The sequence below is a fragment of the Heptranchias perlo genome, chromosome 2 (genome assembly GCF_035084215.1).
Source record: "Heptranchias perlo isolate sHepPer1 chromosome 2, sHepPer1.hap1, whole genome shotgun sequence".
Taxonomy (NCBI): domain Eukaryota; kingdom Metazoa; phylum Chordata; class Chondrichthyes; order Hexanchiformes; family Hexanchidae; genus Heptranchias; species Heptranchias perlo.
In genome coordinates, this window is record NC_090326.1 from 39,212,292 (window position 1) to 39,770,421 (window position 558,130).

Here is a 558,130-nt window from a genome sequence, read left to right on the forward strand (position 1 = left end):
TTACAATCACCAGGGAAAGGGTTCTGAAAAAAATTATTAGAACTAAAAGCTGACGGACTTCATCCAAGGGTCTTAAAAGAAATGGTTGCAGAGATAGTAGATGCATTGGTATTAATTTTCCAAAATTCCCTAGATTCTGGAAGGGTCCCATCAGATTGGAAAATAGTGAATGTAACTCCTCTATTCAAGAAAGGAGAGACAAAGAAAGCAGGAAACTACAGGCCAGTTAGCTTAACATCTGTCATAGGGAAAATGCCAGAATCTATTATTGAGGAGGTTATAGCAGGGCACTTAGAAAATCTCAATGCATCAGGCAGAGTCAACATGGCTTTGTGAAAGGGAAATCGTGTTTGACTAATTTATTAGAGTTCTTTGAGGAAGTAACAAGCAACATGGATAAAGGGGATCCTGTGATGTGGTGTACTTGGATTTCCAGAAGGCTTTTGACAAAGTGCCACATCAAAGGCTAATACACAAAATAAGAGCTCATGGTGTAGAGGGTAACATATTAGCATGGATAAAGGATTGGTTAGCTAACAGGAATCAGACAGTAGGCATAAATGGGTCATTTTCAGGTTGGCAAGATGTAACGAGTGGAGTGCCACAGGGATCAGTGCTTGGGCCTCAACTATTTATGATCTATATCAATGACTTGGATGAAGGGACTGAATGTATGGTTGCTGAATTTGCTAATGACACAAAGGTAGGAAAGTTAGTTGTGAAGAGGACATAAGGAGTCTGCAAAGGGATATAGAAAGAAAGACTCTATGGGAAGGATGTACCATCCGTGGCTAACTAAGGAAGTTAAAGATAGTATCAAATTGAAAGAAAAAGCATACAATTCCTTGAAGATTAGAGGCAGGTCAGAAGATTGGACAGAATATAAAAAAGTGAGTGGGCAAAAATTTAGCAGATGGGGGATAATGTGGGAAAATGTGAACTTGTCCACTTTGGCAGGAGGAATAGAAAAGCAGCATATTTAAATGGAGAGAGATTGCAGAACTCTGACGTACAGAGGGATCTGGGTGTCCTAGTACATGAATCACAAAAAAATTAGTATGCAGGTACAGCAAGTGATTAGGAAGGCTAATGGAATGTTGTCATTTATTGCAAGGGGAATGGAATATAAAAGTAGAGATGTTTTGCTACAGTTGTACAGGGCATTGGTGAGACCACATCTAGAATACTGTGCAGTTTTGGTCTCCTTTTTTTAGAAAGGACATAATTGCTTTGGAGGCAGTTCAGAGAAGATTCATTCTACAGATTCCTAAAATGAGGGGGTTATCTTATGAGGAAAGGTTGGACAAGTTAAACTGGAGTTTAAAAGAATGAGAGGTGATCTTATTGAAACATATAAGATCCCGAGGGACTAGAAAGGGTAGATGCTGAGGGGATGTTTCCCCTTGTGGGAGAGACTAAAACTAGGGGCCACATTTTAAAAATAAGGGGGTCTCCCATTTAAGACGGAGATGAGGAGAATTTTTTTCTGAGAGTCTGTGGAACTCCCTTCCCCAGAGAGCGGTGGAGGCAGGGTCATTGAATATTATTAAGGCGGAGTTAGATAGATTCCTGATTAACAAGGAAGTCAAAGGTTATAGTAGGTAGATGGGAATTCTGACAGGGCTGGACAAACTGGATGCAGGGAGGATGTTTCCTCTGGCTGAGGGGTCCAGAAAAGGAGTCACATTCTCAGGATACGGGGTAGGACATTTGGGACAGAGATGAGGAGAAATTTCTTCACTCAGAGGGTGATGAACCTGTGGAATTCTCTACCACGGAAGGCTGTGGAGGCCAAGTCACTGAATATATTTAAGAAGGAGCTAGATAGATTTCTAGACATAAAAGGCATCAAGGTGTATGGGGAGAGAGCAGGGATATGGTATTGAGATAGAGAATCAGCCATGATCATATTGTATGGTGGAGCAGGCTCGAAGGGCCGAATGGCCTACTCCTGCTCCTATTTTCTATGTTTCTAAGGTACGGTTGAGGTCACAATCAGATCAGCCATGATCTTATCAAATGGCAGAGCAGGCCCGAGGTGCTAAATGGCCTACTCCTGCTCTTAATTCGTATGTTCTTATAAGTGTTAAAACAAGAAATGGTTAAAAGGTGTAAAAGAGGAGTTGGTAAAAAAATATTGAAGACGGGTTGGAATAAGTGTCAAAAGGGCAATTGGCTAAAGTGCTCAATCTTAGATAATTGAAGGAGTTTATTTTTTAAACATCGGAAAGTTAGAGAACAAGGAAAGTTTAAAGTATTGGAAATATGAGTTGTACGTTTTTAGAGTAGTGCAGAAGAGTGTTAGTAGTTAGGGAGGAGGCAATAAGCAATTGTACACGTCAGGCAAACAGTTGGAGCAGCTTAAGCAGGACGTGACTGGCTAAAGACAAAGGTCAAATCATCTGGAACACCAAAAGACTGGAACACCTGAACAAGTACCCTAAATCCCCACAGGCCTCAATTAATAATAATGGAGCTGGATTTAACAAGGAAACGTTTTAATAGGTTTTTGGTGCTGGAGTCATGTGTTGATGAGGGAACCAATAATAGCAATCTCTAGAATGCATACTACACTATTGAATCACCTATTACAATGACTTACTTATCTTTATTCATGTATAATTCACTGTCCACATACCTCACTATTGAAGATAAGGAATGGAAATGAAGAAATAAATATAAGTAAAGAGCTTTAGGTAAGGAAAGAGTTAAAGAAAGATCAGTCATTGGAGTAGGTGATTCAGTAGTGAGGTATTTGGACAGTCTTAACAGGGCACAATATTAACAAGGCTGTTTATTGTTTTCCTAGGCAAGAGTAAAGGATCTAGAAAAGAGCATGGAGAAATTGATGTAAGGGAAGAGATGGAAACTGTCGTAATGTTACATGTTGTTACTAATGATATTATGAAAAGAAGATTAGAATCATTAAAAAGGAGTACAAAGTATGGTGGATACATTTTAAAGCAAAAGTTGCAAAGATCATGGTACCTTGGTTGCTTCCAGTGCTGCCTGAGGAAAGGGGAGAAGGAACAGGAAGTAGATTTCAATATTTGGTTATCAAAATGGTGTTCACAGGGGGAACTGACTTTATAGATAACTGGAATTTTTTTTTTTGAACTAAATGTAAATTATCAAGGGGCTAAGCTCTTAGTGCAGAGTATGGTCATAGTAACTACGATTCATTTGGACTAAAGAACTTGGGGAAGGGGTAACTGAGAAAGCAGTAAACGAAGATGAAGAATAACACGGACAACAGAATGAAGGAAACAATATTGATCAGGGTGCACAGGGATACAGCGAAGATAGAAATAGATATGAATAAGAAGTCTAGGCATAGACTATAAATACTTTTATGCTAATGCAAGAAACATTAAGGAAAATCAGGAGTAAACTTTTTAAATTGTGGGAAGGCAAATTTTACAGAACTAAGAGGTGATTTGGCAGAAGTGGACTGGACACAACTACTTGAGGAGAAATCAATGGCAAGCCAGTGGGAGGTACTAAAAAGTGAAATTCTACAGGTACAATGCAGACACATCCCCTCAAAGAAAAAGGGTGGCACTGCCAAATTTAGAGCCCTCTGGTTGTCTAGAAGTATACGGGGCAAGATAAAGCAGAAAAAGAAAGCTTATGACTGTCACCAAAAACTAAATACTGCAGAAAGCCTAGATGAGTATAGAAAGTACAGGGATGACGTAAATAAGGAAAGCAAAGAGAGGGCATGAAAAAATATTAGCTAGTAAGATTAAAGAAAACCCAAAGATGTTTTATCAGTACATTAAGAACAAGAGGATAGCTAAGGAAAAGGTGGGACCTATCAGGGATGATGAGGTTAACTTGTGTGTAGTAGCAGAGGATGTGGGTAGGGTTTTAAATGAATATTTTGTCTCCATATTCACAAGAGAAAGGGATGATCCGGAAGTAGTAGTTAAAGAGGAGAGGTGTGAACTATTGGATAAGGTAAACATAACGAGAGAGGAAGTACTAGAGGGACTGGAATCCTTGAAAATTGATAAGTCACCAGGGCCGGATGGATTGTTTCCTAGGCTATTAAAGGAAGCCAGGAAGGAAATAACGGATGCTCTGAGGATCATTTCCTAATCCTCACTAGATACAGGGGAGGTACCGGAGGACTGGAAGACTGCAAACGTAGTACCGTTGTTTAAAAAGGGTTTGAGGGAAAGGCCAAACAATTATAGGCTGGTCAGTTTTACCTCTGTGGTGGGCAAATTATTAGAATCGATACTGAGAGATAGGATAAACTGTCACTTGGAAAGGCATGGTTTAATCAGATTTATGGATTTGTTCAGGGAAGGTCATGCCTTACAAATCTGATTGAATTCTTTGAGGAAGTGACCAGGAGGATTGATGAGGGTAGTGCAGTGGATGTTGTCTGCATAGATTTTAGTAAGGCATTTGACAAGGTCCCACATGGCAGACTGGTCAGAAAGGTAAAAGGCCATGGGATACAGGGAAATGTGGCGAATTGGATCCACAATTGGCTCAGTAACAGGAAACAAAGGGTAAAAGTCGATGGATGTCATTACGAATGGAAATCCGTTTCCAGTGGTGTTCCACAGGGCTCAGTGTTGGGTCCCTTGCTGTTTGTGGTATATATTAATAATTTGGACTTGAATGTAGGGGGCATGATTGGCAAATTAGTAGACGACACAAAAATTGGCCGTATAGTTGATAGTGAAGAGGATAGCTGGAGACTCCAAGAAGATATCAATTGGTTGGTGGTGTGGGCAGAAAAGTGGCAAATGGAGTTTAACCCGGAGAAGTGTGAGGTAATGCACTTAGGGAGGGCAAACAGTAAAAGGGAATACGCAGTAAACGGGAATATATTGAGAGGGGTAGAGGAAGTGAGAGACCTTGGAGTGCATGTGCACAGGTCCCTGAAGGTGGCGGTACAGGTAGATAAGGTTGTGAAGAAGGCATACGGAATGCTCTCCGTTAAAATAGATTAAAGGGTAAGACGGTACATGAGCAGTGGTGTTCATTTAGGGAGTTATTTTACAACTTTCAAAATAAATATATTCCACTGAGGAAAAAGGGTGTAAAAGAAATGACAGCCACCCGTGGCTAAGTAAAGAAATCAAGGATAGTATCCGACTAAAAACAAGGACATATAAGGTAGCCAAACTTAGTGGGAGGATAGAAGATTGGGAATTCTTCAAAAGACAGCAAAAAGTAACTAAAGGATTGATTAAGAAAGGGAAGTTAGATTATGAAAAGAAATTAGCAAAAAATATAAAAACAGATAGCAAGAGTTTCTATAGTTATATAAAAAGAAAAAGGGTGGCTAAGGCAAACATAGGTCCCTTAGAGGATGAGACCGGGAAATTAATGGTGGGAAACATGGAGATGGCAAAAATGCTGAACAAATATTTTGTTTCAGTCTTTACAGTAGAGGACACTAAGAATATCCCAACACTGGACAAACAGGGGACTCTCGGGGGGGAGGAGCTAAATACGATTAAAATCACTCAAGAGATGGTACTCAGTAAAATAATGGGACTCAAGGCGGATAAATCCCCTGGACCTGATGGCTTCCATCCCAGGGTCTTGAGGGAAGTGGCAGTGGGGATTGTGGATGCTTTGGTGATAATTTTCCAAAATTCCCTGGACTCAGGAGAGGTCCCGGCAGATTGGAAAACTGCTAATGTAACACCGTTATTTAAAAAGGGTAGTAGGCAGAAGGCTGGAAATTATAGGCCAGTTAGCTTAACATCTGTGGTGGGTAAAATTTTGGAGTCTATTATTAAGGAGACAGTAACGGAACATTTAGATAAGCATAATTTAATAGGACAAAGTCAGCATGGCTTTATGAAGGGGAAGTCATGTCTGACAAATTTGCTTGAGTTCTTCGAGGATATAACGTATAGGGTGGATAAAGGGGAACCAGTGGACGTAGTGTATTTAGACTTCCAGAAGGCATTCGACAAGGTGCCACATAAAAGATTATTACTTAAGATAAAAAATCACGGGATTGGGGGTAATATTCTGGCATGGGTGGAGGATTGGTTATCAAACAGGAAGCAGAGAGTTGGGATAAATGGTTCATTTTCGGACTGGCAACCAGTAACCAGTGGTGTTCCACAGGGGTCGGTGCTGGGTCCCCAACTCTTTACAATCTATATTAACGATTTGGAGGAGGGGACCGAGTGCAACATATCAAAATTTGCAGATGATACAAAGATGGGAGGGAAAGTAGAGAGTGAGGAGGACATAAAAAACCTGCAAGGGGATATAGACAGGCTGGGTGAGTGGGCGGAGATTTGGCAGATGCAATATAATATTGGAAAATGTGAGGTTATGCACTTTGGCAGGAAAAATCAGAGAGCAAGTTATTTTCTTAATGGCGAGAGACTGGAAAGTACTGCAGTACAAAGGGATCTGGGGGTCCTAGTGCAAGAAAATCAAAAAGTTGGTATGCAGGTGCAGCAGGTGATCAAGAAAGCCAACGGAATGTTGGCTTTTATTGCTAGGGGGATAGAATATAAAAACAAGGAGGTATTGCTGCAGTTATATAAGGTATTGGTGAGACCGCACCTGGAATACTGCATACAGTTTTGGTCTCCATACTTAAGAAAAGACATACTTGCTCTCGAGGCAGTACAAAGAAGGTTCACTCGGTTAATCCCGGGGATGAGGGGGCGGACATATGAGGAGAGGTTGAGTAGATTGGGACTCTACTCATTGGAGTTCAGAAGAATGAGAGGCGATCTTATTGAAACATATAAGATTGTGAAGGGTCTTGATCGGGTGGATGCAGTTAGGATGTTCCCAAAGATGGGTGAAACTAGAACTAGGGGGCATAATCTTAGAATAAGGGGCTGCTCTTTCAAAACTGAGATGAGGAGAAACTTCTTCACTCAGAGGGTGGTCGGCCTGTGGAATTTGCTGCCCCAGGAAGCTGTGGAAGCTACATCATTAGATAAATTTAAAACAGAAATAGACAGTTTCCTAGAAGTAAAGGGAATTAGGGGTTATGGGGAGCGGGCAGGAAATTGGACATGAAGCTGAGTTCGGATCGGTCAATGCCCTGTGGGTGGCGGAGAGGGCCCAGGGGCTATGTGGCCGGGTCCTGCTCCGACTTCTTGTGTTCTTTAGATTTGTGGTTGGGATCAGATCAGCCATGATCTTATTGAATGGCGGAGCAGGCTCGAGGGGCCGATTGGCCTACTCCTGCTCCAATTTCTTATGTTCTTATGTTCTTATTAGCTGAGGTATAGAATACAAAAGCAGGGATGTAATGATGGAACTGTATAAAATGCTGGTAAGGCCACAGCTGGAGTATTGTGCGCAGTTCTGGTCACCACATTACAGGAAGGACGTAGTTGCTCTGGAGAGAGTGCAGAGAAGATTTACAAGAATGTTGCCAGGGCTTGAAAATTGCAGCTACGAGGAGAGATTGGATAGGCTGGGGTTGTTTTCCTTGGAGCAGAGGAGGCTGAGGGGAGGCTTGATTGAGGTGTACAAAATTATGAGCGGCCCAGATAGAATAGACAGGAAGTACCTGTTTCCCCCAGTGGAGAGTTCAAGAACCAGAGGACATAGATTTAAACTGATTGGCGGAAGGATTAGAGGGGACATGAGGAAAAACCTTTTTACCCGGAGGGTGGTGGGTGTATGGAATTCGCTGCCCGAATTGGTGGTAGAGGCAGGGACCCTCAACTCTTTTTTTTTAAAAAGTACCTGGATCTGCACCTAAAGTGCTGTAAGCTGCAGGGCTATGGACTGGGTGCTGGAAGGTGGGATTAGAATGGGCACCTGGTTGTTCTTCGAGCCAACACGGACATGATGGGCCGAATGGCCCCCTTTTGTGCTGTATCTTTTCTATGGTTCTGTTAAGAATATACGATTGAAATTCGAAGGCTATGCAACTAGGGAAAATCTTGATATTAGAATTACTGAGACATGACTGAGAGCAGGAGATGGGGCTGAAAGGGTATAGAATGTTTCATAAAGTTAGACTCCATGAACTAATGATAAGGGAGAGCTGAAAAGCTATTGAAAGGGAGGATATAACAGCTGATAGGGGCATCGCAGAAGCTATATGGATAGAACTTATTAATGATATTAGCAACTCCCACAGACCCCCCTGCCATTTACCCCTTCCCAATGTAAAAGGCTAGATAATAAGATGCTTGGACAAGATTAAAAGAGTGCAGGAAATTACAATGTAATAATCATGAGGAATTTCAATATCTAAAGGGGGTGCTGTAGCAGATGCTTGAGAAGAGGGTTTTCCTCTGTGCCACTCCACAGCACCATCCACTTGTTAGCACTACAGCATGCCTGCAAGAAAATGCAGCCAAGCTTCAGGCCACAGTTGACCATTGCTGTCACTGCACATATGCAAACCTTTTGCTGCATGGTCGCCACTGGTGCCCATGCAGCATATGGCAAAGCTCGTCATTTTCCCCTATGCTGATCCAGGCTCTGAAAAGGCAGGTTACCACAATCATTCCTAAATTGGTTTGCGAGGGCCCACAGAAATGACGGCGTTTTGGCAGGGATGGCCAAACAGGCAATGCTGTTTATTAAGATGTGCTTAGAAGGTTACATAATAATGCACAATAAATATCCAATGCGCTGCTTCAAGAAGAGCAAGGAGTTCTCCCAGTGTCGCCACCCTCATTCCTCCCTCAATCAGCATCAAAAACAGTTTAGCTGGTTATCATCTCATTTTTAACACACCACATTCTCCGAGCTGCCCATCTTGCAGCAGCTCACCAAACTTACTCTAATAGTATCTCCCAGTCTCACAATCTCTATCATCAAGGATAAGAACAGCAATAGCATGGAAACACCATCACCTCCAAGGACCCCTCCAAGTCACAAATTATCCTGCTTGAGACATATTCCACCAGTCTTTCATTGTCACTAGGTCAAATTCCTAGGATTCCCTACTTAACACCATTCTATGACCTGTATCACAAGGATTGAGTGTTTCAAGAAGGCAGCCCACTATCGCCTTCTTGGGGCAACTAGAGACAGGTAATAAATGCAGCCTCGCCAGCGTCACCGACATCCCGAGACCAATTGTGTTTTTTTAATTTCTGTTTGTGGGACCTTCCTGTGTGAATTGGCTGCCACGTTTGCCTACATAACAACAGTAACTACACCTGAGAAAATAATTTGTTGGATGTGAAGTACTCTGGGATGTCCTAAGAACATAATATGGTTCCATATAAATGCAAGGTTTAATTACATTAAAATATGACTCATTCACAAAAGGTCTTTGAGACAGTTGTTTTTAACACAACTACCAAGAATCATTATCAGACATGCCAAACTTAGGACATTCATTATAAAAGAGAAAGAAATAAAGAAATGTTTACATTTCTATAGCACCTTTTCATATTGTTGAAATATTCCAAAGTGCTTCACATTGTGAATTACTTTTTAAGTGCTATGACTGTTGTTATGTAGAAAACTTATTGTAACTCCTCAAAAATGAACTACTCTGGACCAACAGTCTGGAATCGGATTCTTCAAAATAGCTGCAAAGTTGATTCCATGGCCTTCCTCACAGTGGAATTCGTGTACCTATTGTTCCTATTTTAACCACTTCAGGAATTGTCCCAGAAGAAACCAACTGCTCCGAGAGAACTGGTGAAAAGGATGCGGTCTTTGCAAGCGGATTGTGTCGCTCAAATGCCAGACCACTCTCCAAAAGGTAATCCTTGCATTTTGCACAACAGCAAATTTATTTTGTTAAAGTGTGAACAAAATACATTGGGCCAGAATTTGGTGTCAAAATAATGATGAGGCTAATAGCGCTCACCGTTATTTATGCGCAAATCGGACAGCAACTTCAGGCGGGGGCAGATGCCCGATTAAATATGAACGTCCAAAAGTTGCTCTCCTCCGTTAGCTTCCCGAAAACGGCATCTCACTGCCTGACTCACCATTCAAATGCACAGAACGGCGTGAACTTCCTGTATTTGCAAGGTGGATACAAACTAAACTCACAACAGAAAGTTAGGGCTTGTCCATTTCAGTCTAAGTACCCTTTTAATGGCATGATAAGTGTTAATTACTGCCAACCAAACTCTTTAGCACTGAAAATTAACTATTACAAGTGTGAAGTCTCGTTCCTTCAGGTTTTAATTCTTGTTGGAGATTTGTTTTTTTTAAAAAAAAATTTCAACTTTTTCTTTGTCTTTTCTTGTCTCTCTCTTAACCAATCTTTCTTCCCCTCTCTTTATTTCTCTTTCTGTACCTTATTTGACATTGAATTCACTATTCTAACTTACACTTCCTTGTTCAGACGCTGCACTGTTCATTTAACAATCCTTCAGTCTGATGGGTTAAGGAGATGCAGTTACTTGCCCTGTTCACTCAGATTCCAGATGCCCTGTAGAGGGCGCCGCGCCGTTTCCATCTCCCACTTCCAGCAACTTCCAGTGCTAAATCTTATGGAAGTTAAACGGGCAAGGGCAAGTCTAACTAACGGCGGACACCGTTCGTTGACCGGATACGGCAAATTCTGGGCCAATGTTATCTTTTGATATGTATATATTAACCTGCTTTTGAGAAGTTTTAACTCTGAATCAAAGATTCATTGTTTATTGTGGTCCCCTTTTTCTTGGCACCAGAAATATGCAAACCACTCAGTTCTTAAAGATCCGTCATATATTCATGTTGACCCCTTCTCTTTTTCTGTTTCCTCATTTTCCCCCAACCAGTTTCCCTTCCCCTTTCCTCTCCTGAAGGTGTTAACTCCTTGCCGGAATACAGTTCCACCTGTGCCAGGGATCCTCTCTTACCTTGCCCAAATGTCATTCTTTTTGTGTGAGCCCAGAAAGTGAGTGTCAGAAGAGGCTGATCCTATCCTCTCCTGTTGTCCGCCCACACATACGTTGCCAGCAAAGGCACCGAATAATGATCAGGATTGGGGACTCTGGCCAGTTTTCCCCCTCCAAATCAGGGGTGCTGAGGCCAATAGTAGCATGGGACACTGACACTAGTATTGGCACAGGAAGCAGCTGTACCACTGGGACAGGCTTCACCTGAAACGGGCTGGGACCAAAGGATAAATAGGGCTGTAGAAAAGACTTTAAACCAATAAAGGGCTCAGGCAGAAATAAAAATAGCCTAAAGATCAAAAAAAGGGATGAGAGTGAAGTCCAGATCATCAATAGTGTTAAAGGTAATATAAATACTTAAGGTTCAGAAACAAATATTGGAAATAATAACAAAATAACTGATTAAAAATAAACAGAAGTGATTAAAAACCAAGGTGCATCATAAATTAAAATGTGTGTTAAAAACATCAGGGCATAAGGGCAGGAATTGACCACAACAGACTGAGCAGCACTATTAACAGATAAAACTACAGATGAACAGTGAGAGGTGTTCAAAAAAGTATTTGGTAGAATACAAGACCTGTACATATCCCCTAAAGGGTAAGACCTCTGTGTATGTAATTAAACAATCTTGGTCAACAAGAGAAATGAGAGATAGTATAAAACTAAAAGAAAAGGCTTACGCAAAAGCAAAGTAAGGGAGAGATTCCGCGGACTGGGAGAGATATAAACAACAGCAAAGGAATACAAAGAAAGTGGAAAGAGCTGCAAAAAGGGAATATGAGAAACTTACAAGGGATATCAAAGACAACACTAAAGGTTTTTACAAATATATTAAGAGAGAGGATGGCTAAGAGTAATCTGGGCCCCTTAATGACACATGCAGATGATAATGTAATTGGAAATCAGGAAATGGCAGACTTATTAAATAGCTACTTTTTATCTGCCTTCACACTAGAGGATGAGGATAAAGTACCAGAGATACAAAGGAAACTAAAAAATAAAGCAAGGGGAGGAACTAAATAGATTCAATATTAATTTCTTGTAAAATGCTAATGGAGAAACAAATGAGATTAAAGATAGACAAATCTCCAGGACCAGATGGTTTCCACTCCAGGGTTTTGAAAGGAGTAGGTGAGGAAATTGTTGATGTATTAGTCATGATCATAGTAGGTACAGCACAAGAGGAGGCCTTTCAGCCCATCATGCCTGTGTCGGCTCTTTGAAAGAGCTATCCAATTAGTCCCATTCTCCCCCTCTTGCCCCATAGCCCTGTAATTTTTTTCCCTTCAAGTATTTGTCCAATTCCCTTGTTTGAAAGTTACTATTGAATCTGTTTCCACCACCCTTTCAGGTAGTCATTCCAGATCATTACAACCCTTTGTGTAAAAAAAAATGTTTCCTCATGTCGCCTCTGGCTCTTTTGCCGATCACCATAAATCTGTGTCCTCTGGTTACTGACCCTTCTGCCACTGGGAACAGTTTCTCCTTATTTACTCTATCAAAACCATTCATGATACTGAACATCTCTATCAGATCTCCCCTTAATCTTCTTTGTTCTAAGGAGAACAACCTGAGCTTCTCCAGTCTCTCTACATAACTGAAGTCCCTCATCCCTGGTACCGTTCTAATAAATCACTTCTGCACCCTCTCCGAGGTCTTGACATCTTGTCTAAAGTAAAACACAGATGCAGGTCCCATTCTTATATTTACAAACTGATGAGTTATGTTAAAACATTGAATAAAGGTTGCACACTACTAAATCCCACATCCTTCAATCTGCATGCCAGACCTCACCAATCTGCCGATCTGAGTTGGTACCAGGCCTGCGAGAGTCCGTGCACTAGGGGGGAGGGTGCAAGAGGCCCTCCAGACATATGCCCAAAAGGCAGTGGGAGGCAGCAGGGGATGAAGTCAATGCCAGGCACATAGCACCACGAACATGGATGCAGTGCAGGTAGAAGTTCAATGCTTTGACATGAGTGGTCAAGGTGAGTGAGGTTAACTGTCTAGTGGCGTCTCCTACCAACTGCACCACTAGCCGCATTCACTGCTTCACGCACTACACCCCCCCCCCCCCACCATCCCCACGTACCAGGGAGGCTCTGTAGCACTGAAACAACGGGTACTAGACGGCTCAATTTAGCGCCCCTCCTCTATATCTATTTTTATCCTATCCAATATCGCTACCCTTTTATTATTTATACGTTGATAAAAGACGTTTGGGTTCCCTTTTATGTTAGCTGCTAATCTATTCTCATACTCTAGCTTTGCCTTTCTTATTTCCATTTGTAGACCTCCTCTGTACTTCCTGTGTTCAGCCTGGTTCTCTACATTAATATGAACCTTACATTTGTCATAAGCCTCCTTTTTCTGTTCCATTTTAATCTCTAAATCTTTAGTCATCCAGGGAGCTCTAGCTTCAGATGCCCTTCCTTTCCCCTCATGGGAATGTGTCGACATGTGTCTAGATGTAGTAACAATTATTTTTAAATTTTACAGATGATCCAAAATCCTTACACAGCTCACAAGGAATTCCTGCTAATGGCAACACTATAGATGCAGCATTTTCATCATGTAAATTAAATGAATCTTTTGAAAATGAGCCTGACTGCAGTGTTTGGCATGATGAAGAGGCAGAGGTAAAAAGAAAACTAGATGAGGAATACAATTACCACGTGCATGGCAGTCGCCTGGACACTCCAATTCCTCAGAGTAAAATCGAACAAATCAGAAAGGAAAGGAGCAAAAGAGTTTCCAATGAGCCTGTTTTCACAAAATGGTCCACTTCTGCAATGCCTTCTAATCGTTTCACAGCCGTGCCCAGCATGGAGCAGTCTGTGGACCTCTATGGCTCTCGAGATTCAAACTCTCATCAGGAGCTACACAGAATGGAAAATAGATCAGCAAGTAATAGGAGCCTTTCGAAACCAGTCAAGCAAGAAACTGGCTGGCAAGCAGCAAGTGAAATAATCCCTACAGGAAACTCTTTTGGACAAGGAGGGATTTTCCACAGAACTCCAGTCACTATTCCTGTTACAGAAACTGGTAGCCCACAAACTGGACAACCGAATAGCTGGACTCCACATCAACAGTCAGGTAATGGTGCTGTTTATTATTTTCTGTGAGTTACCTTTTGAAATCAGATTTATCCTATTTTTAAACTTCTATCTTGCTTGTTAAAAGTCTCCCACTAGTCAAAGCACTGCTTCAATCTTTTCTGAAAAGAGCATCTACTATAATGTGACTGACTGCTCATGTTTGTGGGCCCTTGTACAGAAACTTTACTGTGTTTGCAGAAGTCTCCTTGTCACAATTTTAAATGTAATATCACAAACAATAGTACAATGCAGTGGCAGATCTTTTTTTCAGATCAACCATACCAAGTAAAAAGACTTGTACATGAACTATTTATTTTATGTCGACATTAGTAAAATGAAGGATGAAGTTAAAGTGTTCTGGGGAATTTACACTGGAGAGATGGAGTTTAAAATTGAAATCAAACCACAATAACACTGTGATTCCTCATATAATGGAATAATGGATTTAACAGTCTAATTGTAGCCCATTCACTCTGAATTTTATTCACCCTGCTACTGTTTATGCATTTATAAATGTTTAGCAAGTCCTAGATTTTTAGGGTGTTGTAATAATCAATTATCTGTTCCCAGAAGAGAAAAGATTTGCTGCCTACAAAAGCAATGTCATATGTACACAAATAAAAACACATGTTGGACATGCAAAGCAGGTTGATCAGCACCTGAAAGAAAAAGGTTGTTTCAGGTTGGACCCTTCATCAAAACCCAATATGGTTCAATACGGCTTTATGCGTTAGGATCCATATCCTTTAGGGAATGCTCAGTTTGTTCAAGCCCCACTCCAGGACTTGAGCATGTACTGTAAGCTGATACACAAGGGCACTATTGAGGGAGTACACCATTGCCTGAGGTATCATCATATAGATGAAACTTTAAACTAAGGTGGATATTAAAAATACTTTTCTATGAGCATTTGAAGAAAAGAAAGAGTTCTCTTGTTATTCTGGCCAACATTCCTCCTACAACCAGTATCACCAAAAACGTTAACTGGCATTCATCTCATTTGTGGGATTTTGCTGTGTGCAAAACGGCTGCTCCATTTGCCTACATGACATCAGTCACTGCACTTCAAAGTAATTCATTGTGTGTGAAATGTTTTCAGGCATTCCTAAGAGATGTGATAAAGCATTAAATAAATACAAATCGTTAACATAAAGAAACTATGGGTGTACATTCTTTCTCTTTTTCTTTTCATCTAACTTTGTGTATTATTCAACTCCTGCCAAAAACTTTGCACTCTAGCCCATGATTCTACCCTACCTGCTCACTCAGGCTGAATCAGACGATGCATGATCACACGATCGTGATGGATCCATAGCTGAGCTTCAAACCACACATTCTAACTACCATTAAGACCACCCATTTTCACCTGTGCTTCTCCGGTTTCTGCCCCTACTTATCCACTGCCAGCAGAACCCTCATCCACGCCTTGGTCACTCCAGGCTCAACTAATCCAACACTATCCTCGCTCGCCTCCTGATTTGCACCTTACGTAAATTACAGCTCATCAAGAAATTCTGCCACTTGGGTCCTATCCCACACTAAGTTCAGTGTGCCAAGCATCTCTTTCCTCGCCAATTTCCATTTGGCTCCTCAATCCCAATGCACCAAATTCAAAAGCCTTTGTCCTTATCTAAAATCCCTCCATGGCCTCATCCCTCCTTCAGCTCTAATTATCAACACTTCTCTCTGCTCTCCACTCCATCGTCAGTCACAGAACCTTCAGCTCTCTTGGCCCCACACTCTGGAATGTTCTCTCTAAATCCTCTTTCTTCTTCAGAAGCTTTCTCAAAACTTACCTCAATGGTCATACTTTTGGTCACCTCTTCTACTTCTCTGATTAGGACTAAGTGGCAGGTTTCACCTCTATGAAATGCTATTGGTATTTTATGTAATGCAAGTTGTGGCACAGGCACCATCTTTAAAAGTTGGCCATTCAAAAGTACATTAATTTCTATAAAACTCTACCCAAATGAATGCACTCCCATGATTATTATAGCTAAAGAGTTGAAGGGGATCTTTTGGACCTGGAGTAGAGCCCACCTTGACAGGACCTCTTGCGTTCTTGATAGCAGAGGTATAGAGTTAGTCTCATTTAGATGAGTAAAAAAAGAATGATATTGATATCTAATTGGTTCTTCTAGGTCCATTTAAACATTTAAGGACCCAGGAGGTTCTTCCTGCTCTAGAAACTTTTTCAAGAGGGCTGGTACTTCTATCGGATCATATGGAGAGAAGGAGAACATCTCTCACTTTGTCATACTTTACCTTGTAGTCAGGTAGGCCTGGTAGAGCAGAAGAGACATTAATGGATCCTTTACACGGAATGATACATTGTCTGGATAAAGGGATCTCATGCCTGCAATATTCACTACCTCAGGACGTCAGATCCCTTTGTGCGGTCAGATTGCCTTTGCCAGCTGTTCAGTAAGCTAAAAAATAAAACCAAGGGGTGAACGTCTTCGGGGATAATTTTAACTTTCGGCGATGTCCTAAAAAGGGCGATATCAGATCGCCCCGCCCGTTACGCGCCCTGACTGATTATCCTTTCCATTGACTTCAAAGGACAGGAAAATCAATCGGGGTGTATAACGGGCGGCCAATCCACTATCACCCATTCTACGCTGCCACCGGAAGTTAAAATTATCCTCCCCATGTCTATTTCCTCTCTTCAGAAGAAAATAATGGAACATCAAACCATTGGTGTGTACTGATGTAGTTAGTAAAGAACTTTTACCCTTTTCAAATAACTCCATTTAATCCACAGAATCATAATGATGTGAGTAGATCCCTGCTGTGTCCCATATCATGAAAAAAGAGAACACACCTAGAAGTCTACTTGATTCACATCTGGACCTCAATCCTTAGCACCTTCTTTTTCCATCACAGGCTCTACTAACTTAGAGAGTCATAGGCTCTCCCAGCAAACACACATTCTCCGTACTGGTAGGGAAATTGAAAGGCACTTTTCTATTATGGCCATTTCTTGGGGACATGGAGAAGTATTAAACACTTTACTAAAATTTACAAACGTCTTGTTTGTGTCTCTGGGATCCATTTTAAAGGATTCTTAGTGTATGAATGATGAGAAATGATTTGCTGAGAACTTTTTAAAGTTGATATGTGCTTTATTTCCCCATGTTTTCCCCTTTCTCATTGTATTACTATCAGCAAAGGTCATTAGTTTTTCTGCTGTAGTTGTTTATCTTGTTTCTTGTGGTTAAGGTTTTTGAGGGCGGGATACTCTGAGTCTTTTTATTTTCAACTGCAGAAAATGTGATAATCTTCCCCCTTCCCTGTCTATATGACTTTTTTTTTTAAAAAAGCTGTTTATCGTTCACTGGTTGAAGTTTTGGTTCGAGTAAGAAAGGATTTAGCTTCCATTGTGTGTGCTGTGGGTTGAACCAAGCCCAGTTCTAACATTAGAGAGATGGATTCACAATCAGAGATCCTGATATTTCCTTTATGATCATGGACGTATCAATAGGGTCTATTATTAGGGATATGAAAGTGATCTATTCTGGTACAGTATCTGTATCATTGGCTGGAATAGTAAGTAATCTCTCGCTCAGGCACACTGATCATCAATCATTCCAGCTTCTTCCGTTATTGATTTTAGTAGAATAGAGGAACTAGAGTTATGGGATTTGTGTATTTTTTGATGTTCTTGCTCAAGTATCACCCTCATGTGAGATTCAACAGCCATGTTGATCCTGCATCATTATCGTCAATCATATGCTGCAGTTACTATCTTATTGGCTTACTTGCCTAGTTCTCTAGATCATTCAGCCATCTTTCCCATGGTCTTCCTCAACTGGCTTTTCAACCATGGTGAAAAGCACAGAGCTTGATCCTGTGCTTCACCTGACATGTACACTCCAACGAGGCCTACTGGACAGTGATCAGGAGTAGGAGCCCTGGCGATTTATTTTTTTCTCCAACCTACCTAGGTTACTGAGGCCAGTGGTACTGTCACTATTGTCATCCTGGTTGAAGTAAATTAACTCAGCACAAACTAGGGATCAAACCTGAGCTCGTCATCCCTTATAACTCATGCATGCTGCAGAAATACCAACTGGTAACCTTTGACGCACATTTTCTTGTGTGTGTATATTTAGACGGATCCATGCTACCCTCTCAATCCTCAACCTGGTTGGTTCATCATTAAACTTACAGAATTGGGTCTAATTCAAACATGTCAACAGATCCAGGTGGATGAAGCCCTTTAAGATGCGTCTCTGCTGATGGGCCAACAATTAAAGCAGTGAGTTACACAGATAAGGAAGGTCTGAGTTAGTTGATCTCCGTTATGGCAGCGATAGGGGTGCTACAATTAGAATCATAGAATGACTACAGCACGGAAGGAGGCCATTCGGCCCATCGAGTCCATGCCGGCTCTCTGCAAGAGCAATCCAGCTAGTCCCATTCCCCTGCCCTATCCCTGTAGCTCTGCAAATTTTTTCCCTTCAAGTACTTATCCAATTCCCTTTTGAAAGCCATGATTGAATCTGCCTCCACCACCCCCTCAGACAGTGCATTCCAGATCATAACCACTCGCTGTGTAAAAAGGTTTTTCCTCATGCCGCCTTTGGTTCTTTTGCCAATCACCTTAAATCTATGTCCTCCCACCCTTCTGCCAGTGGGAGCAGTTTCTCTCTATCTACTCTGTCGAGAACCTTCATGATTTTGAATACCTCTATCAAATCTCCTCTCAACCTTCACTGCTCTGAGGAGAACAACCCCAGCTTCTCCAGTCTAACCACATAACTGAAGTCCTCATCCCTGGAATCATTCTAGTAAACCTCTTCTGCAACCTCTCTAAAGCCTTCACATCTTTCCTAAAGTACAGTGCCCAGAACTTGACACAATACTCCAGTTGTGGCTGAACCAGTGTTTTATAAAGGTTCATCATAACCTTTTGTACTCTATGCCTCTTTATAAAGCCCAGGTCCCGTATGCTTTCTTAATCGCTTTCTCAACCTGCCCTGCCACCTTCAACGATTTGTGCCCATATACCCACAGATCTCTCTGTTCCTGCACCCCTTTTAGAATTGTATCCTTTAGTTTATATTGCCTCTTCTCGTTCTTCCCACCAAACTGTATCACTTCGCACTTCTCTGCGTTAAATTTCATCTGCCACGTGTCTGCCCATTCCACCAGCCTCTCTATGTCCTCTTGAAGTCTATCACTATCCTCCTCACTGTTCAGTACCCTTCCAAGTTTTGTGTCATCTGAAAATTTGGAAATTGTGCCCTGTACACCCAAGTCCAAGTCATTAATATATATCAAGAAAAGCCATGGTCCTAGTACCGGTTCCTGGGGAACACCACTGTATACCTCCCTCCAGTCTGCAAAACAACCGTTCACCACTACTCTCTGTTTCCTGTGTTTTATCCAATTTCGTATCCATGCTGCCACTGCCCCTTTTATTCCATGGGCTTCAACTTTGATAAAGTGCCACATAGTAGGCTTGTCATCAAAAGCCTTTTGGAAATCCATATACACCACACCAACCACACTGTCCTCATCGACCTCCTCTGTTACCTCATCAAAAAACTCAATCAAGTTAATTAAACACGGTTTTCCTTTAACAAATCCATGCTGGCTTTCCTTAATGAATCCACACTTGTCCAATTCACTGCCTCTGGTTTAGGAAGGTGAAAGGATTTCAGTTGAAAGGACACTCTGGAGTCAACTGCCCTTATTTGCTGTAACATCAGAGAAACTTTTTCCTTGTTGCAGGCATCACTGGAGCGTGTGGCAGGTGCACTGGAATCTGCGACAGTTCCCCAGCTTAGAGGTAGCCAGACCAGTCGGTGTCTCTACCTTCATGGAAACACAGACTGCTGCCCTGTTGGCAGTAGAGGACAGATTAGATAGCATCCTTTGTACCAGCTTTAGGACACTGGAGGGGAGGCATGCAGCCTGCTGCCTCAAGGTTTTCTGGATCTGATGGGTTCCAGCACGTGCCAGCCATCTGGCCTTCCCCTACAGAGCATTATGCATGTGGCATGTAGGAGGTGACACCAAGCAGCCCAGGTAGGAGCTCAAGAGATGCAGCCAGCAACTGCTCCCTCCCTGGACTAAGCTGCCATGAGAGGAGGCCAATTCAGTCCCAGCAACCCTTTTTTGGCACGAGAGCAGCCAACTCCCTCTCAATACTGGCCCTCATATTGAACCTAGGAGAAGCATTAGATAAGGAGAAAGAAAGGCAAGTTTAGATATCCGGAAGAATGGTGTGAGTAGAGAATAGGATGGCTTATATTCACTTTTAAATTCCTTGTAGTAAAGGAACTACACTTATTTTGTGTTCTGTTAATTCGTGAAGATTACAGTGATACAGGAATGCAGATACTTATTTTGTGTTGATTTATTCAATCAGATGATTTAAACTTGGATGGTCTTGTAGGGCCAAGGATATCTGATGTGATATAATGTTCTAGGATGAATACTAGATTGAAGGAGTTGTAATTTATGTAAGGAAGGGGGAGAAGTAGTAATGACAAAAGTTGACTTTGTTAAATAAAACTGTTGGACTATAACCTGGTGTTGTAAGATTCCTTACATTTGTCCACCCCAGTCCATCACCGGCATCTCCACATCATGACTCTGTTAAACAAATTGATAAGTTAAGTTCTGATGCCCTTTGCAGCCATAACTGAGGAGTCCTCTAAGTGACAGTCCTACTGTTGCGTTACCCCATGCTGTTGTGCCGCCTAGCTAGAGACACCTCCCCAGGAATATCCATGTCCAAGCCTTTTTGGATGGTAGAGTTGTACAGGGGACAGCAAGCTTACAACTATGTGGGATACAGGCTCTGGAGTAAATACAGAACCTCTTCTGATCTATGAAGGCAGCTAAGGCACCTCTATACGATCCCTATGACTTCTCTGGCAGAGGCATGTGCTTTGCTCTAGCACTCCATGGCTGCAGTTCATGCAACTCTTAGAGGGGTCATTATCCATGGCAGTTTTGTCAGCCAAAAGCCATCCTTTCACTTGGTTATCTTCCTTGAAGAGCTCAGGGAGAGCAGAGTTCCTGCACAAATCTAGCATCGAATCCAGCATTGTTGTGAAGGATTCTTTTCATGTTGACACACAATCTGGACATTCAGCAAACAAACTGATCATAATGCTATATGAAAATACTCTCAGTTAGCAAGCATTTCTTTTCCCTTTTTCTTGTCCAATTTCCTCCCGTTTTCACCCGAGGTTGCTGACTATTGCTGGGGTATGGTCTTGGCATAGGTAGACATATGCAAATGTATACAATTTTTTAACCTTGCCATGGCAAATCAGCTGTTGCAACATAAGCCACTAACTAGTCAGCCCAGGTGTTATTGTTCGAATAGGCCAGACCCAACAACACACCAAATAATGAGGTTGTGCAGTCCTATTCCAGTTCCACTCAGGGATCTGCAAATCATAGATTTGTGTTGTGTGCTGGACACGCTGTGAGTCTGGGCTTCATGTCGGACGCGTGATTATAGTTTTACGACAAAACTTGTTCACGCAGCTAGAGCAACTGGGTGTATTTCCAAGCCTGGGGCTATGTCACACTCTGAGGTCCAATTTTGTGATCCCAGAAAAATTCATGCCAGGAATGTCTGGCTGCGGGCCCGAACTAGCCCACACCGCACTGATGTCACTGCCTAATTTCATGGGATCAGCTCATTTGAATAATTAGCACAGCTCTGGATTTGGGTTGGTAGCTATCCTGATGGGGATGCACAACATCTGGCTAGCTGCTCAAATTTAAAGGGATGTGTCCACTTAAAGATAATTGGCTGCATATGGAGGTAAATAATGTTTTAGCCTTTATTTGGCTTCAGAGTGGAATAAATATATGTCTGTGTTTGCCAATGCTAGGGAAGAGGGTAGAAGTGTGAGGCAAAAATGATTGGAAATCCATTGTGGAGGAACAAAACAGAGTCTGTGGACAAGTGACTGAGTGGCTGACAAAACAGGTCTTCTGCTGCATGACTCAGGTTTTCCTGTTTGGCACTTCAGTTCCCCCTACCCAGAGGACAGCAGTGCACCATATCTATTAGGAGTTGTTGGTCAGACCCAGTGGTCTGTAGAGTGCATGGTGTTATCTTCTACACCCTGTACCCTTGTGAATCCTGACACTTAGGAAATAATCTGTGCCCTATTGGGCTGATGCCTGCTTCGTTGAGCTGAGGCTTCTTTTCCACGGGGAAAGTGAAAATGTATTGCTTTTTCAAACAAGGTCTACATCACTTGCTTGATGCATCTGTGGATAGCTGATTGAATGACTGATTGATTGTGTCACCAGCAGTGGCTTAGAAGGATCTGGTGGCATAAATGTTTAATAAATGCCCATGAGGAGAGAAATCCCTGTACAGGTCAGACTCCAAGAGATGGCACAGCTATGTGGCAGGCTCCTTTTATGAAGTGGAGGCTTGCTAGCTCAGTAATACTGAAGTCCATTGTAGTACCCCCTAATTCTATCCTAGCTGAGAGTGGCTGATTTCTCACAAACTTGGGGTTAAACCTGTGACTCTCCTGGTCAGTAGGCCTTAGTGTCATGCTAGTGAGTGCCTTTATCAGCTGAACCATCAAAAAAGCTATTTAGACATTTGATAACTGTGCCAAAGGCGTGGTATCAAAAGATTTATTTTCAAATTAACACTAATGTTAACTTTAACTTTGGGGAGCATTGTTCCTTAGAACAGAAATAATGACAAATTTACAAGCCGCCACTCCCCAAAATCACTCAGAATTTTTTTTTACCTTTTTGTTCCATCTTCAGGAAATAAAAATGAATCTGGTAAGTATATTGGGAATCTTATTTGGAATCAGCCAAGCCAGCCTGTGCCAAGAGAAGACAGCAACTCCAACTATTTTGGCCAAGGTAAGGCTTTGGTTCAGCCGGTAGTTATTGGCTAACTTTTCACCATCCAACTGTCAGTGTCAGGGTGCTAAAGTCACGTACGAACATACAAATTAAGAGCAGGAGTAGTGCCATTCGGCCCCTCGAGCCTGCTCTGCCATTTGATAAGATCATGGCTGATCTGATTGTGACCTCAACACTACTTTCCCATCTACCTTTGACTCCAGCATACGCTGGAATAGCCATGGATTTTCAGGTCTCATATCTTTTTGTGAAAATGATGCAGTACACTAGAGCACCACAATGTGGCACCACATACTTTGGAAAACAGATTTTGTGAAAAATGCTGACTAGAGCCCATGCACATCCCCACGGAGAGGCACTGTGCTTAGGAACCAAGTTGATAGTTCAAAGCAACATGGCTTCAAGTCTTGGGTGCAGGGTGCCTACCTGGTCAGCTCTAGGGGGCCTAGGGAAGTCAATGGAGAAGGAAACATTTAGGATACAAATATTCAAAACTGTGAGTGATCCCTTTGTGTGGGAGTTCAGTCTCTCTTGCTAAGTTTAACATAATGGGAAAAAGACTAATTAAAATAAATTGGTAAAAGAGGAGACATCACTTGTCCCCAAGAAATTTCAGCAGACAAGGGAAGAAAATAGAAGCTGTTTGGTTTCTTTCCTCTTACCATCTGTAGTGTCCTAAGATACTGGTGTCATAGTGTATTATTTACCTAGTATGGGGTTTAATTTTCTCTGTTAGCACACTGGTTGGCACGTTCACATAATCCATTTAAAATAAATGCGTTCATGTCTGCATTATGATAGCATACAAAGAAATTTTATCCAAAATGTTAACTGGTGCGCCAACAGAAGAAATTAAACCACCTACCAAATCTGAAATACTAGGAGTCCAGCACTCAACTTATTAGAATTTTTTTTCAAAGTTGTATGAGCAACATTTTAAAAGGGCATGTTAATTTTACAAACGGCTAAAATCATGATCAAAACAATTTTTCAGTTTAATTTCTTATTTTGTGCTCTCTTATATAAATGGTTTTAATTTTATGCTGCGTCGTTCAAGGATTACAATCTTGATGGTGTTTTCTGGAAGCATTACTTTATACAAAACTGGTCTTATTGGTAAATAGTCAAGAATCTTTCCGACCACAGTTTTGAATGCAGTGCCCATATCTGCATCAGCTGCCATGACACTCATTCAAAGTGTCTGATTTAATCTAAACCAGTTGTGTAAACAAATTAGTTTCTCACTAAGCCCTGTGTTTATAAGAGGAGTTTTATGTTCTTATCCCTTAATGATATTTCCTTTTTTTTTAAGAGCGTACATCAAGCATCTCTCTATCTGAGGCCAAGGGAGTTCAGATAGGTGACAATAACATTATGAATATTGAGAAACAGAGTTTCAAAACAAAACAGCTGAAGGACTCCAGAGTTTCCAGAATGACGCCAAGTCCTCAGCACTTGGAGATGTTTGGTAAGGCAAAGTTCTGAACATACAAGTGAATCAATGAACTGCTTATTGTCCCAGAGGAAAAATGAATAGAAGTAAATAAACAAAAGAAAGGATGACCCTCTGTAGACCTGGGAAGAGAATATGCTTAAATAGTAACTGATGTAATCTGGCTGGGTGGGGGCAGAAAATGGGGCAGGGAGCTAATCTGTCGGGACTTCCAAAATTTTCCACCGAAAGTGATACGGGGCATGCTGCCTAGGATTTGGTTAGAAGTAGCCAGAACGGATCTCAAAAGGGACGATCGTGCTTGACAAAACTCATAGAATTCTTTGAGTAGGTAACAGACTTGGTAGATTGGGGAAATGCAGTGGATGTAATGCCCATGGACTTTAGGAAAGCCCTTGACAAGGGAGCACACTGGAGATTGAGAGAAGATTAAGAGGTTAGGAATTGGGGGGAAGGATAGCAAAGGGATTAAAAATTGGTTAGAAGGGAGAAAGCAGAGATTAGGAGTTAAGGGCAGCTTTTAGAGTGGTTGAACATGAGTAGTGATGTCCTACAGGATGCAGTTCTGGGGCCACTACTGTTCACTCTGTATATCAGTGATTTGGATATAGGCCTAGAGGGAGTGCCGTTGAAATTTGCAGCTAATACCAAAATAGGAGGTGTAGTTAATTCTGTAGAAGACTAAAGGAAGCTGCAAAGGGATATTGATAAGGAATGGGCTAAAAGTGGCAGATGGAATTCAGTGTCAGTTGAATGTCAGTTCACTGTGAGGAGATACATTTTGGTAAAAAGAAATAACAGCAGTAATTATATTCTGAATGGAACTAGGCTCAGTACTATGGATGAGCAGTGGGATTTGGGGGTAAAGGTTCATAGGACATTAAAGGCAGGAGTTCAGATAAGTGTGATTAGGACTATTTGCTCTCGTGGAGGGTAAACGCAGACACAGTATGATTGGGCCAAATGGTCAATTTGCAACTAAGTAACAAATGAATTTGTAAATTTACTTCATCACTGGTCAAACTTCAAAATGTTGTAACTTCTATGTATTTCGGTGTAGCCCCTGGTAAGCCTCCCACTGCTTAGGCACGATTTTAAAAGGGAAAAACGGGTAGGTTGGGGGCAGGGGGGGCATTCAAAATCGCAACCATTTCGGACCTGCCCCCAGCCTGCCTTCAACCCACCCACTTCTGGTTTTCACCAAGGCGGGACAAGGGGCGGGTGACCAACCCACTTGTAGGAGGCGATTGGTGATTAAAACCTTTCAAGGAGACTTCGGGCCTCCATTTTTTTCTACACTTTTTGATTTCAATCCCGGGAGGCTGGGATCCCCGGGCTTTCTTTTTCACGCCACTTGAAAGGAGGTAAGAAGGCCCAAAACTAACAGGTAGTTGCCTAGAAAGGTACAGCTTGTGGGCCCGGAGGAGCAGGAATGCTTCCCCCAGGCCCAACAAGCCTACCTGCACCGATGACCCCCCCCCCCCCCACTTCATGATCACGGACCTCCGCGACGACCCCCGAACCCCCCCCCCCCACCCCAAACGATCGCGGACCCCGATCCCTGATCCCCACCCCTTCCCAGCTCGGGGTCAAAATCATGCCCCTTGTCTTCTTGGACCACCCTATCCCTTAGGGAAATGGCTTGCAGGGTTATCTGGAGCCATGTTGGAAGAGTCTTGAATCAATGACCAGTCAACTTGGTTCAATCTTTAATATCACTCTTACATTATTGGGATCTTTTTAAACCTTCTGGTTTTCTGGTTGCCATATTTCAGTTCGCTCTCATGGACGAGTCCCAACTCTCCAATCCTTTGGGATTGTCTATCCTTGCCTCCACCCTAGGAAAGATATCAGTAATGTGCCTAGGAAAAAAACAGAAAACCCTGTCGGCGTACTGGACTATCATATGCTGCCAAAGGATTTAATTTCAGACTTCAGAAGTGGTAGAGCATCACAGCAGACCATGGGGTGGAATCTCCCCAGCCTTCTCTGGGGTTTCCGTCGATCTAAGGCCGAAGTTACGGAGGGACATCGCAAGGACCCTCGCAGAAATTACTGTGCATATCTTTAAAGTTTAAAATATGACTCAAATTTATTACACAAGTAATGAACAATCGAATAATCTAACTAATATCCAGTTACATATATACAATAGACTCCTCAAATATACAAAATGATAAAACGATCGGGATAAAATATCCACACTGGTTCCCCAATCTCTTGTGTTAACTTCAACAGAAGATCAGCGGAAACTCCGGGGAAAAGATATAAATGGCTGTTTACGCCAAAGTTATAGCGGGAGATCAGAGAACCCCTGTGGAAATTACTGGCTCAGAACTCTAAGAACTAGTCTAATCTTTTATAAAATTATGTTTAAATACTCACAGCATTTTTCTTATCATTCAGGAATACAAACCTTTCCCTTCTGAGATTCTCAAACATCCTCTTGACTACTTTTCTGAGATTTTCCAAGTGCCAACTACCTTCTTTCAGAGGACTTCTAACTCCAAGTGCAATTTCCCCCCCACCCCCACCCCCACCCCCACATTCAAACACAATTATCTGTTTTATATCATGAGAGAGGATTATTGGGACCTCTTGAATTTTGAATATTGTACCACTCAAATTTTAAAAAGGAGCTGTCAGTCAAATCTAAATTGAGCTAATCACTGAGTCTGTATATATTTAATATTCATGTGTCAGGTTCTTTTAATCCTGTTACCAAGTAGAACATGACAGTAAACCTTGCAACATTGTATTAGGATAGGCCATGTGCACAACTTTGTCTTGAGCTGCTTGTTAAACTCGCTGTACAATAACAGGGCAGCTATCACAATAACACCAGACAAAAGCATAATTTTTGACCTGCCTGGCACATGTCTACCACTGAGGAACAAATCTAGTTCCAAACTCCCATCGCCAGATGTATCATTTCACAGCTAACTTGACCCCAAAGAGACCCTGTTTATCTCTCTCTCCACCCCACCCAATGATACTCACTAGTTGATCAATAGACAACTGATGAGCATGGTGTGAGCAGACAGAAAGTACCAAGGGTTCCTACTGCGTGATATGATGAGCAGCCATGAAATGTGAGTGCCACCATCGTCCTGATGACAGCATGGCACACACTATAGTAACAATGATGCCACCATTTGGAGGTGCAAAGCTTCGGCAGCGACCACTTGCCTCTCAATCAAGGCAGTCGCCTAAACCCTGAATATGAGTGCATGTTTTCATATCTGGCCTCTAGGCAATGCCTTCCAGCCACTGTCATTCCAAGTCTCCTTATCAGCTGTATGAAGTACATCAGCCTTCAGTGTCGTAGAATCATTCGGGCTGGATTCAACCCACTTCAGTAGTGAAAAAGCAGTGTATTAACCCCACTGGGCCACATTTGAAGGAGTCTTAAAGTCCAATGAATAAAAGGAATATCAAAACAAACCGGTAATGCTAGTACAATAATAATCGATAACATATGTACTTCCTGTGTAATATATTATAGGAGGTCAACTGCAGTAGTTTTTAAAATTTATTTTTATCCTTACATTTTTTCAGAATTTTTGACTTCTTAAAAAAAAGTCATTCTCGGGATATGGGCGTTGCTAGCAAGGCCGACATTTTTTGCCCATCCCTAGTTGCCATTGAGACGGTGATGGTGGGCCGCCTTCTTGAACCACTGCAGTCCATGTGGTGAAGGTACTCCCACAGTGCTCTTAAGTAAGGAGTTCCAGGATTTTGACCCAGCGACAATGAAGAAAAGAGGATGTATGTCCAAGTCAGGATGGTGTGTGACTTGGAGGCGATGGTCTTCCCACACATTTGCTGCCCTTGACCTTCTAGGTGGTGGAGGTCACGGGTTTGGGAGGTGCTGTTAAAGAAGCCTCGGCAGGTTGCTGCAGTGCATCCCGTAGATAGTGCACACTGCAGCCACGGTACGCCAATGGTGTCAGGAGATGAGCCACCCGTCACAGAATACCCAGCCTCTGGCCTGCTCTAGTAGCCAAGGCATTTATGTGGCTGGTCCAGCTGAGTTTCTGGTCAATAGTGACCTTCAGGATTTTGATGGTGGGGAATTCAGTGATGGTAATGCCATTGAATGTCATGGGGAGGTGTTTAGGCTCTCTCTTGTTGGAGATGGTCATTGCCTGACACTCGTGTGGCATGAATGTTACTTCCTATAGTTTATAGTTTTGCACCTCATTTATTGAGTACCATTGAAGAATGTAGCACTGATTTATCTTTTACCCCATTCTCAGATGATAATAACCCAGTTAAAGAGTCTCACCTGGATCTCTTGCGAGGAGAACTTGGGAAAGATTGGAAACACTGCGCTCGCAAGCTCGGCTTCAGAGAGTCTGAAATTGATGAAATCGACCACGATTATGAAAGAGATGGACTGAAAGAAAAAGTTTACAAAATGCTATACAAGTGGCAAATGAAAGAAGGATCAAAAGGTGCTACTGTTGGGAAGCTAGCTCAAGCACTTCATTGTTGTAAAAGGTCGGACCTCACTCTCAGTCTACAGAACTGTATTTAAGCTTTTTCAATATCAAGATAAAGCCACTGGTAGTCTCCATGGACATAGGCTAGTATATCACTTCAAGACTCAACACTGCCTTGATGTTCCAGTATGTGAACCTTTTAAGGTTTGGAACAGTGAATAGTTCTTTGGATCCTCAGTGAATTACCATCTCTTCATTTTAAATCCAAGCACTGTGAAACTACAGTTAAACAGATTGGGCCTGATTTTGCTATAAAAATAATGCTGAGACTAACGGCAAAAAAAGTTAAGTAACGTCATTTCAAGTCTAAGCACCTTATTAATGATGTGGAGATGCCGGTGATGGACTGGGGTTGGCAAATGGCAGTGATTTTCAAATAAAATTGTTGGACTATAACCAGGTGTTGTAAGATTCTTTACATTCACCTTTTTAATGGCATGGTAAGTCTTAATTACAGCCAAATAGCCCATCTGGCACTGAAAATTAACTTTTACAAGTGTGAAGTCTCATTCCTTCAGATTTTAATTATTGTCGGGCATTAAAAAAAATGTAAATACTTTTTTACTTTTTCTTTCTGTCTCTTTTATCTCTCTCTCTCTTAATTCAATCTTTCTTACCCTCTTTTTATTTTGCTTTCTATACCTGATTTGACATTGAATTCACTATTGTAACTTACACTTCCTGGTTCAGACTCTGCGCTGTTATTAACGATTCTTCAATCTGATTGGTTAAGGAGATACACAGTTGCTTGCCCTGTTCACACAGGTCCCAGGTGCCCTGTAGAAGGTGCCTTGTTAGGGTTTCTAATTTACAGGAACCTGCCGTGCAAAAGCTCGTAGAAAGTCTATGGGCAAGTGCAAGTCTAATGAATGGCTGGTGCCGTTCGTTCGCCGCTCACAGCAAAGTCCAGCCTATTGATTGTTTTTTATATATGTCAAAGATGTCATCTTGATTTTATATCTGTGCAGTGACCTGACTGATATTTTGATATGTATATATGCATTCATTTAAATTTTTTTATCATAATATAGTGCTAGATTATACCTCTGGAAAGTACTTTTTAAACAAAATATATATGTTGTTTGAAGTCCCTCCTGACCCAGTTTATGCTGCCTAGTGTGTCTGTCAGTGTCTGGTGGGCTAGTGAAATGGAATCAATGTAGGATGGTGTTTGGGAATGCACAACTGCAGTCTGCTCAATTTGCCACATTAAAGACGATGGCCCAGGCAGAGTTAGGGTGTTATTCTAATGCTAATTTAACTCCCTTTTTTAAAAAAAACTATAGGGTAGAGAATTATTGTTGGTGATTATTACAAATTTCAGGTCTACGCTAGATATTCTCTCGGGTTTGATCACTGCCATGTCCCTCACAATTTGGTGAGTAACTTTACTGCCTAATATCTAATTACATGATAGGGGCTGTAACAGTAAGACCCCCTGTGTATAGTGGATGTGGTGATCTTGCATGTATCCCCTGTGCTTTTCTCTTATGTGCTGAGAGGGAGACTGATACGCACTCTGGTGAGACAAGGCCAATTGTAAATCAACAAACTGATTTATTTTATATGAAATTCCTGATTGAACAGAATATGGTTTTCACAGTGAGATTTACCTATTTCTGATCATTCCTCATAACATCAAAAATAATAAATTATGCAAAACTTGCTCTTGTTATGAGCTTACCTACACTTTACTAGTCAGTATCTCTGAACGTACAGATATTCACTTAAAAAGAGAGTTCTCTGTCTCTGCTCCAAACTCAAACTGGCTTTTTCTTCTAGCCAGAGAGAAAGCTAGAAGCTTAACCTCTGCTCTTCCCCCAGCTCTCTGTCAAGAATTAGCTGTTTAGCTTCCAATAAATAAAAAAATACTACCTTGGACCAGAAATCTCCCCCCCGCCCCCCCCATTGAATAATCAGGTTAACATTTCCATTAATATAGTGGAGAGAGGAGTTTGTTACGAGTATTTGCATAAGATTGACATCAGCAACTTTTACATTCATGTTTCTAAGTGGTCGACTGGTAGTGTTAGAATCGTGATTGTTATAATTCTTACATCAACATTTCTAGTTAAGGAATAGCAATAGAACCAATTTTTAATTGGTTGGCTCTGGTTATTGTGGTTCTCCAGTTGTCCAATATGTTATCAATTAAATGCCAAATGATTGCGCCTCGGCCTGAATTTCTATCAGGCCAGTGGCACATTCCTCGTAAGTTGGCCGGGATTGCAGCATCGCAACAGGGAAAATGGCTAGGACCTAGATATGCTGGGTGCTAGCCCAAGCTGTGAATTTGAACAGAGCCTGGTTGGGGTGGAATGTCCAATTATCCAAAACATGGCCCCTGATACCATAGTGGGCAGGGCTACGGTGAGGCAATTCCCATGCCAGGAATTTCCTTGGCACTGGCTTCCTTACCGTCAAGCTCCCTGGATGTTGGGACTCCCAATAAAATTTGCCACTCTGTCAGCAATATTGGCCGTACTGGGTCTAATTACATGAATAATAGTAGTGGTAGCGCTGGCTGCTGCGCTATGGACTGGCCAGCAATTCTTTTGCTGCTCCCCCTTCTTCTGGTGGGCGTCCAGTGTACATCCAAAAGTGGCATAAGCACCTGTGTACGTGAGGCTGACCTCTCCTGGACACAATACTCTAGTGAGTCAAGAGCAGAAGTAACCAGAGTCTGCTTCACTGCACTTCCAGTAGCAGAGCAAGGCTGAGGGTTTTTGGCTCCCTTGTTCAAACATTACAAGGAGGGACAGTTGGTTAACCCAGTAAACCATGCAATTGGACAAAGAATTATTTTTGATATCTTCAATAACTTGCAAACTTTGAAAAGAACAAATGGGTAGAAATTCCTACCACTGATAGTGCAAGTGGCGGTTGGGATATAGCAAATTTAGGAACAGCTGGGCCTTTGCCTGTTTCACACTGCGGTTTCCAGATCTGATCGTCTGCCAGTGTTACTCTCGCACACACAATTAAGCTGCCTACTTAATCTCTTGCACATTCAGTGCAAATAAGAGCACAATGAGGCAGGCCTTGAATTTTCTGCCCAGCACAAACATTGCCCATTTCAAATGGGCATCAGAGGCCAGAAAGTTTATCACCCTTCTGGAAGGGGTTAACAGTTGTTTCTTGCCATTCAATTGCAAAATGTAGGGGGTTGCTTTCAATAATCTCATAGCAGAGGATTTTATATAATAGGACAAAGAAGATATGCAAAGGAGATCAGGCGGAACTATAGGCCGACTGCCCACACCCACCATTCTCCAATAACTGTATATCTATCTGGCAGTGATGCAGAAGAACTGTTTCTCTGCAGCCTCTGTTTCAAAGCATTTACACAGCTGTGATATTCGTTTCTACGAGACCTCAGGAAATACCCATCACAAGGATGGTACTGGCTCTGGCAGTAAAATCATCAAAATAAATAAAAATAAATCAAACGCCCAGACTCTCATGCACTAAAATTGTACTGGATACCTTTTAGGTAAGAGGTACTCTCCATTCTCCGGTATCTCCGATTCAGCTGATGATGTCTTCTTCCTGCCCTGGTCTGGTTTGTTCCCTTGCCCTTCGCTGTCCACCACCATCTGGTCTATCATTGCCTCCTGTCACTATGTTTGGTCTGCTGCCGGCTCCACTCTGTCCTGTTGGTTGCAGTGCTTTGAACTTTAGAGACCTGGAGGATTGATAAAGGCTGCATCCTCGTTGCCTAAAGACACCAACCAGAGGAGCAGTCTTTTCCAATCTGCCAACTCTGTGACGTTCAAAACACTGCAACCAACAGAAGGCACCTATGTGAGCAAGGCCATTTTGTTTGTAGTGGGTAATGTGAGCTAGGGGGGTGGATCTGGTACATGGGCTGTTTTCTGGACACCCCAGCTTACAGAAAAGGTTCTACGCCATCAATGTGCAGCTGGTTAATAATCAGGAAGACTAGGGTAGAAATTAGTCTGGGCCTGTTTTTGGGCCCAGACTCAGCCCTGCATGAGCAATGCACGCCTATACAGATAAGCCCGAGGCCGGCCTGAAATTGGGCCTCATCTAAATACTCCAGGCGTCTCTACAGGCAGCATGGGCTTCTCCAGGATTGAATTTTGGGCTGCTTGCCTCGCTGAAGCAGCCCTTAGGTAAATACAGGGAGGGGGGGGGGGATCACTGGGACTGTGGAGTCGAGGGTAGCATTTCTGTTCCTCTTGGTTCCACAGAAAGGTGTTTTTTAACACTTAAGAAAAAATAAACCTCCCTATAGTCGGAGGCCACTGAAGAATCCTGCTCCTCTCATCGGTGTCTAATTTTGTAAAGCAGTCCTTCAACAAGTATTAGGCCCCTAATTAACATATTTGCCTAAAAAATGGTCCCCATAAATTTAGTAGTGGGGCCAACACCTGCGCAGTTGGGCGCAGGTCATCCCACTGCTAAATTTTATGCTTTGCGCCTGTTTAATGCCTGAAAAACGGGCGCAAAGCATACTAATTTCTATCCTATATCATGTTGGTGACCAACTTTTGTCAGGGCAGCAATCACAATGTTCTACTTTTAAGACGTTCATCTGTGCTATGTTTATCTGAAGGCATAGGCAGATTGAAAGTTTGGCTGCTCGAAACTCAGACTACCTTTTTCTGCCCTGATTAACAACAGCTTATCTGGAGCCACAGACAAAATCAGAGACAGATTCAATGAGATTCATGCAGTAAACATCATTATTATACAGCAAGCATTGGCATCTTAATGCCACACTTCAAATACCTTTACAGATTAGGGGTGACTTAAAATTCAGCCTTGCCAGGGTCTCCAAGATTACTGTCGCCTGCTGCATGCTATGCAACTTTGCAATACAAAGAGGTTTAGCCATGAAGGTGGGAGAGGTGTGCAGTATAATAAGGCAGAGCACAACACAAACACTGACACAGAGGATGTGACTGCAGAAACACTTGCTCAGTTAGGAAGACGAATGCAGGAGGCATTCATACAAGGCACAGTCAGCTAAGTGCTTAAGCTAGCCATTTAGGGAACTCTCCTGTACACAATAAAGTGGTCCAAAATACCACCAATATAATTATCCTCTGCACTACCATCAATGCTCATCCTTTGCCGTACTGCTGTCTTATTCTATACAATCTGAAAGAAATGCTGGATAAAGTACAAATACAGTGTACCCAGTTTTACCATCCTACCTTGTGTTGGTGTTTTTTCCCTCTGGTGTTTCCCTTAGTGCTAATTAACTGAATGTGCACCTTCTAACTCCTAACCTGTAACTTTTAAATAACTCACTAGTGGAAGTATGGTGGCTGGCTGGTATGTCTCAGTGAGAGCAACTTGTCCTGTTTCCTCAGATGGCCCTGTAATTGCTTCCACCGCTTCCGCTATTGTGATGGGTGGTTGATCTTGCCCACTTTTTGGCATAGGTACTGTCACTAGTAACAGAATGGATGGGTTGAATGTGGCATCAACCAAAGACACAGAAACCTCATCCATGCCTATGCCAGCCATGTCCCTGCCGATGGTCACTCCCTCAGCATATCCATTGATCAGTGTTGCAGCAGCAATGAAATAAGTGAAACCATGCCTTAAGGTTCTTTAAATTCAATCCCACAGCATGCTGAAGCTTGACAAAAATGCCTCTTATTAATTGTGCTGATGGCCTCTATAGTAGCAGTGTGAGCATTCACAAGAGATACTTCCACTGTGCTTAAGCTCTATACTACTGGGGGATTTGCTGCAGATGGCTCTACAGTTATCATACACTCCATGGTGACTGTAGTCCAGAGGAGCCTTTTTGCCCAACTGCAGCTAGTGGAAACTCCCCACACTCTTAGGGTATTTTCAACAGAGTCAAGTGACTCCTGTAGATGATCCTGCTCAGACAGCAATCCCCTTTCATGAACAAACCTTGAAAAGGAACCGTGTGGCTGTCTGACTACTTTCTGCTCCTGCTAGTGGACAGGTACCAAAAATAATTTAAAAGGCTAATGGAATGTTGGCCTTTTTCTCAAGGGGGCTGGAATTCAAAGGGGTGAAAGTTATGTTACAGTTATATAAAGCTCTGGTTAGACCCCATCTGGAGTATTGCATTCAGTTCTGGGCATCGCACCTCAGGAAGGAGATACTGGCCTTGGAGGGGGTGCAGTACAGATTCTCCAGAATGATACCGGGGCTAAAAGGGTTAAATTTTGAGGAGAGGTTGCATTGACTAGGTATATATTCCCTTAAGTATAGAAGATTAAGGGGTGATCTAATTGAAGTCTTTAAGATGGCTAAAGGATTTGACAGAACATAAGAAATAGGAGCAGGAGTAGGCCATACGGCCCCTCGAGCCTGCTCCGCCATTCAATAAGATCATGGCTGATCTTTGACCTCAACTCCACTTTCCTGCCCGATCTCCATATCCCTTGATTTCCTTAAGAGTCCAAAAATCTATTGATCTCAGCGTTGAATATACTCAATGACTGAGCATCTGCAGCCCTCTCGGGTAGAGAATTCCAAAGATTCACAACCCTCTGTGTAAAGAAATTACTCCTCATCAGTCCTAAATGGCCGACCTCGTATCCTGAGACTATGCCCCCTAGTTCTAGACAACCTCTCAGCATCCACCCTGTCAAGCACCTTCCGAATTTTATATGTTTCAATGAGATCACCTCTCATTCTTCTAAACTCCAATGAGTATAGGCCTATTTTACTCACTCGCCTCATAGCACAACTCTCTCATCCCAGGAATCAATCTAGTGAATCTTCATTGCACCACCACTAAAGCAAGTATATCCTTCCTTAGGTAAGGAGAACAAAACCTTACACAGTACACTAGGTGAGGTCTCACCAAAGCCCTGTACAATTGCAGCAAGACTTCCTTACTCTTGTACTCCAATCCCCTTGCAATAAAGGCCAACATACCATTTGCCTTCCTAATTGCTTGCTGTACCTGCATGTCAACGGCCCTGCAAAGCACTCATTCCATCTCTTACTTCTTAAACCTCCAAAATAATATCTCTGAAGCTGCAGGGATGGATTTTGTACGTAAAACCTGATTTTCCAGTGATTCTTGAACCTGGACAAGTCACACTCACGGTAGTTTTGTTAATCAAAAGTCATTATTTAATATTCATTTAAGCATGAAGCAAATCAAGCAATGCATACAATCTTTTACTACCTGTTATACACTTAGTAGTTTGCAACATGATTGTTAACAATTCATTCAAACAGACGAATCACACAATACATATACAACCTTAGAAACCAATGGTTTTTGCATCAAGGCAGTTAAAGTAATCAGCTCTTTGGCTCTTGAAGTCTTCTTCTCTGACATCCTTTAAGTAAAGCTCTTTTTCACACTCCCTGACTGCAGTGCCTGTTTTCGTCATGTCCTTTTTATATAAAATAAAAACAGAAAATGCTGGAGAAGCTCAGCAAGTCAGGCAGCATCTGTGGAGAAAGAAACAGTTAACGTTTCAGATTGAAGACCTTTCGTCAGAACTGGAAGATGTTAAGAGTTAAAATTTTTGAGCAAGTACAGAGCCAGGGAAAAGGGGGAGGGAGGGGAGGAAAGAACAAAAGGGAAGGTCTGTGATAGGGTAGAGGGAACGAGTGATTAAATGACAAAAGAGATGATGGTGCAAGGCAAAGATGGTGGTAATGGGACAGGTGAAGAAACAAAAGATTGATCAGGAGTAGCTGTAAATGGCAGCAGCAGAACCATTACCAGCACTAGCTGACCGAAAAATGGGAGCAGTGGTTATGATCTGAAGTTATTGAAATCAATGTTGAGTCCGGAAAGTTGTAAAGTGCCTAAACGAAAGCTGAGGTGCTGTTTCTCGAGCTTACGTTGTGCTTCATTGGAGCAGAGGGAAGGGGTGAGGGCTGAAGTGCGGGAAATAGGACGGACACGGTCGAGGGCCCTGTCAACTACAGTGGAGGGGAATCCTCGGTTGAGGAAAAAGGAAGACATATCGGAAGCACTGGTATGGAAGGTGGCATCGTCAGAACAGATTTGTCTCCTTTTTATGTCGTTTTTGACCAATGTGACGTAGGATAGGAGAAAGTGTCATTATTATATCCAGTTATTTTCTTGTTGCTAGGCTATGTTCATTTCCATACCTCAATGATGGACAGTTAAAATCAATTAAAGCCAGGTGCAATTATCTCTGACCATTGGAATGCATAAGCTCCTTATCATCTGTGTACAAACTCTCTCATGCTGAGATCGGAATGTGTGAGCCCCTTCTTACGTATACACAGACTTGTTTTAAAGCTGTGGTATCTCTAATTAGCTTGTGTGGTTTCTTTCTTATGAATTGGTGGGTTTTTTTTACAAGCCAAAGGCCTGTTAGAAACTTCTGAAAGCCCTTCAAATCCCTGCAATTAATCTAAAAGCTTTTCAAACTCTGGCAGTTGCTGTGTTTGCAGTTTTCAAATATAATGTTTTAAAAAGGGCACAGTTAACCCTTTCCTTCAAATGTAACACTGTACAAGGGGTATGACCCCCACAATTTCCCCTTCACTCACCATAATTCTGGTATGTTTTCTCAATAACTCACTAATGCTCCTATAATTACTGCTATGCTCTCTACTCACCCTTTCACACCAGCTGCAATGTAGGCTTCTCATTGGTGTGTCCCTCATGTTCTGTTCCAATGATGAAAGGAAAAGGCTGCACATAGCCATCAGCAGAGAACCTGCACTGTTGGTAGGCCAGCCAACATGTGATGCACCACCCATCACAAGGAGCACTTATTGGGTGAAGGCTGTCGAGGGAGTGGGTGACACCAAAATCTCTCCTTCACGATGTCAGTGGTATGTTCCACCAGAATCTGGGGAAGCATAAGCCTCATTTTACTTTCTCTTGGCCTCTGGGAGTTTTCCAGTGACATTAATAGTCACAGCTTCATAGGTAGCCCTACACCCCCACAGTAGCCATCTGTGCAATCTCCTTGCTCCTTGAAATAGTCCTGGCACAGTGAACCGGCGCAAAATGAAAGCACTGTGGCTGCTACCAAGTTATCTTGTCACCTGATTATTCTGTTCTTTTGGCAAAGACCAACTGTCCATTGCTGGAATGAAAGCCTTTCCGATTGATATGTAGCATGGGACACCTAGCAAAAGTGCTGTACCCTCTCAAGCTGTTGCCTCCTTTTCATCGTGAAGAAGGTGTCCGTGAACTGTATGACAAATGTGATTCTGCCTGACATTGGCAACTGGTGGCTCGATATCTGTGCAGAAGAAGTCCTAGATTGGAACATTTCAGCAGCTGCAGAAAGAGCAGAATGCTTACCTACCAAAAGCTGGTCCGAAAATGGTATGACCTGGTTTTAAATCAGGCCCTTTTTCCATGATGCTGAGTGTGTTATCCTAACACCATTTTAAATGGACACGTAATGAATTAAGAGCAGAACTGTAGCTGAAGGCAAGGAATTCATCACAGGAACAAATTTAGAGCAGTAATGAAGCCATTCATTTTAAGGTAATCAATCGCCTCTGGGATCAATTATCTGCACCAACCTTAGTAAGGCCCAGAATGGAACTCATGCCTGCTCAGAGCAGGTAAAGTTTCTGCTGGGCCTAAGGAGAGTATCATATTCATAACTACCATGGAAACCCAGGAGTGTCCCCAGACATGTTCCCAAAGTCACACCTTGACAGAAGGGAATTGAATGCAAGAAACAAGCCCCAAATCTGCGCCGCCACCCCCAAATAGGAGCTTTAATGGGGCAGAAATCCAGTGGACCCAGGTTGTGCTCCAAATTTCTGCCTCTGCTAGGAACATAGGAACAGGAGTAGGCCAGTTAGTCCATCATCCTTGCTTCGTTTCATCTGCTGCTGTAATCAGGTCGTGTCAAAGCTTCGCTCTATCTTGTTGAGCTGACCATTTTATTGGTTGCAATCACCTTTGCCACCCTGTTGAGGTAATTAAGCCCCTTTACTATAACCCTCTGGTTTCAGGTTTGATTTAGTTTTTGGATAAACCATAGATGTTTACAGCATTGAAGAAGGCCATTCAGCCCATCGTATCTCTGCCAGTTCTTTGCTAGGGCAATCTAAAACTACTCGCACTGCTCCTCACTCTCCCCATAGCCCTGTATCTTCCTCTGCTTCAAATGTTTATCTACTCTTCCCTTAAAAGAATCAATGGTCACTATCTCAACTCTTCCCTATGACAAAATATTCCCTGCTCTAACAACTGTCTGCATAAAGAGATTTCTTCTAAACTCCTCACTCTCTTAGTAACAATTTTAAATTGCTGAGCCCTGACTTCCCAACCAGGGAAAATGACTGCAGCTCAGGCATTTAAACAGTAAGAAAATAGCTCCTTGACCCCATCATTTACTCTATGAATCTTTAACTGAAATATGATGCTTCTGCTTCCTGAAATGTGACTATTGCCTTAGAGGGCTTTTGTTGGAGAAAGCTGGAACAAAATGTCTATCATTAAATAGGTGAAGAGGTTTCAATGAAAAATCAATTCATATATTAAACAGTTATGGTGTTAATTTGCATTACAGTTAATACTCCATTTGACTGTTTACACCGATCAATTAACTTGATCAACTAAAAATAATTTTTTAAAAAGGTTTGGGGAAAGGGGACTAAGTGGATAGCTCTTTCAGAGAGCTGGCACAATGAGCTGATTGACCAACTGTGCTGTGAAATTCTGTGATCATTGAATTAACATGTGTGCTGAAATGCATGTTAACCTTCAATTACTGCCAAAAGAATCTTAATGAATACGTACAAGACAACGTAATAACTAGGATTATGTGGAATCTAACACTAAAGGTAAGTAACACCATTACCAGTCACCACACTTCTTAATTAATTAATTGTGTGAACTTCTTTGAAATGTTGAGACAAGATGCAATATAAATGCAAATATTGTTACATGCAATATTAGGCAGACAATTAAGTAATGAGTGCTTTTGTGAGATAAGTAAAAGCACTCTCTAAGGGGAAGAGAATCGCCCAAAGAATAAAATGCTTTGTGTTTTATTGTGCCTGATGAAAAATAGGAAAGGATGATCGGCTATAAATTCAGCTGTGAAGTTGAAACAACGAAACATCATGGTGGCCTCTGTGCTGGCTGCAGCTTCAGTTCCTTCTTCATTAACTTCCACAAAGGACTTGTGAACTATTTTGGACAAAGACAGGCCATCTGCTCCGGTCATTCCAGAGAAATCAGCATTTTTAATATCAAAAGCTTCTGACATTCCCATCATGGAAAGTGTGGACTCCAGGTCATAATTTCCTTCCAGCTTGAATTTGGGCAGATAAACAAATATTTCAGGAGGATCCAGATTTTCTGTGCTGGTCCATTTCAGTAGTTTGTCGTATGTCAGTTTCTTCTCAAGCTAAAATGGAAAACAAATCAATGATATATGGAAAAATAACTCATTCTTTTCCAGGAACTCAAAACTATGGAATTCCTGGTCTTCCCTATATACGTTCAAATGCATTATAAGTGTGTTCACCCCACCTCTCCAATTCTTTTCAGCTCTGATAGTGTCCTGCACCATGTGACCTGGCCCTTCAGCTAAACGTCTCAATTTTCAAAAAAACCCTGATATGTTTATATTACTGTCACATAAGATATCCTGACCACTAAAATATTAAGGATTGCTGTGTTGGAATCAGTCAGGTTAAAATTAATTTATTTTCTCCCTTCATTGTATTTCCAGTGATGATCTTTTATCACAATTACATTATCCTACTACTCCATGAAGAGGGACGTGGAGGGGGATGGGGAAAAGGTACTTTGAATATAAAGTCCTTTCCCCATTTAGTTAACACACATCTTTTTTCTACAACTCTATGACAAACCATACATAAAAACATCAGAATTTGTCAAACTAGCACATTTCCCCTTGTTTTAACCAGTTTAACTTTGCTTTGATGTCACAACCAGTAAATTACCTCTTCCAGTCCACTGATTTCATCGGGTAGTAGGATGATCATACTCAGCTCATTCTGAATGTAAGGGAGCTCCAGGATATTAGTTGCAAGCTCCTCGATATAAGTTGTGTTAAATTTTCCTTTCTGGTACATCATTTTCACTGGCTTAGATTCATCCTGCGAAAATAATTTTTAAAAGCTTCTATTAGAAATTACCTATAATAAAACTTTGCTTGAACATTTTTTTCCCAACTTATGGTACCTCAGTGTATCTGAATGGCCTTTCCTCTGTATACTTTTCATCAAATTTCTTCTCCCAGTTGCCTTTGAAGTAGACAGCATTCACAAGGACAAGTTTTGATTGCTGATCAATTGTACCTTGTGCTAACAAGTTCTGGATCTTACCTAAATTAAATTGTGCACAAGATTTAGTATTTTTAAAACATTTTTCTTAAAAGAAAATGATTGAAAATATTTTGATCCATAAATTAATTTAGTAGAAGATTTGAGAGACTGCCTAGCCATAATCCATTGACAGGCCATTAGTTGCTGACAATCTCATTTTATTAATAGACATTTTACCCTCAGTTTGTCCCTCCACCCAAGAGTTGATCTGGATTCTGGCCTCCTCTGCTCCTTCTAAAAAATCAACAGCAGCAAGTTCTGCCTGATAGAATGTTGATATGGATTCAAGATATTCCTGCAAAACCAACACAGAAGGCATACATTGAAATGCAGAACAAAAGCTGACAGGAAAAAGTTTCTGAAAGTCAGTGAGCAGAGATATGGAGTCAGGAAAAGTAAAAGATTAAACCTGGTCATCTAGGTTCTGTATCAGGGCCTGTAATGACCGAGTGTACTGGATAAGCTAAATGGACCTTACTTGTTCCACGTTTTTAGGTTCTATGTGAATCAATGTTAAACATATTTGCACTATACATCATTCAGATATGAAAGGCTACCAGGTTTCATTTGAGACATAGCATTATTGATTTATCCACTTCAGTTCACTAGTCATGTGCGGTAACTAATTTTTATCTGTAAATTGGATATAAAAAATTGGAGACTAACATCTAACTGAATCTGAATTTCAGTGCTTTGATCACCATCCTTAAAAAAAAGTATGCAGACTTACTTAATTTAATTTAGTTTAATAAATAAACCAATTTAGTTGAAAAAGGTTTCTCAAATATGCCACTTTTGCCAAATTTACAATACATGCTTTCTGGGTATGAAACAAATTGTGGTGAGTATAACTTCATATGTGTGGGGGTTGAGACAGGTAAAACTGTTCTCTATTTGGGCCTTTACACAATTATCCCTCCCCCTGCAGAAATACATTCAGCTGTAAAAAGTTAGTAATAAGAAGAATAAGCCTTGGATGATAAATCAGTCCATTACCAAAAAGTGATATTTTTTTTTAAATGACATTTTTTATGGCTTAAAATACTGAAGAGGTATTAAAGGCCAGGAATGCTTGGAAGATAAGCAAGTCTAAAAGGGTGCTAAGACTGATCTTAGAAATATTTAGGCACTAGATCCAACAGGTTTGGCTCTGGATTCATGTGAAATGATCCAAACGGAACATCTGTAATCAGGTTGCCTCTTTCATTACTAATGGAGATCATCTTGAAGTTATGAGATAGAATTGCATTAGGATTAGGGTTAGAATGTAATGATGGAACTGTATAAATGCTGGTGAGGGCCACAGCTGGAGTATTGTGCGCAGTTCTGGTCACCACATTACAGGAAGGACGTAATTGCTCTGGAGAGAGTGCAGAGAAGATTTACAAGAATGTTGCCAGGGCTTGAAAATTGCAGCTATGAGGAGAGATTGGATAGGCTGGGATTGTTTTTCTTGGAGCAGAGGAGGCTGAGGGGTGACTTGATTGAGATGTCCAAAATTATGAGGGGCCCAGATAGAGTAGACAGGAAGTACCTGTTTCCCCTAGCGGAGAGTTCAAGAACCAGAGGACATAGATTTAAGCTGATTGGTGGAAGGATTAGAGGGGACGTGAGGAAAAACTTTTTTACCCAGAAGGTGGTGGGTGTATGGAATTCACTGCCCAAATTGGTGGTAGAGGCAAGGACCCTCAACTCTTCTAAAAAAAAAGTACCTGGACCTTCACCTAAAGTGCTGTGAGCTGCAGGGCTATGGACCGTGTGCTAGAAGGTGGGATTAGAATGGGTACCTGATTGTTCTTCGAGCTGGCGTGGACACGATGGGCCGAATGGCCCCCTTCTGTGCTGTATCTTTTCTATGGTTTCTAACTTGAACTATTTAAAGACTACAATTTGAAGTATGCTGATGAAAACAGTAGAAACTTTGGACAATTCTGGATTAGGATGGAAATGTTTAGGCCAGCTGCATATTTCATACTGTTCCCCAGACATATCGATACATGATAAGGATTAGTGTGTTTTTGGCACAAAAGAGGCTTCAACTTCAACTTTAACTGCTTATCCCAGCAGGCATGAGAAAGTCCAATAATAGCAGAGTGCTGAGAAATAAAATCTCTATTCTCACTGCTATAACTGAACGGTTTAATTTTGCAATTAAGAAAAAAGTCTCCACCTTATTTTCTGGAGTTTGTCCTTTACTTCAGGCAACAATAATTTATTCTTCCTAACAGAGTACACACAGAAGTCTGCCAAATGACTAGCATTTTGGTAGTACCAGTGGCAGTAATTTAAACGCTGCCAAACTCAGTTGAGCCTATTTAAGCAAGTAGCAGCATAATGAACTAATCTATCTGGGCAAGTCTGACAAACAATGATCTGAAAATGATTTGTGTATGAGGATCTCAATTACGTAAACAGACTACTCATTTATGCAGCATTCATTAAGGTGGTTCCGCTGTACAGTATGCACAATAGGTAAAGCTTCCCATCCCCCCTTCAAAACCAGACTTAGTAGAATAAATGAACACATTTGTCTTTCTTATTTAGCGATGCTTCATTGCATCTTACAAGGTGAAAGTTGAAGCTTTTTTCCCTGTAGAGACGATTTGCCATCTTCAGAAGGTAGGAAGTGCTGAGTTTATTCATAGCAGACTGCAGGCTCTGGAATCCAGAATGGATGTTTTCTACTGCATCAAAATGAAGCACCTACAGACAGGAACAGGCATAACAATAATTTCTAAAAATTAGTCATGAGAACTTTTTAAATTCAGACATTCATAAACTTTTTAAAATATACATTTTTTTGGAATTGTCATGCTCAACAAAGTGAGGGATACCGATGTTGTGGAATCTAATATTTTTTCAATGTGCACTCAGATCAGCTAGCTGCAGAGAAATGTTCTCTCTGTGTGACAATGTACTTTAATCCAAATCTTATAAAACAGCACCTCCTCACTCCACCGATGGCTCAGTGTATAGAAACACGACATGGTGTAGTACTAAACCATACTAAACCAAAAAGATCACGCATGGATCCCTGATCTGTGCTGAATGAACTGGTCTCACTCAGAGGGACAGAATAAGTGATACAATTGGATCCACTGTCCATGGGCTAGGAAGATTAGAAAATTAATGATTTTAACGTGACCCCTATATTCTCAGGTGAGGACAAGACTGGCAATTATGCCCTTTCTCCCCTTGGATGAGGTCCTGCCAACATACACTGTCCAACCTTACACATGAAGAAGAGCAACATGGACAGAATTCCAAAGATTACAGGACTATATCTCAGCACGAGTCACTGTTTCCAGAAGAAGGTGTAAAAGGAGAAAACAAGAAGAAAAAGAACGGCTAACATGGCACCAATGTTGGGTCTCACTTTAGGGGTACATCGTAAGACATTTACCTCAGGACAACCTTACCAACATACCTTTTGACAGTAACATATAATCTAATTGTGGATGAAGATTTCATTGATTTTAATACACTTTATTTATTAGTTATACATTTAAAGGGACTTCACTGTATAGTATGCTCAATATAGAATGACCTCATTGTGCTCAACCCTTGCGAATTGTGGAAAAAAAACTTTCCAGCCCTTCTAGTGCTGATAAGAATACTGCAAGGAATCTTACAACACCAGGTTATAGTCCAACAAATTTATTTTAAAATCACAAGCTTTCGGAGATTATCTCCTTCGTCAGATGAATGAATGAAAAGGTTCTCAAATCGCATATCTTATACTATGTTGGGACAGCTTCACACCAATCAAAAGGTGTCGTTGTTATTCAAACAGGCCAGTCACAGAGAACAGCACGTCCCAGTACACTCGATATACATTGTGTCTATTACACAGGCAGGCAGAAAGAAACTCAAAATGGCAGAGAGAGAGAGAGAGAGAATTTTAAAAAACATATAATTTTTTTCCCCCTTTTTGCTGGTGGGGTTACGTGTAGCGTGACATGAACCCAAGATCCCGGTTGAGGCCGTCCTCATGGGTGCGGAACTTGGCTATCAACTTCTGCTCGACGATTTTGCGTTGTCGTGTGTCTCGAAGGCCGCCTTGGAGAACGCTTACCCGAAGATCGGTGGCTGAATGTCCTTGACTGCTAAAGTGTTCCCCGACTGGGAGGGAACCCTCCTGTGAATACTGATATTCACACATGTAGTTTCTCCAGCGTAAAACTACTTGGACTGAACTCATATTGTGTCAATGTTATGAAGAAAAGAAACAATTGCGTTGCTGCTTAGTTACACAATACAGTTCCCAAAAATTACAGACCGAGTTGCTAGAAGTGATTTTTTATGATTGGAAAGAGAGACACATACTGCACACCCATTTAGCTCATTAGGGCTGATTTTCCAAATGCAGAACTTCACTCACCTGGAACACATATCAGGAAATCATCAGCACGTTCCCCATTAACTTCCACCCATTGACCCCATTCCAGTGCTCCCACATCCCCTCTGCCAGATCCTGACATCTCTCCCTGCATCATAACCTCTGCCACCCCCCCACCCCACCACCAAGTGCTATTATACCCCACGGCCTTTCACCCACCACCCCCCCCCCCTGCCCAGAACTTGGGAGCACCCCCCTCACATTAACAACTACTTGCATTTATATAGCACCTTTAACGTAGGAAAACGTCCCAAGGCACTTCACGTAAGTGTAATCAGACAAAAACTGACACCGACCAAAGAAGATATTAGGAAGGGTGTCTAAAAGCTTGGTCAAAGAAGTAGATTTTAAGGAGCATCTTAAAGGAGGATAGAGAGAGGCAGAGGGATTTAGGGAGGAAATTCAAGAGCTTAGGGCCTAGATGGCTGAAGGTACGGCCGCCAATGGTGGGGTGAAGGGAATGGGATATGCTTAAGAGGCCAGAGTTAGAGAAACGCAGAGATCTCGGAGTGTTGTATGGCTGGAGGAGGTCACAGAGATAGGAAGGAGTGAGGCCATAAAAGAGGTTTGATCACAAAGATGAGAATTTTGAAATTGGAGATGTTGGGGAACTGGGAGCCAATGTAGGTCAGCGAGCAGAGGGGCGATGGGTGAGTAAGACACGGAGCAGGTTAAGATATGGATAGCAGAGTTTTGGATGAGCTGGAATTTATGGAGACCGGCCAGGAGAGCGTTGGAATGGTTGAGTCTGAAGGTGACAAAAACATGGATGAGGGTTTCGGCAGCAGCTGGGCTGAGTCAGGGGCGGAGATGGGGAGATGTTACGGAGGTGGAAGTAGGTGATCTTTGTGATGGAGAGGATATGTGGTCAAAAGCTCTGCTCAGGGTCAAATGGTTGCGAACAGTCGGCCAGGGAGTGGGATGGAATCGGACGAGAGGGTATGGAGTTTGTGGTGGGGACCAAAGATGATCGCTTCGGTCTTCCCAATGTTTAACACATGTGGGATCGCCCCCCGATCAGTCTTCCACCCTCCCAGTGCTGCCGTTTTATACGACCTTTCACCCCACCCCAGTGCTGAAAGATCCCGGCAGCTCCCTCAAAACTATCCCCTCCCCACAGTACTGCCAAAGCCCAGGAATCAAACTGTAAACCAATCCCCACATGCTTCCTCCAGTGCTAGCAAACCTGGGGGTAGAGTTTCTGCTTTGGGTGCAATAAATGCACTCTAAATTGCACTGATTAGGTTACAGTGCAACTTTCCCATAAAATTCTTTTGCATAATCACAAACATAAAATCTTCTATTGGCAGCGTAATAGAACATAATTGTTTTTTTTCTTCCCCTTTCCATTAAAAAGTATTGCTTGATGTATTTGAGTGGTAAGCTGGTGCAGTTTCATTAATACAGCTGAAAATGGGTTTATCACCAAAAATAAGCATTTTTAATAAGGGTCCATAAGACCATAAGACCATAAGAGATAGGAGCAGGAGTAGGCCATTCAGCCCCTTGAGCCTGCTCCGCCATTCAATGAGATCATGGCTGATCTGATTTTTACTCAACTCCACTTTCCCGCCTTTTCCCCATATCCTTTGACTCGCTTGCTGATCAAAAATTTGTCTAACTCCGCCTTGAATGTATTCAATGACTCAGCCTCCACAGCTTTTTGGGGTAAAGAATTCCAAAGATTCACGACCCTCTGGGAGAAGAAATTCCTCCTCATTTCCATCTTAAACAGGGGATCCCTGTGGTCCAATCCTCCACCTGTGAGTAACCTGATTTAAGATAACTGAAAATGACTTTAAAAAACTATACTGAAGCATTTAATAGTTTCACTGGTGTAGACCAGTCAGTTTTAGTAAATTAAATATTTTTTGATATGAAAAAACTTTTAAAACGTGCCTGTGCACCTAAGAAAATGAGCGTAATTTGAAGAGCTTTCCCGAACCAGCACAACGGGCGGAATCTCACAATGTCGACTTGAGAGCGTGGCCAGTTTTGTGGGTGGGGTCTGATTCGGGCAAATTGAATCTTAAACCAACGTAAAAGACCGTGGAAAACATGAGCGTAACTGGTTTTGGGCATAATTCAACGTTTAAAATTCCCCGATCTTTTGCGCTGGTTTGGCCAATTCTGCCCGGATTACGTTGACATTACTGGCGGGAACAAGCAGAAATTCGACCTCCTGATGTTTCCCCTCCGCAGTACTGCCACGCCTGGAAACTGCCTCCAATCCTACCAAAGCCCAGCATCTTCCCTCCCCCCACCAATGGCTTCAGCTAAACCTCACAACCTTCCCTCATGCCGACTGCCAAGAACCCCTCCCACCCTGCCCCCCCCCCCCACACTATTCTACCTCCAATCCTGGCACATGTTGCGTACCATCTATCTTCTGGTGTATCCTGAGCTTTAAAAAAGGTAAGAGATCCACAGCTAAGCTAACATACAAAAATAATCCAGGGTCGCAGATTTAAAGCTTTCATGGAAAAATGAACATGATTCTGGAAACCGATCCCCAAGACTGGTAAAAATTCCAGAATACCATGTAATAAAAACAGAATTTGGTTAATTCAGTCACTAAACGGTCCTGACAATACATTGCACTTTATATGACAGAACACCCCTATTCTATGACACATCTCCTTCGGCTCACCATCAGCAATACCATGGGAGATCTACATTTAATATATGAGTGTGCATGTACATATATATATTTTTTATATGTAAAACATTATATTGTGTATCCTTTGCAGTACTCTCAGCCCTAAATCCTGCACTCTACCCCACCCACTCTCCCAGTTATGATCCTACCCCCTCATCTGCAAGACACCCCGCACCGTTTTATCCTCCCTATTCCCCATCTCTGGTAGTCTACTTATGACCCCTGCCTGACCCCTATCCCTCCCATCTTCTTGCCATCCTTCACTGCTTTATATTCCCTATTCCCCCTCTCCTACTAATCGACTATCTCCTGCTCTCCAGTTGCCCCCTATTCCTCTCAGGCTGCCACATCCCCCTCTGTGACTGCATTTAGAAGGTTTAGAGTGATCTAATCGAGTATTTAAAATAGTTTTTTTTCCAGCACTGAAAGATTTTTGGACTTTACCTGGATTAATTGCCTGCTAAAGGACCGGAGTTTGGTTAAAAGAACTGTTAAACTGACTGTTCAAGAGGGCATGCTGGGAAGCTTGACCAAACTCGAAAAGTGTTATGCAGACTATCTGGAAGGCTACAGATAAAGAAGGCCTTAAGAGACTGTGGGAAACCATTGTAAACACCAGGTGCTGTTTGATAGCATTAGCCTGTGTAACCATGGGAAAGAGACAATGGAAAATTACCGAGAGGTTATGAATGTCAGCAAGAACGGTATAAGAAACAGTCCACGAGATCAACCCGGGTTCAATGCTTGAGTCAGCCCAGAAAAGCGTGATGCAGGAAGTCGGTGAATTATTAATCCCACACAGGATGTGGGTGGAGATGTAACCTTTCAGTTTTCATGAAGCAGAAGAATCGACCATTCTAAGCTTTGAATTGTACTATTGGTTTAAAGGTTGTATGCATCGCTATCTGTAAAACTGTACTGTTTTAATGTTCTTAAAACCACTAGTTACTAAAGTTTAATGCCTTGGTTGATCTCACCTCTAATTACGCTAAAGAGTTAAGAGAGTAGAAACAAACACCCTACAGAGCTCCTCATGAGTGGCATGAGTGACGTGACTTAACATAAAATGTCTGAGTGCATTTCCACCATCCTCTTGACTGCAGCATGGATACACATCATACCTCAAGTGAACAGAGGTGCCGCCAGTTGGAGATGCAAAGCATTATCAGCAGCTACTTGCCTTTCTGGAACCCAATCATAGTAGCCACCAAGCTGTTGATATATGACCGCGTGTTCCCACATCTGGCCTCCAGGTAGCACTTTCCAGAAAATGTTGTCCCACGTCTGAGTTTCCTCATCAGCCATACCATTGACACCTGCCTTTGGCAGGGTGGTAGGACATAAAACAGGTGCTTTTGTTGTGCCAGCCACCTTGATATTCTAGATGTTCAAGCCCAGTACTATGTTCCAGGCATACTCGTCACCAAATGCTTAATCCAGGCCCTCAGCGGACAGGCTTTAGTAAAAAGGCCTGCTCACTGTGAAGCTGATTGCCCCTACAAAAGGTACCCAGTTGTACGTTTAAGTAGGCTGGAGCTATTCCTTCCTTCAGCCACTTCCCCCTTTTGCAACAAAACCAACTCAAAACTTGGTCTTAGATCTCACTCATATGCCAGAGGAAGCCCTCCCATTACATGTTTGGGAGTTCTGAACTATGAAGGAGAACTGTTTGGACACATATCCTTTGACCTGCATTGGAGCCTTGCCGTCATTGAAGAAAGGCTAAAGTATCCTTTACCGCTTATCGGCACGGTAATCAAAGGACTGTGTGCAGGCTGAAGCTGGCATTGACCGGGACCCCCCAGTTACGGATCTCCTCTTGAGCTTTGCAAGGTCATAATACCACACTAGGGGCTCACACCACAATTTCCCACTGGTTAGCTTATTATTCAAGACAGACATGCTAGATCTCCTTTCGAGTCCACAGCAGCAACATATATCTGTGGAAAAGGCAGCCACAATATTTTCTGTAGCGGGCACTCGAATTCATCCCTTACCATGCCATCTAACAAATCGCCGAGGAAGCCATCTAATACGATGAACGGGCAACGTTGCCTCGTTCCTTTTTCAAGAGGGGTGGGTTTAGTCAGTCTCTCAGGTACTCTTACACAGATTCTGAAGCTGCAGTGTCCAGTATTTGGCCATGTACTACTTCATCATAAGTGTGAAGTGATGCACTTTGGGAGGAACAACATGGAGAGGCGGTATAATCTAAATGGTACTATTCTGAGAGGGTGCAAGAGCAGAGGGACCTGGGGGTACATATTCACATGAAGCTTTTCAAAAATCAATGAAAATAGTGGGTGAGAGTACACAGAGTTTCCTGATAACAGCAGTGGAAAAGATTCTAGGTCACAGTCTCTTCTCCAGTGCTGACATCAGGATGCTCAGTGATCCTCCAACAGGAAGCATGATTTAGAATCAAAGAACAGAATCATAAAATCTTACAGCACAGGAGGAGGCCATTTGGCCAATCATGCCTGTGCTGGCTCTTCGAAAGAACTGTCCAATTTAGTCCCACATCCTAGCTTTTTCTCAATAACCCTGCAAATTAGTCCTGTTCAAGTACATGTCCAATTGCCTTTTGAACGTTCCTATGGAACAGAAAATATTGTGGCTTCCACTACCCTTTGTTAATGGCAAATCATGTCTGATTAACCTGATTGAGTTCTTTGAAGAAGTAACAGAGAACAACTTGAAAGTTCCAGACCTCAACCACCATCTGTGTGAGAAAAATTCTCAATTCCCCACTAGATCTTTTGCCAATTATTTTAAACCTGTGACCTCCAGTTACCAACCTATTTGCAGTGGAAACAGTTTCTCCCTATTTGCTCTATCAAAACCCCTCATAATTTTGAATACCTCTATTAGGTCTCCTCTTAACCTTCTCTACTCTAAGGAGAACAATCCCAGCTTCTCCACATAACTGAAGTTCCTCATCCTGGTATCATCCTGGTGAACCTCCTCTGTACCCTCTCCAAGGCCTTGACATCCTTCCTAAAGTGTGGTGCCCAGAATTGTACACAATACTCCAGCTGAGGCCTAACCAGTGATTTGTAAAAGTTTAGTGTGACTTCCTTGTTTTTGTATTCAATGCTCCTATTTACAAAGTCAAGTATCCCATGCGCTTTCTTAAACACCTTATCAACTTGCCCTGACGCCTTCAAAGATTTGTGAATATGCACCCCCGGGTCCCGCTGCTCTTGCAGCCCCCTCAAAATAGTACCATTAGCACTGTGGGAGAACCTTCATCACACGGACTGCAGCAGTGCAAGAAGGCGGCTCACCACCACCTTCTCAAGGACAATTAGGGATGGGCAATAAATGCTGGCCTTGCCAGTGATGCCCACATCCCATGAACGAATAAAAAAAAATTTAGATTATACCGCCTCTCCATGCTGTTCCTCCCAAAGTGCATCACTTCACACTTATCAGCATTAAACTGCATCTGCCATGTGTCTGCCCATTTCGCCAGTCTGTCTATGTCCTCCTGAAGTCTGCCACTATTCGGCTCACTATTTACTACATTGCCAAGTTTTGTATCATCTGCAAACTTCAAAATTATACTCCCTAAACCCAAGTCCAGGTCATTTATATATAATAAGAAAAGCAATTGTCCTAATATCAATCCCTGGGAGACCCCACTGCATACTTCTTTCCAGTCAGAAAAACATCTGTTTACCACTACTCTCTGCCTCCTATCCCTTAGCCACTTACGTACCCAAGTTTCCACCATCCCTTTAATCCCATGTGCTTCTATTTTCCGCATAAGTTTGTTATGTGGTACTTTATCAAATGTCTTTTGAAAGTCCATATATACATCTACTGCACTACCTTTATCAATCCTCTCTGTTACTTTATCAAAGAACTCAATCAGGTTAGTCAGACACGATTTGCCTTTAACAAATCTTTGCTGGCTGTCCCTTATTAACCCATGCTTCTCCAAGTGAGAATTAATTTTGTCCTTGACAATGGTCTCTGGTAGTTTTCCCACCATTGATGTTAGACTGATTGGCCTGTAGTTACCAGGTTTATCCCTCTCCCCTTTTTTGAACAGAGGTGTAACATTTGTAATCCTCCAGTCCTCTAGCACCACTCCCATATCCAAGGAGGATTGAAAGATTGTGGTCAGAGCTTCTGTTATCTCCACCCTAGCTTCCCTCAGCAACCTAGGATGCATCCCATCTGAACCGGGTGATTTGTTGACTTTGAGTGCTGTTAACCTATTTAGCACCTCCTTTCTCTCTATTTTTATCTTATCCAATATCTTTATTTCCCCTCCTCTAATGAGACATTAACTTCATCCTCTTCTTTTGTGAAGACAGATGTAAAGTACTCATTCAGTACCTCAATCATATCCTCTGCCTCCACAAGAAAATGTCCTTCTTTGTCCCTAATTGGTCCCACCATTCCTTTAACTATCCTTTTACTTTTTATATGTTTATAAAAGATTTTTGGGTTCCCTTTTATGTTACCCGTTAATCTTTTTCCATACTCTCTCTTTGCCCTTCCTATATCCTTTTTCAAGTTCCCCCTGCACTCTCTGTATTCTGCCTGGTTTTCTACTGTATTCTGTACCTGACATTTGTCATAAAGCTCCTTTTTCTGTTTTATTTTAACCTCTATTTCCTTTGTCATCCAGGGAGCTCTAGTTTTGGATGCCCTATTGTTCCTCCTTATGGGAATATGCTTGGTTTGTACCCGAACTATCTCCACCTTGAAGACCTGCCATTGTTCATTTACTGTTTACCTGGCCAATCTTGGTTTCCAGTCCACCTGTGCTGGATCCCTTCTCAAATCAGTGAAATTGGCTCTCTTCCGGTTGGGTATTTTCTCCTTTGATTTTTCTTTGTCACATTCCATAACTAGTTTAAACCTAATTATATTATGATCACTATTACCCAGATGTTCTCCCACTGAAACATACTTCACTTGCCCTACTTAATTCCCCAAAACTAGATCCAGCACTGCTTCCTTCCTCATTGGGCTAGAAACATACTGATTAAGAAAGTTCTCCTGCACACATTTTAGGAATTCTTCACCCTCCTTGCCATTTACACTTTTTTTCCTCAGTCTATATTAGGTTTTTTTTAATTCATTCATGGGATGTGGGCGTCGCTGGCGAGGTCAGCATTTATTGCCCATCTTTAATTGCCCTTGAGAAGGTGGTGGTGAGCCGCCTTCTTGAACCGCTGCAGTCCGTGTGGTGAAAGTACTCCCACACTACCCTTGTGGGAATATTATCCTTGATCAATACTGCCACCCCCTCACCCCTTTCTTTTTTTCCTTCCCTATCCCTCCTGAATACATTGTAGCCAAGAATGTTTAGTTCCCATTCCTGCCCATGTTTAAGCCAGGTCTCCGTTATAGCCCCTATATGATAACCCCATGTGGCAACTTGTGCCTGCAGCTCATCAACATTATTTGTAACACTGCCCGCATTAACAGACATTCATTGCAACATCATGTCAGTCTGTTTTGCTTTTTCCTTCATCTAATTCCTGCTCTTTCTACACTTATCTTTATTCTGTTGTTGTTTGCCCCTCCTGGTTTTCAATGCACTTTGTCTCTCCTCTCTGCTGCTACATCCTGGTTCCTCTCCCCCTGCCAAATTAATTGGGGCAATGTCAGATTATTCCCTTCTTTCCATCCCCCAATCAAAGAGAGTTTGGCATGTAGTTTCCTGGCTTCCCAATGGATCACTTGATAATTGCACCATCCAGTGTTGTACTGTGACACACAATGGGGGTGATTTTAAACCACAAGAATGGGTGGGTTGGGGGCAGATGGGAATTGAAAATAATTGTTCTGTTGGGTCACAACCGCAACATTTTCGGACTTTGCATTCCCAGTGGGAAGCCTGTACTTTTCCACGCCGACGTTAAACCCGGAAATAAAGCCGGTTGGAGTCGCGACCCAAAATACAACTATTTTCAACTCCCACTCGCCCCCAACCCACCCATTCTCAGGGTTTAAAATCACCCCCAATCTGTGTGCATTAACTGATTTCACCTGGGCACTACAAGTGATTCAATTCCCCTTGGATCTAGGAAGGAAAAATCTGCCAGGGTTTCCTCTCCTGATCACTCTCCGGTGACTCCTTTTGAAAAGTGTGCACTTATGTGTTTGTCAGGGGAGGAAAGAATTACGCACACCTGTAATACCCCCTGCTGTTGAATAGCCTGCCAAACTAACTATAAAGACACTCAGATGAAAAATTGATAGTTGGTTGAGGTACTGGAGGAATTGCGTGAGAGATAGTGGTCAAGATGGATAGATAGAAAGAAATTCTAGGAATCAAACACTGTACTACTTGAGCTATCAGGGCTGGCAAGGCTTGTATTTGTTTAGAATTATACAAGGAACATATTCTACACCTACCTTGGCCATCTGTGTTGCAGTGCGCTCTTTAGCACCGAGGTATACCATTGCCAGAGCAGCTGATATACTTAATGGAGAAAAGAAAATATTCTCAGTTCTATTATCTTCACAGAGCTTCTTGTAGAGGTCAAGGGCAAAGTCATTATTGGCATCAGTCAGACGACCCATCACTAAATTATTTAAATTCTAGAAAGAAAAAGAAAACAAAAATCATCTATGCAGTACAGATCTATGCTCGTACAGTAACTCCGCACTAACGCTCAAAACTAGGAACCCGCACAACTCTGAAGTAAAAAATGGAAACACTTTCAGAGCAATTTTAAACCTTGCCGCCTGGGTGGTGACCTGGAAGAATGGATCACCTGTTCGTTGCAGAACCCACTCGATTTTCGTGCCATTCAAATAAATGGAATGAAAATCAGATGAGTTCTATAACAGATGGGTGATCAGCTCTGTCAGTTTACCACTCAGGCGGAGAAGTTGAAGATAACCCTCTATTTCTTGTCGACCTCTAAAAAATTATTTTATTGAGAAATCAACAGCAAGACCAATAGTACAGGGTTCATTAAGGTTGAAAAGAGGAAGGTTGAACTTTTTGAAGAAGTGACTAACACCTCTGAACAGGGGAATGTCTATGGATGTTGTTTATATGGACTTCCAGAAGGCATTCGATAAAGTCCCTCATTAGAGACTGTTAGCTAAAGTCGAAGCTCATGGAATTGAGGGCAAATTATTGACCTGATTAGGAAATTGGCTGAGCAGCAGGAGAGAGTAGGGATAATGGGCAGATATTCAAATTGGCAGGATGTGTCTAGTGGTGTCCCACAGGGATCTGTGTTGGGGCCTCAACTATTCACTGTATTTATTAATGACTTAGATGACAAGGTAGAGAGCCACATATCCAAGTCTGCCGATGACACAAAGATAGACCGCATTGTAAGCAGTGTAGATGGAAGCATAAAATTACAGAGAGATATTAATAGATTAAGTAAATGGGCAAAACTGTGGCAAATGGATTTCAATGTAGGCAATTGAGAGGTCATCCACTTTGGACCTAAAAAGGATAGATCAGAGTGGTGATTCTATGGTGAAAAGCTCGAAACAGAGGAGGTCCAAAGAGACTTAGGGATCCATGTACATAGATCATTAAAATGTCATGGACAAGTACAGAAAAGGCTAATGGATTGCTGGCCTTTATATCTAGAAGACTAGAATACAAGGGGGTAGAAGTTATGCTACAGCTATACAAAGCCCTGGTTAGACCACACCTGGAGTACTGTGTTCAGTTCTGGGCACCACACCTTAGGAAGGATATATTGGCCTTGGAGGGAGTGCAGAGTAGATTTACGAGAATGATATCTGGATTCCAAGGGTTAAATTACAAGGAGAGATTACACAAACTAGGGTTGTATTCCTTGGAATTTATAAGATTAAAGGGTGATTTGATTGAAGTTTTCAAAATATTAAGGGAAAATGACAGGGTAGACAGAGAGAAACTATTTCCGTTGGTTGGGGAGTCTAACACTAGGGGACATAGCCTAAAAATTAGAGCCAGGACTTCCTGGAGTGAAGTTAGGAAACACTTCTACATGCAAAGGGTGGTAGAAGTTTGGAACTCTCTTCCGCAAACAGCAGTTGATGCTAGCTCAATTGTTAACTTTAAATCTGAGATTGATAGATTTTTGTTAACCAAAGGTATTAAGGGATATGGGGCTAAGGCGGGTATATGGAGGTAGGTCAAAGATCAGCCATGATCTCATTGAATGGTGGAATAGACTCGAGGGGCTAAATGAGTTCAAGCAAGGGGGAAAAAATGAGTTTGAGCAAGACACTGGGGTAGAAATTGGACCTCATCCCACCCGATTTATGGCTATAAAACAAGCACAACAAGGGCCAATTTCGGGGACCAACATCCCGTGCCCAAAGGACACCTGAAAGACATCGACCCGATATTGGGTTGGGGAATTTTTCAAGCGTCGCTGGCGGTCGCCTGAAACAGGCGCAACAAGGACCAATTTCAGGGAAACCTGAAAGACATCTGACCCGCTATTGGGTCGGGGGATTTTTCCCTAAAACGGGCGCCGACCCTGCTCCGCTTGGGATTCTTAAGCAGTCGCTGGGGACAAAAAAGTTAAGTGTTTTTAAAAAAATACAAAAAAATGGCAGTGGAGCCAGGAACAAGAGTTCTCTCCCAACTCCATAATATACCGATCGCCAGCCCGCCCCCCGACCCGTTGCTGCTCCGCACCCTCACCTCCCCCCACCCTCACGGGACATCTTCGGGCCACTGCCAGCAGGCAAAGCAGCCTGAAATTAATTTCTTCAACTGGGCGAGCTGCCCATGGAGTTGCAACAGATGTTGCCAATTCACCCAAGGGCCAATTTCAGGCCGGCCTCGGGTCTCCCAGCTCGAGTGCTTATTGTGGGCACAGCTTCGCCTTTGTGCCCCAAACTGGGCACCGACAAATTTATACCTCACGGTTCCTTAAAATCTTAATTTCACGTGGCAGGGATGTAGCGAGAAGAAAGAGTGTATAGGACAGTACAATTGGAGCACAGAAAGAATAATAGCAGAAGGTTCTGAAAGGACTAACCACAGTAGTGTTGAAAGGCAAGAAAAGCTATGACTAATGGAGAGTGGTTGGAGGCTAGAGGTTCTGCAGATATGGATGTGGAGGTGATGCAGCCAAATGTGGTCACGAGTAGGATGGCTCTTTGTCATTCCACAACTTCGTCCCCATAGGCCAGCAAATCACTTGAGAAGTGCACATGAGTTCTGACTGGCCAGATTTCTGCTGGTAAGGCTAAAGAAACCAAACTAACAGAAACTAAAGTAGATAGTATTTGTATCAGTTATCATTAAAATAACATAAAAGTGGCAGATTAACATCCCGATTTCTACAAGCGGAAAACATCCTGATAAATTGCCAAAGTTCGACATATGACCTTTCATCAGAACTGGAAGATTTGCCACTTTAATTCTCCGTCCCACTCCCACCCTGACCTCTCTGTCCTCGGCCTCCAACGCTGTTCCAATGAAGCTCAACGCAAGGTAAAGGAACAGCTCCTCATCTTTCTACTAGGTACCTTATAGCCTTCCAACCTCAACATTGAGTTTAATAAATTTAGATCTTGGGCATTCTGTAACACGTCTTCAGGAACCATCTTTTGTCTCTTTACTTGTCCCATTGTCACCTCCTTTTGCCTCGCACTATCACTTTTGTCATTTAATCACTCCTGCCCTCCACCCTATCACAGACCTTTGCCTGCCACCCTTTGCCCAGGCTCTGTACTTGCTCATCAGCTTATTCGTCTTGTTCATCTTTAACATCTTCCAGTTCTGATGAAAGGTCATCGACCTGAAACGTTGGGCCAGAAAGCGCTTGGAACGGCGAGGCAACTCTCACCGCCACATCTGCGAATTAAATTAACAAAATTACTTACTGCGGGTTCTGTGGCATCGAATTGCTTGAATTTGAGCTTTTAAAAAATTGTGCGCTACCGACCCCAGCCTCTGCGCAGCGTGAATTGCCGTGACTGGAAAAGTCTGTGAGAAGAGACGGCCACAAAATCTTTCAAGAAGAGAAACCATGCCCACAGATTCAGCCTGCATTGCTCAAATAAGCAAGCAGACTTCATCCATTGAAAGTTAATATTCTGTATGTAATTGTAAATTAAAATTTTGCATTTTTTAAATAAAAAAACAAAAAAATAATTGAATTAAATAAAAGAGACTCCACATTTTTAAAAGTTAATTTTTAGTTGTTTGGCAGACATTAGGACTTACCACGCTGTTAAAACTTAGTTTAGACCTGTATTTTTAAGCGTACCTGTTTGGTAGCATAATTAGTTACTTTCCAGCTGGGCAGATTAGCAAGTTGGCGCTTTATCAATGATTTCTCTCATTGCAGCGTGTGATGGACCTTAATTCGAAGCTGTCATATCGCCAGTGAACCAATAGGAGCAAGTTCCGGATTTCCGCGTCCACTGAGCGTGTGCGAACGCTGGAACCTGCTCCTCCATTTCGCCACGAACAACGGAGAGCGCTGTTGAGCTCCTCCGTTATCTGGGGAGCGATTTCTGGCCCGTTAAGTCTATTTCTCTCTCCACAGATGCTGCCTGACCTGCTGAGTGTTTCCAGCATTTCTGGAAACCATTAGCTGGGGGCTGGATAGGAGAATACAAGCTCATATATTGAAGGTTTGGTGCCGACCAAGATGGGGTTGCAAACAGCTGCTACTGAAGCTCAGCACCCCCAACTTTTAAAATGATTGTCCATGTTGCGATCAGGAGGATGGTGGAAATGCACTCAGACTTTTTATGAAGTTGTGCTGTTCACCATGCTGCTCGTGAGGGGCTCTCACTAGCTGCTGCCTCCCTGGCGAGGGACCAAACCCACACTTGTTAGTTTTCTGACAGCTAGTGACCATCCTGTGGGGGAAGGAGAGCGAGGGGAGGAGGTAAGCAAGGTCTCTGGTGCAGCTGTGGTACACTGAGGACGTGCGATTTGAAGGAGGAATGTTGTTGAGTCTCACAGGAATGAGGAACAGGAAACAACAGCAGCAGGCCTGCACTTTGGAATCCCCCCCTGGGAGCTGTGTGGAGAAGTATGTAACATGGTTGTCATTTTGAAGGGCAGGATTCATTCAGTATATTAGGAGCAAATTAAGTACCACAGAAATTGTTACTGCAGAACCGCTTTCACTGGGTTTCCTTCCCTTCTATTTGAATGAAGTGAGAAATGTTTACACGTCTACCAGCAAACACTCTAAAGCCACTATGAATTGTCATCCTGAAACACAGAAATATCTGCATCGTAAATGAGATAACACCAGAGTTTTACTAGACAGCCACAAATGTTACAAAAATTGAACAGTAACAACCCAGTTTATCAACTTAGTAATAAAATGTCCACATACCATATCCAGACAGTGCATGTTTGGTTTAGAGAACCCATGGCCAGTTAGTGCAGCTTCTGGTACAGCAACTGAATGATGGCTTTAACAAAACAATGTGAATCAAATCGAAAGTAAACTTCGACAGGAACAGGCTATAAACGCAAGCCATAAAACCCAAGGATATTAAGGTAAATGGAATCAAGGCCGGTAGATGGAGTTAAATACAGATCAGCCATGAATAAGCTCGAGGGACTGAATGGCCGACTCCTGTTCCTATGTTCCTAACAGACAGACTGAGTTCTCAGCTAAAAATCCAGCAGTGAGATATCCAAATGGCTGGGCTGTACTGGCCTTCTCCAACATTGGGAAAGGTTGGACTGGAAACAACTTTAGACATTCATCTCATGTTAAAGTGGACCTTCCAATTGCGGAAAGTCATTAAGGCAGATTAATGCAACTCACTACATTATCCTGTTGTAACAGGCTGATCATATAAAATGTTAAATATGGTGCTGAACTTGCTGCAAACTTATCTGCTCACCAGCTTTAATCACAGATGTGGGGATGCCGGTGATGGACTGGGGTGGACAAATGTAAGGAGTTGCACAACACCAGGTTATAGTCCAACAGCTCAGGTGACGAAGGAGCAAAGCTCCGAAAGCTTGTGATTTCAAATAAAGCTGTTGGACTATAACCTGGTGTTGTGCGACTCCTTACATTTAATCACTGAGTTCTTTTAGTGCTTAATAAAATTACATGAACATAATTAAGATCTGAGATAAGAAGTTCTTAATGATTTGACTTTTATTTCTGATTTTGTTTGTGTGATTGTTCTGTCCCCTTCTCAGGATGGAGCATTTGGTTCAACTTTTCATGCCTTGCTTCCTGTAATTGTTCCTTCCTAGAGGCATCCCATGATGAGGGGCCTGGCTGCCTGAGGCTTGTTAATTAAATTTTGTTTTTGGTTGTTTGCAGTCTCCCCACCCCCAAGTCCTCAGCCAAAGACTGATCTTTTATCTTTGGTAACTTACAATGTACTTTTGTTCCCTCTCTCAGCATTTAGGTTTACAATTTGAATCACAGTTCTATTTTATCTGGATGTGTCTCTTGTCCTTTATGTTTGGAAACTTCTAAATATAGGCCCTGAAATTCCTAGGTTGAGGTAGGGTAGAAGAGAGGATTTGCATCTTTGCAGGGCCAGGAATTTTTGACAGGGCTGATTTAGGCCAATATCCTGCTGGAGAAGTGCCTCAGCAGAAATTCCATTCACTTTCAGGGCAGGGTTGTTACTGTTCAATTTTTGTAACATTTGTGGCTGTCTAGTAAAACTCTGGTGTTATCTCATTTACTATGCAGATATTTCTGTGTTTCAGGATGACAATTCATAGTGCCCACCCTCACATTGGCATCCGCATGCAAGTGAGAGTTAGGACACAACAGGGGTTAAATTCGGTAACGCCCGAATCCGGGCACGGGGGTCGCAATGCATGATTAACCCACACCTGGTCGTTGCGATGCAGGCAGCACGTGAGATTTGTGCTGTCGGGTCATTTACTTGATTCCTGCGAACAGCCAGGCCTGGCTGCGCTGTTGAATGGCTTCTCACCGGCAGGGGAAGCCCCGATATCACATGAATGGCTCGCACTTCTTAAAGGCAGCTTGCACCTCTTATTTGCAAAATATAAGATACAGGTCCGCATGGAGTCTGAACGGAGATCAGACCTTGCGCACGTAAAACACAGATGCAGGTCTGTTTACAAACTGTTGAGTTATGTTAAAACATTGAATAAAGGTTGCGCACTACTAAATCCCACATCCTCCAATCTGCACGCCAAACCTCACCAATCTGCCAATCTGAGTTTGCACCAGACCTGCGAGAGAGCGTGTACCAAGGTTCTCTGATGATGCACTAGAGGTGTTGGTGCAAAATGCGGACAGAAGGAGGGACATCCTATATCCACGGCGGGGGGGCAAGAGGCCCTCCAGACATATGCTCAAGAGGCAGTGGTAGGCAATGGGGGACGGAGTCAATGCCAGGCGTATAGCACCACGAACATGGATGCAGTGCAGGAAGAAGTTCAATGCTTTGACACGAGTGGTCAAGCTGAGTGAGGTCGACTGTCAAGTGGCGTCTCCTACCAACTGCACCACTAGCCGCATCCACTGGTCCACTCACTGCACTCCCCATCACCCACCTACCAACAAGTCACGGCATAGTGTGCGCTGCTTCTCCCAGGGGCTATGTGGCCGGGTCCTGCTCCGACTTCTTGTGTTCTTTAGATTTGTGGTTGGGATCAGATCAGCCATGATCTTATTGAATGGCGGAGCAGGCTCGAGGGGCCGATTGGCCTACTCCTGCTCCAATTTCTTATGTTCTTATGTAAACTCTTTCAATCAGCACTCAACTCTTCCAATTTGCTGTTTCCTCTCACCTTCACACATTACCACTGTTGCAAGCCACACACCCACAAATCATGGTCACATACACTGGCAGCTATTCAACCATGACTGGCACATCACCCAAACATCCTGCAGGACACTCACTGACACGCGTTCCGCTTTCTTGCAGGAGAAAGTGGCGCATAACAGGAGGCAGATAGCGGCAGTGGCTCCATGGAACATGAACCTGCTGTCCTCTCTGAGGATGACAGCATTCCTGCTCCCACCCCTGCCACTCTGCCAGTGCCCTTGCTGTTACCTGTCAGCTAGCCAGCCCACTCCCTGTAGAATATTGAAACTTTATTACAGGGACATGGGAAGATAGAAATAGGAGTAGGCCATTTAGTCCCTCGAGCCTGTTCCGCCATTCAGTGAGATCATGCTTGATCTGTGACCTCACCCCATATACCCGCCGTGGCCCCGTATCCCTTAATACTTTTGGTTAACAGAAATCTATCAATCTCCAATTTAAAATTAACAATTGAGCTAGCATCAACTGCCGTTTGCAGAAGAGCGTTCCAAACTTCTACCACCTTTTGCATGTGGAAGCGTTTCCTAACTTCACTCCTGCAAGTCCTGGCTCTAATTTTTAGGCTATGTTCCCTAGTGCCAGTATTCAAGTATAGGAGACTTCCAAAAACAGGCACAAATGCATCAGCAGCCAGAAGCAATAATCCAGCAACTAACCTGTAAATCCTGCGTGATCCCCTTGGGTGGGTTTTCCATGGTGTTTAAGACCTGTTCAGTTGTGCGAGGTTAATACAGCGCGTTAGCTGGAGCGTTGAGTTCCAAAATCGTATCTGTCCCTTTAAATCAGCATTGCCCACTGATCTAATGCATAGTTCTCCTCACTTTACATGCTGCCGGCATTCGTTATCTGCGCGTGCGCAAATGCCTTTACCAAGATGGCGTCCGGAGCAAGGCACGCGCATTCCGGATGCCATTTTGGGTCCTTAGGAGGCCACGTAGCGCCTAAAAAATGGGAGCTGAGTGGCCCAATTTATAGCTCAATGACTAAATTCCAGGACTTCCACTTTCCCATCCGGCCTTGACAATGAGCACCACTGTTTAAAAGGTACAGTTTGGCACGATGCAATCATCAAGATGGAAGTATTTTGTTAACTTAGATTACTTGTAGAGATGTTTAGCCATATCTGGGGATTCACTGCAGTCACTGCAAAATAATTTTCACTCATACTCAGGAAGGCTTCCCCTACAGACTAGGAGGAACAGGCAGGCAGTGCAGGAGTCCCCTGGGAGTGTGGCACTCTCAAATCGGGATTCAGTATTGAATACCAGTGAGGGTGTGGACACCTCGGGGGAGTGCAGTCAGGAACAAATCCACAGCACCGTGGGAGACTCGGCTGCACGGGGGGGGGGCAAAAGAAATGAAGTTGTTACACGGGATTCGACAGTCGGGGGATAGGCAGGCGTTTCTGCAACCGCGGATGTGAGTCCCTCATGGTGTGTTGCCTCCCTGGTGCCAGGGTAAAGGACATCACTGAGAGGGTACAGAACATTTTGAGGGTGGAAGGGGAACAGCCAGAAGTCATGGTCCATGTGGGAACCAATGACATAGGAAGGAAAAGGGATGGTTCATAATACAGTAGAGAACCAGGCTGAAAACAGAAAGTACAGAGGAGATCTAAAAAAGGGAATAAGAGGGGCAAAGAGAGAATATGAGAATAGATCAGCGGCTAATATAAAAGAGAAACCAAAAGTCTTTTGTAAACACGTAAATAGTAAAAGGGTAGTCAAAGGAAGGGTGGGGCCAATTAGGGACAAAAAAGATCTTCCTGTGGAGTCAGAGGGCATGGCTGAGGAACTAAATGAATACTTGTCACCCGTCTTCACTAGAGAAGTGGATGCTGCCATTGTAGCAATAAGGGAGGAGATGGTAGCGATATTGGATAGGATAAAAATAAAGAGGAGGTACTTAAAAGATTGGCTGTACTCAAAGTAGAAAAGTCACGCAGTCCGGATGGGACGCATCCTAGGTTACTGAGGGAAGTAAGGGTGGAAATTGCAGAGGGTCTGGCCACAATCTTCCAATCCTCCTTAGGTATGGGGATGGTGCCGAAGGACTGGACAATTGCAAATGTTACATCCCTGTTCAAAAAAGGGGGAGGGATAAACCCGGCAATTACAGGTCAGTCAGCCTAACGTCGGTGATGTGGAAACTTTTAGAGACAATAATCTGGCACAAAATTAAAGTATGGGCTAATAAATTATAATCAGCACGGATTTGTTAAAGGAAAATCGTGTTTGACTAACTTGATTGAGTTTTTTGATGAAGTAACGGAGAGGGTTGATGAGGGTAGTGCGGTTGATGTGTATGTCGGCATTTGATAAAGTACCACATAATAGGTTTGTTAGCAAAATTAAAGCCCATAGTATTAAAGGGACAGTGGCAGCGTGGATACAAAATTGTCTTAGGGACAGAAAGCAGAGAGTCGTGGTGAACAGTTGTTTTTCAACTGAAGGAAGTATACAGTTGGGTTCCCCAGGGGTCAGTATTAGGACCACTGCTCTTTTTGATATATATTAATGACTTGGACTTGGGATTAGAGGGTTTAATTTCAAAGTTTGCAGATGACACGAAACTCAGAAATGTAATAAACAATGAGGAGGATAGTAATAGACTTCAGGAGGACATAAATAGACTGGTGAAATGGACAGACACATGGCAGATAAAATTTAATGCAGAGAGAGGAGGTGCAATGAAGGTCCACTAGATTGATTCCTGGGATGAGAGTCTTGTTCTATGAGGAGAGGTTGAGTAGAATGGGCCTATACGCTCTGAAGTTTAGAAGAATGAGAGGTGATCTCATTGAAACATATAAAATTCTTAGAGGGCTTGACAGAGTAGACGCTGAGAGGTTGTTTCCCCTGGCTGGAGAGTCTAGAACTAGGGGTCATAGTCTTAAGAGGTCAGCCATTTAGGACCAAAAATGAGGAAGGGTTGTGAATCTTTGGAATTCTCTGCCCCAGAGGGCTTTGGATGCTCAGTCGTTGAGTATATTCAAGACTGAGATCGATAAATTTTTGGACACTATGGGAAATGGGGATAGGGTGGGAAAGTGGAGTTGAGGTAGGAGATCAGCCATGATCTTATTGAATGGCGGAGCAGGCTCGAGGGGCCGTATGGCCTACTCCTATTTCTTACGTTCTTGAAGTGTGAAGTAATGCTTTTTGGTAGGAAGAGTGAGGAGAGGCAATATAAACTAAATGGTACAATTTTAAAGGGAGTGCAGGAACAGAGAGACCTGGGAGTTCACATACACAAATCTTTGAAGGTGTCAGGACAAGTTGAGAAGGCTGTTAAAAAAGCATACGGGATCCTGGGCTTTATTAATTGAGGAATAGGGTTCAATTTTGAAATGGTGGCCGGTTGGCAGTGGAGGGGGGGGGGGGTGAAGGTGAGCGTAGCAAACCCGAATAAAAAAAACTTAGCTCTTCTGATGCGATCACAATGTAATTGATGGTGATTAAAGTTCTTTCCGAGTTTCGCCCCCAGCAGCCAGCCTGATTGACATTGGCAGGGGGGTAGAGTGGAAGATCGGGGTGGGAGAGGGGAAGATCGGGGGGGGAGAGGGGACGATCGGGGGGGCAGGAGGGGAAGATTGGGGGAGAGGGGAAGATTTGGGAGGGAGAGGGGAAGATTGGGGGGGCAGGAGGGGAAGATCGGGGGCAGGAGGGGAAGATCGGGGGAGAGGGGAAGATCGGGGGAGAGGGGAAGATCAGGGGAGAGGGGAAGATCGGGGGGGGGAGAGGGGAAGATCGGGGGGGGCAGGAGGGGAAGATTGGGGGAGAGGGGAAGATTTGGGAGGGAGAGGGGAAGATTGGGGGGGCAGGAGGGGAAGATCGGGGGCAGGAGGGGAAGATCGGGGGAGAGGGGAAGATCGGGGGAGAGGGGAAGATCAGGGGAGAGGGGAAGATCGGGGGGGGGAGAGGGGAAGATCTGGGGGGCAGGAGGGGAAGATTGGGGGCAGGAGGGGAAGATCGGGGAGAGGGGAAGATCGGGGGGGGGAAGAGGAGAAGATCGGGGGCAGGAGGGGAAGATCAGGGGCAGGAGGGGAAGATCGGGGGAGAGAGGAAGATCGGGGGAGAGGGGAAGATTGGGGGCAGGAGGGAAAGATCGGGGGAGAGGGGAAGATTGGGGGCGAAAGAGGAAGATCAGGGGAGAGGGGAAGATCGGGGGAGATCGGGGGGGAGAGGGAGAGATCGGGGGGAGAAGAGGAGATCGGGGGGAGAAGAGATCGAGGGGGGGAGATCAGGGGGAGGGTGAGATCAGAGAGGGAGACAACGGGGGCTGAGAGGGACATCGGAGATGGAGAAATTGGGGGCTGAGAGGGACATCAGAGTGGGAGACATCGGGTGCTGAGGGGGGACATCAGAGAGGGAGACTTCGGGGGAAGAAGGAGACATCAGAGAGGGAGTCATCGGATATCGGAGCAGGGTGGAAAGGTAGGTTTGTTTTGCTTTTTAACTTTGTGCAATGGTTTTTTATTTAATTTATTTCATTTATTTTTGCCTGATCTGGCCCTTCACACCTGGTGAAACCAGGCATGAATTGGAAGCCATGGGAAAACCGCCCAGGTAAGTTTAAAATCGTTTTAACTATCTGCTACGTCAGAAATAAAGTACCTTAAGTACCTCAATGAAGTACGTTTTGTTCTTTAACTATCATCCCGCCAGCAATTAAAGCCGGGAGGGGACTTCCGGATTCGGGAGGCGCGAGCGCGCACGCAGGCGCGTCAGTGGGGAACCGGCTTCCGAACCCGCTCGGGATTTTCACCATTTTCACAGCCCTCCCCGCCCCCAAAGCACCTGCAATTTGATTTAAAATTGAATCCATAGAGTACAAAAGCAAGGAAGTTATGCTTAACCTTTATAAAACACTGGTTATGCTTAACCTTTATAAAACACTGGAGTATTGTGTTCAATTCTGGGCACCACACTTTAAGAAAGATGTCAAAGCCTTAGAGAAAGTGCAGAAGAGATTTAATGGAATCGTATCAGGGATGAGGGACTTCAATTATTTGGAGAGACTGGAGAAGCTGGGGTTGTTCTCCTTAGAACAGAGAAGGTTAAGGGGAAATTTGATAGAGATGTTCAAAATCATGAACGGCTTTGACAGAGTAAATAAGGAGAAACTGTTTCTAGTGGCAGACGGGTCAGTAACCAAAGGACACAGATTTAAGGTGATCGGGAAAACGCCAGAGGCAACATGAGGAAACATTTTTTTACCCACGAGTTGTTATGATCTGGAATGCACTGCCTGAAAGGGTGGTGGAAGCAGATTCAATAGCAACTTTCAAAAGGAAATTAGATAAATACTTGAAGGGAAAAAATTTACAGGGCTATGGGGAAAGAGCAGGGGAATGGGATTAATTAGATAGCTCTTTCAAAGAGCCAGCATAGGCATGATGGGCCGAATGGCCTCCTCCTATGCTGTATCTACATTACTATTGAAAAGCATTCTATTTCAAGAGAATTACTGAACTAGGATTGGAGGGCTGCACAATAGGCTTCTACTTTACATGATCTGGAGAAAGAAGAGCAGCAGGAGGCTGTAAAGCACCAGAGCAGAAACAGACTATCAGGATGGGGGGGGGGGGGGGGGCGCCATGGCTGCATTCACCACTACGTCCGAGGACGAGCAACATCACCAGCCTCGCCAGGCACGGCGTCCACCTCCGACACATGGAGCTCCACAACACAGAGCAATGTCGCAGGAGGCACTACCCTCGTCACAGGATCTACAGACCGAGGCTCAGCTTCCTGGACCTCTCTGAGGAGCAGTGCACATGGAGGCTCAGAGTCAGTCGCCAGGTAGTCGCAGACATCTGCAGCCTCTTTCATGCCGAGCTGCTCCCGGCTGAACCAAGCAGCATCTCCTTACTTGTTGCTGTCAAAGTCAACACTGTCCTCAACTTCTTCGCCTCTGGATCATTCCAGGGTGCCACCGGGGACATCGCCAGGGTCTCTCAGTCGTCTGCAGTTCATAAGGCAGGTCACCGACGGCTTGTTTCACAGGGCCTCGCAGTTTGTCAACTTCCCCATGGACGACCTCAGCCAGACGGAGAAGGCAGTGGGATTCCACTCTGTGGTTGGCTTCCCATGGGCGCAATCAATTGCACCCATATAGCAATCAGAGCACCTCCACACGAGCCAGGACTGTACATCAACAGGAAGGGCTATCACTCCATCAACACTCAGCTCGTTTGTGACCACCGCAAAAGATTCCTTCACGTGTGCGCCAGATTCTCTAGCAGCTGCCACGATTCCTTAATCCTCCGGTAGTCCAACATCCCGCCTCTCTTCCACGCACTGAACACCCTTAAGGGCTGGCTCCTCAGGGACAAGGGATACCCTCTGCACACGTAGCTCATGACACCTCTGAGGAACCCCACCGCCGAGCAACAGTGTCGATATAATGACAGCCACATCACCACCAGGTCTACAATTGAGCATGCTATAGGGCTGCTCAAGATGTGATTTGGGTGCCTTGATCGTTCTGGGGGAGCACTTCAATAAGTACCAGACAGAGTGGGACGCACTGTAGTCGTGTGTTGTGCCCTGCACAACACGGCACAACAGAGAGGGGTGCCGCTTGAGGAGGAGGAGCAGGAGGAGGAGGAGGAGCAGGAGCAGGAGGAGGAGGAGGAGCAGGAGCAGGAGGAGGAGGAGGAGCAGGAGGAGGAGGAGGAGCAGGAGCAGGAGGAGGAGGAGGAGCAGGAGGAGGAGGAGGAGCAGGAGCAGGAGGAGGAGGAGGAGCAGGAGGAGGAGCAGGAGCAACCCATGGGCAGAGCAGCGGCTCACCTGGCTGCTCGTGAGGCCAGGGAGTCACTGATATGTGAAAGGTTCTCCTAACATCAGAAAGTGTGAAGAGTCCAGTCCTCACACCACCTGGATAGAGCAGCGCCCACACCAGCCCACCCACCCCGCACCAACCCTCCCTGCATAAAACAGTCCTGCAACTACACACCCACTGTAAAGTGACCCAATGGTTGGCACCAAGTGTCACCGTTCATGGTGAACCTCATGAAAGGGCCTTATTACAAAAGCCAGTGAAGAATGGCCAAGATGTGGCAGTAGTGGTGACAATAATAATACTTAATGTGAGTTTAACAAAAAGCTAATATAAATAAAAAAACATGACCAACCGTCAAACACCCCTGCGCATCCCCTTTGAGCTCACAAAACCTTCACCATTCTCTTCTGACTACTTCTACGTGGTGCATCCCCAGTGGCTGCAGCAGAAGTAGTGGCAGGTTGCTATAGTTCATGCCCTGACTGCATAGATGCTTTGGGCCTATGCCCTCTGGGTTTTGGGGCCCATGAGGGCCCCTCCAAAGACTGCTCCACCTGCACCTGTGCATGGGCAGACTCGGCCACCTGGAGTGGAGGCAGCATTGCGGGTACTGGTTGAGGGGGGGCAACGGGTGAGACGTGGGAGCGTTTGAGTGGCGTCCCCACTTCCATATCCCCTTACGCCATCATCCCTCCCCTGGGCCAGGCCAACACCAGTCCTACCACTCTGCTGGACAACAGTTTGGAGGATATATGTGAAGCCTTGTAAGGCCAGTGCTAGTGTATCTGCCTGCCTATTTACTGTGAGTCCGAAGGGCCGTTGTTAGGGCCTGAATGAACTCATTTGTGAGCTGTGCTTGAAGCTCAATGGAGGCTAGCCTTCGCTCCATCGCAGATATTCCCACACTTACACGTGACAGTATCTCAGAGATTCCCTCACGTCCCTGTGACACTATCTCAGAGATTCCCTCCCGTACCTGTGCCACCATTCCACTCATGCAGAAGTTGGATTCCTCCATCCTCTGCGCTATTGTGGAGAATGCGTGTGGCACCTGTTCCAGCACCTTGCATATGTGCTGCTGTCCCTCGGTCATTCTCCTTTTAAAGGATGGCCCCCAGGGTTCAGCATCTGTGTCCAGCTGAGCAGACCCTGGAGAGGAGTGCTCCCACCGAAGTAGACTCTCCGCAGCTGCCCTTTTCACCAGTGTCTGCTCGTGCTCACACGTGCGTGGTAACTCATCAGGTGCCAACCCAACTAACTGAGGACTAGGACCCACCGAGGTGTGAGTATCTGCGCTGGTGAATGGCTCGCTAAGATGTGACGGTGCACCCTCAGAGGCCGGCAGGTCCTTTGAGGAATCGCCCTCTGCCGTCACAGCGGTCGCTGAAGGCCCTGTAAGAAAAGCATGTTGTGATGAGCATACTGAGGTGCTGACGATGGCAGGGCATGTTAACATCAATTCATATTGTGTGTGATGAATGTTATAGTTATGTCACCAGACGTTTGTCAGGTGCCAGTTTCGGCATCCCCGAAGGACAGGCACTCGAGGGTTCGGCTGAGCTCCAGCGTCTACTGCTCCGTCCCTGTGAGGATGACGATTTGTTGTGGCCCCCCCACCCTCCGGTCTTCGCCCTCTCCCGTGCATTCTGAGCTCTCTTCTCCTATAAGGGTAGAAAGTAGAGAGGCGTGAGTGAGAGATGGTGACGTGGCCAACCGATTAATGCATTGGTTTGGGTGAGGCTGACCGTGAAAGAGATGCATCAGAGGGTGAATATGAGACAGAGCCATGACATTGTATGAGGATTGGGTTGAGTGGTAGTGATGGGGTGACTAATGGGGAGGTGAGGAAGTGCTGAGGAAGTGCAGGTAAGTTGAGGATGAGCCTTAAGTGGGTGTGAGGAGTGATGTGATAGAGTAGTGTTGGCAGTGCAGAATGAGTTGGGGGTGGGGGCGGTGATGTGGAAGACGGAATGTAGGAGAATCAGTAAGTGTACTCACTTTTGCTGACCTAGTTAGGTCATTGAAGTGCTTCCCGCACTGGATCCAGGTGTGGGATATGTTGCTGCTGCTGGCGACCTCCTCTGTCACCTCGAGCCAGGCCTTCTTGGTGGCAGAGGCAGGCCACTTTCTCCCGTCCGCCGGGTAAAAGACTTCCCTCCTCCTCCTCACCCCATCCAGTAGCACCTGGAGTGAGGCATTGTTGAATCTTGGAGCTGCCTTGCCCATTGTGGTGTGTGGGTTTTTGCTCCAGGGAAAGCCATTGGAGGACTGCCCCTTTAAATAGAGCTCCTCCAGCTGACAGCCTGTGATGCGGGTGCACAGTCCGCCCGCTGCACAGTTTTCAGGCAGCAAACCTGGAAGCCACGTTAAGTGGCACCAATTGACTCGTGGTCGCGTGGAAAACAGATAGGTTTTATTGGGCGGGTTACCCACGAGCCCAATCGCCCCCCAGCTGCCATCCCGCCTCCCCGCTAAGATCGGGGCCTTTAAGTTTTTAAGATTCACTTAGTTCTCTTATCCTCCAATACAGTCCCTGTGTTTCTCTTCCTTTGGTGTAATCTTGTTTCTTTGCACTGGTCGTTTATCCAGTTGTTCTTAACTCTCTTGGCTTTTAGCTTTCTCTGGTTAACTAGTTGTATTCGGTCCTCACATTAGGATCTGCTTTTATAGTCACCTTAAGCTTTCTTCATTTTTCACTCAACTCCAGGACTTCTTTTGTTATCCATTTATGTTTTTTAGTGTTGTTTTTGAGACCCAATACTTGTTCTGCAGTTCTTAATATTCCATGTTTGATGTTGTTCCACATCTCTTCCACATCCGTTTTTTCAGTTATCGCACTTTGTATATGACTGACCGTTCCTTTTTACATCTGAGTGGTGTGGGACATTCTAAATCCAGCTAATCCTGGATATTAAACAAAGAGCTGTTCTGTTCAAATCAAAGAATCTGCTTCAAAATCTCAGAGGCAGTTTGAAAAGAAACAGTTTGAAAATCCCGAAAGAGCGAAAAATTGTTCTGAATTTTCAAGAAACAGTGTAGGTTCCCACAGTGATGAGAAATTCAAGGAAAATAAATTTGTATTATTTAAAAGTTACTTATAAAGTGTTAGCTTAGTTCTTAGAGTCGTGATCTATTTTGTCCATTTGAGGATTTAAGTGGAAGGATGTCTACTGTAAATATACATTATATGACTGTTACTTATGTGCTTGTTCATCTTTGTAAATTAAATTCATTTGATATTTTAAACTTGAAATGAGTTCTGATGTGGCATCCTACCCCTTTTGAAGACCAGAGCGAGATCTTTTGGAAACATACGATAATCCAGTAGCAATTACTACACATGGTTTGCTGCTCATTTCCAGGGCACATAATTGAAAGTTTACCAGATCTCAAGGCAAGGATAGAGAATCTCAATGGATATTAGGAACTGGGACTTACCCATGAATTGTGAGCTAAGAAACAAGAGTCAAAACAATCTAAGACGGTTAGAAAAGATAAAGCATAATACTTGGGTACTCTGGTAACGTCAGATGGTAGAAGTAACAAAGAAGTTAAACTGAGAAAAGCAATTGGAAAACTACTACTACTGTTTAACAGGATGCAACTGTAAAGGTCAAGTAGAATGTTTAAATACATATATGTGGTTTACACCATCGTTTGGATTTGAAAACCGGAACTCGAGCACTTAATTCAGAAAATGGGTGGGGGAGGGTGTTTGGGTTATGGGGCTACACACATTTGTTGAAAATTAGTTGGATAAAAAGAATGAACAATGCAAAGAGCCTTGAAGTAGCACAGGCAAAGAGAGATGAGGTTCATTAAAGTGACAAAAATGATATGATGATAAAAATGAAATAATGTGGGCACATTATTCAAAATTGTTACAGTCCGGAAAAGTTGATGGTAATAGATCAAGTGATAGGCTTGGAAGAATGTTATTAGATGATGTGATGGAATAAGCAAGTATAAATCAGGGGCTTTTACAATTCATCTGTGCAGAGAGCAGAAAACATGGTACACTGCTTGCCAAACTCCAGAGTCTTGACAAGCAATTTGACTACAGAGGGAGGAGAGGGAGAGACATATCACAGCCAAGCCCACTCCCTTCCTCATATAGGAATTTCTAGACGAAAAAATACCAAGTTCCATCTAGTTGGCATTCTACCATCCCGAAAGTCGCATGATACAATGATAATTGAGTTGTTGACTAATCTTAGCAATCAAACTCTATCAATTAGTCTTCAACAGACCCAGAAATGACACAAAGAAAATCCCAGTGGTGGAGAACTTTGGGAACCATAGGTCCGAAGTCACCTGTTCCTCCCAAGCATGTTACACTTACATGTCATGTCTCAAATTACTCATATACTGTATCCCAAAATGTTATTTTCTGAAAGAAATCTATCTAATTTGCATTTGAATGAATCAATACTATCTGCTTCCACCGACTCCCTCAGGAGTCTGTTCCACAGATTGACCACTCGCTCATTGAAATACTGTTTCCACAGATTAGTTTTGAATCTACCTCCCTTCAGGAGCAGGCCGTGTCCTCCTGTTCTACTATTCTCGGCAAGGTGAAATAACTTGCCATGGTCTACATCATCCTGTCCTTTTAGAATCCTAAAAACAGCAATCATATCACTTCTCAGCTTTCTCTTTTCTATTGAGAACATGCCCAATTTACATAATCGCTCCTCATAATCTAATTCCTCCATCCCCTCAATCATTCCAGTTGCTCTCATCTGTATCCTTTCAATGGTTGCAATATCCTTTTTGTATTGTGGCGACCAAAACTGTACACTGTGATCTAAATGTAGTTGCGCCAATAATTCATAAAGTGGCAGGAATACCTCACTATTGCAGCTCATGTAACTCATTGTTCCCATTTCCAGCTGGATTAGCAATTAGAAGTGGGAACCCTAGAAGATGTTCTTCTCCAACTTCAGCATCCCTACTGCTACCTCAGCTGAATTAAATCCAGAATCTGCCTTGAAATGAGTTTCAGAGCACAACATCACTTCAGACTGATGAAATATTAAATGAGGAAAAATTAACTAAAGTATTTATTTTCATAGAATGTACAGCACAGAAACAGGCCATTCAGCCCAACAGGGGCATGGCGTTTATGCTCCACACGAGCCTCCTTCCACCCTTCTTCATCAATCCCCATTTATAGTTACATGAAAAGAAATGATGCATAAATTAATTAGGCAATATTAAAACAGTACAATTATCAAATGTTGAGGTGATCTGGTCATTATCACATTGCTCTTTGTGGGAGCTTGCTTTGTGCAAAATTGTCTGCCGTGTTTCCTACATTACAACAGTGACTACACTTCAAAAGTACTTAATTGATTGTAAAGCACTCTGGGACATCCTGAGGTTGTGAAAGGTGCTATATAAATGTAAATCTTTCTTTTAATATCCATCGGGGTCAATTACTTATTTCAATAGCAGTTCTGAGAAATTACTTTGAAAATAACAATCTCTAGATGAGCAAATTCTGCCTGACTTAGTCTTCACATTTGTTTTGTGGCTTCTGTATTGAGCGGAACTTAAAACATAACGTACACAACAGCAGCATTTGCATCAGAATTAATCATTCCAACTTGATTTCAGAATTTAGAATGAGGCAAGAGATCAGTTTATAATTTTCAAAATGTCTTTGGTGTGAAGTAACCAGCCAACTAGGAAAGATTAACAAGGGTAGATTGCATTTGGATATTTGAAAAGTGGTTTCCTAAAGGCTGGACCATTGCTTAACTATATATCGAAACGTGTTTGTGCTGATTAGGAAGAAGCAACCAATTAGCACAGACACATGTTGATACCTTCAAGAAGCTGTGCCATTGCACTGAATCATTCATTTATGCTTGCAAAATTTGACTTAATACACAACATTCCAGACAAATAAGGCTACATTTCCCAATGAATTTCAACAAGAACTTCATAAGGGAAAAAGTAGCTTGTTCAGAAAGAAGATATACTGCTGGTTACACCAAAATAACCTGTAACAATTTAAAGTCAACAATTGCACCCACTCACCCTAACTTTGAGAACTTCTGAGACCCTGTTGGTTTCTTTCTTAGATTTTAATAAACACTTGTTATGCCGTGGACTTGTAAAACATAATTCTTTTTTAATAGGGTTAATGTAGTGCTTCTTGTGATCAGAATTCCTCCCCCTCCCACAATTATCAGGAACTGTGCTTTTTACTTCTGCCCTTGCAGAGATAATGTAGCCAGGACCTAACAATTAACCCAACTATAGTAAATTGTCAATTAATAAGGGGGAAAAATGAAATTCTGCTAATCTGAAGTAAGAACAAACAATGCTGGAAATACACAGCAGCAAATGTCAACCTCTCTTTTCACTTTACAGATGCTGACTGGCCTGCTGTGTATTTCCAACATTTTCTGTTATTTGTAGTAAACTGCATACTGGAATTTAAGTAAGATTCCAACTTCATTTTCAGTCTATTTAATGACAGGAATTTCATACTCAGGACCAGACTGGCACTGTCCAAAATCACTACTGTCTTTACTTACACTTAAAGCATATATACAGAAGCACAGATATCAGGCAAAATACTACAAAGAACAAGGCAAGATCATATAGGTATGAGAAACATTTGGGCAGTGATGAAACTTGATAAGTGAGTACAAGCTAGACAGAATAGATAAAGAGAAACTGTTCCCATTGGCGGAAGGGTCAAGAACCAGAGGACACAGATTTAAGGTGATTGGCAAAAGAACCAAGGCGACATGAGGAAAAACTTTTTTACACAGCGAGTGGTTATGATCTTGAATGTGCTGCCTGAGGGGGTGGTGGAGGTAGATTCAATCCTGGGTTTCAAAAGGGAACTGGATAAAAATTTGAAGGGAAAAAATTTGCAGGGCTACGGGGAAAGAGCAGGGGAGTAGGACTAGCTGGATTGTTCTTGTGGAGAGCCAGCACAGAATTGATGGGCTGAATGGCCTCCTTCCGTGCTGCAACCATTCTATGATTCTAAGCAGATAAGTCATATGTGATAAGTTCCTGAGTGAGTTAGGATTGCCTCATGAATGGAAATATTTACGTTGTGTTGAACCATGATATTTTCCATTTCTTTTCCATTGGGGAAAAATACTTAAAGAGTATTCTTTTGCTCAAGAAAATTAGCCGAAGTTGCTCTGTCACTGTGATCCTGTGGAAATAAAGGAAAACATTTCCAAAAGTATGCATCATGAGTGTTAGGTAAATGGTACCATCCCATCTATTTATTAATGACTGTGACTATAATAAATGTTCCACCATGCTTAATGCTGGGATAGGTGGTTTTTAAGTCCATTAGGTGCACATATATTGACTTGGGAGGCTTGTTGGTATTGTGCAGCTGCTGCAGCTCTCCTGTTCCTGGCATCAATGCGAAGGCCTGGCTTAAGCACTTGATAATGTAGCAGTGCTATTGCAGTCACAATCCTATAAAGGATGGTTATGTTCACACGGGAAAGAGTCATTTTTGTATGGCTCAAAAAATAAATTCTGCTTCACCTCAACCACAGTTAGGTTGTAATGAAATGCATGCAGGTCTTCAGGGAGATAGGAGTGATCTGAGGTGTGAATGAGTCAACATACTGATCTCGGCTGGGGTCTGCGGCAAGAAACCAAAATTGCAGAATAAATGTCAAATGATTCCAACTATGCTCTACTTATCAGAATTCATAGTATCATAGTATGGTACAGCACAGGAGTCGGCCATTCGGCCCATTGTGCCTATGCCAGCTCTTTGAAAGAGCGATCCAATTAAGTCCCATTCCCCTGCTCTTTCCCCATTGCCCTGCAAATTTTTTCCCTTCAAGTATTTATCCAATTCTCTTTTGAAAGTTACTATTGAATCTGCTTCCATCAACCTTTCAGGCAGTGTGTTCCAGATCGTTACAACTCGCTGCTTAAAAAAATGTTTCCTCATGTCGCCTCTGGCTCTTTTGTCGATCACCTTAAATCTGTGTCCTTTGGTTACTGACCCTTCTGCCACTCGAAACAGTTTCTCCTTATTTGCTTTATCAAAACCGTTCATGATTTTGAACACCTCCATCAAATCTCCCCTTAACCTTCTCTGTTCTAAAGAGAAGAATCCCAGCTTAGAACATAAGAACATAAGAAATTGGAGCAGGAGTAGGCCAATCGGCCCCTCGAGCCTGCTCCGCCATTCAATAAGATCATGGCTGATCTGATCCCAACCACAAATCTAAAGAACACAAGAAGTCGGAGCAGGACCCGGCCACACAGCCCCTGGGCCCTCTCCGCCACCCACAGGGCATTGACCGATCCGAACTCAGCTTCATGTCCAATTTCCTGCCCGCTCCCCATAACCCCTAATTCCCTTTACTTCTAGGAAACTGTCTATTTCTGTTTTAAATTTATCTAATGATGTAGCTTCCACAGCTTCCTGGGGCAGCAAATTCCACAGACAAATCTCTCCACATAACTGAAGTCCCTCATCCCTGGCACCATTCTATTAAATCTCTTCTGCACCCTCTCTAAGGCCTTAACATCCTTCCTAAAATGTGGTGCCCAGAATTGAACACAATACTCCAGCTGAGACCTAACCAGTGTTTTATAAATGTTTAGCATAACTTCCTTGCTTTCGTATTCTTATGCCTCTATTAATAAAACCCAGGATCCCATATGCACTTTTAACAGCCTTCTCAACTTGTCCTGCCACCTTCAAAGATTTGTGCATGTGCACCCCCCCGCCCCCCCCCCCCGGTCTCTCTGTTCCTGCACCCCCTTTAAACATTGTAACATTTAACTTATATTGCCTCTCCTCATTCTTCCTAACAAAATGTATCATTTCAAACTTCTCTGCATGAAATTTCATCTGCCATGTGTCTGCCCATTTCACCCATCTGTCTATGTCCTCTTGAAGACTGTTACCATCCTCCATGTTGTTTACTACATTTCCAAGTTTCGTGTCATCTGAAATTATACCCTGTATACCCAAGTCCAGGTCATTAATATAAATCAAAAAGATCTGTGGTCCTAATACTGACCCCTGAGGAACACCACTGTATACATCCCTCTAGTCTGTATGCTTTTATATTGGGGAGAAACAAACTTCCATGCATGTGTACTTAAGCACATGCACAGAGTTCTACTCGCCGGTGTACAAATGCTATTAGCTCTTTACTAATATTAAAAGCAGAAATGCTGTTTGAGTTTTAAAAGTAATATTTTAAAAATTTAACATAGGTTGCAGTTATACTGAAGAAAATAGCTGTATTTAAGGCTCTACAGCAGAGTGTTTAACATGAGAAATTTTTTGCAAAATAAAACTGCACAGGCAGAGCATACTAGTGTTGACCAAACAAACTAACATCAGTGTGGAGGTGGCATAAATCGAATGGTTCACGTACATGGATATATTTTAAGTCTGAGAATTTTTTTAAAAATCAGTGTGTTGGGTATAAGATGTTGATTTATGTTTTTTAAATGCAATCGGATCTCCTGTGGTGATGCTTAAAGTAAGTGACATGAGATACTGTTTCAGAACGGCAGGAGAATTATACCATGAAATGCATAATGGTGGAGTTATGTGTAAAGTAGCATTTCCTTTTAAGGCCACAAAGTCTAATTACTGTAAATAGGCACATCCTGAAGTCAATTAGTGGGTAATTCATCTTGGGCACATCCTGAGGTCAATAAGTGGACAATTGTTTATTTGTAGTTTGACCGCTGGTTATAAACCATTGGCTCTTCCCAACTTCTGAAAAACTAACAGGAAACTGGCTTTCCAAATAAATAATCATTGAAATCTGCGCACATTTCCTGTCTGTACAACTTGACTTCCTGTTGTCACGAGTGAAGGGACTGTGAAAGAAAGAAGAGGTGAGAGAGGGAGGGAGAGAGAAGGGCTGAGCGAGGGAGGAAGAGAGAGAGAAAAAAGGGGAGAGAGAAAGGGATGAAAGGGGAGGGAGAAGGAAAACAGGATTGCGAGAGAAAGACTGACTTTCTTCATTTGATGTTACTTCAATTTTCAAAAAAAAACACACCTGTGGAATTTTGAAACCAACTAATTATCTCGCCTGTGTTTTGTTGATAGTAAAGGTCAATGTTTACATTTGTGAGACAGAGATTCTAATTTCTAACATCTATTAAATGGTGAGGGGGTAGAGAAACAGAAACAGAGAGAAAGATAAATAGAGAGAAAGACAGTATGTTTCCTCAGTCTAATTTGATTTCTTTAAAAACGATTGAATTTTGAAGCAAACAGTCTTTGAGGAAAACAGATGGAAGAGAGGGTTGAAGGGGAAGAGGAGGAAGGAAAACTGGTTGAGGGTGAAGGAACATCTAGCTTCTCACCACCCACCTGTCGGAAATGCGAGTAGGAGTGGCGGTAAATAGATGGAGGGTTAAGGGTGAGGTGAGCAACAGTAGAACAAGGGAGAGGAGGAGGACACAATGGGAGCAAGGAGCTAGGGGAAGTATGAGCAAATAGAGGAGGGGATGGGAAAGGAACTAAGAGCCACATTTTCCCCACAACTCACACCCAAAATATAGCCTTCAACTATTAGTGGCTCCTTTCCTGCTACATCAGTAAACATCACCCACCATCTCCCAACCAAAAGGTAAAAAAAGACAGAGAGAGAAGCAGAGGAAGGCAAACAGAGGGTGAAAAGAGTTATGGGGAGAGAAGCACTATAAGAGAAAAATAAAGACAGAAGCAGCAGAGAAAAAGAGAGAAACAGCAACACGAAGACATCATAGAGAGTTCAGAGAGTGACCATATTCTCTGACTGGAGTACAAGGGGGCAGAAGTTATGCTGCAGCTATACAAAACCCTGGTTAGACCACACCTGGAGTACTGTGAGCAGTTCTGTTCCTATGTTCCTATGTAATAGATAGAGAAGCTATTCCCATTGGCGGAAGGGTCAAGAACCAGAGGACATAGAATTAAGGTGATTGGCAAAAGAACCAAAGGTGACATGAGGAAAAACATTTTTAGGGAGCGAGTGGTTAGGATCTGGAATGCACTGCCAGAGTGGGTGGTGGAGGCAGATTCAATTGTGGCTTTCAAAAGGGAACTAGGTAACTATTTGAAAGGAAAAAACTTGCAGGGCTACAGGGATAGGGCGGGGGAGTGGGACTAGCTGGATTGCTCTTGCATAGAGTCGGCACAGACTTGATGGGCCGAATGGCCTCCTTCTGTGTTGTATGATTCTATAATTCTATTCTAAACAATATAGTTACACATCATTCATGGTACGTACAGCTCATGACGCTCTAGGGTGCCTCATTGCACTTGCAATCAGTACAGATTGCAGATACGTTACATTCATTAGTCAATACACATTCAGCCCGAGGGGTTTTTTCTCAGATTCTAGCCCCTCGGTATACAATGGCAGGAGGGCCCTAAACTGTGGCTTTTCCCCATTGAGCCTTTGCGATGGCCGCACCAAGCTTCAGTATGTCCCTCAGCACATAGTCCTGGATCTTGGAATGTGCCAGTCTGCAACACTCGGTCGTGGACAGCTCCTTGTACTGGAAGATCAGCAAGTCTCAGGCAGACCAAAGGACTTCTTTCACCGAGGTGATGGTCCTCCAGCAGCAGTTGATGTCTGTCTCGGCGTGTGCCCCCGGCAACAGTCCGTAGAGCACAGAGTCCTGTGTTACAGAGCTGCTTGGGACGAACCTGGTCAGATACCACTGCATCTCTCTCCAGACCTTCTTTGCAACGGCACATTCCAGAAGGAGGTGGGTGACTGTCTTATCCCCACCGCAGCCTCCTCGAGGACAGTGTGCGTTGGCACTGAGATGCTGGGTGTGCATGAAGGATCTGACGAGAAGGTCCCTTCTCACCACTAGCCAAGCTACGTCTTGGTGCTTGTTTCAAAGTTCTGGCAATGAGGCATTCAGCCAAATGACTTCGGCAGTCTGCTCGGGGAACCATTCAGCAGGATCCATCATCTCCTTTTCCTGCAGGGTCTCGAGGACGTTACGTGCAGACCACTTCCTGATTGACTTGTGGTCAAAGATGTTTTTCCACACAAACTTTTCTATAAGCAGTCCAAGTGGATGGAGCGTTCCGTGGCAGCGTGGCCAGGCCCAACCTTAGCAACACCGGGGACAGGTAGAACCTCAGCACGTAGTGACACTTGGTGTTTGCATACAGAGGGTCGGTGCACAGCTTGATGCAGCCGCACACAAAGGTGGCCATCAGAATGAGGGTGACATTTGGTACGTTTTTCCCTCCTTTTCTTGTGGACACGTTCCGTTTTTGATCTCCAGATAAAGTGGAAAATGGCTCGGGTGACTGTCGCGGCGCACGAGCGAGGAATGGGCCAGACCTGCGCCAGGTACAGCAACACCAAGAGCACCTTGCACCCGATGACCAAGTTCTTACCCACAATCAAGAGGGATCGTCGATCCCACAGTTCGAGTTTTTGTTTTACCGTAGCAATACACTCCTCCCAGTTCTTGGTGGACGCCCCGGCCCCTCCGAACCAGATCCCCAGCACCTTCAGGTAATCTGAACTGACGGTGAGGGGGACAAAGGATCGGTCAGTCCAATTCCCAAAGAACATGGCCTCGCTTTAGCTGCAATTTACTCTGGCCCCCGAGTGGCATTGCACAAGTGAGTGAAGACCAAGTATGGTCTTCAGGTGAAGTGGGGTTAGACAGCAGGGGATATTTGGGGAATGCAGACAATTCAGTCCTCATTTTAAAGTCATACATTCTGTCCTTATTTTTCTATAACAATTTGATTTATATATTATTATAGTTAAATAGCAAAACTGACAGTAGTTTGGGACGCAGAGAAGTAGAGTTCGTTAGAACATTGGAGTTCCCCTGCAGTACAGGCCGAGGTGTTGGGAGATGCATAACTAGGTGTTACAGAACCACTACTGGCTGAAGGGTGTAATTACATTGTGAAAAGTTTACATAGGCAGTTCCCATTATAAGTATATGGGTATGGGAATTTATAATGGAAAAAGTCGACAAGAAGTGCATGCAGACGTAAGATTTCTAATATTTGATCTCCCATAGCATTGCACGTGGTAAGTCATAGGAACATAGGAACAGGAGTAGGCCATTCAGCCCCTCGTGCCTGCTCCGCCATTTGATAAGATCATGGCTGATCTGTGATCTAATTCCATATACCTGCCTTTGGCCCATATCCCTTAATACCTTTGGTTGCCAAAAAGCTATCTATCTCAGATTTAAATTTAGCAATTGAGCTAGTATCAACTGCCGTTTGCGGCAGAGAGTTCCAAACTTCTACCACCCTTTGTGTGTAGAAATGTTTTCTAATCTCGCCCCTGAAAGGTCTGGCTCTAATTTATAGACTGTGCCCCCTACTCCTAGAATCCCCAACCAGCAGAAAATTCTTTCTAGACCATTCATGATTTTGAATACCTCTATCAAATCTCCTCGCAACCTTCTCTGTTCCAAGGAGAACAACCCAGCTTCTCCAGTCTATCCACGTAACTAAAGTCCCTCATCCCTGGAATCATTCTAGTAAATCTCTTCTGCACCCTCTCTAAGGTCTTCACGTCTTTCTTAAAGTGCGGTGGTTGAACCAGTGTTTTATAAATGTTCTTCATGACTTCCTTGCTTTTGTAACTCTATGACTCTATTTAAAGCAGCCCAGGATCTTGTATGCTTTTTTAACTGCTTTCTCAACCTGCCCTGCCACTTTCAACTAGTATTGTGATCTTTGAATTGTACTGTATGTACCATTGCAAATTGTATGACCTGTATTGTATTGTTTGAACTGTGATTTGAATTGTACTGCATGTACCTTTACAAATTTTATGAATGAAGTATATTTTTTGAAACAAAAAAAACATGTGCAATGCCACAGGAGATCAACGAATTATATTTTAAAAAATGATAATATATTAAGTATTTTTTGTACCGCTCTTCCTGTCTGCATCAATTGACTTCCTGTTGTCATACTTTTTCCGTTAACTTTCTAACATTATATATCCCTATAAATATGTTTTGCCTATGTAAACTTGTCACATTGAATTACATAAATTGACCCTGGGTGGTCTGTGGAGCGATTCTGAACTTTATCAGATCCAGAAACCTGGAAATGTAGTAAACAATGTGGAGGGTAATAACAGACTTCAGAAGGACATAGACAGACTGGTAAAATGGGCAGACCCATGGCAGACTAAATTTAATGCAGAGAAGTGTGAAGTGATACATTTTGGTAAGGAGAATGAGGAGAGGCAATATAAACTAAATTGTTCATTTTTAAAGGGGTTGCAGGAACAGAGACACCTGGGGGTTATGTTTATAGATCTTTGAAGGTGGCAGGAAAAGTTGAGAAGGCTGTTAAAAACGCATATGAGATCCTGAGCTTTATCAATACAGGCATAGAGTACAAAAGCAAGGAAGTTATGCTAAACCTTTTATAAAACACTGGTTAGGCCTCAGCTGGCATATTGCGTCCAATTCTGGGCACCATAATTTAGGAAGGATGTCAATGCCTTGGAGAGGGTGCAGAAGAGATTTACAAGAATGGTACCAGGGATGAGGGACTTCAGTTATGTGGAGAGACTGGAGAAGTTGGGGTTGTTCCCCTTAGAGCAGAGGTTAAGAGATTTGATGGAGGTGTTCAAAATCATAAAGGGTTTTGATAGGGTAAATAAGGAAAAACTGTGTCCAGTAGCAAAAGGATTGGTAAGCAGAAGACACAGATTCAAGGTAATTGGCAAAAGAACCACAGGCAACATGAAGACAAAAAAATTCACAGCAAATTATGATCTGGAATGCACTGCCTGAAAGGATGGTGAAAGTAGATTCAATAATAACTTTCAAAAGGGAATTGGATAATTACTTGAAGGGAAAAAATTTACAGGGCTATAAGGAAAGGGCAGGGGAATGGGACTAATTGGATAGCTCTTTCAAACAGCCGGCACAGGCACGATGGACTGAATGGCCTTCTTCTGTGCTGTACCATCCTATGATCCACCACCATGTTCTGTTTCTCCCCCTGTCTCCTGAAGTTATTTTAACTTTAATTTTAGAGTTTTCATTTAGAATTTTTAATTTCATATATTAAATATTTCTATTTTCCAGTGGGTTTTCTCTTCCTAGCATTGTTATTGTTTCTGCCGATTTTCAGCCGGTCCTGTGGCTCCCCGCTGGTCGGCAGCTCTGCAACTTGTTCTTGACCATGGTGTTTCCTCTTAATTCCCGGGATCACAGGCCTGCCTGTGAAGGGAGTGCAGTGCAACGAAACACTCACCTGAGACAAGCAGCCGCTGGGACCCAAGGCTCAGGGCCCCGTTCCCACAGCTGCACCCCAACCATTGTTTGGCCACTGCATCACTCTGTCAAAACATTAAGCAGCTGACATCATGACACCAGAGGAGATTTTCCACCTCCCAGATTTGGCATCCATTCCAGACCCTCAGCCCCTGGTCAAAATGGGAGTCAGCCATCCATTTAGCCAAGTTAGCTGTTTTAACATGAGGCAAGAAACAATTTTTAAAATCTAATATTACGAAAAATAGAGGCCTTCTGTCTGTTGTTTTTCTGAGATCTTATTGGTCCATTGGATGAAGCCAACACCCAGTGTTTCCCCACAGCATCAATGATATGCAAATTTCACTTTCGCAATGAGCTACAGATGAGGAAAGCCATTTGACCCATCTTAGTTCATCCATCCAGAAAATCTTACCGTCCCCCATCACAGCATCAAACTGTTTCACAAATGATTCAAAGGTTCTATTTTGCAATAGGCCAGTGGAAAAAGAGGGCCTAGCCCTACAGGTACACGAGTAAATGTCTCCCCTTAAAGGGGTGATAGCACTAAAATTCAGGAAGGGTCTGGCCCATTCAAACTGATTTTTAGAGCAAATTAACTAAAACAAATCAAATTAAAATGGTACAAATGATTCAAGGATTTTTGTATCACCTACCTTACCCAGCAGTCTATTCCAGGTATTGATAACAAAAAAAAATCTGAACACCATTACCCAGAGTATTTTGCAGTCCACCAACCTTCCTTTCCAGCTTTTTTATTGCAACATCAAGTGGCACCTAGGGTTGCCAACCCTCCAGGATTGTCCTGGAGTCTCCAGGAATTAAAGATGAATCATATAGACACTGCTGCAAGCAGCCAGGGAGAAAAATCATTTGGACATTTTTAAAAATTGGACCTATTTTTGAACTTCTTCGAACACATTCGTTGGTTAGTTATAAAATTTTAGAGGTGGGAAAAAGACTCTTTGACTGGGCAGAGTGGTTGGAGACGAGAGGTCATCTGACGGAACCTCCAGAAATAGTTCCCACCAGAGTTGGCAAACTTAGTGTCACTGCCTATTCTTTTCATAACGGTACAACAAAATACAATGCTGTATATTCTGGGCTGCATCTATTGACACCAATGTGGTACAAATACACAAATTTCTTATTCTCACCAAGTCAAAGTGGGAGGACAAAACTAACCCAACACTTTGTCTGGAATGTGTAATTTGATCCAGTCATTGTCAGGCAGGTTACAGAGTTCAGACAAGGCACAGTGCTAACACTAATGATTTCAGCGAACAGATAGCGCTAACACTACCAAGTTCAGGCAATGCACAGCGCTAACACTCCTGAGTACTGCCGAGTTCAGAGAACGCTCAGTGCTAACACTCCCGAGTTCAGAGAACGCTCAGTGGTAATTCTCCCGAGTTCAGAGAACGCTCAATGCTAACACTCCCGAGTTCAGAGAACGCTCAGTGGTAACACTCCCGAGTTCAGAGAACGCTCAATGCTAACACTCCCGAGTTCAGAGAACGCTCAGTGCTAACACTCCCGAGTTCAGAGAACGCTCAATGCTAACACTCCCGAGTTCAGAGAACGCATAGTGCCAACAGTCCCGAGTTCAGACAATGCACAGCGCTAACATTCCCAAGTTCAGAGAACGCACAGTGCTACTACCGAGTTCAGATAGGAAGAGGTGAGGCCATGGAGGAATTTGAACAATTTTAAAATCAAGGTATTGGTGGACCGGGGGCCAATGTAGGTCAGTGAGCACAGGGGTGATAGGCGAACGGAACATGCTGTGAGTTAAGATAAGGGCAGCAGTTTTGGATGAGCTCAAGTTTATGGAGGGTGGAAGGTGGGAGGTTGGCCAGGAGAGCATTGAAATAGTCAAGTCTGGAGGTATCAAAGGCATGGATGAGAGTTTCAGCAGCAGAAGGGCTGAGGCAGGGGCTGAGATGGGCAATGTTGTGGAGGTGGAAGTATGTGGTCTTTGTGACGGAGAGGATATGGAGTCAGAAGCTCAGCTCAGGGTTAAATAGGATGCCGATATTGCAAACAGTCTGTTTCAGCCTAAGACTGTGGCCAGCGAGGGGATGGAATCAGTAGCGAGGGAACGGAGTTTGTGGCAGGCACCGAAGACAATAGGCCAGATTCTGCTGTGAGCGCCAAACGAATGGCACCATCTAGTCATTAGACTTACACTTGCCCATAAACTTTCTATGGGGTTTTGCACGGGAAGTTACAAAGTGATATCCTCTGTGACTGTGGCCGTGGTGCACCATCCCTCCTTGTCTTTATTTCAGTTTTTAAACACGGTTAACCACACTGTCCTTTCCAACACCTCTCCTCCATTGTCCAGTTGAGTGGGAATGCCCTTGCTTTGTTCCACTATTACCTTTTCAGACATAGCCAGAGAATCTCCTGCAATGGTGTAGATAACCGTGTTTTAAAAACTGAAATAAAGACGAGGAGGGATAGTGCACCACAGCCACAGTCACAGAGGATGTCACTACTGACTTTGATTAGGGCCAAGACCTGATCGGAGAGGTTCAAACATGGAGTTGCGACAAAGATGACAGACAGATATGGGGCCAATGGAAGCAGTATTGCCTTCTACTCCCCAGATGCAGATAACGCGCAGTGGGGGTGAAATTGTGCCGTATAGCGCCCGTTTTGTAAGCACTAGCAGACTCCTAAGCCCCAAAAATGCGTCCAAGATGTGCGCGCACACTTCTGATATGAAGTGCGCATGATGCCATCTTGGTAAAGGTGGTGCACCCAATGAACGCCGGCAGCATGTAGAGTAGGGAGATTATGACGCTGAGTTGAAGCGGCCAGCAGCGTTTTGAACTTCCCGCTACAGCCTACGTATTGTCTTAACCTCGCACAGCTGAACAGGATTTAAACGGCATGAACGACCCCCCCCCCCACCCCACCAGCACTATTTAAAGGGATCGTGCAGGAGTTACAGGTTAGTTGCTGGATTATTCTGGCTGCTGGTACAATTGTGGGTGTTTGTGGAAGTTTCCTAAACTTGGAGAAAGTTGCAATATTCTACAGAGAGTGGTCTGGCTGGTCGTGCAGTACTTTAGTGGCATTTAAAATAATGTGCTGATCAAAGTTGCTTCCAGACATGGTTGGCCTGGTAGGACTTCCTTTGGGAATTGAACATGACTGGGAGCATGCAGAGAGGCCACGAAGAGCAGGACAAGCTGCTAGAAGAGGGAGGAGGCGACGTCGGCACAGGGCACTCAGCAGGAGGTCATATCCAACGAGGGCTTTCAGGGACCAATTCTCTTACCTCAAATTCAGCGATGACCAGTGCATCCGACGGCTGCGGTTCACTAAAAAGTTCGTGACTGAAATTTGTCAACTGCTGCAGCCACAACTGCAGCCTCAGGGCAAGCACAGCATTCAGGCGATATAACCAACATCTCGCAGTTTACAGTGCACTGCTGTATAAGGGAGGTCACTGAGGCTCTGTACGCACTCCGAAACAGATTCATCACGTTCCCTCTGGACAGAGACAAACAGCATGAACGAGCATGAGCACACCCGGCAACTCGCATTGCAGGCTTCCCCATGGTGCAGGTTGCCGTGGACTGAACGCATATTACCATGTGTGCTCCACATCACAACTCGGCCACATTCATGAACAGAAAGGGATTCCACTCCCTCAATATGCAGCTGGTGTGCGACCACACGCAGTGCATCATGCAGGCCAGTGCCCGCTATCCTGGCAGCAGTCATGATTCCTTCATCCTGTGGCAGTCCGACGTGCCACCTATATTTCAACCAGCACACCAAGTCAAAGGCTGGCTACTGGGTGACGAGGGTTATCCCCTCATGAAGTGGCCAATGACTCCAGTCCAGAACGCACGCGTAACGTGCACAGCTAGCATACAATGAGAGCCAAGCTGCCACACGGAACATCAGAGCATACCATAGGCATCCTTGAGCAACTCTTCCGCTGCCTGGACTGCTCTGGAGGAGCCCTGCAGTACTCAGCTGAGTGGATATCAAGATTTGTCATTGTAAGCTGCATGCTGAACAACCTCGCCATTATCAGGGAACAGCCTTTGCCACCGTCTATCAGGCAAGAACCTGAGCAGGAGGAGGAGAAGAGACGGAGGGGGAAGTGGAGGAAGAGACAGCGAGGCAACAAGGTAGACAGGGCTCTGCATGATCAGATGATTAATGAGCGATACCAATAATCTCAACTATACCAACAGTCCCACATTCCTTACCTTTCCTCTCCCACATGACCATCAAATCGTCCTCCTTATGATTACACATTGAAAACCAACACCAAATACAAATTCATAACCACATTTATAGATTTACACATGAAATGATTCAAACAAACGGATACTATTCACCCTTGTGCATTCCCTTAGTGCCTGTCGTTCGTGTGCCTTTACCTATCCTCGTGCTCTTACGAGGTGTTTCCCCAGCGGCTGGAGCATGGGTGGTGGAAGGCTGCTGACCTTCAATGGAGGAACGTGCAGATGGTTTTGGAGGACAACCTCGAGTAGCTCTGGGCCGGGAGGCCCAGCTTCAGACTGCACCATCTTGGCCTGGGCTGCAGCAGTCTGGCCTGGCTGGCTGACAGACAGACAACAGCAGAGTGCCGGGGTGGGAGCAGGAATGCTGTCATCCTGAGAGAGGACAGCAGGTTTGTGTGCTGTGGCGCACTGCCACTCTTCCAGGGCGGAGCTTCAGCAATTCCGGTGATCTGCTGGAGAACAGATAGCTGGACTGCTGTGACGGCCTGGAAGCCCCATTCTACAATGGAACCCACAGTCATGATAGCAGCAGTCTGAGCATCCAAATGCAGAAGTCAGACCTTAGATTGCAGATGTTTGTGCTGCAATGGAAGCTGTGACACCAGTCATCAGATGCTGAATCATGGTGGGTTCCACAGATGTGCTGATGGAGGTAACCACCCGTTCCATGTGGGAAAGGATGGGCTTCAACCTCTGCGCAAAGCCCAGTGCCAAGTTGGAGCTGCCCTCCTGCATGCCCCTTGTCATTGTGCGCAGGCTTTCTGGCAGGCTTTCCAGTGCACCAAGCATTTGGTGGTGTACGCCCATCAGCCGCCTTCTGTAGCCTGGCCCATCAAAGTCATCTTCTAACTCCTCTGCAGCAGAACTAGTGAACGATCTCGCCCTCCGGCGAGCTGCACCTGTGGTATCCGTTCACCCCGTACCGGCTTCTGCTCACTTGTGCCCGGTGTCTCACCACGTGCAGATCCCGCTTCTAAACTAGCCTCTAAAGTATGCGCAGTGTCCGTATCCGAGCTGCTGGCTGCAAGTGTATGATTGAGTGACGGTGCGTCTGCATCATCACTGTCTTCATCCTCTGCCTCCTCTGACTGGGCCGATCTCAGTTCTTGGGTATCTGAAATGACAAAAGGACACAGGTTGAATTGTGGTGAGGCGAGAGGAGAAAGTAAGACATGCGTGCTCATACCATCTTCAGCACGTGAGTCAGAAAAGATTGTGGGATGAGGGAGAAGTGAGAAGCGAGAAGGAGGATTAGGTACGCAGAGACCCTCATCATCGATCCCTCCAGCACCGCCAATGGCCACGGCCGCAGCCCATCCAATAATGGCCAATCCTGTCTCCTCCATGGGGGTGAGGACGTGAAGGCCTGCCTGTCCTCCCCCAGGTCTTTCCTGCTGCCTGTTGTTATGCGCCACTTTCTCCTGCAACAAAGAGGGAAATGTGTCAGTGAGTGTCTTGCAAGAGTGGTATTGTGTGAGGGTGAGATGCAGCATCTGATTTGAAGGGTTGCGCACTGATTGAAAGAGTTTGTTAGTAGGTGGATGATGGGGGTTATAGTGTGTGGAGCAATGGATGAGGCTAGTGAAGCAGTTGGTGGGATATACCACTTGACAGTTGAACTTACTCATCTTGACCACTGTCAAATCATTGAACTTCTTCCTGAACTGCATCCATGTTCGTGGTGCAATGTTTCTGGCATTTACCTCGTGCACAACTCCCTCCCACTGCCGCGAGTGTATGTCTGGAGGGCCTCCTGCGACCCCCCCCCCCACCCCCTCTAAGTAGTGCTAGCCATTCCTGATATCGGGGCCCCCTACTGGTGGGTGCAGCCAATTAACAGTGCAGGTAGCACTGGCTGCACGCAGCAATCATTTAAATCTTCAGGCAGCACGAATGTTACATGCCGCCTGCATCGTTACTACCAGGCACAGGTTAATCACGCCTTTTGGAATACAGGTCATAGGTGTTGGGAATTGCAGGCAACACAAACTGCAGTATCTCCTGCTCCTCTTCACTCCTACTCTGCCAGTTTGGTTATGTGTATCTATGAATGCTGCTCATCCTCCTTCCATTCCCTAACCCTAACCCTAACCCATTTGGCTCACCTTGAATCAAGTGTTGATCCCTCTTTGTGTGAAGAATGATTTCTTGATTTAATTCCTACTTTTGAATCTAGGTTGTTTTCTTTTATACTAGCGATCCTCCTTGTGGCTTTTCTCTGCACTGGCCACAGCACATCAGTAGCTCCCTTGTGCCTCAGTGACCAGCACTGCACGAGGGAGTCAAGGTGTGGTCTGAGCAACAGGCTGTTCGCAACTTCCTCTGACGTAAAGGCCTGGACTTTCCTTATGAAAACCACCCACTTCTGGGTGGTGGTCTGGCAAGTGAAGTGGGGCAGGGCACCTCAGCCCAAACTGGCTACCTCGATTTCTGCCATGATTTCCCTCCCATTACCCCTCAGTGGCCCTGATCATTCTGCTGGCAGCGCACCCACCGCAATCAAATGAACAGGGGGGGCCTAAATGCAATTTAGGCCCCCCCGGGATTTGACCGGGAGTCACGTCTACTATGTTGAAACTGCAGTTTCTGAGCAGTCGATGCTATTTTGTAAGACTGCCACTTATGGAAGCAGTAACTGTTGCCAGTACAGAAGTGACAATTGCTCTTATACCCTCCTCCTAATATCTGGCTGATGGCTATATTGATCTCCTGGACCACCAGTCACTTCATGTCCTGCCTCCCTTGTTGCATTGCAGATGCAGGTTCTGGACTCCTCCAATTGTCCCATCAGCACCAGGAGAGAAGAGACTGTCTTCACTGCCTGCATGTGAGACCAATGGTCCTCAATGATTGATCTTTAACAGCCTAGGCCTGAGATCTTGGTCTTGAAATCCTCAGCTGAGGGATCTTACTTATATCAACTCTGGGGAAGAGACAGATGTCTCCTCCTTAAATTTGCCTACCAGCTCCTCCTCCTTGCTGCTCTGGGATCTACCCAGTAATATCTGCTCTTTGTCAGTAATAGCACCTCCCTAAATGGGTGTATCTGAGCTTTTGCTTGAGCAAACACGATACCATGACAGAATGGGTGGGTCAGGTGCAGAAAAGGTCCTTCTGGAGGTACCAGGCTGCTCAGATGCTTCTTTCTCTAAGCATTCAATACCTTTGAGGGATGCAAAGGCCAACTAACTGGTTTGTGCATTATAAGCTTGTGAAGCTCTTCAGTATCAGTGTTTCCCTGCACCTCATCCAGAGCTGACCCTCCCCCCTTCTCTCTGCTCCCTCCAGGCTCCTGCTCTCCCTCTCCCTCATTGCTGGCTGCATTCCATGTTCGAACTTCGGGCCCTGCTTTTAGTCAATGGCAGCGAGGAGGATATGTTCCGGTCAACGGACACAGTGTAAACAAATAAATTCTGTTCTTCAAAAGCAAAATACTGTGGATGTTGGAAATCGGAAATAAAGACAGAAAATGCTGGAAAAGCTCAGCAAATGAGGCAGCAACTGTGGAGAAAGAAACAGAGTTAGTGTTTCAGTTCGAAGACGAAAGGTCTTTGACCTGAAACGTTAACTCTGTTTCTTTCTCTACAGATGCTGCCTGACTTGCTGAGTTTTTCCAGCATTTTCTGTCTAAATTTCGTTCTTATTGTTTATAATCTTGCTATTTCCCCCCCGTGCAGTGCACCATAACAGAGTAAGCTGGCAGCGCTCCCATTTACAATGTGACACCAACAAACCAGGTCCTGCACCTGCCCAGACCCAGACCCGGAGCAGGCGCTGACTCAGACCCGGACCCGGAGCACGCGCTGCCCAGACCCGGACTCGGACCCGGACCCCGGACTCGGACCCGGAGCACGCGCTGACTCGGACTCGGACCCGGAGCACGCGCTGCCCAGACCCGGACTCGGACCCGGAGCACGCGCTGACTCAGACCCGGACCCCGGACTCGGACCCGGAGCACGCGCTGACTCCGCAGTATCAATGTTGCTGTTCGCTCGTTCCTCCGGGAAGTTCCTCCACAGCGCGGTTCACCTTCCAGCTCCCTGCAAAGGGCGCCCAGTAGCCGCGGCTACTCGCGCTCTTTACTGGTAAATATTTAATCGTTTGCACAGGAAAAAAAACAAGAGGTTTCGGTTTCAGAAGGTTACTTCTCGGGCCCTTTACGCCGAATGGTAAAATTTTAGGCCCAGCTCAGATTTGATTAGATAAGGGAGGGAATAAATTGCACGCCCAGGTGAACTTTAGCTCAGATCAGATTTGGCAGTGTGGATCTTATTTGTCGGTCGCTTACTTTTTAAAAGCTGTCTTATGTTGTCTCCGCCTGCTTGTCCCTGATTGCAGCGCTGCTAGTTCTGGGCTCAGGCAGGCCTTCAATTTTTTTAAAAACTTACGTCGTTTTTTAAAGGAGCCGACCATCGTTGCCCATTAAAAATATCGATCTACGTTATGACAGTCTGTCGCGCGTTTGTACGGCGTAGGAAATGACCATAGGACGCCCAGCATACTAATTGATTCCAAGTCCCATTAACAGAAAACGAATGATTGTTGCACACATGCCAAATATCTGTTTGCTCAGGTTAACGAAGTGGTGTTGGGTAATCCCAATGCCACCAGGATATCCACGAGCAGCCCTTTAGAATAAAAAAAACCCTGTCCAAACTTTTAAAAATTGATTATGAATAAAAAAAAATCTATCCTAATTTGGAAGTTCAGCCCAACAAAGCAGTCAATATCCTACAGTGATGACTGATTGTGGAAAGCATTGAGTGCCACCCACGTTTTCACATTTGGTAATCACCTGGGCTTGCACCAGAGATCAAAATATGGGCAAGCAGTTGGAGAGGCCCTCCCAACAATCTTAAACATCTTGGATCTATACCAGCAGATTTTGCTAAGCCCGGGAGCAGACCCACAAGGAGGTCCTCCCATCTGTTCACCCAAGGGACCAAAGATAAACATGGTTGGCATAAAGTTGAAGCAAAAATTGAGGAGATGACATGAACAGTCAGTGTTTTGCACTGCTCTAGGACTCCTACCTCCTATTGCTGCTATGACTTTGATTCCCACTGCAGACTGTATCAGGAACTCTCACGGGATTAGGAGATCCTCACACAGTATGCAGGTGCTTTCAAGGTCAGAGCAGCAACGACAGAAGATAGGATGGTGACCAAGAGCTGTACTTTGGTGGGGTGGGAAGGAGGAGAAATCTGAGAGTAGTGCTGGGTGGCAGAGGAAAGCTTGGAGGGAAGGGGAAAGCCCGAAGGAAGGGGGTAAGAAATCATGAAGGTAGTGCAGGAGGGGAGAGTGTTCCTGGCTTTGGGGGCAGGGAGGGGGGCAGGAGAGGACAAGTGGGGGAAGCAGAGAGGAATAGAGAGAATGTGACAGGGTAGATGAGAGTAAGACAGACAAAGGTGAAGGGGATAAGGGAGCAGAGGAGAACGGAGCCCATGACCCTCTCCTAGAATGTGGGAGATGAGCATGACAGCATTAACTGGGCAGGAGGTAGCAGAGTAACAGCATGAAATTAGAATGTACTGGGAGACAAGTTCTTGCTTGAAATGGTGGGGTTGGAATGGGAGAACGTCTGTACACTAGGCAGGAGTGTTGGAGGGGAAGTGTCTCTTGAACTGTGTGGGGCTGGGGAGGAGGGGTTGGAGACACAATGTCCCTCAGTAAAAGGCGAGTATGACTGGTGAGGTAGCATTTAAGGAAGTGATGGTTGGTTTGATGAAAACCCAAATGTTACATATTTCTCCTGTTTTTTAGATTGTGAAATGAAAAATTAACCAGAATAAACCATTTTAATGTAAAAATTCAACATTTTACAGGGCAGCATGCCTCTGGAATACAGCATAATTGCACTACTCTTTGGCAAGGGAGCAGCATTTTGAAGGAGTTTGTGCAATCTTAAATTTACTGTCTACAGCCCTGACTACAATCAATAAGACTGTTCAAATTCCTTATTTGATATTAAGTAATTTGCTTAAAAATTAAAATTAACTGAAAAGTTTTCTTCCAGTAGTAGATCACCACTGCTTCTGGAATAAAAATGTTTTAAAATATAAAGTAAAAATATTACCAAATGGACAAGACATAAAATGGACAAACCAGATTGTGGAAATAGTTCATTTCATATTCTTTCAGGAGTGCCCTTGTATATGAGGGGTGTCCATGATTTCAATGTTGAGAAGCATCTTTTACTGAACATGTGCACTGATCAGCTGTTTTAAGGGGAGTGACGCCTTGGGCCACATATGGCTCTTATATATAGTTCTGGGTTCTTGCATTTTTTTTCAAATCTTTTACAGTGCTATCACGGGAAACTGTGTGTAAACGGAAGAACAGTTTAGTGGCAGTTGGGAGAGATTGCTGGAGTAAAATGCTGTACTTGGGAGAGACCACAGGGGTAACACAAAAATGCTGTATGCAGTGAGCGGAAGAGAGATATTAATGTAGAATGGTTACAGCACAGAAGGAAGCCATTCGACCCGTCGAGCCCATGCCGGCTCTCTGCAAGAGCAATCCAGTTAGTTTCACTCCCCTGCCCTTTCCCTGTAGCCCTGCAATTTTTTTCCCTTCAAGTACTTATCCAATTCCCTTTTGAAAGCCATGATTGAATCTGCCTCCACCACCCTTTCAGGCAGTGCATTCCAGATCATAACCACTCATTGCGTAAAAAGTTTTTCCTCACATCGCCTTTGGTTCTTTTGCCAATCACCTTAAATCTATGTCCTCAGGGATGGGAAGAGTTTCTCTCTATCTACTCTGTCTAGACCCCTCATGATTTTGTATACCTCTATCAAATGTCCTCTCAACCTTCTCTGCTCTAAGGAGAACAACCACTGCTTCTCCAGTCTATCCATGTAACTGAAGTCCCTCATCCCTGCAACCATTCTAGTAAATCTTTTCTGCACTCTCTCTGGGGCCTTTACATCCTTCCTAAAGTGCGGTGCCCAGAATTGGACACAATTCTCGAGTTGCGGCCAAACCAGTGTTTTATAAAGGTTCAGCATAACCTCCTTGCTTTTGTACTCTATGCCCCTATTTATAAAGCCCAGGATCCCATATGCTTTTTTAACCGCTTTCTCAATCTGCCCTGCCACCTTCAACGACCTGTGCACATATACCCCCAGGTCTCTCTGTTCCTGCACCCACTTTAGAATTGTATCCTTTAGTTAAATTGTCTCTCCTCGTTCTTCCTATCAAAATGTATCACTTTGCACTTCTCTGCGTTAAATTTCATTTGCTACGTGGCCGCATTCCACCAGTGTGTCTATATCCTCTTGAAGTCTATCACTATCCTCCTCACTGTTCACTACACTTCCAAGTCTGCAAATTTTGAAATTGCGTCCTGTACACCCAAGTCCAAGTTATTAACCTATATCAAGAAAAGCAGTGGTCCTAGTACCGACCCCTGGGAAACACCACTGTATACCTTCTTCCAGTCCGAAAAACAACTGTTCACCACTACCCTCTGTTTCCTGTCTTTTATCCAATTTCGTTTCCGTGCTGCCACTGCCCCTTTTATTCCACGGGCTTCAACTTTGCTGACAAGCCTATTATGTTGCACTTTATCAAACGTCTTTCGTAAGTCCATATACACCACATCAACCACATTGTCCTCATCAACCCTCTCTGCTACATCATCAAAAAATTCAATCAAGTTAGTTAAACGCAATTTGCCTTTAACAAATCCGCGCTTAATTAATCCATATTTGTCAAAGTGACTGTAAATTTTGTCCCGGATTATCGTTTCTAAAAGTTTCCCCACCACCGAGGTTAAACTGACTGGCCTGTAATTGCTGGGTTTATCCTTACACCCTTTTTTGAACAAGGGTGTAACATTTGCAATTCTCCAGGAATTACACTGTAGACTGACTGACAACACCCCCATATCTAAGGAAGATTGGAAGATTATGGCCAGTGCCTCCGCAATTTCCACCCGCACTTCCCTCAGCAACCTAGGATGCATCCCATCCGGACCTGGTGACTTATCTACTTTAAGTACAGCCAACCTTTCTAGTACCAGCTCTTTATCAATTTTTAGTCCATCTAGTACCTCAACTACCTCCTCTTTTACTGTGACTTTGACAGCATCTTCTTCCTTGGTAAAGACAGATGCAAAGTACTCATTTAATACCTCGGCCATCCTCTCTGCCTCCATGCATAGATCTCCTTTTTGGTCCCTAATCGGCCCCACCCCTCCTCTTATTACCCATTTACTATTTCTATGCCTATAGAAGACTTTTGGATTCCCTTTTATGTTAGTTGCCAGTCTAATCAAACACTCTCTCTTTGCCCCTCTTATTTCCTTTTTCACTTCCCCTCTGAACTTTCTACATTCAGCCTGGTTCTCGCTTGTATTATCAACCTGACATCTGTCATATGCCCCCTTTTTCTGCTTCATCTTACTCTCTATCTCTTTCATCATCAAGGAAGCTCTGGCTTTTGTTGTCCTACCTTTCCCCCTCATGGGAATGTACCTAGACTGTACCCGAACCATCTCCTCTTTAAAGGCCGCCCATTATTTGGTTACAGTTTTACCTGCCAATCTTTGCTTTGTTGTTTTACTGTCCTTGGATTCTAGGGGGTAGACTGGAGTGACATTAGCAGGAATTACACCGTAGACTGACTGGCAGCTCTGGACATACCACCAGTTTTCCACATTAAGAGGAATAAATTAATTACACTCCTATCCTGATTAAGGTGGGCTGGTTCTGGTGTACATTTTATTTCCCCAATGGACCCAGAATTCCCTTCTCGGATGTTTACCAATCCCACACCCTGCCCCCCTGCCCCTTACCCTCTCCCGAGGCTGCCAGGATGCAGTCTCACAAGTGTTCACAAAGCCCTAACCCTCTCTGTCCCCCATGTATCAAAATCCAGCTACCCCCCCTCTCCTGCTTCCTTCCTGCCATTTCCGCTCCCCAATTAACACGGATGAGATGAATGGAGAAATATATCTGCTCTCACCTTACTTTTCGTCCCTTCTCTACTCACTTGCTGGGGTACCCTTCCGTATTTCAGCCAAGCGGCCTTCACCTGTATGGCGTAGAGAGAGAATGTTGGCAAGCCATTGCATTGTGGAGGGTATCATAGCTGAGCCCAATCCTGTCCTGGTCCAATGTGCACTTTCCTGCAGGAGAAGCTGGTTAGTGATCAGGAGCAAAAACCCTGGCTGGCTTTTCCCTTCCTCAGCTTAGGGGCCCAGAGACCAATTGTAGCACTCCCACCGTTGCCCTGGCTGAGATCAGCTAACGCAGTACAAATCAACTACATATATTCTAAAAGAGTGCTGATTATATAGTTTTTTTTTACCTATAATTTGAAAAAGGACCAATGGGAATCATGTGCATTGCACACAGTAATTCAGATGGTATATTGTTTCATAATGGTTATACCATGTAGTGCAGAATCTATTATTGTGCTGCTAATGTGGAGCTGTGCTTAATATGACCTGTCAGTTTAAAGCCACAGGAGAAATAGGTACAGTCTTGCGTCAGGTAGAGGTTAATTGTTGGTAAGAAGGCTTTGCAGACTTAAAGATATTTGTAAATTTCCAGCTCTAGGTCAGAAGAGATCCAGCAGTTTGAAGTGTGACATACGCACACTAGACGCAAGACTTTTATGTATAAACCAGCAGATTTCCTGTGTTGTTCCTCACAGTGAGTCGGAGGATGTGCTATTTTATAATAGGGTTCTTATACCATGTAAACAATTAGCAGGGTCACCAATTTACAGTGAGTGAATAAGTCGAATTCCATTTTCGTTACATGGCATTCTGTGATTTTTACCAGTGCTTTCGGCATCAGTAGATTCTCATTTGTACTTTTCTAGCCACCTTTGTCTCTTGATTTGTATATTCCCTATTCTTCAGTTCTGATTTGTTGCTGCTTTACTTTGAGGTAATCAACAAGGTGTGATGCCGAAAGTGTGATATATACAGGAAGAATGTTGACAAACAGGAAGTACATGCTAGATGCAACACTTTAAATATCTTATTTTTTTTCAAAAAATATACTTTATTCATAAAATTTGCAGCGATACATACAATACAGTTGTCATATCACATTCCAAACATACACAATACAGATTATACAATTTGCAGGTTAAATCAAGTACAGTTCAATGAACACATTGTACATAATTACAGTTCATGGCACTCTGGGGTGTCTCATTGCATTATACTCAATACAGATTATTGATTACAGATTCATTACAGGTACATTACAGATTTATTACAGGTACATTACAGCACTTTGAATTTTACATTCTGCTCGAGCGGGTGTGGGGGGTTTTCCCTGATTGCAGCCCCTCGGTCGGTATACAATGGCGGGAAGGCTCTAAATGGTTGCCTTTCCCCACAGAGTCTTTGCGGCGGCTGCACCCATCTTCAGTGCGTCCCTGAGCACACAGTCCTGGACCTTGGAATGTGCCAGTCTGCAACACTCGGTCGAGGACAGCTCCGTGCACTGGAAGACCAGCAGGTTTCGGGCAGACCAAAGGGCGTCTTTCACCGAGTTAATGGTCTTCCAGCAGCAGTTGATGTCTGTCTCGGTGTGCGTCCCCGGGAACAGCCCGTAGAGCACAGAGTCCTGTGTTACGGAACTGTTCGGGACGAACCTGGACAGATACCACTGCATCTCTCTCCAGACCTTCTTTGCAAAGGCGCATTCCAGAAGGAGATGGGCACCGCAGCCTCCTCGGGGACAGCGTGCGGTGGCGCTGAGAGTCCGGGAGTGCATGAAGGATCTGAGGGGAAGGGCCCTTCTCACCACCAGCCAAGCTAGGTCTTGGTGCTTGTTTGAAAGCTCTGGCGATGAGGTGTTCTGCCAAATGACATTGACAGTCTGCTCGGGGAACCAACCGACAGGATCCACCATCTCCTTTTCCCGCAGGGTCTCGAGGACGTTACGTGCGGACCACTTGCTGATCGCCTTGTGGTCAAAGGTGTTTTTCTGCACAAACTTTTCCACGAAGGACAGGTGGGGCGGAACGGTCCAACTGGACGGAGTGTTCCGTGGCAGCGTGGCCAGGCCCATCCTTCTCAGCACCGGGGACAGGTAGAACCTCAGCACGTAGTGACACTTTGTGTTTGCGTACCGAGGGTCTATGCACAGCTTGATGCAGCCGCACACAAAGGTGGCCATCAGGATGAGGGCCACGTTGGGCACGCCTTTCCCCCCTTTCTCTGGAGATTTGTACATCGTGTCCCTGCAGACACGGTCCATTTTTGATCTCCAGACAAAGCGGAAGATGGCTCGGGTGACTGTCACGGCGCACGAGCAAGGTATGGGCCAGACCTGCGCCACGTACAGCAACACCGAGAGCACCTCGCACCTGATGACCAGGCTCTTGCCCACGATCGAGAGGGATCGTCGATCCCACAGTCCCAGTTTCTGCTTAACCTTGGAAATACGCTCCTCCCAGTTTTTGGTGCACGCCCCGACCCCCCCGAACCAGATCCCCAGCACCTTCAGGTAATCCGACCTGACGGTGAAGGGGACAAAGGATCGGTCAGTCCAGTTCCCAAAGAACATGGCCTCTTTAAATATCTTTTTTTTTCAAAAAATATACTTTATTCATAAAATTTGCAGCAGTTAATACAATACAGTTCTCATATCACATTCCAAACATACACAATATCGATTATGCAATTTGCAGGTTACATCAAGTACAGTTCAATGAAACACATTGGACATCATTACAGTTCATGACACTCTCGGGTGCCTCATTGCATCACAATCAATACAGTTGATTCATTACAGGTTCATTGCAGATTTATTGCGGGTACATTACATCAATTTTGAATTTTACATTCTGCCCAAGGGGGTTTTTCCCTGATTGCAGCCCCTCGGTATATAATGGCGGGAAGGCTCTAAACGGTTGCCTTTCCCCACAGAGCCTTTGCGGCGGCCGCACCTATCTTCAGTGCGTCCCTCAGCACGTAGTCCTGGACCTTGGAATGTGCCAGTCTGCAACACTCGGTCAAGGACAGCTCCTTGCACTGGAAGACCAGCAAGTTTCGGGCAGACCAAAGGGCGTCTTTCACCGAGTTGATGGTCCAACAGCAGCAGTTGATGTCCGTCTCAGTGTGCGTCCCCGGGAACAGCCCGTAGAGCACAGAATCCTGTGTTACGGAACTGCTCGGGACGAACCTGGACAGATACCACTGCATCTCTCTCCAGACCTTCTTTGCAAAGGCACATTCCATAAGGAGATGGGTGACGGTCTCGTCTCCACCGCAGCCTCCTCTGGGACAGCACGCGGTGGCGCTGAGAGTCCGGGAGTACATGAAGGATCTGACGGGAAGGGCCCTTCTCTCCACCAGCCAAGCTAGGTCTTGGTGCTTGTTTGAAAGCTCTGGCGATGAGGTGTTCTGCCAAATGACATTGACAGTCTGCTCGGGGCACCAACCGACAGGATCCACCATCTCCTTTTCCCTCAGGGTCTCGAGGACGTTACATGCGGACCACTTGCTGATCGCCTTGTGGTCAAAGGTGTTTTTCTGCACAAACTTTTCCACCAAGGACAGGTGGGGCGGAACGGTCCAACTGGACGGAGTGTTCCGTGGCAGCGTGGCCAGGCCCATCCTTCTCAACACCGGGGACAGGTAGAACCTCAGCACGTAGTGACACTTTGTGTTTGCGTACTGAGGGTCTATGCACAGCTTGATGCAGCCGCACACAAAGGTGGCCATCAGGATGAGGGCCACGTTGGGCACGCCTTTCCCCCCTTTCTCTGGAGATTTGTACATCGTGACCCTGCGGACACGGTCCATTTTTGATCTCCAGACAAAGCGGAAGATGGCTCGGGTGACTGTAGCGGCGCAGGAGCAAGGTATGGGCCAGACCTGCGCCACGTACAGCAACACCGAGAGCACCTCGCACCTGATGACCAGGCTCTTGCCCACGATCGAGAGGGATCGTCGATCCCACAGTCCCAGTTTCTGCTTAACCTTGGAAATACGCTCCTCCCAGTTTTTGGTGCACGCCCCAGCCCCCCCAAACCAGATCCCCAGCACCTTCAGGTAATCCGACCTGACGGTGAAGGGGACAAGGGATCGGTCGGTCCTGTTCCCAAAGAACATGGCCTCGCTCTTGCTACGATTTACCCTGGCCCCCAAGGCCAGTTCGAACTGGTCGCAGATGCTCATCAATCTGCGGACCGAGAGCTGATCCGAGCAAAAGACTGCGACGTCATCCATGTACAGGGAGGCCTTGACCTGAGTACCTCCGCTGCCTGGGATCGTCACCCCTCTTATGCCCGCATCCCTCCTGATGGACTCGGCAAAGGGTTCGATGCAACACACGAACAAGACGGAGGAGAGAGGACAGCCCTGCCTGACTCCAGATTTGATCGGAAAGCTTTCTGATTCCCACCTGTTGATTGAAACTGCGCTACTGATGTTTGTGCAGAGCAGTTGGATCCAATTGCGGATTCCCTAAATATCTTACTTTTTTTTTCAAAAAATATACTTTATTCATAAAATTTGCAGCAGTACATACAATACAGTTGTCATATCACTTTCCAAACGTACACAATACAGATTATACAATTTGCAGGTTACGTCAAGTACAGTTCAATGAACACATTGGACATAATTACAGTTCATGACACTCTAGGGTGTCTCATTGCATCATACTCAACACAGATTATTGCTTACAGATTCATTTCAGATTCATTACAGGTACATTACAGCAATTTGAATTTTACATTCTGCCCGAGGGGGTTTTTCCCTGATTGCAGCCCCTCGGTTTACAATGGCGGGAAGGCTCTAAACGGTTGCCTTTCCCCACAGGGCCTTTGCGGCGGCCGCACCCATCCTCAGTGCGTCCCTCAGCACGTAGTCCTGGACCTTGGAATGTGCCAGTCTGCAACACTCGGTCGAGGACAGCTCCTTGTACTGGAAGACCAGCAGGTTTCGGGCAGACCAAAGGGCGTCTTTCACCGAGTTAATGGTCTTCCAGCAGCAGCAGATGTCCGTCTCAGTGTGCGTCCCCGGGAACAGCCCGTAGAGCACAGAAACCTGTGTTACGGAACTGCTCGGGACGAACCTGGACAGATACCACTGCATCTCTCTCCAGACCTTCTTTGCAAAGGCACATTCCATAAAGAGATGGGTGACGGTCTCGTCTCCACCGCAACCTCCTCTGGGACAGCGCGCGGTGGCGCTGAGAGTCCGGGAGTGCATGAAGGATCTGACGGGAAGGGCCCTTCTCTCCACCAGCCAAGCAAGGTCTTGGTGCTTGTTTGAAAGCTCTGGCGATGAGGCGTTCTGCCAAATGACATTGACAGTCTGCTCGGGGAACCAACCGACAGGATCCACCATCTCCTTTTCCCGCAGGGTCTCGAGGACGTTACGTGCGGACCACTTGCTGATCGCCTTGTGGTCAAAGGTGTTTTCCTGCACAAACCTTTCCACGAAGGACAGGTGGGGCGGAACGGTCCAACTGGACGGAGCGTTCCGTGGCAGCGTGGCCAGGCCCATCCTTCTCAACACCGGGGACAGGTAGAACCTCAGCACGTAGTGACACTTTGTGTTTGCGTACTGAGGGTCTATGCACAGCTTGATGCAGCCGCACACAAAGGTGGCCATCAGGATGAGGGCCACGTTGGGCACGCCTTTCCCCCCTTTCTCTGTAGATTTGTACATCGTGACCCTGCGGACACGGTCCATTTTTGATCTCCAGACAAGTGGAAGATGGCTCGGGTGACTGTCGCGGCGCAGGAGTCAATCTCCCGTGACAATGCACACGGGGAGTCAAGACCAAAAGTCGACTTCAGGTGAAGCAGGGTTAGAGGGCATGCATAATTGGATCAGGGTGCACAGACATTTTTAATAAGATATATAATATAAAATATATACATATTTGGTTCTCATTTAAAAGTCATGTGTTCTGTCCTTATTTTATATAAAATACTTTTATATCTATAATATATTACATTTGCTATTAATGCTACATACTCCTTATTTGGGCATCATTGGTCTGTGAAACACAGTTATGCCTGCAGCTGCACACTTCTACCACCAGATAGAGCCTCATAAGTGCTAGAAAATGCAGATCCCATTCTTCTACCTACAGCATCACTAATGCACACTGAGGGAAATTTGCTTTGTCTTGACAAAGCCACAGGAGATCCACTAGTTATTATTTATAGTTAACAGCAAAAATTATGGCAATTTGGGATGCAGAGAACTAGAGTTGGTTGGTGCATTGAAGTTTGTCTACAGTACAGGTTGAGGGGCTGGAAGAAGTAAAACTTGAGTCACTACACTACATTACTGGTGGGAAAGTGTAGTTACTGTGTAACAAGATTGCATAGGCAGTTTCCATTATAAACACGGATATAGGAATTTATAACGCAGATATATTGACAATTGTAACAAAAACGTGACAACAGGAAGTAAAACCGGTGAGTACATGCAGACATGTTTATACGCAATATATATACAAATGAAAGAACTTGCATTTATATAGCATCTTTCACGACCTCAGGACATTCCAAAGCATTTTACAGCCAATGAGGTACTTTTTGAAGTGTAGGCACTGTTGTAGGAAACGTGGCAAGCAATTTGCGCACAGCAAGATCCCATAAACAGCAATGAGATAATGACTAGATAACCTGTTTTTTTAGTGATGTTGATTGAGAGATAAATGTTGGCCGGGACACCGGGGAGAACTCCACTGCTCTTCGTCGTAATATTGCCAAGGGATCTTTTACGTCCACCTGAGAGGGCTGAGGGGGCCTCGATTTAACATCTCATCCGAAAGATGGGTGAGACGTTATATATATAAAATAGAACATGCTCATTTTTAATTTCTTTTTAGTTCCAGCACAATAAATTCTGCAAAAAAGGAAGTTAATGGGGTTCACCTCCATTATCAACAAACAGGAATAGGGGACCATGCAGTACTGCTGCTCCCTGGGGCACTGGGTAAGTATACAGGTTGTTCACCTTTTGATTTGATTTTATGCTCTGTACAAACATAATTTAAAAGAGCAGTCTGCCTTAATTGATCAGGTTAGTGATAAATTTTCAAATATTATGATTCTTCTACCTATAATCTGCTGTTTAAAAGTCTATGATTACATTTCCTGGTTTTCAAGTAAAATAGATAATCCTCTCACCCCGATCAAAAAATGTTGAAATCGGTATTTTATTTAACACCAAAAAAACACCTAAAATAGAGTGTTTATATTTCATAATTTGTGTCATTTTATTTTTAATAATACTGGGTTATGTTTTTGGGCTTCTTCCAACATAATACAGAAAGCAGGGTTGTGATTTGCTTCAGTATTAATGGCTGCCAATCATTGGGCATGATTTTAACATTGAAAAACGGGTGGGTTGGGGGCGAGGGCGGCATTGAAAATCTCACCCATTTCAGACCCACCTCCAACCCGCCTCCAACGTACCCATTTCCGGTTTTCACCAGGAAGCGGGTTGGTTACTAATACCTTTCAAGGAGGCTACGGGCCTCCATTTTTACAGATTTTGCAATTTCAACCCCTGGGGGCTGGGATTCCCGGGCCTTCTCCTTCACGCCACGTGAGAGGAGGCGAGAAGGCCCGAAGCTGCAGGTAAGTGCCCTTCTGGCATAGCTCGTGGGCCTGGAGGAGTAGGAGTGCTTGCCCCAGACCCAACGAGCCTACCTGCAGCAACCCCTCAATGATCGCGGTCCCCGATCTCCGACCCCACCTCCCCCACCAACTATCGCGGACCCCCGCGATAACCCCCGACCCCCCCAACGATTGCAGACCCCCATGATGACCCCAGATCCCCCCCAATGATTGCAGACCCCCTCGATGACCCCCGATCCCGACACCCAATGATCATGCACCCCCGTGACTGACCCCCAATTCCTCCACCCATGACTGAGCCCCCCCATGACCACCATGCCCTTCGGTGTCCCATGTCCCCCGTGCCCACCCATGCCCCCCATGGCCCCCCCCCCCATCCATACAATCAAAGACTTACCTGAAGACTCACCTGAACACGTCCTCTCCCTGGCTGCTCTCCTGTCCGACTGAGACCAGCCTGTCAATCAGGCCGTACTTCCAGGTTTCCCATCCGCAATTTGACCCCCCTGCCCCCTTCCTGGCTCGGGGTCAAAATCATGCCCATTGTCTTTGAACTGAACACAGCTGGTCTAGAGAGGCTAATAAAATTAAAATATTTGCTCTTATTTTTACTTTTCTTTTGTGGGATGTCCTGAAAAAAAACAGTACAACCAAAAAAGCGATATAAATAAACACCGAAAACCGGAAAGCCTATCTATAATTCAACTTTATTTTTTAAACTTTCAAGCAGACTATCGCGATGTTTCACTGCTAAGGCATCCATTTTAAATGTGCCTGAACTGAATAATGTACAGCTGTTTCTGTCTTCCTGCAATCTGACTCTATTTCACAGGCATCACATTGAACAGTGATAGACAGTGCACGCTCACAGTTATGTCTAATGTTGTAGCTGACGAGAGAGACTATGGACTGCATATGTTGGGAACGCTAGTTTTTAATTCCAGGGCCTGTACATCCACTAACCTGCCCGCTGCACTACAGGTTACAAGAGCAGACCCAAATCTAGTGAATTTAGAAATACCTCAGCACCTATCTCATATGGAACATGTGCAGTTGCTTTTGATCCAGCTTATTGCTCCAACTTATTTTAAAATTAATTGAAAGGAGAAAACTTGGATTATGTGTCATTCTTTATAAATTTGGGCTTCTACAATTGACCTTGTGCTGCTGGGTGGAAAACTAACCAGGGTTGTTCCCCACCCCCGATCAAGATCTAATGAGTCCTGCTGAAAGTGCGTTTGTGTGGATGTTGGGTGGAGACAGTATTGAACTTGGCTGGGAACCCGGTAGGGCCAAATAGACTGTAAAGCTCACTAGGCTGACACCTGACGAACAGTCCCTTGGTCAAGGTACAAGAGAGAAATTACTGCCCGTGGAACGATGCCCCAGCAAGGTGTTAACGTCTTCAGGAGTGGAGAAAACAGACAGAAAACCAGGAGGATAAAAAACTATTTTAACCAATGTTAAAGAGTGTACGTTTAAGTGGTGGTGTTTCATCTGTTGCCCCCAAATATACTGAAGACTAGTATGTGCTGCACTAATGAGCATACTTCTGAAAGCTGGCACTCTGCATGCAATTTATAAGAATGGTCAGATTTATATTCTGTCATGTTTTTCTTTCAGGAAGCAGTCAGACCGACTTCGGACCTCAGCTTAAGTCTTTGAACAAGGAGCGTTTCACAGTAGTTTCCTGGGATCCACGGGGCTATGGCCGCTCGATCCCTCCAAAACGAGCGTTTCCTTTGGATTTCTTCCATACAGATGCAAAAGATGCTGTGGATCTAATGCAGGTTAATACATTCTGAAAATATCATAAACTCCCCAATGCTGGAGTTTGTGTGGCCAAAGTTAGGCTCGGCACAAATTACAAAAATATAAACTTTGAATTTTGGTAGAATCACTACATTGTAAAGTTCTGCGCTTGTGAACAGCGAGGCACAGTTCAGTGTCAGTCGGACATCACTGGGGTGGGGGGGAAGGGACGTCGGCTCATCGTGGGGGTCCCATCGCGGTGGGGAGGTGTCGACCGACCTCAGAGGTCCCATCGCAGGTGAGGGGGTTCGGCCAATCACAGGGGTCCCATCGGGGTGGGGTTAGCCGATTGCGGGGGTCTCATTGCAGGGTGGGGGGCGGTCAGCCAGTCGCGGGGGTCCAATCACGGAGGGTAAACAGGGAAGCTTGGTGGGCCAGGGAGGAACACTGCTGCTCCTCCTGACCCACAAGCAGTGCTGTAAAGGCACTTATCTGATGGACCTAAACCTTCATGCCTTCTTTCACCTGCCACATTTAACTGAGGCCCAGGAAACCCCACCTGCAGGTTTTAAAAATAAAGCTTCACTTAAAATGGAGGCACGCAGTCTCCTTAAAATATTTTAGTGACCTTCTGAGAGCAGGTTGGTCGCCCGCCCTCCGACCCACCTGCGTTTAAACCGGAAGTGCCCATTTTTAAATTTTTACCCCACACCCACCCTGGAGGGTTAAAACTCCCCCCATTCATTCCGGTCAGTACATTAGTGTGTTTAGGTAAGTTTGGTGCTTTGTTTTATCTAATTCTCTGCATTTTCTGACTGTATTCTGCAGTTACTTTCTTCTGTCTATCTTTTCACGGTATTTCGTTCAAGGGAGGAAAGAGTTAACTAGAGAATGAGCCTACGAATTTCACCACGTTGAATTTCACTCAACGCAGCCTCTGCGGAGGATTGTAAATTTTGTTGCCTTTGCCTACAGGTAACAAGTAATCTCTCCTGAGTGTGTAAGGCGTTGAGCGCTCTGGACTCTCGCTGTTTTGAGCTAAGAGGAAAGATATAGAATTAGTTAGAGTCTTAAGAAGAACGGAGCTTGAAGTAGTTGAGCTTTGTAACAACTGGGGTGAGTGAGGACAAACCTGAAATTAAGGTGAGCGGAAAATACATTCGCTATGGAGGGAGGCAGGTATCAGCTGGTACTGTTTTCACAATACATTCTTCTGCATCAGCCTCCAGGCTGGTCCAAAATACCCAGGTACTGCATCACAAAGCATGTCCGAGATATCTATTATCATATTATGGCAAAGTATCATGAATCTTGTCATTCATTCCAGGCATTACACTTCAAAAAATTTTCTCTTCTGGGCTGGAGTGATGGTGGAATAACAGCTCTAATTGCTGCCTCTAAATATCCCAATCTGGTTCGCAAATTGGTTGTGTGGGGTGCAAATGCCTTTGTTACTCAGGAAGACACCAAACTTTATAACAGTGAGTATACTTTTTGTGTTGTTTTGTGTAAAACACCGAAATACTTAGACAATTATCCTCCCCCCCCCCATGCCGGCACTTAAATTCGGGCCGCTGCCAGTGAGACAAGCAGCCCGAAATTCATTTTCCAAGATGGGCGAGTTGCCTGTGGACGTGTGACTGGCGTTGGCAGCTCATCAAACCTATTGAAATGAGACCTGAGGCCCAATTTCAAGCTGGCCTTGGACTTCCCGGTTGGGGCATGCATTGCTTGTGCAGTACTGATTCTAGGTCCGTAGAGGGGCACAGACAAATTTTTACCCCTTATACTTTAAATCTCCCCCCACTAGCCATAGTAATGGTATTGGAGAGGAAAATCTATGTTAGAAAAAGTCCTTATTAGCTTGAAGCTGTTACATCAATCAAAATTTTGTAGAGTTGATAAGACAAAATCAGTGACTAACAGTTGAAAAATTAATTGTTATGTTTTTGCGGGAGGAGGGTTTGGATCTGGCCCTTTAATTTTCCCTTGTTTTTTTTCTCATCTGGATCCCCTGGACCAGGCAGCTCCTGTGGCTTAGATGGCAGTGGTTCACCTTACACTCCTCCACTATTCTGTTCTTGAGTCAGCTGAAAGGAGGTGTTTGACAACAGATGGAGATGAGCAGCTGGATATTCCTCCATGCTGCTCAAAATCTGGTGGTATGGCGGTGGAGGATCATTGAAAATGAGGTGGGGTGTCATGGCACTCTATCCCTACATCTAAGAATGCTACTTCAGATTTTCCCTTCCACAGAGATCCCAGCTGCCTGACTCTTGCCTGCCCTGCCACATTTAAAGCCAAAATTTGCCCTCAATCCCAGACCAATGCACTGACCTACATTCATAAAATATCACTGCTTCACCTTGCTAAAGGGAAGACTTTGCCCTTTCTGACTGGGCAGACTGAATATCAGGTTTATTTTCTAAACTGTCTGGCCATGAAATTCTGCAAGGGTTTTCCCAATCTTTCGCTGGAATGACGTCTACGACTGAAAACAGCCCTTTACGCCGATTGGGGATCCTCTGGTCTCCCACCGAGATTACAGAGGGAGACTGGGAGAACCCCATGCAATTTCCAGGCCCTCATCCTTTTTACTTTGTGGTAGTGTTTCTCACTGTTTCCAGGATATTGATCCTAACCAGCCCTTTGTGATTCCAGCTGTTCGAGATGTCTCCAGTTGGAGTGAAAACATGAGAAAACCTATGGTGGAAATGTATGGGATCGAATATTTTGCTAAGACCTGGGCTGCCTGGGTAGATGGCATCAGTGAATTTGAAAAACGAGCAGATGGTAAGATCAGTATGAGAAACGAAGATGATGTGGGTGGATTTGACAGGGGGTGGTTCTCAAGGAAAATGAATAGAGTGATCCATTAATGACCAGGATGCTGGAAGCTAAACTCACAGCTCTGAGCACTCCTTATTTCACTAATTGTCTTCACGGTGTTACGTGCCGTATACTTCCTGCTGATAAAGAGCATTAAAATTAGTTTAGCTGTTGGTCCTTTTGTGAAATTTTTGATTGGAAAGATCAGGAAATGCTCACATATCAATTATAATAGCCTACAGTTTCCTTTTAAGTTGTTACAGTACAAATAAATTTTCAGCCTAATTGGCAGTTTCAGTCATGCATTTCCTTGCGGAATTTTTGTGACTACAAGCCTTGATAACGTAACCACTTAAGATAAGCATAGCATTGATTACAGAATTAAAGATGAGGGTTAATATAAATGTTGACCATGTAGTACAAGCGACTGTGAAAAACTGCTTTACCACATAGTAGTTCCACATTATGGCATTGTCTAATAAACCAAACCCAACTTCTGATCTAATGTGTCACTCACTCATGGGTCCCACACTAATTGAGAAACCATTTAAAATACTCTTGTAATGGCTCTCAAAGACAGCTTTATGTAGAGAATATTTCAATAGCCTGGCTATCTCTACTTTGTAAAGAAAAAGCTTCACTGATAGCTCAAAATGCCCAGTGTATTTGATAAATTTAAGAGGTTTTTTTTAAGTGACCAATTGGAGAGATAAAGAATGCAGTAGGTGTAGTGTATATAGATTTTCAGAATGTATTCAATAAGGTAGAGCAACCCAGGTATATGGTATAAAAGGAAAAGCAGCAGCATGGATAGAAAGTTGGCTGACGGACAGGAAACAGAGTTAGGGGAATGGGTGTTGTTCGCATTGAAGAAGGATTGGAAGTGATGTACTCCAGGATCAGTACTGGGACAACTTTTGGTCTCGGTATATAGACATGATTTAGTCTTGAATATAGCGAACACAATCTCAAGATTTGCTGAGGAGACAAAAGTAGGAGGTTTGGCAAAGAGCGAGGAGAACTGTAAAAGACTTTGGGAACACATAAGCAGGCTAGTGGAGTGGACAGACAGGTGGCAGATGCAACTTAATGTGGCTAAATTTGAGCTATACATTTTGGGAGAAAAACAACCAATGGATGTATACATTTAATGGAAGGATACTGAAGGATAAAAAGGGAAACCTAGGGGTTCAAATACATTATTCCCTAGAAGTGTCAGTGCAGGTAGATAGAGTCATAAAAATGGCCAATACAATTTTGGATTTCATTAATGGGGCATAGAGCACATGAATAGAGAAGTAATGGTGAATTTTATACATAATAATGCTTAGGCCACTGTTAAAATACTGTGCCACATTATGGAAGGGAAATTAAAGCCACAGAGAATGCCAGGATGATATCAGACATGGGAAACTATAGTTATGAGGAGAGACTTGAAATATTGGCATTATTTCCACTTGAGCACAGAAGGGTAAGAGGAGATTAAATAGAGGTTTTTAAAATTATGAAGAGTTCTGATAGAGTGAATAGGAAAACATTATTTCCTCTGGTTGGAGAGTCAGTGACGAGGGGGTCATCAATTTAAAATTGTCACTAAGAAAGTGAGGAGAAAGGTTAGGAGCAACTCCCTTACACAAAAGGTTGTTGAAGTATGGAATATTTTGCTGCAGGGAGTGGATGAGGCAGAAACCATTACATCTTTTAAGGAAAAGTTGATAAATATTTGAAGCAGAGAACATATAGGGCTATGGGGAGACAGTGAAACAGTGGGATTAGTTTTAGATTGTCCTGTCAATGGGCCGAATGACCTCCTTCTTGCTGTAACTTCTGCGATTCTACTGATTAATGCAGACTAGCAAGATCTTGGGTTTGATTCCTCGTCTGCGGTGAGTTAACTGATTGAGCATCATCACAGAGTAAATATTCCTCCATTCACCAATGTTTAGCAACAAAGTTGGTATAAGTATAAAATATTAGGCGGGATTAGACTAAGAGAGAATACGAGAAGGTCGAAGATAGGTTTACAGTGCATGTGTGTAAACGCACAAAGCATGGTCAATAAGATTGGTGAGCTGCAGGCACAAATAGCCACATGGGAATATGATGCAGTGGCGATATCGGATACCTGGCTCAAAAAAGGGCAGGATTGGATACTAAATATTCCTGGATACAAGGTGTTCAGGAAAGATAGGGAAGGAAAAAATGGAGGGGGCGGGGGTGGCAGTATTGATTAAGGAGAATATTGCAGTGCTGGCAAGAGAGGATGTCCTGGAGGGGTCAAGGACAGAATCTATTTGGTTAGAGTTAAGAAACAATAGAGGTGCCATTACACCACTGGGTGTATTCTATAGGCCACCAACTAGTGGGAAGGATAGAGAGGAGCAAGGTTGCAGGGAAATTACAGAGAGGTGCAAGAACTATAGAGTAGTGATAACGGGGGACTTCAACTATCCTAATATAGACTGGGATAGTAACAGTGTAAAGGGCAAAGAGGGGGAGGAATTTCTGAAATGTGTTCAGGAGAACTTTCTTGATCAGTATGTTTCCAGCCCAACGAGGAAGGAAGCATTGCTGGATCTGGTTCTGGGGAACGAGGTGGATCAAGTATCTGTGGGGGAACATTTAGGAACAATGATCAGAGGATCATAACGCTTAGATTAGTTATGGAAAAGGACAAGGAGCAATCCAGAGTAAAAATACTTAATTGGAGGAGGGCCAATTTCATTGGGTTGAGAACAGATCTGGCCCGGGTAAATTGGAATCAAAGATTGGCAGGCAAAACTGTAATTGAACAATGGGCGGCCTTTAAAGAGGAGATAGTTCGGGTACAGCCTAAGTATAGTACCACAAAGGGGAAAGGTAAGGCAACCAAAGCCAGAGCTCCCTGGATAACAAAAGAGATAGAGAGTAAGATGAAGCAGAAAAAGGGGGCGTATGACAGATGTCAGGTTGATAATACAAGTGAGAACCAGGCTGAATGTAGAAAGTACGGAGGATAAGTGATAAAGGAAATAAGAGGAGCAAAGAGAGAGTATGAGAATGGACTGGTGGCTAACATAAAAAGGAATCCAAAGCCTTCTGTAGGCATATAAATAGTAAATGGGTAGTAAGAGGAGGGGGTGGGGCCAATTAGAGACCAAAAAGGAGACCTACGCATGGAGGCAGAGGGCATGGCTGAGGTACTAAATGAGTATTTCGCATTTGTCTTTACCAAGGAAGAAGATGCTGCCAAAGTCACAGTAAAAGGGGAGGTAGTTGAGATACTGGATGGAGTGAAAATTGAGAAAGAGGAGGTACTAGAAAGGCTAGCTGTGCTTAAATTAGATAAGTCACCTGGTCCGGATGGGATGCATCCTAAGTTCCTGAGGGAAGTAAGGATGGAAATTGTAGAGGTGCTGGCCATAATCTTCCAATCCTCCTTAAATACAGGGGTGGTGCCAGAGGACTGAAGAATTGCAAATGTTACACCCTTGTTCAAAAAAGGGTGGAAGGATAAACCCAGCAACTACAGGCCAGTCAGTTTAACCTCGGTGGTGGGGAAGCTTTTAGAAACGATAATCCAGGACAAAATTAATAGTCACTTTGACAAGTGTGGATTAATAAAGGAAAGTCACCGTGCATTTGTTAAAGGCCAATTGTGTTTAACTAACTTGATTGAGTTTTTTGATGAAGTAATAGAGAGGGTTGATGAGGGCAATGCGGTTGATGTTGTGTATATGGACTTTCAAAAGGCATTGTCAGCAAAATTGAAGCCCATGGAATAAAAGGGGCAGTGGCAGCATGGATACGAAATTGGCTAAGTGACAGGAAACAGAGTAGTGGTGAACGGTTGTTTTTCGCACTGGAGGAAGGTATACAGTAGTGTTCCCCAGGGGTCGGTACTAGGACCGCTGCTTTTTTTGATTTACGTTAATGACTTGGACTTGGATGTACAGGGCACAATTTCAAAATTTGCAGATGACACAAAACTTGGAAGTGCAGTGAACAGTGAGGAGGATAGTGATAGACTTCAAGAGGACACAGACAGGCTGGTGGAATGGGCAGACAGATGCCAGATGAAATTTAGGAAGGATGTGAAGGCTGTAGAAAGGGTGCAGAAAAGATTTACTAGAATGGTTCTAGGGATGTGAGACTTAAGTTACGTAGATAGACCAGAGAAACTGGGGTTGCTCTCCTTAAAGCAGAGAAGATTGAGAGGAGATTTGATAGAGGTGTTCAAAATCATGACTGGTTTAGATAGAGTAAACAAAGAGAAACTGTTCCCATTGGCATAAGGATCGAGAACAAGAGGACATAGATTTAAGGTGATTGGCAAAAGAACCAAAGGCGGCATGAGGAAAATCTTCTTTTGCAGAGAGTAGTTATGATCTGGAATGCACTGCCAGATTCAAAAGTACCTTTCAAAAAGGAATTGATTAAATATTTGAAGGGAAAAAATTTGCATGGCTATGGGGAAAGAGCGGGGGAATGGGACTAACTCTTACAAGGAGCCGGCACAGGCTCGATGGACCGAATGGCCTCCTTCTGTGCTGTTATGATTCTATGATTCTAGTGAAACCCAATGTCTGTTTTCACATAATATCTTTGTGTAGTTTTACTCTAAATGGTGTAGTGATTTTCATTTTGGTCAACTAGCAAAACTGCTGGTAGCTAAACACAATTACTGTGTTGTCCAATTATGTTTGCTTGATTTCAACAATATTCAGTAAAAGTACTGGTGGGCTTCAGGCCACTTCTGAGATCCATGGCATTGGTATTGAATGATTGGTTACAGCTTGTGCCAGGGTCTCTTCTGCTAGAATTCTGTTGTAGGGTTGAGAACAAAAAAGTAGTCCTCTTTCACACTGCCTGACTCCGATAGTAAGGACTCTCTTCTTTTTCTTTCTTTCATATGAACTTGCCCCCCTCCAGTCCTGTTCTGAAGGCACTGACTCCTTGCTGGAGTACAGTTCCACATCATCATTTTGTCGAAGTCATCATTTTCCATGTGTGAGTTTTGACAGTGAGTGATTATTCAACCACAAGAAGAAATCACACCTTGAGACCAATCCTGTCTTCAGCTAACATCCACAAGTGCACACATCCAGCAAGGGTTAATCAATAGGGTTCACCAAGTTATATAGAATGAGATAAAATGAAAAACCACAAATGCTGAAAATCTGAAATAAAAACAGAAAATTCTGGAAATGCAAAATAGGTCGATCTGCTTCTGAAAAAGAAGGTAGAATAATATTTCCAGTATGGTCCTCGCCAATTCTGATGAAGGTTACACCAAAAACGTTAAATCTTTCTCTTTCAGATCCTGATTGACCTGATATGCATTTCCAACATTTTCAGTTTTTATTCAGAAAGCAATTGTGTTCATAAATTATGAAAAGCTTTGTTTATGTGGGTGAAGCACTATCTAAGTTTGTAAAATAAAAAGGATGGGGAGTTATGATTGATATTTTGACTGGTTTTTGAAATGGTAGAAGCTGTAAGCATAAAAAGCATTACTGTACTCTCTAAAATTGTGACTTATTTGAAGTGTGACATGTACCCACTTTATTAATATTTGTCTCTCTTGTAGGAAATATTTGTCAAGAACTTGTTCCACTAATCAAATGTCCTACACTCATAGTTCATGGAGAGAAGGACCCTATGGTGCCTAGGTATCACCCAGACTACCTGCACAAGCACATCAAGGACTCCAGGTGAGGATATGATCGATGTATTGTTGAATTAATTAGATAGGGATGTGCTTCTCAATGAGAAAATTACCTCCTGTAATAGCAGGAGGGAAAGTGTTTTCTGTATGTACTTTGTGCACAACAATCAGGATATAGTGTGGGGAAGTCCAGGAACATTTCACTTTATCTTTTTTACATCCAGAACCAGATGCAGGAAAGTCTGTTTATTCTGTAACAAGAATGCACGTGCACATTATAACTCAATGGAGGTAATTTTGTCCTTCAACGGAACTTAAAATCTGGTGGGTTCTATAATGGGCAGGCAATCCGCAGGTGAAAATTACCCCCAGTGCCACAGTTTAGAGGCAGACACAGGTTTTGACTGCCATTCCACGCTGTTCCCAATTTGTGTTGCATCAAGCGGGAAGGATCAAACAGAGACTGCAACAGCTCCCACTTTTGGCACTCAGTGTTAGCATTAAACACATACAGCAAGATGGGGAGAAAAGTCCCCTCTCTTCCTCAACAATGTTCCTTAACCACAATCTCATAAATTATTAAACTGAACATGGCTGTTACAGATTAAACAGTGAACATGCTCCGAGCACATTAACTTTAGGAATTAGTATTGCTAAACACATGCTCACAAACTTTCTGTGTAGTTTTGTTTATTACTTATAGAGCAGTGCAACATGTACAAGTCACATTTACATGTTAGTTCTTTATCTCCTCTAAATATAGAAAAGGACTTATGCACCCATTGAGGTTATAATGGGCAATCTTACGAATTTGCGTTCCCGCTGCAGAGCTTCCATGAGCACATGTCAGGATTTGGGTGCATGAATTTGTAAAATTGCCACTATAGTCTGAATTTTGCAGTACCTCCTTTAACACTTGTCATCTCCTAACTGAGATTTTTTTTTTAATTTCTCCGTCTACAGACTGCACCTGATGGCAGAAGGCAAACACAACTTGCATTTGCGATTTGCTAAAGAATTTAACTGTCTTGTGGAAGAATTTTTAATCTCATGAGACTGACAGCGTGTGCAGTAAAGGTGGCAGCAAGAGCTCTGACAATCCTTTAATCTGAAGACAATCACATTTCTGTAACTGGTACTTTATCAATTAAAGCAAATTTCTGGTTCAGATGCTGAGGGCTGCACAGCATACAAAATGCACTTGAACCAAACTTAAATATCATCTGAGCAATTGTACAGGTGAACCATTTAAGGAAATACACATTAAATAGTAATTAATTCTGCCACTGCAAAATTCAAATGAATCTTTTTAGTCCCTCAAATATTAGTTTCACTAATAAAAATGAAGGAACTTGAATCCATCACTAATAATAGTTGAGTGGTTTTTGCCTTCTGCTAGGCCTGCAATATCTGGTTTCAATGAGACTGTAGTAGAGCAACCAAGCAGAAGAGCTTAAATAACTAAGATATATCGGCTAAGTTAAAAGGTGCTTTACATTGAAGTTTCTCCCTCTTATTGTAATGTTGTCCTTTTAGACAAGGTGCTCTGCTTATTAAGTAGCTTTTCTTTTGCCGCACACTTTAATTTTTTTCTATGTTTGACTGTTGACTACCTAATAAAGTTTCCATTTGCTTTTAAAGTGCACCACTGTATTTTACAGGTTGTGTTTTTTTCTTTGTTCCCTCTCTCCTCATGAGTGCACTTTTTGCAGCTGAGAAGGCAGCCAGATTAAGTTTTCGCTCTTGATTTGATATTAAACGATGGGTATGGAGCCATGTGTCAGGGATATGTCTGCCATTCATTCAGAAATGCAGATGCCAGGAATTTGTCAAATTCAATGCTATGACACACAATTCAGATATTCTCATTGACTAAAATTGCTCTCAGTTTTATATAATTTTATAAATACATGTAAAAAATGTTATATGTATATCTATCTAACTATGTATATTAAAAGTCTTGTGTGTATTATGCACTTCCTGTGCACATTAACCTTAATTCCAGTGCCATAATTTTTGAGTCACACTTTGTTGATTGGCTCAAAGTAAAATGGCAGCAAATCAGAACTGAAGAGGTGAAGAACATATAGAATCATAGAAAGGTTACAGCATGGAAGGAGGCCATTCAGCCCATCAAGTCCATGCCGGCTCTATGCAAGAGCAATCATCCAGCTGGTCCCACTCTCCCGCCCTATCCCCGTAGCCCTGCAAGTTTTTTTCTTTCAAGTACTTATCCAGTTCCCTTTTGAAGGCCATGATTGAGTCTGCCTCCATCACCCCCTCGGGCAGTGCATTCCAGATCCTAACCACTCGCTGTGTAAAAAAGATTTTCCTCATGTCACCTTTGGTTCTTTTGCCAATCACCTTAAACCTATGTCCTTTGGTTATTGACCCTTCCGCCAATGGGAACAGTTTCTCTCTTTCTACTCTCTCTAGACCCTTCATGATTTTGAATACTTCTATCAAATCTGCTCGCAACCATCTCTGTTCCAAGGAGAACGACCCCAGCTTCTTCAGTCTATCTACGTAACTAAAGTCCCTTATCCCTGGAATCATTCTAGTAAATCTCTTCTGCACCCTCTCTAAGGCCTTCACATCTTTCCTAAAGTGTGGTGCCCAGAACTGGACACAATACTCCAGTTGTGGCCAAAGCAGTGTTTTATAAAGGTTCATCATGACGTCCATACTTTTGTACACTATGCCTCTATTTATAAAGCCCAGGATCCCGTATGCTTTTTTAACCGCTTTCTCAACCTGCCCTGCCACCTTCAACGATTTGTGCACCTATACCCCCAGATCTCTCTGTTTCTGTACTCCTTTTAGAATTGTGCCCTCTAGTTTATATTGCCTCTCCTCGCTCTTCCTACCGAAATGTATCACTTCGAATTTTTCTGTGTTAAATTTCATCTGCCACGTGTCTGCCCAGGCCACCAGTCTGTCTATATTCTCCTGAAATCAATCACTATTCTCTTCACTGTTTACTACCCTTCCAAGTTTTGTGTCATCAAGATTGCGGCCCATGGAATAAAGGGGGCAGTAGCAACACGGATACAGAATTGGCTAAGTGACAGGAAATAGAGAGTAGTGGTGAACAGTTGTTTTTCGGACTGGAGGGAGGTATACAGTGGTCTTCCCCAGGGGTCGATGCTGGGACCACTGCTTTTCCTGATATATATTAATGACTTGGATTTGGGTGTACAGGGCACAATTTCATATCAATCAAAAGCAAAGCAAGTGACTGGTAAACAGCCAATGAGAAACTATTAAGAAAGAATTTGCATTTATATATCGTATTATCATCTCTTCAGGATCTCCCAAAGAGCTTAACGACCAATGGATAACTTTTAAAGTGTGGTCTCTTTTGTCATGGAGGCAATATAAACTAAATGGTACAATTTAAAGGCGGTGCAAAAACAGAGACACCTGGGGGTGTACGTACACAAATCTTTGAAGGTGGCAGGACAAGTTGAGAAGGCTGTTAAAAAAACATAAGGGATCCTTGGTTTTATAAGTAGAAGCAAGGAAGTTATACTAAACCTTTACAAATCACTGGTTAGGCCCCAGCTGGAGTATTGTGGCCAATTTCTGGACACCACATTTTAGGAAGGATGTGAAGGCCTTAGAGAGGGTGCAGAGGAGATTTACTAGAATGATTCCAGGGATGAGGGACTTCAGTTATGTGAAGAGACTGGAGAAACTGGGGTTGTTCTCCTTAGAGCAGAGAAGGTTAAGGGGAGATTTGATAGAGGTGTTCAAAATCATGAACGGTTTTGATAGAGTAAATCAGGATAAACTGTTTCCAGTGGCACAAGGGTCGGTAACCAGAGGACACAGAATTAAGGTGACAAGAGGAAAATAAAAATTATGCAGCAAGTTGTTATGATCTGGAAAGCACTACCTGGTGGTGGAAGCCGATTCAATAATAACTTTCAAAAGAGAATTGGATAAATACTTGAAGAGGAAAAAATTGCAGGGCTATGGGGAAAGATCAGGGATGTGGGACTAATTGGAAAGTTCTTTCAAAAAGTCGGCACATGCACGATGGGCTGAATGGCCTCCTTCTGTGCTGTATTGTGCTATAATTCTAGGCATTGGAAGCCTAAGTGCACAGCATTACATAGTGCAATAAACCACTTCCCTAATCCCAAGGAGAATTACAGATACTATAGCCCCAATTTTAACTCAGGGCAGGAGTTGGGTGGGCGGGGACCAAGGCGGGTGGAAAACCATCTGGATCTCAGCAGGGTGAGGGCTGAGAGAATTTAACTCCCTGTCCTCCCGTCAGTCTCACAGGCAGGAGCAGGATGTCGTGTGGCAGGAGGCAGCTGCCGGGAACCCAAAGGAGCAATCCCCGGCACTCGGGTAAGTGGTTGGGAAGGGATTTGGGAGACCCTCGTGATCGGGGGAGGGAGGAAGCCCGGGTAAGGAAGGCCTAAACTTTCCTTGTGGGCCACAGAGGAGCACTCCTGCTCCACCGGGCCCTACAAGGAAAGTAAAAATAAAGACAATGCACTTATCTATTTGGGGCTCTTCTGGTCCTGACTCCACTTCCCACTAGGTTGGCTTGGCGGGGAAGCCAGAACGCCGGCCTCTGGTTAAAATTGCACTTGGGGTCTCATGGCATCATCGGAGCCCAATCTGCATATTTAAAAAAGGACCCTCTTGCAAAAGCACAGAGCTTGAGCACTGAGGTTGGCAAAGACAGAGAGTGAACCTCTAACAGAGCGAAGTGCTAACAGAGTGAGGACATTCAACTGAGAATTTGGTGAGTGTGAGAATTAGGTACAGAGGGGGAAGGAGGTGCTAAGTGATTTAAATCAAAGAACTATGAACTAATCTCTTTTAAAACTTAAATTAAAAAAATACATAATTTTTTTTTTAAAAGGCTATGACTGAGCGGAGCATAAAGGGAGAATATGAGGAATCAAAAAATCAAAAGTCAAAAAGTGAAAAACAAGGAGGAGTGCCGAGGATAAGTCAGTAAGTATCTAGTTCATTGGTTAGTGTCTTTTAGTGATTATTATTCTTAGTGGTTAGTGTCTTTAGTGGTTGGTTAGTGTTTTTTAGTGGTTAGTGTTTTAGTGTTGAACAGTAAATTTCCTTAAAACTAAACAAATAGTTTAACTAACTGTAGCAAACATGACAGGACAGCTGGGGCCCGTCGCATGACAGTGGTGTTCCCAGGGGTCAGTATTAGGACCACTAATCTTTTTGATATATATTAACAACCTGGACTGGGTATATAGGGTATAATTTCAAAGTTCGCAGATGACATGAAACTCAGAAATGTAGTAAACAATGTGGAGGATAGTAACAGACTTCAGGTGCGACAAAGCTTAAGGGCATTATAATAATGTCACCCAAACTCTAGCAATATAACATATTTACTGATGACTTAAGACCAGGATACTGTGTGGTGAGCCTTGATTTGAACATGGGAGACAGGAAGGAAGAGGAAGAAGAGAATATAAGTTTGTGTATTTGGAGTTTGATAAACGAGGTGTGGCACGCACTCACAATCATTCAATTTGATATTTTTAAACCAACTGCTTCGTCTTCCAGTGTCAGTGTGTGATGGAATCACAGCAAAGAGCACAAAACTGGGGTTGTGTTGCACCAAAGCGTACAACATCATTTCATTCACTTCAGGAGGTGATGAATAATAAACGTTAACTTTACTCAACACGAGTATTTTTAAATTATTTCAGACTGCTGTGTTGTACATTAACAGGATTTATAAGTTAAAACCACATCTGCAGCACAATTTTGTAAGGCAATCAAGAGATTAATTTTTTTTATAAAGAGAACAAAAATATAACATTGCCAGCCTTCAGAGGACTGGGAGTCTTCAGGAACTTTAAGCTTCATCATCACCTTCTTCTTCTTCGAATTTATCCTGTTCATCAGCAGTGGCTTCCTGATACTGTTGGTACTCATTCATGTTGCTCTCTGCCTCTGTGAACTCCATTTCATCCATGCCTTCACCTGTGTACCAATGCAAGAAAGCTTTACGGCGAAACATGGCAGTGAACTGCTCAGAAATGCGTTTGAACAGCTCCTGGATGGCTGTGCTGTTTCCGATGAAGTTTGCTGACATTTTGAGACCCCATGGCGGTATATCGCGCACAGCCATTTTCACGTTATTGGGGATCCGTTCGACGAAATAGCTGCTGTTCTGGTTCTGGATATTAAGGATCTGTTCGTCCACCTCCTTCATGGACATCCTACCATGGAATATGGCTGCAACAGTAAGGTAGTGTCCATGGCGCGGGTCACAGGCAGCCATCATGTTCTTTGCTTCAAAAATCTGTTGGGTCAACTTTGGTACACTCAGGGCCCGATATTGCTGGCTTCCGCGGCTGGTCAGTGGGGCAAAACCTGGCATGAAGAAGTGCAAACATGGGAAAGGCACCATGTTCACTGCCAACTGACGGAAGTCTGCATTCAGCTGACCAGGGAACCAGAGGCAAGTGGTCACTCCACTTAGTGGCTGACACCAAATGGTTAAGATCCCCATAGGTTGGTGTAGTGAGCTTCAAAGTGCGGAAACAGATGTCATACAAGGCTTCATTGTCAATGCAGTAGGTTTCATCTGTGTTTTCAACTAACTGGTGCACAGAGAGAGTGGCATTGTACGGGTGCACGACAGTATCAGACACTTTGGGGGATGGCATGACACTGAAGGTGTTCATTATGCGGTCGGGGTACTCCTCTCGGATCGTGCTGATGAGGAGTGTGCCCATGCCAGAGAAAGTACCTCCACCCAAGGAATGGGTGAGCTGGAAGCCCTGCAGACAGTCACAGCTTTCAGCTTCCTTTCTGACTACATCCAGCACTGAATCAACCAGTTCAACTCCTTCTGTGTAGTGACCTTTGGCCCAGTTGTTACCAGTACCACTCTGGCCTATAAAATTAAAAAAGGAACAATTTAAAAATACCATTGCTATTTCATAGAATCATACAGCACAGGAGGCCATTCAGCCCAACATGCCTGTGCCGGCACTTTGAAAGAACTATCCAATTAGTCCCACTCCCCTGCTCTTTCCACATAGCCCTGCAAATATTCCCCCCATCAAGTATTTATCCAATTCCCTTTTGAAAGTTATTATTGAATCTGCTTCCAACGGTGCCATCCTGTCTGACCTGACCCCCGTTCGGACAGAATTCCTCCTCGGCGCCAAACCCCGGAACCTCCCTCGGAGGGCCGCCCCTCACAACTTGAGCCGTCTCTCGGAAATTCCCTCCGTGCCGTTTCACATCGCGCGGAGGGATTTCCTGTACGGGCTGCTCCTGCACACCATCCACTTCCTCGCCCTCGTCTCTCGCCCGGACACGCCCTGGCGTGCCATCCTGCCGTCTGGCGGGGACGGGGGTCCCCAGTGGGAGGCTCTCTATACGGGGGTGCTCCCGTGTTACTTTGGAGATCTGGGGTGGAGGGTGGTGCACGGAGCAGTCGCGTGCAACCGGCGGTTACGCCATTTCACGGACACCCAAGCCGCTTGTGATTTCTGCGGCCTGGAGGAGTCCGTGTTCCATATGTACACTGGGTGTGCGAGACTGCAGCCCCTGTTCCATTATTTGGAGGGGCTGCTCCTCAAGTTCTGGCTGCATTTCAGTCCCATGCTCCTGATCTTTGGCCGCCCGGTGAGGAGGGGGGCGGGCAGGTCGGTGGACGTCCTCGTGGGCCTGCTCCTGGGCCTGTCCAAGGTGGCTATCCACAGGTCCAGGATGCTCGCGGTCCGTGGGGGCGGTCGCTCGGCCTGTCTGCCTCTCTTCCGCGGGTTGCTCCGCGCCCGGGTGGCCCTGGAGATGGAGCACGCGGTGTTTGCCGGTACGCTTGAGGCTTTCCGCGGCCGGTGGGCACCGCAGGGGCTGGAATGCATCCTGGACGAGGATAATAAAGTTTTAATTTGAACACTTGGTTTTGGTTTCATTGGGTTTTAGTTGTTAAGCACACCCCACACCCTCCCTTCTTATAAAAGGGGGGCCTAATTAGGAAAAAGAAAAAGGAAAAAAAAAAGAGAAAAAAAAGAAAAATCTGCTTCCAACACCCTTTCAGGCAGTGCATTCCAGATCACAATAACTCGCTGCTTGTAAACATATTTTACAAACAGATAGGAGACAGCTGCCTGTATTTTTCCTCCCCTAGGCCAGGGTGGGCTCCAAGCACAGGCCGGCCCCCTGGTTGGGCCAGGAGCCTGTACATCAGGGAGGAAATGGGAGCACAGCTGCAGGCCATCAAGACTGGACTTGCTCGCCTCTGTTGGAAAGTTGCAGCCAGAAGGCTCCAAGTACTTAAAATCAAAATTGAAATTTTCCATCACCAGTCTTTTACCTACCTCCAGTCTGTGGGGATCCATGGGGCAGGCCTGTACAACAGATAGTTTCAGGCACTGCCAACCTGGATTGCAGCCATCTCAAAATGAGGAGAGGGGCTGGGAAGGCCTCATTCTAATACAAAGACCGGGCCCGCTCCTACTCCAGGCACAGGCCTAGTTCACTTGTTGGTGAAGTCCAGGAAACTCAATCAGGACAGAGTCCTCTTCCCTACACCTGTGGAACACCAACTTTCCAGCTGCAGGAAAGACGAAAATCTCCTCAACACGCTTTTCTCCATTCAGTAATTTACAAATAGGTTCACTTAAAAAAAACATTATACAGAGAGGCAACCCAATGTGCTGGTGCACGAACGTGCTGTCCATCGGAAGAGAACGGCATTGGTTTTCTGCGTGAAATCATTATTATCTTCCAAATATAATGTAATGAAGTTTATGAATCACAAAATTGAAATCTTATGGATGGATGGCTGTCAGGACTTAGAGGGCCCACATCATAAAACAGTGCATCACTAAATCACTGTAAGCAATGACACAGGAGATGCACTTCTTAAAAATTTGTTGGTGAATATTATAACTGGGAAATTAAGCATTTATTTTTCCATTTTGGCCACCCAAATTAGCTACAACATCACCAGCTGTACAAGAAAATATTCTGCTCTCTTCCCCAACACTGGTCTAGAAGTTCGAGCACACCTAAAAAAAAGTTGTGCAGGGAATGGCCCCTGCATCGGAATAGATTTTTTTTTATTCGTTCAAGGGATGTGGGTGTCGCTGGCAGGGCCGGCATTTATTGCCCATCCCTAATTGCTCTTGAGAAGGTGCTGGTGAGCTGCCTTCTTGAACCGCTGCAGTCCGTGTGGTGAAGGTTCTCCCACAGTGCTGTTAGGAAGGGAGTTCCAGGATTTTGACCCAGCGACAATGAAGGAACGGCGATATATTTCCAAGTCGGGATGGTGTGTGACTTGGAGGGGAACGTGCAGGTGGTGTTGTTCCCATGTGTCTGCTGCCCTTGTCCTTATAGGTGGTAGAGGTTGTGGGTTTGGGAGGTGGTGTCGAAGAAGCCTTGGCGAGTTGCTGCAGTGCATCCTGTAGATGGTACACACTGCAGCCACAGTGCGCCGGTGGTGAAGGGAGTGAATGTTTAGGGTGGTGAATGGGGGGCCAATCAAGCGGGCTGCTTTGTCCTGGATGGTGTCGAGCTTCTTGAGCGTTGTTGGAGCTGCACTCATCCAGGCAAGTGGAGAGTATTCCATCACACTCCTGACTTGTGCCTTGTAGATGGTGGAAAGTCTTTGGGGAGTCAGGAGATGAGTCACTCGCTGCAGAATACCCAGCCCCTGACCTGCTCTTATAGCCATAGTATTTATATGGCTGGTCCAGTTAAGTTTCTGGTCAATGGTGACCCCCAGGATGTTAATGGTGGGGGATTCAGCGATGGTAATGCTGTTGAATGTCAAGTGGAGGCGGTTAGACTCTCTCTTGTTGGAGATGGTCCTTGTCTGGCGCGAATGTTACTTGCCACTTATGAGCCCAAGCCTGGATGTTGTCCAGGTCTTGCTGCATGCGGGCTCGGACTGCTTCATTATCTGAGGGGTTGCGAATGGAGCTGAACACTGTGCAATCATCAGTGAACATCCGCATATCTGACCTTATGATGGAGGGATGATCACTGATGAAGCAGCTGAAGATGGTTGGACCTAGGACACTGCCCTGAGGAACTCCTGCAGTATTGTCCTGGAGCTGAGATGATTGGCCTCCAACAACCACTACCATCTTCCTTTGTGCTAGGTATGACTCCAGCCACTGGAGAGCTTTCCCCCTGATTCCCATTGACTTCAATTTTACTAGGGCTCCTTGGTGCCACACTCGGTCAAATGCTGCCTTGATATCAAGGGCAGTCACTCTCACCTCACCTCTGGAATTCAGCTCTTTTGTCCATGTTTGGACCAAGGCTGTAATGAGGTCTGGAGCCGAGTGGTCCTGGTGCATATAATATTTCTTTTAATTGTTCATGGGATGTGGGCGTCGCTGGCGAGGCCAGCATTTATTGCCCATCTCTAATTGCCCTTGAGAAGGTGGTGGTGAGCCTCGGGCCTCATTGGGCCTCGGGCTTCATTATCATTGCACCGATGAGCTACAGACACCTAATGGGCATACCTAGACAGCTCGCCAGAGAAGAGGACTCAAAAATCGGGCCGCTACTGGTGTCGCAGACAAGTCCTTAAAGGGAACTGGGAAGGGGGCGATCGGGAAGAGCGAGGTTGCGATGGGGGGAGGGGAGCAGTGGCCAGCAGCAACCCGCATGGTTTTAATGTGGGGTTGGGAGGAGCACTTCTACTCCTCCTCGCTCCACATTCAGGTAAGTTTATTATAAACACTTACCTTTCTGCTTGCGGCCAAGGGACCGCCTGTTAGGCCGCATGTAGACCTGGTTTTCCTGAACACAGCTGGCTCAGCTCAGCGCGGCTGCGTTCAGGACAACCCAATATTGCAGAGATGTCCTCAAACAGGTATAAGGAGCTTTATTTGAACATGCAACGGGGCTAACTTCTGTTTCAGGTGTGGGCCCTGGACGCCTATTTTCTTGTCTACACCAATGGTGCAGGGTGGACTACCAGCTCGTAATGAGCGGCACTTCCTGCCCGCCATATTGGAGGCTTAGGAGGACGTCTAGCGCCATAAAAATGGGTGCTTCACGATCAAATTTCTAGGCCAGTACCTTAACTCCAATTTTAGAAGGGTATTCCCTCTTTACCCTATCAGTATAATAATTTCCATTCACCACACCTGCCATGAACAACACTGTCTATTTAGTTTTGATTAAGGAAGCCAAACTCACTTCACAAAAGATGCTTACAGCCAGCAGGGGGAGGGATGTTTTCATCTTATCAGTCTAGGCTGGAATGAAGACAGATCTCAGAGGTGAAAGCCACTATGCCAGCCTACTGAACCACCCACTCAAACAAGGAATTAACACTTTCTAATGAGCATTCAAATTCCACTTTTCAGTCAAACCCTGAGGTGATGGCTATTTCACCTCAAGCATTGTCAAAAGCTTAAATTTTGGCCAGTTTGCTATTCTAGATAATCACTGGTTTGAGCAATAAACAAACAATGTTTTAGGTTGTTAAATTGCTGTTAGAGTATTTTATTTAGGATGTAAAGATTCTTAAATAACAATTCTCGCTACAAGTGAAAAATAATTCATACCGAATACAAAATTGTCAGGTCTAAATATCTGCCCAAAAGGTCCAGACCTGACAGAGTCCATTGTGCCTGGCTCCAAGTCCACCAGAATGGCACGGGGTACATAACTGCTGTCTGTGGGAGGAACAAAGTGACAGAGTTATGGAGTACTACAGTACAAGCTATGAAGTCAGCACCATCTGTAACAAAGGAGGTCATTGTGCTCTACTCAGCCTTCTAGACAATAAACAAGAATACTGTTGGTCAATAGGACAAAATAAATTGCTGATCTTCATTAAATAAAGACAATGTTAAGTCTCATTTACACTATAGGATGTTTATGTTTAAGCATCTGTTCATTCTTAAAGCCCATGATTACAGTGGAATCCTCTCAAATGCAATAGGCTGGAGGTAGAGATAGGCTAATAAAAATGTTTCCTATGGCCATGCTTGCCTGTAACAGAAACAATTCGATCAGCAATGACTGCCAAGAACAAGTCAGAACTCAAAAGTCGTGGTTAAGAATAACGGGAATTTGGTTAGATTTCACACAAGTAGAACTGACTTGAATTTTCATTGTAAAATGATTCTGCATCTAATCAATTAAAGCACAGAGCCTTTCAACGTAATGCAAAAAGACCACACAGCCCAGGCAAGATAACCACATTCACAATAATGAAACAACTATATAATCCCATAAATTTTAATTCAAATATGTAGAAAGCATTTGCCTTCAAACATGTGGTGCAATAACCATCATAACCATCTGTTCTCTATGATTGACAGGCATCTTACAACCACAATTTAAATGGATAGAAAGTCTCTATTTTCAGAAATTAAAGCTTTAATTCTTTATACACCTCAAATGAAAACCAATTTAAACAGTGATTTTTTTGGGGTTTTTTCCATAGCCCCATGATTATAACAGAGAGGGAATAAAGCTTTTAGTATTAATGTCAGACACAATTTAAGTAGTGATTTGTTATTTGAATTCTCCTTACAGATGATAAGATGTTACCGCCAGTGTGTTACAAAGAGGATATCACATGGGTTCCAGTTTGATATAAAATCTTACAGCACAGAAGGAGGCCATTCAACCTGTGTCAGCTCTTTGAAAGAGCTATCCAATTTAATCCCACTAGCCTAGCTTTTTCCCCATAACCCTGCAAATTAGTCCTCTTCAGGTACATGTCCAATTGCCTTTTGAAAGTTCCTATGCAATCTGATTCCACCACCCTTTCAGGTAGTGCATTCCAGATCTTAATAACCCTCTGAGAAAAATTCTCCGTGTTTCCCCTCCAGTTCTTTTGCCAATTATTTTAAATCTATGACCTCTGGTTACCGACCTATTTGCCAGAGGAAACAGTTTCTCCCCACTTGCTCTATCAAAACCACTCATAATTTTGAATACCTCTATTAGGTCTCCCCTTAACCTTCTCTATTCTAAGCAGAACAATCCCAGCTTCTCCAATTTCATCACATAACTGAAGTCCCTCATCCCTAGTATCATCCTGGTAAACCTCCTCTGTACCCTCTTCAGGACCTTGTCATCCTTCCTAAAGTGTGGTGCCCAGAATTTTGTACACAATGACTTCCTTGTTTTTGTATTCAATGCCCCTATTTACAAAGCCAAGTGTCCCAAACGCTTTCTTAAACACCTTATCAACTTATCCTGCCACCTTCAAAGATTTGTGAATATGTACCCCCAGGTCTCGCTGCTCTTGCACCCCCCTCAAAATAGAAACGTTTAGATTATACCGCCTCTCCATGTTGTTCCTCCCAAAGTGCATCACTTCATACTTATCTGCATTAAACTGCATCTGCCATGTGTCTGTCCATTTCACCAGTCTGTCTATGTCCTCCTGAAGTCTTCTACTATCCTCCTCACTATTTACTACTTTGCCAAGTTTTGTATCATCCGCAAACTTCCAAATTGAACTTCCTAAACCCAAGTCCAGGGCATTTATATATAACAAGAAAAGCAATGGTCCTAATACCGACCCCTGGGAGACTCCACTGCATACTTCTGTCCAGTCAGAAAAACATCTGTTCGCCACTACTCTCTGCCAACTATCCCTTAGCCAATTACATATCCAAGTTTCCACCGTCCCTTTAATCCCATGAGCTTCTATTTTCCGAATAAGTCTGTTATGTGGTACTTTATCAAATGCCTTTTGAAAGTCCATATATACATCTACTGCGCTACCTTCATCAACCCTCTCTGATACTTCATCAAAGAACTCAATCAGGTTAGTCAGATACGATTTGCCTTTAAAAAATCCGTGCTGGTGGTTCCTTATTAACCCATGCTTCTCCAAGTGAGAATTAATTTTGTCCTTGACAATGGTTTCTCGTAGATTTCCCGTCACTGACATTAGACTGATTGGCCTGCAGTCACCAGGATTATCCCTCTCCCCTTTTTTGAACAGAGGTGTAACATTTGTAATCCTCCAGTCCTCTGGCACCACTCCCATATCCAAGGAGGATTGAAAGATTGTGGTCAGAGCTTCTGTTATCTCCACCCTAGCTTCCCTCAGCAACCTAGGATGCATCCCATCTGGACCGGGTGACTTGTTAACTTTGAGTGCTGTTAACCTATTTAGCACCTCCTTTCTCTTTATTTTTATCTTATCCAATATCTCTACACCCTCCTCCTCTACTGCGACATTAACTTCATCCAATTCTTTTGTGAAGACAGATGGAAAGTTCTCATTCAGTACCTCAGTCGTGCTCTCTGCCTCCACAAGATGATTTCCTTTATTGTCCCTAATTAGGCCCACCACTTTTTTAACTATCCTTTTATTTTTTATATGTTTATAAAAGATTTTTGGGATCCCTTTTATGTTACCCGTTAATCTTTTTCCATACTCTCTCTTTGCCCTTCCTATATCCTTTTTCAATTTCCTCCTGCACTCTCTGTATTCTGCCTGGTTTTCTACTGTATTCTGTACCTGACATTTTTCATAAATCTCCTTTTTCTGTTTTATTTTAACCTCTATTTCCTTTGTCATCCAGGGAGCTCTAGTTTTGGATGCCCTATTGTTCCTCCTTATGGGAATATGCGTGATTTGTACCTGAACTATCTCCACCTTGAAGACCTGCCATTGCTCATTTACTGTTTACCTGGCCAATCTTTGTTTCCAGTCCACCTGTGCTGGATCCCTTCTCAAATCACTGAAATTGGCTCTCTTCCAGTGGGTATTTTCACTGTTGATTTTTCTTTGTCCTTTTCCGTAACTACTTTAAACCTAATTATATTATGATCACTATTACCCAGATGTTCTCCCACTGACACACACTCCACTTGCCCCACTTCATTCCCCAGAACCAGATCCAGCACTGCTTTCTTCCTCGTTGGGCTAGAAACATACTGATTAAGAAAGTTCTCCTGTACACATTTTAGGAATTCTTCATCCTCCTTGCCCTTTTCACTGCTTTTTTCCCCAGTCTATATTAAGATAACTGAAGTCCCCTACTATTACTGCTCTATTATTTTTACATTTCTCTGACATTTGCCTACAGATTTGCTCCTCTATCTCCTTCTCATTATTTGATGTCTGTATTAAACACCCAGCAATGTAACAACTCCTTTTCTGTTCCTTAACTCTAACCAAATAGATTCAGTCTTTGAACCCTATGATATATGGTCCAAGGTGGGTCCTGAGTTGGCAGCTCCCTGGGGAGCTCCTTTGCTATGCAACTCTATCTTTGGCCATCTGTTGCCATTCTTTGTCCTTTCTCCCCCAATCTCCTCTCTTCCATGTTTAAGTTCCCCTGGCTGTAATAGTGGGGACATTTCAGCCCTAACTACAAGTTCAAGCTGCAAGTTTGAAGTTACCTGGGGCCATTGTCCATCCCCCAACCATGTCTGCTCTTTGTTTTCATCAGTGAGCACTGGATCTTTGCTCAAATTGGGATTCCAATTTCCTGGACTTCTCTGCCTTCAAGACTATGCTACTCCACTGAACGATACTGGACTACACTGCATGATTTAGTTGGTGTGACTCTGATCTGCTATTCAGTTGTTTAAGTTTTAAGGTAACTTTGTCTAGCCTATAGCCCAACCCCTACCGCTGCTGTTACCTGCTGCACTTATGACTGTCCTACTGTCGTTCAGCTTTATTTTGCTACAGTTTGGTTCCTGGTCAGAAGTTCACTCTGCTGGACCGCAGTCCATTTCCCCGCCGCTTCTGGGTCTTATAGTGACCTCCAACTTTGCCACTGTTTCCCTGCCGGGCGATCGATTCTGCACACCTCCCGGCTCTTCATTTTCATGGAAATACCTCCAGCAGCGCACCCTCCGATGTGCTACCCTTCAAATAGCTTTTGAACTCATTCGCCCTCCACACCTGTCTCCGAACCTGGACATCAGTTCGTCGGTGCCCCAAAGTGACTCCACCCGACCTGCGTTAACTTTATCCCACCACGGGACTTCTGACTTTAACTTTGTCCTATTGTCTCCTCTCTATTTCAGGGCATATCTGACCATACTTTTGGTCACCTGTCCTAATATCTTCTTACGTGGCTCGGTGGCAATTTTTTTTTGATATCGTTCCTGTGAAGCGCCTTGGGACATTTTACTGTGTTAAAGGCATTATACAAATGCACGTTGTTGTTGGTGTGGATATTTTAGAGACAGTAGTTTTTAGTTTTCCTACTTTGAAATTGTTTTGTTTTGTACTTCAGTTCAGTGGTTTTCAAACATTTTCTGTATGGAGGACCTTGCAAATGTTCACACATCCCCATAGACCCCTGAAATACTAACAGTGATTCAGATTCCTGACCTAGCTCCAAAGGACACACTCAGCAATCCAAAAAAAGTACTATCTTGCATGAAAACATTTTTATTAGTAGTATAAAGCCACAGAGCTTGCCCTTAAGCCAACAAATACAAAAAATACAGAAAATTGGTAACAGATGGGCACTAATCTGATTATCTCAGACCACGGGGATTCCTCATCGACTCCCTAGGTTCCAGGGATTCAAGTTTGAAAATCTGTACTTTCATCGACTACTGCATCCACTCTCGTATTGCCCTAAAGGGTAAGTATAAAAAGTGTGGTTTTGTGGTGCAAACAGTTCGTGATTTTGGGCGTTGGTTATCAGTAAATATTTTTAACCGGGATTTAAAAAAAACAGCACTTTCTTTAATCTATGCATTCAGCTATGGGTTTCTAAGCTTCTTGGAGGAGAGGCACGCACATCCACACTCGCCTACAGAAAATACAGAATGGGGAGAATTCATAGATGTGTCCCACAAAGCAGTGTTATCAGTAATGAATTGCGCTTGCAGAGGACTCGATAGTCAGGCAGAAGCAAATCGTCTCCCTCACAAAAAAAATCGGTAACAATGAAAGGAAAGGTAGGAGCTGTGGATTTGGAGTAATTATGGAGATGCGTTTTGCTGTGGTAGGTCTGTGCCTGCCGCTTCATTGAAATAGACATTAATTCTCTCCAGTTGCAAGTCGCTATCTCCCTGGTAGGAGCCGTTGGGACCGATCCCATGTTCGTCGCTAATCACCTCTCAAAACTTGAGATCAAAGGAATAGTTACTGCAGGAGGATATTGTAGAAATGGGCACACAGCCGGCGCCCTTCTGCAGAAAACTCTCCCCTTACCAAAGGCGCAGGCCCCACCCCATTGTCTAGAGAATCCGTTGATCAAAAGCATCAAGACATCAGTCAACGATTAATATTTCTGCATTTTCCCTCAGGGAGAAAACATATTTTATTTAAAATTCAAACCACAAGGAGGAGTAAGTGGGTTCAAATAGCTGGAGCGCAGAATTACTCTGCAAACCGCCAATAGCTGTTCTACAGTATTGTTTTTACTATCTGTCATTTCATATTTATTTTAATCAAATAATTATTTTTTGAATCTTACAATTCCCGCAAGAGATTTTAATTATAAAATTCGCAGTGGCTGGCTGTTTCTCAGATTATTTTACAAAAAAACACGCCGCTTCTATTTAATAAAATATGAATGGATTTATCTGTGCAACAGGAATACATACAATAAACTATGTTTAAAATTGCACAATATGGTAAATCCATTACTTTCATAAAAGGCACACTTTTGCAAACTCTCAGCATATTCTTTTCCTCAAGTTTAAAGGTCTTCTCCAACCCAAAATATGTACTGCACAAGTATATAATATAAATAAATTGATATAAACATACCCTTAAAAATCAATGGGGAGAGATTGCTGTTTCTTTTTTGACGCCTATACCTTAGCACCGATCTGGTTTCCACATTGCCCGGCTTGAAGGTGCACAATCTCACGCATTTTTGCACTTTATCTTTCTTTTCAGTACATTATAACATTCTCTCTCTCTCTCTCCATCTCTGTCGTTTATACCCTGCTCCAGCAACAAGGATGCTGCAGACCCGCCCTCCCCAAACTTCGGGAAACCAAGATTGGAGGAGCAAGGTAAGAGGGGAAGCATCAAACGCCATGTTACAGGGTCAAGTTACAGCACCGGCCTATCGCAGAACGCGAGCTTCCTGACTATTACATAAAAGGAGCCGAGCACCTGCCATTCACAGCTCACGGGTACACTTCATCTTTAGAGTACGTCCAATCCAATCCAGGAGTTGGTGGTGCTGTCATAGAATCATTCTTTGATATAGCACAGAAGGTGGCCATTCGGCCCGTCGAGTCTGTGCCGGCTCTTTGAAAGAGCTATCCAATTAATCCCACTCCCCTGCCTTTTCCCCATAGCCCTGCAATTTTTTTCTTTTCATGTATACAAATGCGAGGAGCTCATGGACTTCTTTGTCACTAAGATTGAGACCAACCGTTCAGCTGCCTCTGCCGCTTCCCACCCTTCCCCGAGCCCACCAAGCCAAACTTCCCCTAAGGTTCCCCCTGCCCTAGCCCTGAACTCGCATCTTTCTCTAGTTTCTCTCCTATCTCCCCTCATGCCCCCTCTGAGCTCGTCTTGTCCCTGACCCTATTCCCACTGAACTGCTGACCACCCAACTTCCCTTCCAGGCACCAATGTTGGCTGATATTGTTAACGGTTCCCTCTCCTCAGGTACTGTCCTCCTCCCCTTCAAATCTGCCGTCATCACCCCCCTCAAAAAAAACCCCCTTGATCCCTCTGTGCTAGCAAACTACCGCCCCATCTCCAACCTCCCTTTCCTCTCCAAAGTCCTTGAACGTGTTGTTGCCTCCCAAATCCATGACCATCTTTCCCGCAACTCCATGTTTGAAGCCCTCCAATCAGGTTTCTGCCTTTGCCACAGCACTGAAATGGCCCTTATCAAAGTCACAAACGACATCCTATGTGACTGTGACCATGGTAAACTATCCCTCCTCATCCTTCTCGACCTGTCTGCAGCCTTTGACACAGTTGACCACACCATCCTCCCCCAAAGCCTTTCCTCCATCGTCCAGCTGAGTGGGTCTTCGCTCACCTGGCTCCATTCTTATCTATCCAGACATAGCCAGAGAATTACCTGCAGTGGCTTCTCTTCCTGCTCCTGCACTGTTACCTCTGGAGTCCCCCAAGGATCTATACTTGGCCCTCTCCTATTTCTCATCTACATGCTGCCCCTCAGCGACATCATCCGAAAACACAAGATCTGGTTTCACACTGACGACACCCAGCTCTACCTCACCACCTCTCTCAACCCTTCCAGTGTCTATGATTTGTCACACTGCTTATCCGACATCCAGTATTGGATGAGCCGAAATTTCCTCTGAAGCCATTGTCTTCGGTCCCTGCCACAAACTCCGTTCCTTAGCCACCGACTCCATCCCTCTCCCCGGCCACTGTCTGAGGCTGAACCAAACCATTTGCAACCTCGGCATCCTATTTCACTCTGAGATAAGCTTCCGACCGCATATCTGCTCCATCAACAAGATCGCCTACTTCCACCTCCATAATATCACCCGTCTGCGCCCCAGCATCAGCTCATTTGCTGCTGAAACCATCTTTGGTAGACAACCATGCATTTGTCACCTCTAAACTTGACTATTCCAATGCTCTCCTGGCCGGCCTCCCATCTTCCATCCTCCAAAAACTTGAGCTCATCCAAAACTCTTCTGCCCGTATCCTAACTTGCACCAAGTCCTATTCACCCATCACTCCTGCGCTCACTGACCTACATTGGCTCCCGATCCAGCAATGCCTTGATTTAAAAAATCTCATCCTTGTTGTCAAATCCCTGCATGGCCTTGCCCCTCCCTATCTCTGCAACCTCCTCCAGCCGTACGACCGTCCGAGATCTCTACGCTCCTCCAATTCTGGCCTCTTGCGCATCCTTGATTTTAATCACTCCACCATTGGCAGCCATGCCTTCAGCTGCCCAGGCCCTAAGCTCTTGAATTTCCTCCCTAAACCTCTCTGTCTCACTACTTCTCCTCCTTTAAGACGCTCCTTAAAACCTACCTCTTTGACCAAGCTTTTGGTCACCTGTCCTAATATCTCCTTATGTGGCTTGTTGTTTATGACAGGTTTATTGATTTTTTTTTTATACTGTGCAATACCATCCGACATCTTTTTGCGTATTTGAGAGATTATTTACATGTTGCTGCTGGCACCCTATGGAAGGGTTCTCGTTCTCCTAAGACTGACTGCGTTTGGGGATTGTGAGGCACACACACACGGTTTTTACTGTGCGTTTGTCAGACTAGCATTTGCTCTTAAATCTGTAAACAAAAAGCCCAATTCTATAAGAATGCAAATCATAGACTTAAATTTATGTTTTCTAACACAACCCAACAACTGGAAGTGAGTTGATATAAGGATTTTAGTACAATTGAAACAGATTTCAAGTAGCAGCGAAATCAATGAATTTTAACAGAATTGTAATTTGCCGATCAGTTTATTATTATTCTATTTAGTCAAACGTTATTTTCCAATTAGACTTTCGGTGTTGCAGTGTAGATAAGATATATATTTCTAAATTCAATGATATACATTTTTTAAAAATGGGCTAGCTTGCTATGGTACTCACTTGGCGCCTCTTGCATAACAAAAAAGCAATCCGTAGTTTTGCTATTACAATATATTTAAAGAGTCATAATTATGGATGGCAGCGCGTGTAGTTTGTGGTTATAATTTCGTGGTTCTGACATTGATGTGATGCCACATTGTGGCCGGAAACTGACTTCACTGCGTCTCCTGAGGCTCCGCTGCTCGGCCAACTTTCCATCATAGACTCGGAAGAGGTTTTTCTTTGTTCTGTCAGATCAGTGTATTCTTTGCACCTCTGTTATAAATTGGAAGTAGTTTAATAGGTATTCACTTTTAAGATTTTTCAAACTGATGCACACTAGTATATGGATTATACTATAGGTGATGAATAAAACAAGTGGGCTCGCAGTAAATTCGCCAGGAAAAAAAAGATGCAAGTGCGAAGGAGAAGGAAGGTTTAAAATGGACATGAAACAAGCTCTGACTCGGCACTAACAGGGCAGGGAATACCCAAGGCCTCAGGGAATGGTCGGAGTCTCACAACATCAAAAATAGTCAAGAATTAGGCAGTGCTTTGCAAAGAATCATAGAATCACAGAAAGGTTACAGCACTCAATCGAGTCCTTGCCCGCTCTATGCAAGAGCAATCCAGCTAACCTCATTGCCCCGCCCTATCCCCGTAGCCCTGCAAATTTTTTCCTTTCAAGTATTTATCCAGTTCTCTTTTGAAGGCCATGATTGAATCTGTCGCCACCACCCCCTCGGGCAGTGCATTCCAGATTATAACCAGTCGCTTTGTAAAAAAGTTTTTTCTCATGTCACCTTTGGTTCTTTTGCCATTCACCTTAAATCTATGTCCTCTGGTCCTTGACCCTTCCACTAATGGGAACAGTTTCTCTCTATCTACTCAGTTGAGACCCTTCATGATTTTGAATATCAAATCTCCCCTCAACCATCTCTGTTCCAAGCAGAACAACCCCAGCTTCTCTAGTCTAACCACGTAACTAAAGTCTCTCATCCCTAGAATCATTCTAGTAAATCCCCTCTGCACCCTCTCTAAGGCCTTCACAGCTTTCGCATAATTAAGTCACAGCCTGCTACATTAATGGGAAAATCATATTAAAAGTGTTACAGAGCAGCTGTCACCAGATGTGGAAACAATTAACGTTGGAAAACTCATAGAAACTGTTGACGTAAGACTTTTGAATGGAAAGGTGACAGGACATAATATAGATGCATAATAATGCACACAGGAGTATTGCAAGAACACAACCTGGCCTTGAGACGATGTTTCAAAACTTCTTTTATTGTTGTGGTTTATGGTATCATTTTGTATTATATATGAAGTATTGACCCAAAGGCTTTATAACTGACCAAGTGTACATTATACAAAGCAAGGCCAAAACAATAATACGTTCTGACCAAAGGTCAACAGCTGTCTTTTTTCAAATGGTAATGGACCAGCTGTGTATTTGCGATATTTTCTGTTCTATGCCAGGCAGTGTTATCTATGATTACAAGCTTTCTGACTTGAGAAATTACATGTTTTTTAGTATCTTCAAGACAAGTTGGTTATTGGTTAAGGTATTTACACCCTAAAGAAGGCCATATGCCATTAGATTTCTCCCCTTCGTTAGTTGGTCACAACTGGTTCCTCTGCATCCTCCATCCATGCCTTTTTTGGACAGCTGCTTGGAGATGGCAATATCCTTTATCCAATTTTCCCTTTTAGGCAGGGATATCCCACAACTTCCTCCAGTGCTTCTCTGCCAAGTTCAGATCAAGAACTGAAGAGAGTGGGGGATTGAACCTACACCTCCCAATCTATGATGTTGTACATCAGCACTTTAGTGCTACAGTGTTCATTTCCATTTCCCCATGTAGGCATTAAAATAAGAGCACACTTTAGCACGTTTAGAGAAAATCTGCAGCTGGATGTTTTGGCTGCTAGTGACTTTGAGCACTGTGTAAGAGAATGTGAAAACATACATAAATTAAATTGCATACACTCAAAAGTAATAGATTTTTGAGTCCATTCATTTAAAAATGCTCATGAGAAATGTTATCTGCATGGAATTGCTTTATTTAAGAGAAAGTATGATAACTTTTTGTCCCTTAAACACACACTAAATGAGGTTCAATGAAAGAGATACCAGAGGGCAGCCAGTGCCTGTGAAACAATATCCTGAACATGAGCCACTATTTTCAGGAGAGGAGTGTAAAGTGTCAGCTTGGCTCAGTAATAGAACTCCCACCTCTAAGCCACATAACCTAAAATGATGCTTCAGGGAGTGCTGCATGTGCTGTCTTTCAGGTGAAACATTAAACCAAGCCTGCCTGTTCAGATGGACATAAAAATCCCATGGCATTATTTGAAAAGGGAGTTCTCCTGGTGCCCTAACCAATATTAATCATCAAAAAACAGATTAACTGGTCATTTACTCACTTGCTGTTTGTGGGAAGTTGTTTGTATAAATTGGCTACTATGTTTGCCTGTTTACTGGCAACTGCACTGCAAAAGTAATTATTTGGCTGTGGAGCAGTTTGGAACACCCTGAATACATGAAAAGCATTGTGCAAATGCAAGGTCTATCTTTCTAAGAAAGGATAATTGGATATAAAGTCAGAAAAGAAAACACTAAGTAAATTATTTGAACAAGGAACAAATTCACATTATGTTGAGAAAAATTACTAATTAACATTCAATTGTTCTTTCAAATTTTGATCTAGGTTCATAAACTATTAGAGTGCCAATGAGACATTATTATTGAATTTATTTTGTAAAGGTAAAATGCCTATCACTTGCATTCCCACAACAATGAAAGTATTATTAATCTCTTCTCACAAATAAACATAAAAATGCATTGCTCCAAGTCATCTGGCGCTTTAACTGTTGCAATGCAATGTTGAAAGAACTGAGCATCAGTTTCAAATGTACATATTTTATTTTAATTCATGTGAAATATAGGAGTATATTTTCATCTTCAGTGCTCCTGGTGCAAAGTTTTGCATGCTAGAAGCATATATGGGGAATTTGGGTGCAGGTCTCTGACATTTTGAGTACATAGGTAAAGGAACGTATAATAATTAAGGGTACTCATTTACAACTTCCATGGAAAAATAGATGGAATTCAATCCTTAAAATACCATTAAAAATCCCAGAATACCCATGTACTAAAAGCATAATTTGTTAATCAAAGGCCCATATAATGCAGACTGGGCTGGAATGTGCTGGAAACCTGCACCATAGCAATGACGTATTAACAGCGTGTGCAATTATTGAAACATAAATATTCCAGGAAATAATGGAGTAAGTGAGTTATTAGTTACGTTGTGCTATAATTTGCTGGGACAGTTGCACCTCTCCGTCGATACCCTCACCTAAGCCGAGAAAAGTTTGTTTTCATGGCTCTGCCCACCATTACAATTAATGGAGATTGTGACTTTCCTGGATTTACACCTGTTTTTGCTCGGCAGCCACTTAGACTGAATAATAATGGTGCAGGTGACCTGGTTTATAGCCCTCACATGCCTCTCAGCCTGGAAGACCAACAAAGGGCCAATGAAAGCTATGGAGCCTCACCTGGGCAGTCTGGAATTGTTGTCAGATATTTCTTTTTTAATTCTCTCAGTTTTTGCAGTCTTTTCTGTCAGTTTTGCGATCCAGAGTCCTGTTGGTGTCTGAAGGCAATTACTTTCAGGACCTAAGTGCTAAAAAGGTAAAAGCATTGCAATGGCCTATCCACTGGGCATTCTCCTGCTCCTGATTATCATGGATGACCTGGAGGAGGAGGAGAGGGAGGAGGCATAGTGATGTTGGCACCATGGCCAGAGACTAAACTGAGCTCGCTACTACCACCCAGAGAGTGTACAGGGAACGAATGTCATTTGAGGCACTGTTGAAGGAGCTATGTATGTGCAAGCTATGCTTCACCAAGGAAGCAATTGACCACCTCTGCAAAATGCTCCCACAAGGCCTTGTCAGTGGGAATGAAGGCCCTCAATTTCTATGGCCCTGGTTCCTTCCAGTCAGGCACTGGAGACCCCTATAACATCAGCCAAGGAGCTGCGAGGGCCTGCATTCAACAGGTGACAGAGGCCTTCTTCCGCAGGGCATCCAACTTAATTAAAACATGTCCTCTACACACCAAAAAGACAGGTCCATCAATTTCCACAGGATTGCTGGCTTCCCCAGGATGCAGAGGGCTAGCAATGGAATCCACGTCCTGCTGAAAGCTCCACTTGAGGAACCTGTCACTTTAATCAACAGGAAGGACTACCACTCACTAAATGTGCTCATTGTCTGCAATGCCCAACTGAGGATCCTGCGTGTTAACTCAGAGCATTGGGGAAGTGCTCACAATGCTTTTGTCCTCTGCCGCTCCAACATCCCTGACTTGTTTAGCAGGCCGGGACAATGGGTGGATGGATCTGGGGGGGGGACAATGTCGACTGCCTGAAGCCGTGGTTGATGACGCAATTCCACATCACCAACAATGCAGCACAGGAAAGGTATAACTATGCACACGCTCCGACCCGGCAGGTGATGGAGAGGACGATCGGGGTGCTTGAAGCACGCCTTAGGTGCCTGGGCTGGTCAGGGGGTGCCTTATAGTATAAGATTGTGATGGTCTGGGGGTGTCTTACAGTATAAGATTGTGATGGTCTCGGGATGTCTTACAGTATAAGATTGTGATGATCTGGGGGTGCCTTACAGTATAAGATTGTGATGGTCTGGGGGTGTCTTACAGTATAAGATTGTGATGATCTGGGGGTGTCTTACAGTATAAGATTGTGATGGTCTGGGGGTGTCTTACAGTATAAGATTGTGGTGGTCAGGGGATGTCTTACAGTATAAGATTGTGATGGTCTGGGGGTGTCTTACAATATAGATTGTGATGGTCTGGGGGTGTCTTACAGTATAAGATTGTGGTGGTCTGGGGGTTTCTTACAGTATAAGATTGTGGTGGTCTGGGGGTGTCTTACAGTATAATATTGTGGTGGTCTGGGGGTTTCTTACAGTATAAGATTGTGGTGGTCTGGGGGTGTCTTACAATATAATATTGTGGTGGTCTGGGGGTGTCTTACAGTATAAGATTGTGGTGGTCTGCTGCACACTACATAATTTCACCCTGCAGGAAGACCTCACCCTGAACTTAGTAGATGAGATGTCCATGGAACTGAAGGATCCTGATCCGATGCCCCTGGGCCCATGGGTGGTGGTCTCCCGGAAGAAGACACAGTGGCAGCAGTCAGAGTGACCAGAGAGCTGCTGGTGGCTCAGGTGTTTTGACAGTGATAAACTCCTCCCCGCCGCGGCCCTTATTCCTCCCACACCCCCACCCGTAAAGTTGCACCAGCTGAATGGTGTTGCATTAGGAAGTCTGGAACATTTTTGCTATGGACTGATCCCCATGGAGAGGTGAACGCAAGGAAAGACAGGCAAGATTTAAACAAACTATAGAACTTTTATTCAGTACAACCGTGCAATAATGAACAGTCAGCAAACAGCATCAGGGTAAAAGCAGATCAGAACAAAGAAGCAGTAAACTCTCATCAGGAAAAGCCAACAAGAGACAACTACTGAAAATTGAACTGTCTTAAAACCGACAGACACAAAATGAGAGGTCCACATCCCTCTACATACAGCAGCTTTGTTGGGCAGCAACGCAGCAGGTGCAACAAGGAAGGTGGCCGAGACTAAAAGGCCAGCAATGGTAACACTGCATTGAAGTAGCCATTTAAAAAGTAGTGCATTTCGTGCAAATTGTGCAGAAAAATTTCTGTAACAACACTTTAAATGGAAATTGTTCAACAGTATTAAACAATTTTTGAAAGAACAAAACATGTCAACATAAACAATAACAATTTTAAAATTCAAACTATTAACAAAGAAACACTTGCAAAACTCACTTGAACCAAACATAAGAAGATAAGAACATAAGAAATAGGAGCAGGAGTAGGCCACCCGGCCCCTCGAGCCTGCTCTGCCATTCAACAAGATCATGGCTGATCTTCTACCTCAACGCCATTTTCCTGCACTGTCCTCATATCCCTTGATGCCTTTACTATCTAGAAATCTATCAATCTCTGTTTTGGATGTACTCAATGACTGAGCCTCCACAGCCCTCTGGCGTAGAGAATTCCAAAGATTCACCACCCTCTAGAGCAAAGAAATTTCTCCTCATCTCAGTCCTAAATGGCCTACCCATTATTCTGAGACTGTAACCCCTTGTTCTATTCTCCCCAGCCTCCCTGCATCTACCCTGTCGAGCTTGTAAGAATTTTCTATGTTTCAATGAGATCACCTCTCATTCTTCTAAACTCTAGAGAATACAGGCCTAGTCTACTCAATCTCTCCTCAGACGACAATCCCGCCATCCCAGGAATCAGTCTGGTGAACCTTTGTTGCACTCCCTCTATGGCAAGCATATCCTTTCTTAGGTAAGGCGACCAAAATTGTGCACAATACTCCAGGTGCAGTCTCACCAAAGCCTTATATAATTGCAGTAAGACATCTTTACTCCTGTACTCAAATCCTCTTGTAATAAAGGCCAACATACCATTTGCCTTCCTAATTGCTTGCTGCACCTGCATGTTAGCTTTCAGTGACTCATGTACAAGGACACCCAGGTCCCTTTGAACATCAACATTTCCCAATCTCTTACCATTTAAAAAATAACCTGCATTTCTGTTTTTCCTACCAAAGTGGATAACTTCACATTTTTCCACATTATATTCCATCTGCCATGTTCTTGCCCATCACTTAGCCTGTCTATATTCCCTTGAAGCCTCTTTGCATCCTCCTCACAACTCACATTCCCACCTAGTTTTGTGTCATCAGCAAACTTGGAAATATCACATTTGGTCCCCTCATCCAAATTATTGATTTAGATTGTGAATAGCTGGGGCCCAAGCAGCAATCCCTGTGGTACCCCACTAGTCACAGTCTGCCAACCTGAAAAAGACCCGTTTATTCCTACTCTCTGTTTTCTGTCTGTCAACCAATTCTCAATCCATGCCAGTATATTACCCCCAATTACATGTGCTCTAACTTTGTTCACCAACCTCCTGTATGGGACCTTATCGAAAGCCTTCTGAAAATCCAAATACACCACATCCACTGGTTCCCCCTTATCTATTCTACTAGTCACATCCTCAAAGAACTCCAATAGGTTTGTCAAACATGATTTCCCTTTCATAAATCCATGTTGACTCTGCCAAATCCTATTATTATTTTCTAAGTGTCCTTTTATCACATCCTTTATAATAGATTCTAGCATTTTCTCTACTACTGATGTCAGGCTAACAGGTCTGTAGTTCCCTGTTTTCTCTCTCCCTCCATTCTTAAATAGTGGGATTACATTTGCTACCCTCCAATCTGCAGTTCCAGAATCTATAGAATTTTGGAAGATGACAACCAATGCATTCACTATCTCTATAGCCACCTCTTTCAAAACCCTGGGATGTAGATCATCAGGTCCTTGGGATTCATCAACTTTCAGTCCCATCAATTTCTCTAGTGCTTTTTATTTACTAATACTGATTTCTTTCAATTCCTCATTCTCGCCAGACCCTTGGTTCTTTAATATTTCTGGGAGGTTTTTTGTGTCTTCTTCCGTGTTCTATTAGTGAGACGATTCGTGTTAAAGAACAGTGCAAAATTAGTATTTTTTGTTTCATCCATAGTGATTTGATTGGATTCTTAAGAGTGCATGATTTTATCCCATCTTCTGATTTAACTTCAAACCTAGATAACAAGGTCGGTGCACTTCTACACCTACAAATCAATTGACCAATGTAATAAAAACACTGTAAGGATCTCTGTGCTATATTTTGTTGGTGCATAGAGCTCCTGCAACAACGTCCTGCAACAATCTGTACATTCACCCTCGAGAGTTGCATCGCCCCCTGGCTGCAGCAGTGAAAGCTGATGACAAGAGTGAGTCAGGTGATTGGGGCCGAGTAGTTGCGAGGAGGCGGATCAGGAAGCGGAGTCAGTGCGAGGGACTGGTGATTGACAGGTCAACCTACCCCGGGGGCGCTCGAGCCCACGCGCAAATCCACGGCGGCTGGACGGACCGCATTGCATTGAAATGAAGATGGCTGCTGGCGAGGCAGGGGCCGGGGCCGGGACTCTGTCTGTGCATAACTTTAGCGAGAAGCTGTCGGAGCAGATGGTGCATTTCCACGTTCTCAGAATGACTGACAGCTTCCTTTTGTGGGTTGGGATCGCCCCGACTTTCTCTAACCTCGCTGTAGCCATGTGTACCAAATTTGTAAGTAACTCGTACCGTGTAAAAAAACAGGGCTAATGCTTAAATTGGATTGATTCCTTGGAGACGGTATTAGCAACCATGGGGTTTGCAGAGACTGCTTCTGCTTTGTTGCTGTGTCATCGTAGTTGTAGGTCCTGGAACTCCCCCGGGCGGTCAGGACCAAAACTGCCTTTAATTGAGCTTTCGGTGAGGAGGGAGGCAGCTAAGATTAAAACGTACAGAAATTAAATTGCTGTCCCCCCTCCAACCCCATGTCTCCTGAAAGAGTATGGTTCTATAAACACTACAATTGTTAGGCTGTTTGGAGACAACACAGTAAGCAGCCCTCTCCTCCCCTTGCATTACATTCACTTTCCATCATGAATCACTGAATTAGGAGCCAGAACACACCCTTGACTAATTTTACTCTTCCTATCCCAGGGCATCAGTTGTATCATCTCTACAGCTGCTCCAGGTGAGATCAGCTAACTCAGCACAGACCAGGGATAGAACTTAGGTTCCTCCTGGTCTGTATGATTCAGTATCACACCAGACAGTGCACTTCCCTACTGAGTCATCAGAGGACATTCTTAAAATTAAAGTCCTAGTAATGGGGTTTTCCATCAGGGCATTAGATTTAATTCTACAATTTTAAAATGACTCATTCACAGGGTGGTAGCTAGGCAACAGTTTCATCAAGGGATTCAGATATCATAAACAGCGAGCACTGCTCGGATTGGTATGCAGTTGTTAATCTGAATGTCTCAAGGATAAACTTAGAATCATAGAAAAGATACAGCACAGAAGGAGGCCGTTCGGCCCATCGTGTCCGCACCGGCTCGAAGAACAACCAGGTGCCCATTCTAATCCCACCTTCCAGCACCTGGTCTGTAGCCCTGCAGCTTACAGCACTTTAGATGCAGGTCCAGGTACTTTTTAAAAGAGTTGAGGGTCCCTGCCTCTATCACCAACTTGTAACCATTATATTTTATAACAAATACTATGTAGTTAATGGGTTTTGCTTCTTGGGAGGTGGAGGTGGGTGTCATTGGGCATCAGTTATCAGGCAAGATGTGCAATGGAATTATCTTTACTGAGAAATCAACTATTGTGATGTAATTTATTGTAACTTTATTGAGTTATCTGCAGTTGATTACTAGAAAATAAGTCAGAATGTAGTGGATGGGTGAGTGAATTATAAATACAAGAGTAATTTAGTTGCAGAATTCAGATGAATATTGTAAAGAACATGAAATTTGAGATTGAATTGTCTGTAAGTGGTTACTTCAGTGTTGTTGTCATTGTTTGCCTCATGCAAAAACAGCTCTGGTTTCAAACAAGTGGAAATACTGAACTACTTACAATATTGGGGTGAAGGTGCAAAATAGCATGGCACTTGGCAGCTGTGGAGCCTAATCACAGTAAGAAGACCGATAGAAAAGTGGAGAAAATTAATCTGAGAAATTTTAATTATTGTTCAGGCCTAAGTGTGTAAGCTGTTCAAAATTTCTCTTTCCATGCTGTTCATTGAACCTCCCATTGGTAAGCACAGAAGCCATTCTACATGGTGATAGTATCCTGTTAGAGGAGACACTTACTGATTTTTCTGATGGCATCAAGTTGCACTAAATCTTACCAAACATTGATCTGTTCAAAATCTACACACTCTGATGTTTTTATAGGTAAATGTAAATAGTGTTGATCAAGGATGTTGTCACGATGGGGTGATTTTAAACCCCCAAAACGGGTGGGTTGGGGGCAGGTGGGAGTTGAAAATAGTTGTTTTTTGGGTCGCGACCGCAACCCGACTTTATTTCTGGGTTTAACGTCGGCACGTAAAAGTACAGGTTTCCCACTGGGAATGCAGAGTCCAAAAATTTTGCGGTCACGACCGAGAAAAACAACTATTTTCAACTCCCAGCCACCCCCAATCCACCTGTTTTGGGGGTTTAAAATCACCCCCAATGTAGTCAGTAGGCTTCCCTAGTAGTTCAGTGGGTAAATACACTATATGGTATTGATTCATAGAGGTCATGTAGGCTTCCAGTTTAATCCTTAGTCTGCACTCACTTAGCTGATTCTAGCCAGGTAGTGGTGAGGGTGCTCTAATAAAAACAGAAAATGCTGGAGAAGCTCAGCAAGTCAGGCAGCATCTGTGGAGAAAGAAACAGAGTTAACGTTTCAAGTTGAAGATCTTTTGTCAGAACTGGAAGATGTTAAGAGTGCTATAGTTGGTTCAGGGGTCACTAGGTCTACCATGTGAACTAGAGTGAGAGGTAATGTGGAAGATAATGTATCTTTTCTTTTGTGATTTGTGTGTTGGCAAATTTGTGCTGAAAAATATCTGCAGGAATTATTGAGTCACCAGGCTGCAATGTAGTGAGTGAGGGAATCCTCTCTCAGACTAGATTTTTGATGGATCAAATTCAAAACAATTTGAAGAATGTACATAAGCTGTTTTTGTGCCAACTCAATGAAAAACATAATTTCCCAGCGGCACATTAATCCACAAATAATGAATGTTCCTCTTTCTAGGAATCAAAGATAGGGAGCTGCGCTGAGCAGAGCAGTGTTTTTACAGGCCTGTATGAATGACCAAAAGCTTCTCTGTAATTTTCGGCACCTCTAAACAAACCAAAGTATTCTGCACAACATCTGGCTGTGTTGCCCTAAAATCCTTCAGTGTCTTAGCCAGTAAGAATGTATGAAGTATAGGCAAGGTTTTAAATGGAGTTGATGAGCGATGCTTTCATAGAATGTTAGAACACAGAAATGAGCCATTTGACCCATTCTCTCTACATGAGCAACTTCATCTACTCCCACTCGTCTACTCCATCCCTTAAACATTACTTTTTACAAGCAACTATCTAATTCCCTTATAAAATTATTTATGGACTCTGTTTAAACAACAGTTTGTGGCTGCTGAATTACAAATTTTAACCACTCTGTTTAAAGATTTTTTTTTTCTAACCTCCCCGTTAATTCTTTTTCTGATTGTTTTAGATTTGCACCCTCTTGTTACCATCTGACCAGCCAGTGGAAGTGATCTATCACTATTTGATCTATCATAACCAGGCCTCTATTAGATCACCCCATAAACTTCAGTGGAGTGAAAGAAGCTTTTATCTTCTCAAATTTCTCTTCATAATTATAATCCCTTCACCTCTGGTAACATGGTAGTGAATCTTCACTACACCTTTTCCATTGCTTTTGTATCCTTATAACAAGATGTGCTAAACTGTACACTACTCTCAACTGCAGCCTAACTAAAGTCTTGTACAAGTTCAAATTACCTTCTTCATTTTGAATTCTATGCCTCTAGCTACAAAACCAAGATTTAAGTTTGATTTTTTTTTTTATGGCTTTATCTACTTGCATTGCCATCTTTAACGGCCCGTGTAGCTACATTCCAAGGTTCCTCTGCTGCTCCGGCTGTAGTGCTGAAGATTTGTGCTCCGGAACTAGCTGCGCCTCTAGCCAAGCTGTTCCAGTTCAGCTACAACACTGGCATCTACCCAACAATGTGGAAAATTGCCCAGGTATGTCCTGTCCACAAAAAGCAGGACAAGTCCAATCCGGCCAATTACCGCCCCATCAGTCTACTCTCAATCATCAGCAAAGTGATGGAAGGTGTCGTCGACAGTGCTATCAAGCGGCACTTACTCACCAATAACCTGCTCACCGATGCTCAGTTTGGGTTCTGCCAGGACCACTCGGCTCCAAACCTCATTACTGCCTTGGTCCAAACATGGACAAAAGAGCTGAATTCCAGAGGTGAGGTGAGAGTGATTTGACAGAGTGTGGCACCAAGGAGCCCTAGTAAAATTGAAGTCAATGGGAATCAGGGGGAAAGCTCTCCAGTAGCTGGAGTCATATCTAGCACAAAGGAAGATGGTAGTGGTTGTTGGAGGTCAATCATCTCAGCCCCAGGACATTGCCGCTGGAGTTCCTCAGGGCAGTGTCCTAGGCCCAACCATCTTCAGCTGCTTCCTAAATTCTGTATTGGATTTATTAGTGACTATTTTATATTTATGACCTCTAGTTTTGGATTCCCCCACAAGTTGGAACATTTTCTCTACGTCTACCCTATCAAACCCTGTAATTATCTTAAAACGTCACCCATCAGCCTTCTCTTTTCTAGAGAAAAGAGCCCCAGCCTGTTCAGCCTTTCCTGATGAGGATATCCTCTCAGTTCTGGTGTCACCCTTGTGAATCGTTTTTGCACCCTATCCAATGTCTCTATATCCTTTCTATAATATGGACACCAGAACTGTGCATAGTACTCCGTGTGTGGTCCAACTAAGGTTCTGTATAAGTTTAACATAACTTCTCTGCTTTTCAATTCTATCCCTCTAGAAATGAACTCCAGTGCTTGATTTGCTCTTTTTATGGCCTTATTAACCTGCGACATTACTTTTAGTGATTTGTGTATCTGTACCCCGAGATTCCTTTGCTCCTCTATCCCGTTTAGACTCTTTATTATCCATGCAGTACGTGGCTTCCTTATTCTTCCTGCCAAAGTGTACCACCTCACACTTGTCTATATTGAAATTCATTTGCCAATTACACGGCCATTCTGCAAATTTTTTCTGTCCTCTTGCATTTTGACGCATTCTTCCTTTGTATTTATAATCCCCCCCCCCCAATTTAGTGTAGTCCGCAAATTTTGAAATTGTACTTCCAATTCCTGAATCCAAATCGTTAATGTAAATTGTGAACAGTGGTCCCAGCATCAGTCCCTGTGGAACACCACTTCCCACCTTTTGCCAGTCCGCGTAGCTACTCTTAACCGCTAGACTCTTCTCTGTTTTGTAGCCAACTTACTATCCATTCTGCTGTCTGTCCCCTAACTCCACATGCTCTGATCTTAGTCATGTGTCTACAATGTGGTACCTTATCGAAGGCCTTTTGAAAATCCAAATATATTACATCTACTGCATAACCCTTGTCTATTCTTCCTGTTATTTCTGCAAAGAATTCAGTAAGGTTGGTCAAGCATGACCTTCCCTTCTGAAATCCGTACTATTATATTTTTGTTCTCTAGATGTCTTTCTATTGCATCTTTGAGTAAAGACCAGGCAACATGTGTATTTACGCACAACCCCAAACACACACAAGCAAAAGAATTCTCTTCCAGAAAGCAGTTAACGGGAATCAGTTTGAATTTTCCAAGATTGGCCTAGCTAAATCTTCATATAAAACGATATAGTGTAGAAATGTTCATGATTTGGAACAAATTGGATTTCTGTTTGTCACGAATTATTTGTTGTCCACGCAATTAAATAATACACAAATATATTGCAAAATGTAGTGTGTGGAAGGCACTTCTTCCCATACATGCACATACATTCCAGATAAAGGGATCTGTTCTGTTTTCTGTAAAGATTTCTGTATAAAATATTCACTGCAAACCCATGCTGTTAGAGGTTGCCATTATCAGTGTGTGCTGCAACCAAGGTCGTATTCTATTGGGGAGAATTAGAACAAGGGTCTATTGTACTTATGTGTTTGGGATGTGACACTGAGAGTCTAGGCAGTTAGTATTAACAAGCTTCTCAAGTATGAGGAGTATCAAAGACCAATTTAATCCTCTGCTCACCTGACATGCACACTTTAGCGAGAACCACTGTATAGTTATCAGGAGTGGGAACTTTGGCCAATGTTTTTCCTTTCCTGAGTTCAGGGACACTGAATCTAGCTTCAGTGCCTCTGATACTATCATAGTTGAGATCAGTTTCCAGAATGTTTGTTATTGTTCAGGTAAAAGGTTCTGTTGGCATATCATAATTTTCTTGAAATAGGAATTCAGTATAGCCTGATCCTACAATATCCCATATTAGTGTACACTTTTCAACAGTAAATCCTTCATTCATCAGCGGTAAACTCCATTTATGTTGTGCTTGTGTGCTGAGCATTGTGATTTTCCAATGTATTGAATTTTCAGGTGACTGGTCACATTACATATTGCAGGGTCAGTGCTGTAAGGCAGTTAAAGCTGGTTGTTAGTGCACTGTAATCAGTTCCAGCTAATCTCTGTGCTGCATCTGCAGTTTGTTTAATTGGTTGTTAGCATGCAACACCATGCCTCTGAAAATAGTGGTTTTGATGGAAACAGAAAATCAGATATTATAGTGAAAGCCAGAATAAAGAATAGGACAATTAAGGATTTGGTTATTTTAAGTGTTTGTAATTTTAAGGTGCATCATCTAAATAAGTGAATAGATTTCTTTAATGTTGTAATGGGAAATTATGATGGAATACAGTAATATTTGGGTTTAATGTAACTTGCTGCTACTGGTTTGCAGGATCCAATGCCAGTGTCCACGTTAGTCCTTGGAGATGCCTCTGATACCACACCCAGCTCAGTAGCACAAAGACTAGGTAAGACAGTTTCTTTAATTTTAAAGAATTTTATTTGCAATTTATTAACATTTTTTCTTAACAATGTTATTTGTTCCCTTCGTGCTGTCATCATCCCTGTTCGACCGCAACTCTTTCTTCCCCTCCCCCCACCCCCAAAATCTCAGGCTATGACGTTCACAGCTTTGGGTTTTGTGATGTAATTAAAAAGAACCCTCCTGTCCACTGGGTTGAAACAGAAAACACGTTTACATTAGTGATAATGCATCTGGGAGGCTGTCATAAAACCCCTCCAGCACTGCTAGCCAGGATAGAAGAAAAGCTTGACATTTGAAAGGCAATCACATCTTGCCTATAACCTCCAACTTCTCTCTCTCGCAACTTTCTTGTCCCCCTTTATTGTGTCAATACCAGCAAAGTCAGTGCTCCTCAGAACTTTCTTCTTTTCCTTCTAAGCTTCAATTACAGTGTCTTGTTTGCGCTCAATCCTCCCTAAATCCCCACTATGTTGCGACTAAAACTTATGGTATTGTCTCCCATTCTAGCTCATTCTTTCCCAAGTCCTCAAAACTGTGCAACTCCTTATCTCCCTCAGTGTTTGTTTCCCCCTTCAAGCTTGAAATCACTATAGGCCTTGGCTCTTTACCGTGGTTTCTCAATTAAAAGAACAAGTTTATTCTTTCTCTGCATTGCACCACAAAAAAAAAATGAAAGTGTGATCCGATAGTACTTGAGATAGAGACAGGACTGTTCCCTCGGTGAAGCTGAGAAAATTAGAGGATGAATTAACTTGTTGCTCCTTGCTCATTTTTTAATCCAGGGACCGGATTGGTGGAACTAGGGAAGTTATGTGAAGGACAGATATAATGACAGCAACCTATCAGTATTGTGGAATTTTATTAATCCTTTAATTTAATTTGTTTTTTGTTAAGTAATAAGACCTTGTTTATACTTATCAATCAATTCCCTGTATTAGCACAGTTACCTTGAAGTATTACAATGGCTGATAGAAATGACAATCCGGGACAGAATTAGCAGTCACCTGGACGAGTGTGGATCGATTAGGGAAAGCCAGCACAGATTTATTAAAAGCAAATCGTGTTTAACTAACCTGATAGAGTTTTTTGATGAGGTAATAGAGAGGGTAGATGAGAGCAGTGCAGTTGATGTGGTGAATATGGACTTTCAAAAGGCATTTGATAAAGTGCTGCACAATAGGCTTGTCAGTATTGAAGCCCATGGAATAAAAGGGGCAGTAGCAGCATGGATACAGAATTGGCTAAGTAACAGGAAACAGAGAATAGTGGTGAACGGTTGTTTTTCGGACTGGAGGGTGGTGTACAGTGGTGTTCCCCAGGGGTCAGTGCTGGGACCACTGCTTTTCTTGATACATATTAATGACTTGGACTTGGGTGTACAGGGCACAATTTCCAAATTTGCGAATGTCACAAAACTTGGAAGTGTAGTGAACAGTGAGGAGGATAGTAATAGACTTAAAGAGGATATAGAAAGGCTGGTGGCATGTGCGGACACGTGGCAGATGAAATTTAACGCAGGAAAATGCGAGGTGATGCATTTCGGTAGGAAGAATGAGGAGCGGCAATATAACTAAAGGGCACAATTCTAAAAGTGGTACAGGAACAGAGAGAGATATGGAGGAATATGTACAAAAATCATTGAAGGTGGCAGGGCAGGTTGAGAAAATGGTTAAAAAAGCATACAGGATCCTGGGCTTTATAAATAGAGGTACAGAGTACAAAAGCAAGGAAGTCATGATGAACCTTCATAAAATACTGGTTTGGCCACAACAGTAGTATTGTGTCCAGTTCTGGGCACGCACTTTGGGAAGGATGTGAAGGCTTAGAATGTCTCCAGGGATGAGGGACTTCAGCTATGTGGATAGACTGGAGAAGCTGGGGTTGTTCTCCTTGGAACAGAGAAGGTTGAAAGGAGATTTGATAGAGGTATTCAAAATCATGAAGGGTCTAGAGAGAGAAAAACTGTTCCCATTGGCAGAAGGGTCACGAGCCAGAGGACATAGATTTAAGATGATTGGCAAAAGAGCCGAAGGTGACATGAGGAAAAACTTTTTTACACAGTGAGTGGTTAGAGTCTGGAATGCACTGCCCGAGGGGGTGGTGGAGGCAGATTCAATCATGGCCTTCAAAAGGGAACTGGATAAGTACTTGAAAGGAAAATTTTGCAGAGCTATGGGGATAAGGCGGGGGAGTGGAACTAGCTGGATTGCTCTTGCATAGAGCCGGCAAGGACGCAGTGGGCCGAATGGCCTCCTTCCGTGCTGTAACCTTTCTATGATTCTATGTGATTACCCTAATCAGATGCTTGTCAGTTTTAATTTGTTACTTGTTTTAATGGGGTGAATTCCAGATGTGTGTCCAATCCAAACCAATGAGAGCATGCCCACCCACCTACCTACCTACTGACCCATATAGTATATCCTTGGACTATCAGAGACATGCAAGGCACTCCCTTCATGAAAAATGGTATCCATTGCATTGAGAAGAGTAGACTTCACGAGAAAGAATGATATCCAGATTGAGGAGCAACATCACAGGATTTGTAGCACAATGTAAAGTGATGGAGATGCAAATTAACCAATCAATCTACATATTCTAAAATAAAGATGTCCCATTTATAGCCAAGTAATATTGTGAAAAGAACAGAACAAAGCACCTCTTGATTATATTTGTGTTGAGTAGACAGGTTGTCTGCTTGCTCCTTATTCATAAATTTATGCAGTGCAATGTATTACAGATACGTTGTATTTCAAGATTGCTTCTGGAAAGGGAACAAGTTTCCTTTGTATCCAGTTATATATAAATAATGCCAAACGTCGATATTGAAACTTGCTGAGATCCTGTGTTCCATAATAAGTTTTAACTGTATTTTGTTGTTTTCTTTTGCATTAAATCTCCCATCCAGCTAAGAAGACAGGAAAACAGGTTTTCATCAGCTATAACCTACCGAACACCAACACCAGCCTATCACTGCAGGTGGAAAACCGAATCAAACAAGAAATGGACGCTCATCCAGACAAGTTCTAATTGTAATTTTCTTTTTAATTTTTTTTTTAGATATGTTGACTTGACTTGTTTAATAAAATGTTATAAAAGTTACTGCCTTTTTCTTTGTGCATTCTACAAATTGGGGATCGAACACTGACATGAGGGTGGTTGTTGAAATTTACTCAGTGATAGAGCAAAATATTTTATGATCATGTTTTCGTCTCTATTTGTGTGTTCGTTAGTTGTTATTGGGGTAGATTCCCACTGCCAGCCCAGCTGAAGTGGGCTAACTCAGCACAGATCGATAAACAAACCAGGAATGTTCCTGGTCTGCATGGTCTCCAGCATTTTTTAATACACTAAACAAGATGTTAGAAGGCTGGAAGATGGGTCAAAGCTCAAAGCAAAGGTGAGTGCTCCGCCAAACAGCATGAGTTCTCTTTTTTTAAAAAGCATTAAGGCTTCTGTGCTTGGAGACTGCATAAGGTGACGTGCCACAGGATTAAAACTGCCTGAGTTTATTGGAGGTGGGGAAAGAGAATAATACTTGTCGTGAGGATGAGGGTAAGCACCCCAACCTCCCTGCAGTTCACACAAAATTTATAGAAACTTGCTTATGCTAAGTTCCTTTTATAAAATAGTAACCCAGAGGGTCATCCCTGAGGAGACTCATCCACATCTGCAATTGAAACCACATAAACTTGATTGAACCTAGTTTCAGCCCTTCAGCTAGGACATGCTAGACACATGGATAGAGAAAGATGGTGAGGGTATATAAAGCAGAGTAGGAATAAATGGATGTTTTTCAGATTGGTTGGATCTGGGTAGAAGTGTGCCCAGGAATCTCTGCTGGCACCTTTTTTCTATTTATATAAATAATTTGGACATAGGCACAAGTGGAATGATAAGTGAATTTGCTCAAATTAAGGGACATGGCAAACTGAGAAAGGTTGCAGGAGTGGGTAGATAGGTGGCAGATGCTGATTGATGCAGAGAAATGTGAAATAGTACATTTTGGGGAAAAGAACAATGAAAAGAAATGTATCCTAAATGGTGAGTGGAGGATCATCATGATAAAGATGGGAGTGCAGCAAGAAAAAGCCATAAAGGCAAATGGGATTTTATGTTTTTTTATATATTGGCATTGAATTATAAAAGCAAGGAAGTGATGCTGAATTTGGATAAGACATGAGCTCGGCCACAGTTGAAGTACAGACTGCAATTCTGGAAACTCAATTATAGGAAAGATATTAGAGCCATGGAAAGGTACTGCGAATATTCACTAGGGGCCAAAACTCTGGAGTTTAGAAGAATGAGAGGTGATCTCATTGAAACATACAAGATTCTGAGGGGGCTTGACAGGGTAGATGCTGAGAGGTTGTTTCCCCTGGCTGGAGAGTCTAGAACTAGGGGGAATCATCTCAGGATAAGGGGTCGGCCATTTAAGACTGAAATGAGGAGGAATTTCTTCACTCGGAGGGTTGTGAATCTTTGGAATTCTCTACCCCAGAGGACTGTGGATGCTGAGTCATTGAACATATTCAAGGCTGAGATCGATAGATTTTTGTACTCTAAGGGAATCAAGGGATATGGGGATGGGGCGGGAAAGTGGAATTGAGGTCAAAGATCAGCAATGATCTTGTTGAATGGCGGAGCAGGTCTGAGGGGCCGTATGGCCTACTCCTGCTCCTTGTTCTTATGTTCTTACTAGGATACCAGGAAGGAGAAGTTAGAGTTGTGGGAGAAAAGGCTTGAAAATTTGTGCCTTTTTCACTGGAACAGAGAAGGTTGAGAGGAATCTAATAAATGTTTTCAAAATTATGAAAGGTTATAAGCATGTCAACAGCGAGATTGTTTCCACTGGTTGGCAAGTTGGTAAGGAGAATTTTCAATAAAAAGTTAAGGGAAAATTTAATTTTTTTCCACCCAAGATTATTAGTGGCCATTGAAATGCAGACTATAACATCATTTAAAAAAGGAATTAGATAAGTAGATGAAAAGCAGCTGGAAAATGGATTAGAGTAGATAACTCCAGTTGAAAAGCTGGCACTGGCACAGTGCGATGAGCCAAAGAGCCTCCTGTGCTGTAATTTCTACAATTCCATGGGTGCATTGCCTGTGACTTTCTCTTCATTGACATTAATGGACAGAAAATCACACATATTGCACCTGCGATTTTCTGAAAAGCCACCCACTGCATGGAAGGCACCACCTGTGGCAAGGGCCTTCAAAGTTCTAGCCCCAGTGTCCAAGTAGAATCTAATTTTATTAAAGTCCTGAATTGTTGCAGTAAAGGATAAAAGATAGAAAGAATAGCATAACTGTTTATCATTAGAAATTCACTTAAATATACTTCCTCATAGCAACATAGTAATCCCTGATTTTTCAATATTAGCAGACAAACATGTTTTTGTCACATTCCTTTGCTACTTTAAAGGAAGTGTTAATTTATTTGGAATAAAGAGGTTAAGGTTTTTGTTAAAATAGAGAAATATCAACGAATGTATTGATACACTGATCACTAACAGTAATTGGCCTTATAGTTTCTCATTAATTTTACCCAGTCATGTGTAAATCCTATCATTGATAATTTTTACCTTTGGACAGATTCAGTCACTGTATACAATCTAGTTGCTAAAACACAAAGCACATTCACCTAGACAAAGCAGTGGCAGTAAGAACTTCCAGCATTTGGACTGCTACGAGTTGCTCTGTATGATGTCTTGTATAGCCCATTGTGAATTAAGCGAAACCTAGTGTTTCTCTTTATTCCGCAGACGAATCCTTTACATTTTTGGCATTGTGTCAGAATTGGGAGCAAGACATTAAGATCTCAGGAGAAGGAGGTCATTATCACAAGGGACCTGTGTGGCCGAGGAAAGGTTGGAAACCGAAGTAGTGCAACAAGAGTCCTTGTGTGTAACAAACACTGGAATGCGTCAGCGTGTGGTTTGAGGCAATGTCTTGTATGTAGATTCTTTATAGGTAGAATCATTGCATCTGCCCCACTCCACAAGTGATGTTTGTGATGCCAATCACAATATATATATATAGTCAATGTCCCTACAAAATGCAGGATTAATCAGGTGCAAAGGGACATAAATAGTGTGAAATAATTTGCATGTATCATGAGCCCAGTTGTTGCAGCATGTTGCTTTTTTTGTCAATATGTGGCATACATAGGGCATCCATCAGTCTTCCTCTATACTGTTCAGACCACCATGGTGGACTGTGATTTCTGTGACTAAAGCTGTCTTTAATCCCTAATGTACCATGACAGAATTAAAGAGCTAATACCAAGCTCACTCTTAGATGAAATAATTCATATTTGTCACAATCATATTTTACAGCCATGCATATGAGGTAAGATACAAGAAAATTAGGCAATTTTAATCATGTTATTGTCAATTATGCAATTTTCCATGTTACTGAAAAAATAAATGGTAAAAGGATTTTCAAAAAGTTTTGCAGTCGTTCAGCTGTTTATGAATTGTGATTTTTCATGCATCTTTGGTATTGTTCTTCATTGGAAGATTATTTACAACCATAACTTGCATTTACCTGCTTTCCCCTTCAGTTGCTGTCTGTTTCTCTTTAATGAATATGTAATTACAAATTGAAGTGTGACATTTACACAACAAAGGCATAGCAGCAAATTGAAATGTGAGACAGTAAATGTATATTGGATGCAAATATTTTTAATCTGTTACTAGTGGATCTTTGTAGTGTTTTATCATAGAGCCTTTTGATCATTTTTAAACAGTAGGGGTGTTATGCTAAGTAACACGATGTGTTGTCAGTTTCTGTAGTTAGGATTTTTACTAATACTTTGGATAGAATTCCACCACTGTTCATTTGTAAATCAGTGCAGTTATTAAATTTGTCACATTTTGGAATTTTGATCAATTCTTTTTCATGAGAAAGGATTTTGGGATTCAATTACTTTTAAGTATTTTGTTTTAAAACAAAGTGAATTCACAGGGGATTTTTAAAAAATAGGCTACTGGCATTGAAGAAGTGTATTAAAGCCACACAAGCTAGTTGGCAGAATAGCACAAGTCAGTCTATTTCTAACAGATACAATGAGGGATCTACTGCCTCATCCTATGCCCATTTGCCAAGATGCTCAGGGACAGTAAGCAATTCATTATCTTGGCAAATATTCACACCCAAATGTGATGAGGAAAATTCTATTCATGAGGTCCTTTGCTTCCTGAGATCAGAATTAACAAGAGGAGAACACATATTTGGGGCAATCAGATTTCAAACAAGATACTTGGAGCTGTCGGCCTTGAGGCCAGAGCTGGAAACAAAAATGCAGGTGGTTAGTTTTTGCAGTTAGAAGTTGTCTTGATAGAAGGGTAATGTTGAAACAAGCCTACAAAAGGGACAGGGTATGTAGTTTATTATTTTTTTCAAGAAAAGTGAGAGAGTTAAGTAAATGGGATTTTCTCTTTTGACTTATTCCAGATGTTCACTTGCTGCCTTGTGAAATAAGGCAGCTGAAGAATTTGTCTCTGGCCTCATCTCACCAAGTGTTTCTCAGTCTTCCTTCAAAAATGTAAGGAATCTTACAACACCAGGTTATAGTCCAACAGTTTTATTTGAAAATCACAAGCTTTCGGAGGCTTTCTCCTTTGTCAGGTGGACTATAACCTGGTGTTGTAAGATTCCTTACATTTGTCAACCCCAGTCCATCACTGGCATCTCCACATCATTCCTTCAAAAAGACTGGTGAAGCACTGATGAAGGTATCTGCGAAAGACATGATTGACTTTGGATCAGATACACCCCTGGAATATGCTATTGGATAATTAGATATTGGGCCATGAGGGCACACCTCTATTTAAGAGACTTAGACTGATACAAGAGTGACTAGCATTGTTATACCAGAAAGAATATTGAAGACAGATCTGAAATATGAAACAATGTTCCTTTATCTATATATTCAGAATTTGGAAAAAGTTCAGAAGAGATCTTCTCGGGGACAGTGAGGTAAGTTTTTAAAAAATTGGTGCTTGCAAAATAAAATGGGTGTTTTGCTTACACAAGAGGTAGATTAAAAACACAGCTGAACAACAAAAAGTTGCTTCTGAATTCTTAGTATAGGTTCTGGAAATATAAAAATTCTACTGTCTGTCCCCACCCCTCAACTCATGTTTATTTAATCTCAAATAGACAAAGACTTTTAATAAACATAAATTGCAAAGAAAAATCATAAAATGCTCCAATTTGTGTTTCATGCCATTTCCATGTAATTAAAATGAAAATGTTCATTTTTACCTTCAAGCCCCCAAAATTATTTCCTATCTTTGGTCTGTCAGCAATTTTCAAGCACTTGGAAAAAGGGGTGCCAAGTGACGAGGCTTTTAAGTTCTGGCATGCTCTGAATGGCCAGCCTTGCTCTCAAGTTATTAAAACAAGTTTATAATTTTCCTCAAACATAATTTATCTGCGATTAAAAATCCTGAAGATTTATGTTTTCACGTTTTCTATAACAAAAAAACTCGTATCCTTTCAAGCTTTTCCAGTGCACTGCAAGGGAATAGGGCCGTACAAACTGCAACTGGCATCCTCTGTGAATGCTCACTGAACTCTGAAGAAAATGATTCATAACTCCATTTGGTGCCAAAACGAGGAGGTGAGGGAATTGCTGTGATTAACATGGACAGAACCCCATCAGCCAAGATACAGCTATCCAATGATTCATGCTGGAAAGTGGATATCAAGTGAGGACCATGATCAGAAATGGTTGTGGTATACTGCCCCTGTCCCCACACACTCTTGAATAGCCCACACTGAAACCCACTGTCTATGCTCAAACATAAAGAATGGCTGTTGGGTAAGGTATGTGGAGGGAACTGTACCCCATCATGAGTCAGTTATTTCGAGGAAAGAATTGGGGGAGGAAATTTTTTTTTGGGGGGGTGGGGCGGCTGTTATGGAAAGAGATAGGGGCAAGAATAGTAGCCTAGTGTTACTGAAGCCAGGTGAAAAATGAAGTTATCACCAGCAGTGACACTCAATGGAACATGCTCCCCTTTATCTTTTTAAAAAATGATTGTAAGTATATATAAATGTATTAAATCTATGTAAATTGTGAATCAAATGCTGCAGTAGTATCTCCATACACAAGAGGGCATAATTAGTAACAGTCAGCATCACTTCTCCGAATGGAGCACAAACATAGCTTGCAGATTACATAGAAATTACAACATGGAAACAGGCCATTCAGCCCAAGCAGTCTGTTTCAATGTTTATCCTCCACACGCACAGTAGTCCTAATCCCATGTGCATGCCCTGTTCCCATATCCCTTTTCATCTTACCTTCAACCACCTATTTAACCTATTCTTAAATATTGACATGGTCTCTGCCTCAATCAGTAATGCCAGTACTGCATTTCACAACCTCCCAGCCCTCTGTATAAAAATGTTTCTTCTGTTCTCTGCCCTAAATCTCTTGCATTTAATCTATGTCTCCTTGTTCTACACTGCTCAACCACTGATTATTGTCCATTTCTATATATCCTGCCCCATCCCTTAATTATTTCAAAGACCTCCATCAAATCACCCCATAATCTCCTTCTAATGAAAAAAGCCCCAATTTTCAAGTCTTTCTTCATATTTGTATTTCCTCACACCAAGAAGCATCGTAGAGGAAATGGAGAGAAGTTAAAGGCAGTTTCTCAGAATGGTTTAATACGCTGGACACCATTCCCTCTAATCCAAAATCTAAAATCATTGATATACACAGTGAACAGAAGTGGTCCCAGAACAGAACCCTGTGAGCCACCACTACCCACTTTCAACCATTGAGAAATTGCCCGACTCTCCGCTTCCTCCCTTCTAACCAGTTTTTAATCCAACTTGCTACCCTTCCCCTAATTCCATACCCTTTAATATTCTTGAATAGTCTCCTGACTGGTTCACGGTCAAGGGCATTCTGAAAGTCCATGTACATCCACCCACTTTATCTATTGGAGTTCTTTGAGGAATGATCAGATTTGTCAAGTATGGTCTTCCTTTCTGAAATCCAAGTTGAAATTCTAATGATCTTCTCTTCATCTAGATATTTAGTAATTTCATCTTTAATCAAACATTCCAAAATTGTCCCTGCCATTGATATTAAACTAACTGGCCTGTAATTACCCAGGTTCGCTCTGTCTCCAGTTTTGAAAATGGGCAATACATTGGCTACTCTCCAGTCCTCCAGCACACATTCACTTGGAATAGAACCCTGAAATATAATTTCTAGGGCATTCGCCATTTTTCTTCCATTTCCCTCAGGATCCTTGGATGTTTCCAATCAGGTTACGGGACTTTGTCCTCTATTAACATAACTAACTTCTCTAATACTTTTCTTTTATTTACTGCGATATCCCTCATCTCACTTTTAACCAACCAATTAAGGATCTGCCGCCTCTTCAATTATTATTCTTTCTCGAAGCACCAATACGAAGGCTTAAGTATCCCCGCCAATTTCAGTTTATTCTCTACTAATTCACGCTCCTCTCCTGGGTTCCCACCTCACATTTAAAAGTTGTAAAGTACTGGCAAGTCTGGGTGGAGACATCTTATTTCACCATTTTCCTGCTCTTCCATCAAAGTAGGTATACAAAGCAGATATACAGTGAACAATGAAAATTACTTTATTTGCATTTTAAAATATTCACCAGGTAGATGTAATATGCAGAACTTTGTTCGTTTGCACTCCAGCACTTCAGGGATGTGTATAGGGCTCAGACATAATGCTGGCTGACTAACAAAATGCAATGGTAGTCAACGTTGCAGGTGCCAGGACAACTTGGGTGCCTTGGTGTTTAACCTTCATTCAGTGGTGGGCAGAAACAGGTGGGTCACCCTGATGACTTTTGGTAGTGAAAAATAATATTGGTAGTGACAGTTTTACTAGTGACACTTTTAGCCCCTAGCAAACAAACACAAATAGTGCCAGTGGGGAAACTGTTTAAAAATTCAATTCATGCTTTTAACAAATTTAATTTACACCTGTACATATTTAAAACAAATGATTAAGAGCATACCACAGCCTAAAAGTTACAAAACAAAACACCACTGTGATTTACAATTAAAGACCTCACAAAAGTGAGTGAAGGGAGAGGGGAAATACTGGCATTAAAAACACACATATTAGCACAGTCCATCAATTCCTTGTTTTGATAAACATCCGGCAGGAGAAGCTGTTAATAAGGGTTTACACAACACTTTGTCGTTTTGTTTGACATTTCATAAGAAAACAAAATGCCTTGGATTAATTAGTTTGCCAAATGGGAAGTCATTTTGAATCCCAAGTCTTTTTTTTTTAAATAGCATAATAGACTATTTACTCTGCCAACAGCTTGTTTGGGGGCGGAGTGGGGGGGGAAGAGGATGAGTGAGGGGAAAGTATGTTGAAACTAAGCAGCCAGTCAAGCTGCGGTTTATCTTGATGTCTCACTCAGTACTTTGAACACAAACCTTCAGCCTTCCTTCAGTGGCACGGCAGCTCGTTCAGCACAGTCCTTTTTGACATTTTGTTTTCCCCAAATGTAGTGCATCATCTTCTGCTGCAGAGGACCCAGTGTTCTCCAGGCAACCAAAAGTGCTCAAGAGGTTGCTGAGCTCTCTTCACATTATTTGACAGTCATTAACTCCTATCCCATTGGTGTTAGGGAGAGCAAACTCTATATAATATAGTCTTTAAAAGTTGCCCAGTCCATAACTAAAACATCTCTGCAAAGCAGCCACTCAATTAATTATCCTTTCACAAAGAAACCCGTTGTTGGATGATATTTGTGCAAAACACTTAACTGTAAACATTAAATAAAATCATTTTGACCTAGTGCCATTGGCTGTGGTGTTCTCAGGAGTCAGCTCAGGGTTTGGGTTTTCATTGAGGCCTGAATAATCCTTGAGTTCAGTGTTGTTTGAGAGCAGTGGTTGCTCAACCTTTTTCGGAGGGATGAACGGCTGTCTGGTGTAGTTATCTCCATCGTCTATGGTTTCTGGGAGGTTCTGCCCTTTGCTTTCTGGCAGAAGCAAAATGCAAATGATGCAGATCACAGTGCAGCAAGCAAAGATCACGTGATGCAGGAAGTAACCTTTCTGATTGTGAAGCTCCATGATTGGTGCTGTCAGTTGGCCAAATCCAGCGCTAGCCAAAACCAGGCCCAATCCTCCACCCCTGAAAGATAAAAGGTAGGTAAGCTGACATGGGATATCCTTGTCATGCTGTAAATACTGGTCATTCTTTCATTGCTTTTCTTAGCCTAGTCAATAGGCTTCCCATTACAGATACAGTTCAAGCAATACAAGCCAGTGAATTCAGAGCATAACAACCTGAAAACAACACTGCAAGCTTTTAGTTAGTTTGTACACACTCACTGACCACCCGTCCCCCCATAAAACAAAATAAATAATCTAATAAATCATGAATTATGCAATGCTATCTGCATGGTGCTCATTTCATCAGTGATATTTAGCCAAAAAAAGTTTCACCGTTCATGACTAGAATATACTAGAACTTTTCACCAGCAGACTCACCTCAGTTTTGTATCACTAGTATTTTAACTGTTGTCTTCTAGTTGCAACTGTGGTATTATTTTCTCTTCATTTTAATAGGAGTCCAGCAGTCACCAATTGCCACAGCAGCAATACTCTCTTTGCCCACTGTGCAAGACTGGGACACTTATATGGTGAATTAGTTTGAAAGTTTAAACCAAAGTTCTTAGGAAAGTGACTGATAGTTTATTTGCGACTTAGGACCAGTTGCCTTATTTTGTATAGATTCATCGTGACTATATTTGAAGTCAGCGATTTATAGGCCTTATCCCCACCAAGTTTACAAGCACCAGTAGAAAGCCAGGAAGCAGAAAGCAGCTAGAGGGGATGTAATTTGTCCAGACAATCACATTGACCAGACAAAATACCAAGTGTGCAGAACACAATGCATGTTTCACAGTCTTATCCAAGCAAAATGTTATTCAAAATTTTGCACAAAGCTTCCCAGATTATGTGCATTTTTTTTTAAAAAGAGGTGACTCAAAATAAGTTTGGAGCAGAGCCAAGATATCACCGGAATTGCTGACTACAGTTTCACATGAGGAAAGGAATCATGGGACAGGGAGAGTGCACCATTGTGGCACACACTGTTGGCTCAGTTGTCAGGTTGTTGTAATAAATAGTCACAGTGTGGATCGAGGCACTGAAGACATACAGAGCTGTCTCTCTCCTATTGGTGCTAGCTGAAGATTAATCCCTGTGAATCTGTGTGGAACAAAGTACGTTACAAATAAAATATAACTATGTATATATTGAGCTTTTTAGTATTCAGAGGTGACCAGACAAAGTAGCATCAAATAAACTGGACAAGTCATATCAGCACAGATCAGTCTGCTACAAGTAGCTTTTACTATATTAGCAACTTGCCCTTCAGGATGGGGGTGGGGTGTACATCCTGGGGGATTAAGATCCAAATTCTGGAGAGTAAATAAGAGTTCAGAGTTTACTAGATTAATGCTTATGAGCCCCAGGCGGCTGTCTGGTTACATCTAAACAGGTTTGTTTGCTATTGTGTGTCACTGGCAACCCTGTACACAATAACCTAGAAAACTCACAAAAGCTGATAAAGAGCTTCAAAAAAGCTGACAAACTCAAAAAAAACAAACTACAACTGGGAAAAACAGCCCTACGCATAAACCAATGATCAAGATGACTGCTTTAAAGTGAATAATACATTAAATTCCCTTGTTATCATAAGGGTATTCAGGATTTTTAACCAGTGTTAAAATCAGAATAGAGCAAACAGAATGATTGGATTATGAGGAGCTATTATGTAAATTGGACATGTTCTCAGTGGAAAAAGAGAAGGTTGAGGTGATATGATTGCTGTAGACCATGGCGAGCTGTTTTACCTTGTCCAGAACAGTAGAACCAGAGGACACGGCCTGTGCTCGAAGGGGTAAATTCAAAACTAATTTGCGGAAATATCGATTTTAACTCCCCACCCCCGGGACAGGCAGGAAAGGGTGGGGCGAGGGGTTAAAATCCTAAAAATTGAACCACCACCACCAAGCTGCCGTGTTCCCGGCCGGTGTAATATTAACAGCGGCAATTCAGGCCTTCATGAGGCTCCCGCTAAAAGCAGTTGGGGACCTAGTTAAGATTAAAAAGGCGCAGCCCAATGAGGTCATTGGTGCCACAACATAATTTTAAGGTCCCGCAGGGGGAGTCCAACCTGTCTGCTGCCGGCGGGAGGAACCGACTGCCAAAAGATGCTCAAGTAAGTTTTAAAACTTTCCCTCTCTGAACTCCTTGTGGGCCAGGAGGAACAGGAATGCTCCCCCAGACTCCTCAAGGAGTCCTTGGGCCTCCTCAGCCCCGGCATTCCCCTGATCTCTGGGGAATCCTCAGCCCTTGCCGACCTCCGATATGATCCCGAAGAGGGAATCCCCACCCCTCCCGATTCTTAGGCCAATGTCAAGAAAATCACCAGCCCCATTGTATGAGGCCTTCTGTGTCCAATTTCCCACTCCTTCCCGCTGGCCGGGTGTCGGCCTGGAGTCCGGGAATTTTTATTTATATGAGGCTCTGCCGCTAAGATCGGCAGGGTCTCTACGTCCTCCGCCACCAGGTTCACACGCACCCTCTCTCTTCATAAGATGCAGCTGTAAAGTGAGTCGGTGGTGCCCAGCAATGTTCTCCATGATCCATTTCCCCCTACAATCCACAGAAAGGAAGTGACTGACCTCTGTCTCCGGAGAAAGGCCACATCAAATTTGGGTGCAATTTAAAGATATCAGGGGTAATTTGGACTTTGCGCGTTAGTATATTGGCAGCCTGTTTTACATCTCTCCCAATTTTTATTTCCATTGGTGGTGCTGATTGAGGAATAAATGTTGGCCTGTGGGAGAACTCCCTTGCTCTTCTTCAAAAGATGCACAGTGATCTAATACAGTGTTGTAGCTGTTCCAGTACAGCTACAACACTGGCATCTACCCGACAATGTGGAAAATTGCCCAGGTATGTCCTGTCCACAAAAAGCAGGACAAATCCAATCCGGCCAACTACCGCCCCATCAGTCTACTCTCAATCATCAGCAAAGTGATGGAAGGTGTCGTCGACAGTGCTATCAAGTGGCACTTACTCACCAATAACCTGCTCACCGATGCTCAGTTTGGGTTCTGCCAGGACCACTCGGCTCCCGACCTCATTACAGCGTTGGTCCAAACATGGACAAAAGAGCTGAATTCCAGAGGTGAGGTGAGAGTGACTGCCCTTGACATCAAGGCAGCATTTGACAGAGTGTGGCACCAAGGAGCCCTAGTAAAATTGAAGTCAATGGGAATCAGGGGAAAAACTCTCCAGTGGCTGGAGTCATACCTAGCACAGTGGTTGGTGGAGGCCAATCATCTCAGCCCCAGGACATTGCTGCAGGAGTTCCTCAGGGCAGTGTCCTAGGCCCAACCATCTTCAGCTGCTTCATCAATGACCTTCCCTCCATCATAAGGTCAGAAATGGGGATGTTCGCTGATGACTGCACAGTGTTCAGTTCCATTCGCAACCCCTCAAATAATGAAGCAGTCTGAGCCCGCATGCAGCAAGACCTGGACAACATCCAGGCTTGGGCTCACAAGTGGCAAGTAACATTCGCGCCAGATAAGTGCCAGGCAATGACCATCTCCAACAAGAGAGAGTCTAACCACCTCCCCTTGACATTCAACGGCATTACCATCGCCGAATCCCCCACCATCAACATCCTGGGGGTCACCATTGACCAGAAACTTAACTGGACCAGCCATATAAATACTGTGGCTACGAGAGCAGGTCAGAGGCTGGGTATTCTGCGGCGAGTGACTCACCTCCTGACTCCCCAAAGCCTTTCCACCATCTACAAGGCACAAGTCAGGAGTGTGATGGAATACTCTCCACTTGCCTGGATGAGTGCAGCTCCAACAACACTCAAGAAGCTCGACACCATCCAAGATAAAGCAGCCCGCTTGATTGGCACCCCATCCACCACCCTGAACATTCACTCCCTTCACCACCGGCGCACCGTGGCTGCAGTGTGCACTATCCACAGGATGCACTGCAGCAACTCGCCAAGGCTTCTCCGACAGCACCTCCCAAACCTGCGACCTCTACCACCTAGAAGGACAAGAGCAGCAGGCGCATGGGAACAACACCACCTGCACGATCCCCTCCAAGTCACACACCATTCCGACTTGGAAATATATCGCCGTTCCTTCATTGTCGCTGGGTCAAAATCCTGGAACTCCCTTCCTAACAGCACTGTGGGAGAACCGTCACCACACGGACTGCAGCGGTTCAAGAAGGCGGCTCACCACCACCTTCTCAAGGGCAATTAGGGATGGGCAATAAATGCTGGCCTCGCCAGCGACGCCCACATCCCGTGAACGAATAAAAAAAAGTCACTCGATCAGGCAGTTGGGGCTTCCGTTCAGTATCTCATCTGAAAGATATTTTAAACTGAGTGGGGGGGGAAAAAAACCTTCAGAAGAAAAAGCAGAAAACCTAATTCCAAACTGAAATTGTCTCATACACATTCAACACTACAGGTAGAAAAGTAACTCTTCTGCCATAGAAGACCTGACTGGTTGCTGTGCCATGCACCACAGGACCACTGTTCTATAAACAAGCACTCTGACATGAGTGATCGTATGGCTGGGCAAATTAGGGGGGGGGGGGGGGGGGAGGGAGGGAGGGAAGGAAGGAAGAAAAGAAAAGAATGCATGAAAGAATGCATGAAAGAAAGAAAGAAAGAAAGAATGCATGAAAGAAAGAAAGAAAGAAAGAAAGAAAGAATGCATGAAAGAAAGAAAGAAAGAAAGAAAGAAAGAATGCATGAAAGAAAGAAAGAAAGAAAGAAAGAAAGAATGCATGAAAGAAAGAAAGAAAGAAAGAAAGAATGCATGAAAGAAAGAAAGAAAGAAAGAAAGAATGCATGAAAGAAAGAAAGAAAGAAAGAAAGAATGCATGAAAGAAAGAAAGAAAGAAAGAATGCATGAAAGAAAGAAAGAAAGAAAGAATGCATGAAAGAAAGAAAGAAAGAAAGAAAGAATGCATGAAAGAAAGAAAGAAAGAAAGAAAGAATGCATGAAAGAAAGAAAGAAAGAAAGAATGCATGAAAGAAAGAAAGAAAGAAAGAATGCATGAAAGAAAGAAAGAAAGAAAGAAAGAATGCATGAAAGAAAGAAAGAAAGAAAGAAAGAATGCATGAAAGAAAGAAAGAAAGAAAGAATGCATGAAAGAAAGAATGCATGAAAGAAAGAAAGAAAGAAAGAAAGAAAGAAAGAAAGCATGAAAGAAAGAAAGAATGCATGCATGCAGGGGGCCAGGATTATGTTTGTACCAGATGTAGTAGTGGATGATCAGTCCAACTAAAAATAGTAAATCCTGTATAGGGCTCTGGTCACTCAACATACTAAACCAAACTCGTCACAACACCCTGTGTGCCAAGCTCTGGATTACAATTGGGAGAAGACACCAAGTAAGGTGGAGGTACTCAGAGGGATGGAGAGGCATTCACTGGAATTAAATTCTCGCTGTTACTGTCCATCTCTCAATAACAGGTTCACAGCAGCAATGGCAGAGGCCTCAGAACAGGTGGCCAGCCTGCCCCTCAGTCAGGAACAGAAGTGCATGAGAAAGGAAATATGTTGTGCAAAATTATTTAAAATTCTGTTGGATTTCATCTGCACATTGCATCATAACCAGCAACCGAGAGGTGCCATCCGTTCACTGCCAAACTTGTTCTAATTAAAATTTTAAAACAAGAAGTACTTTGGTGAAAGGTATACTCGTGATGTAAAGTGATTTATGAGTCAGATTTGTTTGTGGTTATACTGTACTTAGAACAGTCAACACTCCTCATCAAGTGTTCCCTATTTAACTGCAACTGCTAATGCAATCTGCCACACATTGCACTTCATTGGGAACAGTAACTGCTAAATTGGCACTGACATCACTAAAAATTGCAATCCTAAAAGAAGTCACTAGCAATTTCATACTCCCACATTTGATCCAGGTATAGATCTACAAATGCAAGCTCAAGGAACAGAACATTAATCTTTCAGCCCTCTGACCGTAAGCTTGTCACTAACTTCTGGCTCCCACTTTCTCTACGGCAGGAGATGCTGCAAAATGGGATGGATGTACCAGAGTTTTGGGGTGGGGGGAAATTAGGAAAGACTGGTTGGTTCTTGGGGTGGAAATCCTCTGTCAGAACACTGTGCCAGTGGGATGGTTTGCACCCTTGGTGTTGGCCTGTGTTTTTAATCTTCTAGGCTCCTGGGCCAGCTTGTTTAGTTTCCATTTTTATCTGCCTTGTCTCCCAACCGCTCAGCTATTCAAATGTTCTCAGTGTCTCAAACATTTTTAGTTTCTCTCATTATACTTGCTGTTGTATCATATTAATACTACTTCAGCCATTTAACCACGTTACAGGTCTTTCTACTTCCTCTCTCGTGTGTGTGTGCGTGCGTGCGTGCGTGCTGTCTTATCCTTTCTAACTGCTGTTCATCTCTCATTTTTCCAGTTCTTATGAAGGGTCTAGGCCTGAAATGTTAACTTGTCTGTACGCTCCATGGATACAGGCTGAGCTGCTGAATGTTTCCAGCAGTTTTTGCTTTTGTTTCTACAATACAGGAACACTTATATAACTGCAATAACAAAACACACCCTGAAATGTGTTTAGTTTCTGAACTGGGCAACAGATGTATGTACTGCCTTTAAAAAGATCATCTGAACATGTTCGGCTTCATCCAGCAGAATGTCAATTAAAACTCTGTGCCAAAACTGAACCCATGTCGAACCAGAAAGCTGCACAAGACAGCTTTGGCTGGCTGGGTTCTCAATGAATCATTTCAGGAATTGAGGCACTATTCAATTGGTTAGTATGATCTTGGTTGAGCTGTGTTCCACATTCAGGAGTTCTTAGTGTAGCTTTCACTGTAATTATGAAAATTTCTGCTATTACCCTGTATCAGCTTGTAAAATGAATTCCAACATCAATTATGGCCCATTCACGCAGGTATTGTGCCACTTCTCACACATGAAACACAAATGGAAACTGATCGCCTATCACTGTCCACTACTATTGCCCTCCCAGTAAAACAAAAATAACCAAAATCGATAAATCTAAAAACTGTTGCAAAAATTAAGTGCTAAATGGCCATGAAATACAATGAAAGCAAACCAATAAAGTACTAGTTCACTCCACAATCAGCTAAGCAAAATTTCCATTTATATAGTGCCGTTAATGTACAGACATCCTAAGGTGCTTTACAAAGAGATGCCGAACCATGGGGGAAGAGGGTGACCAAACACTAGGTTAAAAAAAATAGTTTGAGAAGGTTATTAAAAAGAGGATAGAGAGGCGGAAGTGTTTAGAGCGGGAGTACAGAAGGGCCGAGGTGACAGAGCTGTACCACTGATGCTGGGTGAAAGGAAGAGGGATAGAAACCAGATTGTAGAAATTTGAACAAGGGAGTCACAGGCAGGGAGCTGAGAAGCCACCGCACACTCAAAAGAGAGTAGAAAGGAAAGCAGGTTACAGACGGGGCCGAGAGGGGAGATGGATGCCCTTTTTCAGTGTGACGGTTGGTGATGGTTTAAGAAACTGACAGTCACAGGCTAGGGAATGAGTTTGCAAAAGTACCATTTAAAATGGGCCTTCAGTAATAGGTTTTCATTTCTGGAGCAGAAAATAATGCAAGGTAGAGGAGTCCTACTCCAGTTAACGTTATTTTCACATCCTTATTGAGGCCTGTGCATGCCAGTAGCCCGAGCCTACTCCAAACCCAGCACAGACTGGCAGCAAGAAAATGGGCACAGCATGATCACAGAACAGACCAGGGGAAAATTTAGAATTCTATATTGTAAACTGCTTTCCAAAGCAACAGCAAATTTAGTTATCTGCTTACCCGCTTGGCCAGGGAGACCAAAGAAAATATATTTTGGTTTATTTTTGTGTTCATCAAGCAGAGGAATATCACTGACGTAGAAATGGATAGGTTATACCTTGCAAGCATCAAACATTTCCACATCAGATGTAGCGTAAGCCCAGTGCAAAATAATACTTCCTCAACTCTGTCTCAAAAGTGCATCTTGTATTACATTTCCTGTTTTGCGGTAATATTATGCCACAGCCTTATCACCATTATGAACTGGGTTTATTAAACTGCCCGAACTCATTTCACGTAGGGCCATCAGTCTGGACGGGGTTCAATCTAAGATCCTTGTAAATGAAAAAGATAGTGTGCTGAAACATTGCAAGAATCAAAGGGAGGCTTCTGATTTCAGTATTTAAAGGGTTGTGGTTAGTGTATAGAAATCATGAAGTAGAATGTTCTCTGAAACTTATACTCAAAAGACTGACGAGTATTGCTGCTGTCACGTTAAGCATCCAGCAGCCTGTCGCTTCTGGAGCCTACATTTTTTTTGACAAATGTTCAAGAATATTTTGAATACATATTTTGAACAGAACTTGATATTTGAAATGAAGATTGATTGCCCTCTGCCTGTGAAATAATATGCATAATTTTATTTATACACACACACACACACACACACACACACAGAGGAGGCAAGCTGGGGGTGGGGGTAAACTGACAGGTAGGACTCATTATCTGGTAAATGGGACTTATCTAAAGTGTAAAATAGAAGGTTATTTCAATGTGTGGGTAGTTTTATGACCTTAGTAGAGGGATGTGTGGGGGCTTCATTTTAATAATCAGCTGTTGAGTTGCACTGTCTGTTTCAGCTTTGGCACTAAAATTAGATTCAGGATAAATGTGAAAATATTAAATCTATGGAAGGCCAAGAATTAAGGAAATGTGAGAACTGTCTTCAAGCAAATGTCAACAAAAACAAAAGGAAACTGTGTGCACTGCTGCATCTTTTGTCACCTTTTGAGATCAGCATAAGATTTTAAACCTTCTCAAAAAGAACTACAATAGTTTCTCTGCACCCCTCCTTTCACTGCATGGAACACATTGAATTGGTTTTAATTGAAACCTGCGACCGAGCTGCATTTTCAAGCAAGCAGATGGTTTTAAGTTAACTATTCAAACGGTGTGGCAATTTTGATTGATTTTATAAAGTTTTTCTTCCCACAACACAAAGCTTACAAAAGCAAGTACAAACTCATCACTTTTATTATACTAGTTGATCTACTGCGACTCTGCTTACAAAAAAAAGTCTCACTTCACGCTGTCTGACCCCACTTTTTCTGTATGTCTCAGACTCATTGACCTTGCTATTAAACCACCCCACGACAGGCGGGAGAGGGTCCAGGGGTGGGGGGGCAGCAGGGTGTTAAAAATGAAAAATCCGAGGAAAGCGATCCCAACACGCTGCACACGCGGCCATTGCTATTTTTATAGTGGAAAGTTTTGTGCCGCGCGAGTGACCTACCGTGGAGAGGTGAGACAATTCATTAACAAATTTTGAATCGGGCTCCCACAGTGCAATTGGGAGCCTGATTTAAATTTTACAGATGCTGCATGGGTTTCCCAGGGGTCAGGAAACCCCGGCACTGAAAGGGACTAGGATAGCACTCCTAGTGGGCCAGGAGGAGCAGGAGGTCTTCGGCCTCCCCTCTGCTGATCACTGCCTCTCTCTCTCCTCTGCTGCGATCACTGACCTCCCCCCACTGTCCTCCAGCCCCGATGGCCTCTCTCTTCCTCCTGCCAATTGTGGCCGACACCCCCCCCACCCCGATTGCCGGGGACCGTCCCCAAGGGTCCCCCCGGCTGCGGCTTCCTGTTGCTGAGTTTCCCGCCCAGCAGCCAGTCAGCCTATCTGTCAATTTGCCTGGCTGCCGGGCGGGAAACAGAAGAAAAAAAAATGATAATGAAGTCCTGCCGATAAATTAGTCAGGACCCCCGTGTCCCCGGCCTTGCCAGGTTCTTCAGCTGATTTCAACCACCCCCCCAGCCAACATCGGGGCCCATGTCTTATCTGAGTGTCTCATTGTTTCTCCCTTTTCTGTGGATCTGTCCTTCCCCGTGTCTCCTCTCCTATATGTCTCCCACTCTGTGTATGCTTGTACTTGTGATTCTAATTGCATCTGTTTCTGTCTGTAGTCTTTTTCTGTCTTTAGTCTCCCACCCTTTCAGTCTGTCATACTCATGCCTCTCACTGGTTCAGTCTCTCATTATATGCTTGTCAGCCTATATACCTGTCACTCTTCTCTCTGCACAAAGGTTTGTGACTTTTTTTCTTTTTGATCTTTTCCTCCTATGGCTCTTATTCTGTATTTTGTTGTAAATCTACTTTCTTGACTTTGTTATTTAAATTTACTCTTGCTTTGTTTCAAGTGTGGTGAGGGGAGAGAATCTTAGTATGCATGTGTGTTGAGAGACGTAGATAGATCCAGATCAGAAGAGCACCAATACTGCATGAGTCAGGGCCTAAATGTGTTGAGAGATTTTAAAAAGCAAGAATGCTAAAAATAATTTAACTGAAATCCAATCATAAAAAACCCCCCCAAAAATAAAGAAGCTAAAAGAAAAATGATCTTGCACTTATATAGTGCCTTTCACATTTTCAGGATTTCCCAAAGTGTTTCACAGCCTACGAATTACTTATGAAGTGTAGTTGTTTTGTAGGCAAATGCGGCAACCACTTTGCAATAATGGTCCCACAAACAGCTACTGAGATAAATAATAAGTTAATCTGTTTTGGTGGTTTAGTTAAGTTTTGGCCATGGGATCTTTTATGTCCAACTGAACCTGGTTTAGCATCTCATCCAAAGGATGGAATCTCTGCCAATATAGTACTCCCACAGTTGTGCACTAATGTGCCAGTCTAGATTATGGGGTAGAGTTTTGCGCCCAGATTCCAGTGCAATCTGGGCGGAATCGGACGAACCAGCAGAAAGATCGGGGAATTTAAAACGTTGCTGAGTTACGCCCAAAACCACTTAGGCTCATGTTTTCCCACGATCTTTTAGGCTGGTTCAAGATTCAATTCACCTGAATCAGGCCCTGCCCAGAAAACATGTCACACCCCCAGGTCGACATTGTGAGATTACGCCGATTGCGTTGGTTCAGGAAGGATCTTCAAATTGCATTCATTTTCCTAGGTGCACAGGCACAAGTAGGCACGTTTTAAAAGTTTTTACATATAAAAAAATATTTAGTTTACTAAGAAACTGAGTAGTCTACACCAATTAAACTATTAAATGCTTCAGTATAGTTTTTTTAAAAGTCATTTTCAGTGATTTTTAAATCAGGTTACTCACAGGTGGAGGACTGGACACCCATATTAAAAATGCTAATTTTTGGTGATAAACCCATTTTCAGCTGTATTAATAAAACTGCACCAGGTTACCACTCTTAAATACATTTTAATGCAAAAGAAAAAAGGAAACGCTTACGTTCTATTAAGCTTTATGGAAGATTTTGCGTTTGTGATTATGCAAATGTATTTTAAGAGGAAACTTGAAGTCTAACCTAACCAGCGCAATTTCAAGCGCATTTTGGGCACAATTACCCGATTGCACCCAAAGCGGAAACTCTACCCCAATATGTTCAAGTCCTGGAATGGGGCTTGAACCCACACCTACTGGCTCAGAGACAAGTGGGCTACCACTGAGCCAAGCTGACACGCGCAATGAACCAGAGTGCAAACCTGTAGAAATTCTACAATACTACAGTATTATATTCACAGACACAAAAAACTTTTCTGCTTTTTACACTCTTAAGTCAGATAAATCAAAGCCAGATACACAATAAAGGTCTCTCTAGACTGCTCCAATATTTGTTGAGACCTTAACTTTAGAAGAGTTCACTCCCAAGTATACCAATGTTTTTTCCCCTTTCCCACAAGAGTTATTATGATTTCTTTAAGTGGGAAATTTGGTGCCAATTTGGGGCAGTTTTGGGCTGTAGATTCCTCTCAATTAGCAACTATGTTGTGACTACCTAATTACATTTTTATTGATTTACAGCTGGCAGCGACTGGAAACTAATTCTGACAATCTGGACGAGATTTGAAATTGGGTCCCAGAAGGTGAAGAACATTTGAATTCATTCCCTTAAGCGCCTGAGATTTTTCAGTTTCTCCCTCTATTTTTCCTCACAGGCCAGGAACACAGTCCACAGGCCATCCAATTCGATGAGGTGAACTTTTTAATATTACCCACATAGGCACTCTGCAAATAAAACACAAAAACATGATGTCTGTTTGACTATAGCCTTACCTGATAACAGTAGGTGTGAGCTCAGCACAGAAGAAGATGCTTAGATTTCCTACTGAATGGGATGCAAACATACCCACAATGGAGAACACTATAGAAAATGGGAGCTGCAAATGTTTGGCCATGTCTACAAGAGAGAAGAAAGGATTGGTTTTCTTCAAGCAAAATCTACTCTGCATTAAAAACACTACCACATATTTAATATTTCAAATTACTAACAAGATCACAGGACCCAAGACACATTTCAGCTTCTTGTATAACACAGCAATAAAATCTAAACAAAATTACAGACACAGGAGAATCTGTAAGCAATTCTCCAATTTCTTCTGAGATAGGCAAAGTGAGAATAGCTTTAACAAGACTGAAACAAGGCAAATCAGCCAAGGTGAGTTAAGGTGGCCTGATCCCAAGTTACATTACAGAGCATTCAAATCAGGGACAATATAACCTTCACATATCAAATATATGCCAATCTTACATGTTTGACTCAGACAGTGTTTTGGGTTCTGATACACACATCTGTGTTCTAGAGGAAACTCAGCAAGGACTGGGTCCCTCCTCTCCAATGTCACCCCTACCCAAGTCTGGCACTACATACAGTGGCAGACATTCTCTTGAAACTGGAATTTCCAACCACAGGATTCAGTGGCCAAAATCACTTAAAACAGCAGGACTCAGGTAGCAGTGCCACTCGGAGGGCTGAGAAGAAAGTAGAAGCTGGGAGTGGGGTTGAGAGAGAGTGTCCGTTAACTGGGGGTGGGGTGTAAAATCCCTCTGTGATCTGGGCAGGGAAGGTGGCTGGATGTCGGAAAGTGACTGATGAGGTAAAGAAAAAAAAACTTGCAATCATGTGGCGTCTTTTACGACCTCAGACCATCCCAAAGCACTTCACAACCAAGTATGGTCACTGTTTTAATGTAGGGAAATGCGGCAGCCAATTTTACATACCGCAACGTGCCACAAACAACAATGAGATTAATGACCTGATAATCAGTTTTAGTGATGTTGGTTGAAGGATAAATATTGGCCAGGACACCGGGGAGAACACTGCTGCTCTTCTTCGAATAGTGCCATGGGATCTATTAGATTAAAAGAAGAGGCTTACAATGTTGCCAAAAAGAATAATAAGCCTGAGGATTGGGAGGGTTTTAGAAATCAGCAAAAGATGACCAAGAAATTGATAAAGAGGGAGAAAATTGAATATGAGAGTAAACTAGCAAGAAATATAAAAACAGATTGCAAGAGCTTCTACAAGAATATAAAAATAAAGAGATTAGAGAAAGTGAATGTGGGTCCCTTAAAGGCAGAGACAGGAGAAATTATAATGGGGAATAAGGAAATGGCAGAGACGTTAAACAAAATTTTGTATCTGTCTTCACAGTAAAAGACACAAAAAACATACTGGAAATAATGGGGAACCAAGGGTCTAGTGAGAGTGAGAAACTTAAAGTAATTAAAATTAGCAAAGAAAAAGTACTGGAGAAATTAATGGGATGAAAGGCCAACAAATCCCCTGGACCTGATGGCCTACATCCTAGGGTTTTAAAAGAGGTGGCTGCAGAGATAGTGGATACATTGGTTATGATCTTCCAGAATTCCCTAGATTCTAGAACGGTCCCCATGGGTTGGAAGGTAGCAAATGTAACCCTGGTATTCAAGAAAGGAGGGAGCGAGAAAACAGGGAACTATAGGCCAGTTTGCCTGACATCTGTAGTAGGGAAAATGCTAGAATCTACTATTAAGGACATAGTATCAGGGCACTTCGAAAATCATATGATTAGGCAGAATCAACATGGTGTTATGAAAGGGAAATAGTGTTTGACAAATCTATTAAGAGTTTTTTGAGGGTGTAACTAGTAGGGTAGATAAGGGGGAACCAGTGGATGTAGTATATTTGGATTTTCAAAAGGCATTCGATAAGGTGCCACACAAGAGGTTGTTACACAAGATTAGGGTTCATGGGATTGGGGGTAATATATTAGCACGGATATAGGATTGGTTAACAGACAGAAAACAGACAGTAGGAATAAACGGGTCATTTTCGGGTTGGCAGGTTGTAACTAGTGGGGTGCCGCAAGGATCAGTGCTTGGGCCTCAGCTGTTTACAATATATATCAATGACTTAGATGAGGGGACCAAGTGTAATGTATCCAAGTTTGCTGACAATACAAAGCCAGGTGGGAAAGTAAGTTGTGAGGAGGACACAGGCTGCAAAAAGATAGACAGATTAAGTGAGTGGGCGAAAAGGTGGCAGATGGAGTATAATGTGAAGTTATCCACTTTGGTAGGAACAATAGAAAAGCAGAATATTTTTTAAAAGGTGAGAGACTAAGAAATGTTCATAGTCAGAGAGATTTGGGTGTCGTTGTACAGAAATCACAAAGTTAACATGCAGGTACAGCAAGCAATTAGGAAGGCAAATGGTGTGGCCACACCTGGAGTACTGTGTACAGTTTTGGTCTCCTTACCTAAGGAAGGATGTACTTGCCTTAGAGGGGGTGCAACGAAAGCTCACTAGATTGATTCCTGGGATGAGAGGATTGTCCTATGAGAGATTGAGTAGAATGGGCCTATACTCTTTGGAGTTTAGAAGAATGAGGGGCGATCTCATTGAAACATATAAAATTCTTAGAGGGCTTGACAGGGTAGATGCTGAGAGGTTGTTTCCCTTGGTTGGAGTGTCTAGAACTAAGGGCCATAGTCTCAAGATAAGGGGTTGGCTATTTAGGACAGAGATGAGGAAAAGTTTCTTCACTTAGAGGGTAGTGAATATTTGGAATTCCCTACCCCAGAGGGCTGTGGATGCTCAGTCGTTGAGTATATTCAAGGCTGAGATCGATAGATTTTTGGACACTAAGGCAATCAGGGGATATGGGAATAGGATGGGAAAGTGGAGTTGAGGTAGAGAATCCACCATGATCTTATTGAATGATGGAGCAGGTTCGAGGGGCCCTATGGCCTGCTGCTGCTCCTATTCCTTATGTTTTTGTGTTCTTTTCTGTTACATCCACCTGAGAGGGCAGACGTCAATTTAACGTCTCATCCCTCAGTACTGCACCGAAGTGTCGGCCTAGATTATGTGCTCAAGTCTCAGGAGTGGGACTTGAACCCACGACCGTCTGACTCAGAGGTGAGAGTGCTACCACTGAGCCACAGCAGACACCTAAAAAAATTTGTGGACGTGATTGCTCAATTGAAAACACAAATTTCACTGTTGTTTTCATGACTTAAGATTTAATTAAGATTTAAGAATCTAATTAATTGTAAAGAGTTTAAAATAACCAGAAAAATGTTTTTAGTGGAAAATCTACCACGCCAGAGAGTAGCAGCATTTGAAAAGAGTGTACACAATTCTACACTTGCTCCCTACAGGCCTAACTGGAATGATCCCATGGTCAATGAAACAGGGTTCAAAATCCCCTTTTTGCTATTAGGCAATTAAAGCTTTTTCCTCCCAGTAATAAATATCAATAATGTGGAGATGCCGGTGATGGACTGGGGTGGACAAATGTAAGGAATCTTACAACACCAGGTTATAGTCCAACAATTTTATTTTAAAATGATTTTAAAATAAAATTGTTGGACTATAACCAGGTGTTGTAAGATTCCTTATAAATATCAATACTGTGGTGAGAAAAAAAATTGAATATGAAGAAAAATAATTAGTTCCCAATTCTCAAATAGAAAATGGTTTTCAAAAAAATTGAGCAAATGTCCCTTCCTGTTTAGATGAAATACAATGCAATACCCAAATACCAAAAAGTGCAACAAAGAATGGGTCAAAAATCTAAATTTCTGAGGGTCTTGGCCCCAGAGTTCAACTGTAAAATAAATTTTGTGCCTCCAACACTTTCATGTACTTCCCCCCACCTTCTCAATACGAGTGAAGGAATGAGTTTGGCCACTTTGAGTGCCGTTAACTATAGTTTGCAGGGTCCACTGCTGTAGCTATTTTGGAGCATTCACCTGGTATATTTAATGCAGTTATAGCAGCCCACTGCCACCCCACCCGAAATCAGTACAGACCAGGAATCGAAGCTGGAACTTGCCTAGTGTTTACAGTTCAGTACCACACTGGGTAATGTATATACTCATGAAGCATAAGGGGATCTTTTAATAAGAAGTCACTGAATACCAGAAATGTAATTTCATGATTTATCTAACCCCCATTCCCCCCCCACCAAACTCTCTCCTGCAGGCTCCAACAGAGTGGCAGCTCTCTGGTACCTGCCCAAGAGGTCATTCTTCACATGCAAGCCTAGACAGAGTTTTGGTAGGTTATTCAATCACAGAGGGTAGCATATTTGAGCCAAATCCCTTCACAGTAGAGGAAAAGGATAAAGTACCAGAGATATGAGGAAAACTAAAACTAAATTAAAAGGGAGGAACTAACTAGATTTGATACAAGTAAAAAAAATGGTAATGGAGAAAATAAAGAGGCTGATGATAGACAAATCTCCAAGACCTGATGGTTTCCACCCCACGTTATTAAAAGAAGTAGGTGAGGTAATTGTTGATACGTTAGTCATGATCTTCCAAAACCCTCTTGATTCAGGAATTGTCCCCTTGGATTGCAAAATTGCCAATGTCGCTCCATTATTTAAGAGGGTGGGAGAGACAAACCAGTAAATTATAGGCCTATTAGTTTAACATCTGTTGTGGGGAAGTTACTAGAATCTGTTATTAGGGGCAGAGTGACTGAGCACTTGGACAAATATGAGCTAATCAGAGAGAGCCAGCATGAATTTGTAAAGAGTAAGTCATGTCTAGTTAACCTAGTTGAATTTTTTTTTGAAGAGTTCACTAACGTAGTAGGTAAGGGAGTGTCTATGGATGTTATTTATATGGACTTCTAGAAGGCAAAAGAGACTGTTAGGAAAAATGGAAGCGCGTGGAATTGGAGGCAACCTTTTGACAGGGGTAGGGAATTGGTTAGGAGGTAAGAGACAGAGAGTAGGGATAATGGGTATGTATTCATAGTGGCAGGATGTGACTAGTGGTATCTCCCAGGGATCTGTACGGGAGCCTCAGTACATTTATTTTACTATATTTATCAACGATTTAGATGAAGGAATAGAGAGCCATATATCAAAGTTTGCTGACGATACTAAGTTAGGTGGCACAGTAAGTAATCTAGATGGAAGCAGAAAGTTGCAAAGGGACATTGATAAATTAAATGAGTAGACAAAACTGTGGCAGATGGAGTTCAATGTGGGGAAGTGCGAGATCATCCATTTTGGACCCAAGACTGATAGATCAGAGTATTTTCTAAATGGTAAGAAGCTAGAAACCATGAAGGAGCAGAGAGATTTAGGGGTCCAAGTAGAGAAATAGCTAAAAGCTAGTGGGGTCAGGTACAAAAAATAATTTAAGAGGCTAACAGAATGAAAGCCTTCATTTCAAGGGGGCTGGAATATAAATCTCCAGGACCTGATGGTTACCATCCTAGGATATTAAAAGAAGTAGGTGAGGAAATTGTAGATGCTCTAGTTATGATCTTCCAAAACCCTCTTGATTCAGGAACTATCCGCTTGGATTGGAAAATTGCCAATGTCACTCCATTATTTAAGAAGGGTGGGAGAGATTGAACTAGTAACTTATAGGCCTATTAGTCTAACGTCTGTTGTGGGTAAGTTACTAGAAGTTATGTTACGGTTGTATAAAAGCTCTGGTTAGACTGCATTCAGTTCTGGGTACCGCAACTCAGGAAAGATATACTGGCCTCGGAGGGAGTGAAACACAGATTCACCAGAATGATACTGGGGCTATAAGGGTTAAATTATGAGGCCAGGTTGCAAAGACTAGGCTTGTATTCCCTTGAATATAGAAGATTAAAGGGTGATCTAATTGAGGTTTATAAGAGGATTAACAGATTTAATAGAGTAGAGAGAGAGAAACTATTTTGTCTGGTGGGGGAGTCCAGAACAAGGGGGCATAACCTTAAAATTAGAGCTAGGCCGTTCAGGGGTGATGTCAGAAAGCACTTCTTCACACAAAGGGTAGTGAAAATCTGGAAAACTCTCCCTCAAAAAGCTGTTGAGGCTGGGTCAATGGAAAATTTCAAAACTGAGATTGATAGATTTTTGTTAGGCAAGAGTATTAAGGGAAATGGAACCAAGGTGGGTAAATGGAATTAAGATACAGATCAGCCATGATCTAACTGAATGGCGAACAGGCTCGAAGAATTGAGTGGCCTATTCCTGTTCCTAGGTTTGATCCGCAGTCTGTGCTGGCTCAGCAGGACAGCTCCAGTCCTTTTGGCCTCTATTTTTTTTTAAGAGGGGAGCAGGAACCAAGCACGCGAGTCTGGTAGCATGTGGAGAGTTTGGGGACGTGGAGGCCCTGCCGATCTTAATGACAGAGCATTATTTAAATAAAAGTTCCCGGAATCCTGCTCAACATCTGAACAGATTCATTACCTAGCTGGCAGGCGGGAGCAGCAATTTGGCTGCAACCGGGGATCCTTGGGAGCAGCCCCTGGCAGTCAGTCGGAGCAGTGAGAGGAGGGGTTCCAGGGCAATCGTGGATCAGCGATCGGGGCTGGGTGGTGCCTGTGCGGCCGGTGATTTGAAGGGGGGGGCTAGGGATTCCCATGCAATCTGGGGGGAGGCCGGTGCTGGGGATTTACTCGCGATCTGGGGAGGCCCATGGTCTCCTTGAGGGACCTGGGGAGCACTCCTGCTCCTCTTGGCCCACGATGAGTTCCAGAAAAAATACATTTCTTACACTTACCTGGGCCTCTTCCGGCCAGTCGGCTCCTCCTGCCATGTCTCTGTTGCCGGGAAACAGACAAGGCGGGACTCCCACTGGCTTGACGCTAATATTACGTCGCAGCGCCGATAATGTGATTGGGCAGTGACTTTGAATGTTAAGTAGGCCCCCGCCTGCTTTTAGCAGGAGACTCACTGAAGGCCTGAATCGCCACCATTAATATTACTGCGGCCGAGAACACGGCGGGTTGGAGGCGGGATAATTTACAAGACTTTAACCCTTCGTTCGACCTTTTCCTGCCTCTCAGGGTGGGTGGGGGTTAAAATCGAAGCTTTTATCTCTGCACAATAAAAGAAATATGTGCACGTGTTGAATTATTTTCTGCATGGGGCATAGTTTTTTTTGCATGGGTTTGGCCCTGCTTTTGTGCACACACCAAATGATCTGGGGAAAAAAGAAACTAAAAAGTTAAAATCTTTCAACTGAATGGCTTTTAAGGCTTTCGGACTATTATAGATGATCCCTAGAAGAACACTGCTTAACGTTTCAGTGCTGATCTTATTAAATAGGATTCAGGAATTCCACACAGGCAGAGCATTTGGGAATTAGCAGGATCCCAGCATGAGAGAAGCAATTGTAATGATCTGTCTTTGTGTCAAAATCCTCCTCCAGCACTCAAGTGAATGAACATGCCCAAAGTGAGTTGGCAGAACTTCACTGCAACCAGATTATAAACACAAAGCGGAAAAACTGTAGATGCTGGAAATCTGAAACAAAATTAGAAAATGGTGAAAACACTCAGCAGGTCAGTCAGTATCTGAAGCTAGAAACTCTCCACAAACACTGACGGATTTGCTGTTTAAATAGTTTATCTTTTATTTTGCATCAATGACCAGGTTTGAAATCTCTTCACAGAAAGTAGTTTTTTTTTTTGCTGATTTCCTTTTGCTTGGGTGAAACGGTGAGATACTCAACATTAGCAAATAGGACCGCCTTGGGGATTAATGAATGGCCAATCAATGAAGGATTAATGTCCACATTAGTGACACGCAAATGCCTGTACATCACGAAGCCCAGCCCTACTGTACAAGCAATTCAGCAAGTGAGAGCCTCACCTTTTGTAAATACAGCCAGGTGTCTGACAGTTTCAGGGCAAAGCCACTGGAAAAACTAGTTTCAATAATTGCGAAATGGCTTTTGGTGGACGATATTAGTCACGGAATGATTTTTCTGTATTTCCAAAAGAGTTTCTTTTCATGCAAACTAATCTCTACCTTTCCTGTTTTTTGGAAGCCCCTGGGTCACCTATTTTCTTCTTTGCAAATCAAAGAACAAAAGATAGTGATAATACTGCCCTGTGTAAGGCCACCATAGAAACAAATCAATCAAGCCTGCTAGTATTAGACAATCAACAACCCTTTAAATAAATTCATGATGTGGAGATGCTGGTGATGGACTGGGGTTGACAATTGTAAACAATTTTACAACACCAAGTTATAGTCCAGCAATTTTATTTTAAATTCACAAGCTTTCGGAGGCTTCCTCCTTCCTCAGGTAAACATTTACCTGAGGAAGGAGGAAGCCTCCGAAAGCTTGTGAATTTAAAATAAAATTGCTGGACTATAACTTGGTGTTGTAAAATTGTTTACAATTAAATAAATTCAACAGCAGGATTTTCACCTCAGCAGGTCATATGGTTATTGGGTCCAGTTCAGCGTGAAATTGCAGTGAATTTTGAGCAGCAAACCTTTGCTTCGGTATATCTGTGTAATGATTGACGCATAAAAGCAGGTGTTACGTGGCTTAGATGCAAGATGCAGGAAACACTTACACCTTGAACATACAGCTCATTCCACATAGGAGGTGTTGAAGCAATAAAGTGCAGTGGTGCTGTGTTTGGCCCAGCACACATCACCCCTCCACAAAGCCAGTGTGGAGAAAATCTGGGAAAAGGGTCTTTTTAATTTTACATTCCAGGGGCTTGTGCTACTCAACCCATTTTTCTAGACCAGCGATATACTGAGACACAGGTAACTGGATTTAACAGTTGGCTTGTGGGCACGCAGGCTTTCAGAATCTGAATTAAAAGACCAATATAAATGGGGTTAGGCGGCCTGACTGCTGGAGCAAGGCCAAGTGAGAGAGAATGGCAGAGCAAAGGAGAGGAACAACCTGTAAAAATGCCAGGTTTGATTATTTGCTCTAAACTGTAGTTGGCTCTTAGTCTTTTGGGCAGAAGCTGGCATAAGGTTAGTTGTGTGAGGTGAAGCTCGTGACTAGAAGAGTGATTTGTAATGCAATAATGCTGGTATATTCAGAGGGGGCATTGGGCATGAACTAATAAACTGCCTGTGTCCTGTTTGCAAACAGAAAAGGCAGTGATACTCAGGGTCATTTGTCACATGTACTTGAAAGGCCATAGTGTCAGGGTATTGCTTTCCTGCCTACTATCAGGCACAGCTAGGGTTGGCTTCTCAGTGGGATGAGGATCCTACCATGTATTTGTATGGCAGTTTGGGGATCAATCAATTCCACACATCAATGGATTCAAACAAGGTAAAACGAGGTGCTTCTGTTCTGTTATACTGATTATGCAACTCCCAGAATAAATGTCGGTGTATCAGGTAACCTTGCGTTGTTGCTTAGCCCAGTGATCCTCTGCCATGTGATAGACCAGGGATGAGCAGGCAGAAAACCAATAAATCAACCTGTTTGCACATCTTTAGACACCATGGTAAAACAGGGGACACCACCAAGATTGAAAAAGGTGAGGTACACCAGGAGGCAATGATTAGTTTGGGTTATTTACTTCATGAAGTCACTCAAAAAGGTGCAAGAAAACAGCTTGGGGTTCACTTAACCTCCAATTTTCATAGTATCATAGAATCATAGAATGATGCAGCACGGAAGGAGGCCATTCGGCCCATTGTGCCTAAGCCGGCTCTTTGAAAAAGCTATCCAATTACTCCTACTCCCCTGCTCTTTCCCTATAGCCATGTAAATTATTTCCCCTTCGATAAGGGGTGGGGTAGAAGAGAGACTGGAACCTACTCTTAACCTCACCCTGGTGATGTTAGCTTATTGCTGAACTAGTTTGGAAGCTTACTGGGTGGGGAATGACAGGTGTGAATTTGGAGCCTGTCATTCTTTTGCACGACAGGTTGATTGTTCAAAGCTCTGCACAACACGCTATCTGTGAGAGAGATTTCTTAGTTAGAGCTGGGTTGGATCATCAAGTACACACAAAACCGAGAGTCTTCAAATTCAGACAACTCCTTGTGAACATTTATAAATCAGTTAGCAAGCTCTCATCCCACCCCCTGCTGAAGCATATGGTAGCTATTTTTAATAATGATTCTGTGTCAGTTCGGATTACAGTTCCTCAGTTTTATAAATCTGGCTCTCTGATCCACCAAAAACTGGGACTATGATTCTTTCGGTGCAATAAGAGAGTCTGTTGCTAGGATGATGCAGCTGGAGTTAGTAGTGTAAAAAGCAGGCAGCCAGTTCATGAATGCAATATTAAAGTGCTACTGATGCTTTAGTAACTGGGCACTTAACCAGCTCACTTCAATCAGTGGATACACAAGAAAGGTTAGGAAATGCTAAATCTAGGCTCATACTCTGATTGAATTGTGAACCTGGTTAAGCTGTTAGTTTGCAGGTTATAGCACCCCCAATAAAATGGTTTTCCTGGTACCCACAAGTTTGGAACAATGGGATAGTTAACTGCATGTGCTCAGCAGCATTCTGACCAGGGGGAAAGCAGGAGGCTGTAAGACAGTTTCAGCTCTTAGAATGTCCATTGCATAACCGTGGCTTTGGGCCACAGAGAAAAGATTTCAACTGCAGATGCTACACGTTAGGCAGTGTGGTTTCGTATAGGATTCACGTACCATTTATCTATCTGGAATAACAACAACTTGCATTTATATAGTGCCTTTAACGTGGTAAAACGTCCCAAGGTGCTTTACAGGACCGATTATCAAATAAAATTTGACACCGAGCCACATAAGGAGGTATTAGGACAAAGAGGTAGGTTTTAAGAAATGTCTTAAAGGAGGAAAGAGGTAGAGAGGCGGAGAGGTTTAGGGAGGCAATTCCAGAGCTTAGGGCCCAGGCAGCTGAAGGCACAGCCACCAATGGTGGAGCGAAGAAAATTGGGGTGCGCAAAAGGCCAGAATTGGAGGAACGCAGAGATCTAGGAGGGTTGTAGGGCTGGAGGAGGTTACAGAGATAGGGAGGGGTAAAACCTTGGAGGGATTTGAACACGAGGATGAGAATTTTAAAATTGAGGCATTGCTGGTCCGGGAGCCAATGTAGGTCAGCGAGCACAGGAGTGATGGGTGAGCTGGACTTGGTATGAGTTAGGATGCGAGTCAGCTGCCTAGGCCTCAAGTCTGGAATTCCCTCTCTAGACCGCTCCACCACTCTGTTCTCCCTTAAGACGCTCCTTATAACACACCTCTTTGTCCAAGCTTTTGGTCACTTGTCCTAATATCTCCTTATTTGGCTCAGTGTCAAGTTTTGGCTGATAACACTCCTGTGAAGCTACTTGGGATGTTTTATTATGTTAAAGGCACTATATAAATACTAGTTGTATTTGAGCAACTTTGAATTAAGAGTAGAGTGCATCATTGCATCACCAAAAACATCACTGCAATTGAGATCATTTTAACTAGGGAAGACGATAGTTTTTTAACCTGCTGAAAAATACAATTAGCTGTTGAAAGGGACACTGTCTTCATGTTGGATAAAAATTGTTGGAGAGGGAGAAGAGCTTTATGTCATTTTCATCAATATGGTGATATATGCATGTGATATGTTTAACACAGCTGAACTGTCTGTAAACAAGAAACAAAACAAATTTTTGCTACTCTTCTAAAAAAAAATGGAGATGCTGCCCTTTTAAATTATACACACATGGAAAAAAAGGTCAGCATTAATTATATACTAGTGTAATTCCACCTTGAACTTAAGACCACTAATGTCTCTTTGGTACAGCGCTTCATGTAACACTTGCATTGTGTTGGCATGTCTACCAAGAGCTGACAAACAGATACACAAAATCACATTTTACTGGGCAATTTCTGAAGTGAAGTTGCTGACTTTTATCCAAGGGTTCACATTTAAGTACAAAATAATAAACAATTTGAAGATTTTAGAAACAAGAGATGAGACATTGTCATTGAGATTCTTAGAAGAGCCCAGGAAGGTGATAGGCTGGCCAAACCCATAGAATTATGGATGTTTGGGAATGTGTAATAAAGAAATGTCCATCTGTATAATGTGAAAGCCCATACAATGGCCAATCAATCGACACAAAAATATTTTGGATCTGAAGGTGATTGTGGGAACAAAGGAAACCTGGAGGACACAATCTCCAAATAAAGCAAGGGCCTTCTGCAATGTAGGATCGAATAACAGTACTGCTCAATAACTATTAATACTTAGAAACAAAGCACTGAGTTTTATTATATTCTAAGGTAGGTTATAGTTTAAAAAGATTGCTTAACTTGGAGTTGGAGCTGAATAATTTTTGTACACCTTCTCCCTACATCCACCCCCCAATGTTTCCATTTAAAACTCTCCAGCGAACCTGTCCACCTTCATGCATCACTTGAAAAAAAGGTTACTCCAGGGTAGAATACAACCTACAAACCCCATAAAAACTAGAGGAGCAATGGGGTAGGAGGGGGGAGGGAGAATAAACAAAAGCAGAACTTACAGCTTATGAGGCCCAACTGAAGGAGGGAAGCCAATGCAGTGAGGATGGTGAAGAGTAGCAGAGTGCCCCTTCGCCCCATAAGTCCTACAAGAACACACATGATTGCACAGGAGAGAATTCCAATCACTTCCATGATATAGTAGTGGGTGTAGAAATTACTTAGACTGTTCACTTCATATTCCATCAGACTCTTTGCAAAACAGTTATGGATCCCAAATCCTGTAAGGCTGAAAAAGAAATCAGGAATAGAGGAACAGGGTCAGAGAATAGAACACAACCATTTACAGATTGCCAACTTGTAGAGCTCTGACAAGCCCAGGCTTGTAAACAGAACTCCAATATCCTTTCAAAATAAATATCAGGAATGGGCAGTTACGGCAACATGAAAGAACCCCCACACTGGCAGGAGCACAACAACAGGCTTCAGTTTCCCTGCGCCAGTCAAATAGGTGTCGACACATGAACAATGACCACTAAGGGGAAGTTATCCAAGGCTGCCAGCGCATGTGCAACCTTACCCCCGTATTAACTGGCACCTTCAGCAAATGAACATAGGAACATGAGTAGGCCATTTAGCCCCTTGAGCCTGTTCCACCATTCAATGCAATCATGGCTGGTCTATGACCTAACTCCATATACCCACCTTAGCCCCAATGAGAAGAGAAAACAGCAAGGAAAAAAAAATGATATATTAAGCACTCATCTTATGGGCACTGAGACAGTTACATACACATTAAATTCTGGGTGGCAGCAAATAAAGGCTTCATTAAAGATGTTCAGAAGGTGTCATTATTATGAATTAAACCCTCTCTCCAGTCACTTTATTTGATTCCGGGTATGGAAGGGTTGTCTTGAGGAAAGATTGAACAAGTTGGGTCTATACTCATTGGAGTTTAGAAGAATGAGAGGAGACCTTATTGAAACATACAAGATTCTGAGGGGACTCGATAGGGTAGATGCTGAGAGGATGTTACCCTTCATGGGGGAATCTAAAACTAGGGGGCATAGTCTTAGAATAAGGGATCGCCCGTTTAAGACGGAAATGAGGAGGAATTTCTTCTCCCAGAAGGTCGTGAATGTTTGGAATTCTTTACCCCAAAAAGCTGTGGAGGCGGAGTCATTGAATACATTCAAGGCGGAGTTAGACAAATTTTTGATCAGCAAGCGAGTCAAAGGATATGGGGAAAAGATGGGAAAGTGGAGTTGAGGTAAAAATCAGATCAGCCATGATCTCATTGAATGGTGGAGCAGGCTCAAGGGGTCGAATGGCCTACTCCTGCTCCTATCTCTTATGGTCTTATGGTGTTCACAGGAAGCTGCAGTTTACATGAGTCAAAACCTACAATTTTAGAACAGACCGAAAGCAAATATCGCGGCCCGGGATTAACAAGCTACTCTTTTATGGATAACATATAGGGTTGCACTACTTCACACAATCACTTTCAGGAGATGGCGATCAACTGCATAATACACTTTTCTTGACAGGCTAATCTACTAAAATCAGGTTTATTTACAAATAGAATTACTTACAGAACCAAATAATAAAGGGAGGTATTAAATGGTACTAGGGATCTGGTGACAATTTGCAAGAGGTCTGGTGACAGTTTGCAAGGATTAAGCACATATATCAATCCAAGCAGTCTCCTGATAATTCTTCTGGCAGGTATGAAGACAAAATGCTTCTTGAAAGAACTATGCAATTCTCAGCAAAAATTTAATATAGTCTGGAAGAATTGCATAAGCACTGGCTTATGGAGTTTGGTATGCTCCACGCAAGATGACCAAACTACCCAAAGTGTTCTTTTTTTAAAAAAAAAATTAAGAATTTCTTTGAACAGGCATTTGCTTTGAAATTCAATTAGTCAAGCAAAGGTGATTGGCTGAAAAATATGACCTTTAAACACAAAGCCATGAAGAAGACCACAAGGAGTGTTGATAAGGACCAAAAATATACATGGTCTTGGTTTGGTCATACAACAGAATTCATCCCATAGTTTCCATTAGACATGTTCATTTCACACCTGGTTCAAAGAACCTTCAACTTAATTGTTTTCTGAAATAAAACCAAGCAGCGTTGTTCCCATAGCTGAGATGGCAGCAGCTTCCATTCTATAGCCTGGAGAAGACACAGCTTCCATTTTGAAAAAAAGTGTGTTGCTTTTACTTTTAAGATTATATGAGCTAAATTAAAAGACAATAGCCCTGATTTTAACCTAACCCGCCTGACAGGAATGGGGTGGGTTTGGGTCAGACGCCCATTTTAAACCTCGCTCGATTTTACTCTCCATTGACTTGGCCCAACCCGAACCAGTCCCATTCCCGCCAAGGGGGTTAAGTTAAAATCAGGGATAATATATCTATTTTTGTCACAGTCTTAAACCACAAGAGTAAGGCTCAAGTAATTTCTGGATATCCTTAGATCTCCCAAATTAAATAACAGCCTTTTACTCACTCTGTATGATCTATTTTTAAAAAAAAACCAACTTCAATGAAACAAAATTAATTTTAAAACCAGTCCAAAAATTACTCGAGAAGTTATTGCAGTGGCTGCACAATGTTATTATTGCAGCACTCATAGCAGTATAAAATCTGAAAATGATTTCACAGCTAGAAAGTTAAAAGGCCATTTGAACCAGTTGTCTGTATCAAAGAAGATGTTCAATACTGGAGAGTGAATGATCAGCCTGTAATCTAATTAATGAGTTCAAGGGACATCTTAAATTAAAGAGCAAATCTCAAGCAGTTTATAACCACCATTTGAATCCCAGGCCTTTTGTTTTATTTAAAGAGAGTGTGACGACAGTGTGAGCAAAACAGGCTGGAATGAATTTTGACACCATCAGGGAAAGATGCAGTCATTAAGCATAGGGTGCTTCAGTGATAGCATCTCCTTGACTGTACATGTTGATTCAGCTGTGTCAAATTGTTGCGCTCAGTAACTTTGCCAAACTAATTCAGCAAATGCCACTAGTACTTGCTGGATAAACAAAAACATTTACCAAGAAAATGATTCGTAATGTGGTTGTTGTTCCTTGCAAAGGTGTTTTTTTTTAAAAAAGGGGCCTGATGGGAAACCTCGCTCTTTAAACAGAAATATCTAGCCAACAGTAGCCAGATTAGAGGATCAAAAAGTTCTACACAAGTGATAGCTAGTTTTTTTTTAAAAACATAGAGACATTGTCAAGATAGTTTCAAAAGGTGCAAATTCATAGATGGTAGTTGATAACCATTAGCTTTTCAATTTATGGACTTCTTTCGGTAGACAATGGGACAGATTTACCTGTGAAAATAATGGCGAGACTAACGGGGCTCACCGTTATTTCTGTGGAAATGGTAGAGCAACTTTCGGTGATCGCACATGCGCGGTTAAACGCAGAAATCCGGAAGTTGCTGTACCCGATGCGACCCTCCTCCATAAGCTGCGTGAAAACGGCATCTCGCCGTCTGGCTCCCCGTTCAAATGAATGGAACTGACCTGATGGATATGAACTAATCTCGCCAAAAATAGTACATCAAGTCATTTTAAGTCTAAACACCCTTTTAACGGCATAGTAAATCTTGATGGCTGTCAAACAATCTCTCTGGCACTGAAAATTAACTTTTACAAGTGTGGAGTCTCATTCCTTCAGATTTTAATTGTTGTTGGACACTTAAAAAAAAAATGTATTTTTAATTATTTTTACTTTTTCTTTGTCACTTTTATCTCTGTCTCTTAATTCAATATTTTTTACCCTCTCTTTATGTCGCTTTCTGTACCTGATTTGACATTGAATTCATTAGTCTAACTGACTCTTCCTGGTTCTGACGCTGCGTGGCTTATTAACATGCTCAATCTGATTGGTTATGGGGATACACAGTTACTTGCCCCGTTCGCACAGGTCCCGGATGCCCTGTAGAGGGCGCTGCGTTGGATTGAGCACCAGATGAGTGAAACTTACCGGGCAAAAGCCCATGAAAAGTCTATGGGCGAGTGCAAGTCTAACAAACGGCGGGCACTGTACGTTCACCGCTCACAGGAAAATCCTGCCCATAGAGTTCATGCAAAGGGATCTAATTCAAAGGTGTCCCTAAAGTAACCCAGTGTGTCCCAGCTGTATTGTCTTTTTATAGGATATATGGATCCCGCCTGGGGGAAGGTTTCCTTTGTTTGTTATCTGTAGGTAAACTATAAATGTATTTTTCACACATTCATTTACGATTTTGCTACAGATAATTAACATGACAAACTTTTGGACCTTGTTCCAGTACTACTTAGGCCCACTCCTTGGTAATCTCCTCCATTACATTGATAATTATGTTGAGTCCTGCTTTCACATTGACCTGCAAGGTTCCTATGCTTTGCTTCCCCTTTCCACCTGTTACTCACTTTTACATGGTCAATTTCTTTCCCCCATTTTATTTTCTATCTGTACCATTTCCTGCACCTCCACTTTCACCTCTCCCAATAGTGACATGGCCACTCAACTTTCATCTCGTCAACTGTTGCCAGATCAGCAAGACTTCCCTATGGCTCACCACTAGCTCCCCCTCCTATTCTGAACCTTTCACCTTTGGCCTCCTATACTCCTACACCAAACATAACACAAACTTCAGGTACAATGCAGGTCCTGCAGTGGCTTGGCGAGCCTAACGAGTAAGTAGCTAAGCCATAAAGACCACGAAAACCCTAGGTTTGATCCATCGTCTGTGCAGAGGTAGCTGATCTCAGTGAAGGCAGTAGCTGGGCTGCTACAATTGAGTCAGCAGCCAGGATAAGACAGTGGGGGAAATAAATGTCAGGGTTTCTGCTCCTGATCACTCTCCAATGTGCTGCAAATATGTGTGTCAGGTGAGGACGTGATCAGGCACAGCCATGAAGTTGCCAGTGGTTATATAGCCTGCCAAAACTAACCACCAAGGCTGATGCATCAACAATGGCCTCTTGGGAAAAGTGCCAAAGGGCATTTAGTGTTTACGTAATTATACTTCAGCAAGGAGTCAAGCTGGTGGGAGAGGTGGCCAGGGGAGAAAACTCGTTAGAAAAAAAGCTAATTGGTTTTCAAACCATCATCTCACTGAGTTTGCAAAATTACAAATGGTAAAAATGAACACATTTTTCAACGTTGCTTTAGAAAACTCGTACTTACGAATTCACACAAAGTACTAAGATGTGCTTCCACAAGATCCTTGTATATAGCAGTTTGACAATGAAAGTTTTTTTGGGCTTTATTTTTGGCTCTTTATCAAGTTCTAAAGAGAGGGGAAAAAAACGATTATTTCAAATCACACTGCTTTGCCAGAGAGGCCACTTGTAAATGAGAATGGAACTTTTGTCATTCAGCAACTTGGCCGTCTCATTAACCTATTACAGCACTTTTACAACAGTACTTCACATCACCAGTAACACTCATCTCACCTGGAAGAAATTCTTTGACTTCACCATCCAGGGCTATTCTATTATTGTGTACAAATTCCAGAAATAAGTCTTTGGCAGCTTGGAGTTGCTGTGTGGCTAGCAGCCATCTGAGCGATTCTGGGAAAATACTAGAAATAAAAAGCCTTATGGTAATTAGAAGTGTAAATACAGTAACAGATACTGTAAATTCCAAGGGTGCAAGGTTCAAATGTTAATATACATGTTGGGTAAGCAATAACAGGGCTTATTGTAATTGCAATTGTAAATTGTCCTCAAATTGCCTTTTTTTAAAAAAATACAGGGACTCATTTAGTTTGGGTTCTGGGAGACTGCCTTGCGTTTACTAAATCCAGCTATCTTACCCTGGTGGCAGAAAGTTAGACCCACAAAAAATAAAACTGGCTCTGTGATTCCACACTGGGGTAAGGGTCAGATTCAGTAGTGTAAATGCTGGGAGCCAGCTCACAGACACAAGTCTTCCAGAATCTGAACTAAAAAGTATGTCTGTATAAAAACAGCTTTAGTCACCATACATCACAGAAAAAAAACAAATGAACCAGTCAGCTTTGTTACAATAGGCCTATAGCAAACACTGCAGAAATTATATATATTTTTTAGACCACAATAATTACATTACTCATTAACATCCATGAGATAATGCCAACTGGATACGGTCTGACTTTTTTTGGCAAGTTTTGTAATACTAATCAAGGTAGGGACGTCACTGCTAATGAAACGAAGCACTCTGCACTTTTAGCACCCACTGTCACTATTGAGCACTCAGGTTTAAGAATAGCGCTGCCAGACGTAGAGTAATGCTCCCTCTGCTCTGCCCCAACCTCAGAGGAGTCCCAACTACTACAGCAATGTTGCATTTTCTGGAGCAGAATGGGGTAGAGTACCTACCTCCCCAATCGCACCGTTTTTCTGCCCCCCACCAATTTAACTCCTGGTTTTCGGGATGCTTCGGACACACTCGGCGAGTGACTCATAAATTTGCATAAGTCGTGATCCTATGGTGCAAATAGGACCCCGACATGAATTTAACCTGCACCTGCCTGAGTCTCGACCAGTGCCAGAGAAACCTGGTGGCGAGCAGGATTGGGGCCAGCAGAGGTCCTGGAACGCAATTTAAAAAAAAAGTGGTTTGCGTGTGGGCCAGGAAAAGCAAGAGTGCTCTTCCGTTCCCCACACGGAAATCTTAGGCCTCCCTGCCCCGGGCTTCTGCACCATCCGCGATGCCTGGCCGATCCCCCACCCTCCCCTTACCACTTACCTTAGTACCGGTGACTATTCCCGTGGGTCTCGGGCCGCATCCTTCGACTGCCCGAATTCCTGCGCCCCCCCCCCGTTGGCCTGGTACTGACTCCTGCTGAGTTCCAGTTGGAGACTCACCTCCAACATTGAAATGCCACTCATCCCAGCACCTGCACGCTGCAATCACTCGCCGAGTTAAAACCGGGGCTATCGTTTTTTCACTTCACTCAATCTGTAGTAACGAAATCAGATACATTCATCCCTCTGCCTGACCATAACAGGGGAGCGCAGGGCTTCACTAGCTTTTCTTTGTGCACTCAATAGCTGTATTTGTATCCAGCAGACTAGAGGATTCTTTGAATTGGCATGATCTAAAAATTAGTCATGCTGTCGTGCCACAACCAATAGCCCATGTCCCCAGGCAACAGGGGCAGAAAAAAAAATGAAGCCGGGTTTCCACTGTTGATCAGCCTCCAACGGCCGTGTTGGAAAGTGTGGTCATTGGGTGAGACTAGACTGGCTGTGATGCCCTGCCAACATTAAACATCTAAACTCAGACAGATACTTGGAAGTAACAGTCGGCAGCTACAATGCCATCCTTACTATGGCTGCCTTCAAGAGAGGAGGAAAGAAAATGAAAAGCAGAAAAAACTCATACAGCTAAGTAACTGGATCTAAAACAGCGACACAGTCAGTGAACAGCAGACACAGGAATATCAGTTCAATATGGCAACACACAGTCACTTAACACCAACATCCTCATATCAAGTTGACAGCTTTGTTTTGTGGTTATTGCCCATTTGCTTTTTTATTAAAAAAGAGTCATTGTTAAAAGAAGAAAATACTGCAATTCAGGAAAACATTAGCATGAAGAATTGCATAAATTTGATTCTGCTGAAAGAGAATTGCAGTAAATTTAAATGTGTGAACACAGTGAAAGCTGTCGCTTGGAATTTTCCTATTTACAGTAATTTACCCAATTTAATCCCAATGTAGACAATTAGTTTAGCTGGTTGAATCCAATGCAAACAAATTTCATTCCCATTGTCAAAGAGTTGAAAATAAACCTAATGCAGAGCATCACTTGGTGTAATATCACTCATATCCTGTTGGCATTGCAACACCAACAGGCCTTCCATGCTGTTGTCAGCATAGGTTAAATCACCCCAAAAATACCCAACGTCTAGCCTTTAAAGTATAGGTTTTCAAACTATGATCCGAAAGGTCAGATTTCTATCATTTGAGGCCTGTTTAAACCACAAGCTGCAAGTACAGTGTCTAAAATATTCTCTTTTCTGTATTTTTTGACTTACCAGAACCTCATTTCTTTTGTGATATATTAACTAAACAAATGTGTTCTCCAGTGGCTGCACTGTTCGGATCTCCTCCCCCCCCCCCCCGCCCCCCCCTCGGATCTCCTCCCGACCCAACCCCCCCCCCCCTCGGATCTCCTCCCGACCCCCCCCCCCCCGCCCCCCGCCCCGCCCCCTGCCCCCCCCGCCCCGCCCCCCCCTGCCCCCCCCGCCCCGCCCCCCCCTGCCCCCCCCCCCCGCCCCGCCCCCCCCTGCCCCCCCCGCGGATCTCCTCCCGACCCCCCCCCCCCCGCGGATCTCCTCCCGACCCCCCCCCCCCCGCGGATCTCCTCCCGACCCCCCCCCCCCCCTCGGATCTCCTCCCGACCCCCCCCCCCCCTCGGATCTCCTCCCGACCCCCCCCCCCCCTCGGATCTCCTCCCGACCCCCCCCCCCCCCTCGGATCTCCTCCCGACCCCCCCCCCCCTCGGATCTCCTCCCGACCCCCCCCCCCCCCCTCGGATCTCCTCCCGACCCCCCCCCCCCCCCTCGGATCTCCTCCCGACCCCCCCCCCCCTCGGATCTCCTCCCGACCCCCCCCCCCCTCGGATCTCCTCCCGACCCCCCCCCCCCTCGGATCTCCTCCCGACCCCCCCCCCCCCTCGGATCTCCTCCCGACCCCCCCCAACCCCATGATCCATCCCTCCCTCCCTCCCCCTGATCCCCAGCTGCAGCAGGCCTTCCTGCCTGACAGCCTCAAAGCCAGCCAGCCAATCAGGCTGGCGTGAAACCCAAAAGTGCAATTGATGGCCTCATTAAGAGATCGTGACCCGCCCACTTACCTTCCTGGTTTTGCACCTGAAATCTCCCCCCGTCACACCCCGCCACCAGCTTCTGGGCTGCAAGTTAAAATTTACTCCACGATCTCTGTGAGTACAACCTCCTGGAAGGTCCTCAGAAGTGTATCAATATTTAAAGGAGGTCTCCCACACACAAAAAAATTAGAAAACCACTGCCTTAAAAGGACATCTCAATACCATATGAAACAGCACCTGTGGGCTTCGGGGTATCACAAATGTGAAAACTGGTCAGTAAGTAATAATCCAAATTGATGATCATTACAAATAGCTGCTACTCCAAATCACACCAATTAGTTAAATATAAATTTATTGATTAGATATTAAAATGAGAGCATTTTGTAAAATAGTCAGACTTACCACCAGTAAGGAATCATAAAAATAAATGGACAAATGATGATAGCTTGCAAAATCTGCCAATCCTGACACAGGGCAGCAAGGCCTGGCATGAGCAGCTGACCTCCCATTGCAATGAAATTTGCCACCATGGTTATCATGAATCGGTGTCTAGGCAGGGAAACCTCAATACCTGTCATTAGACAAAAGGAATTTGGGATTAGCTGGAACAAAACTGCAACAATTCACATTTACATTGGGTACAATCCATAATTGATCACTTACCAAACTCAAACTGCAAATAGTGATCATCACCAAGGCCACTGATTTACAGAAATTAAATAAATCAAATTCCATTTTTGTTACATAGGATTCCAGCACTTTTACTGGAGTTTTGGGAATTGTATTCAGTGATTCCATCCATTTACAATTAGTCATTGGTTTATAGCGACTAAATTAATCAAGCATCATTTTTTATTATATGGGATCCTGGGATTGAATTCTACAATTCCATCCATTTTCCAAGGAAAACCATAAGTCAGTGGCCTAAACTGTCACAGATCCTGACAGTATTTGTCCTGACTGACCACTAAGGGAAATGGGATTTTCATTCAGAAAATAGGCACGTACAAACTTGTTCTAGGAATATACATGGGGCTACTTCTAGTTGACCAGTGCAAAGTGCAGTGTTTTAAAAATAAAGTTAAGTAATAATGGCAGATTAATGCTCCTTAAAAAAGTTGGTCAAAAGCAAATACTTCATCCAACCCTTGTTTTCAGTTAAAGTAAGCAACAGTTGGATAATATTTAACATGCTGAATGCTGTGAATTGAGAAACAGGGAGGGGAAGCAGAATTTTAATTATTCTTTTGTATTTATGCATTGAAGTGAGATGCTGGATTAGGAAATCTAGATCATAAATGAGATTGAATGATCTGACATTGTAATATAGACTTTGAATCTTATCTCCATCTATTTAGATTCAGTTGTACTGAGTCCAACTAAAAGCTGATTAAATATTAAACCACGTGTCACATGACTAGTGTATTTGGTTTTAGAAGGCTTGTCATCACTTTCACATGCCTTCAATGTACTCTATAATTTTCTAATGCTTGTTGATGGAGGTCTCCTCTGTTTTGAGGGACCTCAGACTCCCTATGTACTACCGATGGAGATTAATTCTGGAGTGTAGAGGAGTGTGGCAGGATACAGGTTTGAGATTAAACCTACATGGTGAGATCTTGACTATACTTTTCAGAGAGAGAGTGCCAAATTGAGGCCAGGCATTTCCCATTTGGAGTGCAGGGGGAAGGAGAAAAAAAAGAAATTAAAAGCTTTAAGCACCATTTTACGAAATGTTATGGCAAATTATCAGTAATCAGTGCTGGAGCCACTACAGCTGTCTCCAAATGAAAAGACAGAATTCAAGCACTGGATTCTGCAATGTGTCAGATCACTTTCCATCACACTTCTAGAACTCCTGATCAAGACATTAGACTTCAATTCATCAGCACAATCCCACTATAAAATCCCCTCCCTTTTGTTATTTTACTTTCTACTGTCCATCTGTTAACAAGTTTCACTGCAGACCTAGGTCAAAAGAAAGGCTTAGATTTGACTAATATTGAGACACAGTGCATCTTCTTCTTCAAAAGGCCACATATCAAATTCCCAGGAAAGAGGGCTACAGATGGCTTGCCTTTAGGCCTTTTCCATTGTTGTTCCGTAGCAGCCACAAGGATATTCACAAAAGCATCCTCTCTGTCCCATTTTTGCTCTTCCTTTGTGGAAGAGGCCAAGCCTCTGTCCAACAGATCGTGAAGATCAGAAACTCAATGGAGGGAATCATGGGCACATAGCCACATCATACTATGGCCCTTTGGTACACTAACGTAGCATGCCATAGCACAGCAGTACCTGTATTATTTAAATTTATTTGGCTTATCTTAAGACGTGGATCAAAGCAGCTGAATAGAGATCAGGGTTGGGAATGAGTGTTATCTTTATGCCTCTCAGTGCTGTGTATTTTTAAATTAAACTCTAACAACTTCTCTCTAAAACAAATGCCACTTCTTGCAGCAGTTTTCCAATTAATCTTTTCTCATTCCTCACTCACAGTACTAAAGTTTCTTGTTCCAAGGTCTAATTCTGCTGTTCTTGGCACGGTCAACAATCTGTCAAGCCTAATAACATTATGATCTCTGGTGCTTTAATATACCACCACTAGAGGCTAACTTTATTGATCTATTGAGGATTATTTTCCAACTTTGCTTTTGCCTCGCAGAGAGCACGTCAGAAATTCAGGTGCACGCTGTGCATGTTTTTCCAACCGAAATGGCAATTGTTAGAAAATGGTGTGCAGCAAATGCTTGAATTTCTGCTCCCCACAGACAAGGTAGCCTACAGGGAGAACAAGTTGGAACATATCCTCTTAAATATGATATAGTGCCTGCCTGCTAGACATGTTGTATGGAAAGAGAATGCTCAAACACATCAATTACAAAAGAAAAGAATAGTCAATCTTAAAAATCAGCCAGATCCAGCAGACTGCCTCCCGGGCTTCCCCAAAATGCCCCCTTTATCCAAACACAAACAAGAACCTGAGCTTTCCCCCAACACAGCCCACTAGTGCATCCCACTGAGGTGGTCCCACCTAGTCAAAATTGATTGACGCTCTGTGGAAGAGAGTTCAGAGAAATTGTGCACTCTGAAGGATGAACCTGGAGAAATTTTACAAACCTAGTCTTCTACCTGGCCTACTGGCTTGTTAGTACATTGATAACATAACACCCCTCATAAGCGTGCAAGACCCAAATTGAGCATCTGCCCCTAAAGCTATGGCTGCCCATCAGACACTAACCCAATTTGACAAGCACAACAAGACACCACAACAGGATTACCAATCCCTGGTCTCGGTCTTCACGGTCACCTAAAATCCAAACCCACTTGGTAAGGCTCACTCAGCATCACTTGATACCGTGTGCACTGGGCCATGTCTGCAGTCAGAGTATGCAGTCTATGTGTTATAACCAGAAAACAATTGCAAAGTAAACAGACATCCAATACTAGTCAAGTCAGACTGGAATATCTTCCTCCGCTTTTCTTCATTTCAACATTGACCTTTAGTTTGTACTTCATTACGCTTGTCTTAACCTGCAGCTTGCAGCTCATCTGACCTCACTTACCTTATTTAAAGCTGGCTTCTTTATTTCCTCAAACAAGTACAGGGCTTTTGTTGGTAAGTGGTGGGGAAGGGGTTTTAGAAGGGTCTTGCAGGAAGGAAAGGGGGAAGAAGAGTGTCCGGAGCAGAGAAAGACGTGTGGCATCTGGAGGAGCACTCCCGCTCCTACTAGCTCCACAAAAGGAAAGTTTTAGACTTACCATAAGGGCCAGCTTCAGATTTGCTGCGATGGCTTCCTGCTGGGTAAAATTGCATTGAGGCCTTATTGACGCAATAGGACCCCGATGCTTCAGGCAGACGCCTCATGCGCCTGTAAAACCCTGCAGGTTAACATTGCAAACGGTCAAAAATGATTGAAAACTGAGCGGGTAAGTAAACTACTCGCTTTTAACTGCCCATCCACTCAGTTTCCATTGAGCAAGTAGGATTAAAATCGACCCTCAGGTCTCCCCAACCATCAGATTTGCAGAACCAGGTTACATTGATATTGAATTGTGCAGCCAGTTCAGTGAGACGCATGCATCGTGAGTTAATGGCTCTACTGCAATGTAAAAGTATCTTTGCTCTCTAATTGACTGAAATCAGGCGCAGATTAAAAAAGGGGAAAAACTGCAAATGCTAGAAACCTGAAATAAACACTGAAAATTCAGTGCTCATTTCACATGTACAAAACATATACAATTCCCAATCTCAAGCTGTACTATTTCAAATGAAGGGATTACTTTTAGCTTGGTGCATGTAATTCTAATATTTGTACTAAATTCAGTGCATAAATCTCAACAAATGTTGGTACTTCTCCCTCATCTCCCCACCAAAGGATAGGCATAAAAGCCTTTGGCTTGGCAGATAGCAGTGGCATGCTGTCTTAAATCACAGTGAACAATGATGGTATTTGCCTGTGTTACGTTTTTGGGTTTGTACGCTAGGTATTTTCTTAGATTCATTGTTACCAGCCACTCCTGTAAGTGGACTCACATCACATACAAGCCAGAGAGTACTATTTCTGCCCAATAACTAAGTAAAAGATAGCAAGATCCGGGGATTGCAATAGAGAACCCATACTTTGTACACTGGCTACTGTAACGCATCATGTGCCACCACAATTCTCCTCTCTTCGACAAGCGGACTGAGGATGCATTCTTACTACACCAAAACTGAGGCATTAAACCAACAAGTAGCTTTGTTTACACAAGACAGATGAACAGTTAACTGTAGAATACAGTGAAATGTATATCACTCTACTCTCAATGCATAAAACAATAAAGATGCCACTCATTTTCTCTCTCAAGATAAACTTAACATATAGACTCACTTCTTACCCTGTGGAACAGGCGACCATTTGAAAACTGGTTTGGCTATCCTACTGGCTGGCTAGACCAAAACATTAAAACACAAAGCTTTAGGCTCTTGGCTGCAAGACTGAAACTGACTGCAGACTAACACAAAATGCTCCATATGACTTTGTGAAAGGAGACCTCTGGCCACTGAGCTGCCCATCAAAAAGTTTGACAGTCAATGACCCTGGTCCCTTTCTCAAAGGACTCAGACACGACAGTTAATCAAACCCAATACTCCAGGCCAGGCCTAACTCTGATCTGTTCCAAGGTAGTTTGGGATCTCCCAAACACAAATGCCATGTCCAGTGGACCATGTGGACATCGTGCAACTTGACTAACTGTTGTGTCAAAGTTAGTAAATTCAATGGAATACCACTGGATTCAATGGCTCTGGATATTTTGACCATTTTTCCACAAAAGGGTTCTGGATAGAAGCACTTTTTAAAAATAACTCCTAAGATTTTTGAAGCTTGCTTTGAAGGGGACAGTTCCATGCTGAGAATCAGAGGCCAGAAAAAGCATTTATCTAGATGGCCTCAGATAACAGGGGCTTGTTAAAATACTTTCCAGTGTATTGTGATTTGTGTGCCTCCTACTTTTGAGCTTTGCATAGAGCTAATTTCAAGGGGGAGGGGGCTGCATCCAGGCAGATTTGATTGGTAGTTCAAATGACCAGTCCACCATGCCAAAAGGGTCTGGAATAAAGTGACCTCACTTCCTGTCCAGGGGTGCTTTGGAAAACTGCAAGGCTGCAAGGGTAATCTTTTGTTAAAGGAAAACCTACCAGGGCCTTTGCTAAGGTGAAGGGGTTAAAAATGTTGGAGAAATAGCTAGAAAACCTCTTATTTATGACAAGTAAGGTGACCCACTAACGTAGGAAAGCAAGGTGCATTCTGATTTTGCACCAACTGAACTAAGCAAATCTGATTGTAACTACAACTTGTGCATTTTATCTTACTGTGAAATAAAGCAGTTTACAATTTGAAACAAACTTCTCCCCATCTAGTGTTAACTCGAATCCACCTGCTTCTGAGTGATTGAAGAAACACGTGCAAAAGACACGGAGATCCAATTCAGGTCACAGCGGGGTTTCTGTGGGTACTTCCCTGGGTTAGACTATGATAGTAGTAGTTACAGGGCAGTGTGAGTCAACTCCCATAAAAGTCACACAGACCTGCTTATGGGAGCAAATGACAACAATGAACCTCAAGAAGGCAAATCCAAATTCACATCAAGCAGCAAGGAGTCTCAAAGTACTTCTGAGGAACAATGCACGTGAAGCGACCCTTCAAACGGGAACGGATTGCTTTTACACAAGCAGCAGCAGCAATCCTGGCTGACTTTCTTTCCCCAGCGTAAGAACAAAGATCATTGTATCTCCACTACAACCGAGATTCGCCAACTCATCGTAGACCACGGGATCAAACCCAGCACCTTTTTGGTCTGAATGGCTCAATATCACTTAAGATGGCGCATTTGTTACCTTAACCATCAGTGGAAGCTATTCGGTTTTACATCTCATTAGATCAATAGCCCAGTGTTGCAAATGTTTTTGCACAGTCCTTTTATTCAGGCTCAGCAGTCAAAACTACAAGGTCAGATTAAGCGGAACTGGCTCCTTAGTTTGTTGTTGACTCCCAGTGTGCACGTGGTGAATTCACAGGGACTACTGATGCACTACCTCTGAATTAGTCCCAACATTCAACAGGTGGGAACTGATCACAAAAATGTCACCACATGCATTGTCAGTCGGGACATCAGATCTAGGTCTGTTCTGAACCGAGGTGAGTAGGACTAACAAGACAGTTATAAAAAGATTAATGTAATCCTTTTAAGTTTTCCACATTATCTTATATAGATCCATTAATGGAAATATAAAACCAATGTTTTCTAAATGTATCCTTTTTTTTTTAGGTGATCGCCATGTACCCCTGAGACATCAATAATAACAGTAATAAATTAGTAAATGAGTTTGTACATGGGAGCTTCAGTCTGAGAAGCAGGCAGATCATCAGGCACACAGTATGGAGGAGTATCCAGAACAGAAATGTAATGAGATCTTAATAGTGTAGGGAGTCAGGGTTATTTCTTTTAAAAACAGAAGCCTGATAAGAGGAAACAGCCCATCGACCACTCAGGGCAGAATATAAAGTGTTTGCAGTGCTGCTTTAATAGAGCAAGCAAGGTGAATCATCACTTTGTTAGCATTGCCAGGCACTTCATGTTGTCTCAGGATAAAGATGAATTAGCCTGTTAGTCCCTCAAGGAAACCATCCCAGACCAATAACACAATTGCCTCCGACAGAGACAGAGACACACTGAGAATTCATGAGCGTTTCACTGGATGGGTATTGCTAAGGCATGGATTCTGTAGCCAACAATTTGTACGAGACACTTTGGGTAGCATTTTAGCACCCGCCAGCGGGTGCGTTCCTGGCGGGGGGGGGGGGGGGGGGCCCCGAAAATCGGGAAATCCTGGAGCGGGACTGGAGCCCGCCTCGAACCCGCGCACTTCCAGGTTCCCCGCTGACGCGCCGGCGTGCGCGCGCAGCCCCCGCTGGTGGGAATCCCGCAGGCAATTAAAGCCAGCGGGGTGCAACTTGAAGCTATTTACTTTGCTTGTTCAGGTCATTAACTGACCTGATTAAGGGATTATGTGAGGAGGGGTGGGATTTTAAAGCAAACTGGGACTGTTTCCCACACTGGGGGAAACACTCCCAGTTCAAATGGACCTGTTGCAGCTATCAGCCTGTGGCAGCTGCAAAGGTCCATTTGACAGGTGGGGGTGGGGGGAGACCCTCACCCATTGCAGGAGGCCACTCTGTCACTTGGGACAAAGTTTGGCCTCCACCACCCTCCTCCTGACAGTCAAAGTCACCATCCTGCACACTTACCCCGGGGTCCGGAGACATGTACCTACCTTGCGGACCCCCTCAGATGTACATCTTGCGGATGGGGGCCGCCGTAGCTGCAGTCATGACCTCCTCGGAGGGCGAACAGCATCACCATCCACGCCGTCCACCTCTGACACGTGGAGCTCCACAACAGAGTGCTGTGACACATCCACCTGTACAGCAGGAGGGAGGGCTACCGCAGAGAGAGATGCATCGCAGAGGGCACTACCCTCGCCACAGGGTCTACAAACCGAGGCTCAGCCTCCTGGACCTCTCTGAGCAGCAGTGCACACGGAGGCTCAGAGTCACTCGACATGTAGTCGTGGACATCTGCAGCCTCTTTCATGCCGAGCTGCTCCTGGCTGGCCCGAGCACCATCTTCTTACCTGTCGCTGTCAAAGTCACCACTGCCCTCAACAACTTCTCCTCCGCATCCTTCCAGGGTGCAACCGGGGACATCGCTGATGTCTCTCAGTCGTCTGTGCAAAAGAGCCCTGCAAATACACCTACACCCACTCTGCAGTGACACAATGGGTGGCATCAGTTGTGGGTCTTCATTGTGATCCTCAGGGGAGGGCATCATTGCACAAACCAGACAAGATTCGCGAAGACGTGGCAGTAGTGGTGCCAATATAATATGTAATGTGAGTTGGTCAGAAATTCAATATAAGTAATAACCATGACAAACCCTCAAACACCCTTGTGCATCCCCTTCATGCTCACGACACGTTTGCCTTACGCTGCCTACTGCACATATGTGATGCATGCCCTGTGGCTGCAGCACAGGTAGTGGCAGGTTGAGTGAGGCTGACCGTGAAAGAGATGCATGAGAGGGTGAGTATGAGATAGAGCCATGAGATTGTATGAGGATTGGGTTGAGTGGTAGTGGTGGGATGAGTACTGGCGAGGTGATTAGGTGCAGGTAAGATGAGGATGAGGTTTGAGTGGGTATGAGGGGTGATGTGACAGAGTTGTGCTGGCAGTGCTGAAGGAGATGTGGGGTGGGGGCAGTGATGTGGCAGATGGAGTGTAGGGGAAAGAGTACGTGTACTCACTTTGGCTGACCTACTGAGGTCATTGGAGCACCTCCTGCACTGTATGCAGGTGGGTGATATATTGGTGGTGCTGGTGACCTCCTCTGCCACCTCGAGCCAGGCCTTCCTGGTGGCAGAGGCAGGCCGCTTCCTCCCGCCCGCCGGGAGGAAGATCTCTGTCCTCCCCCTCCTCCTCAGCCCATGTATTGATACCTGGAGTGAGGCATCATTAAACTGGGAGCAGCCTTCCCCCTGGGCTGCTCCATGCTGTAATTGTTGCTATTTGTTGCAGCATCTGTCAGTGGAGGACTGCCCCTTTAAATAGAGCTCCTCCAGCTGACAGATCTTACTGTGCATGCGCAGTCCGCCCGACGCACAGATCAGCAGTGGGGAACCCGGAGGAGCAGGTAAGTGGATCCAATTAGTGGATTGGATCCTACAATCGCGCGGGAAGCTGACTAATTTCACCGGGCGGTTTACCCACGCGCCCGATAGCCCCCCCGCCAAGAACCCGCAGCCCTGCTAACATCGGGCCCATAGTTTCACCTTTTAACTATTTACAGTCAAAAAGAATGTCTAGATGAGGTCTTAAATTTAAACAGTCAATTACATAGGTATGAGGGGCAAATTCGCTAAGGTAGATTGGGACGTTAGATTAAAATATATGATGGTAGATAAGCAATGGCGAACATTTAAAGAAATAATTCATAATTCTCAATGAATATGCATTCCCTTGAGGAATAAAAACTTTAGGGAAAAGTGATCCAACTGTGGCTATCTAGAGATGATGTGGAGATGCCGGTGATGGACTGGGGTTGACAATTGTAAACAATTTTACAACACCAAGTTATAGTCCAGCAATTTTATTTTAAATTCACAAGCTTTCGGAGACTTCCTCCTTCCTCAGGTAAATGTTCAGGATCTCCTGAACATTTACCTGAGGAAGGAGGAAGTCTCCGAAAGCTTGTGAATTTAAAATAAAATTGCTGGACTATAACTTGGTGTTGTAAAATTGTTTACAGCTATCTAGAGAAGTTAAGGATAATATTAGATTAAAAGAAGAGGCTAATAATGTTGCCAAAAAGAGTAGTAGGCCTGAGGATTGGGAGGGTTTTAGAAATCAGCAAAAGATGACCAAGAAATTGATAAAGAGGGAGAAAATCGAATATGAGATTAAACTAGCAAGAAATATAAAAACAGCAAGTGTTAGCAAGCTATTTGACTATTAGAGGTGTATCAAATCTGAACCCAAACCTGTCCTCACCCGACATCCAGACACATGGGCCCCAATATTTACGGGGAGGAGGGGAGGGAGCGGGGGAGCATTTGAGGGGGGAAACCCGCAAATCTCGGGCATGCGGAGGTCCTGCCGAATTTAATGTTAGGACCTGATTATCATTTTTTTATTCCAGTTCCCACTTGGCAGCCAGCCACATTGACAGTCTGGCCGATGGGAAAGCCTGCGGTAGAAGGCTGCACAGTCCCTGGCAATCGGCAAAGATCGCAGGACATAAGCCTTGGGATCGCAGAATCGGAGTGGAGGAGGGTGGTCGATCGCGGCAGAAGGTTTACTTGAGGGATTTTTGGTGGGGGGGGGGGGGGAGCACCCCTGCTCCTCTTGGCTCATAAGCAGTGCCATAAAAAGCATTTACCTGCTTGTTCCGTCTGCTCCCGTCTCCATTTAGCTGTCGGGTTTCCCAAGCCCTGGGAAACCTGGCCGGTCAGCGTTAAAATTTAAATCAGGCTCCCAAATGTACAGTGGGAGCCTGATTTAAATATTATAATGAGGCCTCTCGAGGGTGGGACACAGACACACTAAGCAATTCGCCTCTGTAAAAATGGCGGCAGGCCATATGTGGCGGCTTGGGGTTGCGTTACGCGATTTTAAATTTTTTACACCTCTGGCCCTCTCCTGCCCGTCATTGGTGGGGTGGGAGTTAAAACTCCCCCCATTCACTTTTCAAAAGGAGTTACTGGAGAGTGATTAGGAGTGGGGAACTGGCTGATTTTCTTCTTCCTTCTCCCATTGACATTGAGGTCAATTGCAGTGCCCTATTGATGGCCAGGTGGAGATCAGCTAACTGGCCCCAGTCTAGAAATTGAACCCATGACCTTCCTGGTTTGAATGGGTCAACACCAGACCGTGCAATATATCTGTCTTCCAAGCTATCCGGGGGAGTTGGGCGGCACAGATGTCATCTATATACCAGCATTTATGACATCAATAAATTGACTTTAAAATATACTATCTTTAATTTAATAATATGTTAGAAGATTATTCCATGAATGCAAACATTGAAAATGTTGCCATTGATTTCAATACAGTAAGATGTGGCATTGGTATACTCCACCACGGTCTGAATGCACCACTCACTACAATACGTTTAATTCCTGGCTCCAAAACACTGCTTCATAATGACGGTCATGGTATTTTATTGAAAAGCAAATTTCAGCTACAGAGTACCAGTGAATAAGGCCTGTAGTCGACATTGGTATAGTCCCTCCTTTTATGTATAAATCCAAACTTTTTTTTGACTTCCTTCATATATACTGTATAAAATGGTTACACAAATACACAACTAATTTGTTTAAAAAGGGAATATTACTTTTTTGGGGTGGGGGGTGGGGGGTGGGGGGAGAAACGGAAGGATAAAAAGTACTTGCAGTATAAAGTACTCACTATCTTTCAAATGGTTATACAAGTCAATTAATTGATAATTAAGAGATACCAGACTCGTAATTATCTTTGTGCAGCTGTGTGGAGAGCCACCTAATTGGTGGAGACAATTGGAATTGAGCCAGTTGACATCTGTGAGAAATCCTTCAGAAAATGGCTGTTACAGTGTCAAGTGAATCACAATCAACACCAAAAATGTGGGCAGTAGGGACTTTAAAGTTCAGTCCTCCTGTGTCGGAGGAATCTTAAAATGATTTATTTTAAAAGAATTATCATTAACCCTGAAAGTACATTGAAACCTGTAAATTAGGGATACCTAAGGGACTTGCATCACGTGTCCTTTATTTACAGGTGTCCTTATTTTCAAAATGGTCATTGTATGTGCGGTAAACCGGATGAGCCAAATATCCCGGGATTGGCTGTATCTCCTGCAGCGTTCCCTCTTTTTTCGCCCTCACCTGTGATCGTGCCTAATTCTGGAGCCCTGCCAGTGGGATGTGATTTCAGTTCAATTTCTGTTCATTGGGTTTCCCAGTTCACTGCCATCCCGGGGTCATTTTCCATTGAGGGAGGGATGTCCTGATCCGCAGATCTGCTATGCTGGCAGCCTGTACAGGGCGAGGTGGCTGCTGTAGGGCCTGAATGCCTGGGAGATCCCTGTTGTGAGAGAAGTTCCAAGAACGAGGAGGCCATCTGAGGGTGGGGAAACCCCGAGGGTGGGAGAAGGAGGGAAACAGAGAGTAGGGAAGAGGGGAAACCATTCTCCTCTCCATCCCTCCCCCCCAAGCCTCCAGTCTTCCTCTCCCCCAACATTTGAACTCCTCCCATCCCCGTGATTTAAGTGCACCAGTCCCCCTTCAGCTATTTCACGCCCCCCCCCACCCCCGGCCATTTCAGGCTGCCCCACTGATATCTGGCCCTAACTCCCCCCAGTGACCGACCCCCCAGGCTGCTTTTCTGCCCAACAGCCAGCTAGCCTGTCAATCTGGCTGGTTGTCGCGCAGGGAAGCCTGCTGAGAATATTTAAAGGATGTCCTGCACTTAAATTCTGCAGGACGTCCGGCAAACTCATGCTTCCAGGTTTCCCATCTGGAAATTCCTCCCCCCCCTTACCCAGCATCCATAGCAGCAGAGAAACCCCTCTATCCCTGGGATAAATCCACGCAAGCATTCAATCTCAGAGATAGAGCGGTTTCTCAGCCGCTATGGATGCTGAGTAAAGGGATCCCCATTATACAACAGCCATTTCTTTCCCCACCCGCTGCTGCTTCGCGCTGACCATGCGTGTTCTGTGTTTCAAGTTGTAAACAGACTTGGTTTACAAAGCACGTAAGAACATAAGAAACTAAGAAATAGGAGCAGGAGTAGGCTATCCGGCCCCTCGAGCCTGCTCCGCTATTCAACAAGATCATGGCTGATCTTCTACCTCAACGCCATTTTCCTGCATTATCCCCATATCCCTTGATGCCTTTAATATCTAGAAATCTATCAATCTCTGTTTTGAATGTATTCAATGACTGAGCCTCCACAGCCTTCTGGGGTAGAGAATTCCAAAGATTCACCACCCACTGAGTGAAGAAATTTCTCTTCATCTCAGTCCTAAATGGCCTACCCATTATTCTGAGACTGTGACGCCTGGTTCCAGACTCCCCAGCCAGGGGAAACATCCTCCCTGCATCCACCCTGTCGAGACCTGTAAGAATTTTGTATGTTTCAATTAGATCACCTCTCATTCTTCTAAACTCTAGAAAATACAGGCCTAGTCTACTCAATCTCTCCTCATACAACAATCCCACCATCCCAGGAATCAGTCTGGTGAACCTTCATTGCACTCCCTCTATGGCAAGTATATCCTCTCTTAGGTAAGGAGACCAAAATTGTACACTTATGCTCCAGGTGCAGTCTCACTAAGGCCCTATATAATTGCAGTAAGACATCTTTACTCCTGTACTCAAATCCTCTTGTAATAAAGGCCAACATACCATTTGCCTTCCTAATTGCTTGCTGCACCTTCATGTTAGCTTTCAGTGACTCATGTACAAGGACACCCAGGTCCCTTTGAACATCAACATTTCCCAATCTCTCTCAGTTTAAAAAATACTCTGCATTTCTGTTTTTCCTACCAAAGTGGATAACTTCACATTTTTCCACATTATATTCCATCTGCCATGTTCTTGCCCACACACTTAGCTTGTCCATATTCCCTTAAAGCCTCTTTGCATCCTCCTCACAACTCACATTCTCACCCAGTTTTGTGTCATCAGCAAACTTGGAAATATTACATTTGGTCCCCTCATCCAAATCATTGATAGAGATTGTGAATAGCTGGGGCCCAAGACCCGATCCCTGAGGTACCCCACTAGTCACAGTCTGCCAACCTGAAAAAGACCAGTTTATTCCTACTCTCTGTTTTCTGTCTGTTAACCAATTCTCAATCCATGCCAGTATATTACCACAATTCCATGTGCTCTAACTTTGTTCACCATCCTCCTGTATGGGACCTTATCGAAAGCCTTCTGAAAATCCAAATGTACCACATCCACTGGTTCCCCTTTATCTATTCTACTAGTTACATCCTCAAAGGAACTCCAATAGGTTTGTCAAACATGATTTCCCTTTCATAAATCCATGTTGATGCTGCCAAATCCAACACAGCTTTCTGTACGTTGAGTGCTCCAGAAATGTAGGTTTTTTTGTGCTGTGTGACATCAAAATGTTCTCTCTATGCAAGATAAAGAGAACATTTAATCAGTACAACCCAACAAGTTCCCTCCACAAGCTAAATATGAATGATAAAGGCCACAGAGCCCCCAACCCCCCCCCCACCGGACAGACCACCCGGCATCGGACCACTAGACACCGGACACGACAAGGGCAAACCAAGCCCAGTCGACCCTGCAAAGTCCTCCTCACTAACATCTGGGGACTTGTGCAAAAATTGGCACAGCTGTCCCACAGACTAGTCAAGCAACAGCCTGACATAGCCATACTCACAGAATCATACCTTTCAGCCAACGTCCCAGACTCTTCCATCACCATCCCTGGGTATGTCCTGTCCCACCGGCAGGACAGACCGACCAGCAGTGGCGGTACAGTGATATACAGTCAGGAGGGAGTGGCCCTGGGAGTCCTCAACATTGACTCCGGACCCCATGAAATCTCATGGCATCAGGTCAAACATGGGCAAGGAAACCTCCTGCTGATTACCACCTACCGCCCTCCCTCAGCTGATGAATCAGTCCTCCTCCATGTTGAACACCACTTGGCGGAAGCACTGAGGGTAGCAAGGGCACAGAATGTACTCTGGGTGGGGGACTTCAATGTCCATCACCAAGAGTGGCTCTGCAGCAAAACTACTGACCGAGCTGGCAGAGTCCTGAAGGTCATAACTGCCAGACTGGGCCTGCGGCAGGCGGTGAGCGAACCAACATGAGGGAAAAACTTACTTCACCTCATCCTCACCAATCTACCTGTCGCAAATGCATCTGTCCATGACAGTATTGGTAGGAGTGACCACCGCACAGTCCTCGTGGAGACGAAGTCCCGTCTTCGCACTGAGGACACCATCCAACGTGTTGTGTGGCACTACCACCGTGCTAAATGGGATAAATTCAGAACAGATCTAGCAGCTCAAAACTGGACATCCATGAGGCACTGTGGGCCATCAGCAGCAGCAGAATTGTATTCCAGCACAATCTGTAACCTCATGGCCCGGCATATTCCTCACTCTACCATTACCAACAAGCCAGGGGATTAACCCTGGTTCAATGAGGAGTGTAGAAGAGCATGCCAGGAGCAGCACCAGGCGTTCCAAAAAATGAGGTGCCAACCTGGTGAAGCTACAACTCAGGACTACATGCATGCTAAACAACAGAAGCAACATGCTATAGACAGAGCTAAGCGATTCCACAACCAATGGATCAGATCAAAGCTCTGCAGTCCTGCCACATCCAGTCGTGAATAGTGGTGGAAAATTAAACAACTAACGGGAGGAGGAGACTCTGTAACCATCCCCATCCTCAACGATGGCGGAGTCCAGCACGTGAGTGCAAAAGACAAGGCTGAAGCGTTTGCAACTGTCTTCAGCCAGAAGTGCTGAGTAGATGATCCATCTCTGCCTCCTCCCGATATCCCCACCATCACAGAAGCCAGTCTTCAGCCAATTTGATTCACTCCACGTGATATCAAGAAACAGCTAAGTGCACTGGATACAGCAAAGGCTATGGGCCCCAGCACCATCCCAGCTGTAGTACTGAAGACTTGTGCTCCAGAACTAGCTGCGCCTCTAGCCAAGCGGTTCCAGTACAGCTACAACACTGGCATCTACCCGACAATGTGGAAAATTGCCCAGGTATGTCCAGTCCACAAAAAGCAGGACAAATCTAAACCGGCCAATTACCGCCCCATCAGTCTACTCTCAATCATCAGTAAAGTGATGGAAGGTGTCGTCGACAGTGATATCAAGCGGCACTTATTCACCAATAATCTGCTCACCGATGCTCAGTTTGGGTTCCGCCAAGACCACTCGGCCCCAGACGTCATTACAGCCTTGGTCCAAACATGGACAAAAGACCTGAATTCCAGAGGTGAGGTGAGAGTGACTGCCCTTGACATCAAGGCAGCATTTGACAGAGTGTGGCACCAAGGAGCACTAGTAAAATTGAAGTCAATGGGAATCAGGGGGAAAACTCTCCAGTGGCTGGAGTCATACCTAGCACAAAGGAAGACAGTAGTGGTTGTTGGAGGCCAATCATCTCAGCCCCCGGGGCATTGCTGCAGGAGTTCCTCAGGGCAGTGTCCTTGGCCCAACCATCTTCAGCTGCTTCATCAGTGACCTTCCCTCCAACATAAGGTCAGAAATGGGGATGTTTGCTGATGATTGCACAGTGTTCAGTTCTATTCGCAACCCCTCAGATAATGAAGCAGTCCGAGCCCGCATGCAGCAAGACCTGGACAACATGACCTGGGCTCATGAGTGGCAAGTAACATTCGCGCCAGATAAGTGCCAGGCAATGACCATCTCCAGAGAGGGTCTAACCACCTCCCCTTGACATTCAACCGCATTACCATCGCTGAATCCCCCACCATCAACATCCTGAGGGTCACCATTGACCAGAAACTTAACTGGACCAGCCATATAAATACTGTGGCTACAAGAGCAGGTCAGAGGCTGGGGATTCTGTGGCGAGTGACTCACTTCCTGACTCTCCAAAGCCTTTTCACCATCTACAAGGCACAAGTCACTTGCCTGGATGAGTGCAGCTCCAACAACACTCAAGAAGCTCGACACCATCCAGGACAAAGCAGCCTGCTTGATTGGCACCCCATCCACCACCCTAAACATTCACTCCCTTCACCACCGGCGCACAGTGGCTGCAGTGTGTACCAGCCACAGGATGCACTGCAGCAACTCGCCAAGGCTTCTTTGACAGCACCTCCCAAACCCGCGACCTCTACCACCTAGAAGGACAAGGGCAGCAGGCACATGGGAACAACACCACCTGCACATTCCCCTCCAAGTCACACACCATGCCGACTTGGAAATATATCGCCGTTCTTTCATCGTCGCTGGGTCAAAATCCTGGAACTCCCTTCCTAACAGCACTGTGGGAGAACCTTCACCACACAGACTGCAGCGGTTCAGGAAGGCGGCTCACCACCACCTTCTCAAGGGCAATTAGGGATGGGCAATAAATGCTGGCGTTGCCAGCGACGCCCACATCCCGTGAACGAATAGAAAAAAACCCAGCTCTTCTTCCAGAAAGACCTTCACTGTTCCGCCACCTTTCTACAAAGATCTTACAGTCCTCCCATTTCAGAATCTAATTGTTTCTTAAATGGTTCAATGATTTTGGCCTCCACCATGCTGCATGAAGGTCCTTTCCATTTGTTGATCACTCCTTGTGTAGCTTTCTAACATTAGTCCTTAGTTTGCCTTTTCCTAGTTTGATCCTGTGTTGCCTTCTCCAACTGTCCAGGTTTAGTCTGAACTAATTTTCTAACTCCAGAAGCACTTGGAGCTATTATTGTTAGAACAATGCAGGTTATGGGGCAATATGATGATCATTTTAAATATTTCTATCAGGATGTGCGTAAACGAGCTTCACGTCGAACCTCCGCTGAAGTTACAGTGGCGGAGCGGGAGAAGCCAGGAGGAAATTTCCGGCCTACGTAAGGATGGGACAGCGTAGATAGATGCAGACTGCTTCCAGTAGTTGAGGGGTCAAGAATCTCAGACCATCGATACAAGATTAAATGTAAGAGATTTAGAACAGAGAACAAGAGAAACTTCTTTGCACACAGGTTTGTGTGGCTGTGGAATTCACTTCCAGGATTAGTGGTTATGGCAGAAACTATGTCAACATTCAAGATTAGATTGGATAAGCGGAAGAAGGAAAAGGGGATATGGGAAATAAGAGGGTGAGTAAATGCAATTAGAACTATTTGCTCGTGTGGAAGGTAAATGCCAAGACACAAGCCAAATGGCCTGTTTTCATGCTGTAATTTCTATGTCGAGCACTTTTGCATTTTGAGATATATGGAGCATATGGAGCAGTTTATTTTAAAAGAAATTTAAGAGCACACCCGGCAGCAAGGAGTTGAAATTGGAAGCCTTAAGGATCAAAATTAAATCAAGGAAAAAATGAGTGCCAGACCTGCTTCCAGCTTTGTCTCCAGAGCTGCATCGTTCACGATTCATGGATGGGTTCAGGAAGTAGTGGTGGCAGCACTGAGTGACATAAAAATCACTTTGGGGCCTTGCCTGCATCATCTGACTCCTATTTACATATATTCCTTAGGCCCACGCTGCTTCAGCAGAACCACTGGCCACCAAAATCGAGGCCCAGCTGAAAATTGGAACGGACAGATTTCCTTCATCCCACCATTGGTGGCGGTGTCTTCAGTCATCTAGGCCCAAAGTTCTAGAATTCCCTGCCTAACTTCTTCAGCGCTTTCTCTTCCTTTAAGGCCCTCCTTAAAACCCACCTCTTTGACCAAACTTTTAGTCACCCCTCCTAATATCTCCGTGTCAATTTTTGTCTGTTTATGTAGTGCTTCGGGACATTTTTCATTTTTAAAGGCACTATATAAATGCAAGTTGTTGTTGTTAACACCCCTATATTATTTCTCCCTATATGGGCTACCACCACAAGGCCTGGTCCTAACTGTCCCTTCTAACCTTTCCTCAATGTGTACAGCTCAAGCTACAAGTATATAGCTTACTGTGGGTCTTGTCTTTCTAATAAACATGGCTATCTAATTTCCTGAGCAAAGAATTTCCTAAACCACAGTCTCAGTGGCCTACAGACTGTGTATTTGTCCTAGATGTCTGCTCTGGTCTTCTAGCTGCCTTATCTTCCAGGGCCTTGTTACCTTCTGCAGTGTTGGAACAGTGCCTGGAATTTATTTGTTGTTTATTGTAATCTCTTGGGTACCTTTGCAAGCATTCTTACCATTCTTGCTTCTTTTCCCAAACTTAATCCATCCAATATCCCCATTTCCCTGGTTTCCCTCAGCATTAGTCACCATATTATCGCAGCCCTATCCCTGATGGTTCACACTCAACATCTACTGTTTACCTGACCAACTCACTGACCAAGTGAGCGATTTCTCACTTAATGATGCAATCTGCTCTGAACAAAAATTCTGTAACTTTTATCTGTTCTGGAAAGTTCCTCTACATTTCTCCCTAAGGCCATAACTCTTTCTTTAAGTTTACTGATCAACAAACAAACAGTGACCACATCTTAACGCCCCTTTAATATATTCTGCTTTCTCGTTTGTGAACATTCCACATTCCTCATCACCTGCATCTTAATTTTACTTCTTAGATACTATCCTTCAATACATTGTTTCCTATGTTTACTCTTTTTATAGTTTTACTTTATTATCACTAATATTTGCTTTTAAATTTTACTACTTACTGGTGTCCCCTTATGATTTTTGCTTCCTTCGAGCATCCCTTCTAATATTGGCTTGCCTCACTGGATCCCTTTGCTTGTCCAATATCCAATTTTGGAAAAGCCGCAATTTCCTTCAACTAAACATTGGGAAGACCATCATAAGCGGCCCCTGCCACAAATTCTATATCCTTGGCAATGACTCCATCCCCTTCTAGGCCACTGTCTCATACTGAACCTGCTTGTTCCATCCAGCCCTCTGACCTTATACCCTCTCCAGCACAAATACCTCCTAATTCCACCCCTGTATCATGAGTATCCTGCTCAATTAGCAAACAACACAGAAGGCATTACTGCCAATCACAATCCTGTCCTCACTTGTTGTCCACATACTGTGCACTACTACAATCACCACCAATTTACAGGCCGTAAGGTCATGGAGGAAGTAAAGGAGGTCAGCAAGGTTCGAAGCCATAAATCATGGGACTTAATTTGGGATAGGATTCTGGCAGTGGAGTTCTGGATAAGTTGAAATTTGTATGCTGTGGAGATGTGGAGGCTGGTAAGGGCAGCTTTGGAAAAGTTGAGTCAGAAGGTGACTGTTTCAACAGTGGCAGGGACAGCATTACAGAAATGGAAATAAGGGCACAAAATAGAACTGGACACAGAGATTCTGCACTGTCAGTTATAGCCTGAGCGAACAGCTGGGGTTGGGGGGAGGGGAAAGAATCAGGGACTAGCGGTGGAGTTTCTGGCAAGAACTGAACAAAATGGCTCTGGTCTTGCCCATGCTTGGCTGGAGGAAGTTCCAGCTCATCCAAGATCTGATGCTAGACACACAGTCAAACAGCACAGTAGTGCTCATGCAGTTGAAAGGTACTGGTGGAAAGGTAAAGTTGGGTATCGGTAGATTCAAACAAAAGCTACCTCATGCCTACAGATAATGTTTCCATCAAGCAGCATGTACAGGAGGAATAGGAAGGCAGAGAATAGATTGTGGAGCACAAATGGAAGTGACAGTGCAGGATTGAGATGAGAAGCCATTCCCAGGGGTGCACTGGCTAGATTGAGACAGGTAGGAATAGAACCATAAAATGCAAGAGGTGGATTACTGAGGCAGTGGAGGAAGGTGGAGTAGTGGACTGTATCAAAGGCAAGTGGTTGAGGAAAGAAAATGCTTTCCAGCAGGGAAACTCAATAGTGAGCAGGAATGGCAACCCTGGCTAATATTTGTCCTACCCAGGGACACGGAGGCCAATTATAGTTCCCCAACCACCATACAAACTGAGATTAAATAATTTGGCACAGACCAGGAATTGAACCTAGGACCCACCTCACTTGAATGGCTCAGTGAATTTATTCACTAAACCATTTGAGAAGGGAGCACCCAGTTTCAGGGCGGTGAGAGAGAAGGGAACAGAAACTAAATATAGATTTGCATCATCATTGCATTTGTAAATTAGGGATACTTCTTTGCATGCCTCAGAAATTATGTGTTACGTAAAATAGGTTTCCTCGTAAACAATTAATTTATAATGTGCAGTTCCCATCCTCCTCCCATCTTACAAGTACATCAATTAAAATTTAGGAGAATTCAATGGTGTTACAAAAAAGACCTGTTAACAATAGTTGATAAATGAAAACAATTACAAAGTAGTATCTAATCGAAAGCTTTAGTTGATATTGTAAAACCATGACTGCTTTTTGTAATCATCGTCCAATCCACAAATTTCGATTACAGCCTTTAGTCATGCAGTTTCAATTTTACATGGTGGTTTATTCTGAACTGATTTAGTTCTCTGTGCAGACTAACCATTATGCACTCCAACCATTATGCACTCCATGACAATGTACAGAGACATTCACAAAAATAATTAACAACCTTAACTTTGTTGCAGCTTTACTGAGAATTTCTATGCTCATCATATTTTTAAAAAAGGTACAAATTTCATAGAGAAACTACAGCACAGAAACAGGCCATTCGGCCCAACTGGTCTGTGCCGGCATTTATGCTCCACACGAGCCTTCTCCCTCCCTACTTCATTCATCCCTCTCAGGATATCCTTTTGTTCCTTTCTCCCTCATGTACTTATCTAGCTTCCCCTTAAATGCATCTACGCTATCTGCTTCAACTACTCCTTGTGATAGTGTGTTCCACATTCTTTTCACTCTTTGGGCAAAGAAGTTTCTCCTGAATTCCCTATTGGATTTATTAACGACTATTTTATATTTATGACCTCTAGTTTTGGAGTCTTCCACAAGTAGAAACATTTTCTCTACGTCTACCCTATCAAACCCTTTCATTATCATAAAGACTTATATCAGGTCACACCTCAGCCTTCTCTTTCCTAGGCCAAGATTGGGAACTAAATATTCCAGGGTACTTGACGTTAGAAAAGAGAGGCAGAATGGAAAAGGAGTGGGTGTAGCCCTAATAATAAAGAATGACATAAGGACAGTGGTGAGACAGGATCTTAGCTCGGAAGATCAGGAAGTAGAATCAGTATGGGTGGAGATAAGAAATAACAAGGGGCAGAAAACACTGGTGGGAGTAGTTTATAGGCCCCCTAATAGTAGCAATACCGTTGGACAGAGTATTAATCATGTAATAATAGTAGCTTGTAACAAAGGTAATGCAGTAATCATGAGGGACTTTAATCTTCACATAGACTGGGCAAATCAAATTGGCAAAAGTAGTTTGGAGGACAAGTTCATGGAATGCATTCAAGACGGTTTCCTAGAGCAATACGTCATGGAACCAACCAAGAACAGGCTATTTTAGATCTTGTATTATGTAATGAGACAGGGTTAATTAGTAATCTCACAGTAAGGGATCCTCTGGGGAAAAGTGATCATAATATGATAGAATTTCACATTGAGTTTGAGAGTGAGGTACTTAAGTCACAAACTAGAGTCTTAAACTTAAATAAAGCCAATTACATAGGTATGAGGGGCAAGTTGGCTAAGGTAGATTGGGAAATTAGATTAAATGGTATGACAGTAGACAAGCAATGGCAAATATTTAAAGAAATATTTCAATATTCTCAATAAATATACATTCCATTGAGAAATAAAAGCTCCACAGGAAAAATTATCCATCTGTGGCTAACTATAGAAATTAAGGATAGTATTAGATTAAAAGAAGAGGCCTATAATGTTGCGAAGAAGAGTAGTAAGCCTGAGGATTGGGAGAGTTTTAGAAACCAGCAAAGGACGACCAAAAAATTGATTAAAAAGAGAAAATAGAATATGAAAGTAAACTAGCAAGAAATATAAAAACAGATTGTAAGAGCTTCTAAAGTATGTAAAAAGGAAGAGACTGGCAAAAGTAAACAGTGGTCCCTTAGAGGCTGAGACAGGAGAATTTATAATAGGGAATCAGGAAATGGCAGATGCGTTAAACAAATATTTTGGATCTGTCTTCACAGTAGAAGACACAAAAAAATACCAGAAACAGTGGGGAACCAAGGGGCTAATTAGAGTGAGGAACGTAAAGTAATTAATATTAGTAAAGAAAAAAGTTCTGGAGAAACCAATGGGACTAAAAGCTGATAAATCCCCTGGACCGGATAGGTTCTAAAAGAGGTGGCTGCAGAGATAGTGAATGCATTGGTTATGATCGTCCAAAATTCCCTTGATCCTAAAACGATCCCAGCGGATTGAAAAGTAGCAAATATGGCCCCACTATTCAAGAAAGGAGGGAAAGAGAAAACAGGGAACTACAGGCCAGTTAGCCTGACATCAGTCGTCGGGAAAATGCTGGAATCCATTATTAAGGAAGTGGTAACAGGGCACTTAGAACATCATAATATGATTAGGCAGAGTCAACATGGTTTTATGAAAGGGAAGTAGTGTTTGACAAATTTATTAGAGTTTTTTGAGGATGTAACTGGCAGGGTGGGGAACCAGTGGATGTTGTATATTTGGATTTTCAAAATGCATTCGATAAGGTGCCACATAAAAGGTTGTTATACAAGAAAATGGCTCATGGGGTTGGGGGTAACATATTAGTATGGATAGAGGATTGGTTAATGGACAGGAAACAGAGAGTAGGGATAAACGGGTCATTTTCAGGTTGGCAGGCTGTAACTAGTGGGGTGCCGCAAGGATCGGTGCTTGGGCCTCAGCTATTTACAATCTATATTAATGACTTCGATGAAGGGACCGAGTGTAATGTATCCAAGTTTGCTGATGATACAAAGTTAGGTGGGTAAGTAAGCTGTGAGGAGGTCACAGAGTCTGCAAATGGATTATAGACAGGTTAAGTGAGTGGGCAAGAAGGTGGCAGGTGGAGTATAATGTGGGGAAATGTGAGGTTATTCACTTTGGTAGGAAGAATAGAAAAACAGAATATTTTTTAAATGGTGAGAAACTATTAAATGTTGGTGTTCAGAAAGATTGAGGTGTCCTGGTACAAGAAACACAAAAAGTTAACATGCAGGTGCAGCAAGCAATTAGGAAAACAAATGGAATTTATTGCAAGAGGGTTGGAGTACAAGAGTAAGGAAGTCTTACTACAATTGTACAGGGCTTTGGTGAGACCTCACCTGGAGTACTGTGTACAGTTTTGGTCTCCTTATCTAAGGAAGGATATACTTGCCTTAAAGGCAGTGCAACGAAAGTTCACTAGGTTAATTCCTGGGATGAGAGGATTGTCCTATGAGGCAAGGTTGAATAGAATGGGCCTATGCTCTCTGGAGTTTAGGAGAATGAGAGGTGATCTCATTGAAACATAAAAGATTATGAGGGGGCTTGACAGGGTCGATGCTGAGAGGTTGTTTCCCATGGCTGGAGAGTCCAGAACTAGGGTGCATAGTCTCAGGATAAGGAGTTGGCCATTTAAGACTGAGATGAGGAGGAATTCCTTCACTCAGAGGGTTGTGAATCTTCAGAATTCTCTACCCCAGAGGGCTGCAGATCCTGAATCATTGAATATATAAGAATCAAGGGATATGGGGATCGGGCAGGAAAGCGGAGTTGAGGTCGAAGATCAGCCATGATCTGATTGAATGGTAGAGCAGGCTTAAGGGGCCATACGGCCTACTCCTGTACCTATTTCCTATGTTCTTAGAAGAGCCCAGCCTGTTTAGCCTTTCCGGATAAGGATATCCTCTCAGATCTGGTATCATCCTTGTGAATTTTTTTTGCATCCTCTCCAATGCCTTTCTATAAGAGAGACCAGAACGGTGCACAATACTTCAAGTGTGGTCTAACCAAGGTTCTATGCAAGTTTAATGTAACTTCTTTGCTTTTCAATTCTATCCCTCTAGAAATGAACCCAAGTGCTTGATTTGCCTTTTTAATGGCCTTATTAACCTGCGTCACTACTTTGTGATTTGTGTATCTGTACCCAGAGATCCCTTTGGTCCTCTATTCCATTTAGACTATTGTCTAAGCAGCACGAAGCCTCCTTATTCTTTCTACCAAATGCACCACCTCACACTTATCTATATTGAAATTCATTTGCCAATTACACACCCATTCTGCAAGTTTATCAATGTTCTCTTGCATTTTAACGCATTCCTTTGTATTAACAACACCCCCCAATTTGGTGTCATCTGCAAATTTTGAAATTGAACTTATTCTTTTAAAAGGGAGTGGCATTTTTGAATTCTGGCCTAACAAGAGGCTTTAGAAAGTAAAAGCAACGATTAAAATGCTTGTTCTTAGCACTGTCCATCAGCAAAGTCCAATTTTGTTAGAAACTTTAAAAAAAAAAGGACTTTAGGAAATATCATTAGGATTAGAGTAGTTATGGAAAAGGACAAGGAACAATTAAATGTGAGGAGAGCGAAGAGGGGATCTGGCCCAGGTGGACTGGAATCGAAGATTCGGAGGTGAAACAGTAAATGAGCAATGGAAGGCCTTCAAATGGGAAATAGTCCGGGTACAGACTAGAAACATTCCCACAAGGGGGAAAAGGAAGGGCATCCATGTGTCTGCCCATTTCACCAGTCAGTCTACTGACTAGAGCTCCTTGGATGACTAAAGAAAGAGATTAAAGTGAAACAGAAAAAGGAAACTTATGAAAAATATCAGGCTCATAATACAGTAGAGAACCAAGCTGATTACAGAAAGTACAGAGGAGAACTGAAAAAGGAAATAAGAGGGGCAAAGAGTATGAGAATAAAGTAGCAGCTAACATAAAAGGAAATCCAAAACTCTTTTCTAAACGTACAAATAGTAATAGGGTAGTCAAAGGAAGGGTGAGACTGATTAGGGACAAAAAAAAAGGGAGATCTTCTTATGGAGGCAGAGAGCATGGCTGAGGTACTAAATGAATACTTCGTATCAGTAGACTGACTGGTGAAATGGGCAGACACATGGATGATGCAATTTAATGTGGAGAAGTGTGAAGTGATGCAATTTGATAGGAAGAATGAGGAGAGGGAATATAAACTAAATGGTACAATTTTAATGGGGTTGCAGGAATTTGACAGATGTGTTCAAAATCATGTAGGGTTTTGATAGTTTCTCCTTATTCACTCTGTTTCCACTGGCAGGAGGGTCAGTAACCAGAGGACACAGATTTAAAAGGTAATTGGCAAAAGAACCCGAGGCAAGATAAGGAGAATTTTTTTTTTTAACGCAGTGAGTTGTTATGATCTGGAATGTACTGCCTGAAAGGGTGGTGGAAGCAGATTCAATAGTAACTTTCAAAAGGGAATTGGATAAATACTTGAAAAATTTGGGAAAGAGCAGGAGAGTCAGACTAATTGGATAGCTCTTTCAAAGAGCCGGCACAGGCACAAATGGCCTCCTTCTGTGCTGTATCATTCAATGATTCTAAGAAAGAAAGAAAGACTTGAATTATATAGCTCCTTTCACGACCTCAGGACATCCCAAAGCGCTTTACAGCCAGTGAAATACTTTTTCTGTTGGCGACTGTTGTAATGTAGAAAACACAGCAGCCAATTTGCGCACTGCAAGGTTCCACAAGCAGCAATAAGATAATGATAGATAATCTGCTTTAGTGATGTTGGCTGAGAGATAAATATTGGCCAGCACACCAGGCAGAACTCCTATGCTCTTCTTCAAAATAGTACCGTGCGATCTTTTACATCCACCGTAACGTCCGCAAGACGGCATTCCATCATTACTGCACTGGTGTGCCAGCCTGGATTACGTGCTCAAATCCCTGGAGTGGAGCTTGAACCCACAACCTTCTGACTCAGGAGGAGAGAGTGCTACCACTGAGACAAGGCTGACACCTTTAAAAAGGTTACTATAATCCTGTACAAAATGAATGTTTGGAATCACATACCAATAAGCTATCCCAAGTGCTGAGAACACAAAACAAGAATTATTGGCCATTCAGCTTAGTGAGCCCCTTCCCTCCATAGGCTTTGTATGATTTGCTGTATCACTCTACACAAATTACTCAGTTCCTGCAGAAGATAACCAATACAAACAAACTTATAAAATAAGTGGCCTGTAATTTATCACTGACTCCTCCTCCAAGGATAACCAAACAAAACTGCAGAACCTGATAAAATAACTTAACCACGCAATTCGCCCAAAGCTGACCAGCAGCACTCCACTGGTGACTCACCTACAGTCGGTGATATAAAAGAACCCGTGTGTCTTACAGACAATTAGATTAGGTGACTATCCTTTTAGGGACAGATCAGGTCAATTTAAAATAAACTGCTTGCATCCTAGCTGAACTTGCATGTAGCCAAGCTTATTGACATTACTGTTTTCTTGGCAAAATGGACAGAATCCTCAAAACAACATTAAAAATCCCAGGTAATCCATGTAATAAAAATGGAATTGGATTTATTCAGTCTATACAAATTGATAGCCCCAATTATAAACAGATGAAATCACAGAAAATAAGCCCCAAAAACACTGGTTTAAAAAAAAACCATGTAATCCCATACAATAAACACAGAATTTGACTTATTCAGCGACTGCAAACAAGGATTTTTATAGCTTGGATCTTCTCAAAAGCAGCTGGTATATTGTGCCGGCTTGCTTATCGAGTTGGTTCAATAAAAGGTGTCATATAAACTGTATTTAACAGTAACTTGTCAAAAGGCAGTAGCAAAAACAGTATCCAAGCCCTTCCACAAAAAACAATGAATTGCCACATTAAAACAAACAACCATTTACAGTTCTAAAATTCATCCCATTTATTGATTCAGCTCAGAAAATTCCACAAGTTATAAAAGTGACTGCTGTCAAGTGCCTAGCTGGCTAATGAAATACTGTCCAGCGGTAACAAAACAGGATGTTGTTCAGTAATTCAGGGAAACATGCAAATTATTCAGCTGCCATTTACAGTCATCTACCTAACCTTTCAAAGCAAACCCCACCATTCTTTCACATTTTGTAATGCCATTTCTGGTTTCCTGACAGTTGACACTGAGGAACTTACAAATAAACTGAACACCATGCTTCAAATTAAAAATTACAGAGCTATCTATTTCTGTGAATTATTTATAAAGAATGCACTTCTGGACACAATGCTTTGTTCTATGACTTGAAACAAAATATTTACCTCTCTGCTCAAATAGCTCTTGCATTTTTTTTGGAAGAGTCACATGATCAATTACCTTCCTCAGAAAATGCAATAGATTTAACAAGTATTTATACACCACCTTCCTCCCACCCTTCGGCCCCCTTCCTATTTGACTGAAGAACATAAGTTTTCTTTATGCAAGGCTGCCATAGAAATGGAAGGGTGCATTCACACTAAATCAGATTTGAAAAACCAAACTGACTCCAAAGCAAAGCAGAGGGAGACTCTATTCACCAGGAAGTCTCACGTCACTTCATTCCAGTTTCAGGTTGGGCCCTGACTCTGGCTTCAAGCTGTATTTATGCTATAACTGGGGCATTGGTGCAAAGTGAAACAACGCTACAGCAGCAATGTAAAAGCACATGATAATACAAACACCATAATGCAAGACAAACAAAAATCAACAGTGACATTTGTATAATTGTTTCACTTGACTTCATAAATTTGTACTAAATTTAGCTTTTGCGAGATTTAAAAAAAAATATTTGCATGTTAAGATCCAAAACAGATTTCCGTTGGTAAGATGCAATGTAAAATAATCTTTATAGCCAAACACAATAGAACAAGCGAAGCACTGACAAACCTGTACACTGGGAGGATTTTTAATAACAACAGCATATTGTTTCGAATCTATACCCTACCCTTCTGATATGATGAGCAGGATAGGCTGAAATATCAGCACTCTAATCATTTATGCCGGGGAATTTCCTTGGGGGCTCTCCCAATCAGTCGCTGTAACTTCGGCAGAAGATTTTCAAGAAACCCGTTCCCGTTTCTCTGTAGTTTCCACCAATCTTCTGCCAAAGTTACGGCGGCCGATCGGGAGAAATCCTGAGGAAATTTACGATGCAACTCGTGACATAGCAGAGTAATCTTGTCTAAGCCACTAAGGCAGGGGTTGGAACAGCTGATTTTTAAAACTGGGTCTACTTGGTGGCCGGCTTTAATGAATTCAACAAGTTAATTTTGTGAATGCCACCTGTTGCACAAGACTCATGGATTAAGAGCCAGCAACAATACCATGCTATTAAACCCAATATAAAAATCTTACGTTTGACAGCAATGGGCAGTATGTTCTACCTGTAAACTATGAATGGCAGAAAAAAACCCATGCAACAGCTAGTGGAATTGGCTGTAAAGCAGGAAATTCCAAGGGATGTGTGTGTTCTGGGGATTGTTTTTAAACTCTAGTTTTGATGTTGTTTGCTTTGGAGAAAATTGAAACTCCTCAACACATGGAGAATTAATTTGGAATCCAGAATCGAAACAGCTAGCTCAAAGTATGATTTTCAAAACAGGATCCACAAGGTCCCAATATGAAATCTGGATTTCTGTTAATCCATCTGTAATTTGAACAAATCAGCACTCCCTATTCGATAGGTTTCATTTAGTGCCATTAATGACCCAACTAACACTACTAAATTGTGCTGTATTACAGCAGGATCCCCATGGTCCACAGGCCAATTATCTTTCTCTCACACAACCCACTTGCAGCAGAGTTCTGCAAAAAAAAAACTGTCTTTCAAGAAAATGAACAAAATACTTAATAATAAACTTGTGGGTCGATTTTCATCTTCACTAATCTGGCGAAGTGGATTGCACGGCCCTTACAGAACCCGCCTGACTTTCATTCCATTAATTTCACCCATGGGGATCCTGCTATAATATAACACAATTTAGTAGTGTTAGTTGGGTCATTAATGGCACTAAATGATTAAGAACTTGTTGCAATTAGACACCGCTTAATCCACTTCCGATCAGACTTTCGAGCAGCTCTAAAACAGAGCAAACCAAAACAGACCAGAGCGAATGTTATGTAGTCCCACTGCATTATATCTCAATTTTTGTAAAGTTTCCTGCTCCAAAGGCAAACATAATAAACACAGGCACAAGCTGTCAAGATTGCCTACATGTCACTGCTTGCCAGAGTTTACCATGTGATGTATATCAATATAATGCAATGTATTATGTAAAACACCAGGACACACTAGTAAGTCTAGAACATTTGCAGAATAAAATTAAAAATGTTCTAATGACATCAACACAGGGGATCATTTTAATTTTGGTGGCAATAGTGTAAAACAGGCGATATTGGATTGGCCAACCATCATACACCTCTCCTGATTTTCCCGATACCGGTCAGCTGATTGATATCGTCTGTTTTACACTAAGTATTATTTATGGAAATTCAGCTAGTGGCTCAGTGAGTAAATGCGCTGCCTTTGCAGTAGGGAGTTAAGAAAGACAAAGGGGGTCCCAGATTCAAAGTCTAAAGTGTGCTAAGTTCATATTATACTGGATGACATTTGGGATGCTACACTATGTTTCAACGCTTCTGGGTTGGGGGAGGAAAGAACAACCAGTTCCTGTTCCTTATCACAATCCAGCGACATCTACTAGAAGTGAGCAAGCACGTAAACTGGGTTTCCTCCGCACTTCTGACAAAGTAACGCCAGCATAGCGAGAACAGCTCCAAGGAATTCACTGGTCCAGGTGAGACCAGAACTGGGCTCAGCTGTGATGCCCTCCATTGTCAAACAGCCTACTAACACATAGTCTAGCCTCACACATGAAGAATCCGGGCTGGGTATTTGATGGGCCGTAGGCACCCATGCAACAATACTTCAAGCACAAGTCAGGGCCTTCAGGAAAGGAACAATGAAAAGGTTAGATTAAAAAGTAGTTATATTACTTTAGAATTGACCCTTGCAACCAGATCTTCGATTCTGTAATTATTGTTCATTGTATATGTAGTCCATTCGTGGACTTCTGCCTAGCAATCCAAAACAGCTCAAGATGATTACTATTCTACATCCAATGCAAAACCTTTGACTTCTAAAATGTTTATAGTTGAAGGAGTAACAAAGTCTATGGCTGTAGTAAATCAGCTCCATGCCCAGCCCAAGTGCTGGTTGCCACTAAAGTGAATAAAGCCTTTCCAGGATGCATGCGGCCACTCCCTGTAATCTATATCACGCAGCAGCCGAGGAGAGGAAGAGACTCCCTGATAGGTAGCAAATTCAGTATTCTTTTAAACCAGATACCATATTGTTTTTCAGATAGAGCTAAGAGGGGAAGGGCAGGAAAGGGGTAGAAAGTACTCAACCCGTAAGACTTTCCCTCCTCTTTAAAGTGAATACTTGTTTGCAAACTATACTGCAGGATAAATTAAAGAAAAATAAAGCAGTCAAATTTATCCAAAATGGTAATCACTATTTCCCAGTTCTTCTGGCCTCTTCTACTCTTTTCTATCTTGATGGTGTCCTGTACTATGGTCCTTGGCTCTTCACCTCGATGGTGTCCTGTACTATGGTGTCCTGTATTATGGCCCTTGGCTCTTCACTGTACTTTTGCAATAAACATGGTTAACACTATTATACTTTTACGTAGCAGAAATGAATCAAGTATTAGTTTATATTTCCACCAGCTTCCTACCCCAGTTAAGGTAGAATTGATAAAGCTCACCATCAGGAGTGCGCAAGAATGGTGATTAATAACTCTGGCCTCTCACTTAAATGCAAGAAGTTGATACTGTCTTGGAAATTTAATTTGGTAATATACTTAATGCCTTTGTGTGGACTGAAAGTTGTAATATCTTCTTAATAAAACATAATCTATACCACATTATTGATCATGCTGAGGGAGAATCTATTCATGTAGCCCATAAATTCACACCAAACTCTGGGGCAAAAGAAACAAAGACAGGCCTCATCATAGTTAGCAATTTAAAAAAAAAACTTAAAACATCCTGAAATTATAATAATCTGTCCAACCAGATCGCCCCACACACCAAACCGATTAGACCGTTGAGATTTATTTACTGCTGTGGTAAAACAGATGCATTTTTGTAAGTCACCACATTTTAAGCTTTCTACGGACTAATATATTAAAGTGGATCTTTTTGAAAATAGATTTACAAATAGAATTGAATCTGCATAGTGAGACTTTGAAAGGGATCTGGGCGTGACAGTAAATTTGTTACTTTCAATGCTGAGTCAAGTGTGGAGAAGTAATTAAAAAAGCAAATGGAATGTTGCAATCATAGGCAGAATAGTGGAATACAAGTCTACAGAGGTTATGTTGAAGTTTTAAATGTGCTGGTCAGACCTGACTTGGAGTAGTGTGTGCAATTCTGGTCACCGTGCTTCAAAAGAGACATACATGCAATGGAAAGGATGCATTGAAAAGAGCAACAAGAATGATTGTAAATGTAAAAGAATGACCTACGAAGAAAGATAAGATTAGACAAACTCAAGCTCTAGGGTCAGGAAAGAAGGTTAAGGAGCATCGTCAAAGTACTTAAAGTATTAAATGGCATAGTGGACCCAAAATATGTCAAAAGTAAGTCAGGTTGATAGGACCAGAGGACATAAAACCAATGAAAAGTAAATTTAAAACAGATATTAGAAAAAAACTCAGCAATAAACATAGAAAAAAAAATCTCAGGTAAGGCAGTGGAGTCAAAGCAGGTACAGAAATCTAACATGCAAGATACCAGGGCGGGTGAATTGGAATACTAGAGGGACAAGTCCAATGGTCTTTTTCCCATGTTCTTAAAATGAAGCACTGCATTATTTTTGAGCTATCCAATGTTTCCTCCTCCCCTTATGGGCTATGTTTCAGAGTGCTGTGGAAAATCTGCAAGAAAATTTGGAATTTATTTTTTGTAATAGTCCCTGTAGCAAACAGGTGTGAAGTGTCAAAACTGCAGAGAGGCATAAGCATTGTGTTTTATCTAATGCTTCCTTCTAGTTACTTGATATTTCATATGCTGCAAATTTTAACATTCAGCATTTTCTAGGAAAAGCTATTTCACAATATATATGAGTGAAAATCTTTGATTTCAACTTTATTTTAAAAATTGAAAACAGTAACAATTTGAACCAATGAGAACTGAAGAAGTTGAACTACAAGATGTCCCTTCCCTCTCCTCCCCAATATAGCGTTGCATTTCATTACAACTCACAAAAATATACAGAAATATAAATGTTATGTGGGCAGCCAGATCTGAAATCTTTCTATCAACCCATCCAATACTACACAGGCTGCAACAATACATTCTGGTCTAATCATCAGGTAAATCAAACTCACGCTACATAAAGCAGTAATTACTGATTGGCAAATGATTACAGCGGTCCCTGGCATACAACAGTCATGTTTCAAAGTCGAACAAACAGAATGTGTTGTTCTTTTGGATCACATGCACATCACAGGTTTGCTTACACCATTTCAATAACTGAGATTACATTAACAGCATGTTTTCAGGAAAGATAGGGAAGGAAAAAAAGGGGGGTGTGGCAGTATTGATTAAGGAGAATATTGCAGTGCAGGAGAGAAAGGATGTCCTGGAGCAGTCAAGGACAGAATCTATTTGGTTTGGGTTAAGAAACAATAGAGGTGCCATTACACTACTGGTTGTATTCTATAGGCCACCAACTAGTGGGAAGGATACAGAGGAGCAAATTTGCCGGGAAATTAGAGAGGTGCAAGAACCATACAGTAGTGATAACGGGGGACTTCAACTATCCTAATATAAACTGGGATAGTAACAGTGTAAAGGGCAAAGAGGGGGAGGAATTTCTGAAATGTGTTCAGGAGAACTTTCTTGATTAGTATGTGTCCGGTCCAACGATGAAGGAGGAATTGCTGGATCTGCTTCTGGGGAATGGGATGGGTCAAATGGAGCAAGTGTCAGTGGGGGAACATTTAGGGAACAGTGATCATAGAATCATAAGGTTTAGATTAGTTATGGAAAAGGACAAGGAGCAATCTAGAGTAAAAATACTTACTTGGAGGAGGGCCAATTTCAGTGGGTTGAGAACGCATCGGGCCCGGGTAAATTGGAATCAAAGGTTGGCAGGCAAAACTGTAATTGAACAATGGGCAGCCTTTAAAGAGGAGAAGGTTTGTGTACAGTCTAGGTACATTCCCACGATGGGGAACGGTAGGGCAACCAAAGCCAGAGCTCCATGGATGACGAAAGAGTTATAGAGTAAGATGAAGCAGAAAAAGGGGGCATATGACAGATGTCAGGTTGATAATACAAGTGAGAACCAGGCTGAATATAGAAAGTACAGAGGAGAAGTGCAAAAGGAAATAAGAGGGGCAAAGAGAGAGTATGAGAATAGAGTAGCAGCTAACATAAACGGGAATCCAAAAGTCTTCTATAGCCATATAAATACTAAACGGGTAGTAAGAGGAACGGTGGGGTCGATTAGGGACCAAAAAGGAGATCTACACATGGAGGCAGAGGGCTTGGCTGAGGTACTAAAATGAGTACTTTGCATCTGTCTTTACCAAGGAAGATGCTGCCACAGTAAAAAGGGAGGTAGTTGAGATACTGGATGGGGTGAAAACTGATGAAGAGGAGGTACAAGCAAGTCTGGCTATGCTTAAAGTAGATAAGTCACCCAATCTGGATGGGATGCATCCTAGGTTGCTGAGGGAAGTAAAGGTGAAAATTGCAGAGGTGCTGGCCATAATCTTCCAATCCTCCTTAGATACTCGGATGGTGCCAGAGGACTGGAAAATTCCAAATGTCATACCCTTGTTCAAAAAAGGGTGCAAGGATAAACCCGGCAACTACGCCAGTCAGTTTAACCTCGGTGGTGGGCAAGCCTTTACAAATGATAATCCGGAACAAAACAAAGAGTCACTTGGACAAGTGTGGATTAATAAAGGAAAGCCAGCACGGGTTTGTTAAAGGCAAATAGTGTTTAACTAACCAGATTGAGTTTTTTTGATGTGGTAACAGAGACGGTTGATGACGGCAGTGCGGTTGATGTTTTATACATGGACTTTCAAAAGGCATTTGATAAAGTGCCACATAATAGGCTGGCCAGCAAAATTGAAGCCCATAGAATAAAAGGGGCAGTGGCAGCATGGATACTAAATTGACTAAGTGACAGGAAACAGAGTAGTGGTGAATGGTTGTTTTTCGCACTGGAGGAAGGTATACAGTGGTGTTCCCCAGGGGCGGTACGTGGACCACTGCTTTTTTTGATATATATTAATGACTTGAACTTGTGTGTTCAGGGCACAATTTCAAAACTTCAAGGGGACATAAGCAGGATGGTGGAATGGGCGTACACATGGCAGATGAAATTTAATGCAGGGAATTGCGAAATGGTACATTTTGGCAGGAAGAATGAAGGGAGGCAGTATAAACTAAATGGTACAATTCTAAAGGGGGTGCAGGAACAGAGAGACCTGGGGGTATATGTGCACAAATCTTTGAAGGTGGCAGGACAGGTTGAGAAAGCAGTTAAAGCATACGGGATCCTGGACTTTTTAAACAGAGGCATAGAGTACAAAAGCAAGGAAGTTATGTTGAATCTTTATAAAACATTGGTTCAACCACAACTGGAGTATTGTGTCCAATTCTGGGCACCGGAAGGATGTGAAAGCCTTAGAGAGGCTGCAGATGGACTAGAATGGTTCCAGGGATGAAGGACTTCAGTTATGTGGATAGAATGGAGAAGCTGGGGTTGTTTTCCTTAGAGCAAAGAAGGTTAAGAGGAGATTTGATAAAAATGTTCAAAATCATGAAGGGTCTAGATAAAGTAAATAAAGAAAGAGAAACTGTTCCCATTGGTGGAAGGGTCGAGAACCAGAGGACACAGATTTAAGGTGATTGGCAAAAGAACCAAAGGCTACATGAGGAAAAAACTTTTTTTAACGCAGCGAGTAGTTATGATCTGGAATGCGCTGCCTGAAAGGGCGGTGGATGCAGATTCAATCGTGGCTTTCAAAAAGGAATTGGATAAATATTTCAAGGGAAAAAATTTGCAGGGGAAAGAGCAGGGAAATGGAACTCACAGGATTGCTCTTACAAAGAGCCGGCACAGACTCGATTGGCCGAATGGCCTCCTTCTGTGCTGTAACGATTCAATGAATCTACGATTCTATGCAACAGGGCAAGCATAAGGGCGTGAAACATCAGAAAACAATCTTTACTAAAGTCATCCCAACTGCTTTGCAGAGCAGAATTTTGTTTTGTTTGTAAAATTTTATTTATACTTTATTCCCTTCCTGGAGAAAATATTGTATCCATTTTTGTAATAAGAAGGAATCACCTGCATACAGTTAACTGTGTACCATGAGAAGATGATAATAGGGTATATGTACCATTCGGCTAATGATCAGTAATACCGTCACGAGGTGCTGGAGGAAACCAAAAAGAAAGCCAGGAATGAGATGGTGGGACTAATTATGGGTAAGCATCTGCAGTAATCCAACCACTCCACGGGTTGCACCAATGGAATAGCTTGAGAGCTCTACTCTGTGTCAGCACATACGTTAACAAGCAGTTTACATGAGTTATGGAGATACTGAGGTTTACCAAAGGCTCAGTGGTAAATGTGTTGCCTGGTGTGGTACTGAATCATACCTGCTAAGGAAGGCCCAGAGTTCAATCCCTGAAGGGTGGTGTGTTAGCTGATCCCACCCAGTGCAAGGGCAAGGGCGCTACAATTGGCCTCAGTGCCTATAGGCTAGAAAAGTGAAATAAATCATCCATAGTTTCCAGCCCTGACTACTATCCAGTTACTGCTTCTAGAACATCTTCATGTGTGGATGTCAGGAGAAGACAAGATTAGGCTTGACTCTGATGCTCCACACAGCTGAATACCCTTCCGCATTCACTCTGTAGGCACATATGAAAAAACAGCCACTCGAGCAAGGTAGCAGAATCCATGAAATGGTACCTCAGCAAAAGTCACCATATTCAGAAAAGGGGTAGAGAAATGGGATAAACAAAGGTAAAATTTCAGGTAAAAGGCCATTAAATAAATGAAGCAAATGGCTCATTCTACCTGCAGTCAGGAAGGAGTCAAGCTGCCTCCTTACTACAGACATGCCTTGTTATCTAAGTGAATCACACTTTTCCTAATTGTAGGGCATGCTCTACTGCTTTATATGGCTGCATAATTTTCCATTACACCATGTGGCAGCAGCCAATTATGCATCACCTAAAGGGCCCTGAAATTCTGTGGGACTACCAACTTAACTTTGGTGCGAGACCAGCAGAAACCCTACTATAATATATTAGATTATCTACCATAAGCTTTTGGGAGACCATTGTTTATTGTGTTAGTCTCCCAAATGACTGCCTTGGTCCTTTCCCTGAGAAATCAGTGAGGTCCTAGAACCACAGACAGTTCCATAAAAAGGTGCAAGATGGGTCTTATTTAAATGAGAAACTGCTGATCAGTCGACAGGAGACAAAGATATCAATGATTTGACCTCATCAGAAGACCATGTACAGAGAGAAGATGAGCACAATGCAACAACACAATAAAACTCATTCTATAGTCCTAAATAGCAAGAAAGCAACCAAGAGGAATGAAGAAATAATGAATCGGCAAGAAGAAACAATGGAGATTCATAGAGCAGTCAATTGTGCCTCCTGTGTATCCACCAGTCTCAAGTCTACACAGTGGTGAGAAATGACCCCAACCATGAATTACTGTGGCATTTTGCTATTAGGGAGTTTGTTCACGCAAAGTTTAAGAATACAATTAAATGACTGCGACTGCCAACGCATAGGTCTCCCTGCATCAGCTGCAGAACCCGAAGCTCCAGGAATCAAAAGTATTGTATATCCACAAAAATGTAGCTTATAATTTTGCTGTTGGGTTAAGACGGTCTGTTGGAGGAAAGTAAATGTGCAGACCCCGTTCTGCACACTTGGATTAATAGCAGAGCAAGCAACAGGATATGCTGTTTGAGCACAAAGTAAACAATCTAAAATTTCCACCCACAAATGGTATCAAAACAATTATTTCCAAAAATGTGGTTTAAGATTATCTGTTAAGACAATGGGAGCTGTGGAATGTCCTGAACAGAGTGCTGCCACTGTGAGTGCAAAAGTGTGCATTTGTAGATAGATAGATCGATCATTGATGTAGCATGTTCATCATACCTAGTCCATATTTATCCAATTCACCAAGGAAGCACCAAAGTTGTGTAGCAAACAAAAACAAAATTATTTTTTATGTTATAGTCAACTTTCTGATGAGTATTTTTCACCTCCTGTGACATTACAACTGCAAAGTAGCAGTCACATGTTTCACAAAAGGGTACGGTGACATGGTTTGCTGGAAGAATACTTGGGAATTCACGATACAGTAAATATAAACAATTATATCTTAGTTCTCTAATTGAAATCACATTGTAGGGTGCGCTCTACTGCTTTACATGGCTGCATAAATTTCCATTACACCATATAGCACCACCTAAAGGGCCCTGCAATTCTGTGGGACTACCACCAGTCTCCTGCCATAACTTTGGTGTGAGACCAGCAGAAATCCCAGAGAAATGTTGTGAATGGCTTTTTAACACTATTATTCTGAGGTTTCCGCCAGTCTTCCGCCAAGGTTATGGCGGGAGACTGGTGGTAATCCTGTGGAATTTCAGGGTCAGGGCCAAGGCGATTACCATTGGTGAGGGAGAAACCACCTGACGTGGGGAAACATAGAAAAATAGGAGCAGGAGAAGGCCATTCGGCCCTTCAAGCCTGCTCCGCCATTCAATATGATCACGGCTGATCCTCTATCTCATTACCATATTCCCACTCTCTCCCCATACCCCTTGATGCCTTTTGTGTCTAGAAATCTATCTAGCTCCTTCTTAAATATATTCAGTGATTTGGCCTCCACAGCCTTCTGTGGTGGAGAATTCCACAGGTTCACCACCCTCTGAATGAAGAAATTTCTCCTCATCTCAGTCTTAAATGTCCTACCCCGTATCCTGAGACTGTGACCCCTCGTTCTGGACCCCCCCAGCCAGGGGAAACATCCTTCCTGCATCTGTCTAGCCCTGTCAGAATTTTGTATGCTTCAATGAGATCACCTCTCATTTTTCTAAAATCGAGAGAATGCAGGCTGAGTTGACCCAATATCTCCTCATACGACAGTCCTGCCATCCCAGGAATCAGTCTGGTGAACCTTTGCTGCACTCCCTCTATGGCAAGTATATCCTTTCTTAGGTAAGGAGACCAAAACTGCACACAATACTCCAGGTGTGGTCTCACCAAGGCCCTGTATAACTGCAGTAAGACATCTTTGTCCTTGTACTCAAATCCTCTTGCAATGAAGGCCAACACACCATTTGCCTTCCTAACTGCTTGCTGCACCTGCATGTTTGCTTTCAGTGATGGTGTCCTTGTACACCAAGGTCCCTTTGTACATCAACATTTCCCAATCTATCACTATTTAAATAATACTCTGCCTTTCTATTTTTCCTTCCAAAGTGGATAACTTCACATTTATCCACGTTATACTGCATCTGCCATGTATTTGCCCACTCACTCAACTTGTCTAAATCGCCTTAAAAGTCTCTTTGCATCCTCCTCGCAACTCAAAATCCCACCTAGTTTTGTGTCGTCAGCAAACTTGGAAATATTACATTTGGTTCCTTCATCCAAATCATTGATATATAATGTGAATAACTGGGGCCCAAGCACTGATCCCTGCAGTACCCCACTAGTCACTGCCTGCCACCCTGAAAAAGACCCATTTATTGCTACTCTCTGTTTCCTGTCTATTAACCAACTTTCAATCCATGCCAGTATATTCCCCCCAATCCCATGTGCTTTAGTTTTGCACATTAACCTCTTATGTGGGACTTTATCAAAGGCCTTCTGAAAATCCAAATAAACCACATCCACTGGTTCTCCCTTATCTATTCTACCAGTTACATCCTCAAAAAAGGCAGGGGCTGGGCCTTTTTTCAAAAAAAAAAGTTGCCATTCCAAAAATTAAATTGAAAGGCCTGTTATACAGGAGGGGAGAATATCTATACATAATAAAACCAGTTACTCTAACTCATTCTTTCAAAAACCTTTAAATGGGAAATCCTTACCTCCCTCAATCTCTCATCTTCCTACAACTTTCAGGTTTTTGAAAACCAAGCTTGGCACCACTACCACATACCACTTTATTTTGTCTTCTCTCCTACTCTTTTCAGTCTTGCTCTGGCACTGCATTATGGGGTTTGGCCCTTCACCTAGATTTTTCAATAATATAAAGAAAGTTTAGACCTTTCCCCTTACCCAGACTGGCAGGAAATCAGATACCACAGAATAAATCTTTCCCCAATGCACCATGATATTGGACGTAGACCTGTCACATGTCCACTTGTACATGAGCAGGGATATAAGTAAATAAGTACATGTATTCTATTATATTTTTCAACTGGAAACCTAGCTGTAACACTACCTAATTGTATTTATACACACATTATACTTTATATTTAACATTATATAAATCTGTAACCTTATTTCTGACCAAATCAGTTTGTCTTTTCAGAGCAGACGATTAGTACCATTAACAATAAAAATGATAGATTTAGGTTTATGTTTTGTACCACAGCAGTTAAAAAGATACTCTGCATATTCTGTACATTAAAGAACTCTCAGTACACCCAAGGCACTTCACATTCAAATAATTACTTTTTGAAGTGCAGTCATCATTGTGTGGGCAAACAAGGCAATCAATTTGCACAGATCCAGGTCCCACAAACAGACATGAGATGAAAGACAAGTATTTTTGGTTACGCTGGTTGAGGGTGGAATGTTAGCCAGGACTCTCCTCGTTCTTCTTCAAATAATGCCAATGGGATAATTTCTTATCCAATTGAACCATTTGAGAGATTAAAACTAAACTGAAATTTAAAAGGAACGCGTATAATACATTTTGTGCTAACATTACTAAAGATAATCATGAGGAATATAGAAAGTGTATTGGGGAGGTGAAAAGGGAGATTAGAAGAGGTTTTACAAAAAAAAAAACTAGATTACACAAGAAGGAAATAGTAATGGCTTTCGTAAGCAAATAAAAAGTAAAAGAATAGTTAAAGAAAGTGTAGAACCACTCAGAAATGAATGAGGGATCTAATTGTGGAATGTGAAGATATGATGGAGATATTAAATAAATATTTTGCATCAATTTTTACAAATGATAGTGGAAGCGAGAATGTAGGTATACTAGATCAGTGTTGGCCAGTAAGTTAGCCACTAGCCACATGTGGCTAATTGGGAATCCAGATGTGGCAAATTGAATTTCTAATTAGTAAATAAAAAAATAAATAGACATTGTCATTGGGCATGTTATCTCAATACTCAGTCGCACGGCATATGTACGTGCACTTTAATCTTTTTGTGGGTTTTGTTGATAAAAACGGTACGGCGAAAAGCAGTGTGCAAGTGGTCATTTTGGGTTCTTTACTTCATTGGTTACTGAATGGTGGAACATGTTTGTTAAGTAAATATACAAGTGATGCACATTTACTTGTATTGTGAGAGTGTAGTATGTAAAGCATTATCTACAAAAATTAGTGCATGCGACTAATACAGACTAATACAGCCAGACCTGTGGCTAGTCAGCAATTTCTATTGGACACCACTGTACTGGATGTGGATATGGAAAATTGTTCCGACACAGATGTGAATTTGTCACTAGAGTCTGATAGCACACACCTCAAGCTGTTGAAAGATATCAAAGAGGAGATAGCAGAAGGTCTGGCCACAATTTTTTAATATTCCTTAAACATACAAATTGTGCCATGGAACTGCTGAGTAGAAAATGTAGCACCCATGTTCAAGGGAGAGAAAGATAACTCGGTGACTATAATCCAGTTGGCCTAATATCAATTGTGGGAAAACTCTTAGAATTCATTGTCCAAGATTAAATTAGTAAGCATTTAGAAGTGTACGGGTTAATCAAGGACAGCCAATAAAGGACGGCCAGCATGGATTTGTTCATGGTTTTGACAAGTGTAAGAGTTTTTTTTGAAGAAGTTCCCAATTAGATAGATAGAGGGACTGCAGATGTAGTGTATATGGATTTTCAGAAGGTGTTTGATAAGGTGTCACAGAAGAGGCTTGTTAGAAAAATTCAGGCGTAGGATGCAAGAGGAAATGTAATTGCATGGATAGAAAGTGGGTTGATGTACAGGAAACAACGGGCTCAATTTTAACTCCTGTGCAGGAATGCGGTAAAGCGAGCCTCATGCCCGTCCAGGAGAGGCAGCAGGCAGGCTCAACCGATTTTAACGGCCAGGCCTCATTAACATGCTACTTGCCGACTTCCCGACCTAAAGCCTGGCTGTTAGTATCAGGCGGCAGGAGGTTGCCACCGGGGATCCACGGGAACAGTCCCTGTCACAAGGCAAATGTTCCAGGAGGGAAATCCTGGTCAGGAGTGGCTCAAGGTTTCCATGTGGGGCCCGGAGGAACACTCTTGCTTCTCCTGGCCTGACTCCTGTTCCCGGCAGGATTAGCCTGGCGGGGAAACCAACATTGCTCAGGCGTCAGGCTAAAATAGCAGATCGATTTAATATTGCAGTCAGCTAGGCCGGGGGTGGGGGGTGAAAAGGAGGTTGAAGTTAAGATCGAGCCCAAAGAGTTAGGGTAAATGGGTGTTACATGGACTGGAGAATGGTTATAAGTGGTGTACCCCAGGTGTCAGTGCATGCTACACTTTTGTTCTCTGTACGTATAGATGATTTGGACTTGGGTATAGGGAACACAATCTCAAAATTTGCCGATAATACAAAATTAGGAGGTTTGGGAGAAGAGTGTAAAAGACTTCAGTAAGCTATACAGGTGGCAGATGCAATTTAACGTAGATAAGTATGAAGAAGTAAAAAGGAATGGGAGCATGCAGTTAGTAGAAAGACACTGAAGGTGTGGATGAATAGGGATTCAAATCCATACTTCACAGAAAATGCGAGTGCAGGTAGATAAAGCCATAAAAAAGGCCAATAGAATTTTTGCTTTTATAAATAGGGGCGTAAAGCATAAAGAAGCAATGATGATCTTATACAAAACATTGCTTAGGCCATAATTAGAGTGCTGCACGCTGTTTTGGGCTCCTCATTAAAGAAAGGAGATTAAAGCCATATGTTCACTGTAAATTCACCAGGATGATGTCAAGGATGTAAAACTACGGTTACAAAGAAAGAGAGACTAGAGACACGAAGACTATTCCCATTGGGGCAGAGAAGGCAGAGGAGATTTAATAGACCTTTTTAAAACTATGATGAGTTTTAATCGTTTGAATCGAGAAAGACCAATTACTCTGGTTGGGGATTGTAAACAATTTTACAACACCAAGTTATAGTCCAGCAATTTTATTTTAAATTCACAAGCTTTCGGAGGCTACCTCCTTCCTCAGGTGAACGATGTGGCCTAATTATGGCCTAAGCAATGTTTTGTATAAGATCATCATTGCTTCTTTATGCTTTACGCCCCTATTTATAAAAGCAAAAATTCTATTGGCCTTTTTTATGGCTTTATCTACCTGCACTCGCATTTTCTGTGAAGTATGGATTTGAATCCCTATTCATCCACACCTTCAGTGCATTTCCACATCGTTCACCTGAGGAAGGAGGTAGCCTCCGAAAGCTTGTGAATTTAAAATAAAATTGCTGGACTATAACTTGGTGTTGTAAAATTGTTTACAATTGTCAACCCCAGTCCATCACCGGCATCTCCACATCTGGTTGGGGAGTCAGTGACAACAGGTCATCACTTTAAAATAGTTACTGAGTGAGCAAGGAAACATAGAAAATAGGAGCAGGAGTAGGCCATTCGGCCCTTCGAGGCTGCTCCGCCATTCAATATGATCATGGCTGATCCTCTATCTCAATACCATATTCCCACTCTCTCCCCATACCCCATGATGCCTTTTGTGTCTAGAAATCTATCTAGCTCCTTCTTAAATATATTCAGTGATTTGGCCTCCACAGCCTTCTGTGGTAGAGAATTCCACAGGTTCACCACCTCTGAATGAAGAAATTTCTCCTCATCTCAGTCTTCAATGTCCTACCCCGTATCCTGAGACTGTGACCCCTCGTTCTGGACCCCCCCCAGCCAGGGGAAACATCCTCCCTGCATCTGTCTAGCCCTGTCAGAATTTTGTATGCTTCAATGAGATCACCTCTCATTTTTCTAAAATCGAGAGAATGCAGGCTGAGTTGACCCAATATCTCCTCGTACGACAGTCCTGCCATCCCAGGAATCAGTCTGGTGAACCTTCGCTGCACTCCCTCTATGGCAAGTGTATCCTTTCTTAGGTAAGGAGACCAAAACTGCACACAATACCCCAGGTGTGGTCTCACCAAGGCCCTGTATAACTGCAGTACGACATCCTTGCTCCTGTACTCAAATCCTCTTGCAATGAAGGCCAACATACCATTTGCCTTCCTAACTGCTTGCTGCACCTGCATGTTTGCTTTCAGTGATGGTGTCCTTGTACACCAAGGTCCCTTTGTACATCAACATTTCCCAATCTATCACCATTTAAATAATACTCTGCCTTTCTATTTTTCCTTCCAAAGTGGATAACTTCACATTTATCCACATTATACTGCATCTGCCATGTATTTGCCCACTCACTCAACTTGTCTAAATCGCCTTGAAGCCTCTTTGCATCCTCCTCACAACTCACATTCCCACCTAGTTTTGTGTCGTCAGCAAACTTGGAAATATTACATTTGGTTCCTTCATCCAAATCATTGATATATATTGTGAATAGCTGGGGCCCAAGCACTGATCCCTGCGGTATCCCACTAGTCACTGCCTGCCACCCGGAAAAAGACCCGTTTATTCCTACTCTCTGTTTCCTGTCTGTTAACCAATTTTCAATCCATGCCAGTATATTACCACCAATCCCAAGTGCTTTAATTTTGCACACTAACCTCTTATGTGGGACTTGATCAAAGGCCTTCTGAAAATCCAAATAAACCACATCCACTGGTTCTCCCTTATCTATTCTACCAAAGAACTCCAGTAGGTTTGTCAAACATGATTTCCCTTTCATAAATCCATGTTGACTTTGTCTAATCCCGTTGATATTTTCTAAGTGTCCTGTAATCACATCCTTTATAATAGACTCTAGCATTTTCCATACTACTGATGTTAGGCTAACCAGTCTGTAATTCCCTGTTTTCTCTCCCTCCTTTTTTAAAGAAATAGTGGGGTTACATTTGCCACCCTCCAAATGCAGGAACTGTTTCATAATTTTCAACTTATCATAATTATGGAAGAGATTGAGAAATGTCTTCACACAAAAGGGTGCGGGCGCATGGAGTGCCTTGCTGCAAGGAGTGGTTCAGGCAGAGACCAATGCATCTTTTATGGGGAGGGAGGGAGGGGAGAGGAACAAAAAAAGGACTTGCATTTATATAGCACTTTGGATGTCCCAAAGCACTTCACAGCCAATTAAGTATTTTTGAGGCATAGTCACTGTTGTTGAAGAGCAGGGGAGTCCTGGCCAATATTTATCCCTCAACTAGCATCACTAAAAAACAGATCATCTGGTCATTATCACATTGTCATTCGTGGGACCTTGCTGCGTGCAAATTAGCTGCCACAATTCCTACATTACAACAGCGACTACACTTCAAAAGTACTTGATTGGCTGTAAAGCACTTTGAGACATCCTGAGGTTGTGAAAGGCACTATATAAATGCAAGACTTTCTTTTAATGGAGATAAATGCAGCAGTCAATACGTACAAAGCAAGATCCCATAAACAGCAATCAGATAAGTGACCCAATGATCTGTTTTAATGTTGGTTATGGGATAAATGTTGGCCAGGACACCAGGAAAAAATCCCCTGTTCCTCTTTGAATAGTATCATGGAATCTTTTACGTCCACCTGAGAAGGATGGCAGGTTTAACATCTCATCCAAAAGATAGCACTGGACTGTCAGCCTAGATTATCTCTGGAATGGGGCTTGAACCTGTGACTTTCTGATACAGAGGCAAGAATGCTACTACTGAGCCACAGATGACACTTAAAATACAACTCACATCTCCTCCTGAGAAATCAAACACCTAGGTGCATAAATGACCTCAACCTATATATGTACTCATTGCCTGCCCTCCTTTTAACAATGTTACTCTTGAGGATGAGCTACACTAGTTGTGGGAGTAGAATTTCTAAACTGACAATTGGGCTAGGATTAAATTGTGCTGTAATTATCAGAGATATACTTTTAGACAGATTGTATTCATTTCTGATTGTATAGTCAGTTATATGAAACACCAGCAAGATACTTTTAAACATTATACATTTATTTTCCTAATAAAGGGAAAGAGAAAGAGAGGTCAAAACAATCCATCAGATTTTTGAATATTCAGCTGATAGAATTGTTGGGCCAGTCCTGCTGAAGGACCACAAGGAAAGAAAAACAGTAGTTATGTCAAATAATCAGTATAGAAAGCTATTAATTTTACAGTTAGTTAATTATAGCCTACTGTCTATAACAATCTTAACCTATTCTTTCTAACAGCTATCCTGAAATAGTTTCTCATCATCCTACCAAACCACATTTTGGTACATTAGATTAACATTGTGGTCAAGAAGTATTTGGATATCTGTAATTGCTTGTTTCACTTAATAATTTATGTTTACCAGCACTGAACTAAGAGATACATAAAGGACAACTGATTTAGGAGATTTCTATTTAAAACATTGTAAAGACTGATTTATATTAAAAGGCTTCTGGATTAAGAGGCCAAGAATTTTATGCACCTAACATAGCTGCTTTGCCAAAAGTGTTACTCACGTGTTACATAGAGTGTGAGAAATATTCCTGCAAGGCAAAATCCCTCAAAGAACCTTAGCGTGCTGAACATAGTCACATTCACTGAAAGAGCTACTGTCAGTCCAAAGACCAATATGAACATGACTGAGATCACCAGCACCAGCTGTCGGCCAATCCTAAGAATTAAATGGGAAATAGATAATTAGAAGACAGAACTCTCAAAGGCAATATTTTTTTAAAAACATAAGAGCATCTTAAGTAAAACCAACAGTAAAACCCTAATTTTAAAGACAGATTCAACAAAACATAACTAGTGGATCAAACTACAGTCAGCCTTCCCCAACTATTTGGGCCTATGTTCACCTATCAACATGAACAGAACCAATTACATGAGAGAGAAGATAATGTTAATCAGGTATAAGACGACCCCATTTAACCGAGGAATTAACCCTATAGTCCTATTCTTAAATGTGGAATTGCCCAAGTATAACTCACATTCAACCATTTATAAAACAGAAAATGTTGAACTTACCAATCTGCTAAGCATCCCGTTACCAAGTAACCAATAATCAATCCAACCAGTAGTGAAAACTTGGCAATATGGACTTTCCACGCGGAATTGCAAACCAGGTTCCACTGGAGAGGATGAAGAAATAGTAACACGCTTAGAGACATTGTTAATAGTAAGCACAGTTCCATTGTCAAAATAATTGTGCTGATTGATACCACATTTTTCCTGAGGATTGTTTATGCTAATTCAGTCCTTTCGGTGTACACTTTTGGAAATATAAGTACAGATTTCCTTCCAAACCCTGCCATTTGTCCACTATGACATATTACATAACAAGGGAGTTAGGGAGGAAATTGCGGGTCCCCTAGCAGAGATATTTGAATCATCCACCGCTACAGGTGAGGTGCCTGAAGATTGGAGGGTAGCAAATGTTGTGCCTTTGTTTAAGAAGGGCGGCAGGGAAAAGCCTGGGAACTACAGACCGGTGAGCCTGACATCTGTAGTGGGTAAGTTGTTAGAGGGTATTCTGAGGGACAGGATCTACAGGCATTTGGAGAGGCAGGGACTAATTAGGAACAGTCAGCATGGTTTTGTAAGAGGAAAATCATGTCTCACGAATTTGATTGAGTTTTTTGAAGGGGTAACCAACAAGATAGATGAGGGCTGTGCAGTAGACGTGGTCTACATGGACTTCAGCAAAGCCTTTGACAAGGTACCGCATGGTAGGTTGTTACATAAAGTTAAATCTCATGGGATCCAAGGTGAGGTAGCCAATTGAATACAAAATTGGCTTGACGACAGAACACAGAGGGTGGTTGTAGAGGGTTGTTTTTCAAACTGGAGGCCTGTGTCCAGTGGTGTGCCTCAGGGATCGGTGCTGGGTCCGCTGTTATTTGTTATTTATATTAATGATTTGGATGAGAATTTAGGAGGCATGGTTAGTAAGTTTGCAGATGACACCAAGATTGGTGGCATTGTGGACAGTGAAGAAGGTTATCTAGGATTGCAACGGGATCTTGATAAATTGGGCCAGTGGGCCGATGAATGGCAGATGGAGTTTAATTTAGATAAATGTGAGGTGATGCATTTTGGTAGATCGAATCGGGCCAGGACCTACTCCGTTAATGGTAGGGCGTTGGGGAGAGTTATAGAACAAAGAGATCTAGGAGTACAGGTTCATAGCTCCTTGAAAGTGGAGTCACAGGTGGATAGGGTGGTGAAGAAGGCATTCGGCATGCTTGGTTTCATTGGTCAGAACATTGAATACAGGAGTTGGGATGTCTTGTTGAAGTTGTACAGGGCATTGGTGAGGCCACACTTGGAATACTGTGTACAGTTCTGGTCACCCTATTATAGAAAGGATATTATTAAACTAGAAAAAGAGTGCAGAAAAGATTTACTAGGATGCTACCGGGACTTGATGGTTTGACTTATAGGGAGAGGTTGGATGGACTGAGACTTTTTTCCCCTGGAGAGTAGGAGGTTTAGGGGTGATCTTATAGAAGTCTATAAAATAATGAGGGGCATAGATAAGGTAGATAGTCAAAATCTTTTCCCAAAGGTAGGGGAGTCTATAACGAGGGGGCATAGATTTAAGGTGAGAGGGGAGAGATACAAAAGGGTCCAGAGGGGCAATTTTTTCACTCAAAGGGTGGTGAGTGTCTGAAACGAGCTGCCAGAAGCAGTAGTAGAGGCGGGTACAATTTTGTCTTTTAAAAAGCATTTGGACAGTTACATGGGTAAGATGGGTATAGAGGGATATGGGCCAAGTGCAGGCAATTGGGACTAGCTTAGTGGTATAAACTGGGCCACATGGACATGTTGGGCCGAAGGGCCTGTTTCCATGTTGTAACTTCTATGATTCTATGAAGGCTAGTATTCTACTCTAGAGATAACTCTCTCTCTTCTGACTCTAACTTTCCCTCCTGCTCCAAAAAATCATCCTTCCTCGATTGTGAAATAAGGCCCTTCACATCCCTATTAATATGGTCCCAATTTTCTAATAATGCAAAATTCATCTCACCTCCTATTCCTTTAATGGTAGCAATTTAGTCAGTTTTACTCTGAACAAACAACATACACATCATCTACCTAAAATACTCTTGAATATCATCACTGATAACAATCAGCATGGCGAGGGGAAAAAATGTTCAGCATGTCAGCAGAACCAGTTGCAGTGCACAAACTAACACAGCATATCTTTAAAACAGTAAACATTAGACGAAGGGATGTTCATTATAGAAGTATTATGGTAGGGAGAATAAGGGGACCACATACTGATTGAATAATAAGTCTAAACGGGGCAGAACAGCAGAGGGATCAGGGAGTACAAATATACAAATCACTAAAAGTAGCAATACAGCTTAATGAGGCCATACAAAAGCAAACCAAGCACTGGGGTTCATTTCTAGAGAGATAGAATTGAAAAGCAGAGAATTTATGTTAAACTTGTATAGAACCTTGTTTAGACCACACTTGGAGTATTGTGAACAGTTCTGGTCTCCATATTATAAAAAGGATATACAGGCAGTGGAGAAGGTGCAAAAAAGATTTACTAGGACGATACCAGAACCGAGAGGTTATACCTATCAGGAAAGATTGATCAGGCTGAGGTTCTTTTCTCTAGAAAAGAGAAGGCGGATAGAGGTCTTTAAGATTATTAAAGGGTTTGATAGGGTAGATGTGGAGAAGATAGTTCCACTTGTGGGGGAGGCCAGAACTAGGGCCCATAAATATAAGATAGTCACTAATAAATCAAATAGGGAATTCAGAAGAAACTTCTTTACCTAGAGAGTGGTTAGAATGTGGAACTCGCTGCCACAAGGAGTAGTTGAGGTGACTAGCATAGATGCATTTAAGGGGAAGCGAGATAAACACATGAGAGAGAAAGGAATAGAAGGATATGCTGATAGGGTTAGATGAGGGAGGAAGACGACTTGTGTGGAGCAAAAAACACCTGCAAGGACCTGTTGGGCTGAATGACTTGTTTCTGTGCTCTACGTTCTATGTAATTCTATGTAATTATTGTGACCCAGAGTACACGATGAACAGCTTGGAGTTTAGTACTTCTGTTAAATGCAACTGACATGCTCATTCATGACTTATCCAATCATGAAACCTATCTCATAGTTCCTCGTGTATCTATTTATCTGCTATCATAATCACCATAGTGAATAGAATTGAAAGTGATGGCAGCTATTTAGAAGAAACAGCTGTGTGTTACCCCCCAACCCCCCAGGAAACAGGGGAGAAGGGAACATATGTGGTTGACTTTGTAAGGAAAGCTGGACCTATGATATTTCAAAAAATGTACATCAAAAGGACTGAATTAACACAAAGAAACCACAGGCAAAATACGCTATCAATCAGCACAATTACTTCGACGCTGAATACATCTTAAAGTCCAGATCTTATCCGACAATTATATCGAAGTGCAACATTTTGTTACATAGGAATACTGTGTACAGTTTTGGTCTCCTTACCCAAGGAAGGATATACTTGCCTTAGAGGTGGTGCAACAATGGGTCACTAGATTAATTCCTGGGATGATAGGGTTGTCCTATGAGGAGAGATTGAGTAGAATGGGCCTATACTCTCTGGAGTTTAGAAGAATGAAAGGTGATCTCATTAGAATCATAGAATGGTTACAGCACAGGAGGCCACCATTCGGCCCATCGAGCCCGTGCCGGCTCTCTGTAAGAGCAATCCAGCTAGTCCCACTCCCCGCCCTTTCCCCGTAGCCCTGCAATTTTTTTCCCCTCAAGTACTTATCCAATTCCCTTTTGAAAGCCATGATTGAATCTGCCTCCACCACCCTTTCAGGCAGTGCATTCCAGATCATAACCACTCAGTGCATAAAAAAAAGTTTTTCCTCATGTAGCCTTTGGTCCTTTGCCATTTACCTTAAATCTGTGGCCTCTGGTTCTCGACCCTTCTGCCAATGGGAACAGCTTCTCACAATCAACTCTGTCTAGACCTCTCATGATTTTGAGCAAATCTATCAAATCTCCTCTTAAGCTTCTCTATTCTAAAGGAGAACAACCCCATCTTCTCCAGTAACTGAAGTCCCTCACCCCCTGAACCATTCTAGTAAATCTCCTCTGCACCCTCTCTAAGGCCTTCATGTCCTTCCTAAAGTGCGGTGCCCAGAACTGGACACAGTACTTCAGCTGTGACTGAACCAGTATTTTATAAAGGTTCAACATAACGTCCTTGCTTTTGTACTCTACAGAAAATGATGCAATGTCATGACATCATACATGCCATTCATGATATTGAATCAGCTTGCTGGCACCAAAATGCATTGCTGCTGTTGCAGCAGCACGCCCACTGTCCCCAGAAAAACTAGCAGCAATTAGAAAGACACTGAAAAAAAGTCTTTTCCTGGCAACAGATTGAAAAAAAATCCTGCATGTTTATTTTAATGCAGCTGTCAACTGCATGGAGATCTGCACTTATGTCGGTCTTCAGCTACTGAATCCCATAAGGACAGCCATTATTCTGCAGCACAAACAGCTAAAAAAAATTCTCTTACTTTTAACAGAAACTAAAACTTAAAAAGTAGTAGCAGATACTTCCAGCAACATGATGATATTTACAATCATCACTACAATGTCCCCTCCCCAACAATGATAAAAAGAGGAAAGGTGCCTTACAAAACAATCTGCATTCATCGTCCTATCCACTTTTAAGCTTTATAAAGTAGAGGCGGGACCCGGTTTATAGGGTGGAGCCTTTTACAGTGAAATCATGTTTGCAAAACATTTCACAGAATCAAAAGTCATCTGACAAACTGATTAAATGGGGAAAAGCTGCAAGTTCACTTACAGCAAACAATGCTCTCAAAGTAAAATTGTTATGTACTCAGGAGGGAGTATAAGGACATTAATCTAAATCAGTATTTTAAAATATTCTATCTATATCAAATACAAAATCAGTGTGTAACTAGAGAGAGCTGTAACAAGTACAGATGTATCGCAAAATTCACTGATGTTTGCTGGAAACTTTATACTCGGGTACCAACAGGAGAGAGATTTTCCCACAGGGTAAACGCTGTAGTATGAAACCTCCGTGGTGGTATTGAGTGCAGATTGCATGGTGCGTTACAAAATGTTGAGATACAACTGCAGCAGCTCTTGCATTTTTGCTACAGACATGGTGGTCTGGTCAGGCTAAGCTCCAGCAACTCCTGTGGTACTGCCTTTGTAAAGTGCATTACAATTTACTGACAGCCCTGGAGATTTGGGACCGCTCCTACATACAGATACACACTTTTAAGCTTGACCTGAAAGAGGCCTAGCGCGTAACCTAGATCCCCAGGTGAGTCCATTTCTGTTAAAATATGCATTAGCGTAGTTTTGAGTGACACCAATTTTATATCTGTCTCCATGCTGAAGCACCTGGTGTCTGGTGTCCTCTCAGATCCTTCTCATGATGACAGCCTTTATCAGAATTGGCTGTTCAGTGATAAGTAGGAACATTGTTATGGTGAAGTACTGACCTGCTAAACCATGATGCTGCACTTTAGAGTTTGGTTCCGAGATGGTGGAAAATCAGCTATTTTGTCAGTGCTATTTGGGGATGGGCTAGTTTCTCAGGTACAACTTGACATTTAGTTTTGCACTCCTAAATCTTTTAGTCCATCGTATTTTAAAAGTAAATTATAAAAGTGCTTTCCAACTGTATACAGCAAGTTCGATCAGTGCATTTAAAGGTAACCACTGAATAACAATTTTAAAAAGTTTGATACTTGCTAACTCATTCCCTCATTTACCATGACCAGCCACCAGGCATTTGCTTGAATTACAGTTTGATTAGCATCCTCTGACACAGGTTTGAAGATTCAGGTGGTGAAATAACTCCTCTACTAATACCGTCCAGAGTCAGCACAGAATTAAAAATTGAGTCCTTGCCATCCATTGGAATGAGGCTACTATGTCTGCACCAAGCATCTGGCAGAATACCAGACACAAATTAATGGCTGGTCCACACAGGATTATATTCCTTCCATTTCACATTACAGTCTCAACATTTCAATGTGACCCTGCTCCCTCTTTTTCTCTTCAAGACATTGACCCCTAAGAAGCAATTTTGCAATACCACATCTAAGCAGGTACTTTGAGGGATCAGGGGTTGGAGAATCAAGGCAACAATGTCAGCCTTAGCTCAGTGGTAGCACACTCACCTCGGAGTCAGAAGGTCACCTGATATACTTGAGCATATAATCAAGGCTGACATTTCAGTGCAGCATTGAGGGAGCACTGCATCGCTAGATCCCCCACCATCAACATCCTGGGGGTCACCAGAAACTTAACTGGACCAGCCACATAAATACTGTGGCTACAAGAGCAGGTCAGAGGCTGGAGATTCTGCGGTGAGTGACTCACCTCCTGACTCCCCAAAGCCTTTCCACCATCTACAAGGCACAAGTCAGGAGTGTAATGGAATACTCTCCACTTGCCTGGATGAGTGCAACTCCAACAACACTCAAAAAGCTCGACACCATCCAGGACAAAGCAGCCCGCTTGTCTGGCACCCCATCCACCACCCTAAACATTCACTCCCTTCACCACCGGCGCACAGTGGCTGCAGGTATGTACCATCTACAGGATGCACTGCAGCAACTCGCCAAGGCTTCTTCAACAGCACCTCCCAAACCCACGGCCTCTACCACCTAGAAGGACAAGGGCAGCAGGCACATGGGAACAACACGACCTGCACGTTCCCCTCCAAGTTACACACCATCCCGACTTGGAAATATATCGCCATTCCTTCATTGTCACTGGGTCAAAATCCTGGAACTCCCTACCTAACAGCACTGTGGGAGAACCTTCACCACACGGATTGCAGCGGTTCAAGAAGGCGGCTCACCACCACCTTCTCCAGAGCAATTAGGGATGGGCAATAAACACTGGCCTTGCCAACGACGCCCACATCCCATGAACAAATAAAAAAGGCACTGCACTGTACTTCAGAAGGCATGTTAAACCAAGGTCCCCCTTGGCTGCTCAGGTGGACATTAAAGATCCCAAAAGATTCACAGAGCAAGGATTTCTCAGTGTGTTGCTCAACATTGCTCCCTCTATCAATACCATTCAAAATCCAGTCAGTCATTTACAGCCACGTTTACCTATATAGCAATAGTGACTGCACTTCAAAAGTGATCCACTGACTGTAAAGGGCTCTGGGATGTTAAAAGTGTTATATAAATAGAAGCTCTTTCATTCTTCATTACAATGTTACATCCCCATCTCCGACCCACGCTTCCTGGAAGTGCAGACTGCAAGTTGGGAACAAAGGATCTCAATCACCTGTCCAGCTTGCGTCTGGTTCCATTGGTACAGGTACCCCTCTGATATCTCACCCAAGTGTCCATTCGTCACAGGACTGATTCTGCAGTCAGGCACTCCCGGTGCGGAACAGCACTCGTATGGAGAGCTGGCCAGCAAATTGCAGGCACTCTCCATTTAAATTCAAAGGATAGGAAATCAGGCAACGCAGGCCTATGATTTCCTAGCCAGTGGTCCCTGTGAGCACCATTCAATGTCGGGAGCGCCTGCCATAGAATCATCCTCTATGTCTCTACAGCCTAGAGAGAAAAGAGTTAAGGCAGGGGAGGGGAAACCTCATTGAAGAATATAAAACAGCTTTGATAGAGAAAATCCTGAATATTACTTGAAAATTAGACAGGATCGTAGGATTAGAGGATGTAGGTATAGACGTAGACGAGATACTAGAAGGAAAATCTTCATGCAAAAGGTTAATAGACGTCTGGAATAATCTGTCAGACAGGGTACGAGAGACAATGGCCCCGAAATTTATGGGAGGGTGAGGTCGAAAACGGACAAAGACACCAGCAAGGCCGCGGACGTGGAGATCCTACCAAATTTAACCGCAGGATCTCATTATAATTTTCTTGTTCAGCTTCCTGCTCTGCAGCCGACCAAACTGACAGACCATTGGGGCCAGCTCCCGGCAAATCAGAGGTGGGTGGGAGGGAAGTCGGTGATCGCGGCGGGAGTGAGGGGGAGGCCGTCGTGGCGGGAGCAAGGAAGAGGCCGTCGCGGTCGGCAAGGGGAAGGCTGAAGTCTTCCTTGAGGGGAGTGGGGTGCACTCCTGCTCCTCCTGGCCTACAAGGCTTGCTAGAAAAGGCATTTACCTTGTGAAGCCAGCAGCTCCAGCCTCCCTGTGACTTCCCGACCCCTGGGAAACCCGTGCAGCAACAGTGAATTTAAAAATCGGGCTTCCCATTGCACGGTAGGAGCCCAATTTAAATATGTTAATGAAGTTTTCCGCCTCTCCACGATGGGACACTCGGACGCCTCGATATCCGCCGCTGGAGAAAAGGTGGCAGGCGCGTGCGCAGTGTGTTCCCCAAATTTAAGATTTAAACATCCCCCGCCCGTCGTGAGGGGTTAATATCGAGGCCGATGTCTTTAGGCCCGTTTCATTTCATAACAACATAAGAAATAGGAGCAGGAGTAGGCCATACAGCCCTTTGAGCCTGCTCCGCCATTCAATAAGATCATGGCTGATCTTTGTCCTCAACTCCACTTTCCCAGCGGATCCCCATATCCCTCGATTCCCGTAGAGTCCAAAATCTATCGATCTCAGCCTTGAATATACTCAACGACTCAGCATCCACAGCCCTTTGGAGTATGGAATTCCAAAAATCCTCAACTCCGAGTGAAGAAATTCCTCCTCATCTCAGTCTTAAATGGCCGACCCCTTATCCTGAAACTATGTCCCTTTGTTCTAGATTCTCCAGCCAGGGGAAGCAGCCTCTTAGCATCTATCCTGTCATGCCCTCTTAGTATCTTATATGTTTCAATGAGATCACCTTTCATTTATGGACGTGCACTTGAAGTACCATAACCTACAGGGCTACGGACCAAGTCCTGGAAAGTGGAATTAAGCTGGAGAGTTCTTTTTCAGCCGGCACAGAAACAATGGGCCAAATGGCCTCCTTCTGTGCTGTAACTTTCTATGATTCTAATAAACTCCAGAGAATACAGGCCCAGTCTACTCAACCTCTCCTCTTAGGACAACCCTCTCATCCCAGGAATCAATCTAGTGAACCTTTGATGCACCACCTCTAAGGCAAATATATCCTTCCTTAGATAAGGAGACCAAAACTGAACACAGTACTCCAGGTGAGGTCTCACCAAAGCCCTGTACAATTGTAGTAAGACTTCTTTACTCTTGTACTCCAACCCCCTTGCAATAAAGGCCAACATTCCATTTGCCTTCCTAATTGCTTACTGTACTTGCACGCTAACTTTTTGTGTTTCTTGTACCAGGACACCCAAGTATCTCTGAACACCAACATTTAATAGTTTCTCACCATTTAAAAAATATTCTGTTTTTCTATTCTTCCTACCAAAGTGAATAACCTCACATTTCCCCACATTATACACCATCTGCCACCTTCTTGCCCACTCACTTAACCTGTCTATATCCCTTTGCAGACTCTGTGTCCTCCTCACAATTTACTTTCCCACCTAGCTTTGTATCGTCAGCAAACTTGGATACATTACACTCGGTCCCTTCATCTAAGTCATTAATACAGATTGTAAATTGAGGCCCAAGCATCAATCCTTGCAGCACCCCACTAGTTACAGACTGCCAACCTGAAAATTACCTGTTTATCCCTACTCTCTGTTTTCTCTCTTTTAACCAATCCTCTATCCATACTAATATATTAGCCCCAACCCCATGAGCCCTTATCTTGAATAACAACCTTTTATGCAGCCCCTTATCGAATGCCTTTTGAAAATCCAAGTATACTACATCCACTGGTTCCCCTTTATCTACCCTGCTAGTTACATCCTCAAAAAAACTCTAATAAATGTCAAACACAATTTCTATTTAATTAAACCATGTTGACTCTAATATGACCTAATCATATTATAATTTTCTAAGTGCCCTGTTACCACTTCCTTAATAATGGATTCCAGCCTTTTCCCGATAACTGATGTCAGGTTAACTGGCCTGTAGTTCCCCGTTTTCTCTCTCCCTCCTTTCTTGAATAGTGGAGTTACATTTGCTACCTTCCAATCCGCTGGGATCGTTCTAGAATCTAGGAAATTTTGGTAGATCAAAACCAATGCATCCACTATTTCTGCAGCCACCTCTTTTAGATTCCTAGGATGTAGGTATTCAGGTCCAGGGGATTTATCGGCTTTTAGTCCCATTAGTTTCTCCAGTACTTTTTTCTCTACTGATAATAATTACTTTAAGTTCCTAACTCTCATTAGACCCTTGGTTCCCCACTATACTTGTAGAAGCTCTTACAATCAGTTTTTATATTTCTTGCTAGTTTACTCTCATATTTCGATTTTCTCCCTTTTTAATCAATTTTTTGGTCGCCCTTTGCTGGTTTCTAAAACTCTCCCAATCCTCAGGTTTACTACTGTTTTTTGCAACATTATAGGCCACTTCTTTTAATCTCATACTATCCTTAACTTCTTTAGTTAGCCACTGATGAATCACTTCCCGTGGAGTTTTTACTTGTCAATGGAATGTATATTCGTGAGAATATTGAAATATTTCTTTAAATGTTTGCCATTGCTTATCTACCATCACACCTTTTAATCTAATTTCCCAATCTACCTTAGCCACCACTTTTGTAGGTGACTTTGGTAGTACCTTAGCCAACTCGCCCCTCATACCTATGTAATTGGCTTTATTTATGTTTAAGACTCTAGTTTCTGACTTAAGTATGTTACTCTCAAACTCAATGTGAAATTCTATCTTATTATGATCACCCTTCCCCAGAGGATCCTTTACTGTGAGATTACTAATTAACCCTGTCTCATTACACAATACAAGATCTAAAATAGTCTATTCCCTGGTTGGTTCCATGACGTATTGCTCTAGGAAACTGTCTCGAACGCATTCCATGAACTCGTCCTCCAGTCTGCCTTTGCCAATTTGATTTGTCCAGTCTACGTGAAGATTAAAGTCCCTCACGATTATTGCATTACCTTTGTTACAATCTCCTATTATTCCCTGATTAATACTCTGTCCAGCAATATAGCTACTGTTAGGGGGCCTATAAACTACTCCCTCCAGTGTTTTCTGCCCCTTGTTATTTCTTATTTCCACTCATACTGATTCTACTTCCTGATCCTCCGAGCCAAGGTCCTTTCTCAGCAATGTCCTTATGTCATCCTTTTTTAGCAGGGCTACCCCCACCCAAACTCCTTTTCCATTCTGCCTCTCTTTTCGAAACGTCAAGTCCCCTGGAATATTTAGTTCCCAACCTTGCAACCGTGTCTCTGTAATGGCTATTAGATCAAATCCGTTTATCTCTATTTGTGCAACTAATTCATCTATCTTGTTACGAATGCTCCGTGCATTCAGATAAAGAGCCTTTAATTTTAACTTTTTACCATTTTCCCTGCTTTGTCCTTGTTCGCTGATGCACTATTATTGTTAAATTCTCTGTCCCTTCCTGACACACACTGCTTATCTTTACCCAAATCACTACACTGCTCTGTTGCCTTGACTTTTCTCTTTAGATTTCTAAATTTCCCTTCACCTGACTCCTCCCCCCCCCCACTTTTTAGTTTAAAGCCCTACCTACAGCCCTAGTTATTCAATTCGCCAGGACACTGGTCCCAGCCCAGTTTAAGTAGAGCCCATCACAACGGAATAGCTCTCTCTTTCCCCAGTACTGGTGCCAGTGCCCCATGAATTGAAACCCCTGTCTCCCACACCACTCTTTGAGCCACACATTTAACTCTCTGATCTGTTTGTCCCTATGCCAATTTGTGCATGGCTCAGTTAGTAATCCAGAGATTATTATCCTTGAGGTTCTGCTTTTTAGCTCCTTGTTCTTATTTCTACCCATGTCGTTGGTTCCTACGTGGACCATGACAACTAGATCCTCCCCCTCATGCTCCAAGTTCTTTTCCAGCCGTGAGGAGATAATTCTTATTTCATTTCTTTAGAAATATACCTTCTAGCACAGTTTCCAGATCAGGTTTTTTCCCCAACATGCATGCAGTTCTGATGTCCTTGGATAACTATGAAACTTGTGGAAGTGTATGGTCAGTTCTCATTTATCATCAAGACATTCTGGAATATCGTAAATAAATTAAATGTTTTATTTTCTCATTCCTACAAAACTAATTTAATTTGAGAAATATCTCAGCATATGATTTTATATCGTTATCTTCAGTAATCTGAAAAATAAAATTCGTGTATTATTTTTTTTAAAGGCAGGAACTGGAAACAAAGATCTCATGTTGCCTAGTCTTCAGCTCTCAGCAACTACTCCTTTGCAGTAGAAGGAGAGTGTACTGCTGGGAGCTAGATAATGGTCATATTGCAACCCCACTGAAATACACCAACCTGGTTCCTCACCATGACAGCTACCCCTCGATGAGCTAAAAACATTAAAACTAGGATGCTGTGGTGCCAGACCATCAACTCACCATGAAGTGGTGCAACACAACTTCCATCCCCCACCTCTGCCATTCCTGATCTCAGTCATATCACAGTGGAGAAAGACAGAGAGAGAGACAAAGCAAAAGTACGAGAAAGCAAAAAAAGAGAAAGAACTTGTATTTACATAGCACCTTACACAACCTCAATACATCCCAAAGTGTTTTACAGCCAATGATGTTCTTTTTTTGAAACATAGCAAGATTCCACAAACAGCAATGAGACCATGACCAGATAATGTGATTTTTAGTGCTGTTGGTTGAGGGATAAATATTGGCCAGGACACCTCTCGCTATGGAGCACTCGCTTGCTCGTCTTCAAATCGTGCCATGGGATCTTTTGCGTCCACCTGAGAGGACAGATAGGGCCTTGGTTTAACATCTCATCTGAAAGGTACTGCAGTGAAGTGTCAGCTTAGAGAGAAAATAAATAAACTCAAAGGAAGAGTTATCTCAGGGGTTCTCCATGCACACCTCCTATTGTTGGTTCAGGAAATGTTAGCAGAAGCTTGGTAGCTGGTTCCCTCTTCTCTTAATTGCAGCTGGTGTGTGACCTGGGGGAAATTTCTGAGGGTGAATACCCTCAAATTAAAAGAAAACATTAACTCAATTTGAAAGAGATCAAATGATCAATGATAATAGTGCTCTACATGGAACTAGACCTTTACTATTAACTCTGTACAATTTATTCTTAGGTGTGAAATTTATTAGCATAGATGTGACAAATAGGAAAATTTCTGTCTTGATTTCAAACAGATTTTATAATAGCTGGAGTTAAAATGAAAGCTGTCCTCCTTCTCAAGGAATCAAAATAGAAGACTGCAGGCATCAATCTATGGGAAAGTCTTTATTCAGAAACCAATTAAGTCAAACTTGCATTAGTGACCAGAAAACTTTAATTTAAATGTTAATATACAGTATGTGGGTTGCAAAAGAGTATGTAGATTATTATATTCTATTTGAATACTGAGCCATTAAGAAAATCCATCATGAAGTAAAACCAGACCTTAGCACCTCACTCTCAACTTGTTTTACTTCAAAGAAAAATGAAGGGCATCCCTAGGCATATCTCTCTGAAGTTCTAGTGAAAGGTTTATACACTGAACATCAACTCATCTTTTATCTTTACAGATGCTGACAGACCTGCTTTGTATTTTCAGCACATTCTGCTTTTATTTCCTATATATGGCAGCCCTGGCTGCTAAGCTTTAATTCGGACAATAGCATCCGGATTCTGAACTTGGTCTTATATTGTCACAGAATCGTAAAGCACAGAAGGGGGCCATTCGTCCCATCATGCCTGTTTGAGCTCTTTGAAAGAGCTATCCAATTAGTCCCACACCCCTGCTCTTTCCCCATAGCCCTGCAAACGTTTCCTTTTCAAGTATGTATCTAATTGCCTTGTCCAAGTGCAACATCTCACCTTGAAGATCTAGCAAATTTTATGGGACCCACTGACCTCTACACCTGAATTACTGATATACACGCCCAGCAGGTGAAGTTCTGAGCTGGAAGCACAAATTTGTAAAATATATTCTTATACTTCATCATAAATTCTAGATGGAAAAAGTTAAACAACTTTGCTTTGGACAATAAGAAAGTTGAATGTTGTTTCAATTATTTTTTGTATAGAAACAATATTAAATTGATTTCATTCTGTTAACAGAATTGCTGGATTTTCAAAAAAAAGTTTATCTCCAAGGTCGGTTGCCTTTGATTTTTTTGTTTTAGAAGGCTTATATGGATTTAAAAGGCAATGGTAACAACACGCTAAAATGGCAGCTATTCTCTAAGTTTAAAAGGATATAAACAGAGATGGGCTGTCTGTGAGAATGTGTGTATTATTTTAATTAGGAATTAGTTAAGAAAAAGGCTCACTTCAACCAGGACAGTGTGTTTAAAATGTAAATGAAAGATTGTAAGGGAGCAGTGATAATTCCACTGTAAATTGTAATATTGTACTTTAAAAGTTTCCTTCAATCATCTGCAGCAATTGGTCTTTGTAATGTTGTATTTTATTCTCAAGGAAATATTATTTGAGTCCGCATTACTATATCAGGGAAAAACGACATTGTTTCGAGCAACAAGAAAAAAAAACAAAGAGAGCCCAGTCTGCTGATGCTCTTTCTCATTCTGAACATGTCAGAAGAAAGAAACTCCATAACAAAAGCTTATGTTACGTTATTCTCAGGAAGAGAGTCTTCACAGAACTACAAGGCATCGCAGCTTACTGGGCTGTCTGCTTCCACTGAAGGAAGTCTAAAATTTGAAAAAGGGTAAATTAACCACTTGCAGACACTTCCTACATCTTTCCTAAACATGTATTGTGCTGGATAGTATTTGCCTAGGAGGATAAAGAAATGATTTTGTGGCTTTCGCTCTGTAACATTCAGGTCCTGGAAGTGCTATTTTCCGTCTTTCAAGGGGAAGCAATATAGCAAGAACATTACATGAATTTCTCTGCTTAGGGTTACTGCTCAATAGGGTAACTGGTAGCCCTGGGCTACACAACCCAAGATGCAGAATATCAGACCACAAGGAGTGTGGCTCACTTGTGGGTAATCTGATACAACCATCGAAAGAAAAATGGTGTTTTAAAAGTTCCAGCTATATCAGAACCAACCTCCAATTCTTGTTGCCACACCAGATTATGTTGACATCACTAACGAACATAGATAAAAGGTTCATGTGGGAATAGAGAAAAACCATATTCAAAGCAAGGGTCTTTCCTGCCCAACATCTTAGTTTTCAGTTGTAGTTATCCTAGCTTTTATGTGTAGTTTTAGGTTCCCATGTTATTTTGCGTGATGAGGGAAGGAGGAACTAGTACTCTATACATTGCTCCCTTTCCATTTCACTCTATAGCAGAATACCTCAGACATTTTCTTCATGATTTAAAACTAGACAAAAATGATCTGGATTTATAATCCCACAGGATTCAAAAACTGCACTGTTCTGATGGCGCCAGTTATTTTAAGATCACATTAAACCCAATATTTATATATGAAAATACCACACATAGGATGACCGGTCAGAAGGAGGAAAACATTTCTGAAGAAAATGATGGTTTTCCAATTAAATTTTAAATTAGGAGAATTTAAAAAAAAAACGTAAGTCGGAATGGGAAAAAAATAGAAACATTGAAATATGTAAAAAAAAAACATGGTAAATAAATGTGAGTGTAATGGATAGCCATAAAAAAAGTGTGATAAAACCCAATTGGTCCACTAATGTCCTTCAGGGAACGGAACCAGTCACCCCACCCAGTCTGGCCTACATGTGACTCCAACCCCAGACTGTGTGGTTGACTCAATGCGCTCTGGGCAACTAAGGATGGGCAGCACTGCCTTACCAGTTGAGAACATAACAAGAACAATTTTTTTTTTAAAACTACATGGATCAGTGATTTTCAGAGAAGAACAAGTGCTTTTCCTAAACGTACTAATTCTAAACCATAGCCCAGAGAAACATGTTTTAATTTAGACAAACCACAATGTCCCACCCACTCCCAGATGCTTGTACTGTGGTCTGTACATTGTCTTTTACAGGATGTGGGAATAACCCAAGATAATAAATTGACACTCTCAAAGCTGTCTTCTAGCTTCCCCCCACCCCCCCCAAAAAAAAATTAGAGGGTTGGGCAGTGTGCAAATACAATGGGGAATTTTTTTTTAAAATTTGTTCTTGGGATGCGGGTGTCGCTGGCAAGGCCAGCATTTATTGCCAATCCCTAATTGCCCATCTTTAATTGCCCTTGAGAAGGTGGTGGTGAGCCACGTTCTTGAACTGCTGCAGTCCGTGTGGTGAAGGTTCTCCCACAATGCTGTTGTTAGGTAGGGAATTCCAATATTTTGACTCAGCGACGATAAAGGAATGGCGATATATTTCCAAGTCAGGATGGTGTGTTACTTGGAGGGGAACGTGCAGGTGGTGGTGTGCCCATGTGCCTGCTGCCCTTGTCCTTCTAGGTGGTAGAGGTCGTGGGTTTGGGAGGTACTGTCGAAGAAGCCTTGGCGAGTTGCTGCAGTGCATCTTGTGGACGGTACACACTGCAGCCACGGTCCACTGGTGGTGAAGGGAGTGAAGGTTTAGGGTGGTGAATGGGGTGCCAATCAAGCGGGCTGCTTTGTCCTGGATGGTGTCGAGCTTCTTGAGTGTTGTTGGAGCTGCACTCATCCAGGCAAGTGGAGAGTATTCCATCACACTCCTGACTTGTGCCTTGTAGATGGTGGAAAGGCTTTGGGGAGTAAGGAGGTGAGTCATTCGCTGCAGAGTACCCAGCCTCTGACCTGCTCTTGTAGCCACAGTATTTATGTGGCTGGTCCAGTTAAGTTTCTGGCCAATGGTGACCACCAGGATGTTGATGGTGGGGGATTTGGCGATGGTAATGCTGTTGAATGTCAAGGGGAGGTGGTTAGACTCTCTTGTTGGAGATGGTCATTGCCTGGCACTTGTCTGGCATGAATATTACTTGCCACTTATCAGCCCAAGCCTGGATGTTGTCCAGGTCTTGCTGCATGCGGGCTTGAACTGCTTCATTATCTGAGGGGTTGCGAATGGAACTGAACACTGTGCAATCATCAGCGATCATCTCCATTTCTGACCTTATGATGGAGGGAAGGTCATTCATGACCTTATGATGGAGGGAAGGTCATTGATGAAGCAGCTGAAGATGGTTGGGCCTAGGACACTGCCCTGAGGAACTCCTGCAGCAATGTCCTGGGGCTGAGATGATTGGCCTCCAACAACCACTACCATCTTCCTTTGTGCTAGGTGTGACTCCAGCCACTGGAGAGTTTTCCCCCAACTCCCATTGACTTCAATTTTACTAAGGCTCCTTGGTGCCACACAATCAAATGCTGCCTTGATGTCAAAGGCAGGCACTCTCACCTCACCTCTGGAATTGAGCTCTTTTGTCCATATTTGGACCAAGGCTCTAATGAGGACTGGAGCCGAGTGGTCCTGGCAGAACCCAAACTGTGCTTATTCGACAGATTAGGTATGATATGGATTATCTGCTGACATATGGGCTTTCAAGTTGTTATACTGCAGATGGCATTTGAGAGCAGCACCCACTTTTGGAGCAGGATCAAGTTATACTGCCAACCCTGCACTACTCTCAGATTGGGGGGGGGGGGGGGGGCGCGCGGGGGAATGGGGAAGTAATAGTCCTCTATGCATGCACACTCAGAACTGGTGCAGTTTCCACAATGATTGCATCAACTGTTCACTTGATAAATTCAGACAGGTAAACTTTCAAGTTCAATCCCCAGTCTATGTTGAGTTGACTGATCTCTGGTCAGGCAGCTTTAAGGGTATTATAACTGGCCTCGGTGCCCTGGGTTGGGGGAGGCAAGTCAGACAGCATTTCTATTCCTGATCAGTATCTGGTAACCTCTGGTGTGTGCAGGTGGATGAGGATGTGGTTGAGGTTAAGGTCAGGCTGAGCTGTGATGGCCCCTGTGACAAAGAGCTCGTCAACAAGCCCTACTAACGCCCATACATGAATAATGGGCAGAGTATCGGATGAGAGTGGCACCTGTGAAAATCTACCCCAGTAGAGAGGCAACTCCTTCAGAACTGGTCTAGTTTAGGTGGACCAATAAGGGCAGCACTGAACCCCAGTGTAATCTGGGCAGAAATCAGTACCATAAGTGCCCCTCGATCAGAGAAATCCACCACTAATAAAACCATCTAACATGAGGACCAATTAAACTAAAAGAAGCATAGCATAAAGCCTAATACCAGGATCTTGCTGTAATCAATTATGCAGTTTACATCTTGCAGTACTGAAGTCGGAACAGACAATGGGAGAAAATCGGCAGAGAAATAAAATGTGCAAAGACCCACCAATCACTGCCTGAATGATTATAATCTTAATGTTTAGTCAAGAGCTGCTAAAATAGGCACCTCTTTATCACATTTAAAATAGAACGTGTTCTGGTGAACTGCCTGAAACTTGTTTGGAAATCTATTTTGCACCAGTTACAGGTGTACTACAGAAGTGGTGAAGCCCAAACAGTTGGAAATTATCCCCTCAAGGTGGTGGTCTCATACCCAAAATCTGAACTCGCTGGTTTGGCTTCAGTTGGACTGCACATTTTGCATTGCTGTGAGACTGAAAGCGCTGTGCAGCAATAGAAAATATTCAGGTTAACTGGCCAACCACCCTACCCAAATCGCACTGTCCAACTACAACAGATGAACTGACTACTTGTTAAGGTCGTATAGATTCCACCACCGTGTGGAACTGTTTCTTAATATGTCCCAGCTCCTGCAGCAGCGAATGGCAAATTTGGGAGGGGGGAGGGGAAAGAGGACAGAAAATTACAATTATTGAAATAAGAGGTTACTTTAGTACCATGTTAAACTATCTGACAATTTTCAGTTAAGACAGTTTTCACTTCCAGTTATTCGTTGATCACGTATGCTGAGTGGGCGTAGCAAATGTCACTCTCTGAACTGCCTTAAAATTATCCAACAGGAAAGGAAGAACTGCCTTTAATGTTCTATCGTTTGAGACTGTTACTTTCACATATATATTACAGTAAAACACCACCTGTGAGACATAGAAACGGTTAGCTAGCCACCGCAGATTGTTTCCACACATTGCAAAATTGGAGGAATATTTTGTTGCATATCTAAATCCATGTGTAAGTGTGTAACAAGCTGTTCCTATCCACAGACCCGTTGCGCACACACACACACACATCCCATCCATTTACAGGTATTATCTGGATCCAACATGATTTGTACGGCTGCCTGCCATCACCTTACCTTAGTAACTATGTTTTGAGTGAGGGCGGCGTGAATCTTGTAGTCCCACTCCTTACACTGACATTCCCGACTGGTGGTATTAATGTCAGACTGCTCGCCGGTACGGCCTTTGGCCCCTGGCGGGGTGATTTTCTCCAACTGACCAGTCCGATTGACCCCGACCCTGGCGTGAGCGATGAGGACAGTGCCCAGCCGAGTGCCGTTGCTCTTGCAGAAGATCTGGGGTTCGGCAGTGAAAAAGCAGTCGGAGCTTCGGCTCAGTCCGATCAGGATGGCGGGGATCCATGTCAGCAGGATGATTTTCTTCTGGTAGCTCCCGAGTCCTCCCAGGAGGCGCAACACCGTCCCGTCAAAATCCCCGATACCCCGCGAGGGTTGCTCTGCTGATCTGGAGTCGGTGGCGGCAGCAGGAGGTTGATGCTGATCGTCCCTTTCCACAGCCATTGATTTAAGACTTTTTAAAAAAATATATATGAATTTCCCCCCCCCCCTCAAACCCTGTCTAAATAAATAAATAAATAAATAAATTCCTTTGAGGCAACCGGAGATTTCACTGGCGAATTATTCCATTGGACGCGGGCGAAAGAGAAAAATAAATGCTTTCGGTATGTCCTTTCGGCTACATTAAAAAAAAACGCTAAGCAGTTTTCCCCCCTCCCCGCGTCCAGCTGTGAATATGCCTCTTAAAATGAGCAGAGAAGAAGCGAGCCCGCCGGATCCAGGCACAAAAGAGTGGAGTGGAGTGAGCACAACACACACCCGGACTGTCCCGACCACACCGTCCTTAGAGAGAGAGAGAGAGAGAGAATTAAACCGGTTTGCACGGCGTTCCCGGAAGAGTCAGCTCCTCGCAGCTCGCAGTCCTGCCCTCCCCCTCGTTACTTCACTCACACTCAGACTACAGGTACCACACCTGCCCTTAGCCCATCTCACCACCCCCCCACTCCCCGGATCCTTACTTCCCAGCTCACCGTCAACACACAGGAGAACCAGAAAAAGAGCACTTTAAAAAAATAATAATAATTAATATTGTGTTTTTAAAAAATATATAGAATGAATTCCCCTGAAACTAGATCGCGGTCTTCAGTCAGGGCGAGTCTGCCTCCACCAATACCTGGCTCTGAATCACACCGGCACTGTTCTTAAAGCTGCACTGTCGCTCCTGCCGGCATCCGGCAACTTTTCTACACGTTACAAAATGACAGTCCCTCCCCCCACACTCCACCACTTTTTTTTCTTTTCGTTCTTCGTGGCTGCGGTTAAAGTTTTCTGCAAAAATGCAGTAACTCGTGTAATTTGCGTTGTACAATCGAAAATAAGTCTAATCATGATAGTTGCAGCTTTAAGAGCTGCTGCAACACTGGGAGTAGATTCGTCAGTAATTTGATGTCACTGAATAACATTTTTTTTTACAACTCTTAAATACAATCATTATATCTCATTTAAAAATATTTTTAAAACATTGATGACTTGTTTGGAGGGGGCGGTGTTTGGGATCAAGGTCTGATCATAGGTCTGATGTAAAGTGTGGCTGGTGCCTGATGCGGAGTTTTCCTTATTGAGTTGAGAGGCTGGTATTCAAGACACTGCACACTGGTAGGTTGAGCCCACATCCCTGGGAATATTGACTTTTTATAAATAGTTTTTGATTCGCTTCTAACAACAAATTACTGAACAGCAACGGTTAATCTTAGAGTCGGTGTTTACTGTCTACACGCTTAATAGGGTTGCCAACTCTCCTCGGACGTATTCCTGGAGATCAATCCTCAACTCCAGGAGACTCCCGCTCAGCACGGGAGGTTTGGCAACCCTAACCCTTAAGGCGTTTTAAACTTTTATAGTTAATGTTTCTATGATATGTTCTCCCTAAAGACTGACACAGTAGGCTACATGTACACAGTAATCAAATAAACAATTTCTCTGCTCACCAAAAACGGATCCCACTTTGTTACACATCAGATCAATATACAGACTCGGGAAGAGAAAAAGAAAACACCCTTAACAGATTCCCGAGATACATAAATAACCTGCTCCAGAACTCTCCAGAAAGGAAAAATGCACAACTTTGATTTACAAGTTATAGAAATAGCAATGAGTTGTACAGCTATAGATATATATGTCTATAGTGATACTGAGCTTTCTCTAGGTTCTGTCAACATTATCTGGTGGGCATTCAAAACGTTTCATACCTTGACGATTATATGTCCTAGTCGTTTCTTTAAGTATGTACGCTTCAGATTCTGAAATGAGACATTAAGTTGCAATGGGTTCTTGGAATGTGGAATGCATTATCACAAGCAGCAATCAATCACAACATTTAAGATGAAGGACCAAGGAAATTGGATTACAATAGTCACCTCCAAAGTGAGGCTAGTAGAGGCATGATGGGCCGAATGGCCTCATTATGTGCTGAACTTCCTATGATTCCACAACCAGCCATTAACATTTATTACTTATCCATATGATTTTTTTTCTCTGCAATGTATTTGTTATTTCACATTAAATGTATGGGCTCGAGTTGAATACCCTGCTTGAGTTGGGCATCCAAGGTCAGAAAAACCCTGAAATTGGTTGCAGTCTGGTCCCTGATGTAATATGTAACCCACCTAAATTACAGGTGCTGATTCGGTGCTGATATAAACTGGACCCACCTGAAAGGTGGTTTCACTGGTACTGAATTCAGTATTATTTAGCACTAAATTGTCAATTTCATTCAGAGGCCACAGAATGCCTGGTGTAGGAAGTGAAGAAATGTTGCAGTATGGATACTCTTCTCAGGTTGGCTCTGAGGCATGATGTTTTGAATAAAGGGAGCTTTCCCCCGCATCTATCCATGGCATTACCTGACCTGGAGGTGCTTGATGCTGACACTGGACGCCTGACGTGTTCAATTTCTCAGCATTAACATCTCTCGTCTTGATGAGCACAAAAATTCATAAGCGAAAAATATTCTAAGAAAAAGAATGACCATTTGAGCAAGGTATCAGAGGACCCATGGAACCATACTCCAGTGTAAATCAGAAACTTCGTGAGAGGAAACAAGAACACTAGGAATTAAAAAAGGATCTTTTAATTATTCCATTTTTGCATTTCAATTCTATTTCTTTTGTGCCTTGCCCAGGAGTGTCAGGGTGCTATACTGGCTAGCAGTTGTATTAACAGCCAACATATCAACATCAACACGACACTAAATAATTACCTGGAAGTGGCTGCTATTGTGCTGGGCAGAGGAGTGCAGCACATCTTCAGAGCTATGTTACTTAATTCTTAGTAACGGATTTCAACTATTGTCAGTGCGGTTCCAGTATTAGAAGTGAAGTATAATATTAATACCATTTTATCCCATGGCCCATGACTCACAAATAACTCATGAATGAGTTATAGACATAGAAACATAGAAAATAGGAGCAAGAGTAGGCCATTTGGCCCTTCGGGCCTGCTCCGCCATTCAAAATGATCATGGCTGATCGTCTAACTCAGTACCTTGTTCTCACTTTTTCCCCATATCCCTTGAACCCTTTAGCATTAAGAAATATATCTATCTCCTTCTTGAATACATCAAATGACTTGGCCTCCACTGCCTTCTGGGGTAGAGAATTCCACAGGTTCACCACCCTCTGAGTGAAGAAATTTCTCCTCGTCTCGGTTCTAAATGCCATACCCCATATCCTGAGACTGTGACCCCTGGTTCTGGACTCCCCAGCCATCGGGAACATCCTCTCTGCATCTAGTCTGTCTAGTCCTGTAAGAATTTTATATGTTTCGATGAGATCACCTCTCATTCTTCTAAACTCCAGTGAATATAGGCCTAGTCGGCCCAATCTCTTCTCATACGTCAGTCCTGCCATCCTATGAATCAGTCTGGTAAACCTTTGTTGCACTCCCTCCATGGCAAGGACATCCTTCCTCAGATAAGGAGACCAAAACTGCACACAATACTCCAGATGTGGTCTCACCAAGGCCCTGTATAACTGCAGTAAGACATCCCTGCTCCTGTACTGAAATCCTCTTGCAATGAAGCCCAAAATCCCATACATGCCTTCCTAACTGCTTGCTGCACCTGAATGCTTGCTTTCAGCGACTGGTGTACAAGGACACCCACATCTCGTTCCACCTCCCCTTTTACCAATCTATCACCATTCAGATAATAATCTGCCTTTCTGCTTTTACAACCAAAGTGGCTAACCTCACATTTATCCGCGTTATACTGCATCTGCCATGTTCTTGCCCACTCACCCAACTTGTCTAAATCACATTGGAGCCTCTTTGCATCCTCCTCACAGGTCATATTCCACCCCAGCTTTGTGTCGTCTGCAAACTTGGAAATGTTACATTTAGTTCCCTCATCCAAATCATTGATATATATTGTGAATAGCTGGGGCCCAAGCACTGATCCCTGCGGTACCCCACTAGTCACTGCCTGCCACCCGGAAAAAGACCCGTTTATTCCTACTTTCTGTTTCCTGTCTGTCAACCAATTCTCAATCCATGCCAGTATATTCCCCCCGATCCCATGTGCTTTGACTTTGCACACTAACCTCTTGTGTGGGACCTTATCAAAAGCCTTCTGAAAATCCAAGTACACCACATCCACTGGTTCTCCCCTATCTATTCTATTAGTTACATCCTCACAAAACTCCAGTAGATTTCTTAAGCATGATTTCCCTTTCATAACCCCATGCTGACTTTGTCCAATCCCGTTAATACCTTCCAAGTGTTCTGTTATCACATCTTTTACAATAGACTCTAGCATTTTCCCCACTACTGATGTTAGGCTAACTGGTCTGTAATTCCCTGCTTTTTCTCTCCCTCCTTTTTTAAATAGTGGGGTTACATTTGCCACCCTCCAATCTGTAGGAACTGTTCCAGAGTCTATAGAATTTTGGGAGATGACCACCAATGCATCCACTATTTCCAGGGCCACTTCCTTTAGTACTCTGGGATGTAGATTATCAGGCCCTGGGGATTTGTCAGCCTTTAGCCCCCTAGCACTATTTTTTTTACTAATACTGGTTTCCTTCAGTTCCTCCCTCTCTTGGTTCCCTAACATTTCTGGGAGGTTATTTGTGTCCTCCTTTGTGAAGACAGATCTAAAGTACGTGTTTAATTGTTCTGCCATTTCTTTGTTCCCCATTTTAAGTTCCCCCATTTCTGACTGTAAGGGACCTACATTTGTCTTCACTAATCTTTTTCTCTTGACATATTTGTAGAAGTTTTTACAGTCAGTTTTTATGTTCCGTGCTGGTTTACTCTCATATCCTATTTTTCCCCTCTTAATCAATCTCTTTGTCCTCCTTTGCTGAATTCTGAACTGCTCCCAATCCTCAGGCTTGCCGCTTTATTAGGCAATTTTATATGTCTCCTCTTTGGATCTAATACTATCCCTAATTTCTTTTGTAAGCCACAGTTGAGTCACCTTTCCTGTTTTATTTTTGCACCAGACAGGAATGAATAATTGTTGTAATTCCTGCACACGTTCTTTAAATATTAGCCATTGCCTATCCACCGTCATCCCTTTTCATAAAGTTCCCCAATCTATCATAGCCAACTCGCACCTCAGACTTTCGTAATTTCCTTTATTTAGATTCAGGACCCTAATTTCGGATTCAACTACTTCACTCTCCATCTTAATGAGGAATTCTATCATATTATGGTCGCTCTTCCTTAAGGAACCCTGCGCAACAAGATTCTTAATTAATCCTTTCTCATTGCACAATACCCAGTCTAGGATTGCCTGTTCTCTAGTTGGTTCCTCAATGTATTGGTCTAGAAAACCAGCACATACACACTCCAGGAATTCCTCCCCCACAGTATTATTGCTAATTTGGTTTGACGAATCTATATGTAGATTAAAATCACCCATGATTATAGTTGTGCCCTTCTTGCATGCGTCTCTAATTTCCTGTTTAATGCCCTCCCCTACATCTCCACTACTGTTTGGGGGCCTATAGACAACCCTGACCAACGTTTTCTGCCCCTTGGTGTTTCTTAGCTCCACCCATACAGATTCCACATCGTGATTTTCCGAACCAATATCCTTCCTCACTATTGCATTGATTTCCTCCTTTACTAACAACGCTACCCCACCTCCTTTCCCTTTTTTGCCTGTCCTTCCTAAATATTGAATACCCCTAGATGTTCAGTTCCCATCCTTGGTCACCCTGCAGCCATGTCTCCGTAACTGCAACTATATCATAACTGTTAATATCTATCTGCGTTGTTAATTCATCTACCTTATTGCGAATGCTCCGCGCATTAAGACACAATGCCTTTAGACTTGTCTTTTTAAGATTGTTAGTCATCTTAGTTTTATTTTGCACTATGGCCCTATTTGTTTTTTGCCCTTGTTTTCTCTGCCTTCCACTATTGCTTCTTCCCTTTCTGTCTTTTATTTCTATCCTTGTTTCCCCTTCCTCTGTCTCCCTGCTCAGGTTCCCATCCCCCTGCCATTCTAGTTTAAACCTTCCCCAACAGCACTAGCAAACAACCCCACGAGGATATTGGTCCCGGTCCTGCTCGGGTGTAACCCAGCCCGCTTGTACAGGTCCCACCTTCCCCAGAATCGGTCCCAATGTCCCAGGAATCTAAATCCCTCCCTCCTACACCATCCCTGCAGCCACGCATTCATCTGGTCTATTCTCCTGTTCCTACACTCACTAGCACTGGTAGTAATTCTGAGATCACTACCTTTTGAGGTCCTACTTTTTAATTTATCTCCTAACTCCTTAAATTCACCTTGCAGGACCTCATCCCTTTTTTTACCTATGTCGTTGGTACCGATATGGACCACGACTACTGGCTGTTCACCCTCCCCCTCCATAATGCCCTGCAGCCGCTCTATGACATCCTTGACCCTAACACCAGGGAGGCAACATACCATCCTGGAGTCACGTTTGCTGCCACAGAAACGCCTATCTGTTCCCCTTACAATTGAATCCCCTATCAATATAGCCCTGCCACTCTTATTCCTCCCCACCTGTGCAGCAGAGCCACCCGTGGTGCCACAAACTTGGCTCTTGCTGCTTTCCCCTGATAAGCCATCTCCCCCAACAGTATCCAAAGTGGTATATCTGTTTGAGAGGGAGATGGCCCCAGGGGACTCCTGCTCTACCTGCCTGGTCCTTTTACTCTGCCTGGCGGTCACCCATTTCCTTTCTGCCTGCATAATCTTTACCTGCGGTGTGACCACTTCACTGAACGTGCTATCCACGATAATCTCAGCATCGTGGATGCTCCACAGTGAATCCACCCGCAGCTCCAGCTCAGAAATGCGGTTCGCCAGTAGCTGCAGCTGGACACACTTCCTGCACATATGGTCGCCAGGGACATTGGTAGTGTCCATGACTTCCCACATAGTGCAGGAGGAGCATATCACGGGTGCGAGCTCTGCTGCCATGACTTGCCTTAGATTTACACTGCGTTCACCTCTCGGACCCTCCTCTCGCTCTCAGACTCTCCTTTTATACCGCGTTCACCTCTCGGACTCTGCTCCCGCTCTCGGACTCTTCTTTTACAGGGCGCTCACCTCTCGGACTCTCTTTTTATACCGCGCTCACCACTCGAGACTCTCCCTTTACACCACGCTCACCTCTCGGACTCTCCTCCCGCTCTTGGACTCTCCTTTTACACCGCGCTCACCTCTTGGACTCTCCTTTTACACCGCGCTTAGCTCTCGGACTCTCCTTCTGCTCTCGGACTCTCCTTTTACCTTATGATGATCACTGTATGAGTGGGCCATTAATGGTCTTGCAGGTACTCGCCAAGTATTTAATTTCTATCATAACTTTAAAAATGTAATGCCCAGTAATAGTAATAATTGCATTTTCCTAAGTAATTGTCATTGAATTTGCATTGGGATAATTAGAAACAATAAAGCTCCTTTAACACACTATTTAATACTTTAATACATTCATTTGACGTGTTTTCTTCCTTCCAATTTTTCTCCCTTACCCGTTGTCTCCTAAAGGTGATGACTCATGCTGTGGTATATTTCACGGGTGGTGGATTGTTGACACCTTGCCTAGATGACCATTGTTTATATGTGAGGCTAGACAATTTGTGTTAGTACAGAAAAAACTACATCTATATAGCACCTTTTACAACCTTAGGACGTCCCAAAGTGTTTCACAAGCAATTAAATATTTTTGAAGTGTCATCACTGTTGTAACATAGAGAAACACAGCAGCCAGTTTGCACGCAGCTAGGTCCCACCTTGTTTTTGATGGGAATCAGGAGAATGCCCCAGTCTTCAAAAAATGCATCACAGTCTTTTACATCCACCTGAGAGGGCCTCGGTTTAACGTCTCATCTGAAAGACCTCTGGCAGTGCAGCACTCCCTCAGTATTGCACTGAAGTGCCAACCTTGATTATGTGCTCAAGTCCTGGAATGACCTTGAACCCACAACCTTCTGACTCAGAAGCAAAAGTGCTATCACTGTCACTGAGCCAAGTTAAGCTATTCAATTATGGAGACCATTACATCCATGCCTGATCCTGTCCTTGTGTAACATTCACACACAGGCGAACAATAAGTACACTGGATAGTGACCAGAAGCAGAAATGCTGGTGATTCCTCCCCCCAGCCCATCCCAGAGACACATGACACATTGCAATGTCACTAATGCTGGCCTCATTGAGAACAGCTAACCAGCAAAGATCAGTGATCTGACCTAGGAATAATTTATATGACTCACTGTCACTGAACCGTGGTGAGGTGGCTGATTTTAATTTCTCTTCAGAGATCCATAGCCACCACTTTGAAATTCCCCTTAATTGCTATCTTGAGAACATAGAGGAAAATGCTAGAATTAAACAACAAAGCAAAACATGTTGCTTTTTGTATTAAGTAGGGTGTTTTCAAAAATATCATCAAAGGGACAACGTAAATCAGCTTCATTCCACATTCAAAGTCATTCCACTTACTACATTTTCAAACTTGCTCTTAAAAGTGTCCATGTTCACAGGAATCAGCATTTCAAACCATATAAATTCAATATAGTGTTTTCACACCTTTATTCTGTCATTGCCATGTGTGTGTATGGCGAGAGGGGGGAGGAGGTAATGATCATTCACGTGTTAATGACGGAAGTGAAAAGAGAATTTGTAATTCTAGTTGTAGTAAAAGTATTCAGTGATTGTTGAAGAACACTGTTAATCCATGAATGGGTAGGGCCATGTAACAATTGTTTTCCTTTAATTCCCATTTAGCAGCAACAGATAAGCAGCACCAACCGACCAAATTGTTTGAGCTTCATGAACCAAATTTATTTTTAAAATTTGAATTCCCCTGAAGGTGCTGACTCATGTTAGTGAACGAGCCAGACCCTGGCAGCCCTCCAATATCTCATCCACATAGTCATTCTTCCTGTGTGAATCTAGACATGGGGTCATTTTTCTGAAATGCATCAACAGTGGACGAAGTTCCCCACAGCTAGTATGTACGCTGACCATTACCCTCCTCCCCTTCCCCCCCCCCCCCCCCCCAGGAGCGTTGACAGATTATATGACCATGGAAGATATCAGAGATTAATTTGATTCCATCCTTATCCAATATTCACATATACACTTCTGGCAGAGTCACTGAATAACAATCAGGAGTGGGAACCCTGGCTGTTTATTGCTCCAGGAGCTTTGAGTTAATTTTAATGCTCCCAGCAATTCTAACAGCACAGATTGGGGATCAAACCTGGGACCTTTCTGATCTGCATGGCTCTTCAATACACTTGCATTTTACCCACTACAGCCATCAGGGTGCTATCATTCTTCTATTCTGACATGTTTACTGACCCGCTGCAGCACTTACTGACAAGTTTGATTTAGACCCCAGAGAATCTGATCACAGCAAAAATGGACAAGAACATCAAAAAATAGTCTATTCATCTGTGCAACCTGCCACAACATTCTTTTCTTGGGCCTTGTCCCATCACCTGCCCCATCTCAATCAGTAGAATATGAAAACCACGCAATAGTCAATCACCAGTAATGAAGGAGGCCTTACATTACCTATGGTCCAGTTGTTTTCTTGCTGGGTGAACTTTAAATTGTCAGCTTGGTTCAATTGAAAGCATTCTTGCATCTGAATTAGAAGGTTGTGGTTTTAAGCTCCACACTAGGACTTGTCTGTAAACTAGGCTGACTCTCCTGTACAACATTAAGGAATAGCTCATTGTTGGAGATGCTATCCTTTGGAAGAGATGTTAAATTGAGGTCCAGTCTAGCTATTCCAGTGGTTTGGGTAGATCCCATGGTACTACTTGAAGAAGAACAGGGAGTTCTCCCAATGTTCTGGCTAATTCTACCAAAAGCAGATTAACTGGTCATTGTTGTATGTGGAATTTTGCTGTGTGAAAAAGTTATTGTACTTCAAAGTAACTTATTGTATGTCAAGTGTTTTGAGATGATTGAGAGTTCTGATACAGCGTGAGACAAATCTTTTTCTTTAATGTTGTGTGCTCTGCATTAGTTTGGAAATTTTGCCGAGTACTATAGGAACAGACCCAAGCCTGTCAAAATGTGTGCCGAAGATAGTTTGCTTAAATCATCACCAGTGTTGCTTAAAAGGCCCATAATTGGAAGGTACTGATCAATGGCAACATTTAAACATTAATGCTCAAATCCAGATAATTCAAATGTTATGCAGACAGGTGGTATTAAAGGCTTAGTTTTCTGCAATCTGCACATCATAAATGAATGCAAATTTCAATCCAATTCTGGTAAATAACATTCAGTAGCTCCAAGCTTTCATAAAGTCAGTATTGGCCTTAGTTCAAGCATATGAGTTTTCTTGTTAGACTGCTTTTCTGGTAAGACTAGTTCCATGGAAAGCCAGGGACAGCCTTTGACAAAAATCTGCCACGACAGCTGGCGATGGAGATGAGGAGGGAAACAGTTCACAGTGAAATGTATCCTACTGTTTGACTTTTATGCTTAAAATTGTATTTAGAATATTTTATTGCAGGAGCTTTCTTATCTAGTGTTGACATTGTCATGTGCGCTAGGGATAACTTTATTTATTTCTTCATCTTATTTCATCACATTTCTTTGTTAACATTTATTTTTTCCATTCCTCCCTGGTCCTTCTATGCTATGTACCATCTCCAGCTGAAAGGTAGCCAGTTATCTGCCATTGCAGAGAGTCTCTTTGGTTGACACGGCTACTACCAGGCCTCATTGCCTCCTTATGGTTGTGGGCAGCCTTTGGTTTAAAGCCAGGGAAAAGACGCAGCTGTGAGTAGAGAGTGCCATGCCAGCTTTAGGTCCACCTCTCTTCCCTATGAATGCACAACAAAGCAGAATACAAGTAGTTACTTGTATGTGTCCATTTGAATTGGTACCATTAGGTGTGACATTAAAAACATTTTGACTGTCAGCTACAAAGTTGAACTTGCAGCATTAAGGACATATAAATGTAGGCGTGAAAGATTGTCTCAGTGGTTTCCCTGTTCCTTCACTGATGTTGCACTATGTTTGGAGCACAATACTTGTAGTATGCATGTTATAGCCAGAGACTTTATTCAAATTGATAAACTGTGGCTAAACTTAGCTTGGCACTCTTCTAGAGAACTCTTTACTTATCTTCTGCCATGTTTCGTGCAATGTTTCCTGCACATTGTGGTGTAGTCGAGTGTTCCCTTCAGCCCCATATATGGCTACCCTCCTCTGCTGCACTTCTTCCCGCAGAACATTCAAACGTTTTATCATCAAAGGGGACATTTCTGGCCACATTTCCTTGTCCACTTTCCATTGCTGACCTGGACAATTTCCTAGAGTGAAAAATCCATCTGCCTGGAAGTGGGAGCAGCAACCATTTAAGAGCGGCTGCTCTTCAGATATCGTACCCCCTTCCAATCATAGAGCTCCCCGCGCTCATGAAAAATATGTAGGAAGCATATTCTAATTGTATTCATGAGCTGATCATGCTGAATTTGACATGGTCAACTCCCCAATCAGTAGTGCAGAGTCTTGTGATAATGCAGTAGTGCTGGCACCCCTTTCAGCTAGAATCTGGGCCTATCTTTATAACAGTATGTTTTCAATAGAGTATTTTTGTAGCTCATGTCAACTGAAACCACTCTGTGGTGTTACTTGGTGATTGCGATTTCACCCCAAAACATCCATATCTTCACACAAGTGACTTGTAATGGAATATGACTCCACAGCTGCTGTTAGCCCTCTGATACCTTGCCAAATGGTCATTATTCATGTGTGAGCCCAGGCGGTGAGAGTTATCAGACTATTGAACGATATAGGGTGACACAGCCAAGTCCAACCTTATCCTCACCCAGTTTTCCAGCAGGAGTCATTGGAGATCAATTAAGAGTGGGAACCCTGGGTGATTTTTTGACCACCTCAGCGAAAGAGATACTGAAGCCAATTGTGGCAACCTTATCCTTGTTGAAAATAGCCAATTTCAGCCCATATTAGGGACCTAACCCAGGTCCTTCCTAATCTGTATTGCTCACTACCTCATCATGTAGATCATTTACCCGAGCTATTTGCACATCTTAACTGTTTGATGTATGTTATACAAAACAAATACCTGGGAGTAAATCACAAATCTGAATGCTGATTGATTTGAGATTGCAGGAACAAAAGTAATGCTTAATGCAATGTAAAAAAAATAACAAAAAATAAAAACCAGAGCCATAAGTTTCTTTGGAATAGCAGCAAAGACTGAAGTTTGCATCCAAAATTCCTAACTTCAGATCAGTTGTCTGCTTTGTCAAGAATGTAGATTTAAAACATGAATGCAGCCTTGTTGCTCACTGTCACAGGTCTGTTATTCTACAGGTACATGGTTTCCCCCGACTCACACACAGAATACAGCTCGTTTGGTGTCAGTTCCAAACCAAGCTGTATCTTTTCCAATGTTGCTAGATTTTGTACCAGTGCCTTTTTTCTAAACATTACAGGGCGTTCTCCTTTAAGAGCTGTGCCAATCTTTTCACTCCGTAATAAACATCAATCAAGTCCTATGTTTATTTGCATAAAAGCTTTCACCATAGCAACAAACACAAAAAAAATGAATCAGTTACAACATGGAAACATCTCAGCACACCATAGAAGCAATGATTTATTTACATGTTTTAGTTAATTCTGTTTCTCAGCTGGATCACATCTTCTGCTCCTAATTTCTGCCATCAAATAAACTGGTGTATTCAGTGTGCCCCCACCCCTGCCCCCCATCCCTTTACCCATAAGAAATTTCCATTTCCAGGCTGAACGGGCTCCTTTTTAACGCTGCAATTATGAGGCCAGCCACTTTTCTTTGATACAAGCAAACTGCTGGACAACGCAACATTCAATATGCAAGGTCTTTGATATTATCATTGCAATTAGGACATAGTCTTTCATTCATTTTATTATCTCTTATGTTTTTCCTCAACCATAGCAATATTCACATAATAAATATAACACAGTTTATATTTTTGTCAGGGGACGCTTTATGGTTTGTGCTTTGTTTCCATTTTGTTTTGAAAGTATTCAATATCTTTAAATAGCTTTCTTGCAGATCGATGATGATACGGAAAGTGTGTGTGTTCTCCAAGTTCAGAGGAAATTCAGTAATTTGAAGGTAGGAAAAGAAAAAACAAAAATGTAAATCTGAAATAAAAATAGAAAATGCTGGAAATGCACAACAGGTCAGTCAGCATTTGGAAGGAAAAGATAGGTTGACTTTTCAGCTGGGACGGTTCATCATTTCCAGCATCTTTTCTTATTTCAATAACTTGATCGTTTGAGACAAGGACCTCAAATTTCCTCAGGGGTTCCGCTGGGTCCCACCACAAACCAGCAGGAGTCTGGCAGAACTCACTGGAAAACAGCAGGGACGCATTTGTGCCAGGCCTTGTCAGTTTCCAGGATTTTCCGAGCAGCCTTGTAAGGGGTGGAACGTCTGACCACCCTTGAGTCCAACAACCCCCCCACCCAAGGCGGCAAAGTGCCAGATTCTCAATAGCATAGTTTCCCACCAGCCTCATGCAAATTAGTTGCCCTCCCACAGATCCAGTAAACTCTGGAAGAGTTGGCATTGGTGGGCATGATCCCAGTATAATCACCCGGATCACAGTTCATGGATTTTCCAGGCCAATATTGTTAGTCACACTATTACCTCCTTGATATCAGCATCAGCTGTAGCTATCATTGATCTGTCTGAAAAATCTTACCATTAGCATTCCTCCAATAGTCCAACTTTTATAACACCGGGGGACGTGTGGTTCTGGTGTCAGGTTCTCTGTGATTGTGATGGTGACTGCAATAACTGCAGACGAACTGCTGGGGCTTAAGCCAGATCTCAGTGCTTTTCTGAGGAACACAATAGCAGCTGCTGCTGTATTCAACATTCTCTATCAATCCAAAGTTCCTATAGCACTATGGAATTCTTTTCCAGATGGTCCTTTGTTTACTATCTGTTCTTGGCCTCAGTGCCTCTGAGCTAGGAAGGAGGAAAATGGGCCAGAATTCCCACTCCGGTAACTCCTGTTGGAAAGTGTATGTACATCTGAATGTCGGATGAGAGCATGATCATGTTTGGCTGTGATGCCTGCCGTACAAGATGAGGCCGATCAGCAGCCTTGTATACCACCGTAAGTCACTAATTTCTGTCCTTGGCCAAGCCCTGTTGTTGTGCTATCAAATAAACAGAAAATATTTTCGGAAATACAATATATGAGTGCCAGATCTGACAGCCATTTTGTTAAGTATTCCTATCCCCATTTGGGGGATAACAGTGAAGGAATTACCTAGATGGAGATTTGCTCTGCTTGTTTTTTTTAGAAAATAATTTATAGCAGCAGTGTGAGAAGCATGAGTATTTAATTAAATTACTATTAATCAATTTTACAGTGATAAGTTAAAGTATTATACAAAATGGTGTCTCCAATGGAGGGCACTCAGATGAAAGTACATTTCTCTTATTCACTTTAAGTATTCAGGACAGCAATTGGGTTGAGTGTCCCTGAATTAGGAGAGTAATAAATCAGTCGCCACTCATAATCGCTACCCATTGGCCGCTGGAAAGGGGAGGGAATGTGTGTGTGTGTGTGTGTGTGTGTGTGTGTGTGTGTGTGATCGCGCTTGAGTCCGCTCATGCTTACCTACACACGCATGTGGTCATCCAGTCAGAAGAGCAGGTTTGGGCCCCGCTGGGATGCTCCCCACAGCCTGCGGACTCACCACCAATGCTGAGGTGTGAAGAATGGGTGGATGTGTGAGGAGCTGAAGGGTTGCTGGCACCATCCCAGTATGAATCAGTGCCTTCAGGGGAGGAAAAGAAAAAGTTGGGAAAAAAGGGATCTGAGGTCTTTGCACTTTTGGCGAGGAGCCTCGCTTGTCAGAAGTGTATATTAGAAATTCGGGTTTTCTCCGTACACGATTTTCTGATCATTCATTTAAATGGCTGGAAAATTGTACACCAGTTTGATATTTGCAGATGGTGGGGGAGGCTCTTTGGCCCCAGGGATCTGTACTGGGGCCACAGCTTTTCACTATGTTTATAAATGACTTGGGTGAAGGAATAGATGTCTCACAGAGGTTAGTAATTAGAATGTTTACATTTCCTAACTTTTCAACATAACACATAATAACCAAATGATAACTAAAGGCTTTCTGTTTGCTTTAGGTCCGAGTATTTTCTAAGTGGCGAGAAGCTAGGAACTGTGGATGAGCAGAGAGATTTAGGGGTCCAAGTACAGAAATCTGTAAAAGCTAGTGGACAGGTACAAAAAATAGTATAAAAGGCTAATGGAATATTGGCCTTTATCTCAGGGGGGCTGGAATATAAAGGGGTAGAAGTTATGTTACAGCTGTACAGAGCTCTGGTTAGACCCCATTAGAGTATTGCATTCAGTTCTGGGCACCACAACTCAGGCAGTATATATTGGCCTTAGAGGGGGTCATGCGCAGATTCACCAGAATGATACCAGGGCTAAATGGGTTAAATTATGGGGACAGGTTGCATAGACTCGACTTGTATTCCCTTGAATATAGAAGATTAAGGGGTGATCTAATTGAAGTGTTTAAGATGATTAAAGGATTTGATAGGATAGATTGAGAGAAACTATTTCCTCTGGTGGGAGAGTCCAGAATAAAGGGGCATAACCTTAAAATTAAAGCTAGGCCATTCAGGGGTGATGTCAGAAAACACTTCTTCACACAAAGGGTAGAGGAAATCTGGAACTCTCCCCAAAAAAGCTGTTGAGGCTGGGGGTCAATTGAACATTTCAAAACTGAGATTGATCGATTTTTGTTAGGTAAAGTATTAAGGGTTATGGAATCAAGGCAGGTAGATGGAGTTAAGATACAGATCAGCCATGATCTAATTGAATGGCGGAACAGGCACGAGGAGCTGAATGGCCTACTTCTGTGTATAGTTGGAATATTACTCCTCTGATTCCAACACACTGCACCAAGTGGGTTCATGGTATCAATTTATTGTAGGATGTGCTTGCTGTCTCACTGTGCTATTGTGGGGAGGTACAGATCAGAGGCAGGATGCTTTCTCAGAAGGATGAAGGGAAGTTTAGGAGGGTAGTTCATCCTTAGCTGTTCATAGAACCATAGAGTAATAGGAATTTACAGCACAGAAGGTGGCCATTCAGCCCATCGTGTCTGTGCCAGCTAAAAAAGAGCTATCTTGCCTAATCCCACTTTCCAGCTCTTGGTCCTTAGCCTTGTAGGTTATGGCACTTCAAGTGCATATCCAAGTACTTTTTAAATGCGATGAGGGTTTCTGCCTCTACCACCCTTTCAGGCAGAGAGTTCCAGACCCCCACCATCCTCTGGGTGAAAAAATTTCTGCTCAGCTCCCCTCTAATCCTTCTACCAATTTCTTTAAATCTATGCCCCCTGGTTATTGACCTCTCTGCTAAGGGAAATAGGTCCTTCCAATCCACTCTATCTAGGCCCCTCATAATTTTATACACTTCAATTAAATCTCCCCTCAGCCTCCTCTGTTCCAAAGAAACCCCAGCTTAATCAATCTTTCCTCACAGCTAAAATTCTCCAGTCCTGGCAACATCCTAGTAAATCTCCTCTGTACTCCCTCTAGTGCAATCACATCTTTCCTGTAATGTGGTGACCAGAATTGTACGCGGTACCCTAGCTGTAACCTAACTAGTGTTTTATACAGTTCTAGCATAACCTCCCAGCTTTTATATTCTATGCCTCAGCTAACAAAGGAAAGTATCCCATATGCCTTCTTAACTAACTTATCTACCTGTCCTGCGGCCTTCGGGGATCTGTGGATGTGCACTCCAAGGTCCCTCTGTTTCTCTACACCTCTCAGTATCCTCCCATTTATTGTGTATTCCCTTGCCTTGTTTGTCCTCCCCAAATGCATTACCTCACATTTCTCCAGATTGAATTCCATTTGCCACTTTTCTGCCCACCTGACCAGTCCATTGATATCTTCCTGCAGTCTACAGCTTTCTTCCTCACTATCCATGATGTGGAGATGCCGGTGATGGACTGGGGTGGACAAATGTAAGGAATCTTACAACACCAGGTGATAGTCCAACAAATTTATTTTAAAATCACAAGCTTTCGGAGATTATTTCGGAGATTATTTCGGATGTGACGAAGGGGATAATCTCCGAAAGCTTGTGATTTTAAAATAAATTTGTTGGACTATAACCTGGTGTTGTAAGATTCCTTACATTCCTCACTATCAACCACACGGCCAACTTTTGTATCATCTACAGACTTCTTAATCATGCCCCTTACATTTAGGACTAAGTCATTGATATATACTACAAAAAGCAAAGGACCTAGTACTGAGCCTTGTGGAATCCCACTGGAAACAGCCTTCCAGTCACAAAAACACTCGCCGACCATCACCCTTTGCTTCCTGCCACTGAGCCAATTTTGGATCCAACTTGACACTTTCCCTTGGATCCCATGGGCTTTTACTTTTTTGACCAGTCTACCATGTGGGACCTTGTCAAAAGTCTTGCTAAAATCCATGTGGACTACATCAAACGCGCTACCCTCATTGACCCTCCTTGTTACCTCCTCAAAAAATTCAATCAAGTTAGTCAGACACGACCTTGCCTTAACAAATCCATGCTGACTGTCCTTGGTTAATGCGTGCCTTTCTAAATGACGATTAATACTGTCCCTCAGAATTTTTCCCAATAATTTGCCCACCACCGAGGTTTGACCGACTGGCCTGTAATTACCCGGTCTATCTCTTTCTCCCTTTTTAAACAATAGTACAACATTAGCAGTCCTCCAATCCTCCAGCACCACGCCTGTAGCCAGAGAGGATTGGAAAATGATGGTCCGAGCCTCTGCTATTTCCTCCGTTGCTTCTCTTAACAGCCTGGGATACATTTCATCCGGGCCTGGCGATTTATCCACTTTCAAAGATGCTAAACCCCTTTCCTCTCTCACCATGTTTATCCCATCCAGTATTTCACACTCCTCCTTCTTAACTACAATGTCAGCATTGTCCCCCTCTTTTGTGAAGACAGATGCAAAGGGCTCAATTTTAGGGGGAAATTGCGGGTGCGTTGGGGGCGGGGGGGCTCCGAAAATCGCGGAAATCCCGTTCGGGTTTGGAAGCCGGCTCCAACCCGCCGACTTCCGAGTTTCCCAAGGACCCCCTGTGTGCGTGCGGGCGACCCGAAACTGGAAGTCCCACCGGCAATTAAAGCCGGCGGGATTACAGTTAAAGAGCCAAATGTACCTCCCTGAGGTACTTAAGGTACTTTACCTGTGACAGATTAAGTGATTGTAATGATTTTTAACTTACCTGGGCGGCTTGCCCACCGCTTCTGATTCATGCCTGGTGAAACCAGGCGTGAAGGGCCGGATCAGGGGAAAAGAAACTAAATAAATTACATAAAACACCAGAGAAGGAAGTTAAAACACAAAATGAACCTACCTTTGCACCCTGCTCTGATGTCCGATGTCTCCCTCTCTGATTTCCCCCTTTTCACCCCCCCAGTGTCCTCCCGATGTCCCCCTCTTCCCCCCCCACAAAATCCTCCCGATCTTCCCCTCCCTCTCCCCCCCCCCCGATCTTCCATCCTCCCCCCCCGGATCTTCCAGTCCTCCCCCCCCTCCCCCCCCCCCCCACCCCGATCTTCCATTCCAGCACCGGATGACGTCTCGCTCTCTCTCTTTCTCTCCACCCCCAACCATGTTGCAGCTCCTGACGGTAGCCAGCCTGTCAATCAGGCTTGCTGCCGGGCACGAAACCCGGAGAGGACATTAATCAGCAATCACCATGCCATCGCGTCGGAAACGATAAGTTTTGTTTATGCAGGTTTGCCACGTTTCCCCCCCCCCGTCCCCGCTGCCAACCCGCCACCATTGCAAAATCGACCCTAAAGTATTCATTAAGAACCATACCCACGTCTTCCGCCTCCACACACAGGTTACCTTTTTGGTTCCCAGTTGTCATTGTACCATCTGACAATCAGATCAAGAGTAGCACGAGCGGAGGCCTTTTAACTGAGAAATGATGCCTGGAGACTAAGGGAGGAGGGTAGGAAATATATATATTCATACCCATACTGGTTTTTACTCTCGGCCTGAAATCTGGGTCCTGAGTAGGTGACACCTAACTTCAAAGTATTGGGGTATGAAATGTGCTGTCTGGCTGGACTCAGCCAGTTCAATCCTTGCAGCATGTTTACTAAATCAAGTTTATGTTTTTATGTTCCACACATCGGATTTTTATTGTGATAAAATTTAAATTATTTTGGTACAGTGTTGGAAAAGGTCCTGTTGTGTAAATGAATCCCATAGGTGCGTATAATCCTCGACAGGCTGAATTCTCCAGTTACATTTCAGTGTGAGCACAAACATTTTCTCCTTATTTGAAGCAAAGGATTTATTTCCAGTTTTCTTCCTTTCTTTCCTGAAGGTACTGACTCACGCTGAGGTATGGTTCCCCGGCACTAACATCACTCCAGTCCCTCATTCATTTGACAATTCTTCATGATTGCTGGTCAGCTATTTGACCACACAGGGGTCCTATCCTCACTGATGCCTACACGCTTTCCAGCCGGACAGTGGACAGCGTTTAGGAGCAGCACCCTGGCTCATTTTCCTCCTCTTTAGCACAGGAATGTTAAAGCTAACTGTGGCACACCAACTGAACTGAAATCAGCTAACTCAACACAGACAATGATGGGGCTTTATTGACCTGTACAGTACAGCTCCACTTCAGGCTAGTTTGCTAGCATTTACTAGTTGGGACCACTTTTTCGACTTTTTTTTTAGTTAAATACTATAAACCACTTCAATGCTGTGTGCTGGTAGATCCTATCTCCAGGTCAGGAGGTGTTAAAATGGAGGCCTTTCTGGGTCTCGGAATGCTTTTTGTTGATACCCAGGGGGTTGGTATTCCCTAGTTCAGACAGGGTCCTGTGTGGTCTCTGATCAAAGGCTAGCCCTGCTTGATATAGCTTTTACTGTCTTTCAATGCTTTTGCTTCTTTTTAAACAAGGCTTAATTCTACATTAAAGAGGTTTTTCTGTAACTATATTCATTTCTTTTGTTCAGCTCTTTGTAGGATTATGTTTTCCCTTCTGATTCTCTCTCCTGCTCCTCTTCTCCCGAAGCCACTTACCCATACTGGGGTGCGCTTCCACGGGTTCTGACTGCTGTTTGACACCTTGTCCAAATGGGCACTTTTTCCACACACAGTTCTTCATCAGGCACATAGTGTTTGGGTTCACTTTCCACCAGGAAAGACTGGATAATGAACAACTGAAATCTGCTAACTCAGTGCTAACCAGGGATTGAATCTAGCACACTCCTGTCTATATGACTCAGTTCCACAGAAAACAGTACAGTTGCCAACCGAACTATCAGGGGATCTGTTTTTAAATATATATAAATGAATGTAGCTCTTTTGCTGTGCTATACAATCTCAGTATCATAGAGTCAAGTACAGTAACAGTGCTGGTAGTGAGCTTATCATACTGGTCAGTGTGCCACATGCATTGTTGTCATAGAAACAGGCCACGAGTCCAAAATGTCAGCCTAACAAAGTGCATACAAACATGAGAAAGCATGGAACAATTTATGGCAATTTGGCCCATTAAGCCCATTCCTTCCACAGACTAGGTACAACTGCACCACGTATCTGATCTCACAAGAGAAAGTTCTGCAATATTTCTGACCACGACGGGTTATCAATCAAAGCTGCAGCGTATGAACCTGTGCTTACAATCTCCATTATGCAACCCTGACTGGTCCTTTCCCACGGATAATATTTTCATAGCCCCAACAGCACAGAAGCCATCTCCTAGTTTTCATTTCTTTCATTTTTTTATTTAAAAAGATAAGCTTTTAAATAAGCTGGGTTATAAATCAATTTGTCACGTTATCAGCAGTAGAATCAGCTCATTGCAAGTCTGATCTTGACAGAAGGGATCCTTTATGAGCAAATGTCTTAGGGCATCAGGAACTGGAGGATGGTCCTGTCCTTTGGTAGAACTGGGATGCGTGGCAGCATGGAGGGATCCTATGCTCTGCCATCACCGTATAGTGGGAACCTGAGGTTTGGCAGAGAGTGCTTCCCCCGCCCCCCGGCCCACCAAGCAAACTTGCTGCAATCTGCCTCCCTCCCCGCGATCTGCCTCCCTCCCCGCGATCTGCCTCCATCCCCGCAATCCAAAGCCGATTCAGGTTTCCCGGCCGCTACACCTCCACCCCCCGCCCCCCGCCCCCCGCCTCCCGTAAACCCCGCCATAACCTTGCAATAAGAATGTTTTCTCTTCAATTTTATTCAAACCCAGCTCCACAGACAACACCCACCAACACAGAAACCACTCTATTGCATGGAATCAAAAGCAAAATACTGCAGATGCTGGAAATCTGAAATAAAAACAGAAAATGCTGGAAGTGCTCAGCATTTGTGGAAAGACAGAGTTAATGTTTCACGTAGATGACGTTTCGTCAGAACTGACGTATTTGATGGGGATAACTTTAAGAAGTCACACTCTGAATTCATAAAATTCTGCCTGATTTTCTATCTGTCGGTACCCCTCTGAGCTTTAATCCTATTTCTAATCAAATATTTATTGAGCTTTTTTTGAACTAATTAATCAACACATCATTAATTGCTTTTATTGGGAGTCTGTTCCATTCTACAGGAGAAAAACATTTTTTCTGCTCTCTAGTCTTGTTTGAGGCTGCTAATTTTGTGCTCGTGTCTTGTTCTGCAATCACAGTCCAAGCTAAGTACCCTGCTTACAGATACAGCATCCATGCTTCTCAGCATTTTATTTACCAAGGACATGCCCATAACCTTTACTTTTAAGGTAGTGCTGAACTCACCTTGCTGTGCTGCAGCCAGCGGTAGTCCCAACTCCAGCAACAGCGTAGTAAAGCAAATCAAGTAATGCCCCTGCCTCCAGAGGATCAGAGATCCACCAAAATAGGAGTCCTGCAGGCACCCTTGGCAGTAGTGCCACTGTTGACAGTAATATAAAGTTGCCGTTGAAGGTGAATGCACAGTAAGAAGAAAGAAAGAAAGAACTTGCATTTATAAAGTGCCTATCACCACTTCAGGACACCCCAAAGCGTTATTCAACCGATGAAATAACCATGGCAGTTAATTTGTGCACAGTCGGGTCTCACAAACAGCAATAAGACATACAACCAAAGAATCTGTTTAGGTGTTGTTAGTTGGGAAATAAATGTTGGCCAGGACACCAGGAGAACTTCTCTACTCTTCTACAAATAGTGCCATGGGACCTTTTACATTCATTTGAGCAGGCAGATGGGACCTTGGTTTAGTATCTTATCCAAAAGAGTGCACCTCCAACAATGCAGCACTCTCTCTGTCCTGCAGTGAAGTGTCAATCTAGATTATGTCCTGGAATGGGGCTTGAACCAACAACCTTCTGGCTCAGAGACATGCATAATGGTTTTCCTATTGTTCTGGTTGCTATGGAATTCACTCCACAGCACCAGGACCCCGAAGCAATACTATTTGCAACAATGATTAGAATAGTCAAATTAAGGTCCTACGCTTATTGTAGGACCCTTTTCTGATACTGGGCTATCCCAGTGCCTGTCTCGCTGCGTGACAAACTCGCCCAGCAACCCGTGGCGCTAACAGACAGGAAGGACCCGTCAGCAGCGCTATTTAAAGGGCTCATCCACTACTCACAAATTAGTTGCTAGTTTGTTATTTGAGGCTGCTGGATAACTTCTGGCCATTTTTTTTAGCATGTTTTCTAACTGAAAACTTAATTCTGACTGCTGAGAAGATTTTGCTGGTGTTGCACTGTTTTTGGCTGCCTTCTCAACAGTTGCGCAGCAGAATGATCTGGTTGGGCCGCCTTTGGGGCTGGGGGAGGAGGGGGAGCAGCAAGGAAGACAGCAAAGAGCAGGGGCAGCTGGGACAAGAGGGAGGAGGAGGGCCCTGTGCAGGGGGCCATACACACAGCGGCACTTCAGGGAGCACCTCTCCTACATGAGCTTCTCGGAGGATCAATGTCTCCAGTGCCTTTGCTTCACCAAGAAGTTTGTCACCGAGCTATGTCACCTGCTGCAACCACAACTTCTGCTTCGTACCACAGCATGGACAGCACTGCCTGTGACTGTCATGGTCACAGCAGCCCTTGTGTGGCATCTTCCTCAATAGAAAGAGATTTCACTCCCTCAACGTCCAGCTGGTTTGCAACCACAAGCAGCGCATAATGCAGGTCTGTGCCCGGTATCCTGGCAGCATTCATGACTCTTTCATGAGTAGCGAGGCTGGAGGTGTGAGCAGAAACTAAGAGAGCAGCGATCACATCCCACAGTGTTGTTCCCTGAGGGGGGGAACATGATCTCCCTCCTCCCGTCCACCGCCTGGACCAGGGGCTCCAACACAGCATCGGAAAACCTGGGTGCCCTGTCTGGACTTCGCAGCCATTTTTCTCTTCAGAAGCATCCTCTCTTGTCTGCAGCCAGAAGCGTCTCCCCTGTATGACCTGCTGGCTGCCTTTAAGTGGTGACAGAGATGCCCGATTTCTAGTCCTCTTCCAAACAGGCATGCAGCCAATGAATAGCATGGGTAGTACTGGCTGCACGCCCGAATCATTTTAATGAGGTCCTAGCACAAGTTTAATGTGCTGTCTGGGACCACACAAATAGGCGCACATGTTTCCGGGTGCGATCGAATCTTTAGGCCGCTGTGTTAATTAGTTCCTTTTAAAAAAAAGAGATGGATAAATAAATGATTAAGATTGAAGTTTATGGGGAAAACAACAGACCCAGAAAAACAGATACTGAGGGATTTTCTCATTCGGATCTTTCAGATCATCGAATCGTCTCAAAGATTGACTTTTCCAATATTCTTTTAGCCAGCCTACACCCTTCATAAATTTAAGCTAACCTTTAATTCCATGGTCCACGTCCTCTCTCACACAAAGTCTCGCACTTCATCACTAACATCCTTGTCAAGCTCCACTGCTTTCCTGTGCTCCAGTGAATCCACTTTCAGATCCTTGTCCTCATCCTCATAATCCTTCACAGACCTCCCCCACTCTATCTGAGCAACCTTCTCCAGCCACACGCCCTTCCCACACCCTCTGCTCCTCTGATTCCACATTACTGCCCGTTTCTTGCCCCCTCCATTCCACCTTTGAAGGCTGATCATTCAACCACTGTGTCCTTGGCCCCTGGAACTCCTTTTCAAAATCACTCAGCCTTGCTACTTTCCTCCTTTCTGTCAAAAGCCTCTCATGAAAAGACAGACGAGCCTGTCCCAGTAACAATGCAACAAAGCACTGTGGCTTCCAGTGTTCCCGCCCACTGGTAGTCATGTAATCTCCTGGGAGAAGCAAAAAAAGCAGATTTTCAAAACCCTAGGCCAATTCAGGGGGGAAATAATCTGGAAAATTCCTTTCTGACCCTATAAGGCAATGAAAATGAGTTCCTGGAGATCACAGTGACCATGAGATACAAACCCAAGTCCCTCCTACTTTCTGTACGCAGTGATATTAGCCACCGCAAAAAACTCATCCGGTTCCTTTTTGAACTGTCGCAGTGAATCTGCGCTCACCACTTGATCTGATGACTTTGTGTCAGGCATTGACAACTCTCTGTGTGAAGAAATACCTCCTGACATCTATCCTAGTCCTATGTTTGCGTAGCTTGTAGGTATAACCCCCATTATTCATAACTAGTTCAAAAGGTCCAGCCACACAGTCGCAATCTAGTCCATGCAACATTTTAAATACTTCAATTAAATCACACTGAAGTCTACACTTTTCTAGAGTAAAAAAAAACCAGGTCTCTAAGCCTATTGTGATAACTAAGGGCTTTTAAACTAGGGATCCTTCTAGTAGCCTGTCTTTGAATCTTCTTGAGGACTAAAACTAGATACAGTATTCCAGATGGGGTCTTGTACATGGACATTATGGTTCTTTTAGTTTTATAGTGAATTGTCCTAGCTCTGCATCCTAGTACTCTATTAGCCTTGGCAAAAGCCTCTCAGCATTGGTCGTGTACCTTCAGAGGCTCATGTAGTATAACGCCTAGGCCCCTTTCCTGCTCGACAGACTTTAATTCTGTACCGAGCCTGGTATATACATGCTTGGCGTTAGCTCTTCCCACGTGTATGACACTGCATTGATCTGCATTAAAAGACATCTGCCAGATGGGGACCCATTCTCCCATCGCATTCAGATCAGATTGTAGTCTTTTCTCCACGAAGGTCCTGACACTAGCACAGATCTTCGTGTCATCAGTGAACTTGCAGATGGTAACCACAGCACCGTCATCTAGATCATTAATATAAATCTTAAAAACTATTTCTTTGACTGTGCCTTTAGTCCTTCTTAAATTTCCTCCTTTACTGTTCAGTGTCCAACTCTCTGTCTTGTGAAGTGTCTGTAAACATTCTTTTATATGAAGAGAGTTATATCAATTTAAATTATTGTTGTTTGTCTTCACTGGCCTAATGAGTAGATTTGATGAATTAACGATGCCAGCACATTATGGCCGTGTGTATCAGGAATTCAGGTGCAGAAGTCAGTGCATGCTACTGCTGGCCTCCACATCTGAATTTCCAATATGTGCTTCAGTCATGTGAAGCTCTGAAATGGGAGTGCTAATTCATAGGGGTTGAATTTCCTTGGGGGGGTTCACCCAATAGTCTGCCGTAACTTTGTGGAAACCCCGAATTCCATTTAAGTGCCACTTACCTCTGTTCTCTGGGGTTTCTGTGGATCTGCTGAATCAGGTGGACTATCGGGATAACCTCCTTGGAAACTGAATCCCATAAAATCCATCTCTTAGTTGCATGTGAAATAACCTTTACATAACACTGTGCTCTTCTGATGCCCCTCATATCCCTCTGTTCATGCCTCTGATGCTCCTTTCTATCTACTCCATGTGCCTCTGATATCCCTCTCCCATTCCCTAATATGCCAATGATTTATTTTCTCCCATCCCCAAATCCGTCAGGTTCCCTTCCTGGCATCAAGCCTCTGATATTCCAGGCCTCTAATGCTCCCTTCCAATGTGCCTCTCAGTCCACCCTCCTTAATGCGTTTGCATTGCTTTCTGCTACCAAAGTAAGAGGCAGATTCAAGGACCAGGAGGCTGGGTTACCCTAGCCTCCCTTGAACTGTGAACCTGATCACTCGGCAGTGTGAGGCACTGAAAAGAAGCTGGGAGCTTCCCCACGCAGAGGGAAAAAAGATCAGAGACTGAGTCACTCAGACTGCTGTGACACCTCCCCACGGTTGATTACAGTGCTGGAAATAACCTTTATGAAACCGCAATCATGCTATAAAAACATCTTTCTTCCAAGGACATTCCTTGAGGAAACAAAATGTTCTTGTAACAAAGATTCATTATGAAGAAAAAGAATAGTCTCAACAGGGGGGGGGGAAATTATAAAAACAGAAAATGCTGGAAGTATGCAGCAGGTCACTCAACAATGCTGTGTAATCTTCTCATTTACCATTTTTATTTCAGATTTCCAAAACTCATTGGCCCTGATATTTACAGGATGCGGGGAGGGTGCGGGGTAGTGCAGGGAAAACCCAGCAAGTCTGGGGATGCTGAGGTCCTGCCGAATTTAACCACAGGACCACATTATAATCTTATTCTTCCGTTTCCCGCCTGGTAGCAGGACAAATTGACAGGCTGGCCGGCTACTGGACAGGAAAACCAGCGGCAGGAAGCCGCAGCCTGGGCCTCTTACGGACGGGGCCTAGCAATCAGGAGGGGGGAGGGAGCAAGAGATTGGGGCTGGAGGGAGAGAGAGGCCGCGATCGGCAGAGGGGAGGACAAAGGCTTTCTTCGGGGGCCGGGGGGAGTGCTCCTGCTCCTCTTGGCCCACAAGGAGTGCTGGCAGCACCAGCCTCCCTTTCACTGCCAGGTGTCCAGAGCCCTAGGAAACCCGGCCAGCGTTAATTTTAATTCAGGCTCCCAACTGCACTGTGGGAGCCTGATTTAAATATGTTAATGAAGTGTCCCGCCTCTCGAAGGTACAGTCTGGGTACATTCCCATGAAGGGGAAAGGAAGAGCAACCAAAGCCAAAGCTTTGATGACGAAAGAGATAGAGAGTAAGATGAAGCAGAGAAAGAGGGTGTATGACAGGTGTCAGGTTGATAATACAAGTGAGAATCAGGCTGAATATAGAAAATTCAGAGGGGAAGTAAAAAAGGAAATAAGAGGGGCAAAGAGAGAGTATGAGAATAGACTGGCGGCCAACATAAAAGGGAGTCCAAAAGTCTTCAATAGGCATATAAATAGTAAACAGGTAGTAAGAGGAGGGGTGGGGCCGATTTGGGTCCAAAAAGGAGATCTACACATGGAGGCAGGGGGCATGGCTGAGCTACTAAATGAGTACTTTGCATCTGCCTTTACCAAGAAAGAAGATGCTGCCAAAGTATCAGTAATCGAGGAAGTACTTGAGATACTGGATGAGCTAAAAATTGATAAAGAGGAGGTACTAGAAAGGCTGGCTGTATTTAAAGTAGATAAGTCACCAGGTCCGGATGGGGTGCATCCTAGGTTGCTGCGGGAAATAAGGGTGGAAATTGCGGAGGTACTGGCCACAATCTTCCAAACATCCTTAGATACGGGGGTGGTGCCAGAGGACTGGAGAATTACAAATGTTACACCCTCGTTCAAAAAAGGGTGTAAGGATAAACCCAGCAACTATAGGCCAGTCAGTTTAACCTCGGTAATGGGGAAACTTTTGGAAATGATAATCTAGGACAAAATTAACAGTCACTTGGACAAGTGTGGATTAATAAAGGAAAGCCAGCATGGATTTGTTAAAGGCAAATTGTGTTTAACTGACTTGATTGAGTTTTTTGATGAGCTAACAGAGAGGGTTGATGAGGGCAAAGCAGTGTATATGGATTTCCAAAAAGCATTTGATAAAGTGCCACATAATAGGCTTGTCAGCAGAATTGAAGCCCATGGAATAAAAGGGTCAGTGGTAGCATGGATACAGAATTGGCTAAAAGACAGAAAACAGAGAGTAGTGGTGAACGGTTATTTTTTGGACTGGAGGGAGGTGTACAGTGGTGTTCCCCAGGGGTCGGTGCTGGGACCACTGCTTTTCTTGATATATATTAATGACTTGACTTGGATGTACAGGGCACAATTTCAAAATTTGCAGATGACACAAAACTTGGAAGTGTAGAGAACAGTGAGGAGGATAGTGATAGACTTCAAGAGGTCATAGATAGGCTGGTGAAATGGGCAGGCACATGGCAGATGATATTTAACACAGAGAAGTGCGAAGTGATACATTTTGGTGGGAAGAATGAGGAGAGGCAATATAAACTAAAGGGTACAACTCTAAAAGGGTTGCAGGAACAGAGAGACCCAGGAGTAAAAGTGCACAAATCGTTGAAAGTGGCAGGGCAGGTTGAGAAAGCGGTTAAAAAAACATACAGGATCCTGGGCTTTACAAATAGAGGCATAGAGTACAAAAGCAAGGAGGTTATGTTGAACCTTTATAAAACACTGGTTCAGTGACAACAGGAGTATTGTGTCCAATTCTGGTCACTCCACTTTAGGAAGGATGTGAAGGCCTTAGAGAGGGTGCAGAAAGGATTTACTAGAATGGTTCCAGGGATGAATGACTTTGGTTACATGGATAGACTGGAGAAGCTGGGGTTGTTCTCTTTAGAGCAGAGAAGGTTGAGAGGAGATTTGATCGAGGTAATCAAAATCATGAGGGGTCTAGACAAAGTAGATAGAGAGAAACTGTTCCCATTGGTGAAAGGGTCAAGAGCCAGAGAACATAGATTTAAGGTGATTGGCAAAGGAACCAAAGGCGACATGAGGAAAAACTTTTTTACACAGTGAGTGGTTATGATCTGGAATGCACTGCCTGAAAGGGTGGGGGAAGCAGGTTCAATCGTGGCTTTTAAAAAGGAATTGGATAAGTACTTGAAGGGGAAAAAATTGCAGGGCTACGGGGAAAAGGCGGGGGAGTGAGACTAACTGGATTGCTTTTGCAGAGAGCCAGCATGGGCTCGATGGGCCGAATGGTATCATTCTTTACTGTAACCATTCTATAACACGAAACCCCCCACCGTAAAAATGGCGACGGGCACGTTCGCGGTGGGTTGGGGACGCAATCCCTGTTTTTACTTTTTTAACACCACCCGCCCCCCCAAACCCTGTGATGCCCATCGTGGGGGTGGGTGGAGAGGTTAATATTGAGGCCATAGTCTTTCTTTTCATTTCTCCTGTTCTTCTCTTTGTGTGTGTGTGTGTGTGTGTGTGTGTGTGTATTTGAAGTGTGTGTCTGCATGGTTCTGCACATTTATAGGAGAGAATATACTTGTGTCTTAGAAATTCAATCGCGCCCGGAATCGGGTGTGCAGGGGGCAGGGCGCATACTGCATGTGCCTGTTGCAATTGACTTAGGCAGCATGTAATATTCGCAAGACTCCCCTCCCTGGCTCCCTTCACTCTCCTACAATCACTGCACCACACTTGTTTCTCCTCATTCTCACACACTGATGGGCATCTACCAGGTGCACTGGGCACGCCTGCCAGAGAGCTTGCGCACAATGTTGCGGTACATGGCGGAGTCCAGCTCCAACTTGTTTCAAAGCTTTGCACAGAGCATGGAGACCATTCTGTCCAACATGGACCAAGTGGTCAGATCCATCAACATCTCAGTGAAACCCACCACGATGGAACCTCTGCTGACAGCTTTGATGGCAGCACAGACTGCTGCCATGTGATCTCAGACGGCTGCCCTCTTAATCCTTGGCATTGTCGACAGGGACCTTCAAAGCATCACATCACTCCTGTAATCTGTTCTCACACAGAGACGTAGGTGTGCTGAGGCATCGTCCTAGGAGTGTGGCCTTGACTCCAAGGCAGAGGCACCTGCTGTTGTGGATGGTAGCATACCTGCTCACCCGCCATCCACTCCACCAATGCCCTTGTTAGTGCCACACAGGCAGCCTGGCCACACTGCTCTGGCCCACGCCGAGATGCTGCAGTCTGTAGCCAGACCCTCAAGGCCCACAGCTGCTCGAGGTCGTCCACCACGGCCGTCTGAAGTGTCCTCAATGGAAGCTCAGCAGCTTCCACCTCCCAAGCTGTAATCACTGAGGAAACACTTCGTAGGACCATTAGGATAGAATCATAGAAAGGTTACAGCACGGAAGGAGGCCATTCGGCCCATCGAGTATAGAAAAACGTGCGAACAAGGTAGGGTGATTCTTAAATATAATTGTTAACTATCACATAGAGGTGTAATTGAGTTGATTGATAAATTTGTTTTTGGTTCTGGATTTGATGTTGATGCTTATCTTTGTGGTGCGGTGAGGGCAAGACCCATAAATCTGAACTGAAGGAAGGCAATCAAATGGTGGTTGTAAGGAAAGTGGTAAGTGGTAAAGTGGTAATGCAACAGATGACCACAAATCTGTATACCCGCCCACAGTCCAGGCAGTGGAAACGTTGTTCGAAGACGCCGATTGTTTGCTCGATGATATTCTTTGTGGCAGCATGGCTCTCGTTGTAGGCCTGCTCTTCTCTTGTGCCTGGGTTCCTGATAGGAATCACGCGCCCAGTCGACCCCCTGCTGCCAACCTGCCTCCCTCCTAATATCGAGCCCTTAACCACCTGGCTGGATTTTGCAATGTGTTAGGCATTACCGATGGCACTCATGAACGTATAGAGGCAGAAGGGTTCAGGGCTGGCGCAGGATGAAAAATTCATAACTGCTGCCAGGATACTGAGCACAGACCTGGATTATGCACTGGTTGTGGTCGCAAACCAGCTGTACGTTGATGGAGTGGAATCCCTTTCAGTTGACAAAGATACCGAGCTGGTGATAGGGAGCACGCAATGTGCTTGCTGTCTATGGCACTTTGCAGCTTGGGGAAACCTGCCATGCAGGCAAAACCTAGTGCTCTCTCGCCTGCTTCGCTCTGTCAATAGGGAAGGAGATGTAGGTGTTCCTCCTGCCACCATGACCTCCCTGATACAGTGGTGTACTGCAAAATGTTAAATGTCGCTGATGTCACCTGCTGCAGCCTGAAAGGAGCCCGTGGCATATAAGTTAAATGCTATGGTGACCTTGACAGCCACAGGCAGTGCAGACCATGCCCTGGTGTGAGGCTCGAGCTGTGGCTGAAGCAGGTGATATAGCTCGGCGACAGCCTCCTTAGTGAAGTGAAGGTGCCTCAGATATTGCTCCTCAGTAAAGTTAATGTAGGAGACGTGCTCCCTGAATACCCGCTGCGGATGTGGCCTCCTGCGCAGTGCCCATCTCCTCCTCCCTCTTGTCTCAGCTGCTCCTGCTCTCTGCTGTCTTCCTTGCTACTCCCCCTCGTTCTCTAGCCCCAAAGGCAACCCTATGAGACCACCCACGGCTGCAGCCAAACTATTTCTGAGGCAGCCAAAAAAACTGCAAGACCAGCAAAATCTTTCTCTCGACAAAGTGAACTTTCCAAAGTGATAAAATACACCAAAAAACGTCCAGAAGTTAACCAACAGCCTGAAATGATAAACCAGCAGTTAATCTGTAAGTACTGCATCATCCCTTTAAATAGCGCTGGTGAGTGGACCTTCCTGCTGGTTAGTGCCATATTGTGCTGTGTGAGTTCAGCACGTGGTGAATGAAGCGCTGGGGCATTCAAAAATTGAAAAAGGGTCCTGCAAGAAGCACAGGGCCCTAATTTAAATAAAATATTCTTTCCTTTAAATAATGCGGACCTGCAGTTCTGACACTAGTACATCCACCTTTAACCAAAATGGCGGGCGGCGCACTTCCGGTTAGAAATGCGCGCGCGCTTTATGCCCACCATATTGGGACCTTAATAGGCCGGTTAGAACCTGGAAAGTTCACTTTGTCAAGAGAAAGATTTTGCTGGTCTCATTTCAGATTAGGCAAGGATTAGACTCTGAAACCTGTGAGACAGAACATAAGAACATAAGAAATAGGAGCAGGAGTAGGCCATCGGCCCCTCGAGCCTGCTCCGCCATTCAATAAGATCATGGCTGATCTGATCCTAACCTCAAATCTAAAGAACACAAGAAATAGGAGCAGGACCCGGCCACACAGCCCCTGGGCCCTCTCCGCCACCCACAGGGCCTTGATCGATCTGAACTCAGCTTCATGTCCAATTTCCTGCCCGCTCCCCGTAACCCCTAATTCCCTTTACTTCTAGGAAACTGTCTATTTCTGTTTTAAATTTATTTAATGATGTAGCTTCTACAGCTTCCAGGGGCAGCAAATTCCACAGACCTACTACCCTCTGAGTGAAGAAGTTTCTCCTCATCTCAGTTTTGAAAGAGCAGCCCCATATTCTAAGATTATGCCCCCTAGTTCTAGTTTCACCCATCCTTGGGAACATCCTTACTGCATCCACCCGATCAAGCCCCTTCACAATCTTATATGTTTCAATAAGATCGCCTCTCATTCTTCTGAACTCCAATGAGTAGAGTCCCAATCTACTCAACCTCTCCTCATATGTCCGCCCCCTCATCCCCGGGATTAACCGAGTGAACCTTCTTTGTACTGCCTCGAGAGCAAGTATGTCTTTTCCTAAGTATGGACACCAAAACTGTATGCAGTATTCCAGGTGCGGTCTCACCAATACCTTATATAACTGCAGCAATACCTCCCTGTTTTTATATTCTATCCCCCTAGCAATAAAAGCCAACATTCCGTTGGCCTTCATGATCACCTGCTGCACCTGCAAACTAACTTTTTGATTTTCTTGCACTAGGACCCCCAGATCCCTTTGTACTGCAGTACTTTCCAGTTTCTTGCCATTAAGATAATATCTTGCCATTAAGATAATAATCAATAACATCAAAATATCCTGGAGCATTTTCCAAGAGACATTAGAGATGGCGAGACAACAATAGTTTCCAGTAATGTTAACTGATAATATGATTAGTACCAGATTTAAATTGCGCTTTTGATAAATTATTTTTAATGTAGATACTAATTCACAAGATTAACAGAATATTGAGATAAGATCATTGACAACTGATAGTCAGAGAGCTCATGGGGAAATCTTTAGCACAAGCCTTGGACAAACCATTTAAGCTCTTTTGTGTCCCCATTGTTACATTTTAGGGTTTTTACTCTAGATACTTTTCTTGGGTCTGTGGTTTCAGACCACTCCCACAGGCAATCCTACCAAATACCTGGGTAATTTGAGGCATATCCAGGAATTGAACAGAAAATCCTTCTTATTGTATTTTAGTTTGCCGCCTATATCACATGCCCTCACGTGATTTTCTTCAAGGCGGTAGGCGGTAGAGTAAACATTTTACTGGACTGTGATTTCGGATTTAATTGCCTAACAAATTTTTAAATAGTAAACGGATAAGTGAACAGTAGCAATTACGCTTTGGGGGGAATTTTATCCCCTTCATGGCGGGCGGCGAATGCCCCTACTTCCGGTTTGGAGGCGTCCGAGTAACCCGCTCTGGAGAGGCGGGTCCGACATTATAATATTTAAATGAGGCTCAGTTCCTCAGATTTTGGGAGCCATCTGAATTTATTAGCTGCGGGCCGAGTTTCCCATGGCTCGGGAAACCAGCAGCTAAAGGGAGGCGGGAGCTGCCAGTTCCAGAAGGTAAGTGCTTATCCAGCACTGCTTGTGGGCCAGGAAGAGCAGGACTGCTTCCCCCCGGCCCCTCAACCTAATCTTCTGCCGCAATCCCTGGCTATCTCTTCTCCCCCTCCCCCCCCCCCCCCCCCCCCCCCCAGGCGATCACTCTCCCTCTCCCTTGATCTCTCCCCACCCACCCTCCCGAGATCAGCCGACCCCCCCCCCCCCGCGATCTTCAGATTCCCCCGCAATCTCTCCCTCCCTCCCTGCCTCTTCACTGCTGTGCTCTGAGCTCCCCTACACTGTACCCCGATCTTCTCCGATTGTTGGGGACCGTCCCCAATGGTCACTGGCTGCGGCCTTCTACCTTTGGCTTTCCCACCCAGCAGCCAGCCGGCCTCTCAATCTGGCCGGCTACCTGGCGGAAAACGAGTTTAAAAAATGCTATTAAGGACCTCCGCATTCCCGGGATTTCCCTGATTCCCGGCCACAAACACGAGATCCTGCTCCCTCCTTGCCTCCCCATAAATATCGGTGCCAAATGTAGATTTTCTAGTGGTTATAAGCTTTGGATATAGCACTCATGTCTGCAACGCTAAACTGCAATGTAAATGTTAACCTTACATGGCAGCTCTTTTGCTGACCTTCCACAGAGTCTCTCTGCCCTATCCACCTCACTCTAATAGCTTCACATAGACTCATCAATCTTATAAGAAAGGCTGAGAAATACATTTCTAAAAAGGACTGCGGCGAAGCAAATATAAACACGTGGCTCTTAAACTCAGGAAGAGCTGCCAAATAAAATTGCATACAAACAAGACCTGCAGATGATTGTATTTGAATTGAATGGCTTGTTCCCTCCCCACCCTCCATCATACCTGACCCAGACAATAACATCTGCTTATGTATCAAAATAAACTAGGCCTTTAATGGGTCAGCTTGGTTTTTAACTTTATGTTTACCATGACAGAAAGAAAGAAATCCTACCACCTTCTAACACCAGTTTTGAAAATGTTTGTCACACATTCACCATTCACACATATGCAATTCCAGCAGGGATAGTAATCAGGAATAAGAAGCGTAGCCATTTTTTCTCTCCCTAATCGAGGGGACTGAGGCCATTTGTAGAATTGCTAAGACTTCTACTGCTGACATCAGTTACATTGGTGCAGGACAGAAATCAAAGCTGAGACCTTTCTGGTTAACAGCAGGACTCCTAGTGAAAAAAAAAACTTTGAATAAAATATGACTGTGGGTCATTAACCCTTTGAAAGAAAGACTCGCATTTATATAGTGCCTTTCACGACCTCAGGACGTCCCAAAGCGCTTTACAGCCAATGAAGTACTTTTGAAGTGTAGTCACTGTTGTAATGTAGGACACACAGCAGCCAATTTGTGCACAGCAAGGTCCCACAAACAGCAATGTGATGATGACCAGATAATCTGTTTTTTTTCGTGTTAGTAGAGGGACAAATATTTGGTCAGGGCACCGGGAAGAACTCTCCTACTCTTCTTCGAAATAGTGCCATGGGATCTTATACTTGCACCTGTGAAGGTAGACAGGGCCTCGGTTTAATGGCTCAAATGAAAGACAGCACCTCCGATAGTGCAGCACTCCTTCAGTACTACACTGGAGTATCAGCCTCGATTTTGTGCTCAAGTTCCTGAAATGGCTCAATAACCCATTGATGGCTAGGATAGGATTTGGCTACCAACATAACAATAACTGCTCACAGAATAAACATGCTGTCCAGAATCCCGTGTCCTCTTGTAGTTTCTTTCAACTCTTCTCTTGTTTTAGATACTGTTCGTAGCCTGACAAGGCAACCAGGCAGCCTCCTGACAGACCTTGAACAACACCTGTTCTTATCACTGGAGGATGCAGGAAAGAACCTGGGGTGACTTCTCCCTTGACTTTCCTTTCCTATCTTTGGAGAAACACCTGAATTTCACTTGGCACCATGTCTGATGGTATTGCTGAGATCTGAAACTCTGTAAAGGGAGTTGTGGGTGGGAACCTGTGTTCATCACTCTGTGTCATGGTGTGATGGTGGGAACCTGTGTTCATCACTCTGTGACATGCTGTGATAGTGGGAACCTGTGTTCATCACTCTGTGTCATGGTGTGATGGTGGGGACCTGTGTTCATCACTCTGTGACATGGTGTGATAGTGGAAACCTGTGTTCATCACTCTGTGCCATGGTGTGATGGTGGGAACCTGTATTCATTACTCTGTGACATGGTGTGATAGTGGGAACCTGTGTTCATCACTCTGTGCCATGGTGTGATGGTGGGAACCTGTGTTCATCACTCTGTGTCATGGTGTGATGGTGGGGACCTGTGTTCATCACTCTGTGTCATGGTGTGATGGTGGGGACCTTTGTTCATCACTCTGTGACATGGCGTGATGGTGGGGACCTGTGTTCATCACTCTGTGACATGGTGTGATAGTGGAAACCTGTGTTCATCACTCTGTGCCATGGTGTGATGGTGGGGACCTTTGTTCATCACTCTGTGACATGGCGTGATGGTGGGGACCTGTGTTCATCACTCTGTGTCATGGTGTGATGGTGGGGACCTTTGTTCATCACTCTGTGACATGGCGTGATGGTGGGGACCTGTGTTCATCACTCTGTGACATGGTGTGATAGTGGAAACCTGTGTTCATCACTCTGTGCCATGGTGTGATGGTGGGGACCTGTGTTCATCACTCTGTGCCATGGTGTGATGGTGGGAAACTGTGTTCATCACTCTGTGTCATGGTGTGATGGTGGGGACCTGTGTTCATAACTCTGTGCCATGGTGTGATGGTGGGGACCTGTGTTCATCACTCTGTGCCATGGTGTGATGGTGGGAACCTGTGTTCATCACTCTGTGTCATGGCGTGATGGTGGGGACCTGTGTTCATCACTCTGTGCCATGGTGTGATGGTGGGAACCTGTGTTCATCACTCTGTGTCATGGTGTGATAGTGGGAACCTGTGTTCATTACTCTGTGACATGGTGTGATAGTGGGAACCTGTGTTCATTACTCTGTGTCATGGCGTGATGTTGGGGACCTGTGTTCATCACTCTGTGTCATGGCGTGATGGTGGGGACCTGTGTCCATCACTCTGTGACATGGCGTGATGGTGGGGACCTGTGTCCATCACTCTGTGACATGGCGTGATGGTGGGGACCTGTGTTCATCACTCTGTGACATGGCGTGATGGTGGGGACCTGTGTTCATCACTCTGTGACATGGCGTGATGGTGGGGACCTGTGTCCATCACTCTGTGACATGGTGTGATGGTGGGGACCTGTGTTCATCACTCTGTGACATGGTGTGATGGTGGGGACCTGTGTCCATCACTCTGTGTCATGGTGTGATGGTGGGGACCTGTGTTCATCACTCTGTGACATGGCGTGATGGTGGGGACCTGTGTTCATCACTCTGTGACATGGCGTGATGGTGGGGACCTGTGTTCATCACTCTGTGACATGGTGTGATGGTGGGGACCTGTGTTCATCACTCTGTGACATGGCGTGATGGTGGGGACCTGTGTTCATCACTCTGTGTCATGGCGTGATGGTGGGGACCTGTGTTCATCACTCTGTGACATGGTGTGATGGTGGGGACCTGTGTCCATCACTCTGTGACATGGTGTGATGGTGGGGACCTGTGTTCATCACTCTGTGACATGGCGTGATGGTGGGGACCTGTGTTCATCACTCTGTGACATGGCGTGATGGTGGGGACCTGTGTTCATCACTCTGTGTCATGGCGTGATGGTGGGGACCTGTGTTCATCACTCTGTGACATGGTGTGATGGTGGGGACCTGTGTTCATCACTCTGTGACATGGCGTGATGGTGGGGACCTGTGTTCATCACTCTGTGACATGGCGTGATGGTGGGGACCTGTGTTCATCACTCTGTGACATGGTGTGATGGTGGGGACCTGTGTTCATCACTCTGTGACATGGCGTGATGGTGGGGACCTGTGTTCATCACTCTGTGACATGGCGTGATGGTGGGGACCTGTGTTCATCACTCTGTGACATGGCGTGATGGTGGGGACCTTTGTTCATCACTCTGTGACATGGTGTGATGGTGGGGACCTGTGTTCATCACTCTGTGACATGGCGTGATGGTGGGGACCTGTGTCCATCACTCTGTGACATGGCGTGATGGTGGGGACCTTTGTTCATCACTCTGTGACATGGTGTGATGGTGGGGACCTGTGTTCATCACTCTGTGTCATGGTGTGATGGTGGGGACCTGTGTTCATCACTCTGTGACATGGCGTGATGGTGGGAACCTGTGTTCATCACTCTGTGACATGGTGTGATGGTGGGAACCTGTGTTCATCACTCTGTGTCATGGTGTGATGGTGGGGACCTGTGTTCATCACTCTGTGATATGGCGTGATGGTGGGGACCTGTGTTCATCACTCTGTGACATGGCGTGATGGTGGGGACCTGTGTTCATCACTCTGTGACATGGCGTGATGGTGGGGACCTTTGTTCATCACTCTGTGACATGGTGTGATGGTGGGGACCTGTGTTCATCACTCTGTGACATGGCGTGATGGTGGGGACCTGTGTCCATCACTCTGTGACATGGCGTGATGGTGGGGACCTTTGTTCATCACTCTGTGACATGGCGTGATGGTGGGGACCTTTGTTCATCACTCTGTGACATGGTGTGATGGTGGGGACCTGTGTTCATCACTCTGTGTCATGGTGTGATGGTGGGGACCTGTGTTCATCACTCTGTGACATGGCGTGATGGTGGGAACCTGTGTTCATCACTCTGTGACATGGTGTGATGGTGGGAACCTGTGTTCATCACTCTGTGACATGGTGTGATGGTGGGAACCTGTGTTCATCACTCTGTGACATGGCGTGATGGTGGGGACCTGTGTTCATCACTCTGTGACATGGTGTGATGGTGGGAACCTGTGTTCATCACTCTGTGTCATGGTGTGATGGTGGGGACCTGTGTTCATCACTCTGTGACATGGCGTGATGGTGGGGTCCTGTGTTCATCACTCTGTGTCATGGTGTGATGGTGGGGACCTGTGTTCATCACTCTGTGATATGGCGTGATGGTGGGGACCTGTGTTCATCACTCTGTGACATGGCGTGATGGTGTTGGAACTTACTGCTGTCCCATAACCATCTCACCTTTTAATAGCAACTATTACATCAGCAGCCTTTTGTTATGTGACTATGGCCCATTAATAAGCTTCCTAGTGGAAACAAAATGACCTTTGTTATGTGAATATAGGCCATTAGCAAGGCTTCTCCCAGTGGAAATAGAACAACCTTTGTTATATGTATATGGGCCAACAGCAGGGCTCCTAGTGAAAATAAAATAACCTTTGTTATATGACTGTAGGTCATTAAACCTTTGAGAGCTATGATAGAATTTTGGCTATCAACATAAAAATATAACCTGTTTTAATTTGATTCGGGGAGCATTATTGTGAACATGTATTTATTTCGCAGGAATTTTTGTTTTACCAGTTTCCTCCCATTTTGCGGGGCTACAGTTCCACAGACGCTGGCAACTCTCCAGTGCCTCACTCAAGTGGCTATTCTTTGGGTATGAGCCCAGGCAATCAGTCTTCTGCTGATTCAACTGTAGGGTCAGCACAGCCAAGCTCACCCATTATCCTCACTAAAGGCTTACACTTTCCAGCAAGGATCATTTGTTGGGGATCAGGACGGAATACCTGGCTGATTTTCCCCCTCCCTAGTCTGATGACACTGATACCAATTGTAGCACCCTAACTGCTGCCTGGCTGAGATCATCAACTAACTCGGGTAAAAGAACTTGCATTTATATAGTGCCTTTCACGACCTCGGGACATCTCAAAGCGCTTTACAGCCAATGAAGTACTTTCTAAGTGTAGACACAGCAAGGTCCCACTGACAGTGCAGATGTTGGTTGAGGGATAAATATTGGCCAGGACACTGGGGATAACTCCCCTGCTCTTTTTCGAACAGGGCCATGGGATCTTTTACATCCACCTGGGGAAAATGCTGGAGTCTATAATTAAGGACAGGGTGACTGAACACCTCGAGAATTTTCAGTTAATCAGAGAGAGCCAGCATGGATTTGTGAAAGGTAGGTCGTGCCTGACAAACCTGATTGAATTTTTTGAAGAGGTGACTAAAGTAGTGGACAGGGAAATGTCAATGGATGTTATTTATTTGGACTTCCAGAAGGCATTCGATAAGGTCCCACATAAGAGACTGTTAGCTAAGATAGAAGCCCATGGAATTGAGGGAAAAGTACGGACTTGATTAGGAAGTTGGCTGAGCGAAAGGCGGCAGAGAGTAGGGATAATGGGAAGGTACTCACATTGGCAGGATGTGACTAGTGGAGTCCCGCAGGGATCTGTCTTGGGGCCTCAATTATTCACAATATTTATTAACGACTTAGATGAAGGCATAGAAAGTCTCATATCTAAGTTTGCCGATGACACAAAGATTGGTGGCATTGTAAGCAGTGTAGATGAAAACATAAAATTACAATGCGATATTGATAGATTAGGTGAATGGGCAAAACTGTGGCAAATGGAATTCAATGTAGACAAATATGAGGTCATCCACTTTGGACCAAAAAAGGATAGAACAGGGTACTTTCTAAATGGTAAAAAGTTAAAAACAGTGGATGTCCAAAGGGACTTAGGGGTTCAGGTACATAGATCATTGAAGTGTCATGAACAGGTGCAGAAAATAATCAAGAAGGCAAATGGAATGTTGGCCTTTATATCTAGAGGACTAGAGTACAAGGGGGCAGAAGTTATGCTGCAGCTATACAAAACCCTGGTTAGACCGCACCTGGAGTACTGTGAGCAGTTCTGGGCACCGCACCTTCGGAAGGACATATTGGCCTTGGAGGGAGTGCAGCGTAGGTTTACTAGAATGATACCCGGACTTCAAGGGTTAAGTTACGAGGAGAGATTACACAAATTGGGGTTGTATTCTCTAGAGTTTCAAAGGTTAAGGGGTGATCTGATCGAAGTTTATAAGATATTAAGGGGAACGGATAGGGTGGATAGAGAGAAACTATTTCCGCTGGTTGGGGATTTTAGGAGTAGGGGGCACAGTCTAAAAATTAGAGCCAGACCTTTCAGGAGCGAGATTAGAAAACATTTCTACACACAGAGGGTTGTAGAAGTTTGGAACTCTCTTCCGCAAACGGCAATTGATACTAGCTCAATTGCTAAATTTAAATCTGAGATAGATAGCTTTTTGGCAACCAAAGGTATTAAGGGATATGGGCCAAAGGCAGGTATATGGAGTTAGATCACAGATCAGCCATGATCTTATCAAATGGCGGAGCAGGCACGAGGGGCTGAATGGCCTACTCCTGTTCCTATGTTCCTATGTTCACCTGAGAGGGCTGACGTCTCACCCGAAAGATGGCACCTCCGACAATTTGGCACTCCCTCAGTACTGTACTGAAGTGTCAACCTCGATTATGTGCTCAAGTCTCTGGAGTTGGACTTAAACGCACAATCTTCTGATTCAGAGGCAAGAGTGCTACCCATCGAGCCAAGGCTGACACCTTAGGTAGCCATGGGATCGAGCCTGGGTCCTTTCTGTTTTGTATGGTTCAGTATCACTTACTTATAGCTCACTGATTTGGATCTATTCTCACAATCATCCGGGGAATGGATGATTGTGAGAATAAACCTGAAACAGTGAAACCTGTACAAATGTTTATTCCTCCCCCCCCCCCCACTTTGACTAATAGGTAATACTGTAAGTGGAACTTCTACCGGACAAAAGAGTACAAGAACAGGCTTGATGGGTCGAATGGCCTGCTTCTGTTCCTTTGTTCCTAGCACACCTTTGTTTACACCGAAACCGGTACTGTAGTCAGCATTTATAATTCTCTGTTTGTACAATGAACACCTCCTCCCAAAAAATACCATGCATGCTTCATTCCTCAGACATCAATTCACTCTCCTCTTCTGTTATGGTTGTGGCTCACACTGTATTCCTTTTCTAAAAATGACTCATTTATCCCTGCGTGCATTAGGGTTGCCAACTTGGTTGGGTGTATGTCCGGAGGTTTCATCACATGACCTCCTGCCTCGAACCACCCCGACCCACACTCCAGCCATTGGTCCATCCTCCAGGTGCGCTGCCTTCCCACACAATTGGAAAGGGAACAGACTGTTATCCGATTGGATTAATCTTGGCTGTTAGTCAAATAGCCTTTTTTGCCCCACCACCAATATTTTTATAACTAAGAAATGAAAGTGTTCAAAGAAAAGAATAAAACTACAATTTTTTCTAATGGCCCTATGATTTTTTCTCCTGGGTTGCTCGCAGCAATGTCCTGGAGATTAATCTTCAATTCCTGGAGACTCCAGGACAATCCTGGAGAGTTGGCAACCCTAGTGTGGATTTGAACATTGGCCTTGAGTATGCGTGTAATGTGCATGTGTATGTTTTTAAAATATTATATTATGGGAAACTAATTGAGGATGAACTGTGGGAAGTAGAGTAAAGTTGAGCTGAGACAGGAGTGTAAAAACAGCAAGGATTTGGGTGTCAGGCCTGGTTTTCATTATGTCCAGGCAGGCAACCACGTGCATCAAGATGGCCACAGAGTGAGACCTAGCTCGTAGTTGAGTCTCACTGAATCTTTTTTTTTCTTCCTTGCACCTCTGTGTAGCACGTTGGGTTGTTTTTCTATATTAAAGATGCTGTATAAATGAATGTTACATTAGTAGTTGTAGTAGTATCAGGATGAGGAGGAGGAGGAGAAGGAGCTAATTCGAAAGTGGAGAAATGGGGACGTCTAAATTGACCTTATTTTGCAATCGTAAATAAGATGTGAGGTAACTAGTGTAGACTCCCAAAGACATCTTCCCCAGATCGCTCCATGTTATTAAACTAAATAGTTTGCTCTTAACAGAAACACAATTCAATGCAAGGGAAATTAATGTACAGCTGTGGGGGAGGGGAAGAAAGTGGATACATGAATCTGACTTTACCTATAATTGTTCTTAAAAGGGATTCAATCCTTTGCCTGTTGTTAAATTGGACCAGCCTGTACGGAGAGCATCATAAGTAGTGTCAGAAAAACCTGCTCAAAAGATGTTTCTAAAATATTACAAATTAAGGTGCATTGAAATATGTTGTTTGATCCTGGGTCTAAAAAATTAATTCTGGAGCTTTCCTTAGGTTTTTTTCTCCTTTTTTCTCTCAAAGGCTGATGGTGATTACTGTGTGTGACTTTGTTAGAACAGCAAGTAAAGACTTGAGAAAAGTAACACAATTTGAGTTTTCTAATTGTCTTAGCAATACAAAAACATTTAAACTGCTTAGATTTACAGTATTGATCAAACACTCTGCACTATAACTTATATGTGCTATTATAAAAGTGTTCTTAAATTTAATCTCTATTGATCTTCTTTCTCTGTCTTCAGGCTATGCTGTGGAATGTTTCAGCTAATGAGTTACATAACCTTAGGCAGGATGATACTTCTTCATGGGGTGAGATGAATCTCCCAAGGAGTTCCATCTATTCTAGATCTTATGCTTAATTCATCTATGGCTACAGCTCAGCTCAAATGTCAGTCCAACCTTATATAGTCTAACACAAGCCACCCAAACGGGGGTCTAAAATAACCAGGATTTAAACACAGATCCTCCAGTCTGGTATCAACAATTCTGCTGCTGAAAATACCAAGCAGAAAGAGCAACTCAAATTAATCTTCAAGAAGGGTATCAGAGGCTTTGTGACCAAACCAGAAATTTCTGATTGATAAAATTATTATAACTCAATGCAGTGCTGTGGTTTCAACACCGTTTTTGTGTCTCTAGCACCGTTTTTGTGTCTCTAGCAGCTGCTAGTAATACTGTATAAGCAGATGGATGAAGGGCCTGTCTGTAGTTGTTATTTAAGATCATAGGGCAATTTTACAAATTTGTGCTCCCCACACAGAGGGCCCTTCTAGATTTCCCATCCATTAAAATGAATGGAGAGAAAATCCTGAGGGACCTGCTGACCTCCACACCCAAATTCCTGATATGTCCTCCATGTTGGGATTGCAAATTCGTAAAATGACTTCTTATCTCTACTGTTGGTCTCTAGCAGTTATTTGGAGGGGGGGGAGGTCTAGAGGAATACTTTCTGCCAGAAGTATTCTCCTCATCTGCATTTGCAAAAGATATAGCAGCACACATTACTGGCTGGGCACTGCTGCATACTCAGCTACAAAGAAGAAGACTTTGCATTTATATTCCACCTTTCATAATCTCAGGACATCCCAAAGAGTTTGACAGCCAATGAATTACTTTTGAAGTCACTGTTGTAATGCAGGCAAAGGTGGCAGCCAATTTGTGCACAGCATGGCTCCACAAATAGCAATGAGATAAATGACTACATCATCTGTTTCAGTGATGTCATTTGAGGGATAAATGTTGGCCAGGGCATCGGGAGAACTCCACTGCTCTTCTTTGAATCTTTAATATCCACCCACGGAGGCAGATGGGGCCTTGGTTAAACATCTCATCCAAAAGGCATTGCAGTACTGAAGTGTCAGCCTAGATTAAGTGCTTCAATCTCTGGAATGGGGCTTAAACCCAGACTGCCTAACTCAGAGATGGAAGTGCTACCACTGAGCCAAGGCTGACACTAGAAAGCTTTCTGGTTGGGCGCAACCCTGCATTGGTTCCCAGGCTGATCTAAAATGTTAGTCCCCATTGAAATGAATGTAACTACTCTGGATGAAACCCATCTTCATAAATGACATCATCAGAATAACCAACGAGGAAACAAATCCCAAAATGGCACGTCTCCACAATACTATCGAAAGTTAATCATATTTAATGATTGGTGATGAATACCAGTATCTTTATTGCCTTATCTTTGCCGAATATATATGGAAAGAACAGAAATGACACCCCTTTTAACAATGTGTAAAATATTAATGTCATGTATTGAGTTTCAGAAACACTCCAATGCATACTTTGTGAAAGAAATTAAGTTGGCAGCAGCTCCAGGAAGATTGTTCTCCCTGGGCCAGACAATTATTTGTAATATTCCAGATCGTGTTCCAAAAACCCATTAAAACTAAAGTAATAATGCTTAGCCACTGAATATCAGATGGCTATTTGACTTTAGCAGGCGATTACAGTTCATAGAATCATAGAAAATTTACTGCACAGAAGGAGGCCATTTGGCCCATCGTCTCCGCGCCAGCCGAAAATGAGCCACCCAGCTCAATCCCACTTTCCAGCACTTGGTCCATAGCCTTGTAGGTTACGGCACTTCAAGTGCACATCCAAGTGCTTTTTAAATGTGATGAGGGTTTCTGCCTCTACCACCCTTTCAGGCAGTGAGTTCCAGACCCCCACCACTCTCTGGGTGAAAAAGAAATTCTCAGCTCCCATCTAATCCTTCTACAAACCACTTTAAATCTATGCCCCCTGGTTATTGACCTCTCTGCTAAGGGAAGTAGGTCCTTCCTATCCACTCTATCTAGGCCCTTTATAATTTTATACACCTCAATTAAATCACCCCTCAGCCTTCTCTGTTCCAAAGAAAACAACCCCAGCCTATCCAATCTTTCCTCATAGCTAAAATTCTCCAGTCCTGGCAATATCCTCGTAAATCTCCTCTGTGCCCCCTCTAGTGCAATTACATCCTTCCTATAATGTGGTGACCAGAACTATACGCGGTACTCAAGCTGTGGCCTAACTAGTGTTTTATACAGTTCTAGCATAACCTCCCTGCTCTTATATTCTATGCCTCAGCCAATAAAGGAAAGTATCCCGTATGCCTTTTTAACCATCCTATCTATCTGTCCTGCTACCTTTAGGGATCTGTGGACATGCACTCCAAGGTCCCTCATTTCCTCTACACCTCTCTGTATGTTCCAATTTATTGTGTGTTCCCTTGCCTTGTTTGCCCTCCCCAGTTGAGCCTGGTCATGTCTTCATCCAATATCCATGTGCACTTCCCAGCACCTACCTGAGAGGAAATAATAACGATTTGTCCCATCACTAATACTGCGGAAAACTAGCATCCCCAACACCACCTGGCTGAAACCAGTTAACTCAGCACAAATGTGGGATCAAAACGAGGACCTTCATGGTCAGTATAGTTCAGTAGTCCACTGAAGCAGCTGACAGAAAGGCTGTATTGTAAAATCACTGAATCCTGAATAACAATTGGACAACATATAGAATCAGAGAAAGGTTACAGCGTGGAAGGAGGCCATTCGGCCCATAGAGTCTGTGCTGGCTCTATGCAACAGCAATCCAGCTAGTCCCACTCTCCTGGCCTATCCCTATAGCCCTGCAAATTTTTTCCTTTCAAGTACTTATCCAGTTCCCTTTTGAAGGCCATGATTGAATCTGCCTCCACCACCCCCTCGTGCAGTGCATTCCAGATCCTAAACGCTCGCTGTGTAAAAAAGATTTTCCTCATGTCACCTTTGGTTCTTTTGCCAATCACCTTAAATCTATGTCCTCTGGTTCTTGATCCTTCTGCCAATGGGAACAGTTTCTCTCTATCCACTCTGTCTAGACCCTTCATGATTTTGAATACCTCGATCAAATCTCCTCGCAACCACCTCTATTCCATGGAGAACAACCCCAGCTTCTCCAGTCTATCCACGTAACTAAAGTCCCTCATCCCTGGAATCATTCTAGTAAATCTCTTCTGCACTCACTCTAAGGCCTTCACATCCTTCCTAAAGTGCGATGCCCAGAACTGGACACAATACACCAGTTGTGGCCGAACCAGTGTATTATAAAGGTTCATCATGACTTCCATACTTTTGTACTCTATGCCTCTATTTATAAAGCCCAGGATCCCGTATGCTTTTTTAACGGCTTTCTCAACCTGCCCTGCCACCTTCAACAATTTGTGTTCATATTCCCCCAGATCGCTCTGTTCCTGTACCCACTTTAGAGTTGTGCCCTCTAGTTTACATTGCCTCTCCTAGTTCTTCCTACCGAAATGTATCACTTCACATTTTTCTGCGTTAAAATTCATCTGCCACATGTCCGCCCATGCCACCAGCCTATCTATATCCTCTTAAAGTCTATCACTATCCTGCTCACTGTTTACTACCCTTTCAAGTTTTGTGTCATCTGCAAATTTTGAAATTGTGCCCTGTACATCCAAGTCCAAGTCATTAATATATATATCAAGAAAAGCAGTGGTCCCTGCATCGACCCCTGGGGAACACCATTGTACATCTCCCTCCTGTAGGTCAAACAACCATTCACCACTACTCTCTGTTTCCTGTCCCTTAGCCAATTCTGTATCCATGTTGCAACTGCCCCCTTTATTCCATGGGCCGCAATCTTGATGATAAGCCTACCATGCGGTACTTTATTAAACGCCTTTTGAAAGTACATATGCACCACATCAACTACATTGCCCTCATCTACCCTCTCTGTTACCTCATCAAAAAACTTTATCGGGTTAGTTAAACATGATTTGCCTTTAACAAATCTGTGCTGGCTTTCCCTAAGCAATCCACACTCATCCAAGTGACTGTCAATTCTGTCCCGGATTATCATTTCTAAAAGTTTCCCCAACACTGAGGTTAAATGGACTGGCATATAGTTGCTGGGTTTATCCTTTTTTGAACAAGAGTGTAACATTTGCAACTCTCCAGTCCTTTGGCACCACCCCCATATCTACGGATGTTTGGAAGATTATGGCCAGTACCTCCACAATTTCCACCCTTACTTCCCTCAGCAACATAGGATGCATCCCATCCGGACCGGGTGACTTATCTACTTTATGTACAGCTAGCCTTTCAAGCATATCTTCTTTATCAATTTTTATCCCATCCAGTATCTCAACTATATCTTCCTTTACTGAGACTCTGGCGGCATCTTCTTCCTTGGTAAAGACAGATGCAAAATACTCATTTAGTACCTCAGCCATCCCCTCTGCCTCCATGAGTATATCTCCTTTTTGGTCCCTAATCGGCCCCACCCCTCCTCTTACTACCCGTTTACTGTTTACATGCCTGTAGAAGATTTTTGGATTCCCTTTTATGTTGGCCGTCAGTCTATTCTCATACTCTCTCTTTGCCCCTCTTATTTCCTTTTTCACTTCCCCTCTGAACTTTCTATATCAACCTGACATCTGTCATATGCCCCTTTTCTCTGTTTCATTTTACTCATTATCTCTTTTGTCATCCAGGGAGCTCTGGCTTTAGTTGCCCTACCTTTTTGCCTCGTGGGAATGTACCTAGACTGTACCCGAACCATCTCCTCTTTAAATGCTGCCCCCTGTTCAATTACAGTTTTGCCTGTCAATCTTTGATTCCAATATACCTGGGCCATATCTGTTCTCATCCCATTGAAATTGGCCCTCCTCCAATTGAGTATTTTTACTTTAGAGTGGTCCATGTCCTTTTCCATAGCTATTCTAAACCTTATGATACTATGACCGCTGCTCCCTAAATGCTCCCCCACTGAGACTTGCTCCACCTCATTCCCTAGAACCAAGTCCAGCAATGCCTCCTTCCTCATTGGGCCGGAAATGTACTGGTCAAGAAATTTATCCTGAACATATTTCAAAAAATCCTCCCTCTCTTTGCCCCTTATATAATTATTGTTCTCCCAGTCTATATTAGGATAGTTGAAGTCCCCAGTTATCAAAATCTATAGCTTTTGCACCTCTGTAATTTTCCTGAAAATTTGCTCCTCCATATCCTTCTCACTAGTTGGAGGTCTATAGAATACACCCAGTTGTGTAATGGCACCTCTTTTATTTCTTAACTCTAACCAAATAGATTCTGTCCTTGACCTCTCCAGGACATCCTCTCTCTCCAGCACTGCAATATTCTCCCTAATCAATACTGCCACCCACCCCTCCTTTCTTTCCTTCCCTATCTTTCCTGAACATCTTGTATCCAGGGATATTTAGTACCCAATCCTGCCCTTTTTTGAGCTAGGTTTCCGTTATCGCCACAACATTGTATTCCCATGTGGCTATTTGCGCCTGCAGCTTACCAACCTTGTTTACCACACTTTGTGCGTTTACACACATGCACTCAAACCTGTCTTAGAATTTCTTGTACTCTCTCTTAGTCTGATCCCATCTAATACTGTAACATTACTTGCTCTAGTGCTATCTTTCTCCCCCGATCCTTTGTGCCCCTTGTTTCTCCTGTCCAATGCTACATCCTGGTGCCCATCCCCCTGCCAAATTAGTTTAAACCCCCCCCACCACAGCACTAGCGAAACTCCCCACGAGGACATTGGTCCCAGCTCTGTTGAGGTGCAACCCGTCTGGCCTGTACAGGTCCCACCTTCCCTAGAACTGGTCCTAATGCCCCAGGAATCTAAAGCCCTCCCTCCTGCATCATCTCTCCAGCCATCCATTCATCTGCTTTATCCTCCTATTTCTATACTCACTAGCGCGTGGCACCAGGAGTAATCCGGAGATTACTACCTTTGAGATCCTGCTTCTTAATCTCTTTCCTAACTCCTTAAAATCTGCCTGCAGGACCTCATCCCTCTTTCTACCTATGTTGTTGGTACCGATATGGACCACGACCTCTGGCTGTTCACCCTCCCCGTCCAGAATGTTCTGCAGCCGCTCAGTGACACCCTTGACTCTGGCACCAGGGAGGCAACATACCATCGTCGAATCACGTTTGCGGCCGCTGAAACGCCTGTCTGCGCCCCTAACTATAGAATCCCCTATCACTATTGCTCTCCTGACATTTCTCCTCCCCCCCCCACCACCGAACTGAATACTGATTAGAGAGTGAGATGCACTTAGGGGACTGCTCCTCCTTGGTCTGTCTGGTGGTCACCCAGTCCCTCTCTGTCTGCACTTTCTTAAGCAGTGTGGTGACCACCTCCTGAAACGTGCTATCCATGTAGCTCTCAGCCTCGCGGATGCACTGCAGTGACGACAGCTGCTGTTCAAGCTCCGAAAACTGGAGCTCGAGCTCCTCCAGCTGACGACACTTCCTGCACCTGTGGTTGTCCAGGACAGTGAAATCAGCATGAAACTGGAAAAGACAATCTTATATTTTTGAAGAACAGCATTGGGCAAGCTGCTGATACTCTGGAGTCAGTACCTCAGTACGAATCACCTCCTTTAAGAGAGGAGGGAAGAAATAGGAAGAGTGAATACTTCCAAAATCATCATTGCATTTACACAGTTATTATTTGTTTCCACTATTGAAAGAATGGCTTGTGTTGCATTACCGGGTCTCACTTGTTTTCTAACATAAACAGGCTTTGTCTACCAGTAAAACATCCAGATTTAGTACAACACCACCTGCTGGATATTGGAGAATACTGTGAATAAATAGGCAGGTAACAGTCCTTTAACAATGTCTAACAGCACAGTGCCACACTTACATTTCCAGATATTTTCCTCAATTTTTTTTAGTAAAAGTATGATTTTATTTTAATTTGTTATACTTTATCTGTGATACATTACAATTTTGCAATGAAGGCACAGTACAATAAAAAGAAAACTAAAACCTGTGGGAATTACACAGAATCTACAGCACAGAAACAGGCCATTCGGCCCAATTGGTCTATGCCGGTGGTTAGACTCCACACAAGTCTCCTCCCACTTTAATTAACTCTTCCCTCCTTGCTCCCATATCCCTCTATCCCTTTGTCCCTCATGTGTGCATCAAACCTCCTCTTAAATGATAACAATGCATTAGCTTAATTGGAAACATAGGTGCTGAGGCCACACAACATTGGGGGCGAAGGACTGAGGCACACTCTGCTATCAGACAGGTGGGTCTGATTAATGCTAGGATAAATTGATGGATTTAGGATTTACCCACGAGTGAGAGAGCAGCACTATTAGCAGACTTTCCCAAATTGCCAGACTTGCTAAAATTAAATAGATGAACCCAGTAGTGTTAAAAGTAACTCAGCACATGTATAACAAAGATTTTTTGTTAAATTTACAAAGCAACATTGCAAACAACTGCTCCTTTGAGCACCTCACCTGTTCCACCCCTTTCACTTCTCCTTAATAATCCTTGCTTGCTATCACCTCTCCTTCCAATCCCACCCAGAGCTCCCAATCTCTCTCCGCTTCTGCGCTGAGCACTTTCTCATCCTCAGTAATTTCAATCTCCATCTCAATTCGTCTTGCTCTCTCTCCTTTGATTTCACATTCTCCTGTCATCCCTAAACCTCTCCCTCCATATAAATTTGCCTGCCCATATTCACGCCATGCTTTGACCTTGCAATCTCACGTGGCCTGTCCACTGCCACGATCTTGATCACAGAAATGGCCATCTCCAACTTCTTTATATCCCTCCCTGCCCACATCTCCCTATCCCCTTCCAACCCCACCTCCTTCTGCATCTTCCCCAGAAAAACTCTCCCCAAAGTCACTCACAATTGTACTTTCAACTGCCAACTCATCTTCAGTAAATTAACTAAATTAGAAAAAGTCTACAACAATGAAAATTGTACGAGGCCTGTTGGAAGGAGAAAAGCCAAATTGGTTTTATTGCCCACTTTCTACTGTTCTATGTATATTAAGATATGCACACAGTGAAGTCAAAACATCTACATTACATTTTTAAAATGCCAAAAGTGCCCTCCATGTCCAACCTAGTGATACTGAAAGCCTGTTATAGCTGTGTTGAGATTTTTGGAATCCATCACTGAAATAAAGAACTACAGTATTGGATCACTGCTGCTTTCACCCGTGAAATGTGAACAGTGAATGGCACTGAGTAGGCAGAACACAGAAAATTACATCTTTACAAAGCTGCTAGCCACTAGTCAATTCTCCTTCCGTAAACATCCTGGCACTTCCAGAATTGTAAAGGATAAAAGAATAATTACAGATGCAAAGGAAACTAAAATATGCATTAGTGATAATATTCCTGGCACTTACACACATACTGCTTTAACCTATCTTCTATTGATGTAGATGAGTTCATGCATGTTCATTCAATAATAGTTGGCAAATTAGGAAATGAAGCACTGGTCAGGAATGTGGCTTTGGTTCTTTGGAAAACTGATCTAGTGAGAGTTCCTCCTGAGCAAAGGGCTGGTGACCCAAAAAATGACTTTGGAAGCTGCTGACTGAATGATAGTTATGGTTGTTCTAGTGGTGAGAAAGATGCTGACCGCTTAAGACTTGTAACTAAATGCTCATTTCTACCTATTACACTCCTGTACAGCCTATTAAAGGTTAGAGGGAGTGAGCAGGTGAGTGGGAATAGACCTGTTGGCTCATGTGAAAAAAAACACTGGCACACACTTGATGGGCCTATTGGCCTGTTTCTATGCTGTAATGTTATATTCTATTCTTGACCAGAAAGGTCTCAGGTTCAATCTCTACTCTATGTGGCAATGGCTGCACTATAAACGGTCTCAGCATCGCTGGGCTAAGGAGAAGAAAAATCAGCCAGAATATCTGCTTCTACTGGCCATCTGGTGATCCCTCCTGGAAAGTACGCATGTGCAGTTGTTGGAGTGCAGACATCATGGTAGCTTGATATGAAGACTCCCATGATTGATATAGCTCAGCAGCCCTCAACACTTGAAGAATAGCCACTTCAGCAAGTACTAAAGGGCTTGCTACTGGGAGGTAACTTTCATCTTCGCCCACTGCTCGGTAACCTGACGGTGCGGATCACCCACCCAATTTTCATTCCATTGATTTCAATGGAACTAAAGCAGGCGGGTTCTGTAACGGGCAGGTGATCCATTCTGCCAAGTTACCACCCAGGCGGCTAAGTTGAAAATTACCCCTATCTTTAGGATAATGCTGATTATAGAACTACATCCATAATTTAGAACACGAGGAGTATAGATGTATGAAGTTTAATGTAAATAAATGTTGTTCTTTAAAAGCCAGACCAGCAATCTCTTGATCAAATGGCCCCGCCCCCTCGTTCCTTCCACTGTGGTATATATACTGATCCCAGGAACCACGTAAATCATAGACAGAGAAGAAAAATCTGGAATTAGCCTTTAGAAAGAAGTGACAAAGGGATGGCAATGAATTCCATGGCAATGAGCTTTTAGTGTGGAATCTATATACCACAATAACAATCAACACAAACTGAAGGGCTTCCCTGAACTGTTCCTTTGATCTTCCGTAATGAATAACACATTTCATTTAATTGTATATTACACTAAAGTCTATAGTCCTGATGTCCTCTCATTATTTCCTATGTAAACAATAGCCCATTTAAATGCCACTTTTTTGCCCAATAGCCCATTTAAAAAACACTTTTTTGCTTAAAACTGTGGCCAGTTTTATTCCCATTTGTAACGGCCACCAACAAAAGTACCCATGCCCCTGTGAAAAGTAACCAACCCGCCCAACTAAAGAAACAGTCTTAGTACTGTGTTCCGAGCATCCCATTACAACTATTTCATTACAGATATAATTGCTAACTCAGAATGGCTAAGATAGGCTCATGCAATTCTCTGAAGTATTCCTTGATGGTTTCTGCATTCTCATAGTTCCACCCTTCAATTTCTATAATTTAGTAGTTTAACAATTTCTAGCTTTACATTATTATAAAGGACAGCTTTGCCAGACTGCTGTGATGATTTTATTAATGTATCATTGGTAAAATTATAGGAGTTCTTTGGGAATTTTAAGTATAATGGAAGCTATATTGGAAAATTGGTGGGTGGCGGAGAACTAAATTAGCTTTTCCACATGGTTTATGTTTTGGAGATCAACTTTTCCAAGCCCTGGTGTTTTTGCAGAATAATGTTCTCACAGATTAGACTGACAGCTATTTGTACTACACTATGCAATACTCTATACAGCTATGCTACATTCTACAAAACAAATATCTGTATAGTCAGAAAGCCATGCTAACCTAATTGACCTCCCATTCACATCCCTTTAAAGAGGCTACATGTTGCTGATCACTTGGGCCTGAACATTTCTAGCATCCTTAGTTGTATTATTCAGAAACGTAAGAGTCAGTTTCTGTTGCGCTGTTAGTTTCAAAGGCGGTTTCTGGCTTGCTTGTGAGGGCATGGATTCTTTTCTGATTTCATATTCCTCCAATATGTTTGTTTTACTGATTCTTTAATGAGCCATCCAGGCAACAGATCAAACACTTAGTAAACTATGCAGGAGGGTGATGAATAGGGGTGAGTGTATATTCAGGCCCAAAATCAGTGCTTATCCAAGCGTGGGTAGTATTGCTTTAACCAAGCCAACATGCGGCTTTTTTATGTTCAAATACAGATAAACTCAGAATGTTCTTACTGTTGAAATGATAAAAACATAAATTCTCTAACTGAGCCAAGACTTCATTTTGTCATTAAGCTGAAGGTAGGACAATAGCAATTTTAGACAATTGAATCTGGCTTAGCTTTGACAGAAGGCTTTGTTCCTCCTCTGTGGTAATTACCTCCTCAACAGTCATTCCTATTGACATTCGCCTTTTGTGTGCTGAACAAAGTGAAAGAGTAACTAGGCAATATTTCTTCATAATGAAATAAAACAAGGAGTCAAAAAGAAGCTGACCAACATATAGTAGAGATGAGAGGAGGGAGAGCAGGTGAAGGGAGCAGGACAGGGAAGAGATGTTGGGGGGAAGGTGCAATTTTAAGAGTCCACACAGCCAATGGGAAGCCTCACCTGCCAGTAGCACAACTGAGGAAAATGAGATGGAGACAGGGAGGGGTTGGCTATGAGCAAGGGATTTACAGGACTAAATGTGGATATACAATGCTTACGTAGTAGTGCTAAGAACATTTTTGCTTGTTTAGGCTTCTTTTAGCATTCTCCTCTTGGCTCAAGAAAGTTGGCACTTTTGCGAGGTCAGATGGTGCACAGAGTTAGGTCACAGTGATGTTTAGAAGTAAAGCATAAGTAATGGTAAAAAATAACAAACCAGGGAGGAGAAAAACAGATTTAAACACTTAACCAATGAGGATGTAGAGAACTGACATCAGTCACACATAGATGATAGATTTGACATTTATGACGTCAAACGTAGCCCAAAAATTAATGGCCCATCTGGTGGACTCCCACCCTAGGTCTGGCAGAATTGCAGCGGAAGGACCAGGGATTAGGTTGGGACCTAGATACACCAGGTTCCTGCATTCCCCCACAGTTTCTATGGAGCCTTGGGGCGGCACCTCCATCAGCTCTAAAGAAGAGTACCCATGTCAGAAGGGGCATGGCCAGGGGAAGAGGATTCCGAGGCCAGGAATTTCCTCATTCCTGCCCTGGAAGAACAGCAACAGCTGGGAGTGAAAGGAAGTTTACCGGCTACTGCAGGGGCACAAGTTGGGCTCACCCAGGGGTTCAAGCCTGAGTTGTGGCCTGGTCCTGCAAAGAAATTTTTTTCAAAGATAATTTTTTTAGCCCCTTAAAAAGGGACTGATGGTCACCCTTGCAGTATGTTTCCAGGGGGCCCTCGGCAACCACCCAGAGCGGGCAGTTTCCACCGGAATTACTGTCCTCCCCTGGTCAGGCAGCACCTAAGTAGCACCCCTCGTGGCAGGAGCTAGCTGCATTAAAAAGTGGTGACCTCCCCATAACTCTGCAACCTCTGGCAGGGTTAGGAATGAAGGTCACCTGCTGGTGCATCCCAGCATCCATACCAGGATGTCACACCTGTGGTTTTGCAGGCCAAGAAATTTTCTTGCAGTGGAGTAACCCAAGAAAAGCCAAAGCCAGAATTAATAAAGTGAAAGGCATTCGTATCTCAGTGTGTATCTATATTGTGAATGAGATCACTTATCCCAACAAAACCTTCAGGAGTAGTAATTATAATATTGTTATTTTAAGAATTATTCTTCTCTCTTTCAGTTCCCCTCACCATCAGCCCCTCCCCCACCCGACCCCCCCACACACACATATACATATACACACACCATTCCTTGACTGGGATAACAGGCAGGCGACCTGTTCCCTTGCCTCTGCCAATGTAGTTTTGTAATCTATTGCCATAATATGCACAACAATGGTTCAGCTGATTTTCCTTCCCTCGCCATGGGGAATGATTCCCCATGCATATCTCTCCCTGACCAGGAACTTAGGGGATGAATTTCTGTGGGGTTCTTCCGCTTGTCTGGCATAACTTCGAAAATCCATGGATGTTTGGGAGAACTCCCGCAGAAATTCAGCCCCTTACTGTACTTGTGGAGAGAACTGCAGGTACAAACCAAGATGTCCTGTCGCACCTGATGCTGGATGTTGGCACACAATACTATCTGTTCTCAATGATATGTTTTATACACTGGAAAAAGTTTTGTTACAAGGAATGATTTCTTTCTTTGTGTTATTATCTGTTTTTTAATTTTCAAAGGTAACACTGAAAACATAAAACTCACTACTGCTTTACCAGACAGCACAGCTTGGAATTTCTGATTTGTACAAATGTAAATTGGGCAGACCATGGTCATGAAACTGGGCGGAGTTCCATCACGCCAGAACTCCGCACACTTTTGCACTCACACCAATTTTCACCATTTTGTCATCTATGCCTTGTTTGCTTTGTTTCGTCTTGCTTGTTTAAAATAATGACGGATAATAACGGGATATGACGCTCGACTTGTCGATCGACAGTTCCGACGGGCCACAGCGAAGAATCGCATAGACCCCCTCAGAAGACAAACACGGGACGCAACCAACAGAGTACCCTTCGTCGTCCAGTACTTCCCTGGAGCGGAGAAACTACACCATGTTCTCCGCAGCCTTCAACATGTCATCGATGACGACGAACACCTCGCTAAGGCCATCCCCACGCCTCCACTGCTCGCCTTTAAACAGCCACCCAACCTCAAACAGACCATCGTTCGCAGCAAGTTACCCAGTTTTCAGGAGAACAGCGTCCACGACACCACACAACCCTGCCACGGCAACCTCTGCAAGACTTGCCAGATCATCGACACGGATACCACCATCACACGAGAGGACACCACCCACCAGGTACATGGTTCATACTCCTGTGACTCGGCCAACGTTGTTTACCTCATACGTTGCAGGAAAGGATGCCCCGGAGCATGGTACATTGGCGAGACCATGCAGACGCTGCGACAACGGATGAACGGACACCGCGCAACAATCGCCAAACAGGAGGGTTCCCTCCCAGTCGGGGAACACTTCAGCAGTCAAGGACATTCAGCCACCGATCTTCGGGTAAGCGTTCTCCAAGGCGGCCTTCGAGACACACGACAACGCAAAATCGTCGAGCAGAAGTTGATAGCCAAGTTCCGCACCCATGAGGACGGCCTCAACCGGGATCTTGGGTTCATGTCACGCTACACGTAACCCCACCAGCAAAAAGGGGGAAAAAATTTATATGTTTTTTAAAATTCTCTCTCTCTCTCTGCCATTTTGAGTTTCTTTCTGCCTGCCTGTGTAATAGACACAATGTATATCGAGTGTACTGGGACGTGCTGTTCTCCGTGACTGGCCTGTTTGAATAACAACGACACCTTTTGATTGGTGTGATGCTGTCCCAACATAGTATAAGATATGCGATTTGAGAACCTTTTCATTCATTCATCTGACGAAGGAGATAATCTCCGAAAGCTTGTGATTTTAAAATAAATTTGTTGGACTATAACCTGGTGTTGTAAGATTCCTTACATTTGTTTAAAATAGGCAGCATCAGTTCCAAGCTTATTTATGATTAATTTTTGGAGGAGTTTAGATTTGCAGTTTCCAATTGTGTTATTGCTGTGGAGCTACCATTTCCACCCCTGCATAAACAGTCCAGTGTGCATCTTCCCCTTTTCCTCCAGACATGCCATCATCTGCAGACCCTTCTCCATGCACAGTAACACACAAATATTCAATTCATGCCTGCACATGAAAGTAACTTCCATATCTTTCCAAGAACAATGTTTGCAGGCACAATAACTTTAGTGCAACCATAATTTTTAATGTGAAATCACATTGGGTGGGTGCTTAGTGTTTCTTACTATGGTACTTCCCCTTGGTGCCAGTGTACGAAGAATGTATTCTTCAAACAAGCCATGTGTTTCTCCTAGGCATTATTTTAGTAGGAAGAATGCATGAGGTGATGGGCTCCAACGTTGCAATTGGAGGTTCCTGAGCCTGAGATGGCCTTGTTTCATGACAGCTAAATTCTGAGATGGATCTGCTGCAAGCTTCACCTCTTGAACTGCTGTATGAGCAGCCTGATCCTATGTTCTTTCTGCCACATGCACCATTGGAGGGGACCAGCGGGAGGGCAAGCACGTGCTGCTATCCTGAGATTGCAGCATTATCCAAGTCCATCCCTGACATACTACGAATCCTGGGCATTGGCTTAACATTTTTAAAAATTTATTCATGGGATGTGGGCGTTGCTGGCAAGGCCAGCATTTATTGCCCTAATTGCCCTTGAGAAGGTGGTGGTGAGCTGCCTTCTTGAACCGCTGCAGTCCGTGTGGTGAAGGTTCTCCCACAATGCTGTTAGGTAGGGAGTTCCAGGATTTTGACCCAGCGACGAAGAAGGAACGGCGATATATTTCCAAGTCGGGATGGTGTGTGACTTGGAGGGGAACGTGCAGGTGGTGTTGTTCCCATGTGCCTGCTGCCCTTGTCCTTCTAGGTGGTAGAGGTCGCGGGTTTGGGAGATGCTGTCGAAGAAGCCTTGGCGAGTTGCTACAGTGCATCTTGTAGATGGTACACACTGCAGCCACAGTGCGCTGGTGGTGGAGGGAGTGAATGTTTAAGGTGGTGGATGGGGTGCCAATCAAATGGGCTGCTTTGTTCTGGATGGTGTCAAGCTTCTTGAGTGTTGTTGGAGCTGCCAAGTGGAGGCAGGCATCCAGGCAAGTGGAGAATATTCCATCACACTCCTGACTTGTGCCTTGTAGATGGTGGAAAGGCTTTGGGGAGTCAGGAGGTGAGTCACTCGCCGCAGAATACCCAGCTTCTGAACTGCTCTTGTAGCCACAGTATTTATGTGGCTGGTCCAGTTAAGTTTCTGGCCAATGGTGACCCCCCAGGGTGTTGATGGTGGGAGATTCCATGATGGTAATGCCGTTGAATGTCGAGGGGAGGTGGTTAGACTCTCTCTTGTTGGAGATGATCATTGCCTGGCACTTGTCTGGCGCGGATTTTACTTGTCACTTGCTCAAGCCTGGATGTTGTCCAGGTCTTGCTGCTTCATTATCTGAGGGGTTGAGAATGGAACTGAACACAGTGCAATCATCAGCGCACATCGTTACTTCTGACCTTATGATGGAGGGAAGGTCATTGATGAAGCAGCTGAAGATGGTTGGGCCTAGGACATTGCCCTGATGATCTCCTGCAGCGATGTCCTGGGGCTGAGATGATTGGCCTCCAACAACCACTACCATCTTCCTTTGTGCTAGGTATGACTCCAGCCACTGGAGAGTTTTCCCCCTGATTCCCATTGACTTCAATTTTACTAGGACTCCTTGATGCCACATTTGGTCAAATGCTGCCTGGATGTCAAGGGCAGTCACTCTCACCTCACCTCTGGAATTCAGCTCTTTTGTCCATGTTTGGACCAAGGCTGTAATGAGGTCTGGAGCTGATTGGTCCTGGTGGAACCCAAACTGAACATCGGTGAGCAGGTTATTGGTGAGCAAGTGCTGCTTGATAGCACTGTCAATGACACTTTCCATCACTTTGCTGATGATTGAGAGTAGACTGATGGGGCGGTAATTGGCCGGATTGGATTTGTCCTGCTTTTTGTGGACAGGACATACCTGGGCAATTTTCCACATTGTCGGGTAGATGCCAGTGTTTTAGCTGTACTGGAAAAGTTTGGCTAGAGGCACGACTAGTTCTGGAGCACAAGTCTTCAGCACTACAGCCGGGATGTTGTCGGGGCCCATAGCCTTTGCTGTATCCAGTGCACTCAGCCGTTTCCTGATATCACGTGGAGTGAATCAAATTGGTTGAAGGCTGGCTTCTGTGATGGTGGGGTTATCGGGAGGAGGCCGAGATGGATCATCCAGTCAGCACTTCTGGCTGAAGATGGTTGCAAATGCTTCAGCCTTGTCTTTTGCACTCACGTGCTGGACTCTGCCGTCATTGAGGATGGGGATGTTTACCGAGCCTCCTCCTCCCGTTAGTTGTTTAATTGTCCATCACCCTTCACGACTGGATGTGGCAGGACTGCAGAGCTTTGATCTGATTCGTTGGTTGTGGGATCACTTAGCTCTCTCTATAGCATGTTGCTTCCACTGTTTAGCATGCATGTAGTCCTGAGTTGTAGCTTCACCAGGTTGGCACCTCAATTTTATGTATGCCTGATGCTGCTCCTGGCATGCTCTTCTACACTCCTCATTGAACCAGGGTCGATCTCCTGGCTTGTTGGTAATGGTAGAGTGAGGGATATGCCGGGCCATGAGGTTACAGATTGTGCTGGAATACAATTCTGCTGCTGCTGATGGCCTACAGCACCTCATGGATGCCCAGTTTTGAGCTGCTAGATCTGTTCTGAATCTATCCCATTTAGCACAGTGATAGTGCCACACAACACAATGTCCCCAGTGTGAAGACGGGACTTTGTCTCCACAAGGACTATGCGATGGTCACTCCTACCAATACTGTCATGGACAGATGCATCTGCGACAGGTAGATTGGTGAGGATGAGGTCAAGTAGGTTTTTCCCTCGTGTTGTTTCTCTCACACCTGCCGCAGGCCCAGTCTGGCAGCTGTGTCCTTCAGGACTCGGCCAACATGATCTCTCATCGTCAGAAAAGTAGACCAAATGATATCAATGAGGTCAGTGATGTCAGTGAGGCCCTACGTCATGGTTGTCTATAACTAGTTGTTAAACCTGATGAAGCTGAAAAAGATAGCTCTCACCAATCTGGCACTCCAGACCTTCATGGCATCAGTCATGGAAGAAGCACAGGCTGCCCTTAAGGCCTCTGTTATAAGGGCCTCCACTGGAGATGTCCCAGGAACTGCCACATGCTCCAGTGATGTAAGAGCATCCGAAAACAAGACAGGTTCCACATGTACACTCTACCTCACCATCACCTCCCTCGACCCCTCCACTGTCTCTGATTTGTCACATTGCTTGTCCGACATCCAGTACTGGATAAGCAAAAATTTCATCCAACTAAATATTGGGAAGACCGAAGCCATTGTCTTTGGTCCCCGCCACAAACTCCGTTCCCAAGCAACCGACTCTAACCCTCTTTCTGACCACTGAATGAGGCTGAACCAGACTGTTCACAACCTTGAAGTCCTATTTGATCCTGAGATGAGCTTTCGACCACATATCCGCTCCATCACCAAGACTGTCGACTTCCACCTCTGTAACATCGCCCGTCTCTGCCCCGCCTCAGCTCATCTGCTGCTGAAACCCTCATCCATGCCTTGTTACCTCTAGACTCCTGGCCGACCACCCATCTTCCACCCTCCATAAACTTGAGCTCATCCAAAACTCTGCTGCTCGTATCCTGACTCACACCAAGTCCCGTTCACCCCTCACCCTTGTGCTCGCTGATCTACATTAGCTCCCGGTCCGGGAACGCCTCAATTTTAAAATTCTCATCCTTGTTTTCAAATCCCTCCATGGCATCACCCCTCCCTATCTCTGTAACCTCCTTCAGACCTACAACCCTCCGAGATCTCTGCACTCCTCCAATTCTGGCCTCTTGCACATCCCCGATTTTAATCGCTCCACCATTGGCATCTGTGCCTTCAGCTGCCTAGGCCCTAAGCTCTGGAATTCCCTCCCTAATCCTCTCCACCTTTCTACCTCTCTCTCCTCCTTTAACATGCTTCTTGACACCTATCTCTTTGATCGAGCGTTCGATCACCTGTCCTAATATCTCCTTATGTGGCTCAGTATCAAATTTTCTTTGGAAATTGCTCCCGTGTAACACCTTGGGACGTTTTACTATGTTGAAGGTGCTTTATAAATGCAAGTTGATATTGTTGTTGCTAAAGTACTCCCCCATCCCAGCTGCCGTCAGCTCACCACCTGACCTGGTCCTATGTCTGCACCAACGCCATGATGCTCTGCAAACATGGCTCTCTTAAAAAGACCTGTGAGATCTAAATGCCTTATCTCTTCAGCCACGTGGTGGTGCCCCTAGTCCGCAATGTCTTTTTCCTCATGTGTCACCAGCAGCTGCTCCTGCTGTCTGGTGGTCTGTGTATCACTCAATGCAGTCCACTCTGGCTCACTTTCTCACTCCCCTGGGGTGGATGTGTCTGAACTGGTGGTTGGGAAGGATAGATTGAGTGATGTTGCATGCTGTAAAGTGCTGGCAGCATCAGATGCAGTGGGGCCTGTGCCTTTTACCTCTGATGCTTCTATAGGAGGGAAAAGGTTAGAATAGTTTCCTGCAGAGTGTAGCACACATCAATTTCAGTAGGACTGAAATGAGGGTTTCAGGATATTGTTCACAATTACTGCTAGGTATAATAGGATGAGAAAGCAGAATGTCATCATGAAGCCACAGCTTCCACATACACTTCTCCTTCCCCATCTCCGGCCTCCCCAGGATTTGGATCACTTCCTCCTCAAAGGGAGCGAGAGGTTGGTGGTTTAGGCATCCGCCACCTGTCAGAGCACTCTCCCAGCTGTCTTGTCCCTGAAAAAGGGCAAAATTACCATTGGTTTCTATGTCATGCAGTAATACAGCATGAGGCCCATAATGGGTGTGATGATACTGCATGCAACAGGCAATTACATGCCATGGTGTGAAAGCATGTAAAAATGTGAGTGAAGGAGCACTTGCAGGTGGATCTTGGTTGTGTAAAGGGCATTGATGGTAAGCAATTCAAGCACTTTAACACAGTGTGATAGGATGGTCATTTTAAATGGCAGACATGATTCATACAGTGTATTCCTGGTAGGTATGGCTGTCTCCTCTCACTTTAGCTGATCTTGTAAGGTTATTAAACTTTTAGGAACATAGGAACAGGAGTAGGCCATTTAGCCCCTCGAGCCTGTTCCGCCATTCAATGACATCGGGCTCGATTTTCGGGTGAAAGAGCGGGTGCGTTGGGGGCAGGGGAGGGCTCCGAAAATCGCAGAAATCCCGAGCAGGTTCGGAGCCCGGCTCCAACTCGCAGACTTCCGGGTTCCTCATTGATGCATCCCAGTGCGCGCGTGCCTCCCGAATGCAGGAGTCCCAACGGCAATTAAAGCTGGCGGGATGATAATTTACATAGTTGTTGAGCTCGTTGAAGTACTTGAACCACTTGATTGTCTCCACATTTTGGCAGGGGTGCGACTTTGAAGCATCCTCAGTGTGTTTCCTGTGCTGTGGGTAACACTCCCTGTTGCAACAGTCGTGTTTCAGCCAGCAGCCAGTGGGAGGTGGGGAGAAAACATAATTTATTGCAGCAGGGCACTCTGTCACTTCAGACAAAGTTTTGGCTGCAAGACCTTTGTGTTTTCACTCAAAATTCTCACTTTCCACCCAAAATTCTGCTGTTCAAACATATTTAACTACTTTGCGGACCACCTCAAACTCACACCGTCAGGATGGAGGGAAACCCCATGGCTGCATTCACCACTATATCCGAGGACGAGCAACATCACCAGCCTCGCCAGGCATGGCGTCCACCTCCGTCACATGGAGCTCCACAACACAGTGCTGTGCCACAGGCATCTGCACAATAGCATGGAGGGCAACAACAGAGAGAGTGATGTCACAGGAGGCACTACCCTCGCCACAGGGTCTACAGACCGAGGCTCAGCTTCCTGGACCTCCCTGAGGAGCAGTGCATACATAGGCTCAGAGTCAGTCGGCAGGTAGTCGCAGACATCTGCAGCCTCCTTCATGCCGAGCTGCTCCCAGCTGGGCCGAGCAGCATCTTCTTACCTGTCGCTGTCAAAGTCACCACCGCCCTCAACTTCTTCCAGGGTGCCACCGGAGACATTGCCGGGGTCTCTCAGTCGTCTGCACACAAGTGCATAAGGCAGGTCACCGACGGCTTGTTTCGCAGGGCCTCGCAATACTTTAACTTCCCCAAGGATGACCTCAGCCTGATGGAGAGGGCAGTGGGATTCCATGCTGTGTCTGGCTTCCCACGGGTGCAGGGTGCAATCGATTGCACCCACATAGCAATACGAGCACCTCCACACGAGCCAGGACTGTTCATCAACAGGAAGGGCTATCACTCCATCAACACTCAGCTCGTTTGTGACCACCGCAAAAGATTCCTTCACGTGTACGCCAGATCCCTGGCAGCTGCCAAGATTCCTTCATCCTCCGGGAATCCAACATCCCGCCCCTCTTCCACGCACCGAACACACTTAACGGCTGGCTCCTCGGGGACAAGGGATACCCCCTGCACATGTGGCTCATGACATCTCTGAGGAACCCCATCACCGAGCAACAGTGTCGATATAACGACAGCCACATCACCCCCATGTCTACAATTGAGCATGATATAGGGCTGCTCAAGATGCGCTTTAGGTGTCTTGAGCAGCCCTGGGCACAACAGGGCACAACAGAGAGGGGTGCCGCTTGAGGAGGCTCCATCCACATCTGCCACCCACATTGAGGAGGAGGAGGTGGAGGAGAGGCTGAGGAGGAGCAGGATCAACCCATGGGCAGAACAACGGCTCACCTGGCTGCTCGTGAGACCAGGGAGTCACTGATATGTGAACGGTTCTCCTAACATCAGACAGTGTGAAGAGTCCAGTCCTCACACCACCTGGAAAGAACAGCGCCCACACCAGCCCCCCCACCCCTCCCTGCACAAAACAGACTTGTAACTATATGTACACCCATTGTAGAGTGACCCAATGGGTGGCATCAGGTGTCAGCATTTATGGTGAACCTCATGAAAGGGCCTTATTACAGAAGCCGGTCAAGAATGGCCAAGACGTGGCAGTAGTGGTGACAATAATAATATTTAATGTGAGTTTAACAAAAAGCTAATATAAATAAAAAACATGACCAACCGCCGAACACCCTTGTGCAACCCCTTCGTGCTCACAAAACATTCACCTTATGCTTACGACTACTTCTACGTGGTGCATCCCCTGTGGCTGCAGCAGAGGTAGTGGCAGGTTGCTCTTGTTCATGCCCTGACAGATTAGATGCTTTGGGCCTACGTCCTCTGGGTTCTGGAGCCCGTGAGGACCCCTCCACAGACTGCTCCACCTGCACCTGTGCAGGGGCAGACTCGGCCACCTGGAGAGGAGGCAACATTGCGGGTACTATTTGAGAGGGGGGCAACAGGTGAGAGGTGGGAGCACTTTGAGTGGCGACCCCACTTCCATGCCCCTTTTCGCCATCATCCCTCCCCTGGGCCAGGCCTACACCACTCCTACCACTGTGCTGGACAAGATTTGGAGGACATGTGTGAAGCCTTGTAAGGCTAGTGCTAGTGTATCTGCCTGCCTGTTTAAGGCGGCAGAATGTTGTTCACCCTGAGTCCGAATGGCCATTGTCAGGGCCTGGATGGACTCATTTGTGAGCCGTGCTTGAAGCTCAAGGGAGGCTAGCCTTCTCTCCATAGCAGACATTTCCACACTTACCCGTGACACTATCTCAGAGACGCCCGCATGTCCCTGTGACAGTATCTCAGAGATTCCCTCCCATACCTGTGCCACTATTCCACTGATGCAGGAGTTGGACTCCTCCATCCTCTGTGTGATTGTGGAGAGTGCGCGTGGCACCTGTTCCAGCACCTCGCAAATGTGCTGCTGCCCCTCGATCATTCTCCTTTTAAAGGATGGCCCCCAGGGTTCAGCATCTGTGTCTAGCTGAGCAGAGCCTGGAGAAGAGTGCTCCCTCTGACGTGGACTCTCCACAGCTGCCCCTGTCACCAGTGTCTGCTTGTGCTCACATGTGTGTGGTGACTCACCATGTGCGACCCCAACTAACTGAGGACTGGGACCCACCAAAGTGTGAGTATCTGCGCTGGTGAATGGCTCATTCACATATGATGGTGCACCCTCAGAGGCCGGCAGGTCCTCTGAGGAATCGGCCTCTGCCGTCACAGCGGTCGCTGAAGGCCCAGTAAGAGAACACAAGGCAATATTAAGCATGATCACAGATGTGTCATGTTGCAATGAACATACAGAGGTGCTGAAGATGGCAGGCATGTTAACATCAATTCATATTGCGTGTGCTGAATGTTAAAGTTAAGTCACCAGACGTTTGTCGGGTGCCAGTCTTGGCGTTCCCGACGGACAGGCACTCGAGGATTCTGCTGAGCTCCAGCGCCTCCTTCTCCGTATCTGTGAGGATGACGATTTGATGCGGCCCCCCTCCGGTCCTCGCTGACAGCCTGTGATGCGGGTGCGCAGTCCGCCCACTGCGCAGCTTTCGGACGGCAAACCCGGAAGCCACATTAAGTGGCTCCAATTGACCCGCAATCAAGTGGAAAACGGACATTTTATTGGGCGGGTTACCCAGGCGCCCAAACACCCCCCCCCCCCTCCCCCGCTGCCATCCTGCCTCCACGCTAATATCGGGGCCATCATGTCTGATCTGTGACCTAACTCCATTTACCCGCCTTAGCTCCAGATCCCTAATACCCTTGGTTAACAAAAATCTATCAATCTCAGATTTAAAATTAACAATTGAGCTAATATCAACTGCTGTTTGCGGAAGAGAGTTCCAAACTTCTACCACACTTTGCATTTAGAAGTGTTTCCTAGTCACTCCTGAAAGTCCTGGCTCTAATTTTTTGTTCTGCTGAGTGTCTATGCATGTGGTCGTCAGGTTCAGTGCCCTAGCCATATCCTTCTATTACGCCTGGACAGCTTTCCTTAGGGGCCTGCATTGCTCAGTGCCAAAACAGAGCCTCCCTCCTCCATCTGATGTCCTCTAGCAGCACTTCCACATTGTTTGCTCTTTTAAACTGCTCCAAAACCTTAAATCTTACAGCAGCATTCTATTCCTTGCTCCCAACTGGCAAGCTCCCAATGAGAGGCATTCCCAATGCCTGGAATTCACCAGAAATATTAAAATGAGGCTGCCCCTGGGAATTACGTCAGTGCCCGTGCACATGTGTTAGGTTGACGTAATTCGCTTTCCAACTCAATTCAGCGGGGGTCAGAAAATCTGGGTTCATGTGTCAAATACGGATCTGTGTTTAACCATTTAATATGGGTCCATATTTAATGTAAATGTCTAGTCAAGAACACAAATGATATGAGTAAGTATAGACTCTCAGCCGACACTGACGGCAACAATGTGATGAATGTTAAAAAAAAACTAATTATGGAATACAAAAAGCTCAGTTAGAACCAAATGTCACTATTCCCTCTAAGGGCTGAAGTAATTACCCCAGAAATATGACTCAACAGCCATTAAATTTGGCAAATTGGTCTCATCTTGTGAGACTAACCTTTCCCAAGCCTACATGATCCTGTAAATCTGTCCACTATGGTCCATTTACAATTTAATAGTTTTTTCCCTCCAATTTTCAGCTCTCTTGAAGCAGTTAACTCACACTAAGCATCCCTCCTGCACCTTGCCTGGTTGACTATTATTCAGGTGCAAGTCTAACTGGGGTGTGGGCAGGCTATTTCAGCATGGGAGATATCACAGCCGAGCCCAGCCCTACCCTCACCTGATGTCCACATAAATACTTGCAAGCAGCAGCGATTAAATAATGATCAGGAGTGGGAACCCTGACTAATTTTTCCTTTCCCTGGTCCAGAGGTGCAAAGGTGACTTGTAATCACCATCGAACATTCAAGTTAAGATCAGTTAACTCGCCACAGATCAAAGATAAGAACGTAAGAACATAAGAAATAGGAGCAGGAGTAGTCCAATCTGCCCTTCGAGCCTGCTCCGCCATTCAATAAGATCATAGCTGATCTGATCCTAACCTCAAATCTAAATTCATGTCCAATTTCCTGCCCGCTGCCCGTAACCCCTAATTCCCTTTACTTCTAGGAAACTGTCTATTTTTGTTTTAAATTTATTCAATGATGTAGCTTCCACAGCTTCCTGGGGCAGCAAATTCCACAGACCTACTACCCTCTGGGTGAAGAAGTTTCTCCTCATCTCAGTTTTGAAAGAGCGGCCCCTTATTCTAAGATTATGCCCCCTAGTTCTAGTTTCACCCATCCTTGGGAACATCCTCACCGCATCCACCCGATCAAGCCCCTTCACAATCTTATATGTTTCAATAAGATCGCCTCTCATTCTTCTGAACTCCAATGAGTAGAGTCCCAATCTACTCAACCTCTCCTCATATGTCCACACCCTCATCCCCGGGATTAACCGAGTACTGCCTCGAGAGCAAGTATGTCTTTTCTTAAGTATGGACACCAAAACTGTATGCAGTATTCCAGGTGCGGTCTCACTGCAGCAATACCTCCCTGTTTTTATATTCTATCCCCCTAGCAATAAATGCCAACATTCCGTTGGCCTTCTTGATCACCTGCTGCACCTGCATACTAACTTTTTGATTTTCTTGCACTACCTGGAACCTTCTTAATCTGTGTAGCTAATATCACGGATCATGGAATTCAGTAACAGTTTTTTAGCTATCAGTGACTGCCATTTTGTTGATGAATTTGAAGCTGGAAGTTACACAATTTATCTTCCAGCAGCCAGATTCCAGGGTTAGATAGAATATAGTATTCTGATATGTCAGAAATCCAAGCTATCACTTCACCCCAAAATGGATAAGCTGAGGGACCTCTCATGAGAGATGCACTGGAAATACAGCAAGGTGCCAACACATCCAATAAGCCTACTGTTTTGCATAGACTAATAAGTGGTGATATCAGGCTAAGCCCAAAGCCACCAGAACATCTACAAGTAACACATTAAAAAAAAAGTGGCACTAAGAAAAAAAAGGTAGCCTGCCCAAACTAAAAATCAATAACTGGTTAATTCAAATAACAATGATCATTTTACATCAATAATATGTTCTATCCCCTGCAGTGCCCATCGAGTCCCAGGCCCATTTGATGTAAATGTACTAGAGGAGGAATGTAACATTCTTAATTGTATCAGATGCATGAATGTGTAGAAAAGGCCCTCCAGCATAACCCTTCTTGGCTGAATGGAAGCTCACTGATTTTGTGGATCAAGCAATGGATCTCAAACTCTGGTAACTAGATAATTAAATGGCCTGGAAATTCCTTGTGGGTCACTGTGCTGACAGAAGTCCAATGGGACAGGACTTCTACCCTTCAGTCTGCCCTGATGGTGAACCAACCGAAATCCCAGGGACAGGTTCATCAGCATAAAAATGGTGGGTGCTTGTGCTCCTTGGATGTCCACCCCAAGGGAGGGTCTGTAATTTCAGAGAGGGAGGGCATGGGCCAGTATAGCTGAACTGGCCGAAGAACAAATTTCTCTTCCTGAGTTGTTTGGTTTAATTGGCTCTTTCCTGAGATTGATTAATTTCTTTTTCAAAAAATATACTTTATTCATAAAAATTTGCAGCGATACATGCAATACAGTTGTCATATCACATTCCAAACGTACACAATACAGATTTTACAATTTGCAGGTTACATCAGGTACAGTTCAATGAACACATTGTACATAATTACAGTTCATGACACTCTAGGGTGCCTCATTGCATTACACTCAATACAGATTATTGATTACAGATTCATTACAGGTATATTACAGAATCATTACAGGTACATTATAGCAATTTGAATTTTACATTCTGCCCGGTGGTTTTTCCCTGACTGCAGCCCCTCGGTATACAATGGCGGGAAGGCTCTGAATGGTTGCCTTTCCCCACAGAGCCTTTGCGGCGGCCGCACCCAGCCTCAGTGTGTCCCTGAGCACGTAGTCCTGGATCTTGGAATGTGCCAGTCTGCAACACTCGGTCAAGGACAGCTCCTTGCACTGGAAGACCAGCAAGTTTCAGGCAGACCAAAGGGCGTCTTTCACCAGTTGATGGTCTTCCAGCAGCAGTTGATGTCCGTCTCTGATGCTCGGGACGAACCTGGACAGATACCACTGCATCTCTCTCCAGGCCTTCTTTGCAAAGGCGCATTCCAGAAGGAGATGGGTGACGGTCTCCTCGGGGACAGCGCACGGTGGCGCTGAGACTTCGTGAGTGCATGAAGGATCTGACGGGAAGGGCCCTTCTCACCACCATCCAAGCTAGGTCTTGTTGCTTGTTTGAAAGCTCTGGCGATGAGGCGTTCTGCCAAATGACATCGACAGTCTGCTCAGGGAAACATCCGACAGGATCCACCATCTCTTTTTCCCTCAGGGTCTCGAGGACGTTATGTGCGGACCATTTGCTGATCACCTTGTGGTCAAAGGTGTTTTTTTGCATAAACTTTTCGACGAAGGACAGGTGGGGCGGAACGGTCCAACTGGACGGAGCGTTCCGTGGCAGCGTGGCCAGGCCCATCCTTCTCAACACCGGGGACAGATGGAACCTCAGCACGTGGTGACACTTTGGGCTCGATTTTCGCACTCGCGGCAGGGGGGTTGCAAAAATCCGGGATTCCCGGGGCGGGTCTGAAGCCCGGCTCCAACCCGCCCACTTCCGCGTTCCCCAGTGACGCGCTGACGTGCGTGCGCAGCCCCCGCATGTGGGACTCCCGCCGGCAATTAAAGCCAGCGGGGTGCCACTTAAAGCACTTAAACAGGTACTTCAGGTCATTTACAGACCTGATTGACCTGATATTTTAGGAGGGCTGGGATTTTGAAATTAACTGAGACTGTTTCCCATACTGGGGGAAACACTCCCAGTTCAAATGGACGTGTTGCGGTCATCAGCCTGTGGCAGCTGCAAAGTTCCATTTGACAGGTGGGGCGGGGGGAGACCCTCACCCATTGCAGGAGGCCACTCTGTCACTTTGGACAAAGTTTGGCCTCCACCACCCTCCCCTTAACAATAAAATTCACAAACTTGCACACTTACCCCGGTGTCCAGACACATTTACCTACCTTGCGGACCCCCTCAAATGTACATCTTCTGGATGGGGGCTGTCGTAGCTGCAGTCATGACCTCCTCGGAGGGCGAACAGCATCACCAGCCTCACCAGCCACGCCGTCCACCTCTGACACGTGGAGCTCCACAACACAGTGCTGTGACACATCCATCTGCACAGCAGGAGGGGGGGCAACCGCAGAGAGAGATGCGTCGCAGAGGGCACTACCCTCGCCACAGGGTCTACAGACCGAGGCTTAGCTTCCTGGACCTCTCTGAGCAGCAGTGCAGATGGAGGCTCAGAGTCATTCGACATGTAGTCGTGGACATCTGCAGCCTCCTTCATGCCGAGCTGCTCCCTGCTGGCCCGAGCACCATCTTCTTACCTGTCGCTGTCGAAGTCACCACTGCCCTCAACAACTTCTCCTCCGCATCCTTCCAGGGTGCAACCGGGGACATCGCCGATGTCTCTCAGTTGTCTGCACAAAAGAGCCCTGCAAATACACCTACACCCACTCTGCAGTGACACATTTACCTACCTTGTGGACCCCCTCAAATGTGGCATCAGGTGTGGGTCTTCATTGTGATCCTCAGGAAAGGGCATTATTGCACAAACCAGACAAGATTCGCAAAGACTTGGCAGTAGTGGTGCCAATATAATATATTATGTAAGTTGATCAGAAATTAAATATAGGTAAACACCATGACAAACCCTCAAACACCCTTGTGCATCCCCTTCATGCTCACGACACGTTTGCCTTACGCTTCCTACTGCACATACGTGATGCATGCCCTGTGGCTGCAGCACAGGTAGTGGCAGGTTGAGTGAGGCTGACCGTGAAAGAGATGCATGAGAGGGTGAGTATGAGATAGAGCCATGAGATTGTATGAGGATTGGGTTGAGTGGTAGTGGCGGGATGAGTACTGGCGAGGTGAGTAAGTGCAGGTAAGATGAGGATGAGGTTTGAGTGGGTGTGAGGGGTGATGTGATAGAGTAGTGTTGGCAGTGCAGAAGGAGATGTGGGGTGGGGGCAGTGATGTGGCAGACGGAGTGTAGGGGAATGAGTAAGTGTACTCACTTCGGCTGACCTACTTAGGTGATTGAAGCGCCTCCTGCACTGTATGCAGGTGCGCGATATGTTGGTGGTGCAGGTGACCTCCTCTGCCACCTCGAGCGAGGCCTTCTTGGTGGCAGAGGCAGGCCACTTCCTCCCGCCCACCGGGGGGAAGATCTCTGTCCTCCCCCTCCTCCTCACCTCATCCAATGATACCTGGAGTGAGGCATCATTAAACCCAGGAGCAGCCTTCTCCTTGGGCTGTTCCATGCTGAAATTTTTCCTATTTTCTGCAGCATCAGTCAGTGGAGGACTGCCCCTTCATTAGAGCTCCTCCAGCTGACAGACCTTGCTGCGCATGTGCAGTCTGCCCGCCGCGCAGCTTACCAGCAGGAAACCCGGAAGACCAGGTAAGTAGCTCCAATTAGCCTGCGATTCCGTGCGGAGCACCCCGATTTCACCGGGCGCGTTACCCACGCGCCCAGTCCACCCCCCCGCTGAGAACCCGCCGCCCTGCTAATATCGAGCCCTTTGTGTTTGTGTACCGAGGGTCTACGCACAGCTTGATGCAGCCGCACACAAAGGTGGCCATCAGGATGAGGGCCACGTTGGGCACGCCTTTCCCCCCTTTCTCTGGAGATTTGTACATCGGATACAGTCCATTTTTGATTTCCAGATAAAGTGGAAAACGGCTCGGGTGACTGTCGCGGCGCAGGAGTGAGGTATGGACCAGACCTGCGCCACATACAGCAACACCAAGAGCACCTCGCACCTGATGACCAGGTTCTTGCCCACAATCGAGAGGGATCGTCGATCCCACAGTCCCAGTTTCTGCTTGACCTTGGAAATACACTCCTCCCAGTTTTTGGTGCACGCCCCGGCCCCCCCGAACCAGATCCCCAGCACCTTCAGGTAATCCGACCTGACGGTGAAGGGGACAAAGGATCGGTCAGTCCAGTTCCCAAAGAACATGGCCTCGCTCTTGCTACGATTTACCCTGGCCCCCGAGGCTAGTTCGAACTGGTCGCAGATGCTCATCAATCTGTGGACCGACAGTTGATCCAAGCAAAAGACGGCGACGTCGTCCATGTACAGGGAGGCCTTGATCTGAGTGCCTCCGCTGCCTGGGATCGTCACCCCTCTTATGCCTGCATCCCTCCTGATGGACTTGGCAAAGGGTTCGATGCAGCACATGAACAAGACGGAGGAGTGAGGACAGCCCTGCCTGACTCCAGATTTGATCGAAAAGCTTTCTGATTCACACCCGTTGATTGAAACTGCGCTACTAATGTCTGTGTAGAGCAGTTGGATCCAATTGCGGATTCCCTCTCCAAATCCCATTTTGGAGAGCATGTCCATCATGTACGTGTGGGATATTCTGTCAAAGGCCTTCTCCTGGTCCAGGCTGATCAGGCAGGTGTTCACCCCCCTGTCCTGTACGTAGGCTAAAAGAGCGCTCGAGTCGCAGTCGGACTACAGCGACTACCCCGCGTCTGACGAGGAGGGACGACAGGAGCGATGCAGCCAGGCTTCTCACCAAAAGCGTCAAAACGTCCAAGGCGACAGGGACAGGATCGACACCCCCCCATCTCCAGAACACTGGACGCGACAATGCCTCCAGCACCCTCCAGCCGTCCGGCAAGCCGGGAGCAGCGAAGTGCCCAGCGCACACCAGCTCCGGGACATTGGGAGCAGCACCACAGAGAGCGAAGAACGGCTCCGGGAAACTGGGAGCAGCAACAACGAGGAGCCCCAACCGATCGAGGATCGCACGGACTCTTCACCCGACACCACGCCACCGATGTCACCCCGGCGGAACGACGACCCCCTCTCTGAGGCAGAACAGAACTCGTACCTCAGCTCAGGGAGCGTGGAACACTTTGCACAGATCACTTGGATGCAGGGACACGGCCAAGAGCTGGAAACAGCAAACGGACTGTCGGGTGAGACTTTAAACTGTTGTTAAAATGGGTCTGAAAGTCTCATCCATTAACGTGCGTAGCGTTAAATGCACTACACGATGTGTGTTGATCTTGGACTACCTGGCCAAGGTCAAGAGCGACCTGCTGTTCTTACAGGAGTGTGGCCTGCCGCACCTCAGCAATTACCGGCAATGGTCGCAGCGGTGGGCCCACGGGCCGTCGATCTGGTCGGGAGGCAACGATTGCCGTGCCTCTGGCCTGGGGATTCTGCTGCGGGGGGGCAACTTCACCATCACCGAAGTAAAGGAGGTGGTGGGGGGTCGTCTCCTCGTAGCAGACGTAATGTACAAAAACGCTCCGCTCCGGCTGACCAACGTGTATGCCCCGGCTCTGAAGAGCGAGCGACTGGCCGTCTTCCAGCAGCTCCCTCTGCAGCTGGCGAAGTCCAGGCCGGTCGTTCTCAGCGGTGACTTCAACTGCATCATCGATGCGGCTGGACGATCCGGCAGAGCCGACAACAAACTGGACACAACATCCAAACTCCTGATGGAAGCGGTGAAAGACACCAAGCTGTGCGACGTCTTCAGCAACCCTGCAGACGGAGCGGCGCGTCAATACACCTGGTCCAGAGCAGACGGGTCCGTCCGTTCCAGGATAGACTTCCTGTTTGTGTCCCGGAAGCTCAAGGTCAGATCCACCAAGGTCATACCGGTGTTCTTCTCTGACCACTGCCTCCTCCTGGCCGACTGTCACCTACAGGACGATCAGAGAGTGGGCAGGTGGACATGGAAGCTGAACGTGAAACTGTTGACCCCGGGAAACATTGAGGAACTGAAGAGGGATTACAAAGGTTGGAGAACCGTAAAGCCCCTCTTTGATTCCCTAGTGCACTGGTGGAAAGCCATCAAAGCGAACATCAAGAGGTTCTTCATCCTCAAGGATGTTCAGAAGGCGAGAGGCAGAGGGAAACATCCCGACTCCAGAAAAACATGCAGAATCTTCTCCTGCTGCAGTCGATGGGGATCGATGTCGGGGAGGAACTCAGAGAGGTGAAGGACCAGCAAGCCTCGCTCCGAGGCCTCCAAGATCATCTTCCGGTCCAGAGTCCGCTCCATGGAGCAGGACGAGACTTGCTTGTGTTTCTTCTTCCAAAAGGTGCACAGAGAGAGCTCTGTGATCAGCAGCCTGAAGGAAGGGGACAGCTCGGTCACATCCTCATATACTGAGGATCTGCAAATCCTTTTATGCCAGACTGTACGACGCAAAGCCCACAGACAGCGCGGCCTCCCAATCCTTCTTGTCGTCTATCACGGAGATTCTAGACGACAGCAAGCGGGAGAGTCTGGATCACCCGCTAACTCTGGACGAACTGACAAAGGCTGTCCGTTCCTTCGAGAAGAGTAAGACTCCCGGAAGCGACAGCTAACCGGTGGAGTTGTACTCGGCTCTGTGGGACTGGATAGGCCCAGACCTGCTGGAAGTGTACGGGGGTATGCTTCTGGCAGGCAGCATGTCAGACTCCATGAGGAAAGGCATCATCACCCTCATCTACAAGCGGAAGGGGGAGAGGGAAGAAATCAAAAATTGGCGACCCATCTCACTACTTAACGTGGACTACAAAATCCTGTCCAAGGTCATCGCCAATCGGGTCAAGTCAGCCCTGGAGGTGGTGATCCATCCCGATCAGACCTGCGATGTACCCAGCAGGAAGATCTCTGATAGCCTGGCGCTACTCAGGGATATGATCGCCTGCCATCTCCTTTTTGGCATTCAAAAATGCCATTGTGGGCCCCACTTATGCCGAGAAACAAAATCAACAGCGGTGGTGTATTATGTAAGTACACTTTCCAGTGGCTATTGACCAAGGACAGACAACAATGGCATCCATAGAGTTACCTGTGGGCTGGACTGTGCTACCCTTTTGACCAGGTTTGCATGGTTGTGTTTGGTAGGGGGAGGGGGCAGTGTGATGGGAGAAATTAAGGAGGGGAGAATTACACAGGCACATTATTCAAATGACTGGTCTCCATGGGATTTCTGATACTGTACCAGTAACAAATCTTACAGCAAAAAATGCTAATACTTATCCCAAGCAACATTAGCTCAACCACATTTAAAGCTAAGGAGAAAAAACACAGGTGCATTGAAGCCTGTGACATAGCTAACTCTATTATAAGGACTTGATGAAAATCTGTATTAGATTTTTATATACAGACAGTGGTAAGTCTATAGTAATAAATAATGTACCTTGAAAATGACCTTCAGTCTGAAGAGCCTCATCTGATTCCAACCTGCCTTCTCACCAAAAAATCAAATTTAATTATGAGCTGTGGAAACTGTAATATCCTAAGATTTGAGTGAGACTTAATTCTGTTGAAATCCTAATTTATAAAATGTATTAGGGAAAGAAAAGAAGTTCCTAACGGATATTGATTTAACATATTGTCTGCACTAGGTGTGCAGAGACTAATTGATTTTGTCTAGGAGAATTCTAAGGCTCAAATTCTTCAGCGCACCAGTCTTATAGGGGTAATTGGAATGGTTACCATGACAAATTGGTAGCAGTACTTTTCATCCTCCTTGGGACTATAAAAATTCTCATATACCAGAGCACACATCTGCAGAAAATGTTAGTCACTGGCTGCAATTTATTCATCTGTTTGTACCCAATGGAGGAATATTCTACACACTGTTCTCCTTTTTCAGAACTTTTATGCACCTCCATCGAGATTTATACACAGAATGTCCAAAGGCAACTAATGTAATATATTTATAATGTGTAGCAATTGTGTTATGTGTGACAGACTAAACAGAAATCCCATGGAGACCAGTCAGACTAAACAGAACACATATCACAATTGCTACACATTATAACTATATTACATTAGTTGCCTTTGGTGTATAAGCATTATATAACACTGGTGGTCACTAGAAATTGTTATTTATGCCACAGTCATAGTTTTTATTGTAGGAAAGATATTTTAAATTGGCGATAAAGCCATTTTAAAAATCTTTTTCAGGCAAATTAATTTTGCCAGATGGGCAGAGTTCTTGATTGATTGGTGGAGCACTGGTGTCAGTGATTGGTGGAGAGCTGGTGTCAGCGACTGGTGGAGAGCTGGTGTCAGCGATTGGTGGAGAGCTGGTCTCAGTGATTGGTGTAAATGTTTGGTGGAGTGGTGATGTCAGTGATTGGTGGAGTGATGTCAGTGATTGGTGATGTCAGTGATTGGTGGAGAGTGGTGTCAGTGATTGGTGGATTGGTGAAGTCAGTGATTGGTGGAGAGCTGGTGTCAGTGATTGGTGGAGAGCTGGTGTCAGTGATTGGTGATGTCAGTGATTGGTGATGTCAGTGATTGGTGGAGAGCTGGTGTCAGTGATTGGTGGAGAGCTGGTTTCAGTGATTGGTGATGTCAGTGATTGGTGGAGTGGTGATGTCAGTGATTGGTGGAGAGCTGGTGTCAGTGATTGGTGATGTCAGTGATTGGTGGAGTGGTGATGTCAGTGATTGGTGGCATGCTGTTATCAATGATTGGAGGAGTGGTTCCTGCTGCAACTCACCAGCCAATGACTCCTGTTGCAAAGTGTGCATCTGTGGACGTAAAACGATGACAGGATCAGGTTTAGCTGCAATGGCCTCTGTGGTTAACAGTCTGACAACATCCACAGTCAGGATTTACCATAAAGACCAACTGTTTGTCAGGGATATTGTAGAGCAGCTGACATGTAGGTTTGTACCCCAGCAAGGTGTCAACATTGGAATATAAGAACAGGAATAGGCCATTCAGCCCCTTGAGCCTGTTCCACCATTCAATTAGATCATGGCTGATGTGTATCTTAACTCCATCTACCCTCCCCCCCCCCCACTTGGTTCTGTAATCCTTAATACCCTTGCCTAACAATCTCAGTTTTGAAATTTTTAATTGACCTCGCCTCAACAGCTTTTGGGGGAAGAGAGTTCCAGATTTCCACTACCCTTTGTGTGAAGAAATGCTTTCTGACATCACCCCTCAATGGCCTAGCTCTAATTTTAAGGTTATACCTCATTATTCTGAACTCTCCCACCAGAGGAAATAGTTTCTCTTATTCAACCCTATCAAATCCTTTAATCATCTTAAACACTTCAATTGGATCACGTCTTAATCTTCTCTAGTCAAGGGAATACAAGCCTGGTGTATGCAACCTGTCCTCATAATTTAAATCTTTTAGCCCGGTATTATTCTGGTGAATCTGGTCTGCACCCTCTCCAAGCCAATATATCCTTCCTGAGGTTCAGTGCCCAGAACTAAATGCAGTACTCTAAATGGAACATCTTCAGGAAAGAAGAAAACTGTCAAAAATTAAAACCTGTGGGGCTTCAAATACTGAGAATGTGCCTGCGATGGATGTATCTGCCTTGGGGAAGAGATGTTGCAGCCTTAGGCTGATTAAAGCAATAACCATTTGAAGGTCACAGCAGCTCTGTGAAAGAGTTAGAGGGCCTAGATGGTAAAAGATGAGTGTAAAGAGAAAGCAATTATTTTTTTCCCTTGTGTCTTCCATTTGTTTTGTAACGACTTCATGCCTTGCACCTATGGAAATGGAAATTCTCTATATATAGTGCAAGGCCAATAATGATGAAGCAACTCCTTCATAATTGTGAAAGCATTATTCAATGAATGATTTAACCGCGTAACCTGCAAACTTCAAAGTAGGTTGTGACATAGGTCATAAGTTGAAAACTCTTCAGATTTAAACAGTTCTTGTGCCAATTATTCTGTTTATAGCACAGAACTGTAAGGAAGCATTGATGATGTCAACCATACAATTAACTTTCTAAATATACAGATAGATATAAATATATATAGTCATTTCCCTGGAGACAGACTGGTTACTAACCTCATTTAGTGATGCTGGTAAGAGTCCAGTGGTTGTTAGGGAATGTTACCTAGCTTGAACGGTAAAGGCCTATAATGCAGGACACCACCATGGTTGAAAAGAGCAGGAGACAAGCTAAGTCAAGGGATAGTGGTTAGGTTTTAAAAGAGTGTAGACAATAGAAAGAAGGGAAACTAATGGAGGTAAGGAGTTCCATGGTTTAGAGGTTTTGGGAAAGAATTAAGTAATTCCAGGTCTTTCTGTATTCAGAAATTCCATTGCACACTTGGAGGACGATTTGAATGTCTGAAAGTCCAAATTGTTATCTCGCACATGTATATGAACACCTGTATCGGTAGCAATGGATGATGTTCAGGAACCACTTTAAGAAGATGCTTCAACTCTGATCAAGAGACACGATAGAGGTTGTCAATGTCTTTGACAATCTGAAATGACATTGTTTTCAGAGTTGTGCAAGAATTGCACAATCTCACTGGTGTGATCTGTTCCTGGTCTCTTTATCTGTTTTCACTCTCCCATCTCTGTATCGTTCAACAACCTACATGAACCAGTAGGTCTTTTCCTGTCCGTCATTTTTCATATGTTCGCAACCACCATGAGGCAGTTCTTCTCCATAACCAACTATTAGGGACTCTGTGAGGGCATTGCACATTTTCTCTCTCCTCTCCATAAGGCAGTGACTCCTGCTGGTGTACGTCTCCTCAGCCCTCCAGTCACTCACTCTAGCAGCTCCCTTTCATTTGTGAGCCTAGACTGTGAGCGTCGGCACGCTGTTCAAATATGGGGGGCCTCACTGAATTGTGTCCTCATCCAACACCCAGGCACAAAATTCCCAGCAGTGGTCACTGGATAATAATCAGGAGCAGGAATCGAGGCTGATATTTCCCTTTCTCCAATCCAGGAGCACTGCGGCAGTTACAGCATTACCACCCAGCTGAGATCAGCTCCCCCGGGGATTGAACCAACTAGGGAATGGACCTACCTGATCTGTAAGGTTTACGTGCACACCAGGCTTTTGCTCCTTCTCAGGGATGGGAGGAATAGCTACACTCCACTCAGCTTTGCTGCTGTACCGCGCTCCCCCCTAACAGCTCAGCTGAGATTATTGTCGGGAGATCACCTCCATGAATCCGCTTCTCCACTCCACCCTAACTGTGCCAGCTGGCTGCCCAGATTTAGTTCCAATCTTATAGTCAGTACAAGTAGATTCATCTTATAACTATATTTATTCATAATTCTGAAATAAATAGCAGCCATAAGGTTAGTACACTGATTAAAATATCATTTAATTGATTAATACTGTTTCCAATAAAATACATTTGAAGATACACTGTATAAAACAATCTAGACTTTAATAATTTACTATTTACATAAGCCAAAAATAGTAAGTTAGTACATATTTGTTTAAAAGGCGCTTGCACAAGAGAACCTGTGACTGTGCACTCTATACAGAAGCAGCAAGGTGCAGAAACAGCCTCGTAGCCTGGGTGCCGTATCAAAACATCAATAGCTCCAGCCCTTGATTTCCATTAGCATCTTCTGTTGCTGATGCTGCCTCCGTGAATACTGATAGGTATTTTTGTGTTGGCTTCACAACAAAAGCTTTAATAGAGTGCGTTAAAAACCAGCAGGGGACATGGTGAGAGATTCCTCCAAGTGCTGAAACAATGTTAGTTGAGATAATTACTTTTCTCATTTACTGTTCCATCAGGAATGGAAACCAGTCTCACAGATCATCCAGGCCCCTACGCTGACATAGAATCCTTCCCAGATCCAGCTGTGGTTCTCTCAAACAGGAAACACATCCACAGAAGTTAATATTGTGGTTCAGAACAAATCTCTACTAGTTCTTCAAAGTTATTGGATCGGACCTGTTTTTTTCAAGGTGGTCTTTTTAAGACTAAATGCTTATCATGGTGATTATTACATTTTTTTAATGAAGTAAATGTCTTGTGCTTTTCCGACATAACTTTGTTGTGTGGATTTCTGGTATTGTTTGAATTAGACAAAAGCAACCAAGACCACGGGGCCTCCTTTGTCAGAGTAGCTTTTCACATGTCACTTGCTTCTTCTTCTGTAAACATTAAGTGAGAATCTGAAATAGAATTGTTGCTGTATTCAAGTATCCTTCACAAATTGGACCAGCCTGCTGAAAGAGGTGTCAAAGGTCAACATTCATGCTCCAATTGATGTTTGGCTGTGAGGAAAGAGAGGATAGAAAGAATGGGACAGGGGAAAAGTCAACCTTTAATTAAATATGCCTTGTGTTAGAATCACTCCAAGATATCCGTTTCAAAAGGAACTAGTTGATAGTACGATAAGTTTGTAACGTAGGCGCTGGGATCATTGTTCTCGGCTTCTTCAGAAAACTCACTTCCATTTTCAAATCTGCAAGAAAGCAAGTTTCAGTCAGTGGGGTCAGTGTGGACTGAAAGCATGTGACATGCATACAAAACACACACATCAGCTAAATAACGAAGCCTCCAGAGCATGCCGAAGGACATGTTGCAATCAAACCACAGCAGTTATTTGTTTCACAGAAAGAATTCTTGTTTGTTAATGAGCATTTTCTTTCTTTTCTGGTAAAGACTTTATCACTGCACTTACGTAACAACAGTGACTGAACTTTAAAGTAATTTATTGTATGGGAAGCATTTAAGGACTGAGAAATGGGGATAAGGGGCCATATAAATGCGAGTTATTTTGTTCTTTCTTAATCATTCTCAAGTTATCTTCTTCCCCACCTGCCACCCCTCCCCACCTTAAACTTTTCAGATTTCCATGCCTCTGGATCTACCTCTTACCTCTGCAATTCATGAGTCAGGCACAACAGCAATCCAGTAATAATCCCTCCCCCGCACCCAAAATAAGGAAGTGCCTTGTCTCCACTCAGTTCCTTCCCACACTACCATGACCAGAAGTAACTCAGTATTGGGTGGAGAAAATGATGCATGTGATCTCACATCCCATACTGCTGTGCATTACAGCTCCAACGTTTTGCGCAACCCCACCCATTAATGAAGATTTATAAAATAATTCTGTAATTTCCAAAACTGCACGTTTAATTCAACAAAAAGTGACAGCCACTGGGGTGAATTTAACAAATAGAAGCTTCAAGCACAAGGTTTCATGCGGTGGAAATTCATATCAGCATTTCTGCCACAGAGGTCAGCACATCCCAGGAGACTCCATGGCACCTCGAGGGTAAGGTGGCCACTCTTCATCACGTGTAAGTAAGCCTATAAAGTGTCTTTCAAATTCATACTCATATGCGCTATTCCTCATACAGACATCCTCCTCCCTTCTCTTTCCACACTTTCATACTTCTACGGTCAAATAGTCACAGCAGCCTTAGGTTTTTTATATTGAGAAACCAAGGTGAAAGGCTAAGGCCCATAGTGCAGGCATCACCAAGGCTGAAAAGAATAATAGAGGTGAGATAAATCAGACTTAGTGGTTAGATGACTTAAACCTTGGATTTTAAGAGCCTTAAGTCTGAAAGAGGAAGGAAAGACTGAGGGAGGTAAGGAGTTCCACAGTTTTGAGATCCTGAGAAAGGATGCTTAAAAGTCGCTGTAATGAGTCTTGAATTTAACACAGTGAGAATGTAGGTAGGAGGACGTGTGTGCAGTTTGGTGTATTAGGAGCTGCTGGAAGAAAGAACAGAGGAAAGTTCAGAGGAGAACTGGCTAGTATTGATAAAATGAAGACAAGAAAGGTTGCTAGGAAGAGAGGTTGGAGCCGAGAGGTGAGAGAGCGATTGCCTGTCGGATAAGATTTTTTTCTTTTATCCTGTCGAGGAGTGCTAGAGAAATGTGAGAAGGTATAGCAGCAATAAAATAGTGTTAAACAGACTTGGCCTTTGTAGGGGTTAAGAGTATCCATGCATAGGACGCTTTACACAGTCTTCATCTGGAATTATTCCTTCAATCACAGCCTCACATGCATGCAGCCTACTAAAAGCCTCACATGGTATGTAATTACTTACATAATGCACCTGTCATCACCCCCACTCTGGTCTGTAGGCTGGTACCTGGGTTTGACTACATCTCTTGGAACAACAGGGCATGCTCACATTTTGCATTCTTTTCAAAGTAGAGGACCACTCAAAGCATCAGAGAGAGATTGGCCACAGAGAGACCCCCAACCTCTGCCGTGTCACTTTGGAGCTCCAGAGGAGGCAGGAAACAGAGAGAGTCAAAGACAGGGAGTCGGAGAGCAGGGGTCAGCTGCAGGTTCATCGTGACATTCTGCTTCTCACCGTATCATCCTCTGGTATTGCACATTAACCATCAGCAAACTAAATCATGAAAGTCATATGTGAACTGTAATCCTCAGCAACCCACTTTAACCTCTCTCCTTGCTCTCCTCTCTCTCCTCTAGATGTACCAGATAAAGGAGAAGCAGAGGAGGAGGAAGAGCTATCAGATCCATCTGCATTCGGTAAACCAGCACTTCATTACACTCTCTCTCTGCCAAGCACCAGCTCTGAGACATCTCCCCAGGGGGCATGTAATGAGGAGTCTGGCTCCCAGATCTTACTTTTAAAAGGATGCTCGATCAGCATGAAACAAACCTGCAGGCAGTGGGGATGGTCTCTCAGAAGATGGCAGGTCAACTGGAGGACTCCACTATATGTACCTGCGGCACCCTGATAAATGGCTTTGCAGCACTGCAGTCAAGCTTGCAGCTCAGGCTGATCTGCAGCAGAGGCCCCAAGACAAAGGCACCAAGGGCAGTCTCTACCTCTGCAATGGATGCTCAGACTGCTGTCAAAGAGGCCTGGGGAACCAGACTGAAGAAGTCTGTCCCTTCTGGCTTCCAAGTGACAGGGGCTGGGATACAAACAAGTATCTCTCAAGCTTCACGGTTGTCCAGTGGATGAACTGATTTGCTCTAGTCAGCCATGCCTCAGTGACCCACTGTGACCTCTTTAGATTTGTGAGGCTGGCAGAAATGGGAGCTCCACAGCAGAAGACACAGAGGTAGATGGTAAAGAAACTGTCAGCAGTAAAGAAACAAATACATGATCACGTCAGCAGAGATGTAAGTTTTCTGTGAATCCTTTTAAAGCAGTGACTGGGCCCTTTAAATCAACTTCTGTCTTTTCTTAGTGCCTAGCAACAATGGAAACCCATTTATACCGGTCTGATGGGCACTCAGTGTAGATGAGGCAGTAATGACAGAAAATGGTACTTACGATGTCACCAAGACATTACTGTCTCATTTAAATACTTCCAGCATTGACTGGAAATGGCAGTGAATAATTGGATGGGCGCAAAAATTGGGAGTAAATGAGGCAGTGTGGTATGGTGATATCCTGCGTCCCCTTTTCTGCTGCAAGAATAATGCCCAAAAATTGAGCAGTAAAAGAGATAAATTCAAGCTTTCGTCTCCACCTTCATTTGCTTCAGACACACAGCATGTCGCCAGGGGCCGAGCAGATGGATTGAACAGACTCACTTATTGTCACTTGTGTTTATATAACATATTTCATGGATTGACAAGTTGGATGAGTTGGCAGCCCATCTGTCAGCAGAAAGTGCTGCATTTCTACTCATGCAGCATGTTCTTGTTTCACTTACATTACTAACTTCAGAAGGGTCTTCTCTCAGCACGTAATATTCATTACTCCCCTGCGTCTCAACGATGGCTCAGCCAGTTTCTCCAATGGATGGCTCAGCATGGATCAGGAAGATCCCAGGTTTGAACCCTGACTTATGCTGAAAACGCTGCTCTCAGTCAGAGTGGCAGTAGGGATGCTACAATTGGCCTCAGTGCCCCTCCGTTGAGGAAGTGCACGCATCTGGATGTCAGTTGAGGACAGGATTGAGTTCAGCTGTGATGCCCCGCACAGTCTGATAGCCTACTGACATTCACTGTCAAGGCCTATTCATGAATAATGGCCACGTGGGCAAGACACTGGAGGACCACTGGCACCGTCCAACCATTCCTAAGCAATTCCTTGCCTTTTTTTCACATTCCTTTACTCCTGCAGGTGCGGACTCGTCTCACAGTGTTGCTTCTCCAGCAGTCCTCCAGTGCTTTGCCCAAGGGGCCATCCTTCAAATGTCAGTCCAGAAATAAAGGTTGCAAAATCCCTGAGAGCTGCTCCCGCTCTGCTGGCATTACTTCACCGGAGGTGCGGACGAAATTCCATTTACATGCGTAAATGGGGCCACACTTCCGGCCAAGTAACACTGGCGGAGCGGGAGCAGCTGTGAGGAATTTCCAGGCCTAAATATTGGTGCAGCATTTGCAGAACCCCTAGAATTCTGTTGCACTCCAAGAACAATTTCTGTGGCAAGTCCAATGAAATTCTACCACGAGAATGTGGATTCTGTAGCATATCTGTCCTGGATTTGGAACATCTCAGTCCGAGAATAATAATTTTTTTTTAAATAAGTACAAAATAGCCCAAACTAATGATTTTTATTTAGAGAAGTTGAGCACTTTAAAATGGGTCCACTGTGCTGTGTCTTCCATGCGCTGCTCAGTAATTTGCAGTGATTGCTGACACTCAACTATCTAATCTGCCAGGTGTTAGGTGTTAAGTGTTAAGTGGTAGCTAGGTTGAAGTTGCAGCTAGCCAAACTGATGGGGCCTGACATTCCAGAGGGGTTCTCCCACCCTCCCCATATAATTCTGGTGGGAGATTAGCAGGAACCTTAGGGAAACGGCATAAACAACTGATAAAGGCCGTTTGCGCCATTTCCCTGGGGTGGGTTCTGCCGAAGTTAGGGCGGGAGAACAGGAGAACTCCTGCAGAATCTCAGGGCCATGTTGTTCTCGGTTGGAATTCTGGCATTTGCACCAACATATAGCCGTTATTACATTGGCACTTGTTTAGTGTGCCAGCTGCTCACGTTTACACTGGTGAAACTGATTCTCTTATCACAGCAGTGGAATTGTGGAGCTGCGTTTTTGTGGGTCTTTGATTCTACTGTTGGATAACGGAGTTGGTTTTAGTTTTATAAACACGAGCAGTCAGGGCACAGACACCACTCTCCCAAACTAAACAAGCGCCAAATGTAAAAGCACCTTATTGAAGTTGAGACAAATTGGATTAGCTAATCCCCATTCTTTTCCCACCTCAATACTTTATCTGCCTAGCTCGTAACCAATACATAGGGACTGATAATCCTATGGGATGCTCCCCATATTATTGGCCATGAGAGCTTCAGGCCCACTACATGCCAGAAATGCTCAGTATCTCAAAATGTGTTAGAACAAAGAGACTTGTAATGATAGTGCGATGGCCTCCACAGGCAAATATCCTCCGCTCCACAATTCTTTGTCTTGTGTGGGACGCACTGTGAACCTGCACAGATTATTAAGAAACCAAATATGATGCAACTTAAAGGGCTTCCCATAATGTACAGCACCAATTCTCAATGGATGCATCAGAGGAGGCCTACATGAAAAAAATATTTAATCCTGTTTATTTTGCCCTACAGCAACCAAATATCTGCAAGAGGAGCTAAGTTTCCTCAATGTTTCAAAGAAAAAAGGCCAGCAGCCTGTCGCTGACACCTGACATTCCGGCGCCCAGCTCCCTGCGTGTCATGCACTACAGTGGCACTGCAATATTGGATGTACTGATCTCACTTGGCCGTAGCCTACCGGGTGTTCTGAATCTGAATGGTACCAGGTGGCACCAATCTTCTAATCCCACTGATTTGCACCTCATTAATTCCCACCTGTTTCACACCTTGCACACTGCACCTGGACTCAAGCTTCTGCAAAGCCTAGAGATGAAGGAGTTTAGGTCAATGGGGTAACTTAATCCCCATGCATTTCACTTGAAGGTGAAGGGGGATTAGATGGTTGCTGTCACCTGACAGCATTGGGACTCAGAACAGCAGGTACTGGTACTGTCACACCAGGTACTGCTTCCAAAATAATTGCAATGGAGAAAACTGCTTGGGGAAGGAAAACAAGGAAAAAATAGTGGGTGAGAAATTTGTGACAGGGGCTATTGCTGTTTCCATGGGCACAAAACCATGCTATCACAGCCTCATTGTAAAACTCTCTGTTATAACACTCTCTGTGTTGTAAGGCCCACCGACATTACCAAACCTTCTGGAATATTTATTACTTTTGCCAATTTTCTCCCTCTCTTAAAGGCAATGACTTCTGTTGGGATAAGTTTCATCAAGTGTTGGCCCCACTCCAATACCTAACCCAAATTTCCATTATTTATGTGTGAGCTTTGAATGTGATTGTCGCCAGGTGACTCACTCAGGGTGAGGATCAGAGCAGAATCCAATCCTCTTCATCCACAGTGAGGATCAGAGCTCAGTCCAATCCTCTCTTCACCCACAGTGAGGATCAGAGCCGAGTCCAATCCTCTTCATCCACAGTGAGGATCAGAGCCGAGTCCAATCCTCTCTCCACCCACAGTGAGGATCAGAGCTCAGTCCAATCCTCTCTCCACCCACAGTGAGGATCAGAGCCGAGTCCAATCCTCTCTCCACCCACAGTGAGGATCGGAGCTCAGTCCAATCCTCTCTTCACCCACAGTGAGGATCAGAGCTCAGTCCAATCCTCTCTTCACCTACAGTGAGGATCAGAGCTCAGTCCAATCCTCTCTCCACCCACAGTGAGGATCAGAGCTCAGTCCAATCCTCTCTTCACCTACAGTGAGGATCAGAGCTCAGTCCAATCCTCTCTTCACCCACAGTGAGGATCAGAGCTCAGTCCAATCCTCTCTCCACCCACAGTGAGGATCAGAGCCGAGTCCAATCCTCTCTCCACCGACAGTGAGGATCAGAGCCGAGTCCAATCCTCTCTCCACCTACAGTGAGGATCAGAGCCGAGTCCAATCCTCTCTCCACCCACAGTGAGGATCAGAGCCGAGTCCAATCCTCTCTCCACCGACAGTGAGGATCAGAGCCGAGTCCAATCCTCTCTCCACCTACAGTGAGGATCAGAGCCGAGTCCAATCCTCTCTCCACCCACAGTGAGGATCAGAGCTCAGTCCAATCCGCTCTCCACCCACAGTGAGGATCAGAGCTCAGTCCAATCCTCTCTTCACCCACAGTGAGGATCAGAGCCGAGTCCAATCCTCTCTCCACCTACAGTGAGGATCAGAGCCGAGTCCAATCCTCTCTCCACCCACAGTGAGGATCAGAGCCGAGTCCAATCCTCTCTTCACCTACAGTGAGGATCAGAGCCGAGTCCAATCCTCTCTCCACCCACAGTGAGGATCAGAGCCGAGTCCAATCCTCTCTTCACCCACAGTGAGGATCAGAGCTCAGTCCAATCCTCTCTTCACCCACAGTGAGGATCAGAGCCGAGTCCAATCCTCTCTTCACCCACAGTGAGGATCAGAGCCGAGTCCAATCCTCTTCATCCACAGTGAGGATCAGAGCTCAGTCCAATCCTCTCTCCACCCACAGTGAGGATCAGAGCCGAGTCCAATCCTCTCTCCACCCACAGTGAGGATCAGAGCCGAGTCCAATCCTCTCTTCACCCACAGTGAGGATCAGAGCCGAGTCCAATCCTCTTCATCCACAGTGAGGATCAGAGCCGAGTCCAATCCTCTCTTCACCCACAGTGAGGATCAGAGCCGAGTCCAATCCTCTCTTCACCTACAGTGAGGATCAGAGCTCAGTCCAATCCTCTCTTCACCTACAGTGAGGATCAGAGCCGAGTCCAATCCTCTCTCCATCCACAGTGAGGATCAGAGCCGAGTCCAATCCTCTCTTCACCTACAGTGAGGATCAGAGCTCAGTCCAATCCTCTCTTCACCCACAGTGAGGATCAGAGCTCAGTCCAATCCTCTCTCCACCCACAGTGAGGATCAGAGCTGAGTCCAATCCTCTCTTCACCTACAGTGAGGATCAGAGCTCAGTCCAATCCTCTCTCCACCCACAGTGAGGATCAGAGCTGAGTCCAATCCTCTCTTCACCCACAGTGAGGATCAGAGCCGAGTCCAATCCTCTCTTCACCCACAGTGAGGATCAGAGCTCAGTCCAATCCTCTCTCCACCCACAGTGAGGATCAGAGCTCAGTCCAATCCTCTCTCCACCCACAGTGAGGATCAGAGCTGAGTCCAATCCTCTCTTCACCCACAGTGAGGATCAGAGCCGAGTCCAATCCTCTCTTCACCCACAGTGAGGATCAGAGCCGAGTCCAATCCTCTCTTCACCTACAGTGAGGATCAGAGCTCAGTCCAATCCTCTCTTCACCTACAGTGAGGATCAGAGCCGAGTCCAATCCTCTCTTCACCCACAGTGAGGATCAGAGCTCAGTCCAATCCTCTCTCCACCCACAGTGAGGATCAGAGCCGAGTCCAATCCTCTCTTCACCCACAGTGAGGATCAGAGCTCAGTCCAATCCTCTCTCCACCCACAGTGAGGATCAGAGCCGAGTCCAATCCTCTCTTCACCTACAGTGAGGATCAGAGCCGAGTCCAATCCTCTCTTCACCCACAGTGAGGATCAGAGCCGAGTCCAATCCTCTCTCCACCTACAGTGAGGATCAGAGCCGAGTCCAATCCTCTTCACCCACAGTGAGGATCAGAGCCGAGTCCAATCCTCTCTTCACCCACAGTGAGGATCAGAGCTCAGTCCAATCCTCTCTTCACCCACAGTGAGGATCAGAGCTCAGTCCAATCCTCTCTTCACCCACAGTGAGGATCAGAGCTCAGTCCAATCCTCTCTTCACCCACAGTGAGGATCAGAGCCGAGTCCAATCCTCTCTCCACCCACAGTGAGGATCAGAGCTCAGTCCAATCCTCTCTTCACCCACAGTGAGGATCAGAGCTCAGTCCAATCCTCTCTCCACCCACAGTGAGGATCAGAGCCGAGTCCAATCCTCTCTTCACCCACAGTGAGGATCAGAGCTCAGTCCAATCCTCTCTTCACCCACAGTGAGGATCAGAGCTCAGTCCAATCCTCTCTTCACCCACAGTGAGGATCAGAGCCGAGTCCAATCCTCTCTCCACCCACAGTGAGGATCAGAGCTCAGTCCAATCCTCTCTTCACCCACAGTGAGGATCAGAGCTCAGTCCAATCCTCTCTCCACCCACAGTGAGGATCAGAGCCGAGTCCAATCCTCTCTTCACCTACAGTGAGGATCAGAGCTCAGTCCAATCCTCTCTTCACCCACAGTGAGGATCAGAGCTCAGTCCAATCCTCTCTTCACCCACAGTGAGGATCAGAGCCGAGTCCAATCCTCTCTCCACCCACAGTGAGGATCAGAGCTCAGTCCAATCCTCTCTTCACCCACAGTGAGGATCAGAGCTCAGTCCAATCCTCTCTTCACCCACAGTGAGGATCAGAGCTCAGTCCAATCCTCTCTTCACCCACAGTGAGGATCAGAGCCGAGTCCAATCCTCTCTCCACCCACAGTGAGGATCAGAGCTCAGTCCAATCCTCTCTTCACCCACAGTGAGGATCAGAGCTCAGTCCAATCCTCTCTTCACCCACAGTGAGGATCAGAGCTCAGTCCAATCCTCTCTTCACCCACAGTGAGGATGAGAGCTCAGTCCAATCCTCTCTTCACCCACAGTGAGGATCAGAGCCGAGTCCAATCCTCTCTTCACCCACAGTGAGGATCAGAGCTCAGTCCAATCCTCTCTCCATCCACAGTGAGGATCAGAGCCGAGTCCAATCCTCTCTTCACCCACAGTGAGGATCAGAGCCGAGTCCAATCCTCTCTTCACCCACAGTGAGGATCAGAGCCGAGTCCAATCCTCTCTCCACCCACAGTGAGGATCAGAGCTCAGTCCAATCCTCTCTTCACCCACAGTGAGGATCAGAGCCGAGTCCAATCCTCTCTTTACCCACAGTGAGGATCAGAGCCGAGTCCAATCCTCTCTTCACCCACAGTGAGGATCAGAGCCGAGTCCAATCCTCTTCATCCACAGTGAGGATCAGAGCCGAGTCCAATCCTCTCTCCACCCACAGTGAGGATCAGAGCCGAGTCCAATCCTCTTCATCCACAGTGAGGATCAGAGCCGAGTCCAATCCTCTCTTCACCCACAGTGAGGATCAGAGCTCAGTCCAATCCTCTCTCCACCCACAGTGAGGATCAGAGCTCAGTCCAATCCTCTCCACCCACAGTGAGGATCAGAGCCGAGTCCAATCCTCTCTTCACCCACAGTGAGGATCAGAGCTCAGTCCAATCCTCTCTTCACCCACAGTGAGGATCAGAGCTCAGTCCAATCCTCTCTTCACCCACAGTGAGGATCAGAGCTCAGTCCAATCCTCTCTTCACCCACAGTGAGGATCAGAGCTCAGTCCAATCCGCTCTCCACCCACAGTGAGGATCAGAGCCGAGTCCAATCCTCTCTTCACCCACAGTGAGGATCAGAGCCGAGTCCAATCCTCTCTTCACCCACAGTGAGGATCAGAGCTCAGTCCAATCCTCTCTCCACCCAGAGTGAGGATCAAAGTTCAGTCCAATCCTCTCTTCACCCACAGTGAGGATCAGAGCTCAGTCCAATCCTCTCTTCACCCACAGTGAGGATCAGAGCTCAGTCCAATCCTCTCTTCACCCACAGTGAGGATCAGAGCTCAGTCCAATCCTCTCTTCACCTACAGTGAGGATCAGAGCCGAGTCCAATCCTCTCTTCACCCACAGTGAGGATCAGAGCCGAGTCCAATCCTCTCTTCACCCACAGTGAGGATCAGAGCTCAGTCCAATCCTCTCTCCACCCACAGTGAGGATCAGAGCTCAGTCCAATCCGCTCTCCACCCACAGTGAGGATCAGAGCTCAGTCCAATCCTCTCTTCACCCACAGTGAGGATCAGAGCTCAGTCCAATCCTCTCTTCACCCACAGTGAGGATCAGAGCCGAGTCCAATCCTCTCTTCACCTACAGTGAGGATCAGAACCGAGTCCAATCCTCTCTTCACCCACAATGAGGATCAGAGCTCAGTCCAATCCTCTCTTCACCCACAGTGAGGATCGGAGCCGAGTCCAATCCTCTCTTCACCCACAGTGAGGATCAGAGCTCAGTCCAATCCTCTCTTCGCCCACAGTGAGGATCGGAGCCGAGTCCAATCCTCTCTTCACCCACAGTGAGGATCAGAGCCGAGTCCAATCCTCTCTCCACCCACAGTGAGGATCAGAGCCGAGTCCAATCCTCTCTTCACCTACAGTGAGGATCAGAGCCGAGTCCAATCCTCTTCACCCACAGTGAGGATCAGAGCCGAGTCCAATCCTCTCTTCACCTACAGTGAGGATCAGAGCTCAGTCCAATCCTCTCTTCACCCACAGTGAGGATCAGAGCCGAGTCCAATCCTCTCTCCACCCACAGTGAGGATCAGAGCTCAGTCCAATCCTCTCTTCACCCACAGTGAGGATCAGAGCTCAGTCCAATCCTCTCTTCACCTACAGTGAGGATCAGAGCTCAGTCCAATCCTCTCTTCACCTACAGTGAGGATCAGAGCCGAGTCCAATCCTCTCTTCACCCACAGTGAGGATCAGAGCCGAGTCCAATCCTCTCTTCACCCACAGTGAGGATCAGAGCTCAGTCCAATCCTCTCTCCACCCACAGTGAGGATTAGAGCCGAGTCCAATCCTCTCTTCACCTACAGTGAGGATCGGAGCTCAGTCCAATCCTCTCTCCACCCACAGTGAGGATTAGAGCCGAGTCCAATCCTCTCTTCACCTACAGTGAGGATCGGAGCTCAGTCCAATCCTCTCTCCACCCACAGTGAGGATCAGAGCCGAGTCCAATCCTCTCTCCACCCACAGTGAGGATCAGAGCTCAGTCCAATCCTCTCTCCACCCAGAGTGAGGATCAAAGTTCAGTCCAATCCTCTCTTCACCCACAGTGAGGATCAGAGCTCAGTCCAATCCTCTCTTCACCCACAGTGAGGATCAGAGCCGAGTCCAATCCTCTCTTCACCCACAGTGAGGATCAGAGCTCAGTCCAATCCTCTCTCCACCCACAGTGAGGATCGGAGCCGAGTCCAATCCTCTCTTCACCCACAGTGAGGATCAGAGCTCAGTCCAATCCTCTCTTCACCCACAGTGAGGATCAGAGCTCAGTCCAATCCTCTCTTCACCCACAGTGAGGATCGGAGCCGAGTCCAATCCTCTCTTCACCCACAGTGAGGATCAGAGCTCAGTCCAATCCTCTCTTTACCCACAGTGAGGATCAGAGCTCAGTCCAATCCTCTCTTCACCCACAGTGAGGATCAGAGCCGAGTCCAATCCTCTCTTCACCCACAGTGAGGATCAGAGCCGAGTCCAATCCTCTCTTCACCCACAGTGAGGATCAGAGCTCAGTCCAATCCTCTCTTCACCCACAGTGAGGATCAGAGCTCAGTCCAATCCTCTCTTCACCCACAGTGAGGATCAGAGCTCAGTCCAATCCTCTCTTCACCCACAGTGAGGATCAGAGCCGAGTCCAATCCACTCTCCACCTACAGTGAGGATCAGAGCCGAGTCCAATCCTCTCTTCACCCACAGTGAGGATCAGAGCCGAGTCCAATCCTCTCTTCACCCACACATTTATTTGTGTGTTTGTGTTTTGAAAATCCAGTTGACAAGCTGCCAGTACGTAGTTTGTGCAACTTGACAAAAAAAACAGCAAGGGATGCAAGTGAGATGAAAGCTGTCTTGAAGGACAATTTTATAAAGCCCTGCTTAGCATGTCACAGTACTGGTTGATCTTGGACAGGCTCAGCTCCCCCTGGAAGAGCCCACTCTGAGTCCACTGTCATCAGTCGCAACGCTGGTTTTGTTAGCAGTGCAGTTATATAAATGTGGCATCGCTAATGCAGCTGGAGAATCAGTTCAGGAGATGTTGAGGCAGTGCTCCTGGTGGTGACAAGCGACAGTGTCAGCTGTGGCTCAGTGGTAGCACTCTTACCTCTGAGTCAGAAGGCTGTGGATGCATGTTCTACTCCAGAGACTTGAGCACATAATCTAGGCTGACACCTCAGTGCCGTACTGAGGGAGTGCTGCACTGTCGAAGGTGCCGTCTTTCGGATAAGACATTAAATCGAGGCCCTGTCTGTTCTCTCAGGTGGACGTAAAAGACACCAGAGCACTATTCGAAGAAGAGCAGGGGAGTTCTGCCTGGTGTCCTGACCAATATTTATCCCTCAACCAACATCATTATTAAAAACAGATTATCTGGTCATCACATTGCTGTTTATGGGACCATGCCCTGTGCAAATTGGCTGCCGCCTTTCCTACCTTACGACAGTGACTACACATCAAAAAGTACATCACTGGTTGTAAAGTGCTTTGGGACGCCCTGTTTTCGAGAAAAGAGCCATTTGAATGCCTGTCTTTTTTCTTTTTAAATGTAAATCGACGGTCCTGGTGACCCTGGTCATATTTACTTTTCTAGCTACGGGCGAGCTGAGCTCCAGCCATCGGGACAGTTTATGGTTCGAAAATGAAAGTTATAATCTCAATTTTTAAACAACTGTTTGTCTATAGCTGCTGATCCTGAGGAAACTGCTGTGCAGTGTAAACAGGGTACAGAATTAGTCCAAGGAGAAGCAGTTCGGAAATAAATAGGGGCCATGAGGAGTCTTCTTAAAGCTTGAAATGTTAACAGGGATGTTATTCACAGTGCAAGAAGAACAGAGCCTTTAAAAACCAAGTAACCCTTAATTACACAAAATGAGCAAGTTACAGATGCTGCCTTGCCAAGGGGCGAGCTGGTCATAGTTCATAGAGCTAGGAAAACAGTTAATAAAGGGTATAAGATAAGATATTCTTCAATTGCTGCGACAGACTTTGAGGACAGGATTTGGAAAACTGTTCCCATGTGATTGAATATCAGGAGTTGCTGCACTGCAATGCTGCCACAGTCAAATCTGAGGGCTGGTTAATTTGAGTGAAGTCTGGCAGGTTACATCATGGAGTAAATTTTCTGAGGCCCTGCATACAGCGGGCAGCTTGTTGAAGAGTCACTGGTCTACTGCTTTTGACTTTCCAGCCACTGGCTGTGGGGGTAAATCTCGGAAAATTTATCCCCACGTCTGAACTGAGGTGGCACAAGTTTAAAAAATAAAATCAGTGTATAGGTGCAAACTGCAAGAAGAGGACAGAAAGACAGATTGTGGTGGGCAGTTTAGTTCTGTGGGTTGGTTAGCCTATTCTGCATTCCCCCTTGAATTGTGGGAGATTTTGAAATTCTGACAATTATAAAAAGGAAGAACAGAAAAGCTTTTACAGCAGAGAATTCAAGGTCACTATTCTACAGTGAAACTTTGAATTGAAATGTAATGGATTATAGTCCCATTTAATTTCCTTGAGCATATTAAAAATATATAGCAAAACAAAGATGTGAATATTATATTACACAGATCTGCTAATAAAGAAGAACATGGCTGCCCCACTAAAAACTATGAATGAGACCCAGCTCTGCTTCTTTATAAAAAGAAAAAAGACGTGCATTCATATAGCGCCTTTCATGACCTCAGGACGTCCCAAAGCGCATTACAACCTATGAAGTACTAAGTGACAGGAAACAGAGAGTAGTGGCGAACAGTTTGTTTTTCAGACTGGAGGAAGGTATACACTGGTGTTACCCAGAGGTCGGTACTAGGACCACTGCTTTTTTTTTAATATATATTAATGACTTGGACTTGGGTGTAGAGAGCACAATTTCAAAATTTGCAGATGACACAAAACTTGGAAGTATAGTAAACAGTGAGGAGGATAGTGATAGACTTCAAGAGGATATAGACAGGCTGGTGAAATGGGCAGACACATGGCAGATGAAATTTAACGCAGAGTGTGAAGTGGTACATTTTGGCAGAAAGAATGAGGAGAGGCAATATAAACTAAATGGTACAATTCTAAAACGGGCGCAGGGACAGAGAGATCTGGGGTATATATGCACAAATCTTTGAAGGTGGCAGGGCAGGTTTAGAAAGCAGTTAAAGCATATGGGATCCTGGGCTTTATAAATAGAGGCACAGAGTATAAAAGCAAGGAAGTTATGTCGAACCTTTAAAATAGATTGGTTCGGCCACAACTGGAGTATTGTGTCCAATTCTGGGCACTGCACTTCAGGAAGGATGTGAAGGCCTTAGAGAGGGTAAGAAGAGATTTATTAGAATGGTACCAGGGATGAGGGACTTCAGTTATGTGGATAGACTGAAAAAGCTGGGGTTGTTCTCCTTAGTGCAGAGAAGGTTGAGAGGAGATTTGATAGAAGTATTCAAAATCATGACGGGTTTAGATAAAGTAAAGAGAAACTGTTCCCATTGGCGGAAAGGTCGAGAACCAGAGGACACAGACTTAAGGTGATTGGCAAAAGAACCAAAGGCGACATGAGGAAAAACTTTTTTATGCAGTGAGTGGTTATGATCTGGAATGCGCTGCCTGAAAGGGTGGTGGAAGCAGATTCAATCGTGGCTTTCAGAAAGGAATTGGATAAATACTTGAAGGGAAAAAAATTGCAGGGCTACGGGGAAAGAGCGGGGGAATTGGACTAACTGGATTGCTCTTACAAAGAGCCGGCAAGGACTCGATGGGCCGAATGGCCTCCTTCTGTGCTGTAACCATCCTATGATACTTTTGAAGTGTTATCACTGTTGCACTATAGGAAACACAGCAGCCAATTTGCACACAGAAAGGTCCCACAAACAGCAATGAAATAATGGCCAGGTAACCTGTTTTAGTGATGATGGTTTCGGGATAAATATTGGCCAGGACATTGGGGAGAACTCCCCAGCTCTTCTTCGAATAGTGATATGGGATCTTTTACTTCCATCTGAAAGCAGCGCTCCCACAGTACAGCATTGAAGTGTCAGCCTGGATTATGTGCTCAAATCTCTGGAGTGGGACCTTCTGACTCAGAGGCGAGAGTGCTACCAACTGAGCCACGGTTTATGTGATCAGACAGGGAGACTTTCTTCCTTATTATGAATTATTGGATACAGCCTGTGTTCTTGCTCATCACAGGCCTGTGATTACTGTCTCCTAGACTTGCTGGCTGCATTAACCGCTTTCGGTGGCTGCACAAGCAGCAGCTCACTGCTGAGAACATTATTGGCCCCGGCTCCCATATCTCAGGCATTACCATTATATTTGTTGAGAAATGAAACATGCAGTTGAAAATAAATGAGGTGGGGGGAGGGGGAGATTTCTTGCAGAGGTTCTCCTGCTCATCCACCACTTTCCTGGGGCTCCCCCCAAGCTTTTCCTCCGAAGTTACGGTGAACGAGCAGGAGAACCTCTGCGGAAATTCAACGCCAAGCTCTTTCTGTATTAGAAATGGGCCTTTTTCTGCCAATGCTACTCCTCCTTTCCCATCCATGGATAACCTCAATGAGCGGTGAGGACAGTAATGCTACTTATTATTCGAGGAGGAGGGCGGAAGCTTCACTTTTGTGGGCTGTAATCTCACATACCTGTAAATCCTGAAGGTCCTAATTCCACCGGTCAGTGCATCAACCTGTGCAGTTCTCCAGCGAACATCGACATATCAACTGTCCCCCCCACCCTTCCCCCCCACCCCATCTATAACTATATCACCAAATAAAGCAGAGGCAACTTACGTGACTGGATGTAGACAAGCTCCCAATCAGCCCAGTAGATGTAGAAAGCAGATGTAAACGGAACCACTAAACCATCACCCCCTCCCAACCCAGCAGACAGGAGAAACAGAAAACATTCTTACTAAAATATATTACCAGTGAACTGACGAGGGTCAGGGCACCTGTAGTGAATCAGGGAAGCAAGACTAAGGTCAGCACCCACAACGCCGAGTTTTTGATCTCAGCCATGACAATGTAGCCAGATTCCAAACCCTATACTTTCCCACAGGAGGAGTAATTGGCCTGAGGAAGAATCATCATGGGCCGCTTTTATGCACCTTCTTAGCAGTCAGTTCAGAGCAAGATTAGCAGTGTCCTGGGAGAACGTTGACAATCCACTCCAGGATGGAGACCTGACTTCAGAAAGGGAGGAACAATGAGGTTCCCAATATTTGCTGAGTTGTAGATTTTGAAATGTTAGCCAAATGATAGATAGAAGCAATTACCAGACTTTGCACACCTCAGCAGAGAAAGCTCATTTGCTGTTAAGCAGCCAATGGGATGAACCAGGTTAAAAATCAAATAACTGAGAATAGCCCAGCCTCGGCTGAGCGACTAATGAAGAAATTTGAGGGTCGATGTTCCACTCCCAGCACTGCCTTGGAGAAATTAGTATGGAACGCAGCGAGGCCATAGAACACAGTGCCCAAACTTGGACCAAATTTTAATCCATGCACCATTCTTAACCGCGAGGACAGGCAGACGAGCTGGTTCCAGGGCTCTGCCAATGTTGGTCTATAACTGATCCACTGGCAGGTGCCAAATCTTCTCTGCCTCCTAGTCAGGGCCTGACTTCCATTCCGTGCCTCCCCACAAAACCATAGGTGAGATGACAACTCTGAGGAATCATAAGCACAGTACATTGCTCTTGTGCAGTGTTACTGCCCCAACCTGGAACCGTGTGACTTCAAAGAGAGAACAAAAAGAAGGACTTGCATTTATATGGCACCTTTCACGACCTCAGGAGGTCCCAAAGTGCTTTACAACCAATGAAGTACTTTTGAGGTGTAGTCACTGATGTAATTTAGGAAACACAGCAGCCAATTTGCGCACAGCAAGGTCCCACAAACAGCGATATGATAATGACCAGAGAATCTGTGCTTTGAGGGATAAATATTGGCCGGGACACCCGGAAGAACTCTCTTGCTCTTCTTCGAATAGTGCCAGGGGATCTTTTATGTCCGCCTGAGAGGTCAGACAGGGCCTCAGTTTAATCTGATGTCCAACTCCCCCCCGCCCCCCGCCGCCATGTCCGATTCACCTCCGCTCCCCTCCCCGGCTGCCTACCCGCCCGACAGCCAGCCAGCTAGCCTCTCAATCTGGCTGCCTGTGGCCGAAAAACCGATTCGAAAAATTTAAATCAGGTCCTGCCGTTAAATTCGGCAGGACTTCCGGGAAACCTGTATTTCCGGGTTTCTCGGCCGGTAAATCCCACCGCCCCCCCACCCCCCACCATTATCAGGGCCAAAGTGTCTGCCAGGGCATATTCCCTTCATAACCCAGGCCCTATAAATATTGTTGTCATTTATCTGTCTCTTTTTGGGAGAATTTAAATAAGAGTTTATTCACATTGTCCAAACAAACAGGCCTAAATTTACCTCTTGCTTTAATGACCTCTCTGTCCTCTGAAAATTAACATTTACCATGGATGGATTTCTTTTGATACTTGTACATTTCACTCAGAATGACATAACAACACATGTGCTACCCCAACACAGCAAGAAAATTAGCTTTATTTTTAAAAGTAATATTGAATAAACTATATATATATATATATAGAATAATAAATAACCGGTGGTGAGCTGAAGACTATAATACAATCCTGTGGGTTCTGCTGGTGTCCATAAATTGCTTTAGTCTCGTTGTCTGAAATCCATTACAGCCTTGAACTCTACTGCTGGTTATCAGTCATCCCATTTAAACTTACTTCAATCACTCATCATAAAACCACATTATGAAAAACATTTACACTAAAGTCAAGAAAAGATTTACTCACAGATTTTCTGTGGAATCTGCCGATATGTGCTGCTCTTTCCCATTCGGAACACTGTGGTCAAAGACAATGGTTTCTGTGTTTGCTAAGCAAAATCCATTTGAACGCATAATTTCTGTGAAAAAATAAAACAATACTGGTTTGTTTCAGGTAAATGAGAAGTGTACAGCTGGGGTCGCTGCATGTCTAGATGAGCTGGGATGTAAACATTTAGCCAAGGCAGAGGGGACCTTTTGGAAGAGCAGGGCCTACCTCATACTGTTCCTCTCCCTCCAATTTAATCTCACTCTCCCATGAAGGTGCTGACTTTTGCTGGATACAGTTCCACAGGCAATACCAAACCTGGGCTGCCTTCCTCATGTGTGAGCCCAGCCAGCAAGTGGAAGCAGATTGTTCAACCATGGGCTTGTCACAGGCCCTTTCCTCACACTAGACACACACGCACCCACACCCACACACTACGCACACACATCCACACACACACCCACACACACACCCAACCAAACACCCACACACACACCCAACCAAACACCCACACCCACACACTACGCACCCACACCCACACACTACGCACCCACACCCACACACACGCACTCACACCCACACACACACACACACGCACCCACACACACCCACACACTACGCACACACACCCACACACGCACCCACACCCACACACTACGCACCCACACCCACACACTACACACTCACACCCACACACTACGCACCCACACCCACACACTACGCACTCACACCCACAAACTACGCACCCACACCCACACACTACACACTCACACCCACACAATACGCACTCACACCCACACACTACGCACCCACACCCACACACATACGCACCCACACCCACACACTACACACTCACACCCACACACTACGCACTCACACCCACACACTACGCACCCACACCCACACACTACACACTCACACCCACACACTACGCACCCACACCCACACACTACGCACACACACCCACACACATACGCACCCACACCCACACACTACGCACACACACCCACACACTACGCACCCACACCCACACACTACGCACTCACACCCACACACTACGCACACACACCCACACACATACGCACCCACACCCACACACTACGCACACACACCCACACACATACGCACCCACACCCACACACTACGCACACACACCCACACACATACGCACCCACACCCACACACTACGCACACACACCCACACACTACGCACACACACCCACACACATACGCACACACACCCACACACATACGCACCCACACCCACACACTACGCACACACACCCACACACATACGCGCACATACGCACACACACCCACACACTACGCACCCACACCCACACACTACGCACACACACCCACACACATACGCACACACACCCACACACTACGCACACACTCACACCACACACCCACACCCACACACACGCACCCACACCCACACACTATGCACACACACCCACACACTACTCACACACACCCACACACGCATACACACACAAACACATACAACACACAAACATCATGCACACACACACAAACACCACACACACACTTTTCAGCAGGAGTCACTGGATAGCGATCAAGAGAAGGAAGCTTGGCTGATATTTTTCATCTAGCCCTGATGTGTTAAGGTCAATTCTAACTCACCCATGACTATCCTGGCTGAGATCAGCTTAACTCAGCACAGGCTGGGGATTGGCCCGGTACCTTCCTTGCCTGTGTGACTTATCCCCACGTTGGGCATTGCATATGCCAACTGAGCTATCTGAGTAGAGGCTGTCCTCAAAGGCCCAAAATTCACAGGCCTTTTGAAAGGCCTCAAAAGAGACTCATAGCAGCCCTTAGTTGGCATGAATTCCAGAGAGGCCCTTTAAAGGCAGAAAGTGTGGAATTCCTGGGGTATTGTTCTGTCTGGAAGCATAAGGCCATTTGGTGGTGGTGAATATTGGGTGAACAGTATACTTTTAGCACTGGTCCATAGGTACACTATTGTTCATGTTTCCACCTGGCAATTAACCACCGACATTAAATATATCAAATCAGAATATGTTTTTAATAATTGCTTAACTAGCTTAATAAGCTAAAAGTGAGCCTTTGACCACAATAAGTTACTGTGGAAATAATGACGTAACACAATTGACACCAGAAATTACTGTTGGCAATATTAGCAGATGAACACTTGAATTGTTCATATGACAGTCCCCTGCCTGCTATTTTAACAGAAGCATTAATCTATTTAGAGTAACAGCTGAGCCCAATCCTGCTCTGGCCCAAAGTACTGAAGTGTAATTTTCAAAATATATTTAACTCTGAACAATTAATTCTGTTCAATTATCTTTATTGCCATAAGTATTAGAACTTTATAGTCATTTTTAAAATTATATTCTAAGGATATTTTAGCAGATATTAAGCAAAGATCTGTTCCTCCAATTGCATTTTGATGTGAAAAATATAAGGGGGGGGGGATCAGTTTTAGTGAATGGAACCAACACAGAACCTGCCCGAAAAGGAAGCCTCAGCCCTCCTCTCCCCTTCTCCGCCCACGATCAGCTCGAACCCCCCCCCCCGTCTGATTCACTGTCCCCTTGGGTCCCAGGCAGCATCAGCCTCCTGCCCGATTTTCCGCTCCCGTCCGCCAGTTCTTATATCATTCCCTCCAGCTTCAGGAGGGAGACAATCCAGTGAAATGGAAACGAGGCCTGTGAGTTAAAATGGCCCGGGCCTCACGCTCAGCTGTCTGCAGGGGGTTTTCAGACCACCCTGCAACCCACCTGCCCCCAACACACCCCGAGTTAAAATCAGGGTTAAAGTATTTGCCAAACCCTTTTTTCACTTCTTTACAAGTGTTGAGGGTGGTGGTAAATAAATTGTAGTGAACTCATCACCGTGTCATTTCCACATGAGATTGTGATGAAAATGATGCTGGTCCTTTGGCCTTCCTCCCTCCTCAAATTAACAAAGGGTTTGCCATTTGCCACACACTTTCGTGAAGACAGAGTCCCTACAAAAAAGAGGGACTGTTATCCTCACAAAAAGCATTCTTTCTATTATCCGGCTTGACTTGCTTTGTTTTATATTTAAGGAACTTCAGAGTACAGTGGATTTGATCAATCTTGAAGGTGCCTGTTTCTCTACATTCCGCAATCATCCGCTCATCAAAATATGTCAAAGTGATACTTTCCTGCTGTTATGTTAGTGGCTCACCAATGACAGAAATATAAAAGAGAAATTTTAGGCCTCTGATATTGATTGACAGCTTGAGGTGAATAATTTAGTACCTATTTCATACTTTGACTGACGTTTTGCTAAAATTCATTACCACCAATACTCTTCTGGTTCAGTCTCGCTTTCACTGTTGCAAGTTCAACCAGAAGATGGCGGTAAAGTGCCTATAATAAACCCTTAGTGACTGCGTCCCCTTAAAGGGGAATGGAATGTGACAAGGTTTCATGTGAAATATTTCCAGTAATTTACCATCTGTGAAGCTTCCTTATCATTTGTGTCTAAATACAGCTAAAGCTCTGAGAGAAGAATTTTATTCTATGTAGCACCTCCAAATGAAAACAATTCTCGAAGATTTCAAAACTATCTGTAAATATATTAAGGGTTTAGTTCTGACAAGCTCAGTAACATAAAGGTTAATGCTTGGGATACGATCAACTCACGATAGAATATTTTTTAAAGCGCTAAATGATCTCCCAAGGCATTGCTCACAGATAATCTGGGGTCTGGAGCATGGTTGTGATGTTTAAAGTGAACCTAGAGCATCCCTTTAAGGACACTGCTCAAGTACTCCCTGTGCCGATGTGACCCTAAGGCCAATCATTGCTGTTTGGTGAAGGACATTTGCAGATTTACAGGTCCTTATCATTTTCTGCCCCAGGTCAGAAAAGCCCAGCCTGAAATGATGGCCTTCCTTTCTATCTTTTTATATTCTTGAGATGCCTGTAGTGGGGCAGACATTTTCAAAACCTTTAGATAAATAGATATTTTAAATTCCTAAAAAGGTTCAATTTTGTTTTGATAAAGAATACTGGAATTTAGTTGATCTCAGCTCTTGGTGGCAGTAGTTTCTACATTTGGCCTGAATGATCCTGTTCCAGGGAGGGACAAAATAACAAAAGGGCCTCACTGCTAATCACTGTTCAGTGGCACCTGCTGGAAAGTGCACGTGAGTAGACGTCAGGTGTGAATGGGTTCAGGCTAGGCTGTGATGACTCCCCACAAGTAGAATAACCTGCTAACAATCACGGTCTAAACTCACGCATGAAGAATGGCCATTTGGCTAAGGTGCTGGAGGGCCCCTGAGACCTATGGAACTCTTACTCCGGCAAGACTCAGCACCTTCAGAACAGAAGACACAGAAAAAGTACTGGAGAGTAAAAATAGGTATCACCGAAGTTGTATGGTGGCATAGTTCATTGGTCGTCCAATGTGCCAACGGAATGGCAGAGCATGGATTCATGTCCGCATTGCCCATAGGGCATGTTCCTCATCTCTGCTGCCAGGGGGCGCTGCATATGGAGACAAGGCACATTAACTACAGGGAAAGAAAGAACATTCGGAAGGCCATTCACTTCAGAATGTACTGGTGCATTTTGTCGTAGTTTGTTCAAGCATAGTAACGGCAGAGGCCTGGGAGCAGATCATCTGCCTCCTCTTGGCCAAGGGATTATGTGTGGTGCATGTGGGAGTGGGGGAAAATGAATAAATTAAAAATGGATATGATTTCAGTAGAGATCAATCTGCATTGAAATTTATATAAATTGATGTGAAATGGGATAAACTTGTGAGAGCTCCACTCTAAAGGATGACAGAGGTTTTGTTCCCCCCAATTTCCTCCCTCCTCTGCTGAATGTATTGACATGCTGGGTATAGCTTCAAACGTGACGATAGTCCTCTGGTTCTACATCTAAGTGATCATTCTGCATGGGTGAGCCCAGCCAATGAGTGTCAGCAGGCTATTTGACCAGATAGAGCCTCACAATCAAGCCAGCTTGTGTCATCTCCCAGCATCCACGTGCACAAAATTTCCAGCAAGGGTCAGAGGCCAGGGGATGCTGGTCAGAATTGGAAACTGGCTGATTTTCCTCTCCTTCTGCTTTCCCGGGGTCTTGAGGTGAATTGTAATGACCAACTGCTGTCCTTAATAAGATCAGAAAGTTCAGCACAGACCAATCCAGGGAGCACCATACCCATTGGAGCAGCTGGATTTGTTTAGGTTAATCAACACACAGTGGAATCGTGTCATTTGCTAAACATACAAAGAGACACAGAGTTTGATATTTGATGAGTACATTTGATTGATCTGCCTCAGAAATGCAATGAACCTCTTTTAGTCTGAATATCCACCCCTCTTAGTCAGAAACCATTTTCTGGGTATTCATTACTTTGCTGTTGGCAATGGAAACTTTTTCACTTAAGTTTAATTTCTGTTCCTTCAATCTTATGTTGCAGTAACAAGACAATGAACTGAGGATCATGCTCTCACAATCAGACACAATGTGGAGATGCCGGTGATGGACTGGGGTTGACAATTGTAAACAATTTTACAACACCAAGTTATAGTCCAGCAATTTTATTTTAAATTCACAAGCTTTCGGAGGCTTCCTCCTTCGTCAGGTGAACGATGTGAAAAATGTACTGGACATGAATCCATGCTCTGCCATTCCGTTGGCACATTGGACGACCAATGAACTATGCCACCATACAACTTCGGTGATACCTATTTTTACTCTCCAGTACTTTTTCTGTGTCTTCTGTTCTGAAGGTGCTGAGTCTTGCCGGAGTAATTTTCACATCGTTCACCTGACGAAGGAGGAAGCCTCCGAAAGCTTGTGAATTTAAAATAAAATTGCTGGACTATAACTTGGTGTTGTAAAATTGTTTACAATCAGACACAAGGCCTGATCAATGATGTGTTTTCACAACCTTTAGCCACTTTTATATTGCACTAGTGTTAGATTCCCCAAGTGCAGGTCACACATAGCTGACTACAATAGCCGGGACTTGCTAAGCCTGGAAGACCCATTGTCCTGGCAGCCGGTCTTAACGATTCCTGGCAGTTTTACATGCCTGGCTGCTATGTATAATTAAGATCTAATGAAGCTCATTTTGGATAACATTTTGCTTTTTACCTTGGCTATTTTTTTCAGCAAAGGTCAAAGTTATGGAGCATTCAGGTTGTATAACCTACCTTACCCTGATAGCTGTTCTTAACTGCTGTTTCCTGGCTCTAAGATGGGCATGATGGAGGTCAGCAGTACAAATGCTCAAACTTACACCAACTTACAGAAAAACATCTGTAAGCAGGCTGGGAAGCAAAATTCCCCTCCCTCCTCCCCCCCCCCCTGTTTTGTTAACCCCTACCTACATCTAGGGAAATCTGTATATCTGGAGCACAGGAGATTGTAAATGAAATGGGCCATTTGGTGTAAATGTTCGGAACATTTCATGAAAAGTCCTTTCCTCATATCCCAAGGGCAGAATATCATGAAAGGCTACTCAGTTTACCAAAGTGGGCTACCTAGCTGTTTTTGAATGCATGTGAGCATTTGATGCAGAACTGGTAAACTTCCCATAAAAAAAGACAGATCTTTACTTTCTTTCTGGTGCTTTTTTCCCCCCAACAATTGATGCTACAAGAAATACTGATGCTCAATTGGAAGTTGGTTATTTTGCTGAACAGGCTTGAGAATACAAGTGGCACTGTCAAGACAGAAAAGCAGGGGGAAATGGGAGGGGAACATAAGTAAATAACAGGCTGGACCTGGGCCAGTGAGATCTGAAACTGCAACCACTTATGCTCAAACACTCCACATTAGCTGTGTTTCCTTTTTACTTTAAGTTCATTCCATGTAACTGCAACTCTGTAATCGCACCACCTTGGGCGCATATACCTTGATCATGCGACACTACTGCTGCTTCTGCTCCAAACATTACCAAAGCATTATTGCCCCGAGGGCAGGCCAAAGAGGATGCAGTGAATAATGTTTTTCAGCACCCCCAGGATGATCTAAGGCACTTCTGGTTGCTCTCCAGCAGAACAGGATAATAGAAAGAATGCCTTTTGTGAGGGTAACATTCCTTTTTTTTTGTAGGGTCTCAGTCCTCATGAAATGTGTGGCAAACCTTTTGTTAATTCGGGTAGGGAGGAGGGCCAAAGAGCCGCCAATCATTTTCATCACAATCTCATGTGAAAATGACAGGGTGATGACTTCACTACGAGTTGTACCGTCACGCTGATTTGCAGAATCCCATGGAACGAGTTCACAGCTACCTGCAGTGGTGCCCCAAAGTCAGGAGGGACAAAGCACGGAAAAGGTTCTCTCACAAACCACTGAGACCTCGGACACGCACCTACAGGAGTCTGTTGGAACTGAATGGAAGAGATTTGGAGATTGTGAGTATAGAGCACTGATGCTGAACTTTACTCACATTGGAGATACCCTAAGTGCTGTTCTCACCAGGCCTCCAGCTATGGTGCCCAGCATCAGTGGTGTGGCTACGTAAAGGACTGATGAGGTGCCTCCCTCTCAAGGTGGCTGCATTATCCTTACACTGCAGTCAGGCCTCACATAGGATTCAGCAAGTGCCTGAGAGCAAGCAGGTGCTAGCTAGCAGCCACTGTACTGCCACACGAGTTTTCAGCTGTTACAGTGACATTTGGAACCTCTGCACCCAGAGGAACATGGCCACAACCATTCCAGGAAGCTACTGGCACCCAAACTTCTTTCTGCCATCACTTTTGCTCCTCCCACACAGGCACTACTTAATCACAGTTTTAAGGTTAAGTAAATCGAGCACACCGTACACATTCACTGAGGGGCAGCACAGCTGTAGGTAACAGGTAAGGTCAATTTTGTGCAGACTCTTAAATAAATGATGAATCTTTATTTTCCCCTTTGTTTGATGGTTCAATGCTATTGGGAGGGAGGGGGCAGGTGAAGGCTGTAAGCGCGGGAACCATGGGCAACCTGCCAGGTCAGTATGACAACAGGGAATTTACCATTTGTGCACCCTGCAGACAAAGTTGGAAGAAAGATGGTAGGTGGGAGCAAGTGTTGTTTACTACATGTAGTTCTGAGTGACAGTGTTTTGGGACACTCTCCTTCCTTATACATCAACACACTCCATCTCTGCCTCCTTCTCTTCCTTGTCCTCTTTGTGTGGGTCTGATGTGCCACTGGCCTCCTCATCCTCTACTTTCATGCTCATCCCTCCTTGAGGTGCCAAAATGTACAGCAGACAGAAGACGTTAATGATTTTGAACCATTTTGATGGAGTGTACCACAGCTCCTTCAGTCCAAGCAATGCAGGTTCCTAACTGGAGTTAGGAGCCACGGTTGCAAAAGGTAGCCCTTATCCCCCAAGAATCATCTGAACATTCTGTCCCTCGGTTCATACAATACAGGTATTGTGGACTGCTAGAGAATGAAAGCATCAGGGGTGCTCCCTGGAAAATGGGCATTAACATCCAGGATGACATTTTTGTGGTTGTAAACTAAGGCACATTAATGGAATGCTGTCTCCTCCTGCATTGGGGTTGTCATGTGGTGCTGCCGCTATTTGGCATTTTAAACACAAATGCAGTACAGCGAAAGCAAGGATTGTACAAAAGGGATGCACCAGGGACTCCAAAAAGATACATGTACAATGATGAATGCACAACCTCCTAAATGCTTCCAGCAAAAAAAATAAACAAATGCAGGCAATACAAACCAACAAATTTGTTTTATGATAACCCACTAAGCCTGCTCAAGTGTTTATGTGCCCGGTTTTCATGGACTAGGTTAACGCTGTGGGAGGAGCCTCACCCAAACTCTCAAAATTCAGTGTGGGGCCTTGATTTAAATATTAATATGAGGCACACTCATGCTGATTGCTTGGCCTTCTAGAACTCCCCAAATTGTGCCTTTAAAAGTTGCGCCCTCAACAGTGTGTGCCCTATTTTCGACCCCTGCTGGCTGCATGTGTGGCCCCACCAGCAGTACAGAGCCTCACAAGATCAGGGCTGCAGTGTCACATGGACAGGAATGGTCTGTGGTGAGGCCTGTACAAAAACCCACAGTATAAACAATCTGTCTACACCATCACTAATATTATCAAACCAACTGCTCTAAGAAAAGAAATGGCAATTCATAATGAATTTGGGAGATTTACCTTTTGACACTCACCCACCTTTTTAATTAAGCTACCTTCAGTCAAAAGGCCTGAATTACCTCTGGCATTAGAAAATAAGGAAGTACAGAATGAGAAAAACTATTCTACCCATGTCACTAGTTCTTTCCACAGACTATGTACAATCTAGCCTACGATGGGCACAACTTTCCAAATGTTCCTTCACTGATGACCTATACAAGGTTAAAATAACTTGTTTTGATATGTAATCAAATGCTGCCGAGATGCATCCTTTATTTGACTAGTCATGTTGACAACAGCTTTGCATTGGCTGAGTACTTTCAGTGAATGATCAATAATCACACCCAAATCCTTTTCCTTCTCTATCAACAGTACTCTGCATCAATTGACAGAAAGCACAATTCATGAGGTGGAGCAGGACTCCTTGATGATTTTTCCTCTTCCTGTCTGACATAGCTCTCTGCTACCATGAAACACTACCCCTAGTACTTAAGAACTATTGAGACTCACCCACAAACAGTACTTGAACCTCAAATGACAATCGAGGTTGGGTTTTGAACTGACGTGGGCCTACTGCTGCAGGTGGCAGCCCACTCAGCACGGAATGAACCTTTGTAACTCGAAGGGTTCAGGCAGATGGCTATTAACTGCTATTATGATTGAGTGTACGATTCAATCAATACCACCACGGGCGCAATCGGAAAATCATTTATTTTAATAATCTCTGCGTTGAAAATATTTTGTAATAGCTAAAACGTTCCAGGCATGGCTTCTGAAGAATTTATTTTTAAATCCTTGTTTGCGCAAAAGCACAGAATCGATTTGTCAAAGTAGAGCACCACAGACAATACAACTAATAGACAGAGTGTTCCACTTGGTGCTTTTCTGCACTCTAGCTAGTCCATTGAAAAAGCACAGCTTCAAACTAGCTGTCTTTTGTAAAATTCATCTGGCCCACTCCATAATGTGTCAGTGAAATGGGAAGAATTGTCAAAGGAATCACTCACCTGATATTTTGACAGGGCTTTGGAAACTCATCTGAACCTTCTGGATTGTGTCATTTTTTAATACTTGGTCTATTGATGATCTTTCAAAGAAGGTGAGGACAACTTCTGACCTGGAATACTGAATAAAGGGGCAGAAAATTAGTGTGTGAGATTGGATAAACTCAACCATTGTAAACAAAGTACTGCATTTATGCAATTTATTGAACTTTTTTCCTATCACTATTGTGGATTGGCACAATGAATTACTGTAGGATTGCAGGGGGCTGTTGTTATGTTGGTAAATGTAACACCATGGTATTCCAGCAATATCCCACTGGCAACAAGCAGTGGAACGGCTGTGAATCTTTTTTTCCGGTGATGATGGTTGAGTGAGCAATGCTGGCTCAAACACTAAAACTCCCTGCTCATCTTTGAATAGCGCTGTGTGATTTTTAATGTAATCAGAACAGACATATGGGATCTTGGTTGGATGTCCCATCTGAAGTAGTTTTCGTACATAAGAACATAAGAAATAGGAGCAGGAGTAGGCCAAATGTCCCCTCGAGCCTGCTCCGCCATTCAATAAGATCATGGCTGATCTTTGACCTCAACTCCACATTTCCACTTGATCCCCATTTCCCTTGAGTCCCTAAGAGTCCAAAAATCTATCTATCTCAGCCTTGAATATACTCAACGACTGAGCATCCGCAGCCCTCTGGGGTACGGAATTCCAAAGATTCACAACCCTCGAGTAAAGAAATTTCTCCTCATCTCAGTCCTAAATGGCCGACCCCTTATCCTGAGACTATGGGCTCGATTTTCGCACCCCCGAGCGGGTGTGTTCGTGGCGGGGGGGGCTGCGAAATTGGAGATTCCCGGGGCAGGTCTGGAGCCCGGCTCCAATCCGCCCACTTCCGGGTTCCCCAGTGACGCTCAGACATGTGCGCGCAGCCCCCGCATGTGGGACTCCCGCCGGCAATTAAAGACGGCGGGATAGGAACATAGGAACAGGAGTAGGCATTCAGCCCCTCGTGCCTGCTGCGCCACTTGATAAGATCATGGCTGATCTGTGATCTAACTCCATATACCTGCCTTTGGCCCATATCCCTTAATACCTTTGGTTGCCAAAAAGCTGTCTATCTCAGATTTAAATTTAGCAATTGAGCTAGTATCAATTGCCGTTTGCGGAAGAGAGTTCCAAACTTCTACCACCCTTTGTGTGTAGAAATGTTTTCCAATCTCGCTCCTGAAAGGTCTGGCTCTAATTTTTAGACTGTGTCCCCTACTCCTAGAATCCCCAACCAGCGGAAATAGTTTCTCTCTATCCACCCTATCCGTTCCCCTTAATATCTTATAAACTTCGATCAGATCACCCCTTAACCTTCTAAACTCTAGAGAATACAACCCCAATTTGTGTAATCTCTCCTCGTAACTTAACCCTTGAAGTCCAGGTATCATTCTAGTAAACCTACGCTGCACTCCCTCCAAGGCCAATATGTCCTTCCGAAGGTGCGGTGCCCAGAACTGCTCACAGTACTCCAGGTGCGGTCTAACCAGGGTTTTGTATAGCTGCAGCATAACTTCTGCCCTCTTGTACTCTAGTCCTCTCGATATAAAGGCCAACATTCCATTAGCCTTATTGATTATTTTCTGCACCTGTACCTTTGTATATAATTAGTTACTACAATCCAGTGTTTTTGTAGCTTTGCCAATTTGTTTGGCTTAAATATGTTTTCTCATTTCTGGTTATTATTCATTATCCTATCTTCTATAGATTGGTTGGTCTATTGTTCATTTACCCTTCCCTGCTTTTTAATTACTTCTTTGTGCTACTCAAAGTAGAAAAGTCACCCAGTCCGGGTGGGACGCATCCCAGGTTACTGAGGGAAGTAAGGGTAGAAATGGCGTAGGCTCTGGCCACAATCTTCCAATCCTCCTTAGATATGGGGATGGTGCCGGAGGACTGGATAATTGCAAATGTTACACCTCTGTTCAAAAAAGGGGAGAGGGATAAATCCAGCAATTACAGGCCAGTCAGCCTAACGTCAGTAGTGAGGAAATGTTTAGAGACAGTAATCCGGGACAAAATAAATTGGCACTTGAAAAAAGTATGGGCTAATAAAGGAAAATCATGTTTGACTAACTTGATTGAGCTCTTTGATTAAGTAATGGAGAGGGCTGACGAGGGTGGTGCAGTTGATGTGTATTTGGACTTTCAAGAGGGCATTTGGTAAAGTACCACATAATAGACTTGTTAGCAAAATTAAAACCCATGGGATTAAAGGGACAGTGACAGCATGGATACAAAATTGGCTAGGGGACAGAAAGCAGAGAGTAGTGGTGAACAGTTGTTTTTCAGACTGGAGGGAAGTATACAGTGGTGTTCCCCAGGGGTCAGTATTAGGACCACTGCTCTTTTTGATATATATTAATGTCCTAGACTTGGATATACAGATATAATTTCAAAGTTTGCAGATGACACAAAACTCGGAAATGTAGTAAACAATGTGGAGGATAGAAACAGACTTCAGAAGGACGTAGAAAGACTGGTGAAATGGGCAGACATGGCAGATGAAATTTAACACAGAGAAGTGTGAAGTGATGCATTTTGGTAGGAAGAATGAGGAGAGGCAACATTAAATGGTGCAATTTTAAAGGGGATGCAGGAACAGAGAGACTTGGGGGTGCACATACACAAATTTTTGAAGGTGGCAGGACAAGTTGAGAAGGCTGTTAAAAAAGCATACGGGATCCTGGGCTTTATTAATAGAGGCATAGAGTACAAAAGCAAAGAAGTTACGCTAAACCTTTATAAAATACCGGTTAGGCCTCAGCTGGAGTATTGTGACCATTTCTGGGCACCACACTTTAGGATGGATGTCGAGGCCTTAGAAAGGGAGCAGAAGAGATTTACTAGAATGGTGGCAGGGATGAGAGACTTCAGTTATGTGGAAAGACTGGAGAAGCTTGAATTGTTCTCCTTAGAACAGAGAAGGTTAAGGGGAGATTTGATGGAGGTGTTCAAAATCATGAACGGCTTTGATAGAGCAAATAAGGAGAAACTGTTTCGAGTGGCAGATGGGTCGGTAAGCAGAGGATGCAGATTTAAGGTAATCAGCAAAAGAACCAGAGGCGATATGAGGAAACATTTTTTTATGCAGCGAGTTGTAATGATCTGAAATGCATTTCAGGCACTTCTAGGTCAGGTGTGACACAGTTAAATGCAGAGTAAAGTTCCCCTTATTCTGTCCCAACAATATAACTCAGCTCAAACCTCAGAAGGACATCCACAACTGCACCTGTGTAACATTTTCCCATTGCCCACATCAGTTATCCAAGTGGTCTTCCTGAGTGAGACAGAATTAGTACAAAATGTCCCTGTTTTTATTTTCAGTTTCTATTTTGCTTTGTCTCCAGCCTGTTTAGATTCACTTGATACTGTGGTGGTGATGTCAACCCATTTGTCTCTTGTCCCCTACCCTCCCCCCCCCCTCTCGCCATTAATGGCAGATTTTCATCTTTACCCCCTGGGCTTTAAGCATGGCCTGGGCAGTACACGGAATGGAAAATCGGATGGGGGAGGGTTCCACCTGATATTCTCTCCATTTAAATGAATGAAAAGAAAATCAGGCAGACTCTGCTACCAGCGAACAATTCCCCACCCACCCCCCCTCCCCCTCCCCCCGCAACCTGATTTTCCTCAATGCACTCCACCCAACTGATAATTCACACCTAGGCAGTACAGTCGAAAATGTAGCCCATATTGAGAATTTATTGTGATGCAGGTGAGGGGTGCTTTTCCACCAACTGTCCAAGTAAACTACTGTAAGGACTAGCACAACACCAGGTTATAGTCCAACAGTTTTATTTGAAATCACAAGCTTTCGGAGCTTTCCTCCTTCGTCAGGTGAGGAGGAAAGCTCCGAAAGCTTGTGATTTCAAATAAAACTGTTGGACTATAACCTGGTGTTGTGCAAGTCCTTACATTTGTCCACCCCAGTCCATCACCAGCATCTCCACATCAAGTAAACAACATCCACCTTTTACAGACTGATGGAGCGATTTAAGGGAGTACCAATGCAGAGTAATACATCCACAGGTCATATACAGAAGGTAACCCAGCTGCCTATTCATTGGTACGACCAATGGTACCTCCAGCGGAAGATCAGGTGGACAGAATTTGGGGTTCAATTCCATTTTAACCAGAATGGTCAGACAGTTCCAGCTCTGTGAAAGGTACCAACCCTCAACTAGAAATTCCCTAAGCACTCTACTGTGACCTCAGGCTCCAGCTCTGGAGGTAGGTGTCACATAGGGTCCGTCTATCCGTCATGTTCTGCCCTAGGGCAGGTCCTAACTCAAGTCTCACACATGAGATTCTTGAGGCACTTACCAGGGAGGAGTAGCTGAGGTGGTTTCCCGTTGCCTTCCTCACAGTTTATATCTTCGGAGTACCTTCTGACATAGTATGTACGGTATGGTAATTTGATTTGCCTTTCCCTCCGCCTACTGCTGGTGGAGGTAAAAGTCACTCCTCCTCATAGCACTACACATTGCTTCCCAATCAGTTCATCCCCATGCCCTTCTCCAAGCATTTCTGTATTCATGTTGGGTTCCACATTTGTGAATATAACGGCCATATAGAACAGTGATGGAATACATTACAGAAAAGCTTGCCATTTGATATATGTTATGAATTAAATATCCATTTATTCTATTGTTAAGAATCTCTAATCAATCCTTTAAAATAAAGTCATTTTTATTGTAGAAAAAATACTTCCTTTATAATGAGTGCCAAAATTCATAATATGCTCATGAGGATCAAATGATTTGACAAACTACTCAAATTTTACTCTCATAGTACCTTCAATGCATTGTTGCCTTGTCAGACACATTAAACTGGTTATTTTATGTTTGTCTGGTTCCATTCACCACTTTCATTCTATTTTACAACAACCAATAGCAGAATTCTGAAATGTACAGAAGTTGGTAAATTATTTTCCAGATCTCACATGGTTGAAAGCACGGGAGTGTTTGGAAAGCTATGAAAGGCCTTCGGTACTCTGAGGATAAGCAGCAGTTAGTAATAGTGAGTGATGTATAGTGATACGTACTTTGCAGGGCAAGTTAATTATAATCTTCAGAACCTTCTCAATTTCATTCAGTCTTGCTTCTATGTCATGGGCTTCTTTCACTGCAACTAATCCTAGAAAAAAAATAAAGAGATAACGTAAGAATTACAAAACTGACTGTTGCCAAATGCTGTAACTGCATTAATTTTAAGTCTGTGAAATCAGTTGACAACAATCCTGTAACAAATGAACTCGGGTAAGGAAGTTAGGAATCAAATGTAGAAATTTTAGGATCAGGAAAAGGCCATTAAGCCAAACAAGCCTGCTTCTTTTTTGCTGATTAGTCCTATCAACCTACTTTCTCATCATGTCCCTCAATTACTTTTCTCTCCAGAGACACAACCAATTGTTTCTTGAACCCATTCATAATGGCCCTTGGCAGTAACTTTATTTCCCTTTGTCTGAAAAAGCAACAGGGGTTCCTGCTGTAGTTGTCTGATGTCGTATTACTGCCACGTGAAGCTTTGATTCTGAAGGCTGTATCAATTTTGTCAATTCCCTTCGCCTGGTTCCATTCTTATCTATCCAGTTGTAGCCAGAGAATCTCCTGTAATGGCTTTTCTTCCTACTCCCTCACCATTACCTCTGGAGTCCCTCAAGGATCTATCCTTGGCCCCCTCCTATTTCTCATCTACATGCTGCCTCCAAAAACACAACGTCCGTTTCCACATGTGCACTGATGACACCCAGCTCTACCTCACCACCACCTCTCTCGGCCCCTCCATTGCATCTGATTTGTCACGCTGCTTGTCCGACATCCAGTATTGGATGAGCAGAAATTTTCTCCAATTAAATATTGGGAAGATCGAAGCCATTGTTTTTGGTTCCCACAACAAGCTCCGTTCACTAGACACTGATTTCATCGCTCTCCTTGGCCACTGACTGAGGCTGAACTAGAATGTTCGCAACCTCGGTCTCCTATTTGACCCTGAGCTGAGCTACTAACCCCATTTCCTCTCCAAGGTTGCCTACTTCCACCTCCGTACGATCGCCCATCTCCACCCCTGCCTCAGCCCATCTGCTGCTGAAATTCTCATCCATGTTTTTATTACCTCCAGACTATTCCAATGCTATACTGGCCGGCCTCCCCTCTTCCACCGTCCGCAAACTTGAGCTATTCCAAAACACTGCTGCCTGTATCCTAACTCGCACCAAGTCCCGTTCACCCATCACCCCTGTGCTTGCTGGCCTACATTGGCTCCCGGTCCAGCAACGCTTCGATTTTAAAATTCTCATTGTTTTCAAATCCCTCCATGGCCTCACCCCTCCCTATCTCTGTAACCTCCTGCAGCCCTACAACCGTCCGAGAACTCTGCGTTCCTTCAATTTCCGTTACCCCTCCATTGGCGGCTGTGCCTTCAGCTGTCTAGGCCCTACGCTCTGGAATTTCCTCCCTAAAACTCTCCGCCTATCTACCTCTCTCCTCCTTTAAGCCGCTCCTTAAAGTCTACTTGACATGGGGGTGTATGATGCTGATGAAGCAAGCCGACAATAGGGTATTGCTCTGCAAATACGTTCTGTAGTGTGGTACTGAGCCATATAAACTACAAAGGTACAAGGTCCAATCCCTGATTTGTGCTGTTGCCTGATTGAGGCCTGTAGCACCTCCAGCACCACCCCCACTGTAGTGGGATCCTTGGCTGTTTCTTCCCCCCGCCCTACCATTATTGTTGATCTTTGCTGGAAAGTGTGCATGTGTGGATTTCTGATGAGGACAAGAGTGCCTGTGTTGGCCCTAAACTCTGGAATTCTCTCCCTAAACCCATCCACCTCTCTACCTCTCACTCCTTCTTTAAGATGCTCCTTAAAACCTACCTCTTTGACCAAGCTGTTGGTTACCTGTCCTAACATCTCCTCATGTGGCTCGGTGTCAAATTTTGTTTGATAACGCCCCTGTGAAGCACCTTGGGACGTTTCACTATTTTAAAGGTGCTATATAAATGCAAGTTGTTGTTGTCTTCCACAATTGAATAACCTGCAAAGCTCACTGCCTAGGTTCAAACATGAATAATGGCTAACTGGGGGAGGTACCAGAGAATGTTTGACACCTGTATGAACTGTACCCCAGCATGAGTCAGTGCTTTCAGAAGAGATGGTGGGAATGGCAGTTAAGGATGAGCAAGGGAATAAAATGTATTTAATAATTGTATATATTAACCTTTGTCAATCTAACTGACCAAAGCACACTCTATGAATGCTGTAAGAGCAGGGGAATGGGACTAATTAGATAGCTCTTTCAAAGAGCCGGCACATGTATGATGGGCCGAATGACCTCCTCCTGTACTGTACCTACTATGATACTACTACTATGATACTATGATACCTCTGACCAAGCTTTTGATCACCAGTCCTAATACCTCCTTACGTGGCTCGGTGTCAAATTTTGTCTGATAACGCTCCTGTGAAGCGCCTTGGGGTGTTTTACCATGTTAAAGGCTCTATATAAATGCAAGTTGTTGTTGTAATCTCAAAAACACATCAATAATGTAATCTTGAAGTCTCTTTTGCATAGAAACGAAGCCCAATTTCCTTACCTTTTCATTGGTGATTAAATTTCTGATATCTGAAAATCATTTTATTGCATTGTGAGCCCTTGTTACTTGGGAGTCATTGCAGAGTGGATTAAAAGTGAACAACGGGGCATATTTACATTGTGTGGACACTGGCAGTAAAAGAGTACAGGCAGTGGTGTAGGTATTTCTATGAAATTAATTCAAGGAAGTTACACTACAAAATTCACTCTGAAGCTGAATCCATAGGACAGACCTTGCAATTGAGGCAGAGTTTTAAACACACATCTGTGACATGAAATCCCGGTGACGCTGAACCTGTAACTTATATATTACAAAATTACTTCCATTGGAAATGATTCTGTAACGTAGTGCTCCCGATCACTCGATGGGCCAGAATTTGCTGTCAAAATAATGATGAGGCTAATGGTGCTCACTGTTATTTGTGTGCAGATCGCACAGCAAATTCAGGCGAGGGCAGATGCGCAGTTAAACACAAAAATCCAGAAGTTGCTGCCCGAGATGCACCGCTCCACAGTTAGCTTTGTGAAAACAGCATCTTGCTGTCAGCCTCACCGTTCAAATGCATTGAATGGTGTGAAGTTCCTGCACTTGCATGGTAGATATGAACTAAAGTTGCCTCAGAAAGTTAGGGCTTCTCAATTTCAGTCTAAGTGCCCTTTTTAACAGCGTGATGAGTGTTAATTACTGCCAAACAACCACTCTGGCACTGAAAATTAACTATTATAAGTGTGGAATCTCATTCCTTCAGCTTTTAATTGAAGCACGTCCATGTTTTCACCTCTGTTACATCTTGTTGTTGGAAATTGTCTGCAGCCTGTAGCCTGGAGGCATTGTCACCAGCCTGATAGTTGTTGGGGTTCCCATGGTAGAGGGTAACCAGCAAGAGGCAGTCATTAATGACTGAGTTTCCAGTGAGAGCGATGACTTTTTATTACACTTGATGATGATGTGACGAGGTAATTGTAAACTCTGCTGGAGAAACTGGTTATAAAGAAGAATATAAATATCCTGGTGCTGGAAGGAATGGAAGATAAAGGAGCAAAATATCATTGGAGATTTTTTTAAAAAATGTAAATAATTTTTTTTAAACTTTGACTTAATGGAGAGTAAAAATCGGGCGAGGTGTAAAACCAGTGTCACACCCGATCCTGTCAGCTTCCTGCCAGGTGGGTTAGGTTAAAATTGCCATGCAGAATGGCCACTTTGAGCATGCCACCAAAACAGGCATTTAGTAGAGTGGGTGACAGAACCACTCTGTGATGCTACACACTGGTGCTCATCCGGGTCACCTTAGGTTCTGCATTTATATGAAGTTTTATATTGGGCACATTATATATTAGTTAGAATTTTTATTTTTGGTGGAACAACAGCTGAAGATTGACTGGAATTGTGTGAGAAGGAAGAAATCACATTTTCTCATCCCCTGATTATTTATGTCTATTTTTCTTATTTTAGTGATTCCTAAGAGGGGAAAACACTTCCTTGTATTTTGCTGTTTTATCTTCCATTCCTTCCAGCACAAGGATATTTATTTTCTCTAAGTGTCTTCTTTATAACCAGTTTCTCCAGCAGAGTTTACAATTACCTCGTCACATCATCATCAAGTGAAATGAAAAGTCATCGCTCTCACTGGAAACTCAGTCATTAATGACTGCCTTTTGCTGGTTACCCTCTACCATGGGAACCCCAACAACTATCAGGCTGGTGACAATGCCTCCAGGCTACAGGCTGCAGACAATTTCCAACAACAAGATGTAAAAGAGGTGATAACATGGACGTGCTTCAAATTTATAAGCCTGTATTATTTTACATAATAAATATTGTGAAAGTTGTTGTCAGCCCAGTTGCTGAACTCCCAGTTAGCACAATTCACGATCTGGAAACTGGATGGGAAGCCATGCAGTAGTGACTTGTTCCATCAGAGAAAAAATGGAAGGGAAATGGGAGGGAAAATCTGTCATTGTACAGCTTGCCATTTTTGAGCCATACATCGAGCCGGCTAATTACAGAGCAGTGAGTGGGTGGTCCAATTTTTCCCCTCTCATCACCTACAGGGGCTGACATTTTGCTGGTGTTCCATAGCACCAGCACTCCCCTGTTACCTTCCCGATGTAGTCATTATTCATGTATGAATATAGACAGTGAGTATCGGCAAGCAATTCAACCATAGCTGGGGGGTTTTCCCCCTCTCACTAACGCAGTGGTGCTGTAGCAGATTCTAGTGCCCCCAACTGCTGCCTTGGGTGAGGTTAGACTGCAGTACCCATACAGACCAAAAGATCCCAGATGTGATCCAAGTCTTTGCTGAGTGCACTGGGAAGTGTGTTTACCTATCGAGAATTCAGGAGAAGCACAGGTCATCACTGATGGCAGTCATAGAGAAGAATGTAGCCAAAGCATCATCTTACACTCTGGGAGTGAGTCCATCCTGATTCTACCATTCATCTGGTGTACAGATCATTGAATAGAATTTTGTAATTTAATGGTCTGTCATTTTTAACATTTCTGCCTGACTGCTAAACAGAGCAACTGGTTTCAATTCTCTATTCAGCCACCTCTGCCAAATGGGGAACTGAGACATGAGCATATTCGAGAAATTTAAAATAGCTGCATTACAAGTTATTAAAGAGGCAACATTTCATGAAAAATCATTCGGAAATCTTTAATGGTTGTTTTCAAATCACAGCACAACATAAATCGCATCAAAACAAATCATGACAAAAATGCCACATAACTTTTCTCCTTCCCCAAATAATAAAAGGCTTGCCACCCTTTTTTTGTCGGAATAGTGCCTCTTTAAAATATTGGGAGCTGGAATCACTTCCCTATTTCTAAGTTTAGTTCTGTGGGGATTTTTAAGATGACAGCTAATTATCTCAGGAAAGAGACAGAAGCCACTTCACATAAAATAATGAAAATATTAATGTACTCTTGCCTCAATTTTAAAATTCTCACTCTTGTTTTTAAATCCCTCCATGGTCTCGTTCCTCCCTTTCTCTAACCTCCTCCAGCCCTACAACCCTCTGCAATCTCTGATCACTGACCTCTTGTGCATCCCCAATTTTCATCGCTCCACCATTGGCAGCTGTGCCTTCAGCTGCCTAGGCCCTAAGATCTGGAATTCCCTCCCTAAACCTCTCCACCTCTCTACCTCTCTCCTCCTGGTATTTGGCCACCTATCCTAATATCTCCTTATGTAGCTCAGTGTCAAATTTTGTTTGATAGCGCTCCTGTGAAGCGCCCTGAGATGTTTTACTATGTTAAAGGCGCTATATAAATGCAAATTGTTGTTGTTTAGAAGGTTTTTCCTAAAAATGAAATTGAAATAATCTGAAAAATGATCATAAAATTATTTTGATATATTTTATGCTACGTTCGTGGTATAAATAAAATACTGGACAGTAAACACAATGCCACAGTGAAAAACGGTCGCAAATTTGATCTCCGTGCCCCATGGATTGTGTTGGTTTTAGCTAGACAAGCAGCATCAGAGAGGGTGAAAAAAATCAGCCAGAAATCCCACTCCTAATTGCTATCTGGTGACCACTGTTGTAATGTGCCTGCTGAGTGAGGGCAGTATCAGGCTCAGCTGCAGTGTCCACCATAGTTGAATAGCCTGCTAACACTTACTGCCTTGGCTCACATACGAAGGGTGGAACTTTCAACTTCGACGGGGGCATAAAAAAGGCAATGGAAAAGAAAGTCAGGCAGGGGGTATGATGGGAGGCCGAAAAATATCTCCTGCTTTACACCCCACCCTCCCGCCGAAGTTGAAAGTTCTGGCAGAAAGGTGGCCACTTGTGTAAGTTACTGGAGGGGGTGGGGTGCTGGTGTACCCATGGAACTTGAGTGTACCACTACCTTCAGGAGAGAAAGGAAAAATGGGAGGGGGGGGGAACTAGAGGAAGGTTTATATTCAACCTTTCGCTGTTCCAAATCTGGAAGAATTTCATGTTGGATACAAAAGTGGAAAAGTGTTCTATTTCCTAGGATTAGCATCCCTTATGATTCGCTCTTCTCTCTACTCAAAAAAAGAGTATAAATATTGGACTGAAATTTGTTAGAAGATAGTAACACAATCTGATTATGCCTGTCAAACTCAATTGCATCACAATGCAGAGGTTAGCATAGCAATTGATTCTTCGTAAGAGAGGCACTTGACAAAATATTTTATAAGTGACTCATAAAAACAGTCTTGCCATTATTAAGCTCATAAAGAGCAACCCATTTGCTGCATTCACTATATCGTTCAATACCACAACCCACAACTCACTGTTGAAAGGACCAATGCTATCTGGAATTTCTGGCTTGCAGTCTGGAAATTCCTGTGTATAAACAAACCTGTTGATCTTCACTACCACAGATGATGTGGCATCATGAGTCCAGAGTGCTCTTTGTGATGTAATTGAAGTATTTCAAGTGCAATCCTCACTTAAAAACTTCTAATTAATGGTGGCTCTTTTAAAGAGTCATTACTGCTTTCTCAGGGAGCTTTCTGACCAGCTCACCAGGACTGGCTGCTTGAGAAACACTGTCAAACTGCCATATTCATTTGAAATTCCTCAAATTTCTATTTTGTTTTTCAATAAAACTAAAATAATTCAAGATAAAGATTCAACATATGGCACCAGTATAAACAATTAAGCATTGAACCCCGACTTTAACCCTCCCCAATCCCATGCCTGGCGAGAATGAGACATGTAGGGGGGTTAAAATAGGGGCAGCATCCGCGCCATACTCCCACCCGCTGTCAATTTAACGACCGGGTTTCGGGAGGCACCAGCTGCAAGCAGGCGAGGGCCTCATAAATATGCAAAAGTCGGGGTCTCATGACGCAAATAGGCCCCCGATGCAATTTCAACTTGCAGTCGCACAAGTCTCAGCCCGTGCCAAAGAAACCTGGTGGCAAACAGGATCGGGGGGGGGGGGGGAACCAGAAGAGGCCCTGGAAGGAAAGCTTTTTTGCATTTTTTTTAACACTTTCCTTGAGGGCCAGGAGGAGCAGGAGTGAAATCCTGCTCCCACCCGTTGGCAGGTTTCGGGCGGAAGTCTCACCTCCAACATGGTAATGAGGTCGGGCACGCCACACTCACGATCCAAGTTAAAATCAGGGCTTCGTAAAAACTATTATTGCTATTAATATTGTTTTGTTTTGCTCTATCTATATATAAATATGAAGTTTTACTACGTTAAAGGCACTATATAAATGTAAGTTGTTGTTGTTGTCGTAGTAAATAGTAAGAATCTTTGAGCCTGACCGTTCATGAGATAAATTATAATTAGTAGAAATATAGGAGTAAATTCTACGAAAAATGTTCTGGGGGAAAAGCTTCGCCCAACAGGAGCACTTATTTGAGCATATAATCCAGGCTATTTCGCTGCAGTACTGAGGGAGTGCTGCACTATCAGAGGTGCCGCCTTTTGGATGAGATGTTGAACCGAGGCCCAATCTTCCCTCTCAGGTGGATGTAAAGGATCCCTCAGCACTATTCAAAGAAGAGCAGGGGAGTTACAATATATATATCCCTCAACCAACGCCTAAAACAGATGATCTGTTCATTTATTTCATTGCTGTTTGTGGGAGCTTGCTGTGTGTAAATTGGCTGCTGTGCTTCTTACATTACAACTGTGACTATGCTTCAAAAGTACTTCATTGACTGTAATGCACTTAGGACATCCTAAGGTCATGAAAGGAGCTACATAAATGCAAGTTCTTTCTTTCTTCTTTTTTCTATTGGTAATTCAGGTGTGGAGGTCTGCGCACTTGATTTGCGGGCCACATAATTTTGCTTCAAGTTTCTGGAACCTCGTAATATTAGCACTCATATGCTGGAATGTTGTCTGAAAAGCATTCCTTGAAACAGAGCTGATAGTGCGAATAGTGTGTATCATGGTGCTTTACTTTAATTACTTCATTAAATCATAGAGATATATTGTCTGCCCATAGCCCTTAGTTCTAAAGGCGGATCCCAGGCTGGAGCCCTTTATGATTGACAGCTCAGTGGGCAGAGACCCCCCCCCGCAACTGACTATCTTAAGGCGGCAGTGGTTAGAGACAAGGCTATCTCTGTCTCAGTAATAGAGCGATCTTTGATTTCGCAGCCAGCTTAAAAAGATTGTCTATATTTTTAAAGCCTGAACCAGCTTATTTTCAAAGAGTTAAACTAGATAAAGTGGTCCTCTGTCTTGAAGCTAATGCTCAGAAAGCAAGGTGCAGCTTTATTGTTTTCATAAACTATATAGAATGTACAGCACAGAAACAGACCATTCGGCCCAACTAGTCCATGCTGGTGTTTATGCTCCACACGAGCCTCCTCCCATCCCTCTTCATCTAACCCTATCAGCATAACCTTCTATTCCTTTTTCCGTCATGTGCTTATCTAGCTTCCCCTTAAATGTATCTCTGCTAGTCGCCTCAGCTACTTCTTGTGGTTCCACATTCTAATCACTCTCTGGGTAAAGAAGTTTCTCCTGAATTCCCTATTGGATTTATTCGTGATGATCTTATATTTATGACTTCTTGTTCTGGTCTCCCCCCTCTACGTCTACCCTATCAAATCCTTTCATAATCTTAAAAACATTTATCAAGTCACCCCTCAGCCTTCTCTTTTATAGAGAATAGAGCCCCAGCCTGTTCAATCTTTCCTGCTGGGTATAACCTTTCCCTGATAAACTGAAGAGTGTATGGGATTACATATTCAAACTGTATACTGTTCATTCATGTATTTTATGTAAATAAATCAACACTTGGTCCAAACCCTTCACTTCATTTCAATAGAGTTGCTAATTCAGTCTACCTTCTCTCACCAGAGGAGAATTCATGTGGCAGCACGTGTTACATTTCAGTAGCCGGTATGTGGAATAAGGGTTCTCTGTTATGATTCCCAGGTCATGCTAGCATTTATCTAGATACTGGACAGATAAGGGTGTGCTACAGATCGTAAAGGTCGCAGGGTCTGTTTATAGAAGTGACTGGTGATGCTGAACCCAAGAGATTATCCAGTGTAAAAACCCAAAAACTATGACAACAGGTTTAGTTACTTTAGTATCCCCACAAAAACTGGGTATTATGATTCTGCAGCCAGGATGAGAGATGGATTTAGTAGCGTAAACATGGGAGATGGTTCACAAAAGTGGTGTCACAGAATCCAAACTAAAATAGCATCGGTTTGAGAGTAGCTTTAGATGCTGGGCAAAATTTCCATTACATTAGCCCTGATATTAGCAGGGAGGCGGGGTGGCAGCAGGGGGGCGATTGGGCGCATGGGTAACCTGCCCAATAAAATCTGTCCGTTCCCCACACGATCGCGGGTCAATTGGAGCTACTTAACGTGGCTTCCGGGTTGGCGTCCGAAAGCTGCGCAGCGGGCGGTCTGCGCACCCACATCAAAGGCTGTCAGCTGCAGGAGCTCTATTTAAGGGGGCAGTCCTCCCATGGCTGCTCCTGGAGCAAACACGCACACAGCACAATGGAGCAGCAGAGGGGAAAGGCTGCTCCTAGATATAGTGAAGCTTCACTCCAGGTGCTACTGGAAGGGGTGAAAAGGAGGAGGGAAATGTTCTACCCGGCGGACGGGAGGAAGTGCCCTGCCTCTGCCACCAAGAAGGCCTGGCTCAAGGTGGCAGAGGAGGTCACCAGCAGCAGCAACATCTCCCGCACCTGGATCCAGTGCAGGAAGCTCTTCAATGACCTATCTAGGTCAGCAAAAGTGAGTGTACTTACTCATTCTCCTACATTCCGTCTTCCACCACCCCCACCCCCAACTCATTCTGCACTGCCAACACTACTCTATCACATCACTCCTCACATCCACTGAAAGCTCATCCTCAACTTACCTGCACTTCCTCACCTCCCCATTACTCACACCATCACTAACACTCAGCCCAATCCTCATACAACGTCATGGCTTTGTATCATATTCACCCTCTGAGGCATCTCTTTCACGGTCAGCCGCACCCAAACCAATGTATTCACTCACACCTCTCTACTTTCTCCCCTTATAGGAGAAGAGAGTCCAGAATGCACGGGAGAGGGCGAGGACCAGAGGGGGTCCGCAACAGATAGTCGTCCTCACAGACGCGGAGCAGGAGGCGCTGGAACTGAGCCACACCCTCGAGTGCCTGTCCGTCGGGGACGCCAAGACTGGCACGCGACAAACATCTGGTGACATAACTTTAACATTCAGCACACACAATATCAATTGATGTTAACATGCCTCGCTATCATCAGTACCTCAACATCTGTGATCACGCTTCATATTGCCTTCTGTTCTCTTACAAGGCCTTCAGCGACCGCCATGACGGCGGAGGGCGATTCCTCAGAGGACCTGCCGGCCTCTGAGGGTACACCGTCACATCTGAGCGAGCCATCCACCAACGCAGATACTCACACCTCGGTGGGTCCCAGTCCGCAGTTAGTTAGGGTCGCACATGGAGAGTTAACACACATGTGAGCACGAGCAGACACTGGTGGCAGGGGCAGCTGTGGAGAGTCCACGTCGGTGGGAGCACTCTTCTCCAGAGAGGTCCAGGAAGCTGAGCCTCGGTCTGTAGGCCCTGTGGCGAGGGTAGTGCCTCCTGCGATGCCGCTTTCTCTGTTGTTGCCCTCTGTGCTCTTGTGCAGGTGCCTGTGGCGCAGCACTGTGTTGTGGAGCTCCACGTGGCAGAGGTGAACACCGTGCCTGGCGAGGCTGGTGATGTTGCTTGTCCTCGGATGTAATTGTGAATGTAGCCATGGCGCCCCCCCCCCCGCCAACCCTGATCCTGACAGTGTGAGTTTGAGGTGGTCCGCAAAATAGTTAAATATATTTGCACAGCAGAATTTTGGGTGGAAAGTAAGAATTTTGAGTGAAAACACAAAGGTCTTGCAGCCAAAACTTTGTCTGAAATGACAGAGTGCCCTGCTGCAATAAATGATGTTTTCTCCCCACCTCTCAAATAATTATTTGCATCTCCCACTGGCTGCTGGCTGAAACACGTCTGTTGCAACAGGGAGTGTTTCCCACAGCACGGGAAACATGCTGAGGATCCTTCAAAATTGCACCCCTGCCAAAATGTCTCCTCAATCAGGTATCTCAAGTACTTTAACTATCTGTCAAGGTATGTAAATCATCATCCCGCCGGCTTTAATTGCCGGTGGGACTCCCGCTTTCGGGAGGCATGCGCGCACCCGAATGCATCACTGGGGATCCCAGAAGTCAGCTGGCAAATCACCAGAGGACCACTGGCACCCTTATAACTGCATGTGTTTAAGAGAGGAGAGGAAAGAGAAAATGTGTGTGTGTGTGTTTGTGTGTGTAGGGGAACAGAAGCTTAACTTTCGTTACTCTGCTTAGTTCCCTTACAATCTACAAAGAGTGGAGAGTTTCATCCTCTCAGCCTGGGCTTGAAATAAAGTCATAGATCTTAACAAACAGTGGTTCCATGGTTCTACCTTGTCCCATGAAAACAAATAATGCAAATAGATGTATAATATTTATTATCTCCACCAGCTGAAATGTTGCTTCTAATGTGACGAATAATACTCAGGTGGAATTGTAGAAAGCCTAACTTGCAGTTAGCTCTGATTGATGAGTATGGCTCACTTTAACAATACAGTATTGAGTTCAGTCCTCAGGTCATTAATTATTTAATGGTCACTTCATTTCTGTTTTGGCACCATTCCATATTTCCAGGACTTTGATTTTCTTCAGGGATTTTTACAAGTTACTAAACTGTTCCACCAATCAATTTGTTGCTAAGTGGCCAGATTAACACCATAATCAACGTTGGGAGCTCGTAATGCTATTCGAGTGTAGTCCCCAACAAAAGTTAAGCTTCTGTTCCCCCTACACACACACACACACACACACATTTTCTCTTTCCTCTCCTCTCTTAAACACATGCAGTTATAAGGGTGCCAGTGGTCCTCTGGTGATTTGCCAAACTGTCCATTCGTTATGTGTGGACCTAGAAAAAATTGCCAGCAAGCTATTCAACTATAGAGAGCCTCACAGCCAAGCCCAGTATGTTCTTATTTGACATCTACACTCATGCACTTTCCAGCACAGGTCATAGAAAAGTGATCAGGAATGGGAATGTTGGCTGATTTCTCCCCTCCCTAGCCCAGCGGCATTGAGGGCAATTGTAGCGGCCCGAGTGCTGTTCTGGTTATGATCAGCTAACTCAAGCACAGACCATGGGGATGAACTTGTGACATCCCAACCAGTATAGCTCAGTATCAAACGGTGCATTTACTCATTGACCCATCAAGAGAGTTTGAACTTCTCTTCTATGCACAGACTCTTCGCTTGCAAGTCTTGTTGCATTTTCAGTAGGACATAGCTGAAGTAAGACAAGCACACTTTACTGCCTTGGGGAGAAATGTGCTTGGATTAGGATTTCTATACACTGCTTATAAGACTACAACAAAACAATTTTTAATTGCACCTCCACCCATAAGTACTGATTAGTTGGCCAAATCATGAGATTTGGAGCAATGGTGGGTAATGGAGTTGAGATACAGATTGAATGCAGTACTCCAGATGGAGTCCGACCAAGGCTTTGATTAACTGAAGCAATACTTCCTAACTTTTGTTTTCTAACCCCCTTGAGATAAAGGCCAAAATTCTATTAGCCTTTTTGATAACTTTTTGTACCCGTGTACCAGTGATTTATGTACAGGCTTTGGTCCTCCACAGTTTCTAGTCTCTCACCATTAAGAAAATATTCTGATTTTTCATTCTTAAATCCCAGGTGGATAATCTCACACTTTCCCACATTGGACTCCATCTACCACAGTTTTAACCACTCACTTAAGTCTGTCTATGTCCCTCTGTAACTTCCTCTTCCCATCTACACATCTTAGTGTGCCTTCTAACTTGATTTCAATGGAATAAATATTGGGTGGATTCTACAGAGGGCAGGCGATCTGCGCCGCGAGGCTACTGCCCAGGCAGCAAAATTGAAAACTGTCCCCGTAGTCTTTCGCTGAAAATTGTTAGTGCACAAAAACTTATCTGTGACACGTGCTAGGCATTTCAAACACAAATGCAGTGCGATATTAGTAACAAATGTATTTGCATGAAAATCCTCTGCCTCTATTTTACCCATTTATTTCAGACTCGTTAATGCTTTTGCCAAAATAGTCGACAAAGGAATTTCATATGAACACATTAATGTCACATGTTGCAATTACATATTGTGGGATTTTTTTTGGAAGAGTCTGTCTGGATCAGGAATTACATATAATGGGAGGGAATGGGAAATAATTTTGGTGCAGCAGAATTCTATGCTTGAATCAAAATTATGGGATAGAAATTGGATGCGTTGCGCCTGTTTTTCGAGCATAAAACAGGTGCAAATCATACCAATTTAGCAGTGCGACAGCCTGTGTCTAATCTATGCAGGCATTGGTCCCACTGCTAAATTCATGTGGCCTTTTTTTAGGTATCTTGGGCGCACCATCGCCGACAGCTCCCGCCGAGTATGTCAGTGAGGCCCGAGGAATGATTTCCATCAATCCTCGGGCCTCTCGGTATAGGCACGTGCTGGTTGCGCAGCACTGAGAACGGGCCCAGACTAAAATCTACCCCTATGTGTTTAGGTTCAAGAATGTGTTTATAAAGGCTCCTCTGATAGTCCAGTAGCTCAGCCAGTGATGAGCTGAGCCGTAGAGAGCACCAGGATTCCAAGTTCGATCCTCGTTCTATGCTGAAATGGCTGGTCTCAGCCAAGGAGGTGGTGGGGGTGTTACAATTGGCCTTATTGGCCCTGAATTCGGGAGGCAAAAAAATTCAGCCAGAGTTCCTGGTGTTGATTGCTATCCAGTGACCACTGCTGGAAGTGTGAGTGTAGATATCAGGCATGGACACCCTCAGGCTCCATTGTTATACCCCCAGCAGTTAATAGCTAGCGTGTACTGTCAAGTCATATATATGAGCAATATCCATCTGGCAGAAGCACCAGAGAGCAGCTGGCACCTGTGGAACTAAATAACAGCAAGGACTCAATCTTCAGGATGGGAGGGGAGGGGAGAACATTGGTGAGGGAAAAAAATAACGAATGTAGTTGTAGGTTGGTATGATGGTCCAGGAGACTAATGCCCCAAATCTCCAGAATCTCCCCACGTGACAAGCCACTGTTCTGAACTTCGTCATCATGGGCAGTTACCAGTTAGAAGCCAGGCATTTTTCTGCAGACAGGGAAGGTAAATCAGAGGGAACATTGCTCCAGGCTGATCTTCCCTCCCCCGAATAGTGGCTGGTTAAACAACAGCTTTGGAACAGGTCAGGGAGACGTTACCTGCTTTCCTCTTGGTCTGGGATGGCATGTTTTTTTTTATTCGTTCACGGGATGTGGGCATCGCTGGCGAGGCCAGCATGTATTGCCCATCCCTAATTGCCCTTGAGAAGGTGGTGGTGAGCCGCCTTCTTGAACCGCTGCAGTCCGTGTGGTGACGGTTCTCCCACAGTGCTGTTAGGAAGGGAGTTCCAGGATTTTGACCCAGCGACAATGAAGGAACGGCGATATATTTCCAAGTCGGGATGGTGTGTGACTTGGAGGGGAACGTGCAGGTGGTGTTGTTCCCATGCGCCTGCTGCTCTTGTCCTTCTAGGTGGTAGAGGTCGTGGGTTTGGGAAGTGCTGTCGAAGAAGCCTTGGCGAGTTGCTGCAGTGCATCCTGTGGATGGTACACACTGCAGCCACAGTGCGCCGGTGGTGAAGGGAGTGAATGTTTAGGGTGGTGGATGGGGTGCCAATCAAGCGGGCCACTTTATCTTGGATGGTGTCGAGCTTCTTGAGTGTTGTTGGAGCTGCACTCATCCAGGCAAGTGGAGAGTATTCCATCACACTCCTGACTTGTGCCTTGTAGATGGTGGAAAGGCTTTGGGGAGTCAGGAGGTGAGTCACTCGCCGCAGAATACCCAGCCTCTGACCTGCTCTCGTAGCCACAGTATTTATATGGCTGGTCCAGTTCAGTTTCTGGTCAATGGTGATCCCCAGGATGTTGATGGTGGGGGATTCGGCGATGGTAATGCCGTTGAATGTCAAGGGGAGGTGGTTAGACTCTCTCTTGTTGGAGATGGTCATTGCCTGGCACTTATCTGGCGCGAATGTTACTTGCCACTTATGAGCCCAAGCCTGGATGTCGTCCAGGTCTTGCTGCATGCGGGCTCGGACTGCTTCATTATCTGAGGGGTTGCGAATGGAACTGAACACTGTGCAGTCATCAGCGAACATCCCCATTTCTGACCTTATGATGAAGCAGCTGAAGATGGTTGGGCCAAGGACACTGCCCTGAGGAACTCCTGCCGCAATGCCCTGGGGCTGAGATGATTGGCCTCCAACAACCACTACCATCTTCCTTTGTGCTAGGTATGACTCCAGCCACTGGAGAGTTTTCCCCCTGATTCCCATTGACTTCAATTTTACTAGGGCTCCTTGGTGCCACACTCGGTCAAATGCTGCCTTGATGTCAAGGGCAGTCACTCTCACCTCACCTCTGGAATTCAGCTCTTTTGTCCATGTTTGGACCAAGGCTGTAATGAGGTCTGGAGCCGAGTGGTCCTGGCGGAACCCAAACTGAGCATCGGTGAGCAGGTTATTGGTGAGTAAGTGCCGCTTGATAACACTGTCGACGACACCTTCCATCACTTTGCTGATGATTGAGAGTAGACTGATGGGGCGGTAATTGGCCGGATTGGATTTGTCCTGCTTTTTGTGGACAGGACATACCTGGGCAATTTTCCACATTGTCGGGTGGATGCCAGTGTTGTAGCTGTACTGGAACAGCTTGGCTAGAGGCGCAGCTAGTTCTGGAGCACAAGTCTTCAGCACTACAGCTGGGATGTTGTCGGGGCCCATAGCCTTTGCTGTATCCAGTGCACTCAGCCGTTTCTTGATATCACGTGGAGTGAATCGAATTGGCCGAAGACTGGCTTCCGTGATGGTGGGGATATCGGGAGGAGGCTGAGATGGATCATCCACTCGGCACTTCTGGCTGAAGATGGTTGCAAACGCTTCAGCCTTGTCTTTTGCACTCACGTGCTGGACTCCGCCATCATTGAGAATGGGGATGTTTGCAGAGCCTCCTCCTCCCGTTAGTTGTTTAATTGTCCACCACCATTCACGACTGGATGTGGCAGGACTGCAGAGCTTTGATCTGATCCGTTGGTTGTGGAATCGCTTAGCTCTGTCTATAGCATGTTGCTTCCGCTGTTTAGCATGCATGTAGTCCTGAGTTGTAGCTTCACCAGGTTGGCACCTCATTTTTAGGTACGCCTGGTGCTGCTCCTGGCATGCTCTTCTACACTCCTCATTGAACCAGGGTTGATCCCCTGGCTTGTTGGTAATGGTAGAGTGAGGAATATGCCGGGCCATGAGGTTACAGATTGTGCTGGAATACAATTCTGCTGCTGCTGATGGCCCACAGCGCCTCATGGATGCCCAATTTTGAGCTGCTAGATCCGTTCTGAATCTATCCCATTTGGCACGGTGGTAGTGCCACACAACACGTTGGATGGTGTCCTCAGTGCGAAGACGGGATTTCATCTCCACGAGGACTGTGCGGTGGTCACTTCTACCAATACTGTCATGGACAGATGCATTTGCGACAGGTAGATTGGTGAGGACGAGGTCAAGTAAGTTTTTCCCTCGTGTTGGTTCGCTCACCACCTGCCGCAGGCCCAGTCTAGCAGCTATGTCCTTCAGGACTCGGCCAGCTCGGTCAGTAGTGGTGAGAGGAGACTGCTGTTGCCATTTACAGCTCCTCCAAACCCATCTTTCATTTCTTTACTTGTCCCATTACCACCCTCCTTGCCTTGCACCATGATCCCTTTAGTCATTTAATCGCTCCTGCCTTCTATCAGACCTTCCCTTTTGTTCTTTCCTCCCCTCCTCAACCCCTCCCCCACCCCCATCCCTGGCACTGTACTTGCTTAAAAACTGTTAAATCTTTAACTTCTTCCAGTTCTAATGAAAGGTCATCGACCTGAAACATTAACTCTGTTTCTTTCTCCACAGATGCTGCCTGACTTGATGAGTATTTACAGCATTTTCTGTTTTTATTTCAGATTTCCATCATTCGCAGTATTTTGCTTTTACTAGTACTAAGATTTATGGTTGCACAATTTAGAAGGTTGTTAGAGGCTAGGAATTCCTCCTCAGGGAATGAGAAGGGAAAATTGGAGAGTGAGCCACCCATTGCTGCTTTCACACACCTACCTGCAGGCAAAGTGAGTGACGTTCACAAAGACTGGAAGCATGTCGTCCACCCATCCTCTCAATCATGAAATGGCACATGGCCAAAAGGGGAAAGAAACACAACAAATATAAATCACAAAAAGCAATGTTTCTGTAACAAGCTCTTTGTGTGGTTCTAAATGAAAATTTAGAGAGTCTACTGTACTTCAAAGTACTAAGGGCATTCCTTGGAAGGAAGAAACCAAGGAGGAAGTGTGAAAGTAAGCAAGTAATAATGGGAGGGGACAGGGCAAACAAGTAATAATGTGGGGAAATTTTATCAAGGTACAAATTATTTTTAAATTAACAATTTTAAAGTGAGGAACTATTTTTTTAAAATTTTACATTTTCACCACTAGATGTGTTAATCATCACTTCTGAAAGCTTAGTCATTGATTAATATAGTTCTGCCCGACTATTCAAATTGACTTTCATAACACTGGATCCTCTGGGAGACTCTAAAAAAAATGACTAATTTTTATTATCAGAAGTGTTTGGATAGCCTTCTCTACATTGGTAGACTGAACCAATAAAGAAGGACTCAACTCCACACATAATCCAGGCCCGACAGCATGAATAATCAAACATCATATCTGAGGTAATTAACGGTGATCCTGGATAACTGCTCCATCCCACCTTTTACTTTTGGGAGGCTCACGGAGGGAAGCCAACGTTCAAAAAGGAAATCTCAAGCTAATTAATAGTTATCCAAGTTTCAGGAGTGTGTATGCACTTGCTTCACTATTGTCTTGTGAATATTTGATTTATGCACCTTGGATTGGACTTTCTAGAGAACTCTATTCCCAGTTTTCCTTTGAGAAACTTTAATTAAATTTCCAAAATGGCTTTGTGGGTAAATGCACTCCCTAGTGTATTGCAAATTCATGCCGACCAGGAAGATCCAGTTTGATTCCTGGGTCCTGAAATTCCTGGATTCTGGGAAGCTGGAAAATAAAATTTCCACCTGGAGGGGGCAAGGAATTTGGGGCAGAACCCCATGATTCTGTGCCTACTGAATGAAGTATCCCTTTTAAATTCCAACGGGGGCGAATGTGAGCAGATCTTTCACTTGCCTCCCCCACCGCCCGCACATGAAGAGGGTTCCCTTACGTACCTTATGGAGGCCCAAAAACCTTCTCCTAGAGGCCTGCTTGCTCCATTAGAATCTTTTCTAATTCAATCTACAAGCGGAAGGGGGAGAGGGAAGAAATCAAAAATTGGCGACCCATCTCACTACTTAACATGGACTACAAAATTCTGTCCAAGGTCATCGCCAATCGGGTCAAGTCAGCCCTGGAGGTGGTGATCCACCCCGATCAGACCTGCGCCGTACCCGGCAGGAAGATCTCTGATAGCCTGGCGCTACTCAGAGATACGATCGCCTACGTACAGGACAGGGGGGTGAACACCTGCCTGATCAGCCTGGACCGGGAGAAGGCCTTTGACAGAATATCCCACATGTACATGATGGACGTGCTCTCCAAAATGGGATTTGGAGAGGGAATCCGCAATTGGATCCAACTGCTCTACACAGACATCAGTAGCGCCGTTTCAATCAACGGGTGGGAATCTGAAAGCTTCCCAATCAAATCTGGAGTCAGGCAGGGCTGTCTTCTCTCTTCCGTCTTGTTCATGTGCTGCATTGAACCCTTTGCCGAGTCCATCAGGAGGGATGTGGGCATAAGAGGGGTGACGATCCCAGGCAGCGGAGGCACTCAGATCAAGGCCTCCCTGTACATGGACGACGTCGCCGTCTTTTGCTTGGATCAACTGTCGGTCCGCAGATTGATGAGCATCTGTGACCAGTTCAAACTGGCCTCAGGGGCCAGGGTAAATCGTAGCAAAAGCGAGGTCATGTTCTTTGGGAACTGGACCGACCAATCCTTCACCGTCAGGTCGGATTACCTGAAGGTGCTGGGGATCTGGTTCGGGGGGGCCGGGGCGTGCACCAAAAACTGGGAGGAGCGTATTTCCAAGGTGAAGCAGAAACTGGGACTGTGGGATTGACGATCCCTCTCAATCGTGGGCAAAAACCTGGTCATCAAGTGTGAGGTACTCTCGGTGTTGCTGCACTTGGCACAGGTCTGGCCCATACCTCGCTCCTACGCCGTGACTGTCACCCGAGCCATCTTCCGCTTTATCTGAGATCAAAAATGGACCGTGTACGCAGGGACACGATGTACAAATCTCTGGAGAAAGGGGGAAAAGGCGTGCCCTGCCCAACGTGGCCCTCATCCTGATGGCCACTTTTGTGTGCAGCTGCATCAAGTTTTGCGTGGACCCTTGGTACGAAAACACAAAATGTCACTACGTGCTGAGGTTCTACCTATCCCCGGCGTTGCGAAGGATGGGCCTGGCCACGCTGCCACGGAACACAGTTCCGCCCCACCTGTCCTTCGTCGAAATGTTTATGCAAAAAAACACTTTCGACCACAAGGCGATCAGTAAGTGGTCCGCGAGACCCTGCGGGAAAAGGAGATGATAGGTCCTGTTGGTTGGTTCCCCGAGCAGACTGTCAATGTCATTTGGCAGAACGCCTCATCGCCAGAACTTTCAAACAAGCACCAAGACCTAACTTGGCTGGTGGTGAGAAGGGCCCTTCTTGTCAGATCCTTCATGCACTCCCGGACTCTCAGTGCCACCGCACACTGTCCCCGAGGAGGCTGCGGTGCAGACAAAACCGTCACCCTTCTCCTTCTGGAATGCGCCTCTGCAAGGAAGGTCTGGAGAGAGATGCAGTGGTATCTGTCCAGGTTCGTCCCGAGCACTTCCGTAACACAGGACTCTGTGCTCTACGGGCTCTTCCCGGGGACACACACCGAGACAGACATCAACTGCTGCTGGAAGGCCATTAACTCGGTGAAAGACGCCCTTTGGTCTGCCCGAAACTTGCTGGTCTTCCAGTACACGGAGCTGTCCTTGACCGAGTGTTGCAGACTTGCACATTCCAAGGTCCAGGACTACGTGCTGAGGGACGCACTGAGGCTGGGTTGCGGCCGCCGTAAAGGCTCTGTGGGGAAAGGCAACCATTTAGAGCCTTCCCGCCATTGTATACCGAGGGCTTGCAATCAGGGAAACCCCCCCCCCCCGGGCAGAATGTAAAATTCTAATTGCTGTAATGTACCTGTAATAAATCTGTAATGTACCTGTAACAAATCTGTAATCAATAATCTGTATTGAGTATAATGCAATGAGACACCCCAGAGTGCCATGAACTGTAATTATGTACAATGTGTTCATTGAACTGCACTTGATGTAACCTGCAAATTGTAAAATCTGCATTGTGTACATTTGGAATGTGATATGGCAACTCTATTGTATGTTTTGCTGCAAATTTTTATGAATAAAGTATATTTTTTGAAAAAAAAATTCAAAGAATTGTCTGCTCAAAATACCAACCTATCCTTTTTCTCTTGCCTGCTGTGTGTTTCCAGCATTTTTTGTTCCTGTTCCTACTTTAATCTTCTTGGCCCCAAAATTGCCCGGGAGGTTCTACCAATGTCCTGCCATAACTATGGCGGGAGACCCGTGGAACCCCCAAGGAAAGGAGGTGGACCTGGTTACATCAGGGGTCTGCAATTTCTGCCAGTTTCCACTTTGACTTGTAGGAGACAGAACTTCCGCCCACCCCTTACAAGGCAAATGATGGGCTAGAGATGGGACCAGGGGTGAGGAGTTCCTAAGTCGGGTGATCACATTCCTGCTGCTGAATGGGGGACCTGGAGTATTAGTGGTGGCTGGTATAGCGAGAAAGATGAGGCATATTGGCCTCCACAAGGGCACACGTAGACCTGAGCAGTGACAAGTCTAATGTTTTTAAGGATGCGCTTACCAGGGAACTTTAGCTTTGCTGTAAAGTTACTGTATAAATCCACAGTCAGGATCCAGCCTGCCTGTAGAAAAGCGATATGAGACTGCCTGGGGAAGGTAGTGTCACATTGCTTGGGTTTGACATCGCATGGAGTGTAATTCCAGTGCCATGTCAAATTAGCACTCCTGGACCCTTTTTAAACCTAACTGATGTTAACTTAAATGTTCAGACAGAGTGGACACTGCTGCCTATACTCTCTAAACATTTCAGTTATAATTACTGGGACTAGAGCTCTATGAATGTGTGTAATCACAAATGTACTGAGCTCTCTCCTGCACAAGAGAATTGGCGTTCCAGTCACTCAACCACACTGCAGCACCAGTCTGACAATGGTAGTTGCACTATAAATGCAGCATTATTCTCTGTGCTAGTTCTACTCCATTAATTATTTCTATGCCAATCATTTTTTTGACCAATATGCTACATTCTTCTTTTTTAATGTTATTTTCTGCTAGTCTGCCCAGTTGCGTAACTGACCTAAATATCTTCACAGATTGTTAACTGCATCTTCTATCCCTATTCCTTTCCCTATGTTAGTGTCCACTGAAAATTTAAGAAGCTTAAAATTATTTTCTGCATCCAGGTAATATAAGTATCTAAGAAAGAACAGGGGTCCCAGCACTGACTTCTTTGCTATTTCATTCATCATTTATCCCATGAATCTCTCATGAATACTATATGTTTCCTATTTTTATCCAACTTCTTCTCCAGTCTCATGTAGTACTCTGAAGTACCATGCCATTTTGGACCTTGTCAAAGGCTTTCAAAGTTTCAATCTCTACTTTATTTGTAATATCTTCAAAGAAGTCAGGAGATTTTTCTAAATCCATTCTTCTTACTAAACCATTGCCTCGTAGGTACTCCTCCAGCCTATTCCTCAGAATGGTTTCCATTATTTTACCAACTGTTGATATTAGGCTTATGGGCCTGTAAGTTGCTTGGGTTACATCTGTCCCTCTTTGTAAATATGGGTACGTTTGTTTGCTTCAGATATGGTGGAACCCACCAGTACAAAATGATTCTTTCATGATTGTAGCCAGTGCCCACAAATTGCCTCCCTGGGCTTCTCCAGCACCCTAGGATTAAGCCATTTGGCCAAGCAGACTTCATTCATTTTACCTTTATGAAACTGAAAAATGATTTATTTTTGTGGTTAACCTCCTTTGCTATATTCACCTCTAGGCTTCTCTTTGCAACCCTAATTAGAGTTACATAGAATTTACAGAACAGAAACAGGCCATTCAGCCCAACAGGTCTATGCCGGTGTTTATGCTCCACATGAGCCTCCTCCCACCCATCTTATCTAACCCAATCAGCATAACCTTCTATTCCTTTCTCCATCATATACTTATCCAGCTTCCCCTGAAATGCTATTCACCTCAACTACTCCTTGTGGTAGCAAAGTCCATATTCTAAGCAATCTCTGGGTAAAGAAGTTTCTCCTGAATTCCCTATTGGATTTATTAGTGACTATCTTACATTTATGGCCCCTAGTTTTGGTCTCCATCACAAGTGGAAACATCTCCTCTACGTCTACCCTATCAAACCCTTTCATTATCTCTCAGCTTTCTCATTTCTTGAGAAAAGAGCCCCAACCTGTTCAATCTTTCCTGATTAGGTATAACCTCTCAGTTCTGGTATCATTCTTGTGAATCTTTTTTGCACCTTCTCCAGTGCCTCTATATCCTTTTTATAATATGGAGACCAGAACTGTGCACAGTACTCCAAGTGTGGTCTAACCAAGGTTCTATACAAGTTTAAAATAACTTCTCTGCTTTTCAATTTTATCCCTCTAGAAATGAATCCGAGTGCTTGGTTTGCTTTTTTATGGCCATAATATATAGATACAGGCAGGCATGGAAGCTTTTTGAAATGGTTACCATGAAGGCAGGCAGGTCTTTGAAAAAGCTGCCTGTAGGTTAGAAAGTAGGGGAGGTTATCTCTTTAACCCATATCGGCATTTTCCTATATTCCTCCCAAAATTTTCCCCTTTATTCCTCTGTAAGGTTTGTATAGATTGTCTGTCTTTCTTAATTCCACTTTAATTGCTATTCATATTAAATTAATATTGATCCATTTTGGAAATTGCTTGTTTAATTTACACTTATTTTTCTTTAAACTATACAAAAGAATGAAATTAAATGTGCAAAATATTGCATATCTTCCAAATAGTTTTAGAAGTTTTCAATTTTTCTTTAGCTTAGCTATCACTCAGCACGATGCCTCACTCAATTTCTTTTAATTTGTTCCTTTGAAGTTTGCCTTTCTGAAACCGTATATTTCTGTCCTGGTCCTCAGTGCCACTGATTGAAAGGTGATCTAAAATATAATCATATCATTTGATTCGTTGTCCCCACAGATTCTACTAGTTCTACATTTTGGACACCATCTTGTTTACTTGTAAGAACCGAATCAAGGTGCGAGGTACCCCTGTGAAGTTCATAACACATTGTCAAGAAACAGTCTTGTACCACATTTACTATTTCTGATTCTGTATTTTGCTTCTTAGTGAATACCCTATTAAGGTGCAAACAATCTCTTCTGTACCAACTAGAATTTCTCCAAAACAGTTTTAGAAATAACTGAGACTAACGAAACGTAGCCTACCAAACTAGCCAGCTACCCATTTACCCCTATGATTCTACTCATCAACTTACTGTGCCTGATTTTGCTGTGAGCGGCGAATGAACAGCACCAGTCATTCGTTACACTTGTACTTGCCCAAAGACTTTCTATGAGCTTTTGTATGGCAAGTTGCTGTAAATTTGAAATCCAGTCAGTGCAGCGCTCTCTAAAGGGCATCTGGGGCCTGTGTGAACAGGGCAAGCAACTGTCTATCCCTTTAACCAATCAGATTGAAGAATTGTTAATGAGCAGTGCAGAGTCTGAACCAGAAAGTGTAAGTTAGAATAGTGAATTCAATGTCAAATCAGGTACAAAAAGTGAAATAAACAGAGAGGGAAAGATTGGATTAAGAGACAGAGATAAAAGAGACAGAAAGAAAAAGTAAGAAAAAAATGTTTTAATTTAATTTTTTTTAAATGTCTAACAGTAATTGAAACCTGAAGGAATGAGACTCCACACTTGTTTAAGTTAATTTTCAGTGCCAGAAAGGTTGTTTGGCAGTAATTAAGACTTACCATGCTGTTAAAAGGATACTTACACTGGAATGGACAATGGCGAGTTTAGTCTGTGTCTACGACATCAGTACAGGAACTTCATGCTGTTCAATTCATTTGAATGGTGAGTCAGACGGCGAGATGCCGTTTTCATGCAGCTTACAGAGGGACGACACATCCCAGACAGCAACTTCCCGATTTCTGTGTTTAACTGCGCATGTGCGCTTGCCAGAAGTTGCTGTTCGATTTGCACATAAATAACGGTGAGCGCTGTTAGCCTCACCATCATTTTTACAGCAAAATCTGGCCCATTGTTTAATTCCTTTTTAATGAAATATTGGGAGAAAGATTTTCCAAGGGGAACTCATTTCATAGTTCAAAATGTTTGAAGAGTCTTAGATCAAAATCAGCACTGCTCAAAGTCCTTAAATCAACGCTATGGGATCTTTGTTCTCTGCACTAAAGTTGTTTCTAAATTATCTTCTCCTCAAAGCACTGACACATGCTGACTCATGATTCCATGGGTGCCAGGTCACCACCGCCAGGTACCAAATCCAAGAGGTCATTCTTCCTGTAGAAGGTTAGATGGTGAGTATGAGCAGGCTGTTTGAGAGGGGTTGAGGGAGCCATGACACCCAAACCTTGTCATCTCCTCACACACACAAGTGCACGCATGTACACACACTTTCCAGCAAGAGTCACTGCTGAGTTTCCCCCCACCCCACCTTTTGTAGCTCAGGGACAATGATGCCAATTCAGGCACTTGAGGTGAAATTGGCTAACTTAGTTCAGACAGGATCAAACTTGCTCGGTATGGCTCTACCCACATTGGGTAGTCCACTTACTCACCGAGCCATCGGCAGAGATTTCAGTAACAGCAATTGGATGCTTTAGCATCTTTCATTCTGGAATTTGGTTGGGTCAGTTAGATGATGGTACATCATTCCTGCTAGATCATTTTCTACCAAACCGAAAAAAAGTTCTCCAAATAAAAATGTTACTTAAACAGCTCAGGATTTTTGCCATATGTCCTGTGAGTCATTGGATATCTCTTGATATTGATGTAATGATAGTTATTTGTAGGTGAAACATGAAGAAACTGTATAATGTTTAGGGTGGAATTTGCTTACACTTTGGAGAAACACAATGGGCCTGGTTTTGCTGTGAGCGGCGAACGAACGGCACCAGCAGTTCATTAGACTTGCACTTGCCCATAGACTTCCTATGAGCCTTTGCATGGCAAGTTACTGTAAGTTAGAGATCCATTCAGTGTGGCGCCTTCTACAGGGCATCAGGGACCTGTGTGAACAGGGCAAGCAACTGTGTATCTCCTTAATCAATCATATTGAAGAATCGTTAATGAGCAGCGCAGCGTCTGAACCAGGAAGTGTTAGTTAGAATAGTGAATTCAATGTCAAATCAGGTACAGAAAGCAAAATAAAGAGAGGGAAAGAAAGATTGGATTAGGAGACAGAGATAAAAGAGACAGTTAAAAGAGTATTTACACTGGAATGGACAAGCCTTAACTTTTTTTGGTGAGTTTAGTCCGTATCTACGACGTCAGTGCAGGAACTTCTTGCTGTTCAATTTATTTGAATGGGGAGCCACATGCGAGATCCAATTTCGCACAGCTTACGGAGAGACGACGCATCTCGGACAGCAATGTCCCGGTTTCCATGTTTAACTACCCGTGTGCGATCGCCGGAAGTTGCTGTTCGATTTGCACGTAAATAACAATGAGCGCTGTTAGCCTTACCGTTATTTTTACAGCAAAATCCAGCCCATTATTTCTATTGAAGATCAGCAATAATTCTGAATATACAACTCTCTAGCCTCTGTCTTTAAATTCCCAGGCAATTTGCCTACTCTCACTTTTGTGCATCTGTGACTCCTCCCTCGCTGCGTCACTTATTCCCTTGTGGACAATCACCATCAGCACCTCTCATGCTCCCTGAATTAGTCCATCTTAGTCTCTTCTGTATATCTACAACCTTAGGCTAAGTAAACTAATGAATGCCCTATTAGCTTTATCTTTACCACACAAAGCAACTATTCATGAAACTCACTACTGCGTCCCTACAACTATAACCTCCATTTTTTCTACACAACTCTTGCCTTTGTTTCACTATGCGGCACAGATTTTACTCTTCTTCCTTTGTCTAAGGGAGTGCTATCCAGAGAAAGAAACATGATGATTTATTTTATTTGATGCGTTACTGCTCTATTTTTTCTTACTGTCTTTTCTTATTGTATTACAGGTATTGAAGATAGTTAAGAATGTGGTGCTGCAGCAGATGGAGCACATATAAGGGGATCGGAAAGGGCAGGCGGTGTTTAACTTTTATAATAGAGGGGCAGCAGATACAGAGCGGGAAGGTGGATTGTTAATTAACTCAAAAGATTGGAAGTTGACAGCAGGCCTTCCTGTGCAGATAACTGGCATGAATCTGAGGCCGTATATGAAGCTCTGTTCAGAGCAAATGAAGATGGCATACATGATGACACTGGTGGTTCCATAGGAAATAAGATTCGAGGCAACATATGAAAGAAAGCTGCTGAAATATGCAGAGTCGGGGCTGAATGCAGAGATGTGAGGTAAAAGTGTGAATATCACGGGGCGGGGGGGGGGGGGGGGCTGGTGGAAGGGTCGAACTTCCAATCGGTGAAGTTCATGCACTAATTCTTGGAGTGCTCATACTAAATTCCTGTCTGTCCTATTGTTCTTCAGGTGTTAGCCTATTTCTTTAAATGGGTTAGCGCCTGTGTAGCAGTAACGCACAGGAATGTAGTATGAGTGCATTAAGCTTTTGTACGTTATCTTCGGAGATTAGAATTTCTATCCTGGGATGTTGGGGAATTATGGAGATGTAGATAAGGAGATTCATAAAAAGGCTGGAGCTGCTCCCCTGGTGGCTTATTGAGTTTATTCAGTGAGTAGCTGAGTCATACAAACCAAGAAAGTCCCAAGTTTGATCCCTAGTCTGTCCTAACTTAGTTGATATCAGCCAGAGTGGTGGTAAAGGTGCTACCACTGGCCTTAGTGCCCCAGGGTTAATGAGAAAATTTGGCAACCTCCCGCTCCTCATTGCTATCATGGACCCATACTGGACATCAACAATAACTACAATATGCACATCTATAGCAAGTTAATGCAAAAAAAATACCAAGGCACTTCACAAATGAAAATAGGCAGGTAAACATACACCAAGCTCTGCAGAAAAAGATTATGAGAGAGAACCGAAAGCCTAATTGCAAAGACAGGTTTTGAAGGCTTTTAAAGGAGAGAGAGGGAGAGGTGGAAGGGTTTGGGAAGGGAGTTCTAGAGAATAGGGCCAAAGCAACTGATGGCTCTGCCACCAATGGTGGGAAAAGGGGAAGAGGGACGGAGGTGACGATAAGATCAGATTTATTCCAGCACAGTCAAATAGTCTACCAACACTCACTGTCAAAGGCTTAGAGTTGAATAATGATCATTTGGATAAAGCACCAGAGAGCACCCAGTGCCTGTGAAAGTACACCCCAATAAACAATCAGCATCTTCAGGAGGGGAGGAGAGAAAAAAACAATAGATGTACAAAATAATGAGCTGGTTTGTTATGTTACACGGAAGATTGTGTGTTAATTTTTCCAATGAGCTGTATCTTTGTCAGCCGTCTATTAATTTACCTCAATGTTTTATTAATTTACCATGTCTTGTGAGTTAGCACTCAAATTAAAAACAACTCACTGAAGGGCAATGAAACTTGCACCAATTACTTTGATCAATTATCATTCCTGGAACCTATTGGGTTCTCACCTTATGATGTCTGCTGTCTGGAAAAGCCTCCACAATGTTTTGATATTCTGAATCACAAGTTTCAGGATCATTGCCTAATTAAAATTAGTCAAAAACCATAGGTGACAAGAATAAGACGGAAACAGATTTATTCTTAAGATAATCTTTTTCAACAGGGGAGAACATTTTCAAGGATTATTTTTTGTCAAAGGCTTGGGAATGGAAGAAACAAAATTCTGGTGGAGTAACGAAGAGATCAGAAAGTGCAATGGGTAGAGTGTCGGAGTGCTAACCACCACATGAGAAATTGTTCTGGGTAAGAATGACTGTGCAGGAGCTGGTGGGGATGGCAGTCGACACTCCCAGTACCTGGTCCTCTCCAGGCTGAGCAATAGTGCTGTAGGGGCCAAAACCACAAAAATGTCTATGAACACCCGATGATGTGCGGGGTTGGAGAGCATATTACTATCTGTGTGAAATCGTACAATTCTGTCAAAGGGGCAATCACTTTTATGAAGAAATGTTTACCAGACCCTTTTTTCAAACCCACAATGCACGGTCATACATCACGGCCAAACACATCACCATATCACTTGTGTGTGTCATCCGGATAAAACTGACTCATTGTAATGGTTCTTCTCCCTCTTCAAACTATAAAAAGTTTAATTACTTTTTCATGGATTAATATGGAATAACCCACTCCCCACACCCCCACCCACATTTTATGGAAAGCTTTTTTTGGACCCTGTGCTGTAAAACATTAAAGGTTTCTGGTGTAATTCCACCAGCAGCCTGTCAGGGGCAGCAAGCCTCAGTCAATAAAGAGAGGGGGAAGGGGTAAAGTCGCATCAGCGCAACTCAACTTTCAAATCGCAAAAAGGTGAGAAAAATAGATTGGTGTGAATCAGCTGAAGCACTTCTCCAAAACCGGTCTGTTTATTACAGGTGCATAAAAGGAGATGGAGTTCCCTTAAAATGTTCAACAGTGGCCCAAGTGACTGGCGATGGGCATAGATTGAAATGCAGTAAGTAGACGATTAGAAAGCAATTACAAAAAAAGGGGATCAGGAAACGAAGTGGAGGGATTGTCTTTCTCCCTGGTTAGCATGTCCACATTCAATAATAGAAGACAAGCTTCACTGGTAACTTTATACCGGAAAAGCTATTCTGCCACGCAGCTCACACATGCGTAAGGATTTCGTATTTCCTTTGCAGAAAAAAACCCCGCTACCTAGAAACTAAGTATTCATCATCTCACTCTAAATAAACAGTGACTTCAGGCACAACAGAGCGTTCAGAATAGTATCTGCAGAAGCCAGTTTTACAAATCTCATCGCGTTTTGCTCTTATTGCAGCTGACGTTGTTAAAATAATATTCATAAAATCATTTTAAAATTAATTTGCATTTTTCTGACCAAGAAAAATAGTTGATTTTTTAAAAAATCCAACAGAATAAGAGTCGAATTATTTTATGCTGTAGATTTTTTTTTGCATGAAGAATAAGAAATGAGTCTTTCGTTTAACAAAATATTGTACTTAAAAGTTGAATTCCAGTATGTAAATCCTTTTAATGTACAATGAGCTGGCCTTTCCACAACAGAAAATCTGCTGTCACTGATCTACTCAGACTGTGGGGTGTTTAAAATAAAAGATTAAAAATGATCATAGTTTCATCCAGGCAGTGACAATGTCGGAATCTATATACGGTACATTGACCCGCACATGAGATGGGGTGTCTTACACCAGCGCTCTTTAAATCTATCTAAGAACTTTTATTGGTAAAAAGAATTATTAGTTTTTAAAATCTACGCCACCGTGACGCACAATCTATTTTTTTCTTATTCAGTGAGAGATTTTAGAACTTAAGTTAACTTAAATTTCATAATCACGGAAGGGGGGGGGATAATAAATATATTGGTGAGCTAAGAGATTTTGTATCGAATTTTGCTCGTCACCTCAGTTTCTATTCGGCAAGTAACAGATTATTATTTTTAAAAGTTTATATTTTAGGAGACACCACGCCCAACATCTTGTGTTCTTCAGCCATTTAAAATTTTTTAAAAGTTTGCTTTTTGCTACTCTTTGGAATATAGGATGTGTAAAGTTTAAAGTGAATCAAACCTTGTACTAGAGGCGAGCGGGAGAGCTGAGCCTGGTCTTCAGGGAAAGCGTCCATTAACCTCTTTGACACCCTGACCAGGTCCGAGTAACTCCGGTGTAAGTACAACACGTTCCTGTCTGACCACTCCGTCCTGATCTCGAAAAACTCTTCTTCCCTCCGATTGACCAAGAGTTTCCTCACTCCGTTCACCCAGCAATCCTTGACGAACATATTCACCAGAGAAGTCCCTTCAAACACCGCTGACGCCATGCTATATCAACCCAGCATGTTGGAGGAACACAAGCAACTCCTTTGGTGGGGGGGGAGACCTCCAGCTCCTTTTCTTTAATAGATCCACTGCGGGTCTGGTGGAGGAGCTTTCACTGACCGCCCAGTGACAGCCTCGCACTCCGGTGATCTGCTGCTTTCAGGCCACGCTCCCAAATACTTGCTGCAAAAAGCTTCTTGCTTTCCCTCCCTTCCTTTTCTCTCTCTCTCTCACTCCCTTACTTCAAATGTTAGGAATGTGAATCTAGGAAGCCCGAGATACGTCTTGCAACCTACTTGATCTGTCACCGGTGCCCGGCCACAAGGTGCTGCTGTCACTTGTAAGAGATGTCCAGTCCCAATGCTGATTTGTGGCCACACGTCCAGCCCTCCTCTGATCTCACTCACTCCCTCCCTCCCGTCCCCACTTCCAAGTGCTTCAACTTTTCCTCCAGCACGTACTTCCAGGGAAGTGAGTTCTCTTCCGCATGATCCCTGACATCATTCCCAAGAATGTCCTCCCCTCCCCGCCTCCCCACACTATGAATGATGTGCCTGTTGAGCTGTTGAATCGGAACTAATGCACAATACAGTCCAAGGGAATAACAGTCCTCACAAAATACCATTCAAAGAAATCCACACTGCTGCTCTCTCCCGAGGGGCAACAACACACGCCCAAAGTGTTAGAATCCGCTTCGTCGCAACGTCTCTTCATTCATTCCGACTGGAAAGACCAAAGGAAGTTTTGGAAATGAATTGCTCCTTGTTTATAACAGGTTACCCAGGTAACGCGCGTTCTTCAATTCTACGTAATGGTCCCCAGAGAAAGGGTCTGTATTAAAAACTCAATCATATTTCCATAAAGTGGGACATGTGCACGTGGACAAGTGTAAACAAACTGAAATCCAGGAAGTGAATTATATTCGCACCGGTCTGTTTTTAAAAGCTCTTTTTTTTTGCCAATTTCCCCAGAATACAAGTAGGTAATATATTTTTTGTATAAACCAACACACGGTTCTGCGACCAACACGTTTTAAAAAGAAAACGAAGGCAGATGCTTTGTTGAATGAGGTTGGATTTATAAATCATAGAACTCCAACTAAAGGGATGCATATTTCACACCGGCAATAATTGGAATAAAACTGACAGATATAAGAAATAGGAGCACCTGTAGGCCATATGGCCCCCCGAGCCTGCTCCTCCATTCAATAAGATCATGGCTGATCTCCCACCTCAACTCCACTTTCCCACCTGATCCCCATATCCCTTGATTCCCCTAGAGTCCAAAAATCTATCAATCTCAGTCTTGAATATACTAAAGGACTCAGCATCCACAGCCCTCTGGGGTAGAGAATTCCAAAGATTCACAACCCTCTGAGTGAAAAAAATCTTTCCTCATCTCAGTCCTGAGACTATGACCCTTAGTTCTAGACTCACCAGCCAGGAGAAACAGCCTTTCAGCATCTACCCTGTCAGACCCTCTAAGAATTTTATAGGTTTCAATGAGATCACCTCTCATTCTTCTAAACTCCAGAGAATATAGGCCCATTCTACTCAATCTCTCCTCATAGGACAATCCTCTCATCCCAGGAATCAATCTAGTGAACCTTTGTTGCACCCCCTCTAAGGCAAGCATATCCTTCCTTGCCTTGGAGACCAAAACTGAACACAGTACTCCAGGTGTGGTCTCACCAAAGCCCTGTACAATTGCAGCAAGCCCTCCTTACTCTTATACTCCAACCCCCTTGCAATAAAGGCTAACATATCATTTGCTTTCCTAATTGTTTGCTGTACCTGCATGTTAACTTTCAGTGTTTCATGTACAAGGACACCCAAATCCCTCTGAATACCAACATTTAATAGTCTCTCATCTTTTAAAAAATATTCTGCTTTTCTATTCTTCCTACCAAACTGGTTAATTTCACATTTCCCCACATTATAGTCCATCTGCCACCTTCTTGTCCAATCACTAACGGGCCAGAAATTGCTCCGGAAATAATCGAGGAGCTCAACAGCGCTCTCCGTTGTTAGTGGTGAATTGAAAGAGCAAGTTCTGGTGCTCGCACATGTGCAGTAAAACACGGAAATCTGGAACTTGCTCCTAGTGGTTCGCTGGCGATATGACATACGAACATATGAATTAACAGCAGGAGTAGGCCATTCGGCCCCTCGAGCCTGCTCTGCCATTTGATAAGATCATGGCTGATCTGATTGTGACCTCAACCCTACTTTCCCATCTACCTCCTATAACCTTTGACTTCCTTGTTAATCAGGAATCTATCTAACTCAGCCTTAAAAATATTCAATGACCCTGCCTCCACTGCTCTCTGGGGAAGGGAGTTCCCTCTGAGAGAAAAAATTTCTCCTCATCTCTGTCTTAAATGGGAGACCCCTTATTTTTAAACTGTGGCACCGAGTTCTAGTCTCTCCCACAAGGGGAAATATCCCCTCAGCATTGACCCCTTCTAGTCCCCTCAGGATCTTATATGTTTCAATAAGATCACCTCTCATTCTTCTAAACTCCAGTGTATACAGGCCCAACTTGTTCAACCTTTCCTCATAAGATAACCCCCTCATCCCAAGAATCAGTCGAGTGAACCTTCTCTGAATCGCCTCTAAAGCAATTATATCCTTTCTTAAATAAGGAGACCAAAACTGCACACAGATATGGTCTCACCAATGCCCTGTACAACTGTAGCAAAACATCTCTATTTTTATATTCCATTCCCCCTGCAATAAATGACAACATTCCATTTGCCTTCCTGATCACTTGCTGTACCTGCATACTAACTATTTGTGATTCATGTTCTAGGACACCCAGATCCCTATGTACCTCAGAGTTCTGCAATCTCTCTTCATTTAAATAATATACTGCTTTTCTATTCCTCCTGCCAAAGTGGACAAGTTCACATTTTTCCACATTATACTCCATCTGCCAAATTTTTGCACACTCACTTAACCTATCTATATCCCTTTGCAGACTCCTTATTTCCTTTTCACAACTTACTTTCCTACCTACCTTTGTGTCATCAGCAAATTTAGCAACCATACATTCGGTCCCTTCATCCAAGTCATTGATATAGATTGTAAATAGTTGAGGCCCAAGCACTGATCCCTGTGGCACTCCACTTGTTACATCTTGCCAACCTAAAAATGACCCATTTATGCCTACTGTGTTTCCTGTTAGCTAACCAATCCTTTATCCATGCTAATATGTTACCCCCTACACCATGAGCTCTTATTTTGTGTAGTAGCCTTTGATGTGGCACCTTGTCAAAAGCCTTCTGGAAATCCAAGTACACAACATCCACAGGATCCCCTTTATCCATGTTGCTTGTTACTTCCTCAAAGAACGCTAATAAATTAGTCAAACACGATTTCCCTTTCAGTGTTAACTCAGCCTAATTTCATTGAGATTTTCTAAGTGTCCTGAGATAACTCCTTAATAATAGATTCTAACATTTCCCTATGACAGATGTTAAGCTAACTAGTTTCCTGCTTTCTGTCTCCCTCCTTTCTCGAATGGAGGAGTTACATTCGCTATTTTCCAATCTGATGGGACCCTTCCAGAATCTAGGGAATTTTGGAAAATTAATACCAATGCATCTACTATCTCTGCAGCCACTTCTTTTAAGACCCTAGGATGAAGTCCGTCAGGACCTGGGGACTTGTCAGCTTTTAGTTCTAATAATTTTTTCAAAACCCTTTCCCTGGTGATTGTAAATGTTTTAAGTGCCTCCCTCCCTTTCACCTCTTGATTCACAATCATTTATGGCATGTTATTTGTATCCTCTACAGTGAAGACGGACACAAAATATCTGTTCAATTCATCCGCCATTTCCTTATTCTCCATTATTAATTCCCCAGACTCTCTCTCTAGAGGACCAACGCTCACTTTACTTACTCTTTTCCTTTTTAAATATCTGTAGAAACTCTTACTATTTGTTTTTATATTTCTAGTTAGCTTTCTCTCGTACTCTAATTTCTCCCTCATTATTATTCTTTTAGTCATTCTTTGCTGTTTTTTTACATTCTGACCAATCTTCTGACCTGCCACTAATCTTTGCAGAATTGTATGCTTGTTCTTTCAATTTGATACTATCTTTAACTTCCTTAGTTAGCCACAGATGGTACGTCCTTCCCCTAGAGTTTTTCTTTCTCACTGGAATGTATCTTTGCTGAGTGTTATGAAATATCTCATTAAGTGTCTGCCACTGCATCTCTACTGACATACCCCTTAACCTAAGTTCCCAGTTCACTTTAGCCAGCTCTGTCTTCATGCCTTCATAATTGCCCTTATTTAAGTTTAAAACACAAGTCTTAGACCTACTCTTCTCTCCCTCAAACTGAATACGAAATTCAATCATATTGTGATCACTGCTACCTAGAGGCTTCTTTACAGTGAGGTCATTAATTAATCCTGCCTCATTACACATTACCAGATCTAGAATAGCCTGCTCTCTGTTTGGCTCTAGAATGTGCTACTCTAAGAAACTGTCCCAAAAGCACTCTGTGAATTCATCTTCCAGGCTACCTTTGCCAATCAGATTCTTCCAATCTATATGTAGATTAAAATCACCCATGATTATCGCTGTTCCTTTCTCACAAGCCCCCATTATTTCTTCCTGCATATCCTGTCCTACAGTGTGGTTACTGTTAGGGGCCTATAAACTACTCCCACAAGTGACTTCTTGCCTTTACTATTTCTTATCTCTACCCAAACTGATTCTACATCTTGGTCTTTAGAACTAAGGTCATTTCTTTCTATTATACTCATGTCATCCTTAGTTAACAGAGCTACCCCTCCACCTTTTCCTAGCTTCCTGTCCTTTCGAAATGTCAAGTACCCTTGAATATTCAGGTTCCAGCCTTTGTCATCTTGCAGCCATGTCTCTGCAATGGCTATCAGATCGTACATATTTATTTCTATTTGAGCTGTCAATTCATCCATTTTGTTACAAATGCTATGCGCATTCAGATACAAAGCCTTTAGTGCTGTCTTTTTACTATTTTTGCAACCTCTAGCCTTATCTGCTGGTGCATTCTTAAGTTTGCATGCTCCATCCCTTCCTGCCACTCTCTGATTATCATTTCCCTTATTGCTACCTTGCTCTCTTGCCTTGTCTTCTTTCTTTAATTTATCACATCAGCTTCGAATTAAAGGGATATCGCACTCTGCAATCAGAGAAATCATTGAAAAAGCGCCAACTTGCTTATCTGTCCAGCTGGAAAGTAACTAATTACACCATCAAACAGGTATGCTTAAAAATACCAAGCTATAAATTGGGCCATGTAGCGCCCGTTTTGTAGGCTTCTAGCGTGACATGCGCCGGACACCATCTTGATGAAGGCATTTGCGCACGCGCAGATAACATACGCCATCAGCGTGTAAAGTAAGGAGAATATGCATTAGATCAGTGTGCAACGCTGATTAAAAAAGACAGATACGATTTTGGAACTTAACAATCCAGCCAACACACTGTCTTAACTTCACACAGCTGAACAGGTCGTAAACAGCATGGAGGACACCACCACCCCCACTCCCACCAGCGCTATTTAAAGGGATCATGCAGGATTTACAGGTTAGTTGCTGGACTATTGCTTCTGGCAACTGATGCATTTGTGCCTGTTTTTGGAGGTCTCCTATACTTGAATACTAGGACTAGGGGATATAGCCTAAAAATTAGAGCCAGGACTTGCAGGAGTGAAGTTAGGAAATGCTTCTACATGCAAAGGGTGGTAGAAGTTTGGAACACCCTTCTGCAAACGGCAGTTGATGCTAGCTCAATTGTTAATTTTAAATATGAGATTTTTGTTAAATAAAGGTATTAAGGGAAATGGGGCTAAGGCGGGTGTATGGAGTTAGGTCACAGGTCAACCATGATCTCCTTAAATGGCGGAACAGGCTCGAGGGGCTAAATGGCCTACAACTGTTGCTATCTTCCTATAGTAAAGTTTCAATACTCTACAGGGAGTGGGCTGGCTAGCTGACAGGTAACAGCAAGGGCACTGGTGGAGTGGCAGGGGTGGGACAGGAATGCTGTCATCCTGAGAGAGGACAGCGGGTTCATGTTCCATGGAGCCACTGCCACTTGCTGCCTCCTGTTGTGCATCACCTTCTCCTGCAAGAAAGGGGAAAGTGTGTCGGTGAGTGTCCTGCAGAATGTTTGGGTGATGTGCCTGTCATGGTTGAATAGTTGTCAGTATGTGTGATCTGTGAGTTGTGGGTGTGTGGTTTGCAACAGTGGTAATGTGTGAGGGTGAGAGGAAGCATCTGATTGGAAGAGTTGAGTACTGATTGAAAGAGTTTATTGGTATGTGGGTGATGGGGAGTGTAGTACGTGGAGCAGTGGATGCGGCTAGTGGTGCAATTGATAGGAGATGCCACTTGACAGTTGGACCTCACTCACCTTGACCACTCGTGTCAAAGCATTGAACTTCTTCCTGTACTGCATCCATGTTTGTGATGCTATGCGCCTGGCAATGACTTCGTCCCATACTGCCTCCCACTGCCTCTGGAGCATATGCCTGGAGGGGCACTTGCCCCCCTGCGCATATAGGATGCCCCTCCTTCTGTCCACCTCTTGCACCAAGGCCTCTAGTGCATCATCAGAGAACCTTGGTGCACGCTCTCTCGCAGGCCTGGTACAAACTCAGATTGGCATATTGGTGAGGTCTGGCGTGCAAATTGGAGGATGTGGGATTTAGTAGTTCAATGTTCAATGTTTTAATATAACTCAACAGTTTGTAAACGTAGGGGCAGGACCTGCATCTGTGCTTTACGTGTGCGATGTCTGATCTCCGTTCAGACTCCGTGCGGACCCGTATCTTATATTTTGCAAATAAAGGGTGCAGGCTGCCTTTAAGAGATGCCGGCTGCCTTTAAGAGGTGCAGGCTACCTTTACGTGATGTTAGCCACTCTCGTGATATCGGGGCCCCGCTGCTGGTGAGCAGCCACTGGACAGCGCAGCTTATCTACACTTATCTACCCTTATCTACCCTGCTAGTTACACCCTCAAAAAACACTAATAAATTTGTCAAACACCATTTCCCTTTCATAAAACAGTGTTGACTCTGCCTAATCATATTATGAATTTCTAAGTGCCCTGTTACCATGTCTTTAATAATAGATTCTAGCATTTTCCCTACTACTCATGTCAGGCTAACTGGCCTATAGTTCCCTGTTTTCTCTCCGTCCTTTCTTGAATAGCGGGGTTACATTTGCTACCTTCCAACCCACCTATCAACAAACTCTTTCAATCAGCACTCAACTCTTCCAATCAGATGCTTCCTGTTCTAGAATCTAGGGAATTCAGGAAGAGCAAAACCAATGCATCCACTATCTCTGCAGCCACCTCTTTTAAAAACTTAAGATGTAGGCCATCAGGTCTGGGGATTTGTCGGCTTTTAGTCCCATTAATTTTTCTTTATTAATATTAATTACTTTAAGTTCCTCACTCTCATTAGACCCTTGGTTCCCCACCTGTTCTGATATGTTTTATCTGTCTCCTACCGTGAAGGCAGATACAAAATGTTTGTTTAATGTCTCTGCCATTTCCTTATTCCCCATTATAATTTCTCCTGTCTCTGCTTCTAAGGGACCCATGTTTACTTTTGCTAATCTCTTCTGTTTTACATACTCGTAGAAGCTCTTACAATCTGTTTTTATATTTCTTGCTAGTTTACTCTCATATTCGATTTTCTCCCTCTTTATCAATTTCTTGGTCATCCTTTGCTGATTTTTAAAACCCTCCCACTCCTCAGGCTTACTACTCTTTTTGGTAACATTGTAAGCCTCTTCTTTTAATCTAATACTATCCTTAACTTCTCTAGTTAGCCACGGTTGAACCACTTTTCCCGTGGAGTTTTTATTCCTCAAGGGAATGCGTATTCGTTGAGAATTATTTCTTTAAATGTTCACCATTGCTTATCTACAGTCATATCTTTACTCTAATTTCCCAATCTACCTTAACCAACTCGCCCCTCATACCTACGTAAATGGCTTTGTTTAAATTTAAGACTCTAGTTTTGGACTTAACTACGTCACTCTCAAACTCAATATGAAATTCTATCACTCTTCCCCAGAGGATCCTTTACTATAAGATTACTAATTAACCCTGTCTCATTACACAATACTAGATCTAAAACGGCCTGTTCCCAAGTTGGTTCCTCACCATATTGCTCTAGGAAACTGTCTCGAATGCACTCTAAGAACTCGTCCTCCAACTTTTGCCAATTTGCTTTGCCCAGTCAATATGAAGATTAAATACCCCATGATTATTGCATTACCCTTGTTACATATAAAGCAGAGTAAATAGACAGGAATCCTGGAGCATAAGATAGAGAGGAATCGGGTCTGACACAGGTAGGGGATTGTAAACCAATGACAGTCATCGTTATACATGTTACATACCATTGCAACTGTTGGATCTTGTATAGGTCACACTTTACAGGTGGTAATGGGGAAGTTAGCGCTAGTTTCAGGAAACTGAGCGAGATATGCGATCATCTTTAGTTGCGTTACGGCAAGAGAAGTTGCATCTGAATTGTTTAAAACACATTATAATGTGAAATAAACTGCAGCGATTTTGGATGTTTTAAAAAGGCAGAAGTGGAAGAGGAGATTTGTATACGAAACCCAATGATGGAAAATTCCCATAATGGGCCTGTGAAGTAATACTGACCAGGATGACAATGGTATTACTGGTTGGAAGAAAAGTTACATTTTAAAATTGTCCCAACTGAAAAGGTAAAATATGTCTGAATTAAAACCTTCGATTACCCCCTATTCACCATTGGAAAAATTAACAGCAAGTTACAAAAGGATAAAAACAATAAATGAGTATAGCCAATACTAGGTTTATAAAACTAAACTTTCTGAGATGGAGTTTATGCTAATTTGGTATCGCTCACTCCAACTTTGCCTTTCGTGAGTTATGCATGGGATCCGGTATCCTGGAATCGATATGGGTTATCCTCACTAGTCAATTCACAAAGCTGATGTTCCTATTTTGAAAACAGAAGAAAGATCTGGAGCACTGGCCTTCATTTCCCATCTCCTGGCACAGCTAAACATAAGAATATAAGAAAATATGAAATAGGAGCAGGAGCATGCATATGGCCCCTCGAGCCTGCTCCGTCATTCAATTAGATCATGGCTGATCTTCAACCTCAACTCCACTTTCCTGCCCGATCCCCATATCCCTTGATTCCCCTAGAGTCCAACAAGTTATCTATCTCAGCCTTGAAAATACCCAACGACTCAGCATCCACAGCCCTCTGGGGTAGAGAATTCCAAAGATTCACAACCCTCTATGCGAAGAAATGCCTCCTCATCTCAGTCTTAAATGGTCGACCCCTTATCCTGCGACTATGCCCTCGAGTTCTAGACTCTCCAGCCAGGGGAAACAACCTCTCAGCCTCTACCCTGTCAGGCCCCCTCAGAATCTTATATGTTTCAATGATATCACCTCTCATTCTTCTAAACTCCAGAGAGTATAGGCCCATTCTGCTCAACCTCTCCTCATAAGACAACCCTCTCATCCCAGGAATTAATCTAGTGAACTTTTGTTGCACCGCCTCTAAGGCAAGTATATCCTTCCTTAGATAAGGAGACCAAAACTGTACATAGTACTCCAGGTGAGGTCTCACCAAAGCCCTGTACAATTGTAGCAAGACTTCATTACTCTTGTACTCCAATCCCCTTGCAATAAAGGCCAACATGTCATTTGCCATCCTTATTGCTTGCTGTACCTGCATGGTAACTTTTTTGTGTTTCTTGTACCGGGACACCCAAGTCTCTCTGGACACCAACATTTAATAGTTTCTCACCATTTAAAAAATATTCTGTTTTCTATTCTTCCTAGCAAAGTGAAAAACCTCACCTTTCCCCACATTATACTCCATCTGCCACCTTCTTGCCCACTCACTTAACCTGTCTATATCCCTTTACAGATTCTTCGTGTCCTCCTCACAGCTTACTTTCCCACCTAACTTTGTATCGTCAGCAAACTTGGATACACTGATCTTCATCCAAGTCATTAATGTAGATTGTAAATAGCTGAGGCCCAAGCACCGATCCTTGTGGCACCTCACTAGTTACAGCCTGCCAACCTGAAAATGCCCCGTTTATCCCTACTCTCTGTTTTCTGTCTGTTAACCAATCCTCTATCCATGCTAATATATTACCCTCAACCCCATGAGCCCTCATCTTGTGTAACAACCCTTTATGTGGCCCCTTATCCAATGTCTTTTGAAAATCCAAATATACTACATCCACTGGTTCCCCTTTATCTATGCTGCTAGTTACATCTTCAAAAAACTCTAATAAATTTGTCAAACAGAATTTCCCTTTGATAAAACCATGTTGACTCTGCCTAATCATATTATGATGTTCTAAGTGCCCTGTTACCACTTCCTTAATAATGGATTCCAGTATTTTCTGGACAACTGATGTCAGGCTAACTGGCCTGTAGTTCCCTGTTTTCTCTCTCCCTCCTTTCTTGAATAGCGGGGTTACATTTGCTACCTTCTAATCTGCTGGGACCGTTCTAAAATCTAGGGAATTTTGGAAGATCATAACTAATGCATCCACTATCTCTGCAGCCACCTCTCTTAGAACCCTCGGAGGTAGGCCATCAGGTCCAGGTGATTTATCGGCTTTTGGTCCCATTAGTTTCTAAACAGTACCTTCCACTTCACGGAGTCACAAATGCAACAGCATAACTCTGGAATCAGGTCCTGGTCTGACCTCAGGTCACATCAGTGTGAAACCCTTGAAGCAGGATGTCTCAATCCGCTTGGTGTGATACTGGGTGTAATTCCAGTGTGATATCAAGGCAAATTTTAAAAAATGCGCAGGGGGCTAACTGGACCTTCTGGGCATTTTACAAAGGGAAGCAAATTTTTTTTCAATGGTATGAGGCCCATAATCTAAAAACGTTTTTTAATATGACTGGCTGGGATCAGAGCTCTACCTGTGTCTTTGTACATGAGCACAGAGCTCTGGCCTGTGTCTTTGTACATAAGCACAGAGCTCTGGCCTGTGTCTTTGTACATGAGCACAGAGCTCTGGCCTGTGTCTTTGTACATGAGCACAGAGCTCTAGCCTGTGTGTTTATACATGAGCACAGAGCTCTGGCCTGTGTGTTTATACATGAGCACAGAGCTCTGGCCTGTGTCTTTGTACATGAGCACAGAGCTCTAACTGTGTGTTTATACATGAGCACAGAGCTCTGGCCTGTCTGCAAGAGTATAAATCCAGCCGGCCAACATAAATCAGATGATGATGGCTATCACGTGCAATTTGTAACTACCAGTAAGACATTATAACCACAGCCTAAAATGGATGAAACACAGGCTACATAGAGCACAGATAGATGTGAATTCCACAGTCTCCAATAATTAAAAATGTTAGTACCCAAAACAATCCAATTATCTTTAGAATCCAAACCAAATCTAAACAGCAAATCCCACTTGCAGGTAATGGCCACAAGATGTAGTATCGTGCAACAGGTCCTACCTGGTCGTGATGCTTCCTCTTTCAACCTAGCTTCCCCAGTCATGCTAGTGGACTCGTTTTCTCACCAATCATAAGTGTTTCTCATGACTGCTGTTGCAAAGTCCATAGGGAACAGCTGATCAAAGAGGCATGAGTTTGTACAGCACTCACAGTTATAGCTGAGTTCAGGGTCACAGGCAGCAAATTCAGAATTGTACACGTTCCTTCTAAATACCACCCTCCCCTCATGCCCACTGGCACGTGTATTTCTGGGGGGAGAGGGGTGTAGCGAGTCAGGGGCATGCACCCCTGACAGTTTAGAATTTTTACTTTAAAAATGGTGCATTCTGGTTAATTTTAATACTGTTTTACTTCACAATTGACTGATTTTTAAAATAAAATGATAGGGAAAATAAATGACTTTTGGTTTTATCCTATTCAACAGACCATCACTTCTCCAAAAGCTATCTGAACAGTCACTCTCCCTTTTACAGAAGTGCTAGCCTGCGCCCACCGCACCCCCCCCCTTCCGACCTTCACAGAGGCACATTCTCCGTCCAAGCCCCTAGTTCACAGAAGCACTTTCCTCCACTAAACCCACCAGTTCACAGAGACACTTTACTCCCTCTAGCATCCCAGTTTATACAGGCATCCTTCCCCCTCTAAACGCTCCCAGTTCAGAGGCACTCTTCCTCCTTGATCTCTCTGCCAGTCCCAGCTATAACTCCTACCTAATGGTGTTGTTGCGCTCTGGGAACAGACTCTGTGCTGTGGGCGGAAATTCCAGATCTATTGCAAGACCAGAAATTCCCACTTGCAGCCACAGTACACAGGTCTGAACTGCAGCTGTGATCAGCAGTGAGAAGATCATTAAGGAATGGAGGGACAGTGACTTCCTGGCCAGATTCCTTGGAACAGCAAATCAGATTTACATCAAGTTACATCGAAACTACAACACAGGAGCAGGCTCTATGAACCAATTGGTTTGTGCCGGCGTTTATGCTCCATATGAGCCTCCTCCCTCCCTACTTCATCTAACCCTATCAAGATACCCTCCTATTCCTTTCTCCCTCATGTGTTTATCTAGCTTCCCCTTAAATGCATCTATGCTATTTGCCTCAACTACTCCTGTGGTAGCACTTTCCTGCCAGATTGTACAGATTTGTGTACAGGGCATATGTCTGGATACACTTCTGGCTGGATTTCTCCCATCAGGCTATGCAGTAAGTTGTCAATCAAGTGCTTACAGGACAATCTTTAAGCTGGTTTCCTTCCATGTAGCTCTTAGATATATGGAGAGCATCCTTAGTTTACCCCTTTGTCATGCAATTACCTGCATTTTGAAGCTCACTCCCCCACATTGAGATAACAGTTACATTTTTCAACATTTAACACATCTGCCATTTTCTAATCAGACGACTCCACACTTTGGGCTCACTTGTTCTTTTTCTTGACTCTGTAGCAAGAGCCTTGAGAACTGTATAAACCTGATGGGAAAGAGGTCACGGGCTTGACTAGCAAACTAAGCTAAACACCAGCTACAGTGAATTCCAGAAAGAGAAAGGTTAATAAAGAGAGACCCTCGCCAGGTAAATTCAAAGTTTACAAGAAATAGAACATTTCAAAATGAATGAGGCTTGAATCTATTGACTGCTTTTCCAAAGGAAAAGACCACAGCAGCAGAGGACTGACCTGTAAGGAAAGATTAGGGAAAATGTTTTTTTTTAGGTTTAAGAGATATCCCAAGTGGTTTCGAAACGGTAAACCCAGATTATTGCTTTAAAGTAGGCCATGACAGCAGGAATGATATAGATTCAAATTGGTGTATGGAATTTATTTTGGAGGCAAAACCTTTACAGACATACAAGAGTCATTTGAACAAATGAGCTAAGATGGGCTTAATGGCCATCATCAACCGTAAGAAGTCACAGTGATGCTAGGTCTATTGAAAATAACACTGAATAATACCAGTATTTGAGTCTGATTAGACTTGGGCTGGTGGAGTGGGCCCTATATGAACATCCTTCCAAGAATAAGTTACTTATTTATAGTAGTCCATGTGAGTATCCCAAGCAAAGCGTTTTCATCATTTTTCTCTGTTCTGAAGAAGAACCCAGCCTAAAATGTCTCCATGGATGGTGACTGACCTGCTGTTTGTTTCCAGTTTTTTTTTGGTTTTGTTTCCGGTTTCCAGCATTTTCCTTTTTACTGGGGTGTTTCATCAGCTGGACAAAGGTTCAGCTTTATCTGAACTGGCGAGAAGTTTGACATTTTGCAATCCCTTTGAGAGTACATTTGTTAAATGAGGCTTCTGACGTGGAGATCAGCGTGCCTGATTCGTGACACTCCCAATTTTCTAGTGATTCATTTTAATAATTTTGTAAGCCTTTCAAAATTTACCCTATGATGTTTGGGCTGGGTACCATTACCAAACCTAAAACAGTGTTACCGGAAAGGCCAGTTATATCTGGTGACAACAAAGTTTAATGAATAATCAAGTATATCCTAGATCATGTGAAAGAAACATACTGCCACCTAGTCCCATTAAATGCAGTGCCTCCTTTTAGCAATACTGGGAGAATAAATATTAATCTGAAGATGGAGCTCTTTGGTCTTCAGTACATTTAGATCATGGGGATAGATGTGCAAACTATCTAGCCTCAGATAGATTCCATCCAGACTTTGAGTAAGATAAATATGACCCAAGACTTAAGTTTCTAGTAAGAGCAGAAGTTTGAAAAGATTGGGGCAATTGTTCACAAGTACATTGTTTACATGGATGTGGTATCAGTAGCATCACATGCATAGAGTAACGGAATAGGTATAGGAGGCAAGTATGAGAGAGATGTGTGTGGCACAAGCACAGGAAAGAGAAGGAAGGGAAATAATAAAGAACTGTCACATTTGCCTGTCATTTCCACAATGAACAAAATCCCATGGTTGAAGTGCTCCTGCCTGTTACTATGGCACTTAGGAGCACATCCCCACAGATAGCATTACAATAGGAAGTTACATTTAAACCCTATGATTTACTTAATTGAGAAAAAATAAAAATAGACAGTGCAGAGCTTCTTTCCAAACAGCTCAGTTGGTGAATGCATTGACCAATATGGGAGTGAGTCAGGAAGGTCTTAGGTTTGGGAAGACCAAAACCACTATCTTCGGTCCTCGCCACAAACTCTGTTCCCTCGCCACTGATTCCATTCCCCTCTCTGGCCATTTTCTCAGGCTGAACCAGGTTGTTCGCAACCTTGGTGTCCTATTTGACTCTGAGCTGAGATTTTGACCCCACATCCTCTCCACCTCCGTAACAAGACCGCCTACTTCCACCTCCGTAACATTGCCCATTTCCCCCCCCACCTCAGCTTATCTGCTGCTGAAGCCCTCATCAATGCTTTTGTTATCCCATCTTCCACCCTCCATAAATTTCAGTTCATCCAAAACTCTGCTGCCCGTATCCTAACCCGCACTGACCCATTCGGCCATCACCCCTGTGCTCGTTGTCCTACATTGGCTCTCGGTCCATCAACGCCTTGATTTTAAAATTCTCACCCTCATCTTCCAATCCCTCCATGGCTTCGCCCCTCCCTATCTCTGTGACCTCCTCCAGCCCTACAACCCTCCGAGAACTCAGTGTTCCTCCAACTCTGACTTCTTGTCCATCCCCTGCTCCCTTCACCCCACCATTGGCTTCTGTATCTTCAGCCATCTAGGCCCTAAGATCTGAAATTCCCTCCCTAAACCTCTTCACCTCTCTATCCTTTAAGACCCTCCTTAAGCCAAGCTTTTAGACACCCATCTTAACATTTCCTTCTTTGGCTCAGTGTCAACTTTTGTCTTATTACGTTCCTGTGAAGTGCCTTGGGACATTTTCCTATGTTAAGGAAGCTATATAAATGTAAGTTGTGGTTGTTTAATCCCAGGTCTGTACTTAGTTACCAAATCTTAACCAAGCCGTCAGCAAGGCATTATAATTAGCCTCAGAACCATGGAGAGAGAGGGGCAAATCAGTCAGAATCAGGTTCAGTTGTGGTGGCCCAATGGGTGTGTGTGTGTGTGTGTATGTGTGCATATGTGTGAGCAAACCTGAGTGGAGGGAATTAATCTTACCAGAGGGAGCATTCAGTCTCAGTCACCCTCTATCCCAGGTTTATTGGTTTCAGTGGCTGAGTTGGATACCTCATAATTCCAAGTGTTAAGCAATTTTGAGGTATCAGTAAAGAAATGCAGTGAACAGGGAACATGCAAGTAGCCTGCTTTATCATAATTGACGTTTGAAATCTCGGTCCAGGGGAATTTTGTTTTGATATTCCTGATGCAAAGTGAGTTCTGTGGGATTATGTGCTGATGACAGAAATGTGCAGAGTAGCTTGTCATTACTTCACCAAATTGAAACCAACAGACATAAAAAAACAGGATGGAATAAGCTGCAGACTTCAATAATTCATAGCAAGTACTGTATTTTCAACACATTACACAAAATTGGTTAAATCAGATCACTAGATCAGCTCTATGTTCCCAGTGCACAAACCATAAACAAATGTCCTGTAAGATTGAACTTTACTGAAGAAGCATTCGACTTAAAGCAGGATCTTTGCTCCTCATAATTTAAAATAAATTAAAATGGCAGAAAATGGAAGGCTTGTAATATTGATGACTGTGAACATGCCGCCAGTGAAAGCCTGTGACAGGCCTAGAAAGTATGGTATTCATAAAATCTTGATGTACTGTAATAAAACAAGGAATCTCTCCAAGCTCCAAGGGATGGGTCTCAACATCAAGCTTTCAAAGCTCAGAATATATTTATTTAATTAGTAACACCCTTGGTAGTTATTAAGTATACATAAGTAGGTGTTATTCTGGTTTTCACAAAGGGATTCGAAGGCTTTGTGCCTCAGTAGGAACTGAACACTAGTTACTTTGTGAGAACTCTTATATAGCTTAGCCTAATGGATAGTGGTCTTTTTTTTTTCTGATTTTCAACTACAGATGGGAGGCCGATTGAAAGATATTGCTAAGCAACCAAACCCCGATAAAGATAGGAAGGAAGTAAACTTGCCATTAAGGAAGCTCAATGCAACATTTAAGGTACTGGCACTGGCCTATCAGTAGCATAATTTGCATTTTAAGAAGCAGTTTAAGTATTCTGGTATTTTCATTACAAGTGATAGTGTATTCATCCTTTTGTGAATGAATAGAATTATTGAAGCTACCAGATGACAACAACTAATGGCGAAATATCTAGAGGCTACATTATAGGAGAATAGAGAACTACATGATTAATATTTTCAGAGATGAAAGGTGATGTCATATTTTCATAAGCTGGTTATGTAGGTAATCCTCACCCATAAAAATATAAATCATCCCAGGGGACAATTCCCAGGATTTTCTCAATGGGAAAAGGAGTGATTACCAACAACCAATAGAAACGAAAAGGCATTGATTACAACAACAACAACTTGCATTTTTATAGCGCCTTTAACGTAGTAAAACATCCTAAGGGGCTTCACAGGAGTGTTATTAAACAAAATCTGACACCAAGCCACATAAGGAGATATTAGGACAGGTGACCAAAAGCTTAGTCAAAGAGGTAGGTTTTAAGGAGCGTCCTAAAGGAGAGAGAGGTAGAGAGGCGGAGAGGCTAGCGTAAAATTTCAAATACTTTCCAGTCCAGAAAAGTCCAGAATACCTCCATTTAAAGTGTGGGGTAGGTATCCCGGGGATGGGGTTGCAGGTGTGGTCATGGAAGTTAGCTGCAATTCCACAGCTCTTAGTTCTTTAGGTCTGAACTTTGTGGCTGTTTTTAAAATCTAGAAATCGAAAGAATTCGTGTGTGGTTCCTTTACCTTGCTAGAGTAATACAGCTTCTGATTTACTGTGGTACGGGCAACCAGCCAACAGAATAGAAAATGTATTTTCCAATTTAATACTCCAGGGCAATAAAATTCATTTATCATGAATTACTGCCAACAGAAGTGAAGAGGAATGGCAACTCTTATTTATTTTTTTAAAATATTAAGAACAACCGGGTATGAAGGAAGGTATATTTTATTTTTATGTGCTAACATATTAAAATTAAAATTCCACCAATCTGAGGGACCCACTCTGCATCCAAGAGTAACAGCATCTCAAAGGATAGAATCATAGAATCATAGAAGTTTACAACATGGAAACAGGCCCTTCGGCCCAACATGTCCATGTCGCCCAGTTTATACCACTAAGCTAGTCCCAATTGCCTGCAATAGAATCATAGAAGGATGTAAAGTAACCTTTCCAAAACACAGGCTGTGTTGCAGGCAGCAGAAAGACTGACAGTCTGTCCTGCGTTAAACCCTCTTGGAACCTTTCAGTAAATAGCCTAATGTCTCAGCAAAGCCAAAAAAAAAAATCAGATAGCAAGGTGACAGGTGAAAAAGAAAAAGAACTGATTTCCTTTCACAGAATGGATCGATTTGCTTTGCCCCATTTAAGTAAATATGGAGATATAGGGAGCGGGCTCCGGTGGGGGGGGAGGGGGGAGGGGGGAGGGGCAGGTGCAGGGCACATTCCTTTTCAATAGCCACTCACTGCAGGAAAAAATGGCTCAGAGCACATGGCAAGGAAGCAAGACCGGGCGAAGACCAGCTATCATTCAGACCCTTAGCAAGATGAAGCAGGCGATCATTGGCCCATCAAAATTGGAGATGGCAAGGCTGGGGGGCTATAGTAAGCAGGGTGTCTGCCTATTACATGTACACCTTCATTTAACTCAAGCAATTGCACATTCAACAAGCTTTCCAATGTCAAGCTGCATATTGATGCCTGTCATCTGCTACTGTCTAGCCTGGCAGTGCCCTGCTAACGCTTGTGCCTTTCTTCTTTCTTTAGGTCCTGTCAAAGAGGATTTGGAGGAGGACAATCCTCTGGAAGATATACTGTCACCTGCGCCATCCCTCCCAAGCATAATCCCAGGTGGGTTAGAAGGTGAGTTAGAGGGGTCTGCAGTTGGTGAAGCTCCTAGTATGTGAGCAGGAACAGTGGAAAAAACAGCCCAGGAGATGTCTTGCTGGAGGGCAAGCTTGCCTCCAAGCTCTGCTGAAGTGGACAGAGATGTTGACTTCAGGGGGCCAGCCTTCAAAAGAAAACTCCTTTCCACACACAGCAATCATACAATGTATTGGAAAGCCAGCCAAGGATTTGCCATACCACCATGTCTGAAAGTTTGGAGGACTCCCCTTCCAACTTGTATGGCATCCTGTCGTAGGGAATCAGCACTCTGCATTATAACATGGAGCATGTGGTCACCTCCATGGACTCTCAGCTGGGGCCTCACACCATGGCCCTGATATTTATGGGGAGGCGGGCATGGTGTCGGGATGGGGGTGGGGGGGGGGTGGCAGGGAGCAAGAACTACCGAAGGGCCGGGGGCGTGGAGGTTCTGCCAAACTTAACGGCAGGACCTCATTATCATTTTTTTGTTCCATTTCCTGCCTGGCAGCCAGCCAAATTGACGGGCTGGCTGGTGGTCGGGAGGGAAGGCCAGCAGAGGAGGCCGCAGCCGGGGACCCTTGGGGATGGTCCCCAGCAATCGGGAGTGGGGGGATGGTCAACAATCATGGCAGGGTGGAGAGAGAGGCCATGGGGGGGGGGGGAGGGAGAGGGAGGCCATTGGGGGGGTGGAGGGCAGGTTGGAAAATGCAGCAGGAGGGAAGAGAGAGCCCACAATTGACAGGGGGAGGCCAAAGGCTTCCTTGAGGGGATGGAAGAGCACTCCTGCTCCTCCTGGCTAACAAGGAGTGCTGGAAAAGGCACTTACTTTGTGGAGTCAGCAGCTTCCGCCTCCCTTTCACTGCTGGTTTCCCCACCCCTGGGTAACCTGCGCAGCAACAGTCAATTTAAATATGTTAATGAAGTTTCCCGCCTCTCCACGGTGGGACACTCGGACTCCTCGATATCCACCACTGTAAAAAAGGCAGTGGGCTGTGGGCTTATGCGTGGCGTGCTGGAGACGTGTTCCCCATATTTAAGTCTTTAACCCCCACCCCCGACCCTCTCCCACCCATCGACTGGGGGTTAATATCGAGGCCCAGGAGTTTGTGTCACAAGCTTTTTACAGCTTTGCTGGAAGCTCAAACTGCTGCCATTCGGATTCTGGGCCCCAGCGTCTGCTTCACCTTGGATAGGCTGGTGAACCACATGGAAATGGGGCTTGAATCTCCTCAGGTCTGTTCTCCTGCAGATCAGAGGGAGTGATGAGTTGCAGCCCCATGGCAGTGGCAGTAGTACAATGGGAGTATCTCAAGGGTCCTCACTTGACCAACAGTAACCTTCCAACAGCTATACTGAAGCCTCTAGGGGAGCAGCTCATAGGAGATGGAGAGTTAGTAACAAATCATTGAAGAAAAGCACTACAGGTTAACACTTGGGTAAAAATTGATTTCAAGGCAATAATTGCTTTTGCCATGAAAGAAATAACCTTTTCAAGTTTGTCACTTTTGTTTGCAGTGTAGTTTCATTGCAGGCTATGAGTCTGCACTGTCCAGATATCAGACATGTGATAGTTGGTTGAATGGTTTAAATGTTCTTTATTGCAGGGTTGAAGGAGTGGTGAAGGATTTAACAAGGACTGTTACTACAGAGGGTGGATTGTGTTACATTTCAGGGGAATGAGCAGATCAACTGAAGCGTTGCACAATCCTCTCATCTCTGGTATCTGTGGCTACAAGGTGCTGTGATGAATCTCCCTCTTCCGTTTCTTCCTCACCTGCACCCAAATCTTCCTCGTCAGATGAGGGGAGTTCCTCCTGTTGTTCCTCCTCCATGTGTAAACCTGTTTGGATAGTGAGATCGTGCAACATGCAGCGCACGACCACAATTGGCGAGACTCTCTCTGGGATGTACTGAAACAAGCCCTCTGACCTATCCAAGCACCTAAACCACTGCTTCAGAAAGCCAATTGTGTGCTCAATGATTATGCCAGTGGTCCCATGGCTTTGGTTGCACCTCACCTTTGCAGGCATGCTGGAGTTACGGAGGGGTGTCATCAGTCATGCATGGAAGGGGTTTCCCTATTCCCCTAGCAGTCATCCTCTAACAGGTGGAGTAGTGGGAGAATGTTGACTGGTACAGGATTAAGGCATTATAACAGCTGCCTGGAAACCTGGTACAAAGCTGCATTATTCTGTGGTGGTGATCACTGACTAGCTGCACATTCATCGAATGAGATCCTTTCCTGTTAAAGAATGTTCCTGGCAGGTCTTCTGGTGCGTTGATGGCTACACATGTGCAATATATGACCCCCTGTAGATGAGGGAAGCCAGCCACAGCAACAAATCCTAGAGCCTTTTCATTCTGGCTGCTGGCATCCATTGGGAAGGATATTCACTGAGAGCAGTGCCAGACACATCGTAAAACAACATTAAAATGATTTTGTTCCATTTATCAAACTCTGGCACATAATAATCCAGAACAAGGAGGTGTGCTGCAGATCCTTTGTAAGTGTAACACCGCTGGGAGAGAGAGTCAGCGGCAGATGCTATCCTCCATACACAGAGCAACACAAACACTGCCTCTTTATTATTCCAATTTGTATTTTTTGCCAATCCATTAAATTTTCATAATGAAAGATGTCTTTATGTGTTAAAATACCTCATTTGTTTCAAATTATGCTTCAGTGGGGATTATGGTGTGTATGTAAAGGGATGTAAATCTGCTGGAAGTTTCTGACAGAAACTACTGGTAACATAAAAGGATCAACATAAACAGGGAACTCAGCACTATTTGCCAGTTAACATATTATATATTACATATAAGGTTTTATATTATGTACAGTACTTTCCTCTGGTGCATACTGTAAATTTACTTTTCCCAATGAAACAATGTAGGCTGAAATGTAGGACTATAAATTATGCTGTGTGATATTAAGTATCCATATGTAATTACAATGGCCCGGAATTTGCTCTGAGTGGTGAGTGAACAGTGCCCGCCGCTCATTAGATTTAAATTTGCCCACAAACGATCCACGGGCTTTAGTGTGCGAACTTCCTCTAATGGTGAGCTGCAAAAAGTGCAGCTTCCTCTCCAGGGCATCTGTGAGCTGTGTGAGCGGGGAAAGGATGGCTCTGTCCCCTCAACTAATCAGATTGAAACATCCTTGACAAGCCGCGCAGCCACAGAACCAGGAAGTGAAAGCTACAACAGTAAATTCAATGTAAAATCAGTTAGAGAAAGCAAAATAAAGAGGGGGTAAGAACTATTCAATTAAAAGACAGAGATAAAAGAGACAGAAAGAAAAAGTAAAAAAAATAAAAATTAATTTTTCTTTAAATATCCAGCAACAAGTAAAATCAGGAGTAATGAGACTACATTTTTAAAAGTTCATTTTCGGTGCCAGAGAGGTTGTTTGGTAGTCATTGAGACTTACCACGCCATTAAAAGTTAACTTAGACCTAAAAATCTGAGTATTCCTTTTTCTGTGTAGATTAGTTTGTTTCCAGCTGGGCAGTGCAGCAACTTCATGCTGGTCCATTCATTTCACTGGTGAGCTGTCCATCCCGCACAGCGTTCAGAGCAGGGCATCTGGTAGAGAGCAACTTCCAGATTTCGGCATTTGCCCTTAAATAATGGTGACACTGTCCAGCTCTCCGTTATTTTTAGGGAAAATTCCGGGCCATTGTCTTTTAGTGAAGACATTAAAGTAGTGGATACAGTAATTGTATTAAACATATTAAGCATACATATTGTTGTATCACACACAGTCACTTCTAGGCTTGAGAGATTAAGCTATAATTAGCATGGAGAAAGAAGTCTGAAAAAGAAGCACAGTCTAAGTATTTCAAATTTAGAGTTTCCCTGACGGTTTAGCAGACAATGTCCAGTATCTATCTAATGCAGATGAGGAAGACTACACATTCAATCACCAGTCTGTGCTGAGTTAGCCATCGCAACTGGCTTCAGTGCTTCTGACTATGGAGAGGAAAAATCAGCCAGGGTTCCTACTCCCAATTGCTATCCAGGAATCTTGCTGCAAATTGCATATGGGTGGACATTGCGTGAGACTGGATCTGGCTTGGCTATCAAGCACTCCATGGTTGAATAGCCTGATCACTGTCAAACATACAGCCACTTGAGTGAGGGACTGACGAGTGGTTAAAACCTGTAGCAATCTACCCAGCCTGAGACATTGGGGATAATTTTAACCTAACCCCCACCCCACCCCAACCACCTCCTCTCTCCACCCTCACCCCCAACTAACTGGTTCGGACTAGACACCCGTTTTTCTTCCTACGAATGGCCAATCCAATCCTGCCTGGTGAGTTAGGTTAAAATGACCCCCAGTATCTTTAGGAGATCAGGAGGCGAAAGCTGGGAGGAGAATAAGTACAAATTCTTACACCATGGGAAACCAAACTTTAAAATAAAAATTTGCCCCTTCATATCAGATCAGAGGCAAAAAGACACGAGACTAGGAGGCTTAAAACAGAACCTAAACATTTTACTATCTGTAGAACGTCCTACTCCTTTCTTAGATTCTAATTATATGTTTACAAAGTCAATCCTTTCCTACTCTCTTTTGATTGAATGGTAAGCAGGATATTCCATTGTGGAATCACACGGCGAGGCCAAAGGAAATGCCACTGCAGATTGACAGCAGACATGAGTTTAGAGGCTGCATGCTCAAGCGGCAGAGAACCTCTTGAAAAACATTATCAAATTGTAATGAAAAGCTTCTCTGGTGATCAGAAATAGAGTGGTTTCATTGACTGGCTGGCAGGAATATGAAGCTTTTATATTTGGTTCTCTCCCATGTTTCTGTTAGCGAAACAGAATATTATCAAGCTCGGCACATTTCAGTTCTCCCTTATTATAAGTCTGCCTCAAAATACGTTTTTTTCCCATAACAATTCATTTTTAGGCAAAGACAAGAGGGTTTCATTTCCGCGAGGGTTCTCCGGCTCAAACACCGTAACTTTGGTTGAAGAGCCGCAGAAACCCTGGAAAAACGGTGTATACGCCTTTTGCTCCCTTTTTCCAGGGTTTCTGTGGCTCTTCCGCAGAAGTTACAGCAGATGATTCGGGAGAAGCCCCCGGGAAATTCACCCCCAAAAACAGAAGATGCTGTAAGCATTCAGCAGGTCAGTCAGCATCTGCAGATAGAGCAGATGGAATTAATGGGGTAGAAATTCAGATGTGCCTGTTTTTTGGGCCCAGACTCGGCACACACCCGAACTGAGAAGCCCCAGGCCAGCCCGAAATTGGGCCTCGGGCCTCATCTAAACATTCCAGGCGAGCTGCAGGCACCTGTCAGGCCTCCACAGACAGCTTGCCCTTCAGGAGCATTTAATTTTGGGCTGCTTGCCTTTCCTGCAGTGGCCTCAGGTAAGTCCTGGAAGAGGTGGGGGTGAGGACAGCGGGAAGGGTGGGGCCAATGACGGCCATCAGCAGTCGTGGCTCCATATTAAAATGAGACTTTTTTTTTACTGACCTTGTTGATGGTGGCTGCTTGCTGGATCCACATCCACGCCAGCAAAACCTGGGGAGCCCAATTTCCCTCAGAGGTCCTAAAACAGACGTTAGGCCCTTCATTAGCATAGGCAAGAGGCCAACTGCCTGTTTTAGGCGGCCGCCCAAGATGCCTGAAAACCGCCCGAGGTCAAAATGTTGTCGGACGTTTTCAGGGGTGATTGAGTGATGGGAGTAGCCCTGCAAAATTGTTCATTTTTGCCCCAGTTTCCTTCCCAGAAAACAGGCGCAACGATGACCAACTTCTACCCCACTGTTTCGGGTGTGGACCCTTCATCAGAACTGGGGTTGAAGCTGGGATCTCCTAGATCCGACAGTTTAGTGCCACGTGATGCATTACGTTTGTTCATTGAAACCAGAGATGAAGGGGTGGTAATTGATTATGGGCCATTTTCAGGCACATAACCAACAGCGCTCAGACAACACGTGCCCCAACCGGGAGGCCCGAGGTTCACCTCAAATTAAGCTTTGGGCCTCATTTCGATAATTTGAGCAAGCTGCTGGCGCCTGTTATGCCTCCAGAGGTAGTTTGCCCATTTGAAACAGATCAATTTGAGGTCGCTTATGTAGCTGGCAAAGGCCCTCAGGTACATCCTGGGGGAAGGACAACGGGAGGGGGGCCAATTGCGGGTCGGCAGTGGCCTTTGGGAGTGCTGTGGAGCAGGGCGAGTACTCCTGTTCCTTCTGGCTCTACACTAAGTTGTAAAAAAAAAATTAACTTACCTTTTTGGTGGGGCGGCTTGCTAGGCCCCATCCACGACAGGAAAACCTGAGCGGAGCAGGCCCAACGCCTGTATCACTCAGGCCGGCTCAATTTGGCAGAGGGGTCCTCAAACAAGCTTTAGACCCCCAATTAACATATGCAAGGGACATAACGTCTGTTTTAGACGGCCGCCAGAGGCACCTAAAAAAAGTCCCGGAGGCATTTGGCAGTGAACCGTATACTCACACAAATTGGGTGCAGGACGTCGCACTGCTAAATTCGTCATCCTTTGTGGCAGTTTTACACTCAAAAAATGGATGCACTCCATATCAATTTCTAACCTGATGGCAAAGGCAAATGTATCAAAATATTGCCTCTCGTGTGCTGGGAGCACAGAGATAATTGAAAGCACCAGTATTATATTTAGTTGGTGATATTGAGCCTTTGAGAAAACAAAGCTGAGATAGTTGCCTGAGGTAGAGGAATAAATGAGAAGGTCATTGACTGAGTATATTGAATTTGTACAAACTTTAGGACACTCAGCAACCAGTCGGAATGTGGAAATTTCAGCAGGTATGATTCTTGTACGAATGCTGTGACTAGCAGCAGAATAGGTAACTGCTGAATCCACATTACTTGTCAGTAATATTGACAGAAGAAAATCTACTTTTCAATTGCCAGTTTTCTTTCAAACAATTTGTCACTTATGAAAACTGTTAACTTTTTCCAAATGGCACTGTTTACAGTTTGGGCTTTTTCCACAACACCTTTTCTTATGTTTATGGCTGGATGCCACGTACTGTAGACAGACCAAGTCCCTCATGAACCAATACTTGTGTCTATTTACTCTGCCATGTCTGGGTTAGTATTGTCCAGGTCTAACAATTAACTCCAAATCACAATAAATTGCTGACTACAGAACATGTGGGGTGCCCTCCAGAAAGGGAAAATGCAACTTCTAGACTACTGTGTACATGCTGAAACTACTTGTCCACGTTTACTTATGGTTAAAGTAATTTACAGAAGCAGAAAGATTGGCAAGATACTAATGCAGTACAATAAAAAAAACTTACACTGCATGCATGAATCAAGTACTTGTCACAAAGTAAATGCTATGATTAGCTTGGGGTCAGTACAAATCAGTAGTACTTAGTTTGGAAGAGGTGGCGGTATCCAATTAAAGTGACACAACCACAAAGGCAAAAATGGTCTTCTGAATTGCCCAAGGACTGGAATAACCTTCTGGAACCTTTCCATGCCAGTTTAGGAATAATCCCCTCTCTAGCATTGCAGAATAGAATACTACAAGATTCGTTTTCCTAGAGAGCTTGAAATCATACTGGAAAGTCACCAAGAGACTGATGTACACAAATAGACAGTGCAGTTAGTAATGGTTTAATCAACATTATTGTCATAATTGTACAATGCAGCTTCTTGCCATCTGAGGTGCATGGACTAATTGAATAAATTGATTTCTTGGTACAATCACTGTTTGTGATCCCTGCATCGTCGGTGAGAAGCCTTTGTAGAATAAACTCATGGCTGCATTGTTCAAATGGCCCAAAACGCCTATTCAGTTTGACATTCCGACCGTTGAAGACGGTCCCTGGCAATCGGGAACGGGGAAAGCCAGAGATCGGGGCTCGGGATCGGGGCTTGGTGGAGAGGGGGATCACAGCCCGGCAATTGGGAGCAAGGGAGGGAGAGATCGGGGCTCAGGATCGCAGCTTGGGGGCGGGGGCAGCGAGGAGAGGCCGTGATCGGCAGAAGGGAGGCCAAAGGCTTCCTTGGGGTCCCGGTGGGAGCACTCCTTCTCCTCCTGGCCCACAAGCACTAACCTGCTGGAGCCGGCTGTTCTTGCCTCCATTTCGCTGCTGGGTTTTCCGAGCCCTGGGAAACCCGGCTGGCAACTGTTAAATTTAAATCAGGCTTCCAACTGCACTGTGGGAGATTGATTTAAATATAATAATGAAGATGTGATACGGGCAAGTCATACAACTCGCCGCTGTAAAAATGGCGACAGGTACGTACGCGGAGTGTTGGGGGTCGCGTTTCACGTTTTTTACAGTTAAACCACTTCCATGACCCTCTCCCACCCATCGTGCTGGGGGGGGGGGGGTAATAGAAAGAGCTATCCAATTAGCTATCCACTGCCTCGCTCTTTCCCCATAGTTTTGTAAATTTTTTCCCTTCAAGTTATTGTTGAATCTGCTTCCACCGCCCTTTCAGGCAGTGCATTCCAGATCATAACAACTCTCTGCGTAAAAAAATGTTTCCTCATGTCGCCTCTGGTTCTTTTGCCAATCACTTTAAATCTGTGTCCTCTGGTTACCAACCCTTCTGCCACTGGAAACAGTTTTTCCTTAGAGGCCGGCCATTTAGGACTGAGATGAGGAGGAATTACTTCACTCAGAGGGTTGTGAATCTTTGGAATTCTCTACCCCAGAGGGCTGTGGATGCTCAGTCATTGAGTATATTCAAGGCTGAGATAAATAGATTTTTGGACTCTAGGCGAATCAAGGGATATGGGGATCGGGCGGAAAATTGCAGTTGAGGTCAAAGATCAGCTATGATGGCGGAGCAGTCTCGAGGGGCTGTGTGGCCTATTCCTGTTCCTATTTCTTATATTCTTTATAATTGAAGTCCCTCATCCCTGGCACCATTCTAGTAAATCTCTTCTGCACCCTCTCTAAGGCCTTGACATCCTTCCTAAAGTGTGGTGCCCAGAATTGAACACAATACTCCAGCTGAGGCCCTACCAGTGTTTTATAAAGGTTCAGCATAACTTCTTTGCTTTTGTACTCTATGCTTCCATTAATAAAGCCCAGGATCCCATATGCATTTTTAACAGCCTTCTCAACTTGTCCTGCCACCTTCAAAGATTTGTGTGCATACACCCCCAGTTCTCTCTGTTCCTGTATCCCCTTTAAAATTGTACCATTTGGTTTATATTGCCTCTCCTCATTCTTCCTGCCAAAATGTATCACTTCACACTTCTCTGCGTTAAATTTCATCTGCCATGTGTCTGCCCATTTCACCAGTCTGTCTATGTCCTCCTGAAGTCTGTTACTATCCTCCACATTGTTTACCACATTTCCGAGTTTTGTGTCATTTGCAAACTTTGAAATTATACCTGTATATCTAAGTCCAGGTCATTAATATAATTCAAAAAGAGCAGTGGTTCTAATACTGACCCCTGGGGAACACCACTGTATACTTCCCTCCAGTCTGAAAAAAAACCTTTCACCACTACTCCCTGCTTTCCGTCCCTTAGCCAATTTTGTATCCATGCTGTCACTGTCCCTTTAATCCCAAGGACTTTAATTTTGCTTACAAGTCTATTATGTGGTACTTTATCAATTGCCTTTTGAAAGTCCAAATACACAACATCAACCACACTACCCTAATCATCCCTCTCTGTTACTTCATCAAAAAACTCAATCAAGTTTTTCAAACATGATTTTCCTTTAACAAATCCATGCTGACGTTCATTTATTAGCCCATACTTTTCCAAGCACCAATTAATTTTGTCCCGGATTATTGTTTCTAAATGTTTCCCCACCACTGACGTTAGGCTGACTGGCCTGTAATTGCCGGGTTTATCCCTCTCCCCTTTTTTGAACAGGGATGTAACATTTGCAATTCTCTAGTCCTCTGGCACCACTCCCATATCTAAGGAGGATTGGAAGATTGTGGCCACAATCTCACTATATGAAGTTACTAAACACAATTGGATCTCCCTCCTAATAATTGGGAAAAGTGGTGCTTTTAGTTCACTGGTGGTAAGGGTTTACCACTGGGCTTTGACTACTGCTTTATCAGAATGTTTAGTGTGGTGTCTAGTGCTATTAATTCCCTTTAATATGCAATATTCTAACTGGCAGTAAAATGACCAACTCCTGTGATAATGTTCTGAGTTTGTATGATTCACTGGTGTAAAGACTTAGTTAAAATCAAAACTGAAGATAAAAGTAACAAGTAAAGAGTATTGTAGTAACAAAGGCCGGATTGACAAATTACCGCTGTATAAACAGGACAGGCTGAGCAAGGGTCATAGTTTGTGGTCTTCTTGCATTAACACAGTACCTACTGAGACAAGTCAGATTGATAGTTTTGCATTCCAGTTCATTGACCCATGGAGACACAATTGATCCCATATTCTAATACAACACCGATTTTTGAGAACATATCGGGTTATAATTTGCTGTATCAGGGTATCGAATGGATCTGCTGTTAGTTAGACTTGCTCTTGCACATTTAGGTTTTTACATTTTTTGTGTCTCAAGTTGCTGAAAGTGCGAGCTGATAATGGGGTAGCGAGGGAAACAGGGCATCTGGGAACAAGACAACCAATTATGTATCTCCTTAAACTATTCAGATTGAAGGATTGTGAAATTATCAGCGCAAGGACTGAGAAGGAAGTATAAATTAGAGTGCGTGAATTCAATGTCAAATCAGGTACAGAAAGAGAGATAGAGTGAGGGAAAGAAAGATTGGATTAAGAGAGAGAGAAAAAAAGAGACAAAAAGGAAAAGTAAGAAAAAAAATTAAATTTTACATTTTACATTTTTAAAATCTTCAACAATTAAAACCTGAGGGAATGAGACTCCATAGTTGTAATAGTTAATTTTCAGTGCAAGAGAGCTTGATTAGCAGTAATTAACACTTATTACGTCGTTAAAAAGATGCATAGACTGAAATGGACAAGACTTAACTTTCTGTAGCGAGTTTAGTTTGTATCTACCGTGCAAATACAGCAATTTCACGCCATTCAATGTATTTGAATGGTGAATCAGACAGCGAGATGCTGTTTTTGCTAAGCTAATGGCGGATTAGCACATCTCGGACAGAAACTTTTGGATATCCGTGTTTAACCTCACAGCTGCCCCTTGCCTGAAGTTGCTGTACCATTTGCTCATAAATAACGGCGAGCACCATTAGCCTCACCGTTATTTGGACAGCTAATTCTGGTCTAATCTTTCTCACTTTAGAGCAATTCAGATGTCACAACATCAGCTAGTGTTTGTTTCTGCATTTCAGTTTATCACAAAGTAAAATGTTCATTCACAAGGCCAACTGCTCGGCCGCTGGAAAGTATCAGTTCTGTGTCAGTTATCCGTAAAACTACAAGCAGGGGTTTGTTAAAGGTAATGGCATAAAGGAATTGATTGTCAGGGTACCATTAGGCAAGGAACATGTTAGCCAATTTGGTAAGTTTTAATTGGACTGATGTCAAACAGTGTCAAGAATTGTAAATTGCCATTGATTTTTTGTACCTTGTAATTTACAATCATTTACAGGCCAGGAGGTTAATCGCTTCTGCTGGAGGGCCAATTGTCAAAAAGCAGTGCTATGTTCTAACTAAGAGAGCAAACTATTTTCAAAGCTTCAGATGTTTAATAAAATGTAAATATTGATGTATATGTTTATCTCAAAGTGGGCTGCATGGGATTCATTGGCAAAGCTGGAGAAAGCAGCAATCTCAGTTCTACGCTTGGCAACAACTTCGCAACCTAAAACCTGAGGAGCTGTAGAGTGAGGGTAATGTCACCAGGCCAGGCATGGTCAGCAACATGACCGGGAGGAGGGAGGCAAAGGCCGAAAGCCAAGATCATGATGTGGGGTGTGACATTTATGATCTGCAAGGGTGATACAGATGGCAAAGCCATTTAAATGTATCTATTTATTTTATCAAAACAGGTTACATTTTACACAGTATTGTTCCCAGTGAAAATCAGCTGGCTGGTCTTGGAATTGAGTGGTATAGTGCTTCAGTGAGTAAAAAACTGTTTCTTTCAACTGTGGGTCGCAGCCTATTTGGAGGAATGTGAAAATTAAATCAAACAAATTCTAAGAATTGGGACACTGTCGGGGAGTTAAACATCTAGGCCTGGAATTTCCTCTGTCGGCGCATCCCGAAAGTTAAAACTGAAAATGCGCCCATCCACGCGTCCATTCTGCTGATGTCAAGTTACATTCAAATTCCCTGTCAATCTCATAAGCATACGATCGAACGTAATTGGAACAGAACCAATGGAGCCTCAAGTTGTTAGGATGGAGGACTATAAAAGTGGGAGAAAGAAAACTTTTCCTTCAGAGTGAGGCTGGGGAGTCCAAGGTAAGTAGCACACAGCTCTCTGGCATAAAGATTTTTAATTAACTCGCTTAAATTGCTCTGCAGAAAGTCTCAATTGTCTCAAATCTTGCCCTTCTCTCAGATGACTGACTCAGAGGGGAAGGCTGCCAGGAAGAGGGCTTTCAACTGCGCAGAAGACAACCTGCAGGCCCTCCTGGATGAGGTCAAGGCAACGTGAGACTGGCTTCTCAGCTCCTCCATGCCCCAGCTCTCGTGGTCAGGAGATGGGCATGAACGGAGGTGGCAGAGGTACTGAATGCCGCATCCATAGTGCCCAGGACAGTGGAGCAGTGCCGTAAGAAAATCAATGACCTGACCAGTGCAGGGAAGGTAAGACACTTACCATGCTCTCCCTTTCTTCCTTGCCCACTGTGGGCACCACACTCGAGTCTCTGAGACAGAACTATTTGATCAGTCACCTTGTAGCGAAAATCCCCCGGAAAGATGCAGACCATAAGCACTTTGAATTGTTCCACACATTCAAACGACCATAAGCCTAATTTTTCTCTTTTTTTGTCTTTTCAGGGCAAGAATGTGCACAATGACTCGGAGAGGGCAAAGAGTGGAGGGAGTTGGAGGACGGGGTGGGGGTAAAGTCAAGAGCCAGGCAGTATCTGTTTGCTTGCCAACTCTCAATGCTCGCGGTCCGTGGCTCAGGCTCCCCCTTCCATTCACCCCCCACCCCAGGGCACCTCAGCACTGCCAAAGGCAATCAGTCTAATCCTCTGTTTTTTCTTCTCACAGGTCATCCAAGAAGCCAGAAGGCAGTGACCGTGGGGGAGGAGGAGGTGGAGCAGGAATGAAGGTGGGGGAGAGGGAGGGGTAGCAGCTTCCAGAGAACGCAGACACTGGCTTTGTTGTGCAACTTGTACTCATTGTGCTGCCAGATGAAGGGTCGATGATAAGCCAGAGACATACACCACCATTCTTTCCTGGGAGTGCAACGTCTCTCTCACCTTCATGACACCCCCAAGCAGAGTGAGATTCAGAGTCACCCAGCTCTCCTCAGCTGGGTACCAGCGCAGAGACATTCCACCTCAATGCCAGGTGAGCTCTCCAGCATTACAACCCAGTTTCAGGGAACGGGGAAACTCTAAGGAGGTGGAGGAGATAGGTGGCTATGGACTGCTGAGTCAGTGGAATGTCACTTGACAGCTGCCAGCCTGAAGAGGCACCTACTAGTGGAGCATCAGAGGGCCATGAGGAATCTGGGCTCCATCAGCAGCAACATGATGCTTCTTGAGTGTATGGCCTCACAGTCAACACCAACAGGTGATGTTAGAGAGCTTAGGTGGCGGCTGCATTGGGACACACATCAGGTCCCCTGGCAATGGACAGTGAGGGAGCAGTCGGGGCCGATGGAAGCCCAGACCTGATCTTGGGGCTTTGGGTGACAGACTGGAGGGCACTATGAATCGTGGATTCCAGTCTCTTACCGAGGCCTTGCGGGATCTGATGGTTGTCATCGTTCCACCCATCAGACTGATGAACGGGGCTGCAGACCACGACCGCAGTGGAAGGGCGGCTGGTGCAGTCCAAGTGCCTGCTGCTGCCACCTTTCTGGTCTTCCAACAGCAGGCTGCACAACCTCCCTCCTGGGATGCAGGCAGCAGCAGACCTGGTTGACGAGCACACGGCCGTCAGCATGGACCGATCACAGGCTGATGACTCATTGGACCGGCATCTTTCCACCACGCCCCACCTTTCCAGTCCCGAGTTTACTAGGACACAGCACAGGGGAGCAGCTTGTTACTTTGCCACTGGTAAATTACAGAGTGAGAACAGCAGGTGACAATATGTTCTTGAACCAACAAGAGAACAGGCCATATTAGATTTAGTGATGAGTAATGAGCCTGAATTAGTCAACAATCTAATGGTTATAGACGCCTAGCCAACAGTGACCATTACATGATTGAATTTAATATTAGGTTTGAGAGGGAGAAGGGTGAGTCACAAACTAAGGTTTTAAATTTAGATAAGATGGACTTTGAAGGGATGAGGGAAAAATTGACCACAGTAGACTGGGCAGAACTATTAACAGATAAAACTATAGATGAACAGTGGGAGGTGTTCAAAGAAATGTTTGGTAGAATACAAGACCTGTACAAGAGCTCTACTTGTGTATTTAAACAACCTTGGTCAACAAGAGAAGTGAGAGATAGTATAAAGCTAAAAGAAAGGGCTTGGTGTAAGGCCTCAGAGTCTGCTGTAATGCTCAGCACCACCACTGGACAGGTGGTGTTAGAGCCTTAAATGGTGGCTGCACTGGGACATACAGCAGGTTCCACGGCAACGGACAGTGAGGGAGCAGTCGGAGCTTCCACCTCGATGGAAGCTCAGACCTGATCTTGAGGCTTTGGGCTTTGGGTGACAGACTATATGGGTCCCAATATTAATGGGGAGGTGAGGAGGATGCCATCAGGGGCCTGGGGAAAGTACTTCTCCTCCTCCCGGTCCACAAGGAGTGCTAAAAGAGCCACTTACCATGGGGAGCCAGCAGCTTCTGCCTCGGATCAGCTGCTGGTAATCCCACAGCCCGGGCCTCCTGTTGGAATCCTGGAACGAGGCACGGTATTGGTAAAGAATTGAGGCTTTATTGTTCACAGACAGCAAATGATACACACGTCGTCGAGCGGTATCTAACAACGCCAGACTGGAAATATATTACTTGTCTAGGACTGGACAGCCGGCGTGGGTGGCACTCTTGTATTCCTCGATACATCTGCTTCTGTTATATTTCCCCTTTTAGGACCACACAGGGTTAGGCCGCCTTGCCAGCATTTGCGTCCCCTGGATATATCTGATCCCTTCGATATTCCGACTGTGCTTCTGGTAGATATGGGTCTATCTTTACACACAGTTTCCTGCCTAGGGTATGCCCAGTCCTGCACGTACTGACTCGCAGGTGATTTGGTCAGGTAGGGATTGTTTCCTTTGACCTGTGATAAAAGCTGATCTTGGCTGTGTCCATTGCAAGTTTTTGATACACAACCACATTCCTCTCTTACTGTTTTAATGTTTCCCCAGGTGGCTGACCCATTGTGTACCTGCATTCCTTTCTTCTAGTGAGCTGATGGCCTGCTAATTTCTGGTACCTTCACACCTCTTCTTTTCAGCGGGGTTAATGGCTGCTGATTCATGTTTATCCTGCACACTCCTGGTTTGGCTGCTTAATCTTAGTTCCTTTAACCCGTCTACAGTTAATTTCATATTTCATCGTTTTTTAGCCTATTCACCTTTATTTTACACACCCCCTCACTTTCTGTTATATTGAAGTTGAGAGACTGATGATGTCATCAGGCCACAACTTTGGTATGTTAATTAGAACCCCACCTGCCTTTTGCCAGAGTCTCATCCATGGTCTGAATTCTGCATTTTAAAATTCAAAGAGTTGGGGTCGGGTTGCCCGATCCTGATTTTAACCCCTCCCCTCCCCCCTGACCCTCTCCCGCTCGTCTGAGGGGGGTTAAAATCGAAGCCCATTTAACCCAGTTAACCTTGAGACCTGATTCCTAATTATTTTCAGGATTATATATGATATGCTGGATCAAGCCAATGTAATTCATCAAGAAATGATTTATTAAGAAAATATACAATGGAATACAAGTAAACAGGATTTTTATTGAGGTACAACAGGATGGGTTCTATGTGAAGCAATGGATTAGCTTTAGATTTTAAAAATTTGATAACTTTTTGTCTGATAATTTAGCGCTGCCTTGCTTTATGGAAGAATCAGCCAAACAACAAATTGATTGTACACCTTAGCAAAGGTCCATTAAAGATCATTTTCCCTCTTTGTGCAATAGGTAATTACCCTATTGGAACAACTGTTCCAGTTGTTTGCTCTGTTTTTAAATACATGTTCAGATGACTCATGAATCTGAATGTCTTGCTGCCTGCTACTTAGCAGATCTTACAATTTGTTTTAAGAATGTATCTAATCAATCATTGAAATGAATACTACTGGTGTGCTTTCAGTTCCCAATAATTCCATCCAGTGAAAATAACATGTGTAAAACTATCACTGAATTGTCACTTCCACACCACTCATTGTGTTAACGATTTAAACTTCATGTTCAACAGTGCCCAGGAAACAGCCAAACATCACATCTGGTGACAGCATGCTTCAGTTTGACTTGTGACAACAGATACATGTAAAAGGACATACTGGATAAATATATATCCAGAGAATGGACCTCACTCATTACATACAACAAGTCCACAGCTTTGAACCTTGGTCTTAGTGACAGAATAATAAGGACACACATTCTTATGATTCTAAATAAAAATGATTAACTTTGATTTGAACCTGGTGGTTTCATGTAAATAACTGTTTTTTAAAATTTGTTCATGGGATGTGGGCGTCGCTGGCAAGGCCAGCATTTATTGCCCATCCCTAAATGCCCTTGAGAAGGTGGTGGTGAGCCGCCTTCTTGAACCGCTGCAGTCCGTGTGGTGAAGGTTCTCCCACATTGCTGTTAGGTAGGGAGTTCCAGGATTTTGACCCAGTGATGATGAAGGAACGGCGATATATTTCCAAGTCGGGATGGTGTGTGACTTGGAGGGGAACGTGCAGGGAAATGTTCCCATGTGCCTGTTGCCCTTGTCCTTCTAGGTGATAGAGGCCGCAGGTTTGGGAGGTGCTGTCGAAGAAGCCTTGGCGAGTTGCTGCAGTGCATCCTGTGGATGGTACATGCTGCAGCCACAGTGCGCCGGTGGTGGAGGGAGTGAATGTTTAGGGTGGTGGATGGGGTGCCAATCAAGCGGGCTGCTTTGTCCTGGATGGTGTCGAGCTTCTTGAGTGTTGTTAGAGCTGCATTCATCCAGGCAAGTGGAGAGTATTCCATCACACTCCTGACTTGTGCCTTGTAGATGGTGGAAAGGCTTTGGGGAGTCAGGAGGTGAGTCACCGCAGAATACCCAGCCTCTGACCTGTTCTTGTAGTATTTATGTGGCTGGTCCAGTTAAGTTTCTGGTCAATGGTGACCCCCAGGATGTTGATGGTGGGGGATTCGGCGATGGTAATGCCATTGAATGTCAAGGGGAGGTGGTTAGATTCTCTCTTGTTGGAGATGGTCATTGCCTGGCACTTGTCTGGCGCAAATGTTACTTGCCACTTATGAGCCCAAGCCTGGATGTTGTCCAGGTCTTGCTGCATGCGGGCTCGGATTGCTTCATTATCTGAGGGGTTGCGAATGGAATTGAACACTGTGCAATTATCAGCGAACATCCCCATTTCTGACCGTATGATGGAGGGAAGATCAGTGATGAAGCAGCTGAAGATGGTTGGGCCTAGGACACTGCCCTGTTGCTTAACGTAGGCTACAACCAAAGGCTGGCAGCCATTCTACTGCACTGAAGATATTGGCCCCAATATTAGCGGGGAGGGAGATTGGGCACGTGGTAAACAAAAATGAACCAAACTTACCGTTTCAGACGTGATTGCTGATGATTAACGTCCTCTCCGGGTTTTGCGCCCGGCAGCCAGCCTGATTGACACGGGGGAGGGGCGGGAAAGAGACAGAGCCAGACATCATCCGGCGCTGGACTGGAAGACCAGGGGGAGAAGAGGGGGAGATCGGGGGGGGGGCAGATCGGGGGAAGACCGGGGGAGAAGAAGGGAAGACCGGGGTGAAGATCGGGGGGAGCCATCGGGGGAAGATCGGGGTGGGACATCAGAGGAAGATTGGGGGTGTCAGCGGGGGAAGGGAGAGATTGGGGTGGACATCGGAGGAAGATCGGAGGGGACATCGGGGGAAGAACGGGGGCGGAGATCGGGGGAAGATCGGGGGGACATCGGAACGGGAGACATTGGACATCGGAGCAGGTTTCAAAGGTAGGTGCATTTAGTGTTTAATGCCATTGCATGTTTTTTTATTTAATTTATTTAGTTTCTTTCTCCCTGATCCGGCCCTTGATGCCTGGTTTCAACAGGCGTGAATCGGAAGCGGTGGGCAAGCCGCCCAGGTAGATTAAAAATCTTTCTAACTACTTACGTTGTCACAGGTAAAGCGTCTTAAGTACCTCAATGCGGTACATTTGGCTCTTTAACTGTCATCCCACCGGCTTTAATTGACAGCGGGACGTCCGGTTTCGGGTCGCCCACGAACACACAGGTGGGTCCCTGGGAAACTCGGAAGCCGATGGGTTGGAGCCGGCTTCCGAACCCGAACGGGATTTGTGTGATTTTTGGAACCCCCCCTGCCACCAACGCACCCGCATTTGCCTCCTAAAATCACCCCCATTGACTTTCTTTTCCAGACCTTTTTGTTATGGTCAGTAGTAGTTTGCACACTACATTCTTGTGTTAGGCAGAAAAAGGATCTACAGCCTACTTAGCCTTCATGTGGAAACCACATGGGTACAATTGGAGCTGACTGAAGAACCAATTTAAAAAAGAGCACTGTGCGGGTTTGGGGACAGGGGGGTGAGTTGAAACAATGTAGTCATTAGTGTGCAAATGTATAATGGTGAAGATCAAGGAAATGCTAAATTGAAGTAAGATAAAACAAACTCAGGACAAAGCATTTAGCTACCTATTCTGTTCGAGTGATGCCAAAGGCAATAATTAGGCTTTCAATTCCCTGGTTGGCCTTAGCAAATTGACAGCATCATTACATCAATATCATCCTTAGAGCACTGTTTGTTCATTACTACAAATGTAGCTTTCTTATAAATCTCCACAGAATTACAGAGTGCATTAACCGCTCATACAATCTGAAGGAAACTGGGTAGAAAGTGGGAAAAGCCAGGGTCGTACATGAATAAATGCACTGAATGTATTTGCTCCCTGCAAGTTTCTAGTGTTAATGGAATTTTATATCATTTTGGAATCAACATCATAGCACTGTAAAACCCCCCGTGTGCATATTCAAAATGTTGATGTTAGCATTTATGAAAAAGAAATTCTGCATGTTTACATTAAAGTCATTAGAACCCCATGTACATTAATTGTCATTACTGATGATCGACATGGTATCAAGTAACATAATTGCTTCCTTCTCCTAGCCTCCCTCCATCCTCCCTTACCGCCCACCATGTTTTCTTACTGATAAATTAGGTCTTTTACAGTAGCGTTTATCAAGGTTAGTTACGTATGCATATACTTTGGCCCTGAATTTCCTTGGACCTCCTGCCGTTGTGCCACTGTAACTTCATCGGTAGTGAGGCGGGTTTCCGTTGCACTTCCGACAAAGTTACAGCGCCGCATCAGCAGAAAGTCCGAGGAAATTCTAGGCCAAATGTTATTGCCTTGTCCATCTATGCTAGATATGATTCACTTTGGTACATCTTGGGCAACTCTAGCAGTTTATATTATTTTTTATTGTAATTGGCAGTAGGTGCAGAGATGGTTTCAATGAGCTATTGACCTTTCCTTTCAGGTTCATGTCCCCAGCCGTCTGGGTTGATTTTGGAATTTTAAAGTATCCCTTGTACACCTTGGCGTAAGTGTTCTGCCTGTTTCTGTCACTTTTAATTTTCATTCCATTTCAATACCATTTCACTGTGTGGTTACAGATTTAGACAAGTTTTAACATTTTAATATTCAAACTGTAATTGGCCTTTATGTACAGATCACCAGAATCTGATGCCAATTCTGTAATGAACTCCAATGAACTTGTGCCAACGCATTTTTTTAAAGAAACATTAACTGGATTTTCTATGGAGGCGGCCGAAATTCTGGCAAGTTCCACTGATTTCCCCTCCCTCCTCCAATTTTTTCCCATGACTTTTTAATCTGCGATACATTACAATACAGACTTAGAAAGCTCAGGAGGAAAGACTAGCTGCAACAGTTAAGTCTAATTCACCACTAAGTATTTACATAGCTGAGCATCTATCCAGTGAGATTCAGATGAGATTTTCCACACACGCTTTGGTTCATTATAATGAATGTTTGCTTCTTGTCTTTCCCAGATCAGTCTGACCTTAACTAAAAGGTCTGGCCTCTGGTGATTTTGAAACTAAACAGACCCGTGTGGCAGAAGGTTCCTGCTCGAAGGCAACAATTGTTCATTCTGAATGAATTATAACAGAAGGGGCGTTTCTCGATTTGTGGAACTCTGCAAATAAAGGGGTGGATTGGGCTGAGAGGGAGCCTGCAATCACTCTGCAATCCTGCAATCAGTCTAATTTGCGGGCGTCTGGTGGGCAAGATAACAAAAGCACAAAAGGCAAAGTGAAATAACTTAAAATAAGTGCAGTAAAAAGAACTGTAGGGAATGAAATTTTATGTGGAAAAGAAAGGAATGCTATGTAGAGTAGGCCCACCAGCTTATAGCAGATATAAAGTTTTGCCTTATTTTGGCCAATCTGGGCCAACTTCTAAAATAATCAAGCACATGTCTACAGGCATCAGTTGAGGCAGAGACCATTGCTTCTTTTAGAGGAAAAGTGGGGGAAAAAGTTGATGCAGAGAAAGATACAAGGCTATGGGAAGGGACCAGTGCAGTGGGATTACTTTTGGATCGTTCTAGCAAATAGCCTGCACAGACACAATGGACTGAAGGCTTCCTTCTATGCTGTAAACTTCTATAGTTCTATGTTGAACATCAAGTGAACTAAAACCTTAAGGGAGTGACAATTGAAGTCAATTGAAAAGAAAATCAGGCCACTGATCCACTATTGCCCGTTTTGCACGACTGCCAGAGACCAATTTCACCCCTAAGTCTCTTTCAACTTTACTCTTAACTATTTCAACACCATTTATGGAGTACTCATATCACCCAATTTTCTTCCTATATATAGTACTTTCCACTTGTCATTGGTTCCACACACTTACATATTTTGTCTAACTCATTTTGCCTTTCCTGCTTCCTCGATTCAACTGCTCCCCGCCCCAGTTTGATATTATCTCTGAATTTGACCAGTTTGCATCCAAGTCGTTATTCTAAATTAAAAACTATAAAGATCCCAACAATGATTCCTGAGACACTCCACTTAGCGCTTATGTCACTTCTCCAACAAATACCCAGTGTTTTCTATCCTTCAGCCAATTTCTTATCCATTCCCAGGTATTACCAGAGTCTCCAATGCTTTCAGCTTAAGTAATAACCTTTCTTTGTAGAACTTTGTCAAATGCTTGTTGGAAGTTAAGATCTACCATGTTGTAAGGATTTCCACTGTCCATTTGGGATGCCATTTCCTCAAAAAGATCAAAATGTTTGACGAGGGGAGATCTTCCTCTTCTGAATCCATTTGGCTGCTATTAACTAGATTGGTATCGTACGGGTACAGCACTGATTCACCAGAATGATACTGGGTCTTAAAGGGTTAAATTATGAAGCCAGGTTGCATACATTTGGCTTGTATTTCCTTGAGTTTAGAAGGTTGAGCAGTGATCTAATTGAGACGTTTAAAATGATGAAGAGATTTGATAGGGTAGATATAGAGAAACTATTTCCTCTGGTGGGGGAATGCAGAACAAGGGGACATGGCCCCGATATTTACGAGGATGTTGGGGAGGCGAAAACGGCCGGGGAGCGCGTCGAGGCCAGGGACGCAGTGATTTCTTCTCTTCCATTTTCCGCCCGGCAGCCAGCTAAATTGACAGGGAAAATCAGCGTCAGGAGGCCGCAGTCGGGGAACCTTGGGGACGGTCCCCGGCAATTGGGAGGGGAGAAGGACGGAGACTGGGGCTTGGGGGGATGGGGGGAGAGAGGCCATCACTGGAGAGGGGAGGCCACAATCGCAGCATGGAGAGGACATCGGTGTATGTGGGGGGGGAGGTCTGAAATTGCGGCGGGGGGAGAAAGATGTCGCGATCGGCAGAGGGGAGGCCGAAGTCTTCCTTGAGGGGCCGGGAGGAACACTCATGCTCCTCCTGACCCGCAAGGAGTACTGTATAAAGGCACTTACCTTGTGGAGCTGGCAGCTCCCACCTCCCTTTCACTGCCAGGTTTCCTGCCCCTGGGAAACCCACGCAGCAACTGTTAAATTTAAATCAGGCACCCAATTGCATTGCGGGAGCCTGATTTAAATATGTTAATAAATTTTCCCGCCTCTCCACGCCCCACTGTGAAATTGGCAGCAGCCGTGTACGCAGCAGATTGGGGACGCGTTCCCCATCTTTTCATATTTAATCCCCTCTGATCCCGTCTCACCCATCGTGGGGGCGGGGGGAATTAATATTAAGGCCATAATCTTAAATTAGAGTTAGGCCATTCAGTGGTGAAATCACGAATCACTTTTTACATAAAGGGTAGTGGAAATCTGGAACTCTCTCTCCCTGAAGGCTGTGGATGCTGGTTCAATTGAAATATTCAATACTGAGATCAATAGATTTTTGTTACATAAAGGTATCAAGAGATTATGGAACAAAGACAGGTGAATGGAGTTGAGAAAGCAGATCAGCCATGATCTGATTGAATGGCAGAAGAGGCTTAATGGGGCTGAATGGCCTACTCCTGTTCCTATGTAGGAAGACTTTTAGTCTTAATAATTCATTGCATTATTTTACCTGCAGTGATGAAAAATTAATGGGTCTGTATTTGTCAGGATCTGTTCTGTCAGTCCTTTTGAAAGTGGACACCACGTAATCCTTTTTCCAATCTCCTGGGACAATATTTATCGACTCTTTCATAATGAAAATCAACACCTCTGAATCTCGTCCTTCCCTGCATCCTGCAGCATGTTGTAGTAGTGGGTTCACTTTTTTTTCTGTTGTCAGTGCTCAGGTTGGAAAGCTGAATCAATGAATAAACAGGATATGGTACATTGATCTGCAAATTAACTATTCTTATCTGCAGTTGATAAAAATCCTGAGGTAAGCACAAAATTAGCTGGAGTTCTATTTCACTGTTAAGCGGAGAAGTATCTGCTGTTATGTCGCAATAAAAGGATGAATGGCAATTAAAACTCCACTGGTAAACCTACAGGTCCTATCATAGGATCTTACAGCACAGAAGGAGGCCATTCGGCCCATCGTGCCTATGCCAGCTCTTTGAAAGAGCTACCCAATTAGCCCCACTTCCCTTCTCTTTCCCTATAACCCTGCAATTTTTTCCCCTTCAAGTATTTATCCAATTCCTTTTGAAAGTTACTAATGAATCTGCATTAGTAACTTGCTTTTGCATTCTATTCTTCTATTTATAAAGACTGGGATCCCGTATGCTTTTTTAACTTTATCAACTTGTCCTGCCACCTTCAAAGAATTGTGTGTGTGAACCCCCAGATCTCTCTGTTCCTGCACCCCCTTTAAAATTGTACCATTTAGTTTATATTGCCTCTCCTCATTCTTCCTACCAAAATGAATAACTTTACACTTCTCTGCATTAAATTTCATCTGCCATGTGTCTGCCCATTTCACCAGTCTGTCTATGTCCTCCTGAAGTCTGCTACCGTCCTCATTGTTTACCACATTTCCGAGTTTCATGTCATCTGCAAACTTTGAAATTATGCCCCCTATACCCAAGTCGAGGTCATTAATATGTATCAATAAGAGCTGTGGTCCTATTCCCGACCCCTGGGGATATCACTGTATACTTCCCTCCAGTTTGACACTACTCTCTGCTTTCTGTCTCTTAGCCAATTTTGTATCCATGCTGCCACTGCATGGGTTTCAATTTTGCTAAAAAATCTATTATGTGGTACTTTATCAAACGTCTTTTGAAAGTCAATATACACAACATCAACTGCACAACCTTCATCAACCCTCTCCGTTACTTCACCAAAGAACTCAATCAAGTTTGTCAGACACAATTTACCTTTAACAAATCCACGCTGGCTGTCATTTATTAACCCCCTTTTTTTTCCAAGTGACAATTAATTTTGCCTTAGATTATTGTCTCTAAAATTTTCTCCACCACCAACATTAGGCTGACTGGCCTGTAATTACTGGGTTTATCCCTCTCCCCTTTTTTGAGCAGGGATGTAATATTTGCAATCCTCCAGTCCTCTGGCACTACTCCCACATCTAAGGAGGATTGGAAGATTGTGGCCAGAACCTCTGCAATTTCCACCCTTACTTCCCTCAGCAACCGAGGATGCATCCCATCTGGAACGGGTGACTTTTCTACTTTGAGTGCTGCCAACCTTTTTAGTACCTCCTCTTTATATATTTTTATCCTATCTTTCTCTATTACCTCCTCCTTTACTATGACATTGGCAGCATCCTCTTCTTTTGTGAAGACAGATGCAAAGTACTCATTCAGTACTGCAGCCATGCCTTCTGCCTCTACTGAAACACAATCCACTTGCCCCACTTCATTCCCCAGAACTAGATCCAGCACTGCTTCCTTCATTGTTGGGCTGGAAACATACTGATCAAGAAAGTTCTCCTGTACACATTCTCCACCCTGCCCTTGCCCTTTACGCTGGTTTTTATCCCAGTATGTATTAGGATAATTGAGGTCCCTCGTTATCACCACTCTATTCTTTTTACATTTTTCTGAAATTTGCAGATTTGCTCCTTCATTTGCTCCTCCAGATTTGCTCCTGCCTTGTGTTATGTAACTTTGGATCCTGCTGAAATACAGTTCCAGAGATGCCACGAGCCTTCCAGCACCCTCACCCCAGTAGCCATTCTTCACATGTGAATCTACACAGTGACTGTGGCAGGCTATTCAACTGTAGAGGGCATTACAGCCAAGCTTGATCATCTTCTCGCTTGACATCCATAATTTTCAGCCTGGTTCACTGAATAGTAACCAGGAGTGTGAATCCTCGGGGTAGATGTTGAACCCTCCAGCTTGGTGGAAATGGGGCGGATGTCCCTCAAAAATGGTGGGGATTGACTTACTGCCCTTACCCGCCATTGTGGCCACCTCAATTTTCCTCTGGGCCTACCATTGGGCGGTCGGAGCATTCACCTGAGTCAGGCAATAGGCCCTTTTAAATTGACAATCGGAGTCCTATGACGTTCTTAGGATGCCGTTCGCCATTTTAGGAAAATATTGGGCAGAACAGTACCGCACATACTCCGCTCAGTATCAGCTGGTGCTGCTGCCAGAAAGGAGCTGGCAGCTAAGTTTGTGTTTATCTTTGTGGGACCCGGAAGAGCAGGAACCTGGCCCACTGCAGCTCGAACACCACCACCACCCCCCCGCCCACCATGGACCTACCTTCTTCTGGCCTGGAGGTTGGCTAAGCCGCCCGATATTTTGGAAGCCTGGAGCCGGCGGCCTGCCCAGAGTGCTCGTTTTCTGCCCACAGCGCCAGACTGGACTGGGCTTTGTTACTTATATCTCCCATCCCAACTATCAGCCGGCTGGCTGGCACACTCAATCGATCGGCCGCCCAACGTCCAGTTGATTTTTCCTTTCTGTAGTCTAGGGGCACTGAGGTCAATTGTAAAACACCTCAATTGCTGCATTGTTGAGATCGACTAAGTCAACGAAGACAGGGAATCAAACTTGTGGTTTTCTGCTTTATATGGCCTACAAATGGTGGCGCCTTTAATCAGAAACTACTTGGGAAGCTTCTTCCATCTTTAAATGACCACCAGTCAGTCCCACCATCAGTTTATAAATCGATTGAGAGCCATTCAGAAAATCCCTGGCTGGTGTCTTGAAGTGGTGCTGTGTGATATTTGTAAAGAAAGTGCTAATGCATTGGTATAAAAATCCTTTGTTCACTAATTTAATAAAAGCATTCATTTTAAATGAGTTATCTGCTTAGTTAAAGTAGTGGATATATGAATTTCATAAGAGCACATCAACGTATTTGTTACTAATATCTCACAGCCCAATTTCAAGGCATTAGTGTAAAAGTGCCAATACTCTCCTTGCTGTATTTTTAAATATCTTTTTAATGGAGTATTAGATGGTTTCCATTAATGGACTGAAAATGCCAACAGAGACAATTATGAGGTAGTGGATCAAATCAGCTGCAGTAATGTGCTATTTTTGGCTGGTATAAAAGGTTAACACTAAACAGTAGATTTTGCGCGGCCCTACTCACAATGTAAAGCCTCACTTGATTGGAACGCAGATCAGAAAATCTGGTGCAGAAAGAACCAGAAATCAGGAGCATCACGAATAGAGTGAGTTACCCTCACATCCAATTCTCCAAAATGTACTCCCATCAAGTGAGGATCTCTGCTGGGAGTGGTTTCATGCAAAACCTACCCTTATGTATCCAATAATTTACATTCTGAATAGGGTTTAATCCACGATGAGAGGAAAGTGACATTGACAGTGACAAGTAAAATGGATAATACAGCAACTTGCATTACAAAAACAGAATTGGTTACATGATTCCACTGATGCTTTCTCTCTGTGTATGTTTGTTTTTTTATACATATACTTCCCTTCACTCCCTATTTTGATCGTATTAATATCCCTATCCAGCTCTTATTTTTCCATTTTGTAGAATACAAGGCATCTGAAATGAAGACTGTGAGTCTTCCCCACAGATGCTCACTACCTTCCTGTGTGTTTCCAGCATTTTCTGTTTATAATTCAGATTTCAAGGAACTGCAGTATTTTGCTTTTTGAAGAGTTGTTGAGTTTATTGTACCTGATGTGGAGAGATTCTCAGTGATTTCATTTATTCTGTCTATAAAACTGACAACCACAATAATAAATGATTCCTGCCTATAGAATCATCCCAGTTACCAGGGGTGATTTTACTGACAATGGTTAAAGCACCATGCATTCTGAGGGCAATCGATTGGCTATTCCAGAAAGCTGGCAGTTTTGTTCAATTTGCCAGGAATCCTCAAAAATAGCCAGCTGGATGGCAAACTGTTTATGCTGATATTGGCAATCCCAGAGCTCTAACTGCTGGGGGATGATTCCCTTTAGTCACTGTGTGTCAGCGATATTATAAACATAGCAGGAAGATTTCCCTGATCATTATTTCCAGCAAAACTGTAGACACATTCTTTCAACGTGTAGCAACTGAAGGAAATCTTTCCCTCATATGGAGCTATAAGTGCTGTTAACCAATCCAATGGCATACGTCAACTATAAGGGCTTCCAGTCCCTTATCATGCAGGTGGTATGCAAAGCCAAGTAAATCATCCATCTGAACAATATTAAATTCCTTGGACAACACACCACTCATTCACTCTGAAGTGACTGTGAGTTGGGTAAGATGACTGACTCTATTGAAACTGTGCCTAATGACATCATTAGCCAACCAAGCGTTGTTGGAAACAGGTACATGCCACTACATGCTCCTTTACTGATCACACCTTTGGTATCCTGACGTACAGGTTTTAGTACATGGTTAACTCTGAGAGGGAGGTCTGTAAAGCAGGTGAGATTAGTGGTGTAGTTGTGGTGTACTGTATGCAGCACAACATAGCAATAATGGGGCGTGTTCACCTAGGCATTATGAGGAACTATACTATCCAGGCTCTAGTAAGAGATGTGCTGCCTCTGGGGGTAGGGGTTGTGCCCTTATATTTGGTAAGAGAGGTTTTTATTTACCTCTGGGAAACATTTTAATTGAGGGACTCACTCTTGTTCACATCATTTCTATCCCCCGCACTGTCTGTTCATTGCGTAGCATACCTCAGTCCATTAATTGTGCATTTGTTTGATCAAGAATAGACATCCTCAGGTTATTTTTATTATCACCAAAGAAGACCGATGGAATATTTTTAAGTTTGAGTTAGATAGATTCCTGATTAACAAGGGAGTCAAAGGTTATGGTAGGTAGACAGGAAAATAGGGTTGAGGTCGCAATCAGATCAGCCATGATCTTTTCAAATGGCACAGCAGGCTCGAGGGGCCGAATGGCCTACTCCTGCTCTTAATTTGTATGTTTGTATGTTCGTATGGATGATGTGTCTACATTCACTTCATAGGAAATGATGTATAAATGAACATAACCAGAGTTCAGAAATAAATTCATTCTCCAAACTGTTTAGGTAGGTGCCTAATGTGTATTTCAGCATGTCAATCTTGAAATCTTTACATCGAGTGACTATGCCTGCCACGCTGTTATTTTGTTGAGGGAGGAACGTTGGCGAAGACACTGGAAGAACTCCCGATTCTTCTTTGAACGGTGTCATGGGGTCTTTACTGTCTCCCTGAACAGGCAGGAGGGGCCTCAGTTTAACAACTGAAGGGCAGCAACTTCCTCAATATAGGTGCTGTTCTGTAGTGCACTGTAGTTAGCCAAGGTTATATGCTCAAATCCTGGAGTATAATTTAAACCCACAATTTTCTAATCCAGAATTAAGAGTGCTATCAACTGAGCCATATTGACACAGTCAAACATTAGGTCTGTCTGGACAATAGAATTAAGAAGGGTAAGGGGTGACTTACTATACACCTTCAAGATTATGAAGGACTATTGTCATGTTTCAGAATCTTCCAACCATTTTTTTACAGAAAGAATTTGAAAGAAAAGAGTTACACTTAAGTGTTGCATTTGTAAAGCAAAGTGTATTCACACAAATGGAGAAAAAAGGTGCGGAGATGGAATGGAATTAAAATGCTAATAAACTAAGCTTTGATATTGGTACCCCAAAGAATGTAAATGATAAGTAATTTGTTAACTTGTTTTGGTATTCGATAAACAACATCTTACATATGTTAAGTTGATAAATCTCTGGTCCTGGGCGCTCGGCAGGGATGATCTGGCAGACCTTACCTTCTGGCTGTGAACGCAAGGAAATCAAAAACAGAGGCAGAGACACAGGTAGTCAGACAGATTTTTAAACGGAAGCTGCAACGTCAAGCTTTGGCCAGGCTCAGAAGGAGACTGGGTAGGAAGTAGTTAGGAATTATTTTGATTAAGTCAAGTAAGATGACCCTTTGATGTGGGGAAGTGTAGCATGTTAATTTTTTTTGTATTATTACACGAAGACAGCTGTACTAATTGAATTAAGTTCGATCATAACTGTTGCTCAGTATATTCACTTGAAGTAAAGCAGCTTAATGATTTGTATCTTGCCTCGTCCCACTAGGCACTTTATTCAGTTTGCCTTTGGAGAGACGCATGGGCGCATTTGTAAAAGACCCGGTTCGGATAACAAGGAGGTACCATTGTTACACCCCTGGATAGATATAAGATAGTACAGGTACACTGCTAAGCATAAGACGTCAGAACACTTATGGGATTGATTAGCATTGCGGTACCTGAGAGAATATCTAAGGCAAGACTCTAAATTTGCAAGTTGTGATAAGGTCCATAGCGATAGATTGTTGTCACAGGTAGGTGAAATGGTAATAAGAGGGCACAAATTTAACAATGATGCGACAAGGGAGATCAGAAAAAAATTCGGTGTACAGAGGATGATTAGAATTTGGAATTTTCTGCCACAAAACATTGTTAAAGCAGAGTCCATAAATTCTTTTAAAAGATCGTTGTTTGATAAAGAGGAATATTAAAGGATATGGAGAGTGGAGTCAGAAGCGAAGGATCATATGGAGCAAAATACCAACTCAGACTAACATGCCAACCACCAGTGTTTCACACTGACAGTCAGTGGCTGGGATCATGGCAAAGATAGAGGGAAAATTCGGGCAGTGAGGTCACCACCCTGATTGGGATTTCCCTCCCTTCCTCGACCAGCTGCTCCTTTCTTACTCGCCACATGCAAATGAAGGTGTGGAATGGGGCCTGGGTCCCAGATGATTTCTCGCCTGTCCACCCCACTTACCACCACTTCCCGAGTATGCCATGGGGAAGAGGATGATAAGCCCTGGGAAGCTGTAAGGCCCTCTGTGCAAGAAGAGGGCCTTTAACATCCTCCTTTTCCTCCAGTCTGACTCCAAACACTTAACTGCCAAAGGCCCGGGACATGGCCAAGGCCTTCAGTGGGACCATGATTCCGATCTTTTAGGAACTTCTGCCCCTTTAAGATCCCTTGCTGGATCTTCTCTGCTGCAGCACTGTTGATATTCCCCTCTTCACACTGGTGGGCACCAGCTTGGTGGGAATCCCACCAAGAGTTCATCATGCCTATGGGATGAACCCCAGCCCAGGGAAATGGGTTGGAGCAGATTTGGAGAGTGGGTGAAAGTCTCCCCTCACTAGAACTCCACCCCGAAGACGGGAATCTCAGCCAATGTTTATTCAGCCCCATCAGCAACAGACCTCAGAATCCAGCATTTGACAGTCTGAGACAATTCTTCTAAAGTTCACCCCAGAATACCCCAGAATGCCCTGAGATTTTAATGGTGAGCAAGCACAAATTAGCAGCATTCCACATATGTGCACAAGTTGCTGGCATTTATGCATGCATGGAACACCACAGATTGACACATGTGTGAATCAACAAAGTTACACAAATCAGCCCAGAGGTTGGGAAACACATCGTTCATAAGCTGACTTGGCAGCAGTTGGCGGCACACAGATAAGGAACAAAATAATTGCTTGAATGATTATTTGCTGAAAGATTTTGTACTACATTACAAAGTCGTGTAACCATTTGTTTTTATAGGGTCATTCTTGAGTTCTCAGCTTTTGGTGCCCTGCGTCAGCTTTTGCTAGTTTTCTAGGTTGGTCTTTGCGGAGCGAATAGCTTCCTTCCGAACTGTAACAGTCTGTGATTCTATAATGAATTCCTTATATTCATTTCTTAGATCGGGAACACCTATTTACAAGAGACATTTTTGATAACTTAGGGGCCAAAATTTCTGTCTTCTCTAATTTTAGTAAGAAAGTAAATATTAGTAAAAAGTATATCAAAGCTAATTATCTCAACTAATTGAATCTGTAATTCTCTCTAAGTCTCAAAATAAACTGAGCCTGCTATGGGTCAGTAGTCTCCTAGGGTATGAATAACCCCTTTTTCCTCATGATTACTTTTCTTTAGCAAAGACACAAATTTTGAACCTAATGTATAATCTGATTGCTGTATTGATGTATTCTTAGAATTAGGTACCTATAGAACAGAGTAGGCTAGATGTTCTTTGTTCTTCACTGGGAGATCAGCATTCTCCAGGCACCGTGAAGGCACATCAGGTCTCCGCCAACACTGTGCTGCATTGCGATTTCCTGGGTATCTCTCTTGTGCCTTAAATGGGTCTATTCTTATTGTAAATGAAAATAAGGAAATGCTGGACATGTTAAATAATTACTTTGCACAGTATTTACAGTAGAGGAAGAGGATAGCATGTTGGATGCCCCAAGGAAACTAATTTTGAATCAGGAAATGGGGACTCAACATCGTCCTTCACTATGGAGAAGGACGATGTAGACATAGAAATACGGCAGGGGGACTGTGATATACTCGAACATATTAACATCGAGCGGGAGGAGGTATTGGCGGTTTTAGCAGGCCTAAAAATGGATAAATCCCCAGGCCCGGACGAAATGTATCCCAGGCTACTGTGTGAGGCAAAGGAGGAGATTGCGGGGGCTCTGACACATATATTCAGAACCTCTATGGCCACAGGGGATGTGCCAGAGGACTGGAGAACCGCTAATGTAGTACCATTATTCAAGAAGGGGAGTAGGGAAAAACCGGGGAACTACAGGCCAGTGAGCCTAACATCAGTGGTAGGAAAATTATTGGAAAAAATTCTGAAGGACAAAATTAGTCTCCACTTGGAGAAGCAAGGATTAATCAGGGATAGTCAACATGGCTTTGTCAAGGGAAGATCATGTCTGACTAATTTGATTGAATTTTTTGAGGGGGTGACTAGGCGTGTGGATGAGGGTAACGCAGTGGATGTGGTATACATGGATTTCAGTAAGGCCTTCGATAAAGTCCCCCACAGGAGACTGGTCAAGAAGGGTGCCTTGGCACTTTGGATACAAAACTGGCTTAGTGGCAGAAGGCAGAGGGTGATGGTCGAAGGTTGTTTTTGTGACTGGAAGCCTGTGGCCAGTGGGGTACCACAGGGATCGGTGCTGGGTCCCTTGCTGTTTGTGGTCTACATTAACGACTTGGATATGAATGTAAAAGGTATGATCAGTAAGTTCGCTGATGATACAAAAATTGGTAGGGTGGTAAATAGCGAGGAGGATAGCCTCAGTCTGCAGGACGATATAGATGGGTTGGTCAGATGGGCGGAACAGTGGCAAATGGAATTTAACCTGGAAAAGTGCGAGGTGATGCACTTTGGAGGGACGAACAAGGCAAGGGAATACACAATGAATGGGAGGACCCTAGGCAAGACAGAGGGTCAGAGGGATCTTGGTGTGCAAGTTCACAGATCCCTGAAGGCAGCGGAACAGGTGGATAAGGTGGTAAAGAAGGCATATGGGATACTTGCCTTTATTAGCCGAGGCATAGAATATAAGAGCAAGGAGGTTATGATGGAGCTGTATAAAACACTGGTTAGGCCACAGCTGGAGTACTGTGTGCAGTTCTGGTCGCCACACTACAGGAAGGATGTGATCGCTTTGGAGAGGGTGCAGAGGAGATTCACCAGGATGTTACCAGGGCTGGAGCGCTTCAGCTATGAAGAGAGACTGGGAAGATTGGGTTTGTTTTCCTTGGAGCAGAGGAGGCTGAGGGGGGACATGATTGAGGTGTACAAAATTATGAGGGGCACAGAGAGGATGGATACTAAGGAGCTTTTTCCCTTCGTTGAGGGTTCTATAACAAGGGGACATAGATTCAAGGTAAAAGGCGGGAGGTTTAGAGGGGATTTGAGAAAGAACTTTTTCACCCAGAGGGTGGTTGGAGTCTGGAACTCACTGCCTGAAAGGGTTGTGGAGGCAGGAACCCTCACAACATTCAAGAAGCATTTGGATGAGCACTTGAAATGCCATAGCATACAAGGCTACGGACCAAATGCTGGAATATGGGATTAGATTAGACAGGGCTTGATGGCCGGCGCGGACTCGATGGGCCGAAGGGCCTCTATCCGTGCTGTATAACTCTATGACTCTATGACTCTATGACTATAATTAACATATGCAAATTAATAGTAATGAAGAAAATTATGGCACTAAAGAGCGACAAATCCCCGGGACTAGGTAGTTTCCATCCCGGAGTTTTAAAGGAAGTAAGTGAGAACATTACAGATGCCCTAATTAAAATCTTCCAAGGTTCTCTCGATTCAGGAACCGTTCTTTTAGATTGGAAAATTGCACGTCACTCCGCTATTTAAGAAATGTGAGAGAGGGAAACCAGAGAATTATAGACCAGTTAGCCTAACATCTGTAGTCGGGAAATTACTAGAGTCTATAATTAAAGATAGGGTGACTGAACACCTTGAAAATTTTCAGCTTATCAGAGAGAGCCAGCATGGATTTGTAAAGGGTAGGTCATACCTGACGAACCTGATTGAATTTTTTGAAGAGGTGACTAAAGTAGTGGACAGGGGAATGTCTATGGATGTTGTTTATATGCACTTCCAGAAGGTATCGGATATAGTCCCACATAAGAGACTATTAGCTAATTTTGAATCTCATGGAATTGAGAGCAAGTTATTGACCTGGTTAGGAAATTGGCTGAGTGGCAGGACACAGAGAGTAGGGATAATGGGCAGGTACTCAAATTGGCAGGATGTGACTAGTGGTGTCCCATGGGGATCTGTTTTGTGGCCTCAACTATTTACTGTATTTATTAACCACTTAGATGACGGGATAGAGAGCCACATATCCAAGTTTGCCGACGACACCAAGATAGGCAGCAGTGTAAGCAGTGTAGATGGAAGCATAAAATTACAGAGAGATATTAATAGATTAAGTGAATGGCCGAAACTGTAGCAAATGGATTTCAATGTAGGCAAGTGTGAAGTCATCCACTTTGGACCTAAAAACGATAGATCAGAGTACTTTCTAAATGGTACTTTCGAAACAATGGAGGTCCAAAGAGACTTAGGGTCCATGTAGATAGATCATTAAAATGTTATGGACAGAATCATACAGTCATATAATCCTAGAAAGATTACAGCATGGAAGGAGGCATTTTGGCTGATCGAGTCTATGCCGGTTCTATGCACGAGCAATCCAGCTAGTCCCACTCCCTCGCCCTATCCTCGGTAGGTACAGGTACAGAAAATAATCAAAAAGGATAATGGAATGCTGACCTTTATATCTAGAGGACTAGAATACAAGGGGGTAGAAGTTATGCTACAGCTATACAAAGTGCTGGTTAGACCACACCTGGAGTACTGTGTTCAGTTCTGGGCACTGTACCTTAGGAAGGATATATTGGTCTTGGAGGGAGTGCAGCGTAGATTTACTAGAATGAATACCTGGACTTCAAGGGTTAAATTACGAGGTGAGATTACACAAACTAAGGTTGTATTCCCTGGAATTTAGAAGATTATGGGGTGATTTGATCGAAGTTTTCAAGATGATTTGATCGAAGTTTTCAAGATATTAAGGGGAACTGATAGGGTAGATAGAGAGAAACTATTTCTGCTGGTTGGGGAGTCTAGGACTAGGGGACATAGTCTAAAAATTAGAGCCAGGACTTTCAGGAGTGAAGTTAGGAAACACTTCTACACGCAAAGGGTGGTAGAAGTTTGGAACTCTCTTCTGCAAATGGCAGTTGATGCTAGCTCAATTGTTAATTTTAAATCTGAGATTGATAGATTTTTGTTAACCAAAGGTATTAAGGGATATGGGGCTAAGACGGGTATATGGCATTAGGTCACAGATCAGACATGATGTCATTGAATGGCGGAACAGACTTGAGGGGCCAAATGGCCTACTTCTGTTCCTATGTTCCTATATATTGAGATGGGAGGGGATGTTCCTGTCCCAGTGGAGGGGGTCCTGAAGAAAGCTAATGTGAAAGCCTGTTGCAGAACATTTGTGGACTAGAGGATCTGCGGGGGTTCGGGGACAGGTTCTGGTGAAGCGCAGGTGATCTGAGGTTCCTCGGGGCTGCTCAATGCTCAAGCGCAAGGCCCAACCAGATGTTGGCCCTACATCTGGAGTGTGCCTGGGCCATGCTTCTTCACCTGTTGGGAGACCAGTAGCGACCCATAAAGGAGACTGTATCCTATTCTAGTTATGTTGTCAGCAGAGTGGACATCATTTGGAAGCATCTTGCCAAAATCCATGGGGTAGTGTCCCACCTCAGCTTCATCTACACCCTCTATGCTTTCAAGGCAGAATGATCCAATTGCCTGTGAGCTGCCTCTGTAGCAAAGTTATCTTCCTCCTGGGTTGGCTGGTGAACATAATTTCCTCCTTGGCTAATTCGTTCATACCATTAAACCTTTACATACCAGGTGCATCTGTTCTTAGTGATTACATCCCCTCTCATGTGATCTCCACCTGGCTTCCCTTCTGGCCCTGGGAATAAAAGCACTGAGCCCACTACCAAAGATTTCAGTGCTTGTGGACGCCACCTGCAAGGTAAGCAGATATAACACAAATTTCTGTGTGTGCAGGAAAACACGAATTAATAATTACCCTGTACAAGACCAATGTTCCCACCACAACTTTATAAATGACAACCTAAAAGCTTCGAATCATAGAAATTTGCAGACCAGAAAGAGGCCCTTTGGTACATTGTGTCTATGCTGGCTGTTTACAAAACAAATCCCATTAGCAAAAACTAACAAAACCTGACTTACACCTTCAAAGAATCTGACCTAGGCCCCCAAAAAGCTAGCAACTCAAAACAGTCCCGATTATATACCTCTTACATATCAAAATAGGTAATTACACTGAGAGTGCAATGGGACACAGGCTTGTTGCGTAAGCTGTAGGTATTTTCAGTCTCATCTACATGCTGTCTCTTGGCGGCATCATCTGAAGATGGGATCAGATTCCACAGGTACACTGACATCGCCCAGTTCTACCTCTCCTCCACCCCTCTCGACTCTTCCACTGCCTATGTGTTGTCAGACAACATCCAGTCTTGGATTAGCCACAATTTCCTCCAGTTAAATATTGGGTAAACTGAGGCCATTGTCTTCGGCCCCCACCAAAAAAATTCCATAATCTTGTCACCGATTCCATCCCCACCATGTTGAACCAGACTGCTCGCAAACTTGCCATTCTATTTGACCCTAAGCTGAGCTTCCGACCCCATATCCCCATCGTCACAAAAATCGCCTACTCACATCCACAAAGATCGCTCATCTCCACTCCGCTTCAGTCCATCTGCTGCCCAAACCCTCATCTCTGTCATTGTCACCTCCAGACTTGACCATTCCAATGCTCTCCTGGCTGTCCATAATCCATAAACTTCAGCTTATCCAAAGTTCTGCTGTCTGTATCCAATCCTGCACCAAGTCCCGCTCACCCATCACCCTTGTGCTCACTGACCTACATTGGCTCCTGGTTCTCCAATGCCTCAAATTTAAAAACTCATCCTCATGTTCAAATCCCTTCATGGCCTGACCCCTCCCTATCTCTATAACCTCCTCCAGCCCTACAACCCTCCGAGAACTCTGCTTTCCTCCAACTTTGGCCTCTTGTGATTTCCCCACTCGCTTCACTCCACCCATTGGCAGCTGTACCTTTAGCTGTCTAGGCCCTAAGTTCTGGAATTCCCTCCCTAAACCTCTCAACCTTTCCATCTCCCTCTCCTCCTTTAAGGCCCTCTTTAAAAACCATTTCTTTGACCAAGCTTTCAGTCACCCCTCCTAATATCTCCTCCTTTTGCTCGGTATCAGTTTTTGTCCAATTACGTTTCTGAGGAGCCCTTTGGGATTTTTTTTACGTTAAAGACGGTATATAAATGTAAGTTGTTCTTCTTGTTGCTTCACTCATATTAAGGAAAGAAATGCAAATTTATGAAAGTCTGAATGAGAATACACATGTTATAAATCTATTTTATTTTTCACACTTTGGGGTACACTTCACTGCACAAAGTGACATCTGGGTTTTCAGCAGACCAACCAGGCCATCATTTCCCCAAGAGCTAGCTCAGTGGTCACTCTCCCAACTCCAACCCCTTGCCACTGTTCATACAGGCCATCTACTCCCTCCAACTCTCCACCCAGTTGACGCTCTCCTCCTCCAACCCTCCCAATTCATGTTATCACTTCTTTCCCTCTTCAACCTCCCCATTATTTCTGACATTTTTCTCCCACCCCCCTTCAATTCAACTGGTTCCCCATCTTCCACCACAAATTCAAACTAGCAATCTTCTCCCCCTCTTTCAAACTTGCACTCTTCTTGCCCCATTCAAACTAACACTTTTCTTCCCCTCCCCCATTCAAGCTCGACCTCTTCTCTCCTTCCAACTACCTCAGTTCGGGCTGGCACCCTCCTTCCAGCCCACCGCTTCAGTTCATGCTGGCACTCTGAGCACAGGGACAGACAACCATTTTTCTGAAATAGAAAATCAGGAGCCAGATGCTTTGGAGCATCTTGCCTACCTTGTACTCTACAAAAGTAGTTTTAGCCAATGGTGCCACATACCTGTTTGTATTATGTGTGGTTTCTGCTCACTCGCCTCCAAACATCCACAGGCTCTACTTGACCTCCTAATATGTCCAACCATTATACAAAGAGTCAGTTTTAAATATGAACATTTTAGTTAGATTATTTTCATTCACTTGTTTTCTTCAAAAATTCAAGTTTTTAAGTTTGCAACCTTAGGTCTGCTTTACTCTTAAGACCTAATTTCAAGTTTTCCAATACAAATGCTAAACTGAGTACAAGTAGAGGGCAGTTGCTCCATGTATTTAACTTGGTCCAATTCAATCCTTACTTGTGTCTACAACCTCTATTTTACTCCATCTCTCTCCATGGACATAGACTCCAATTAACATCTTTTCCATATCCACAGCTTCTGTTCACTCGTTCCTGCGCCCTTCTCCTATGTGAGTCTATCCACTTCTCTGGTGTCATAGAAAATTTGAGCATATCCAGGATAGGATACAGACTTTAACCAAATGCCAGCCAGCAGAAAGCATCAGGATCTGATGACAAAAGGGTACTTGTGATCCCTGTACTCTGAATGATAAACACTGTCAGTAAATGGAAACCATCACATTGAAACTTATTACTGCGTCGATAAAAATCAATTTGTTTGGGAACCAGATACAAGAGGTGGTTTCTGTGTACTAACCAGGAGTTCCTTAGATTCAGGAGTTCCCCATGAGGCACTAGTCCAATTCCTGGGTTCAAAATGTGGACATAAATTGCTTGAGCTTTGCTCTTGTAAGTTATGATGTCACCCAGATACTTTGATTGGATTATGCCTTAGAGTTGTCTATTATACTCTGGTTAATAACACCATGCATTGAATTAATGTACAATCAAACTATAAAACTGTGGGTACCATAGTATGACAGTGAAAGCTAATTCAGTCCCATACGTTCATACCAACGCTACCACTAATTTATGCTTTCCATAGTTAGTTACCATTCAACACTAAGCTCTTCAAATAAATTCCCCACCGCATTGAAGGGAAAATTCACCAATCCCGCACTAGCAGGGAGCTGTGCTCAAAGAAAGTATAGCTCAGAAATAGAGTTACGGCACTGAAAAGCCAATTCTCCTAACCATACTTCCTTTTAGTGCAGCTCACCATTAGGATTACGGGATTTGTGAATTTTCTCTTATGATTAGTCATGTTTTATTTAACCAAAAAACTGAGGTAAACGGGTGAGTGCTGTGGTGCACAGACAGATCCAAAGCTGAAAGAATGGGAGAAAATATTAAGCCAGATTTTTCTGTCAAAATAACGGTGAGGCTCATGGCATCGCCATTATTTATGTGTTAATGGTATAGCAACTTCAGGCAAGGAGCAAATGAGCGGTGAAATGCAAATATCCAAAAGGTTTCTGTCTGAGTTGTGCCGCTCCGCCATTAGCTTTGCAAAAATGGCATCTCACTGTCTGCCTCACTATTGACTTGCATTGAATGTCCTGAAGTTGCTGTATTTGCGTGGGAGATACAAACTAAACTCACCATATATATTTAGATTATTGAATATCACGCCGTTAGATGCCCTGCTACAGCAAATTCTGGCCCAATAATTCAAGAAGTAATAGGCAAGACTCTCTCTCACACACTCATCACAATCTCACAACCTGCTGCTTGAGGACAGCAATATCATGTCAACATGTACGCACCCTGACACTGGACGGGAACTAACAGTTTTCTGAGGAATTCTACCAATTGTAAACACAAGGACTTTTCCTGCAAATAAATAATCAGTGTTTATAAAGACAAATACAACATTTTGACAACAAAGATCGTTCCAGAAGATTAATGAGAAATTTGTGGATAATTTAGAACGAATTAAGGATGAGTTCAGGAGGTATGAATATGAGTGACTCCTGTATGATATGCAGGCTTGCTTAGCTGTAGGCCTGCATATATCTGGAATGAGTGAATAAAACATAGATCGGACATATCCCATGGACCTGTAGCGACCTGAATAACCATCTAATTCTACCAGTGAACGGTCTTGGGATTATATCCCATTTGACCCATACAACAACCCTAATTCAGTCCTGTCAGGTTGGGAGAAATTAATAAAACAGTTCAAGTAATCCATGATGAGCTTTGATATCACCAGTACTACATAAAGGAAAGCTCTGCTTTTGTATTATGAGGGAGATCATTTACAAGATATAATTCACACTCTATCACGCTCTGGAAATATTGCAGACATTGATGTGGCTAAGAAAGTCCTAATTAACCATTTCATTCCAAAGCAAAATACAACATATGAATCAATCATATTTCAACAAGCTGAACAACAGAAGAATGAATCTTTAGATGCCTTTCTTTTACATTGACAAGCAGCAAAATTAAATTTCACTAATACAGAGCATGAAATCAAAACAGATTATAGAAGGATGTTCATCTAAAACTTTGCAGCACTGAACCCCGGGGAAGTCCTCCTTAGTTGGGTTTTTAGAACTGGCTTGTGCACTTAATCTAGCTGAACGTCATGTACAGATGTGGAAACTAAGCAACAAGTTGCTATCAACCAGATAAACATCAAGCAGAAATCATATCATGCCGAGATGAAATCACAGCCAGGCCAGGTCACCTCCAATTGCACATGTTATTACTGTGATGGAAAATACCTCCATACTGGTCATTGTCCAGCAAAAGGCACAGAATGTTGTGCATGCAAGAAACAAAAGCACTTCTCCTGGTGGTGTGAGTGATCCAACTGTAGATCTCAACAAAAGCACCTGATGAAAGAGATTCGATAGGAAGAACGAGGAGAGGCAATATAAACTAGAGGACACAATTCTAAAAGGGGTACAGGGACAGAGAGACCGGGGGGTATATGTACACAAATCATTGAAGGTGACAGGGCAGGTTGAGAAAGCTGTTAAAAAAGCATAGAGTACAAAAGTATGGCAGTCATGATGAACCTTCATAAAACACTGGTTCGGCCACAACTGGAGTATTGTGTCCAGTTCTGGGCACTGCACTTTAGAAAAGATGTGAAGGCCTTAGAGAATGTACAGAAGAGATTTACTAGAATGATTCCAGGGATGAGGGACTTTAGTTATGTGGATAGACTGGAAAAGCTGAGGTTGTTCTTCTTGGAACAGAGAAGATTGAGAGGAGATTTGATAGAGGTGTTCAAAATCATGAAGGGTCTAGACAGAGTAGATAGTGAGAAACTGTTCCCATTGGCAGAAGGGTCAAGAACCAGAGGACACAGATTTAAGGTGATTGGCAAAAGAACCAAAGGTGACATGAGAAAAAACGTTTTTACACAGCGAGTGGTTAGGATCTGGAACACACTGCCAGAGGGGGTGGTGGAAGCAGATTCAATCATGGCCTTCAAAAGGGAACTGGATAAGTACTTGAAAGGAAAAAATTTGCAGGGCTACAGGGATAGGGCGAGGGAGTGGGACTAGCTGGATTGCTCTTGCATAGAGCCGGCATGGACTTGATGGGCTGAATGGCCTCCTTCCGTGCTGTAACCTTTCTATGATTCTGTGAAAGAGATTCAAAGAGCCGGCACAGACACACTGGTCCGAATAGCCTCCTCCTGTGCTGTATGATTCTAAGAAACATGGCATGGCCCAGGTACATTATCATAGAAATATAGCCAGTCAAAATAGCACAATATGCAGTGAGTTTCTGAAACAGAACCTACTATATGTAGCTGTGGAGATGATGACGTGTTTATTTACCATATCAGAGCCTCCCACCATCAATTCAGTAATCAGCAACAAACCAACCTCAATAGTATATTTTCAAAGGCTTTTTTACTGTTGACTCTGGTTGTCCAAAAATATAATAGACCAGTTATCATTCTATTTTTACTAGTTGTGAATTTCAAGTGAATTCCACCATACACAAATACAGTTATTTTCATTTGGTACAAAGACACCTCTTCCCCTGCTTGGTAAGTGTGTTACTCATGTCGAGTCTGGCTAGCAAGCAGTCTGAGCTGATGTGTTTGGTGCAGAGGGAAAGCTTGGATATCTACTTGTACCACATACAGCACAAGCTCTACAACTCATTAGTCTACCCTCACCAGTATGTATCAATCACTATGCCAACATTGGAGCATGTTATTTGCAGTAAATTCTTTCAAGTATTCAATAGTATAGCCAAACTGAAGGGCATAGAGCTCAAGCTGCATGTTAACAAGTCTGCTGTTCTGGCTGCTCAGCATCCTTGCCAGGTATCATTTCCTCTATGGAAGAAAATTGAAGCAAAGCTGAAAGAGTTGGAGGAGAGTGGTACAATTGAAGACACAGGTGATCTTACACCTTGGGTCTCTCTTTTTTTATTCATTCACGGGATGTGGGCGTCGCTGGCGAGGCCAGCATTTATTGCCCATCCCTAATTGCCCTCGAGAAGGTGGTGGTGAGCCGCCTTCTTGAACCGCTGCAGTCCGTGTGGTGACGGTTCTCCCACAGTGCTGTTAGGAAGGGAGTTCCAGGATTTTGACCCAGCGACGATGAAGGAACGGCGATATATTTCCAAGTCGGGATGGTGTGTGACTTGGAGGGGAACGTGCAGGTGGTGTTGTTCCCATGTGCCTGCTGCTCTTGTCCTTCTAGGTGGTACAGGTCACGGGTTTGGGAGGTGCTGTCGAAGAAGCCTTGGCGAGTTGCTGCAGTGCATCCTGTGGATGGTACACACTGCAGCCACAGTGCGCCGGTGGTGAAGGGAGTGAATGTTTAGGGTGGTGGATGGGGTGCCAATCAAGCGGGCTGCTTTATCTTGGATGGTGTCGAGCTTCTTGAGTGTTGTTGGAGCTGCACTCATCCAAGCAAGTGGAGAGTATTCCATCACACTCCTGACTTGTGCCTTGTAGATGGTGGAAAGGCTTTGGGGAGTCAGGAGGTGAGTCACTCGCCGCAGAATACCCAGCCTCTGACCTGCTTTCGTAGCCACAGTATTTATATGGCTGGTCCAGTTAAGTTTCTGGTCTCCAGTAATTGTCTCCAAGCCCAACAATCTATTTGTGTTAGTATGCAAGCAGCAAACAAAGCAATGAAGCATGAATAATTTGATACTCAAACCCTGGATGAGAATATCACAGAGGTAAGTGAATCATGCATTTTCACAAAACTAGACTTGAAATTGGGGTCTCACCATTTAGAGCTCAATGAGAAGAGTTGCTATGATAAAACTTTTGCCAACAGATTAGCCTGTTGGATTGGTGTTAGGGTTGCTCTTCACCATCTTATCAATGATTTGGATGTAGGTTTAAGTTTACTGATGACACAAAGGTGTGTGCAGGAGTTAGGAGTTTAGATGAAATAGGCTGATCTAGATAAACTGGGGAATTGGGCCCAGTTATAGCAGGTGTTCTTCAATGTCAATAAATGCAGCGTGATGCATTGGGTTTGCATTAATTTCAGGCATGTGTATACCATGCTGGGTTACCCACTTACGGCTGCAGAGCTGGAGATGGATCTGGATGGTTGTAGTTCATGAAATACTGAAGATCCATGAGGCTGTGAGGAAAATGAATCGGGTGTTAGAATGTATAGCTAGAACAGTTAAATACAAAACTAGAAAGCTTTGGTATTGAACGCTTTGGTACAACCCCATCGAGTACTTTGCCCAGTTTTGGTCCTCTCACATAGTGAGCAATATCAAGGCCCTGGGTCAGGTCCAGAGGAGGGCTACCAGGATGATACCTACTCTTAAGGATCTTAATTATCAAGATAGACTGGGGAACATGATCTTTTCCCATGGGAAAAATCGTAGACTTTGAGGAGGTATGCTTGAGTTCTCTTAAATGATGAGGGTAATAGATTCTGTTTGGGTGGATAGGTTATTTGAGCTAGATAGGGAGGGGAGGACTAGGACCCATTAATACAAAATAAGAAAATACAGAGTCGCATTGGATGCCAAGAAGTATTTATTTTTGCAGAGTTGTCAGAATAGATTGCCAAAATATGTGGTGACTGGATTCATTACAGGCTTTCAAAAAGGGAGCAGGATGAGGTCCTGCGAGTATTTCAAGTTATAGTGTTTCAAGTGCACATAGACTGCACCATATCTGGAAATATCAGTTGGTTTTTTCCAACCCTTTTTCATAAGTTTCATGTTAAGTCATTATTCAGAGAGACCTGAGGAATTATTAATATAGTATTCTATACCCAAAGCAATCACTCTAGCTGATATTCAGCAGGTTGTATGTAAGGATCTTACACTGCAAGCAGCCATAGTGTTTATACACAAATCAAAGCAGTCTATGAGCAGATATGTCTGGTTCTCCATGAGCTATCTGTCACTGAGGATGATATCATTTGACACAGTACCTGTATAGTCATCCCAAGGAAGCTATAGGGTTGGACAATATCTTTTGCCCACATTAGCCAGCACAGGGTAGTCAAAAACAAAACCCTTCTCAGAACCGCGCATTCTAAAAGAAGTTAGGGAAGAGATAGCAGAGTCGCTATTACATATATTTAAAAATTCATTAGAAAAGGGAATAGTGCCAGAGGACTGACAGACAGCTAATGCGATTCAATATTTTAAAAGGGAGATAGAACAAGTCCAGGGAACTAACAATTAGTTTAACGTTGGTGGTAGGAATGATAATGGAATCCTTACTCAGAGATGTAATAGAAAAACATCTAGAAACTGAAAATACAATAAGGAATAGTCAGCACAGATTTCAAAAGGGAAGTTCATGCTTGACCAACCTTATTGAATTATTTGACGAAGTAACAGAAAGGGGAGACAAGGGTAATGTAGTAGATGTAATATATTTGGCTTTTCAAAAGGCCTCCGATAAGGTACCGCATAGTAGACTCATGACTAAGGTCAGAGCATGGGTAGTCAGGGGACAAGTAGTAGAATGGATAGCAAGCTGGCTACAAAACAGAAAACGGAGAGTAGGGGTTAAAGGTAGTTACTCAGACTGGCAAAAGGTGGGAAGTGGTGTTCCACAAGGATCGGTGCTGGCACGAATGTTGTTCACCATTTACATAAACGATTTGGATGTGGGAAGCGGAAGTACAATTTCAAAATTTGCCGATGACACCAAATTGGGGGATATAGTTAATACCGAGGAAGAATGTGACAAAATACAGGAAGGAACGCCTTCCTGTAGGAAAGATTAAATAGGCCCCTGCCTATTTAATCTTTCCTGATAAGTCTAACCTCTCATTTCTGGTATCATCCTAGTAAATCTTTTTTGCACCTTCTCCAGTGCCTCTTTACTATTTTGGTAGGAATAGTAAAGAGGCCACATACTCCTTGGAAAATAAGAGTCTAAACGGGGTAGAGGAGTCAAGGGATTTAGGGTAAAGATGCACAAATCACTAAAAGTAGCGTCACAGGTTTTTTAAGACCATAAAAAAAGCAAACCAAGCACTGAAGTTTATTTCTAGAGGGATAGAATTGAAAAAATGAGAAGTTATGCTAAACTTCTACAGAACCTTGGTTTGACCACACTTGGAGTAGTGCGAACAGTTCTGGTCTCCACACTATAAAAAGGATATGGAGGCACTGGAGAAGGTGCAAAAAAGATTTACTAGGATGATACCAGAAATGAGAGGTTAGACTTATCAGGAAAGATTAAATAGGCAGGGGCTCTTTTCTCCAGAAAAGAGAAGACTGAGGGGTTACTTGATAGAGGTTTTTAAGATTATGAAAGGGTTTGATAGGGTAGACGTAGAGAAGATGTTTCCACTTGCAGGGGAGACCAGAATTAGGGGCCATAAATATCAGATAGTTATTAACAAAATCAATAGGGAATTCAGGAGAAAATTCTTCACCCAAAGAGTGGTTAGAATGTAGAACTCGCTACCACAAGGAATAGTTGAGGCAACTAACATAGATGCTTTTAAGGGGAAGCTAGATAAACACATGAGGAAGAAGGGAAAAGAAGGGTATGTTGATAGGATTAGATGAACAATGGTAGGAGAAGGCTCACGTGGAGCATAAACACCGGCATGGACCTGTTGGGCTGAATGGCCTGTTTCTGTGCAGCACATTCTATGTAATTCTTTGTAACCAAGGAGTGGTTTGCAGACATTGAAAATAAGGTAGATGAAGCTACAGAAAGACATGCTATCAGTAAAGGAAGGAAAGGGTGTAGAACATTCATCCAGACACCAGAGGGAGAACTAGGAGTTTTCTGAAGTTAATGGAGAAACAACTGAGGGATGGCTGACCTTCCTCCCCCCCCCACCCCCCGCAACCCCCTCCTACCCCCCTCCCCAACTCCCACCCCCTCCTCCACCTCACCTCAGTGCACTGTTATTTTCAAGATCCTGATGAGTGATCTCACGCTTTATTAGTGTCCTGAACTGTTTCTAAAAACACAACATAATCGCTCTGGGAAAAGTAACTGTTATGTTACAAAATTTCTGAAGAGCCTGGGATTCTTACTCTCATTCACAAACAATAGTAACCACAGGAGTCTTTTAATCCATAATTTGACTTCCATTTTCTACTATAAATTTCTACTATAAATTGTACAATCCAATTTAAGGCGGGTTTCCAAAGATGTGAACAAGTCACAGACCATAATGGTAATACAATAGTTTTATTACACTTACTAGTAAAATATTTCTCTGGGGATGTGAGAAGTTTGGAAGGAAAGAAAGTTTAAAAAAACAAAATTAAAATGAAAGAGAACCACTTTAATACAAGCATACAGTATGCAGGTTTTTTAAAAAAAACATTTTCCTTTTTGTGTTAAAATAATTGTAAAATATAGTTGTTCATACTTCAAAAGTGTGTTTGGCATCTTAGGGATGTGTGTGTGTGTGTGTGTGCATGTGTACATATGGTGAGCCACCAAACTGGCTTTCTGTATGCCAAATTTCATGCTTTTAAACCAGAAATCCCTGATAACACATGACCCTTTGATGTAGTTATGATCAGGGTTCCATTGAATTGTTTTCAAATATGCAGTTTTGGATTATTTTCAAAAGTATAAATAAAGTAAAATAATGAGCAGAGCATTATTAACTTTGTTACTGTGTGATCTATGAGGAAGCCAGACAGTCTTGCTACATGTAGCTGCTGTGTACCAAAGAACTTCAGTCCTTCCAGCCAACAGTCTATACTTTCAGTCTTATGACAGGATGCCTATGAGATGATGTCACCATCTAAACCCCATGCCATTTCCCTGTTGTTTCTCTCTTACACATGAATGAAAAAAGCTGCAATAAATAATGGGACACCAAGCTGATACCCACATCTAACACACTCACTATTATTTCAACCTGGAAGCCTTGGTTTCAGCAGAGTTAAATTTGGAAAACTCCTGCAAAGCTTTACTTGTATCTATGTGAAATTCTGCACCGTTATTTCATTCAAACAAAAACCTCAAGTGGAATTTCATTATTAGCTTTTAGTCCTGAAGAGTTCAGTAGCTTATTCTGAGTCATACAAAAAGATGTGTTTGGATTTTTTCCAATTTCTATATACATCACGCTTATTATAAATACAAAACCGAGATTTTTCTGAAGTAAATCATTTAGTTTCATTTATGTTTTAAATGTTTTACGACACTCTTGCCAGGAACTTCCTCGGAGGTTCTTCCGATCAGCCACTGTAACTTTGACAGAGAGCCCAGATAGACACGTAAACCGGGTTTTCAGCCGATCTGCTGCCAAAGTTACAGCAGCTGATCAGGACAATATCTTATCTTTCTACTGGGCATTTTGCAGCCCTCTGACCTTAATATTGACTTTAACAACTTCAAACCTTAACTGTGGCTTCCACTTTCTCTTCGGCAGGAAGTGCTGGCCATGCGGGAAGAGTATGCCACCGTTTCTGGGGGAGGGGTGGGAAGGCAATAGGTTAGTGCTTGGGATGGGGAACCTCTATCACAACATTGTGCTGGTAGCTAGGTCTGCACCCTTGGTGCTGACCTGCTATTTTCTTCTCTCTGGCCCATGGGTTGATGGAGCTTTCTCCGCTTTGCCAGTTTTTCTTGCTTCTTACTTCCTCAGCCCCCACCCCCATTAGCTATTCACACATTCTCTGTATCACGTAAAAGTATTTTATTTCTTTCATTTATGTAATTGTGCCTCATATTGTCTCATGCTAATATCACTTCTGCCATTTAACCATCTCCTGTTTACCACTTAAGCACTTTTCAGCTCATTCTATTTCTTTTGTGTGTGTGTTTCCTTCCCCTTTCCCTTTGTCTGTTCCTTTATAAATGCTGTTCTTCTGCACTATCCTCCAGTTTTGACGAAGGGGCCACAAAAATATTAGCCCAGAAATTATTGGAGCGCCGTGAATTGGTTCTTTCCCTCACCCTTCAGGTCGTATTATTTTTGCACTGCAAATTGCTGGAAATGCAAATTGATAACAGCGCAGTGATGTCAATGGGGCATCTGGGACCTCATGAACATTGGGTCCAATGGGCTATCTCCTTATTGAAATTTAAGGATAGAGAATGAAACAACAACAACAACAACTCGCATTTATATAGCGCCTTTAACTAGTAAAATGTTCCAAGGCACTTCACAGAAGCATTATCAAATTTGACACCGAGCCACATAAGAAGGAATTAGGACAGGTGACCAAAAGCATGATCAAAGAGGTAGGTTTTAAGGAGTGTCTTAAGGGAGGTTAGAGGGGCAGAGAGAATTAGGAGTTCCAGAGCTTAGGGCCTAGGCAGCTGAAGGCACAGCCGCAAATGGTGGAGCGATTAAAATCGGGGATGCGCGAGAGGCAAGAATTGGTGAAGCGCAGAGATCTCAGTGTTGTAAGGTTGGAAGAGGTTACAGAGATAGGGAGGGGTGAGGCCATGGAGGAATTTTAAAACGAGGATGAGAATTTTAAAATCGAGCGCTCCTGGACCGGGAGCCAATATAGGTCAGCAAGCACAGGGGTGATGGGTTAACGGGACTTGGTGCGAGTTAGGATACGGGCAGAGTTTTGGATGAACTCAAGTTTATGGAGGGTGGAAAATAGGATGCCAGCCAGGAGAGCATTGGAATAGTCAAGTCGAGAGGTAACAAAGGCATAGAAGAGGGTTTCAGCAGCAGATGAGCTGAGCGAATGGCGGAGATGGAAATAGGGTGAATTAGAGTCATATTAGATACAGAAAGAGAAATAAAGAGAGGGAAAGAAAGAGAGTGGATTAAGAGAAAGAAAAAAAGGCAGAAAGGAAAAGTAAGAAAAAAATTTTAAAATGTAAAATTTAAAATTAAAAAACCTGTAGGAACAATTTGCTATCTGTGGGAGTGAGACTCCTTCATTGTTCCCTTTCTGGACCTCCAAGGCTGAGTAGCATGTCAGGGCCATAAATCAGGTCATTAACAGGGTTCTTACAACACAAATTACCAGCCCTAAATGTCTCCTGCGAGATTAATTGATGTTAATGGTGCAAATCCAACAATTTCATGACGCACAATAGGGAGCCTCACAGCGAGGTGGTAATTTTTTTCAATTTTGGCAAATCGTCCAGCAGTTTGTGGCGAATCGGAACTCCTGACGTATCTCTCCTACACCACAAATTGCTAGGTTTTTTACGCAGTAATAACGGCGTATGCTGTGAACTTGCTGTTATTTTTCAAGCATTTTCTGGGCCGATAACTCCTCTGTTTCTCTCCACAGATGCTGACTGACCTGCTGAGGGTTTCCAGCATTTTTTGTTTTTCTTTCAGATTTCCACATCTGCAGTGTTTTGCTTTTTATGTATCAGGGGTAAGAACTCTGCTTTATCTTCCCTTCTGTAGCCCAGGGACACTGAGGCTAATTGCAGAGCCCCTACTGCTGCTCTCATTATTGAGCATGAGAAGGCTATTTGCCCTGGACATCCAAGCCTAATTCAGTCCTCACGTGTCGGCACTCTTCTCAGCAAGCGTCACTAGATACCCTGATTTCTCCCCTCCATGGTTAAGACATACTGAAGCCAAATGCAGCGCCACTTCTGCCATCGTGATTGTGATGAGCTAACACAGCACAAACCATCAATTGAACTTGTGACCTTCCTGCTCTGTATAGTTCAGCCCCACCATGGCCAGTGCACTTCTGTGTCATTGATGAGCTATTAGAGCTTATTACACCTGTGGATTGATTGGCTGAAAGGATGTCACTTGTGAGAAAATAGTTGTTACTATTTCCTATTAATTTGTGTCAGCAGCCGATAGTCTTCAGTACATGACATCACCAAGCAATGGAACACAGGCTATTTCCCAGCAAGGTCACAAAGGACCAGCAGTAGCATGCACATCACACTCGTTTTGACTTGGGAAATTATATCAAATAAAACAGAATGAAATTAAAAACCCTGCCTTAAGTCTGCCGACAGCAATAAAACCTGGCTGGATTGCAATTTATCGTGTGATGGTGTAAAATAGCAGAAAATGGCAAACTAATTCATTCCCTAACAGTAAGCAGTACTCATGTGTTACACTCAAATCCAAATCTATAGCCTGACAGTACACCATTAAAGTTATTCTTACTGCCTAAAGTACAGTTTTCTACTTGAGACATTAAAAGATGGAGCCTGTCAAGCCATTTTACCAATGTTCAGTGCAGGAGGAATGTATTGATTGGTCTAGCACCAGTCATATTGCCTTATATGTACGGACAAAGGAAGTTCTTGTTGCAGAGAAATTAAAATGTAAGAATATAGGAACATAGGAACAGAAGTAGGCCATTCAGCCCCTCGAGCTTGTTGCGCCAATCAATTAGATCATGGTTGATCTGTATATTAACTCCATTTACCTGTCTTAGATCCGTAACCCTTAATACCGTTGCCTAACAAAAATCTATCAATCTCTGTTTTGATATTTTCAATTGGCCCCTAGCCTCAACAGCTTTTGGGGGAGAGAGTTCCAGATTTCCACTACCCTTTGTGTGAAGAAGTTCTTTCTGACATTACCCCCGAACAGCCTAGCTCTAATTTTAAGATTCAATCACCCTTTAATCTTCTATGCTCAAGGAAATACAAGTCTAGTCAATGCAACCTGTGCTCATAATTTAACCCTTTTAGCGCTGGTATCATTCTGGTGACTCTGCGCTGCACTACCTCCAATCTCAATATATCCTTCCTGAGGTGCGGTGCCCAGAACTGAACGCAGGTACTCTAACTGGGGTCTAACCAGAGCTTCATATAACTGTAACATCACTTACACCCCTTTTTATTCCAGCCCCTTGAGATAAAGGCAAACATTCCATTAGCCTTTTAAATTATTTATTATAGCTGTCCACTAGCTTTTAGTGATTCCTAAATTGGACCCCTAAATCTCTCTGCTCCTCCATAGTTCCTAGATTCTCACCATTTAGAAAATACTCTGATCTTTCTTAGGTTCAAAGTGGATGACCTCACACTTCCCCACATTGAACACCATCTGCCACAGTTTTGCCCACTCACCTAATCTTTCAATGTCCCTTTGCAACTTTCTGTTCCCATCTACACTACTTACTGTGCCACCTAACTTAGTGTTGTCAGCAAATTTGGATATACTGCTCTCTATTCCTTTATCTAAGTCATTTATAAATATAGTGAAAAGCTGAGGCCCCAGAACAGATCCCTGGGGAACACCACTGGTCACATCCTGCCAATTGGAGTATATACCCATTATCCCTACTCTCTGTCTCCTACATCCTAACTAATTCCCAACCCATGACAATAGGTTGCCTCCAATTCCATGTGCTCTCATTTTTATTAACAGTCTCTTATGTGGAACCTTGTCGAATGCCTTCTGGAAGTCCATATAAATAACATCCATAGACATTCCTTTATCTACCCCGTTAGTGACCTCCTCAAAAAATTCAACTAGGTTCGTTAGACATGACTTACCCTTTACAATTCCATGCTGGTTTTCTCCGAACAGCTCATATTTGTTCAAATTTGATCTGGAACAAAGAATTAGGGTGAATTTCCATGAATTTTGATGAATCCTGATTTAAGAAACTGCACTGTCACCCCTGCTGTACGATGCAGGGACATGTTAGCAATAGTCCTGCTGTATTAGACACTCCTTTAGTATCTGTTATCTTAGTACAGGAACTGTGGAGGAACAGAGAGATCTAGGGGTCCAAGTACAGAAATCACTAAAAACTAGTGGACAGGCAAAAAAATAATTTAAAAGGCTAATAGAACATTAGCCTTCATCTCAAGGGGACTGGAATACAAAGAGGTGGAAGTTCTGTTACAGTTATATAAAGCTCCGGTTAGACCCCATTTAGAGTACTGCATTCAATTCCGAGCACTGCACCTCAGAACGGATATATTGACCTTGGAGGGGGTGCAAATTCATCAGAATAATACCGGGCTAAAAGGATTTTAAATTGTGGGGACAGGTTGCATAGACTAGGCTTGTAGTCCCTCGAGTATAGAAAATTAAGGCGTGGTATGATTAAGGTGTTTAAGATAATTAAAGGATTTGATAGGGTAGAGAGAGAAAAACTATTTCCTCTGGTGGGGGAGTCCAGAACAAGGGGGGCATAACCTTAATATTAGAGCTAAGCCATTCAGGGGTGATGTCAGGAAGCACTTCTTCACACAAAGGGTAGTGGAAATCTGGAACTCTCCCCCAAAAAGCTGTTGAGGCTGGGGGTCAATTGAAAATTTCAAATTGAGGTTGATAGATTTTTGTTAGGCCAGGGTATTAAGGGTTATGGAACCAAGGTGGATAAATAGAGTTAAATACAGATTAGCCATTATTTAATTGAATGGTGGAACAGGCTCGAGGGGCTGAATGGCCTACTCCTGTTCCTCTGTTCCTATGTACTGTGGAATTTTGTCCACCTCGTTTATTTTATGAGCTGCAACATTTATATGTAGATTTTTATCTGTACTATAAAATCAGGCAACTAAACTTATATCTGAATACATGAAGCGTATTGTGTGGGTGACTAGAGTTACACCATGATGGTCCATAACAAGGAGGATGTGGGTCCCCATGATTTTTTACCCAGTAGGTCCCTGAACTCAGCTGGTCCATGAGGGGTGATACAGTATAGACGCAAGTAGCTTCCCCAGAGGGAGCAGAAGCAAGAACTCATCCAACTCTGAGTGAAGAGTTACAGAATTGTAGTGCCAAAGGCCTGAGAACAGGTGTTTGCACACCCTCATATATGGGCAACAGTGAATGGTATGCGGACATCCTCTTTGATTTATTCCACAGTTTTCTCCCCTTCTTGAATGAAGGTATTGACTCTATGCTGAGCTACAAATCCATAGGTACTGGTAGCCCTCTAGTACCTCACCAAAGTAGCCATTTTTCATGCATGTTGCTATTTCGGGTTTTTATGCTATATTTTCCTTGGGTTCAGCATCACTGGCCACTCCCATAAGCAGATCTCGCATCCATTACAAGCCAGAGTCACTTCTTCCCTGTCCACTAGCTAGGTAAATGTAGTGTCGAATAGTGGGGCCCTTGTCACTGCACTACCGCTTACTGGAATATATCACATGCTGCTACATAATCACCTTAACTTTCATAGGCAGAAGAATAACGCTCTGTCAGATTATGGCTCAGGCTATAAAACCACCAGACAATTTTATTGAATGTTAAAACAGGTAAATGAACAGTACTAAAATCAGTAGATTTACAGCAGTTACAAATTTCCTTGGAATCCAAACTAACTAAGGCACTAACTCTCAACACAAGACAGATCCCTAAAACATGGAGGGGGGGGCGGTGTTAAATTGGGCCACGTAGCACTTGTTTTTCAATCGCTCTGGAATTTAACCCCCACGGTTCCTTTCATTTTTATGTACCTGTACACGACCACAGTATCTCTGCTGGCTTCTGGCTGTCCGCTATTTGATTGCAAAACAGCCAAGATATAGCTCCAAATTTCTTTGAAGATAATCCCAATACAAAAGGAATTCAAAATTATATATTTCTCGTAACTACATTAGATGTTCTGCCATTTACAGGATTCAAAAAGGTATTTGCCCAAACATACTGGGGGTAATTTTAACCTAACCCGTGCAGTGGGAGACTGAATTTGGATTGGATCGGTTGCCCTTATATAGGGTCCCAAATCTGAGATTTGTACTCTCTGCAGCCTGTAGAAATAGTTAGCCATACCAATTTTAACTCTGTGTGTTTGCTGTGACCAGCAAGAAAGAATCTAATAAATAATCCATCATGGACAAAAATGCTTTATTTTTGCCAAAATATCACAGGAAATAAAAGCAGGCTAATTGCCTGTGCATAACATCACAGCCAAGTCTGATTCTGTTTTCACCCAGCGACCATCCATACGTGGATTCTCCAGTAGAGTGGGCACTGGCCCATTTTTCCCCTTCCTAGTCCAGAATCAATTATTACAGCCTCAACTGCAGCCCCGCCTGTCATCAGCTAACTTAACAAAGATCAATTCTCTTTCTTCTTAAAGGGAAAATATATTGTACCCAGTGAAAATCTCCCACACTGAGACATCGGCTTCATATTATATTCCACTTGTTAGTGGAGGAAGATTTAAGTTTCATGGTTGTTAATGATTCCAGCATGCAGCTTGCATTCATGTTTTAAGCCTAGGGAGTGTTTCAATATCAAACTTGAACCCATGACAAATTTTACTGTCAATTTTGGCATTAATTTGCAAATGTGATGTGTTTAATGTTACTAAAATTATAAAAGGGCTTTGTGTGTGTTCCTGTGGACTGGTGTCTCTGTGTGAACATCTGTAATATATATAAACTGAGGACACCAGTATTTTTGGACTCTTGGCATTATGCTGCATAAACCAGATGTTTCCTATCACCAATTACCCACTACTTTTTGAAACACCATCATGTCTGTGAGTAAATTATATTGGTCATCGTCTCATCCAGAGTATTTATACATTTACACTTAACTCATGAGAAATCGTTGCTTGGGATTGGGGCACAATCTGCATTTCATGATGACTCAAGGCTGGATTTAGGGATGAATGTTTGCATTTTTTTTAAATTTCAGATTTGCCTTAAAAGGGCATAAAACTCAATAGTTGTAAAGTTGAAGCCTCATCCTCATCCTTACCGTCTGGTACCCGATCCTCTGTAACCACCAAGAAACATGGACGGACATCCTCTCGCCAACCCCACCGTGCAGCTAGCAAAGGTTGCCAGGCACCTGGGGAAATCCTAACCATCCCACAGCTGGCAGTAATAATCCAGGCCCACCCGTAGACCCAGCACCAGAATACTAAGGAATTAGACACAGACTGCAGGTAATACGTGTTTGGCATTTATTTTGGTGAGTTCTCTTATCATGTCTAAAACAGTTAAAATAACGAGTCAAGTTTGAAGAAATGGGTATCATTATCGAAGTTCACACTGCTGGTAGGGAGCCACACCCACCAGCTGCATATATGAGCAAATCACGGGCACACTGCCTGCCCTCAGTTTGCAGTCCATTAAAATGAATGAACTGAAAAGTCAGAGACAAAAATCAGGTGTGGAGGATTGCATGCTCGTACCAGAGCCCAGGCAATTTTCCTTCCATTAATTTAAATATAAGGAAAATCAGGCAGGCTCCATCATGAGTGTATGGGAGTGGGGGGGGGGGGGGGGGGGGGGGAATTTTGCCTTTGGGTGATTGTGTAAAATGCACGATATCAGCTCAGTTAAACACTTCTCCCGATTTTCGTTTCTAACCCAGGTTCTGCCCACATTTCAAAGGTCCTGAATAGTGTCATTTCTACAGCCACTTCTTCCATCACTTCCTGTTCAAATCTCTTCAGTCTGGCTTTCAAAACTACCCGAATCAAAGTCACCAATGAGATTCTGGGTGACTGTGACTGTGGCTTGTTATTAATCCTCCTCTTTGACTGCTATTCTGGTATCCTTTGCTATAGTTACCCTCAGATTCATTTTAAGATACATAATTTACACTAATATAGTTGTAACTTCTCTTCATTCATCTCCCTCACATCGCCCAGTTCATCCAATAATATTCATCGCTCACTGTTTGATTTTCAGACGGCACTTTAATGACAGAACTGCGATTCCTACATCAAACTTGTTTGAAGAAATGCGGTTTTTAATAACTGATGAGGCTGGAGTCCTAACAGAGAGCTGAATATTTATTTCTGCAAAATATGTGCCTTATAAATCTGAAATATATGAAGGGGAGAGGGAGATGGCCCCAGATTTATCTGCACTGTGGACGGTCACCTCTCCCCTCCATTCCCTGCACTGATGTCTAAGATGAGAATGGTGACTCAACAACATGGCAGCAGTTAAACTATTCACTGTTTTAATTAGGAATAAACAAAAATAACACAGTAGCACCAAAATTCACTGTTTGTGCAGCACCAATGCTGACAATAATAGCAGGTGAAGAAATTGAACCCATGATCTTATGGGTCTGTTAAATCATTGTGATTTTCATGTTTTATGGATCAGTAATAAAGATATTGACCCAGACTCTGACATTTTATCACAGTAAAAGAGCAATTTGGCTCTGAAAACGGTACTGTCTCTGACAGATGAGATCTACGAGCTCAGTATTCAGCGCCACTCAGGAAGAGCCTCTCCTTCTGTGACTGTGAGCTCCTGGTATTACTTTCTCTCCTTCTTGGTATTTTACTATAGTATTTCACCAACCAATGGACTAGTATTATCATAATGAATAGATGGCATAAGCACAACCACTGGTTGAGGGAGGGATAATGCAGGGCACCTGTTCCTCCACTCCTCAAATATTTTTGGCATAGGTTGTGGGCCCACTCTTCCCCCGCTCCAAATTCCACAATTGCTCCTGATATCCCCTCCCAACTCTGTACATGGTGGCACCTCTGATAAGTGCATGGGGATGGCACAACACAATAGGGTACGAAAACACCGTGCCATAAAGTGACCACAATTTGAACTTGCACTTGTGATTTACACCCTGATGAATTACTGATTAGGGTGAGAGAGGGTTTGAAGCTGTGAAACTATTCCCCACTGGGTTGGCAACTCTGGACATATTCCGGGAGGCTTGATCACCCAACATCTATCACATGACATTTGATCGCATGACATCTAGTCACATGATACCTGGCCGCAGTTTTTAAATGTTACCATATAAAGTTAGACCACACATGCTAAACACTTTCCTCTAACTGTTCCATCTGATTAGAAACTCTTGCATTCTGTTTCTCCATGTCTAGACTCTTCAAAATAATTAGCAAGACATGTTAATAGATCCAACGACAACAAAAACTTGCATTTATATAGCACCTTTAACATAGTAAAACATTCCAAGGTGCTTCACAGGGGCGTTATCAAACAAAATATGACACCGAGCCACATAAGGTGGTATTAGGATAGGTGACCAAATGCTTAGTCAAAGTGGTAGGTTTTAAGGAACGTCTTAAAGGCGGAGAGAGAGATAGCGAGGCAGAGAGTTTTAGGGAAGGAATTCCAGAGCTTAGGGCCTAGGCAGCTGAAGGCACGGCCGCCAATGGTAGAGCGATTAAAATCAGGGATATGCAAGAGGCAAGAATTGGAGGAGCTACAGAGATAGGGAGGGGCGAGGCCATGGAGGGATTTGAAAACCAGGATGAGAATTTTAAAACCGAGGCGTTCCCGGACCGAAATAACTTTCTAAAAGCAATGGAGCTCCTTGATAACAGGGTTATCTCCTCTCAACCTATTTGAAAGAAAGACTTGCATTTATATAGTGCTTTTCACTACCTCAGGATGTCCCAAGGTGCTTTACAGCCAATGAAGTACTTTTGAAGTGTAGTCACTGTTGTAATGTAGGAAATGCGGCAGCCAATTTGCACACAGCAAGATCCCACAAACAGCAATGTGATAACGTCCAGATAATCTGCTTTTAGGTGTTGGTTGAGGGAGAACTATTAGCCAGAACACTGGAGAGGAGTTCCCTGCTCTTCTTCAAATAATGCCATGAGATCTTTTATGTTCACCTGAGAGGGCAGATGGAGCCTTGATGTACCGTCTCATCCAAAAGACGGCACTCCCGACTGTGCAACATTCCCTCATGGTGTCAACCTAGATTATGTGCTCAAGTCTCTTGAATAGGACTTGAACCCACAACCTTCTGGCTCAGAGGCAAGAGTGATACCACTGAGTCAAGGCTGACACTATATAACTCAGCGAGTAAAACTAAAGCCAAATTATATTATTTTATGTACAAAATTATATTTAGATCCTGGAATTAGATATATTAGCCTTTTTGCTGTCCTCAATTATTTCTAGACACCAGATTGACTTTTTGGAAGATCTAATTTCCTCCACAGTTTCCAGGGTACAAATTACCTGCTAATTATTCCTCCGGCAAATTTGAATTTTTATAGCAAGAAATGTTGATCTTAAATCATAACACAGCTCTTTTCCTCCATACATGAGACTTTAACATGAGTTACAAAATTCAACTGACTTACAAAGAACCCCTTCTGCAGCTGTGTGCCACTTTCCTCTAAAATGTTTAGGACTGTGTTATCTGGGCAGAGACATCCACCATTAACCCCCACAATCACGGAACGGATCCTATTAAGATTGGGGCGGGGGGGAGTCACATTTGAAGCAGGGAATAATAGATCAAATAAACAAAAACCTGAGAGCCCGGGAGCCCAGCACCACATGGGTCATACCCACTTATAACGGCACAACTACCGATTACCCTGATCCCACCCTGAAAAACGGGCGCTTCACCGTCAAATTTCTAGGCCAAGAGATTTTTAAATTGAAATGGTTTTAATTGATTTTTATTTTACTTGGAGTTTTTCGATCGATAAGTTGAATTAATTATTGCTGCGAGTTCCTTGACTGCAATTGGGGGCCATCTCTGACCCGCGAGATGTGAAAATACACAGGCACAAACCGCGAATGCAAAATACTTTTCTCCTGGATTACTAGTAGCAGTGCCCGAGAGGTCAATCCTCCGCTCCTGGAGACTCTCAGACATCCGGAAGGGTAGGCGGCCCTATTCCCCACGGAAAGAAAGGAAAATTTCAGCAGACTCAGTCCTCACACACCTCTCAGCATCCAGTTACAGAGTCCTGTGTGCCATAGTTTGTGAAAGTGCGTCACAATTACAACTAACACAATATGATAGATTTTCAAAAAAAGGAAGCAACAGGGGAATCTAAAAGAAAGAAAATGGGGGTAATTTTGATTTTGTGCGATAGTATAAAAGGGGTGATGGAAATAAAAACCGGGAGAGATGTAAATCAGGCTGTTGATTCGCTATCACCCCTTTTACACTATGGTACAAAGCCAAAATTGCCCCCAATAACTTTAAAATGAGTGCATTAAGAAAGACAGCAAAATAGCTGATTATGTTTCTTTCAAAGAAAGGGAGCCTGCAGCTGCATGAGGATTTATCTCATGTGTCACAGAGCTGTTGAGAATGGAAAGATTTGTCCAGCACAATTTACAGTGAAACCATTCACTCCTGACATTTAATCTATCAATACAAATCACTTTGAAGGCTCATCATTCCCTATTCACTCTTTAGTGTGGCCAGTGGGCAGGCAAAGCTTTACTGAATTACCAGGGCTCTTTCAACCTCCTGTACTGTGCAGCGTTATCAAAGCCACATGGAGTAGTATTTTCAACACATTCAAGCTGTTTACTTGCCAGAGGACCATGCACTTCTCAGGCTATATTTAGAAACTTTCCAAAATAAAATCAACATCCTTCCCTATCAAGTGGCTTCCTTGCTTTAATTAAACACCGTTCTATTTATAAATGAAAAGGTAGCATTTCTTCTCCGCCCGCAGTTTGTAAAGACCTGTTAAAGGTGGCAATGGAATGGAGTGATTCCTTATCTACTATTCTTAAATATTAAAATTCTAATAACGTTTCTGAGGAGAGATTGAGGATGAAATTGGACTTGGGCGGGGACGCAAAACAGGCAGAATCGCATTTGCCGCCCATTTCACAACATACCCGACATTCAGTTCTATTGAAGTCAGTGGAATTGAATACGGGGGGGGAGGGAGGGGGGGTGCGTATAACGGGCGACAGATGCAATACCACCAGTTTTACGTCCCCACTCATGTCCAATTTAACCCCCATAGACTGTGGGGCAGGCACGCTGCAGAATGATAAGAACATAAGAAATAGGAGCAGGAGTAGGTCATCCAAACCCTCGAGCCTGCTCCACCATTCAATCAGATCATGGCTGATCTTCGACCTCAACTCCACTTTCCTGCCTGATCCCCATATCCCTTGATTCCCTTAGTGTCCAAAAATCTAGCGATCTCAGTCTTGAATATACTCAAAAACTGAGCATCCACAGTCCTCTGGGGTAGAGAATTCCAAAGATTCACAATCCTCTGAGTGAAGAAATTTTTCCTCATCTCAGTCCTAAATGGGCAACCCCTTATCTTGAGACTATGAACCTTAGTTCTTGACTCTCCCGTCAGGGGAAACAGCCTCTCGGCATCTACCCTGTCAAGCCCTCTAAGAATTTTAGACATTTCAATGAGATCACCTCTCACTCTTCTAAACTCCAGAGAATATAGGCCCATTCTACTCAATCTCTCCTCATAGGACAACCCTCTCATCCCAGGAATCAATTTGGTGAACCTTTGTTGCACCCCCTCTAAGGCAAGCATATCCTTCCTTAGGTATGGAGACCAAAACTGTACACAGTACTCCAGGTGTGGTCTCACCAAAGGCTTGTACAATTGCAGCAAGCCCTCCTTACTCTTATACTCCAACCCCCTTGCAATAAAGGCTAACATACCATTTGCCTTCCTAATTGCTTGCTGTGCGTGCATGTTAACTTTCTGTGATTCGTGTACAAGGACACCCAAATCCCTCTGAATACCAGTCTACTACTAATCTCTCATTTTAAAAAAAATATTCTGCTTTTCTATTCTTCCTACCAAAGTGGATAATTTCACATCTCCCCACATTATACTCCATCTACCACCTTCTCGACCACTCACTTAACCTGTCTATATCCCTTTGTAGCCTCTTTCCCACCTAGCTTTGTATCGTCAGCAAACTTGGATATATTACACTCGGTCCCCTCATCTAAGTCACTGATATATATTGTAAACAGCTGAAGCCCAAGCACTGATCCTTGTGGCACCCCACTAGTAACAACCTGCCAACCCGAAAATGACCCGTTTATTCCTACTCTCTGTTTTCTCAATCCATGATGATCCATAGTCTCCTTCAACACTGAACAAACCATGGAAAAAATGAATATTGAGGCTGTTCTCTAGTAATGCTCATCTGTCATCCATGTTTCCAGATAAAATTGCATGGCTTTTCAGGATGAAATGTATTTTAGTATTGTTTCATTGAAATTAAATGGATATTTGAAGGTTTAGAATTAGTGGCCCCGGTACCGACGGGGCTGAGGGGATGGTGCAGGGTAGGCCGAAGAACCTGGTGGGGCCAAGGACTCGGAGGTCTTGCTGAATTTAGCGGCAGGACCTCATTATCATTTTTTAATTCGGTTTCCCGCTCGGCAGCCGGGAGGGGAGCAGGCTGTAGATCGAGGCGTAGGCGGGTGAGTTGGCCGTGATCGCGGGACAAGATGAGTGAGAGAAGATATCGGGGGTTGGGGGAAGGGAGGTTGGTGATCGTGGCAGGGGCGAGGGAGAGACCGCGATCGGCAGAAGGGAGATTGAAGGCTTCCTTGAGGGGCCGGGGAGAGCATTCCTGCTTTTCCCGGCCCACTAGGAGTGCCGTTGAAAAGCACTAACCTGCTAGAATCTGCAGCCTCCATTTCGCTGTCTGGTTTCCTGAACCCTGGGAAATCCGTGTGGCTCCCAACTGCACTGTTGGAGCCTGATGTGATTATGATAATGGAGTTTCCCGCCTCGCCAAGACGGGACACCACGAACAGCTCGCAACCCACCGCCGTAAAATAGCGGCAGGCGCGTATGCGCAGGTTGGGGTCGTGTTTCGCCTTTTTTAGGGTTTAGCTCCCCCATCACCCGACCTCCTCCCGTCTGTCATGGGGTGGGGGGGGGGCTTAATATCAAGGCAAAAGAATTGAGTTTTTTGGACAGTTTTCAATGCACAACCTGATACTCTCTCAGTGGCCCAATGGATAGATGCACCATGTTTTTTTTTATTCGTTCATGGGATGTGGGCGTTGCTGGCGAGGCCGGCATTTATTGCCCATCCCTAATTGCCCTCGAGAAGGTGGTGGTGAGCCGCCTTCTTGAACCGCTGCAGTCCGTGTGGTGAAGGTTCTCCCACAGTGCTGTTAGGGAGGGAGTTCCAGGATTTTGACCCAGCGACAATGAAGGAACGGCGATATATTTCCAAGTCGGGATGGTGTGTGACTTGGAGGGGAACGTGCAGATGATGTTGTTCCCATGTGCCTGCTGCTCTTGTCCTTCTAGGAGGTAGAGGTCGCGGGTTTGGGAAGTGCTGCCGAAGTAGCCTTGGCGAGTTGCTGCAGTGCATCCTGTGGATGGTACACACTGCAGTCACTGTGCGCCGGTGGTGAAGGAAGTGAATGTTTAGGGTGGTGGATGGGGTGCCAATCAAGCGGGCTGCTTTGTCCTGGATGGTGTCGAGTTTCTTGAGTGTTGTTGGAGCTGCATTCATCCAGGCCAGTGGAGAGTATTCCATCACACTCCTGACTTGTTCCTTGTAGATGGTGGAAAGGCTTTGGGGAGTCAGGAGGTGAGTCACTCGCCACAGAATACCCGCCGCAGAATGTGGAGTGCTCCTGAGCTATATGGGTCAGGAAGGTCCCAAGTTCAGTTCCTAGTCTATGTTGTTCTATTTCTGGTCTATGCTGAGTTAGCTGATTTCAGTAAAGGTAACTGTGGGACCTCTACATTTGGCATCAGTGTCCCTATGTAGGGGAAGGAAAAATCAGCCAAGGTATCCACTCCTGATTCTATTCAGTGATCTCCACTCTGTCAACTCTGGGCTTCAGCAGGAACTGGCATAGCGGTGCCAGAAATGACACAAAATCATGTCAGCGACATAATGATGAATTATAATATAAAAATGAAGCTCCCACCTGTATCAATTGGCAGCTTCCATTGCCCAACCCAAGAGAAATCGAACTAAGTGCACATGGGGGTAATTTTGACTCTGGGTGATAGTGTAAAATGGGCAATATTGATTTAGCCCCCCGTTATACATCTCTCCCGATTTTTATTTGAGATATATAACGGGGGGCTGAATCAATATCGTCCGTTTTGCACCATCACCCAAAGTCCTTAATTACGCTTAAAGGGTGGAAATCCGGTGGAACTGATTTTCACTCAATTTACTGCTCCATTATGCCCCATCTGTGCTCATTTATGGGGCGTACGGAGACAATAATTGCCCCCTCCTCTGGATTTACACATGAAGAATAGCATCTTGGATGAGGTATCAGAGAGCTTCTGGTAATTCTGCAACCATGATTCCATGGCTTCGCGAGAGGAGAGGAGAAAATGAGGGGAAAGAATTATATTTTAAAATTCTGGCAAACAATTTGAGAGTCAGTTAAGGTATTTTCAAAGTTTACAGTTATCAATGGAGGCTATTGATGGCAAGTGACAAGGTACAGAAAACTTGATTTGTGTTATGAGTAACTGACAAAAAAAATCAGGACTCGCAGTTATCATGAATTCACCTGTACACTGTTATTAATTGATCTTAGAATAAATGCATTATGATACATGTGGTTTTAAATGAGAAATGTATCAAGTGGAGCACAGTGACTAAAGGCTGCTACAGCAGCAGACAGCAGTGAGACATCTAACTCATATAAGCTGATACCGCTTGTCAAGGAGTTTTAGTGATAACCTGGCAATGGAAGTAATCGCTTGCTCTTGTCAAAGTGTTCCAGTAAAATGAATGGACAAAAATCCATTCATGCAACAAATCTACTTGCAGATCTTGCTCCTAGCGATACACAATAGCTCATTCAAATGGAGTATTCATTTATACAATATAGGAGATATGAGATCAGCCATAAATGGAAACTGCCTGAGCCAAAAAGTTGCCCCTTTAGAAACCAAAGCAGATGGCCATATTGAGCCATCCTCTCCATTATGGAGAGCAGAAATTAAAGATGAAGCACACAGATATCTCAGTCATTCACCTCCAAGCTAGTGTAAGAGTTTAGTTGTATTTGCATATTACATTCAAGTTAGAATAATAGAATGGTTACAGCATAGAAGGAGGCCATTTGGCCCACCGAGCCCATACTGGCTCTTTGGAAGAGCAATCCAGTTAGTCCCATTCCCCCGCTCTTTCCCCGTAACCCTGCAAATTTTTTCCCTTCAAGTAATTATCCAACTCCTTTTTGAAAGCCCCTATTGAATCTGCTTCCCCCACCCTTTCAGGCAGTCCATTCCAGATCATAACTACTCGCTGCGTGAAAAAGTTTTTCCTTATGTCGCCTTTCTTTCTTTTGCCAATCACCTTAAATCTGTGGCCTCTGGTTCTCGAACCTTCTGTCAATGGGAACGGTTTCACTTTATTTACTTTATCTAAACCCCTCATAATTTTTAACACTTCTATCAAATCTCCTCTCAACCTTCTCTGCTCTAAGGAGAACAATCCAATCTTCTCCAGTCTATCCACGTAACTGAAGTCCCTCATCCCTGGAACCATTCTAGTAAATCTTTTCTGCACCCTCTCTAAGGCCTTCACATCCTTCCTAAAGTGCGGTGCCCAGAATTGGACACAACATTCCAGTTGTAGCCGAACCAGTGTTTTATAAAGGTTCAACATAACTTCCTTGCTTTTGTACTCTATGCCTTTATTTATAAAGCCCAGGATCCAGTGTGCTTTATTAAGTCCCAGCAGATTGGAACGTAGCAAATGTAACCCCGCTATTCAAGAAAAGAGGGAGAGAGAAAACAGGGAACTACAGACCAGTTAGCCTGACATCAGTCATCAGGAAAATGCTAGAATCCATTATTAAGGAAGTGGTAACAGGGCACTTAGAAAATCATAATATGATTAGGCGGAGTCAATGTGGTTTTATGAAAGGGAAATCGTGTTTGACAAATTTATTAGAGTTTTTTGAGGATGTAACTGGCAGCGTAGATAAAGGGGAACCAGTGGATGTAGTATATTTGGATTTTCAAAAGGCATTCGATAAGGTGCCACATAAAAGGTTGTTACACAAGGCAAGGGCTCATGGGGTTGAGGGTAATATATTGGCATGGATAGAGGATTGGTTAACGGACAGAAAACAGAGAGTAGGGATAAACGGGGCATTTTCAGGTTGGCAGGCTGTAACTAGTAAGGTACTGCAAGGATCGGTGTTTGGGCCTCAGCTATTTACAATCTGCATTAATGACTTGGATGAAGATTAGTGTATCCAAGTTTGCTGACGATACAAATCTAGGTGGGAAAGTAAGCTGTGAGGAGGACACAAAGAGTCTGCAAAGGGATATAGACAGGTTAAGAGAGTGGGCAAGAAGGTGGCAGATGGAGTTTAATGTGGGGAAATGTGAAGTTATTCACTTTGGTAGTAAGAATAGAAAACAGAATATTTTTTAAATGGTGAGAAACTATTAAATGTTGGTGTCCAGAGAGACTTGGGTATCCTGATACAAGAAACACAAAAAGTTAGCATGCAGGTACAGCAAGCAATTAGGAAGGCAAATGGCATGTTGGCCTTTATTGCAAGGGGGTTGGAGTACAAGAGTAAGGAAGTCTTACTACAATTGTATAGGGCTATAATGAGTCCTCAACTGTGTACGGTTTTGGTCTCCTTCTCTAAGGAAGGATATACTTGCCTTAGAGGCGGTACAACAAAGGTTCACTAGATTAATTCCTGGGATGAGAGGGTTGTCCTATGAGGAGAGGTTGAGTAGAATGGGCCTATACTGTCTGGAGTTTAGAAGAATGAGAGGTGATGTCATTGAAACATATAAGATTCTGAGGGGGCTTGACAGGGTAGAGGTTGAGAGGTTGTTTCCCCTGAGAGTCTAGAACTAAAGGGCCTAGTCGCAGTCTAAGGGTTCGGCCATTTAAGACTGAGATGAGGAGGCATTTCTTCACTCAGAGGGTTGTGACTCTTTGGAATTCTCTATCCCAGAGGGCTGTGGATGCTGAGTTGTTGAGTATATTCAAGGATGAGATAGATAGGTTTTTGGACTCTAGGGGAATCAAGGGATATGGGGATCGGGCAGGAAAGGAGTTGAGGTTGAAGATCAGCCATGATCTGATTGAATGGCGGAGCAGGCTTGAGGGGCCATATGGCCTACTCCTGCTCCTATTTCTTATGTTCTTATGTTCCTAACCGCTTTCTCAACCAATCCTGCCACTTTCAAAGATTTGTGTACAAATACTCCCAGGTCTCTCTGTTCATGCTTGCCCTTTAGAATTGTACCATTTAGTTTATATTGCCTCTCTTCGTTCTTCCTGCCAAAATGTATCACTTCACACTTCTCTGCGTTAAATTTCATCTGCCATGTGTCCGCCCATTCCACCAGCCCGTCTATATTCCTCTTGAAGTCTATCACTGTCCTCCTCACTGTTTACTACACTTCCAAGTATCATCTGAAAATTTTGAAATTGTGCCCTGTACATCCAAGTCCAAGTCATTAATATATATCAAAAAATGCAGTGATCCAACCCCTGGGGAACACCACTGTATATCTCCCCCAGTCCAAAAAACAACTGTTCACCACTACTCTCTGTTTCCTGTCACTTAGCCATTTTCGTATCCATGCTGCCACTGCCCCTTTTATTTCATGGGCTTCAATTTTGCTGACAAGCCAATTATGTGGCACTTTATCAAACGCCGAGATTAAAATTAGGTGTGATTGGCCTAGTTGTTGCGATTTCTGAAATATCCTTTGCAATTTTCAATATGTGCACATCTTTACATCATACAAAAATGTTATTTTTAACACTGGATACTGAAAGCAGTTTTAAGAAATGTACAGGATCAAAAAACATTTAGTGGGAGAGGAGAGAATTTGTGCTCATTAAGGTAAAAGATATTAATGATGCAAGTGATAATTTTGCCACTAGTGCCAGCATCAAACATTTGATGGAAACTGTTTCTTGTTTTGTGATGTTGGCAGCGAAAAGTAATATTTTTAATATTCAAAATTTGGTCTGGAGGTTTTAACTGCCCCCACCTGGCGGAAACCTGGTGGAGGGGCAGTTAAAATAAGGCCAGTCACTTACCCCTGCTTCCTGCTTCCTTCCCACCGTATCCCCAATATTAACCTGCTCTTTTGAGCAGGCAAGTGGGACACCCACAGGAAGGAAGCGGAGTCCTGATTTAAATATGTAGATCAGGTCCGATGATGACATCTGGACCCGATCTGTAATTTCTACCTGAGGCCTGAGTGGGGTGCGGGGTGGGGGGTGGGGGGAGAAGGGGCGCAGTGTCGGCTCCCCCATCAGGCAAAACCAGCCGAGAGCCGGATCCTGGGCCAGAAGGTAGGTTTTAAAGTTTTAATTTAGGTTTCCTTGTGGGCTGGGAGGGGCTGGAGTGCACCTCCTGGGCTTCACAACGAAGCCTTGGGCCTCCCTTGAGCCGGGCTCACCCCCTTCCCAATCCTGGCCTGATCCTTCCCCACCTCCCGATCCCTGCCCCGATGCTTTCCAAACCCTGCCCAGATCCTTACCCCACTCCCGATCCCTGCCCAGATCCTTACCCCACTCCCGATCCCTGCCCAGATCCTTACCCCACTCCCGATCCCTGCCCAGATCCTTACCCCACTCCCGATCCCTGCCCAGATCCTTACCCCACTCCCGATCCCTGCCCAGATCCTTACCCCACTCCCGATCCCTGCCCAGATCCTTATCCCATTCCCGATCCCTTCCCAGATCTTTACACCACTCCCGATCCCTGCCCAGATCCTTATCCCATTCCCGATCCCTTCCCAGATCTTTACACCACTCCCGATCCCTGCCCAGATCCTTACCCCACTCCCGATCCCTGCCCAGATCCTTACCCCACTCCCGATCCCTGCCCAGATCCTTATCCCATTCCCGATCCCTTCCCAGATCTTTACACCACTCCCGATCCCTGCCCAGATCCTTATCCCATTCCCGATCCCTTCCCAGATCCTTACCCCACTCCCGATCCCTGCCCAGATCCTTACACCATTCTCGATGCTTGCCCAGATCCATACACCACTCCCGATCCCTGCCCAGATCCTTTCCCCCCCCCCCCCTACTGACAGCCGAGGTCTATTTACATGGTTCCCCAGCTACAGCCTCCTTCCCCAAATTCTCGCTTGCACCTGCTGGTCAGGTAGTCAATCTGGCCGGTTGTCGAAAGGACTCTGCTTAGATTGGCAGAGCCTCCACGACCCGGCCTTGCCAGGTTCATCCCCGATTCTGGGTTCCCATGCAAAAAAAAACAGAAGTCCCGCTCATGGGCCAACCTAACAGTGGAAGCCTGGCTGGATTGGCTGCAGAGAGTGTCCAGAGCCTGCAGGATTTAAAGTGACCACAAGCTGCAGGCGCTCAGATCAGTTGCATCTGATTATAACTGAGCTTGTTGGCTTCCGAGTGTTCGGGCAATTGATTAATTGCTCATTTTGTGCACTCTGGCTTAGAATTGAAGGGGCTTTTGGTAACTCACTCTCAAGAAGCCGGAAAAGACAAGGATGGGTGCTGCTCTCACTGCACTGTACTGGGCTATGCTTGTCCAGGCAGATAGCAGCTCACCTCTGCAGCCTTCTTCAGCAAGACCTGCTGCCTGTAGGACTGGGGGCCAATGCAATGGCCAGTGGCTGTCAAAATTACTACCACCCTTAACTTTTACGCCTTAGGATTCTTCCAGACTGGGTGCAGGAAGAGGAGGAGAAAGAAGAGCAGCAGCAGCAGCAATAGCACAGCCTGCAACATGCAGGGAGAGCTGCACTAGGACCTCTCCGTAGGCAGCAAGCAGGGGTGCCTGTTTGCAGAAGCCCTCACTCACTCAATAGGGTGTACAGGCCAAGGGTCACCTTTCTCGACCTGTCTGAGGAATAGTACCAGAGGGGGCTGCGCCTGTCCAGGCAGATAGTGGCTCACCGCTGCAGCCTTCTTCAGCAAGACCTGCTGCTTGTAGGACCAGGGGGCCAATGCAATGGCCAGTGGCTGTCAAAATTACTACCGCCCTTAACTTTTAGGCCGCAGGATCCTTCCAGACTGCTACTGGAGACCTCGCAGATCTCAAGGACTTTGCAGTCGACCATCCACAAGTGCATCAAACTAGTCACCAATGCGCTATTTACAAAGATGAGCCACACATCTCCTTTCTCGTGAATGACAATAGTCAAAATGAGAGGCCCTTAGGATTCGCAACAAGGCTGGCTTCCCTCGAGTGCAGGGTGCCATCAGGGCACCTCAAGACCAGCCAAAGCTCTCATGAACTGCAAGGGGTTTCAATCCATCAATGTTCAGCTGGTTTGTGACCACACCGATGAATCGTGCAAGTCTGTGTCCGCATCCTGGGCAGCTACCATGGTTCATTCATCTTGCAGCAGTCAACTGTCCCCCCCGCCGACTGTTCCAACCTGGCAGGGAAGTTCGAGGATGGCTGCGTGGGGACATGGGTGACCCCCCCCTTCAACCGCAGCTACTGACACTGGTCAACCCTGCCACACCGCAGCAGATCAGATACAATGACAGCCATTCCGCCACAAGGAGGGTCATCGAGCTCTCACCGTCGGGCTCTTTAAGCAACACCTCAGGTGCCGATATACGTCCTGCACTATGCTCCAGACGGGGCCTCCCAAATAATAGTAACCGGTTGCGTCCTACACATCACCATCCTGAGAGGATCAGAACTTCAGGACACCAATGGGCACGAAGATGAACCCTCCAATGAGGAGCAGGTGCGGAGGCAGAGGAAGAACGGCAGCAGGTTACCTCGCGGCTAGAGAGGGAGGGGATTCTCTTATTGAGCAACGGTCCCGCTGAATACCTCAGTCCCCTTCCAGTAAAAGGAAAACCAATGGCCCTCACAGTAACAGTCCTGGTCAACTCAATCACCACTCCCTTAAATCCTGCATTCTCCAACGCTAAAAGCATTCAGCCAACTGCCACATCAAAGACTCTATGAAAAGACAGCCTCGTAAGCTGCTCTACAAATGCTCTGTAGACCAAATTGAGGAAGATTTTAATAGACAACCAGACACAATCATTTGCATCAAATTGGAAATCACCCAAGTGTCAATCCATAGTGCCTTTTTTAAAAGAAGGTTTACTCGATCAGCTACTTCTACGAAGTGCTCCCCTAGTGGCTTCAGCAGGGCTGGCGGTGAGCTGCTGGAGACCATGTTGGGGCCCCTGAGATGCTCGCAGCCTGTCACCTGCTGACTGAAGCTCCTCAGCTGCTGTCAGGGCTGACTGGCCCAGCCAGCTTTCAGGCACCGTGGCAGGGTTGGTGGTTGAGGAGGTGGAAAGGGAGCAGACATCTGAGAGAGGACAGCAGTTGCCTGCGCTGTGGCGCTCCCCCCAACCCCGCACTCACTCCCAACGGGCTGCAGCTCATCACTCTCACTGATCTGAGAGAGAGCAGACTGCAGGAGATGAGCGACACCTGGAAAGCCCCTGTCGACGTGGTTCACCAGTATCTCCATCTGGTGCACCTGTGTCTCCAAGGTGGTGCCCAGCGTCTGGACGGCAGCCGTCTTAGCTTCCATCAAAGCTGCAAATGCAGATGACACAAACAGTTGATGTAACGGCCCAGCTACAGTGTCCCTGGAGGTGGACAAACAAGCTCCAGGGGAGATTGCAGAGTGGAAATGTGAGAGAACATGCTGGAAGTGGGTTCCTCCATACTCTCGGAAATGATGATCAAGGTCTTTGGCAGGCCTTCCAATACCTGATATAATCACTCGTGCGCCTCAAACATTTTTTCTTTTAATGCCCGGACCATGGAGGTCAGCAACTCTGTCCTGCTTAGCAGAGCTAGGAGAGAATGACATCCTTCGGCACAATGTCTCCTGGGCTGTCCCTGCCACCAGTGCCTGCTCCTACTCACTGGTACTGTGTGTTTCACCAGGTGCAGGCCCCTCTAACTCGCTATCTATGTCCCCTGGAGGGTGCTAATGTCTGCTCTGGTGCTTGGGAAGGATGCATCACGTGACGGTGGATCCTCAAGAGGGGCTTCTGCTGCTTGCTGCCTTCACAATGGCAGGCTCCTCTCACCTACTCTCAATTGCAGAAGCTGCACCTCCTCTCAGTGCTCCTTCCTCAATTCACACTCAAGTTGGTACAAAACCACGGGCAAAGATACTCAACAGCAGAGGACCCAATCTGTATTAGGTAAATGTAATAAGATTTGCAGGAGGCACGTGATCCGATGTCATGTGATCAGAATGTCACGTGATCAAACCTCGAGGAATGCCTCCAACCAGAGTTGGCAACCTGACCCTCCCTAGCCAATTGCCTGAGCGCTGGGCACCATTCCTTCGGCTCCCGGCGGGCCTCCTGCCGCCTGACATTCTGCTCCTGCCCGCCACTTCCCACTGGCTTTGGACGGGAGACTTGCAGGGCCTAGTCAGAAGAGGCCCGGCAGGTAAAATCACCCAGGCCTTCTTTTAAAAAAGGCACTATGGATTGACACTTGGGTGATTTCCAATTTGATGCAAATGATTGTGTCTGGTTGTCTATTAAAATCTTCCTCAATTTGGTCTACAGAGCGTTTGTAGGGCAGTTTACGAGTCCGTCTTTTCATCGAGTTTTCATCGGTGCCGAGATTTTGTGCCTGCCTCGATCCCTGCCCACATGACCGCTGCTTCAAGTTACAATCGGGGCTCGTATAGAATATGGATTAGTGTCATGGAGTTCTATAACAGTGAATTCTGAAGTGTTCCTGTCTGGTGAAAGGATGCTGTTCCTCATGCCGGGACCCTAGGGACAATCTCGGCCGATGACTTGTGGGTGCCCGAGCCTGTGAGGGTCCGGCCGCAGACTGCTGCTCCTCGGCTGCTGCCGGGGCAATCTGGCCCAGCCGACCTCCTGGCACCATGGCGGGATTGGTCGAGGGGGTGACAAGGGAGCAGATGTGCTGACATCCTCGGAGAGGGCTACACAAACCACCCCCATTGCACCACTGCCATTCCTGCGGGACTGAGGCTCATCATGTTCACTGATCTGCGGGAGAGCAGGCTGCAGAGGATGAGTGGCTCCTTCAAAGCCTCCGTCTATTCGGTCCACCAATTTGTCCAGGGTGGACACCACCCTGTCCAAGGTGGTGGACACATGTCTCTCGACACTGGAACCCAGAGTCGGCATGGCAACAGTTTGAGCTTCCACCAAAGCTGCAAAGCCTGCGAACATGGACTCCTTTTGTGAGGCTCGGCTGCAGTGGCCTTGGAGGTGGTCACACTGTACAGGGTGGACTGCAGAGTGCTGAGGACATGGGAGATGACACCAGACAGGCTGGAAGCAGACTCCTCCATTCTGTCAGCTGTAGTAGTGAAACTCCTTGGCAGGCCTTCCAACACCGTTGTGTGATGTTAGCAGTTTTGTTTTCATGGCTGGGCCCTTGTAGTCATCATCTGTGTCCTCCTGAGCAGAGCTGGGACAGGACCTCACCCTCTGGTGAGCTCTCTCCTGCAATGTTGCTGCCACCTGTACCTGCTGACCACTGGTGCTCTCTGACTCACCACATGCAGACCCCTCGATCTCACTATCTGACCGATGATGAGTGCTGATGTCTGAGCTGGTGCCTGGGAGGGAGGGAGCGATTGACGGGTGTCCTCGGGAGGATTGTCCTCCTCCGAGGTGTCTTCTTGCGCAGGAGGCTCTTCCTGCTGAGAAGGACCTGGAGGAAAGAGAAATGGGATCAGTGTTAGGAAGAGAGATAGAAGCTGGACAATTGCAGGTGATAGTCTTGAGAAAACAGCTTGACGTTGTGTAGCTCGCTGCATCTTTGCTGAGGTGAATGAAGGAGTGTAAGTGATATGCAGACACCCTGCTCAGTTATGCCCCGATGGTGATGGCTCTGTCTGGGTCACTGATCTCCAGGACGTCCTGCTCTGCTTGGGCAATGATGTTAGGTACTCCTCTCCCAGTCTTGTTCCTCTCCTTTGCATTGCGTACTGTATTTTCCTGCAGAAAGAGAGAGTGAGAGTTAGTGAGAGGCTGCTGAAAAGGAAAGTGGAGATGTGTGGGGCTTTGCATATAGTGGATGTCTTGATAGGTGTAGAAGCAGCAAGATGGAGTGAAGATGTGGAGATGCTGAAAGTAAAGGGAAGTGTGTGTAATGTGAAGTGAGGAAGGAGTGCTGGAAGATGTTGGTGGGTGTGCAGGTGGTAGTATGTGAGAAGAGGATGGTGTCAGTGTGTGGTGTGAAGAGTGTGCTGGTAATGAGAAAGAGAGGTGTTGCAGTGAGTCATTGTGATTGAGGGGAGGGAATTATTGAGTGGTGGAGGAGAGAGTGAAAAGAGTATTGTGAAGTGCTGTTGAGAAAGGTGGAGAAATTAAGGGGTGTTCTCACCCTTGCTGCCCTTATGAGGTCTTGGAATCCCTCCCTACACTGAAGCCATGTCCTAGGGGTGATATTGGAGGCACTGACACTTTTAGCCACCTCTGTCCATGCCTGCTTTATCCTGGCCTTGGAGACAGTCTTGCCAGATCTGGGGAAGAGAAGTCCCTCAATCCCCTCACGTCCTCAATTAAAACCTCCAGCGGGACATTAGAGAATCATGGGGTAGCCTTTCTGCTCATCCTGGCTGTTAGAAAGCGTTTTCCAGTAGTGTCCAATGGTGTCCAACAGTTTCCAATAATTTTCAACAGTTCCAACACAGGAAATGAAAGTGGGGAATTAAGAACATAAGAACATAAGAACATAAGAAATTGGAGCAGGAGTAGGCCAATCGGCCCCTCGAGCCTGCTCCGCCATTCAATAAGATCATGGCTGATCTGATCCCAACCACAAATCTAAAGAACACAAGAAGTCGGAGCAGGACCCGGCCACACAGCCCCTGGGCCCTCTCCGCCACCCACAGGGCATTGACCGATCCGAACTCAGCTTCATGTCCAATTTCCTGCCCGCTCCCCATAACCCCTAATTGTAAGAAGCCTATCCCCTCTTTAAGTACAGTCAGGAGTCACGCCAGAAACTGTGCCCGTTTCAGTTGGGAGGGCAGCCCGCCCATAACATTCTACTGAGGCCCGGGAGTTAAAGTGGCCCAGGCCTCACATTCAACTCTCCGTGAGGGATTTCCGGCAGTGCCGCACGCCTCCTATCCTGTACGCACCCCAAGTTAAAATTGGGGCTTATTTTTTGGTCCCTCAATCAAGGAAATGAGATGAGTGCTGAAAAATGGACCATTATCCAGTTTTATAATCCATTAAGAAAAGCAAGCCATCTGATCAGCTGAGAAAGCCTGGTGAAAGTCTACTTTCCAAGAATGACTACTATTGGTGATGTTGGATGATCACAGTGTTGGAACACTTATTACCACAGCAAGAACTCCTGTGCAGCAAAAATAAGCTGGACACATAGGACCGGAGCCCACTTTACAACAACATTAACTCAACTCACTCCCAGAGCAGCAGATTTGATATGCTGCCAGCAGTGCAGCTTGACCCTGTAGTCTGCCCACTCATTTCCAACTGCTCAATCAGGTGCAATCTACTGGGAAATTGGCAGGGGCTTTCAGAACACAATTCATTTGAAGCTTTTGACAGCCAATGGTAGGAGGAGCTGCCACTGCATAGAAAAGACCTCCCATCTGAAAAGACCTCCCATGAATAGCTTTTAAAATTTATGCAGTTATATTTCAGTATTTTATTTAAGTATTATTAGGAATATTTTTGATTTCTTCAATGCCATTTCCAATAACCAAAGTAGCCAATATCGTCCCGTAAAAGCAATGTATTCAGAAATAGATCATTGACTGCTGTTGACATCTGGAATGAGCAATTATAATGGCCGTATGAGCACAGAAGTATTTCAGAGCCCATCTCTTTGATTCAAACCTAAGGTTCCTGAATTAAAAAGTAATAGAAAATGTACTGCTTGTCACATTTTGAGACCTATTGCAAGAATGCTCCCAGAGCCAGCACATCCAGGACGTTAAGGTACATTAGGTGTTTCAATTAATCCTATATTAGCGACTGCCTCAATCCACAGGGCAAGCAGGACAGAGGACCGCTTGGGAAATCTGCTCCCAGGATTGGCTAAATCAGCCATTGATAAATCCAGGATGTGTAAAATCACTAGGCATCTCATGTCCGGCTGCTTGGCCATGTTTTGAAGGTCGGTCCGTGTCCTGGAACATGATGGGCACCACACTGATTGACTGCTTTCTTCAACCTGTTCTGAGAATTGTATTTTGAGTTACTTGATGTTTATTTTAGAATATGTCGGCCCCAATATTCTTCACTCAGTTACCAGGCATCATGGAAACAGAAAAGGGACACCCATTACATTACCCTGGGGGTTTCAGGGCCTTCCTCAGAGATGCGGGCCTAGGCCTGTGTCCACAACTGGCATAGGTCACTAGCAGCCATGGAAATGAAGGGTTGCAGCCCAGCCCTCCTGCCTCAGTCTCCTCTTGGTGTGACAGAAGGGTGCCCATTTTGAGGGGCATCTGAAGAAGCTGGCATTAATCCTTGCACCTGTGATTCCATTAGATCAGTTCGAAGGGTCCAGGCAGCAAGCGAGGCCTGAGAAGGTCATTCCTACCTTCTTTTGGTGTCTCCTTATGGATCTTCAAGCCTGGTGGTCTTTTGGCTGCTGTTCTCCAACAGCAACCAAAAGGCCCCAAGGCCGTTGGATAGTCTCACATCTGCAGGCTTCTCAGAACTTCCTACTAACTTCCTAACTATGCTGTTACATTTCCACTAATACTTTTATTTTGAATTATGGATGTGATAAGTTGCAAGATCTTTCTTTCTAATACAATTTGAAACTTACCCTCTCATTTCTTTTTTTATAATTCTCCTCACCACTGCGTTCCTCCCTGGAAGGCGCTAACTGTTTGCTGGAGTACGATTCCATGTGTGAGCCTGCATAGTGAATATCAGAAGACTATTCAACTGTAGTAGACATCACTATCAAGCCCGATCCTGCCTTCACCTGATGTCCATTTCCAGCAAGGGTTGCTAGATAGCCGTAAGGAATGGAAACCCTCGCCAAGAGTAAGAAAAATTAAACAAATAAATAAAAAGTAACATAAATGTACTCGGTTAATAATAGTGGCAATGAAAAGAAAAACAATGAAGACTGAAATATTAACATTACTCTACCTGTATAAATGTTTGAAGAAAACCAATAAAAGTACCAAAGGCCCTGAAATTACTGTTGGCAATATTACTGAGCAAACACATTCATATAGCATTCCCCTGTGCATTATTCTAATGCAGGGTTTTAAATGAGTTAACATCTCTGCTAAAATAGATGGCAAAGGAATGTCATATGAACACATTAAACATTCATCTGCTGTTATCACCAAATGTAATTTCTAGGCTAATATGTCTATTTTTTAATGATGGGAGGGAAATAAAAAGAAGAAAAAATTGTAATTAAATCTGTGAGGCAATTTCCAAGCTGAAAACTAAATCACCACGTTATTTGCTATTTCCATTTTTGAGTTCTACCAGTAAGCTGCGTTGGCTAAAGTTTCAGAACAAGTGTTCTACAATGTGTGTATAACACAAATTTGCTTTCGGTTACTACTACATTCAGCTGGTTCACTCGCCAGACACCCCTTTGAGATAAGACACAAGGCCTTCCTTCACACTATGACGTGGGAATGAATCACAAATCTCTGCTGGTGTGTTAAGATCCTCAACTTGTACAAAAAACGGGGTGAAAAACCGACAGAAGTCCAAAAACACTGTTTCACCTCTCATTGAGGGAAAATAAATCCTAAAAAAGAATACAGCTTTACAGCCCTGGCATATGCCAGACGCTTTCTGCTCAGAGGATACTGCTCTATTTCAGCTTAAGGCCATAAACCAGCCAAAACAAAGAAAGGATGCATCTGTTGAGGCACAAAGAACATCTGCCTTCATCCCCAGCAGTCAGGTCGTAACCTCCGAATCCACTATAAACCCTAAACTGACCACTGTGGACTTTAACACTATGATGATCCAGTAACATGCTTATGGTAGGGCCTCGCAGCCACAGATGAGTTCAATTCCTTTTTTTTAAATCAATATACATCCAACTGTCTGATAAATAGGAAAGATAATAACATTGAGGTTTGAAGAGCAACTTGGGCCGAGAGGTTATCCGTATGTATATGGTACTGAGTTAGATTAGATTGTCACTCGTGCACATATAAACCTGAACCTAACTAAGGGATCCTCCCACTCCCCTCCCCTCCCCTAATCTGTAATTTATCTCCAGACCATCTGGTATTTTGTATAACACACACAATGTACTCTTTCCCTGTTTTTTGTTGTGGAAAATAGACACCACGGCATCAGGGAAAGCTCACTTCACAGGTGAGTAGGCCATTTATAATGAAGAAGAATGGACCATGGCACAGAGGGCCCCAAGCAAATCTAAGGTCAATAGAGGTCAAAGGGAGAACCCTCTAGTGGCTGGAGTCATACCTGACACAAAGGAAGATGGTCGTCGTTGTTAGACGCCAATCAGCACAGCCCCAAGACATCACTTCAGGAGTTCCTCAAGGCAGCAACCACTCCCAAACCCGTGACCTCTACCACCTAGAAGGACAAGGGCAGCAGGTGCATGGGAACACCACCACCTGCAAATTCCCCTCCAAGTCACACATCATCCTGACTTGGAAATATATCGGCGTTCCTTCATCGTCGCTGGGTCAAAATCCTGGAACTCCCTACCTAACAGCACTGTGGGAGAACCTTCACCACACGGACTGCAGCGGTTCAAGAAGGCGGCTCACCACCACCTTCTCAAGGACAATTAGGGATGGGCAATGAATGCCGGCCTCGCCAGCGACGCCCACATCCCATGAATGAGTAAAAAAAAAGCATCTTCAGCTGCTTCATCCTATGCCCTTCCCTCCATCATAAGGTCAGGAGTGGGGCTGTTTGCTGATGATTCCACAGTATTTAGCTCCATTACCTGCTCCTCTGATAATGAAGCAGCCCATGCCAGCCTACAGCAGGATCTGGACCTTGGGCTGACAAACGGCAGATAACATTTGCATCGCATAATTGCCAGGCAGGCAATGACCATCACCAACAAGAAAAGGTGCAACTGCTTCCCCCTGACCTTCAACAGCACTACCATTGCTGAGTCCCATCCCGGGGATCATCCTTCCAGCAACTTAACAGGACCAGCCATGTTAAACAATGTGGCTAGAGGGGCAGGGCAGAGGCTGAGTACTCTGTGACAAGTGACACATCTCCTGAATCCTCAAAACCTCTCCATCGTCTACAAGGCTCAAGTCAGAAGTGTGATGGAATATATACCTGGACGGGTGTGGCCACAACAACACTCAAGAAACTCAACACCACCCAGGACAGGGCAGTCTGTTTCATTGGCTCCCCTGTCACTGGACTCAATATTCAACCCATCCATCACTGGAAAACTGCACCATGTACAATCTACAGGATACACTGCAGCAATCGCCAAGATTACTTGGACAGCACTTCCCTCCCCTTTGATCACTATCACCAAGAAGGATGAGAACAGCAATGTCATGGGAACACCATCGCTTTCAAGGTTCCCTCCATGTCACACACCATCCTGACTTGGACATACATCACCATTCCTTCATCGTCGCTGGGTCAATATCCTGAAATTCTCTACCTCACACCATTGTGGGAGAACCATCACCAAAAGGGCTGCAGCAGTTCAAGGAGAAGGCTGAACACCACCTTCTCAGGGCAACTAGGGATAGGTGATAAATGTGGCCCTGCCAGCGTCACCCACATCTCAAAAACAATTAAACGAAAACCTCATCCCAAAAAAATTCAGTTCTTAATATGATATGCAAAAAAATACTGAGGCAGGAGAGCAGTTGTGCATGTTGGTGCATTTTTCTAATGTTACCTCGTTATAGTCAACACAATGTTTAAACAGTCAGCTACCTCCATGATACTGGGCAGTGTTACTTATTAGCTTTTTAAGGAGGACCTGATCCCAACCAATTGCTCAAATGCCACTCACTGGAATGCATTGATGGGACACTGCTGCGCACTTGAAATTTGTCACTGTGAGCTCTTGATTTCATGCCACTGTAGGTAATCGTTCCATGAGAAGTAAAAATAGTTACAGGTCCAATAGTTTTATTAAATGGTTCTGGCTATATGGAAGCTGGCATAACCATGCAGTTTAATAACATTCCCACATCACCTTTTGTTGGAGAACAAGAAAACATGAGAAAAGAGCACTGAATCTCATATCACAGCTGGATGTGCTGTGAGTGAAGACCAGAGAAACCTAGAGCAGCAGGTTTGCTGAGGGTTGGTATTGGCTCTGGACCATTTTATGTCCCTAGCGCTGTACAAACTGCAGAGACTGATAACTTCAGAGGAAAATGGAGTGCAGAGATTTATTTTTCAATTTTCTTCCACCCCCCCCCCTTCCTGCGCCCCCCACTCCCCCAAGTTAGAACTTATATTTGACGCCCTTCATCTTTCCATGATGGAGAATACAGGCCTCTGCTGTGACTAATCGAGCTGACCACTAGCAGAAGTATGTCAGCACTATAAAATGACGTACTTCCCAGTTTTCCTTCCTCCAGGAGGGACCTTGCCTCTGCTTGGCACTTGACCTCCCGAAAGCCTGATCAAGGCTTGAGTTTTCATCAAATGCAGGGGCTGTGGGAGTGAACCTACATCCTGCGTCAACAGACCAGTGCATTACGCCACCACATCACATTGATCAGCTTTGATAGTTAAACACACACAAGTTAATGCCTCCGTCAAAATAGTGGAGAGAGGAGTTTGATCTGAGCACATTAAGGGTATCGTATGATAAAATCGGCCACTGCATTTGGTACCTTACGCATGGCTCAAGAAAAGTGAAACGAAATAAGTGTAGAATTATGGAGTAAAGGAAGCAAACTATAAAAGTTACAACTTCTCTGTCATTTCTTCAATAATATTATACACCCTAAGAGACAATACAGGAGACTCTGCTTCCAATGATGATCTTTATGTTGTTGCTAGGGGCGCCACCACCCCTGGAAGAACCAGTCAAAACAACGACTTTAGATGGGTCTTAAAGACCCCAGAGGAAGCAGCACTCCCTTGATTATCTAACAATGCTGTAGATAAAGCCAGATGTGTATTCTGCAGAAGTGACACTCTTCCTAAAGCCTTCATTCTTTTTAGTAGATTCCCATTGATTTTTTTAAATCTGCAATATCCCTTAATGCTGTCAGTGCTCAGTCACTGTCCCTTTCCATACACCAAATTTTCACGCATGTGTATAGGTTTCATTCTCACTTCCGTGTTATATTCCAGCCAGAAGCAAATATGCTCAGCTCTCTCCACAAGAACAGCAAGGTCATTCTCTTCAGAATTGCAGTAGCAGAGCAACTGACTTCATTTACAGTGATCTATTGTAAAATAGTTCTTCCCAAGCCATTTCTCTGGGGAAAGCCACATTGTACCAGAGTGAAACACTCTTATTGTCATTTCACTCTTATTGTCTGAAAAACAGAAAGAAATAATAGCTGGGACCTTTGTGCTGCTGTGGACAGTCTGCCAATACTACTGCAGTTGTTGCTTATTTACAAATCAAGTCCCGTTCTTTCGCTTCAATTGCAGTGGATCATGACCTTCAAATACCTCCTATTCTTCTCAATCTCCCTGTTGTGTTTTCAGACTGAGCACACCTCCATGTGAACTTAGCCAACAGCACTGTAATTCTCACACGATTGTCAATCTTATTGGGGCCGTTATCAAGAGAATATGTAACCCTTCAGTGATTGATCCAACACAATCTTATAAATAAATAAAAAGCTCTTATAACTCTGACTTCCACGTCTTCCACCTTTAAGCCATCAAAGTGTAAATTATGATGTTTTTCATTAATGTATATCTTCACTGTCAAAGATTTTCATTGCAATTCCTTGCGGATCGACCCATTTCAAATATACCTTGTGCCAATCCATTTGCATTCAACATAACTTATAAGCTTACAACATGGCAAGGTATTCATTTTCACATCCAAATGACCAAATAGCACCGCATTGACACAGTATGTTGATGTTACAAGGCACTGCACTAGGGAGTGATCATGAAATGCATAGGATATGTCATTGATTTCCTACACAGTGAATTTCCGATATCGGCCAGTTATGGCAGTGCAGAGTTGGGACTGGTAGATTCCCGCAGGGAATAAAGGGATAGCTAGGCCCCTCTCACACACCTCCTATCAGCCAGGTTCACTGCATCATTGGCTGAGTCATGAGAGTGATGCTTTGGGTTCAAGAATGCTGAGTAACACTAGGGGACCAAGCAAATCGGGGGTGAAATTCCTCCTGTTGGTAATTTGACTAAAAAAGACGAAGAGGAAGGGCAGCGATGGTAGGGGAGGGAAACCCTGTTTCATACTTATGCTGCCTTTTTGCTATTATTGACAGGAGGAATTTCACCCTCAAAATAATTTAAGAGCTGGGGTATAAATTAAAACAAATGTTTAATGTTCATTCTGAGATTCACGATAACCTTTTAAAAGTTCAGGTTTTCAAGCAATGGAGTTAATGTTATATGATGTTACAACAAAAAGAACATTGTCCTATTTAAGGAGCAATGTGCTCTAACACACATTTTACCGCTTTTAATTGACCTGCCATTTTAATCATGAAGTGGCATTTGTTGCAGGATTTCATTATAAACAAGTTTCGCTGCAGAAACAAAGTTAAATTTCATTAATGCCTGCAGAGAGATCAGCCCCTCCACAGCGAAAACAAAGTTGAGCCCCCATTGCCAAGTGTTGCCGATGGTTACTGTTTACCTTTACCATCAATGACACCATGCCTCCAGAGGCGCATGCCCTGTCTCTTTTATGTTACAGTGCTTCCTCTGGAGGGTATTAGATGTCCCAGCCAGTTAACAAGAATGCAAACTCCACATGGGACTGAGGTTCCCTGGATGAATAAGAAGATTAGATCACATTTGACACTAACGTGTCAGCTTGGCTAAATTGGTAGTACTCTCACTTCTGAGTCAGAAAGTTGTGGGTTCTAGGCCTTGCTACTGACTGAGCACATGGGCCCTAAAGATCTGCAGGCATTTTCCCAATTGCCGGCCGTACCTTTGGCGGGAGTGGAACCCCCGGAGAGACAGCGTAAACGTCCAAAAGCAGCCATTTGTCTGGGGACTCCACTGGTCTCCCGTCAAAGTTATGGCAATAGAACCGTGTGGAAATTCATTGCCAATTTCTTTATACAGAGGGTGGTTAGAATGTGCAATTCTCTGCTACAAGCAAATATTGAAACAGAGTCTATAAATTCTCTTAAAAGGGAATTAGATAGTTGCTTGAAAAAGTGGAATACTAAAGAGTTGGCAGACTGAGCAGGAGCACTGGATTCAACTAGTGGCTCGTGTTGAGAAAAACATTAGCACTTGATGGGATGAAAAGGCTGTTACTGTGAAAAATACGAATCCTGTCTGCCTGGGAAATGGCCATCGTTGCCCTACAAATCCTACTCCCCTTTACCTGTCTTGCTTACTTTACAGTAGTTTTCCCCTACTTGTTCTGGCCACTCCACAGAGACTAGCAGAAATCAAGGGAGCAATTTTAACCCTAACCACCGGGCAACCGGTCAGGTGAGCAGTTAAAATCATCCAGATTATTTATCCACTCTGGAGACGCCGGGAGCTGATAGTTCCCAATTTTAACCTGCTCAACTGAGCAGGCGTCAATGACTGCAATTTTAACTCAGCGCCCTGAGTGGGAAACCGCAGTGAGTTTACTACCAGGCCAACCTAGCATGGGAAAGGATCTGGGCCAGAAGGGGCCCAAAAAGATGATTTAATAAAAAACTTTTTTTTTTACTTTCCTTGTTGAGCCAGGTGCAGCAGTAAAGCTCAGGCCTCCCCTGCCATGGACTCCACCCCACCCCCCCACATCTCAATTGTGAGACCCTTGCGGGACGGCCTTGGCAGCCAATACCGCCACTTACCTTGTCTCGCCTGGCGGCCTCCAGGCCACGGAATTTTCCAGGCTGACTTCCCAGCCGAAATGGGTGAAAAGTCGAGCAGCCAGATTGAAATGAGGCCCAGGAGTTAAAATACCCCGGATCTGATTTCTGGAGCAGCGGATGAGTTTCTAACTCACACCACTGCTCACCCGCCGAAAACTGGCCCAGAGTTAAAATTGGACCGCGGGTTTATAAAAGATTTTATAGATTTCAGGGGGATAAATTACAGTACAACCGTAACGCATGCGTGCATAGGAGGGCGAGCCAGCAAGGGGAGGATGGGAGAGGTTTGGAGCGATGGCAACCACTAATCTGATTCCACATCTGTGCACTAACACATTTTAAACCTTCTCCATGTGAAAGGGGCATAATGCCCACCTTTTGAATCTAAGAATATTCCTTAATATCAGCACTACATAACCATTGGTACAAACCTACAGTTCAATCCTGAAAGTGCAACTAATTAGCTAGATACACTCTTAATGGGAGTGAATAGAAATGCAATAATTTTGGGAGTGAATTGAAATGGAATATTGTCATCTCAATTGTGTGGTAGCTTCATGCATAAATTGTGCATTTAGCCGAACTCCATAGAGAAGGGACTTGACATTAAACATAACATTTTGGACACTACTTTGAATAGATGACTCCATGGGCATAATCAGTTTGAAATAAAATGCATGCAGCAGCCCTTTGTGTCCCAATGACAGTTCATCAGCTGACACATTTGACAGAGGATACTGAATAAAGCAGAAGCAGACAAAAGGAGGATTGAGAGGATTATCTAGAAGACACAATCTCCCACAAAGACGATTATTCCTGGAGGTGTTGCACACCAAGAGAAAAAGTGTAACACTTTATTTTTAAAGAATCATGTTGTGACACCAAGGCCCTGCATCCTTGTCATACAGCATAAGAAATAATGTGGAGGGGCCACAAGAAAGTATCCATGGGTCCATTTGAGGGATTCGAGTGTACAGCTGGTCCTCTTCCTCAGTTTTCTGCTCCTTCTCCTTGCCCTTTATTCCTTCTCTTCACCAGTTCCTGTACTCCTTCTCTCCTCCAGTTTCTCAATTCTGTTTCTGCCCCACTCTCTCTAATCCCTTCCTCAGTTCCTGTACTCCATCTCTCCCCCAGTTTCTCAATTCCTTCTCTTCCCAGTCTCTCTATTCTCTTTCCCAGTATTTCCATTCTTCTCCTCATCAATCTCTTCACTGCAGGAACTTTTCTTGCCATTTTCACTTTTTCTAAACCACTAATGAAATGTTGAGTCTGGACTCATCCTTTGAGCTTGCACAGTGCGGCCAAGGCCGTTTGTGCTACAAGGAAACTCCAGTTTAGTACAATGTCCTCCTGCACCCATCCCCCTCTTCTGAGAATTGCTTCCTCCCTCATCTCCAATGACTCGAATAAAAAAATATATTGAATGTAAAATAAATCTGCACACATGCATGTACACTGCCGAGCTGCACTTGTGATATGTTGTACACGTGCACAGCTTTTTTATACTTTTTATTTTATTGTGGTAAGGCAGAAGAGGAAGGGTAGTAATGGTAGAGGAGGAGGAATCAATGCAGAGAAAAGAATGAGCATGTATTTAGCACCTTATCACCTCTCCCAAAAACATCCCAAAGTGCTTCACATAAAACGAATTACATTGTGTAGGTACTTTCGTTTTGTGAGTAAACGCAGCAAGTAGTTTGAACACAGTAAAGTCCCAAAAGCAGCAATGAGATGAATAGTCTGTTCGTCTGATTTTGGTCCTGTTGATTGAGGGAAGAATATTGGTCAGGACACCATGAGGATTCCCTGCTCTTGAAAGGAAAGTGATTAGATTTGGTAAGGCAGAAGTTGTAGAGATTCAACTGGTAAATCCCGCTGGCAGTTCACATCAGGAGATTTACGCCTAGAAATTCAATGATGCCACACCCGCTTTTCAGGAGCAATACAGGCGCCTAAGCATCCAATATGGTGGGCAGGGCACGTGCGCTCATTATGTGCTGGAAGTGCACTACCTGCCATATTGGATTGGGCTGCTCCATAGGTGCCCATGGCACACGCCAGAACTATTCAAATTGCTGATTAAAGTATTCAAATTAGGGTCCTATGCTTGTTTCAGGACCCTTTTATTACATTGAGCTGCCCCAGAGCCTGACTCACCATGTGATAAACTCGTTCAGAAACCCGTGGCACGAACAGGCAGGAAGGACCCTTCAGCAGCGCTATTTAAAGGGTTAATCCACTATAAACAGGTTAGTTACTGGTTTGTCATTTGAGGCTGCTGGATAATGTCTGGGTGTTTTTTGGCCTGTTTTCTGACAGAGAATTGATTTCTGACTGCTGAGAAGAAGATTTTGCTGATGCTGGATGTTTTATGGCTGCCATCTAAACAGTTTTACTGCGGTCATGGGCAGTCTAGTAAGGGCTGCCTTTGGGGCTGGAGGACAAGGGGGAGCAGGAGCAGCTCGCAGAAAGGAGGGCATGGCACAGGAAGTAATACAAACAGCAGGTCTTCAGGGAGCACCTCTCCAACATGAACTTCTCAGAGGAGCAACTCAGGTGCCTCTACTTCACTAAGGAGGCTGTCACCGAGCTATATCACCTACTGCAGCCTCAACTCGAGCCTTGTACCAGGGCATGGACAGCACTGTCTGTGTCCATCAAGGTTATCATCACCCTTGACTATTATGCCACAGGCTCCTTCCAGGCTGCAGCAGGTAATAACAGCGACATCTCCCAGTATGCAGTCCATCATTGTATCAGGGAGGTCACCTTGTCTCTCTACATTAGGAGGAACACCTACATCTCTTTCTCCATGGGCAGAGCGAAGCAGGATGAGCAAGTACTAGGCTAGGTCTGGATTGCAGGCTTCCCCAGGGTCCAAGGTACCGTAGACTGCACCCACATTGCCCTACACGCTCCCCATCACCAGCCTGGCATCTTACTCCACTCACTCAACTTACAGCTGGTTTGCGACCATGGGCAGTGCATCATGCAGGTCTGTACCCAGTTTCCTGGCAGCAGTCATAACTCATTTATCCTGCGCCAGTCTTCTGTGCTGCTTTTATTCCAGCCATCCCGTCAGGTTACAGGATGGCTATTCGGCTACAAGGGCAATCCCCTCCAGACATGGCTCGTGAACCTGTCAGGAACCTGGTCACAGCTGCAGAGCAATTCTACAACAAGTGCTATGCTGCCACCAGAAACGTCATTGAACAGATAGTCAGCACACACAAGCAACGCTTCCGATGCCTGGACCACTCGGGAGGAGCTTTGCAATACAGCCCTGAGCGTGTATCCTGATTTGTGGTCGTCTGCTCCATCCTCCATAACTTTGCTATCGTGAGGGATCAGACCTTACCCCCACCAGGGCAGCAAGGAATGTAGCGGGAGGAGGAGCAAAAGGAGGAGGAGGAGGAGGAGAAGCAACATGAAGAGGAGGTAGAGCAGGAATGGTACCAGTGCCACGAGCTGCTAGAGCTCTCAAAGAGCAACACATCCAACAGTGCTTCACATGAACCATCCCTCCCATCCCTTAAACACCAACAGTCCTACAATCCTTATCATCACCTTCCATACTACCACCATTCAATTGCCTTCTTTCCATCCAGCCTTATGGGTCTTGAACTCTCTTCACTACAAATATAAACATGAACACCAAATCCAGGACAAACAGCTGAACTCCATTTGCATCTAATAGCTCCCAGAAATAATTCTGAATCACCCCTGCACAACAACAACAACAATAACTCCTCACATTTATAGAGCACCTTTAATGTAGTAAAACGTCCCAAGATGCTTCACAGGAGCGTTATCAGACAAAATTTGACACCGACCCACGTAAAAAGATATTAGGACAGGTGACAGGTGACAGGAGGCAGAAGTGGAGAGGTGGAGAGATGTATGGAGGGAATTCCAGAGCTTAGGGCCTAGACAGCTAAAGGCATGGCTGCCAAGAGGCCAGAATTAGAGGAACACAGAGATCTTGGAGTGTTGTAGGGCTGGAGAAAGCTACAGAGATAGGGAGGGGCAAGGCCACAGAGGGATTTGAACCCAAGGATGAGAATTTTAAAATCGAGCCATTGCTGGACCGGGAGCCAATGTAGGTCAGCGAGCAGAGGGGCGATGGTTGAACAGGACTTGGTACGAGTTAGGACACGGGCAGCAGAGTTTTGGATGAGCTGAAGTTTATGGAGGGTGGAAGATGGGAGGCCGGCCAGGAGAGCATTGGAATAGTCGAGTCTGTAGATAACAAAGGCATGGATGAGAGTTTTAGCAGCAGATGGGCTGAGGCAGGGGTGGAGACGGGCAATATTACGGAGGTGGAAGTAGGCGGTCTTGGTGATGGAGCAGATATGGGGTCGGACGCTCAGCCCAGGGTCAAATAGGACGCAGAAGCTGTGAACAGCCTGGTTCAGCCTCAGAGAGTGGCCAGGGAGAGGGATGGAGTTGGTGGCGAGGGAACGGAGTTTGTGGCGGGGACTAAAGACAATGGCTTTGTTCTTCCCAATATTTAATTGGAGGAAATGTAATAATGGATGTCAGACAAGCAGCGTGACAAATCAGAGGCAGTGGAGGGGTCAGGAGAGGTGGTGGTGAGGTAGAGCTGGGTGTTGTCAGCTCCACGACCCTTAGTGCCTGTTCCCTCTGCTTGTTTACTTATCCTTGGTTACAGCTTGGGAGGTGGAAGCTGCTGAGCTTCCATTGAGGACACTTCAGACGGCCGTGGTGGGCGACCTCAAGCAGTTGTGAGACTTGAGGGCCCAGCTGCAGACAGCACAGTGAGGACAACACAGTGTGCTGAGAGTTCGGTAAGTGTGGGAGTTTGGTGAAGTGGGGGAAGGAGGTGCTGCTTTGCCTTGCTTTTCCAAACTTTTCCTGCAGAGCGGTAGTGGACCTGAGAGTAGAAGACTGAGATTGTGGAATAAAAGCAGCAGCAGACCTGCACCAAGAAACAACTACTGTGCGACATCACAGGGACTTAACTCCTGGACCTGAGATAAATAAGAAGCAAAAAGTAATCCAAGTGGGACGTCACCAAGGAAGAGGTAAGTGATTGGCTGGTGAGTATTTTCCTGCTGAATTTGTCTAAGGTTAGAGTTTGTGGATTCTCTGGTCTCTGTTGTGTAGTGGGGGACTGCTGTTCAGCAAGGGCCCTTGAGTATACCTTTTTAATTGAAGTGAAATTGGTGGGATTCATTTAATTTGAATTAATTAGTTAAAGGGTAAGTCATGTCAGGACAGCCCAGCCCCGTGTTATGCTCTTCCTGCTCTATGTGGGAAATTAGGGACCCTTCCGGTGTCCCTGACGACCATGTGTGCGGGAAATGCATCCAGCTGCAGCTACTGACAAACCGCATTGCGGCACTGGAGCTGCGGATGGATTCATTAAGGAGCATTCGCGATGCTGAGAACGTCGTGGATAACACGTTTAGTGAGATGGTCACACCGCAGGTAAAGGTTGTACAGGCAGGAAGTAATTGGGTGACCACCAGGCAGAGTAAGAAGAGCAGGCAGGCAGTGCAGGGGTCCCCTGTGGCCGTCCCCCTCTCAAACAAATATGCCGCTTTGGATATTGTTGAGGGGGATGACTTATCAGGGGAAGGCAGCAGCAGCCAACTTCCTGGCACCAGGGGTAGCTCTGTTGCACAGGCTGGGAGGAAAAAGAGTGGAAGAGCTATAGTGGTAGGGGATTCTATCGTAAGGGGAACAGACAGGCGTTTCTGTGGCCGTAAACGTGACTCCAGGATGGTTTGTTGCCTCCCTGGTGCCAGGGTCATGGATGTCACTGAGCGGCTTCAGGGCATTCTCAAGGGGGAGGGTGAGCAGGCAGAGGTCGTGGTCCACATTGGGACCAACGACATAGGTAGGAAGGGAGATGAGGTCCTGCATCAAGAATTTAGGGAGCTAGGTAGCAGATTAAAGAGCAGGACCTCAAAGGTTGTAATCTCTGGATTACTCCCAGTGCCACGGGCTAGTGAGTATAGAAATAGGAGGATAGAACAGATGAATGCGTGGCTGAAGAGTTGGTGCAGGAGGGAGGGTTTCAGTTTCCTGGATCACTGGGCCTGCTTCTGGGGAAGGTGGGACTTGTACAAGTCGGACGGGTTGCATCTGAACCAGAGCGGGACAAATATCCTTGCGGGGAGGTTTGCTAGCACTGTTGGGGGGGGTTTAAACTAACTTGGCAGGGGGATGGGATACAGAGTGGAGCTACAATAGGGGGTGATGTGCAGCCAAATATAGAGAAAAAAACAAGTCAGCTTGGAAGACAGGGCAAATATGTGAGGGCAAGGCTGGATGGCATCTATTTTAATGCAAGGAGTCTTGCGAATAAGGTGGATGAACTGAAGGTGTTGATAAACACATGGGAGTATGACATTGTTGCTGTCACAGAGACATGGTTGAGGGAGGGGCAAGACTGGCAGCTCAATATTCCGGGGTACAGAATCTTCAGGCGAGACAGAGGGGGAGGTATAAGAGGAGGGGGGGTCGCAATATTAATTAAAGAATCAATTACTGCCATAAGGAGGGATGATATATTAGCAGGTTCCTCTAATGAGGCCATATGGGTGGAGCTTAAAAACAAAAAGGGGGCAAGCACTTTGATGGGAGTGTACTATAGGCCCCCAAACAGTCAGGGGGAGATAGAGGAACAGATATGTAGGCAAATCTCAGAAAATTGTGCAAATAATAGGGTAATAATAGTGGGGGATTTCAACTTCCCCAATATTAACTGGGATACTCAGAGTGTAAAAGGCTTAGAGGGTACAAAATTCTTAACGTGCATCCAGGAGAGCTTTTTGAGCCAGCATGTAGAAAGTCCTACAAGAGAGGGGGCGGTACTGGACCTAATTCTAGGGAATGTGGCCGGCCAAGTGGAAGAAGTGCTAGTAGGTGAGCACTTTGGTGACAGTGACCATAATTTGGTGAGATTTAAGGTGGTCATGGAAAAGGACAGGGAGGGGCCGGAAATAAAGGTTCTAAATTGGGGGAAGGCCGATTTTAATAGGATAAGGCAGGATCTGGCCAAAATGGACTGGGATCAGCTGCTTGTAGGAAAATCCGCATCGGAGCAATGGGAGTCTTTCAGAAGGGAGATTGAGACCATACAATGGCAACATGTTCCCGTAAAGGTCAAGGGTGGTTCCAAGAACTCCAGGGAACCTTGGATGTCAGGGGATATACGAGAATGGATTAGGAAAAAAAGGAGGGCTTTTGGCAGATACAAAAGGCTAAAGACGGAGGAAGCCCTAGAGGAGTACAAAAAGTGCAGGGGGATACTTAAAAAAGAAATTAGGAGATCAAGGAGGGGCCATGAAATGACACTGGCGAGCAAAATAAAGGAAAATCCTAAGATGTTTTATAAGTATATTAAGGGTAAGAGGATGACTAGGGAAAAAATAGGGCCCATTAGGGACAAAAATGGCAATCTGTGTGTGGAGCCGGCAGATGTAGGAGGGGTTCTAAATGAATTTTTTGCATCTGTTTTCACTATGGAGAAGGACGATGTAGACATAGAAATACGGCAGGGGGACTGTGATATACTCGAACATATTAACATCGAGCGGGAGGAGGTATTGGCGGTTTTAGCAGGCCTAAAAATGGATAAATCCCCAGGCCCGGACGAAATGTATCCCAGGCTACTGTGTGAGGCAAAGGAGGAGATTGCGGGGGCTCTGACACATATATTCAGAACCTCTCTGGCCACAGGGGATGTGCCAGAGGACTGGAGAACCGCTAATGTAATACCATTATTCAAGAAGGGGAGTAGGGAAAAACCGGGGAACTACAGGCCAGTGAGCCTAACATCAGTGGTAGGAAAATTATTGGAAAAAATTCTGAAGGACAAAATTAGTCTCCACTTGGAGAAGCAAGGATTAATCAGGGATAGTCAACATGGCTTTGTCAAGGGAAGATCATGTCTGACTAATTTGATTGAATTTTTTGAGGGGGTGACTAGGCGTGTGGATGAGGGTAACGCAGTGGATGTGGTATACATGGATTTCAGTAAGGCCTTCGATAAAGTCCCCCACAGGAGACTGGTCAAGAAGGTACGAGCCCATGGAATCCAGGGTGCCTTGGCACTTTGGATACAAAACTGGCTTAGTGGCAGAAGGCAGAGGGTGATGGTCGAAGGTTGTTTTTGTGACTGGAAGCCTGTGGCCAGTGGGGTACCACAGGGATCGGTGCTGGGTCCCTTGCTGTTTGTGGTCTACATTAATGACTTGGATATGAATGTAAAAGGTATGATCAGTAAGTTCGCTGATGATACAAAAATTGGTAGGGTGGTAAATAGCGAGGAGGATAGCCTCAGTCTGCAGGACGATATAGATGGGTTGGTCAGATGGGCGGAACAGTGGCAAATGGAATTTAACCCGGAAAAGTGCGAGGTGATGCACTTTGGAGGGACTAACAAGGCAAGGGAATACACAATGAATGGGAGGACCCTAGGCAAGACAGAGGGTCAGAGGGATCTTGGTGTGCAAGTTCACAGATCCCTGAAGGCGGCGGAACAGGTAGATAAGGTGGTAAAGAAGGCATATGGGATACTTGCCTTTATTAGCCGAGGCATAGAATATAAGAGCAAGGAGGTTATGATGGAGCTGTATAAAACACTGGTTAGGCCACAGCTGGAGTACTGTGTGCAGTTCTGGTCGCCACACTACAGGAAGGATGTGATCGCTTTGGAGAGGGTGCAGAGGAGATTCACCAGGATGTTACCAGGGCTGGAGCGCTTCAGCTATGAAGAGAGACTGGGAAGATTGGGTTTGTTTTCCTTGGAGCAGAGGAGGCTGAGGGGGGACATGATTGAGGGGTACAAAATTATGAGGGGCACAGATAGGATGGATACTGAGGAGCTTTTTCCCTTCGTTGAGGGTACTATAACAAGGGGACATAGATTCAAGGTAAAAGGCGGGAGGTTTAGAGGGGATTTGAGAAAGAACTTTTTCACCCAGAGGGTGGTTGGAGTCTGGAACTCACTGCCTGAAAGGGTTGTGGAGGCAGGAACCCTCACAACATTCAAGAAGCATTTGGATGAGCACTTGAAATGCCATAGCATACAAGGCTACGGACCAAATGCTGGAATATGGGATTAGAGTAGACAGGGCTGATGGCCGGCGCGGACACGATGGGCCGAAGGGCCTCTATCCGTGCTGTATAACTCTATGACTCTATGACAGCAGCATCTCAGCGTGGACCGGGACAGTCTGGCCCAGCTGGCTGTGTGGCACTAACAAGGGCACTGGCCGAGTGGGTGGGGGGGAGCAGGCATGCTGTCATCCTGAGAGAGGACAGCAGGTGCCTCTCCTTTGGAGCCAAGGCCACTCTCTTATGCTGCATCACAGCATTCCTCCGGTTCTGCCCGAGAACAGAGTGCAGAAGTGACACTCTGGTCCCCAGAACCAAGATGGCAGTTGCCCGAGGTTCCGTGCCAGCAGCGTTAGCTACCATGGAAGCTGTCAGAGCTGTCAGGATGGTAGGCACTACTGTAGTGCCGATGGAGCTGACCGCTCGGTCCATGTTGAATAGAATAGTCTCCACACTCTGCATGAAGCCAGCACGGATTTGTTAAAGGCAAATCGTGTTTAACTAACCTGATAGAGTTTTTTGATGCGGTAACAGAGAGGGTAGATGTGGGCAGTTGATGTGGTGTATATGGACTTTCAAAAGGCGTTTGATAAAATGCCACATGGTAGGCTTATCATCAAGATTGCGGCCCATGGAATAAAGGGGGCAGTAGCAACATGGATACAGAATTGGCTAAGGGACAGGAAATAGAAAGTAGTGGTGAACGGTTGTTTTTCGGACTGGAGGGAGGTGTACAATGGTGTTCCCCAGGGGTCGGTGCTGGGACCACTGCTTTTCTTGATGTATATTAATGACTTGGACTTGGGAGTACAGGGCACAATTTCAAAATTTACAGATGTCACAAAACTTGGAAGGGTAGTAAACAGTGAGGACAGTGATAGACTTCAAGAGGATATAGGCAGGCTGGTGGCATGGGCGGACATGTGGCAGATGAAATTTAACGCAGGAAAATGCGAAGTGATACATTTCGGTAGGAAGAACAAGGAGAGGTAATATAAACTAGAGAGCACAATTCTAAAAGGGGTACTGGAACAGAGAGATCTGGAGGTATATGTGCACAAATCGTTGAAATTGGCAGTGCAGATTGAGAAACCGGTTAAAAAAGCACACGGGATCGTGGACTTTATAAATAGATGCATAGAGTACAAAAGTATGGAAGTCATGATGAACCTTTGTAAAACACTGTTTGGGCCACAACTGGAGTATTGTGTCCAGTTCTGGGCACTGCACTTTAGGAAAGATATGAAGGTCTTAGAGAGGGTGCAAAAGAGATTTACTAGAATGGTTCCAGGGATGAGGGACTTCAGTTACATGGATAGACTGGAGAAGCTGGGGTTGTTCTCTTTGGAACAGAGAAGGTTGCGAGGAGATTTGATAGAGGTGTTCAAAATCATGAAAGGTCTAGACAGAGTAGATAGAGAGAAACTGTTCCCATTGGTGGAAGGGTCAAGAACCAAAGGACATAGATTTAAGGTGATTGGCAAAAGAACCAAAGGTGACATGAGGAAAAACTTTTTTACACAGCGAGTGGTTAGGATCTGGAATGCACTGCCCGAGGGGGTGGTGGAAGCAGATTCAATCATGGCCTTCAAAAGGGAACTGGATAAGTACTTGAAAGGAAAAAATTTGCAGGGCTACGGGGATAGGGCAGGGCAGTGGGACTAGCTGGATTGCTCTTGCATAGACTCAATGGGCCGAATGGCCTCCTTCAGTGCTGTAACCATTCTATGATTCTATGAAGCCTTGACACAAGTTGGAGCTGGACTCCTCCATACTCTGTGACATTGTGTGCAAGCTCGCTGGCAGGCTGCCCAGTGTACCTAGCAGTTCTTGTATGCCAATCAGCCTTCTTTGATACCCTGACCCCTTGAAGTCTGCATCTGAATCCTCTGCAGTAGAGATGTTAAGCAATCTCACATCCGGCCCTGGGATTTTGACAGTTTCTTATTACTGTGCATAGTTTTCTCTTTATATCCCTCCACCCAATCTGAGTCTGTGTCAACTGCTTCTGTGATTCTGAATATTGTTTGCCCACACCCTCTGGTTCACCAGCGGTGACCAGTCTTTCAATAACTGCACCCCTGCCTTCTGCAGCTCTCTTGTAAAACCGCTTTGCCTTGCTAATTGCCTCCCTGCTTTCAAAAGCCTTCTAAAACCTCATACTTTCAACTTCACCTTCAGTTTCTCTCTCCCAAATTTGACCTTTCAAACAACTTACCTTTACCAATGCTGGCACATTATAAACCACACTGATTAACAAAGCTCACATGATGCATTACCAGTTCATATCACTGCTTATTAAGCTGTTAAGTTTGCAAGATTATGTAATATTTCAGTGCATGGTTTAATTTACCATTAGCAACAAATCGCCATGCAGGAATACCGAAGTTAGGGCTATGGTTAAGGAAAAGAGCATTCATACCCACACACAGTGGAGGGCTTAATAGCCGAGATATTTGATGGCCCTGCGCCTGTTTTTCAGATGCCCAACTGGAGCCTAAGCCTCCAATATGCCGAGCAGGAAGCACTGCTCATTACGAGCCGGAGGTGTCCACCTGCCATATTGGTGTAGGCAAAATAATCAGGCGTCCAGGGCCGGCATATGCCGGCATATGCAAATAAGGGACCTAACGTTTGTTTAAGGACCCCTCTGCAATCTTGGTTTGCCCTGAGGAAAACCAGCTCTACATGCGGCCGAGCAGGCGGTCCTTGAAGCCCGCCACCAACAACATAAGTTTATTAACAATACTCACCTGAATGTGGAGCAGGGAGGAGCAGGAGTGCTCCTCCCGAACCCATATGAATACCACAGGCCAACTGCCAGCCACCACCCTCCCCCCCCCAATCACCGCCACCCTCGCCTCTCAATCACCGCCACCACCATCTCCCCCCCGATCTTTGCCGCCACCCTCCTTCCTGGTCACCGCACCCCTCCCTCTCAGCGACCTCAACCCTCCCTCCCAATTGTCCCCCTCTCGATTGCCCCCCTCTCCCCGGTGCTTTAAGGACTTACCGATTCAGTGGCCCAATCTTCAAGTCCTCTTCTCTGCTTGCCCATTAGTTATCTGCAGCTCGCCGGTTCAAGTGAGGCCTATCCATTCAGGTGCAGGGATTTTCTAGGCCATATTCGTTAATGTAAGTTCAATATACCTTAATTCTTATTATATAGTTTTTAAATACTTTTTTAGATTCTCTTAAAGTGGAAAGATTTCCTGGATGGCTGAGTAGGTCAATGCACCATGTGAGATAGTAATGGGTCACACTGACCAGAGGATTCGAAGTTCAATCCTTGGTTTTTGGTGAGTTAATGTTTTAATCTGTCTCAGCATTCTTGGACTGGGGAGGAGGCAAATCAGCGAGTGTTCCCACTTCTGATTCTTATTCAGTGACCCCCTCCTTCCAATGGTCACCAAATGGGCCATAGAATTATCCTTTAAGGGAGGACCAGCCACCCCATAATGGCAGCAGGGACTAGAGTTTTTGGCTTGTGTAGGCTGGCAGACACCCAGATGTACCCCTATTGGCACTGGCTCCATGCTAATTAGGTGCCCTCCCCTAACCCCGTATACTGAGCACTGGAGGGCACTGGCAGGTGCAATCCAAACATACCTTAATGGTGCATATACATTACAGAGCTTGGTGTTTTCTATAACATCATAAATACCTTGTATATGCAAACTTGTTTTAAAGTCATATTTTGCAACATTGTAGCTAGTCCTCTTAGCTTCCCCAGCACCGGAGAAGGCCCATATAGAGGAGTGAGCTCAGCAGTACTTCACTGGACTGTATGGCTTGTGTCAAGAACCCTGATAGAAACCTGCGGGCCTCGATATTAATGGGGAGGCAGGAAGTGGGTGCGGGAGCCCGGTAGCGGGCGATGAATCCGGCAAGGCTGGGGACGTGGAGGCTCTCCCGGCAGGGCCTCATTTAAATAAAACTCTGCAGACTCTCACCCGACACCCGGCCAGAGTGGGAGTGGGCATCTGGTGGCAGGAGGCCGCAGCTGAGGACCCATGTGAATGGTCCCTGGCAGCCGGTGGGGGGTGGGGTAAGCATGTGGAAGAATCGGGAGTGCGGAAGACTGTCATAAGGGAGGCCCAAGGCTTCCTTGTGAGGCCCAGAGCAGCATTCCTGCCACACCTGGCCCACAAGGGAGGGGGAAGGCTGACAGCAGGGATCAGGAGGGGGGGGATGGATCGGGAGGGGTGAAGGATTGGGGGGGGGTGAAGGATCGGGAGGGGGGAAGGATCGGGAGGGGAGAAGGATCGGGAGGGGGGAAGGATTGGGGGGGGGTGAAGGATCGGGAGGGGGCAAGGATCGGGGGGGGTGAAGGATTGGGGGGGTGAAGGATTTGGGGGGGGAAGGATTGGGGGGGTGAAGGATTGGGGGGGTGAAGGATCGGGAGGGTGAAGGATCGGGAGGGGGGAAGGATTGGGGGGGGTGAAGGATCGGGAGGGGGAAGAATTGGGGGGGGTGAAGGATCGGGAGGGGGAAGGATTGGGGGGGGTGAAGGATTGGGGGGGGAAGGATTGGGGGGGTGAAGGATCGGGAGGGGGGAAGGATTGGGGGGGGGTGAAGGATCGGGAGGCGGAAGGATCGGGGGGGTGAAGGATCGGGAGGGGGGAAGGATCGGGAGGGGGGAAGGATTGGGGGGGGTGAAGGATCGGGAGGGGGAAGGATTGGGGGGGTGAAGGATTGGGGGGGGGAAGGATTGGGGGGGGTGAAGGATCGGGAGGGGGGAAGGATCGGGGGGGGTGAAGGATCGGGAGGCGGAAGGATCGGGGGGGGGGTGAAGGATCGGGAGGGGGGAAGGATCGGGAGGGGGGAAGGATCGGGGGGGTGAAGGATCGGGAAGGGGGAAGGATCGGGGGGGGGTGAAGGATCGGGAGGGGGTGAAGGATTGGGGGGGGTGAAGGATTGGGGGGGGGAAGGATCGGGAGGGGGGAAGGATCGGGAGGGGGGAAGGATCGGGGGGGTGAAGGATTGGGGGGGGGAAGGATTGGGGGGGGTGAAGGATTGGGGGGGGGAAGAATTGGGGGGGGTGAAGGATCGGGAGGGGGGAAGGATTGGGGGGGGTGAAGGATTGGGGGGGGGAAGGATTGGGGGGGGGAAGGATTGGGGGGAAGGATTGGGGGGGTGAAGGATTGGGGGGGGGAAGGATTGGGGGGGTGAAGGATCAGGGGGGGGAAGGATTGGGGGGGGTGAAGGATTGGGGGGGTGAAGGATCGGGGGGGGTGAAGGATTGGGGGGGGAGGATGGCGGGGGTGAAGGATCGGGGGGGGAGGATGGGGGGGGTGAAGGATCGGGGGGGGTGAAGGATTGGGGGGGGAGGATGGCGGGGGTGAAGGATCGGGGGGGGTGAAGGATGGGGGGGGTGAAGGATTGGGGTGGGGAAGGATTGGGGGGGGAGGATCGGGGGGGTGAAGGAATGGGGGGGGAAGGATTGGGGGGGGGAAGGATCGGGGGGGGAAGGATCGGGAGGGGGTGAAGGATTGGGGGGGGAAGGATCGGGAGGGGGTGAAGGATCGGGGGGGGGAAGGATCGGGAGGGGGAAGGATCGGGAGGGGGGCAGGATCGGGCGGGGGAAGGATTGGGGCAGGATTGGGAGGGGGGAAGGATCGGGACAGGATCGGGCGGGGGAAGGATCGGGACAGGATCGGGCGGGGGAAGGATCGGGGCAGGATTGGTAGGGGGGAAGGATCGGGGCAGGATTGGGAGGGGGGTGAGCCCGGCACACGGGAGGCCCAAGGCTTCCTTTTGAGGCCCAGGAGGTGCACTCCAGCCCCTCGGGGTAGTTAAAATCAGAGCCCTCAATTCCAATTGACGTGCTACTGACATTGCCATTGCCTCCAAAGATCCCTTTGGAAATCACCTCTTTGTGATGCACACAGCCTCCAGAAACAGTAAATACCTTTTTACCCTGTCACTGTGCTGGTCTGCATGCTTTAGTAATGTTTCATGTACAGAGGGGTAATTGTACCCTATTGCCAAAGTGATGACTGCACTCAGAGTGGAGAAAAGAAAATGATGAAGTATGATGAGGGTAATGTTAACCTAACCCGCCCAATGGAAAACTGACAGGATCGGATCGAGCACCTGTTTTACATTCGCTCAATTTCATTTTCCACTGACTTCAATGGAAAATAAAATCAGTTTCCCGCCGGGCGGGTTAGGTTAAAATTACCCTTTATATTTTAAAGCAAAGGTGAGGAAATAAAAAAAAATGAATAACCATGGCCCTGAATTTCCAGGTAGTTCTCGCGGTCCCGTGTCATATCTTTGGTGGGAGATCAGTGGAACATAGAGAGAACCTATAGGCCATTTTTAGACATATACACCATTTCTCCGGGAATTCCCCTGATCTTCTGCCAGAAAATCCCCATGGAAATTGCAGGCAGAAGCTCTAATGAGCATGTACTAGACACCTCAGTGACACTTACATGTGGGAGAAACAGGGCACCCACCATTGCTTCAATCATATAATAGCAGTAAACACAGTGAGGTTAGACATCATTCCAGAGGATGTGATGATACTGTAACAGTATGAGGGAAATAACTGCTGGGAAATAGAGGAGGAATAACAAGGGGGAGGGCCTTTACCGAAAAATAAACCCTGAGGGCTGACATTGTTAGGCAATCTGTAATATCTAAAGAGCACGTGGGTGTGGAGTGAAGGATGAATTATTAGTAAAGCTTCTGGTTTAACGTCCCATGTCTCTACAGCATTTAGAAAATATTGCCATTGCATTGGACACCCATTGGTCACATGACACCCATGGTCATGGTCATATGACACCCATGGTCATATGACATAGCCTAAAGGCCAAATAATCTCCTGAATGCACCAAGGAAGTGTGGAATAATCAAGGTTTACACTTGCCCAGGAGAGTCAGATAGGGAATTGGAGAGTTAGGCAGAATGTAGAAAGAAATTCAGATTGGAACCAGACCTGAAGATAATAAATATGGCCCCGAAAATCCTTGTGACATGATTCCAGCAGTTATGACAGGATCCCACTGCCGCTGCCCTCCAATACTGATCCTGCCGGAGTTTCCAGGGGCAGTGGGAGGGCAGCTATTTTGCATGGAGCCAGCAGAGAGGTGCACACACTGCTATTAGGGTTGTCAACCCTGTTATTGCCACTATATCATAGTCCCAAGTGGTGATTTGACCCTGCAGCTCACCAATCTTATTTACCACGATACGTGCATTAACGCACATGCACTCCAATCTCATCTTAGACTGCCTTGCATTTGCCCCCTGTCTGATCCCTCTTATTTCTGAACTATTCTTTACTTCTAGTCCTATTTGTCTCTCCCAGTCCTCTGTTCTGCTCTCTGATGTTTCATCCTGGTGCCCATCCCCCTGCCAAATTAGTTTAAACCCTCCCCCACAGCACTGGTTAACCTCTCCATGACGACATTGGTCCTAGCTCTATTGACGTGCAACCCATCCATATTGAGCAGGTCCCTCCTTCCGCAAAACTGGTCCCAATGTCCCAGAAATCTGAAGCCCTTCCACCTGCACCATTTCTCCAGCCACGCATTAACCTGTCTTATCCTACTATTCCTATACTCGCTAGCACGTGGCACTGGGAGTAATCCAGAGATCACTACTTATGAGGTCCTGCTTTTTAACTTCCTCCCTAGCTCCTGAAACTCTCACTGCAGGACCTCAACCCTTTTCCTTCCTATGTCATTGGTTCCCACATGGACCACGACTTCTGGCTGTTCCCCTTCCCCCCTCAAAATGTTCTGCTTCCTCTCAGTGATGTCCTTTACCCTGGCACCAGGGAGGCAACACACCATGAGGGACTCACATCGGCGGTTGCAGAAACACCTGTCTGTCCCCCAAACCATTGAATCCCCTATAACAACTGCAATTCTACACTTCGCTGTGCCCCCCTGTGCAGTCCTTTGCCCCACGGTGCCATGCTCTGGACTGCACTTCTTCGAAGTGTCATCACCCTCACTGGTATTCAATACTGAAAACCAGTTAGTGAGCGCCGCTCTCCCGGAGGATTCCTGCACTGCCTGCATCTGCTTACCCTGCCAGATGGCCACCCACTTACTGTCCTGAACTCTCTGTGGCAGTGGGGTGACCACCTACAGGAACGTACGTTCCAAGAAATTCTCAACCTCACGTGTGCTTTGCAGTGACACCGGCCGCTCCTCAGGTTCAGAAACTCTGAGTTCGAGGTCGAGCAGCGGGGGCACTTCCTGCACGCATGGTCACCCAGTACACCTGAAATGTCCTGGTGTTCCCACGTGGCGCAGGAATTGCAGGCAATGGGTCTAAACTGTCCCACCATTCTTTTAAAGTCTATTTATATTATATGTATAGATATGCCTCTTGTGTTATTTATATGTTTTATCTTAGTACCTCTTTAACACATATGTATTATTTCTTTATTTAATATTTATGTATGCCAGATTCTAGTGGGGTGCCGCAAGGATCATTGCTGGGGCCTCAGCTATTTACAATCTATATTAATAACGTAGATGAAGGGATCGTATGTAATGTATCCAAGTTTGCTGACGATACATAGGTAGGGGGGAAAGTAAGCTGTGAGGAGGACAAAAAGAGTCTGCAAAGGGATATAGACGGGTTAAGTGATTGGGCAAGAAGGTGGCAGATGGAGTGTAATGTGGGGAAATGTGAGGTTATTCACTTTGGTAGGAAGAATAGAAAAGTAGACTATTTTTCAAATGGTGAGAAACTATTAAATGTTCATGTCCAGAGAGATCTGGGTGTCCTCGTACAAGAAACACAGAAAGTTAGCATGCAGGTACAGCAAGCAATTAGGAAGGCAAATGGCATGTTGGCCTTTATTGCAAGGGGATTGGAGTACAAGAGCAAGGAAGTCTTACTTTTAAAAAAAAATCGTTTATGGGATGTGGGCGTCGCTGGCGAGGCCAGCATTTATTGCCCATCCCTAATTGCCCTCGAGAAGGTGGTGGTGAGCCGCCTTCTTGAACCGCTGCAGTCCGTGTGGTGAAGGTTCTCCCACAGTGCTGTTAGGAAGGGAGTTCCAGGATTTTGACCCAGCGACGATGAAAGAACGACGATATATTTCCAAGTCAGGATGGTGTGTGACTTGGAGGGGAACGTGCAGGTGGTGTTGTTCCCATGTACCTGCTGCTCTTGACCTTCTAGGTGGTAGAGGTCGCGGGTTTGGGAGGTGCTGTCGAAGAAGCCATGGCGAGTTGCTGCAATGCATCCTGTGGATGGTACACACTGCAGCCACTGTGCGCCTGTGGTGAAGGAAGTGAATGTTTAGGGTGGTGGGTGGGGTGCCAATCAAGTGGGCTGCTTTGTCCTGGATGGTGTCGAGCTTCTTGAGTGTTGTTGGAGCTTCACTCATCCAGGCAAGTGAAGAGTATTCCATCACACTCCTGACTTGTGCCTTGTAGATGGTGGAAAGGCTTTGGGGAGTCAGGAGGTGAATCACTCGCCGCAGATTACCCAGCCTCTGACCTGCTCTTGTAGCCACAGCATTTATATGGCTGGTCCAGTTAAGTTTCTGGTCAATGGTGACCCACAGGATGTTGATGGTGAGGGATTCGGCAATGGTAATGCCGTTGAATGTCAAGGGGAGGTGATTAGACTCTCTCTTGTTGGAGATGGTCATTGCCTGGCACTTGTCTGGCGCGAATGTTACTTGCCACTTATCAGCCCAAGCCTGGATGTTGTCCAGGTCTTGCTGCATGCGGGCACAGGCTGCTTCATTATTTGAGGGGTTGTGAATGGAACTGAACACTGTGCAATCATCAGCGAACATCCCCATTTCTGACCCTTATGATGGAGGGAAGGTCATTGATGAAGCTGCTGAAGATGGTTGGGTCCAGGACACTCCCCTGAGGAACTCCTGCAGCAATGTCCTGGGGCTGAGATGATTGGCCTCCAACAACCACTACCATCTTCCTTTGTGCTAGGTATGACTACAGCCACTGGAGAGTTTTCCTCCTGATTCCCATTGACTTCAATTTTACTCGGGCTCCTTGGTGCCACACTCGGTCAAATGCTGCCTTGATGTCAAGGGCAGTCACTCTCACCTCACCTCTGCAATTCAGCTCTTTTGTCCATGTTTGGACCAAGGCTGTAATGAGGTCTGGAGCCGAGTGGTCCTGGCGGAACCCAAACTGAGCATCAGTGAGCAGGTTATTGGTGAGTAAGTGCCACTTGATAGCACTGTCGACGACACCTTCCGTCACTTTGCTGATGATTGAGAGTAGACTGATGGGGCGGTAATTGGCTGGATTGGATTTGTCCTGCTTTTTGTGGACAGGACATACCTGGGCAATTTTCCACATTGTCAGTTAGATGCCAGTGTTGTAGCTGTACTGGAACAGCTTGGCTAGAGGTGCAGCTAGTTCTGGAGCACAAGTCTTCAGCACTACAGCCGGGATGTTGTCGGGGCCCATAGCCTTTGCTGTATCCAGTACACACAGCCGTTTCTTGATATCAGATGGAGTGAATTGAATTGGCTGACGACTGGCTTCTGTGATGGTGGGGATATCGGGAGGAGGCTGAGATGGATCATCCACTCGGCACTTCTGGCTGAAGATGGTTGCAAACGCTTCAGCCTTGTCTTTTGCACTCACGTGCTGGACTCTGCCATCATTGAGGATGGGGATGTTCACAGAGCCTCCTCCTCCCGTTAGTTGTTTAATTGTCCACCACCATTCACGACTGAATGTGGCAGGACTGCAGAGCTTTGATCTGATCCGTAGGTTGTGAAATCGCTTAGCTCTGTCTATAGCATGTTGCTTCCACTGTTTAGCATGCATGTAGTCCTGAGTTGTAGCTTCACCAGGTTGGCACCTCGTTTTTAGGTACGCCTGGTGCTGCTCCTGGCATGCTCTTCTACACTCCTCATTCAACCAGGGTTGATCCCCTGGCTTGTTGGTAATGGTAGAGTGAGGAATATGCCGAGCCATGAGGTTACAGATTGTGCTGGAATACAATTCTGCTGCTGCTGATGGCCCACAATGCCTCATGGATGCCCAGTTTTGAGCTGCTAGATCTGTTCTGATCTGTCCCATTTAGCACAGTGGTAGTGCCACACAACACGTTGGATGGTATCCTCAGTGCGAAGACGGGACTTCGTCTCCACGAGGACTGTGCGGTGGTCACTCCTACCAATACTGTCATGGACAGATGCATTTGCGACAGGTAGATTGGTGAGGACGAGGTCAAGTAAGTTTTTCCCTTGTGTTGGTTCGCTCACCTTAGATACTTATCCTAAATACTTATCTCTAATTCCTCAGGCTCCACCCTCTGCACTGGTTGTGATATTGCTTATTCAGTATTCTCCCTGTTGTTCGTTTGGTATGCTCTCTGCCGCTCCAGCCGTGCCTGCTCTGTATTTATGCTCCTCGGGCCTCCCGTGATGCTCTCTCCCTCCAGCGATGCTCTCAAATTTCGGCCCGAATCTGGCAAGCTCCGTCAGGATGCCAGTTTGGCCACCTGCAGCTCACCTGCCGAATTTAAATGACGGGAGCCTCTTCGCTGTTGGAATGGGTGACCGACCAGTGCACTCTGCCGATCGGCCGCCCAAAAGTCAAAATCTATCCCAGTATATTTAGTGTATTATAGCCCAAAACAAACGACCTTGCTGAAAAAATGGTACAGTCAAGAACATTATTAGGAAGACTAATAACAGTTTATTAATGTATGACAACATAACTTTAAGGGAAAGCTAGATAAGTACATTAGGGAGAAAGGAATAGAAGGATATGCTGATAGGGTTAGATGAAGTAGGGAGGGAGGAGGCTCGTGTGGAGCGTAAACATTGGCATAGACCAGTAGGGCCAAATGGCCTTTTTCTGTGCTGTAAATTCTATGTAATACATTTAGGGAATGGGTTTTCCCAAGAGTAACTTCTGATGAGTTTTCACATCCACTCCAATTTGTTTATTAAAGAGAGCAGCCTAGAATTCAGATTATGCCCAAACTGGGGCATGATCCAAGTGCAGTGCCAGCTGCAGGACCACGTCAAATTTGTCCACCGTCCTCATCTGTATGTTACCAGCAAACTGTGAGTGCCAGTCACGGCTACAGAGGCAGCTCAATGGTCACGGGTGTGGGGGGGGAGTTAAATCTGCCGGCTGGTCCTAACGTAAGCCTGGGGGAAGAGACAATCAGGAGAGTGGTGGAGCGCAGGCCGGCAACAACCTGCAGTTCCAAGGTGGAGCCAGGAGGAACACACCTGCTCCTCTTAGCTCCCACATTCAGGCATGTAAAAAAACTTGAAACTAAACTTTGGGGTGGCAGCCTCCAGCAGTCTGTTTAAGGACGGTAGGTTTGGCTGCTGTGCACCTGAGACAACTGCAGTCAGTGGCCAATAAATTTCACAATGGAGCCTGAAACAGGAGAATTCTCTCTTCAAACCCTCTTTACTTAGCTACCTCTCTCTCCTCCTTTAAGGCCATTCTTAAAACCTACCTATTTGACCAAACGTTTGGTCACCTCTCCTAATGTCTCTTTCTTTGTCTTGACATCCATTTTTTGATTATGCCTTTGTGAAGCATTTTAAGGTTTTTTTCTATGTTAAAGGTGCTATTTAAATTGTTGTTGTTGTCATTGTCATTCATTGTCATTCATTGTCATTGTCGATGATGATGAAGAACCACAACAAAGGGCCATCTAACACATCTAAATCCAAAAAATGGAAATGGTGGAATGAATTGAACATAATAAAGAATAACACTGGCCAACGTGAGAGACAATTAGCCAGAGCATTGATGTGAATAAATCAAATGTTCAGGCTGCACTGAAACACAAGCTGAGTTCATAGCAGCATATGAATAAAGTGAACACAACTTGGACTTTAAATGATAATGTGCAGTTTCTAATTTTTATAACATTGATGAACTGTGTTGTTAATAGTTTCAATGAGCCTGTGGGATGAGTATGCCAGTTAGTGGGTGTATGCTGCAGGGGAAGGCTGGAATATCTGCTGAATCACTTAGGAAGTGTGACCTCCAATGACTGTCTCATACTTTAAGGAACAACACAATATTGTGTTTTCAACTGTGTGGGGTTGTGTGATGCTACCGTCAGCAATAATTGGAATGAGCAACTACTTCCTATCATTCTTGCTGAATACGCACTCATGGATTACTGGAAAAAGGGATGGGGGATGAAACAACAGATACTTCAACATTGAGAGGGTATTAGTGGGTTGAACTACCTACAAACTGCTTGATCCTATAAAAGATTGTTGGTGAGGAAATGGATGGACATTAAAAGCACAAAAGAACATGCAATGAGTTAAGCAGGTATAAGGATATGGGAGAGGCCCACACAAACAAAAAGACGTGAAGCTGTGGGAAATTGGAGAAAATGAAAGAAAAATGCAAATACAGGAGTTCTGAAATGAAAATGCTGGCAAAACACAATGGCTCCTCCAGTGTCAAAGTTTAACAAGAGGCCAACTCCATGGTTGCAGAATCCCCCCAGAGTCTCTGTATTCTGACAAAGCAGCTACACCTGAACCAGCAATCCGGCTCTCCTCCCCCAGACACTAACAAACCCATTGCAGATCATGAGTACTTCCTGCTGTAAAGGAAATGGAGGAGGTGGTTACGGTCTTAAGGTGCGAAAGTTAATGTTCAGACCAGAGGGCTGCAGAGTGCCCAGCAGATAGATGAAATACCATTGCTGAAGCTTGCATTGAGCCTGGTTGGCATAGTAGCATAGGAGACTAAAGACGGAGGGTCAAAAGTGGGAATGGGAGGGGGAATTAAAGTGGCGAGCCACGTCAGGGTCACTCACTTGCTGATAGGACAGGTGTTCGGCTAAGTAGTCACCAAATTTACAGGTTGCATCTCATTCAAATCATTAATTCCCTCTCTGACTGGAGTATATATTGATTCTCCCCTTCCCCTTTTTCTCACTAATTATTCCACCCTTAATAAAATACTTGCTTATCTTATCATCTTCAGTTGTGGTGAAGGGTGTACACCCAAAACGTTAACTTGTCTTTTCTATTTATGGATGCTGACTGACCTACTGTGTATTTCCAGCATTTTAATTTCAGATTTGCAGCATTTGCTGATTTATTTTCTGTTTTAAATTTAAATGAGGTCTCTTAAACTCAAAAAGAGCTGCCAATCAAATATATATTTAAACAAAACCCACAAAATGTCTATATTTGGATTGAATGCTTGGCCCCTTCTTAGAAGAATCATAGAAAGTTACGGCACAGAAGGAGGCCATTCGGCCCACCATGTCCATGCCGGCCGAAAAAGAGCTATCCAGCTTAATCCCACTTTCCCGCATTTGGTCCACAGCCCTGTAGGTTACAGCACTTCAAGTATACATCCAACTACTTTTTAAATGAGTTGAGGGTTTCTGCCTCTACCACCCTTTCAGGCAGTGAGTTCCAGACCCTCACCACCCTTTGGGTGAAAAAAATTCTCCTCAGCTCCTGTCTAATCCTTCTACCAATTACTTTAAGTCTATGCCCCCGGTCACTAATCCCTCTGCTAAGGGAAATAGGTCCTCCCTATCCACTCTATCTAGTCCCGTCATAATTTTATACACCTCAATTATATCTCCCCTCAGCCTCCTTTGTTCCAAAGAAAACAACCCCAGCCTATCCAATCTTTTCTCGTAGCTAAAATTCTCCAGCCCTGGCAACATCATCGTAAATCACCTCTGTACCCTCTCTAAAGCAATCACATCTTTCCTGTAATATCATGATCAGAATTGTACTCAGTACTCAAGCTGTGGCCTAACCAATGTTTTATACAGTTCTAGCATAACCTCCCAGCTCTTATATTCTATGCCTCAGCTAATAAAGGAAAGTATCCCGTATGCCTTTTTAACCTCCTTATCTGTGTCCTGCTACCTTCAGGGATCTGTGGACATGCACTCCAAGATCCCTTTGTTCCTCCACACCTCTCAGTATCCTCCCATTTATTGTATACTCCCTTGCCTTGTTTGTCCTCCCCAAATGCATTACCTCACACTTCTCTGAATTGAATTCCATTTGCCACTTTTCTGCCCACCTAACCAGTCCATTGATATCTTCCTGCAGACTACAGCTTTCCTCCTCACTATCAACCACACAGCCAATTATTGTATCATCTGCAAACTTCTTAATCAAGCCCCCCACATTCAAGTCCAAATCATTGATATATACCACAAAAAGCAAGGGACCTAGTACTGAGCCTTGCAGAGCCCCACTGGAAACAGCCTTCCAGTCACAAAAACACTCGTCAACCATTACCCTTTGCTTCCTGCCACTGAGTCAATTTTGGATCCAACTCGCCATTTTACTTTTTTGACCAGTCTGCCATGTGGGACCTTGTCAAAAGCCTTGCTAAAACCCATGTACACTACATTGAACACATTACCCTCATCGACCCTCCATGTTATATCCTCAAAAAATTCAATCAAGTTAGTCAGACACGACCTTCCCTTAACAAATCCATGCTGACTGTTCTTGACCCATGCCTTTCTAAATGACGATTTATGCTATCCCTCAGAATTGATTCCAATAATTTGCCCACCACCGAGGTTAGACTGACTGCCCTATAATTACTCGGTCTATTTCTTTCTTCCTTTTTAAACAACAGTACAATGTTAGCAGTCCTCCAATCCTCTGGCACCACGCCTGTAGCCAGGGAGGATCGGAAAATGATGATCAGAGCCTCCGCTATTTACTGCCTTGCTTCTCTTAACAGCCTTGTATACATTTCATCTGGGCCTGGCGATTTATCTACTTTCAAAGATTGTCGATTCTCTGGGACTGTTGTGGCCAAGATTTTCCTCTTTGGGAGCTATGCCACCATAGGTATGATACCTCTTTCTGCCCAACTGATGCACCTCTGAGCCTGGTGATTCTTCCAGGGTCAGCCTAATTTAAATATATTAAGTGAGCTTCCAGCAGGGTTTCTGCTTATTCTGGGATGCAGTCTGGGGGAGGAGAGGTGTGGAAAATTCCTGCAGCTGCAGAACTTGGTGCCTGCACCAGATACAAAAATGTCCATGCTCTTGCAGAGCCAGGGAAAAGTTTTGGCCTCAGACAAGTCCCATGCAAAGTGCCAGTGGGGGTCCGTGAATCAATCACCCTGCAATCGAACGCATTCCATGTGGTAAGCCTTTTAATTTTGAAAAAGCCTTTACAGTCATTAACATACAAATGTTCCTTAGATGCAGCGTTGCTATGGTGATAATGACAGAAAATATGACCTCTAACGTTACTCTGTCATTACCGCCTTGTTTGGTCACACCCTGGTGAAATTATGCTTTCGGGCAGTATGGGCAGAGAACTGGTGGTACGGGTCCCTTGCCAATTTTTCACTCTTCGTCACCCAAGTTATGCTGGAAAACTGGTGTCACTTCAGAGGAAAATTCTCCCTGTGTATCAAAACAAGCTGGGTCCTATTCTGTGAGTGATCCTTGCTTTTTATCTACGTGTTCTGGGACAGAAAAAAGAAACCAATACCATGATGCATCATAAACAAGAATGCTTCATTTTTGTCACAATCGTGCAAATCAACTATGTTGTTACACATCTCCATGGAGGTTTACCAGGATTGCACTGCCCCTTTAATTATCTGGTAAAAGTACCTAATGAACTCATTCTACCAACCAAATGAAGTCTTTCAAAATTTAATTCAATAATGTACCCTATTTAACTAATTGAATAGTGGATATTGACAAATTCAATAATGTACTTTCCTTTATTCATCAGAAGCCCCAGTAGAAATAACAGTAGCCTGAAGATAAAAGAAAATAGGAGATGAGAGTAAAGGTCAGACCAAGGTAAGGAATAACGGTAACATGAATGGCCAGGGAACAGATAATGTTATAGATCATAAGTATAAAATAACTGTTAAAAATAAAGCGACTGGGACAATTAATAAAAACAAATTAAATTGCCTGTACAGCAATGCACACAGCATCCGAAACTGGGGGCAATAATTTGTAGAGAGGAATCAGATGTAATAGGGATAATTGAAACATGGCTGCATAAAGAAGAGGATTAGCAGTGAAATATAACATATTTAGAAAGGATAAGGAAGGAAGAAGGGGTGATGGGGTAGCTATAATAATTAGAGATGATATAATGGCAGTAGAAAAAAAAGGACATAACTAACATTAAGATAGAAACAGAATCTATATGGATTGAGATAAAAAAAAGTGGATTGAGATAACAAAAAGTGGAATGGAAGTGGAAGGAGCAATATGTAGGCAAATCTATGAAATGAGTAAAAGACATCAAATAATAATCATGGGAGATTTCAACTAACCCCAGATAAACTGGCAAGACGAGGTAGGGAAAGGAGAAAAGGGAATGGGGTGTGTTCAAGACTCCCTTCTTACCCAGTATGTGAGAAGCCCAACACGAGAAGAATCACTGCTCGATTTAGTAATGGGAAGTGAACCAGAGCAGATAAGAGAAGTAAGTGTAGGGGAGCATTTAGGCAATAGCGATCACAACATAATAAGGTTTCTGATAATGATTGAGAGAGACATAAGTAAGACAAAGACCAAAGTAATATATTGGAATAAAGCTAATTATGAAGGGATGAGAGTGGAATGAGGGAAGGTAAACTGGAAACAAAATATTGACAAACAAAGAGAAAGAACTTCAGTGGGAAATATTTAAAACGGTGATCAAAGAGTCCAGGAGAAATATGTTCCACTAAAAAACAAGAACAAACTAGTCAATAATGAGGCAGCATGGATGAATAAAGAGATAAGGGTAAAATTGAAACTAAAGAAAAAGAAGTACATAGACAATAAAGGAGAGGATGACAAAAGGGAATATGAAGAGGTTAGGAAAGAAGTCAAAAAAACAATTAGAAAGGCAAAGAGTAATTATGAAATAAAATTATTAAAGAACATAAAAAGAAATAGTAAAGTATTCTATAGACACATAAATAATAAAAGGAAAATTAAGATAGGGATAGGGCCATTAAGGGATGCACAAGATAAGCTCAAAGGTAATGACAGCGAAATGGGAGAAATAGTTACTTTGGGGGTGACTTTAACCCCTAAGAATGGGTGGGTCGGGGAGGTGGGAGGTGAAAATAGTTGTTTTTTTGGGTCGCAACTGCAAAATTTTCGGACTTTGCATTCCCAGTGGGAAGCCTGTACTTTTACCGCCCACATTAAACTCAAAAGTGAAGCCTGGCTGCGGTCGCGACCCAATAAACAACTATTTTCAACTCCCACCCGTCCCCAACCCGCCCGTTCTTGGGGGTTAAAATTACCCCCTTTGCCTCAGTTTTTAACAGGGAGACTAACAAGGTGGACATGACATTAGAAAAAGAGATCAAAAGGATATCAAGACCTTTAAGATGGATAGGAGGGAGAGAATTGATAAACTAGACAAACTTAGAGAGGATAAAACCCCAGGTCCGGATGGATTGCATCCACACATACTCAAAGAACTAAGGAAAAGGTAGCAAAAGCACTAGTTTATATATAAGTCCAATAGAAAAGTGAATATTGCCAGAGGACTGGCAGCTAATGTTATTCCTATATTTAAGAATAGAAATAGAACTAATCCAGGGAACAATAGACCAGTTAGCTTAATGTCAGTGGTAGGTAAGATATTGGAATCTTTACTCAAAGATGTAATAGAAAAACATCTAGAAACCAAAAATATAATAAAGAATAGTCAGCATGGATTTCAAAAGAGAAGGTCATGCTTGACCAACCTTATTGAATTCTTTGAAGAAGTAACAGAAAGTGTAGACACAGGTAATGCAGTGGATGTAATATACATAGATTTTCAAAAGGCCAAATAGCCTTTCAGGGGACAAATAGCAGAATGGATAGCAGACTGACTAGAAAACAGAAAACAGAGAGTAGGGGTTAAAGGTAGTTACTCAGACTGGCAGAAGGTGGGAAGTGGTATTTCACAGGGATCGGTGCTGGGACCACTGTTCACCATCTACATAAATGATTTAAACTCGGAAATCAGAATTACAATTTCAAAATTTGCAGATGGCACCAAATTGGGGAGTACAGTTAATATTAAGGAAGACTGCGACAAAATACAACGAGACATTAACAAACTTCCAGAATGGGCGTGTAAATGGCAAATGAATTTCAATATTGATAATGTGAGGTGGTGCATTTTGGTAGGAAGAATAAGGAGGCCACATACTGCTTGGAAAATAAGAGTATAAATGGGATAGAGGAGCAAAGGGATCTAGGGGTACAGATACACAAATCACTAAAAGTAGCAACGCAGGTTAATAAGGCCATAAAAAGGGCAAATCAAGCACTAGGATTCATTTCCAGAGGGATAGAATTGAAAAGCAAAGAAGTTATTTTAAAGAAGTTATATTATAGAGCCTTGGTTAGACCACACTTGAAGTACTGTGAACAGTTCTGATCTCCATATTATAGCAAAGATATAGAGGCATTGGAGAGGGTGCAAAAAAGATTCACAAGGTTGATACCAGAATTGAGAGGATATCCTTAGGAAAGGCTGAACAGGGTGGGGCTCTTTTCTCTAGAAAAGAGAAGGCTGAGGGCTGACCTAATAGAGGACCTAATAGATAATGAAAGGGTTTGATAGGGTAGATGTAGAGAAAATGTTTCCACTTGTGGGGGAGACCAAAACTAGAGGGCATAAATATAAAATAGTCACTAATACGGAATTCAGGAGAAACTTCTTTATCCAAAGAGTGGTAAGAATATGGAACGTATTACCACGAGGAGTAGTTGAGGCAAATAGCATAGATGCATTTAAGGGGAAGCTAAATAAGCACATGAGGGAGAAAGGAATAGAAGGGTATCCTGATAGGGATGGATGAAGTAGGGAGGGAGGAGGCTTGTGTGGAGCATAAACTCCGGCACAAACCAACTGGGCCGAATGGCCTGTTTCGATGCTGTAATTTTGATGTAACTAGATGTAAGACTGAGAGGTGACCTATTGGAGGTCTTTAAAATTGTGAAGGGGTTTGATAGGGTAGACGTAGAGATGACTTTTCCACTTGTGGGCAGTCCAAAACTAGAGGCCATAAATATGAGATAGTCGCTAATAAATCCAATAAGGAATTCAAGAGAAATGTCTTTACTTAGAGGGTGGTGAGAATGTGGAATTTGCTACCACAAGGAGTGGTTGAGGCGAATAACATAAATGCATTTAAGGGGAAGGTAGATAAACACATGAGGGAGAAAGGAAAGAAGGATATGTTGATAGGCTGAGATGAAATATGGTTAGAGGAGGCTTGTGTGGAACATAACCTCCGGCATTGACCTGTTGGGCCGAATGGCCTGCATCTGTGCTGTAAAATTCTGTGTAATTCTATGCATTTCTGTGGCAGGAAAGCCTCAGCTGGAAAATATATTGTTTTGAGAGCCTAGTCTTTTTGGACGCCATGCTGAACTATTCATTGACTCTGTCTTTAATAATAGTTTCAAATTTTTCTTTTTTATGTTTTCTTTCAGAAGTTGGCCTTTGTTAGAAGTCAGACTCAATACATTTTTGTGGGATTGTCTGTTAGAATGAAGAAATTAGGCAACATGTCTCACCCGGTTTTAATTAAAATGTGGAAATGTGTACTTTTGGTGGCTGAAGTAAACACCGTCCCCCAAACAAAAAAAAGCGGTGACACAGGTAGCTGGCTTTGTAAATCGTTCAAAAATGATGAGCTGAAAGATGTGCGAATGACGTAATGAGTTCACTGGTATCAATCCGATATTGAGAAAAGCATATGTTCGTACTGAAATTGGAGGAAAGGGATAAGGGCATAAGGGCTTTCTACCCTGGCAAGGCAGGACTTGTGACCTTCCCAGAGATGCCTCTCTGAACCCAGCAGTATTTCTGGTCCTGGCGTCATTTACATTTGAGACAGGGGTTCCCAGGCCTCCCCCGGAGACTCTTGCCAGTATGGGGGCAGAGACTGACTGCGGCAGGAAAAAGAGGTGGGTGGGGTGCTGCCTTTTTAAAAAAAATTGTTTAAAAATGCTCTGAGAGCACTCACACGAGCCACTCTTCACTTTTTCCCCTTGTGCCCCTTCTGCTGATCTCTCAATGCTGGGGCCTAACAGGCAGTCCCTGTGTTTAACAATCCAAGAGTGCATCTGAGGGGAAACACAGTGGAGGCTGTCTTACTCTCACTCGCATGGATTAATGTGGGTGGATGCAGTCTTGTCCAACAGGAATAGCCACAGGTAAACAGCAGGGAGGCAGTAACGGAGCGGAAAGACAGTACTGATGCCACAAAGTGGTTTATTTATTCTCTCCTCTTTTCCCCCTCCTCCTTTCCTGACAGCGTGAACTCTTTGCTGCTGTATGGACCCACAAGTAATGAGTGCCCTCTGGTACCTTTCCTAATTGGGCATTCTTCATGTGTGAGTCTAGACAATGGACATGGGCTATTTTACATGGTGGGCATCACCGCCAAACTCGATCATTTGCTCATCCAACTTTTACACATGCACTTTCCAGCAGATGTCAGGAGGGGGATTCGTGGCTGATTTTCCCCTCCCTAGCCAACGGAAATAAAGGCCAACTGTACCACACCTATCACTACTCCTGCTAAGATCAGCTAATGGAGAAAGATTGGGAAATGCACTGATGACCCCCTGATTTGTACGGCTCGGTTACTGACTGCGTTTACCAAATGAACCTTTGGGATAGGCACTGTGGTTTACTTTTTAAAGTGAACCACCACAAAAACAATCATCATGCAGCTAGAATCCTTTATATATCATAGAAGCAACAAAGTCTGATTAAAAAAACATTAATTGCAGTAAGCAGTGACAGGGAGATTGCTGAGGGCAAATCATTCTTGAAGATAACAGGCACTTTATTTAACTGCATTATGAGGAAAGATTTGGAAACTCCAACATGTTCTCAGCAACGCTCCTTTTCTGTTCAAACCATGAGGAGAGAAACAAAATCCATTCGTTCATTCACCTGATTTGTTACAAGAACTGTTGATGAGTTTCTCCTGCACTGATTTTTACCAGGCATTTTTATATAAAGATTCATACCAGTCAAAATAATGTTTAGACTAGAACAACAAAGGGGGGAAATGTGATGTATGAATAATTCCTAAATGGCAATGACAGCTGTGAATGCAAAACGTCCAATATTGGCAACATGAGTGTGAAATCTGATAAAAAAATAAAACCGGTGTGAAACAAGCAACATTCATAGATCCCGTTGCACCAAGAGCATAAAAGGAGTACCTAAGTCGATTAGACTGGGCCAACGTATATCAAGTTGCTCCTGGGATCAGATGTAAAATCTAACAACTCAGATCAGAATCAATCCTCAAGTGGCTTTACTGAGTTTTATTTGGCCAATTACATAACAGGCTAATGTAACCTTCATGTTTACCTTCAAAGAAACAAGTTTCTATTATTCCCAAAATACCAATGAGTGTGGACAAATGTATCATGTGTTGTGACACTGAGCCCGTACAGACCAGCAAGGTTTCAAGCTCAATTCCTCATCTGTACTGAATTAGTGGTGTGGTGGGTGCTGTAAGTAGTCTCGGTGTTCTCAAGCTGAAAAGGAGGGAGGAATTATCCAGCAGTCCTGCTCCTGCACATTATTCAGAGGCTCATGCTGGAAGTACATGCCTATGAATGGTGAATGAAGAAAAGGTCAGATGTTTCTGTGATGGTCCCTACAGTCAAACAGCCCATTCACCCTCATTGACAAAGTTCAAATGTGAAGAGAAGGTTTGTGACGGTACCTCAGTATCAACCTTTGCCTTCGGCAGAATTGGAGTAAAATTAAAAAATGAAAGGAAAATCGGGTAGACTCCTTTACAGGCATACAACCCTCCCCACCCAGTTTTCCACTCTGTGCTCTACCCAGGCTATGCTTTAGACCCAGGTGGTAAAATTGGAAACATACTTCATTAAAGTCTAAATTGTTTCTATGAGAGGGAAATGTGAACTGATTTTTTTTTTGTTACTGAATTGGACAGAAATTTTTGGAACCAGGCATGTAGCAGACAACATAACTGTAATAACATGGAATTATAACGAGAACCGCAAATGCCATGTCAGCAGCAGCAATATACACAGCAGAGCATCTGTGCACAGCACTTCCTCTCTGATGAGGTAAAACTTTATTTGCAGAACAAACAGTAATTATTCCTATGCTAACCCTTCTAGGTCTGCAGGAGTGTATGTGTACCAAAATTTAAAAGAAAAATTGCAACTCTTTTACATTTAATTTTTTTCAAAGATCACTGTGAATTGAATGTAGCACATATCTCTATTACTACATCATAATGTCCATTAACTGAAATTTTACAGTCGATTACTTCTGTATATATTATGGGAAAGACTATGAGACTGAGTGCTTTGGTGCCACTAGGACAAGTAGGGAATGAATTATTGGGCAAGCAAGCCTTAGGCCTATTTCTTGACTGACGTGTACAGAGCACCATTCTGCAGCCAGGCTGCGATTTAAGAGCAGTGAATGATTGCACTTTTCATGTAACCCTCTCATTAAACCTTTGAAAATCATACTAACTCATTTAAAGTATACATTGCTGTGGGAGAACCTTCACCACAAATGAGGGGCATAGATAAGGTAGATAGTCAAAATCTTTTACCAAAGGTAGGGGAGTCCATAACGAGGGGGCATAGATTTAAGGTGAGAGGGGAGAGATACAAAAGGGTCCAGAGGGGCAATTTTTTCACTCAAAGGGTGGTGAGTGTCTGGAACGAGCTGCCAGAGGCAGTAGTAGAGGCGGGTACAATTTTGTCTTTTAAAAAGCATTTGGACAGTTACATGGGTAAGATGGGTATAGAGGGATATGGGCCAAGTGCAGGCAATTGGGACTAGCTTAGTGGCATAAACTGGGCGACATGGACATGTTGGGCCGAAGGGCCTGTTTCCATGTTGTAAACTTCTATGATTCTATCTATGATTCTATGATTGCTGCCATTTTGGTGTTCAGTGCCCATTGAAAACAGGCGTTGCTTTTAATGCTCTTCAGCCATTTTGGCTGCAGCATTTTTGCTAACTGTAGAACTTTGTTTTGCTACAGTACTCCGTTTACATTGTTATCATTTGTATGATTGTGGCCTAGTTTTTGCTTTTTCTGGATTTGTCTATGGCGCCCCATTTTCCACCTGTAGCTTGTTAGTAGCTACATTCTAAGTTGCCACAACCATAATTCTCAAGATAGGCATCCCACAGGGTTTACCTCTCTATCAGCTGGGCACTTGTGTCAACAGACCAAGGAGCATCTACTTAGCAGTGTCTGAAGTGCCTTTTCTTCTTATATGGAACTAGGGACACAGTCACACTAATATATGCTAGACCTTCAGACAAATACCATGATAGGAATGGCTCTGTCAGTGGTTTTTAAGGTGACCACAGCCTTCACTTCTATGCTATTGGATCCTTTCAAGGATATATGTCAAATTTTGCAACCAGCAGTGTATCGATTCATCTAGCAGATGACAGACGCATAATTTTCCAGGGCTACATCCTTCTTACTTAAGTGCCTGTTCTGCCCAGTGCGCAACAGTAATATCCACATATGCCAAAAAAGTGGGCCAATACACTATCCCACCAATGTCCTCTGGCCTACACCAGTCCTGTGCCAGTGCTTACCCTTTATAAAAGTATATGGCGCATGCCCTCTGCTATTTAATTTGGCACTCATTGGCAGTGATTCACCTCTGGACGCAGCAACTGGGGTGGCTGGCTGCTGGATATCAGTGTGTGCCCCTCAGAATGAAGTTGGTTCCTTGTGCTAGATCATGAGCTGGCCCTGCAACTGCTAGCAACACATCGGCTCCATGGCTGCCTGGACCTGCCCACTATCTGGCACATCTCAAGTCATTTGAGTGGGGTCACTGGGTAAGACAGGTTGGGCTTTGCCCCGAGAGACATCACCATCATCTGTGCCAATTTCTGCATTTCCCTGCTGGTAGACACACCCTCGCCATGGCCAGGGATCTATGTGGGAAATTAGGTCATTGATACCCTGCATCATTGCTGTCTCAATCCGATACCCCGGCATGTTGAAGCCAGCCAAGAAAGACTGCTGTACTTTGGAGCCCAAACTAGCTATTACCTCAGTCAGAGCATTAATTAGAGAAACTCTGCCTGCACTTTGCACCTATATAACTGTTGCAGATGATCCTGGAGTGGATGACACTAAGTTAGGAGGCACGGTAAGTTCTGTAGATTGAGGAAGTTACAAAGGAACATAGACAAATTAAGTATAGAATCATAGAATCATAGAAGTTACAACATGGAAACAGGCCCTTCGGCCCAACATGTCCATGTCGCCCAGTTTATACCACTAAGCTAGTCCCAATTGCCTGCACTTGGCCCATATCCCTCGATACCCATCTTCCCCATGTAACTGTCCAAATGCTTTTTAAAAGACAAAATTGTACCCGCCTCTACTACTGCCTCTGGCAGCTCGTTCCAGACACTCACCACCCTTTGAGTGAAAAAATTGCCCCTCTGGATCCTTTTGTATCTCTCCCCTCTCACCTTAAATCTGTGCCCCCTCGTTATAGACTCCCCTACCTTTGGGAAAAGATTTTGACTATCGACCTTATCTATGCCCCTCATTATTTTATAGACTTCTATAAGATCACCCCTTAACCTCCTACTCTCCAGGGAATAAAGTCCCAGTCTGTCTAACCTCAGTTAGACAGACTGGGACTTTAAGTAGGTGAGAGAAACTGTGGCAGTTCAATGTGGGGAAGTGTGAGACCATCCACTTTGGATCTAAGTAAGACAAATCAGAATATTTTCTTAATGATGAGAGATAAGGAGCTATGGAGGAGAAAAGGGAGAAAGGATCACTGAAAGCTAGTGCACAGGAACAAAAGTAACCACAAAGGCTAATGGAATGTTGGCCTTTATCTCAAAAGGGTTGGAATATAAAAGTGAGGCAGTAATGCTTCAGTTGTACAAAGCTTTGGTCAGACCCTATCTGGAGTACTGCATTCAGTTTTGGGCACCGAACCTCAGGAAAAAAACATCGGCCTTCAAGAGGGCACAGCGTAGTTTCACCAGAATGATACTAGAGCTTAAAGGGTTAAATTATGAGGACAGGTTGCATAAACTTGGTTTGCATCCCCTTGATTTTAATAGGTTGAGGGATGATCTAATCGAGGTCTTTAAAGTAAATGCAGAAAAACTATTTCCTCTGGTAGGGGAATCTAGAACAAGGGGGCATAACCTAAAATTAGAGCTCAGCTATTTAGAGGTGAAATCAGGAAGCACTTTTTCACACAAAGGGTAATGGAAATCTGGAACTCTCCCTCAAAAAGTTGTGGGTGCTGGGACAATTGAAATTTTTAAGACTAAGATCAATAGATTTTTGTTTTTTTTTATTCATTCATGGGATGTGGGCGTCACTGGCAAGGCCAGCATTTATTGCCCATCCCTAATTGCCCTCGAGAAGGTCGTGGTGAGCCGCTGCAGTCCGTGTGGTGAAGGTTCTCCCACAGTGCTGTTAGGTAGGGAGTTCCAGGATTTTGACCCAGCAACGATGAAGGAACAGCGATGTATTTCCAAGCCAGGATGGTGTGTGACTTGGAGGGGAACGTGCAGGTGGTGTTGTTCCCATGTGCCTGCTGCCCTTGTCCTGCTAGGGGGTAGAGGTCGCAGGTTTGGGAGGTGCTGTCGAAGAAGCCTTGGCGAGTTGTTGCAGTGCACCCTGTGGATGGTACACACTGCAGCCACAGTGTGCCAGTGGTGAAGGGAGTGAATGTTTAGGGTGGTGGATGGGGTGCCAATCAAGCGAGCTGCTTTGTCCTGGATGGTGTCAAGTTTCTTGAGTGTTGTTGGAGTGGCACGCTTCCAGGCAAGTGGAGACTATTCCATCACACTCCTGACTTGTGTCTTGTAGATGGTGGAAAGGCTTTGGGAAGTCGGGAGGTGAGTCACTCGCCGCAGAATACTCAGCCTCTGACCTGCTCTTGTAGCCACTGTATTTATGTGACTGGTCCAGTGAAGTTTCTGGTCAATGGTGACCCCCAGCATGTTGATGGTGGGGGATTCGGTGATGGTAATGTCAAGGGGAGGTGGTTAATCTCTCTCTTTTTGGAGATGGTCATTGCCTGGCACTTGTCTGGCACGAATGTTACTTGCCACTTATCAGCCCAAGCCTGGATGTTGTCCAGGTCTTGCAGCATGCGGGCAAAGACTGCTTCATTACCTGAGGGGTTGCGAATGGAACTTAATACTGTGCAATCATCAGCGAACATCCCCACTTCTGACCTTATGATGGAGGGAAGGTCATTGATGAAGCAGCTGAAGATGGTTGGGCCTATGACACTGCCCTGAGGAACTCCTGCAGCAATGTCCTGGGGATAAGATGATTGGCCTCCAACAAGGGTGAGGGTATCAAGGGATATGGATCAAAGGCAGTTAAATGGAGGTGAGGTGTAGATCAGCCATGATCTAATTGAATGTTGGAATAGGTTTGAGGGACTGAATGGCCTACTCCTGTTCATACGATTAAACTCTTGTTGGCATTCATTGTAAGGCTATATACTATAAGTAGAAGTGTGGGTACTCTTAGCGTGGCAATCTTCTTGAGTCCAGAAACTTTCTTCCACAACTGTACCCACAATCTATGAATGTAGGAGACTTGCTCCTCTACCTCCATCCAGGCATTTCAAACCAATCTCCCAGGCAAAGCATCAAGCCCTCAGCTCTAAGGAGGGCAACCCTCCTTTGCAGCATCTCCAGACGTAACATCCTCAGAGCTTCGTTGTTAAAAGTATCAGTCCTGCTCCACTTCTTTTTTTGCTGTCAGTCAAGTGCTATCAGGAAAAGACAAACTTAGAAAATGCGTGGCTCATTTTTAATTGTGAGTGACAGCCTTTTAAGAGCTGCTGACTTGCTGGATATCACACCTTGTGACCTCAGTGAACTGCCTGTGTGTACACCAATCTATTCAGGGAGCATGTGGAAATTATTGCAAAATAATGCAAGGTCAGTTGTACATGCAACTTACACACCATTCAGAAGGGAAGTAATTTTCACTTTAGGTGCAGGTACTTTGTTACTCGTATTTTCTTCTCTTACCTGTTTGTCTCCTTAATTCATTCCATTTTCTTTTCATCCCACTGTCTGAAATCATTCAATCACCACTGAATATTTCCAGACACTGGGAGGGAATACCCATGGCGGTCTTTGGGAATGGTAGCCTTTTACATTGGAGATAAACGTCTGTACTTATGTATTTTGTTTGTTTACAGTGGGACTGGTACATCAGGCCTCTGAACATAGGTAGTAAGCTGACTGAGAGGGTATACTCAGAGTACAGAATTTCCAAAGAGTGTGTTCTACTATTTGTGGAAGAAAAGGAACATTGTTGGAGCTGGGTTTGTTGCCAACTTTGTAATACTTTCATGTGCTTGTTATGCTGCAATAAGTATGTTTGTAAGGGGTGTATAGTGAAGTGGATGAGGAACCTTCATGGATGCTATACCTTAGAGAATTATTTTTTGGCAGAATGTGAATGAAATTGGGGCAAAAGGTTTTATGTAATATGACTACATAGCAAAAATGCAACTAAATAGAAAATGATCAATTAAAAAGGACAAAAACCCTGAATAAAGTTAACAAAATTAACAAACTGTTACAATGCAGACAATAGACTTGACACACAAGAATTATTATAAAGATATAATTATTTATGTACACACCCTTCAAAATTGCTAGAAGCACACTACATTTAAGGCAAATATATATGCTTTATAATAGAGTTTTGAAAGACACTGCAGTTTAAAACTTTCTGCAGTCCTTTTTTTATCCACTCTGTCTCAGTAGCTCCAAGCGACTCCTCAAGCAGCCTCTTCTGGTGCCAATTCATAAGTGCCACGCACTTCCGACTTTACTGTAAGCTCCAGAGATCTTCTTTTTCCAAATACAGCAACTTATTAACTGCCAGGTTACATTCCACCCAGAGTCAATATTACTTCTGTACACAGCTCCTTGTCACACATCAGTATAAATTCACCAAGGACCCTTTGTATTGTTTAAACAATACAGCAACTTGTGTAAACAAGGGCGACAAATTAAAACTGTCTGAATTGGGTTTTACTTTAACTCTCCTATTAAAATCACCTTGCTTAGCTGACATGATGAGAAATACTGTTCAACTTCACTCTAGTTTCATTGTACAATTTCATACATACAGAGAAGGAATGATTCAAAATCTTTATTTGATTCCAATTTTTTTTTTAATACAGGCTATGGTGTAATAATACATCTATCAAATGGAAATATTGTCTTGTCTGTGATATCTGGATCCACTTTATTGATCAGCAGGAATCATTTTCACAAATTGTTAGTCAGATCAATATTAGTTCCCATAGCCTACCTCTTAATGTGCCATTCAATGGAAAACTAAAACATTGTTTCTGCCACAACTCTGCAGCAGCACTGCTGACCAATTAGCCTAATGAATCTTTCTGACTTCAAACACAAACACTGCTGATTAGATGCAATTAATGGATGAAAGTAACAGAACATATCCCATTAAATCCTGAGCAGTACTGTAGCCTGCTGCTACAGCCAATGCTCCAGAACCAGACGCTCACACATTCAAGTTCCAACGGTTCCCAATATCAATAATCACAGGTAGGACGAGTTTACTTCTTGGCTTAGCTACCACCTCAGGGATCCAAACTGGGGGGTGGAAGGAAGACAAGAGAGGGAACAAGAATTCAGTCTGTTCATCTTACCCTCTACTAATAGATGCCCCTCCCAGTTGGCTGATCCGAATGGCACTAGTCATACCTTGAAATTATGGCCCTTCCCGACTGATTGTTTTCTTCAGTCAAGGACCACCACAGAAAAAGCATATATAAAAGTACCTAGATGTACCTAACCAAATCGTCCTGGCTCAGCACCCTGTTATCATATGACAAGGCTAAGGTTAGTGTCAGTTTTTAAATAGGTTTAGTTACAAGAAGAAACTAGCACCATTTTGACTTTAGTCGTGCATACCGACCTACAAAACTTGGAAAAGCTGACCAATAGATTCAAAAAAAGGAAACAGCCCAAAACTAACAACATACAACTGAAAAACAGCCCTGAATAAAAAGCCTTTAACCAAGGTCATTATCTCAAGAGGATTGAATAAGTTAAATTACTTTGTCTTTCAAGACATTTGGTAGTGTCTGGGATCACATTCCACAATTCAATTTGTTTTTCTGTGAAAACTGAAACCCCATGGCCTTGTGTATGACATATGAAAAGAAGTAATTACAATGGGAATGCAAAGGAAACACTGCAGCTATACCCAATATTTTATCCATTGTATTATATGGGACAAAACTATACAAAAGTGCAATTTTTGCAGTGATTGATTTAGAAACTTTTGAAGAGGGAAGTGATTACTGATACTGGAAAATTTATTTTCGCCAGGGTGGCGGGTAGGTGTGTTAGGAGTGGGCCCTCCTCCCCAGGAAATTTAGATTTATGATGCTTTTTCCAGCATTTTTGAAGTGTACTGCGATTCGGGTATTTGGAGCCAAATCATTTATTCTAGAATGGTTTTACCTATCTCCTATCATGTTGCACACGGGAGTCATATGATTGGGAGCAGTTCAGAATTCAGCAAAGGAGGTCAAAGAGATTGATTAAGAGGGGAAAAATAGAGTATGAGAGTAAACTAGCAGGGAACATAAAAACTGACTGTAAAAGCTTCTATAAATATGTCAAGAGAAAAAGATTAGTGAAGACAAATGTAGGTCCCTTACAGTCAGAAATGGGGGAAATTATAATGGGGAACAAAGAAATGGCAGAACAATTAAACACATACATACTTTGGTTCTGTCTTTACAAAGGAGGACACAAATAACCTCCCAGAAATGTTAGGGAACCAAGGGTCTGGTGAGAGGGAGGAACTGAAGGAAACCAGTATTAGTAAAAAAAAGTGCTGGGGAAATTAATGGGGCTAAAGGCTGACAAATCCCCAGGGCCTGATAATCTACATCCCAGAGTACTAAAGTTACTTTCTAAATGGTAAAAAGTTAAAAACAGTGGATGTCCAAAGGGACTTAGGGGTTCAGGTACATAAATCATTGAAGTGTCATGAACAGGTGCAGAAAATAATCAAGAAGGCAAATGGAATGCTGGCCTTTATATCTAGAGGACTAGAGTACAAGGGGGCAGAAGTTATGCTGCAGCTATACAAAACCCTGGTTAGACCGCACCTGGAGTACTGTGAGCAGTTCTGGGCACCGCACCTTCGGAAGGACATATTGGCCTTGGAGGGAGTGCAGCGTAGGTTTACTAGAATGATACCCGGACTTCAAGGGTTAAGTTACGAGGAGAGATTACACAAATTGGGGTTGTATTCTCTAGAGTTTCAGAGGTTAAGGGGTGATCTGATCGAAGTTTATAAGATATTAAGGGGAACGGATAGGGTGGATAGAGAGAAACTATTTCCGCTGGTTGGGGATTTTAGGAGTAGGGGGCACAGTCTAAAAATTAGAGCCAGACCTTTCAGGAGCGAGATTAGAAAACATTTCTACACACAAAGGGTTGTAGAAGTTTGGAACTCTCTTCCGCAAACGGCAATTGATACTAGCTCAATTGCTAAATTTAAATCTGGGATAGATAGCTTTTTGGCAACCAAAGGTATTAAGGGATATGGGCCAAAGGCAGGTATATGGAGTTAGATCACAGATCAGCCATGATCTTATCAAATGGCAGAGCAGGCATGAGGGGCTGAATGGCCTGCTCCTGTTCCTATGTTCCTAAGTGGCCCTGGAAATAGTGGATGCATTGGTGATCATCTTCCAAAATTCTATAGACTCTGGAACAGTTCCTACAGATTTGGAGGGTGGCAAATGTAACCCCATGTTTTTAAAAAGGAGGGAGAGAAAAAACAGGGAATTACAGACCAGTTAGCCTAATATCAGTAGTGGGGAAAACGCTAGAGTCTGTTATAAAAGATGTGATAACAGAACACTTGGAGGGCATTAACAGGATTGGACAAAGTCAGCATTGGTTTATGAAAGGGAAATCATGCTTAACAAATCTACTGGAGTTTTTTGAGGATGTAACTAGTAAAATAGATAGGGGAGAACCCGTGGCTGTGGTGTACTTGGATTTTCAGAAGGCTTTTGATAAGGTCCCACACACGAGGTTAGTGTGCAAAATTAAAGCACATGGGATTGGGGGGAATATACTGGCATGGATTGAGAATTGGTTGACAGACAGGAAACAGAGAGTAGGAATAAACAGGTCTTTTTCCAGGTGGCAGACAATGACTAGTGGGGTACCGCAGGGATCAGTGCTTGGGCCCCAGCTATTCACAATATATATCAATGATTTGGATGAGGGAAGTAAATGTAACATTTCCAAGTTTGCAGACGACACAAAGCTGGAGTGGAATGTGAGCTGTGAGGAGGATGCAAAGAGGCTCCAATGTGATTTAGACAAGTTGGGTGAGTGGGCAAGAACATGGCAGATGCAGTATAACGTGGATAAATGTGAGGTTACCCACTTTGGTTGTAAAAACAGAAAGGCAGATTATTATCTGAATGGTGATAGATTGGTAAAAGGGGAGGTGGAACGAGACCTGGGTGACCTTGTACACCAGTCGCTGAAAGCGAGCATTCAGGTGCAGCAAGCAGTTAGGAAGGAAAATGGAATGTTGGCCTTCATTGCAAGAGGATTTGAGTACAGGAGCAGGGATGTCTTACTGCAGTTATACAGGGCCTTGGTGAGACCACTTCTGGAGTATTGTGTGCAGTTTTGGTCTCCTTATCTGAGGAAGGATGTCCTTGCCATGGAGGGAGTGCAACGAAGGTTTACCAGACTGATTCATAGGATGGCAGGACTGACGTATGAGGAGAGATTGGGTTGACTAGGCCTATATTCACTGGAGTTTAGAAGAATGCGAGGTGATCTCATTGAAACATATAAAATTCTAACAGGATTAGACAGACTAGATGCAGGGAGGATGTTCCCGATGGCTGGGGAGTCCAGAACCAGGGGTCACAGTCTCAGGATATGGGGTGTGCCATTTAGAACAGAGATGAGGAGAAATTTCTTCACTCAGAGGGTGGTGAACCTGTGGAATTCTCTACCACAGAAGGCAGTGGAGGCCAAGTCATTAGATGTATTCAAGAAGGAGATAGATATATTTCTTAATGCTAAAGGGATCAAGGGATATGGGGAAAAAGTGGGAACAGGGTACTGAGTTAGACGATCAGCCATGATCATTTTGAATGGCGGAGCAGGCCCGAAGGGCCTAATGGCCTACTCTTGCTCCTATTTTCTATGTTTCTATGGGTCAATGCAGATGCAGAAAAGGAGGGACATGGACAGTGAGGGGGAACAAGAGCAGGAAATAAAGAGCAATTGGTGTTCTTTTGATAGATTTTTAAAAGATGGATATAAGCTATATTTCTGGACACACACACGATGGTGATAGAGTTGGCAGACTTCAGAAACTCACTCCATAGAGCCACTAGTGGCCAGAGCCTGCCACTACATCATGACAGCTGACATTCAAAATTCAATATTGACAGAAATGCATGATCAAACATCATGACAACAGGAAGTAAGGTTTGTGGACAGGAAATCCAGAATGTTCATCCATCCCCACATTATTTAATGCTGCCCTCCAGTCAACATTTCTCTTTTTCCTGAGGCCTCGGCAGCACAGAAACACCGCATGTTTGGGGGCACTGGTTTTAATGGTGACTGAGCAAATCAAAAAAAAATGGAAATACAGAAACTGTAAGACAAATGCTGGGTAAATAGCAGGTCAGTCAACATCAATGAAGAGTAAAGGTGCATTAACATTTTGGGCACAGGCCTTTCTTTTCGCGTTGTGGGCGTTAGTTGACCTGCTGCGTATTTCTTGCATTTCTGTTTTTGTTCCGTTTTTATAATATGGGATTCAGGATTTTTACCTGCATTTTAGGATTGTGTCCATTCTTCTGTGAAAACTGCAAGTCAGTGGTCTTGACTGTGTCCCATGGACTATTTTAATCATTTCAGTCTATTCTTATCGCTCGCTTCCAATCTCCTACCCAACTAGATATTTATCCAGCTACTTTTATTTTTGAAGTTAAGTGATGCAAACTCAACTGCTTTTTGGGTGGGATTAGGTCCAACGTACTACATCAACTGACAATCACATGCCACAGTCACTACTCCTTTTATCCGATTTCACTCCAACATTGTTGGCAACGTTACTTTGCAATCAGGATCTGCAATCAGCTATCCCATTACTCCGCCAGTATAGCAGCTTTATATTTATTTTTTTAAAAACATCAATTTATAAAGATGTTGGGTGGGGAGGATTCTTGCTGGAAAAAGCTAAGGGCACACATTCCAGAAATACTTTTATTTGGAAAGAAAAAAAAATTGTATCTCTTAAAATTAATGTATTTTTTACGGTTCCAATCAGTTTATAAAAATATGAGTTACTCAGTGAAGAATCATGAATGATGCAATCACCCCATTCATCATAAACCAATGAGTGGAGAGTGGAATGCAGTTCAAAAATGTTGTTTCAAAAATGTTTTTCTGGAAATGCCAGTATCAAGGGTTTGGATATGCTCATATTTGGAGCAGAAAACAAACAATGTGATTTCAATTGGCATTTTTAAGAAAGTTAATTAGACAAACTAATTCAAAAACTGTAAATAGCCAGCATTCTTACACAGATTCTTAGGGTTAGGAAAAAGGCAATTGAAATGCACAGACAAAAATGCCTAATTAGATACTTTCCAGTAAATGTATCACCCAGAGTGATAGTCAGTCAGTAAGGACCAAGATCCAACCACCAGTTTGACCTTAGTTAACTCATCTCAGCCAGAGCAGCAGTAAGGTTGCTGTAACTGTCCTCAGCACCCTGACCTAGGGAGGGGGCATCTGAACAGCCAGGTTCCCGACTCATGATCACTACAAGAACATAACATTTTCAGGGACAGGAAAAAGCCATTGGGCATGCCCTTAAAGGATACCATCAATTTTGCTTCCATTTAAGTTAATGGGTGAAAAATCAGGCAGGCTCCCTTATGGGCATGTGATCCTCCCCATCTGATTGTGCTCTATTGCTTGCACCAGGCAATCCAATATACCTACACGTAGGTACGGCAAAATCTATCCTTTTCTCTCCAGAAATGTATCCAATTGTTTCTTGAATCCATTTGTACCTTGTAATTAATTCCACAACTATCATTCTTTCAATGAAGTTCCAACACATTATCTTTATTTTTCCTAACTTTTAATTTTGTACTTGTGTCCCGATATTTGAACCCTTCATCATAGTGAACAATTTGCCATGATCAATTTTGGCAGTTTCCTTCACAATCTTGAAAACTTCAATTACAGCACCCCAAAGTCACCTCTTTCCCACAGAAAACAAGTTCCCCAGCCTTTCCTCATAACTTAATTTCCCAATATCCAGAATCATCTTTGATGCTCACCTTCGTACCCTTTCAAATGCCACTGCATACTTCCTGTGATGCTACTCAGTGACGGCTGCCTGGGAAGAGTGTGAATGAATGGATGTCAGGTAAAGTCAAAATCACGCTCAGTTGTGAGTCCCTCCACAAATAGCCCATTGGCATTCATTGTCTAGGCTCAAACATGAAGGATTGTCTTTTGGGAAAGTTATTGCACGATGCCCATGCAACTGTATCCCAATAAAAGTCAAAACCTTCGGGAGAAGGGGAGAAAAAAGGTGGCAGACTGGATTAAAGAAAGAAAATGCATAATCAAATGACACGCATTACAAGGGAGAAGTCTATTCATGATTAATAGCTAATGACATTTCACACTGTATTTGTTGTCAGTTAATCAAAACTGCTATAAATAGTGCAACATCAGGGGCCTTTTAACAGGTAATCCCAATTTGTAATAAGGACTCAATGAAGCAACAAACACAATCAGAGAGCAATCATTGACTGTGATTGCGTGTAGCTGTAGGAGGCAAAGAAATCTTTTAAAAAAGGATCAGAATCTCAAGGCAGTGTTTCAGGTAAGATGAATTCCTTTTGCCTGGGCCACAGAATTTTGGAGTTCATTCCACAGCTTCACCCAGCACACACACACAATATTGTTTCCTTCAACACAGGGTCACTCCAGGATTCAGTGCCTCTTTTCCACAGAAAACATGTTCCTCAACTTAAATTCCTGATATCCAGAACCATCTTTGTTGCTCACCTTCATACCCTTTCAAATGCCACTGGAATAGAAACTAGACTTTCCAATCCTGGGTTCTTTTTAAAATTTGCCAGTACCATAAAGTTCTCTGAAGCGGCCAAGCAAGCCACTCAGTTGTAAAAACAATGATCTTTTTTGAGATGCTAAACCGAGGCCCCTGGTAGACGTAAAAGATCCCACAGCGCTATTCGAAGAAGAACAGGGGAGTTCTCCCGGTGTCCTGGCCAATATTTATCTCTCAACCAACACCTAAAACAGAAGATCTAGTCATTTCTTTCATTGTTGTTTGTGGGAGCTTGCTGTGCGCAAATCGGCTGCCATGTTTCTTACATTACATCAGTGACTGCACTTCAAAAAAAGGACTTCATTGGCTGTAAAGCGCTTTGGGGCATCCTGAGGTTGTGAAAGGCACTATATAAATGCATCTTTATTTTTCCTTTATTTCTCAAGAAGGCAATTAGGGATGGGCAATATATGTGGCATTGCCAGTGCTGCCCACATCCCGAGAAAATAAACTATCGTCCCAGCTGAGATCAACCTGTTCAGCTCAGACCAGGTACTGAACCTAGGACCATCTGATCTGTATGGCTCAGTACTATACCAAGCAATGCATTTACCTATTAAGCTACAAATTCCATAGAAACACATTTAATACAATAGTAGAGAATACATTTTAAAAGATCTTCAGAAATATAGTTATTGCATAGGACATTCCAGATTTTAAATTTATTTTTCCATTTTTGTGAACAAAAATTCCAAGCATGTGTGTTTTATAGAAATCAAAAGGAATCCAATTCTGATGGCTCATTGGATAAATGCACTGCACGCTGTGACATTACAAACCTCGAAGGGTCCAGGTTCCATCGCTACTCTATACTGAGTTAGTTGATCAGCTGGAGGTTGACGGAGGAAAACTGAAGTTTAAACAGAAAGCCCTAGGCTCCCCAGATAGATCAATGGGTGAATTCACTGCCTGGGCCTACATCCGAGGATTCTAAGAGTTGGCTGCAGAGATAGTGGATACATTGGTTGTGATCGTCCAAAATTCCCTAGATTCTAGGACGGTCCCAGCAGACAGGAAGGTAGCAAATGTAACCCCACTATTCAAGAAAGGAGGGAGAGAGAAAACAGGGAACTACAGGCCAGTTAGCCTGACATCAGTCATCAGGAAAATGCTGGAATTCATTATTAAGGAAGTGGTAACAGGGCACTTAGAAAATCATAATATGATTAGGCAGAGTCAACATTGATTTATGAAAGGGAAGTAGTGTTTGACAAACCTACTGGAGTTTTTTGAGGATGCAACTTGCAGAGTAGATAAAGGGGAACTAGTGGATGTGGTATATTTGGATTTTCAAAAAGACATTCAATAAGGAGCCACACAAGATAAGGGCACATGGGGTTGGGGGTAATATATTAGCATGGAGAGAGGATTGGTTAACAGACAGAAAACAGAGAGTAGGAATAAACGGGTCATTTCAGGTTGGCAGACTGTAACTAGTGGGGTGCCGCAAGGATCAGTGCTTGGGCCCCAGCTATTTACAATCTATATGAATGACTTAGATGAGGGGACCGAGTGTAATATACCCAAGTTTGCGGATGATACAAAGTTAGGTGGGAAAGTAAGCAGTGAGGAGGACACAAAGGGCCCAATATTAGGAGGGAGGTGGGTTGGCAACAGGGGGTCGACTGGGCGCGTGGGTAACGCGCCCAATGAAATCTGTGTGCTCCGCATGCGATCGCAACCTAATTGAAGGTACTTACGCGTGCTTCCGGGTTTCCTGTTCCAGACCTGCGCAGTGGGCGCACTGCACACCCGCATCACAGGCTGTCAGCAGGAGGAGCCCTATTTAAAGGGGCAGTCCACCAATGCTCCTCCTGCAGCAAACAACCAAATTGGCAGCATGGAGCAGCCCAGAGGCAAGGCTGCTCCAAGGTTCTCAGACTCCTCGATCCAGGTGCTGCTCGATGGGGTCAGGAGGAGGAGGGAAACGTTTTTCCCAGCGGACGGGAGAAAGTGGCCTGTCTCTGCACCAAGAAGGTCTGGCTGGAGGTGGCAGAGGAGGTCAGCAACAGCAGTAACATCTCCTGAACCTGGGTCCAGTGCAGGGAGCGCTTTAATGACCTAACCAGGTCAGCCAAAATGTGTATACTTACGCATTCCCCCACACTCCGTCTTCCACATCACCTCCACCACCACACAACTCTTTCTGCACGGACACCACAAAGCCCTCGCATCGCTCCTCACATCCGCTCAACCATCATCCTCACCTTGCCTGCACTTACTCACCGCCCCAGTTCCCATTCGAACACTACCACGCAACCCAATCCTCATACAATCTCATGGCTATGTCTCACACGCACCCTCCCATGCATCTCCCTCACGGTCACCCCACCCACCCCAATGTATGCAGCGGGTCACTATGCAACCATCACTCAATCACGCCTCTCTGTGCTTTGCCTTGATAGGAGAAGAGATGCCAGAAGGCCCAGGAGAGGGATGATGGCGAAAGGGGACATGGAAGTGGGGACACCACTCAAAGCGCTTCCATGTCTCACCCATTGCCCCCCTCTCACCCAGTACCCGCAATGCTGCCTCCTCTCCAGGTGGTCAAGTCTGCCCCTGCACAGGTGCAGGTGGAGCAATCTTTGGAGGGGTCCTCACGGGCACCGAAACCCAGAGGGCGTTCGCGCAAAGCATCTAATCGGTCAGGGCATGGAAAAGAGCAACCTGCCACTACCTCTGCTCCAGCCACAGGGGAAGCACCACGTAGGAGTAGTAGGAAGTGTAAGCCAAAGGTTTTGTGAGCACAAAGGGGATGCACAAGGGTGTTTGACGATTTGTCATGTTTTTTATTTATATTTGTTTTCTTTCACATTCACAGTAAATCTTATTATCATCACCATTACTGCCACGTCTTGCCCAATCTTGACTGGCTTGTGCAGTAAGTCCCTTTCATGAGGTTCACATGAACAGGCACACTTGATGCCACCCATTGCATCATTCTACAGTGGGTATAGGTGTAGTTGCACCACTGTTTTGTGCAGGGAGTGGGGGAGGGGACTGCTGTGGCCGCTCCTCTGTCCAGGTGATGAGGACTGGACTCTTCACACTGTCTGATGTTAGGAAAACCATTCACATATCAGTGACTCCCTGGCCTCATGAGCAGCCAGGTGAGCCGCTGTTCTGCCCATGGGTTGCTCCTCCACCTCCTCCTTGGCCTCTTCCTCCTCCTCAATGTGGGTGGCAGATGTGGATGGGGCTTCCTCAAGCGGCACCCCTCTCTGTTGTGCCAGTTGTGCCTTCCCCCAGAACGATCAAGGCACCTGAAGTGCATCTTGAGCAGCCCTATAGCCTGCTCAATTGTAGACCTGGTAGCGATGTGGCTGTCGTTATAGCGACGCTGTGTCTCAGTGGTGGGGTTCCTCAGAGGTGTCGTAAGCCACATGTGCAAGGGGTATCCCTTGTCCCCGAGGAGCCAGCCCTTGCGGGTGTTGGGTGCATGGAAGAGGGGTGGGATGTTGGACTCCGTGAGGATGAAGGAATCATGGCAGCTGCCAGGGTATCTGGCGCACACGTGAAGGAATCTCTTGCAGTGGTCACAGATGAGCTGAGTGTTGATGGAGTGATAGCCCTTCCTGTTGATGAACAGTTCTGGTTCGTGTGGAGGTGCTTGGATTGCTATATGGGTGCAATCGATTACACCCTGCACCCGTGGGAAGCCAGCCACAGCGTGGAATCCCACTGCCCTCTCCGTTTGGCTGAGGTCATCCATGGGGAAGTTGATATAGTGCGAGGCCCTGCAGAACAAGCAGTCAGTGGCCTGCCTTATGCACTTGTGTGCAGACGACTGAGAGACCCCGGCGATGTCCCCATTGGCACCCTGGAAGGATCTGGAGGCGAAGAAGTTGAGGGCAGTGTTGACTTTGACAGCGACAGGCAAGAAGATGGTGCTCGGTCCATCCAGGAGCAGCTAGTCATTAAGGAGGCTGCAGATGTCCGCAACTACCTGGCGACTGACTCTGAGCCTCCGTATCCACTGCTCCTCAGAGAGGTCTAGGAAGCTGAGCCTCAGTCTGTAGACCCTGTGGCGAGGGTAGTGCCTTCTGCAACGCATCTCTCTCTGCGCTTGCCCTCCCTCCTGCTGTGCAAGTGGATGTGTTACAGCACTGTGTTATGGAGCTCCACGTGTCTGAGGTGGACGGCGTGGCCGACGAGGCTGGTGATGCTGTTCGTCCTCCGAGGAGGTCATGACTGCAGCTATGGCAGCCCCCATCCGGAAGATGTACATCTGAGGGGGTCCGCAAGGTAGGCAAATGTGTCTGCACACCAGGATTGAGGTTCCAAGTTGGTGAATTTTAGAGTTTGGAGGAGGGTGGTGCAGGCCAAACTTTGTCCAAAGTGACAGAGTGGCCTCCTGCAATGAGTGACGGTCTCCCCCCACACCTGTCAAATGGACCTTTGCAGATCCCACAGGCTGGTGCTGCAACACGTCTGTTTCAACTGGGAGTGTTTCCCCTCAGTTTAGATGAAAATCCCATCCCTCCTAAAATATCCTCCTAATCAGGTCTGCAAACGACCTGAACTATCAAATTAATTGCTTTAAGTGGGATCCCACCAGCTTGCGGGGCCTGCGCGCGCATCTAAGTGCGTCATTGGGGAACCCGGAAGTCGGCGGGTTGGAGCCGGGCTTCGGACCCGCCCCGGGAATCCTGAATTTTCGGAGCCCCCCCGCCCCGAACGCACCCGCTCGGCTAAAATCAACCCCAAAGAGTCTGCAAAGGCATATAGGCAGGTTACGTGAGTGGTCAAGGTGGCAGATGGCGTATAATGTGGGGAAATGTGAGATTATTCACTTTGGTAGGAAGAATAGAAAAACAGAATATTTTTTAAATAGTTAGGAACTATTAAATGTAGGTGTTCAGAAAGATTTGGATATCCTTGTACAAGAAGCACAGAAAGTTAACATGCAGGTAC

The 558,130-nt window shown here is 44.1% G+C and overlaps 6 protein-coding genes, 2 long non-coding RNA genes and 1 pseudogene across 21 annotated transcripts in view; 5 read left to right on the plus strand and 4 right to left on the minus strand.

The window, feature by feature from the left end:
* ripk1l (receptor (TNFRSF)-interacting serine-threonine kinase 1, like) overlaps nt 1–29,149 on the plus strand; it is a 74,401-nt gene extending 45,252 nt beyond the window's left edge. Inside the window, exons 9-13 of one of the 5 annotated variants that reach the window (XM_068001755.1) lie at nt 9,586–9,688; nt 13,323–13,919; nt 22,691–22,792; nt 24,108–24,263; nt 28,508–29,149. In XM_068001755.1, the coding sequence (XP_067857856.1) occupies nt 9,586–9,688; nt 13,323–13,919; nt 22,691–22,792; nt 24,108–24,263; nt 28,508–28,788 (1,239 nt within the window). In that variant the 3' untranslated portion in view covers nt 28,789–29,149. The other 4 variants (XM_068001757.1, XM_068001758.1, XM_068001756.1 and 1 more) reach the window with 4 other exon arrangements.
* A 6,679-nt stretch (nt 29,150–35,828) lies between these two features.
* On the minus strand, nt 35,829–92,712 carry LOC137337716 (serpin B6-like). 8 transcript variants are annotated; one of them, XM_068001765.1, is made up of 8 exons: nt 92,558–92,711; nt 57,925–58,027; nt 54,481–54,666; nt 43,607–43,744; nt 41,219–41,336; nt 40,899–41,041; nt 40,658–40,813; nt 35,829–40,095 (listed from the first exon to the last, which is right to left on the minus strand). In XM_068001765.1, the coding sequence occupies exons 3-8, from the start codon at nt 54,646–54,648 to the stop codon at nt 39,691–39,693; spliced, it is 1,128 nt and encodes a 375-aa protein (XP_067857866.1). In that variant the 5' UTR covers nt 54,649–54,666; nt 57,925–58,027; nt 92,558–92,711; the 3' UTR covers nt 35,829–39,690. The 8 variants fall into 8 exon arrangements, 7 of the variants coding, with proteins under 7 accessions (XP_067857866.1, XP_067857863.1, XP_067857865.1 ...); XM_068001762.1 differs by having other exon boundaries at nt 92,458–92,711; XM_068001764.1 differs by lacking the exon at nt 92,558–92,711 and adding an exon at nt 59,400–59,488.
* Nucleotides 91,899–116,626, plus strand: bphl (biphenyl hydrolase like). Its single transcript, XM_068001768.1, has 7 exons — nt 91,899–92,254; nt 104,000–104,106; nt 106,377–106,543; nt 107,833–107,986; nt 109,167–109,298; nt 114,904–115,027; nt 115,945–116,626. Exons 1-7 carry the CDS (start codon nt 92,148–92,150, stop codon nt 116,033–116,035), a joined length of 882 nt encoding a protein of 293 aa, XP_067857869.1. The 5' UTR covers nt 91,899–92,147; the 3' UTR covers nt 116,036–116,626.
* Nucleotides 116,627–120,743: 4,117 nt separating this feature from the next.
* On the minus strand, nt 120,744–132,792 carry LOC137337797 (tubulin beta-2B chain-like; annotated as a pseudogene).
* Nucleotides 132,793–143,404: 10,612 nt separating this feature from the next.
* Nucleotides 143,405–156,970, plus strand: psmg4 (proteasome (prosome, macropain) assembly chaperone 4). 2 transcript variants are annotated; one of them, XM_068001770.1, is made up of 4 exons: nt 143,405–143,709; nt 149,994–150,069; nt 152,992–153,115; nt 155,852–156,970. In XM_068001770.1, the coding sequence occupies exons 1-3, from the start codon at nt 143,527–143,529 to the stop codon at nt 153,111–153,113; spliced, it is 381 nt and encodes a 126-aa protein (XP_067857871.1). In that variant the 5' UTR covers nt 143,405–143,526; the 3' UTR covers nt 153,114–153,115; nt 155,852–156,970. The 2 variants fall into 2 exon arrangements, with proteins under 2 accessions (XP_067857871.1, XP_067857870.1); XM_068001769.1 differs by lacking the exon at nt 155,852–156,970 and having other exon boundaries at nt 152,992–153,185.
* A 3,730-nt stretch (nt 156,971–160,700) lies between these two features.
* On the minus strand, nt 160,701–262,186 carry LOC137337856 (solute carrier family 22 member 23-like). Its single transcript, XM_068001771.1, has 9 exons — nt 261,710–262,186; nt 242,505–242,608; nt 241,994–242,148; nt 195,895–196,063; nt 192,129–192,256; nt 191,860–191,962; nt 186,734–186,960; nt 174,298–174,421; nt 160,701–162,255 (listed from the first exon to the last, which is right to left on the minus strand). Exons 1-9 carry the CDS (start codon nt 262,151–262,153, stop codon nt 161,901–161,903), a joined length of 1,809 nt encoding a protein of 602 aa, XP_067857872.1. The 5' UTR covers nt 262,154–262,186; the 3' UTR covers nt 160,701–161,900.
* Nucleotides 262,187–263,120: 934 nt separating this feature from the next.
* On the plus strand, nt 263,121–342,307 carry LOC137337888 (uncharacterized). 2 transcript variants are annotated; one of them, XR_010966611.1, is made up of 3 exons: nt 263,121–263,305; nt 275,210–275,283; nt 342,060–342,307. It is a non-coding gene; the product is annotated as an uncharacterized lncRNA (long non-coding RNA). The 2 variants fall into 2 exon arrangements; XR_010966612.1 differs by having other exon boundaries at nt 263,123–263,305; nt 275,221–275,283.
* pxdc1b (PX domain containing 1b) lies at nt 341,614–407,458 on the minus strand. The gene is made up of 5 exons (XM_068001772.1): nt 406,795–407,458; nt 376,136–376,227; nt 371,043–371,160; nt 360,871–360,982; nt 341,614–342,736 (listed from the first exon to the last, which is right to left on the minus strand). The coding sequence occupies exons 1-5, from the start codon at nt 407,042–407,044 to the stop codon at nt 342,622–342,624; spliced, it is 687 nt and encodes a 228-aa protein (XP_067857873.1). The 5' UTR covers nt 407,045–407,458; the 3' UTR covers nt 341,614–342,621.
* Nucleotides 407,459–423,537: 16,079 nt separating this feature from the next.
* On the plus strand, nt 423,538–428,121 carry LOC137333428 (uncharacterized). Its single transcript, XR_010965893.1, has 3 exons — nt 423,538–423,630; nt 425,410–425,505; nt 427,116–428,121. It is a non-coding gene; the product is annotated as an uncharacterized lncRNA (long non-coding RNA).
* Nucleotides 428,122–558,130: the final 130,009 nt, after the last annotated feature.

Excerpts from the sequence above, each read along its gene's own strand:
- LOC137337716 (XM_068001760.1), bottom strand. Across the intron at positions 41,337-43,606 it reads AAAGCTTCAACTTTCACCTT|GAATATCTTGAATCCATATC; the intron begins GTAAGATGCAAT and ends TTGGTTTTGCAG. Across the intron at positions 41,042-41,218 it reads GGTGGAGGGACAAACTGAGG|GTAAGATCCAGAACTTGTTA; the intron begins GTAAAATGTCTA and ends AATTTAATTTAG.
- bphl (XM_068001768.1), top strand. The coding sequence starts at position 92,148 with ATGTTGCTGTTCGCTCGTTCCTCCGGGAAGTTCCTCCACAGCGCGGTT. Across the intron at positions 107,987-109,166 it reads AGACACCAAACTTTATAACA|CTGTTCGAGATGTCTCCAGT; the intron begins GTGAGTATACTT and ends TTGTGATTCCAG. Across the intron at positions 115,028-115,944 it reads AAGCACATCAAGGACTCCAG|ACTGCACCTGATGGCAGAAG; the intron begins GTGAGGATATGA and ends CTCCGTCTACAG.
- LOC137337856 (XM_068001771.1), bottom strand. The coding sequence starts at position 262,153 with ATGGCTGTGGAAAGGGACGATCAGCATCAACCTCCTGCTGCCGCCACC. Across the intron at positions 242,149-242,504 it reads ACGGGATGCTTAGCAGATTG|GATTGGCCGACAGCTGGTGC; the intron begins GTAAGTTCAACA and ends TTTAATTCTTAG. Across the intron at positions 196,064-241,993 it reads TCTCACACTCTATGTAACAC|GTATTGAGGTTTCCCTGCCT; the intron begins GTGAGTAACACT and ends GTCTAATGACAG.
- psmg4 (XM_068001770.1), top strand. The coding sequence starts at position 143,527 with ATGAAGATGGCTGCTGGCGAGGCAGGGGCCGGGGCCGGGACTCTGTCT. Across the intron at positions 143,710-149,993 it reads TAGCCATGTGTACCAAATTT|GATCCAATGCCAGTGTCCAC; the intron begins GTAAGTAACTCG and ends ACTGGTTTGCAG. Across the intron at positions 150,070-152,991 it reads CTCAGTAGCACAAAGACTAG|CTAAGAAGACAGGAAAACAG; the intron begins GTAAGACAGTTT and ends TCTCCCATCCAG.
- pxdc1b (XM_068001772.1), bottom strand. The coding sequence starts at position 407,044 with ATGGCGTCAGCGGTGTTTGAAGGGACTTCTCTGGTGAATATGTTCGTC. Across the intron at positions 371,161-376,135 it reads TAATTAACTTGCCCTGCAAA|TATTCCAGGTCAGAAGTTGT; the intron begins GTACGTATCACT and ends CCCTTTATTCAG. Across the intron at positions 342,737-360,870 it reads GCAGATTCCACAGAAAATCT|ATTTGAAAATGGAAGTGAGT; the intron begins GTGAGTAAATCT and ends GCTTTCTTGCAG.